Raw genomic sequence first — 576716 nt, forward strand, 5'->3', positions numbered from 1 at the left:
TATAAGTTCTGAATTTCGAATTTAATTTTATCATAATCGGTCGACTATATCATATAGCTGCCATTGGATCGATCGGAAAATTGGTGGGAAAGTAATATGAAACATATTATAGCTTCGGTGTTTCTTAACATATAAACTCCTACGCTTGGAAATAACATTTTTGAATTAGTTCTGAATTTCGAATTTAATTTGATCAAAATTTGAAGACTATATCATATAGCTGCCATAGGTACGATCGGAAAATTGGTGGTAAAATAATATGAAACAAATTATAGCTTCGGTGATTTTTTAACCTATGGCATATATTATAGCTTCGGTGTTTCTTAACAAATAACCTCCTACGATTGGAAACAACATTTTTGAATTAGTTCTGAATTTCGATTTTAATTTTATTAAAGTCGGACGACTATATCTTATAGCTGCAATAGTAACGATCGGAAAATTGGTGGAAAAATAATATGAAACATATTTTAGCTTCGGTGTTTCTTAACATATAACCTCCAATGCTTGGAAATAACATTTTTGAATTACATAGTTCTGAATTTCGAATTGAATTTTATTAAAATCGGATGACTATATCATATAACTGCCATTGGATCGATCGGAAAATTGGTGGGAAAATAGTATGAAACATATTATAGCCTCGGTGTTTCTTAACAGATAAGCTCCTACGCTTGGAAATAACATTTTTGAACTAGATCTGAATTTCGAATTTAATTTGATCAAATTCTGACGACTATATCATACAGCTGCCATAGGTACGATCGGAAAATTGGCGGAAAAATAATATGAAACAAATTATAGCTTCGGTGTTTTTTAACATATAACCTCATATGCTTGGAAATACCATTTTTTTTATTAGTTCTGAATTTCAAATTTAATTTTATCATAATCGGACGACTATATCAGATAGCTGCCATTGGATCGATCGGAAAATTCGTGGGAAAATAATATGAAACATATTTTAGCTTCGGTGTTTCTTAACATATAAACTCCTACGCTTGGAAATAACATTTTTGAATTAGTTCTGAATTTCGAATTTAATTTGATCAAAATTTGACGACTATATCATATAGCTGCCATAGGTACGATCGGAAAATTGGTGGAAAAATAATATGAAACAAGTTATAGCTTCGGTGATTTTTTAACCTATGGCATATATTATAGCTTCGGTGTTTCTGAACAAATAACCTCCTACGATTGGAAATAACATTTTTAAATTAGTTCTGAATTTCGAATTCAATTTGATCAAATTCTGACGACTATATCATATAGCTGCCATAGTAACGATCGGAAAATTGGTGGAAAAATAATATGAAACATATTTTAGCTTCGGTGTTTCTTAACATATAACATTTTTGAATTTGTTTTGAATTTCGAATTGAATTTTATTAAAATCGGATGACTATATCATATAGCTGCCATTGGATCGATTGGAAAATTGGTGGGAAAATAATATGAAACATATTTTAGCTACGGTGTTTCTTAACATATAAACTCCTACGCTTGGAAATAACATTTTTGAATTAGTTCTGAATTTCGAATTTAATTTGATCAAAATTCTGACGACTATATCATATAGCGGCCATAGGTACGATCGGAAAATTGGCGGAAAAATAATATGAAACAAATTATAGCTTCGGTGTTTTTTAACATATAACCTCAAATGCTTGGAAATAACATTTTTTTATTAGTTCTGAATTTCAAATTTAATTTTATCATAATCGGACGACTATATCATATAGCTGCCATTGGATCGATCGGAAAATTGGTGGGAAAATAATATGAAACATATTTAGCTTCGGTGTTTCTTAACATATAACCTCCATTGCTTGGAAATAACATTTTTGAATTGGTTCTGAATTTCGAATTTAATTTTATCATAATCGGACGACTATATCCTGTAGCTGCCATAGGAACGATCGGAAAATTTGTGGAAAATAATATGAAACAAATTATAGCTTCGGTGTTACTTAACATATAACCGCCTACGCTTGGAAATAACATTTTTTTTATTAGTTCTGAATTTTGAATTTATTTTTATCAAAATCGGACGACTATATCATATAGCTGCCATAGGAACCATCGAAAAATTTGGTGGAAAAATAATATGAAACAAATTATAGCTTCGGTGTTTTAATACCCGTTACTCGTAGAGTTAAAGGGTATACTAGATTCGTCGGAAAGTACGTAACGGGCAGAAGGATGCGTTTCCGACCCCATAAAGTATATATATTCTTGATCAGGATCACTAGCCGAGTCGATCAAGCCATGTCCCTCTGTCCGTCTGTCCGTCTGTCTGTCCGTCCGGATGAACGCTGAGATCTCGGAAACTATAAAGGCTAGGCTATTGAGATTTGGCGTGCAGATTTCTGAGCTTCTTACGCAGCGCAAGTTTGTTTCACCAGAGTGCCACGCCCACTTTAACGCCCACAAACCACCCAAATCTGTGGCTTCTACAGTTTAGATGCTTGTTTAAAGATTTTAAGTGAAATGACTTGTTCTCATTAATACCTATCGATTGACCCAAAAAAAAGTTGGCCACGCCCATTTTATCGCCCACAAACCGCCCCCAAACTTCAAAAAATCGTAAATATGAACGTAGATATCTCGGAAACTATTAGAGATAGAGAATTGGGATCTCAGATTTAGATTCCGTAGCCTTGTACGCAGCAAAAATTTATTACGCGAATATACCACGCCCACTCTAACGCCCACAAACCACCTAAGCCTGTGGCGCCCACAATTTTCACGGTAAATAAAAAATGTAAAATAGCTGCCATAGGAACGATCGGAAAAATGGTGGGAAAATAATATTAAACATATTATAGCTTCAAAGTTTCTTAACATATAACCTCCTATGCTTGGAAATAACATTTTTTTATAAGTTCTGAATTTCGAATTTAATTTTATCATAATCGGTCGACTATATCATATAGCTGCCATTGGATCGATCGGAAAATTGGTGGGAAAGTAATATGAAACATATTATAGCTTCGGTGTTTCTTAACATATAAACTCCTACGCTTGGAAATAACATTTTTGAATTAGTTCTGAATTTCGAATTTAATTTGATCAAAATTTGAAGACTATATCATATAGCTGCCATAGGTACGATCGGGAAATTGGTGGAAAAATAATATGAAACAAATTATAGCTTCGGTGATTTTTTAACCTATGGCATATATTATAGCTTCGGTGTTTCTTAACAAATAACCTCCTACGATTGGAAACAACATTTTTGAATTAGTTCTGAATTTCGATTTTAATTTTATTAAAGTCGGACGACTATATCTTATAGCTGCCATAGTAACGATTGGAAAATTGGTGGAAAAATAATATGAAACATATTTTAGCTTCGGTGTTTCTTAACATATAACCTCCAATGCTTGGAAATAACATTTTTGAATTACATAGTTCTGAATTTCGAATTGAATTTTATTAAAATCGGATGACTATATCATATAGCTGCCATTGGATCGATCGGAAAATTGGTGGGAAAATAGTATGAAACATATTATAGCCTCGGTGTTTCTTAACAGATAAGCTCCTACGCTTGGAAATAACATTTTTGAACTAGATCTGAATTTCGAATTTAATTTGATCAAATTCTGACGACTATATCATACAGCTGCCATAGGTACGATCGGAAAATTGGCGGAAAAATAATATGAAACAAATTATAGCTTCGGTGTTTTTTAACATATAACCTCATATGCTTGGAAATAACATTTTTTTTATTAGTTCTGAATTTCAAATTTAATTTTATCATAATCGGACGACTATATCAGATAGCTGCCATTGGATCGATCGGAAAATTCGTGGGAAAATAATATGAAACATATTTTAGCTTCGGTGTTTCTTAACATATAAACTCCTACGCTTGGAAATAACATTTTTGAATTAGTTCTGAATTTCGAATTTAATTTGATCAAAATTTGACGACTATATCATATAGCTGCCATAGGTACGATCGGAAAATTGGTGGAAAAATAATATGAAACAAGTTATAGCTTCGGTGATTTTTTAAACTATGGCATATATTATAGCTTCGGTGTTTCTGAACAAATAACCTCCTACGATTGGAAATAACATTTTTAAATTAGTTCTGAATTTCGAATTCAATTTGATCAAATTCTGACGACTATATCATATAGCTGCCATAGTAACGATCGGAAAATTGGTGGAAAAATAATATGAAACATATTTTAGCTTCGGTGTTTCTTAACATATAACCTCCTATGCTTGGAAATAACATTTTTTTATAAGTTCTGAATTTGGAATTTAATTTTATCATAATCGGTCGACTATATCATATAGCTGCCATTGGATCGATCGGAAAATTGGTGGGAAAGTAATATGAAACATATTATAGCTTCGGTGTTTCTTAACATATAAACTCCTACGCTTGGAAATAACATTTTTGAATTAGTTCTGAATTTCGAATTTAATTTGATCAAAATTTGAAGACTATATCATATAGCTGCCATAGGTACGATCGGGAAATTGGTGGAAAAATAATATGAAACAAATTATAGCTTCGGTGATTTTTTAACCTATGGCTTATATTATAGCTTCGGTGTTTCTTAACAAATAACCTCCTACGATTGGAAACAAAATTTTTGAATTAGTTCTGAATTTCGATTTTAATTTTATTAAAGTCGGACGACTATATCTTATAGCTGCCATAGTAACGATTGGAAAATTGGTGGAAAAATAATATGAAACATATTTTAGCTTCGGTGTTTCTTAACATATAACCTCCAATGCTTGGAAATAACATTTTTGAATTACATAGTTCTGAATTTCGAATTGAATTTTATTAAAATCGGATGACTATATCATATAGCTGCCATTGGATCGATCGGAAAATTGGTGGGAAAATAGTATGAAACATATTATAGCCTCGGTGTTTCTTAACAGATAAGCTCCTACGCTTGGAAATAACATTTTTGAACTAGATCTGAATTTCGAATTTAATTTGATCAAATTCTGACGACTATATCATACAGCTGCCATAGGTACGATCGGAAAATTGGCGGAAAAATAATATGAAACAAATTATAGCTTCGGTGTTTTTTAACATATAACCTCATATGCTTGGAAATAACATTTTTTTTATTAGTTCTGAATTTCAAATTTAATTTTATCATAATCGGACGACTATATCAGATAGCTGCCATTGGATCGATCGGAAAATTCGTGGGAAAATAATATGAAACATATTTTAGCTTCGGTGTTTCTTAACATATAAACTCCTACGCTTGGAAATAACATTTTTGAATTAGTTCTGAATTTCGAATTTAATTTGATCAAAATTTGACGACTATATCATATAGCTGCCATAGTAACGATCGGAAAATTGGTGGAAAAATAATATGAAACATATTTTAGCTTCGGTGTTTCTTAACATATAACCTCCTATGCTTGGAAATAACATTTTTGAATTTGTTTTGAATTTCGAATTGAACTTTATTAAAATCGGATGACTATATCATATAGCTGCCATTGGATCGATTGGAAAATTGGTGGGAAAATAATATGAAACATATTTTAGCTACGGTGTTTCTTAACATATAAACTCCTACGCTTGGAAATAACATTTTTGAATTAGTTCTGAATTTCGAATTTAATTTGATCAAAATTCTGACGACTATATCATATAGCGGCCATAGGTACGATCGAAAAATTTGGTGGAAAAATAATATGAAACAAATTATAGCTTCGGTGTTTTTATACCCGTTACTCGTAGAGTTAAAGGGTATACTAGATTCGTCGGAAAGTACGTAACGGGCAGAAGGATGCGTTTCCGACCCCATAAAGTATATATATTCTTGATCAGGATCACTAGCCGAGTCGATCAAGCCATGTCCGTCTGTCCGTCTGTCTGTCCGTCCGGATGAACGCTGAGATCTCGGAAACTATAAAGGCTAGGCTATTGAGATTTGGCGTGCAGATTTCTGAGCTTCTTACGCAGCGCAAGTTTGTTTCACCAGAGTGCCACGCCCACTTTAACGCCCACAAACCACCCAAATCTGTGGCTCCTACAGTTTAGATGCTTGTTTAAAGATTTTAAGTGAAATGACTTGTTCTCATTAATACCTATCGATTGACCCAAAAAAAAGTTGGCCACGCCCATTTTATCGCCCACAAACCGCCCCCAAACTTCAAAAAATCGTAAATATGAACGTAGATATCTCGGAAACTATTAGAGATAGAGAATTGGGATCTCAGATTTAGATTCCGTAGCCTTGTACGCAGCGCAAATTTATTACGCGAATATACCACGCCCACTCTAACGCCCACAAACCACCTAAGCCTGTGGCGCCCACAATTTTCACGGTAAATAAAAAATGTAATATAGCTGCCATAGGAACGATCGGAAAAATGGTGGGAAAATAATATAAAACATATTATAGCTTCAAAGTTTCTTAACATATAACCTCCTATGCTTGGAAATAACATTTTTGAATTAGTTTTGAATTTCGATTTTAATTTTATTAAAATCGAACGACTATATCATATAGCTGCCATTGGATCAATCGGAAAAATGGTGGGAAAATAATATGAAACATATTATAGTCTCGGTGTTTCTTAACATATAAACTCCTACGCTTGGAAATAACATTTTTTAATTAGTTCTGAATTTCGAATTTAGTTTGATCAAAATCTGACGACTACATCATATAGCTGCCTTAGGAACGATCGGAAAAATGGTGGGAAAATGATATGAAACAAGTAATAGCTTCTATGTTTTTTAACATAAAACCTTCTACGCTTGGAAATAACATTTTTTTTTTAGTTCTAAGCTTCGTATTTAATTTTATCAAAATCGGACGACTATATCATATAGCTGCCATAGGAATCATCGGAAAATTGGTGGAAAATTAACATGAAACAAATTATAGCTTCGGTGTTTTTTTAACATAAAACCTCTTACGCTTGGAAATAACATTTTTTAATTGGTTCTGAATTTTGAATTTAATTTTATCATAATCGGACGACTATATCATATAGCTGCCATTGGATCGATCGGAAAATTGGTGGGAAAATAATATGTAACCTATTATAGCCTCGGTGTTTCTTAACATATAAACTCCTACGCTTGAATATAACATTTTTGAATTAGTTCTGGATTTCGAATATAATTTGATCAAAATCTGACGACTATGTCATATAGCTGCCATAGGTACGATCGGAAAATTTGTGGAAAATAATATGAAACAAATTATAGCTTCGGTGTTACTTAACATATAACCGCCTACGCTTGGAAATAACATTTTTTTTATTAGTTCTGAATTTTGAATTTATTTTTATCAAAATCGGACGACTATATCATATAGCTGCCATAGGAACCATCGAAAAATTTGGTGGAAAAATAATATGAAACAAATTATAGCTTCGGTGTTTTTATACCCGTTACTCGTAGAGTTAAAGGGTATACTAGATTCGTCGGAAAGTACGTAACGGGCAGAAGGATGCGTTTCCGACCCCATAAAGTATATATATTCTTGATCAGGATCACTAGCCGAGTCGATCAAGCCATGTCCGTCTGTCCGTCTGTCCGTCTGTCTGTCCGTCCGGATGAACGCTGAGATCTCGGAAACTATAAAGGCTAGGCTATTGAGATTTGGCGTGCAGATTTCTGAGCTTCTTACGCAGCGCAAGTTTGTTTCACCAGAGTGCCACGCCCACTTTAACGCCCACAAACCACCCAAATCTGTGGCTCCTACAGTTTAGATGCTTGTTTAAAGATTTTAAGTGAAATGACTTGTTCTCATTAATACCTATCGATTGACCCAAAAAAAAGTTGGCCACGCCCATTTTATCGCCCACAAACCGCCCCCAAACTTCAAAAAATCGTAAATATGAACGTAGATATCTCGGAAACTATTAGAGATAGAGAATTGGGATCTCAGATTTAGATTCCGTAGCCTTGTACGCAGCAAAAATTTATTACGCGAATATACCACGCCCACTCTAACGCCCACAAACCACCTAAGCCTGTGGCGCCCACAATTTTCACGGTAAATAAAAAATGTAAAATAGCTGCCATAGGAACGATCGGAAAAATGGTGGGAAAATAATATTAAACATATTATAGCTTCAAAGTTTCTTAACATATAACCTCCTATGCTTGGAAATAACATTTTTTTATAAGTTCTGAATTTCGAATTTAATTTTATCATAATCGGTCGACTATATCATATAGCTGCCATTGGATCGATCGGAAAATTGGTGGGAAAGTAATATGAAACATATTATAGCTTCGGTGTTTCTTAACATATAAACTCCTACGCTTGGAAATAACATTTTTGAATTAGTTCTGAATTTCGAATTTAATTTGATCAAAATTTGAAGACTATATCATATAGCTGCCATAGGTACGATCGGGAAATTGGTGGAAAAATAATATGAAACAAATTATAGCTTCGGTGATTTTTTAACCTATGGCATATATTATAGCTTCGGTGTTTCTTAACAAATAACCTCCTACGATTGGAAACAACATTTTTGAATTAGTTCTGAATTTCGATTTTAATTTTATTAAAGTCGGACGACTATATCTTATAGCTGCCATAGTAACGATTGGAAAATTGGTGGAAAAATAATATGAAACATATTTTAGCTTCGGTGTTTCTTAACATATAACCTCCAATGCTTGGAAATAACATTTTTGAATTACATAGTTCTGAATTTCGAATTGAATTTTATTAAAATCGGATGACTATATCATATAGCTGCCATTGGATCGATCGGAAAATTGGTGGGAAAATAGTATGAAACATATTATAGCCTCGGTGTTTCTTAACAGATAAGCTCCTACGCTTGGAAATAACATTTTTGAACTAGATCTGAATTTCGAATTTAATTTGATCAAATTCTGACGACTATATCATACAGCTGCCATAGGTACGATCGGAAAATTGGCGGAAAAATAATATGAAACAAATTATAGCTTCGGTGTTTTTTAACATATAACCTCATATGCTTGGAAATAACATTTTTTTTATTAGTTCTGAATTTCAAATTTAATTTTATCATAATCGGACGACTATATCAGATAGCTGCCATTGGATCGATCGGAAAATTCGTGGGAAAATAATATGAAACATATTTTAGCTTCGGTGTTTCTTAACATATAAACTCCTACGCTTGGAAATAACATTTTTGAATTAGTTCTGAATTTCGAATTTAATTTGATCAAAATTTGACGACTATATCATATAGCTGCCATAGGTACGATCGGAAAATTGGTGGAAAAATAATATGAAACAAGTTATAGCTTCGGTGATTTTTTAAACTATGGCATATATTATAGCTTCGGTGTTTCTGAACAAATAACCTCCTACGATTGGAAATAACATTTTTAAATTAGTTCTGAATTTCGAATTCAATTTGATCAAATTCTGACGACTATATCATATAGCTGCCATAGTAACGATCGGAAAATTGGTGGAAAAATAATATGAAACATATTTTAGCTTCGGTGTTTCTTAACATATAACCTCCTATGCTTGGAAATAACATTTTTTTATAAGTTCTGAATTTGGAATTTAATTTTATCATAATCGGTCGACTATATCATATAGCTGCCATTGGATCGATCGGAAAATTGGTGGGAAAGTAATATGAAACATATTATAGCTTCGGTGTTTCTTAACATATAAACTCCTACGCTTGGAAATAACATTTTTGAATTAGTTCTGAATTTCGAATTTAATTTGATCAAAATTTGAAGACTATATCATATAGCTGCCATAGGTACGATCGGGAAATTGGTGGAAAAATAATATGAAACAAATTATAGCTTCGGTGATTTTTTAACCTATGGCTTATATTATAGCTTCGGTGTTTCTTAACAAATAACCTCCTACGATTGGAAACAAAATTTTTGAATTAGTTCTGAATTTCGATTTTAATTTTATTAAAGTCGGACGACTATATCTTATAGCTGCCATAGTAACGATTGGAAAATTGTTGGAAAAATAATATGAAACATATTTTAGCTTCGGTGTTTCTTAACATATAACCTCCAATGCTTGGAAATAACATTTTTGAATTACATAGTTCTGAATTTCGAATTGAATTTTATTAAAATCGGATGACTATATCATATAGCTGCCATTGGATCGATCGGAAAATTGGTGGGAAAATAGTATGAAACATATTATAGCCTCGGTGTTTCTTAACAGATAAGCTCCTACGCTTGGAAATAACATTTTTGAACTAGATCTGAATTTCGAATTTAATTTGATCAAATTCTGACGACTATATCATACAGCTGCCATAGGTACGATCGGAAAATTGGCGGAAAAATAATATGAAACAAATTATAGCTTCGGTGTTTTTTAACATATAACCTCATATGCTTGGAAATAACATTTTTTTTATTAGTTCTGAATTTCAAATTTAATTTTATCATAATCGGACGACTATATCAGATAGCTGCCATTGGATCGATCGGAAAATTCGTGGGAAAATAATATGAAACATATTTTAGCTTCGGTGTTTCTTAACATATAAACTCCTACGCTTGGAAATAACATTTTTGAATTAGTTCTGAATTTCGAATTTAATTTGATCAAAATTTGACGACTATATCATATAGCTGCCATAGGTACGATCGGAAAATTGGTGGAAAAATAATATGAAACAAGTTATAGCTTCGGTGATTTTTTAACCTATGGCATATATTATAGCTTCGGTGTTTCTGAACAAATAACCTCCTACGATTGGAAATAACATTTTTAAATTAGTTCTGAATTTCGAATTCAATTTGATCAAATTCTGACGACTATATCATATAGCTGCCATAGTAACGATCGGAAAATTGGTGGAAAAATAATATGAAACATATTTTAGCTTCGGTGTTTCTTAACATATAACCTCCTATGCTTGGAAATAACATTTTTGAATTTGTTTTGAATTTCGAATTGAACTTTATTAAAATCGGATGACTATATCATATAGCTGCCATTGGATCGATTGGAAAATTGGTGGGAAAATAATATGAAACATATTTTAGCTACGGTGTTTCTTAACATATAAACTCCTACGCTTGGAAATAACATTTTTGAATTAGTTCTGAATTTCGAATTTAATTTGATCAAAATTCTGACGACTATATCATATAGCGGCCATAGGTACGATCGAAAAATTTGGTGGAAAAATAATATGAAACAAATTATAGCTTCGGTGTTTTTATACCCGTTACTCGTAGAGTTAAAGGGTATACTAGATTCGTCGGAAAGTACGTAACGGGCAGAAGGATGCGTTTCCGACCCCATAAAGTATATATATATTCTTGATCAGGATCACTAGCCGAGTCGATCAAGCCATGTCCGTCTGTCCGTCTGTCTGTCCGTCCGGATGAACGCTGAGATCTCGGAAACTATAAAGGCTAGGCTATTGAGATTTGGCGTGCAGATTTCTGAGCTTCTTACGCAGCGCAAGTTTGTTTCACCAGAGTGCCACGCCCACTTTAACGCCCACAAACCACCCAAATCTGTGGCTCCTACAGTTTAGATGCTTGTTTAAAGATTTTAAGTGAAATGACTTGTTCTCATTAATACCTATCGATTGACCCAAAAAAAAGTTGGCCACGCCCATTTTATCGCCCACAAACCGCCCCCAAACTTCAAAAAATCGTAAATATGAACGTAGATATCTCGGAAACTATTAGAGATAGAGAATTGGGATCTCAGATTTAGATTCCGTAGCCTTGTACGCAGCGCAAATTTATTACGCGAATATACCACGCCCACTCTAACGCCCACAAACCACCTAAGCCTGTGGCGCCCACAATTTTCACGGTAAATAAAAAATGTAATATAGCTGCCATAGGAACGATCGGAAAAATGGTGGGAAAATAATATAAAACATATTATAGCTTCAAAGTTTCTTAACATATAACCTCCTATGCTTGGAAATAACATTTTTGAATTAGTTTTGAATTTCGATTTTAATTTTATTAAAATCGAACGACTATATCATATAGCTGCCATTGGATCAATCGGAAAAATGGTGGGAAAATAATATGAAACATATTATAGTCTCGGTGTTTCTTAACATATAAACTCCTACGCTTGGAAATAACATTTTTTAATTAGTTCTGAATTTCGAATTTAGTTTGATCAAAATCTGACGACTACATCATATAGCTGCCTTAGGAACGATCGGAAAAATGGTGGGAAAATGATATGAAACAAGTAATAGCTTCTATGTTTTTTAACATAAAACCTTCTACGCTTGGAAATAACATTTTTTTTTTAGTTCTAAGCTTCGTATTTAATTTTATCAAAATCGGACGACTATATCATATAGCTGCCATAGGAATCATCGGAAAATTGGTGGAAAATTAACATGAAACAAATTATAGCTTCGGTGTTTTTTTAACATAAAACCTCTTACGCTTGGAAATAACATTTTTTAATTGGTTCTGAATTTTGAATTTAATTTTATCATAATCGGACGACTATATCATATAGCTGCCATTGGATCGATCGGAAAATTGGTGGGAAAATAATATGTAACCTATTATAGCCTCGGTGTTTCTTAACATATAAACTCCTACGCTTGAATATAACATTTTTGAATTAGTTCTGGATTTCGAATATAATTTGATCAAAATCTGACGACTATGTCATATAGCTGCCATAGGTACGATCGGAAAATTGGTGGAAAAATAACATGAAAAAAATTATAGCTTCGGTGTTTTCTTAACATAAAACCTCCTACGCTTGGAAATAACACTTTTTTTATTATTTCTGAATATCGAATTTAATTTTATCAAAATCGGACGACTATATCATATAGCTGCCCTAGGAACGATCGCAAAAATGGTGGGAAAACGATATGAAACAAGTTATAGCTTTGGTGTTTTTTAACATAAAACCTCCTACGCTTGGAAATAATTTTTTTTTATTATTTCTTTATTGCGAATTTAATTTTATTAAAATCGGACTACTATATCTTATAGCTGCCATAGGAACGATTGAAAAGTTTGTGGAAAATAATATGAAATAAATTGTAGCTTCGGTGTTACTTAACATATAACCGCCTACGCTTGGAAATAACATTTATTTTATTAGTTCTGAATTTTTAATTTGATTTTATCAAAATCGGACGACTATATCATATAGCTGCCATTGGATCGATCGGAATATTGGTGAGAAAGTAATATTAAACATATTATAGCTTCGGTGTTTCTTAACATATAACCTCCTACGCTGGCAAATAAAATTTTTTAATTAGTTCTGAATTTTGAATTTGATTTCATCAAAATCTGACGACTATATCATTTAGCTGCCATAGGAACGATCGGAAAATTGGTGGAAAAATAAAATGAAACAAATTATAGTTTCGGTGTTTTTTAACATATAACCTCCTATGTTTGGAAATAAAATTTTTTTTTATAGTTCTGAATTTTAAATTTAGTTTTATCATAATTGGAAGACCATATCATCGGAAAATTGGTGGGAAAATAATATAAAACATATTATAGCTTCGGTGTTTATTAACATATAACCTCCTACGCTTGGAAATAACATATTTGAATTAGTTCTGAATTTCGGACGACTATATCTTATAGCTGCCATAGGAACGATCGGAAAACTGGTGGAAAAAATTAAAAAACAAATTATAGCTTCAGTGTTTTTTAACACATAACCTCCTATGCATGGAAATAACATTTTCTTAATAAGTTCTGGATTTCGAATTTCGAATGTTGGGGAACGTAAGAGTTTGGTGCAAGTTGTAGTGCATAACGTCAGTTTCCTTGCTATTTCCTTGCTAAAAATACATGAAAATGATTTCCTTGTAACTGCAATCGCATACTTTTTAGCTTGCCAAGCACTAATAGCAAAGAAACTGACGTTATGCATAACTACTTGCACCAAAATCTTACGTTCCTCAACACTGAAAATTTAAAATAATGTTTAACGGCTGCTGCTCCCGAACACTGAACTTGGGTATATACGTTTAAAAATCTGTAAAAAATCGATTTACCAACGGATTGTCGTGATCAATGGCTTATATTCTCCGTTAAAGTTCAGCCTTTAAGAAAACAACATAAAACTTATTTCGGTTTTTAGGCGTGTATTTTTAAAGAAGCAATTTATGCCAGCGTTTTTGCATTTTTTCCAACTTTTTCAACTTTGACGAAGTGTAGCTTCTAAACTAATGAATGGAACTCAATGATGTGTATAAGAAAGTTAAAGGGCATTCCATTACCTGTAAAATGAGTTTTTAATGACCGAATTCGGTTTATCACAACTCGAGTTAGAAAATAAAAAAGTGCGAAAAACGTTTTTTACACTTTAAAAAAAATTGGTACCATAGAAAAAATTGTAAATGCCCTTTTCTTAATCAGGGAGATGTATCTTACCGGAAAACAAAGGTTTCCTGAAGTGCGTATTTCATAAATTTTTTTTTGTAAACTGGTGTTATAGCTCCGGTGTATTTTTATACCCGTTACTCGTAGAGTAAAAGGGTATACTAGATTCGTCGGAAAGTATGTAACAGGCAGAAGGAAGCGTTTCCGACCCCATAAAGTATATATATTATTGATCAGGATGACTAGCCGAGTCGATCTAGCCATGTCCGTCTGTCCGTCTGTCCGGATGAACGCTGAGATCTTGGAAACTATGAGAGCTAAGCTATTGAGATTTGGCGTGCAGATTCCTGAGCTTCTTACGCAGCGCAAGTTTGTTTCAGTAGAGTGCGACGCCCACTTTTACGCCCACAAACCGCCCAAAACTGTGGCTCCTACAGTTTTGATGCAAGAACAAAAATTTTAACTGAAATGTATTGTTCTCATCAATACCTACCTATTGACCTAAAAAAAGTTTGCCACGCCCACTTTAACGCCCAAAAACCGCCCACAAACTTCAAAAAATCGTAAATATGAACGCGGATATCTCGGAAAATATCAAAGATGGAGAAACGGGATTTCAGATTTAGATTCCGTAGGCTTGAGCACAGCGCAAGTTTTTTACGCGAATATGCCACGCCCACTCTAACGCCCACAAACCGCCCAAGTCTGTGGCGCCCACAATTTTCATGCTAGATACAACATTTTAACTGAAATGTATTGGTCTCGTCAATACCTATCGATTGATTAAAAAAAAACTTTGCCACGCCCACTCTAACGCCCACAACGCTTAAATCTGTCTACCGCCGGTAGGTGGCGCATTTGCTGCCTGCATATCCCCATTTTCCTTTGGTCCCTTTTGCTGAGTAACGGGTATCTGATAGTCGAGGTACTCGACTATAGCGTTCTTCCTTGTTTAACATAAAACCTCCTACACTTGGAAATAACATTTTTTAATTAGTTCTAAATTTCGAATTTAATTTTATCAAAATCGGACGACTATATCATATAGCTGCTTTAGGAACGATCGGAAAAATGGTGGGAAAATGATATGAAACAAGTTATAGCTTCGGTGTTTTTTAACATATAACCTCCTATGCTTGGCAATAACATTTTTGAATTAGTTCTGAATTTCGAATTTAATTTTATCATAATCGGACGACTATATCATATAGCTGCCATAGGTACGATCGGAAAATTGGTGGGAAAATAATATGAAACATATTTTAGCTTCGGTGTTTCTTAACATGTTACCTCCTATGCTTGGAAATAACATTTTTGAATTAGTTCTAAAATTCGAATTTAATTTGATCAAAATCTGACGGCCATATAATATAGCTGCCATAGGTACGATCGGAAAATTGGTGGAAAAATAACTTGAAACAAATTATAGCTTCGGTGTTTTTTAACATAAAACCTTCTACGCTTGGAAATAACACTTTTTTTATTAGTTTTGAATTTCGAATTTAATTTTATCAAAATAGGACGACTATATCATATAGCTGCCATTTTTTTTATTAGTTCTGAATTTCAAATTTAATTTTATCATAATCGGACGACTATGTCATATAGCTGCCATTGGATCGATCGAAAATTTGGTGGGAAAATAATATGAAACCAATTATAGCTTCGGTGTTTTTTAACATACATATAACCTCATATGCTTGGAAATAACATTTTTTTTATTAGTTCTGAATTTCAAATTTAATTTTATCATAATCGGACGACTATATTATATAGCTGCCATTGGATCGATCGGAAAATTGGTGGGAAAATAATATGAAACATATTTTAGCTTCGGTGTTTCTTAACATATAAACTCCTACGCTTGGAAATAACATTTTTGAATTAGTTCTGAATTTCGAATTTAATTTGATCAAAATTTGACGACTATATCATATAGCTGCCATAGGTACGATCGGAAAATTGGTGGAAAAATAATATGAAACAAGTTATAGCTTCGGTGATTTTTTAACCTATGGCATATATTATAGCTTCGGTGTTTCTTAACAAATAACCTCCTACGATTGGAAATAACATTTTTAAATTAGTTCTAAATTCCGATTTTAATTTTATTAAAATCGGACGACTATATCTTATAGCTGCCATAGTAACGATCGGAAAATTGGTGGAAAAATAATATGAAACATATTTTAGCTTCGGTGTTTCTTAACATATAACCTCCTATGCTTGGAAATAACATTTTTGAATTAGTCCTGAATTTCGAATTGAATTTTATTAAAATCGGATGACTATATCATATAGCTGCCATTGGGTCGATCGGAAAATTGGTGGGAAAATAGTATGAAACATATTATAGCCTCGGTGTTTCTTAACATATAAGCTCCTACGCTTGGAAATAACATTTTTGAATTAGATCTGAATTTCGAGTTTAATTTGATCAAATTCTGACGACTGTATCATATAGCTGCCATAGGTACGATCGGAAAATTGGCGGAAAAATAATATGAAACAATTTATACCTTCGGTGTTTTTAACATATAACCTCATATGCTTGGAAATACCATTTTTTTATTAGTTCTGAATTTCAAATTTAATTTTATCATAATCGGACGACTATATCATATAGCTGCCATTGGATCGATCGGAAAATTGGTGGGAAAATAATATGAAACATATTTTAGCTTCGGTGTTTCTTAACATATAACCTCCTATGCTTGGAAAGAAGATTTTTGAATTAATTCTGATTTTGGAATTTAATGTTATTAAAATCGGCCATTGGATCGATCGGAAAATTGGTGGGAAAATAATATGAAACATATTATTGCCTCGGTGTTTCTTAACATATAAACTCCTACGCTTGGAAATAACATTTTATAATTAGTTTTGAATTTCGAATTTAATTTGATCAAAATTTGACGACTTTATCAAATAGCTGCCAAAGGTACGATCGGAAAATTGGTGGAAAAATAACATGAAACAAATTATAGCTTCGGTGTTACTTTAACATAAAACCTTTTACGCTTGGAAATAACACTTTTTTTATTAGTTCTGAATATCGAATTTAATTTTATCCAAATCGGACGACTATATCATATAGCTGCCATTTTTTTTATTAGTTCTGAATTTCAAATTTAATTTTATCATAATCGGACGACTATGTCATATAGCTGCCATTGGATCGATCGAAAATTTGGTGGGAAAATAATATGAAACATATTTTAGCTTCGGTGTTTCTTAACATATAACCTCCTATGCTTGGAAATAACATTTTTGAATTAATTCTGAATTTCGAATTTAATTTTATCATAATCGGACGACTATATCCTGTAGCTGCCATAGGAACGATCGGAAAATTTGTGGAAAATAATATGAAACAAATTATAGCATCGGTGTTACTTAACATATAACCGCCTACGCTTGGAAATAACATTTTTTTTATTAGTTCTGAATTTTGAATTTAATTTTATCAAAATCGGACGACTATATCATATAGCTGCCATAGGAACCATCGAAAAATTTGGTGGAAAAATAATATGAAACAAATTATAGCTTCGGTGTTTTTATACCCGTTACTCGTAGAGTAAAAGGGTATACTATATTCGTCGAAAAGTACGTAACAGGCAGAAGGAAGCGTTTCCGACCCCATAAAGTATATATATTATTGATCAGGATCACTAGCCGAGTCGATCTAGCCATGTCCGTCTGTCTGTCCGTCCGGATGAACGCTGAGATCTCGGAAACTATAAAGGCTAGGCTATTGAGATTTGGCGTGCAGATTTCTGAGCTTTTTACGCAGCGCAAGTTTGTTTCAGCAGAGTGCCACGCCCACTTTAACGCCCACAAACCACCCAAATCTGTGGCTCCTACAGTTTAGATGCTAGTTAAAAGATTTTAAGTGAAATGGCTTGTTCTCATTAATACCTATCGATTGACCCAAAAAAAAGTTTGCCACGCCTATTTTATCGCCCACAAACCGCCCCCAAACTTCAAAAAATCGTTAATATGAACGTGGATATCTCGGAAACTATTAGAGATAGAGAATTGGGATCTCAGATTTAGATTCCGTAGCCTTGTACGCAGCGCAAATTTAATACGCGAATATACCACGCCCACTCTAACGCCCACAAGCCACCTAAGCCTGTGGCGCCCACAATTTTCATGGTAAATAAAAAATGTAATATAGCTGCCATAGGAACGATCGGAAAAATGGTGGGAAAATAATATAAAACATATTATAGCTTCAAAGTTTCTTAACATATAACCTCCTATGCTTGGAAATAACATTTTTGAATTAAGTTTGAATTTCGATTTTAATTTTATTAAAATCGGACGACTATATCATATAGCTGCCATTGGAACAATCGGAAAAATGGTGGGAAAATAATATGAAACATATTATAGTCTCGGTGTTTCTTAACATATAAACTCCTACGCTTGGAAATAACATTTTTGAATTAGTTCTGGATTTCGAATATAATTTGATCAAAATCTGACGACTATGTCATATAGCTGCCATAGGTACGATCGGAAAATTGGTGGAAAAATAACATGAAAAAAATTATAGCTTCGATGTTTCTTTAACATAAAACCTCCTACGCTTGGAAATAACACTTTTTTTATTATTTCTGAATATCGAATTTAATTTTATCAAAATCGGACGACTATATCATATAGCTGCCTTAGGAACGATCGCAAAAATGGTGGGAAAATGTATGAAACAAGTTATAGCTTTGGTGTTTTTTAACATAAAACCTCCTAAGCTTGGAAATAATTTTTTTTTTATTATTTCTTTATTGCGAATTTAATTTTATTAAAATCGGACGACTATATCTTATAGCTGCCATAGGAACGATCGGAAAACTGGTGAAAAAAATTAAAAAACAAATTATAGCTTCAGTGTTTTTTAACACATAACCTCCTATGCATGGAAATAACATTTTCTTAATAAGTTCTGAATTTCGAATTTAATTTGATCAAAATCTGACGACTATATCATATAGGTGCCATAGGAACGATCGGAAAATTGGTGGTAAAATAATATGAAACAAATTATAGCTCCGGTGTATTTTTATACCCGTTACTCGTAGAATAAAAGGGTATACTAGATTCGTCGGAAAGTATGTAACGGGCAGAAGGAAGCGTTTCCGACCCCATAAAGTATATATATTCTTGATCAGGATCACTAGCCGAGTCGATCTAGCCATGTCCGTCTGTCCGTATGAACGCTGAGATCTCGAAAACTATAGGAGCTACAATACTGGGATTAGGCATGCAGATTCCTGAGATTCCTGCACAGCGCAAGTTTGTTTCAGAAGAGTGCCACGCCCACTCCAACGCCCACAAACCGCCCAAAACTGTGGCTCCTACAGTTTTGATGCAAGAACAAAAATTTTTACTGAAATGTATTGTTCTCATCAATACCTACCGATTGACCTAAAAAAGTTTGCCACGCCCACTTTAACGCCCAAAAACCGCCCACAAACTTCAAAAAATCGTAAATATGAACGCGGATATCTCGGAAAATATCAAAGATGGAGAAACGGGATTTCAGATTTAGATTCCGTAGGCTTGAGCACAGCGCAAGTTTGTTACGCGAATATGCCACGCCCACTCTAATGCCCACAAACCGCCCAAGTCTGTGGCTCCCACAATTTTCATGCTAGATACAACATTTTAACTGAAATGTATTGGTCTCGTCAATACCTATCGATTGATTAAAAAAAACTTTGCCACGCCCACTCTAACGCCCACAACGCTTAAATCTGTCTACCGCCGGTAGGTGGCACATTTGCTGCTTGCATATCCCCATTTTCCTTTGGTCCCTTTAGCTGAGTAACGGGTATCTGATAGTCGAGGTACTCGACTATAGCGTTCTTCCTTGTTTAACATAAAACCTCCTACGCTTGGAAATAACATTTTTTAATTAGTTCTAAATTTGGAATTTAATTTTATCAAAATCGGACGACTATATCATATAGCTGCTTTAGGAACGATCGGAAAACTGGTGGGAAAATGATATGAAACAAGTTATAGCTTCGGTGTTTTTTAACATATAACCTCCTATGCTTGGCAATAACATTTTTGAATTAGTTCTGAATTTCGAATTTAATTTTATCATAATCGGACGACTATATCATATAGCTGCCATAGGTACGATCGGAAAATTGGTGGGAAAATAATATGAAACATATTTTAGCTTCGGTGTTTCTTAACATGTTACCTCCTATGCTTGGAAATAACATTTTTGAATTAGTTCTAAAATTCGAATTTAATTTGATCAAAATCTGACGGCCATATAATATAGCTGCCATAGGTACGATCGGAAAATTGGTGGAAAAATAACTTGAAACAAATTATAGCTTCGGTGTTTTTTAACATAAAACCTCCTACGCTTGGAAATAACCCTTTTTTTATTAGTTCTGAATTTCGAATTTAATTTTATAAAAATAGGACGACTATATCATATAGCTGCCATTGGATCGATCGGAAAATTGGTGGGAAAATAATTTGAAACATATTTTAGCTTCGGTGTTTCTTAACATATAAACTCCTACGCTTGGAAATAACATTTTTGAATTGGTTCTGAATTTCGAATTTAATTTGATCAAAATTTGAAGACTATATCATATAGCTGCCATAGGTACGATCGGAAAATTTGTGGAAAAATAATATGAAACAAATTATAGCTTCGGTGATTTTTTAACCTATGGCATATACTATAGCTTCGGTGTTTCTTAACAAATAACCTCCTACGCTTGGAAATAACAGTTTTGAATAAGATCTGAATTTCGATTTTAATTTTATTAAAATCGGACGACTATATCTTATAGCTGCCATAGTAACGATCGGAAAATTGGTGAAAAATAATATGAAACATATTTTAGCTTCGGTGTTTCTTAACATATAACCTCATATGCTTGAAAATAACATTTTTGAATTAGTTCTGAATTTTGAATTGAATTTTATTAAAATCGGATGACTATATCATATAGCTGCCATTGGATCGATCGGAAAATTGGTGGGAAAATAATATGAAACATATTATAGCCTCGGTGTTTCTTAACATATTAACTCCTACGCTTGGAAATAAAATTTTTGAATTAGTTCTGAATTTCGAATTTAATTTGATCAAAATCTGACGACTATATCAGATAGCTGCCATAGGTACGATCGGAAAATTGGTGGAAAAATAATATGAAACAAATTATAGCTTCGGTGTTTTTTTTTAACAATTAACCTCCTATGCTTGGAAATAACATTTTTTTAATTAGTTCTGAATTTCGAATATATTTTGATCAAAATCGGACGACTATATCATACAGCTGCCATAGGAACGATCGGAAAATTGGTGGAAAAAAAATATATGAAACAAATTATAGCTTCGGTGTTTTTTAACATATAACCTCCTATGCTTGGCAATAACATTTTCGAATTAGTTCTGAATTTCGAATTTAATTTTATCATAATCGGACGACTATATCATATAGCTGCCATAGGTACCATCGGAAAATTGGTGGGAAAATAATAAGAAACATATTATAGCCTCGGTGTTTCTTAACATATAAACTCCTACGCTTGGAAATAAAATTTTTGAATTAGTTCTGAATTTCGAATTTAATTTGATTAAAATTTGAAGACTATATCATATAGCTGCCATAGGTACGATCGGAAAATTGGTGGAAAAATAAAATGAAACAAATTATAGTTTCGGTGTTTTTTAACATATAACCTCCTATGTTTGGAAATAAAATTTTTTTTTATAGTTCTAAATTTCAAATTTAGTTTTATCATAATTGGAAGACCATATCATATAGCCATTGGATCGGTCGGAAAATTGGTGGGAAAATAATATAAAACCTATTATAGCTTCGGTGTTTCTTAACATATAACCTCCTATGCTTGGAAATAACATTTTTGATACAGTTCTGAATTTCGAATTTAATTTTATTAAAATCGGACGACTATATCTTATAGCTGCCATAGGAACGATCGCAAAATTTGTGGAAAAATAATAAAAAACAAATTATAGCTTCGGTGTGTTTTAACATATTACCTCCTTTGCATGAAAATAACATTTTTTTTATTAGTTCTGAATTTCGAATTTAATTTGATCAAAATCTGACGACTATATCAGATAGCTGTCATAGGAACGATCGGAAAAATGGTGGGAAAATAATATGAAACAAATTATAGCTTTGGTGTTTTTAGCATAAAACCTCCTACGCTTGGAAATAACATTTTATTTATTAGTTCTGAATTTCAAATTTAATTTTATCATAATCGGACGACTATATCATATAGCTGCCATTGGATCGATCGGAAAATTGGTGGGAAAATAATATGAAACATATTTTAGCTTCGGTGTTTCTTAACATATAAACTTCTACGCTTGGAAATAACATTTTTGAATTAGTTCTGAATTTTGAATTTAATTTGATCAAAATTTGAAGACTATATCATATAGCTGCCATAGGTAGGATCGGAAAATTGGTGGAAAAATAATATGAAACAAATTATAGCTTCGGTGATTTTTTAACCCATGGCATATACTATAGCTTCGGTGTTTCTTAACAAATAACCTCCTACGCTTGGAAATAACATTTTTTAATTAGTTCTGAATTTCGAATTTAATTTGATCACAATCTGACGACTATTTCATATAGCTGCCTTAGGATCGATGGGAAAAATGGTGGGAAAATGATATGAAACAAGTTATAGCTTCGGTGTTTTTTAACATAAAGCCTCCTACGCTTGGAAATAACATTTTTTTTATTAAATCTGAATTTTGAATTCAATTTTATCAAAATCGGACGACTATATCATATAGCTGCCATAGGAACGATCGAAAAAATGGTGGAAAAATAATATTAAACAAGTTATAGCTTCGGAGTTTTTTAACATAAAACCTCCTACGCTTGGAAATAACATTATTGAATTAATTCTGATTTTTAAATTAATTTTATCAAAATCGGACAACTATATCTTATAGCTGCTATAGGAACGGTCGGAAAATTGGTGGAAAAATAATATGAAACAAGTTATAGCTTCGGTGTTTTTTAACATATAACCTCCTAAGCTTGGAAATTAAATTTTTTATTAGTTCTGAATTTCAAATTTAATTTATATCATAATCGGACGACGATATCATATAGCTGCCATAGGAACGATCGGAAAATTTGTGGAAAATAATATGAAACAAATTACAGCTTCGGTGTTTTTTAACATAAAACCTCCTACGCTTGGAAATAACATTTTTTAATAAGTTCTGAATTTCGAATTTAATTTTATCAAAATCGGACTACTTTCTCATATAGCTGCCATAGGAACAATCGGAAAATTGGTGGAAAAATAATATGAAACAAATCATAGCTTCGGTGTTTTTTGACCTAATATCTGATACCATTGGGGATATCATTTTTTGTATTTTTCAGAATTTCGAATTAAATTTAATAATTATAACTGTAAGGGTATACAAACTTCGGCTTGCCGAAGTTATGAGGGTTGTGTGGGGTTGCTTGCGGTCGGTGATGGACGCTGGAGAGCGTCGGTGTTAAGTTGCAAAGGGGGCTGGGGGATGCGGCTAGCACTCGAAGCGCAAAATACCCCGGAAAAATAAAGAAATGCACACACGTAAACTTCGTTAAGTAAAATGAGTCGGGGAGCGACTGCTATCTATTATATTTAGTGACAGAATTCGTACTGACTTAAGCCTAAGTAAGTTATGCGCTCCAGAGCGCAGTGGAGGCTTCACGTCGGAGAGATGGGGATAGAGCGGGAGAGCGGTGCAATGGGATAGCGGTCCCGTGGTCCAGATTCGCTGGACAATGATGAGTGCGGCGGTGACGAACGTCTTCTCCCCGGTCTCGACGATCACCAAGGCAGCTGGGAGGACGTTGACACTGTGGCGCTGGAGAAGTGCCGCGAGCGACGGAGCTGGTGTCGAGGATGCTGAGCGCGGTGGAGGCCCAAGCGTTTCGCGTGTTGGCGGATCTTGCCGGCGCGAACGCTGTGGAGAAGAGGCCTGTTGCTGGGAGCCAGACTTTTTCCGGGAAGCGTGTTCGTGCATGAGGAGCAGCGAATGATGGTTCCGGTCGCACGTTTTGCACCGGTCACCGCTACGGCAGCTCTCAGTGGAGTGCTCGTGTGCTAGGCAGACTCGGCATCGGAAGGATTGAATACCTCTCGTACGTCTGCCTGAGCGCTAGGTGGACTGGGAGCCATTTCCTGGTCAGAGTGTGGATAATGAAAAAGATAAACAAACAGGGCTGATTAAGACTGACGTGGATAATGGTTACGGACTAAGGACTATGGGAAGCGCGGCTCTTTATAGGGTCGGAAAATTGTTCTTCACTGCGTCGCAAACTTCTGACTGAAATCATTATACCCTCTGCAAGGGCATACAAATTCGTAAAAAATGTGTAACTGCAGAACAGTCCGCACACTTGCGAATTAAATATCCTCGATGGACCGCGATTCCTTAAGAACTCGCGTGACCATGAACGCCCAACATTTAACTTTTAAAAGAGATTTTGAAGAAATCGCGGCTATTTAGTGACAGGACCAAACATAGTCATCCATGGACCGCGATCTTTTCAAAAAGTCGTCAATCTTAATCTGTAAAGCTTAAATAGCACATAATCTAACTTGTATCGTATTTTTTAATGCCATTAACATTTTTTCGCACCTGTCCATCATATCAGGAATCATAGGATTTGACTAATTACTTTCAACGCCTGCATCGATTGGATCCTAAAGAAATAAATATTTATGGTATGTATCCAAATTAACGTATAAAATAATAAAAATTGTTCCAGGAAAATTGGGCATAAAATTTAAATAAAAATCTTTGCGATCTATATTAATTTTTACTTGTGGGAGTCAGTATTTTTGGCTAAGTTGGCATTCCTAGTTAAGACATTACCCATGGTAATTAACATAAATAGCCCAGATGCAACCCTTCAGTAGCAAGGATCCGATCCTCGCTCGAGTACCAAAAATACCATTTTTATGGATTTTGGGGATTTTGTGCATCCTACATCCACTCTAGACGCCATGATTTCCTCCTCTTTGTCGCAAGCTTCTCCCGAGATCGGCTCGTTCCCTGCAAAAAGTGCTATAATTTTCAAACCCGTCCGCATCCATACATCCGCGTGTGAAATTCTTAGAATTCTGACCAGTACGACCGGTTATCACTCCCAATATTGGTGGTAAGAGAATTGGGGACGATATATTGAAAGAATCTAATTGTAATTCCCGGAAAGCAGCAGTGACCAGAGACACGTGCAAATTCTCGGAATTGACGGAAGTTTTACAGTGCTCCCTCTGCGCACAGCAAGGAGCAGGTGCCGCGTGCAGCGGTTCATAAGCGAAACTATACATTTCTTCAGCGCCAGGCCATAATCGCCATTTGAGATTCTCAAATCCCACACCGCGTGAAAGGAATCTTTTATCTTTGCCACACCTGGATAAATTTCATCATCGTCGAATCATAAGCGGCTTTAAGGATCGCCGCCGTCAACCGCGTGAGGCTTTGACCTTTCCAAGCCCGCACCACGATCTACAAGTCGGATCACGTTGCAGTTCGGGCGAAAAACGCACCGGCGCCGATTCGGCGTAATTCGGGCAAGACCGCATCCCAATTGGAATTTGAGTTCCAATTCTGGCTTCCAGTTAATTTTGCCGGGACTGCCAACTCGTTTTTGTATCGCTAAAGCGATTGTAGTTTAATTTTCTTATTCTAAATATTTGTACGACAAGTTTCTAATTTAATTTCTAATTTATTTAGCCATTATACTTGCGTGTGTGCTTACGACATAGTATGACATATATACACCTAAATTAAACTGTTCTACAGCGCACATCGATCGTCATCAGGCCTGCTGACTTCGTTGGAGAGTTCGTAAGTACGGCATAGCCGTAAAGCATTTACATTTCTACATATATATATTTATTCTTGTCTGAGCCCGCACACTTTTGGTACTAGTATATACATGTAAATTTTCTTCATTCGCGTATTGATAAATATTAATTAAGAATCGTTTGCACTGAAATAATTTAACGTAATCCGCCTAAATGCTTTTCTGTAATTTTTGAATAAGTTTGCCGCATATCGATAAAACATGTAATCAGTTTCGTAATAATTTAACGTAAACAAAATATCCATTTCTTTTCCTATTTGACAATCTTGTACTGACACACGATCATATAGAGAGTCGTTTCGGCGTAAAGAACGCTTAGTTTTAAGGTTTTAGTGTTAGGACTTGTAGTATTAAGAACCATGAACCATATTATCGTATTTGCCGTATTAAATGAAATTTAAGATGAATTAATTTGTGATCTTTTGAGGCCACCTTAGAGGATGTAGCGCAGCGGTTGTTTTAAGGGTGGAGTCTAATGAGACTTCACAGGCAGGGTGGGTATAGAAGGTGGCCAATAACATCTTGGCCTCCGTCTTCGATAGGTACAGTCTCTCGTCCGAATCTTAGCCGATGGGTTAAAAATCCTTATCGTTACCGTCTCTCTGTCTACTATTGTTAGTTCTGTGACACTCTTGTTTCATCTTAACACAAACCCACACCCATCTCCCTGAGCAGGCCGGTCAAAGCGTAGACAGAGGTGTTAGGGTGGACAACGCTCATAGAGTGTGTTCGTTACAGAATTAAATGGCGCCCAACAATGGGGCAAGCCCGATGCCTTATCAGGCATCTGTCGTTTGACAGCCGAGCTTCCCGAAAATATTTCAATCCATCCATTTTTTTTAAAATTATAGTTTGAGTTGGTATTTCATTTTTGACTTGGATTTGATGGTACTCTGGATAGATTCGGAGCCATACCAGCAGAAATGTTATACTTTTGTTGTTTTTCTATCAGTTCGGTCATACTCGGACATTATAGTTAAAAACATTCCATTTTGATTATTTGATACTTCGGAATTTTAGTTCTGACTTAAAGTCGGTTCTTTACCAGGTTTTCAGTTTTCAAACCACATCTTCTATCCAATTAAAATCGAGATTTGTTCTAGCTGGAAAAATTCAGGTAGTTCCTCTTTTGATGGGTTAGACCTCAAAATACTATTTTCATATAATTAAACATTTTCAGTTAATAATTAGTACCTATCGAACAAAAATCAACCTGCTGCTACATTACTCCTCAGGATAAGCCCCTCTTATTTTTATGATACTATCGCATTTCGTATTTTTCAAGGATATTTATCGTCTTGTCTTTGTTGAATGATTATCGTATACTTCTATCGCATATCGTACATTTCTATCGCATATCGTATATTTCTATCGCATATCGTATATCTTCCATTTCTCTTTTTGAGTTTTCAAGTTTAGTTAGTTGTTTAGTTAGGTTTGAAATCTTTTAAAAATGTCGGTTAGGCACAGCAACGAGAACCTAGTTTCTCTAGGTGATGATGACTCAGTGACGTGCACCCTCTGCAATGGAGTAGTTTTCGAATTGGATTTAATTGAAACTGCTTGTAAACATTGCTTTCATAAGGCTTGTCTATAAAACTGGCTGCAGGATAACAACACTTGTCCAACATGCTCTCAACCATGTTCTCAGTCCCAGACGGTATCTAATCCGAATTCCGGTATGAAAATCGAATGATTACCAGATCTAGGTCTCGTAACGCCGATAATCAGAACAATATTATCGTCTCTCAGAATGGCAACTCGAATCCCCATCAAGACAATAGGCAAACTAATGACTCAGATGTAAGCGAAGACCCAGATCAGCAAAGTCTTGCGAATCAAATGCGAGCATTTAAAAAAAGCATGTTAGACAACCAGAAAACATTTCAAGTAACCATGACAGATACAATCACAGAAAAAATGACTCAGATGTTTAGCCAATTAAATAGGTCTACGTTTGTGGATAACGATACGCATCACGAATTCCGTAACAATTCAGGACAAGTCGATTTCCAGAACAATCAGGGTCAAAACATTCAGCGAGTTAGGAACTCTCCGGATGTGCGAAGCGATCGCAGCGATCTTTCTCTGGATCGTCCTGACAGAATTTCAAATGTGATTTCCAACTGGCGAATCAAATTCAGTGGGTCAGCTGACGACATCGCAGTTGAGGATTTTATATACCGTGTAAACTGTCTCACTACACAAAGCCTAAACGGAAATTTCGATTTGTTGTCGCAGTTTGCAAATTTGCTATTTGCAGGTCCTGCTCTATCTTTTTACTGGCGTGTTCATAGGTCGGTAGATGACATGAACTGGCATGTACTATGCAGACGCTTAAAGGAGAGATACTCAGATCAGAGATTAGACCGTGAAATAAAAAGTGCCATGCGTCGTCGTAAGCAGGGTTCAAACGAAAGTTTTGATGACTTTCTTGACGCAATGCTTATCATAGCTAATTCCCTCCGAGAACCCATGCATGATAGTGAGCTAGCCAGCGAAGTGCGCCACAATCTTAAGACAGACTTGTAACTTGAGTTACTGCATGTTGGCACCCCTTCTTTGGAAGCTTTGCGTAAGGCGTGTCACCGCCACAAAGAATTTTATCGTAGCACTCGATCGAAGCTAATTCAACGCCCTAGTGTAACCAAACGGTTTGTCAACACAATTCTTCACGAATACGATTCTGAAGATCAGTCCGAAGATGAAGCCGATGTCGAGGGCGAAGTCTGCGCAATTAAGCCTGCAGACAAATCCATATGTTGGAACTGTGATGGAACAGGTCACAGGTACCATGATTGTCTAAAACCCCGCCGTATTTTCTGTTACGGTTGCGGCATACCCGATGTATATAAACCAAATTGTGCAAAATGTAAATCGGTATCGGAAAACTCCAAGCAGGACATTCGCAAAATGAATGTCCGCCGTTAGCCTTGGATATTCTTAGTACTCCGGATGCTGCGGCAACGGATAACTTACCTGATTTGTCTACTCCCAAACCTGATGTACCGACTACTAAAGCGTTCAATCCGTATCACCTGTGCTTGCAAGAGTATCTTAAACGAAGGCTTAAACCTGTAAGTGTCAATTCTATCTTTGCTTACAAACGTCGTTCTACCTTGCATATACGTAAATTCTGGATGCGCAAACGAGCTTTTAACCGTTGCATTATCTCATCAATCATCCGCAAAAAGAATGACATCCGGCCTTTCACAATGGTGCAGATATTCGGCCTCGAATATTCAGCTCTTTTAGACAGCGGAGCCAACAAAAGGGTCATTGGTGAAAGCTTGCCCAACAAATAATATCTAACAAACTGTATAACAAATTCAAAAGCATAGTCCGTACTGCAGACGGCCAAACACAATCCGTGGCTGGCACAATCTCCATTCCCTTGACGTACAACTCTATAGATTCAAAATTTGAATTCTTAATAGTACCCTCTATTCAACACAGCGTGATATGCGGCATGGATTTCTGGGAAACCTTTGGCATTTCCATCCAACTTTCGTTGAATACAAACCCGAGGACGACCCCTCACACATCTGTTTATCCAACGCACAGAAATCAAAGCTGAAAAAGGTAATCGACTTCTTTCCATCATTCGAAAGTGAGGGCCTAGGTTTGACCAGATTGATAGAACACAACATTGACACATCTACCGCGAAACTAATCAAACAAAGGTTTTATCCTTTATCGCCAGCTAAGGGAAAGCTTTTGTGTGTCGAAATCGATCGCATGATTGAAATGGACGTCATAGAAGAGGCACCATCATCGCCTTGGTCTTCTCCGGTTACCTTGCACGTCAAACCTGGCAAGGTACGTTTCTGTCTCGATGCGAGGAAACTTAATGCAGTTACCATTAAGGATGCTTATCCGATTCCTATTATGGAAGGTCTGCTTAGTCGTCTCCCGCCAGTGCATTGCATTTCTAAAATAGATCTCAAGGATGCGTTTTGGCAAATTTGCCTAGATCAAGAGTCTCGTGCAAAGACAGCGTTCACGATACCAAACCGTCCGCTGTACCAATTCAAAAGGATGGCATTTGGTCTGACCAACGCACCGCAAACCATGTGCCGTTTAATGGACCTAGTAATACCGTATCGTGCTAGTCTACCTTGATGACCTTTTGGTATTGTCAAACAGCTTTGAAGACCATCTTCTACATCTTTCTGAGGTAGCCACCCAGCTGAGAAAAGCAGGATTGACAATTAACGTCCAAAAAAGTCAGTTCTGTCTGAAACGGGTAGATTACTTGGGATATTTGGTTGGAGAAGGAACACTTCAAGTGAATCCAAACAAGATTAGCGCTGTCAGTGAATTCCCGATATCAAAAACTCAGATACAGCTGAGAAGATTTCTTGGTATGACTGGTTGGTACCAGCGCTTCTTTTCGAACTATTCCTCAGTCATATTCCACCTAACAGAGTTGCTACGTGGCAAAGACTTTCAATGGAATGAACATGCTCAAGAGGCCTTTGAGAACATCAAAGCCAAGTAATGTTCTGCCCCATGTCTCGTTCACCCCGATTATGAGAAACCGTTCATTCTGCAGTGCGATGCCTCACTACATGGTGTTGGTGCAGTTCTTGCCCAATGTGACCAATCTGGTTGCGAACGACCAATAGCATTCATGTCCAAAAAACTTAACAAAGCCCAACGTAACTATACAGTTACAGAACTTGAATACATGGCTGTAGTCTTGGCAATTAAAAAGTTCAGGATGTATATTGATGGACATTCTTTCAAAGTAGTTACTGACCACTCCAGCTTGCGTTGGCTTATGAATCAATTTGATTTAAGCGGTAGACTGGCCAGATGGGCTATCAAACTTCAGGGTTACTCCTTTGAAATCGAGCATCGTAAAGAATGTGAAAATGTCGTGGCGGATGTTGATGTTGCTGCGCTGAATTTTGAAGTTCACCCTGAAATCGATCTCGCATCAAATGCTTTCCAATCGGAAGAATATTCTACACTCCGGAACAAACTCTCGTCCTCACAGCTACCTGATTTCCAAGTAGTCGACGACTTCATCTATCACCGTGCAGCATTTCCCAATTCAATTGACACTTCACCAGACGATTGCTGGAAATTGTTCGTACCCGAATCGTTACGCCAAAGCGTATTTAGTGCCGCCCATGACCAACCATCATCTGCGCATTGTGGAATGACCAAATGCCTAGAGCGCATTCGCCGCCGCTTTTACAGGCCAAACATGGTAATCAACGTGCGGGACTACATACGCAACTGCGAAACGTGCCTCACTACAAAGCATCCTACGCGTTCCTTGAAACCACCTATGGGCGCTCAAGTGCATAGCGAAAGGATATTTCAACGACTCTATCTGGATTTTATTGGCCCATTTCCGCGTTCCAAGTCTGGAAACATAGGCATATTGATTATCCTGGATCACTTTTCAAAATTCACTTTTCTAAAGCCAGTGAAAAAGTTCACCACTAAAGTGATAATCAGTATACTGCAGGACGAAATCTTTTCCTGCTTTGGTGTGCCTGAGACAGTCGTGAGTGACAACGGCACTCAGTTTAAAAGCCGTGACTTCTCCGACTTCCTCTCGAAATATGGCGTGCGCCATTAAAGGTGCCTATGCTCCGCAGTCCAACGCAGCGGAAAGAGTCAACCGTTCAATCAACGCGGCTTTGAGAGCTTACATCCGTTCGGACCAGCGTGAATGGGATGTTTTCCTCAGCAGCATCAATTGCTCACTTCGTAACTTCCTTCATCAGTCTATCGGTGTATCACCGTACCAAGTTGTTTTTGGGCAACATATGATCTCACACGGACAGGACTATAAATTGTTGCGCAAGTTGGGTTTACTCGCCGAAGGTGATGTCAACCTTTCAAGGACTGACGAGTGTCAGAAAATTCGTGCAAGCATCCATAAACATCTGAGCAAAGCTTATGAGACGAACCAGCGCACATATAACCTACGTACGAGGCCTAGATCGTTCGAAGTAGGTCAAGAGGTAACAAAACGGAACTTTGCGCTGAGCAACGCTGCCAATCATTTCAACGCAAAGCTAGCCCCAGTCGGAACAAAAGCGCGAGTTAAGGAGAAACTTGGTCAATCATTATATGTTCTGGAAGACATGAACGGCAAAGAGCTTGGTAAATTCCATGCCAAGGACATCTGGTGATCCCTCCTGACTCCTTTTTCAGTTTTTATTGTTAGTCACAGGGACTAAAAATCAAAACTATGGCTGTGGGAGTTAGTATTTTTGGCTAAGTTGGCATTCCTAGTTAAGACATTACCCATGGTAATTAACATAAATAGCCCATATGCAACCCTTCAGTAGCAAGGATCCGATCCTCGCTCGAGTACCAAAAATACCATTTTTATGGATTTTGGGGATTTTGTGCATCCTACATCCACTCTAGACGCCATGATTTCCTCCTCTTTGTCGCAAGCTTCTCCCGAGATCGGTTCGTTTCCTGCCAAAAGTGCTATAATTTTCAAACCCGTCCGCATCCATACATCCGCGTAGGAAATTCTTAGAATTCTGACCAGTACGACCGGTTATCACTCCCAATATTGGTGGTAAGAGAATTGGGGACGATATATTGAAAGAATCTAATTTTACAGTGCTCCCTCTGCGCACAGCAAGGAGCAGGTGCCGCGTGCAGCAGTTCATTAGCGAAACTATACATTTCTTTAGCGCCAGGCCATAATCGCCATTTGAGATTCTCAAACCCCACACCGCGTGAAAGGAATCTTTTATCTTTGCCACACCTGGATAAATTTCATCATCGTCGAATCATAAGCGGCTTTAAGGATCGCCGCCGTCAACCGCGTGAGGCTTTGACCTTGCCAAGCCCGCACCACGATCTACAAGTCGGATCACGTTGCAGTTCGGGAGAAAAACGCACCGGCGCCGATTCGGCGTAATTCGGGCAAGACAGCGGAGGCAGATGCCACATCCCAATTGGAATTTGAGTTCCAATTCTGGCTTCCAGTTAATTTTGCCGGGACTGCCAACTCGTTTTTGTATCGCTAAAGCGATTGTAGTTTAATTTTCTTATTCTAAATATTTGTACGACAAGTTTCTAATTTAATTTCTAATTTATTTAGCCATTATACTTGCGTGTGTGCTTACGACATAGTATGACATAGTACGACATAGTATTATAGTATACACCTAAATTAAACTGTTCTACAGCGCACATCGATCGTCATCAGGCCTGCTGACTTCGTTGGAGAGTTCGTAAGTACGGCATAGCCGTAAAGCATTTACATTTCTACATATATATATTCATTCTTGTCTGAGCCCGCACACTTTTGGTACTAGTATATACATGTAAATTTTCTTCATTCGCGTATTGATAAATATTAATTAAGAATCGTTTGCACTGAAATAATTTAACGTAATCCGCCTAAGTGCTTTTCTGTAATTTTTGAATAAGTTTGCCGCATATCGATAAAACATGTAATCAGTTTCGTAATAATTTAACGTAAACAAAATATCCATTGCTTTTCCTATTTGATAATCTTGTACTGACACACGATCATATAGAGAGTCGTTTCGGCGTAAAGAACGCTTAGTTTTAAGGTTTTAGTGTTAGGATTTGTAGTATTGAGAACCATGAACCATATTATCGTATTTGCCGTATTAAATGAAATTTAAGATGAATTAATTTGTGATCTTTTGAGGCCACCTTAGAGGATGTAGCGCAGCGGTTGTTTTAAGGGTGGAGTCTAATGAGACTTCACAGGTAGGGTGGGTATAGAAGGTGGCCAATAACATCTTGGCCTCCGTCTTCGATAGGTACAGTCTCTCGTCCGAGTCTTAGCCGATGGGTTAAAAATCCTTATCGTTACCGTCTCTCTGTCTATTATTGTTAGTTCTGTGACACTCTTGTTTCATCTTAACACAAACCCATACCCATCTCCCTGAGCAGGCCGGTCAAAGCGTAGACAGAGGTGTTAGGGTGGACAACGCTCATATATTTGCTATTTTAAGGAGATGAACAACGTCCATCTTTTGTTCTTCTTGTCAAGACCTGGCCCCTTTTGCATCAGAACGAACATTATAAATATAAAGAAAAAACCATTTGAAGGAGAATCGATTTGCCAAAATTGTTTCTTAAATTTATATTGTCAAAGAACCTTATGCGAGGAAGGTGTTATAAATACTAAAAAGGGTCCAAACGGTTCTAACTTGTGAGAATCGTGGTGGCTTCACTGTTCTCCTATGCTGAATGGATAAATTTGCTAATAGCACTAAAGTAATCATTTGGCGCTGAAAACATTCCACGTGCTAGCGTTCAAATCGTATTTAGTTTTCCGTTGTTTTCCAATTACCTTTACCTTTAGCTACCTTTAACGTCTCCATATGTTTTCCTCTTGCTCGGGCGTGCTCACAGCCGTATAGTACTTTCCAGTCGTAAGTTCGGGAACGCATTCCAAAAACAAATAGTTTGAGGTCGTACCTTTTTTTTTGCAAAACAACACGCATGAACATTTATCAATGCCTTCTAGATGTGCTTAAATATGTATATATATATATGAATGTAAAAAACAAAAATGAAACCCGAATTTGACCGATGGTCGTTATTATATTATATAATTTCAGTCAGAAGTTGGTAACGCAGTGAAGGAGACGTGTCCGACCCCATAAAGTATATATATTCTTGATCACCATCACTAGACGAGTCGATCTAGCCATGTCCGTCTGTCCGTCCGTTTCTACGTAAACTAGTCTCAGTTTTAAAGCTATCGGGCTGAAACTTTCCAAAAGGTCTTCTTTCTTTTTCAGGTAGTAGACAACTTTATCGTATAGCTCCCATAGGAATAATCGGTAAAATTTGGATTTATACTCCTTAATCGTAGAATAAAAGAGATTCGTCGGAAAGTATGTAACAGGCAGAAGGAAGCGTTTCCGACCCCACAAAGTATATAAATTCTTGATCAGTATCACTAGCCGTGTCGATCTAGCCATGCCCGTCTGTCCTTTTGTCCGTATGAATGCTGAGATCTCGGAAACTATAAGAGCTAAAATACTGCGATTAGGCAAGCAGATTCCTGCGCAGCGCAAGTATGTTTCAGTAGGGTGCCACGCCCACTCTTACGCCCACAAACCGACCAAAACTGTGGGTCGTACAGTATTGATGCTAGAACAAAAATGTTAACTGAAATGTACTGTTCTCATCAATACCTATCGACTGACCCAAAAAAAGTTTACCACGCCCACTCTAACGCCCACAAGCCGCCGAAACCTTTGGCGCCCACAAAAATTTTCAACTGATATGTATTAGTCTCGTCAATACCTATCGATCGATCCAAAAAAAAAGTTTGCCACGCCCACTCTAACGCCCATAACGATTAAGTCTGTCTACCGCCCACATAAGCATATATTGTGATCGCGGGTAGGTGGTGCATTTCAATCTCGCTTTGCTGTTTGCATATCTCCATTTCCCGTTAGTCCCTTTAGCTGAGTAACGGGTATCTGATAGTCGAGGTACTCGACTATAGCGTTCTTCCTTGCTTAACTTATAAACTCCTATGCTTGGAAATAACATTTTTTAATTAGTTCTGAATTTCGAATTTAATTTTATCAAAATCGGACGACTATTTCATATAGCTGCCATAGGAACGGTCGGAAAATTGGTGGAAAAATAATATAAAACAAATTATAGCTTCGGTGTTTTTTTACATATAACCTCCTATGCTTGGAAATAACATTTTTGTATTAGTTCTGAATTTCAAATTTAATTTTATCATAATCGGACAACTATATCATATAAATGCCATTGGATCGATCGGAAAATTGGTGGGTAAGTAATAGAAACATAATATAGCTTGGGTGTTTCTTAACATATAACTTCGGCCAAAGAGCTAGTGGGACGGCTCGGAGGGCGCCGAGCTGAAGGCTACAGAACGGGTCGCAGGTTGCGGATAGCGAGCGCCCTGGCTCTCCAGGGTAGTTACGAATAAGCGTGGAAGTTGGACACGGCCCGGCTACCGCCAAGCCCCCAACACGAATCGTAAATAAATAGTCCCGGACAGTCAGCCGGTATCTGTACCGTAGCAGTACCGACGTCGCACTTGTGCTGCCGCCTCCGACAAATAGCTCACACTTCCCCCCTTCCCACACTCTTTGAACCTACCTTTTCCCTACTCACACAACTCATCTCACACCGGGCTGGACTAAGGTGTCACTCGTACCGTGCCGAGAGTCAATCTGGCTGGGAGCCCGAGTTATCAAAAAACTCAGTCTCAAACGGTGAGCTCAGGTAAGTGGCGACCGCCTGTTCTAAGCCAGTCTACCCGGGACAGCGGATCTCTGCCCGGGTGGACCTGTCCCTTCTCCGCAGCTTGTGGGAATAAATATGGAGAACTGAATAAATAACAGCAACAAAAAAGATATCTACAACAAAAAAGAGCCCGACACTCTCAAAAAGTCGGAAGTAACCAACGACGACAAGAAGAGAAAGATCACGGCTCCGATTACCCTAGTCCCTGTGATGTCCACCCCTGCCAAGGCCAGCGAACAACGCAGCCGGCTAAGCCCAGCTCACCACCAGCGTAGGTGTGGCTAACCAGCTACTCCAACCTGAGGGGATCGCTTCAAACGGCTGGGCACTAACCCGATACGTGAGGATCAAACGTCAAAATTGGATTACCTCAAAATCCAAGAGGACATAGCCTGGACAAAGGCGGTAATCCCAGACATCGCTATCACCAGCAACAGCAACAAGCGAGAGAGGTCGATGGAGACAGTTCAACCAGCGAGCAAGAAGGCCAAAGTAACCAACCGCGGCACATGGTCGAGATCCTTTGCTGAGGTAGTAAAGGATGGGAAGATCATTAGAGTCATCGACCTGAGCGATGAAGGCGGTAGGATCCCAAGGAACCAATGGGGTCTTGTTAGACGGGCCCTTGCGTCAGTGGCCTTAAAAGTGCTGGACGAGAACCCAGGTCCGCCAACCGGTTGCCCAATGTTAAGTTGATCGCCTGTGAAGACGAGAGATCGGCAGCACTTTACAAGGCTGCCATTAACAAGGTCAGCGAGGTCTACCCCGGGGCCAAGCTGGCAGTTTGCGAGGCCGCAGACATCCCGTGTTGACCGAGAGCGAGGGTGTGGCTGCTAGGTGCTGACCAGGTTCAACCCGAAGCTTCCAACAGACTGTATGAAGGTGGTCAAAGTGGAGCAAACCGAGTGCGTCACCATGAACGTGGTTATCCTCTTGAACCATGCCTGCTTGGAACCCCTCGCAGCCCAACAAAATCGGGTGAACTACGGGTTCGATAAGGTGCTACGCATCTATGACACAGATAAGCTAGCGGTAGACAACTTGGCTGCCTGTGCGTCGTACGAACCCCCGAGCGACGACGAATTGGAGCACGAGGAGGCCACCCTCACCGGCTACGTGTCAATCGACTCGGAGCTGACAGAGACCATGGATCAGCTGTGCACTCCGGACATAACCCGACCAGGGCGCACTGTTCTCCAGGACATAACGGAGGAAGCGGAGGGTACCCAGCCCGACCACGGTCTCAAAGATGGTGCAGTTTCTGCAGACTAACCTGCACCATAGCAAGGCAGCATCCGCTGCCCTCCTCACCCGCCTGGCAACAGGCAACATAGACGAAGTCCTCATTCAAGAGCCATGGATTGTTCTTAACAACATCTGTGGCTTATCAACCCCCTTATACAAGCTATTTTACACCAAGGATAAGGGTAAAACCAGAACCTGCATTCTTACAAAGACACACTTTAACACATTTCTTATTCCACAGTTTAGCGAAGACGACCTCACCACGGTCAGACTGGAGCTAAACGAAAACACTCATCACTCCATAGCATCATTCTATCTGGCTCACGACTACGAAGGGCCACTACAAAACATCACTACACAACAACTCACACATACACACTCATCTAAGGAACTCATCCTGGGTGGGGACGCTAACTCACACCACACATAATGGGGAAGTACAAACACAAACGAAAGGGGTGAGTTACTCTACGACTATCTCCTTAAATCAAATCTATTCATCTGCAACAAAGGTAATGACCCAACTTTCATCACTAGAAATAGGAGGGAAGTCTTAGACATTACACTAATATCTGATCCCCTACTTAACCTGTTGGAAGCGTGGAAGGTAGGGATCGAACACTCATTCTCAGACCACAATACAATACAATACAATAACTCTAGAATGTCCTCCCGCAGAGAACATTACTAATCTAAGATTAACCAACTGGGGATACTACCAAAAATCTCCTCAACAGGAACCTACGCGCTCCACCGACGCACATACGAAACGGTCAAGAATTAGATAACCTAGTTAACACTTTTACTGATATCTGCGGTGAGGCCTTAAAAAGGGCTTGCCCAAGCAGAACAGTCAAAGCAAAGCACAAACCCCCATGGTGAAACGCAACCCAGGCGAACCTTACAAGAGAGTGTAGAACTTACTTTAATAGATCTAAATACAACAACAGCGAATCTTCCTGGAATTTATACTATACAAAACTAAGCCTATACAAAAAGAAAATTAGAATATCAATACGAAGAGCTTGGGCTAATTTCTGCAGTAGCATAGAATCTACTGCGGAAGCATCCAGACTCAGAAGAATCTTAGCAAAATCTCCAGCAACCATTGGCTATCTAAAAACTAATGCTGACAGCTGGACGGAAAACAGTCTGGAAACCCTTGAACTACTGTTAGACACCCACTTCCCTAAAGACACCCATGCACTTGAGGACCTCTACTTAGACAAGAACTTAGACGACCAGAGTATAGACAACATCTCAAACCCTGGCCGCATTCAGTGGGCTGTTAACTCTTTTAAGCCCTTCAAATCCCCCGGCCCAGATGGGTTCTTCCCGGCCCAGCTACAACGGACACTAGATATTTCCCTACCCTGGCTGACAGCCATCTTACACGGCTGCCTTGCTCTAAACCATATTCCAACAAGCTGGACGTTAAGGTAATCTTTATAACGAAAGCCGGCAAGCCCTCCCACACCAACCCAAAGGACTTCCGCCCGATTAGTCTCTCTTCCTTCTTGTTGAAGACCCTGGAAAGGCTAATTGACACCCATATCAGACTAACCATCGACATAAGCCTACTCTCTGACGCACAGCACGCGTACCGTAAGGGTAGATCAACAAATACCGCCCTCCACTCTCTAGTGTCCAGTATAGAGAGAGGTTTCCACAATAAGGAATACTCTCTGGCAGTGTTTCTAGACATAGAAAGCGCCCTTAACAACGTCACCCCAGCGGCGATTACTGGTGTTCTGACTGAACTGGGCATTGAGCGGCCCATAGTGGGACTCATACACACCATGGTAACCAGCAGGCTAGTGTACTCCACTATGGGATCAGCCCACTCGACCAGGAATGTCAGCAGAGGAACCCCACAAGGGGGCGTACTCTCACCTCTTCTACGGGTTTTAGTGGTCAACAAACTGCTATCACTTCTAGTAGAGGCGGGCACTAAAGTGGTAGCCTACGTGGACGCAAACTCTTTGCAATCTAATGGAGACAGCCCTATCCACCCTCTCCAGGTGGACGGCAGTCTGTGGACTGGGAGTTAAACCAGAAAAGACCGAACTAGTTCTCTTCACAAGGAAGTATAAGATACCAAATCTAATTCTCCCAAAACTTCACCAAACGCGCCTAACCCTTAGCAACCAAGCAAAGTACCGAGGTGTCATCCTTGACAAAAAGCTTCAATAGTCAGGCCCATTTTCCTCTACGGAAACATTGTATGGTGGCCTTCCCTAGAAAAGAATTGCAACCTCCGGATCCTTCACAAGAACCAAAGAAGCGCAAAACTCTGCATCAGTGGGGCGCTTCGCACCCCCGCCACTGAAGCACTAAACACAATTCTCGACCTCCAACCCCTGGACCTACTTGCCAAAAGCTGGGCATCTGCAACAGCGCTGAGGCTCCGCGAAGCAGCGGCACGGACAACAGGCTCTACGGGTCACTCTAATATCCTATCAAAACATACATCCTTACCACGCAGTACAGACTACGTTCCACCCATAGTCAACTTCGAAAGAAGATACCAGATCTTCATACCCACCCGTACAGACTGGGACAACCTCCCACATCAATTCGAAAATGCTGTCAACATATACACAGACGGCTCCAAGCTTAACTCCCAAACAGGTGGGGAAGTCTTCTCCCCCGAACTAGACATAAAAGTCTCATTCCGCCTACCAGACCACTGTAGTGTTTTCCAAGCGGAAGTCATGGCAATTCAAGAAGCCATGACCCACCTGGAGACGTCAGTACATCATGACACAGATAATTTCATCTTCTCGGATAGTCAAGCAGCCCTCAGGGCTCTCGACTCCTACACAACGAACTCAAAAACAATCTCTGAATGCCGCAAAGCTCTTAACGAGATGGCTACTCATCTGAGAATCAACCTCATCTGGGTGCCTGGACACCGCAATATTGAGGGCAACTGCATAGCAGACGAGCTAGCAAGACAGGGGTCAACCGCCGACATCCTTCGCGATAAGGACACGGTGGGTATGCCCATGGCTACCTGCAAGCTCCATCTCAGGCAGAGACTGTACACACTTACCAACAACCGTTGGAACTCAATCTCAACATGCCACAATTCTAGACTCACATGGCCAAACTACAACTCGAAAAGAACAAAAACTCTCCTACAATGTAGCAGGGAGGACATCTCCACTCTCCTAAATGCCCTCACGGGCCACTGCCTTATAGGGACTCATGCGCTCAGGCTGGGACTCAGTAACCACGACTTCTGCCGCAGCTGCAATCAGATAGACGAAGAGGAGAGCATCGAACACCTCCTATTCTTCTGCCCAGCGCATAACCTAAAGCGCTTTCAAACCCTAGGTAGCTACTCACTTCCGAACCTTGCGGCCATTCAGGGCGTAAGCATCCAAAAACTCTTATGTTTCCTAAGAAGGACAAAATAGTTCGCAAAAGCAAATAACCCATGAGCTAGGGAAAAGGATCTAATCAGAAATCATGTGGTATCACAAGGGGCCCAATGTGGCTTAAGTGTGGGGATTAGTATCTAATCTCCAACCACTCCTACCTAACCTATCCTAACATATAACCTCCTACGCTTGGAAAAAGGTTTTTGAATTAATTCTGAATTTCGAATTTTATTTTATTGAAATCGGACGACTATATCTTATGGATGCCATAGGAAAGATCGGAAAATTGATGGAAAAATAATATGAAACCAGTTATCGCTTCGGAGTTTTTAACATATAACCTCCTACGCTCTTCACGTAGTTCTCTGGCCGAGGTAAAACTTCAGTCGGGGCCAAGGAACCTATACAAGAAATTTATATAGAAGGGTGGTAGTAGGAATTTGTATGGGAGGTGGCAGCACGAGGTACTGAGGGGGACGAACGCCCTGCTTGGTGGGAACTTGGGGGGGGGGGGGGGGGGGTGGGTGTGTTCCGCTGAGAACGCTTTTTGGTGGCAGAGCGAGGTACTGAGAGGGCGATCGCGCTGCTTGGTGGTGAACTTGGATGACTCCGACTGGGAGGTGGCAGCACGAGGTACTGAGAGGGCAATCGCACCGCTTGGTGGGGAACTTGGGGGAATCCGACTGGGAGGTGGCAGCACGAGGTACTGAGAGGGCAATCGCACTGCTTGGTGTGGAACTTGGGGGGTCCCGCTGAGAACGCTCTCTGGTGGCAGAGCGAGGTACTGAGAGGGCGATCGCACCGCTTGGTGGGGAACTTGGATGACTCCGATTGGAGTTGGCTACGGGGATTCCGCCGGGCGTGAACGGCGGGGCTTATCAGCTCCGGGTGAACTGGGAGTCTACGGGGGGTCCTACACTCCGAGAATATCCGGAGTGTAGGACCGGATATTCTCGGAGTCTACTCGGCTTCTACACTCCGGATGTTCTCGGAGTCTACGAGGATTCTACACTCCGGATATTCGCGGAGACTACGGGGATTCTTTACTCCGGATGTTCTCGGAGTCTACGAGGTTTCTACACTTCGGATGTTCTCGGAGTCTACGAGGATTCTACACTCCGGATGTTCTCGGAGTCTACGAGGATTCTACACTCCGGATGTTCTCGGAGTCTACGAGGTTTCTACATTCCGGATTTTCTCGGAGTCTACGAGGATTCAACACTCCGGATATTCTCGGTGACTACGGGGATTCTATACTCCGGATGTTCTCGGAGACTTCGGGGATTTTACACTCCGGATATTCTCGGAGACTACGGGGATTCTATACTCCGGATGTTCTCGGAGTCTACGAGGTTTCTATGGTGGGAGCTCTCGGCCGAGATGCGCCGCGTGGATGCGAAGCCAAACACGCGCCGTTGATCTGGGTCGAGAAAGGGTAGGAGAAGGAATAGGGATTGTAGGGGTAGAAATAACACACGGGGTTTTTAAGTTTCAGGTTTGTATTCGCAATTGATAAGAGTAGGGGGACCCTGGCTGCTGCCCTCACAATGGCTATGCTTGCTTACGTGTATTTTGGTGCGCTGGTCGGTGTTGCGCAGATCGACAAGAGCCTAAAACACTAAACGAAAAGGTGCGGCGTCGGGCGCGGGTTCGGAGACGCAAGGCTGACTTGAGTTCCCGGCGGATCAGCGCGTATCTTGTCACGTGTGTGTCGGTTGTGGCGTGCCAGAGGGATGCTCGGACACACGTCCACTCTCGGCGAAAAGTCAAAACAGAAGAGGCCGAGCTTAGCAATCAGAGATCGCACTTTAGTCGAGCGTCGCGCTCGCTGAACCAGTTCCGCGCTATCGGTGGTGTTATCGATTGCTGGCCTCTTTGTCTAGGGTGCGTGTTTTGGGTCAAAATTAATACTAGTTTAAATAGTTTCCTTAGTTGAACTTCATGTCCGATCTTAAAGCTAATAGCGAAACTATGACTATGATAACTATAAACTAAATATGAATGAATAGGATTTGAGCGCCCTTGATTTAGGGCGTTACACGCTTGGAAGTAACATTTTTTTTATTAGTTCTGAATTTCAAATTTAATTTTATCAAAATCGGACGACTATATCATATAGCTGCCATAGGAACGATCGGATAATTGGTGGAAAAATAATATGAAACAAATTATAGCTTCGGTGTTTTTTAACATATAACCTCCTATGCTTGGAAATAACATTTTTGAATTAGTTCTAGTTTTCGAATTTAATTTTGTTAAAATCGGACGACTTTATCTTAAGCTGCCATAGGACCGATCGCATAATTGGTGGCAAAATAATTAAAACAAATTATAGCTTCTGTGTTTTTTAACATATAACCTCCTACGTATGGAACTAACATTTTTTTAATTAGTTCTATATTTCGAATTTAACTTGATCAAAATTGGACGACTATATCATATAGCTGCCATAGGAACGATCGGAAAATTGGTGGAAAAATAATTTGAAACATATTATAGCTTCGGTGTTTTTTGACATATAACCTCCTTTGCTTGGAAATAACATTTTTGAATTAGTTCTGAGAGAATTTAATTTTATTAAAATCGGACGACTATATCTTATAGCTGCCATAGGAACGATCGGAAAATTGGTGGAAAAATAATATGAAACAAATTATAGCTTCGGTGTTTTTTGACATAGAAGAGGCCTGTTGCTGGGAGCCGGACTTTTTCCGGGAAGCGTGTTCGTGCATGAGGAGCAGCGTATGATGGTTCCGGTCGCACGTTTTGCATCGGTCACCGCTACGGCAGCTCTCAGTAGAGTGCTCGTGTGCGAGGCAGACTCGGCATCGGTGGGATCTGCCTGAGCGCTAGGTGGACGGGGAGCCATTTCCTGGTCAGAGTGTGGATAATGAAAAAGATAAACAAGAAAGGAAGTTAACTTCGGCAAGTCGAAGTTTATATACCCTTATAATTATTAAATTTAAAAATACAAAAAATGATATTTCCAATAGTATAAGATAATATGTCAAAAAACACTGAAGCTATAATTTGTTTCTTATTATTTTCCCACTAATTTTCCGATCGTTCCTACGGCAGCTATATGATATAGTCGTCCGATTTTGAGAAAATGAAATTCAAAATTCAGAACTAACTAAAAAATGTTATTTCCAAGCGTAGGAGTTTATAAGTTAAGCAAGGAAGAACGCTATAGTCGAGTACCTCGACTGTCAGATACCCGTTACTCAGCTAAAGGGACTAACGGGAAATGGAGATATGCAAACAGCAAAGCGAGATTGAAATGCACCACCTACCCGCGATCACAATATATGCTTATGTGGGCGGTAGACAGACTTAAGCGTTATGGGCGTTAGAGTAGGCGTGGCAAACTTTTTTTGGATCAATCGATAGGTATTGACGAGACTAATACATATCAGTTGAAATTTTTTTGTGGGCGCCAAAGGTTTCGGCGGTTTGTGGGCGTTAGAGTGGGCGTGGTAAACTTTTTTTGGGTCAGTCGATAGGTATTGATGAGAACAGTACATTTCAGTTAAAATTTTTATTCTAGCATCAATTCTGCACGAACCACAGTTTTGGGCGGTTTGTGGGCGTAAGAGTGGGCGTGGCACCCTGCTGAAACATACTTGCGCTGCGCGGGAATCTGCATGCCTAATCGCAGTATTTTAGCTCTTATGGTTTCCGAGATCTCAGCGTTCATACGGACAAACAGACAGACGGGCATGGCTAGATCGACTCGGCTAGTGATCTTGATCAAGAATGTATATACTTTGTGGAGTCGGAAACGCTTCCTTCTGCCTGTTACATACTTTCCGACGAATATCTTTTATTCTACGATTAAGGGGTATAAAACCAAATTTTTTTCCGATTATTCCAATGGGAGGTATACGATATAATTGTCTACTACCTGCAAAAGAAAGAAGACCTTTGGGAAAGTTTCAGCCCAATAGCTTTGAAACTGAGACTAGTTTACGTAGAAGCGGACGGACATACGGACATGGCTAGATCGTCTAGTGATGGTGATCAAGAATATATGTACTTTATGGGATCGGAAACATCGCCTTCACTGCGTTGCAAACTTCTGACTGAAATCAATATACCCTCTGCAAGGGTATAACAAACAAACAAGCAAATTAATACTGACGTGGATAATGGCTACGGACTAAGGTCTATGGGAAGCGCGGCTCTTTATGGGGTCGGAAACATCTTCTTCACTGCGTTGCAAACTTCTGACTGAAATCATTATACCCTCTGCAAGGGCATACAAATTTGTAAAAAATGTGTAACTGCAGAACAGTCCGCACACCCGCGAATTAAATATCCTCGATTCCTTAAGAACTCGCGTGACCATGGATGCCCAACATTTAACTTTTAAAAGAGATTCTGAAGAAATCGCGGTTATTTAGTGACAGGACCAAACATAGTCATCCATGGACCGCGATCTTTTCAAAAAGTCGTCAATCTTAATCTGTAAAGCTTAAATAGCACATAATCTAATTTGTATTGTATTTTTTAATAAGTCATTAACATTTTTTCGAATCTTACCATCATATCAGGAATCATAGAATTTGACTAATTGCTTTCAACGCCTGCATCAATTGGATCCTAAAGAAATAAATAGTTATGGTATGTATACAAATTAACGTATAAAATAATAACAAGGAAGAACGCTATAGTCGAGTACCTCGACTATCAGATACCCGTTACTCAGCTAAAGGGACCAAAGGAAAATGGAGATATGCAAGCAGCAAAGCGAGATTAAAATGCGCCACCTACCGGCGGAAGACAGATTTAAGCGTTATGGGCGTTAGAGTGGGCGTGGCAAACAATTCAGTTAAAATTTTGTATCTAGCATAAAAACTGTGGGCGTCATAGGTTTGGGCGGATTGTGGGCGTAAGAGTGGGCGTGGCAAAGTAAATCGTAAGTAAATCGATAGGTATTGTCGAGACCAATACATTTCAGTTAAAATTTTGTATCTAGCATGAAAATTATGGGCGCCACAGACTTGGACGGTTTGTGGGCGTTAGAGTGGGCGTGGCATATTCGCGTGACAAACTTGCGCTGCGCTCAAGCCTAGGGAATCTAAATCTGAAATCCCGTTTCTCTATCTTTGATATTTTCTGAGATATCCGCGTTCATATTTACGATTTTTTGAAGTTTGTGGGCGGTTTGTGGGCGTTAAAGTGGGCGTGGTAAACTTTTGTTTAGGTCAATCGGTAGCTATTGATGAGAACAATACATTTCAGTTAACATTTTTGTTCTAGCATCAAAACTGTAGGAGCCACAGTTTTGGGCGGTTTGTGGGCGTTAGAATGGGCGTGGCGCTCTTCTGAAACAAACTTGCGCTGCGCAGGAATCTCAGGAATCTGCATGCCTAATCCCAGTATTGTAGCTCTTATAGTTTCCGAGATCTCAGCGTTCATACGGACAGACGGACAGACGGACAGACGGATGGACGGACAGACGGACATGGCTAGATCGACTCGGCTAGTGATCCTGATCAAGAATATATATACTTTTTGGGGTCGGAAACGCTTCCTTCTGCATGTTACATACTTTCCGACGAATCTAGTATACCCTTTTACTCTACGAGTAACGGGTATAATGACCGAAAAGCCGTGCACGTAAAATTGGCGGAAAAAAACTTTGCCGAGCTGTAAATCTTCCTGTTCCTAATTACTCTTCGACTAACTCTCGTATGGCAAAACTTTTGCTCGTGTGTCTGATGCGATTTTTGGCAAATTTTCCTAGTGTACTCTACGAGTAACGGGTATAAAAATTGTTCCAGGCAAATTGGGCATAAAATTCAAATACAAATCGTTGCGATCTATATTAATTTTTACTCTAATGATTTTTTAGTTTTCTATTTTAAACATACACACATAAAATTATTTTATCTTTGGATTGCATAAATTGGTAGTCGCAGTGAAGATGCTGTGAATTAATGTGGTGTGGGGCTTGTGTTTATTCAGGAAGGAGCAACGGGCCAGGTAGCAATGACATTTTGACAAGGACAGTAAAGCCCATATACGTTTCACCATAAGAAATACACGTGTAGGAAAGAGACGGGACATTATAAATGTAAAGAATAAACCATTTGAAGGAGAATCGATTTGCCAAAATTCGTACTTAAATGTATATTGTCAAAGAACCGTTTGCGAGGAAGGTGTTATAAATACTAATAAGGGACCAAACGGTTCTAACTTGTGAGAATCCTGGCGGCTTCACTGTTCGCCTACAAAAGACCCTCTTCAATTTTTACTACGCTTGGCTGAATGGATAAATTTGCTAATAGCACTGAAGTAATCATTTGGCGCTGAAAGCATTCCACGGGCGTGCTCACAGCCGTATGGTAATTTCCAGTCGTTAGTTCGGGAACGCATTCCAAAAACAAATAGTTTTAGGTCGTATCTTTTTTTTTTGCAAAGCAACACGCATGAAAATTTTTCAAGACCAATGTGCATGCTAGGTGCATTTCACTGCCTGGCCGTCTGGATGAGTTTCAATATAGTGCATACATATGCATAACCAAACTGGATTTCGGGAACGCATTCTGAAAAAAAATTGTTTAAGATCCCATTTTTATACCCGTTACTCGTAGAGTAAAAGGGTATACTAGATTCGTCGGAAAGTATGTAACAGGCAGAAGGAAGCGTTTCCGACCCCATAAAGTATATATATTCTTGATCAGGATCACTAGCCGAGTCGATCTAGCCATGTCCGTCTGTCCGTCTGTCCGTCTGTCTCTCCGTCCGGATGAACGCTGAGATCTTGGAAACTATAAGAGCTAGGCTATTGAGATTAAACGTGCAGATTCCTGAGCTTCTTACGCAGCGCAAGTTTATTTCAGCAGAGTGCCACGCCCACTCTAACGCCCACAAACCGCCCAAAACTGTGGCTCCTACAGTTTTCATGCTAGAATAAAAATTTTAAATGAAATGTATTGTTCTCATCAATACCTATCGATTGACCCAAAAAAAGTTTGCCACGCCCACTTGAACGCCCACAAACCGCCCACAAACTTAAAAAAATCGTAAATATGATCGCGGATATCTCGGAAAATATCAAAGATAGGGATATGGGATTTCAGATTTAGATTCCGTAGGCTTGAGCGCAGCGCAAGTTTGACACGCGAATATGCCACGCCCACTCTAACGCCCACAAACCGCCCAAGCCTGTGGCGCCCACAATTTTCATGCTAGATAAAAAATTTTAACTGAAATGTATTGGTCTTGTCAATACCTATCGATTGATCCAAGAAAACTGCCACGCCCACTCTAACGCCCACAACGCTTAAATCTGTCTACCGCCGGTAGGTGGCGCATTTCAATCTCGCTCTGCTGCTTGCATATCTCCATTTTCCTTTGGTCCCTTTAGCTGAGTAACGGGTATCTGATAGTCGAGGTACTCGACTATAGCGTTCTTCCTTGTTTTTTACACAAATCGACACGCATGATAATTTGGCAAGGTAAATGTGCTGTGAGGAGTTGAATAACTCCCCACAAATCTAAGCAGCAGCAGCAAAAGATGGCCGGCCGCCTGCCAGATACGCGGCGAATTCGCGTGGTAACGGCGCGGCGAGGAGCGGTTGGAGAAGGAAAGAGTTTGGAGACCAATGTTGAAGAATAAGAGAGTTTGGTGACCAAGGATGGAGAATAAGAGAGTTTGGAGACCGAGGATGGAGTATGAGAGAGTTTGGAGACCACGGACCGGAGAATGAGAGAGTGGAGACTTGGCGGGCAGAGAAAGAGTGCCGTGTGCAAAAGGGGATAACGGAACTCCACCGGACTTTGGACTCTGCCGTTAACTTTGGACCGAGAGAAGAAGTGCCACATCTCGGCAGCGGAGCGGCACACAGTCGTGCCACATGCATCATTGGAACCAGCGGGACGGCAGCAGTGGGCAGAACCTCGGTTGGAAGCTGTGCGTAAGGGACAAGTGGGCCAAACAGGAGTCACGGACTTTGGACCCGGAGTGGAGAGATTTAGGGGGCCGTACGCAAAAGGGAAGTAACGGTTCCCCGAGGCCCTACATAAGGCCGCAGAGCTGGCCGCTCGCAGCTGGATCAGCCGATCACGAGGAGTCAAACTATCAAGATCAGCCAAGATACCAAAGTGAACAGTCAGTCAACCAAGTAAACTACAAGGGAGCCACAACAAGGCGAGTCGTCGGAAGCAGCGCCGTGGGAAGCCTACAATGCGCAAGATCGCAAAGTCGAGTCGTTCGAGATTGGGACATCAGGAATCTCCGAATTGAGACACAAGTGACTGAGGTCCGGATGGAATCACGGATGTCACGACCACAACCTGGCGAATCACCCGGCGGGTCTGTGAGAGTCAAGCGAAAGAGACCAGCGACGAGGAACCGTGAGCTCGGGGGGGAAAGTTGTCTAAGACCCAGCGTACCTTGCCCGACCAAGCAGGACCTGGCGCGAAGGACGAACGGTTGATCGAGTTGCGGTTTCAAGAGGCGTTGTCCTGGAGAGCCCTGCGCTTAATTGCGATGTCCCCGAACAGCAACTGCCCAAAACCCCGAGTGCCAGAACGCCAAACCACCAGACAGGAAGGACGAGCGATCGACCCGGTGAGGCATTCAAGAGGCGTTGTCCTGGAGAAGCCCAGCGATTCAGCAAGTCCCGAAACGGCGGTTACCGAGGGGCACGCAAGACAAGAAACGGCGCGGAGGACATCGGCAGCGACGCCAGCAGACATCACCGGGCACCACGTCACCATCGCCGCGCGAAGCTCATTGGGGAGCGCAGGAACGTCACGGACGTCAAGGATTAGCGTAAAGCCGGGTGGAACGTTCGACTGCGCTAGGCGTAAAGCAAAGTGAACGGCTAGGCAGCTTCCTGGCGTTAGCCTTGACTGTCAGCGCGATCTGAGCAAGAACCTAGCGGTACCGTCCGGGAAAGAGCAAGGGACAGGTATTGCCTCGAAAGGTGTTGCCCTGGAGAGCAAGGCGGGTTCACCCTAGTCTGAGAACGGTGACGTTTCCCTAAGCCCGCAAGGCTGAACTCTCTGCGAGTCCAAGCTGCGACAAGCGACCCCGAGTCAGCGCGTCGGCAAGCGAACAGAGGCGGGTCACTACGAGCATCCCGAGACACAGGAGCCAGCGGTCGTCAAGTCAAAGCGTCGACAAGCCAGGACAAGGAACATCAGCAGCCTGTGGAACCAGCGCGAGGAGGCACCGAGGCCAGCCCAGCCACACACCTGCTGTATTAATAACACGAGAATAAAACCCACTGTTACCACTCGAACCCGGTACTTTCTCACTGATCTACGTGGCAGTTACGTCATATAAATTTGGTGGGACGTACACACAATCTTCTGAGCTAGCCGCACGAATCTAGTAGCGAGCAGATCAACAAGATCAGTTCGTTACAGTGCATGGTAGGTGCGTTGCATTGCGGGGCCATCTGGGTTTGTTTCAATATAGTGCATCCTGATGCATGCCAGAAAGGGAATTCGGGAACGCGTTGCAGAGCGTTTGATTGATTTCACTCAGAAGTTTGCAACGCAGTGAAGGAGACGTTTCCGACCCCATAAAGTATATATATTCTTAATCAGCATGACTAGACGAGCCGATCTAGCCATGTCCGTCTGTCCGTCCGTTTCTACACAAACTAGTCTCTTAGTTTTAAAGCTATCGGGCTGAAACTTTCCCAAAAGTCTTATATCTTTTGCAAGTAAAATATATGTCGGAACCAACCGGATCGGACAACTTTAAAAAAATTTTTTTTTTTAATTATATCTTTGGTGTTTTTTAACATATAACCTCCTAAGCTTGGAAATAAAATTTGTAAATTAGTTTTGAATTTCGAATTTAATTTAATCAAAATCGGACGACTATATCATATGGCTATCGGAAAATTCGTGGGAAAACAATATGAAACAAATTATAGCTTTGGTGTTTTTTGACATATTATCTTATACTATTGGGAATATAATTTTTTGTATTTTTAAATTTAATAAATATAACTGCAAGGGTATACATACTTCGGCTTGCCGAAGTTAACTTCCTTTCTTGTTTTTACACAAAAGGACACGCATGAAAATTTTCCAATGCCTTCTAGATGTGCTTAAATATGATGCATTTAGGTTTATTTTGCTGGGAATGTAAAAAACAAATATGAAACCCGAATTTGACCGATGGTCGTTATTCTACAATCGCTTTTCGGTAAGCCCATATGTATGTATACGTAGGTGGGCTGCGGGGCGTTGCTTGCGGTAGGTGATGGACGCTGGAGAACGGCGGCGTTGAGTTGCGCAGGCGGCGGGGCTATGCGGCTAGTTTCGTTGCGAGTGCTTCGGACTGCTGATGGGCTATGTGGGAGAAAGCACTCGAAGCGCGAAATACCCCAGGAAAAGAAAGAAAAAACACACGCAAACTTCGTTTAGTAAAATTAGTCGAGGGAGCAACAACGATCTATTATATTAATGACAGAATTCGTACTGACTTTAGCCTAAGTAAGTTATGCAGTGCGCAGTGGAGACTTCACGGTGGGGAGATGGGGACAGAGCGGGAGAGCGGCGCAATGGGATAGCGGTGCCGTGGTCCAGATTCGCTGGACAAAAATGAGTGCGGCGGTGACAAACGTCTTCTCCCCGGTTTCGACGATAACCAAGACAGCTGGGAGGACGTTGACGCTGTGGCGCTGGAGAAGTGCCGCGAACGACGGAGCTGGTAACGAGGATGCTGAGCACGGTGAAGGGCTTAGCGTTTCGCTTGTTGGCGGATCTTGCCGGCGCGAACGCTGCGGCCTGTTGCTGGCAGCCGGACTTTTTCCAAAAAGCGTGTTCGTGCATGTGGAGGAGCGTATGATGGTTCCGGTCGCACGTTTTGCACCAGTCACCGCTACGGCAGCTTCCAGTGGAGTGCTCGTGTGCGAGGCAGCTTGCGCAGTACTTGTTGATAAGGACTGCCCGCAGCCGCTTCTGTGCGCTTAGCTTTAGAAACCTCTATCTCTTCCGTTTACCATTTCTAACTACTCTTCTATTTTCCTGGAAAAAGAACCACCTTGGCACTGGACGTTTGACAATGCCGCGTGTCGAACGAATGTCGACTACGCCGACATTGCCATCGGCACCCGAAAAAATGGAGTATATTCTCCCGAGTCGCCACTCATTTGAGGGCAAATTTTCGTCCTTAATGACGACTATGTCGCCGACAAGCAGATTTTCAGTGGGAACTTGCAACTGGTTGCGCTTGGGGAGCTCCTTAACGTACTCATCCTTTCATCGAGCACGGAATTGGTGATGGAGGCCTTTAAGTGTTTCCACCGGCTTATAATGGATTTGTATCTCCCTTTACTTCGGGTTCCACTATGGACTGAAGAAGAAGAAGTCCGCCGTCAATAAAGTGACCTGGTGTCAACGCTAGCAGGATCCTTTGACATGGGAGATAGCGGTCTGGAGTTTAGACAAGCCTTGATGTTTGCTAGGAGGGTCAAAAGCTCTTTAAAAGTATACATTTGTAGAACAAAGTCTTGAAGCTCTTGACACCAGCTTCCCACAGGCCTCCCATATGGGGTGTCCCAGGCGAAATAAATTGCCAGTTGAGCTGCTGATGACTATACGCATCGGTTACAGACTCTTTACCGGCTTGCAGAAAGTTTCGGGAAAGCATTATTTCCATTGTCGGACTGAACTTGACGAGGACTCCCTCGAAACGAGCGAAGGCGGCAAGAAATTTCTCAGTCTATTAGTCGGATGTAGAATCTACATGGATTGCTTTTGTAGAAAAACGGACGAATTCAAACACATACCCCTTTGTGATGAGACAAGCTATTTCGGTGTAATTATACCCGTTACTCGTAGAGTAAAAGGGTATACAATATTCGTCGGAAAGTATGTAACAGGCAAAAGGAAGCGTTTCCGACCCCATTAAGTATCTGTCCGTCTGTCAGTATGAACGCTGAGATCATGGAAGAGCTAGGTTATTGAGATTTGGCATGCCCACAAGCCGCCCAAAACTGTGGCTCCTACAGTTTTGATGCAAGAATGAAAATTTTAACTGAAAACGCACACCTTAACGCCCACAAACTTCACAAAATCGTTAGTATGAACGCGGACATCTCGGAAACTATCAAAGATAGTGAATTCAGATTTCAGATTTAGATTCTGTAGCCGTGAAAGCAGCGCAAGCTTGTTACGCGAATATGCCACGCCCACAAACCGCCCAAGCCTGTGGCTCCCACAATTTTTATGCTAGATAAGAAATTTTAACTGAAATGTATTAGTCTTATCAATACCTCTCGATTGACGCAAAAAAAAGTTTGCCACGCCCACTCTAACGCCCACAAACCGCCCAAACCTGTGGCGCCCACAATTTTCATGCTAGAACAAAAACTTTAACTGAAATGTGTTAGTCTCGTCAATAGACTCGTTTGCCACGCCCACTCTGACGCCTATAACGCTTAAATCTGTCTACCGCCCACATAACCATATATTGAAATAAGGGGTAGGTGGCGCATTTCAGTCTCGCTTTGCTGCTTGCATATCCCCATTTCCCTTTTGTCCCTTTAGCTGAGTAACGGGTATCTGATAGTCAAGGTACTCAACTATAGCGTTCTTCCTTGTTTTTATATCACTAGCTCTTTCGGAAAACTTCCGAACACTTGGACTTGCAAACTCTTTTTGTGGATAACGCAGACCCTGCAGGAGTTAATCACTGCCTTCACTAAATTCTTTATTTTCGGAACCCAGTATCTGGACCGAGTCAGACGTATGACTAACTGGTTACCACCATGTAATATAATGAGATTTTAGAATGTCGTTCATCATAACGCAAGCTTTCTAAAGCCCTTGTGCGGCTGCATGCCCTGATTGGCCCTTTCTGGTCAGGGAGAGAATCGAACTTTCCGCGGGCACAGGACGCTTCTAACTGAAGAAGCGGTATATAAATTGTCATGAGCCGTTCAGCGGCGGCAATGTCATGGGCCTCTAGATGGACCCCTGAAAGCGGTGATTGTTTCCGACATCGCTGGACAAATCGATGGACATACGCGAGGACCCGCAATGCTCTATCTAACTTGGAAAAGCGATCCAGGAAATCTTCTGTCGGCATAGACGCCACTTGGGCTTTAAAGGCACGCTTTTCGACCTCGGTAACCGGCAAGTCGGTTCCTTGGCTAGGGGAACTCCTCGACTAGCTAAATCAGCTGGATTGTGTTTGGATTGATCGTGCGACCAATTGGCTGCCTCTGTGGACTCGGTGATCTTCGTCACCCTGTTGGCAACGAACGTTGTCCAATAACACGCTGGTTTGGCTAGCCATGCTAGCACAATCGAGGAATCGGTCCAACAAAGGAGCTTTGAGGTCAGCCTCGGCATATTAGGAAGGACGGCTTCGGACATCTCAGACAACGGTTGAACTCCACACAGCTCCAGCCTAGGAAGTGACACCGTTTTGACTGGCGCCACACGCTTCTTGGTCGTGAGCAAGTGCACCATGGTCGTATGGCTCATCTCGACGCGCACATAAATCGCAGCTCCGTATGCTTCTTGGGAGGCGTCACAGATTCCGTGATGCTCTACGCGGCACTCTGGACGGAAAAAAATCCATCTCGGAATTCTGGCCTGGGCTAGGATCGAATAGCTCAGAAGAAAGCTGTTCCACCTTTGGCACAGATCAGTTGGACGTTTATCGTCACAACCTAGATCCTGAAGTCAAATCTCTTGCATAAAGATTTTGGAACACACAACAAATGGAGCGAGCCAGCCTGCTGGGTCAAACAGCTTGGCAATTTGGGAAAGGACCTGGCTTTCGTGGGGTAGATTTCCGTTGCTAAATCTGGTGGGACCAAGAAAAACTCATCGGACGTCGCTTTCCAACGTACGCCGAGAGTTTTGACAGTGCTTTAAGTGTCGATCTCGAGGAAGTCTGTGGTCAGAAGATGATCGCTTTGGATATGAGTTAAGATTTAATTTTCTCAATGAAAAACCCGAGGAATATAGAGCACTTTGTAGCTCACGAACAATGAGCTTAGCGTCCTCTGCGGAGTCAGCTCCCGAAAGGACATCGTCTGAATACATGTTATTGCAAATTATCTTTGGTGTTTTTTAACATATAACCTCCTAAGCTTGGAAATAAAATTTGTAACTTAGTTTTGAATTTCGAATTTAATTTAATCAAAATCGGACGACTATATCATATGGCTATCGGAAAATTCGTGGGAAAACAATATGAAACAAATTATAGCTTTGGTGTTTTTTGACATATTATCTTATACTATTGGGAATATAATTTTTTGTATTTATACCCGTTACTCGTAGAGTAAAAGGGTATACTAGATTCGTCGGAAAGTATGTAACAGGCAGAAGGAAGCGTTTCCGACCCCATAAAGTATATATATTCTTGATCAGGATCACTAGCCGAGTCGATCTAGCCATGTCCGTCTGTCCGTCTGTCCGTCTGTCCGTCTGTCCGTCTGTCTGTCCGTCCGGATGAACGCTGAGATCTTGGAAACTATAAGAGCTAGGCTATTGAGATTAAACGTGCAGATTCCTGAGCTTCTTACGCAGCGCAAGTTTATTTCAGCAGAGTGCCACGCCCACTCTAACGCCCACAAACCGCCCAAAACTGTGGCTCCTACAGTTTTCATGCTAGAATAAAAATTTTAAATGAAATGTATTGTTCTCATCAATACCTATCGATTGACCCAAAAAAAAGTTTGCCACGCCCACTTGAACGCCCACAAACCGCCCACAAACTTAAAAAAATCGTAAATATGATCGCGGATATCTCGGAAAATATCAAAGATAGGGATATGGGATTTCAGATTTAGATTCCGTAGGCTTGAGCGCAGCGCAAGTTTGACACGCGAATATGCCACGCCCACTCTAACGCCCACAAGCCGCCCAAGCCTGTGGCGCCCACAATTTTCATGCTAGATAAAAAATTTTAGCTGAAATGTATTGGTCTTGTCAATACCTATCGATTGATCCAAGAAAACTGCCACGCCCACTCTAACGCCCACAACGCTTAAATTTTTCTACCGCCGGTAGGTGGCGCATTTCAATCTCGCTCTGCTGCTTGCATATCTCCATTTTCCTTTGGTCCCTTTAGCTGAGTAACGGGTATCTGATAGTCGAGGTACTCGACTATAGCGTTCTTCCTTGTTTTAAATTTAATAATTATAACTGCAAGGGTATACATACTTCGGCTTGCCGAAGTTAACTTCCTTTCTTGTTTTTACACAAAAGGACACGCATGAAAATTTTCCAATGCCTTCTAGATGTGCTTAAATATGATGCATTTAGGTTTATTTTGCTGGGAATGTAAAAAATAAATATGAAACCCGAATTTGACCGATGGTCGTTATTCTACAATCGCTTTTCGGTAAGCCCATATGTATGTATACGTAGGTGGGCTGCGGGGGGTTGCTTGCGGTAGGTGATGAACGCTGGAGAACGGCGGCGTTGAGTTGCGCAGGCGGCGGGGCTATGCGGCTAGTTTCGTTGCGAGTGCTTCGGACTGCTGATGGGCTATGTGGGAGAAAGCACTCGAAGCGCGAAATACCCCAGGAAAAGAAAGAAAAAACACACGCAAACTTCGTTTAGTAAAATTAGTCGAGGGAGCAACAACGATCTATTATATTAATGACAGAATTCGTACTGACTTTAGCCTAAGTAAGTTATGCAGTGCGCAGTGGAGACTTCACGGTGGGGAGATGGGGACAGAGCGGGAGAGCGGCGCAATGGGATAGCGGTGCCGTGGTCCAGATTCGCTGGACAAAAATGAGTGCGGCGGTGACAAACGTCTTCTCCCCGGTTTCGACGATAACCAAGACAGCTGGGAGGACGTTGACGCTGTGGCGCTGGAGAAGTGGTCGCACGTTTTGCACCAGTCACCGCTACGGCAGCTTCCAGTGGAGTGCTCGTGTGCGAGGCAGCTTGCGCAGTACTTGTTGATAAGGACTGCCCGCAGCCGCTTCTGTGCGCTTAGCTTTAGAAACCTCTATCTCTTCCGTTTACCATTTCTAACTACTCTTCTATTTTCCTGGAAAAAGAACCACCTTGGCACTGGACGTTTGACAATGCCGCGTGTCGAACGAATGTCGACTACGCCGACATTGCCATCGGCACCCGAAAAAATGGAGTATATTCTCCCGAGTCGCCACTCATTTGAGGGCAAATTTTCGTCCTTAATGACGACTATGTCGCCGACAAGCAGATTTTCAGTGGGAACTTGCAACTGGTTGCGCTTGTGGAGCTCCTTAACGTACTCATCCTTTCATCGAGCACGGAATTGGTGATGGAGGCCTTTAAGTGTTTCCACCGGCTTATAATGGATTTGTATCTCCCTTTACTTCGGGTTCCACTATGGACTGAAGAAGAAGAAGTCCGCCGTCAATAAAGTGACCTGGTGTCAACGCTAGCAGGATCCTTTGACATGGGAGATAGCGGTCTGGAGTTTAGACAAGCCTTGATGTTTGCTAGGAGGGTCAAAAGCTCTTTAAAAGTATACATTTGTAGAACAAAGTCTTGAAGCTCTTGACACCAGCTTCCCACAGGCCTCCCATATGGGGTGTCCCAGGCGAAATAAATTGCCAGTTGAGCTGCTGATGACTATACGCATCAGTTACAGACTCTTTACCGGCTTGCAGAAAGTTTCGGGAAAGCATTATTTCCATTGTCGGACTGAACTTGACGAGGACTCCCTCGAAACGAGCGAAGGCGGCAAGAAATTTCTCAGTCTATTAGTCGGATGTAGAATCTACATGGATTGCTTTTGTAGAAAAACGGACGAATTCAAACACATACCTCTTTGTGATGAGACAAGCTCTTTCGGTGTAATTATACCCGTTACTCGTAGAGTAAAAGGGTATACAATATTCGTCGGAAAGTATGTAACAGGCAAAAGGAAGCGTTTCCGACCCCATTAAGTATCTGTCCGTCTGTCAGTATGAACGCTGAGATCATGGAAGAGCTAGGTTATTGAGATTTGGCATGCCCACAAGCCGCCCAAAACTGTGGCTCCTACAGTTTTGATGCAAGAATGAAAATTTTAACTGAAAACGCACACCTTAACGCCCACAAACTTCACAAAATCGTTAGTATGAACGCGGACATCTCGGAAACTATCAAAGATAGTGAATTCAGATTTCAGATTTAGATTCTGTAGCCGTGAAAGCAGCGCAAGCTTGTTACGCGAATATGCCACGCCCACAAACCGCCCAAGCCTGTGGCTCCCACAATTTTTATGCTAGATAAGAAATTTTAACTGAAATGTATTAGTCTTATCAATACCTATCGATTGACGCAAAAAAAAGTTTGCCACGCCCACTCTAACGCCCACAAACCGCCCAAACCTGTTGCGCCCACAATTTTCATGCTAGAACAAAAACTTTAACTGAAATGTGTTAGTCTCGTCAATAGTCTCGTTTGCCACGCCCACTCTGACGCCTATAACGCTTAAATCTGTCTGCCGCCCACATAACCATATATTGAAATAAGGGGTAGGTGGCGCATTTCAGTCTCGCTTTGCTGCTTGCATATCCCCATTTCCCTTTTGTCCCTTTAGCTGAGTAACGGGTATCTGATAGTCAAGGTACTCAACTATAGCGCTCTTCCTTGTTTTTATATCACTAGCTCTTTCGGAAAACTTCCGAACACTTGCACTTGCAAACTCTTTTTGTGGATAACGCAGACCCTGCAGGAGTTAATCACTGCCTTCACTAAATTCTTTATTTTCGGAACCCAGTATCTGGACCGAGTCAGACGTATGACTAACTGGTTACCACCATGTAATATAATGAGATTTTAGAATGTCGTTCATCATAACGCAAGCTTTCTAAAGCCCTTGTGCGGCTGCATGCCCTGATTGGCCCTTTCTGGTCAGGGAGAGAATCGAACTTTCCGCGGGCACAGGACGCTTCTAACTGAAGAAGCGGTATATAAATTGTCAGCGGCGGCAATGTCATGGGCCTCTAGATGGACCCCTGAAAGCGGTGATTGTTTCCGACATCGCTGGACAAATCGATGGACATACGCGAGGACCCGCAATGCTCTATCTAACTTGGAAAAGCGATCCAGGAAATCTTCTGTCGGCATAGACGCCACTTGGGCTTTAAAGGCACGCTTTTCGACCTCGGTCACCGGCAAGTCGGTTCCTTGGCTAGGGGAACTCCTCGACTAGCTAAATCAGCTGGATTGTGTTTGGATTGATCGTGCGACCAATTGGCTGCCTCTGTGGACTCGGTGATCTTCGTCACCCTGTTGGCAACGAACGTTGTCCAATAACACGCTGGTTTGGCTAGCCATGCTAGCACAATCGAGGAATCGGTCCAACAAAGGAGCTTTGAGGTCAGCCTCGGCATATTAGGAAGGACGGCTTCGGACTCATCTCGACGCGCACATAAATCGCAGCTCCGTATGCTTCTTGGGAGGCGTCACAGATTCCGTGATGCTCTACGCGGAACTCTGGACGGAAAAAAATCCATCTCGGAATTCTGGCCTGGGCTAGGATCGAATAGCTCAGAAGAAAGCTGTTCCACCTTTGGCACAGATTAGTTGGACGTTTATCGTCCCAACCTAGATCCTGAAGTCAAATCTCTTGCATAAAGATTTTGGAACACACAACAAATGGAGCGAGCCAGCCTGCTGGGTCAAACAGCTTGGCAATTTGGGAAAGGACCTGGCTTTCGTGGGGTAGATTTCCGTTGCTAAATCTGGTGGGACCAAGAAAAACTCATCGGACGTCGCTTTCCAACGTACGCCGAGAGTTTTGACAGTGCTTTAAGTGTCGATCTCGAGGAAGTCTGTGGTCAGAAGATGATCGCTTTGGATATGAGTTAAGATTTAATTTTCTCAATAAAAAACCCGAGGAATATAGAGCACTTTGTAGCTCACGAACAATGAGCTTAGCGTCCTCTGCGGAGTCAGCTCCCGAAAGGACATCGTCTGAATACATGTTATTGCAAATTACGTTGCTCGCTCTTGGATTGCTGAGCTGCACGTCAGTTGCCAGCTGTTGCAGGACTCAAATTGCCAGGAATGGTGCGGAATTCACTCCAAAAGTTACCGTCTGTAATTCAAAATCACGAATGAGCCTCTCGCTGTTGCGGAATAAGAAGTGTTGGATCGGGGTATGCTTCGGATCTACCCATATCTGTCGATACATTCTGTCGATATCGGCACTGTTGACGTATTTGAAATATCGCCACTTCAGGATCTGTATGGTAAGTTCGGACTGTAAGACTGGGCCAGCATGAAGGAAGGGCTGAATACCGCAGCTTGGTGGTCGTACTTTCCGGCTTGAGCACGGTATGATGCGGAAGGTAGTAACTGGCGAATCATGGGTAGAAGGGACCTCTCTCATATATGATGGACGTTGATGCACTACGAGCAGTACAAACAAGTGGCCCAACGACACCAAGCACGTGCTTGTTACGCGCGGGGCCCTTCTATAAATTTGGGCAAAAATGCGAGTTCGCGAGGAAGATACAAAAAACAAATAGAGACGGGACACAAATGAAAATAAAAGAAGCAACTAAGAATGAAGCAAATGAGTTAAAATATTAGTTTTTAATACCGGGATAGAAGATGATGTGCAAATTAAATGGTAAAGATTGTTATAACTATTACATAGAACGCGAAAGGGCTCGTGCAGACAAAAATTTGATGTACATCGTGGCAAATTTAGGGGATAATAATTTCGTGTTAGTCTAGCAGGGACATTGAAAGTTAGGCGGTTTACAAGTTCTACAGAATCAATATCACCTCTAATAAGATTTTGCATAAAAATAGTACCAAGCATTGTTCTACGATTTACAAGTGTAGGTAAATTAAGCAATAGTAATCTACTCTGATAGGAAGGTAGCCTTACGTTTTGATCCCAGTTCAAACTACGAAGGGCAAAAAGAAGAAATTTTTTTTGTACCGACTCAATACGGTCAATGTGCACTTGATATTGTGGACTCCAAACCGAAGAACAATATTCCAAAATAGGACGGACAAGGGAGGTAAATAATAATTTGGTTGTATAAGGGTCATCAAATTCTTTTGACCAACGCTTTATAAACCCAAGAACACTCATGGCCTTGTTGACAGTGGACATTATGTGGCAGTCAAATTTAAGTTTTGGGTCCAGAAGAACGCCTAAGTCATTAACGGAATATATACGGTCGAGTGACGTATTTTGAAGAGAGTAACTAACAAAAGTAGGAGTACCCCTATAAAAAGTCATAACGTTGCATTTAAGGCAGTTCAAATTTAAAAGGTTATACTCACACCATCCCTGAAAACAATCAATATCTGACTGTAAGTTGAAACCCGACGCTATATCGTTATATGTGGTTGAGATCAAGATACTCTTGAATCACGAAGTCATATTTGGTTTTCAGCCGACTGTCCCTTCTTAGGCGTTGATCGGTTTTTAGGAATTGCGACAACGCGAAGGATCTGGAGTGACCAAGGGCAGATTTCACGTTTTCAGGATCAAGAAATGGAAGACTTACTATATACCTGCCGCTATCGTCACTCGTGATAGTCGGATAAACTTTTCCTCACAAGTCGCATCGGATGATTTTGCCACTTTCTGGGAGTTCCTCCACCTACCAAAATTCGGTGGGCAGTTTGTCCAGGGATGTGTCAAACGTGTGGGAAATTCGCGTGGAAAAGGCGGAAATCTGATTGGCCTTGGAGCAGGCACGGGTCCTGTTAGGATCCACCCGAAAATGGTTTATTGACCGAGGAGAGAGCCACAAATGTTCGGCCGGGTGCCGCTTAGGAGAATGGATGGCAGAACATCGGCCCAATCCAGAATATCTATCTGTGCGCTCTCGAAAAACTTTGTATCCGGTAGTGGCAGTTGGGGAAGATCCCGTAGTAACTGTTGCGGAATCGGACAAGATGGGAGGTTTTCACCTTATTGCGTTACATAGGCGGGCGTGCTTATTTGCAAGGTAGGCCTGTTCAAAGAACGGATGGAAAACTGACAGAGCTTTTTGGATTCAGCGGAACCTGTCTGGTTCTAGCATGATACTTGGGCTCGGATTACTTGGTGAGGCAACTTAATTCATTTGAACAGCCGCTCAGAAATAAAAGTTGCCTCCGATCCTGACTCTATCAGGACACAGGCTTTAAAATTCGAACCCCAGGTAACAGGTGTCCATTATAGAGGTGCCCAGCAAGATGGATCTATACCCCGTCGCAAAGTAATATTGGACTGTGAAGTCCGTGGACTCGGTTGCGGTGGCATCGGGTGTATTAGGTCCTGATCTGGGTCTCGAAGAAGGATTTGAAGGCGATGGGAAGGAGTTGCCTGTGTGTAATAGGGTGTGATGGCTGCCGTGGCACGTAAAGCAACTATTAGTGCTTTCTCTGTTTATATGCCGACCGCTCGTCGACTGATTTCTGGAGATATCGTGCACATGTGCGGACAGGATGGTTTTCCTTCTTACAAAGGTCACATCCTTTGGGCTTGGGTGCTCCTTAACGTACTCATCCTTCCATCGAGCACGGAATTGGTGATGGAGGCCTTTAAGTGTTTCCACCGGTTTATAATGGATTTGTATTCTCCCTTTACTTCGGGTTCCACTATGGGCAGAAGAAGGAGTCCGCCGTCAATAAAGTGACCTGGTGTCAACGCTAGCAGGATCCTTTGACATGGGAGATAGCGGTCTGGAGTTTAGACAAGCCTTGATGTTTGCTAGGAGGGTCAAAAGCTCTTTAAAAGTATACATTCTCGTAGCTGGGGATTTGTAGAACAAAGTCTTGAAGCTCTTGACACCAGCTTCCCACAGGCCCCCCATATGGGGTGCCCCAGGCGGAATAAATTGCCAGTTGAGCTGCTGATGACTATACGCATCAGTTACAGACTTTTTACCGGCTTGCAGAAAGTTTCGGGAAAGCATTGTTTCCATTGTCGGACTGGACTTGGCGAGGACTCCCTCGAAACGAGCGAAGGCGGCAAGAAATTTCTCAGTCTATTAGTCGGATGTAGAATCTAGATGGATTGCTTTTGTAGAAAAACGGACGAATTCAAACACATACCTCTTTGTGATGAGACAAGCTCTTTCGGTGTAATTATACCCGTTACTCGTAGAGTAAAAGGGTATACAATATTTGTCGGAAAGTATGTAACAGGCAAAAGGAAGCGTTTCCGACCCCATTAAGTATCTGTCCGTCTGTCAGTATGAACGCTGAGATCATGGAAGAGCTAGGTTATTGAGATTTGGCATGCAGATTCCTGAGCTTCTTGCGCAGCGCAGGGTGCCCACTCTAACGCCCACAAGCCGCCCAAAACTGTGGCTCCTACAGTTTTGATGCAAGAATGAAAATTTTAACTGAAAACTCCCACTTTAACGCCCACAAACTTCACAAAATCGTTAATATGAACGCGGACATCTCGGAAACTATCAAAGATAGTGAATTCGGATTTCATATTTAGATTCTGTAGCCGTGAAAGCAGCGCAAGTTTGTTACGCGAATATGCCACGGCCACAAACCGCCCAAGCCAGTGGCTCCCACAGTTTTTATGCTAGATAAGAATATTAAACTGAAATGTATTAGTCTTGAAAATACCTATCGATTGACGCAAAAAAAGTTTGCCACGCCCACTCTAACGCCCACAAACCGCCCAAACCTGTGGCGCCCACAATTTTCATGCTAGAACCAAAATTTTAACTGAAATGTATTAGTCTGACGCCCATAACGCTTAAATTCTTCTACCGCCCACATAACCATATATTGAAATAAGGGGTAGGTGGCGCATTTCAGTCTCGCTTTGCTGTTGCATATCCCCATTTCCCTTTTGTCCCTTTAGCTGAGTAACGGGTATCTGATAGTCAAGGTACTCGACTATAGCGTTCTTCCTTGTTTTTATATCACTAGCTCTTTCGGAAAACTTACGAACACTTGGACTTGCAAACTCTTTTTGTGGATAACGCAGACCCTGCAGGAGTTAATCACTGCCTTCCCTAAATTCTTTATTTTCGGAACCCAGTATCTGGACCGAGTCAGACGTATGACTAACTGGTTACCACCATGTAATATAATGAGATTTTAGAATGTCGTTCATCATAACGCAAGCTTTCTAAAGCCCTTGTGCGGCCGCATGCCCTGATTGGCCCTTTCTGGTCAGGGAGAGAATCGAACTTTCCGCGGGCACAGGACGCTTCTAACTGAAGAAGCGGTATATAAATTGTCATGAGCCGTTCAGCGGCGGCAATGTCATGGGCCTCTAGATGGACCCCTGAAAGCGGTGATTGTTTCCGACATCGCTGGACAAATCGATGGACATACGCGAGGACCCGCAATGCTCTATCTAACTTGGAAAAGCGATCCAGGAAATCTTCTGTCGGCATAGACGCCACTTGGGCTTTAAAGGCACGCTTTTCGACCTCGGTCACCGGCAAGTCGGTTCCTTGGCTAGGGGAACTCCTCGACTAGCTAAATCAGCTGGATTGTGTTTGGATTGATCGTGCGACCAATTGGCTGCCTCTGTGGACTCGGTGATCTCCGTCACCCTGTTGGCAACGAACGTTGTCCAATAACACGCTGGTTTGGCTAGCCATGCTAGCACAATCGAGGAATCGGTCCAACAAAGGAGCTTTGAGGTCAGCCTCGGCATATTAGGAAGGACGGCTTCGGACATCTCAGACAACGGTTGAGCTCCACACAGCTCCAGCCTAGGAAGTGACACCGTTTTGACTGGCGCCACACGCGTCTTGGTCGTGAGCAAGTGCACCATGGTCGTATGGCTCATCTCGACGCGCACATAAATCGCAGCTCCGTATGCTTCTTGGGAGACGTCACAGAATCCGTGATGCTCTACGCGGAACTCTGGACGGAAAAAAATCCATCTCGGAATTCTGGCCTGGGCTAGGATCGAATAGCTCAGAAGAAAGCTGTTCCACCTTTGGCACAGATCAGTTGGACGTTTATCGTCCCAACCTAGATCCTGAAGTCAAATCTCTTGCATAAAGATTTTGGAACACACAACAAATGGAGCGAGCCAGCCTGCTGGGTCAAACAGCTTGGCAATTTGGGAAAGGACCTGGCTTTCGTGGGGTAGATTTCCGTTGCTAAATCTGGTGGGACCAAGAAAAACTCATCGGACGTCGCTTTCCAACGTACGCCGAGAGTTTTGACAGTGCTTTAAGTGTCGATCTCGAGGAAGTCTGTGGTCAGAAGATGATCGCTTTGGATATGAGTTAAGATTTAATTTTCTCAATGAAAAACCCGAGGAATATAGAGCACTTTGTAGCTCACGAACAATGAGCTTAGCGTCCTCTGCGGAGTCAGCTCCCGAAAGGACATCGTCTGAATACATGTGATTGCAAATAACGTTGCTCGCTCTTGGATTGCTGACCTGCACGTCAGTTGCCAGCTGTTGCAGGACTCAAATTGCCAGGATTGGTGCGGAATTCACTCCAAAAGTTACCGTCTGTAATTAAAATCACGAATGAGCCCCTCGCTGTTGCGGAATAAGAAGTGTTGGATCGGGGTATGCTTCGGATCTACCCATATCTGTCGATACATTCTCTCGATATCGGCACTGTTGACGTATTTGAAATATCGCCACTTCAGGATCTGTATGGTAAGTTCGGACTGTAAGACTGGGCCTGCATGAAGGAAGGGCTGAATACCGCAGCTTGGTGGTCGTACTTTCCGGCTTGAGCACGGTATGATGCGGAAGGTAGTAACTGGCGAATCATGGGTAGAAGGGACCTCTCTCATGTGGTTGAGATCAAGATACTCTTGAATCACGAAGTCATATTTGGTTTTCAGCCGACTGTCCCTTCTTAGGCGTTGATCGGTTTTTAGGAATTGCGACAACGCGAAGGATCTGGAGTGACCAAGGGCAGATTTCACGTTTTCAGGATCAAGAAATGAAAGACTTACTATATACCTGCCGCTATCGTCTCTCGTGATAGTCGGAGAAACTTTTCCTCACAAGTCGCATCGGATGATTTTGCCACTTTCTGGGAGTTCCTCAACCTACCAAAATTCGGTGGGCAGTTTGTCCAGGGATGTGTCAAACGTGTGGGAAATTCGCGTGGAAAAGGCGGAAATCTGATTTGGCCTTGGAGCAGGCACGGGTCCTGTTAGGATCCACCCGAAAATGGTTTCTTGACCGAGGAGGGAGCCACAAATGTTCGGCCGGGTGCCGCTTAGGAGAATGGATGGCAGAACATCGGCCCAATCCAGAATATCTATCTGTGCGCTCTCGAAAAACTTTGTATCCGGTAGTGGCAGTTGGGGAAGATCCCGTAGTAACTGTTGCGGAATCGGACAAGATGGGAGGTTTTCACCTAATTGCGTTACATAGGCGGGCGTGCTTATTTGCAAGGTAGGCCTGTTCGAAGAACGGATGGAAAACTGACAGAGCTTTTTGGATTCAGCGGAACCTGTCTGGTTCTAGCATGATACTTGGGCTCGGATTACTTGGTGAGGCAACTTAATTCATTTGAACAGCCGCTCAGAAATAAAAGTTGCCTCCGATCCTGACTCTATCAGGACACAGGCTTTAAAATTCGAACCCCAGGTAACAGGTGTCCATTATAGAGGTGCCCAGCAAGATGGATCTATACCCCGTCGCAAAGTAATATTGGACTGTGAAGTCCGTGGACTCGGTTGCGGTGGCATCGGGTGTATTAGGTCCTGATCTGGGTCTCGAAGAAGGATTTGAAGGCGATGGGAAGGAGTTGCCTGTGTGTAATAGGGTGTGATGGCTGCCGTGGCACGTAAAGCAACTATTAGTGCTTTCTCTGTTTATATGCCGACCGCTCGTCGACTGATTTCTGGAGATATCGTGCACATGTGCGGACAGGATGGTTTTCCTTCTTACAAAGGTCACATCCTTTGGGCTTGGGTGCTCCTTAACGTACTCATCCTTCCATCGAGCACGGAATTGGTGATGGAGGCCTTTAAGTGTTTCCACCGGTTTATAATGGATTTGTATTCTCCCTTTACTTCGGGTTCCACTATGGGCAGAAGAAGGAGTCCGCCGTCAATAAAGTGACCTGGTGTCAACGCTAGCAGGATCCTTTGACATGGGAGATAGCGGTCTGGAGTTTAGACAAGCCTTGATGTTTGCTAGGAGGGTCAAAAGCTCTTTAAAAGTATACATTCTCGTAGCTGGGGATTTGTAAAACAAAGTCTTGAAGCTCTTGACACCAGCTTCCCACAGGCCCCCCATATGGGGTGCCCCAGGCGGAATAAATTGCCAGTTGAGCTGCTGATGACTATACGCATCAGTTACAGACTTTTTACCGGCTTGCAGAAAGTTTCGGGAAAGCATTGTTTCCATTGTCGGACTGGACTTGGCGAGGACTCCCTCGAAACGAGCGAAGGCGGCAAGAAATTTCTCAGTCTATTAGTCGGATGTAGAATCTAGATGGATTGCTTTTGTAGAAAAACGGACGAATTCAAACACATACCTCTTTGTGATGAGACAAGCTCTTTCGGTGTAATTATACCCGTTACTCGTAGAGTAAAAGGGTATACAATATTTGTCGGAAAGTATGTAACAGGCAAAAGGAAGCGTTTCCGACCCCATTAAGTATCTGTCCGTCTGTCAGTATGAACGCTGAGATCATGGAAGAGCTAGGTTATTGAGATTTGGCATGCAGATTCCTGAGCTTCTTGCGCAGCGCAGGGTGCCCACTCTAACGCCCACAAGCCGCCCAAAACTGTGGCTCCTACAGTTTTGATGCAAGAATGAAAATTTTAACTGAAAACTCCCACTTTAACGCCCACAAACTTCACAAAATCGTTAATATGAACGCGGACATCTCGGAAACTATCAAAGATAGTGAATTCGGATTTCATATTTAGATTCTGTAGCCGTGAAAGCAGCGCAAGTTTGTTACGCGAATATGCCACGGCCACAAACCGCCCAAGCCAGTGGCTCCCACAGTTTTTATGCTAGATAAGAATATTAAACTGAAATGTATTAGCCTTGAAAATACCTATCGATTGACGCAAAAAAAGTTTGCCACGCCCACTCTAACGCCCACAAACCGCCCAAACCTGTGGCGCCCACAATTTTCATGCTAGAACCAAAATTTTAACTGAAATGTATTAGTCTGACGCCCATAACGCTTAAATTCTTCTACCGCCCACATAACCATATATTGAAATAAGGGGTAGGTGGCGCATTTCAGTCTCGCTTTGCTGTTGCATATCCCCATTTCCCTTTTGTCCCTTTAGCTGAGTAACGGGTATCTGATAGTCAAGGTACTCGACTATAGCGTTCTTCCTTGTTTTTATATCACTAGCTCTTTCGGAAAACTTACGAACACTTGGACTTGCAAACTCTTTTTGTGGATAACGCAGACCCTGCAGGAGTTAATCACTGCCTTCCCTAAATTCTTTATTTTCGGAACCCAGTATCTGGACCGAGTCAGACGTATGACTAACTGGTTACCACCATGTAATATAATGAGATTTTAGAATGTCGTTCATCATAACGCAAGCTTTCTAAAGCCCTTGTGCGGCCGCATGCCCTGATTGGCCCTTTCTGGTCAGGGAGAGAATCGAACTTTCCGCGGGCACAGGACGCTTCTAACTGAAGAAGCGGTATATAAATTGTCATGAGCCGTTCAGCGGCGGCAATGTCATGGGCCTCTAGATGGACCCCTGAAAGCGGTGATTGTTTCCGACATCGCTGGACAAATCGATGGACATACGCGAGGACCCGCAATGCTCTATCTAACTTGGAAAAGCGATCCAGGAAATCTTCTGTCGGCATAGACGCCACTTGGGCTTTAAAGGCACGCTTTTCGACCTCGGTCACCGGCAAGTCGGTTCCTTGGCTAGGGGAACTCCTCGACTAGCTAAATCAGCTGGATTGTGTTTGGATTGATCGTGCGACCAATTGGCTGCCTCTGTGGACTCGGTGATCTCCGTCACCCTGTTGGCAACGAACGTTGTCCAATAACACGCTGGTTTGGCTAGCCATGCTAGCACAATCGAGGAATCGGTCCAACAAAGGAGCTTTGAGGTCAGCCTCGGCATATTAGGAAGGACGGCTTCGGACATCTCAGACAACGGTTGAGCTCCACACAGCTCCAGCCTAGGAAGTGACACCGTTTTGACTGGCGCCACACGCTTCTTGGTCGTGAGCAAGTGCACCATGGTCGTATGGCTCATCTCGACGCGCACATAAATCGCAGCTCCGTATGCTTCTTGGGAGGCGTCACAGATTCCGTGATGCTCTACGCGGAACTCTGGACGGAAAAAAATCCATCTCGGAATTCTGGCCTGGGCTAGGATCGAATAGCTCAGAAGAAAGCTGTTCCACCTTTGGCACAGATCAGTTGGACGTTTATCGTCCCAACCTAGATCCTGAAGTCAAATCTCTTGCATAAAGATTTTGGAACACACAACAAATGGAGCGAGCCAGCCTGCTGGGTCAAACAGCTTGGCAATTTGGGAAAGGACCTGGCTTTCGTGGGGTAGATTTCCGTTGCTAAATCTGGTGGGACCAAGAAAAACTCATCGGACGTCGCTTTCCAACGTACGCCGAGAGTTTTGACAGTGCTTTAAGTGTCGATCTCGAGGAAGTCTGTGGTCAGAAGATGATCGCTTTGGATATGAGTTAAGATTTAATTTTCTCAATGAAAAACCCGAGGAATATAGAGCACTTTGTAGCTCACGAACAATGAGCTTAGCGTCCTCTGCGGAGTCAGCTCCCGAAAGGACATCGTCTGAATACATGTGATTGCAAATAACGTTGCTCGCTCTTGGATTGCTGACCTGCACGTCAGTTGCCAGCTGTTGCAGGACTCAAATTGCCAGGATTGGTGCGGAATTCACTCCAAAAGTTACCGTCTGTAATTAAAATCACGAATGAGCCCCTCGCTGTTGCGGAATAAGAAGTGTTGGATCGGGGTATGCTTCGGATCTACCCATATCTGTCGATACATTCTCTCGATATCGGCACTGTTGACGTATTTGAAATATCGCCACTTCAGGATCTGTATGGTAAGTTCGGACTGTAAGACTGGGCCTGCATGAAGGAAGGGCTGAATACCGCAGCTTGGTGGTCGTACTTTCCGGCTTGAGCACGGTATGATGCGGAAGGTAGTAACTGGCGAATCATGGGTAGAAGGGACCTCTCTCATGTGGTTGAGATCAAGATACTCTTGAATCACGAAGTCATATTTGGTTTTCAGCCGACTGTCCCTTCTTAGGCGTTGATCGGTTTTTAGGAATTGCGACAACGCGAAGGATCTGGAGTGACCAAGGGCAGATTTCACGTTTTCAGGATCAAGAAATGAAAGACTTACTATATACCTGCCGCTATCGTCTCTCGTGATAGTCGGAGAAACTTTTCCTCACAAGTCGCATCGGATGATTTTGCCACTTTCTGGGAGTTCCTCCACCTACCAAAATTCGGTGGGCAGTTTGTCCAGGGATGTGTCAAACGTGTGGGAAATTCGCGTGGAAAAGGCGGAAATCTGATTTGGCCTTGGAGCAGGCACGGGTCCTGTTAGGATCCACCCGAAAATGGTTTCTTGACCGAGGAGGGAGCCACAAATGTTCGGCCGGGTGCCGCTTAGGAGAATGGATGGCAGAACATCGGCCCAATCCAGAATATCTATCTGTGCGCTCTCGAAAAACTTTGTATCCGGTAGTGGCAGTTGGGGAAGATCCCGTAGTAACTGTTGCGGAATCGGACAAGATGGGAGGTTTTCACCTAATTGCGTTACATAGGCGGGCGTGCTTATTTGCAAGGTAGGCCTGTTCGAAGAACGGATGGAAAACTGACAGAGCTTTTTGGATTCAGCGGATCCCTTCTGGTTATAGCATGATACTTGGGCTCGGATTACTTGGTGAGGCAACTTAATTCATTTGAACAGCCGCTCAGAAATAAAAGTTGCCTCCGATCCTGACTCTATCAGGACACGAGCTTTAAAATTCGAACCCCAGGTAACAGGTGTCCATTATAGCGGTGCCCAGCAAGATGGATCTATACCCCGTCGCAATTTTGGACTGTGAAGTCCGTGGACTCGGTAGCGGTGGCAACGGGTGTATTAGGTCCTGATCTGGGTCTCGGAGAAGGATTTGAAGGCGATGGGAAGGAGTTGCCTGTGTGTAATAGGGTGTGATGGCTGCCGTGGCACGTAAAGCAACTATGAGTGCTTTCTCTGTTTATATGCCGACCGCTCGTCGACTGATTTCTGGAGATATCGTGCACATGTGCGGACAGGATGGTTTTCCTTCTTACAAAGATTACATCCTTTGGGCTTGGGTGCTACCCTTTTCTCGTAAGAATTTATTCTATTCTAAGAATGACTCGAACCTGACGGTCGTACGTCAGCTATGGCTTCTAAGGTCCGGTGACGCTCTGTACGGAATGGGTTTAGCTCCTGCCACGTCAGAATCTCGGCCTTGTTGTGAAGAGAAAGTATGTAACAGGCATAAGGAAGCGTTTTCGACCCCATTAAGTATATATATTCCACTCTAACGCCCACAGCCGCACAAAACTGTGGCTCCTACAGATTTGATGCTAGAATAAAAATTGTAACTGACATTTTTTAGTCTAGTCAATTCCTATCGATTGATCCAAAAAAGCCCAAGCCCACTATAACGCCCATAACGCTTACATCTGTCTACCGCCCACATTGAGATCGCGGGTAGGTGGCGCATTTCAATCTCGCTTTGCTGTTAGCATATCTCCATTTTCATTTGGTCCCTTAAGCTGAGTAACTGGAATCTGATAGTCGACGTACTCGACTATAGCGTTCTTCCTTGTTTTTTATATCAAATGGGCCGGCGTAGTCCATCTCTGTGTACGTGAACAGACGGGAAAAAAACACTAGCTGTTTCGAAAAACTTCCCATCATCTGGAGTTGCAATCTCTTTTTGTGGATAACGCAGACGCTGCAGGAGTTAGTCACTGCCTTCAGCAAGTTCTTTTTTTTCGGAACCCAGTATCTGGACCGAGTCAGACGTACCACTAACTGGTTACCACCATACAATATAATGAGATTATAGAATGTCGTTCTTCATAACGCAAGCTTTCGGAGGCCGTTACGTGGCCGCATTCCCTGATTAGTCCTTTCTGGTCTAGAAAGGGGCTCAGGGAGAGAATCGAACTTTCCGCGGGCGCAGGACGCTTCTAACTGATGCAGCGGTATTCTCCAGAAAAATACCTGCGCTAAGTACAAATTGTCATATGCAGTTCAGCGGCGGCAACGTCATGGGCTTCTAGATGGACCCCCGAAAGAGGTGATTGTTTTCGACACCGCTGGACAAATCGATGGACATACGCGAGGACCCGCAATGCTCTATCTAACTTGGAAAAGCGATCCATGAAATCTTCTATCGGCATAGACGCCACTTGGGCCTTGAAGGCACGCTTTTCGACCTCGGTCACCGGCAAGTCGGTTCCTTGGCTAGGCCATTAATTGCGTGGCCGTTGCAGCATAGTGGGTCCATGCCACCAAAGAGGTTTATCCACCAGCTCCTGAAGGGGAACTCCTCGACCAGCTAAATCAGGTGGATTGTGTTTGGATTGACGACCAATTGGCTGCCTCTGTGGACTCGGTGATCTCCGTCACCCTGTTGGCAACGAACGTTGTCCAATAACACGCTGGTTTGGCTAGCCATGCTAGCACAATCGAGGAATCGGTCAAACAAAGGAGTTTTGAGGTCAGCCTCGGCATATTAGGAAGGACGGCTTCGGACATCTCAGACAACGGTAGAGCTCCACACAGCTCCAGCCTAGGAAGTGACACCGTTTTGACTGGCGCCACACGCGTCTTGGCCGTGAGCAAGTGCACCATGGTCGTATGGCCCATCTCCACGCGCACATAAATCGCAGCTCCGTATGCTTCTTGCGAGGAATTCTGACCTGGTCTAGGATCGAAAAGCTCAGAAGAAAGCTGTTCCACCTTTGGCACAGCTCAGTTGGAAGTTTATCGTCCTAACTAAAATCCTGAAGCCAAATCTCTTGCATAAAGATTTTGGTACACGCAACAACTGGAGTCAGCCAGCCTCCTGGGTCAAACAGCTTGGTAATTTGGGAAAGGACCTGGCTTTTCGTGGGGTAGATTTCCGTTGCTTAATCTGGTGGGACGAAGAAAAACTCATCGGACGTCACATTCCAACGTACGCCGAGAGTTTTGGCTGTGCTATCAGTGTCGATCTCGAGGAAGTCCGTAGTCAGAAGATGATCGCTTTGGATATGAGTTAAGATTTAGTTTTCTCAATGAAAAGCCCGCGGAATATAGAGCACTTTGTAGCTCGCGAACAATGAGCTTAGCGTCCTCTGCGGAGTCAGCTCCCGAAAGGACATCGTCTGAATACATGTGATTGCGAATGACGTTGCTCGCTCGTCAGTTGCCAGCTGTTGCAGGACTCGAATTGCCAGGAATGGTGCGCGGAATAAGATGTGTTGGAACGGGGTATGCTTCGGATCTACCCATATCTGTCAATACATTCTCTCGATATCGGCACTGTAGACGTATTTAAAATATCGCCACTTCATGATCTGTATGGTAAGTTCGGACTGTAAGACTGGGCCAGCATGATGGAAGGGCTGAACACCGCAGCTTGGTGGTCGTACTTTCCGGCTTGAGCACGGTATGATGCGGAAGGTAGTAACTGGCGAATCATGGGTAGAAGGGACCTCTCTCATGTGGTTGAGATCAAGATACTCTTGAATCACGAAGTCATATTTGGTTTTCAGCCGACTGTCCCTTCTTAGGCGTTGATCGGTTTTTAGGAATTGCGACAACGCGAAGGATCTGGAGTGACCAAGGGCAGATTTCACGTTTTCAGGATCAAGAAATGAAAGACTTACTATATACCTGCCGCTATCGTCTCTCGTGATAGTCGGAGAAACTTTTCCTCACAAGTCGCATCGGATGATTTTGCCACTTTCTGGGAGTTCCTCCACCTACCAAAATTCGGTGGGCAGTTTGTCCAGGGATGTGTCAAACGTGTGGGAAATTCGCGTGGAAAAGGCGGAAATCTGATTTGGCCTTGGAGCAGGCACGGGTCCTGTTAGGATCCACCCGAAAATGGTTTCTTGACCGAGGAGGGAGCCACAAATGTTCGGCCGGGTGCCGCTTAGGAGAATGGATGGCAGAACATCGGCCCAATCCAGAATATCTATCTGTGCGCTCTCGAAAAACTTTGTATCCGGTAGTGGCAGTTGGGGAAGATCCCGTAGTAACTGTTGCGGAATCGGACAAGATGGGAGGTTTTCACCTAATTGCGTTACATAGGCGGGCGTGCTTATTTGCAAGGTAGGCCTGTTCGAAGAACGGATGGAAAACTGACAGAGCTTTTTGGATTCAGCGGAACCTGTCTGGTTCTAGCATGATACTTGGGCTCGGATTACTTGGTGAGGCAACTTAATTCATTTGAACAGCCGCTCAGAAATAAAAGTTGCCTCCGATCCTGACTCTATCAGGACACAGGCTTTAAAATTCGAACCCCAGGTAACAGGTGTCCATTATAGAGGTGCCCAGCAAGATGGATCTATACCCCGTCGCAAAGTAATATTGGACTGTGAAGTCCGTGGACTCGGTTGCGGTGGCATCGGGTGTATTAGGTCCTGATCTGGGTCTCGAAGAAGGATTTGAAGGCGATGGGAAGGAGTTGCCTGTGTGTAATAGGGTGTGATGGCTGCCGTGGCACGTAAAGCAACTATGAGTGCTTTCTCTGTTTATATGCCGACCGCTCGTCGACTGATTTCTGGAGATATCGTGCACATGTGCGGACAGGATGGTTTTCCTTCTTACAAAGGTCACATCCTTTGGGCTTGGGTGCTCCTTAACGTACTATTCCTTCCATCGAGCACGGAATTGGTGATGGAGGCCTTTAAGTGTTCCCACCGGTGTATAATGGATTTGTATTCTCCCTTTACTTCGGGTTCCACTATGGACAGAAGAAGAAGAAGTCCGCCGTCAATAAAGTGACCTGGTGTCAACGCTAGCAGGATCCTTTAACATGGGAGATAGCGGTCTGGAGTTTAGACAAGCCTTGATGTTTGCTAGGAGGGTCAAAAGCTCTTTAAAAGTATACATTCTCGTAGCTGGGGATTTGTAGAACAAAGTCTTGAAGCTCTTGACACCAGCTTCCCACAGGCCTCCCATATGGGGTGCCCCAGGCGGAATAAATTGCCAGTTGAGCTGCTGATGACTATACGCATCAGTTACAGACTCTTTACCGGCTTGCAGAAAGTTTCGGGAAAGCATTGTTTCCATTGTCGGACTGGACTTGGCGAGGACTCCCTCGAAACGAGCGAAGGCGGCAAGAAATTTCTCAGTCTATTAGTCGGATGTATAATCTAGATGGATTGCTTTTGTAGAAAAACGGACGAATTCAAACACATACCCCTGTGTGATGAGACAAGCTCTTTCGGTGTAATTATACCCGTTACTCGTAGAGTAAAAGGGTATACTATATTCGTCGGAAAGTATGTAACAGGCAAAAGGAAGCGTTTCCGACCCCATTAAGTATCTGTCCGTCTGTCAGTATGAACGCTGAGATCATGGAAGAGCTAGGTTATTGAGATTTGGCATGCAGATTCCTGAGCTTCTTGCGCAGCGCAAGGTGCCCACTCTAACGCCCACAAGCCGCCCAAAACTGTGGCTCCTACAGTTTTGATGCAAGAATGAAAATTTTAACTGAAAACGCCCACTTTAACGCCCACAAACTTCACAAAATCGTTAATATGAACGCGGACATCTCGGAAACTATCAAAGATAGTGAATTCAGATTTCAGATTTAGATTCTGTAGCCGTGAAAGCAGCGCAAGCTTGTTACGCGAATATGCCACGCCCACAAACCGCCCAAGCCTGTGGCTCCCACAATTTGTATGCTAGATAAGAAATTTTAACTGAAATGTATTAGTCTTATCAATACCTATCGATTGACGCAAAAAAAAGTTTGCCACGCCCACTCTAACGCCCACAAACCGCTCAAACCTGTGGCGCCCACAATTTTCATGCTAGAACAAAAACTTTAACTGAAATGTATTAGTCTCGTCAATAGTCTCGTTTGCCACGCCCACTCTGACGCCTATAACGCTTAAATCTGTCTACCGCCCACATAACCATATATTGAAATAAGGGGTAGGTGGCGCATTTCAGTCTCGCTTTGCTGCTTGCATATCCCCATTTCCCTTTTGTCCCTTTAGCTGAGTAACGGGTATCTGATAGTCAAGGTACTCGACTATAGCGTTCTTCCTTTTTTTATATCACTAGCTCTTTCGGAAAACTTCCGAACACTTGGACTTGCAAACTCTTTTTGTGGATAACGCAGACCCTGCAGGAGTTAATCACTGCCTTCACTAAATTCTTTATTTTCGGAACCCAGTATCTGGACCGAGTCAGACGTATGACTAACTGGTTACCACCATGTAATATAATGAGATTTTAGAATGTCGTTCATCATAACGCAAGCTTTCTAAAGTCCTTGTGCGGCCGCATGCCCTGATTGGCCCTTTCTGGTCACAGGACGCTTCTAACTGAAGAAGCGGTATATAAATTGTCATGAGCCGTTCAGCGGCGGCAATGTCATGGGCCTCTAGATGGACCCCTAAAAGCGGTGATTGTTTCCGACATCGCTGGACAAATCGATGGACATACGCTAGGACCCGCAATGCTCTATCTTACTTGGAAAAGCGATCCATGAAATCTTCTGTCGGCATAGACGCCACTTGGGCCTTGAAGGCACGCTTTTCGACCTCGGTCACCGGCAAGTCGGTTCCTTGGCTAGGCCATTAATTGCGTGGCCGTTGCAGCATAGTGGGTCCATGCCACCAAAGAGGTTTATCCACCAGCTCCTGAAGGGGAACTCCTTGACCAGCTAAATCAGGTGGATTGTGTTTGGATTGACGACCAATTGGCTGCCTCTGTGGACTCGGTGATCTCCGTCACCCTGTTGGCAACGAACGTTGTCCAATAACACGCTGGTTTGGCTAGCCATGCTAGCACAATCGAGGAATCGGTCCAACAAAGGAGCTTTGAGGTCAGCCTCGACATATTAGGAAGGACGGCTTCGGACATCTCAGACAAAGGTTGAGCTCCACACAGCTCCAGCCTAGGAAGTGACACCGTTTTGACTGGCGCCACACGCGTCTTGGTCGTGAGCAAGTGCACCATGGTCGTAAGGCTCATCTCGACGCGCACATAAATCGCAGCATAAGTCACAGAATCCGTGATGCTCTACGCGGAACTCTGGACGGAAAAAAATCCATCTCGGAATTCTGGCCTGGTCTAGGATCGAATAGCTCAGAAGAAAGCTGTTCCACCTTTGGCACAGCTCAGTTGGAAGTTTATCGTCCTAACTAAGATCCTGAAGCCAAATCTCTTGCATAAAAATTTTGGTACACGCAACAACTGGAGTCAGCCAGCCTCCTGGGTCAAACAGCTGGGTAATTTGGGAAAGGACCTGGCTTTTCGTGGGGTAGATTTCCGTTGCTTAATCTGATGGGACGAAGAAAAACTCATCGGACGTCGCTTTCCAACGTACGCCGAGAGTTTTGGCTGTGCTTTAAGTGTCGATCTAGAGGAAGTCTGTGGTCAGAAGATGATCGCTTTGGATATGAGTTAAGATTTAATTTTCTCTATGAAAAGCCCGAGGAATATAGAGCCTTTTTAGCTCACGAACAATGAGCTTAGTGTCCTCTGCGGAGTCAGCTCCCGAAAGGACATCGTCTGAATACATGTGATTGCAAATAACGTTGCTCGCTCTTGGATTGCTGACCTGCACGTCAGTTGCCAGCTGTTGCAGGACTCAAATTGCCAGGAATGGTGCGGAATTCACTCCAAAAGTTACCGTCTGTAATTAAAATCACGAATGAGCCCCTCGCTGTTGCGGAATAAGAAGTGTTGGATCGGGGTATGCTTCGGATCTACCCATATCTGTCGATACATTCTCTCGATATCGGCACTGTTGACGTATTTGAAATATCGCCACTTCAGGATCTGTATGGTAAGTTCGGACTGTAAGACTGGGCCTGCATGAAGGAAGGGCTGAATACCGCAGCTTGGTGGTCGTACTTTCCGGCTTGAGCACGGTATGATGCGGAAGGTAGTAACTGGCGAATCATGGGTAGAAGGGACCTCTCTCATGTGGTTGAGATCAAGATACTCTTGAATCACGAAGTCATATTTGGTTTTCAGCCGACTGTCCCTTCTTAGGCGTTGATCGGTTTTTAGGAATTGCGACAACGCGAAGGATCTGGAGTGACCAAGGGCAGATTTCACGTTTTCAGGATCAAGAAATGAAAGACTTACTATATACCTGCCGCTATCGTCTCTCGTGATAGTCGGAGAAACTTTTCCTCACAAGTCGCATCGGATGATTTTGCCACTTTCTGGGAGTTCCTCCACCTACCAAAATTCGGTGGGCAGTTTGTCCAGGGATGTGTCAAACGTGTGGGAAATTCGCGTGGAAAAGGCGGAAATCTGATTTGGCCTTGGATCAGGCACGGGTCCTGTTAGGATCCACCCGAAAATGGTTTCTTGACCGAGGAGGGAGCCACAAATGTTCGGCCGGGTGCCGCTTAGGAGAATGGATGGCAGAACATCGGCCCAATCCAGAATATCTATCTGTGCGCTCTCGAAAAACTTTGTATCCGGTAGTGGCAGTTGGGGAAGATCCCGTAGTAACTGTTGCGGAATCGGACAAGATGGGAGGTTTTCACCTAATTGCGTTACATAGGCGGGCATGCTTATTTGTAAGGTAGGCCTGTTCGAAGAACGGATGGAAAACTGACAGAGCTTTTTGGATTCAGCGGATCCTGTCTGGTTATAGCATGATACTTGGGCTCGGATTACTTGGTGAGGCAACTTAATTCATTTGAACAGCCGCTCACAAATAAAAGTTGCCTCCGATCCTGACTCTATCAGGGCACGAGCTATAAAATTCGAACCCCAGGTAACAGGTGTCCATTATAGCGGTGCCCAGCAAGATGGATCTATACCCCGTCGCAAAGTAATATTGGACTGTGAAGTCTGTGGACTCGGTTGCGGTGGCATCGGGTGTATTAGGTCCTGATCTGGGTCTCGAAGAAGGATTTGAAGGCGATGGGAAGGAGTTGCCTGTGTGTAATAGGGTGTGATGGCTGCCGTGGCACGTAAAGCAACTATGAGTGCTTTCTCTGTTTATATGCCGACCGCTCGTCGACTGATTTCTGGAGATATCGTGCACATGTGCGGACAGGATGGTTTTCCTTCTTACAAAGGTCACATCCTTTGGGCTTGGGTGCTCCTTAACGTACTCATCCTTCCATCGAGCACGGAATTGGTGATGGAGGCCTTTAAGTGTTCCCACCGGTGTATAATGGATTTGTATTCTCCCTTTTCTTCGGGTTCCACTATGGACAGAAGAAGAAGAAGTCCGCCGTCAATAAAGTGACCTGGTGTCAACGCTAGCAGGATCCTTTGACATGGGAGATAGCGGTCTGGAGTTTAGACAAGCCTTGATGTTTGCTAGGAGGGTCAAAAGCTCTTTAAAAGTATACATTCTCGTAGCTGGGGATTTGTAGAACAAAGTCTTGAAGCTCTTGACACCAGCTTCCCACAGGCCTCCCATATGGGGTGCCCCAGGCGGAATAAATTGCCAGTTGAGCTGCTGATGACTATACGCATCAGTTACAGACTCTTTACCGGCTTGCAGAAAGTTTCGGGAAAGCATTGTTTCCATTGTCGGACTGGACTTGGCGAGGACTCCCTCGAAACGAGCGAAGGCGGCAAGAAATTTCTCAGTCTATTAGTCGGATGTAGAATCTAGATGGATTGCTTTTGTAGAAAAACGGACGAATTCAAACACATACCCCTGTGTGATGAGACAAGCTCTTTCGGTGTAATTATACCCGTTACTCGTAGAGTAAAAGGGTATACTATATTCGTCGGAAAGTATGTAACAGGCAAAAGGAAGCGTTTCCGACCCCATTAAGTATCTGTCCGTCTGTCAGTATGAACGCTGAGATCATGGAAGAGCTAGGTTATTGAGATTTGGCATGCAGATTCCTGAGCTTCTTGCGCAGCGCAAGGTGCCCACTCTAACGCCCACAAGCCGCCCAAAACTGTGGCTCCTACAGTTTTGATGCAAGAATGAAAATTTTAACTGAAAACGCCCACTTTAACGCCCACAAACTTCACAAAATCGTTAATATGAACGCGGACATCTCGGAAACTATCAAAGATAGTGAATTCAGATTTCAGATTTAGATTCTGTAGCCGTGAAAGCAGCGCAAGCTTGTTACGCGAATATGCCACGCCCACAAACCGCCCAAGCCTGTGGCTCCCACAATTTTTATGCTAGATAAGAAATTTTAACTGAAATGTATTAGTCTTATCAATACCTATCGATTGACGCAAAAAAAAGTTTGCCACGCCCACTCTAACGCCCACAAACCGCTCAAACCTGTGGCGCCCACAATTTTCATGCTAGAACAAAAACTTTAACTGAAATGTATTAGTCTCGTCAATAGTCTCGTTTGCCACGCCCACTCTGACGCCTATAACGCTTAAATCTGTCTACCGCCCACATAACCAAATATTGAAATAAGGGGCTTTGCTGCTTGCATATCCCCATTTCCCTTTTGTCCCTTTAGCTGAGTAACGGGTATCTAATAGTCAAGGTACTCGACTATAGCGTTCTTCCTTTTTTTATATCACTAGCTCTTTCGGAAAACTTCCGAACACTTGGACTTGCAAACTCTTTTTGTGGATAACGCAGACCCTGCAGGAGTTAATCACTGCCTTCACTAAATTCTTTATTTTCGGAACCCAGTATCTGGACCGAGTCAGACGTATGACTAACTGGTTACCACCACCACTCTGGACGGAAAAAAATCCATCTCGGAATTCTGGCCTGGTCTAGGATCGAATAGCTCAGAAGAAAGCTGTTCCACCTTTGGCACAGCTCAGTTGGAAGTTTATCGTCCTAACTAAGATCCTGAAGCCAAATCTCTTGCATAAAAATTTTGGTACACGCAACAACTGGAGTCAGCCAGCCTCCTGGGTCAAACAGCTGGGTAATTTGGGAAAGGACCTGGCTTTTCGTGGGGTAGATTTCCGTTGCTTAATCTGATGGGACGAAGAAAAACTCATCGGACGTCACTTTCCAACGTACGCCGAGAGTTTTGGCTGTGCTTTAAGTGTCGATCTAGAGGAAGTCTGTGGTCAGAAGATGATCGCTTTGGATATGAGTTAAGATTTAATTTTCTCTATGAAAAGCCCGAGGAATATAGAGCATTTTTAGCTCACGAACAATGAGCTTAGTGTCCTCTGCGGAGTCAGCTCCCGAAAGGACATCGTCTGAATACATGTGATTGCAAATAACGTTGCTCGCTCTTGGATTGCTGACCTGCACGTCAGTTGCCAGCTGTTGCAGGACTCAAATTGCCAGGAATGGTGCGGAATTCACTCCAAAAGTTACCGTCTGTAATTAAAATCACGAATGAGCCCCTCGCTGTTGCGGAATAAGAAGTGTTGGATCGGGGTATGCTTCGGATCTACCCATATCTGTCGATACATTCTCTCGATATCGGCACTGTTGACGTATTTGAAATATCGCCACTTCAGGATCTGTATGGTAAGTTCGGACTGTAAGACTGGGCCTGCATGAAGGAAGGGCTGAATACCGCAGCTTGGTGGTCGTACTTTCCGGCTTGAGCACGGTATGATGCGGAAGGTAGTAACTGGCGAATCATGGGTAGAAGGGACCTCTCTCATGTGGTTGAGATCAAGATACTCTTGAATCACGAAGTCATATTTGGTTTTCAGCCGACTGTCCCTTCTTAGGCGTTGATCGGTTTTTAGGAATTGCGACAACGCGAAGGATCTGGAGTGACCAAGGGCAGATTTCACGTTTTCAGGATCAAGAAATGAAAGACTTACTATATACCTGCCGCTATCGTCTCTCGTGATAGTCGGAGAAACTTTTCCTCACAAGTCGCATCGGATGATTTTGCCACTTTCTGGGAGTTCCTCCACCTACCAAAATTCGGTGGGCAGTTTGTCCAGGGATGTGTCAAACGTGTGGGAAATTCGCGTGGAAAAGGCGGAAATCTGATTTGGCCTTGGATCAGGCACGGGTCCTGTTAGGATCCACCCGAAAATGGTTTCTTGACCGAGGAGGGAGCCACAAATGTTCGGCCGGGTGCCGCTTAGGAGAATGGATGGCAGAACATCGGCCCAATCCAGAATATCTATCTGTGCGCTCTCGAAAAACTTTGTATCCGGTAGTGGCAGTTGGGGAAGATCCCGTAGTAACTGTTGCGGAATCGGACAAGATGGGAGGTTTTCACCTAATTGCGTTACATAGGCGGGCATGCTTATTTGTAAGGTAGGCCTGTTCGAAGAACGGATGGAAAACTGACAGAGCTTTTTGGATTCAGCGGATCCTGTCTGGTTATAGCATGATACTTGGGCTCGGATTACTTGGTGAGGCAACTTAATTCATTTGAACAGCCGCTCACAAATAAAAGTTGCCTCCGATCCTGACTCTATCAGGGCACGAGCTATAAAATTCGAACCCCAGGTAACAGGTGTCCATTATAGCGGTGCCCAGCAAGATGGATCTATACCCCGTCGCAAAGTAATATTGGACTGTGAAGTCTGTGGACTCGGTTGCGGTGGCATCGGGTGTATTAGGTCCTGATCTGGGTCTCGAAGAAGGATTTGAAGGCGATGGGAAGGAGTTTCCTGTGTGTAATAGGGTGTGATGGCTGCCGTGGCACGTAAAGCAACTATGAGTGCTTTCTCTGTTTATATGCCGACCGCTCGTCGACTGATTTCTGGAGATATCGTGCACATGTGCGGACAGGATGGTTTTCCTTCTTACAAAGGTCACATCCTTTGGGCTTGGGTGCTCCTTAACGTACTCATCCTTCCATCGAGCACGGAATTGGTGATGGAGGCCTTTAAGTGTTCCCACCGGTGTATAATGGATTTGTATTCTCCCTTTACTTCGGGTTCCACTATGGACAGAAGAAGAAGAAGTCCGCCGTCAATAAAGTGACCTGGTGTCAACGCTAGCAGGATCCTTTGACATGGGAGATAGCGGTCTGGAGTTTAGACAAGCCTTGATGTTTGCTAGGAGGGTCAAAAGCTCTTTAAAAGTATACATTCTCGTAGCTGGGGATTTGTAGAACAAAGTCTTGAAGCTCTTGACACCAGCTTCCCACAGGCCTCCCATATGGGGTGCCCCAGGCGGAATAAATTGCCAGTTGAGCTGCTGATGACTATACGCATCAGTTACAGACTCTTTACCGGCTTGCAGAAAGTTTCGGGAAAGCATTGTTTCCATTGTCGGACTGGACTTGGCGAGGACTCCCTCGAAACGAGCGAAGGCGGCAAGAAATTTCTCAGTCTATTAGTCGGATGTAGAATCTAGATGGATTGCTTTTGTAGAAAAACGGACGAATTCAAACACATACCCCTGTGTGATGAGACAAGCTCTTTCGGTGTAATTATACCCGTTACTCGTAGAGTAAAAGGGTATACTATATTCGTCGGAAAGTATGTAACAGGCAAAAGGAAGCGTTTCCGACCCCATTAAGTATCTGTCCGTCTGTCAGTATGAACGCTGAGATCATGGAAGAGCTAGGTTATTGAGATTTGGCATGCAGATTCCTGAGCTTCTTGCGCAGCGCAAGGTGCCCACTCTAACGCCCACAAGCCGCCCAAAACTGTGGCTCCTACAGTTTTGATGCAAGAATGAAAATTTTAACTGAAAACGCCCACTTTAACGCCCACAAACTTCACAAAATCGTTAATATGAACGCGGACATCTCGGAAACTATCAAAGATAGTGAATTCAGATTTCAGATTTAGATTCTGTAGCCGTGAAAGCAGCGCAAGCTTGTTACGCGAATATGCCACGCCCACAAACCGCCCAAGCCTGTGGCTCCCACAATTTTTATGCTAGATAAGAAATTTTAACTGAAATGTATTAGTCTTATCAATACCTATCGATTGACGCAAAAAAAAGTTTGCCACGCCCACTCTAACGCCCACAAACCGCTCAAACCTGTGGCGCCCACAATTTTCATGCTAGAACAAAAACTTTAACTGAAATGTATTAGTCTCGTCAATAGTCTCGTTTGCCACGCCCACTCTGACGCCTATAACGCTTAAATCTGTCTACCGCCCACATAACCATATATTGAAATAAGGGGCTTTGCTGCTTGCATATCCCCATTTCCCTTTTGTCCCTTTAGCTGAGTAACGGGTATCTAATAGTCAAGGTACTCGACTATAGCGTTCTTCCTTTTTTTATATCACTAGCTCTTTCGGAAAACTTCCGAACACTTGGACTTGCAAACTCTTTTTGTGGATAACGCAGACCCTGCAGGAGTTAATCACTGCCTTCACTAAATTCTTTATTTTCGGAACCCAGTATCTGGACCGAGTCAGACGTATGACTAACTGGTTACCACCATGTAATATAATGAGATTTTAGAATGTCGTTCATCATAACGCAAGCTTTCTAAAGTCCTTGTGCGGCCGCATGCCCTGATTGACCCTTTCTGGTCACAGGACGCTTCTAACTGAAGAAGCGGTATATAAATTGTCATGAGCCGTTCAGCGGCGGCAATGTCATGGGCCTCTAGATGGACCCCTTAAAGCGGTGATTGTTTCCGACATCGCTGGACAAATCGATGGACATACGCTAGGACCCGCAATGCTCTATCTTACTTGGAAAAGCGATCAAGGAAATCTTCTGTCGGCATAGACGCCACATGGGCTTTGAAGGCACGCTTTTCGACCTCGGTCACCGGCAAGTCGGTTCCTTGGCTAGGCCATTAATTGCGTGGCCGTTGCAGCAAAGTGGGTCCATGCCACCAAAGCAGTTTATCCACCAGCTCCTGAAGGGGAACTCCTCGACCAGCTAAATTAGGTGGATTGTGTTTGGATTGACGACCAATTGGCTGCCTCTGTGGACTCGGTGATCTCCGTCACCCTGTTGGCAACGAACGTTGTCCAATAACACGCTGGTTTGGCTAGCCATGCTAGCACAATCGAGGAATCGGTCCAACAAAGGAGCTTTGAGGTCAGCTTCGACATATTAGGAAGGACGGCTTCGGACATCTCAGACAAAGGTTGAGCTCCACACAGCTCCAGCCTAGGAAGTGACACCGTTTTGACTGGCGCCACACGCGTCTTGGTCGTGAGCAAGTGCATCATGGTCGTAAGGCTCATCTCGACGCGCACATAAATCGCAGCTTCGTATGCTTCTTGGGAGGCGTCACAGAATCCGTGATGCTCTACGCGGAACTCTGGACGGAAAAAAATCCATCTCGGAATTCTGGCCTGGTCTAGGATCGAATAGCTCAGAAGAAAGCTGTTCCACCTTTGGCACAGCTCAGTTGGAAGTTTATCGTCCTAACTAAGATCCTGAAGCCAAATCTCTTGCATAAAAATTTTGGTACACGCAACAACTGGAGTCAGCCAGCCTCCTGGGTCAAACAGCTGGGTAATTTGGGAAAGGACCTGGCTTTTCGTGGGGTAGATTTCCGTTGCTTAATCTGATGGGACGAAGAAAAACTCATCGGACGTCGCTTTCCAACGTACGCCGAGAGTTTTGGCTATGCTTTAAGTGTCGATCTAGAGGAAGTCTGTGGTCAGAAGATGATCTCTTTTGATATGAGTTAAGATTTAATTTTCTCTATGAAAAACCCGAGGAATATAGAGCACTTTGTAGCTCACGAACAATGAGCTTAGCGTCCTCTGCGGAGTCAGCTCCCGAAAGGACATCGTCTGAATACATGTGATTGCGAATGACGTTGCTCGCTCTTGGATTGCTGAGCTGCACGTCAGTTGCCAGCTGTTGCAGGTTTCGGTTCTTAGAAACTGGGACAACGCGGAGGATCTGGAGTGACCTAGGGCGGATTCCACATTTTCAGGATCAAGAAATGGAAGGCTTACTATATGCCTGCCGCTATCGTCTCTCGTGATAGTCGGAGAAACTTTTCTAGCTAGGCCATTGAAATTTGGCATGCAGATTCTTGAGCTTCTTACGCAGCCCCCACAAACTTCAAAAAATAGTAAGTATGAACGACAATATCTCGGAAACTATCAAAGATAGGGAATTGGGATTTCAGATTTAGATTCCGTAGCCTTAAGCGCAGCGCAAATTTGTTACGCGAATATGTTACGCCCACTCTAACTCCCACAAGCCGACCAAACCTTTGGCGCCGACAATTTTTATGCTAGATAAAAATGTAACTGACTAAATGTAACTGTAACTGAAATGTATTAGTCTTGTCAATACCTATCGATTGATAAAAAAAATGTTTTCCACGCCCACTCTAACGCAAATAACGCTTAAATCTGTCTACCGCCCACGTATCCATATATTGAGGGGTAGGTGGCGCATTTCAGTCTCGCTTTGCTGCTTGCATATCTCAATTTCTCTTTTGTCCCTTTAGCTCAGTAATGGGTATCTGATAGTCGAGGTGCTCGACTATAGCGTTCTTCCTTGCTTTTTATATTAAATGGGACGGCGTAGTCCATCCCTGTGTACGTCAACGTACGGGAAAAATACACTAGCTCTTTCGAAAAACTTCCCATCATCTGGACTTGCAATCTCTTTTTGTGGATAACGCAGATCCTGCAGGAGTTAGGCGCTGGCCTCACCAAGTTCTTTATTCTCGGAACCCAGTATCTGGACCAAGTAAAACGTAGCACTAAGTGGTTACCACTATGTAATTTAATCTTACCAGAAACTGCGAGAGTGAACGTTCGTACGGTAGGGTTATAGGATGTCGTTCATCATGGAGAGAATCGAACTTGCCGCGGAAACAGGACGCTGCTGACTCAAGCAGCGGTATTCTTCAGAAAATCACCTGCGCTGAGTACAAATGGTCATGAGCCGTTCAGCGGCGGCAACGTCCTGGGCCTCTAGATGGACACCCGAAAGTGGTGATTGTTTTCGACATCGCTGGACAAATCGATGGGCATACGCGAAGACCCGGAAATCTTCTGTCGGCATAAACGCCACATGGGCTTTGAAGGCACTCTTTTCTACCTCGGTCACCGGCAAGTCGGTTCCTTGGCTAGGCCAACGGCATGGCCATTACAGCCAAGTGAGTCCATGCAATTAAAGCGGGTTGTCCACCAGCTCCTGAACGGGAACTTCTCGACTAGCCAAAGCAGCTGAATTGTGTTCGGATTGAACGTGCGACCAATTGGCTGCTTCCCATGGCCCATCTCTAGTCGCACGAAGATCGCAGCTCCGTATGCTTCTTGCAAGGCGTCACAGAATCCGTGATGCTCTACTCGGAACTCTGAACGAAAGAAAATCCATCTCAGAGTTCTGACCTGGTCTAGGATCGAAAAGCTCAGAAGAGCTTGGTAATTTGGGAAAAGATCTGGCGTTTCGTGGAGATTTCCGTTGCTAAATCTGGTGGGACGAAGAAAAACTCATCGGAGAGATTTGGCTGTGCTTTCAGTGTCGATCTCGAGGAAGTCTGAGGTCAGAAGATGATTGCTTTGGATATGAGCTAAGATTTCATTTCCTCAATGAAAAGTCCGAGGAATATAGAGCACTTTGTAGCTCACGAACAATGAGCTTAGCGTCCTCTGCGGAGTCAGCTCCCGAAAGGACATCGTCTGAATACATGTGATTGCGAATGACGTTGCTCGCTCTTGGATGGCTGAGCTGCACGTCAGTTTCCAGCTGTTGCAGGACTCAAATTGCAATTGCAATTGACTCCAAAAGTTACCGTTTGTAACTCAAACTGACGAATTTGCCCCTCGCTGTTGCGGAATAAGATGTGTTGGAACAGGGTATGCTTCGGATCTACCCATGTCTGTCGATACATTCTCTCGATATCGGCACTGTAGACGTATTTGAAATATCGCCACTTCAGGATCTGGATGGTAGGATCGGACTGTAAGACTGGGCCAGCATGAAGGAAGGGCTAGAGGCATTGAATACCGCAGTCGGACTTTCCGCCTTGAGCACGGCATGATGCGGAAAGTAATAACTAGCAGAATTATGGGTAGGACAGATTTCTCTCCTGCGATTGAGGTCGAGATACTTTTAAATAACGGAGTCATATTTGGTTTTCAGTTGACTGTCTCTTTTTAGGCGTTGCTCGGTTCTTAGGAACTGTGACAACGCGGAGGTTCTGGAGTAACCTAGGGCGGATTTCACGTTTTCAGGATCAAGAAATGGAAGGCTTACTATATACCTGCCGCTATCATCTCTCGTGATAGTCCGGAGAAACTTTTCCTCACAAGTCACATCGGATGATTTTGCCACTTACTGGGAGTTCCTCCACCTACCAAAATTTGGTGAGCAGTTTGTCCAGGGATGTGTCAAACGTGTGGGAAATTCGCGTGGAAATGGCGGAAATCTGATTTGGACTTGGAGCAGGCACGGGTGCTGTTGGGATCCACCCGAAAATGGTTTCTTGACCGAGGAGGGAGCCACAAATGTTCGGCCGGGTGCCGCTTAGGAGAATGAATGGCAGTACATCGGCCCCAACCAGTATATCTATCTGTGCGCTCTCGAAAAACTTTATATCCGCTAGTGGCAGTTCGGGAAGATCCCGTAGTAACTGTTGGGGAATCGGACAAGATGGGAGGTTTTCACCTAATTGCCTTACAAAGATAGAGAATTGGGATCTCAGATTTAGAATCCGTACGCGAATATGCCACGCCCACTATAACGCCCACAAACCGCCCAAACCTGTGGCGCCCACAAATCGCATGCTAGATAAAAAATTTTAACTGAAATATTTTGGTCTCGTCAATACCTATCGATTGATCCAAAAAAGTATTTGCCACGCCCACTCTAACCCCCATAACGTTTAAATCTGTCTACCGTCGATAGGTGGCGCATTTCAATCTTGCTTTTCTGCGTGCATATCTCCATTTCCCTTTGGTCCCTTTAGCTGATTAACGGGTATCTGATAGTCGACGTACTCTACTATAGCGTTCTTCCTTGTTTTGGACTGTGGAGTCCGTGGACTCGGTAGCGGTGGCAACGGGTATATTAGGTCCTAATCTGGGTCTCGGAGAAGGATTTGAAGACGATGGGAAGGAGTTGCCTGTGTGTAATAGGGTGTGATGGCTGCCGTGGCACGTAAAGCAACTCTGAGTGCTTTCTCTGTTTATATGCCGACCGCTCGTCGACTGATTTCTGGAGATATCGTGCACATGTTCAGACAGGATGGTTTTCCTTCTTACAAAGGCCACATCATTTGGGCTTCGCTGCTATCCTCGTCTCGTAAGACTTTATTCTTTGAGACGCTGCACTGAAGGCGAATGCTTTCGGTTGAGACTGATTTGAACCTGACGGTCGTACGTCATCTATGGCTTCTAAGGTCCAGTGACGCTCAGTAGGAATGCGTTTAGCTTCTGCCACGTCGGAATCTCGGCCTTGTGCAGAGACTGTTTCCACAAGGATAGCGCCGTGAGGCAACCCTGGATGGTGCGTTAAAGTTCACTGATAGCTGACCCAGATTCCTGATTAACGGACTGCACATTGAAAAGAATTTTTAATTGGCAATTTACTAACAATCGCTTGTTTTGAAACGCTCAGTTAGGTTAGCCTAGGCTGAGCGAAAGCCATCGTTGGTAGGAAGGGAGTTCAAAACAATGTTGTGTGCATCGCCACTAGTTTTTGCATTCAGGTGTAACAGTTTTTCGACCGGCGTCAGCCTTGGATTATTTATATAAATGGCCGTAAACAGATCTCTAAAGGTTAACCAACGCAGATAATCTCCGATGAAAACCTCGGTATCGCACGGAGGCAGCCGACAGCCAGAGGAAATGTAGGTCTGGGTAGTAACTTGGGGAGCTTGGGCTATCATATCCGCGATCTGAGCACCAGATCTTTTGTAATTTGTTTAGAGCAATTTGGGAAGCTGTTAGTGCCATTTTAAAGTATGCACGGGTGATCCTTTTTTCGGGGCGAAGAAGACTTAGCGTTTAGTTCGGGTGTGAGCGGATCTACGGATATGCCTGGGACTACTGCAGGTGGAATAGACAACTTGTTGTTCCAACAATCCTCGCCCACTTCTGGAACGGTCGAACGAGGTGTCGGCAAGAAAAAAAGTCGTGGATTGAAACAAATAGAAATAAGAGCCAGGACCGAAAAAATACCAAAATATACCAAGGTTAGTGTTTATGGGGAAGACAACAAATATGCCAACCTTATATTTATAATTAATAACGCACGAAGAGGTTATATTAAAAGGTATAGCGTTTATTCGGAGCGGCAGATGGACTGTGAATGTGTAAACAGCTTGGCTCCAAGATCTTCATATAGACATATGCAGGCTTACAAAGTAGTTGCTGAATAGATAAGCGACAGCTTTAGTGGTATAAGAAAGAAGGCGAAAGATAAGCAAAGAGCGCTGCAGGTGCCTTCGTACACCTATGCGCGCATGACTAGGCGCTGGCGATCTGCTCCGAACATACTCTCCCCGTTGGAAGAGGTAAGGTTCCAACTATCTCGGAATCGATGGGCAGAACGGCTAGCTTGGCGACGGCTCTCTTGATCAGATCCGAAACTGTACGGACCATAGCTACTCTGATGACTCCGTCCCCGCCGGGTATGACTTCCTGGATGCACCCAAGCTGCCATCTCAAGGGTGGAACGTTGTCCTCTTTCAGCAAAACTATGCGTCCAACCTTGATGTTGGACGTTTCGACGCGCCACTTGCTCCTCTCTTGAAGTATGGACAAATACTCGCTGCTACACCATTTCCAGAAATGTTGCTGCATCTGGGTAACCCGCTGCCATCTGCTGAGGCGGTCTTCGCGGAGATAAGTAATGTCAGGCTCAGGAAACTTAGTGTAGCTGGAACACTTCAGAAAATGCGCCGGTGTTGGCACCACAAGGCTTTCAGCGTTTTCTGAAATTGGACAGAGTGGACGGGAGTTAAGGATGGCAGAAATCTCATACGCAAGAGTTCTTAATTCAGCCTCTAAGGCTGATGAATCTCCTCAGCGCTGCGATGAAAGAATCCGTCGTGAGATCCTGGACCACTTCCAAATGAGCAGCCTTCGTGGAAAAACAGACAAAGACGGCGATATAGCACTTGTGGGGTGCCTTATTTCTGGCTTCTGCTTTATGATAGAATGGCCCACAATAGTCCACTCCTGTGGTATGAAAAGCTGGATTGGGCTGCACTCTCTTTGCTGGAAGGCTACCCATGACGTGCTCCCAAATAACAGGCTTCATTCGGAAACATCGGACGCATTTGTTGATAACGCTGGCGACGGACTTGCGGCCTCCAATCGGCCAGTACCTTTGCCGTAATGCGGCAAGCAGCGCCTGCGATCCTCCATGCAAATATTTCTCATGATAATAAACGATGATCGCCTTGGTGACTGGATGATCCTTGGGCAACAGTATCGGATGCCTCGTATCGTAGTCCAAGTTTGCGTTCTGAAGCCTTCCACCCACGCGATGTAACCCATCGGAGCCAGTATAGGCCTAAGCGAAACCAGCTTGATTTTCTGTGGAAACGGCTTGCCCTGGAATTTGCAGTTTAATGAACTGTCTATGCAAACGGCTCCAAATAGAGCCACAGAACGGCGCTCTGGAAGATCCTTTACTGAGTCTAGCAGGGACGGCCAATTTGACGAGCTTTGCAGAAGGAATGGAGGCCCGTTAGCCCAAAGGGAATGTTCCAACAATTCTCTTGGGATACATCCTCGCGATATGACGTCTGCCGGGTTCAAGTTTGTAGGAACGTGATGCCAAGACATGTCTTTCGTCATCTCCTGAATTTTCGCGATTTTGTTTGATACGAAAACGTTAAACTCCCTCGGAGGTTGCCGAATCCACGCCAACACAATGGACGAGTCCGACCAGCAATGAAAGGTGCAATCGAAATCTATGGCTTCCTTGGCGTTTACGATTAGCTCAGCCAATAAAAGCGCTGCGAAAAGTTCTAATCTTGGAATTTTTAAGGCCTTCAATGGAGCTACCCTTGACTTGGCACGGAGCAGATGGACTTTCGATTCTCCATTGGTCTCCGATCGCAAGTATAGACACGCTCCATAAGCTGACATGCTAGCATCGCAGAATCCATCCAACTCAACGGAAGCCCTTGGTTGCAGTACGAATCGTGGGAACTTAAAGTTCTGTAACTGTGAGGTCAACTCCCCCCATGACGAAAGAATGGGCTCTGGCAGTGCATCATCCCAATCCACGTTCGCACTCCATAGAGATTACAGAAAAATCTTAGATTTTGTAATAATAGGAGTTATTAAACCGAGTGGATCATAGAATTTGGCAATCGTTGACAATGCAACCCGCTTAGTGGGTCGTTGATTGGTTGGCAGTTGAGAAAAATGAAATAGGAGTTGATCAGAAGATGGATCCCAGACTAGTCCCAATGCCTTGGCGACATCCGATCCATCGTGAAATTTGATTAACTGCTCCTTGTCGCATTCAGACTCTCCTTCCAGGGCTGCTGACTCATTCGAACACCATTTCCGAATTGGAAAGTGGCCTCGCGACAGTAGTTCCTTCACCTGACGACGAATTTCTCTCACCTCCTCAACTGAGTCCCCACCAGATATTAAATCATCCATTTTTGCTCCAATAGGAAATGATTCCTCCTCATCGTAAGCGAGTTGATGCATGGCTCTTATAGCCAAGAAGGCTGCTGGCTTGGTTCCATAAGTCACCGTGTTCAATTTAAAAACACTCAACTCTTCCGTGGAGCTTTCTCTCCAAACGATGCACTGCAAGAAATCATCCGGGTACGAGACACGCACGCAAAGGTACATCTTGCAGATATCTCCACAAAGAGCAACTTTAAAAAATCGAAAGCGAAGCAGTACATTGAAGATTTTTTGTTGAATTGTTGGTCCTGCCAGAAGTAAGTCGTTCAGAGAGCTACCAGAAGTTGATTTAGCAGATCCATCAAAAACGACACGAAGCTTCGTACTCGAGCTCTCCTGCTTATGTACGCAATGATGGGGCAAAAAGAATTGTGTTTCTGGCGGTTCCTTAGTTACAAGAGACATGTGACGTAGATCGATATACTCCCTCAAAAATGCTGAATACTGTGCTTTCAGGGCTGGGTTTTTATCTAATTTAGCTTCCAAACTCTTGAAACGACGACGAGCCAAGCAATAAGAATCACCTAAAGATTCGAATCCGGAAGTGGTCAAGAGACGAACAGAGTATTGGCCGTTTCCAAGTCGAATGCAATTTTCAGTAAAAAGTTGCTCACATCGCAAGTCTTCCGGCAATAAAGATGGCTTAGACGAAGTGAAGTCCTCAATTTCCCAAAATCGCTTTACAATGGCGGAAAGTGTGTCATTGGAATAATCAGCTGGGTCCTTGATGCTGGCTTGTAAAACCGACTTATGAGTTGGCAAGTTCGATGATAACCCTCCAGAGGCTATCCAACCAAGCTTGGTGTTCTGAAGAGTTGGCAAAGCCCTATCCAAATGAATTTGTCCCATAGAAATTATTTCGAAAAACAACCCAGCGCCGAGTAAAAGGTCAATTCGTTGTGATTGATTGAAATTAGGGTCAGCGAGTGAAATGTTTTGCGGTATCCTCCACGATGTTGCATTTATATTGAAATGGGGTTGATAATCAGTAATACTGTGAGTCACAACCGCTGTGAATGCCGCTCGATAGCTTGCATCCCGTGATTGCACAAGAACATCGACAGTCTTATCAGAGATCATGGAAGATTCTCCTATCCCAGAAATCGACGTTTGCGATCTTCTGTGATTCAAGTTTAGTTGGCTGGCTAAGCGAGAGGTTATGAAGTTTAGCTGGGAGGCCGAATCTAAAATTGCTCGGCAAGGCATGAATGCTCCAATTCTATTTCTAACGTAGATAATAGCAGTTGGAAGCAACACGTAGTCGATCGGCAAAATATTTAAGGTTTTGGGTGGAGGGCTTGGTATATGATGATCAGGATGCGATGATGTGTGCGAACATGATACTAATGCTGATGAAGTAGATGGTAATGGCTGAGAGCTCGAGGATGGATCGCATGATGGAGATAAAAATGAGGTTGATGTTGCGGATGGGTCATGGTTCATGTGTAATAATGAATGGTGCTTCATGCGACAATACTTGCAGTGAGTCGACTTGCATTGCTGCAAACTATGCCCCTTGCGCAAACAGTTGAGGCATAGGTGCAACTTCTTTGCTTCTCTATATCGAAGATGCGGACTCAAATTTAAAAATCGAGAACACTTTGGCAAATAATGATCCCGTGCATCGCAAAATAAGCATGTCAAATGATTTGAGTTAGTAGCAGAAGCAATAAGTGTATTTTGGTTATATTTGTGCAAGTTTTTTCCCACCTGCTGGCCTGGTGTTTGAGTTACCAAGGCTTGATCCAAGTTTTCCATCATCCTGCACCTCTTTTCCAAAAACGATTCCATAGCATCCCAGGTAGACAGCTCAGTGATTGACAAATCCTCTTCCCATTTTTCCCGCGTCCTCTGATCCAGTTTCCGAGTGACGATGTGAATTAAAAGTCCATCCAAAATCTGTTGCGTATTGGCCAGGGTTCGAATTGCTCGCAGATGTGTATTCATGCAATCGCTCACCTCCCGAAGACCCTTCGAAGATCCCTTCTCGACACCCTTTAAACCGAATATTGCCTGAACGTGTGCCTGAAAGTGTAAAACTTTATTATCAAATCGATTAACCAGCAAATTCATAGCCATTTTAAAATTAGCATTCGAGGGTTTGAGCGAGCGTATGGTTTCCAGAGCCACGCCGCCCAAACTCGAACGCAAATATTGTAATTTTTCAATGTCGCTTAGCTTATCATCATTTCCGATGACCGTAGTGAAAGTCGCAAGAAAATCAGGCCACTCAGAGTAGGATCCATGAAAATAAGCCATTTCCAAATTTGACAACCGAGGCTTCCTAGATCGAAAAGAAAGATCCGCATTATTAGTGATGTCAATAGATGTTGAATTTGCAGCTGTTGAAGCCGGCAATTGTGACTTGCGATGAGCAGCCAAGCCGAGGCTTAGTTTCGCCTTTATATCCATGAAAACCTCAGCAAATTCATTCCGATGGTCGCTCGAGATCTCTGCAAAATCCAGTCTTTCCAACGATGTCTGCGCAGAATCAAATGCCTTATTTAAGGAACTGATCCATTCCATTCGCGCCAGCAAGTCAGATTCGTCAAACTGATTAACCGCACCAGCGTTTAAATAGCATTTAATCGAGCTCATTTGCCGCAAAATAATTTGGGTAGACTCGGTAGTAGTCGACGTCACTTGTGGATTCATTTTGAGCCCGAACCGAGTTTTCCGTATCAGAAATTTTTCAATAACGAGACAGAAAAAAAAATGAAATAAAATAAAATGTCCGACCGCCTTAGAGGCACAAAACACCGTATACCCTTTACCTCGAAAATGTATAGGTTAACAAGCGTCGCCGAGATTCAACGGAACCTTTAACTTGGTTGTTGTTGTTCTTGCCGATAAACTGCCTGCCTAGCAACAGCGGATGTATGTAACTGGCAAACGAATGTATGTATGGCTATATGTACATATATATATATGTATTATGCGCTATTAACAAAGATTAAATGCGATTCACTTTATTAAGAATTATTTGCACAACACAGTTTTGGTGTTTTTTCACAGCGCAAAATGCACAAAAAATCCAACGGCCGGCTGTGTTCGTATGTTCGTGACCGACTGCACGATAACGACAGCGAATCAAAGCGTTTGTTTAAACTATATTAAACAATCGCGAGACCGAGCTGCAGACTCCGATAAAAACTGCTATCACGTCGGGGTCACCAAATGTTTATGGGGAAGACAACAAATATGCCACCCTTATAATTATAATTAATAACGCTCGAATAGGTTATATTAAAATGTATAGGGTTTATTCGGAGCGGCAGACGGACTGTGAATGTGTAAAAAGCTTGGCTCCAAGATCTTCATATAGACATATGCAGGCTTACAAAGTAGTTGCTGAATAGATAAGCGACAGCTTTAGTGGTATAAGAAAGAAGGCGAAAGATAAGCAAAGAGCGCTGCAGGTGCCTTCGTACACCTATGCGCGCATGACTAGGCGCTGGCGATCTGCTCCGAACAGTTAGGTTAGATCTATGTTATTTTGTGAAACCCAAAAAACACTTCTAAAATTGACGTAAGTTGGGGACTAGCTCTAAAAAATTTGTAAGCACATCATGTAAATAAGTATAATTTCGAATCTCGCGCGATCATAGCTGTAAAGCTACAAATGTTATAGTAATCAACTGCTCCAAGGCGCTGCCAACTTAGATAAATTGTACTTGCAAAAACACACACACACACTTGAAGATGGAGAGTAAAAAAAGCCGGCATCAAACTTGAAACGCGAATTATAAATTAAAAAATCACCCCCAGTTCTATAAAACCGATCATAAAAGTGCTTTTGATCATACATTTCCTGGCGCCCAAACGTAGGGCTGTGATTAACTAAATAATTAATTGGCCCGTCTACACAAAATACGTTAAACTCCCTCGGAGGTTGCCGAATCCACGCCAACACAATGGACGAGTCCGACCAGCAATGAAAGGTGCAATCGAAATCTATGGCTTCCTTGGCGTTTACGATTAGCTCAGCCAATAAAAGCGCTGCGAAAAGTTCTAATCTTGGAATTTTTAAGGCCTTCAATGGAGCTACCCTTGACTTGGCACGGAGCAGATGGACTTTCGATTCTCCATTGGTCTCCGATCGCAAGTATAGACACGCTCCATAAGCTGACATGCTAGCATCGCAGAATCCATCCAACTCAACGGAAGCCCTTGGTTGCAGTACGAATCGTGGGAACTTAAAGTTCTGTAACTGTGAGGTCAACTCCCCCCATGACGAAAGAATGGGCTCTGGCAGTGCATCATCCCAATCCACGTTCGCACTCCATAGAGATTACAGAAAAATCTTAGATTTTGTAATAATAGGAGTTATTAAACCGAGTGGATCATAGAATTTGGCAATCGTTGACAATGCAACCCGCTTAGTGGGTCGTTGATTGGTTGGCAGTTGAGAAAAATGAAATAGGAGTTGATCAGAAGATGGATCCCAGACTAGTCCCAATGCCTTGGCGACATCCGATCCATCGTGAAATTTGATTAACTGCTCCTTGTCGCATTCAGACTCTCCTTCCAGGGCTGCTGACTCATTCGAACACCATTTCCGAATTGGAAAGTGGCCTCGCGACAGTAGTTCCTTCACCTGACGACGAATTTCTCTCACCTCCTCAACTGAGTCCCCACCAGATATTAAATCATCCATTTTTGCTCCAATAGGAAATGATTCCTCCTCATCGTAAGCGAGTTGATGCATGGCTCTTATAGCCAAGAAGGCTGCTGGCTTGGTTCCATAAGTCACCGTGTTCAATTTAAAAACACTCAACTCTTCCGTGGAGCTTTCTCTCCAAACGATGCACTGCAAGAAATCATCCGGGTACGAGACACGCACGCAAAGGTACATCTTGCAGATATCTCCACAAAGAGCAACTTTAAAAAATCGAAAGCGAAGCAGTACATTGAAGATTTTTTGTTGAATTGTTGGTCCTGCCAGAAGTAAGTCGTTCAGAGAGCTACCAGAAGTTGATTTAGCAGATCCATCAAAAACGACACGAAGCTTCGTACTCGAGCTCTCCTGCTTATGTACGCAATGATGGGGCAAAAAGAATTGTGTTTCTGGCGGTTCCTTAGTTACAAGAGACATGTGACGTAGATCGATATACTCCCTCAAAAATGCTGAATACTGTGCTTTCAGGGCTGGGTTTTTATCTAATTTAGCTTCCAAACTCTTGAAACGACGACGAGCCAAGCAATAAGAATCACCTAAAGATTCGAATCCGGAAGTGGTCAAGAGACGAACAGAGTATTGGCCGTTTCCAAGTCGAATGCAATTTTCAGTAAAAAGTTGCTCACATCGCAAGTCTTCCGGCAATAAAGATGGCTTAGACGAAGTGAAGTCCTCAATTTCCCAAAATCGCTTTACAATGGCGGAAAGTGTGTCATTGGAATAATCAGCTGGGTCCTTGATGCTGGCTTGTAAAACCGACTTATGAGTTGGCAAGTTCGATGATAACCCTCCAGAGGCTATCCAACCAAGCTTGGTGTTCTGAAGAGTTGGCAAAGCCCTATCCAAATGAATTTGTCCCATAGAAATTATTTCGAAAAACAACCCAGCGCCGAGTAAAAGGTCAATTCGTTGTGATTGATTGAAATTAGGGTCAGCGAGTGAAATGTTTTGCGGTATCCTCCACGATGTTGCATTTATATTGAAATGGGGTTGATAATCAGTAATACTGTGAGTCACAACCGCTGTGAATGCCGCTCGATAGCTTGCATCCCGTGATTGCACAAGAACATCGACAGTCTTATCAGAGATCATGGAAGATTCTCCTATCCCAGAAATCGACGTTTGCGATCTTCTGTGATTCAAGTTTAGTTGGCTGGCTAAGCGAGAGGTTATGAAGTTTAGCTGGGAGGCCGAATCTAAAATTGCTCGGCAAGGCATGAATGCTCCAATTCTATTTCTAACGTAGATAATAGCAGTTGGAAGCAACACGTAGTCGATCGGCAAAATATTTAAGGTTTTGGGTGGAGGGCTTGGTATATGATGATCAGGATGCGATGATGTGTGCGAACATGATACTAATGCTGATGAAGTAGATGGTAATGGCTGAGAGCTCGAGGATGGATCGCATGATGGAGATAAAAATGAGGTTGATGTTGCGGATGGGTCATGGTTCATGTGTAATAATGAATGGTGCTTCATGCGACAATACTTGCAGTGAGTCGACTTGCATTGCTGCAAACTATGCCCCTTGCGCAAACAGTTGAGGCATAGGTGCAACTTCTTTGCTTCTCTATATCGAAGATGCGGACTCAAATTTAAAAATCGAGAACACTTTGGCAAATAATGATCCCGTGCATCGCAAAATAAGCATGTCAAATGATTTGAGTTAGTAGCAGAAGCAATAAGTGTATTTTGGTTATATTTGTGCAAGTTTTTTCCCACCTGCTGGCCTGGTGTTTGAGTTACCAAGGCTTGATCCAAGTTTTCCATCATCCTGCACCTCTTTTCCAAAAACGATTCCATAGCATCCCAGGTAGACAGCTCAGTGATTGACAAATCCTCTTCCCATTTTTCCCGCGTCCTCTGATCCAGTTTCCGAGTGACGATGTGAATTAAAAGTCCATCCAAAATCTGTTGCGTATTGGCCAGGGTTCGAATTGCTCGCAGATGTGTATTCATGCAATCGCTCACCTCCCGAAGACCCTTCGAAGATCCCTTCTCGACACCCTTTAAACCGAATATTGCCTGAACGTGTGCCTGAAAGTGTAAAACTTTATTATCAAATCGATTAACCAGCAAATTCATAGCCATTTTAAAATTAGCATTCGAGGGTTTGAGCGAGCGTATGGTTTCCAGAGCCACGCCGCCCAAACTCGAACGCAAATATTGTAATTTTTCAATGTCGCTTAGCTTATCATCATTTCCGATGACCGTAGTGAAAGTCGCAAGAAAATCAGGCCACTCAGAGTAGGATCCATGAAAATAAGCCATTTCCAAATTTGACAACCGAGGCTTCCTAGATCGAAAAGAAAGATCCGCATTATTAGTGATGTCAATAGATGTTGAATTTGCAGCTGTTGAAGCCGGCAATTGTGACTTGCGATGAGCAGCCAAGCCGAGGCTTAGTTTCGCCTTTATATCCATGAAAACCTCAGCAAATTCATTCCGATGGTCGCTCGAGATCTCTGCAAAATCCAGTCTTTCCAACGATGTCTGCGCAGAATCAAATGCCTTATTTAAGGAACTGATCCATTCCATTCGCGCCAGCAAGTCAGATTCGTCAAACTGATTAACCGCACCAGCGTTTAAATAGCATTTAATCGAGCTCATTTGCCGCAAAATAATTTGGGTAGACTCGGTAGTAGTCGACGTCACTTGTGGATTCATTTTGAGCCCGAACCGAGTTTTCCGTATCAGAAATTTTTCAATAACGAGACAGAAAAAAAAATGAAATAAAATAAAATGTCCGACCGCCTTAGAGGCACAAAACACCGTATACCCTTTACCTCGAAAATGTATAGGTTAACAAGCGTCGCCGAGATTCAACGGAACCTTTAACTTGGTTGTTGTTGTTCTTGCCGATAAACTGCCTGCCTAGCAACAGCGGATGTATGTAACTGGCAAACGAATGTATGTATGGCTATATGTACATATATATATATGTATTATGCGCTATTAACAAAGATTAAATGCGATTCACTTTATTAAGAATTATTTGCACAACACAGTTTTGGTGTTTTTTCACAGCGCAAAATGCACAAAAAATCCAACGGCCGGCTGTGTTCGTATGTTCGTGACCGACTGCACGATAACGACAGCGAATCAAAGCGTTTGTTTAAACTATATTAAACAATCGCGAGACCGAGCTGCAGACTCCGATAAAAACTGCTATCACGTCGGGGTCACCAAATGTTTATGGGGAAGACAACAAATATGCCACCCTTATAATTATAATTAATAACGCTCGAATAGGTTATATTAAAATGTATAGGGTTTATTCGGAGCGGCAGACGGACTGTGAATGTGTAAAAAGCTTGGCTCCAAGATCTTCATATAGACATATGCAGGCTTACAAAGTAGTTGCTGAATAGATAAGCGACAGCTTTAGTGGTATAAGAAAGAAGGCGAAAGATAAGCAAAGAGCGCTGCAGGTGCCTTCGTACACCTATGCGCGCATGACTAGGCGCTGGCGATCTGCTCCGAACAGTTAGGTTAGATCTATGTTATTTTGTGAAACCCAAAAAACACTTCTAAAATTGACGTAAGTTGGGGACTAGCTCTAAAAAATTTGTAAGCACATCATGTAAATAAGTATAATTTCGAATCTCGCGCGATCATAGCTGTAAAGCTACAAATGTTATAGTAATCAACTGCTCCAAGGCGCTGCCAACTTAGATAAATTGTACTTGCAAAAACACACACACACACTTGAAGATGGAGAGTAAAAAAAGCCGGCATCAAACTTGAAACGCGAATTATAAATTAAAAAATCACCCCCAGTTCTATAAAACCGATCATAAAAGTGCTTTTGATCATACATTTCCTGGCGCCCAAACGTAGGGCTGTGATTAACTAAATAATTAATTGGCCCGTCTACACAAAATATAACTAGAGCACGTGTGGGAACAAAAGTAGCGGCTGTCCGCGCTATATACATACATCACATTCGCAATCGTCGTCGGAGTGTGCAGCTTGTGCCACTCATTCCAACCATCGTAACAATCGTCGAAGGCATCCTAGCTGAGCTGTTCATCATATCGTTGTTACACTCCATTGTTATCGTCGCCGCCGGCCCAACGCCCCGGAACCAGCTAAGGCTACGACATCATCTGCCACAAGACTTCAACATCGCCTAATCGTCGCAAGGAACGCGTCTCGAAGAGTTACGCCACGCGCGATTAACCTAACCCCTACGTCGCTTCTAGACATACTTCCAGCTAAATCTACATTCTACAGTAGATCTACGAAAATTTGCAAGTCTGTATACACATCTACAACTTTACTTTTGCAAGACATTTGTAAAATTATTTTGCCAACCTTCACTAGTGCCCAATTTGTGAATCTTTATTTCCATCCTTAATAAACATATCGTCAACCATCGACTAGATTTATCTTGGCTCAATAATTTCAAAAGGGGTGACATAGAATAATTTAAAACACAGCGTTCCAATGCCCGTAGGAGTATGACTCGTATTAAACAAATAGTGGATCCAACTTAACAACGCTCAGCTGCGGATTTAACTCGTCTGTCGTCTGTCGATACTCGAAGCCTATTTCAAGCAGGCACTGACGTTGCAATCTCAGATCGAGAAATTAGACGCCGAGGAGATAACTCGCGATACTCGTGGAGATATAGAAGAACTTTTCATCGGAACAAAGGAATGCATTCAGGAGCAACTTGGCCCTGATGCACACAGTACTGCAATTGGCGATATAAATGTAAATTCCGCTAGGCCAGGAACAAAACTACCTCGGCTCGCATTACCGATATTTGATGGCAAGTACTCTGAATATCAAAACTATATAACATCGATCCAGCGATTAAGGCTTTTCAAATTACATCTGAAAATTATTCTAAGGCCTTAGAACGACTAAAGGCTCGTTATGATAACCCAACCCTTGTATTTATTGATAATATATCCACTCTCTTTGTTCCTCCTGGTGTCTCCAAGCCAAATGGGAAACAATTACGTAGTCTTATCGACAATGCTTCTGCTCTCTATAATTCCTGCTTGTCCTATGGAAACGAGTCAGATATCGCTCAACTTATGCTAATTTCGATCATCTCTAGCAAGGTAGACCAGGAAACTAATCGAAAGTGGAATGAATCCTTGAACAACATCACGTTACCGACTTGGGACAATTTTGTTAAGCTTATCGAACGCCATTGTCAGTACCTAGAATTTAGCCACCCATCATCCGAAGCGCAACTAATCAACTTGAGCAACCAGAGGCCACGCCCACAGAGGCATCAAGCTAACTTATCCTTCAGTTGTTCAGTTCAAAATACTTCGGTGCCCATAGTTTATTAATCTCTCGTTCGAGTATCGTTTAGATTAGGGCTGTGTCTAAACTGTCTTAGAAAGGGCCGTCAGGTATCCAATTGTCCGTCAGCGCAAAGATGTCGAACGTGTTCACGTACACATCATACCTTACTGCATATGGAATCAACCGGTCCGACTTTAACAGATGCTGCAGCTTCGCGTCCTAATCCGACGTACATTCCAGAGGCAGTAACTCATACCACGACCAAGGGCATGTCATCCTGGCGAGTGCGTTAGTCGTGGCCAAGGACGCCAGCGGCTGCTACAGATTGGGATGAGCATTATTGGACTCCTGTTCGCAGATCAACTTTATTACTGATGAGTTTGGCCAACCCTTCGTATACCGCGAACGAAGAGAATCATCGAAACTTGCAGCATTGGTGATTCACGTACCCAGGTGAAACATCGTACTACAACTAGTATCAAGTCTCGCTTCAACGATTTCGATCTTACGCCTGATTTTTGCGTTACCCCTAGTATCGCTCATTTGGCCAAAGAGCTAGTGGGATGGCTCATAGGGCGCCGAGCTGAATGCTACCGAACGGGTGGCAGGTTGCGGATAGCGAGCGCCCTGGTTCTCCGGGGTAGCTACGAATAAGCGTGGAAGTTGGACACGGCCCGGCTACCGCCAAGCCCCCAACACTAAGCGTAAATAAGTAGCCCCGGACAGTCAGCGGGTATCTGCGCCGTAGCAGTACCGACGTCGCGCTTGTGCTGCCGCCTCCGACAAATAGCTCACACATACCCCCTTCCCACACTCTTTAAACTTACCTCTTCCCTACCCACACAACTCATCTCACCCCGGGCTGGACTAAGGTGTCACTCGTACCGTGCGGAGAGTCAATCTGGCTGGGAGCCCGAGTCATCAAAAAACTCAGTCTCAAACGGTGAGCTCAGGCATGTGGCGACCGCCTGTTTTAAGTCAGCCTTACCCGGCTACAGCGGATCTCTGCCCGGGTGGACCTGTCCCTTCTCCGCAGCTCGTGGGATTTAACATGGATAACTTAATTACTAACAACAAAAAGAGATAACAGCACCCAAAAAGAGCCCTACACTCTCAAAAAGTCGGAAGTCGTAACCAACGACGACAAGATGAGCAAGATCACGGCTCCGATTACCCTAGTCCATGTGACGACTACCCCTGCCAAGGCCAGCGATCAACGCAGCCGGCTAAGCCCAACTCGCCATAGCGACAAGCCCAAGCCTCCCACCAGCGTAGGTGTGACTAACCAGCTACTCCAACCTGAGGGGAGCGCCAAAGCCGGTCTCGTGGTGAGTACCAGGGCAAAGGAGTTCAAGAGAATACCACCTAACCAGGCAGGATCTCTTGAACATAAGAAAGCTTTCCGAATCCTCAAACGGCTGGACCAACCCGATACGTGACGATCAGACGTCAAAATTGGATTACCTAAAGGCGGTAATCCCAGACTTGGACATCGCTATGGCCACCAGCAACAGCAACAAGCGAGAGAGGTCGATGGAGACAACTCAACCAGCGAGCAAGAAGGCCAGAATAACCCACCGCGGCACATGGTCGAGATCCCACTATGAAAGTGGTAATCCTCTTGAACCAGGCCTGCTTGGAACCCCTCACAGCGCAACAAAACCGGGTGAACTACGGGTTCGATAAGGTGCAACTTTGCATCTACGACACAGACAAACTAGCGGCAGACAACCTGGCTGACGAAATGGAGCACGAGGAGGCCACCCTTACTTGCTACGTGTCAACCGACTCGGAGCTGACAAAAAGCCTGAAGCAGCAGTGCACGCAGGACACAACCCGACCAGGGCGTACTGTTCTACAGGACATAGCTTAGGATGCGGAGGGTACCCAGCCCGACCACGGTCCTAAGGCTGGTGCAGTTACTGCAGATTACCCTGCACCAGCAAGACAGCTTCCGCTGCCCTCCTCATACAACTGGCAACAGGCAAAATAGACGTAGTCCTTATTCAAGAGCTATGGATTGTTGATAACAACATCTGTGGCTTATCAACCCCCTATACAAGCTATTTTACAACAAGGATAAGGGTAAAACAAGAAGCAGCATTCTTACAAAGACATACTTTAACGCATTTCTTATTCCACAGTTTAGCGAAGGCGACCTCACCACGGTCAGACTGGAGCTAAATGAAAACACTCATCACACCATAGCATCATTCTATCTGGCTCACGACCACGAAGGGCCATTACCTAGCACCACAGCACAGCAACTCATACTTAAAAACTCATCTAAGGAACTCATCCTGGGTGGGGACGCTAACTCACACCACACGCAATGGGGGAGTACAAGCACAAACGAAAGAGGTGAGTTACTCTACGACTATCTCCTTCAATCAAATCTATTCATCTGCAACAAAGGTAATGACCCAACTTTCATCACTAGAAATATGAGGGAAAATTTAGACGTTACACTAGTATCTGATCCCGTACTTAGCCAGCTAGAAGCGTGGAAGGTGGGGATCGTGCACTCATTCTCAGACCACCGATACATAGAATTTACAATAACTCTAGACTGTCCTCCCGCCGAGAACATTACTAATCTAAGACTAACCAACTGGGGATATTACAAAAATCTCCTTAACAGGAACCTACACGCTCCACCGATGCACGTACGCAACGGTCAAGAATTAGATAACCTAGTTAACACTTTTACTGACATCTGCGGTGAGGCCATAAAAAGGGCTTTCCCATGCAGAACAGTCAAAGCAAAGCACAAACCCCCGTGGTGGAACACATCCCTGGCGAACCTTAAAAGAGAGTGTAGAACTCACTACAATAGAGCTAAAAACAACAATATCGAATCTTCCTGGAATTTATACCATACAAAACTAAGCCTCTACAAAAAGGAAATTAGAATATCAAAACGAAGAGCTTGGGCTAACTTCTGCAGTAGCATAGAATCTACTGCGGAAGCATCCAGACTCAGAAGAATTTTAGCAAAATCTCCAGCAACCATTGGCTATCTAAAAACCAATGCTGACAGCTGGACGGAAAACAGTCAGGAAACCCTTGAACTACTGTTAGACACCCACTTCCCTAAAAACACCCAAGTAGTGGAGGACGCTACATAGAGGAGAACTTAGACAACATCTCGAACCCTGGCCGCATTCAGTGGGCTGTTAACTCTTTTAAGCCCTTCAAATCCCCAGGTCCGGGTGGGTTCTTCCCGGGCCAGCTACAACGGACACTAGATATTTCCCTACCGTGGCTGACAGCCATCTTCCACGGCTGCCTTGCTCTAAACCATATTTCAACAAGGTGGCTGGACGTTAAGGTAATTTTCATGCCGAAAGCCGGCGAAGCCTCCCACACCAACCTAAAGGACTTCCGCCCGATTAGTCTCTATTCCTTCTTGTTGAAGTCCCTGGAAAGGCTAATTGACACCCATATCAGGCTAAAAATCGACATAAGCCTACTCTCTGATGGAGGAAGTGAGGTTTCTCCCCAGTAGTAGGGAAAGACGGGTTCTGGGACAATTAGCATATTAATGGCCCCAAGCCCCCCTCCCCCCTCATTAACGTATGCGGGTTCTGGGACAATTAGCATAATCCAATAAATTAAGTGATTTTAATGGACTTTGAACTCATAAAAATGTCACGATCATGTCTATAAAAAGTATACTTAATTGCCCCCATCGCTCCCACATCCCCATGTGACAATATCATTCTCACAGGTGTTGCTGTGCACGTGAGAAAGGTTGCACACCCAAAGTATTCAAAGATGGTTATCTTAGAGGAATATGTCCGATCATGTTGGGGAATAATATATTCTATGATTGTAAAATTAATTTAGAAATCAAAAGAACCCCAATAAAATAAATCTCACAATTTAATGATTCTCAGATGTGAAATATTTTCAAACACACATTTTTGTTTCCTCCCCAGAACGTTTAACTGGTAAATTCTCTAAGATTCTCTTCTTTCCACAAATGGGTCATAAACATGTCATAAAAGGGATTCAAGCAAGAGCTACCCGAACATGCGCACTTGTCCATTACCTGACCGCAATAAAAGGCACACATTCACAAGCCTGAAGGCGCACGCTTATTGACAAGCGCAATAAAATGGACACATGTACAATCCTGAAGGCGCCGCTCATTGACAAGATCATGGGCCTCACGCCAACGACCTAACGGCTGACTGCTAGCTCTAATACGTCCCATGATAGGGGATGAAATCACGACCGCGCAACAACACGCAAGTAGTCGACATATCTTAGTGAAGGAAATATGTTCCATTCATAAAATATATCTTTTCTTGATCAGGATCACTAGCCGAGTCGATCTAGCCATGTCCGTCTGTCCGTCTGTCTGTCCGTCCGGATGAACGCTGAGATCTCGGAAACTATAAGAGCTAGGCTATTGAGATTAGGCGTGCATATTCCTGAGCTTCTTACGCAGCGCAAGTTTGTTTCAGCAGAGTGCCACGCTCACTTCAACGCCCACAAACCGCCCACAAACTTCAAAATATCGTAAATATGAACGCGGATATCTCGGAAAATATCAAAGATAGAGAAATGGGATTTCAGATTTGGATTCCGTAGGCTTGAATCTTGTTACGCGAATGTGCCACGCCCATTTTAACGCCCACAAACCGCCCAAGCCTGTGGCGCCCACAATTTTCATGCTATATAAGAAATTTTAACTGAAATGTATTGGTCTTGTCAATACCTATCGATTGATCCAAAAAAATCTTTGCCAGGCACACTCTAACGCCCACAACGCTTAAATCTGTCTACCGCCGGTAGGTGGCGCATTTCAATGTCGCTTTGCTGCTTGCATATCTCCATTTTCCTTTGGTCCCTTTAGCTGAGTAACGGGTATCTGATAGCCGAGGTACTCGACTATAGCGTTCTTCCTCGCTTTGAGATCATGTCCACCTCGATATATTTTTTGTATTTAAAAGGTATTGAAAATGCTGACCAATTATCTGTCCTTTAAATTGTTCAATCATTTGGTCAATTTCCTCATGAAATTTCATTTTGTTAATTTTATTTTCTTGTAGGGCTTTACACATCTAGTCTCAACTTAAAAATGATGTATAAAAATTATTTTATTGTTTTGGAGCTACTTTTAAGAAATGTCAAAATAATGTATGCATTGTTAAGAGCACAAACCCCGCCCTTAAGGTGTGTTTCACAATAGGCAAACCGGTTTCCCTTAAACCTGTTTAATGACGGACAGCCAATTTCCTCGATATTACGGAGCTGACGACTCCCAAAAAACTTCTGTAGAAATCGTTTCTTTTCCACACCTTTACAAATAATTTGTTTTCCGCTTGTAATTGTCCTTAGATACTTTCGAGTTTGTGGAAAACTCTTTTCTCCATCGTTCCAAAAAATTTTGTGATGTGTATTGGTTAACCAAATTGAAGTCTTTCGAGATTTTGTATTTAGCAAAGTAAAATCATATGGTGGTTCTATTAAAAAATAAGGAAGAACGCTATAGTCGAGTACCTCGACTATTAGATACCCGTTACTCAGCTAAAGGGACCAAAGGGAAATGGAGATATGCAAGCAGCAAAGCGAGATTGAAATGCGCCACCTATCGGCGGAAGACAGATTTAAGCGTTATGGGCGTTAGAGTGGGCGTGGCAAATTTTTTTTTGGATCAATCGATAGGTATTGACGAGACCAATACAGTTCAGTTAAAATTTTGTATCTAGCATGAAAATTGTGGGCGCCACAGGCTTAGGCGGTTTGTGGGCGTTAGAGTGGGCGTGGCATATTTGCGTAACAAACTTGCGCTGCGCACAAGGCTACGAAATCTAAATCTGAGATCCCAATTCTCTATCCTTGATAGTTTCCGAGATATCCACGTTCATATTAACGATTTCTTGAAGTTTGTGGGCGGTTTGTGGGCGTAAAAGTAGGCGTGGCAAAATTTTTTTTGAGTCAATCGATAGGTATTAATGAGAACAATACATTTCAGTTAAAATATTTATTCTAGCATCAAAACTGTAGGAGCCACAGTTTTGGGCGGTTTGTGGGCGTTAGAGTCGGCGTGGCACTCTACTGAAACAAACTTGCGCTGCGTAAGAAGCTCAGGAATCTGCACGCCAAATCTCAATAGCCTAGCTCTCATAGTTTCCGAGATCTCAGCGTTCATCCGGACGGACAGACAGACGGACAGACGGACAGACGGACAGACGGACATGGCTAGATCGACTCGGCTAGTGATCCTGATCAAGAATATATATACTTTATGGGGTCGGAAACGCTTCCTTCTGCCTCTTACATACTTTCTGACGAATCTAGTATACCCTTTTACTCTACGAGTAACGGGTATAACTATTATTCAAGTTTGGATCTTTTTCGAATACAACTCCAATTTCCTTTAGAATAAAATTATTATTATTATCAAAGAAACCTTGAACATCAATCGAAACAGTATCTTTCAACATTTTTCTAATGTTAAAAAACTCGTTGTACTAGTCCGTTTAATGGGTTATATTCAACTAAGCGGTCGTGAATGAGGAGACAGTAAGCTTGGGTATTTTCATGACTTGGTGTCCTCAGTTCTATTGAACTTCTCACATCAATAGGACCAGTTTTCACTGATTCGTTTTGATATGAAAGATCAACCACAATAATAGGGGTCTTCAATTTAAATTCATTTGGGGTAAAAATGGTTGTGATTCACGATTATTTTAACTAGATTGAAATCTTGTATACATTTCAAAAAGGTGAGCATACTAATTCTTACTAAAATCACCATTCAGATTATTATGAATATGACTCAGAATTCAAGTGAACTTTGAAGTTTAAAAAGTTATTTGTGATAAGTTCTCAATTTAGTGTAAATCCAATTATGGCAAATCTTGGTTTTTCGCGGTTAGCCGACAATTTCACATTTCAGCTGTGTTGACTCCCATACCCCAATTTGGGGTTAACATATAAATCCCAACTCTGGAATGCGATTGGGAGGTTTACACAACTTTTAATAATATCGTACATCTTAATTTTTGCAAAATCGCTCAGAGTTACATGGGGAATTTTCCAGGATTTATTCGTAATTTCCAGTTTAAAAGTTTGTTCATTTCTGGTTTGTTCAAGATTCACCAAGATTCTTAGTTACCATCAACTTTTTTATAATCCTCAGCCAGTCCCAACAAATTTTTAATGGAACAGAAAAAAACAGTGGGGTCCCGTAGAAATTTCGTCTCCACTGCTCCATCCAGAACATAATAGGTATTGACTTTGAAGATTATCCAGAGATATACAATTTTTTAGGGTAGTAGTCATACCGACATAGTCTTGACACGTTGGACACGTTGTATTTAGTTGTTACCTAGCAGTATTTTGATGGTTACTTTCTATTTAGTCTTGTTTTTGGATGGTTACTTTTTGTATAGTACCTGTACAGTACTTGGTTTTGGATGGTTACTATCTATATAGTATCTGTGAAGTACTTGGCTTTAGATGGTAACTAAATGTTAACAAGTATTATGAGTTGCTATAGTCTCTTATTAAGAATTATCAAAGTACACAAGTTAAAGTTTCTAAGATGTGTTAGCCAAACACACTTGCAGTGAACTATCATTACCTGACCATCATCAAAGTCACATGCCCAAGACCAAAGGACATTGAATAAAATATTTCCCCTTCATTTGTACCTGTAGTTTTAATTACAGTCAGAAACATAATTTGTAGGATCATTAAATATTTTTTTATATATTTTATTATTGTAAACATATATAATTAAATTCATAATTAATTATATTTTATGTATATTTGTATATAATTAATTTTCTTACTCCATCCCTCTGTAAGAAACATGTCGGTTATTAATCTTCCTTCCAAACGCAGATTTTCGCTTGGTTCCCATAGATAGATGTAAAATAGTTCTCACAATGTAATCTTTCTCAGATGTTGGATTATTTTTTAAGCATTCAATTGTTCTAACGCATAATAATATTATAACATATTTCGAAAGCATTATTAGCTAGCATAGGAGCGTCTTTCAATTTAATTTCTGATTCAAGTTTATGATAGAGGTGTTGGGACCTGGTAATATCGGTTTTTGTTGTCAACTATTTTTCTAGTTCTAGTTTTCTAGTCCTATTCTATTTGTACACTATTTGTATGAGTAGGGCATCATTGTCTAAGATTCTGAATAAGTTTAATAAACTCTTTAATTTCAATACTCATCTGGTTTTCGTGATTCATGATGGCGGTTGAGCTGCTTGGACTTTGATTACTAGCTGTTGTTAACTGTTATGAGCTTTTATTAGATGGTTACTATCTGCTTGGTAGATGTCTATTAGTTGCTTACTAGTTTTTATTAGCTGGTTACTATATGTTTAGTAGATGTATACAAGTTGTTTAGTATCTGGTTACTATATGTTTAGTAGATGTATACAAGTTGTTTACTAGATGTATACAAGTTGTTTACTAGATGTATTGTTGTTGTTGTTTACTAGCTGTTTAGTATCTGTTTTCTATATGTTAAGTATCTGCTTACTTGATGTTTACTAATTATTATTAGCTGGTTACTAGTTGTTATTAACGTCTACGAGCTTTTATAGTCTTTTGTTAAGAATGATCAAAAATTCTTGATCACTAGACAACTTTCGATGTGAAGTTAAAACTTACACTCTGATTTTCAATGTGTTTGCTGTGTACGTGAGAAAGAACGCAAAGCCAAAATATCTCAAGATTGATATATAAATCTTAGAGGAACATGTCCGATTATGTTGGGGGAAGATGTATCCTGTGATTGTAAAACTAATTAAGAAATAAATTGTTCACAAGCTGTCTAAAAGCTGTTTAGAAGCTGTTTTGATAAACAATTTTGATTCATAATGACAGATATTAAGAATATATAATAATATCATCCACTTTAACTAGTATATTGTTAAAATAAAACATTTCCATTTTTCATGTTCTTTCATCTTATGTAGGTATAATAAATGTAATCTTAACTACGATAGCTATCCTTTCATCCCATAACTATAGTTATTAGCTACAATAAAATGTCTAGAAAGAACAAAATATATGAATATCAAAAAACGATTTAAAACTAACTATAATTGGGAAAGTAATTGAAATCGCTCCGGCGTAATACAGTAAAAAACAAAAACACTGTGATTATCCCATTTTCTATCACCATAATTAATGTGTATACCCACACCTAAATGACCAATTGTATCCTTTGTTAAAAAATGTCTGTGACTGTAACTTATAAATTTGTCACCGATAATTTAAATCCCATTAAGCAAACCACCCATTGCTAACCGTACCATAACCCCAGAGTCAAGTGTGTTACCTACAATAAACATAGGTGGTGGTGTAAAGGATTGCTAAAATGCCTCGACGCAGGCGCAAAGGTCATAAAAAATGGTAATAAAAAATATAATAAGGAAAGTATTTTTTATTTGCGAACCATTTATAACTGTTACCAACAACACAAATAGTTATGTTACAAAGGATTTGCTTAAATGCCTCGACGCAGGCGCAAAGGTCAAGGTATTGCAAAAAATTCATGGAATATTATCCCTTCATAAGAGAGGTCACAGAATATGTAATTAGGAAAGTATTTTTTACTTGCGAACAATTTGTAACTGTTACCAACAACACAAATAGTTGTTACAAAGGATTGCTAAAATGCCTTGATGCAGGCGCAAAGGTCAAGGTAAAGGAAACATTCATGGAATATTATCCCTTGACAAAAACGAAAATTTCTTCTATTTGGATAATAAAAAAATATATATTAATTCAGTACTTTGATTTTTCCACCAAAATGCTTGATAAATCTAGTTGTTTGATATTTTCTAACTAATTGAGTGATAAGTTTTCATTTGCCTATTTAATTTCCAAAAAACAGTATTAGTCTTCTCTCATAAAATTGATCTTTTGGATCCTTCTAATTCCCCACCGGTGAAATATATGTTCCTCATATTTAATAATGATGGTTTGTCAACCCCGACCAACCTCCGCAACATAGATGGGTACTTGTAATTCATATTTAAGATATTTCCATCTTACTCTAACTAATATCCTTTTATCCATCATGTAAACAGGTTTAGAATTGTATTGCATGCTTTAACCCCTTGCCACACCCATCACTGTAACAGATTTGACTTTTCCAATGGCTGCCCCAGCTACCTAAACTGTACATTTCTTTTGATTTTCTCTTTTCCTTTCTAAGCAATGTACACAATTTTTAAACTGGTTCTGAACTCCCTCTTTAATGGCATCCTCTACTTTATTTTCGTTATATTTCTGATCTTTTCCTAACAGTAGGTTGTTAAGCTTTTATCATTTTATGGGATTATAGAGCACCCGAAATCCCAGATATTAACTAACAACATGTGACTAGCAGAATATAGTCAAAGATATCAGACTCTAAAAAGACAAGACTTACCTACAATTCAATTTACCATCTACAATCCCTGGAGAAGAGTTTAGTATTTGCAGTTTAATTTTCTAATTTATTGATTTCACAGATTCCCGCTGGTGAATACCAATTTTTAACAAAAGGCTGCCAACTCCATACCATTCAGACACTGGTTCACAACCTCATAGAACTGACTCTCAAGGTATCTGTAATGCACAATATATTTCCGTCTCTTTTCTTTTAATCAATATTAACAAATTTCAAAAACTGGTTTTTGAGTTCATTTTATTCTTAGAATTAAATTATTAAAAATTATTAAGCCAACAGAGATAGTATTGTTTTTGTATAACATCGATCAGGCGATTAAGGCTTTTCAAATTACATCTGAAAATTATTCTAAGGCCTTAGAACGACTAAAGGATCGTTATGATAACCCAACCCTTTTATTTATTGATAATATATCCACTCACTTTTCTCCACCTGGTGTCTCCAAGCCAAATGGGAAACAATTACGTAGTCTTATCGACAATTCTTCTGCTCTCTATAATTCCTGCTTGTCCTATGGAAACGAGTCAGATATCGCTCAACTTATGCTAATTTCGATCATCTCTAGCAGGTAGAACAGGAAACTAATCGAAAGTGGAATGAATCCTTGAACTACATCACGTTACCGACTTGGGACAATTTTGTTAAGCTTATCGAACTCCATTGTCAGTACCTAGAATTTAGCCACCCATCACCCGAAGCGCAACTAATCAACTTGAGCAACCAGAGGCCACGCCCACAGAGTTGTTCAGTTGTTCAGCTCAAAACTGTCACGCTCAAGTGCGGAACACAAAATACTTCGGTGCCCATAGTTTATTAATCTATCGTTCGAGTATCGTTTCAACCACGCAAAAAAATTAGGGCTGTGTTTAAACTGTCTTAGCAAGGGCCGTCAGGTATCCATTTGTCCGTCAGCGCAAAGATGTCGAACGTGTTCGCGTACACATCATAACTTACTGCATATGGAATCAACCGGTCCGACTTTAACAGGTGCTGCAGCTTCTTCCTAATCCGACGTACATTCCAGAAGCAGTAACTCATACCACGACCAAGGTCATGTCATCCTGGCGACTGCGTTAGTCATGGTCAAGGACGCCAGCGGCTGCTACAGATTGGGATGAGCATTATTGGACTCCTGTTCGCAGATCAACTTTATTACTGATGAGTTTGGCCAACCCTTCGTATACCGCGAACGAAGAGAATCATCGAAACTTGCAGCATTGGTGATTCACGTACCCAGGTGAAACATCGTACTACAACTAGTATCAAGTCTCGCTTCAACGATTTCGATCTTACGCCTGATTTTTGCGTTACCCCTAGTATCGCTCATTCGGCCAAAGAGCTAGTGGGATGGCTCATAGGGCGCCGAGCTGAATGCTACCGAACGGGTGGCAGGTTGCGGATAGCGAGCGCCCTGGTTCTCCGGGGTAGCTACGAATAAGCGTGGAAGTTGGACACGGCCCGGCTACCGCCAAGCCCCCAACACTAAGCGTAAATAAGTAGCCCCGGACAGTCAGCGGGTATCTGCGCCGTAGCAGTACCGACGTCGCGCTTGTGCTGCCGCCTCCGACAAATAGCTCACACATACCCCCTTCCCACACTCTTTAAACTTACCTCTTCCCTACCCACACAACTCATCTCACCCCGGGCTGGACTAAGGTGTCACTCGTACCGTGCGGAGAGTCAATCTGGCTGGGAGCCCGAGTCATCAAAAAACTCAGTCTCAAACGGTGAGCTCAGGCATGTGGCGACCGCCTGTTTTAAGTCAGCCTTACCCGGCTACAGCGGATCTCTGCCCGGGTGGACCTGTCCCTTCTCCGCAGCTCGTGGGATTTAACATGGATAACTTAATTACTAACAACAAAAAGAGATAACAGCACCCAAAAAGAGCCCTACACTCTCAAAAAGTCGGAAGTCGTAACCAACGACGACAAGATGAGCAAGATCACGGCTCCGATTACCCTAGTCCATGTGACGACTACCCCTGCCAAGGCCAGCGATCAACGCAGCCGGCTAAGCCCAACTCGCCATAGCGACAAGCCCAAGCCTCCCACCAGCGTAGGTGTGACTAACCAGCTACTCCAACCTGAGGGGAGCGTTAAAGCCGGTCTCGTGGTGAGTACCAGGGCAAAGGAGTTCAAGAGAATACCACCTAACCAGGCAGGGCCTCTTGAACATAAGAAAGCTTTCCGAATCCTCAAACGGCTGGCCACCAACCCGATACGTGACGATCAGACGTCAAAATTGGATTACCTAAAGGCGGTAATCCCAGACTTCGACATCGCTATGGCCACCAGCAAGCGAGAGAGGTCGATGGAGACAGCTCAACCAGCGAGCAAGAAGGCCAGAATAACCCACCGCTGCACATGGTCGAGATCCTTTGCTGAAGTATTAAAGGATCGGAAGATCATCGGCGTCATCGACCAGAGCGATGAAGGCGGAAGGATCCCAAGGAACCAATGGGGTCTGGTTAGACGGGCCCTTGCGTCAGTGGCCTTAAAAGTGCTGGACGAGAACCCAGGTCCGCCACCTGGTTGCCCAATGTTAAGTTGATCGCCTGTGAAGACGAGAGATCGGCAGCACTTTACAAGGCTGCCATTAACAAGGTCAGCGAGGTCTACTCCGGGGCCAAGTTGGCAGCTTGCGAGGCCGCCGACATCCCGTCTCAACCGAGAGCGAGGGTGTGGCTGCCGTCGCAACCCTTGGAACCAGGGGCTATACTCAGCCTGCTGACCAGGTTCAACCCCAAGATTCCGACAGACGGTTGGAAGGTGGTCAAAACCGAGCGCGTCACTATTTTTTTTTTTCTTGGACGTTGATGCACTATGGTCAGTACAAACAAGTGGCCCTACGACACCAAGCAAAGCTTGTTACGCGCGGATCCCATCACCGTTTTGGGCGAGTAAACATAATCGCGGACAAAGAAAAAGACAATGTAAACAATAGACAATTAAAAATACAGGTCAATATACGAATAGACAAAATACATCAAGTAAAACTAATTAGTTACTAGGGAGGATAGTATTATTGATTTAAAGATAGGAAGTGAGTCAGTAGTAGATATTAGATGACATAGTCTATTATAATCATTGCAAAGTACTCTAAAAGGTTCATGCATTGCGTAATTAGAGATACAGTGATTTAATACTAAAGGAATATAGTTTCTAGTGAATCTATTTGGCACATTAAAGTGCAGGCGACCCAGTAACTCGGGACTCTCTACATCACCATGAATAAGATTTCTAATAAACGTAATACCATGCATAGTTCTACGGTTAGCTAACGATGGTAAGTTAATTAGAAGTAGTCTACTAGAGTAGGATGGTAGTATTAGGCTTGTATCCCAGTTAAGTCTCCGTAAGGCAAATATTAAGAAGTTTTTTTGCACAGACTCAATCCGGTCTATATGCACCCCATATTGGGGACTCCAAACAGGAGCGCAGTACTCAAGAACTGGTCGGACTAATGAAATAAACAAGGTCTTTGTGACATAGGGATCATCGAATTCCTTCGACCACCTTTTGATAAATGCAAGCACGCCCCTGGCTTTATTAACCATAGTAGTAATGTGATCGGAAAATTTAAGTATAGGATCCATGTAGACTCCAAGGTCTTCAGCATGCGTTATCTATCTATCGTTCGAGTATCGTTTCAACCACGCAAAAAAATTAGGGCTGTGTCTAAACTGTCTTAGCAAGGGCCGTCAGGTATCCATTTGTCCGTCAGCGCAAAGATGTCGAACGTGTTCGCGTACACATCATAACTTACTGCATATGGAATCAACCGGTCCGACTTTAACAGGTGCTGCAGCTTCTTCCTAATCCGACGTACATTCCAGAAGCAGTAACTCATACCACGACCAAGGTCATGTCATCCTGGCGACTGCGTTAGTCATGGTCAAGGACGCCAGCGGCTGCTACAGATTGGGATGAGCATTATTGGACTCCTGTTCGCAGATCAACTTTATTACTGATGAGTTTGGCCAACCCTTCGTATACCGCGAACGAAGAGAATCATCGAAACTTGCAGCATTGGTGATTCACGTACCCAGGTGAAACATCGTACTACAACTAGTATCAAGTCTCGCTTCAACGATTTCGATCTTACGCCTGATTTTTGCGTTACCCCTAGTATCGCTCATTCGGCCAAAGAGCTAGTGGGATGGCTCATAGGGCGCCGAGCTGAATGCTACCGAACGGGTGGCAGGTTGCGGATAGCGAGCGCCCTGGTTCTCCGGGGTAGCTACGAATAAGCGTGGAAGTTGGACACGGCCCGGCTACCGCCAAGCCCCCAACACTAAGCGTAAATAAGTAGCCCCGGACAGTCAGCGGGTATCTGCGCCGTAGCAGTACCGACGTCGCGCTTGTGCTGCCGCCTCCGACAAATAGCTCACACATACCCCCTTCCCACACTCTTTAAACTTACCTCTTCCCTACCCACACAACTCATCTCACCCCGGGCTGGACTAAGGTGTCACTCGTACCGTGCGGAGAGTCAATCTGGCTGGGAGCCCGAGTCATCAAAAAACTCAGTCTCAAACGGTGAGCTCAGGCATGTGGCGACCGCCTGTTTTAAGTCAGCCTTACCCGGCTACAGCGGATCTCTGCCCGGGTGGACCTGTCCCTTCTCCGCAGCTCGTGGGATTTAACATGGATAACTTAATTACTAACAACAAAAAGAGATAACAGCACCCAAAAAGAGCCCTACACTCTCAAAAAGTCGGAAGTCGTAACCAACGACGACAAGATGAGCAAGATCACGGCTCCGATTACCCTAGTCCATGTGACGACTACCCCTGCCAAGGCCAGCGATCAACGCAGCCGGCTAAGCCCAACTCGCCATAGCGACAAGCCCAAGCCTCCCACCAGCGTAGGTGTGACTAACCAGCTACTCCAACCTGAGGGGAGCGTTAAAGCCGGTCTCGTGGTGAGTACCAGGGCAAAGGAGTTCAAGAGAATACCACCTAACCAGGCAGGGCCTCTTGAACATAAGAAAGCTTTCCGAATCCTCAAACGGCTGGCCACCAACCCGATACGTGACGATCAGACGTCAAAATTGGATTACCTAAAGGCGGTAATCCCAGACTTCGACATCGCTATGGCCACCAGCAAGCGAGAGAGGTCGATGGAGACAGCTCAACCAGCGAGCAAGAAGGCCAGAATAACCCACCGCTGCACATGGTCGAGATCCTTTGCTGAAGTATTAAAGGATCGGAAGATCATCGGCGTCATCGACCAGAGCGATGAAGGCGGAAGGATCCCAAGGAACCAATGGGGTCTGGTTAGACGGGCCCTTGCGTCAGTGGCCTTAAAAGTGCTGGACGAGAACCCAGGTCCGCCACCTGGTTGCCCAATGTTAAGTTGATCGCCTGTGAAGACGAGAGATCGGCAGCACTTTACAAGGCTGCCATTAACAAGGTCAGCGAGGTCTACTCCGGGGCCAAGTTGGCAGCTTGCGAGGCCGCCGACATCCCGTCTCAACCGAGAGCGAGGGTGTGGCTGCCGTCGCAACCCTTGGAACCAGGGGCTATACTCAGCCTGCTGACCAGGTTCAACCCCAAGATTCCGACAGACGGTTGGAAGGTGGTCAAAACCGAGCGCGTCACTATTTTTTTTTTTCTTGGACGTTGATGCACTATGGTCAGTACAAACAAGTGGCCCTACGACACCAAGCAAAGCTTGTTACGCGCGGATCCCATCACCGTTTTGGGCGAGTAAACATAATCGCGGACAAAGAAAAAGACAATGTAAACAATAGACAATTAAAAATACAGGTCAATATACGAATAGACAAAATACATCAAGTAAAACTAATTAGTTACTAGGGAGGATAGTATTATTGATTTAAAGATAGGAAGTGAGTCAGTAGTAGATATTAGATGACATAGTCTATTATAATCATTGCAAAGTACTCTAAAAGGTTCATGCATTGCGTAATTAGAGATACAGTGATTTAATACTAAAGGAATATAGTTTCTAGTGAATCTATTTGGCACATTAAAGTGCAGGCGACCCAGTAACTCGGGACTCTCTACATCACCATGAATAAGATTTCTAATAAACGTAATACCATGCATAGTTCTACGGTTAGCTAACGATGGTAAGTTAATTAGAAGTAGTCTACTAGAGTAGGATGGTAGTATTAGGCTTGTATCCCAGTTAAGTCTCCGTAAGGCAAATATTAAGAAGTTTTTTTGCACAGACTCAATCCGGTCTATATGCACCCCATATTGGGGACTCCAAACAGGAGCGCAGTACTCAAGAACTGGTCGGACTAATGAAATAAACAAGGTCTTTGTGACATAGGGATCATCGAATTCCTTCGACCACCTTTTGATAAATGCAAGCACGCCCCTGGCTTTATTAACCATAGTAGTAATGTGATCGGAAAATTTAAGTCTAGGATCCATGTAGACTCCAAGGTCTTCAGCATGCGTTATCCTATCTAACGCACAACCACTCAAAGTATACGTTGAGTAGTGGGGGCTGACACGAAAAAAGGTCATTAGTTTACACTTAGAACCATTTAAATTCAATTCATTATCCATGCACCATGTTTGAAATGCATTTAGATCCGATTGTAAAGCTAATCTTTGTGCGGGGTCATTATATTGCAGGCACAACTTAACGTCACCTGCGTACATAAGAACCCGTGACTTCGTTAAGACTAATGGAAGGTCATTTATAAATAATGTAAACAGGAGCGGACCAAGATGACTTCCTTGTGGTACACCGGAAGTAACTCGGATTAGGGATGACAAAGAGTTTTTAAAAATGACCCTTTGAGTCCTATCATTCAAATAACTTAAAATCCACCTAAGAAGATCACCTGGAAACCCTAAAAGGTCCAATTTCCGGACTAAAATCGGCTGATTTACAGAATCCTTACTAAAATCAGTGTAGACCACATCAGTCTGACGATTCTTTCTAAAACCTCCTATAACAAATGAAGTAAACTCCAAAAGGTTGGTTGTCGTTGACCTACGTTTTATAAATCCGTGTTGACAAGAGGAAATAAGGGACCTACAACTGTGTTGTAAATGAAGCGTAATGATGTTCTCAAAGAGCTTCGGTATAGCTGATAGCTTTGAAATACCTCTGTAATTACATGCGTTCAATTTACTCCCTTTTTTATGAAGCGGGATAACAAACGATTCCTTCCATCTGTGTGGGAAATCGGATGTTTCTAAAGACAAAGTAAACAGTTTGTGCAATGGTCTACACAAAGTCTCAGCGCAATACCTAAGCACACATCCAGGGACTCCGTCAGGACCCGGAGAGTAGACTGGTTTGTCCCTTTGCAAATCTAAAAGAAGTGAGCTTTTACTTATAACAGGACAACAAATAAAGTTTGATTAAGGAATGACATATGGGTAAGACTGATCTGGAGGACTTGATGTTGAATAGGTGGTTTGAAAAAACTGTGCAAAAAGATCGGCAATGGCTTGATCAGTGCTAGCAGCCGAATTTTCAAATTTAAGTGATGATGGGTAACTAGAAGATTTACGCTTTGTGTTAACAAAATTATAAAACTGTTTTGGATCCAGTGTAAACTGGGTCTTAAACGAGCTAAATAGTTTTTATAACACTGGGCGTTAAGCACGGTGAAATCAGACCGAGCACTTAAGTATCGGGAAAAGGCAGCTTGTGAACCTGAAGCTCTAAACTTTTTGTAGAGTCTAGACTTTACATTTTTAAGTCGTGCCAGCTCTTTGTTAAGCCACGGAGATGGGTTTGAAATTTTAGGATAATACGTAGGAACGCATGTATCAAAAACTTCGTTTAATATGTTATAAAAATTATTAACCGCTTCATTTATATTAGTACTTAAGTACAGACTGGACCAATCCGAGCAAGCTATAAGGCTATTAATGAGTGCAAAATTCGCTCTACGAAAGCAGGGGATGCGTTTAGCTATTTTTTCAGATACTTCATACACTTTTGTACCCGTGTCAATAGGCAGCTCTAGCGTTGGGTGATAAGGGTCTTCTGGTAAAGTAATTGCAGAGGTTCTAGCTATGCAGACACAATCTGGACTGGAAACAAAGCATAGATCCAGTAATCGTCCTAAGAAATTTAATACATGATTTACTTGAGACAATGAAATATCAAGCAAACCGTCAAGAAAATCATGCTGCATTGAAGGTAACAATATACTTGAGGTTTCGACGGTGGACCATGTCGCCCTAGGTATATTAAAGTCACCTAAAACTATTAACTGATCCCTATCTGATAGTTTACTTGAAATAAACTGGATAGCGGACAGATGATTCGCATATGTCGGGAATTCCGATGATGGCGGAATATATGAACATGTTATGTATATAGAAATACCCGGAAGGGATAGTTTTATACACAGAAATTCAATGTCATTTATTTCGTCGGACGTTATTACTTACTATTATTACTATGAAAGTGGTAATCCTCTTGAACCAGGCCTGCTTGGAACCCCTCACAGCGCAACAAAACCGGGTGAACTACGGGTTCGATAAGGTGCAACTTTGCATCTACGACACAGACAAACTAGCGGCAGACAACCTGGCTGACGAAATGGAGCACGAGGAGGCCACCCTTACTGGCTACGTGTCAACCGACTCGGAGCTGAGAAAATGCCTGAAGCAGCTGTGCACGCAGGACACAACCCAACCAGGGCGTACTGTTCTACAGGACATAGCTTAGGATGCGGAGGGTACCCAGCCCGACCAGGGTCCTAAGGCTGGTGCAGTTACTGCAGATTACCCTACACCACAGCAAGACAGCTTCCGCTGCCCTCCTCATACGACTGGCAACAGGCAAAATAGACGTAGTCCTTATTCAAGAGCTATGGATTGTTGATAACAACATCTGTGGCTTATCAACCCCCTATACAAGCTATTTTACAACAAGGATAAGGGTAAAACCAGAAGCAGCATTCTTACAAAGACACACTTTAACGCATTTCTTATTCCATAGTTTAGCAAAGGCGACCTCACCACGGTCAGAGTGGAGCTAAACGAAAACACTCATCACACCATAGCATCATTCTATCTGGCTCACGACCACGAAGGGCCATTACCTAGCACCACAGCACTGCAACTCATACTTACACACTCATCTAAGGAACTCATCCTGGGTGGGGACGCTAACTCACACCACACGCAATGGGGAAGTACAAACACAAACGAAAGGGGTGAGTTACTCTACGACTATCTCCTTCAATCAAATCTATTCATCTGCAACAAAGGTAATGACCCAACTTTCATCACTAGAAATAGGAGGGAAAATTTAGACGTTACACTAATATCTGATCCCCTACTTAACCAGCTAGAAGCGTGGAAGGTGGGGATCATTCACTCATTCGCCGAGAACATTACTAATCTAAGACTAACCAACTAAGGATATTACAAAAATCTTCTCAACAGGAACCTACACGCTCCTCCGATGCACGTACGCAACGGTCAAGAATTAGATAACCTAGTTAACACTTTTACTGACATCTGCGGTGAGGCCATAAAAAGGGCTTGCCCAAGCAGAACAGTCAAAGCAAAGCACAAACCCCCATGGTGGAACACATCACTGGCGAACCTTAAAAGAGAGTGTAGAACTCACTACAATAGAGCTAAATACAACAATAGCGAATCTTCCTGGAATTTATACCATACAAAACTAAGCCTCTACAAAAAGGAAATTAGAATATCAAAACGAAGAGCTTGGGCTAACTTCTGCAGTAGCATAGAATCTACTGCGGAAGCATCCAGACTCAGAAGAATTTTAGCAACCATTGGCTATCTAAAAACCAATGCTGACAGCTGGACGGAAAACAGTCAGGAAACCCTTGAACTACTGTTAGACACCCACTTCCCTAAAAACACTCAAGTAGTGGAGGACCCTACATAGAGGAGAACTTAGTCAACATCTCGAACCCTGGCCGCATTCAGTGGGCTGTTAACTCTTTTAAGCCCTTCAAATCCCCAGATCCGGATGGGTTCTTCCCGGCCCAGCTACAACGGACACTAGATATTTCCCTACCCTGGCTGACAGCCATCTTCCACGGCTGCCTTGCTCTAAACCATATTCCAACAAGGTGGCTGGACGTTAAGGTAATTTTCATACCGAAAGCCGACAAACCGTCCCACACCAACCTAAAGGACTTCCGCCCGATTATTCTCTCTTCCTTCTTGTTGAAGTCCCTGGAAAGGCTAATTGACACCCATATGAGGCTAAACATCGACATAAGCCTACTCTCTGACGCACAGCACGCGTACCGTAAGGGTAGATCAACAAATACCGCCCTCCACTCTCTAGTGTCCAGTATAGAGGGAGGTTTCCACAATAAGGAATACTCTCTGGCAGCGTTTCTAGACATAGAAAGCGCCTTTAACAACGTCACCCCAACGACGATTACTGGTGCTCTGACTGAACTGGGCATTGAGCGGCCCATAGTGGGACTCATCAGCCCACTCGACCAGGAATGTCAGCAGACGAACCCCACAAGGGGGTGTACTCTCACCTCTCACCAAATCTAATTCTCCCAAAACTACACCAAACGCGTCTAACCCTTAGCAACCAAGAAAAGTACTTAGGTGTCATCCTTGACAAAAAGCTCCTCTGGACAGACAACATCCTAGATCGCACACGCAAAGCGGCCACAGCCCTCTTCGCTTGTAAAAAAGCCAAAAGGGAGGAAGTGGGGTTTCTCCCCAGTAGTAGGGAAAGACGTTTTCTGGGACAATTAGCATATTAATGGCCCCAAGCCCCCCTCCCCCCTCATTAACGTATGCGGGTTCTGGGACAGTTAGCATAATCCAATAACTTAAGTGATTTTAATGGACTTTGAACTCATAAAAATGTCACGATCATGTCTATAAAGAGTATACTTAATTGCCCCCATCGCCCCCACATCACCATGTGACAATATTGATCATGTATCCTTCCCCTGTTGGGGAAAGGTGTGATCCCGTACCCTTTTGCCTCATTTTCACAGGTGTTGCTGTGCACGTGAGAAAGGTCGCACACCCAAAGTATTTAAAGATGGTTATCTTAGAGGAACATGTCCGATCATGTTGGGGAATAATATTTTCTATGATTGTAAAATTAATTTAGAAATCAAAAGAACCCCAATAAAATAAATCTCACAAGTTAATGATTCTCAGATGTGGAATATTTTCAAACACACATTTTTGTTTCCGCCCCAGAACGTTTAACGTTTCATTGACAAGATCATGGGCCTCACGCCAACGACCTCACGGCTGACTGCTAGCTCTAATACGTCCCATAATAGGGGTTGAAATCACGACCGCGCAACAACTCGCAAGTAGCCGACATATCTTAGTCAAGGAAATATTTTCCATTCTCCGAACCTGTAATTTTAACTCGAAATAAAAAGTCAGAAGTTTATTTTGTAGCATAATAATACATTTATTCATTTATTTTGGTATTGCGAACATTTTTATTATATATAGAAATAAATTTTCTGCTTTGATTCCGGCGACTAGCATAGAAGAAGCAGGCGCACGTTACCTATGTCATCTCTGGATTACAAAATGTAAAGTGTTCACCATAATTCGTAGTTTTGAGATCATGTCCACCTCGATTCATGAACATAGTTTTTGTGTTTAAAAGGTATTGAAAATGCTGACCAATTATCTGTCCTTTAAATTGTTCAATTAATTGGTCAATTTCCTCATGAAATTTCATTTTGTTAATTTTATTTTCTTGTAGGTCCTTACACATCTAGTCTCAACTTAAAAATGATGTATAAAAATTATTTTATTGTTTTGGAGCTACTTTTAAAAAATGTCAAAATAATGTATGCATTGTTAAGAGCACAAACCGCGCCCTTAAGGTGTGTTTCACAATGGGCAAACCGGTTTCCTTTAAACCTGTTTAATGACGGACAGCCCATTTCCTCGAAATTAATGAGCTGACGACTCCCAAAAAACTTCTGTAGAAATCGTTTATTTTCCACACCTTTAAAAATAATTTGTTTTCCGCTTGTAATTGTCCTTAGATACTTTCGAGTTTGTGGAAAACTGTTTTCTCCATCGTTCCAAAAAATTTTGTGTATGGGTATTGTGTATTGGTTAACCAAATTGCAGTCTTTCGAGAATTTGTATTTAGCAAAGTAAAATCATATGGTGGTTCTATTAAAAAACTTTTATTCAAGTTTGGATCTTTTTCGAATACAATTCCAATTTCCTTTAGAATACAATTATTATTATTATCAAAGAAACCTTGAACATCAATCGAAACAGTATCTTTCAACATTTTTCTTATGTTAAACAACTCGTTGTACTAGTCCGTTTAATGGGTTATATTCAACTAAACGGTCGTGAATGAGGAGACAGTAAGCTTGGGTATTTTCATGACTTGGTGTCTTCAGTTTTATTGAAATTCTCACATCAATAGGACCTGTTTTCACTGATTCGTTTTGATATGAAAGATCAACCACAATAATAGGGGTCTTCAATTTAAGTTCATTAGGGGTAAAAATGGTTGTGATTCAAGATTATAGTAACTAGATTGAAATCTTGTATACATTTTATATAGGTGAGCATACTAATTCTTTCTGAAATCAACATTCAGATTATTATGAATATGACTCAGAATTCAAGTGAACTTTCAAGTTTGATAAGTTATTTGTGATAAGTTCTCCATTTAGCGTAAATCCATTTATGGCAAATCTTGGTTTTTCGCGGTTAGCCGACAATTTCACATTTCAGCTCTGTTGATTCCCATACCCCAATTTGGGGTTAACATATAAATCCCAACTCTGGAATGCGATTGGTGGGCTTACACAACTTTTAATAATATCGTACACCTTAATTTTTTCAAAATCGCTCAGAGTTACATGGGGAATTTTTCAGGTTTTATTCGTAATTTCCAGTTTAAAAGTTTGTTCATTTCTGGTTTGTTCAAGATTCACCAAGATAATCCTCAGCCAATCCCAACAAATTTTTAATGGAACAGAAAAATTTTATGTGAGGTCCCGTAGAAATTTCGTCTCCACTGCTCCATCCAGAACTTAATAGGTATTGACTTTGAAGATTATCCAGAGATATACAATTTTTTAGGGTAGTAGTCATACCGACATAGTCTTGACACGTTGGACACGTTGTATTTAGTTGTTATCTAGCAGTATTTTGATGGTTACTTTCTATTTAGTCTTGTTTTTGGATGGTTACTTTTTGTATAGTACCTGTACAGTACTTGGTTTTGGATGGTTACTATCTGTATAGTATCTGTAGAGTACTTGGTTTTAGATGGTAACTAAATGTTAACAAGTATTATGAGTTGCGATAGTCTCTTATTAAGAATTATCAAAGTACACAAGTTAAAGTTTCTAAGATGTGTTAGCCAAACACACTTGCAGTGAACTATCATTACCTGACCGTCATCAAAGTCACATGCCCAAGACCCAAGGACATTGAATAAAATACTTCCCCTTCATTCTTACCTGTAGTTTTAATTACAGTCAGAATCATAATTTGTAGGATCATTAAATATTTTTTTTTTATATATTTTATTATTGTAAACATATTTAATTAAATTCATAATTAATTATATTTTATGTATATTTGTATATAATTAATTTTCTTACTCCATCCCTCTGTAAGAAACATGTCGGTTATTAATCTTCGTTCCAAACGCAGATTTTTGCTTGGTTCCCATAGATAGATGTAAAATAGTTCTCACAATGTAATCTTTCTCAGATGTTGGATTATTTTTAAAGCATTCATTTGTTCTAACCCATAATAATATTATAACATATTTCGAAAGCATCATTAGCTAGCATAGGAGCGTCTTTCAATTTAATTTCTGATTCAAGTTTTTGATAGAGGTGTTGGGACCTGGTAATATCGGTTTTTGTTGTCAACTATTTTCTAGTTCTAGTTTTCTAGTTCTATTCTATTTGTATACTATTTGTACGAGTAAGGCATCATTGTCTAGGATTCTGAATAAGTTTAATAAACTCTTCAATTACAATACCCATCTGGTATTCGTGATTCATGATGGCGGTTGAGCTGCTTGGACTTATATTACTAGCTGTTGTTAACTGTTATTAGCTTTTATTAGATGGTTACTATCTGCTTGGTAGATGTCTATTAGTTGCTTACTAGTTTTTATTAGCTGGTTACTATATGTTTAGTAGATGTATACAAGTTGTTTAGTATCTGGTTACTATATGTTTAGTAGATGTATACAAGTTGTTTACTAGATGTATACAAGTTGTTTACTAGATGTATTGTTGTTGTTGTTTACTAGCTGTTTAGTATCTGTTTTCTATATGTTAAGTATCTGCTTACTTGATGTTTACTAATTATTATTAGCTGGTTACTAGTTGTTATTAACGTCCACGAGCTTTTATAGTCTTTTGTTAAGAATGATCAAAAATTCTTGATCACTAGACAACTTTCGATGTGAAGTTAAAACTTACACTCTGATTTTCAATGTGTTTGCTGTGTACGTGAGAAAGAACGCAAAGCCAAAATATCTCAAGATTGATATATAAATCTTAGAGGAACATGTCCGATTATGTTGGGGGAAGATGTATCCTGTGATTGTAAAACTAATTAAGAAATAAATTGTTCACAAGCTGTCTAAAAGCTGTTTAGAAGCTGTTTTGATAAACAATTTTGATTCATAATGACAGATATTAAGAATATATAATAATATCATCCACTTTAACTAGTATATTGTTAAAATAAAACATTTCCATTTTTCATGTTCTTTCATCTTATGTAGGTATAATAAATGTAATCTTAACTACGATAGCCTTACATCCAATAACTATAGTTATTAGCTACAATAAAATGTCTAGAAAGAACAAAATATATGAATGTCAAAAAACGATTTAAAACTAACTATAATTGGGAAAGTAATTGAAATCGCTCCGGCGTAATACAGTAAAAAACAAAAACACTGTGATTATCCCATTTTCTATCACCATAATTAATGTGTATACCCTCACCTAAATGACCAATTGTATCCTTTGTCCAAAAATGTCTGTGACTTGCACTTATAAATTTGTCACCGCTAATTTAAATCCCATTAAGCAAACCACCCATTGCTAGCCGTACCATAGCCCCAGAGTCAAGTTGGTTACCTACAATAAACATAGGTGGTGGTGTAAAGGATTGCTAAAATGCCTCGACGCAGGCGCAAAGGTCATAAAAAATATAATTAGGAAAGAATTTTTTATTTGCGAACCATTTATAACTGTTACCAACAACACAAATAGTTATGTTACAAAGGATTTGCTTAAATGCCTCGACGCAGGCGCAAAGGTCAAGGTAATGGAAAAATTCATGGAATGTTATCCATTGACAAAAACAAAAATTTCTTCTATTTGGATAATAAAAAAATATATATTAATTCAATACTTTGATTTTTCCATCAAAATGCTTGATAAATCTAGTTGTTTGATATTCTCTAACTAATTGAGTAATAAGTTTTCATTTGCATATTTAATTTCCAAAAAACAGTATTAGTCTTCTCTCATAAAATTGACCTTTTGGATCCTTCTAATTCCCCACCGGTGAAATATATGTTCCTCATATTTAATAATGATGGTTTGTCAACCCCGACCAACCTCCGCAACATAGATGGGTACTTGTAATTCATATTTAAGATATTTCCATCCTACTCTAACTTATATCCTTTTATCCATCATGTAAACAGGTTTAGAATTGTATTGCATGCTTCAACCCCTTGCCACACCCACCACTGTAACAGATTTGACTTTTCCAATGGCTGCCCCAGCTACCTAAACTGTACATTTCTTTTGATTTTCTCTTTTCCTTTCTAAGCAATTTACACAATTTTTAAACTGGTTCTGACCTTCCTCTTTAATGGCATCCTCTACTTTATTTTCGTTATATTTCTGATCTTTTCCTAACAGTAGGTTGTTAAGCTTTTATCATTTTATGGGATTATTGAGCACCCGAAATCCCAGATAATAACTCATAACATGTGACTAGCAGAATATAGTCAAAGATATCAGACTCTAAAAAGACAAGACTTACCTACAATTCAATTTACCATCTACAATCCCTGGAGAAGAGTTTAGTATTTGCAGTTTAGTTTTCTAATTTATTGATTTCACATTCAGACACTGGTTTACAACCTCATAGAGCTAACTCTCAAGGTATCTGTAATGCACAATATATTTCCGTCCCTTTTCTTCTAATCAATATTAAAAAATTTCAAAAGCTGGTTTTGGAGTTCATCACTGTGGACGGCAGTACACGTAGTGGCGAAGCGCGCAAGAGAGCGTGCGAAGACAACTACTATATATATCCGCAGAATTGAAAATCTGCCATTATGGTCTGACCGTAACGAGTGATACACCAATCGAAAGGTATCGCAAAAACTAAGAAGATTGCATACCAAGACTTTCGAAATATAGATTTGTTTGGGAGAAAAAGCGGTGAAAGTGTAAAAGTAAAAATTTAGAAAATTTAAGCTGCTGGATACGGTGGGAATAAAAGCCCCCGTCTGTTTAGCTAGTTTTATTCTTACTGAGAATACGCGTCGACTGACACGTCATTTGTTGAAATCCGATGTCCCCTTCAAAAGAAATTAAAAAAACAAGATTTTCTTCATCTTCCCAAAATGAAAATGTTTGTCCCTTTGTTTGTGGGTTTGTATGCATCCCATCTTAGTTTTAGGGTTTTGGAAACTCTCTGGGTGTATAAAGTAGCTCGAAGTAGAAAACGTTTGTTCTACGACTTTTGGAAAAACTCGCTAGTTTAGCGGAAAATCAAAAAAAAGCCAGATTTAAAATGCTTATAGTATCTAAATTATAAATCTCTGAAAAGATAATTTAATTTGCTAAATATTCTTCATATAGTAAAATTGTCTGAATATAACAGATTTAGAGTTATGACAAAAATTTATTTTTTAAAACCACTTTTTGACTTTTTCCTCAAAATTGAGTATGTAGCCCTTGAGATTCCTCAACTTTTGATCTATAACACTTTTTGCCCTAAAAATTACCGTTTGGAAGATAATAAGCGATAAAAAGTGCAACTCGTTTCAGGTCCGTATACGGAATATTTCATACTTATTGGAGTTAACAAGAAAAAACTAATTTGATGACAAATATTCTTGTTATAAATCATAAATTAAATATAGTTTATTTATTTTATCGAATGTAATATCATTTTTCGTCACAATTGTTGATATCAGAAATTTTTGTTAAAGGCGCGTTCGCCACTACTTTTTACCTCGTTAAGAGGTGTTTTTGTTTGATTTTATTCTTAGAATTAAATTATTTAAAATTATTAAGCCAATAGAGATAATAATGTTTTTGTGATAATATCCCATGAATAATACATAATTCTTATTTGTATATTTTCAAAATTATTTATTTCAGAAAATTATTCATTAATCGCATTCAAATAATATTCATAATATATCTTAAAACTTTTTATAGATTTATCAATAGAGTTTCCCATTTATTAATACTAAATTTTATTACATCATATCAATTTTTAAGATTAAATATTAAGATAGGGTCGTCCTCGCGAGACATAGCGCTGACCAAATCACATTGGTCTGCTTCACCATTAAATTTAAGACATTCTAAGTCTGATATTGAATCCCTTATACGAAAAATCATCTCCTTAACTTCCAGTAGCAGTCGTGACAGCGGATTTTTTTCGATTTCCGCATCGTGAAGATCAATTTGGTGTTGAAACTTCGCATTCAAATAATATTCATAATATATCTTACAATTGTTTAGATTTATCAATAGATTATTATTAATATTAAATGATATTGCATCATACCTATTTTTAAGATTAAATATTAAGAATAAAAATTATGTACCCCTCCTTCTACTTAATGATGACCATTATAAAATTATAATTATCAACAACTATTATATTAAATACAATTAAATGTCCGCATACTAATATAACAACAGTTACCAATATCGATATGTATTGGCCTACAATTTTACTTTGCCTTTGATTTCCGGTTTCTTATGTATTCTTCTTCTCACTTTGACACAGTGTGGAATGGTTTTACTTAAGCCAATCGCATGGGATGGTGGTTTGATTCTTGGGGAGGGGGTTTGATCCGTGGATATAAAGTACCTGCTCGATTCTACGTTCTGTCTTTTCCTGGTTAATGAGATTACAAAACCTAAAACAGTACAACATTTTAATCGAAAGACAAAAGATGACTGAAATCAACAGCCAAATCAACCACTGTGACTTTAAAATAAATGAAAATTTGTTGATTGAGATAAAAATCTTTAAGGAAATTTTAATGGTTTCCAAGGAGTCGCGACGGGAATTCGGTGGTATCTATTACGATACTATAGAAGAGTTGGACATCCTTAAAATGGCGCTTGGTGGATTTGCAGAGCGAAAACAAAATCGATTCCCATCTCTTTGATATCGAAATCGTGGAAAATCGAATCACTGAGCTGATGATGGAGACAACCAAGTTTCAACACCAAATATATCTTCACGATGCGGAAATCGAAAATAATCTGCTGTCACGACTGCTTCTGGAAGTTAAGGAGATGATTTTTCGTATAAGAGATTCAATATCAGACTTAGAATGTCTTAAATTTAATGGTGAGGCAGACCAATGTGAGTTGGTCAGCGCTATGTCTCGCGAGGACGACCCTATCTTTATATTTAATTTTAAAAATAGATATGATGCAATAAAATTTAGTATTAATAATTGGGAAACTCTATTGATAAATCTAAAAAATTGTAAGATAAATTTGAATATTATTTGAATGCGATTAATGAATAATTTTCTGAAATAAATTATTTTGAAAATATACAAATAAGAATTATGTATTATTCATGGGATATTATCACAAAAACATTATTATCTCTGTTGGCTTAATAATTTTTAATAATTTCATTCTATGAACAAAATGAACTCAAAAACCAGTTTTTGAAATTTTTTAATATTGATTTGAAGAAAAGGGACGGAAATATATTGTGCATTACAGATACCTTGAGCGTCAGTTCTATGAGGTTGTAAACCAGTGTCTGAATGGTATGGAGTTGGTAGCCATTTGTTAAAAATTGGTATTCACCAGCGGGAATCTGTGAAATCAATAAATTAGAAAATTAAACTGCAAATACTAAACTCTTCTCCAGGGATTGTAGATGGTAAATTGAATTGTAGGTAAATCTTGTTTTTTTAGAGTCTGATATCTTTGACTATATTCTGCTAGTTACATGTTATGAGTTAATATCTGGGATTTCGGGTGCTCAATAATCCCATAAAATGATAAAAGCTTAACAACCTACTGTTAGGAAAAGATCAGAATTATAACGAAAATAAAGTAGAGGATGCCTTTAAAGAGGGAGGTCAGAACCAGTTTAAAAATTGTGTACATTGCTTAGAAAGGAAAAGAGAAAATCAAAAGAAATGTACAGTTTAGGTAGCTGGGGCAGCCATTGGAAAAGTCTAATCTGTTACAGTGATGGGTGTGGCAAGGGGTTAAAGCATGCAATACAATTCTAAACCTGTTTACAAGATGGATAAAAGGATATTAGTTAGAGTAGGATGGAAATATCTTAAATATGAATTACAAGTACCCATCTATGTTGCGGAGGTTGGTCGGGGTTGACAAACCATCATTATTAAATATGAGGAACATATATTTCACCGGTGGGGAATTAGAAGGATCCAAAAGATCAAATTTATGAGAGAAGACTATACTGTTTTTTGGAAATTAAATAGGCACATGAAAACTTATTACTCAATTAGTTAGAGAATATCAAACAACTAGATTTATCAAGCATTTTGATGGAAAAATCAAAGTATTGAATTAATATATATTTTTTTATTATCCAAATGGAAGAAATTTTCGTTTTTGTCAAGGGATAATATTCCATGAATTTTTCCATTACCTTGACCTTTGCGCCTGCATCAAGGCATTTTAGCAATCCGTTGTAACAACTATTTGTGTTGTTGGTAACAGTTATAAATTGTTCGCAAGTAAAAAATACTTTCCTAATTATATATTTTATGACCTCTTTTATGAAGGGATAATATTCCATGAATTTTTTCCAATACCTTGACCTTTGCGCTTGCGTCGAGGCATTTAAGCAAATCCTTTGTAACATAACTATTTGTGTTGTTGGTAACAGTTATAAATGGTTCGCAAATAAAAAATACTTTCCTAATTATATTTTTTATGACCATTTTTTATGACCTTTGCGCCTCCGTCGAGGCATTTTAGCAATCCTTTACACCACCACTTATGTTTATTGTAGGTAACCAACTAGACTCTGGGGTTATGGTACGGTTAGCAATGGGTGGTTTGCTTAATGGGATTTAAATTCTCGGTGACAAATTTATAAGTGAAAGTCACAGACATTTTTGGACAAAGGATACAATTGGTCATTTAGGTGAAGGTATACAAATTTGTTATGGTGATAGAAAATAGGATAATCACAGTGTTTTTGTTTTTTACTGTATTACGCCGGAGCGATTTCAATTACTTTCCCAATTATAGTTAGTTTTAAATGGTTTTTTGATATTCATATATTTTGTTCTTTCTAGACATTTTATTGTAGCTAATAACTATAGTTTAGGGATGTAAGGCTAGCTATCGTAGTTAAGATTACATTTATTATACCTACATAAGATGAAAGAACATGAAAAATGGAAATGTTTTATTTTAACAATATACTAGTTAAAGTGGATGATATTTTTATATATTCTTAATATCTGTCATTCTGAATCAAAATTGTTTATCAAAACAGCTTCTAAACAGCTTTTAGACAGCTTGTGAACAATTTATTTCTTAATTAATTTTACAATCACAAGATACATCTTCCCCCAGCATAATCGGACATGTTCCTCTAAGATTTATATATCAATTTTGAGATATTTTGGCTTTGCGTTCTTTCTCACGTACACAGCAAACACATTGAAAATCAGAGTGTAAGTTTTAACTTCACATCGAAAGTCGTCTAGTGATCAAGAATTTTTGATCATTCTTAACAAAAGACTATAAAAGCTCGTAGACGTTAATAACAACTAGTAACCAGCTAATAATAATTAGCAAACATCAAGTAAACAGATACTTAACGTATAGAAAACAGATACTTAACAGCTAGTAAACAACTTGTATACATCTAGTAAACAACTTGTATACATCTACTAAACATATAGTAACCAGATACTAAACAACTTGTATACATCTACTAAACATATAGTTACCAGCTAATAAAAACTAGTAAGCAACTAATAGATATCTACCAAGCAGATAGTAACCATCTAATAAAAGCTCATAACAGTTAACAACAGCTAGTAATCAAAGTCCAAGCAGCTCAACCGCCATCATGAATCACGAAAACCAGATGGGTATTGTAATTAAAGAGTTTATTAAACTTATTCAGAATCTTAGACAATGATGCCTTACTCATACAAATAGTATACAAATAGAATAGAACTATAAAACTAGAACTAGAAAAATAGTTGACAACAAAAACCGATATTACCAGGTCCCAACACCTCTATCATAAACTTGAATCAGAAATTAAATTGAAAGACGCTCCTATGCTAGCTAATAATGCTTTCGAAATATGTTATAATATTATTATGCGTTAGAACAAATGAATGCTTAAAAAATAATCCAACATCTGAGAAAGATTACATTGTGAGAACTATTTTACATCTATCTATGGGAACCAAGCAAAAATCTGCGTTTGGAACGAAGATTAATAACCGACATGTTTCTTACAGAGGGATGGAGTAAGAAAATTAATTATATACAAATATACATAAAATATAATTAATTATGAATTTAATTATATATGTTTACAATAATAAAATATATAAAAAAATATTTAATTATCCTACAAATTATGTTTCTGACTATAATTAAAACTACAGGTACAAATGAAGGGGAAATATTTTATTCAATGTCCTTGGGTCTTGGGCATGTGACTTTGATGACGGTCAGGTAATGATAGTTCACTGCAAGTGTGTTTGGCTAACACATCTTAGAAGCTTTAACTTGTGTACTTTGATGATTCTTAATAAGAGACTATAGCAACTCATAATACTTGTTAACATTTAGTTAGCATCTAAAACCAAGTACTTTACAGATACTATACAGATAGTAACCATCAAAACCAAGTACTGTACAGGTACTATACAAAAAGTAACCATCCAAAAACAAGACTAAATAGAAAGTAACCATCGAAATACTGCTAGGTAACAACTAAATACAACGTGTCCAACGTGTCAAGACTATGACTACTACCCTAAAAAATTTTATATCTCTGGATAATCTTCAAAGTCAATACCTATTAAGTTCTGGATGGAGCAGTGGAGACGAAATTTCTAGGGGACCCCACTTAGCTAGCAGTCAGCCGTGAGGTCGTTGGCGTGAGGCCCATGATCTTGTCAATGAGCGTGCGCCTTCAGGATTGTGCATTTGTCCCTTTTATTGCGCTTGTCAATGAGCGTGCGCCTTCAGGCTTGTGCATGTGCCCCTTTCATTGCGGTCAGGTAATGGACAGGTGCGCATGTTCGGGTAGCTCTTGCTTGAATCCCTTTTATGACATGTTTATGACCCATTTGTGGAAAGGAGAGAATCTTAGAGAATTTACCAGTTAAACGTTCTGGGGCGAAAACAAAAATGTGTGTTTGAAAATATTTCACATCTGAGAATCATTAACTTGTGAGATTCGTTTCATTGGGGTTCTTTTGATTTCAAAATTAATTTTACAATCATAGAAAATATTATTCCCCAACATGATCGGACATGTTCCTCTAAAATAACCATCTTTGAATACTTTGGGTGTGCGACCTATCTCACGTGCACCTTTCTTTCCTGACTATTAACTGCACATAATGAGGGGAAGGATACATGATCAATATTGTCACAGGGGGATGTGGGGGCGATGGGGGCAATTAATTATACTCTTTATAGACATGATCGTGACATTTTTATGAGTTCAAAGTCCATTAAAATCACTTAATTTATGGATTATGCTAATTGTCCCAGAACCCGCATACGTTAATGAGGGGTGGGGAGGGGGGGGGCCGGGGGCCATTAATATGCTAATTGTCCCAGAACCCATCTTTCCCAACTACTCTCCCCCATGATAGTTTACTGGCTATACACTGCAGTAGTCAGGCCCATTCTCCTCTACGGAAACATCGTATGGTGGCCTTCCCTAGAATAGAATTACAATCTCCGGATACTTCACAAGATCCAAGGAAGCGCAGAACTCTGCATCAGTGGGGCGCTTCGCACCACCGCCACTGAAGCACTGAACACAATTCTCGACCTCCAACCCCTGGACCTACTTGCCAAAAGCTGGGCATCTGCAACAGCGCTGAGGCTCCGCGAAGCAGCGGCATGGACAACAGGCTCTACGGGTCACTCCAATATCCTATCAAAACATACATCCTTACCACGCAGTAGAGACTACATTCCACCCATAGTCATTTTCGAAAGAAGATACAAGATCTTCATACCCACCCGTACAGACTGGGACAACCTCCCACATCAATTCGAAAACGCTGTCAACATACACAGACGGCTCCAAGCTTAACTCCCAAACAGGTGGGGGAGTCTTCTCCCCAGAACTAGACATTAAAATTTAATTCCTCCTACCAGACCACTGTAATGTTTTCCAATCGGAAGTCATGGCAATTCAGGAAGCCATGACCCACCTGGACACGTCAGTACATCATGACATAGATATTTTCATCTTCTCGGATATTCAAGCAGCCCTCAGGGCTCTCGACTCTTACACAATGAACTCTCTTAACGAGATGGCCACTCTTCTGAGAATCAACCTCATCTGGGTGCCTGGACACCGCAATATTGAGGGCAACTGCATAGCAGACGAGCTAGCAAGACAAGGGACAACCGCCGACATCCATCGCGATAAGGACACGGTGGGTATGCCCATGGCTACCTGCAAGCTCAATCTTAAGCAGAGACTGTACACACTTTCCAACAACCGTTGGAACTCAATCTCAACATGCCACAATTCTAGACTCACATGGCCAAACTACAACTCGAAAAGAACAAAAACTCTCCTACAATGTAGTATGGAGGACATCTCCACTCTCCTAAATGACCTCACGGGCCACTGTCTTATAGGGCCTCATGCGCACGGGCTGGGACTCAGTAACCACGACTTCTGCCGCAGCTGCAAACAGAGAGACGAAGAAGAGAGCATCGAACACCTCCCATGCGTCTGCCCAGCGCATAACCTAAAGCGATTTCAAACCCTAGGTAGCTACACACTTCCGAACCTTGCGGCCATTCAGGGCGGAAGCATCCAAAAACTCTTATGTTTCCTAAGAAGAACAAAATACTTCGCGAAAGCAAATAACCCATGAGCTAGGGAAAAGGATCTAATTAGAGAACATGTGGTATCACAAAAAGCGCAATGTGGCCTAAGTGTGGGGATTAGTATCTAATCTCCAACCACTCCTACCTAACCTAACCTAACCTAGTATCGCTCATCACCCTAACACAGAAATTGATATATTATCATGGAGTTTGGCGCAGAACACATCCCTTGCGATTGAGATTTTGTCGGTTGGGCAAATCAAACTTAGCCCTATTTTACCTGTACTACAGAATACGTTGCTAAGGTGGGTAGTATCTGCTCCATGCTATAATTCGCCTCTTTCTCATCAATTTTCATATACTAAAACTAATCAAAATATCAACAAATTGTGGAAAATTTAAGAAGTTAAGAGTTCAAGTGAGATTTACACACCCGGGCAGAGAAGATGCGAAGAAATATTCTCTTCGTCGTGACATGGAAGGTCGTGTTATTGTTCGTCTTCCTTTCAAGGACGATTGTAGTCTGTTAGGAGAATCAATTGATATAGCTAGCAACCAATTTCGAGCTCTAGAGCGGCGATTACAGCGAATTTATGCAAGAGTTTCAAGATCTGGGTCACATGAGCATGGTTGATCAACCCAAACTCGACCAAGTTTAAACCAAAGAACACGTCAACAAAACTTAGAGTAGTATTTGGCGCTTCGTGTCTTACAAGTTGGCAAAAATCTCTAAACGCTCTATTATTAGTCGGTCCAACTATACAGCCCGAGCTCTATAGACTTCTCTTTCAATTTCGCATACATCGTTACGCCATTACTGCCGATGTAGTAAAAATGTTTCGGCAAAATATCGTGGATAAGAAGGATCGAAGGTTCCAATACGTTCTCTGAAGAAAGACACCGCTAGACCCACTTCGTACTTTTGAACTTAATACTGAAACTTATGGGACTGCATCGGCACCAGTCCTTGCCATTCGCAGTATGACATTCCTGGAAGACCAATACTCTGATCAATTCAGGTCGGTGCCCAAGCCATAAAATCTTCGTTTTATGTAGACGATTTTCTATCCGGTGCAGATACCGTGGAATCGTTAGTTCAGATCAAAAGTGAAGTCTCCACAATTCTCAACAAGGGTCACTTCCACCTAGCGAAATGGCATTCTAAACACAAGCACTTCATCGACGATAGCACTCTAAAAAATCCAAACTTGGAAGACGATTTAGTAACTAGCACCCTGGGCTTGAAGTGGGACCAACGAAGCGAAAAAAGAAAGAAAGAAAAACTCGGAGATAGTTTCCAAACGCTCTATCTTGTCGGTTGCGTCTTCATTGTTTGACCCATTAGGCTAAGTAATGCCTGTCATAATAGTCGCAATCGCTAAGAACTCCTCGCTATTTGGTGCGATTCACAAATTGTATTACACTGGATCCGTCAACATTCAGCCACATTATCGACGTTTGTAGGCAATCGCATTTCGGAGGTCCACGAGGAAACAACCGCTAGCCGTTGGAGGTTTGTTCCTACGCACCTCAATCCTGCAGATCTTATCTCGAGAGGCTGTACGGTGGCGGAGCTAATGGAGTCCATATGGTTCGACGGACCTGAATTTCTGCAGTTGGATCAAACGCAGTGGCCAGAAGACAAACGCGAGGAGGCGGGTGTAGAAACTGTAAACATGGAATCTCGGAAAATAGCATTCGCAATAACAACCAGCCCAAACCATCTTCTGGAAGGTGGCGTATACAAGATCAGCTCTCATACCCCTTGTTTATCAGTAGCCGCCTGGATACTTCGACTTGCCGATTTTTCCAGATAGCGTAAAGTGGTAAAAACTTCATTACCGTCCGCAGATGAACTTCGACGCGCGATGCATTTTATTGCTTGGAATTTACAAACGAAGTACTTCAACGATGAATTTAACCTGGTGCAAAGGGGCAAGTATATTCGAAGCAATTTTAAAATCTGTGCCTCTTTCTTCAAAGGTGCGAAAACTTTGAGCTGATCAAGGTAGGAGGACGTTTAGAACACGCTAATATTCCCGAAAGCCAAAAACATCAAATATTGTTGCCAAACAACGATCACTTTGTAGACCAATACATGCGTTACGTTCACCTAAAAAACTTCCATGCTGGTCCAAACACGCTTGGAATCAACGCTAGGAATGTTGCTCGTCGAATCGTACGTTCGTGCATACACTGCGTACGATATCGCCCGGTTTTACTCAACCAAATCATGGTTCAACCAAGCATCGGCCTATCCCCTCGAGACCATGCTCAAAATGCGAAATTGATTTTTGCGGACCAGTAAACATTTACAAGCGTATTAGCGGCAAGCCACCTAGCGAGGCTTATATAGCTGTGTTCATTTGCTTTGTTATCAAGGCCATACACATCGAGTTAGTCTCAAGCCTGTCAACGGATTCATTCCTCGGTGCTCTCAAACGTTTCTTAGCTCGGCGAGGACGTCTTTCGGATGTATTCTGTGACAACGCGACTAACTTCACAGGAGCAAACAACAAGTTAGAAGCGCTCAAGGAGTTCCTGTTCAAGAAGGATACCATTGAAAAATCCAATCAGTTTCGTAACAAAGAATTTATACATTTCCACTTTGTAACTCCCAGTGCACCCCACTTTGGAGGCATCTAGGAATCGGCCGTCAAGAGCGTCAAGGGTCTCCTTAATCGAACATTATGTGATGCCCGACTTTCATTTGAAGAACTTAGTCGAAGAACTGAAATCGAGGCCATTCTGAACTCTTGTCCGCTGTCGCCTCTTTCTTCGGATCCAAACGACTTGTCGGCGATGCCCTTCGCCCTTCGCCCGATCCGCCGGAGACTGACACCAATATGGATACCTTAAAGCGTTGGCGACGACTTGTGCCATCAAGGATCAAATCTGGCGTCGCTGGTCGCTGGAATACATTCAAGAACTACAACTAAGAAGCAATTGGACTCAGGCGTCGCCAAATATTTTCGTGGGTGACCTGGTAATAGTACATGAAGACAACATGCCACCACAACGATGGAATCTAGGCCGGACTATCGCAGCCATACGGGGAAGAGACAACAGGGTGTGCGTTGCCGATATTCGTACCACCAAGGGAGTTTGCCGACGACCAGAGCTCGCAAATAACTGTAGACCGTTTCTCGTTGTCTGCAAATAAGTGTCTTTTCCTGACTCCTTACGAAAAGACTCAGAGAGCAACCGATTTATGGGTTCTTGAATAAGCTCGCTCGCGCTCAGAGCTATACCGTTTTTTTCTGTTCTGTTTTGTTCTGGTTGTTTGAAGACGGTTTTTTGCGTATGTCTTGGTATCATAGCTCGCTTTTTGATAGCATTTTGTTATATGGGATATGGAATCGAAATGGAACTTGTTAACCAAAATATTTGAAAATGAATTTAAAATGTTGTATTAAACAAATCATATTATTTCTTTTCACCACAACGAAAGTAAATGTGAAGACCGTTTGCGTTGACTTTTTCGGTCAATCGGTCTTTTGTTGACTCTCATTGTGCGAGCGTTTCTCGTTCCGCTCTTTACGCACTGCTCATTAAAGAGCGACAAACAAAGAGCTCAACGAAAAGCGCTCAACAGAAAACATAAATGAAGACAGGAAGAGTCTCTTGCTCAGAGCGAGAGCGAGACAGTATGAACTTTTTCGGTTGAGCGCAACAAGAAAAACGGTCAACAGTTATTTGCGAGCTATGCCGACGACGGTTTCTTGAAAGTCAAGGATTACTTTCAATGGGGCCGGGATGTTGGGGACTAGCCCCAAAGAATTTGTAAACACATTATGCAATTAAGTATAATTTCGAATCTCGCGCTATCATAGCTGTTAAGCTAAAAATGTTATTGTAATCAGCAGCTTAAAGGCGCTGCCAACTTAGATAAATTGTTCTTGCAAGAACACACACAGACACTTGAAGTTAAAGAGTGAAAAAAGCCGCCAGCAAACTTGGAACGTGTATTATAAATTAATAAATCACCCCCAACTATATAAAATCGATCATATAAGTGCTTTTGATCATACAACGTACCTTTAAGTTAGTTAAACTTAAGGTAGCACTTACCTGACTTTGTTTTGGTCAATAAATATAAGTTCTTATCACAAAACTAATAGGTTTCGGTGCGCACAATATAAATTGTCTGCTTCCCCTTCAATAGCTCAAAACTAAACTTAATTTAATGAATTTTATTTTCGCTGTTGGCGCGTGCCCATGCCCTAAACCCTTTCTAAAGCGAAAGATATCCGACTATAACATTTTTAATCCCTGAGTCAAAACACAGCATTAAATGTCTTAAATATTTAAATAAATATTAACCGATTACATTTCTATAATCAAACTAAAAATTACATTGTAAGAGTAATGTATAATACATAAACATGACATTAAAGGTAGATTCAAGTTACTTAATTTTACTGTGATTAAATAATTAACTTTTATAAAACAATAATTGCTTTTTGTCGAAATACAATAATGCTCCTGAAATATAAGGGCATTTACGTGTGGCTGCGCCACAAAACGTTTTCCGATGAAATTTTGGTGGCTAGCCAAACATAGCGGAGAGACGCAAAAAAATAATGGACCGGCCGAATTTCTTTCTGAGAGCGCATTATAAGACAAAAAAAGAGAGGGAACCTCCGAATATATGTCTCTCTTTGTTCTACGACCGTTTTCGTCGGCAGTCTTCTATACTGCGCCGACTTCTCTGCTGACGTCGCAGTGGAAACTTCACGATGGGGAGATGGGAACAGAGCGGGATAGCGGTGCACTGGGAGAGCGGTGCAATGGGATAGCGGTGCAATAAGATAGCGATGCCGTGGTCCAGATTCGCTGGGCAATGGGCAATGTTGAACATTCCGCCCCCTTTGCAATCGCTAGCGTTGCAAAAAGCTTTCGTACAGGCGCCGGAGAGGATACACCCGAACACCGTCTTTTGGGCCACTGGCAGTACCTCGTCGACCACGCGGAAGCCCGGCTAGATAACCCTACGGTAGACGTCCGCGCCAAGGATCAGACAGATGGTGGCTGACCGATGGAACCGCTCATCTGCGAGCGGTAGCTCCCGAAACTTCTTGACCACGCTCTTACTGGGCGCACGAATAGGAGTGCGGATCCGTACGCTTGGCTCGATCGCCTCGTCGTCCTTCGACCGAATTGTCGCCGTGCAGAAGCTCTCATCTCCCACGTTGGTTGTCGGCAAACGAATGATGATGATGGATCTTGTCGCGGTGCACGGATCGATGAGTGACGAACGTCTTCTCCCCGGTCTCGACGATCACCAAGGCAGTTGGGAGGACGTTGACGCTGTGGCGCTGGAGAAGTGCCGCGGGCGACGGAGCTGGTGTCGACGATGCTGAGCGCGGTGGAGGGCCAAGCGTTTGGTGGCGTGTTGCTGGGAGCCTGACATTTTCCGGGAAGCGTGTTCGTGCATGTGAAGCAGCGTATGATGGTTCCGGTCGCACGTTTTGCACCGGTCACCGCTACGGCAGCTCCCAGTGGAGAGCTCGTGTGCGAGGCAGTCTGCGCAGTACTTGTTGATAAGAACTGCCCGCAGCCGCTTCTCTGCGCTCAGCTTCAGGAACCTCTGACACTTCTGAGCGTGCCGTACGAATGTCGACTACGGAAAAATGGAGTCTACTCTATTGTCGTCCTTAATGACGACCAAGTCGCCGACGCGCAGATTTTCTGTTGGATCTTGCAACTTGTTGCGCTTGTGGAGCTCTAGAAGGTACTCGTCCTTCCATCGAACACGGAATTGGTGATGGAGGGCATTTAAGTGTTGCTACCGGTTTAGAGTAGATTCGGATTCTGCCTTTACTTCGGGTTCCATTAAGGACAGAAGAGGTCCGCCGACAAGAAAGTGACCTGGTGTCAACACTAGCAGGATTCTCTGACATGGGAGATAGCGGTCTGGAGTTTAGACAAGCCTCGAATTTTGCTACGAGGGTCGAAAGCTCTTTAGAAGTATACATTCTTGTAGCTGGGGATTTTTAGAACAAAGTCTTGAAACTCTTGACACCAGCTTCCCACTGGGCTCCCATATGGGGTGCCCCATATATATATATATATATATATATATCCTTGATCAGGATCACTAGCCGAGTCGATCTAGCCATATACGTCTGTCCGTCCGTCCGGATGAACGCTGAGTTCTCGGAAACAATAAGAGCTAGGATATTGGGATTTGGTATGCAGATTCCTGAGCTTCTTACGCAGCGCAAGTTTGTTTCAGCAGGGTGCCAATCTCCCACTATAACGTTCACAAGCCGCCCAAAATTTGTGACTCCTACAGTTTTTATGTTAGTTTGCCACGCACATTTTAACGCCCACAAACCGACCACAAACTTCAAAAAATCGCAAATATAAACGCGGATATCTCGGGAGCTATCATTCATAGAGATTTTGAATTTCAGATTTCAATTTCGTAGCCTTGTAGACAGCGCAAGTTTGTTATGCGAATATGCCACGCCCACTTTAACGCCCACAAACCGCCTAAACCTGTGGAGCCAACAATTTTCATGCTAAATAAAAAATTTTAACTGAAATGTTTTAGTGTTGTCAAATCCTATCGATTGATCCAAAAAAAAAGTTTTCCACGCCCACTTTAACGCCCACAAAGCACCAAAGCCTGTTGCGCCCACATTTTTCATGGTATAAAACAAACCGCCTAAACCTGTGGAGCCAACAATTTTCATGCTAGATAAAAAATTTTAAATGAAATGTATTAGTCTCGTCAATACCTAACGATTCACCCAAAAAAATGTTTGCCACGCCCATTATAACGCCCATAACGCTTAAATCTGCCCACATTGAGATCAATCTGGCTTTGGTCCCTTTAGCTGAGTAACTGGTATCTGATAGTGAGGTACTCGACTATAGCTTTCTTTCATGTTTTTTATATCAAAAGAGTCGGCGTAGTCCATCCCTGGGTACGTGAACAGACGGGAAAACGACACTAGCTCTTTCGAAGAACTTCCCATAATCTGGACTTGCAATCTCTTTTTGTGGATAACGCAGATCCTGCAGGAGTTAATCACTGTCCTCACCAAGTTGTTTATTCTCGGGACCCAGTATCTGGACCTAGTGAAACGTACCACTAACTGGTGACCACCATTTAATTTCATAATATGCGTAAATCTTACCAGAAGCTGCGTGAGTGAACGTTCGTACGGTAGGGTTATAGGATGTCGTTCATCATAACGCAAACTTTCGGAGGCCGTTACGCGGCAGCATGCCCGGATTAGCCCTTTCTGGTGTAGAAATGGGTTCATGGAGAGGACGCTTTTGACTCAAGCAGCGGTATTCTTCAGAAAAATACCTGGGCTGAGTACAAGTGGTCATGAGCCGTTCAGCGGCGGCAACCTCCTGGGCCTCTGGACGGACTCCTAAAAGCGGTGATTGTGTTCGACATCGCTGGACAAATCGATGGACATACGCGAGAACCCGCAATGCTCTATCTAACTTCGAAAAGCGATCCAGGAAATCTTCTGTCGGCATAGATGCCACATGGGCTTTGAAGGAACGCTTTTCGACCTCGGTCACCGGCAAGTCGGTTCCTTGGCTAGGCCATTGATTGCGTGGCCGTTGCAGCCAAGTGGTCCATGCAATCAAATCGGGTTATCCACCAGCTCCTGAAGAGGAACTCCTCGACTAGCCAAAGCAGCTGGATTGTGTTCGGATTGAACGTGCGAATAATTCGCGGCCTCTGTGGACTCGGTGATCTTCGTCACCCTGTTGGCAACGAACGTTGTACAATGACACGCCGGATTGGCTAGCCATGCTAGCACAATCGAGAAATCGGTCCAACAATGGAGTTTTGAGGTCGGCCTCGGCTTATTAGGAAGGGCGGCTTTGGCCATCTCAGACAACAGTAGAGCTCCACACAGCTCCAGCCTGACAGAGAGTAGGAATGTACTGCCTACATTTGTGCGTTGCTGCTAGCTGACGACTGCTACCCGCTACGGGTTGCACTTGTCGATCGGCGCTCAGCAGTAGCATACATCTAAGGGCTGCTGCTCGAACTCCTTGGCAAGGAGTCCGGGACCGAACGAGTGACACCACTTCTGCACGGCAGAGGTCTTCCTGGTGCCAAAGGTCAATTAGCAGACCTTAGATCAAAACAGCTTCTAAACAGCTTTTAGACAGCTTGTGAACAATTTATTTCTTAATTAGTCTTACAATCACAGGATACATCTTCCCCCAACATATTCGGACATGTTCCTCTAAGATTTATATATCAATCTTGAGATATTTTGGCATTGCGTTCTTTCTCACGTACACAGCAAACACATTGAAAACCAGAGTGCAAGTTTTAACTTCACATCGAAAGTCGTCTAGTGATCAAGAATTTTTGATCATTCTTAACAAAAAACTATAAAAGCTCGTAGACGTTAATAACAACTAGTAACCAGCTAATAATAACTAGTAAACATCAAGTAAACAGATACTGAACATATAGAAAACAGATACTTAACAGCTAGTAAACAACTTGTATACATCCAGTCAACAACTTGTATACATCTACTAAACAACTTGTATACATCTACTAAACATATAGTAACCAGATACTAAACAACTTGTATACATCTACTAAACATATAGTAACCAGCTAATAAAAACTAGTAAGCAACTAATAGACATCTACCAAGCAGATAGTAACCATCTAATAAAAGCTCATAACAGTTAACAACAGCTAGTAATCAAAGTCCAAGCAGCTCAACCGCCATCATGAATCACGAAAACCAGATGAGTATTGAAATTAAAGAGTTTATGAAACTTATTCAGAATCTTAGACAATGATGCCCTACTCCTACAAATAGTATACAATTAGAATAGGACTAGAAAACTAGAACTAGAAAAATAGTTGACAACAAAAACCGATATTACCAGGTCCCAACACCTCTATCATAAACTTGAATCAGAAATTAAATTGAAAGACGCTCCTATGCTAGCTAATAATGTTTTCGAATGAATGCTTTAAAAATAATCCAACATCTGAGAAAGATTAGTGAGAACTATTTTACATCTTGCTAGGGGAACCAAGCGAAAATCTGCGTTTGGAAGGAAGATTAATAACCGACATGTTTCTTACAGAGGGATGGAGTAAGAAAATTAATTATATACAAATATACATAAAATATAATTAATTATAAATTTAATTAAATATGTTTACAATAATAAAATATATAAAAAAATATTTAATGATCCTACAAATTATGTTTCTGACTGTAATTAAAACTACAGGTACAAATGAAGGGGAAGTATTTTATTCAATGTCCTTGGGTCTTGGGCATGTGACTTTGATGACGGTCAGGTAATGATAGTTCACTGCAAGTGTGTTTGGCTAACACATCTTAGAAACTTTAACTTGTGTACTTTGATAATTCTTAATAAGAGACTATAGCAACTTATAATACTTGTTAACATTTAGTTACCATCTAAAACCAAGTACTTTACAGATACTATACAGATAGTAACCATCTAAAACCAAGTACTGTACAGGTACTATACAAAAAGTAACCATCCAAAAACAAGTCTAAATAGAAAGTAACCATCAAAATACTGCTAGGTAACAACTAAATACAACGTGTCCAACGTGTCAAGACTATGTCGGTATGACTACTACCCTAAAAAATTGTATATCTCTGAATAATCTTCAAAGTCAATACGTATTAAGTTCTAGATAGAGCAGTGGAGACGAAATTTCTACGGGACCCCACTTAAAATTTTTTCTGTTCCATTAAAAATTTGTTGGGATTGGCTGAGGATTATAAAAAAGTTTTGGTAAATTGTAAACACGAACTAGTGTTGATGGTAACTAAGAATCTTGGTAAATCATGAACAAACCAGAAATGAACAAACTTTTAAACTGGAAATTACGAATAAAACCTGGAAAATTCCCCATGTAACTCTGAGCGATTTTGCAAAAATTAAGATGTACGATATTATTAAAAGTTGTGTAAACCTACCAATCGCATTCCAGAGTTGGGATTTATATGTTAACCCCAAATTGGGGTATGGGAGTCAACACAGCTGAAATGTGAAATTGTGGGCTAACCGCGAAAAACCAAGATTTGCCATAATTGGATTTACACTAAATGGAGAACTTATCTCAAATAACTTATCAAACTTGAAAGTTCACTTGAATTCTGAGTCATATTCATAATAATCTGAATGTTGATTTTAGTAAGAATTAGTATGCTCACCTATATGAAATGTATACAAGATTTCAATCTAGTTACTATAATCTTGAATCACAACCATTTTTACCCCAAATGAATATAAATTGGACCCCTAATATTGTGGTTGATCTTTCATATCAAAACGAATCAGTGAAAACTGGTCCTATTGATGTCAGAATTTCAATAGAACTGAAGACACGAAGTCATGAAAATACCAAAGCTTACTGTCTCCTCATTCACGACCGTTTAGTTGAATATAACCCATTAAACGGACTAGTAGAACGAGTTGTTTAACATTAGAAAAATGTTGAAAGATACTGTTTCGATTGATGTTCAAGATTTCTTTGATAATAATAATAATTTTATTCTAAAGGAAATTGGAATTGTATTCGAAAAAGATCCAAACTTGAATAATAGTTTTTTAATAGAACCACCATATGATTTTACTTTGCTAAATACAAAATCTCGAAAGACTGCAATTTGGTTAACCAATACACATCACAAAATTTTTTGGAACGATGGAGAAAACAGTTTTCCACAAACTCGAAAGTATCTAAGGACAATTACAAGCGGAAAACTAATTATTTTTAAAGGTGTGGAAAAGAAACGATTTCTACAGAAGTTTTTTGGGAGTCGTCAGCTCATTAATTTCGAGGAAATGGGCTGTCCGTCATTAAACAGGTTTAAAGGAAACCGGTTTGCCTATTGTAAAACACACCTTAAGGGCGCGGTTTGTGCTCTTAACAATGCATACATTATTTTGACATTTCTTAAAAGTAGCTCCAAAACAATAAAATAATTTGTATACATCATTTTTAAGTTGAGACTAGATGTGTTAAGACCTACAAGAAAATAAAATTAACAAAATGAAATTTCATGAGGAAATTGACCAATTAATTGAACAGTTTAAAAGACAGATAATTGGTCAGCATTTTCAATACCTTTTAAACACAAAAACTATGTTCATGAATCGAGGTGGACATGATCTCAAAACTACGAATTATGGTGAACACTTTACATTTTGTAATCCAGAGATGCAGGTCGCCGGAATCAAAGCAGAAATTTATTTTCTATATATAATAAAAATGTTCGCAATACCAAAATAATTGAATAAATGTATTATTATGCTACAAAATAAACTTCTGACTTTTTATTTCGAGTTAAAATTACAGGTACGGAGAATGGAAAATATTTCCTTGACTAAGATATGTCGGCTACTTGCGAGTTGTTGCGCGGTCGTGATTTCAACCCCTATTATGGGACGTATTAGAGCTAGCAGTCAGCCGTGAGGTCGTTGGCGTGAGGCCCATGATCTTGTCAATGAGCGTGCGCCTTCAGGATTGTGCATGTGTCCCATTTATTGCGCTTGTCAATGAGCGTGCGCCTTCAGGCTTGTGCATGTGCCCCTTTTATTGCGGTCAGGTAATGGACAGGTGCGCATGTTCGGGTACCTCTTGCTTGAGTCCCTTTTATGACATGTTTATGACCCATTTGTGGAAAGGAGAGAATCTTAGAGAATTCGCCAGTTAAACGAACTGGGGCGGAAACAAAAATGTGTGTTTTAAAATATTTCACATCTGAGAATCATTAACTTGTGAGATTCATTTTATTGGGGTTTTTTTGATTTCTACATGATCGGACATGTTCCTCTAAGATAACCATCTTTGAATACTTTGGGTGTGCGACCTCTCTCACGTGCACAGCAACACCTGTGATAATGAGGCAAAAGGGTACGTGATCACACCTTTTCCCAACATGATCGGATATGTTCCTCTAAGATAACAACCTTTGGATACTATGGTTGTGCGACCTTTCTCACGTGCACCTTTCTCACCTGACTATTAATTGCACATAATGAGGGGAAGGATACATGATCAATATTTTCACATGGGGATGTGGGGGCGACGGGGGCAATTAATTATACTCTTTCTAGACATGATCGTGACATTTTTAAGAGTTCAAAGTCCATTAAAATCACTTAATTTATGGATTATGCTAATTGTCCCAGAACCCGCATACGTTACTGAGGGGGGAGGGGGGGCCGGGTGCCATTAATATGCTAATTGTCCCAGAACCCGTCTTTCCCAACTACTCTCCCCCATGATAGTTTACTGGCTATACACTGCAGTAGTCAGGCCCATTCTCCTCTACGGAAACATCGTATGGTGGCCTTCCCTAGAATAGAATAACAATCTCCGGATACTTCACAAGATCCAAAGAAGCGCAGAACTCTGCATCAGTGGGGCGCTTCGCACCACCGCCACTGAAGCACTAAACACAATTCTCGACCTACAACCCCTGGACCTACTTGCCAAAAGCTGGGCATCTGCAACAGCGCTGAGGCTTCGCGAAGCAGCGGCATGGACAACAGGCTCTACGGGTCACTCCAATATCCTATCAAAACATACATCCTTACCACGCAGTACAGACTACGTTCCACCCATAGTCATTTTCGAAAGAAGATACAAGATCTTCATACCCACCCGTTCAGACTGGGACAACCTCCCACATCAATTCGAAAACGCTGTCAACATATACACAGACGGCTCCAAGCTTAACTCCCAAACAGGTGGGGGAGTCTTCTCCCCCGAACTAGACATAAAAATTTCATTCCTCCTACCAGACCACTGTAATGTTTTCCAATCAGAAGTCATGGCAATTCAGGAAGCCATGACCCACCTGGACACGTCAGTACATCATGACATAGATATTTTCATCTTCTCGTATATTCAAGCAGCCCTCAGGGCTCTCGACTCTTACACAATGAACTCTCTTAACGAGATGGCCACTCTTCTGAGAATCAACCTCATCTAGGTGCCTGGACACCGTAATATTGAGGGCAACTGCATAGCAGACGAGCTAGCAAGACAAGGGACAACCGCCGACATCCATCGCGATAAGGACACGGTGGGTATGCCCATGGCTACCTGCAAGCTCAATCTTAAGCAGAGACTGTACACACTTTCCAACAACCGTTGGAACTCAATCTCAACATGCCACAATTCTAGACTCACATGGCCAAACTACAACTCGAAAAGAACAAAAACTCTCCTACAATGTAGTATGGAGGACATCTCCACTCTCCTAAATGACCTCACGGGCCACTGTCTTATAGGGACTCATGCGCACGGGCTGGGACTCAGTAACCACGACTTCTGCCGCAGCAGCAAATAACCCATGAGCTAGGGAAAAGGATCTAATTAGAGAACATGTGGTATCACAAAAGGCGCAATGTGGCCTAAGTGTGGGGATTAGTATCTAATCTCCAACCACTCCTACCTAACCTAACCTAACCTAGTATCGCTCATCACCCTAACACAGAAATTGATATATTATCATGGAGTTTGGCGCAGAACACATCCCTTGCGATTGAGATTTTGTCGGTTGGGCAAATCAAACTTAGCCCTATTTTACCTGTACTACAGAATACGTTGCTAAGGTGGGTAGTATCTGCTCCATGCTATAATTCGCCTCTTTCTCATCAATTTTCATATACTAAAACTAATCAAAATATCAGGAAATTGTGGAAAATTCAAGAAGTTAAGAGTTCAAGTGAGATTTACACACCCGGGCAGAGAAGATGCGAAGAAATATTCTCTTCGTCGCGACATGGAAGGTCGTGTTATTGTTCGTCTTCCTTTCAAGGACGAGTGTAGTCTGTTAGGAGAATCAATTTATATAGCTAGCAACCAATTTCGAGCTCTAGAGCGGCGATTACAGCGAATTTATGCAAGAGTTTCAAGATCTGGGTCACATGAGCATGGTTGATCAACCCAAACTCGACCAAGTTTAAACCAAAGAACACGTCAACAAAACTTAGAGTAGTATTTGGCGCTTCGTGTCTTACAAGTTGGCAAAAATCTCTAAACGCTCTATTATTAGTCGGTCCAACTATACAACCCGGGCTCTATAGACTTCTCTTTCAATTTCGCATACATCGTTACGCCATTACTGCCGATGTAGTAAAAATGTTTCGGCAAATTATCGTGGATAAGAAGGATCGAAGGTTCCAATACGTTCTCTGGAGAAAGACACCGCTAGACCCACTTCGTACTTTTGAACTTAATACTGTAACTTATGGGACTGCATTGGCACCATTCCTTGCCATTCGCAGTATGACATACCTGGCAGACCAATACTCTGATCATTTCAGGTCGGTGCCCAAGCCATAAAATCTTCGTTTTATGTAGACGATTTTCTATCCGGTGCAGATACCGTGGAATCGTTAGTTCAGATCAAAAGTGAAGTCTCCACAATTCTCAACAAGGGTCACTTCCACCTAGCGAAATGGCATTCTAAACACAAGCACTTCATCGACGATAGCACTCTAAAAAATCCAAACTTGGAAGACGATTTAGTAACTAGCACCCTGGGCTTGAAGTGGGACCAACGAAGCGAAAAAAGAAAGAAAGAAAAACTCGGAGATAGTTTCCAAACGCTCTATCTTGTCGGTTGCGTCTTCATTGTTTGATCCATTAGGCTAAGTAATGCCTGTCATAATATTCGCAATCGCTAAGAACTCCTCGCTATTTGGTGCGATTCACAAATTGTATTACACTGGATCCGTCAACATTCAGCATTTCGGAGGTCCACGAGGAAACAACCGCTAGCCGTTGGAGGTTTGTTCCTACGCACCTCAATCCTGCAGATCTTATCTCGAGAGGCTGTACGGTGGCGGAGCTAATGGAGTCCATATGGTTCGACGGACCTGAATTTCTGCAGTTGGATCAAACGCAGTGGCCAGAAGACAAACGCGAGGAGGCGGGTGTAGAAACTGTAAACATGGAATCTCGGAAAATAGCATTCGCAATAACAACCAGCTCAAACCATCTTCTGGAAGGTGGCGTATACAAGATCAGCTCTCATACCCGTTGTTTATCAGTAGTCGCCTGGATACTTCGATTTGCAGATTTTTCCAGATAGCGTAAAGTGGTCAAAACTTCATTACCGTCCGCAGATGATCTTCGACGCGCGAAGCATTGTATTGCTTGGAATTTACAAACGAAGTAATTCAACGAGGAATTTCACCTGGTGCAAAGGGGCAAGCATATTCGAAGCAATTTAAAAATCTGTGCCTCTTTCTTCAAAGGTGCAAAAACTTTGAGGTGATCAAGGTAGGAGGATGTTTAGAACACGCTAATATTCCCGACAGCCAAAAACATCAAATATTGTTGCCAAACAACGATCACTTTGTAGACCAATACATGCGTTACGTTCACCTAAAAAACTTCCATGCTGGTCCAAAAACGCTTGTGGCCCTAAGCAGATTACAGTTTTGGATTGTCAACGCTAGGAATGCTGCTCGTCGAATCGTACGTTCGTGCATACACTGCGTACGATATCGCCCGGTTTTACTCAACCAAATCATGGTTTAACCAAGGATTGGCCTATCCCCTCGAGACCATTCTCAAAATGCGAAATTGATTTTTGCGGGCCAGTAAACATTTACAAGCGTATTCGCGGCAAGCCACCTAGCGAGGCTTATATAGCTGTGTTCGTTTGCTTTGTTATCAAGGCCATACACATCGAGTTAGTCTCAAGCCTGTCAACGGATTCATTCCTTGGTGGTCTCAAACGTTTCATAGCTCGGCGAGGACGTCCTTCGGATGTATTCTATGACAACGCGACTAACTTCACAGGAGCAAACAACAAGTTAGAAGCGCTCAAGGAGTTCCTGTTCAAGAAGGATACCATTGAAAAATCCAATCAGTTTTGTAACAATGAATTTAAACATTTTCACTTTGTAACTCCCAGTGAACCCCACTTTGGAGGCATCTGGGAATCGGCCGTCAAGATCGTCAAGGGTCTCCTTAATCGAACATTATTTGATGCCCGACTTTCATTTGAAGAACTTAGCACTGCGCTCGCTGATCGAGGCCATTCTGAACTCTCGTACGCTGTCGCCTCTTTCTTTGGATCCAAACGACTTGTCGGCTCTCACCCCGGGCCACTTTTAAGTTGGCGATGACCTTCGCGCACTACCCGCTCCGCCGGAGACTCACACCAATATGTATAACTTAAAGCGTTGGCGACGAGTTTGTGCCATCAAGGATCAAATCTGGCGTCTTTGGTCGCTGGAATACATTCAAGAACTACAAACGGTTTTTTGCGTATGTATTGGTATCAGAGCTCGCTTTTTAATAGCATTTTGTTATATGGGATATGGAATCGAAATGGAACTTGTTAACCAAAATATTGGAAAATAAATTTAAAATGTTGTATTAAGCAAATTATATTATTTCTTTTTCACAACAACGAAAGTAAATGTGAAGACCGTTTGCGTTGAGTTTTCCGGTCAATCGGTCTTTTGTTGACTCTCATTGTGCGAGCGTTTCTCGTTCCGCTCTTTACGCACTGCTCATTAAATAGTGATATACAAAGAGCTCAACGAAAAGCGCTCAACAAAAACGTTGTCCAATGACACGCCGGATTGGCTAGCCATGCTAGCACAATCGAGAAATCGGTCCAACAATGGAGTTTTGAGGTCGGCCTCGGCTTATTAGGAAGGACGGCTTTGGCCATCTCAGACAACGGTAGAGCTCCACACAGCTCCAGCCTGACAGAGAGTAGGAATGTGCTGCCTACATTTGTGCGTTGCTGCTAGCTGACGACTGCTACCCGTTACGGGTTGCACTTGTCGATCGGCGCTCAGCAGTAGCATACATCTAAGGGCTGCTGCTCGAACTCCTTGGCCAGGAGTCCGGGACCAAACGAGTGACACCACTTCTGCACGGCAGAGGTCTTCCTGGTGCCAAAGGTCAATTAGCAGACTGATTGCCAACCCCCCCCCCCCCCCCCCCCCCCACCCCCCCGCTAACGCGGTACACCGTGAAACGGGGCTCTGGCGACCGAGTAGAGGCGGTATAACCTCAATCGGAAAGTCGTGGGATAATCCGCGGCCACCGGTGGAAACCTCGATCCGCGCACACCGATCTTATCGCCAAAAACCCACGTAGCGTCTGACCCATACTGGGCGGCTGTGTGGTCTGCCTCTGTGCCATATTGGCCGGCAGTCACGTCACCTGGCAGCAGGTATAAAATGCAAACAACCTGGCAGTAGGTTTAAAATGCAAACAACCTGGCAGTAGGTATAAAATGCAACAAATTAAAGGAATGTCGACAAAAAACGATACTACTCCAGGTGGCAACCACACAAGTGGAAATCCACCCGTGGGAACCCCCACGGCCAGGGCACGGATTCTGGAGGCCCTAAATCCCATTCCCAACAACAAACCTGGTGAGACGGTGGCGAACTTGGCCGTCTCGACAGTGAATGCACCAAGTTTAAGCAGGAGGAACGAAAACAAAGGTACGGAAGCAGACGGAGCGTTCAAGAGCAGCTCGACGCTTCTTAGGTCACCAGTCCTGGAAAAACCCGCGGGCCTTATTATATTTTTTATGACCATTTTTTATGACCTTTGCGCCTGCGTCGAGGCATTTTAGCAATCCTTTACACCACCACCTATGTTTATTGTAGGTAACCAACTTGACTCTGGGGTTGTGGTACGGTTAGAAATGGGTGGTTTGCTTAATGGGATTTAAATTATCGGTGACAAATTTATAAATGAAAGTCGCAGACATTTTTGGACAAAGGATACAATTGGTCATTTAGGTGTGGGTATACACATTTGTTATGGTGTTAGAAAATGGGATAATCACAGTGTTTTTGTTTTTTACTGTATTACGCCGGAGCGATTTCAATTACTTTTCCAATTATCGTTAGTTTTAAATCGTTTTTTGACATTCATTTTGTTCTTTCTAGACATTTTATTGTAGCTAATAACTATAGTTATGGGATGTAAGGCTAGCTATCATAGTTAAGATTACATTTATTATACCTACATAAGATGAAAGAACATGAAAAATGGAAATGTTTTATTTTAACAATATACTAGTTAAAGTGGATGATATTATTATATATTCTTAATATCTCTCATTATGAATCAAAATTGTTTATCAAAACAGCTTTTAGACAGCTTGTGAACAATTTATTTCTTAATTAGTCTTACAATCACAGGATACATCTTCCCCCAACATATTCGGACATGTTCCTCTAAGACTTATATATCAATCTTGAGATATTTTGGCATTGCGTTCTTTCTCACGTACACAGCAAACACATTGAAAATCAGAGTGTAAGTTTTAACTTCACATCGAAAGTCGTCTAGTGATCAAGAATTTTTGATCATTCTTAACAAAAACTATAAAAGCTCGTAGACGTTAATAACAACTAGTAACCAGCTAATAATAACTAGTAAACATCAAGTAAACAGATACTAAACATAAAGAAAACAGATACTTAACAGCTAGTAAACAACTTGTATACATCCAGTAAACAACTTGTATACATCTACTAAACAACTTGTATACATCTACTAAACATATAGTAACCAGATACTAAACCACTTGTATAAATCTACTAAACATATAGTAACCAGCTAATAAAAACTAGTAAGCAACTAATAGACATCTACCAAGCAGATAGTAACCATCTAATAAAAGCTCATAACAGTTAACAACAGCTAGTATTCAAAGTCCAAGCAGCTCAACCGCCATCATGAATAACGAAAACCAGATGAGTATTGTAATTAAAGAGTTTATTAAACTTATTCAGAATCTTAGACAATGATGCCTTTCTCATACAAATAGTATACAAATAGAATAGGACTAGAAAACTAGAACTAGAAAAATAGTTGACAACAAAAACCGATATTACCAGGTCCCAACACCTCTATCATAAACTTGAATCAGAAATTAAATTGAAAGACGCTCCTATGCTAGCTAATAATGCTTTCGAAATATGTTATAATATTATTATGCGTTAGAACAAATGAATGCTTAAAAAATAATCCAACATCTGAGAAAGATTACATTGTGAGAACTATTTTACATCTATCTATGGGAACCAAGCGAAAATCTGCGTTTGGAAGGAAGATTAATAACCGACATGTTTCTTACAGAGGGATGGAGTAAGAAAATTAATTATATACAAATATACATAAAATATAATTAATTATGAATTTAATTAAATATGTTTACAATAATAAAATATATAAAAAAATATTTAATGATCCTACAAATTATGTTTCTGACTGTAATTAAAACTACAGGTACAAATGAAGGGGAAGTATTTTATTCAATGTCCTTGGGTCTTGGGCATGTGATTTTGATGACGGTCAGGTAATGATAGTTCACTGCAAGTGTGTTTGGCTAACACATCTTAGAAACTTTAACTTGTGTACTTTGATAATTCTTAATAAGAGACTATAGCAACTCATAATACTTGTTAACATTTAGTTACCATCTAAAACCAAGTACTTTACAGATACTATACAGATAGTAACCATCCAAAACCAAGTACTGTACAGGTACTATACAAAAAGTAACCATCCAAAAACAAGACTAAATAGAAAGTTACCATCAAAATACTGCTAGGTAACAACTAAATACAACGTGTCCAACGTGTCAAGACTATGTCGGTATGACTACTACCCTAAAAAATTGTATATCTCTGAATAATCTTCAAAGTCAATACCTATTAAGTTCTAGATAGGGCAGTGGAGACGAAATTTCTACGGGACCCCACTTAAAATTTTTCTGTACCATTAAAAATTTGTTGGGATTGGCTGAGGATTATAAAAAAGTTCTGTTAAATTGTAAACACGAACTAGTGTTGATGCTAACTAAGAATCTTGGTGAATCTTCAACAAACCAGAAATGAACAAACTTTTAAACTGGAAATTACGAATAAATTCTGGAAACTTCCCCATGTAACTCTGAGCGATTTTGCAAAAATTAAGATGTATGATATTATTAAAAGTTGTGTAAACCTACCAATCGCATTCCAGAGTTGGGATTTATATGTTAACCCCAAATTGGGGTATGGGAGTCAACACAGCTGAAATGCGAAATTGTGGGCTAACCGCGAAAAACCAAGATTTGCCATAATTGGATTTACACTAAATGGAGAACTTATCACAAATAACTTATCAAACTTGAAAGTTCACTTGAATTCTGATTTTGGTAAGAATTAGTATGCTCACCTATATGAAATGTATACAAGATTTCAATCTAGTTACTATAATCTTGAATCACAACCATTTTTACCCCAAATGAATATAAATTGGACCCCTAATATTGTGGTTGATCTTTCATATCAAAACGAATCAGTGAAAACTGGTCCTATTGATGTCAGAATTTCAATAGAACTGAAGACACGAAGTCATGAAAATACCAAAGCTTACTGTCTCCTCATTCACGACCGTTTAGTTGAATATAACCCATTAAACGGACTAGTACAACGAGTTGTTTAACATTAAAAAAATGTTGAAAGATACTGTTTCGATTGATGTTCAAGATTTCTTTGATAATAATAATAATTTTATTCTAAAGGAAATTGGAATTGTATTCGAAAAAGATCCAAACATGAATAATAGTTTTTTAATAGAACCACCATATGATTTTACTTTGCTAAATACAAAATCTCGAAAGACTGCAATTTAGTTAACTAATACACATCACAAAATTTTTTGGAACGATGGAGAAAAGAGTTTTCCACAAACTCGAAAGTATCTAAGGACAATTACAAGCGGAAAATAAATTATTTTTAAAGGTGTGGAAAAGAAACGATTTCTACAGAAGTTTTTTTGGGAGTCGTCAGCTCATTAATTTCGAGGAAACAGGTTTAAAGGAAACCGGTTTGCCTATTGTAAAACACACCTTAAGGGCGCGGTTTGTTCTCTTAACAATGCATACATTATTTTGACATTTTTTAAAAGTAGCTCCACAACAATAAAATAATTTGTATACATCATTTTTAAGTTGAGACTAGATGTGTAAAGACCTACAAGAAAATAAAATTAACAAAATGAAATTTCATGAGGAAATTGAACAATTTAAAAGACAGATAATTGGTCAGCATTTTCAATACCTTTTAAACACAAAAACTATGTTCATGAATCGAGGTGGACATGATCTCAAAACTACGAATTATGGTGAACACTTTACATTTTGTAATCCAGAGATGACATCGGAAACGTGCGCCTGCTTCTTCTATGCAAGTCGCCGGAATCAAAGCAGAAATTTAATTTCTATATATAATAAAAATGTTCGCAATACCAAAATAATTGAATAAATGTATTATTATGCTACAAAATAAACTTCTAACTTTTAATTTCGAGTTAAAATTACAGGTACGGAGAATGGAAAATATTTCCTTGACTAAGATATGTCGGCTACTTGCGAGTTGTTGCGCGGTCGTGATTTCAACCCCTATTATGGGACGTATTAGAGCTAGCAGTCAGCCGTGAGGTCGTTGGCGTGAGGCCCATGATCTTGTCAATGAGCGTGCGCCTTCAGAATTGAGCATGTGTCCCTTTTATTGCGGTTGTCAATGAGCGTGCGCCTTCAGGCTTGTGCATGTGCCCCTTTTATTGCGGTCAGGTAATGGACAGGTGCGCATGTTCGGGTACCTCTTGCTTGAGTCCCTTTTATGACATGTTTATGACCCATTTGTGGAAAGGAGAGAATCTTAGAGAATTCGCCAGTTAAACGAACTGGGGCGGAAACAAAAATGTGTGTTTGAAAATATTTCACATCTGAAAATCATTAACTTGTGAGATTCATTTTATTGGGGTTTTTTTATTTCTACATGATCGGACATGTTCCTCTAATATAACCATCTTTGAATACTTTGGGTGTGCGACCTATCTCACGCGCACAGCAACACCTGTGATAATGAGGCAAAAGGGTACGTGATCACACCTTTTCCCAACATGATCGGATATGTTCCTCTAAGATAACAACCTTTGGATACTATAGTTGTGCGACCTTTATCACGTGCACCTTTCTCACATGACTATTAATTGCACATAATGAGGAAAAGGATACATGATCAATATTGTCACATGGGGATGTGGGGGCGATGGGGCAATTAATTATACTCTTTCTAGACATGATCGTGACATTTTTATGAGTTCAAAGTCCATTAAAATCACTTAATTAATGGATTATGCTAATTGTCCCAGAACCCGCATACGTTACTGAGGGGGGAGGGGGGGCCGGGTGCCATTAATATGCTAATTGTCCCAGAACCCGTCTTTCCCAACTACTCTCCCCCATGATAGTTTACTGGCTATACACTGCAGTAGTCAGGCCCATTCTCCTCTACGGAAACATCGTATGGTGGCCTTCCCTAGAATAGAATAACAATCTCCGGATACTTCACAAGATCCAAGGAAGCGCAGAACTCTGCATCAGTGGGGCGCTTCGCACCACCGCCACTGAAGCACTAAACACAATTCTCGACCTCTAACCCCTGGACCTACTTGCCAAAAGCTGGGCATCTGCAACAGCGCTGAGGCTTCGCGAAGCAGCGGCATGGACAACAGGCTCTACGGGTCACTCCAATATCCTATCAAAACATACATCCTTACCACGCAGTACAGACTACGTTCCACCCATAGTCAACTTCGAAAGAAGATACCAGATCTTCATACCCACCCGTACAGACTGGGACAACCTCCCACATCAATTCGAAAACGCTGTCAACATATACACAGACGGCTCCAAGCTTAACTCCCAAACAGGTGGGGGAGTCTTCTCCCCCGAACTAGACATAAAAATTTCATTCCTCCTACCAGACCACTGTAATGTTTTCCAATCGGAAGTCATGGCAATTCAGGAAGCCATGACCCACCTGGACACGTCAGTACATCATGACATAGATATTTTCATCTTCTCGTATATTCAAGCAGCCCTCAGGGCTCTCGACTCTTACACAATGAACTCTCTTAACGAGATGGCCACTCTTCTGAGAATCAACCTCATCTAGGTGCCTGGACACCGTAATATTGAGGGCAACTGCATAGCAGACGAGCTAGCAAGACAAGGGACAACCGCCGACATCCATCGCGATAAGGACACGGTGGGTATGCCCATGGCTACCTGCAAGCTCAATCTCAAGCAGAGACTGTACACACTTTCCAACAACAGTTGGAACTCAATCTCAACATGCCACAATTCTAGACTCACGTGGATAAACTACAACTCGAAAAGAACAAAAACTCACCTACAATTTAGCAGGGAGGACATCTCCACTCTCCTAAATGCCCTCACGGGACACTGTCTTATAGGGACTCATGCGCACGGGCTGGGACTCAGTAACCACGACTTCTGCCGCAGCTGCAAACAGAGAGACGAAGACAAGAGCATCGAACACCTCCCATGCGTCTGCCCAGCGCATAACCTGAAGCGCTTTCAAACCCTAGGTAGCTACACACTTCCGAACCTTGCGGCCAATCAGGGCGTAAGCATCCAAAAACTCTTATGTTTCCTAAGAAGAACAAAACACTTCGCGAAAGCAAATAACCCATGAGCTAGGGAAAAGGATCTAATTAGAGATCATGTGGTATCACAAAAGGCGCAATGTGGCCTAAGTGTGGGGATTAGTATCTAATCTCCAACCACTCCTACCTAACCTAACCTAACCTTGTATCGCTCATCACCCTAACACAGAAATTGATATATTATCATGGAGTTTGGCGCAGAACACATCCCTTGCGATTGAGATTTTGTCGGTTGGGCAAATCAAACTTAGCCCTATTTTACCTGTACTACAGAATACGTTGCTAAGGTGGGTAGTATCTGCTCCATGCTATAATTCGCCTCTTTCTCATCAATTTTCATATACTAAAACTAATCAAAATATCAACACATTGTGGAAAATTTAAGAAGTTAAGAGTTCAAGTGAGATTTACACACCCGGGCAGAGAAGATGCGAAGAAATATTCTCTTCGTCGTGACATGGAAGGTCGTGTTATTGTTCGTCTTCCTTTCAAGGACGATTGTAGTCTGTTAGGAGAATCAATTGATATAGCTAGCAACCAATTTCGAGCTCTAGAGCGGCGATTACAGCGAATTTATGCAAGAGTTTCAAGATCTGGGTCACATGAGCATGGTTGATCAACCCAAACTCGACCAAGTTTAAACCAAAGAACACGTCAACAAAACTTAGAGTAGTATTTGGCGCTTCGTGTCTTACAAGTTGGCAAAAATCTCTAAACGCTCTATTATTAGTCGGTCTCTTTCAATTTCGCATACATCGTTACGCCATTACTGCCGATGTAGTAAAAATGTTTCGGCAAATTATCGTGGATAAGAAGGATCGAAGGTTCCAATACGTTCTCTGGAGAAAGACACCGCTAGACCCACTTCGTACTTTTGAACTTAATACTGTAACTTATGGGACTGCATTGGCACCATTCCTTGCCATTCGCAGTATGACATACCTGGCAGACCAATACTCTGATCATTTCAGGTCGGTGCCCAAGCCATAAAATCTTCGTTTTATGTAGACGATTTTCTATCCGGTGCAGATACCGTGGAATCGTTAGTTCAGATCAAAAGTGAAGTCTCCACAATTCTCAACAAGGGTCACTTCCACCTAGCGAAATGGCATTCTAAACACAAGCACTTCATCGACGATAGCACTCTAAAAAATCCAAACTTGGAAGACGATTTAGTAACTAGCACCCTGGGCTTGAAGTGGGACCAACGAAGCGAAAAAAGAAAGAAAGAAAAACTCGGAGATAGTTTCCAAACGCTCTATCTTGTCGGTTGCGTCTTCATTGTTTGACCCATTAGGCTAAGTAATGCCTGTCATAATAGTCGCAATCGCTAAGAACTCCTCGCTATTTGGTGCGATTCACAAATTGTATTACACTGGATCCGTCAACATTCAGCCACATTATCGACGTTTGTAGGCAATCGCATTTCGGAGGTCCACGAGGAAACAACCGCTAGCCGTTGGAGGTTTGTTCCTACGCACCTCAATCCTGCAGATCTTATCTCGAGAGGCTGTACGGTGGCGGAGCTAATGGAGTCCATATGGTTCGACGGACCTGAATTTCTGCAGTTGGATCAAACGCAGTGGCCAGAAGACAAACGCGAGGAGGCGGGTGTAGAAACTGTAAGCATGGAATCTCGGAAAGTAGCATTCGCAATAACAACCAGCTCAAACCATCTTCTGGAAGGTGGCGTATACAAGATCAGCTCTCATACCCGTTGTTTTTCAGTAGTCGCCTGGATACTTCGATTTGCAGATTTTTCCAGATAGCGTAAAGTGGTCAACACTTCATTACCGTCCGCAGATGATCTTCGACGCGCGAAGCATTGTATTGCTTGGAATTTACAAACGAAGTAATTCAACGAGGAATTTCACCTGGTGCAAAGGGGCAAGCATATTCGAAGCAATTTAAAAATCTGTGCCTCTTTCTTCAAAGGTGCAAAAACTTTGAGGTGATCAAGGTAGGAGGATGTTTAGAACACGCTAATATTCCCGACAGCCAAAAACATCAAATATTGTTGCCAAACAACGATCACTTTGTAGACCAATACATGCGTTACGTTCACCTAAAAAACTTCCATGCTGGTCCAAAAACGCTTGTGGCCCTAAGCAGATTACAGTTTTGGATTGTCAACGCTAGGAATGCTGTTCGTCGAATCGTACGTTCGTGCATACACTGCGTACGATATCGTCCGGTTTTACTCAACCAAATCATGGTTCAACCAAGGATTGGCCTATTCCCTCGAGACCATTCTCAAAATGCGAAATTGATTTTTGCGGGCCAGTAAACATTTACAAGCGCATTCGCGGCAAGCCACCTAGCGAGGCTTATATAGCTGTGTTCGTTTGCTTTGTTATCAAGGCCATACACATCGAGTTAGTCTCAAGCCTGTCAACGGATTCATTCCTTGGTGGTCTCAAACGTTTCATAGCTCGGCGAGGACGTCCTTCGGATGTATTCTGTGATAACGCGACTAACTTCACAGGAGCAAACAACAAGTTAGAAGCGCTCAAGGAGTTCCTGTTCAAGAAGGATACCATTGAAAAATCCAATCAGTTTTGTAACAATCAATTTATACATTTTCACTTTGTAACTCCCAGTGCACCCCACTTTGGAGGCATCTGGGAATCGGCCGTCAAGAGCGTCAAGGGTCTCCTTAATCGAACATTATTTGATGCCCGACTTTCATTTGAAGAACTTAGCACTGCGCTCGCTGAAATCGAGGCCATTCTGAACTCTCGTCCGCTGTCGCCTCTTTCTTTGGATCCAAACGACTTGTCGGCTCTCACCCCGGGTCACTTTTAAGTTGGCGATGACCTTCGCGCACTACACGCTCCGCCGGAGACTGACACCAATATGGATCAAATCTGGCGTCTTTGGTCGCTGGAATACATTCAAGAGCTACAACTAAGAAGCAATTGGACTCAGGCGTCGCCAAATATGGTGTGCTGGTTGTTCCAAGAAGTTTTTTTGCGTATGTATTGGTATCAGAGCTCGCTTTTTGATAGCATTTTGTTATATGGGATATGGAATCGAAATGGAACTTGTTAACCAAAATATTGGAAAATAAATTTAAAATGTTGTATTAAACAAATTATATTATTTCTTTTTCACAACAACGAAAGTAAATGTGAAGACCGTTTGCGTTGAGTTTTCCGGTCAATCGGTCTTTTGTTGACTCTCATTGTGCGAGCGTTTCTCGTTCCGCTCTTTACGCACTGCTCATTAAATAGTGATATACAAAGAGCTCAACGAAAAGCGCTCAACAGAAAACATAAATGAAGACAGCAAGAGTCTCTTGCTCAGAGCGAGAGCGAGACAGTATGAACTTTTTCGGTTGTGCTCGCAACGAGAGCGCAACAAGAAAAACGGTCAACAGTTATTTGCGAGCTATGCCGACGACGGTTTCTTGAAAGTCAAGGATTACTTTCAATGGGGCCGGGATGTTGGGTACTAGCCCCAAAGAATTTGTAAACACATCATGTAATTAAGTATAATTTCGAATCTCGCACTATCATAGCTGTTAAGCTAAAAATGTTATTGTAATCAGCAGCTTCAAGGCGCTGCCAACTTAGATAAATTGTTCTTGCAAGCACACACAGACACTTGAAGTTAGAGAGTGAAAAAAGCCGCCAACAAACTTGTAACGCGAATTATAATTTAAAAAATCACCCCCAGTTCTATAAAACCGATCATAAAAGTGCTTTTGATCATACAACGTACTTAGTTAAACTTAAGGTAGCACTTACCTGACTTTGTTTTGGTCAATAAATATTAGTTCTTATCACAAAACTAATAGGTTTCGGTGCGCACAATTTAAATTGTCTGCTTCCCCTTCAATAGCTCTAAACTAACCTTAATTTAATTAATTTTATTTTCGCTGTTGGCGCGTGCCTAAGGCATGGCCCTTTCTAAAGCGAAAGATATCCGACTATAACATTTTTAATCCCTGAGTCAAAACACAGCATTAATTTTTTAAAAATGTTAGTATTAAAATGTCTTAAATACTTAAATAAATATTAACCGACTACATTTCTATAATTAAACTAAAAATTACAATGTAGGGTAATGTAAATTACATAAACATAACATTAAAGGTAGATTCAAGTTACTAAACTTTACTGTGATTAAATAATTAACTTTTATAAAACAATAATTGCTTGTTGTCGAAATACAATAATGCTCCTAAAATATTAGGGCATTTACGTGTGGCTGCGCCACAAAACGTTTTCCGCTGAAATTTTGGTGGCTAGCCAAACATAGCGGAATGACGCAAAAAAAACAAGAAAGGAAGTTAACTTCGTTCCTATTGCAGCTATATGATATAGTCGTCCGATTTTGATAAAATTAAATTCGAAACTCAGAACTTATTAAAAAATGTTATTTCCAAGCGTAGGAGGCTATATTTTGAAAAACACCGAAGCTATAATTTGTTTTATATTATTTTTCCACCAATTTTCCGATCGTTCCTATGGCAGCTATATGATATAGTCGTCCGATTTCGATAAAATTTAATTTGAAATTCAAAACTAATTAAAAAATGTTATATCCAAGCTTAGGAGGTTATAAGCTAAAAAAGACCGAAGATATAATTTTTTAAACATTTTTTTCCGTTTATTCCTATGGGAGCTATAAGATATAGTAGTCCGATCCGGCTGGTTCCGACTTATATACTACCTTTTGCGAAAGTTTCAGCCCGATAGCTTCAAAACTGAGAGACTAGTTTGCGTAGAAACGGACGGACAGACGGACATGGCTAGGTCGACGCGTCTAGTCATGCTGATCAAGAATTTATATACTTTATGGGGTCGGAAACGTCTCCTTCACTGCGTTGCAAACTTCTGACTGAAATCAATATACCCTCTGCAAGGGTATAATAATGGACCGGCCGAATTTTGTCTCTAAGAGCGCATTATAAGACAAAAAAAGAGAGGGAACCTCCGAATATATGTCTCTCTTTGTTCTACGACCGTTTTCGTCGGCAGTCTTCTATACTGCGCGGACTTCTCTGCTGACGTCGCAGTGGAGACTTCACGACGGGGAGATGGGAACAGAGCGGGATAGCGGTGCACTGGGAGAGCGGTGCAATGGGATAGCGGTGCAATGGGATAGCGGTGCCGTGGTCCAGATTCGCTGGGCAATGGGGTTGAACATTTGCAATCGCTAGCGTTGCAAAAAGCTTTCGTACAGACGCCGGAGAGGATACACCCGAACACCGTCTTTTGGGCCACTGGCAGTACCTCGTCGACCATGCGGAAGCCCGGCTGGATAACCTTAGGGTAGACGTCCGCGCCAAGGATCAGAGAGATGGTTGCTGGCCGATGGAACCGCTCATCTGCGAGCGGTAGCTCCCGGAACTCCTTGACCACGCTCTCACTGAGCGCACGAATAGGAGTGCGGATCCGTACGCTCGGCTCGATCGCCTCGTCGTCCTTCGACCGAATTGTCGCCATGCAGAAGCTCTCATCTCCCACGTTGGTTGTCGGCAAACGAATGATGATGATGGATCTTGTCGCGGTGCACGGGTCGATGAGTGCGGCGGTGACGAACGTCTTCTCCCCGGTCTCGACCATCAATAAGGCAGTTGGGAGGACGTTGACGCTGTGGCGCTGGAGAAGTGCCGCGGGCGACGGAGCTGGTATCGACGATGCTGAGCGCGGTGGTGGGCCAAGCGTTTGGCGGCGTGTTGCTGGGAGCCTGACATTTTCCGGGAAGCGTGTTCGAGCATGTGAAGCAGCGTATGATGGTTCCCAGTGGAGAGCTCGTGTGCGAGGCAGTCTGCGCAGTACTTGTTGATAAGGACTGCCCGCAGCCGCTTCTCTGCGCTCAGCTTCAGGAACCTCTGACACTTCCGAGCGTGCCGTACGAATGTCGACTATGCCGACATTGTCATCGGCTTACGGAAAAACGGAGTCTACTCTATTGTCGTCCTTAATGACGACCAAGTCGCCGACGTGCAGATTTTCGGTTGGATCTTGCCACATGTTGCGCTTGTGGAGCTCTAGAAGGTACTCGTCCTTCCATCGAACACGGAATTGGTGATGGAGGGCATTTAACTGTTGCCACCGGTTAAGAGTAGATTCGGATTCTGCCATTACTTCGGGTTCCATTAAGGACAGAAGAGGTCCGCCGACAAGAAAGTGACCTGGTGTCAACACTAGCAGGATTCTCTGACATGGGAGATAGCGGTCTGGAGTTTAGACAAGCCTCGAATTTTGCTACGAGTGTCGAAAGCTCTTTAGAAGTATACATGCTTGTAGCTGGGGATTTGTAGAACAAAGTCTTGAAACTCTTGACACCAGCTTCCCACAGGGCTCCCATATGGGGTGCCCCAGATGGAATAAATTGCCAGTTGAGCTGCTGATGACTATACACATCAGTTACAAACTCCTTAACGGCTTGCAGAAAGTCTCGGGAAAGCAAGGTGGAAGCGCCGACGAAGGTCTTTCCATATTCGGACTGGACTTGGCGAGGACACCCTCTTCTGGATACGAAACGAGCGAAGGCGGCAAGAAATTTCTCAGTCGTTAAGTCGGATGTAGGCTCTAGATAGATAGCCTTCGTAGAAAAACCGACGAATACCAACACATACCCCTTTGTGATGAGACAAGCTCTTTCGGTGTAATTATACCCGTTACTCGTAGAGTAAAAGGGTATACTAGATTCGTCGGAAAGTATGTAACAGGCAGAAGGAAGCGTTTTCGACCCCATAAAGTATATATATTCTTGATCAAGATCACTAGCCGAGTCGATCTAGCCATGTACGTCTGTCCGTCTGTCCGTCCGTCCGGATGAACGCTGAGTTCTCGGAAACAATAAGAGCTAGGATATTGGGATTTGGTATGCAGATTCCTGAGCTTCTAACGCAGCGCAAGTTTGTTTCAGCAGGGTGCCAATCTCCCACTATAACGTCCACAAACCGCCCAAAATCTGTGACTCCTACAGTTTTGATGTTAGTTTGCCACGCACATTTTAACGCCCACAAACCGACCACAAACTTCAAAAAATCGCAAATATAAACGCGGATATCTCGGGAACTATCATACATAGAGATTTTGAATTTCAGATTTCAATTCCGTAGCCTTGTAGACAGCGCAAGTTTGTTATGCGAATATGCCACGCCCACTTTAACGCCCACAAGCCGCCTAAACCTGTGGAGCCAACAATTTTCATGCTAGATAAAAAATTGTAACTGAAATGTTTTAGTGTAGTCAATTCCTATCGATTGATCTAAAAAAAAGTTTTCCACGCCCACTTTAACGCCCACAAAGCACCAAAGCCTGTTGCGCCCACAGTTTTCATGCTAGAAAACAATTTTGACTGTAATGTATTAGTCTCGTCAATACCTAACGATTCACCCAAAAAAATGTTTGCAACGCCCATTATAACGCCCACAACGCTTAAATCTGCACACGTTGAGATCAATCTGGCTTTGGTCCCTTTAGCTGAGTAACTGGTATCTGATGGTGAGGTACTCGACTATAGCTTTCTTTCATGTTTTTTATATCAAAAGAGTCGGCGTAGTCCATCCCTGGGTACGTGAACGGACGGGAAAAAGACACTAGCTCTTTCGAAGAACTTGCAATCTCTTTTTGTGGATAACGCAGATCCTGCAGGAGTTAATCACTGTCCTCACCAAGTTGTTTATTCTCGGGACCCAGTATCTGGACCTAGTGAAACGAACCACTAACTGGTGACCACCATGTAATTTCATGATATGCGTAAATCTTACCAGAAGCTGCGTGAGTGAACGTTCGTACGGTAGGGTTATAGGATGTTGTTCATCATAACGCAAACTTTCGGAGGCCGTTACGCGGCAGCATGCCCGGACTAGCCCTTTCTGGTGTAGAAATGGGTTCATGGAGAGGACGCTTTTGACTCAAGCAGCGGTATTCTTCAGAAAAATACCTGGGCTAAGTACAAGTGGTCATGAGCCGTTCAGCGGCGGCAACGTCCTGGGCCTCTGGACGGACTCCTAAAAGCGGTGATTGTGTTCGACATCGCTGGACAAATCGATGGACATACGCGAGAACCCGCAATGCTCTATCTAACTTCGAAAAGCGATCCAGGAAATCTTCTGTCGGCATAGATGCCACATGGGCTTTGAAGGCACGCTTTTCGACCTCGGTCACCGGGAAGTCGGTTCCTTGGCCATTGATTGCGTGGCCGTTGCAGCCAAGTGGTCCATGCAATCAAATCGGGTTATCCACCAGCTCCTGAAGAGGAACTACTCGACTAGCCAAATCAGCTGGATTGTGTTCGGATTGAACGTGCGAACAATTCGCTGCCTCTGTGGCAACGAACGTTGTCCAATGACACGCCGGATCGGCTAGACCGAGAAATCGGTCCAACAATGGAGTTTTGAGGTAGGCCTCGGCTTATTAGGAAGGACGGCTTTGGCCATCTCAGACAACGGTAGAGCTCCACACAGCTCCAGCCTGACAGAGAGTAGGAATGTACTGCCTACATTTGTGCGTTACTGCTAGCTGACGACTGCTACCCGCTACGGGTTTCACTTGTCGATCGGCGCTCAGCCGAGCAAGGAGTCCGGGACCGAACGAGTGACACCACTTCTGCACGGCAGAGGTCTTCCTGGTGCCGAAGGTCAAGGAGCAGACTGATTGCCAACCCCCCCGCTAACGCGGTACACCGTGAAACGGGGCTCTGGCGACCGAGTAGAGGCGGTATAACCTCCTCGATCCGCGCACACTGATCTTATCGCCAAAAACCCACGTAGCGTCTGACCCATTCTGGGCGGCTGCGTGGTCTGCCTCTGTGCCATATTGGCCTGCAGTCACGCACCTGGCAGCAGGTATAAAATACAAACAACCTGACAGTAGGTTTAAGGTGCAAACAACCTGGCAGTAGGTATAAAATGCAACAAATGAAAGGAATGTCGACAAAGAACGATACTACTCCAGGTGGCAACCACACAAGTGGAAATCCACCCGTGGGAACCCCCACGGCCAGGGCACGGATTCTGGAGGCCCTAAATCCCATTCCCAACAACAAACCTGGCCGTCTCGACAGTGAATGCACCAAGTTTAAGCAGGAGGAACGAAAACAAAGGTACGGAAGCAGCCGGAGCGTTCAAGAGCAGCTCGAAGCTTCTTAGGTCAACCCGCGGGTTACCCGTCCACGCGGTAAGATGATAAGTTGCAGGATGCGGCCAAGCGCCAAAGAGACCCAGGCAGCCCAACCGGTGGGCAAAGACCTGCCTCTGCTAAGAGGCCCAAAGCGGACCAGGAGCTCACTGGACCAGAACAGCTCGCGGAGATTGGAGCGCTTCTCGACGAAGTCCTCCACCTCACGAGCGTAATGCAGGTGCGTCACATCAATGTGACCATGAAAGCGATGTTCTCGAGGATGAAGTCCCTCCAAGAAGGTGCAGTGATCTCCTTCAACCAAGTTTGAGACTCCCACCAGCAAAAAGAGCCCACGGAGTGCAACAAATGTTTGTCTTCAAAAGGACAATGCCGCTCAAACGGAGTTCTGGCGAAACGCGACACAAGGCTTATGGTCAAACAGACCCGTGGCGAAGGCTAAGTCAACCCGGCACGGTTCTAGACGGGGGAGAGCCCCCGACTCCACCAGCGCAATCGTCTGCGCGAAGAGCGCCATCGGGATCCCAGCAGAAAAAGAGGAGAAATCCACCTGAGGAGCATGCCAAAAACCAAGGCCCCCGAGAAAAATCAGCCGCGAGAGGCAGCCCTGGAAAGGACGATGGAAAAAAGCGGGCGCGAAAGCCTCACCGCCCGGACGCCCTTATAGTGGAAGCGAATGGCAAGACCTACAGCAAAGTCCTAGCGATGGTCACCCGTAGGGACGACGGCAAGCTGCAAAACCTCAGCACCCGAGTAAACAAGGTAAGGCGCACAGCGAACGGGAACCTTCTTCTGGAGCTCAACAGAAGCGAGGACACCAGCACGGAGGCAATAAAAGAGAGCCTTGAGGCGGTACTAGGAGAAGCGACTGCGGTGCGAGCGCTATCCGAAAGCGCGAGGACAAGGACGGTGGTGATTAGCGACCTTGACCCGCTAGTTGAGGCCGAAGATGTTACCAAAGCTCTGGTGGACCAATTCGCCTTGAACGCCGAATAGGTTAAATTGAGTAGTCTACGTCCATCACACAGAGACACCCAGACGGCAGTGGTTGGACTGCCCAGCAAAGACGCAGAAGCGGTTCTCTGTAAGGGTAAAATCAAGCTAGGATGGTCTATCTGCAAAGTGAAGGAGAGCCCAGGTGCTACAAGTGCCTAGAGATTGGGCACACTGCTATAAAGTGCCATAGCAAAGTGGACAGAAGTGGGTGCTGTATTAAGTGCGGCAAGACGGGGCACAAAATCGCTCAATGTCCCAACGAGAGCGTATGCTTTATATGTACCGCAGGAGGACCGAAGACGAGGAACCACCAAACAGGAAGCAGGCGGTGCCCTCACGCCGCAAAAAGAGCCGTAGCCAAACCCCGAGAATGGAAGTGATCCAGATAAACCAGAATCACTGCCGGGCTGCGCAGGACCTACTCCTGCAGTCAGCGAGGGAATGTTAGGCGGATCTGGCTGTCATCAGTGAACCTTACAAACTCAAAGACGACGGCGACTGGATAACTGACACATCGGGCAAGGCCGCGATATGGCTGTGCAAAAGAAACGGTAAATCTTTTCTGGACGTGCACAAGGGCTCGGGTTTCGTCCGAGCTCGTATAGGCGAAATGTGGGTCTACAGCTGCTATCTAGCACCTAGCCTCTCCACGACGGACTTTAGCCATGCTCTGGACACGATCGCCTTCGACGCAAGGGGCCGTTACCCCGCTATCATTGCAGGCGACTTCAACGCGTGGGCCGAAGAATGGGGGTGCCCCAGCAGCAACATAAGGGGGCAAACCCTACACAATGCCTTTGCAACGCTAGACGTTGCGCTGCTAAACGAAGGGACGCAGGAGACGTTCAATCAGGCGGGAGCTGGGTCTATCATAGACCTCACATTTGTGAGCTCCGCGTTAGCCCAACGCTCTCACTGGAGAATCGGCGACTTCTTTACGGCCAGCTACCACGAGGCAATCCTATGCACAGTGGGCACACGGCCAAGACCAGGAACCCGGAACAGAGCAGTCAAGGGCTACCGCCAGTAGACGCTAAACGCCGAGGAGATGAGCAGGTGCCTCGCCGACATGCACTGCTTCACGGAAGCAGACGCAAACACCAACGCGGACGCGATAGCAGCCAGCTTGGAGGATGCGTGCAGGACAGGGATGCTGATGCGCAAACCATACAGAAGAGACCACGAGCCGGTACCTTGGTGGAACTCGGAGATAGCGACCCTCAGAAGGACATGCCTCAGAGCCAGAAGAGCTCTTCAACGGTCAAGAATGACCGACAGGGCCGAGGCCGCACACGCCGCCTTCAAGCAAGCCAGGAGGACCCTGAAGCACGCCATCCTGGACAGCAAACGGGAATGTTTCCTGAAGCTGTGCGACGCAGCCGAACAGGATCCGTGGGGTGGGGCCTACAGACTCGTGGTAAAGCGAGTAAGCGCAGGTAGCCGCTCTCCAACGGATCCTGAAACCTTTAGCGAGATTGTTCGCACACTGTTTCCTTCGGGTAGCGCCAAGGAAAGCATACAGCACGAAACGGCGCCTACGTGGGAGATCGAGGAAGTTACGGAGGCCGAGGTTGCTGAAGCAGGACGCAGCCTACAGAACAACAAAGCCCCAGGTCCCGACGCAGTGCCCAACAGAGCAATGAAGCTAGCGCTTGGGCTTCGGCCGGGCACTTTCGCGGACCTCTACAACGCCTGCCTGCGCGAGGGAACATTTCCCCGGAGATGGAAAGTACAAAAGCTGCTTCTACTTAACAAACCTGGGAAGCCGCCTGGTGAAGCTTCCTCCTACAGGCCAATTTGCCTGCTTGACACTGTTGGCAAAGTGTTCGAGAAGCTCATCTCGAATCGGCTAGACCTGACCGTAGATGCGGCTGGTGGCCTATCCCCCACCCAGTTTGGTTTCCGGAAAGGAAAGTCCACGCTGGACGCGATCCAAATGGTCACCGGGACAGCTGCGGAAGCCATACGCGGGAAGCGTTGGAAAGGCGGCAAGAAGAAGTACTACCTTCTGGTCACGCTCGACATCAAAAACGCGTTCAACACGGCGAACTAAACGAGGATCATGCAGGCTCTAAGGCGGCTACGGATCCCGGAGTACCTCACCAGGATAGTCGACAGCTACCTCGGCAAAAGGGTGCTGCTTTTCGATACGAGCGACGGCCCGAAAGAGTACTTCGTTACTGCTGGGGTTCCACAAGGATCGGTCCTGGGCCCCCTGTTGTAGAACACCATGTACGACGGAGTGCTGAGGCTTCCCATGCCTGCAAACGTCCACGTGACTGGCTTCGCGGACGACGTCGCCATCACGATCGAGGCCAAGACGGTAGCCGAAGTGGAGGACATGGCCAACACTTCTGTGATGATGTGGTGTTTTTTTTATGCCGTCCCGGAATGGGCTAAAGCCGCCACGACGCCCTCGTACATGAGTGGCGTGGCTCGCACGCACAGACTATGTGCCACAAGGATATCCTGTGCTTTCCGGACAATCTCCGAGGAAGCGGCGCTGGTCATAGCTGGTCTAGTTCCGGTGCAAGAACTGGTAAGAGAGGCAGTAGAAGTGGAGGAAACGGTCACGACTACGGACGACCAAACTAGGCGCGAGGCAAGACGGCCCGCGAGAGAGAGATCCATCTCTCGGTGGCAGGAGAGGTGGGATTCCGCAACCTCTGTACGCTGGACCCACGATCTCATTCCCGTCTTGAGTCCGTGGCTGGAAAGGAGGCACGAGCAGGTGGACTTCTACCTGACCCAGATCCTGAGTGGGCACGGATGCTTCCGGTCGTACCTGAAGAAGTACGGACACGACACGAGTGACGGATGCCCATCCTGCGGCTCTGGAATCGAGGAGAACGCACGCCACGTCCTAATGGAGTGGGACGCAACGACTAAATTCGACGCGTCTGTAATGCGAAAACTCAGGATAGCTGAGAGAGAGAGGAGAGGCCTGGACACGTAAGCTGCCGCGGTTGTGCGAAGCATTGCTTTGCGGCCGTAACGCACAACATCTGCAGTTTACGCCCATTTATTTTCTAAATGTATATTTATTAGTTGTAGTAATAAAGTAAAAAAAGAATAAAAAAAAAACAGAGAGAGTTGTGAAAGCAAAGAGTGCGGACGCATTTTAAAAACGCCAAAAGTGCAACCGACCATCCGGCGTGGAGCATCTGGACACTCACCTGGACATCAGCTGGTGGACAGGGCGCCGTGGACGACACCTAGGAGCAGCCTGGGAATCAATCCCCAACAGGCGGCCAGGCAGGGGCCGGTAGTTGGTAAGGGACGGGAGGCATCTCTGCCTCTTTTACTTTCCACTCGTTGTTTGTTTAGCTTTTGCCAAATGGAAAGCGCCTGCGCGATCAGCTGATTGTAGTGTGCAAAAGGGGCTGCGGGTGCTATGTCACCAAGCTTAGGACAGGGTGCAGGGAAGTGCACGTAGTGAAATTTTGGGCGGCTCTTTTAAAAAATTAGAAAATGAAAAACCTTTAAACTTTATTACTAAGATTTATCCCTTAGTATTAAATAATTTATTAAAATAGTAAAGCCCGATCGAGGAACAGCAGGATACTGCGGGTAAAGGTTCGAACTTCCTGCAGTACCAGTGCAAGCGCACTGAGCTCCCCAGGCGGGGAAATGGCGGGCAGGGGATCGGGGGCACAACACCCTGGCGCTAGCCTTGGGGTTGGGTCAATCAATAGTGGAGGCACGGCGGCAAACAAAGGCCTGGCGATTAAAAAAAGCAATGCAATGGCGAGATCGCCAGAAAAAAGGGTGGAGTGCAGTGGACGGCAGCCGGGCACCCCCCAGGAGAAGAAAAAGGCATCACAAAAGCTGCTGATGAAGAGCAGGGGGATGTGCCTGAGATCGAAGGCCAGGGAGCTGAAGACGCCGAATAGTCGCCAAAATTGAATATCTCCAGAGGGAAGTCCTGTCGGCTGTGCAATGCATAATCGAAGAACAGGAAAAAGCTAAGAAGACAGCTAAAGAAACCTGCGCAGAAGTGCTCGCGAGCGGCGCCAGCCAGCGACCCAGGGGCCAAGAAACTGAGAAAACGCTAGCGGTACCAGCAAAAAACGCGATGCATAAGGCACCGGCAAGTGATGCCATCCAAGGTGCAAATAAGGGGAAACATGCTGGGACAGTGAGCACCAGAAAGCCCCAAAAACCTGGGAAGAAGACAGAGGAGCGGACACAGTGGTCCAGAGTGGTGAAGCAGAAGGTTAGGAAGCCCAAGGTGCGACCGCCACGGAACAACGCGATAGTCATCGCAACCTCCGCTGGAGGGTCCTATGCCGATATCCTTAAAAAGGTTAAGGCTGAACCGCAGCTTTAGGAGCTAGGACAAGCAGTACAGGCTGTTAGGCGCACAGCTAAGGGGGAACTCCTAATCCTTCTGAATAAGGTCTCTGACCCTAAAACCGCAGAGCTTCAGACCACAATGAAGGCTGCCCTAGGCAACAATGTTGACGTCAGAGCGCTGACTGAGACAATGCTGATTGAGGTAAAAGACATCGATGAGACTACCGATAAAACGGACATTCAGCGGACAGTTCGATGTGGAACTGCCAGAATCCGCAGTGGTAAGTCCAAGGGTGTCATGCCCGACACAGGGAGACGACTCATGGAAAAGGACAAAATTAGGCTGTAGAGGCCGCCCAAAGCTAACACCTAAAAGGTGTTTTAAGTGTATGGAGCTTACCCATATTGCAGGGAACTGCAGGGTCCAGGAGGACTGCTCAAAATGCTGCTACAACTGTGGCGCAAAGGAGCACCAAGCCAGAGGCTGCAAAGCAAAGGCCTGCTGCATGCTATGCAAACGCAAAAAGGAGAAATATTGCGATCACCCAACAATGACTGGGAGATGCCCGTTCTTCAGGAGGGCTATGCAAGGGGTTAGGGGTAAATGAAGTTCCTTCAGATAAACCTAAACCATTGCGAGGTTGCCCAATCGTTGCTGGAGAAAAATGTCATCGAGAAAAACGTAGACATAGCACTCATAAGCGAGCAATACAGGAATAAAAATTCCGGAGAATGGGTAGCAAATAATAGCAAAAAATCTTCAATATGGAGCTGCGGAAATCCAAGGCGACAGATTAGCAGGAAAAAAGCGGAAATTGCTTCGCTAGGGCCCATGTGAATGGTATAGCTTTTTATAGCTGTTACCTGCCGCCAAGCCTTAGCCTTCCCCAGGCAATATCTGCGCTCGAAGAGATTGCAGAAGACCCCAATGAAAATCGCCCTGCCGTAATTGCCGGGGATTTTAATGACTGGGTTACGGAGTGGGGCTCCTCCCGAACCAACGCGAGGGAAATAGCGCTAATTGAGAGCTTCGCCGCACTTAACCTATTGCTGCTGAACTCTGGAACAAAACCACTTTTTCAAGAGTTCTATCATTGACCTCACATTTGTGAACGCTGGATTGGCCTCGGGCTCCAGCTGAGAGGTTAGGGACACCTACTCGGTTAGTGACCATGCAGCAATAATTTGCACGATGAAGTCTAGAAATGGCCCACCACGAGCTCCTAAGACCGTGCTAGGGTACAAAATAGGAACGCTAGACGTGGAGATGGTACAGATGTTGTTCGAGGACCTCTCCACAAATGGCTCAGCTGAAGAAAGGGCAAACCACATCGCAGAATGCACCAAGGTAGCCTGTGATGCATCTATGCAGAGAAAACAGGAAAATCCCATCAAGAAGAGACCTGCATACTGGTGGAACCAATCCATTGAGGAAGCCAGGACAGACTGCCACAGGACAAGAGGCGCATACCAACGCTCAAGAGGAAGGCCCGAATTTGAGGCACTTCAAATATATTTTAGGGAAAGAAGACGAGCCCTGGAAAAAACTATAAAAGAGAGCAAACGCAGGTGCCTTAACAATACATGCGAAGAAATAGACTCTAACCCATAAGGCTTCGCATATAAACTCGTCACAAAACGGCTGCGAGTATTTAGTAGGCCATCACCGACATGCCCAGTCAGCCTAAAAAGGATAGTGGAAACACTATTCCCAGAGCAAGAGAGTATGGCGCGAACCTCACTGATCGTGAACACGGCGAGCATAAAGCTCACAAGTACCGAAGAAGTCCTCAGGGTATTGAAGACAATGCTGGACGACAAGGCACCGGGACCAGATGGAATCCCGAATAAAGTTCTTAAAATTGCCATAAAAGAAAATACTAAAGAGTATGTTGACATGTATAATGAATGCCTTACGGAAGGTGTGTTCCCTAGTTGCTGTAAAACACAGCGGCTGGTACTCTTACCAAAGGGGGAAAAACCCGCGGAGGAGCCTTCTTCGTATAGGCCACTCTGCATGCTCGATACGGTGGGTAAACTCTGGACGGAAGAAAATCTATCTCGGAATTCTGACCTGGATCGAATAGCTCAGAAGAAAGCTGTTCCACCTTTGGCACAGCTCAGTTGTTTATCGTCCCAACCTAGATCCTGAAGCCAAATCTCTTGCATAAAGATTTTGGAACACACAACATATGCAGCGAGCCAGCCTACTGGGTCAAACAGCTTGGCAATTTGGGAAAGGACCTGGCTTTTCGAGGGGTAGACTTCCGTTGCTAAATCTGGTGGGACGAAGAAATACTCATCGGACGTCGCTTTCCAACGTACTCCGAGAGTTTTGGCTGTGCTTTCAGTGTCGATCTCGACGAAGTCTGTGGTCAGAAGATGATCGCTTTTGATATGAGCTAAGATTTCATTTTCTCAATGAATAGCCCGAGGAATATAGAGCACTTTGTAGCTCACGAACAATGAGCTTAGCGTCCTCAGCGGAGTCAGCTCCCGAAAAGACATCGTCTGAATATATGTGATTGCGAATGACGTAGCTCGCTCTTGGATTGCTGAGCTGCACGTCCGTTGCCAGCTGTTGCATTACCCGAATTGCCAGGAATGGTGCGCAATTGACTCCAAAAGTAACAAAAGCAACCGTATTTGTCGATACTGTAGTGTGCACTTATATCGAATATCTACTGTACCAAGAGTACTTGAAACAAACACACTGTAAAACTTTGTTGCATTGTTTTTATAAAATAAATGGCTCGGTCAAAAACCCTAAGTGGCCGAAACATGAGTCGATCGGCGCGCTTAAAGAAAGTGCAAGTGTCAGCATTCTGTTGCACACGCCGGCCGCTCAGCCAAACTCAAGTACATACACATGCCCTCGCGCTCCAGCCAAAGAGAGCATAATTAAATACACTTTATATACATAAGATATACATAGCCATCTCTCTGCCGCCCAACTGTAAGCAGCGCAGCAACGAGAATTAGGCTTACTTAGATCCTAAGGCAAATTGTAAAAATCAGAAACAACTTGACGTTGGAAGCGGCACTAATGCTGCTCCAGATTTTGAATAAAGATTTTAAATAAAGAATTACAATAACCAATAAAAGATGTCTTCTTTTTATGGCGACAGGATTTTAAATAAAGAATTACAATAATAGAAAATAAAAGATGACATTACTCTACATGGCGACCGTGACTTTGGTCCTAAAGGATCTGGACCTGGATCTGGACATGGATCGGGACTTCGAAAAATAAAACAGCAACCAAGGCGACAGCAGCAATCAACAACAACAAAGACAACAGCAACAACAAAGGCAACAACAGCAAAAACGGCAGCAACAACAAGAACAAGAGAAGAAACGCAGTGAGTAGAGTGTGATGTGTGCCAAAAGAAGTGGCGTGGTCAAAAGATTAAAAGCCAGAAAGGCTCATCTACTGAAGCTGCTCAACAGCGGCAAAGCAATAAAGTGGAACGACTCGGTAAAAATACATGCCGAAGTCGAATACCTAAAAAATTTGCTATCAGAACGAAAAAATCAGACCACAGCTACAGCCACATCCACCTACCCTGTAATCCAAAATATTTCAAAAAATAAAAACACATTGCCTCCTCCAGGAAAAGTTGCCATCCCAAAACTAAAGAAGACGTGCCCAGATGACTGCGAGGGACCACTGTGCTCCCCGTTCTGCGAGTACACCTGTGTAGCCAGCACCGGTGCCCCACCATGAAGTACACCTGTGCAGCCAGCACCGGTACCAAGGAAGTGTGAACCGACAGCGCTACCAAGAGCGCATAATTTTTTTATATTTGCACTGCGTTGCAAAAATTTTTTTAATTGCACTGCGATGCATATTTTTTCATTTATTTTATTAAAACAATTGTAAAAATTGAGCGACATAAAAGTTGCCCGATTAGAGTATGGCCTGAAAACCATACACAAAATAGGCAGGAAATTATATGTAAAATATGATAATAATTGGTCAAAAACAAAAAAAAAAGTAAAATCAAAATTAATAATATTAAACTAGTTGTTTATGAATAACATTAACAACATTTACGAATTGATTCAAAAATCAAAAGAATTTGACAGACCAAGATATATATTAAGAATACCAACCCCAAAGATGGGTTTAATAGATACAAAAACAGTGGATTCCACTGCAAATGTTATTAATAAGGTAGAATCAAACCCCATAGACTTAGAATTAATTCATACATTGCTTATAATAATTGTTGTAATAATGTGCGCAAACTGTTTCTATAAACTTTATAAATTGCACAATAAATGTCTAAAAAAAAAATATATGAGCCAGGCAAATGATCTGGACAAAATTTAAACATTTTGGCACAAACAACATTATTATAAAAATATTGCTGTATTTAAATTTTAAAAAAAAGTTAAAGAAAATGGAATAAAAAACAAATAAATAAATAAAAACAAATTAATTAAAAATGGCTACGCTAAAAGCAATTGCAAACACATTTGATAGGGACATCTATTTTAGAGAAAGAATTCTGCAATTAGTTGCACCAACTTCAGTAAGCATTTACGAGTTAGAAAACTTATATATTGAAACATTTAATTTAGATGCCTCTCCACTAATTCATTGCACAAGCACCCAAAAGGCAATTGTCCTATCAACCATCCCAGGGGTACAGGTTAGATCAGTAGTAGACGAACACCCAATACTAGGTAAAACAATAGTAATGATGGTCTCCAAGAAATAATTCATCTCCACAATATAATGGAATGGAATGAATTATATAAGCAGCTAAATAACATAAAAGTTGACTTTGACAAATCATATAAGTCACTTACTCAAAACAGGCCAATTCAAAAGAATACCATTAAAAAACATGTGGAAATTCTAGTAAAATGCTTTAATGAAGCACGAATACTAATATATGGCCAGAAGGAAAAATTAAATCAAGATCATTGGTCCCAAGTATCAAAATTTTTGATCAGACTACGATATAATTTAATATCAATTAAACAAAAGTTTAAGTTGGACATATCGGTACCAACTATACTTAACACCTCCCTAGCAGTTGAAACTGGTGATGAATCGGAATCAACAAAACAAACTGACAGTGACCAAATAGAATCAGAAGACCTTACAGAAACAAATCCTAAAATAGAAGAGCAAGATTTAAATAATCTTACTATTCCAGCTGTTTTAATGTCAGATCTGGATAATTCTACAGATTCTGATGATAATTCCTTAATAGAAAATAAAATAAGAAACAATATCACAATGGCACAATCTAATATTGATTTCATTAACACAGCATCCAAACTTATACCAGTTTTCGATGGTAAATCTGAAAACTTAACAAGTTTTATGGATGCATTAGAAATAATAGAATCAATAAAAGGCGAACACGAACAATTAGCAGTTTCAATTATAAAAACAAAGCTAAAAGGTGTCGCCAGAAATCTAATCGGAGATGAAACAACAATAGCTGAAGTCATTTCCAGATTAAAAAACAACGTCAAAGGCGAATCTGTAGAAGTGTTGTCAGCAAAACTGATGAGCCTACAACAACGCAATAAAACTGCCAACCAGTACACACAAGAAGGTGCATTTATAACAGATGGCTTATCCCTAGAGTTAGCCAGACGTTATTCCACTCGGCATGCAGTGAAAGCAATGACTAACAAGGAAGAACGCTATAGTCGAGTACCTCGACTATCAGATACCCGTTACTCAGCTAAAGGGACCAAAGGGAAATGGAGATATGCAAGCAGCAAAGCGAGATTTAAATGCGCCACCTACCGGCGGAAGACAGATTTAAGCATTGTGGGCGTTAGGGTAGGCGTGGCAAATTTTTTTTTGGATCAATCGATAGGCATTGACGAGACCAATACATTTCAGTTAAAATTTTTAATCTAGCATAAAAATTGTGGGCGCCACAGGCTTGGGCGGTTTGTGGGCGTTAGAGTGGGCGTGGCATATTCGCATAATAAACTTGCGCTGCGTACAAGGCTACGGAATCTAAATCTGAAATCCCAATACTCTATCTTTGATAGTTTCCGAGATATCCGCGTTCATATTTACGATTTTTTGAAGTTTGTGGGCGGTTTGTGGGCGTTAAAGTGGGCGTGGCAAACTTTTTTTTGGGTCAATCGATAGGTATTGATGAGAACAATACATTTCAGTTTAAATTTTTACTCTAGCATCAAAACTGTAGAAGCCACAGTTTTGGGCGAGGTAATAATCGAGGTAATTATAACAATACCAGATATTATCAGAATAACGGATATAATCAAAACAATGGTTATAACAGAAATAACCAAAATAACAATTATAACAGAAATAACAACCGTGGTGGAAACACCAGCGGCGGAAACAGCCGTGGGGGAAACAACAACCACAATAACAATGTTAGAGTGGCGCAAACAAATTCGGGAAACTACCAAACACCTTTAGATACACGACAGTAAACAACATCAAAATTCACACTTTAAATCTCAGTCAAAATACATTTGTCACTTTCACGAACGTAGCAACAGGAAAAGAATTAGTTCTCTTACTAGACACAGGTGCGGAAATATCCTTATTGAAGGAAAATTCTGATAATTTTCAAAACATTCAAGATAATCACATCATAAACATACAGGGTATAAGTCAGGAAGTTACAAAATCTAAAGGCTTAACTTCTATTGAAATTCAAACTTCTAAGTACATAATTCAACATGATTTCCATATCGTAAATATGCAATTCGCTATTCCATGTGATGGAATATTAGGAATCGATTTTATCAAAAGATACAACTGTCAATTAGACTTCAAGCCGTCTGAAGACTGGCTTATAATAAGACCAAATAACCTAAAATATCCAATTTATGTTCTTATAGCATACAGTTCTGGCAACAACTCCCTAATTCTGCCAGCAAGATCTCAAGTCGTCCGAAAAATCGAAATAAATTCAGAAGAAGACAGTGTATTAATTCCGAATCAAGAAATTCAGCATGGTATCTATATCGCAAATACCATAGCAACAGTCCAAAATGCATATATAAGATTACTAAATACTACAAACACAGATCAAGTAGTCTATATCAAAAACATTCATCATGAACCACTTTCAAACTACGACATAGTAAAAACGAACTTAGAAGACAGACAAAAAATTGTAATATCCCAACTTACAAAATACTTCCCGCCTGAATTCAATAAACAACTTACAGCATTATGCACCCAGTATAGTGATGTGCTCGGACTAGAAACCGAATCGATCACTACCAATAATTTTTATAAACAAAAGCTGAGATTAATTGATGATGAACTCGTATATATAAAAAATTATAGAAATCCTCATAGTCAACAAGACGAAATTCAAAAACAAGTCCAAAAACTCATCAATGATGAAATAGTGGAACCCTCTGTATCACCTTATAATAGCCCACTTCTGTTAGTACCAAAAAAGTCACTTCCAAATACGGAAAATAAAAAATGGCGATTAGTAATTGACTATCGTCAAATTAATAAAAAACTCTTGTCTGATAAATTTCCACTGCCTAGAATCGATGATATTTTAGATCAACTAGGTAGAGCAAAATACTTCTCATGCCTTTTTTTTGGATCAATCGATAGGCATTGACGAGACCAATACATTTCAGTTAAAATTTTTAATCTAGCATAAAAATTGCGGGCGCCACAGGCTTGGGCGGTTTGTGGGCGTTAGAGTGGGCGTGGCATATTCGCATAATAAACTTGCGCTGCGTACAAGGCTACGGAATCTAAATCTGAAATCCCAATACTCTATCTTTGATAGTTTCCGAGATATCCGCGTTCATACTTACGATTTTTTGAAGTTTGTGGGCGGTTTGTGGGCGTTAAAGTGGGCGTGGCAAACTTTTTTTTGGGTCAATCGATAGGTATTGATGAGAACAATACATTTCAGTTTAAATTTTTACTCTAGCATCAAAACTGTAGAAGCCACAGTTTTGGGCGGCTTGTGGGCGTTAGAGTGGGCGTGGCACTCTACTGAAACAAACTTGCGCTGCGTAAGAAGCTCAGGAATCTGCTCGCCAAATCTCAATAGCCTAGCTCTCATAGTTTCCAAGATCTCAGCGTTCATCCGGACAGACAGACAGACGGACAGACGGACAGACGGACATGGCTAGATCGACTCGGCTAGTGATCCTGATCAAGAATATATATACTTTATGGGGTCGGAAACGCTTCCTTCTGCCTGTTACATACTTTCCGACGAATCTAGTATACCCTTTTACTCTACGAGTAACGGGTATAAAAATTGCCAAATAGACAAGGTAAAAACTATAATGCAAGCCGGTACCTTCAATACAATGAATGAAGCCATATCCAAATTTGTAAGCAGTTGCACAGAAGCAACCGGACAGCCAAACACTGTCCTATATTACAAAAATTACCCGCAGCGCGGTGGAAATCGCGGACGAGGTAATAATCGAGGTAATAATCGAGTTGTTATAAATTCAATACCAGATATTATCAGAATAACGGATATAATCAAAACAATGGTTATAACAGAAATAACCAAAATAACAATTATAACAGAAATAACAACCGTGGTGGAAACACCAGCGGCGGAAACAGCCGTGGGGGAAACAACAACCACAATAACAATGTTAGAGTGGCGCAAACAAATTCGGGAAACTACCAAACACCTTTAGATACACGACAGTAAACAACATCAAAATTCACACTTTAAATCTCAGTCAAAATACATTTGTCACTTTCACGAACGTAGCAACAGGAAAAGAATTAGTTCTCTTACTAGACACAGGTGCGGAAATATCCTTATTGAAGGAAAATTCTGATAATTTTCAAAACATTCAAGATAATCACATCATAAACATACAGGGTATAAGTCAGGAAGTTACAAAATCTAAAGGCTTAACTTCTATTGAAATTCAAACTTCTAAGTACATAATTCAACATGATTTCCATATCGTAAATATGCAATTCGCTATTCCATGTGATGGAATACTAGGAATCGATTTTATCAAAAGATACAACTGTCAATTAGACTTCAAGCCGTCTGAAGACTGGCTTATAACAAGACCAAATAACCTAAAATATCCAATTTATGTTCCAATAGCATACAGTTCTGGCAACAACTCCCTAATTCTGCCAGCAAGATCTCAAGTCGTCCGAAAAATCGAAATAAATTCAGAAGAAGACAGTGTATTAATTCCGAATCAAGAAATTCAGCATGGTATCTAATCGCAAATACCATAGCAACAGTCCAAAATGCATATATAAGATTACTAAATACTACAAACACAGATCAAGTAGTCTATATCAAAAACATTCATCATGAACCACTTTCAAACTACGACATAGTAAAAACGAACTTAGAAGACAGACAAAAAATTCTATTATCCCAACTTGCAAAAAACTTCCCGCCTCAATTCAATAAACAACTTACAGCATTATGCACCCAGTATAGTGATGTGCTCGGACTAGAAACCGAATCGATCACTACCAATAATTTTTATAAACAAAAGCTGAGATTAATTGATGATGAACCCGTATATATAAAAAATTATAGAAATCCTCATAGTCAACAAGACGAAATTCAAAAACAAGTCCAAAAACTCATCAATGATGAAATAGTGGAACCCTCTGTATCACCTTATAATAGCCCACTTCTGTTAGTACCAAAAAAGTCACTTCCAAATACGGAAAATAAAAAATGGCGATTAGTAATTGACTATCGTCAAATTAATAAAAAACTCTTGTCTGATAAATTTCCACTGCCTAGAATCGATGATATTTTAGATCAACTAGGTAGAGCAAAATACTTCTCATGCCTTGACTTAATGTCAGGTTTCCATCAAATTGAACTGGAAAAAAGTTCACGGGATATAACATCTTTTTCAACAAACAATGGTTCGTACCGCTTCACGCGATTACCATTCGGTTTAAAAATAGCGCCAAACTCTTTTCAAAGAATGATGACTATAGCTTTCTCTGGATTAGAACCTTCGCAAGCATTTCTTTATATGGATGACTTACTAGTCATAGGTTGTTCCGAAAAACATATGCTCAAGAACTTAACTGATGTTTTCGAGAAATGTAGGAAACACAACCTGAAGTTACATCCTGAAAAGTGTTCATTTTTCAAGCATGAAGTCACTTTCTTAGGACATAAATGCACAGATAAAGGAATCTTGCCCGACGACAAAAAATACGACGTCATTCAAAATTATCCAGTCCCACATGATGCGGACGGCGCTAGAAGATTCGTTGCATTTTGCAATTATTACCGACGTTTTATAAAGAATTTTGCTGAATACTCCCGTCACATAACAAGATTATGTAAAAAAGATGTAAAATTCGAATGGACAACACAATGTCAAAACGCCTTCGAACATCTTAAATCAGCATTAATAAATCCTACTCTGTTGCAATATCCAGATTTTAGCAAAGAATTTTGCATAATCACAGATGCTAGCAAATACGCTTGTGGAGCAGTCCTAACTCAAAACAAAAATGGACTACAGCTTCCAGTGGCATACGCATCAAGATCCTTTACGAAAGGTGAAAGCAACAAGAGCACCACAGAACAAGAATTAGCAGCCATTCATTGGGCAATAACACACTTCAGACCATATATTTATGGTAGACACTTCACTGTCAAAACAGACCATAGAGCACTGACATACTTATTTTCAATGGTAAATCCAAGTTCCAAACTAACACGAATGAGACTTGAATTAGAGGAATATAATTTTACGGTGGAGTATCTAAAGGGTAAAGACAACTATGTAGCCGATGCGCTCTCCAGAATAACAATCACAGACCTAACAAATATACAAACAAGTAATAAAATTCTGAAAGTCACTACCAGAAACCAAAGTAGACAGAAATCCTGCGCAGGAAAAGATCAAATAGAATTGCATAAGCAACCTATAGAAAAAGCTTCAAAGCCCAACGTATATGAAGTCATAAACAATGATGAAGTACGTAAAGTAGTGACCTTGCATGTAAATAATAAAATGTGTTTATTTAAGCACGGAAAGAAAATTACAGCAAGTTATGATGTAAGCGATTTGTATACTAATGGAACCATTGACTTAGGTCAATTCTTTCAAAGGCTTGAAAAGCAGGCCGGTATTCACAAAGTCAGCCAACTCAAAGTGGCACCGTGGGAAAATATCTTTGAACTTGTTTCAATTGATAATTTTAAAATTATGGGCAATAAAATATTGAAATCATTGAGAGTAGCGCTACTCAACCCGGTGACCGTAATAAAACATAATAAAGAAAAAGAAGCTATATTGTCTACATTCCATGATGATCCAATACAAGGTGGTCATACAGGCATTACAAAAACCTTGGCCAAGGTCCAGAGACACTATTACTGGAAAAATATGTCCAAAGACATAAAAGAGTACATAAAGAAATGTCCTAAATGCCAAAAGTCGAAAACGACTAAACATACTAAGACCCCACTAACTATAACCGAAACTCCACAACGAGCTTTTGATAGAGTAATTGTAGATACTATTGGTCCACTTCCAAAATCGAATAATGGAAACGAATACGCAGTAACACTCATCTGCGATTTAACCAAATACCTAGTAGCTATACCTATACCAAATAAAAGTGCAAATACAGTAGCAAAAGCTATATTTGAAGATTTTATTCTAAAGTACGGTCCAATGAAGACGTTCATTACGGACATGGGAACAGAATATAAAAATTCAATTATTGAAGATCTGTGTAAATACTTACATATTAAAAACATAACTTCAACTGCACACCACCACCAGACAGTAGGTACCGTGGAGCGAAGCCACAGAACACTAAATGAGTTCATTCGTTCATACATCTCAGTTGACAAAACAGATTGGGATGTATGGCTACGATACTTCGTATATTGTTTTAATACAACCCCATCTATGGCACATGACTATTGTCCATATGAGCTAGTTTTCGGTAAAACTTTAAATCTACCAAAACACCTTAATAGCATAGATAAAATAAAACCCCTTTATAATATAGAAGATTATGCTAAGGAATCCAAATTTAGATTAGAACAGGCAATTAAGAGAGCTAGACTAATGCTAGAATCTCATAAGCTGAAACAGAAAATTAGTTACGACAAAACTAGTTTAGATTTCGATTTAAAAATAGGAGATCAGGTTTTATTGAAAAATGAAACAGGACATAAGTTAGATTCGAAATATACAGGTCCTTATAGGGTAGAACAAATAGGAGATAGAGATAACATAACTATAATAAATAACAAAAATAAAAAACAAATAGTACATAAAGATAGATTAAAAATGTTTATTTCATAATTGCATTTAACATGGCCATGTTTAGAAATACTTTTACACTCCATGTTTAAAAATACTTCTTCTTTTAATACGTATATTATTCCCAATTCCATTCTCTTTTAAAAAAAAAAATAAATAAGAAATTTAAAAAAAAAAAAAGATTAAAAACAAAAAAAAAATAAATATTCCATTAAGTAAAATATATTAACAAAATAACTTCATAATATTACGTTATTTTTCAAAAGGAGGGAGATGTAGTGTGCACTTATATCGAATATCTACTGTACCAAGAGTACTTGAAACAAACACACTGTAACACTTTGTTGCATTGTTTTTATAAAATAAATGGCTCGGTCAAAAACCCTAAGTGGCCGAAACATGAGTCGATCGGCGCGCTTAAAGAAAGTGCAAGTGTCAGCATTCTGTTGCACACGCCGGCCGCTCAGCCAAACTCAAGTACATACACATGCCCTCGCGCTCCAGCCAAAGAGAGCATAATTAAAAACACTTTATATACATAAGATATACATAGCCATCTCTCTGCCGCCCAACTGTAAGCAGCGCAGCAACGAGAATTAGGCTTACTTAGATCCTAAGGCAAATTGTAAAAATCAGAAACAACTTGACGTTGGAAGCGGCACTAATGCTGCTCCAGATTTTGAATAAAGATTTTAAATAAAGAATTACAATACCCAATAAAAGATGTCTACTTTTTATGGCGACAGGATTTTAAAAAAAGAATTACAATAATAGAAAATAAAAGATGACATTACTCTACAATACATTCTCTCGATATCGGCACTGTAGACGTATTTGAAATATCGCCATTTCAGGATCTGTATGGAAAGATCGGACTGTAAGACTGGGCCAGCATGAAGGAAGGGCTAAAGGCTTGAGTACGGCATGATATGGAAGGTAATAACTGGCAGAATCATGGGTAAGAAAGACCTCTCTCATGTGGTTGAGATCGAGATACTCTTCAATCACGGAGTCATATTTGGTTTTCAGCTCACTGTCCCATTTTATGCGTTGCTCGGCTCTTAGGAACTGCGAGAACGCGGAGGATCTGGAGTGACCTAGGGCGGACTTCACGTTTTCAGGATCAATAAATGGTAGGCTTACTATATACCTGCCGCTATCGTCTCTCGTGATAGTCCGGAGAAACTTTTCCTCACAAGGCACATCGGATGATTTTGCCACTTACTGGGACCTAGGGCGGATTTCACGTTTTCAGGATCAAGAAATGGTAGACTTACTATATGCCTGCCGTTATCGTCTGTCGTGATAGTCCGGAGGAAAATTTTTCCTCACAAATCACATCGGATGGTTTTGCCACTAACTGGGAGTTCCTCCACCAACCAAAATTTGGTGGGAAGTTTATTCCAGGGATGTGCCAAACATGTGTGAAATTCACGTGGAAAGGGCGGAAATCTGATTTGGCCTTGGAGCAGGCACGGGTCCTGTTAGGATCCACCAGAAAATGGTTTCTTGACCGAGGAGGGAGCCACAAATGTTCGGCCGGGTGCCGCTTAGGAGAATGGATGGCTATACATGGGCCCCAACCAGTATATCTATCTGTGCGCTCTCGAAAAACTTTGTACTCGCTAGTGGCAGTTCGGGAAGATGGGAGGTTTCCACCCAAATGCGTTACATAGGCGGGCGTGTTTATTTGCAAGCTAGGCCTGTACGGATGGTAAGCTGACAAAGCTTTATGGATTCAGCGCATAATGTCTGATTTCAGCCTGATACTTGTGCTCGGATTACTTGGTGAGGCAACTTAATTAATTTGAACAGCCGCTCAGAAATAAAAGTTGCCTCCGATCCTGAATCTACCAGGGCACGAGCTTTAAATTTCAAACCCCAGGTAACAGGTATCCATTATGGCGGTGCCAAGCAAGATGGAACTATACCCCGTCGCAAAGTAATTTTGGACTGTGGAGTCCGTGGACCCGGTAGCGCAACGGCAACGGGTGTATTTGGTCTTGATCTAGGTCTCGGAGAAGGATTTGAAGCCGATGGGGAGGAGTTGCCTCTGTGAGACTACTTAAGTAATTTGAATAGATGCTCAGAAATAAAAGTTGCCTCCGATCCTGAATCTTAACCTGAACCTGACCCAAGGTGACAGATGTCAATTACGGCGGTTCCCAGCAAAGTAATTTTGGACTGTGGAGTCCGTGGTCTTGATCTGGTTCTCGGAGAAGGATTTGAAGGCGATGGGGAGGAGTTGCCTCTGTGTAGTAGGGTGTGATGGCGGCCGTGGCACGTAATGGAACTATGAGTGGATTAGCAATCATGCAGCTGATGCCCTCGTGCGAAGCAGTTCTGACACAGCTGCTTTCTCTTTATATATGCCGGCTTCTTGTCGACCGTCATTTGGAGAAATCGTGCACATGTGCGGACAAGATGGTTTTCCTTCTTACAAAGGTCACATCCTTTGGGCTTGGGTGCTACCCTTGTCTCGTAAGAATTAATTCTTCAAGGCGCTGCACTGGAGGCGATTGCTTTCGGTTAAGACTGACTCAAACCTGACGGTCGTACGACATCTATGGCTTCTAGGGTCCGTTGACGCTCTGAAAGGGATGCGTTCAGCTCCTGCCACGTCGGAATCTCGGCCTTGTTGTGCAGAGAAAGTATGTAACAGGCAGAACGAAGCGTTTTCGACCCCATAAAGTATATATATTTTTGATCAGGTTCACTAGCCGATTCGATCTAGCCATGTCCGTCTGTCTATCCGTCCCGTTGAAGGCTGAGATCTCGGAAACTATAGGAGCTAGGCCATTGATTCCATGGCATGCAGATTCCTGAGCTTCTTACGCAGGGCAAGTTTGTTTTAGCAGCTCGGAAACTATAGGAGCTAGGCCATTGATTCCATGCCATGCAGATTCCTGAGCTTCTTACGCAGGGCAAGTTTGTTTTAGCAGCGTGCCAAGCCCGCTCCAACGCCCACAAACCGCCCAAAACTGTGGCTCATACAGTTTTGATGCTAGAATAAAAATTTTAACTGAAATTAATATTTCTCATCAATACCTATCGATTGATCCAAAAAAAAAATTGTCACGCCTACTTTAACGCCCACAAACCGCCCACAAACTTCAAAAAATCGTAAGTATGAACGCGGATATCTCGAAAACTATCAAAGATAGAGAATTGGGACTTCAGATTTAGATTCCGTTGCCTTGAGCGCAGCGAAAATTCTCGCCCACTCTAACGCACACACACCGCCCAAACCTGTGGCGCCCACAATTTTCATGCTAAAAAAAAATTTTAACTGAAATGTATTAGTTTCGCCAATACTTATCGATTGACCTTAAAAAAAATTTTTTTCCACGCCCACTCTAACGCCCATAACGCTTAAATCTGTCTGCCGCCCACATAAGCATATATTGAGATCAGGGGTAGGTGGCGCATTTCAGTCTCGCTTTGCTGCTTGCATATCTCCATTTCCCTTTTGTCCCTTTAGCTGAGTAACGGGTATCGGATAGTCGAGGTACTCGACTATAGCGTTCTTCCTTGTTATACCCGTTGCTCGTAGAGTAAAAGGGTATACTAGATTCGTCGGAAAGTATGTAACAGGCAGAAAAAAGCGTTTCCGACCCCCTAAAGTGTATATATTCTCGATCAGAATCAATAGCCGAGTCGATCTAGCCATGTCCGTCTGTCCGTCTGTCTGTCTGTCCGTCTGTCCGTCTGTCCGTCTGTCCGTCTGTCCGTCTGTCCGTCTGTCCGTCTGTCCGTCTGTCCGTCTGTCCGTCTGTCCGTCTGTCCGTCTGTCCGTCTGTCCGTCCGTCCGTCTGTCCGGATGAACGCTGAGATCTCGGAAACTATGAGAGCTAGGCTATTGAGACTTGGCGTGCAGATTCCTAAGCTCCTTACGCAGCGCAAGTTTCTTTCAGCAGAGTGCCACGCCCACAAACTGCTTAAAACTGTGGCTCCTACAGTTTTTATGCTAGAATAAACTGAAATGTATTGCTCTCGTCAATGCATATCGAATGACCCAAATAAAAGTTTGCCACGCCCCCTTTAACGCCCACAAACCGCCCACAAAATTAAGAAATTCGTAAATATGAACGTGGATATCACGGAAACTATCAAAGACAAAGAATTGGGATTTTAGATTGAGATTCCGTAGCCTCGTACGCAGCGCAAGTTTGTTATGCGAATATGCCACGCCCACTCTAACGCCCACAAGCCGCCCAAGCCTGTGGCGCCCACAATATTTATGCTAGATACAAAGTTTTAACTGAAATGTTTTAGTCTAGTCAATTCCTATCGATTGATCCAAAAAAAAGTTTGCCACGCTCACTCTAACGCCCACAAAGCCCCAAGGCCTGTGGCGCCCACAGTTTTCATGCTAGAAAACAATTTTGACTGTAATGTATTAGTCTCGTCAATACCTAACGATTCAGTTTGCCATGCCCTCAATCTGTCTACCGCCCACATTAAGATCGCGGGTAGGGGGCGCATTTCAATCTGGCTTTGGTCCCTTAAGCTGAGTAACTGGTATCTGATAGTGAGGTACTCGACTATAGCGTTCTTCGTTCGTCGGAAAGTATGTAACAGGCAGAAGGAAGCGTTTCCGAACCCATAAAGTATATAAATTCTTGTTCAGGATCACTACCCGAGTCGATCTAGCCATGTCCGTCTGTCTGTCCGTCCCGATGAACGCTAAGATCTCGGAAACTATAGGAGCTAGGCCATTGAGATTTTGCATGCAGATTCCTGAGATTCTTACGCAGCGCAAGTTTGTTTCAGCAGAGAGCCACGTCCACTCTTACGCCCACAAACCGCCCAAAACTGTGGTTCCTACAGTTTTGATGATAGAATAAAAATTTTAACTGAAATGTGTTGTTCTCATCAGAACCTATCGATTGACCCAAAAAAAAGTTTGCCACGCCCACTCTAACGCCCACAAACCGCCCAAGCCTGTGGCGTCCATAATTTTCATGCTAGCAAAAATGTTAACTGAAATGTATTAGACTCGTCAATACCTATCGATTGAACCAAAAATAATTTTACCACGTCCACTCTAACGCCCATAACGCTTAAATCTGTCTACCGCCGGTAGGTGACGCATTTCAATCTCGCTTTGCTGCTTGCATATCTCCATTTCTCTCTGGTCCCTTTGGCTGAGTAAAGGGTACCTGATAGTCGAGGTACTCGACTATAGCGTTCTTCCTTGTTTTTTAAATCAAATGGGCCAGCGTAGTCCATCCCTGTGTACGTGAACGGACTGGAGAAAGACACTAGCTCTCTCGAAAAACTTCCCATCATATCTGGACTTGCAATCTCTTTTTGTGGATAACGCAGATCCTGCGGGAGTTAAACACTGGCCTCACCAAGTTCTTTATTCTCGAAACCAGCATCTGGACCTAGTGAAACGTACCACTAACTGGTTACCACCATATATGTTTTATTTTTTTATTTTTACCCGTTACTCGTAGAGTAAAAGGGTATACTAGATTCGTCGGAAAGTATGTAACAGGCAGAAGGAAGCGTTTCCGACCCCATAAAGTATATATATTCTTGATCAGGATCACTAGCCGAGTCGATCTAGCCATGTCCGTCTGTCCGTCTGTCCGTCTGTCCGTATGAACGCTGAGATCTCGGAAACTATAAGAGCTACAATACTGAGATTAGGCATGCAGATTCCTGAGATTCCTGCGCAGCAGATTCGGAAAGTATGTAACAGGCAGAAGGAAGCGTTTCCGACCCCATAAAGTATATATATTCTTGATCAGGATCACTAGCCGAGTCGATCTAGCCATGTCCGTCTGTCTGTCTGTCCGTCTGTCCGTCTGTCCGTCTGTCCGTATGAACGCTGAGATCTCGGAAACTATAAGAGCTACAATACTGAGATTAGGCATGCAGATTCCTGAGATTCCTGCGCAGCGAAAGTTTGTTTCAGAAAAGTGCCACGCCCACAAACCGCCCAAAACTGTGGCTCCTACAGTTTTGATGCTAGAACAAAAATTTTAACTGTAATGTATTGTTCTCTTCAATACCTACCGGTAGGTGGCGCATTTTCTGCTTGCATATCTCCTCTTTCCTTTGGTCCCTTTAGCTGAGTAACGGGTATCTGATAGTCGAGGTACTCGACTATATCGTTCTTCCTTGTTTTTACTTATTTATTTCGCCAACGGAATTCCCTTACTGGCCACTTGTACAGTACAAAAATAATTGACTCACCTATGCTTAAGAATTTATTTACTTGAGAAGTAGTCCAATTTCATATCAATTGGAAGTGCGTTTGACTCATATAAGGCCCTATAGAGGGGCTCATTTTGGGAATAATTTGTTCGCCGCAGCTCGAGAAAAAAGGGATAAAAATTCGATGCTCAAGGGATGGTAGGTGAACAAGCCTACATTGCTGGTGGTATGAAGGGGTAGGGTCTAAAAACCTTAGCGGCGACAAAGCGAATTTCAAAAATTGTTTCTGTAGTCGTTCTATTCTGTTTCCATGAGTGGTAGTGAAGGGATTCCAAATAAGAGACGCATATTCTAGTTTAGATCGGACAAATGCAAAATAAAGCGCAAGTCTGGTGTAGGGATATGTGAATAGTGATGCGTTCCGTTTCACAAATCCAAACATAACATAGGCCCTGGGCATGATGTAATCGAAGTGTGCTGCAAACTTAAATTTCGAGTCAAAAAACACTCCTAGATCCAAGGATTCCTGCCGAAGTTTTAGAGGTTGACCATTGATATTATAGGATGTGACGAAATTGTATACTGATTTACTGTAAGTGACATAGAAGCACTTGCTTATGTTAAGAGGATGCGATTTCGGCTACACCAAGAGCTCAACAAATCTAAGTCATGTTGAACCAATTGTGAGTCTGTCACTATTTTAATAGACTTAAAATTTTTTAAGTCATCTGCATACAGTAGACATTAATGAAAATGATGAAAAGCAGAGGTCCCATAGCACTCCCTCAGGGAGGCCAGAGTTGCCAAATAGGAATCCAAGAATTTTCCATTAATATTAACTCTATAAAGACGATGCTGTAAATATGATTTTATCCAATTTAGTAATGCCGAATGTATACCCAAGCGGGCCAGTTTTGCTAGTAGGGCACTGTGGCTAACTTTGTCAAAGGCTTTCGCAAAAATAGCATCAACCTGAGATCGCATAGCACCTCTATACAATGTTTCCTACCTTCTGGCCGGAATCCCATCACAGTCCGGAGTGTAAGAATCATCGACGTCTTCCACAGCCCTATGAATATTCTCTTCTAGCACGGTTAAACTACCTAAATTCAATAGAGGAGTGATCGCATTTAAGGTTTGAGAAAAATTAGCTTTAAAATAAGAGGCAAAGAGATTTGCAGTTTCTGTATTTGAATGGGAAGATAAATTCCCTAGGAACATAGCAGATGGGACTGAAGAAGCGTTCTTCTTCGAATTGATGAATCGCCAAAAAGAATTGGGATTACTTTTTAGCCCGTTCTTAACACTCGCTATATACTGATTGTAAAGAAATTTATTTAGAAATTCAAATTCTCGTTTGTGCTGCAAGTGTCTATTCCAATCACCAGGGTCCTGTGTAACTAAAAACCTTTTAGAGAATTTATTTCGAAGATTTTTAAGCTTTTTCAAACCTTTCGTATACCATGGCAACTTAAACGAATTGTGGACCCTGTTTGTGCCTAACCGAAGTAGACACTTCTGGGTCACACCGCGGGACAAGGGAGTAATGAGCACTTGTTGCTGGCACGGGGACGCTTTGCTGGCAGGACGATCGCGTCGCAGCAATAGTAACGATGGTTACTGCGATGCCGGACCACAGGCGATGCTGAACTGCGCTGAGGTTAAGTTAACGTGGTTAGCTGCTAGTTGAGATAGTGTATTACGAGCCCTATTCCTAGAGGTAGGATGTAGAGCCGCGGAGTTATGAGGTGTGTTGATAACTGATTTATTCTTCTTTTGATACCTGCCTATATTCTACTTGGAACACGGAAGTTTAGAGTAATGGTTAGTGAAATAAGCTATATTCTAAAGTAGGTCAGAGAATTATGATTATGGTAGCAGTTTGCGTAGTTGGCTCGGCTGACACCGCAAATGTGCTGACTGCATTGGCGGGTCAGCGTATCGTTGTGACGGTGAGACGGTGGAGTTAGTGAGACATATAATATGCTGATCAGCAATTCTCATCAGCAATGGGTGCTACTGAGCGCCTGGTATTGTTTCCAACTTGGCTACTGCTTGATTTGTTGTTTGCTGGTCATGTTGAGCACCCTTGGGTACGAATATTCTCCCCCCATTGAGGGGTACCCTCAATTAGGGCGTGATGTCGGTCAGCCCTTGGCTGAATTGTATAGAAAGCACCTAACAAATCATTGACCGAGGAGGATCCTTCCTTCAACTGCGGCGGTTCGTGTTTGTGATTCAGGTCCTTCACATCTTCTTGATGCTGCTTAACACTCCCCTTTGCGATAAAATTGACATTACCGTGGGGACTGAAATTGTGCCCTCGTAGAACTTGATCATTTGGCACGTCTATGGTATGTGGACCTTCTGCAACAAAACTAAGATATTTCTTGATTAAGTTTAGAAATGTTGAACAAAAGTCAGACTTCTTGTAGGTTTTATATTGATGAGAAGTCGGTTCTATATTAATTGGTTTTTGTCTTGCAGTATAAAGTTCAGTCAGCTGCAATGAACCATTATATGTATCGGATGCTTCTCGATCGGACGAGTCATTGTCGCTAGTTTTTATTTGGCTACATATATCTTCAGGCTCTTTTATTTTATGATCCATCAATGCTACGTTCGTTGAATGAATCCCTTCTTCATCAAGTGAAATCTCACTTTGCCGTTTGCTTTCTTCGTCTGGGTCGCAAAACTGCTACCAGAGATCGTTTAAGTGAGTTAGCTTAGCGGAATATTAGCCGTCTCGGTGGCGTCGGTCGACAGAATCCTTGCCATAATTCTTAATGAGCTGTTGGATTGTACCTTGCAGCTCGTTTTGGGTGTCTAGTAATCGATTGTGTAAATCGATTCTTGTATGTCTTGTTTCCTCTATGAATGAAGTAGACATGTTGTGTGTCTTGGAAACAAAGAATCCTGTGAAGCCGGATAAAGCTGTGTGTCCTGTGAAGCTGGATGAAGCTGAGTATCCTCTCGCTCTTAATGAGCTGTTGGATTTTACCTTGCAGCTCGTTTTGGGTGTCTAGTAATCGATTGTGTAAATCGATTCTTGTGTGACTTGTTTCCTCTATGAATGAAGTAGACATGTTGTGTGTCTTGGAAACAAAGAATCCTGTGAGGCCGGATAAAGCTGTGTGTCCTGTGAAGCTGGATGAAGCTGAGTATCCTCTGAAGCTGGATAAAGCTGTAAAGCTGAATGAAGCTGAGTATCCTGTGAAGCTGGATTAAGCTGAGTTTCTGTGACGCTATAAGAAGAAGCGTATCCTGTGAAGCTGGATAAAGCTAACAATCCTGTGGCGCTGGATGACGAAGCGTATCCTGTGAAGCTGGATTAAGCTGAGTTCCTGTGACGCTGGAAGAAGAAGCATATCCTGTGAAGCTGGATGAAGCTGTGAGTCCTGTGAAGCTGGATTAAGCTGAGTTTCTGTGACGCTGGAAGATGAAGCGTATCCTGTGAAGCTGGATAAAGCCAACGATCCTGTGACGCTGGATGACGAAGCGTATCCTGTGAAGCTGGATTAAGCTGAGTTCCTGTGACGCTGGAAGAAGAAGAGTATCCTGTGAAGCTGGATTAAGCTGACGATCCTGTGACGCTGGATGACGAAGCGTACCCTGTGAAGCTGGATGAGCTAGGGTTTCCAGGGCGGGTGGATGTAGTGAACTTAATGGGTCTTCTCACCAGTCAGAGGTTCAGCTTTTGGTAGGATGGGGGTTGCTGAAGTGTGATCCTCTGTTGGTAAAGGATCACGTCAGGGTCACCAATGTTTGTGCCTAACCGAAGTAGACACTTCTGGATCTCACCGCGGGACAAGGGAGTAATGAGCACTTGTCGCTGGCACGGGGTCGCTTTGCTGGCAGGACGATCGCGTCGCAGCAATGGTAACGATGGTTAACTGCGCTGAGTTTAAGTTAACGTGGTTAGCTTGTAACGAACTGATTTTGTATGTCTGCTCGCTACGAGATTCGTGCGGCTAGCTCAGAAGATTGTGTGTTCGTCCCACCAAATTTATATGACGTGACTGCCCCGTAGATCAGTGAGAAAACAAAAGGTTCAAATGGCAACAGTGGGATTTATTCTCGTGGTATTGGTACAGCGGGTGTGTGGCTATGCTGGCTCCTGTGTCTCCTTGCTCCGGCTCCGCCGGCTGCTGGTGCTCCTCCTTCTGGCTTGTCGACGCGTTGACTCGGCTTCCGCTTGGCTCCTGGGTCTCGGGACGCTCGTAGTGGCCGCCTCTGCTCACTCGCCGACGCGCTGCCTCGGGGTCGCTTGATGCGCCTTAGACTCGCAGAGAGTTCGGCCTTGTGGGCTTAGGGAAGCGTCACCGTTCTCAGACTAGGGTGAACAAGCCTTGCTCTCCAGGCCGACGCCTTTCGAGGCAATACCTGTCCCTTGCTCTGTCCCGGACGGTCCCGCTAGGTTCTTGCTCAGATCGCGCTGACAGTCCAGGCTGTAGCCAGGAGGCTGCCTAGCAGTTCACTTCGCTTTACGCCTAGCGCAGACGAACGTTCCACCCGACTTCACCCTACTGCTTAACGTCCGTGACGCGCCTGCGCTCCCCAATGAGCTCCGCGCGGCGATGGTAACGTGGCTGCCGGAGATGTCTGCTGGCGTCGCTGCCGATGTCTTTTGCGTTGTCTCCTGACCAGTAGCTTCTCGTTCTGGCACTCGGGGAGTTGGGAGGTTGCTGTTCAGGAACTTCGCCGGTAATCGCAGGGCTCTCCAGGCGCTCGCCTCTTGAAACCGCAAATCGATCTACCGCTCGTCCGTCACGCCAGGTCCTGCTTGGTCGGGCAAGGTACGCTGGGTCTCAGACAACTTTCCTCCCCAAACTGACGGTTCCTCGTCGTAGGACTCTTCCGCTTGTCTCTGACGGACCCGCCGGGCGACTCGCCAGGGTGTGGTCGCGACAAAGTTGGAAAACGAACGCCTTGACTTAACCGTGTGTTGCCTTCCGGAACTCAGCCACTTGTGTCTCAATTCGGAGATTCCTGATGTCCCAATCCCGAACGTCTCGACGTGGCGATCTTGCTCCTTGTGTGCTTCCCACGGCGCTGCTTCCGACGACTCGCTTGGTTGTAGCTCCCTCGTAGATTACTTGCTTGACTGATTGTTCACTTGGTACTTTGACTGATCTTGAAGGCTTGACTCCTCGTGATCGACTGATCCAGCTGCCAGCGCTCTGCGGCCTTATATAGGGCTTCCGGGAACCGTTATTCCCCTTTTGCGCACGGCACGCTGTAACTCTCCACTCCGGGTCCGAAGTTCGAGCTTCCTGGTTGACCCACTTGTCGTTCATGTACCGCTTCCAATCGATGCTCTGCCCACAGCTGCCGTCCCGCTGATTCTCGTGATGCTTGTGGCACGCCTGTGTGCCACTCCACTGCCGAGATGTGGCACTTCTTCTCCCGGTCCAAAGTTCACGGGAGAGTCCAAAGTCCGGTGCAGTTCCGTTATCCGCTTTTGCACACGGCACTCTTGCTCTGCCCGCCAAGTCTCCATTCTCTCATTCTCCACTCCTTGGTCTCCAATCTCTCTCGTTCTCCATAGAAGTCTCCAAACTCTCCTGTTCTCCATCCAAGTCTGCAAACTCTCTTGTTCTCCATCCAAGTCTCCAAACTCTCTTCGCCGCGCCGTTACTACGCGAATTCGCCGCGTATCTGGTAAGCGGCCGGCCCTCTGCTATTGCTTCTATTTACTCCTCACATTCCCCCCTTACTTCGGGAAACATTTAAGACTGGTTCCTACTCTCCGGCGTTTCCTTGCTTATCCTAGCCTTTGAGTCCTGGTGATTCCCGCGGCGCTCCCTCGTTGCTCCCTCGATGCTCCCTCGACGCTTTTAACTCCCTTGAGTTTCTACAGCGGGGGTCATCCTCCTCGTAGCAACTTTAAATCTTCCGCGCCGATATTTCCTGTGTTCCCACTGGGACATCGATACTCCTGTGCTATCGATCCCCAGCTCGCTGCTCATTGCTGCGTTCTACTCCTTTTATTCGCTTCCTCCGCCTGGTCACACCACTCGTGCGTGATCGATGTGCGTTATCGATATCGACGGTGGCAACGCCACCTGCTCGTTGCGATATTTCCACCTTTGGCCGATATTACCATTTGACGTGTACCCATCGATCGCACTTTCATCTAGTGCCAATCGACCGCCTATCGAGGCGCCCCCTTCCCTGGCTCGTGGTAATTTTGCAACTTTTGATCTGACCGCACAGCTTCTGGCTGATCTGTCTTTTCCATTTTATCTTCTCAGCTCCTTCCAGCCTATGCCGTTCGTTGCCCTCAACCTCCAGTACAATGGCCCCAGCGGCCTTGAATAACGTTTGGCCTTCGTTTGTAGCAGAGCTTTTTTGCCCGTGGTGAGTTGCACTTTTGGTTGAACCGGCATTTACTTTCCTTTCCTTTCAGGGTTTGTTCGTGTTTTTTTTTTCCTGTGAACCGTTGGTGCGATGCGTGTTTCTGTCTTTTGTTACCAGCTGGCTACGGTGTAGATCTGATTCTGCACCGTCCTCCCCCTTTCCTCGGGTAACTAGACGGGTTCGTCCGACGCCTTCCGTAAAGAATCTCCGGATGCTACGGTGTGCCTGGACTGCGCGCCTTGTGTTGCTTGTCTCCCTCCGCGCATACTCTCTTCTACGTGTCATAAACGGTTGACTCTGGCTCGCGCCCGACGCTGAAACCTGTTGCCTTGCCTGTCTGTTGCCGTTTTATAAGTGTCCCTTCCGCCTGGCGTAATCGCGAATGACTCTGGCAACTGCCCGACGCTGAATCCTGTTGCATTGCGGTTCGGATCACCAACCATCCTTATCCACGTCTTTGTAACCTATCCTTATGGTTGACCTTTCTGCGTGGCGTGTGGATGACTCTCGCTTAGGCCTGACGCATAATCCTGTGGCCTCGCAGACTGGATCAATGTGAATTCCTTATCCATGTCCTTGCGACCTATCCTTATGGTTGATCTTTCTGCGTGGCTTGTGGATGACTCTCGCTTAGGCCTGACGCATAATCCTGTAGCTTCGCAGTCTGGATCAACGTAAAATCCTTATCCATGTCCTTGTGACCTGATTGTCCTTTCCGTGTGGCGTATTGATGACTCTCGCTTCGGCCTGACGCCTAATCCTGTCGCCTCGTACCTGACGTTTCTGCTGTCTGCTCGTTTTGTTGTTGCTTGAGCTCGCCAACGTGAACTGTCCTTTCTTTCTTCGACTGTGTGTGGCGAATTTTGCAGATCACTGGAGAGACGAAATCTACCACCTGGTAAGGGCCATCGTACCTCGGGGCTAGTTTTGCAGCGAATCCTTCAGCCGCTTTGGACAGGTGATGTTCCTTGGCCCACACTATGTCGCCCACCGCTGGTGACCATTGTCTCCTTCTCAGATTGTAGTGTCTGGCTTGGTCCTGGGACGCCTTTTCCATATTTCGCCGCACGATCTCGAATACCTCTCTTAGTTTGTTGGCATTTTCCTCAGGGGTCTCCGTAGCTCGTCCAGTTCCTAGGGTTTCCTTATCGTATAGGCTGCTGGGTAGACGTGGTTCCCTTCCCTGGGTAAGAAACGCCGGTGTATGGCCGGTGGATTCCGATGTGCTCGTGTTCACTGCTAGCATAATCTCCGGCCACTTCTCGTCCCAGTTTCTTTGGTCCTGCCCTGCGAACTGCGCAATCATGGTCTTGACCGTTCTGTTTGCTCGTTCGGTCGGATTCTCTTGTGGTGTGTATGGTGCGGTGAATTGTTGACTGATACCCATCTCAGCCAGGAAATTTTTAAATATGCGGCTTGCAAACTGTACTCCATTGTCCGTTATGACCACCTTCGGGACCCCGTACCTTGCGATTATGCGCTCCCTAAACGCCTTCTTGAGCGACTCTGCTGTCGCACTGCGTAGGGGCACCAGTTCCGTCCATTTCGAAAACCTGTCAATCATAACCAGCAACATTTGGTTCCCGTGCTTAGATCTTGGTAGGGGTCCCACGAAGTCTGCACATACCGTGGCCCATGGTTCCTCCGGCACTTGGGTCAACATCTTCCCGGCCGCCTGCATCTGATTGGGCTTAAACCGCATGCAAATCTCGCATTTTCGTACGTGGGCTCGGGCGTCTCTATGCATGCCTGGCCAGTAGTATCGGGCTGCCAACCGTGCGATTGTCCTTCGGCTTCCTACGTGTCCCGCGGACGGTGCGTCGTGGTTTTCCCTCAACACTGTTTCTCGTAGCGACTTCGGGACGCACATCTTCAATGACGCGACGTCTTCACTGCCTGCTCGGTGAGGTATGTTTCTGTACAGTGTCTCACCATCCATAACATAGTCCGGGTATTTCTGCGGTTGGGTCCTTATCTTTTCGCCCATGTCCTTGATCCAGCTGCACTCTCCTGAGGTTATTGTTGCCGATGCCTCTTTTACTCCTCGTAGCGTCTCTGGTAGTGGTTGTCTTGATAATGCGTCGGCCACCACGTTTAGCTGGCCCTTTCTGTACGCTATCTCAAAGTCGTACTGTTGTAGCTCCAGGGCCCATCTGGCGATCCTTCCTGAAGGGCTTTCGATGCTGTTGAGCCACTTCAGGGCCATGTGGTCGGTTACTACCTTAAAGTGGTAACCTTCCAGATATGGCCTGAGCTTCCGGATCGCCCAGACGATCGCCAAGCACTCCTTCTCCGTTGTCGAGTAGTTCTTTTCCGCGCCGTTCAGTGTTCGGCTCGAGTAGGAGATTACTCTTTCGCCCTTTTCGGTGTCCTGGGTCAGTATCGCTCCGATGCCGTAGTCGCTGGCGTCTGTTTGCAGGATGAAAGTTCTACTGAAGTCCGGGCATGCTAGCACTGGATCTGCCACGAGTCTTGCCTTAACCTCCTCAAACGCCATCTGGTGCTCTGGTGTCCACTCCCACTTACTGCCTTTGCGCAGCAGGTCGTTCAGGGGTTTGACGATTCTGGAAAAATCTGGTACAAACCGGCGGTACCACGACGCTACTCCTAGGTATTGCCGGAGCTCTTTGACAGTCGATGGCGGTTCTAGTTCGGCGATGGCGGCTACTTTTCCTGGATCTGTTCCTATTCCCTCGCTAGTCACTCGATGTCCCAGATACAGCAGCTCCTTTTTGAAGAATTGGCATTTTTCTGGATTCAGCCTCAGATTTGCCTCCTTTAGACGCCGGAACACTTCCCTCAGGTTTCTTTTGTGTTCTTCTAGCGTGCGACCGATCACTATTATGTCATCCTGGTACGCGAATGCGTGAGGTGACATCTCGGGGCCAATTACTTGGTCCAAGACTCGCTGAAACGTTGCCGACGCCGAGTGAAGTCCGAACGGCATTACCCTCCACTGAAACAGACCTTTGCCTGGTACCGTAAATGCTGTATATTGCCTGCTACTTTCTTCCAGTGGGATCTGCCAGTATCCATCCTTCAGGTCCAAACTGCTGATGTACCGCGCTTCTCTTAGTTGATCTAGGATGTAGTTTATGCGGGGCATTGGGTAGGCATCCTTCACTGACTTCGCGTTGATCTGCCTGAAGTCGACACACAGTCTCCACTTGCCTGTCTTCTTTTTCACCATCACGATGGGGGAGCTGTATGGGCTCTTTGAATGCTCTATGAACCCCATTTGGAGAAGCTCGTCCACCTTTGTGTTGATTTCCCCTTGAATTTTTGGGTTCTTTGGGTAGTATCTCTGCTTGATTGGCTTGTCGTCCTTCATTTTGATCTGGTGTTCTGCCATATTCGATGTTCCCGACATTGTGCTGAAGTCTGCCAGCTCTGTTTCAAGGAACGCTGTAGTATCGTCCAACTCGTTTACTTGTTGAACGACTGCTACTGATAGCTTCTCCTCGAGCCATCCATTGTGTCGGTTCCTGGCTGGTATTATTATTTCGTGTCCAGCACACCTTATCTCGGTTCCGACTTGTTTCAGGAAGTTCCATCCCAACACTAATGGATCCACTACCCCGGGTAAAATCAACAGGCTCATGGTCACTTGTTTGTTGCCGAATTTGACCTCCACCTCGAGCTGCGCATTAATTCCGCCGCACCTTCCATCTGCCAACCTAACTTGCCGTCTCGTCCTGGTAATCTTTCCTAGAGCAGCAATATTGTCCGCCAATTCTTCGCTAACGAAGCTTGCCGTTGCTCCGGTGTCGATTGTGGCTTTGTAGCTTTTCCCACCAATCATCACAGCTGCGGACAACTGCTGCTCCTCCTCGATTAGCTCGCCCGTTAGTTTGGAGAGGTGGCATTGTGCGATCCCCGCTCGCCTCTCTGCGGCTGAGATCGCTGGCCATTTCCCGATCGTTGGCAGCAATCAACGCTCCTAACACCCACCTTGCCGCATATCCAGCAAAACAGCAGCCGCTGGTTACGACATCCTCTAGCCCAGTGTCCGTTCCCACCACATTTCCGACAGGCCTCCTGCGGGTCTGTGATATGGGTGGCATCTTGTGGCCTCTGTGTGTTGCTTGGCGGCCTCCACAAGGTATTGTTTGGTTGTCTCTGTTGCTGTGGGGGTGGTGTCCCATGACCTCCGCGTGGTGCGTCTGTTGCCTGCTGTCGTCTGGCTTGGTGTGGTGGTGACCATTGGTCGTTTCCTCGTATGTCCTGGTTATCTGTCTCCTGCATGTCATGCGTCTTCTGCATGTCACCTGTGTTGGTGACGCCGACTTGGTCCTTGAGAACTTGTTCTCCTGTGCGAAAACTACCCGTTCCTTTTCGAGTTCTTCGTACTCGTCTGCTAATATCATCAGCGTGTCCAGGTCCGACACTTTGTATGCCCTTAGGAAGATCCTTAGACTAGGGGTGCAGTTATCCTTGATGATCCTTAGGGTCTCTTTAGCGGAGTAATTAAGTGGCCTCACCATCGTCTGCATGTCGATCATGTAGTCCTTGAACGACTCGCTGAAGCCCTGCTTCCTTTGCCGGACCTGGTCCGCCAGCCTGGTGAAGAAATCTCTTGGCAGGAAATATGTGTGGAAACTTTCAATGAATTCTGCCCAAGTTCTCCACTGCTTATTGTTGGCGATGAACCATTTCAAAGCCCTTCCTTTTAGCAACTCTGGCATCGCTCGAGGGATCATATCGAGCTCCAAACCGTACGTGTTGGCGGACCATTCTACTTGCTCCAGGAACTCGAATGGTTTTTCCGCCCCGTCGAACCTGAACGACCATTCACGGACCTGTTTAGCGACCTTTGCATAGTCCGACTGGCTTGGTCTCGGGGTTAGCGCTGCTGCTTTCTTTTCTTGGCTTGATTCTCTCCTGTGGGCCTCTTTTTGCATGTTGTCAATGCTCAGGCATGCCACCAAGTTGTCCCCTTCAGCGTTCGTTAGCGTAATGCTTGGGCCGGCTCTGTCGTAGTATGTTGCCTCCAGCTCGGCCCAGATGTCGACGAGTTGTGGATCATTCTCTGTTTCGGAGTAGTATTCCGATAGTGCCTTCCTCATGTCGTCTAGCCTGCCCTCCAGGGCGACATTGAGCCTCTGTACGACATGGGCGAAGTCTTCCTTCTTGAGGCGGTAAATCCACTTCTTTCCCATTTTTACTGTGCTGTTCTCACTGTTGGGACAATCACGTTGGGCGCCAGATGTAACGAACTGATTTTGTATGTCTGCTCGCTCCTTGCTCCGGCTCCGCCGGCTGCTGGTGCTCCTCCTTCTGGCTTGTCGACGCGTTGACTCGGCTTCCGCTTGGCTCCTGGGGCTCGGGACGCTCGTAGTGGCCGCCTCTGCTCACTCGCCGACGCGCTGCCTCGGGGTCGCTTGATGCGCCTTAGACTCGCAGAGAGTTCGGCCTTGTGGGCTTAGGGAAGCGTCACCGTTCTCAGACTAGGGTGAACAAGCCTTGCTCTCCAGGCCGACGCCTTTCGAGACCTGTCCCTTGCTCTGTCCCGGACGGTCCCGCTAGGTTCTTGCTCAGATCGCGCTGACAGTCCAGGCTGTAGCCAGGAGGCTGCCTAGCAGTTCACTTCGCTTTACGCCTAGCGCAGACGAACGTTCCACCCGACTTCACCCTACTGCTTAACGTCCGTGACGCGCCTGCGCTCCCCAATGAGCTCCGCGCGGCGATGGTAACGTGGCTGCCGGAGATGTCTGCTGGCGTCGCTGCCGATGTCTTCTGCGTTGTCTCCTGACCAGTAGCTTGTCGTTCTGGCACTCGGGGAGTTGGGCGGTTGCTGTTCAGGAACTTCGCCGGTAATCGCAGGGCTCTCCAGGCGCTCGCCTCTTGAAACCGCAAATCGATCTACCGCTCGTCCGTCACGCCAGGTCCTGCTTGGTCGGGCAAGGTACGCTGGGTCTCAGACAACTTTCCTCCCCAAACTGACGGTTCCTCGTCGTAGGACTCTTCCGCTTGTCTCTGACGGACCCGCCGGGCGACTCGCCAGGGTGTGGTCGCGACAAAGTTGGAAAACGAACGCCTTGACTTAACCGTGTGTTGCCTTCCGGAACTCAGCCACTTGTGTCTCAATTCGGAGATTCCTGATGTCCCAATCCCGAACGTCTCGACGTGGCGATCTTGCTCCTTGTGTGCTTCCCACGGCGCTGCTTCCGACGACTCGCTTGGTTGTAGCTCCCTCGTAGATTACTTGCTTGACTGATTGTTCACTTGGAACTTTGACTGATCTTGAAGGCTTGACTCCTCGTGATCGACTGATCCAGCTGCCAGCGCTCTGCGGCCTTATATAGGGCTTCCGGGAACCGTTATTCCCCTTTTGCGCTCGGCACGCTGTAACTCTCCACTCCGGGTCCGAAGTTCGAGCTTCCTGGTTGACCCACTTGTCGTTCATGTACCGCTTCCAATCGATGCTCTGCCCACAGCTGCCGTCCCGCTGATTCTCGTGATGCTTGTGGCACGCCTGTGTGCCACTCCACTGCCGAGATGTGGCACTTCTTCTCCCGGTCCAAAGTTCACGGGAGAGTCCAAAGTCCGGTGCAGTTCCGCTATCCGCTTTTGCACACGGCACTCTTGCTCTGCCCGCCAAGTCTCCATTCTCTCATTCTCCACTCCTTGGTCTCCAATCTCTCTCGTTCTCCATCCAAGTGTCCAAACTCTCCTGTTCTCCATCCAAGTCTCCAAACTCTCTTGTTCTCCATCCAAGTCTCCAAACTCTCTTCGCCGCGCCGTTACTACGCGAATTCGCCGCGTATCTGGTAAGCGGCCGGCCCTCTGCTATTGCTTCTATTTGTGGGGAGTTATTCAGCTCCTCACAAGCTGCTAGTTGAGATAGTGTATTACGAGCCCTATTCCTAGAGGTAGGAAGTAGAACCGCGGAGTTATGAGGTGTGTTGATAACTGATTTATTCTTCTTTTGATACCTGCCTATATTCTACTTGGAACACGGAAGTTAAGTGTAATGGTTAGTGAAATAAGCTATATTCTAAAGTAGGTCAGGGAACTATGATTATGGTAGCAGTTTGCGTAGTTGGCTAGGCTGACACCGCAAATGTGCTGACTGCATTGGCGGGTCAGCGTATCGTTGTGACGGTGAGACGGTGGAGTTAGTGAGACATATAATATGCTGATCAGCAATTCTCATCAGCAATGGGTGCTACTGAGCGCCTGGTATTGTTTCCAACTTGGCTACTACTTGATTTGTTGGGTGCTGGTCATGTTGAGCACCCTTGGGTACGAACATTCTCCCCCCCCTTGAGGGGTACCCTCAATTAGGGCGTGATGTCGGTCAGCCCTTGGCTGAATTGTATAGAAAGCACCTAACAAATCATTGACCGAGGAGGATCCTTTCCCTTTCTCTAGCATTGTTCTTAATGATGTTTAAAATAACAACTAAAAAAGTGTCATAACACGACTCCAAACTGACATGCGATTAAACTGACTCCCAGTGGGCAGAGATGGCAAAGATCTCATTTCTGATGGCACAAAAACTGGTTTCATTGAAAATAAATCTAGGTGAATATTCAGCTGAAGGCGCAAAACTGTTAAAGTTTGCTACTAGGTGCAATGGCCTATGATGGATATCACAATTGCTTTTAGGTGAATTACATTGCACTTAAGAAAAGTTAGTATCAGCGCTAACGAATACTATGTCTAAAATTTTATGTAAGTTATTGAATATATTATTGACTTTTATTAATCCCATACTGAAAATATCATTGATGAAATATATCTCGTGTTGTTGATGTATGTTTCTTGGCAGTGAAGAGTGATGCTCCAGATCCTGAGACCAAACGAGGAATGATAGATTAAAGTCTCCAATCACACAGACATGTTGATGGTCCTGCTGATTATTGTATATGTCGGTAATGTCTTCCAGATGAGCCTTGTAAAGTTTATATGAACCATTCGGTGGCATGTATGACACCACAACTTGCAGCGTTTCCGATTCTTCAATTATCGACACGGCAACTTGATCAAGAAGGGTATCTTCAATGAGAAGTCCAATTGACAAGCATTGCAAACTGCAGCGAACAGCAACAATTACACCGCCCCCTCTAACACAGTTGGTTTTCGTGCTATCTCTGTATTTGCGGAACACATGGTAACAATTGGAATCGAAGAATTCATTTTTGTAAAAGTTTATGTTGAGCCAAGTTTCAACTAAAACTATAACATCAAACTCGCATTGGGATGTAGAAAGGTATACTTGCTCCGCCTTTGTCCGCATTCCGGAGATGTTTTGAAAACAATTTTTTAGTGGGGTCGTACTCACAATAGCACGATCAACAATCTACGGATTCGCATTTAAGGCATCATAGTCCAATGCCCTAGGAAGTATTTGTTCTTGCGTTCCCAATGTTGTAGGCCTTCAGTAATGTAGTGATTTAAATACGAATTTTATCATGCAGACTAGGATCGATGCATTCCTGAAGTTTGCTAGATACTTTTAGTAAAGAGCAACTAGTTCATAAGACCTATGGCAATGCTGCCGTTAACAGAGCATATCTATCCAAGTTGAGGAGAGATGGACAATGTTGTTGTTGATGCTGCCATCGGGAAGAGCCACACAAAGCAGTCGAGGAGAAATCCAAGCAATTTCGTAGCGTCAGAGAGGAGCGCGGTAATAAGGAAATGATACTGTGACCACGAGTATCACTCAAAGCCAATTTTGAAAGCTCCAGTCGATGGGTTTTTGCGAGCACTAGACGAACATAATACAAATCAGACAACGATAACTCCAGCTGACGTTGTTGTTGGTTCGATTGTGATAAGCGCATAACTCCGACGGGCGCGCTTAGAGCGGGAATCTTGATGAAGTATGATGAGAGCGGCTCTCCAAAGAGCGTTTGACGATCGTCGTGCGAAACAAACAACGACAACTCAAGCTGATGTTGTTGTTGCTTTGATTGTGATGCATGCACATCCCCAAAGAGCGCGCTTATCGATCATCGATCAGCGTTTGACGAATGTCGCGCAAAACAGACAACGACAACTCCAGTTGACGTTGTTGTTTGTTTGACAAACGTCGCGCGCAATAGACAACGACAAGTCCAGCTGATGCCGAATCTCATCGATTGATCTCCAAAGAGCGCGCTTAGAGCGGGAATATTAATGGAATCTGGTGACAACGCCTCTCCAGTGAGCGTTTGATGAGCGTTAGACAGAACAAAAAAGGAAGAAGCCAGCTGATGATGTTTTTGATTTGGGAGTGACGGGCGCCCAATACTTAAGAGTGCACTGGGAGCGTCGTATGAGTGAGTAATGGTAGCAGCTAGCGATATCGAAACCAGCGGACGTTGACATTGCGAGTAAGTAGTAAGATGAGGAAGAGGATCATACAAATTTTCCGTAGTCAAAGCGACACCAGAGGCGCCGATTATTGGGGGTTTTTTGAGTCCGATGTGTGATGATTGTGCAAATCCAGAACATTCCCATCAACAATCGGCCTATCCCTGTGGATGAATCGACTGACTTTGATTGGATTGGGCCTAAACGCATCACTAAATTCAGTCTGAAAGTGCTGCTCAGGTATTCCTAATTTAAAATTGACGAATTCCAGTGTAGCAACATCTACACCATTTTTGACTAAAGGCTTGCAAATTATGGTGGCGGTATCCACTCCTAGCTTATTTGCAACATATTCACACACAGAATCAGATTTTACGTGCGCTCTGAATCTACCAATATGAAGGAATTTATTGCTCGGCACAACTTCGAGTAGTTCACAACTAGGAGCTTGACCAACTATTTGCCTCTTGTTCCTGTAATTCTTTGCATGGTTCCTGGCGGCAGTAGAAATTGGTGCTGGGGGTATCAGGTCTGCATCGTTGGCTTGACGACCATTTGAAGAAGCTGGAGCCAAGGAATTCACCACTTTTTTACGCTGACTGACATTGCTATTGTCAGTGGTAGAATTGGGAAAAGCCTTCAAAAACTTAGAGTTTAAATCCATGTATAGATTCTTCAGGTCATGAAGTTCTTCCATTACTTCATCATGCCGCGGGCACAGGACGCTTCTGACTCAAGCACCGGTATTCTTCAGAAAAATACCTCCGTTGAGTACAAATGGTTATGAGCCGTTCTGCGGCGGCAACGTCCTTGGCCTCTAGATGGACCCCCGAAAGCGGTGATTGTTTTTGACATCGCTGGACAAATCGATGGACATTCGCGAGGACCCGCAATGCTCTATCTAACTTCGAAAAGCGATCCAGGAAATCTTCTGTCGGCATAGACGCCATATGGGCTTTGAAGGCACGCTTTTCTACCTCGGTCACCGGCAAGTCTGTTCCTTGGCTAGGCCGTTGCAGCAAAGTGGGTCCATGCCATCAAAGCGGGTTATCCACCAGCTCCTAAACGGGAACTCCTCGACTTATTCGTTCGGAATGAACGTGCGACCAATTGGCTGCCTCTGTGGACTCGGTGATCTTCGTCACCGTGTTGGCAACGAACGTTGTCCAATGACACAATGACAAATACATCTCGGAATTCTGACCTGGTCTTGGATCGAATAGCTCAGAAGAATGCTATTCCACCTTTGGCACAGCTCAGTTGGAAGTATATCTTCCCAACCTAGATCCTGAAGCCAAATCCCTTGAATAAAGATTTTGGAACACACAACAAATGGAGCGAGCCAGCCTGCTGGGTCAAACAGCTTGGTAATTTGGGAAAGGGCCTGACGCTTAGAGGGGGAGATTTCCGTTGCTAAATCTGGTGAGACGAGGAAAAACTCATCGGAGAGTTTTGGCTGTGCTTTCAGTGTCGATATCGACAAAGTCTGTGGTCAGAAGATGATCGCTTTGGATATGAGCTAAGATTTCATTTTCTCAATGAAAATCCCGAGGAATATAGACCACTCACGAACAATGAGCTTAGCGTCCTCTGCGGAGTCAGCTCCCGAGAGGACATCGTCTGAATACATGTGATTGAGAATGACGTTGCTCGCTCTTGGATGGCTGAGCTGCACGTCAGTTGCCAGCTGTTGCAGGACTCGAATTGCCAGAAATGGTGCGCAATTGACTCCAAAAGTTACCGTCTGCAATTCAATCTCACGAATGTGCCCCTCGCTGTTGCGGAATAAGTGTGTTGGAACGGGGTAGGATTCGGATCTACCCATATTTGTCGATACATTCTCTCTATATCGGCACTGTAGACGTATTTCAAATATCGCTACTTCAGAATCTGGATGGTAAGATCGGTCTGTATGACTGGGCCAGCATGAAGGAAGGGCTAGAGGCATTGAATGCCGCAGCTTGGTGGTCGTACTTTCCGGCTTGAGCACGGCATGATTCGGAAGGTAATAACTAGCAGAATTATGGGTAGGACAGACTTCTCTCCTGCGATTGAGGTCGAGATTCTTTTGAATCACGGAGTCATATTTGGTTTTCAGTTTAGTGTCCCCATTTTAGGCGTTGCTCGGTTCTTAGGAACTGGGACAACGCAGAGGATCTGGAGTGACCTAGGGCGGATTTCACGTTTTCAGGATCAAGAAATGGAAGGCTTACCATATACCTGCCGCTATCGTCTCTCGTGATAGTAAGGAGAAACTTTTCCTAACAAGTCACATCGGATGATTTTGCCACTTATTGGGAGTTCCTCACCCTACCAAAATTTGGTGAGCAGTTTGTCCAGGGATGTGTCAAACGTGTGGGAAATTCGCGTGGAAAAGGCGGAAATCTGATTTGGACTTGGAGCAGGCTCGGGTCCTGTTAGGATCCACCCGAAAATGGTTTCTTGACCAAGGAGGGAGCCACAAATGTACGGCCGGGTGCCGCTTAGGAGAAGGGATGGCAGTACATCGGCCCCAACCACTATATCTATCTGTGCGCTCACGAAAAACTTTGTATCCGCTAGTGGCAGTTCGGGAAGATCCTGTAGTAACTGTTGCGGAATCGGACAAGATGGGAGGTTTCCACTTAATTGCGTTACATAGGCGGGAGTGGTTATTTGCAATCTAGTCCTGTTTGGAGAACGGATGGTAAACTGACAGAGCTTTTTGGATTCAGCGGATACTGTCTGGTTTCAGCCTGATACTTGGGCTCGGATTACTTGGTGAGGCAACTTAATTCATTTGAACAGCCGCTCAGAAATAAAAGTTGCCTCCGATCCTGATTCTATCAGGGCACAAGTTTTAAAATTCAAACCCCAGGTGAGAGGTGTCAATTATGGCGGTGCCCAGTAAGACTGATCTATACCCTGTCGCAAAGTAATTTTGGACTGTGAGGTCCGTGGACCCGGATGCGGTTGCAACGGGTGTATTTGTTCTTGGTCTGAGTCTCGGAGAAACATTTGAAGCCGATTCGGAGGAGTAGCCTCTGTTTAATAGGGTGTGATGGCGGCCGTGGCACGTAAGGCAACTATGAGTGCTTTCTCTTTTTATATACCGACCGCTCGTCGACTGTCATCTGGAGAAAACGTGCACATGTTCGGACAGGATGGTTTTCCTTCTTACAAAGGCCACATCATTTGGGTGACGCTCTGTAGGAATGCGTTCAGCTCCTGCCACGTCGGAATCTCGGCCTTGTGCAGAGACTGTTTCCACAAGGATAGCGCGAGCATAGGTTTTGAATTCCGGACATTTTTAACGCCGTGAGGCAACCCCGGATGGTGCGTTAAGGTTCACTGATAGCTGACCCAGATTCCTGGTTAACGGACTGCACATTGAAAAGAATTTTTAATTGGCAATTTATTAACAATCGCTTGTTTTGAAACGCTCAGTTAGGTTAGCCTAGGCTGAGCGAAAGCCATCGTTGGTAGGGGGGAGTTCGAAACAATGTTGAGTGCTCGCCACTAGTTTTTGCATTCAGGTGAAATGGTTTTTCGACCGGCGTCAGCCTTGGATTATTTATATAAATGGCCGTAAACAGATCCCTAAAGGTTAACCAACGCAGATAATCTCCGGTGAAAACCTCGGTATCGCACGGAGGCAGCCGACAGCCAGAGGAAATGTAGGTGATTCTTTTTTTGGGGCGAGGAAGACTTAGCGTTTAGTTCGGGTGTGGGCGGACCTACGGATATGCCTGGGACTACTGCAGGTGGAATAGACAATATGTTTTTCCAACAATCCTCGCCCACTTCTGGAACGGTCGAACGAGGAACGGCAAGAAAAAAAGTCGTGGATTGAAACAAATAGAAATAAGAGCCAGGACCGATCTTGTTACTTTTATTAGTAACGGATTAGGAACGGTGTTAAAAGAGTTTGTACATCACCCGTGGAAAGAACTATGGTACTTATCCTTTTTGTAGTGTGGTATAATTGGGACCGAGTTTGGTATTTTTAAGTGCTTGTATTATTTTTGCCTTTGAAATAATTTGATGGGAAATTATAGACTCCGATGGAGTAATAGTATTATCTTACCTTTACTTTAACTTCTGTTTGAAGAAAAAACACCAAAATATACCAAGGTTAGGTTAGATCTCTGTTATTTTGTGAAACCCAAAAAACACTGGGGACTAGCCCTAAACAAATTGTAAACAAATCATGTAAATAAGTATAATTTCGAATCTCGCGCGATCATAGCTGTTAAGCTACAAATGTTATAGTTATCAACTGCTCAAAGGCGCTGCCAACTTAGATAAATTGTACTTGAAAAAACACACACACACACTTGAAGTTGGAGAGTGAAAAAAGCCGGCAGCAAACTTGTAACGCGAATTATAAATTAAAAAATCACCCCCAGTTCTATAAAATCGATCATAAAAGTGTTTTGATCATACATTTCCTGGCGCCCAAACGAAGGGCTGTGATTAACTAATTAATTAATTGGCAATTGTCGGAGCGCCCGTCTACACAACATATAACTGGAGCACGTGTGGGAACAAAAGTAGCGGCTGTTCGCGCTATATACATACATCACATTCGCAATCGTCGTCGGAGTGTGCAGCTTGTGCCACTCATTCCAACCATCGTAACAATCGTCGGAGGCATCCTAGCTAAGCTATTCATCATATCGTTGTTACACTCCATCGTTATCGTCGCCGCCGGCCCAACGCCCCAGAACCAGCTAAGGCTACGACATCATCTGCCACAAGCCTTCAGCATCGCCTAATCGTCGCAAGGAACGCGTCTCGAAGAGTTACGCCACGCGCGATTAACCTAACCCCAACGTCGTTTCTAGACATACTTCCAGCTTAATCTACATTCTACAGTAGTTTTAAAAAAATTTGCAAGTCTGTCTACACATCTACAACTTTACTTTTGCAAGACATTTGGAAAATTATTTAGCCAACCTTAACTAGTGCCCAATTTGTGAATCTTTATTTCCATCCTTAATAAACATATCGTCAACCATCGATTAGATTTATCTTGGCTCAATAATTTCCAAAGGGGTGACATAGAACAATTAAAAACACAGCGTTCGCCAGCCAAATGGGAAACAATTACGTAGCTTTATCGACAATGCTTTTGCTCTCTATAATTCCTTCTTGTCCTTGGGAAACGAGTCAGATATCGCTCAACTAATGATAATTTCGATCATCTCTAGCAAGGTAGACCAGGAAACTAATCGAAAGTGGAATGAATCCTTGAACTACATAACGTTACCGACTTGAGACAATTTTGTTAAACTTATCGAACGCCATTGTCAGTACCTAGAATCTAGCCACCCATCACCCGAAACGCAACTAATCAACTTGAGCAACAAGAGGCCACGGCCACAGATTCATCAAGCTAACTTATCCTTCAGCTGTTCAGCTCAAAACTGTCACGTGTTCGCGTACACATCATACCTTACTGCATAGGGAATCAACCGGTCCGACTTTAGCAGGTGCTGCAGCTTCGCGTCCTAATCCGACTTACATTCCAGAGGCAGTAACTCATACGCATCAGCAACACGACCAAGGTCATGTCATCCTGGCGACTGCGTTAGTCGTGATCAAGGACGCCAGCGGCTGCTACAGATTGGGACGAGCATTATTGGACTCCTGTTCGCAGATCAACTTTATTGCTGATGAGTTTGGCCAACCCTTCGTATACCGCGAACGAAGAGAATCATCGAAACTTGCAGCATTGGTGATTCACGTACCCAGGTGAAACATCGTACTACAACTAGTATCAAGTCTCGCTTCAACAATTTCGCACTTACGCTTGATTTTTACGTCACCTCTAGTATCGCTCATCACCCTAACAGAGAAATTGAAACATCGTCATGGAGTTTGCCGCAGAACGCATCCCTTGCCGATGAACATTTTAACAAATCTCGTCGTGTTGACTTACTTCTTGGTACAGGGACCTTTTTGAGATTTTGTCGGTTGGGCAAATCAAACTTAGCCCTAATTTACCTGTACTACAGAAAACGTTGCTAGGGTGGGTAGTATCTGGTCCATGGTATAATTCGCCTCTTTCTCATCAATTTTCATATACTAAAACTCATCAAAATATCAGCAAATTGTGGAAAATTTAAGGAGTTAAGAGTTCAAGTGAGATTTACACAACCTGGCAGAGAAGATGCGAAGAAATATTCTCTTCGTCGCGACATTGAAGGTCGTGTTATTGTTCGTCTTCCTTTCAAGGACGATTGTAGTCTGTTAGGAGAATCAATTGATATAGCTAGCAACCAATTTCGAGCTCTAGAGCGGCGATTACAGCGAATTTATGCAAGACTTTTAAGATCTGGGTCATATGAGCATGGTTGATCAACCCAAACTCGACCAAGCTCACTTCTACATACCGCATCATTGCGTATTTAAGCCAAATAGCACGTCAACAAAACTTAGAGTAGTATTTGACTCTTCGTGTCATACAAGTTCGCAAAAATCTCTAAATGATCTTTTATTAGTCGGTCCAACTATACAACCCAAGCTCTATAGACTTTTCTTTCAATTTCGCGTACATCGTTACGCCATTACTGCCGATGTAGTAAAAATGTTTCAGCAAATTCTCGTGGTTAAGAAGGATCGAAGGTTCCAATACGTTCTCTGGAGAAAGACACCGCTAGACCCACTTCGTTCTTTGAACTTAATACTCTAACTGTTCGTAACCAAGGTTACCCGGCTCGGTCTAGCAAGGTTGCGCAGAACGGGTCAAACGCACGCAACCCCCAACACGACGGAGTTGTAAGTTTTCAGCGACCAGAACATACGACCAATGCAACTTATACGGGACAGCGACCAGGCGCACAGTAGCAGCACGATACTAGTGCCGACGCTGCAAGTATGGGACAGTCGGTCAAGACTCAGTGGAACAGCTCAGCAAGCAGCACACTGCTGACATTGCAGCGTAGACGACCTGTCAACATGCCAGAAACTAAACCAGGTCAACACAAATGCAGGTCAAACCCGAACACGAGGCGTAACATAACAGATTATGTATGCACCCAATCTTCCGGGTCATAATAGTATTTAAGCTCTGATCAACAGCTCAATAAAGTCAGTAACGAATATAAACATCCACCAGATTTACTGTCATATCCAAGTGACTGTCGTCAACCCACCCTAGCACAGTTATTCGATCGCCTGTGGTGCGGCACCGTACTCCTTTAATTACCTGTGTCGCGACGCAATCGTCCTGTTCTATCTAGCGTCCCCGTGCAAGCGACAAGTGTGCAGTACCCCCTTGTCCCGCGGCGTGACCTCAACACACTGTTGATCCCCCGCTTACACAAACACTCGTGAAACTTTCCCCACGCAGTCCTATATCGCCTATGGTCCGCCACCGTGCTACCCCGAAGTCATCCGTGTTGCGACGCGATCCTACTGTAATACACAGCGTCCCCGTTCCCGCGACGAGCGTCCATATCCCCCTCGTCCCGCGGAGTGACCCGAACCTTGCCCAGCTAAACTAGGGAGAAACATTGGTGACCCCGACGTGATCCTTTACCAACAAAGGATCAAACTTCATCATCCGTCTTCCACGTAGCCAACATACATGCCGGTTTGCACAGGTAAGACGTCTTTAGATCGCTTGTCAAGCCTAGCTTAAGAACCGCAGTCGGCTACGAATTACCGAACACGTGCACTATGTCGACTTCATTCATCGAGCAGACAAACCAAAACAGAATCGATTTACACAATCGACTGTTAGACGACCAAAACAAGCTGCAAGGAAAAATACAAAAGCTCATTAAAAATTATGGGAATGATTCTGCCGATCGACGCCTCCGAGAAGGCCACTATGCCGGCAGATTAGAACAACTGAGGGAGCTCTGGAAACAATTTTGTGATATGGATGAAGAGGTCCAGCAAGCGGCATTACCCACGGGAAGTTAATACTCTTTACGACTAACAGCCCTTAAGGAGCTGGTCGAGAAATATCAGAAAATCTTCCTGGACAACATACTGACTGGAAGCGGTCCACCGAAGGCCCCCAGACGAACTTCAGCCAACATCAAGATCACAACAGGAGATTAAGTAAATGGAGACTTCACAATTTGCACGGTGATCCAACAGTTGCAGAGGAGATGCAACGAATTAGAATCATCATTAACACTAGCCTCGAACACTCCAACCGTCACCCCAGCCCTACAAATTAACCTTGATCTCCATTGGGCGTTACTAAGGCAAGCCCACGAATTAGATAGCACACCTGGGGCCGCAGCTCTGGCAAAGGCAGAGCTAGCTCAATTCCAAACCTTATATGAGGAATACGAAATGAACCTGCTTCGAGAAAACGACGCGCCAATGAGCCTGAATTTGGCACTTCCTCCAATTAGCATTCCGGAATTCAATGGCGAGTATTTAGACTGGCCACGGTTCCATGACCTCTTTGTAGAGTTAGTACACAATAAACCATATTCGGCCAGTTAAAAACTACATATTCTACAAAGCTCGCTTCGTGGTGAAGCGAGGAACGTCTTGACAGACACAGCCTTCTCACAGAGTGGCTATGACGACACCTGGTTGCGATTGAAGGCCAGGTACCAGAACGGGAAGTTACTAGTATTCGCCACCATAGCAAAAATCGTTGACTATAAGCCTATAGATGGCTCTTCACGCCAACTCAGGGCCTTACATGACACGATCAAAAATTCAATGAGCACTTTAAGAAACCTGAAAATCTTCACAAAGAGCTGGGATCCAATTATAGGGTTTTTAGTGCGTCGAAAACTAGATCAGTATACGTTAGCAGCCCTCGAAGATTCAGCCAACTCACCGACAGAAGTCCCGCTACTGTGTTTTAGCCTTTTTAGAACGTCGCTCCGGCATGTTGGAAACATTGGATGCTCAACCCATGGGACATACAAAAACATTGGTCTCACGAGATAGCAGTTGTAAAATTTGCAACATGGGCACACACCGGCCGTTTTCCTGCAACATGTTTCTAAAATTGGATCCGGACAACTGTCGGCAGGCAATAACGAAGATTGCAGGCTGTGCCAACTGTCTGTCAAACTACCATAAGACAAGCAGTTGCCCATCGCCAATGACCTGTCGTTTTTGCCGTCAACGGCATCATTCCATGCTGCACAAACATCCAGAATCCACGGCGCCGGTTGTTGCCATCACTACCCGAGATCAACCATTGCAAGCAATGGAGGCTTCAGGTCCAAACCGACAAACCCCATTGGTCAACAAGGTGTCTGCGTTGGCCCTCGAACAACAGCCGAATACGTACGTATTACTCGCCACAGCCATGGTGGCAGTACAAGGACAAGCCGAAAAACGAGAAAATTGTCGCGCAATCATCGACCGTGGCTCTCAGCTAAATCTCATGTCAAGAAGGATGGCAGATCAACCTGCTCTCCCCACCTTCGGCACATCGCAAGGTATTCAAGGAATTGGACAATATACGCAGGGATTTTCGTCATGGGCACGTGTGCTGCTGTGATCGTTAAAGTCAAACTTTCAGAAGGAGATCGATGTGTTTATCTTACCACAACTGACAAAAAACCAACCGTCGGAATCCATAGATGAAGAACTTAGTATTCCGAGCAAAGTAGTGTTGGCGGACCCAGAGTTCGGCCAACCCTGACGCAGAGATTTACTTCTGGGAGCTGAAGTATACTCACAATTGATAAGGCCCGGACTTATCTATTTGGGGACGGATAAGCCAACTCTACAAGAAACCTCTCTTGGGTGGATTGTGTTCGGCGCAGTAAGGCGACGATTGCCAGCAGCCATAGCAGGAAATGTCACGACAATAACACGGGAGGATCCGTTACCAGACCTGGAAAAATTTTGGAAGCTAGATACGTTTAACACTAAGGTACCTGCAATGACAGTTCAAGAGAGACTTTGTGAAGATTTCTATCAAACATCAAATTCTGCCCGGATCAACGACTAATGGTAAGATTGCTAATGTAAGATTGCCATTCGCAGAAAATCCAAGGATACTAGGAAACACATTAGCTTTGGCCCAACGGAGATTTTACAGTCTAGAACGTCGGTAAAAACGGGATCCAGCAATGCTAGAGGGATACGTGGGTTTAATGGATGAGTATGAACATTTGAATCACATGACGGAGGTACCACTCTCCAGGATACCAAGGAATTATTACTTCATTCCCATCATTGCGTCCTAAAACCAGACAGCTTCACCACAAAATTAAGAGTGGTCTTTGACGCTTCGGTCCCTAGTTCAACAGTAAAGAGCCTTAACAACAACCTAAGGATCGGGCCAACAGTTCAGAGTGATTTGCTACCAATTTGGTTACGGTTCCGAACTTACCGGTTCGTGTTCACAGCTGACGTAGAAAAAATGTATCGACAAATCTGGGTTCATTCTGAAGACAAGGGTTATCAACTCATAGTATGCCGACGAAACCGACATACGGGACTGCATGTGCGCCTTACTTAGCAACAAAATGTTTACAACACTTGGCACAGGGAGCGCCGACAAGCCAGCAGCTGGGCGTAGACGCCATTCAACAAAACTTCTATGTCGACGATTGCTTATCTGGAGCCGACACGCTGGAGGAGGCGATACGGCAACGAGATCAGATTTGCGCAATTCTAGGGTCGGCAAAACTGAGGTTAAGGAAGTGGTGCGCTAATCACCCCGAGTTGCTTAAGGACATTCCAAGGGACGACCAGGAGTTGGACCTCGATTTCAGTAAATCCTCGGATGCAACAATAAAAACACTGGGGATAGTCTGAAATCCTAAGGGAACAAGGGACGGTCACAAAACGAGTTGTTTGCTCTGAATTAGCAAAAATATTTGATCCACTAGGGTTACTATGTCCTATAACGACAGCAGCAAAAATGCAGCAACTATGGCAAAAATCATTAGGCTGGGATACTGAATTGGACAAGGAAGATAGATCAGGTATTGGCTACCATTGAGATCGCCAGGTATCCGCTTCCACCGGTAGAACCAACAGCCATTCAACTGAACATATTTTCTGATGCGTCAGAAGACGCTTATGGAACGGCTGCTTATCTTCGTACGATCACAGCCACCGGTACAATAGTAAATAGGTTGCTAAGCGCGAAATCACGTGTGGCACCCTTGGCAAAATAAACATTGCCTAGACTAGAATTGTGTGCAGCTGTGCTAGGAGCTGAGCTGGTAGTAAGAATCCAAGGCGATCTGAGGATAAGGATCGATAACGTCCAATATTGGACGGACTCGACAATAGTTTTAGCATGGATAAACGCAACAGCATCATCGTTTCACACGTTCGTGGCAAGCCAAATTGCTCGGGTTCATGAACTAACAAATCCGGAGCAATGGGTGCATGTAGCATCAGAAAACAACCCAGCAGACCTTGCGTCGAGGCTGTTCAGCAACACAGCTTAAACGAAAGGAGTTGTGGTTTAATGGTCCGCTATTTCTGACAACGAACCAATAATTCTGAAAACAACAAACTAAGCATGTGCTGAGCACGAAGGACCCAGAACAACGGACTATAACCAATCACGTCCTGAGTCTCATCAAAATCGATGATTGGACCACTAAAATCAGTCACCAAGGGTCATTTGACACACTGGTAGGAATAACAGCCTGGATGTTACGTTTTGGAAACAATTGTCGTCCAGACACTCAGAGAGAATCAGGACCAATAACGCCGGAACAACGTGCAAAGGCGTTACAACGAATAGTGCGACAGATACGAGGAATAGCATTCCAGCCTACCATAACTCAGTTGCAGAAGAACGGTTGTGTGGCAGTACTAGATCCTTACCGGTCGTTAGACCCGTTTCTGGACAATACCAAGGTGCTACGAGTGGGAGGGTGACTCCAAAATTCAAGTCTAGCATTCGATGAAAAACATCCTATGTTGCTGCCAGCAGGTCATGAAGTAACGCGGCTCATATTTGAGAACAAGCATCGGCAGCTTAAGCATTGTAGCCCTCAGGCACTGTTGGCAAACACGCGACAACAATTCTGGACGATCAAGGGAAAACAACTCGCATTGACGACAGTACGACGCTGCATCACCTACTGCCGAGCTCGGGCAAAGTTGTCAAATCAGATCATGAGTCCGCTACCAACAGATCGGGTACGAATTGCAAAACCGTTTAATATTAGTGGGGTGGATTACTGTGGACCATTCTTGGTGCATTACAAAATCCGAGGAAAGAAACCACATAAGGTCTATTTATCCATTTTTTGTTGTTTCACCACCAACGCAGTACACTTAGAAGTGGTATCGGATCTAACCACTCAAGCATTCTTGGCAGCACTTAAAAGATTCAATGGAAGGAGAGGAGTCGCAAGGAGCATCTATTATGAGAACGCCACGAATTTTGTCGGTGCGAAAAACGAGTTACGAGAGTTAAAAACTACGATATATTCGGATAAGGCTCGGAAAATAATTAGGAAAACGTGCTCGCAACTAGGGACGGAGTTCCATTTTATTCCACCACGGGCACCTTATTTTGGAGGACTGTGGGAGGCGGCTGTGAAATCAGCAAAACATTTGTTGATCCGGACGGTGTCAACGGCAGATTTGACATATGAAGAATTAGAAACAGTTGTTATCGACATAGAGGCAATATTAAACTCACGGCCTCTCACTCCCATTTCTTCCAGCCCACGCGATCTGTCTGCATTGACTCCAGGACACTTCTTGATCGGAGGACCAATAACCGCATCTCCCGACATTCATAACAAGGAGGTACGATCGGGGCTAGTGACAAGATGGAAACAAGTAGACAAGGTCAGGCAGGATTTTTGGAAAACATGGAGCCACGAGTACCTGCAGGAATTACAAAACCGATCAAAATGGACAAGAAAATAAAAGACGGTTGCCGTAGGAGACCTTGTGGTGATAAAGGAGGACAATATACCACCGTTGCAGTGGCCCCTAGGGAGAGTAGTGACGGTACACGCAGGAAAGGACGGTGCAATCCGAGTCGTTAACATCCGGACTTCAGCAGGAGAATGCACGAGAGCGATTCATCGGCTAGCGATTTTACCACTAAACACTCAAAGGGCATCCGAAAAAGTGACGGAAAATGTGAGACGGTCCCCAAGATTATGTTCCAATTCACAGTGTTGCTGGTCGTTGCCAACGCCACCCAAGCCGTCCCAATCACGGCAGAACCTCCCGTAAAGGTGGGTCCGTTACCTAATAATACGGCAACATATGTAGAATTAAAGAATAGAATAGCTCTGATGTCAGCAGAATGGGAAATCATATCATATTTTGACCTACGGTTGTTAGCGCAGGAAATCACTTCATTTAAAAAAATATCGAAGAGTTAATAATAAAATATCGAAGAATGGTGCCTTCGAGGCGGGTCTTGTCCGACAATACTACAGGTGCTCGAACAAGAGGCCAGCGAGCTGTATGATGGTCAACAGCTATTCAGTCATCGTCGACAACGGAGAGGAGCCCTGAATCTGGTAGGAAATCTCGCCAACTGACTATTTGGAGTGTTAGACTCTCAGTATGCGCAGAATATGGAGGATGTCAATCGCAGAATCCAGGCTAAGGAATTGTACAACACGCATCTGCTCAAAAATCAGACGTCGATCTTAGATAGTACAATAAACGTGATGAGAACCAGTAATGATGAAATGGAACGCAGGGTAAGACACATGGAAACACACGTCACAGACGTCGAAAATACCATACGAACTGGGAACATGGCACAGGTGACATCAGAGCTAACACTAATAGCAGGGCATATTATGAGGACACAGACAGCAGTTATCAACATTATAACCGGATTAAAAAGGGGCATAGTCAGCCCAGCATTAATCTCCGTAAGTCAGCTACGAAAGGAGCTTATAAACATACAGGCCCATCTCCCCAATGGGAGGCGGCTACCTGTTACACATGAGACTATGCATGACATCTATCAGGTGATGGTCTCAGAAGTCCAGGAATTGGACGATACCCTTATATTCCATACTAAAATACCATAAGTGGATGAAGAGGAGTACGACGTATATCAATTGACACCAATTCCAGTAGCTACACAGAATCATATAATCCCAACGGAGACAGAAACCTAGTATCTAGCGATTAGTGATCATCGAGATCGACATTTCGCTCTAACTGCGGAGGAGCTGAACCAGTGCACGAAGATGTCAAAAGGACCAATGCTGTGCAATATAAAACAAACCACGTTGGGTACAGCGCACGAGCAGTTCCAATGCGCCCTGGCAGCCATTCAAGCTGAACAAAATCCCAGCTGCAAACCCAACGGGATCAACACAACAAGCATATGGTATCCCCTTGATGCTCCAAATTCGTAGATTATCGCTACAACATAGGAGATAACGCTAACCTATGTTTGTGGCGACGAACGAGGAAAAATTCAAGTGCATAATAATGAAATCGTGACTGAATTGAAGGCTGGCGGCTTTCCTGGGTTCTTTTCGAATTGTGGTAGGGAAATTCCTGGATGCAATGTGCAGGGCACAGAAGGAAAACTGACTTCAACTTCGCTTCACTTGAAATTCAATTTATTAGCCGCAGCGTGGGCTTTCTTGGAGTGGTAACTTAGAACTAACAGCTTGAGCTTAAATCTAATGTTAGGAGAGCGGGGGTGGAGACTGTTAACAGTCCGAGAGCGAGATGAGAGCCCATCTGGACGTAACTGCTCTCGTCTGTTAACCACTAATCGTTCACAGTAGCGCCTCCTTGGCGCGGACATTCTCCCCCCCTTGCGACGACAAACGTAGCAACCAAATCAGACCTCATCGGGCACCTTAAGACTGTCGACATGATCCGGAGACAATCCAGCCGAACACAGTGCTTTGTGCCACAGGCAACCCCTCATCCAGATTCAGGAACCCGGGCTGGATGACGTCACGATACACGTCCGAGCCCAACACCAGGGATATAGTCGCCGGTCGATGAAATTGTTCGTCAGCGAGGCGGATATCGTTGAACTTAGCGCGAACATCGTCGGCTAGGGCGCGGATTGGAGTGCGAGTGCGGAAGTTGGGTCTAACGTTCAGCACCACGTCGATTCTGAAGGTGCCCGTCCGTGACCTTATCATCGCCGAACAGACCGTCTCGTCTCCGACGCTCGTAGTGGAAAGGCCGAACGCCGCGGCCAGCGACCGGTCGATGGTGCTCACTGGCGTGCACGGGTCGATCAGGGCCCCCGCCTCGTACTTATTGGTTCCCGTGTCGAGAACCACGATGGCCGTCGGGATGATTTGCACACTCCGATGCTGCAACAGAGACGCCACAGATGGAGCTGCAGTTGGCTGGTCGAACTGGTCTGAACACCGGGAATGGTTCCGCGAGCTTGGCGTTGGACTTGGCGAGCGTAAACCGGAAGCTGAAGGTCGTGGTGACGTCATCGAGGGTCGGAGCGGAGAAATTGATCGGCAGCGCGAACCGGAAGATTCGCGCGAATGGAGCAGCGTGTGGTGGTCCTGCCCACACTTTTTGCACGTGTCTCCGCTGCGACATACTCCTTCGGAATGCTGGTGGGCCAGGCAATTTGCACAATATTTATTTATGATAACGGCGCGGAGCCGCTTCTCAGTGCTGAGCCTCAGGAAACGGTGGCACTTCCGTAGAGGATGGATTCCCCGACAGACTCGGCAGCGGTAGGATCGAGTACCTCGTGAACGTCTGTCGTCCAAAGTTTGGGCACTGCGAGGACGTGGAGCCATGGTTTTAATGCTTCAATAATAAAAAAGAGATAAGCGCATTTAGGATTAATTGTGAATGGATTTTGAAGCATGAGGACAGAAGGCACTACTGTGGAAGAGCGGAGGTTGCCTGGGCCTCCATAGGAAGAAGTACTAGCTTGTGGATGGGACGCGTTATAGTCCCTCGAGCGGTAAGGATTTCGACTACGCGAACTCTACTATCGGCCCCTGGAAAGACAGATACAACTCTGCCGAGCCGCCAGTCGTTTGATTGCATATTGTCTTCCTTGACGACCACCATATCATCGACTTGGATATCTCTGGAAGGGTTCTGCCACTTATTGCGCTTGTGAAGTTCCTTTAAGTACTCCTCTTTCCATCGCGCACTGAACTGCTGATGCAGGGCCTTTAAGTGTTGCCAGCGATTTATAATCGACTTAGCTTCGCCCTTAATTTCGGGTTCAGCTGTGGAAAGCAACGGACCCCCAATCAGAAAGTGACCTGGCGTCAATGCCAACAACTCAGCAGGATTTTCGGACATGGGAGATAGCGGCCTGGAATTGAGGCATGCTTCAACTTTGGCTAGAAGAGTGGAGAACTCTTCAAACGTATACTTCCGACTTGACGTCGACTTGTAGAAAAGTGCCTTGAAGCTTTTCACTCCAGCCTCCCACAAGCCACCCATATGTGGAGCTCCTGGAGGAATGAACCGCCACAAGATCCCCTGATGGCTATAGGTATCAGTCACAGACTCCTTGATCGTCTGCATGAAATCCCGAGAAAGTAGAGTCGCTGCCCCCACAAAGGTTTTGCCATTATCCGAATGGACCCGCGAGGAACTTCTCGGTTGTCAGTTCGGACGTAGGCTCTAAATGGATAGCCTTTGTGGAGAAACACACAAACACGCATACATATCCCTTGGTAATAAGGCATGCTCTGCCTGTATAGTTTTTTATCTCAAACGGGCCTGCATAATCAATGCCCGTATATGTAAATGGCTTGGAGAAGGAAACTCGATCGGTAGGAAGATCGCCCATCAATTGCGTCTGTACTCTCTTCTTGTAAATAGTGCACACCTTACAGGAGTTTAGCACAGCTTTTACCAGATTCTTGATTTTAGGAATCCAATACTTGAAAAAAGGACGAGCAGACGAGCTAGTCGACAGTTGTAAGGCAGTATAATAGGATCCCGCTCGTCATACTGAAGGGCTGTTGAGGCTGTAATGCGACCACATGCCCTTAACAGACCTCGCTGGTCTAGAAATGGATACAGGTTGGCTATCGGGCTGGAAACTGGAATTGGATGCTTATCGTTTAGGAATTTAAGCTCCTGGGTATATTCCTCCCGCTGGGCATATAGAATCAAGGCTCTTTCGGCTTCTCGGACTTCTTCCATGGTAGGCCGGTCAGCTGGGCCCCTCGGCATCTTGCGGCAGCGTCGAGTGAACCGTAACACGTACGCAAGGACCCGTAGAGCCTTGTCCAACTTGGAGAACAGTTCCAGAAAATCTTCGGCTGGGGCCTTTGCGAAATTGACCTTCAGAGCACGCTGCTCTATGTCTGTGACTGGAGGTGCAAGCCCCAGTGTTGGCCACTTGTCTTTTGGCTGTTGTAACCAATCCGGTCCCTCCCACCAGAGTTGGCTATGAACCAGCGAACGCAGCGACACGCCTCGACTGGCTAGGTCCGCGGAATTGTGCTCAGATTGCACATGCGCCCAATGCTCAGCGCTAGTCACCTGAGTAATCTTGGTCACTCGGTTGGCTACAAACGTGGTCCAGTGGCATGCCGGTTTATTCAACCATGCGAGGACGATGGTGGAATCAGTCCAGCAGAAAATGTCGGAATTGGAAATTGGCATATTCGGAAGGATAGCTGCGATCATTTCTGACAACAACACTGCCCCACACAGCTAGAGCCGTGGAAGGGACACCGTTTTAACAGGGGCGACTCGGGTTTTGGCGGTAAGCAGACGTGTCATAATGTTATGGCCTACTTCAACCCGCAAGTATATTGCGGCCCCATATGCCTTCTGCGACGCATCACAAAAACCATCATGCTCTACCTTTACCTCTGGTTGCAAACCAACCCACCTTGGAATACGGATCTGTTAAAGCTCGGAATAGCTGCGCAAAAATTCTTGCCATCTTTGGTTCATTTCTGCGGGGATATTTTCATCCCAGCCCAACTCTTGCAACCAAATCTCTTGCATAAAGATTTTTGAGCGGACAATAAACGGGGACAGCCATCCGGCTGGGTCAAAAAGTTTCGCGATTTGGGAAAGAACCTCTCCCTTCGTATAAGTAGATTCAATCGAAACTGGCGGTGGGACAAAAAGGGACTCATCCGAGGTCGCATTCCACCGAACACCAAGTGTTTTGGCAAAACTTTCGGAATTAAGGTCACGAAAGTCGTCGTGGAGTAGGTGCTCGTTTGGGATATCTTCGAGTATGCTCTTCTGATTAGCTGTCCACTTTCTTAATGGGAACCCGGCGCGGTTAAAAGCGTGGTGAAGCTCGCTGATCGCAAGTTGAGCCTCTTGAATGGAATTGGCCCCTGCCAGAACGTCGTCTACGTACATAAAATGCCGAACAATATTGCTTGCTTTAGGGAAGTCCATTTCTACGTCATCTGCCAATTGTTGGAGTACGCGGAGTGCCAGAAACGGTTCACAGTTGACACCAAAGGGGACGGTTTTTAGCTCGAAATCGCTTACTTCTCCTTCTTTATTCCGGAATAAAATTCTTTGGAACGGCGTATGCTTGGGATCGACCCAGATCTGACGGTACATCTTTGTAATGTCTGCACTGAACACGTATTGGAAATAACGCCACTTCAAGATCTGAATGGTTAAATCAGATTGTAGGACTGGGCCAGCATGAAGAATATCGTTCAAGCTTGTCCCATTTGCTGAAGGGCTAGAAGCATTGAATACCACGCGAAGTTTGGTGGTGGTACTCTCAGGTTTGACCACCGCGTGGTGTGGAAGATAATAGCTTGGAGAATCGAAAGACTGTGACCCAGATCCAAATACTTTTGAATGACTGAGTCATATTGCTCCTTTAATGGAAAGTCTCTTTTCAAACGGTTTTCGTTTCTAAGAAACTGAGCTAGGGCAATGGATCGCGAGTGCCCCAATTTGGATCCGAAATTTTCGGGTTCGCGAAACGGTAAAGTTACCACGTATCTACCGCTTGCGTCTCTAGTGGTGGTTTGGAGAAAATTGCTCTCGCAATAGGAATCGGATTCTTTTAACCTCTTAGTTGGTATGTTCTCCACCTCCCAAAACTTAGTGAGAAGTTTTTCCAAGCCCCTGTCACTCGTTTCGGTTATCTGGGTCGTGAAAGCTGATACCCGCTTTTGGCTAGATGACCGAGCAACTGGGCCGGTAAGCACCCAGCCGAAAATAGTTTCCTGACCTAGGAGCGAACCGCAAATGTTTGTGCGCGTGCCACTCAGCAACACGGACGGTAAAATGTCGGCTCCGATCAGAACATCTATCTGGGAACTCTCTAAAAATGTTGGATCTGTCAGGGGAATGGCAGGTAAATCAATCAACGCATCTCGTGGGATTGGGTAAGATGGTAGCTTTCCGGCCAATTCAGGCAAAACGTAAGCTGCGGTTTCTAGCTGAAGGCCTGGCTTATTAGGGGCTCGAATCGAAAAATTGCAGAGCCTGGTCGCCTGAGCGGAAACGGTCTGATTTAAGCCCGAAACTTGGGCTTGGATATGGCGGAATGGCAACTTTATCAGATTGAACAGGCGTTCCGTAATAAACGTAGCCTCAGAACCCGAGTCTATCAGAGCGCGAGCCCTGTAGTTCGTTCCGAAGTGGCATATGTCAATAATGGCCGTGCCTAGCAAAACTGCTCTAGCACCGGTTGCTAAATAATTCTGCACACTGGTCAGATTTTTTGAACCGTTGGCGGCTCCCTGTACAGCTGGATTTTGTGGGCCTGCTGAAGAACTAATTGCGGAAGTTGATCCACGGGAATTGGGGTTGCCTTTATGCAACAGTGTATGATGCCGTGTTCGACATGTGAAACAGCTGTGAGTGCTGGTACATTCACGTAGTGAATGTGGCCTCTCGTGAAACAATTTAGGCAAAGCTGCTTTTTTTGATGTAGTTCGTTCGTGCATCCACAGACATCTGGAGAAAACGCTGGCATAAGCGCACTGGATGACTCTCTTTTGAGCACAGATCGCAATTCTTTGGTTTTGTGACCACCTTAGCTTCGAAGGAGTTCAGCTTCCTGGAAACGGGTTGGCCCTTAGCGTTAGAGTGATTGTTGGTGCTGGGTTTCATATCCTCAATCGCCTCTAGCGTTCGGTACCTGTCGCTAAGAAACGTGTTCATTTCATCCCAAGTCGGAATGTCGGATTTGGATGAAAGGGACTGCTCCCATAAGGAGAGGGTCAATTTTGGTAATCTGCTGGCGCACAGAAATACCAGGAGACAGTCCCAATTCTCTGTGGAAATGTTGGAATGAGCCAGCGCTATCAAACACCCTTGGATTGTGCTCTGCAGGTCTTTCAAAGCCTGGCCAGATTCGGAACTTACGGAACTCAAATTGAAAAGAAGCTTGAGTTGGCTGTTTACTAGCAGCCTCTTATTTTCGAAACGATCTCGAAGCGCTGCCCATGCTGAATCGAAACCCTCATTTGTGAGAGGGGACTTGGCTACGATTGCCTTAGCCTCGCCGCTAGTTTTAGCGTTGAGATGAAAAAGTTTTTCGACCGATGTCAACCTAGAGTTGTTGACATAAACTGCTGTAAAAAGATCCCTAAATGTTGGCCATTTCAGATAGTCACCTTCGAATACTTCAGTATCGCATGGCGGTAACCGGCACCCAGATGGAATGTAAGTGGACTGATTAATGGTGCTCGTGGGCGGATGCTGAGAGTTGGCTCGGTCGATAAGCTCACTGAGCTGAACCGCTAGCTCCTCGTACACCGAATAGCAATATTCATATTTTCGGTGCAGAGTCGCCAGAATCTCTTCCGCCCCTTCAGTCGTAATGCTGAAAATCGTGTCTAGACACGCTTCAAATTCTTTCTCGGCTTTGTCCCAGAGTGAGCGGACTTGTTCCTTACGGACCTTGCAGGTGTGGACGGACGGAGATGACGACCCTGGAGTTTCAATCGTCGCTCTGAAATGGCTCATACGGTCGGACACCGTGATGAACCGCGCGAGGGCTGCAAATACAATTTCGTTACTCATTTTTTCCTGAGAACGAGTTGCTAGCGACTTTACGGACTTGGTCTGGATTTGTGGCCTAACCTTTGGCGTGAGCGGACTCAGAGACGATCGTTTCTGATTGCTCGTAGGAACGGACAGCGTCTTGTCGTCTTCTTGGGTGGCTAAGGATGTTTCGCTCTTTGCCTTTGTGAACGACTTTGGGGCTATTGGGCTTGGACCTGGCATTCCAGAACTCTGATTATCTGGGCCGCCCTTGTTGCTTTGTAAAAATTAGACCCGCCCGGAAAAGTCTGTCCTTAAGTGTGGTCACACTGTTGCGGATCACCGGATTGGATTCCAAGAGAAAAAACAAAAAAAAGAGACGAAAAATCGTATGGAATTAATTTAATTTGATTTAAAAAAACAAAATCAAAAAAAATTAATATTTCGCAGTGGCTTCTCCGTTGCAGCTCCGGTCCAAGTTTGGAGTATGTGGAAATGGAACAGTTGCACATCAACTACTTGATGTGCGAGGAAATAACGAGAATTCGGAACGACTGTTCTGCCAGATATTTGCCGTTGTTTGCTGTGCTGCGGAAATGAGCGCTAGGAATAGGAAAATAAATATCATGCAAATTCTGGAAAGGCGTGTCGTGTTGATGGGTTCGGTGGAATCAGGTTATTTTGATTTTTGGTAATATTGTTATACATATAATAAATATCGTTGTTGAAACTTTTGTAGGGTGTACCGTATGAACCTATGTGCGTTTCTCCTTGTGTACATATGTTGCAGCGGACAGGCATATGTACGTATATTAATACGCATGCATCAGGATTATATGTGTGTATGTATGGACGTATGGATATGTGTGTTTGTGGGAACTTGGTAATATATGCGCTTAAATTGTCCATTTTATATTTGGAAATTATAAATAATGTGGACTGTATGTAAATGTCGCTTTCGAAATATTTGTAGGGTGTACCGCGAAAGAAGGTACGTGGATTACCATGCTTACGTTGCCTTACGTTGCGCTACGTGCCTTTTTTTCCTTATGTACATATGTTGAGATGGCCAGGCATATGTACGTACATTAATAAGCATGCATCAGGGTTATATGTGTGTATGTATGGGCGTATGATTTGTGTGTATGATATGTACGTACGTTAATAAGCATGCATCAGGGTTATATGTGCGTATGTATGGGCGTATGGATATGTGTGTAAATTGCAATTTTAAATTTGTAATTTGCAATAATTCGGAAAATGGAGATAATGTGGACTGTACGTAAATGTCGCTGTAGAAATGTTGCCGGGTGCAACTCGGATGGAAGTATGAGTATATATACGAATATATATGGAAATGGCAAATACGAAAAAGAAGCCGGAATATGGCGATCGTATGCACAATAAAAATGGCCGATCAGACAAATATAATAAAATTGGGTTCTTGGGAAATATCTGGCTGGTCGGCAATGGAAATATGGAATATTCGTACTTATCTTGGATTTTTTGAAGAACTCGGAAAACTCCGCCGCTGAACGCTGGAACTCTTAACCTCTTGAAAAGATCCGGCTCGAAGGACCATGAATTGAAGGTTGGCGGCTTTCCTGGGTTCTTTTCGAATTGTGGTAGGGAAATTCCTGGATGCAATGTGCAGGGCACATAAGAAAAACTGACTTCAACTTCGCTTCACTTGAAATTCAATTTATTAGCCGCAGCGTGGGCTTTCTTGGAGTGGTAACTTAGAACTAACAGCTTGAGCTTAAATCTAATGTTAGGAGAGCGGGGGTGGAGACTGTTAACAGTCCGAGAGCGAGATGAGAGCCCATCTGGACGTAACTGCTCTCGTCTGTTAACCACTAATCGTTCACAGTTGCGCCTCCTTGGCGCGGACAGTGACAATGAATGCGGACTGCATTGCAAGGAGTCCAATAGTTACGTTACAGGGACACCCAGCGTTAAGGTCGACAGTAGAGAAAAAACCGGTGGCAATTATTACACATTCGTTCAAGAGGCCAATACAGGAGAGTCAGCAAGACACGACCACACGTAGCAGTACAACAAGCAACCTAAATCACCTGAATCACCTGCACCCGAATCACTATTGGAGTCATAATACATCTCCAGGGGATCGGCGTCCGGCACTGGAGGACAACGCAAGGTAACGGCAAGCACAGCCAATCGAGCACCAGCAAAACGATTGTTAGGAAGAAGCATGAAGGAGCCGTCGTGGACCGTCACAGGTCGATTGGGAGGATAACGCAGACCATCTATAATAGGACCACACGAAGTATCAAGACCGTACGGCGTTTACGACGTACGTAAAATCTTGGGATATTATCCAGTAAAGACCAACAGGTGGGAACACAGGTATAACGCATCGAACCGTCAAGGTCCAAAACGACTTCGCAATGATCATCAAGCACCATTGCAACAAACTAAGACCCGACGCACAGAACACGGCAGTTTTATAGATGATTAACAAAACCTCAGCAAAAAATATATATAGACATACTTAATGGTAAAGTAAGCAATCTTTTTAAGTATTCAACAATGACAAAGGCAAATGCAATATCGCATTCAACACCGGAATCTGATTCATCATCCCAGGAGGACACGTCAGCGCGCAAAACAGGACTATCGCTACGATGCAAGGCCAGGACAGTTACGAATATAAACATCCCCAGACCTATTACTGTCATCTCCAAGTGACTCTCGTCAACCAACCCTAGCACAGTTATTCGATCGCCTGTGGTCCGGCACCGTACTCCTTTAGTTACCTGTGTCGCGACGCAATCGTCCTGTTCTATCTAGCGACCCCGTGCCAGCGACAAGTGTGCAGTACCCCCTAGACCCCCTAAACTAGGCAAGAACAGTTACTTATGGGACTGCATCGGCACCATTCCTTGCCATTCGCAGTATGACATACCTGGCAGACCAATACTCTGATCAATTCAAGTTCGGTGCCCAAGCCAAAAAACGACGATTTTCTATCCGGTGACGATACCGTGGAATCGTTAGTTCAGATCAAAAGTGAAGTCTCCACAATTCTCAACAAGGGTCACTTCTACCTAGCGAAATGGCATTCTAACCACAAGCACTTCATCGACGATAGCACTCTTAAAAATCTAAAATTGGAAGACGATTCAGTAACTAGCACCCTGGGCTTGAAGTGGGACCAACGAAGCGAAAAAAGAAAGAAAAAAACTTGGAGATAGTTTCCAAACGCTCTATCTTGTCGGTTGCGTCTTCATTGCTTGACCCATTAGGCTAAGTAACGCCTGTCATAATAGTCGCGCTCAAGGAGTTCCTGTTCAAGAAGGAAACCATTGAAAAATCCAATCAGATTTGTAACAATGAACTTATACATTTTCACTTTGTAACCCCCAGTGCACCCCACTTTGGAGGCATCTGGGAATCGGTCGTCAAGAGCGTCAAGGGTCTTCTTAATCGAACATTATGTGATGCCCGACTTTCATTTGAAGAACTCAGCACTGCGCTCGCTGAAATCGAGGCGATTCTGAACTCTCGTCCGCTGTCGCCTCTTTCTTCGGATCCAAACGACTTGTCGGCTCTCACCCCGGGCCACTTTTAAGTTGGCGATGCCCTTCGCGCACTACCCGATCCGCCGGAGACTGACACCAATATGGATAAGGATCAAAGGATCAAGGATCAAATCTGGCGTAGCTGGTCGCTGGAATACATTCAAGAACTACAACTAAGAAGCAATTGGACTCAGGCGTAGCCAAATATTTTCGTGGGTGAAATGGTAATAGTACATGAAGACAACATGCCACCACAACGATGGAATCTAGGCCGGACCATCGCAGCCATACGTGGAAGAGACAACAGGGTGCGCGTTGCCGATATTCGTACCACCAAGGGAGTTTGCCGACGACCCATACATAAGCGTGCCATATTGCCGGTTTCTTGAAAGTCACGGATCACTTTCAATGGGGCCGGGACGTTGGGGACTAGCCCCAAAGAGTTTGTAAACACATCATGTAAATAAGTATAATTTCGAATCTCACGCTATCATAGCTGTTAAGCTAAAAATGTTATTGTAATCAACCGCTTCAAGGCGACAAGAGGATAAATTGTTCTTGCAAGAACACACACAGGCACTTGAAGTTAGAGAGTGAAAAAAGCCGCCAGCATACTTGGAACGCGAATTATAAATTAATAAATCACCCCCAATTATATAAAATCGATCATACAAGTGCTTTGGATCATACAACGATCTTTAAAGTTAGTTAAACTTAAGGTAGCACTAACCTGACTTTGTTTTGTTCTTATCACAAAACTAATAGGTTTCGGTGCGCACAATTTAAATTGTCTGCTTCCCCTTCAATAGCTCAAAACTAAACTTCATTTAATTTGTTTTATTTTCTCTGTTGGCGCGTGCCCATGCCTTTCTAAAGCGAAACATATCCGACTATAACATTTTTAATCCCTAAAGCCTAGTACTCACATCGACGAAAACCGTGAGCTAGCCATAGGAGTGAGGAAGAGGCAAACAGGCGGCTAGAGCTTTTCGTCGGGTCTGTTTTTCAGCGCGGTACTCAGATGAGCTAAGGAAATACCAGAAAAAATACCAGATTTCGTGAATTTTCGATGAACGCCGTTAGCAGCGGCCCAAAGAATAAGAAATTTAATCTTTGGCGGTGTTCGTGCAGAAGCGGTGGGGAATTTAAAAATTTTAAATGGAAGAAAAACCCCAAAAACGGTTAAAGGAGGTCAGTGCAGATGAAAATGGACGCCTAATCCAAGCTGTTGCCCATTATTGGGGGACTTGACCGACAGGAAGCAATACCACAACAGGGGCAAATCCGCAGAATAGTTGAAGCGCTGGAGGAGATTCACTAGAGAATACCAGTGGGAAGGAACATGCCGAGTGGGAACTCGCTCTCTACATGGACATCCTGCCGGGCGTGTCCTCGCAATGAATGTAAGATCTGGCCAAAATAATTCGGTTGCGTTGCACTAATAGAAGAATCTTTTTAGCAGAACCACCATTAATATGATCTCCGAAGACCTCTCCATTCGGACTCCGTATACCATAACCACCAGCTAATAGGCAGCTTAAGCGGAGCTGGAGGACGCGCTGTCTTCTATAAGGAGGAGGAAAATAGGGCGCCCGCTATGGAACAGTTGGAGAAGCCATGGCCAGCCACTGCCAGGATGCTGGGCGACTTTCAACAGCATCAGCGGATCAACCCCTTTCCCAATCCGGCTCCCACTTCCTCAAGGTCCAATATGCCCATTGGGACTCGGAGCTGGACTGCGATTGCACGGAAAAATTGGCGAAGCATCTGTGGGACGTGAAGGAAGCTTTAAACTACTAATTTACATAAATAAAAACATTCGTTGAACATTCTATTTATTTTTTTTTTACTTTCTTTGTGTACCAGCAGACTCCCCTTTTTAAATTCCTCCACTTGATTTGTTTTCCGTTTGGCAACAAACGCAGCCGCTTGACAGTAAGACCATGCTACATGCATTGCGGGTGAACTTTGAAAACTTCGGTCACACTACAAAGAATAAGATTTTTCGACTAGTGAAACTCTTAGCCGATCTGAGTACTAGGCTTAAGTCAAAACACAACATTAATTTTTTAAAAATGTTTATATTAAAATGTCTTAAATATTTAAATAAGTTTTAGCGAACTACATTTCTATAACCAAACTAAAAATTACATTTTTAGAGTAATGTATAATACATAAACATAACATTAAAGGTTGATTCAAGTTACTTAATTTTACTGTTATTAAATACTTAATTTTTATAAAACAATAATTGCTTTTTGTCGAAATACAATAATGCTCCTAAAATATTAGGACATTTACATGTGGCTGCGCCACAAAACGTTTTCCGCTGAAATTTTGGTGGCTACCTAAACATAGCGGAGAGACGCAAAAAAAAAATAATGGACCGGATGAATTTTGTCTCTGAGAGCGCATTATAAGAAAAAAAAAGAAAGGGAACCTCCGAATATATGTCTCTCTTTGTTCTACGACCGTTTTCGTCGGCACTCTTCTACACTGCGCCGACTTCTCTGCTGACGTCGCAGTGGAGACTTCACGACGGGGAGATGGGAACAGAGCGGGAAAGCGGTGCATTGGGAGAGCGGTGCAATGGGCTAGCGGTGCAATGGGATAGCGGTGCCGTGGTATTAACAGCTAAAAAGAGTAAACAAAGCGAACATATATTTTAGATCTAAACATGCAGGAATATATAAGTTAACACCGGCCAAACGCCCCCTTCCCTTCACCCCCTCTCGACCCCGATACCGGACACCGCATCTCTCTCATCACCCCTCTCGGACACCCGCAAACTAGGGCCCATTGCCCTCACCCCTCTCGGCCACCCAGCAACACCAAAACATTCGAGTGGCTTCAATTTCAAGTGGCTACAATAATGCAGCCGCTAAGTTATGGTACCAGCAGCGATGAAGCAGCAGCGATGCAGCAGCAGAGACAACGTCAGCGACGCAGCGACAGCGACGTCAGAACGACAGCGACGCAGCGGCGGCGACGTCAGAGCGACAGCACAGCGACAGAACGTCAGCGGGAGAAGGGCAACGGCAGCAGCGCGACAATGCAAGAGCGCTGACCGCCTGCTAGCTGCCTCAGCTATAGCCGCCGCTACCCCTACCCATCGCTGCGCCCTAACGGAAATGCAGCGTTAGCATATGGGACTTAGCAACGCATTGGGCAAAATACCCAAAACCGCTGCCATCGGCATCGGGTTTCCGGAGCCGCTCTGCCAACGTTATGTTGACGGGCGGTACCGTCCAAGCCAACCAGCGACTCGAGGAATGACTTTAGTTTTACTTGAATTTGTACCCCTGACCAGCCAAGACATACCAACTTGAATAATAAAACCAATTGTAACGTTTAAAAACGTTTACTGTTTTATTCTAAAGTAAAATCGTAAAATAAGATACAAAGGCTTAGAAGGAAGTCAAGACGAAGAATTCAACCAAAGGGAAGGAACCGCGATGAGACAGATCTTAACTAGGTAATATCGGGGAGAATCTTCCCCCCTCTGGCCATAACTTATATAATGATTCGATTTAATTACATGGGCATAGCTTTAAACGAGATTATGATTATGCGGCGGAAATTCAATTTTAATTTACTTTACGACTTTATTTGACTAAAAATGCAAAGGGGTAAGAAACAAATAATCAAAAAATAAAACTCTCAACTAAAAATCGCAAGGAGAGGATTTGTCATCACGATTTTTCTGACTGCAGGCCAATTGGGTGCAGTGTGACTTAGTTTTTTTCATTCTCTTTCGCTTTCGCCGAAGATGCTTGTGGCTAGCTGCGGGAAAATATATAGATAATAATAAACTCAAAACGATTTAAGAATACACGACCGGAATGCACTGCTCAAAAAAAAACCGGATGCCGACTCTGCCTCCTTGCACGATTGTAAATCGCTTCGCCATCAATCAACAAACAAACCCTTTTATCTTAAACATTTCACTTAAACTAACGTGTTGCATAACAATCTTTTTCCATTTTCATGTCTTTAACAAATTTTCGTTCTCTCTGGAGGTTATGCCCGAATGTAATTGATCGGAAACTCTCTCATTACTGTTTCAGTCGGGCGGGGTCACAAAACCGATGGAGGGCTTAACTTTTCCGATTTCCCCCCTTTGAACTTTATTTTAGTTTTCCGGCATTTCACGCCAAATTCACGGCTCTTGAAGAAAATCTCCGCCGCGGTTCCGCGACGGACCGAACGTCTTGCAGCGCGATTGAACAACTGCCCTTGGCTCTCGCTTAAACGAAGAACGATGCCCAAGCAAAAGCTTTTATTTATACCCTAGCAGACGAAAATGGTGAGGTAGGTCGGGTCTTCTCCCATCGCCCCAAAGGCAATGCTGTTGGCGGGGCCCGGAACTGGGCCTCTTTTCCGCTACTCGACGTAGTTTTTCGAGCAGCTTGTCTGGCTCCAAATATAATGGGGATGACCTACACCGATCTCCCTCGAATACACGGCGGCCGCGCAGGAACCTTTTGAGGACGGCTTGTAGCTGCCGAATAAGCCCAACGTTATTCACTAGACCTCAAACCTTGCGATCACGGCTAGAACTCACCCTAATCCGTAATTAATCTCCTGGATATATATTTCCTTTTCTTTTTTTTCCCCTTCCGGTGGCCCAGCAATATGAACAGGCTGATCTAGACACTCGCGCTACACTTTGCGGATTAATCATTTTCACTTCTGCTTGCCTCGGCTGCCAAAACGGAAAAGACCGACTCTGACGCCATAATTCAGGCGGTAACCCAAACCCCAGAGTATGAGGTGAAAAACTAGACCCGAGAAAGCCTGACATTTGCCCCTGTTGCTCTCACTTATTCCGAAAACTGCTGCAGAACATTTCTTCACACGAATGCTAGATGGCGCCACCCATGTGTCTCTATGAACCACAGATGGAGCCACTTCTGCTAAGGCAAGCGCTACAAAAATGCCCCCCCCCCCCTTAAGATCATACTTGGGAGTCAAATTCCCAAGGATGAGACTACCAGCGATTGCTGTGGATACGCTATTGTTTCATGTACTTCGCATGATATCTTCCTATGTATCTGCCCTGCAAATCCTCTAAATCGTAATAGGCCTGCCCGACTTTCTTTTTGACTCGAGCTTTAATAAATGCTGGTCCCAATTTGGCGTTGTAGCCGGCCTGGAAATTGCTTTGCTTGAAATTCCTTCTGAATATTTCCTGGCCCTCTTCATAGGATACCGGCCTCGAGCGCAGATTATACTGTCGTTCATTTTTCTCGTACTACTTTTTCATCACTTCCAACGCCTTATTGCGTACCAACTCAAATGAATCCTTCCGCGAAAACGCCATGGTCCTGTCCTCCAGTAAGTTCAAGGCCCTCAGCAATTTAAAGGTTGCCCCTGACGCAATGAAGTGCTGGCCAAACACCATATAGTACGGAGTTGTCCCCAGGCTGGAATGGATCGCCGGTCTGAGCGCACAGCAGATGCTGCTAAGTTGTTCATCCCAGTCTTTCTGATCTCTCCGTACATATGACCTGATGGCTGCAATGACAGATCGATTAACCCGTTCTGAAGCATTCGCTTGCGGTGAGTATACCGCCGTAAGGGTGTGAGAAATTCGGTACTCTATAAGCAGCTTCTGAAACGCTTCAGACTTGAATTGCGACCCGTTGTCGGACACAATTGTCTCAGGGACCCCAAAAGTATAAAAAAGATCTTGCTGCAAATACTTTACCACCACATCGGCAGTCAACTTCTTCACTGCTTTTAGGAACACAAACTTGCTATAGTGATCCAGAACTATACAAATTCCGATATTACCACTCCATGAGCGAGGGTAGGGCCCTAGAAAATCTACGTACAACTTCTGGAAAGGTCTACTAGATTCTGGCTGCGCACCCATAGGTGGACGTAATGTCTTATTCGGTGCCTTTGTCGTTTTGCAAGTGATGCACCCTTCAATGTACTGTTTGACGTCCTTTACCAGCCCTGGCCAATAATAATATCGCCTCAATCTTTCCAGCGTTTTGAGAACACCCCCATGAGATGCCAAGGGGTCATTATGAGCCTTCTTTAAAGCCTCTGCAACCAAACCTTGAGGTACCCACAAATTCCAACAGAACCAGTAATCCGTGACTAGCGTCTAATGCTGCTACCTCCTCCTCATTTACCCTCGACAAAGCGTCCGGGACGACATTGAGCTTACCGCTTCGGTGCTCAATTTTGAAGTTAAAAGCCTGCAACTTTAACGCCCATCGTGCTAACCGAGAGTGCAGATCTGCCTGCGACATAAGCCACTTCAAAGATGCGTGGTCAGTAACTATGGTGAACTCATGGCCCTCTACGTATGCTCGTAAACGTTTAACGCATATAATGGCAGCTAGACACTCCTGCTCAGTCACCGAATAACTTGTCTGCGCCTTATTCAGCTTTTTAGACACACAGGCTATGGGGAATTCGTCTCCATTCTCGGATTTCTGTACTAGAACACCGCCCACACCTGTCTTGCTCGCATCGCAATGGATGTAAAAAGGTTGGCTGAAATCCGGGCTGCGCAATATTGGAGCTGAACTCAACATCTCTTTTAATTTCTCGAAAGCCTGCTGTCCTTCCGGTGTCATCGAAAACTTCCTTTTCGGCTTCAATAGGTCAGTAAGGGGTGCTGAAACAGCAGCGAAATTGTTTACAAACTTTCGATACCATCCCACCATTCCCAAAAACCTTCTAAGAGCTTTTAACGACTTGGGCAATGGAAATTCTGTCATAGCTGCTATTTTCTCTGGGTCCGTACGTACAACACCTTCACCTACAATATGCCCAAGGTACTTCACGCTCTTCATGCAGAACTTGCTTTTCTCCACATTTAGAGTTAGACCCGCTGATTTGATGCATCCTGCCACTTCACTTAACACTTTCAAATGCTCCTCCAAACTATCGGACACAATGAGATTCTACGCTCACGTTCAGTAGTTCATGCCTAATCTCTGGCCTGAGATTCCTGCGAAGCGTCTCTACCAAGTCCTTCTCCGGCATAGGTACCTCTAGACAATCAGCTATCTGAACAAGCGCATCATAAAAGCTATCGAAATTTTCTCTTTCCTGTTGTTTTCGATCTCGGATCGCTTCCCTGAAGTCTACATCGGTTCGAGTATCTCTAAACTGCTTGCGTAAAGCTTCATACAAAGAGATCCACCATAAATTCCTCGAAGATTTGTGATACCTCATATAGAACTCCCGTGCCTTTCCGTCGAACAATATACTAGCATTGCTGCACAACACAGAAAAATTTCCCTCTAGAGTTTGGTGAGTCAACGCCTCTACTCTATATATGAAGTTATCAACGCTTAACCCATCGTGACCATTAAATCTCAGCTTCCATCCATTAATAATATGGCCAACTTTATCAGGCCTCTGTCCTAAGTCCGAACCCACTGCTGAATGCGGTCTCAAGGACTGACATTCCTGCACTTGTTATTCCGGGACATTCTGCTCAGACACTTGGGGAAAACGTGCGCCAATATTAGTTTCGATCAATTGCGCCATTTTTTCCGAAAGCTGTGTCAACAAACTATTACTCATGTTTTTCACATGCTGCTCAACAATTTTGCTTATATTTTGCATGGTAATTCCCGATGCCTCTGACGCTGTTTGACCCACAAACAAATTGATTTACAAGTCGGGCAAGTGCTGTGGGTTTTACCATAGTTCTCTATGCATATTTTGTGGAACTCATGTCCACAATTAGTCCTGGCCTGCTGGGCAGCCGCTAAAGGCCTTTCACAGAGAACGCACTTGGGCGAAGGAGACGGTTCCATGCTTTCTTCTGGAGTGCTCATCATTAATTAAATGCGATTAAAACAGATAAAACTTTTAATATAAAGGGAACAAAATGAATGAATTTTAAATCGGAACCTAACTATAAATTAACTCATCATAAAAATAAAATAAATTTAAGACAATAATTCTAAACTTGGCAATCGACAAATGAAACAATTATAATAATTCCTCAAAAATAATAAAAATAATAATAATATAATTATAATTACATAAATATAAATAGGGCTAAAAAGAATAACTCAGATTAACTTATAAAATCAATATCTTTATGAACTTTCAGCTGTGCATAAGCCCGAAATCGATTTATAAAACCAATGTCTTTGGGAATTATCAGCTGACAATAATGCCAGAGAGTGTAAAGCTCCTAAGCTTTCCCTTTCTGTTTGGGGTTAACGACCTTGCTTGCGATCAGCTGTTCAATCGTTGAGCTCCCTTGTATCGCGTCAACTCTTTCTACTGAACTGCTAATCAGAACTCCTACAAGTTTCACAAACATGCGATCAAACCTAATTAAGCTCAACTGGTCGTAACGTACACCGAGAGAAATCTTGCTGCATAAAAATAGAATTTTGTATTTGACCACAGCGGCTGACGTGTATATGTCGGCTCGGCGATTTCAGAAAATATAATCAAAAGGTTTTAAATTGTAAATTTTGAATTTAAAAACAAATTTACAAACATAAAATTTAAAATAAACAACAATTAAATTAAATAAACAAGATAGATATACATCGGCAACAATTAAAATCTTCTACAATAATTCATAAAACGATTATGCCTGCAAGCATAGTCTGATTCCCTTAAAATTAACTCGCTTTCCTTTTCAGACATAGTGTAGCGCTTGCTTTAGCAGAAGCGGCTCCATCTGTGTTTCATAGAGACACAGGGGTGGCGCCATCTAGCATTCGTGCGCAGAAAGGTTCTGCTGCAGTTTTCGGAATGAGTGAGAGCAACAGGGGCAAATGTCAGGCTTTCTCAAGACTAGTTTTTCACCTCATACTCCGGGATTTGGGTTACCGCTTGAATTGTGGCGTCAAAGTCGGTCTTTTCCGTTTCGGCAGCCTAAGCAAGCAGAAGTTAAATTTTCTTTACAAGTGTAATCCGCAAAAGTTTAGCGCGAGTGACTTGATCAGCCTGTTCATATTGCCGAGCCACCGGAAGGGGAAAAAAGAAAAGGAAATACATATTTAGGAACTTAATTACGGATTGGGGTGAGTTCTAGCCGTGATCGCAAGGTTTGAGGTCGAGTAAGTAATGTTGAGCTTATTCGGCAGCTACTAGCCGGCCTGCGCGGCCGCCGTGTATTCGCTCAGACCGGTGGAGGTCATCCCCTATTGTATTTGGAGCCGGACAAGCTGCTCAGAAGCCTACGTCGAGGAGCGGAAAAAAAGGCCCAGTTCCGGGCCCCGCCAGCAGCATTACCTTTGGGGCGATAGGAGAAGTCCCGACCTACATCACCATTTTCGTCTTCTAGCTTATAAATAAAAGCTTTTGCTTGGGCATCGTTCGTCGTTTAAGCGAGAGCCAAGGGCAGTATTTCGATCGCGCTGTAAGACGTTCGGTCCGTCGCGGAACCGCGGCGGAGTTTTTCTTCAAGAGCCGTGAATTTGCACCGTAAAATGCCGTAGAACTAAAGTAAAGTTCGAAGGGGGAAATCTAAAGAGCCCTCCATCGGTTTTGTGACCCCGCCCGGGTGAAGCAGTTTTGAGAGAATTTGCGATCCCTTACTTTCGGACCTAACCTCCAGAGAGTATGAAAATTTGTTAAAGACCTGCCAAGGGAAAAAGATTGTTATGCAACACGTTAGTTTAAGTGTAATGTTTAATGTAAAAGAATTCGTTTGTTGATTGATGGCGAAGCGATTTAAAATCGTGCAAGGAGGCAGAGTCGGCGTCCGTTTTTTTTTTGTGCAGTGCATTCTGGTCGTGTAAATTAAATTATTTTGAGTTTATCATCATCCATATATTTTCCTGCAGCTAGCCACTAGCATCTTCGGTGAAAGCGCTTTCTTCGTTGGATGTTCCTGTGAGCGGTGAGTGCCTAAATTTTTATATTTTAAAGAACGGAAAACAAACTCAAGACGATGTAAAGAGAAAAGAAAGAAAAAAACTAAATTACACTTTACCCAATTGGCCTGCAGTCAAAAAAATCGTGATGACAAATCCTCTCCTTGCGATTTTTTATTGACAGTTTTATTTTTCTTGATTATTTGTTTCTTACCCCTTTGCATTATAAAGTCATAAAGTAAATTTAAATTGAATTTCCGCCGCAGAATCACAATTTCATTTAAAATATGCTCATTTAACTAAATCGTATCATTATATATTCTCGCATGCTTAGATTTAAGATATGTATTCGCTTTGTTTACTCTTTTTTTAGCTGTTAATAAATTTTTGTAATGTGCTAAATTATCAATCTGTTGCCGCAGCTAGAATGATTCCTCGATAGGGTAGCTCGTATAGATGGGGTCGTTCGGACGTGTGGGAGAGAACGGCCAATGGTTGGGTGGGCATGATAGAGCCTCGGAAACATCTAACGAGGTGAAAGTGAGACTCGGTTAGGGTATTAGGGGAATTTTAGACTTTCCTTTCGATTTTATATGTTGTTGCTCATTTCCGAATTCAGCTTGTCTAGCACGCGAAGTTAGATTTCAATTATCGTTAACAAATAGGCACTTCATGGGGTTAGGCATTTTTCATCCACTTCCACAGCTGACAAGCAAGCAGCCGAGTAGACCCGCGTGCGCTTGACCACCACGGTACCACCTCCGCCTGAAGTTAATTTGAATGTGGCGACTCGTTACAATAGTTTCGGCAAGAGCAAAAGAGAACGAAAAGTAAACGCAATGCAATGCAGCTGCAATTGCACTTGCGTGACAAACACGAGCTATTGCCAGCTGTGGCCATCGGAAGCTCCACGCTGTTCTCCAAACGTCTGACAATGTTCTCTATGTTTGCCGTCGGGCATATGACACTTGCTATCATACGTGGCCTGCGCTTCCTTTCATATAAGAGAAGCACAGTAATCCTAAGCGGATGAATAACAATAGTTTATGCCTACTTTGTTTTGTTCTGCACCCTTCCGCCTTAGAGATCACCCGTGGCCATGGGTTTTTTTCTGAAAGTGAATCCCCATGTATGTCCTATGCGTTTGATCTCCAACGCTTTGGGTTGCTAGTCTGTAGGGTATACAAAAGTTGGTTTGTGTCGTTTTCTAAGTTCCTCAAAGTGGTCGGTTAACCAAATGACTGATAATTAGTTCTTCCGTCTTCCTATTCTTTGACAACTAAAAAAAACTAACAAAAAGATTATGGTTTGCTAAATATCAGCAGCAACTTGAAATAGGTAATCCTACTGACTGCACCAGAATTGGATTAAATATTCCGCCGCTTGACTTTGGCCAAACCGGAATTAATTAATTAAACTAAATCCAATCGAATTTATTGGTGTATATGAGTCACATAATGTTTATGTGGCCCTTGAAGTTGGGCGCCAAGACTTATTATCATTATTAATTGAATTAGTTATTTATAAATGTAACGAGTCGCCACATTCAAATTAACTTCGGGCGGAGGTGGTACCGTGGTGGTCAAGCGCACGCGGGTATACTCGGCTGGCTGCTTGTCGGCTGATAATTGAAATCTAACTTCTCGTGCAGGACAAGCTAAACTCGGAAATGAGCAACATTACATAAAATCGAAAGGAAAGTCCAAAATTCCCCTAATACCCTAGCCGAGTCTCAAATTCACCTCGTTAGATGTCCCCGAGGTTCTTTACTGCCCACCCAACCATTGGTCGTTCTCTCCCATACGTCCGAACGACCCCATCAATACGAGCTACCCTATCGCGGAATCATCCTAGCTGCGGCAACAGACTGCTAATTTAGCACATTACAAAAGTTTTATTAACAGCTAAAAAGAGTAAACAAAGCGAACACATATCTTAGATGTAAACATGCAGGAATATATATAATTAAATGGGCATAGCTTTAAACGAGATTATGATTATGCGGCGGAAATTCAATTTAAATTTACTTTACGACTTTATTTGACTAAAAATGCAAAGGGGTAAGAAACAAATAATCAAAAAAATAAAACTCTCAATAAAAATTCGCAAGGAGAGGATTTGTCATCACGATTTTTCTGACTGCAGGCCAATTGGGTGCAGTGTGACTTAGTTTTTTTCTTTCTCTTTTTTTTACATCGCCTTAAGTTTATTTTCTGATTTTTCAAATATAACAAGGAAGAACGCTATAGTCGAGTACCTCGACTATCAGATACCCGTTACTCAGCTAAAGGGACCAAAGGAAAATGGAGATATGCAAGCAGAAAATGCGCCACCTACCGGCGGTAGACAGATTTAAGCGTTGTGGGCGTTAGAGTGGGCGTGGCAAAGTTTTTTTTGGGTCAATCAATAAGTATTGACGAGAACAATACAGTTCAGTTAAAATTTTTTATCTAGCACGAAAATTGTGGGCGCCACAGGCTTGGGCGGTTTGCGGGCGTTCGAGTGGGCGTGGCATATTCGCGTAACAAACTTGCGCTGCGCTCAACCCTACGGAATTTAAATCTGAAATCCCTTTTCTTTATCTTTGATATTTTCCGAGACATCCGTGTTCATATTTACGATTTTTTGAAGTTCTCTTTTCTTTACATCGCCTTGAGTTTTTTTTCTGATTTTTCAAATATAACAAGGAAGAACGCTATAGTCGAGTATCTCGACTATCAGATACCCGTTACTCAGCTAAAGGGACCAAAGGAAAATGGAGATATGCAAGCAGCAAATGCGCCACCTACCGGCGGTAGACAGATTTAAGCGTTGTGGGCGTTAGAGTGGGTGTGGCAAACTTTTTTTTGGGTCAATCGGTAGGTATTGATAAGAACAATACATTTCAGTTAAAATTTTTGTTCTAGCATCAAAACTGTAGGAGCCACAGTTTTGGGCGGTTTGTGGGCGTTAGAGTGGGCGTGGCACTCTACTGAAACAAACTTGCGCTACGTAAGAAGCTCAGCAATCTGCACGCCAAATCTCAATAGCCCAGCTCTTATAGTTTCCAAGATCTCAGCGTTCATCAGGACAGTCAGACAGACGGACAGACGGACAGACGGACAGACGGACATGGCTAGATCGACTCGGCTTGTGATCCTGATCAAGAATATATATACTTTATGGGGTCGGAAACGCTTCCTTCTGCCTGTTACATACTTTCCGACGAATCTAGTATACCCTTTTACTCTACGAGTAACGGGTATAAAAATTAAGGCACTCACCGCTTGCAGGAACATCCAACGAGGAAAGCGCTTTCGCCGAAGATGCTTGTGGCTAGCTGCGGGAAAATATATAGATAATAACAAGAAAGAACGCTATAGTCGAGTGCCTCGACTATCAGATACCCGTTACTCAGCTAAAGGGACCAAGGGAAATGGAGATAAGCAAGCAGCAAAGCAAGACTGAAATGCGCCACCTACCGGCGGTAGACAGATTTAAGCGTTATGGGCGTTAGGGTGGGCGTGGCATATTTTTTTTGGGTCAATCGATAGGTATTGACGAGACCAATACAGTTCAGTTAATATTTTGTATCTAGCATGAAAATTGTGGGCGCCACAGGCTTGGGCGGTTTGTGGGCGTTAGAGTGGGCGTGGCATATTCGCGTAACAAAATTGGGTAGCGTACAAAGCTACGGAATCTAAATCTGAAATCCCGATTCTCTATCTTTGATAGTTTCCGAGATATCCACGTTCATATTTACGATTTCTTGAAGTTTGAGTGCGGTTTGTGGGCGATAAAGTGGGCGTGGCAAACTTTTTTTTTAAGTGTGACGAACCCGCCTAGAAGGCGCGTGCGCCACAATAAGTACCACTTTCGTTATTATAGCTTTAAGAGAAATACAGTGAATTATAATAAATGTTAAGTTTAATTAAGAATAAATAAGTCACAGCTAAGTTCAGAACCCTGGGCGGCAACGCCAACCGATAGTTCATCAAGACATGTTAAATACTAGAAAAGCGAAGGAGCTAAAATACCAGAAGTAGGAAAATACTAGAAATCCCGAATAGAGGAAAAGGCCGAAAAATGAGGGAGGGTCACGCGGCGATCGTGGCGGCTCTCTTCTCTCGGGGTCGCGGAACGGAAAAGACGTGTGTTTCGGACACGGCTTAACGAGGTTTAAAAAGTCACGCGTGCTCCTCGAAATAGCCGAGCGGAGGCGATCAAGTGCTGGAGAGTGACCACGCGGGTGACACGCGGCACACATAGATATACATAAGCAAGTCAGCTAAGGTTAGTACGGTCAGTTTCTCATGTGCTGAAGACGGTGTAGCGGACCCGAGTGAGGACAAAAGGAATGAATAAACGGTGAAGAATATCTAATTGCATTACTCGAACGTGTGTTTCCTTTTCGTAGTTAGGCACCAAAGCTAACCTTACTTTACCCCGCCCACACCGCAGCTAGGGGCCTGGATGTGGACCCCCTTCCCGTCCGGTCTAGTAGTTTCCTGCCTCTCCCGTAGTTTTGGGATGCGTGCGTGGACACCCTTCCCGCCGTATCCACAATCCTAGTTTTCCCGCCGCCTCTGTAGGTTTTGGGGATTCGCGCGTGGACACCCTTCCCGCCGTATCCACAAGCCTAGTTTTCCTGCCTCTCCCGTAGTTTTGGGGATTCGCGCGTGGACACCCTTCCCGCCGTATCCACAAGCCTAGTTTTCCTGCCTCTCCCGTAGTTTTGGGATTCGTGCGTGGACACCCTTCCCGCCGTATCCACAATCCTAGTTTTCCCGCCGCCTCTGTAGGTTTTGGGGATTCGCGCGTGGACACCCTTCCCGCCGTATCCACAAGCCTAGTTTTCCTGCCCCTCCCGTAGATTTTGGGATTCGTGCGTGGACACCCTTCCCGCCGTATCCCCAAACCTAGTTCCTCCGCCATCCTGGGGCTCGTGCGCGGCCCCGCGCTCGTGCCGACTTACGCCCGCAAAGCAATCTCCCGGCTTGGCCTCGCCCGAAGGTCCAGCCCGGTGGATTTTTCGCCTCCGACGCGAAACCCGACTTACGCCCGCAAAGCAATCTCCCGGCTTGGCCTCGCCCGAAGGTCCAGCCCGGTGGATTTTTCGCCTCCGACGCGAAACCCGACTTACGCCCGCAAAGCAATCTCCCGGCTTGGCCTCGCCCGAAGGTCCAGCCCGGTGGATTTTTCGCCTCCGACGCGAAACCCGACTTATGCCCGCAAAGCAATCTCCCGGCTTGGCCTCGCCCGAAGGTCCAGCCCGGTGGATTTTTCGCCTCTGATGCGAAGTGCAAGACCCCGGCCAGCCCGTTAGGCCGCCACCCAGGAACCGGACTCTGCATGACCAACGTCATCTGCTTTTCTTCGACGTGAATAAGGACCTCTGGTGAAGACTCCCCCCCAAAGTTACCTGTTCCCCCGTGGAGTGGAACCCTCTAGTCCGGCGTTTCGGTGATTTACAAATTTTCTTGTAAAGGACTCTGGATCTGACTGAGATCTGTATCCCGGCCGAGAAAGCATCCTTACAAGTGGCGCCCGAGCAGGGACACCGAGACTAGCGGGGCATTTATCCAAGTGGCCTAAAGAACCACCGTGAAAAGGGAAGATTCGCCCGGAGAGTCGAGACGACCGCCCCTACCCAGAGTCGGGGAGGAATCGTAGGATTTAAGAAGGAAGTCCGTCCAGGAAAACAAGACGATGAGTACCCCTAAGGAATCAGACGGTGAGTCCGAGGAAACCGATTTTATCAAAAACCCTGGTGTAGGAGTTCGCTGGATATATGCTCGCCGAAAGGACGAACTCAACTCACTCGCCGTTGAGTTTGGCTTTAAAGCGGATGGTACCGTCGAGGAGGCCAGGAGGACGTTCGCTAACCTAGTCAACACAAGATCCTTCCCACAGCGGGTGTGGACTGGACTAGCTCAGTTGCAGGAACAGTATAGCAGTCGGGCCCCGAGCCCTAACCCTGCGGGGAAGAACGATGAGATGGGACAATTTGCGGAGTCCCTCCGGATCCCCGTCGGCTCGGACGCCGCGCCGATCAACGCCGATCCAACGCGTCCTCGAGGGATACATCCAGGGACGACACGCGGCATCCGGACGCCGCCAGGAGATGTTCGCCCAGCCACCGGCCTACAGGAAAAAAAATGTGCAAGGTAACACGACTCTCACCCAACGTTTGCTCCCCGAGAAGATGCATAAGTGGAACCTACGGTTCGACGGTAGCTCAGATCCGTTGGCTCTCGTCGCCGCACTCGAGGAGAAGATGACGACATACAGGATAAATCCGGACGAGATCCCCCGGGCCATGTCCGAAATTTTCGAGGGCTCGGCAGCAGGGTGGCTCCGCACTAGCCATCTGCAATCTGCCTCTTGGGAAACTTTCCGAAGGGAATTTCTGGATTTCTTCCTACCTCCCCGATATTTCGAAAGGTTAGAGGACGAGATTCGCACTCACATGCAGAGGAAAGGAGAGTCTTTCAAAACTTACCTGATCGAGCTCAGGACGAAGATGCAACAGGCTGGGTACCGAGAAGAGGAAGAGTTGTACCGGGCATACGAGAACATGGCTCCCGAGTATCGGCTGTATATCAAGCGCGGCGAATGCGCGTCATTGAAGCAGCTGACACACATGGCTACCGAGTACGAGAGTGTCAAACAACTCGAGTTGATTCGAGGGGGAGCCCCAGGAATGACGGGCGGAAACAGCGAGGGATCGCGACTTCGACGGTCGCCGAATCCCTTCCGGAGCCCGGAGAGTACTACACAGGCAGGTCGCGTGACCCACCGTATGATCGAGCAAGGAACCTCCCGAGTAGACGTGCAACGGGCCTGCGGCCGCTGCGGTGAGAACGGACACTTCCGTCGAGACTGTCCCAACCCACGCCGCGACTTCTGTTGGGAGTGTGGTCGAGTGGGAGTTCTAACCATACAGTGCTGCCGTCGGGATGCCTCGGGAAACGGAGGACGTCTCCGCCGGAATCTGAGTGCGGCGGAGACGAACGAAGCATCGGTTCGACCCCAGCAAACCCCCCGTTAAGGGTACACGGTGGGCTCATCACGGCAGCGATAGAAGTCGGAGACAGATGGGTGGACGCCACCGTCGACACTGGGGCATCAAGGAGTTTCGCCAGCGAAAGTTTTACAAACCTGGTCGCCCGCGCCGGCGAGGTTCGGGATGTGGACACTAGAATAGCGTTGGCCGACCGGTCATGTCTGGATGTTACGAAGTTGTGGCGAACTCCGGTCACGTTGGCGGGCACCACAGTACTATTAACCATGTTGGTGATGCCCACCATGTTGGATCGAGTGATACTTGGGATGGATTTCCTCAAGACCGCAGGAACGCGCGTGCGATGTGGGCAAGCCACCCTTGACTTGCAGCCCGAGCCACAAGCGGAAGGCGATCCGTTGTTACTCCCAGTGCTCATACCACCGAGGGACGATCGAGGGGAAGCAGTACGCCCCGTCAAGTTTAAAGTCCAATTGGGGACTGCCAGACAAGGAGGTCCAGAGGTTCTCAGACCGACGCCGAGGCGGGACACGGCTGCGATAGACGACACCGGGATACCCGCAGGGATGGGAGCAGGAGAGCACGACGAAGACCGACAAATCGTACCTTTGAGCCTGGGGCAACAAAGCTTCATCAACCGGGAGTTAGCTTTGTTCGAGAGTCTTCAGGGGGTTTCGCATGTCGCCGAACACCGTATCGTCATGCGCGACGATAAACCATTGAAGCAACGGTATTACCCCAGGAACCCCGCGATGCAACATGTCATCGATACCCAAGTAGACGAGCTGCTCCGCTCCGGAGCCATCGAGCCTTCCAGGAGCCCACACAGCGCACCAATCGTGTTGGTGAAGAAAAAGGCTGGCGATTGGCGCATGTGCGTTGACTACCGACAGTTGAACGCACATTCGGTGCCCGACGCCTACCCGGTCCCGAGGATCAACCACATCCTGGAGAAGTTGCGTCACGCACGGTACATCTCTACGTTGGATCTGAAAAACGGCTATTGGCAGATACCCATGGCCAGGGGTAGTCGCCAATACACAGCCTTCACCGTTCCAGGTCGGGGACTATACCAGTGGAAGGTCATGCCCTTTGGACTGCACTCCGCCAGTGCCACGTTCCAACGCGCTCTGGATAGCGTAATCGGGGCGGAGATGGAGCCGGTCGCCTTCGCTTACTTAGACGACATTATTGTCATTAGCGCTACAGAGGAACAGCACTTCGTTAACCTCGCCGAAGTGTTCCGCAGATTGCGGGCGGCAAATTTGAGGATAAATCCAAAGAAGTGTACTTTCTTCAAGCAAAAACTGGCCTACCTCGGTCATGTGATCAGTGGTGAAGGGATTCAGACAGACCCCGAGAAGGTGTCCGCGATTAATGGGTTGAAGACCCCCACCAACCTGAAGGAACTTCGCCAATGGATCGGGATGGCCTCATGGTATCGGAGGTTCGTCCCTAGCTTCGCGACCATCGTACAACCAATGACCGCCCTACTGAAGAAAGGTCAGAAGTGGACCTGGGGACCAGGACAACAGACCGCCTTGGAAGAGATTAGAAGATGCCTGACTACCGCCCCTGTGTTGGGTTGTCCGGATTTCGACCAGAAGTTTGTTTTACAGACTGACGCGAGTGACGTCGGTTTGGGAGCGGTGCTATCCCAGGACATCGATGGTCAAGAGAAGGTCATCGCATACGCTAGCCGCCGACTAACTCCTGCGGAGCATAATTATACGACGACAGAGAAAGAGTGCCTGGCCGTCATCTGGGCCATCAGGAAGATGCGGTGTTACTTGGAGGGCTACCGATTCGAAGTCGTTACCGACCACTTGGCTCTTAAATGGTTAAATTCTATCGAGAGTCCTTCCGGGCGAATAGCGCGTTGGGCTTTAGAACTGCAACAGTTCCAATTCGACGTGCGCTACCGACGAGGAAAGCTGAACGTCGTGGCCGATACACTTTCGCGACAGCCCTGTGAGGTGCTTCAAGGCGCTGTCGAGATCGAGGACCACTGCGAGTGGATCGGTAAGATGAAGAGCAAGGTACTCGAAGAGCCTGAGAAGTTCTCGGACTATATGCTAGAGAACGACCAGCTGTACAGGAATATGGGTTACCGAGCTGACGACGAGGACTACTTCCCGTGGAAACTCTGCGTGCCCACCCCCCATAGAGCCCGCGTCTTATACGAGTGTCATGATTCCCCGACCGCAGGACACTTGGGGGTCCGAAAGACGATCAACCGCCTGTCACAAAGATATTTCTGGCCCGGCATGTACCGCGATGCAAAACACCATGTTCGACACTGCGAGTCGTGCCAGAAATTTAAGACCGTTCAGACCAAAGCAGCCGGGAAAATGCTAACCCGCGTCGTAAACGAACCCTTTGACATTCTCTGTGCCGACTTCGTGGGTCCACTGCCCCGTTCGAAACAGGGGAACTCTATGCTTCTGGTCTTCCATGACGTGTTCTCCAAATGGGTAGAGCTGATCCCACTCCGGAAAGCCACCGCCGCTGTAGTACAGAGAGCGTTTCGGGAACGTATACTCGGGCGAGTGGGCGTCCCCCGGAAGTTCGTGTGCGACAATGGAACCCAGTTCACAAGTCGGGCCCTAAAAGACTACTTTACCAAACTCGGCGTGGAAGTCCAGTACACGGCCCCGTATTGTCCGCAAGAGAATCCCACCGAGAGGACCAATCGTACAGTGAAGACACTGATATCTCAGCTGTCGGAAGACGACCAAAGTTCTTGGGATAGTATGTTGCCGGAGATTTCCCTCGCTATCAATAGCAGCATATCGGATTCGACGGGATATACTCCCGCATTTCTCACTCAGGGACGGGAGTTACGCCTGCCTGCGATGTTGTACGACGAACTTACCCCTGGATCGGGGGTCTTACATACAGGTCCTGAAGACAAGGCGTCGCGTCTCAAAGGAATCTTCGACATCGTGCGATCGAATCTACAACGAGCATCTCTAGAACAGGCGAGGCACTATAACCTTCGAAGGCGCGAATGGAGACCAACACTAGGGAGTCAAGTGTGGCTGCGACAACATCCCTTATCGAAGGCTGCCGAGGGGTTCGCCGCCAAACTCGCTCCCAAATATGACGGTCCCTATACCGTCGCGAAGTTTACGTCTCCAAACTTGGTTCGCCTGCGGCGCCCGGGAGACCGACGGCGAAGGATCGCCAATATATCACAGCTTAAACCCTACTATGCGGTGGACACCCCCGACACGATCGACGACGGCATCACCGGGGCGAGCGACCCGGCACGGTAAGCGCCCAGAACCGCGGGATAGTTTTAAGATCAATGATTGTAATAGGTTAAGATTGGCGGGTCCTATGTTAGCTACACCGTTAGGTAGAGAGTTCAGAAGATAGGGTTATACCAATAAGTCTAGACTAATATTCCAGATGGACGAGGTAATCGTGGTATCCGACGACTCCGGCGACACCGAGGCCTTCCACCCGGGGGCAAACTATGGGGACGGCCGTGAAGAAGAAGAGGAAGAGGAGTCCCCCACCTCCGAAGGTGAAGCCGAGGGCGGCTCAATGGGAGTAGACGGCGACGATTCCCAGGATCCCGGCGACCCACATTTTGCTGGGCTTCGCGGAGGTCTGTGGAGTCCCCGACCCGGGCAGTCGCGTCGAGGCTACCAGCCGACGTCGCCCCAACCGGCCTCGTACCGCCTCGACGATGACGAGGACAGCGCCAGCGACCACGAGGCTGACCGATTCAGTCGACCCCCACGCTCCGGCTACAGCTCACCGTACGGCCATCCCCAAGGACGACGACCCGGGGAGCCGTACTACGCCGAGTCGCGACAATCAGAATCGGAGGAGGACTGCCCGTGGACCAGACGCGATCCCCGGGCGGGCCATCCGAGGTATTCTCGGCCCGGACAACCACAGTTTCCGGACGTAGAACACTTCTACCACCATTCGACCGAGGATCAGGTGTGCAGGTACGCCGGACACGTGTTGCTCATGCGCATCGACGTCCGATCGGTACTTATAAAGGTACCTGGACTGCCTGCGCAAGGGCCATATGCAGATGAACCTCCATCCCCACCCCCATGCCCGGCACTTGAAGCCGGCGAAGGAGGTAACCTCGAGGCCGATCGTTCGCCGTACGACGTAACAGCCCAACTAGAGGGGGAAGCTGCTAAGGGATCCGAAGGTCTAACAACTCCTCCCCGACGAGTTTTGACGACCCCAGCCACGCTCTCTCAAGGGGTCCAGACGTCCCCAATAAGAGAGGACCATCGGCAGGAGGTGTCCGACCAGGGAACCCAGACCTCGCCGCCCAACCGGCAGGACCTACGTCGCTTGACTCAGACGCCCGAGATGCAGGTGCCTTACGACGAGGGGCCTATCAGTTCGAGACACGACGTCGAAATCTCAACACCGATCCTTCCGTGTTCCGAGTATCTGGCCGGCTTCGAGTTGGTCACGGACACCGAGGACGATGATGAAGAAAGGCCCCTGTTTCGCCGTTCCTTTGTGGCGTCACCTCAGCAGGACCAGACGGCCGAGACCATACCCTCCGGAGCCTACATCGAACGTTCTCGCCCGGAGAGCGGGAGGAACCTTTGGTCCACGACACGAGAGGATGGGAACCCCCAACGAGCCCCCAATTGCGCCCACCCTGGCGAACCACTTACTGAATGGGAGAATCAGGTGCTCGAGCAAGTCCTCACGGATCTGTCGGGAGTTAGGTTCCCCGAACCTACCATTGACGCGGTTCTCAGACGCGCGCAACCAGTGACCGAAACGAACGCGTCACCCACTTCCACGGCGGAGGTAGATCGGTCGGCACACACGGAGGACGACCTATGCCCACTACCAGAAGGTTGGATCGGGGGCAGCAATTTACGCTTCCTACCCCGACGCGTCATAAGCCAAATAGAGTCGAAGGTGGCTACCCGTATCGGTCGCGGACGTCGAGTGCGAATAGCCGTCGGAGCGGGCGCCTATAAGTTCATCGTCACCATCAAGGACGACGGGCGCCTCTACATTGCGCCGCGGGAAGAAAGGGGGGGTGTGACGAACCCGCCTAGAAGGCGCGTGCGCCACAATAAGTACCACTTTCGTTATTATAGCTTTAAGAGAAATACAGTGAATTATAATAAATGTTAAGTTTAATTAAGAATAAATAAGTCACAGCTAAGTTCAGAACCCTGGGCGGCAACGCCAACCGATAGTTCATCAAGACATGTTAAATACTAGAAAAGCGAAGGAGCTAAAATACCAGAAGTAGGAAAATACTAGAAATCCCGAATAGAGGAAAAGGCCGAAAAATGAGGGAGGGTCACGCGGCGATCGTGGCGGCTCTCTTCTCTCGGGGTCGCGGAACGGAAAAGACGTGTGTTTCGGACACGGCTTAACGAGGTTTAAAAAGTCACGCGTGCTCCTCGAAATAGCCGAGCGGAGGCGATCAAGTGCTGGAGAGTGACCACGCGGGTGACACGCGGCACACATAGATATACATAAGCAAGTCAGCTAAGGTTAGTACGGTCAGTTTCTCATGTGCTGAAGACGGTGTAGCGGACCCGAGTGAGGACAAAAGGAATGAATAAACGGTGAAGAATATCTAATTGCATTACTCGAACGTGTGTTTCCTTTTCGTAGTTAGGCACCAAAGCTAACCTTACTTTACCCCGCCCACACCGCAGCTAGGGGCCTGGATGTGGACCCCCTTCCCGTCCGGTCTAGTAGTTTCCTGCCTCTCCCGTAGTTTTGGGATGCGTGCGTGGACACCCTTCCCGCCGTATCCACAATCCTAGTTTTCCCGCCGCCTCTGTAGGTTTTGGGGATTCGCGCGTGGACACCCTTCCCGCCGTATCCACAAGCCTAGTTTTCCTGCCTCTCCCGTAGTTTTGGGGATTCGCGCGTGGACACCCTTCCCGCCGTATCCACAAGCCTAGTTTTCCTGCCTCTCCCGTAGTTTTGGGATTCGTGCGTGGACACCCTTCCCGCCGTATCCACAATCCTAGTTTTCCCGCCGCCTCTGTAGGTTTTGGGGATTCGCGCGTGGACACCCTTCCCGCCGTATCCACAAGCCTAGTTTTCCTGCCCCTCCCGTAGATTTTGGGATTCGTGCGTGGACACCCTTCCCGCCGTATCCCCAAACCTAGTTCCTCCGCCACCCTGGGGCTCGTGCGCGGCCCCGCGCTCGTGCCGACTTACGCCCGCAAAGCAATCTCCCGGCTTGGCCTCGCCCGAAGGTCCAGCCCGGTGGATTTTTCGCCTCCGACGCGAAACCCGACTTACGCCCGCAAAGCAATCTCCCGGCTTGGCCTCGCCCGAAGGTCCAGCCCGGTGGATTTTTCGCCTCCGACGCGAAACCCGACTTACGCCCGCAAAGCAATCTCCCGGCTTGGCCTCGCCCGAAGGTCCAGCCCGGTGGATTTTTCGCCTCCGACGCGAAACCCGACTTACGCCCGCAAAGCAATCTCCCGGCTTGGCCTCGCCCGAAGGTCCAGCCCGGTGGATTTTTCGCCTCTGATGCGAAGTGCAAGACCCCGGCCAGCCCGTTAGGCCGCCACCCAGGAACCGGACTCTGCATGACCAACGTCATCTGCTTTTCTTCGACGTGAATAAGGACCTCTGGTGAAGACTCCCCCCCAAAGTTACCTGTTCCCCCGTGGAGTGGAACCCTCTAGTCCGGCGTTTCGGTGATTTACAAATTTTCTTGTAAAGGACTCTGGATCTGACTGAGATCTGTATCCCGGCCGAGAAAGCATCCTTACATAAGTCAATCGATAGGTATTGATGAGAGCAATACATTTCAATTAAAATTTTTGTTCTGGCATCAAAAATGTAGGAGCCACAGTTATTGGCGGTTTGTGGGCGTAAAAGTGGGCGTGGAACTCTACTGAAACAAACTTGCGCTGCGTAAGAAGCTCAGAAATCTGCACGCCAAATCTCAATAGCCTAGCTCTCATAGTTTCCAAGATATCAGCGTTCATCCGGACAGACGGACAGACGGACAGACGGACATGGCTAGATCGACTCGGCTAGTGATCCTGATCAAGAATATATATACGTTATGGGGTCGGAAACGCTTCCTTCTGCCTGTTACATACTTTCCGACGAATCTAGTATACCCTTTAACTCTACGAGTAACGGGTATAATAAACTCAAAACGATTTAAGAATACACGACTGGAATGCACTGCTCTAAAAAAAAAACCGGATGCCGACTCTGCCTCCTTGCACGATTGTAAATCGCTTCGCCATCAATCAACAAACAAACCCTTTTATCTTAAATATTTCACTTAAACTAACGTGTTGCATAACAATCTTTTTCCATTTTCATGTCTTTAACAAATTTTCGTTCTCTCTGGAGGTTATGCCCGAATGTAATTGATCGGAAACTCTCTCATTACTGTTTCAGTCGGGCGGGGTCACAAAACCGATGGAGGGCTTAACTTTTCCGATTTCCCCCCTTTGAACTTTATTTTAGTTTTCCGGCATTTCACGCCAAATTCACGGCTCTTGAAGAAAATCTCCGCCTTGCAGCGCGATTGAACAACTGCCCTTGGCTCTCGCTTAAACGAAGAACGATGCCCAAGCAAAAGCTTTTATTTATAACCTAGCAGACGAAAATGGTGAGGTAGGTCGGGTCTTCTCCCATCGCCCCAAAGGCAATGCTGTTGGCGGGGCCCGGAACTGGGCCTCTTTTCCGCTACTCGACGTAGTTTTTCGAGCAGCTTGTCCGGCTCCAAATATAATGGGGATGACCTACACCGATCTCCCTCGAATACACGGCGGCCGCGCAGGAACCTTTTGAGGTCACTAGACCTCAAACCTTGCGATCACGGCTAGAACTCACCCTAATCCGTAATTAATCTCCTGGATATATATTTCCTTTTCTTTTTTTTCCCCTTTCGGTGGCCCAGCAATATGAACAGGCTGATCTAGACACTCGCGCTACACTTTGCGGATTAATCACTTGCAGAGAAATTTTCACTTCTGCTTGCCTCGGCTGCCAAAACGGAAAAGACCGACTCTGACGCCATAATTCAGGCGGTAACCCAAACCCCGGAGTATGAGGTGAAAAACTAGACCCGAGAAAGCCTGACATTTGCCCCTGTTGCTCTCACTTATTCCGAAAACTGCTGCAGAACATTTCTTCACACGAATGGTAGATGGCGCCACCCCTGTGTCTCTATGAACCACAGATGGAGCCACTTCTGCTAAAGCAAGCGCTACAGGATACACCCGAACACCGTCTTTTGGACCACTGGCAGTTCCTCGTCGACCATGCGGAAGCCCGGCTGGATAGCCTTAGGGTAGACGTCCGCACCAAGGATCAGAGAGATGGTTGCTGGCCGATGGAACCGCTCATCTGCGAGCGGTAGCTCCCTGAACTCCTTGACCACGCTCTCACTGAGCGCACGAATAGGAGTGCGGATCCGTACGCTTGGCTTGATCGCCTCGTCGTCCTTCGACCGAATTGTCGCCGTGCAGAAGCTCTCATCTCCCACGTTGGTTGTCGGCAAACGAATGATGATGATGGATCTTGTCGCGGTGCACGGGTCGATGAGTGCGGCGGTGACGAACGTCTTCTCCCCGGTCAGTTGGGAGGACGTTGACGCTGTGGCGCTGGAGAAGTGCCGCGGGCGACGGAGCTGGTGTCGACGATGCTGAGCGCGGTGGAGGGCCAAGCGTTTGGAGGCGTGTTGCTGGGAGCCTGACATTTTCCGGGAAGCGTTTTCGTGCATGTGAAGCAGCGTATGATGGTTCCGGTCGCACGTTTTGCACCGGTCACCGCTACGGCAGCTCCCAGTGGAGAGCTCGTGTGCTGTAGGCTCTAAATAGATGGCCTTTGTAGAAAAACAGACGAATACCAACACATACCCCTGATGAGACAAGCTCTTTCGTTGTAATCATACCCTTTACTCGTAGGGTAAAAGGGTATACTAGATTCGTCGGAAAGTATGTAACAGGCAGAAGGAAGCGTTTCCGACCCCATAAAGTATATACATTCTTGATCAGGATCACTAGCCGAGTCGATCTAGCCATGTTCGACTTAGCTAAAAAAGCGCCAAATATCGTTCGTTCCTATCGGCCGTTTAAGCGATTTCACTGAAATTTTCAGTGCTTCGGCTTTGTCTTTTTTCTATACTATTTTAAACTGCCCTAGCCGGAAAAAATGAAAACATCTCCTGTCCGGAAATCTCTTTTTTTTTTGCTTTTTGAACAGAATTAACAACAACTTTACTCATGGCAATAGACTTTTGGAGTAATACTCTAGATTAGAGGACTCAAACCTGAAATTCGAGAAAAAAATATCCTAGATGGACCGCGATTTTTTAAGATTTTTAAGTGCAAAAAGAACTTTGCGATCGGACATGGTTCTCTTGTAATTGAATTTCAAAGTTGCTATAAAAAACAAGGGTACTTTTCTCATATTTTCAATCAAAGTAATTATATTTTAACAAGTAGTTATAAAATGATTTAAATTTTTAAATGAGTTCCTATAAATCTAATTTGGGTTTCAAATGAGTTCCTAAAAAAATCATGTAACATTTTTTTTCACTTAATAAAAAATTTAATTTTTTGTCTACTGAAAAAGTATATTTAAATAATAATGTTATACGTGGAGTGCGGTCTATAAAGGACAAATGATTGATGTCACAATGGTGTACCATGATCCACGGTCCCCCACCATTTTAATGCATTAAATAACACTCCAACAATTTGTATCTTTATATTTATTCAAATAATTTCAATGAACACTTTTCCGAACCACCATTGAGGTAATGTTCCATGCTCGTTTTGTTATAGTGGTGTCCCCCATAGGCCTAGTTCAGATCCGGAGGTATTCTATATGATAAACTTTATGATGTATGTTAAATATGAAATCAAAACATCGTGTAAGTACAAATTAAACAAGGAACAACGATATAGTCGAGTACCTCGACTATCAGATACCCGTCGTCATCATCTGGACTTGCAATCTCTTTTTGTGGATAACGCAGACCCTGCAGGAGTTAATCACTGGCCTCACAAAGTTCTTTATTCACGTAAATGCGTAAATCTTACCAGAAGCTGCGAGAGTGAACGTTTGTACGGTAGGGTTATAGGATGTCGTTCATCATAATGTAAACTTTCAGAGGCCGTTACCCGGCAGCATGCCCTAATTAGCCCTTTCTGGTCTAGAAAGGGGTTCATGGAGAGAACCGAACTTGCCGCGGGAACAGGACGCTTCTGACTCAAGCAGCGGTATTCATCAGAAAAATGCGCTGAGTACAAATGGTTATGAGCCGTTCAGCGGCGACAACGTCCTGGGCCTCTAGATGGACCCCGGAAAGCGGTGATTGTTTTCGACATAGTTGGACAAATCGATGGACTTACGAGAGGACCCGCAATGCTCTATCTAACTTGGAAAGACATTCAGGAAATCTTCTGTCGGCATAGACGCCACATGGGATTTGAAGGCACGCTCTTCTACCTCGGTCACCGGCAAATCGGTTCCTTGGCTAGGCCATTGATTGCGTGGCCGTTGCAGCCAAGTGGGTCCATGCAATCAAAGCGGGTTATCCACCAGCTCCTGAAGAGGAACTCCTCGACCAGCCAAATCAGCTGGATTGTGTTCGGATTGAACGTGCGAACAATTGGCTGCCTCTGTGGACTCGGTGATCTTCGTCACCCTGTTGGCAACGAACGTTGTCCAATGACACGCTGGTTTGGCTAGCCATGCTAGCACAAACGAGGAATCGGTCCAACAATGGAGTTTTGAGGTCAGCCTCGGCATATAAGGAAGGACGGGTTTGGCCGTCTCAGACAACGGCAGACCTCCACACAGCTCCAGCCTAACAGAGAGAGTTGTAAAAGCAGAGAGTGCGGACGCGTTTTAAAATCGCTCCGTTTATTTTCTCAAGTTTTCAGCATAAAGCCAAAAGTGCAGCCGGCCATCCGGCGTGGAGCTGGTGGACAGGAGGCCGTGGACGACATCTTGGAGCAGCCTGGGAATCTATCCCCAACAGGTTTGGCGGCCAGGCAGGGGCCGGTCGTAGGTGAGGGAGGGGAGGCATCTCTGCCTCTTTTACTTTCCACTCGTTGTTTAGCTGTTGCCAAATTTTTCACACGCGCTTTTTTTTTTCGCATACACTAAGTCAGTGGAGGAAAGCGTCTGCGCGATCAGCTGATCGTAGTGTGCGAAAGGCGCTGCGGGTGCTATAGCATTATTAAAAAATTAGAAAATAAAAAACCTTTAAACCTTATTATTAAGATTTATCCCTTAGTATTAAATAATTTATTAAAATAGTAAAGTCCGATCGAATAACAGCAGTATACTGCGGGTAAAGGTACAAACTTCCTGCAGTACCAGTGCAAGCGCACTGAACTCCCCAGGCGGGGAAATGGTGGGCAGGGGATCGGGGCACAACACCCTGGCGTTAGCCTTGGGGTTGGGCCAATCAATAGTGGAGGCACGCCGGCAAACAAAGGCCTGGCGGCGCCGGCTGCTGCCGACGGCCTCCACACGCCATTGTCCAGTCTACCTGACTGGGCCAACATGAGAGCTGACCCGTTTAAAAAAAACAATGCAATGGCGAGATCTCCTGAAAAAAGATTGGGTGGCAGGCAGCCTGGCACGCCCCAGCAGGAGAAAAAAAGCAGACCAATAGCTGCTGATGAAGAGCAGGGGGATGTGCTGAAACAGCTGACTGGGCTGAGATTGAAGGCCAGGGAGCTGAAGACGCTAACGGACGGAAAGCGTTCCATTACAGGCCCCATGAGGGATATAGTCGCCGAAATTTACTATCTCCACTCGGAAGGCCCGTCGGCTGTGCAATGCATAATCGAAGAACAGGAAAAAGCTAAGAAGACAGCTAAAGAAACCTGCGCAGAAGTGCTCGCGAGCGGCGCCAGCCAGCGACCCAGGGGCCAAGAAACTGAGAAAACGCTAGCGGTACCAGCAAAAAAGGCGATGCATAAGGCACCGGCAAGTGATGCCATCCAAGGTGCAAGTAAGGGAAAACATGCTGGGACAGTGAGCACCCTCAAGCCCCAAAAACCTGGGAAGAAGCCAGAGGAGTGGACACAGGTGAAGCAGAAAGTTAGAAAGCCCAAGGTGAGACCGTGTTACGTACGCCCTCCCCATACAAAGATTAACAACTGTCTTTAGTTGAGGGTAGGGGCCCTAATGACTAACCACACTCCGATTGATAAGGGCAAAACAGCAAAAACAATTCGACAACTCATGGGTGTCGCGTGGCCAGAACAACGACCACGATCGACCTGCTCGTAACCGTACTCCAGTAAGGTGGCAAAGTGCACCAGCCGGCTGTTGATTCCTAAAATAGGGGAAATGGAGAAACAGTACCCCTAGGTGGGAACACCTAGTTAATTCATCCAATATGGTGGGCTAGCGAAAGCTCTAGTCCGGTATAAAAAACCCCAGCCAAATAGAGAAGACAGACAGAAATGGTTTTGATCTGCCAGTGGTCTAGAAGTATAACTCCCATCAGCACAGACCACGACTGGAAGAAGGCTGGTGTCCAGAAGGATGTCTTGACCGTTTCCCTAGGATCAACTTCACCCAGGAGAAAGTCCTGATTACTGGTCCTGCGATCGACCACATTCTAGAGGAAGTCAACCTGCAAAATCCTGAAGGACGAAAAGAACTAGTGAACCAAGTGTATGGCCTAAGGACCCCAAGATGGGCAACAAAACGTCTAAAGTGGCCGGCAGCACCGCCAATGTGATTAACACGTTGACCACCAAGATGCTATTCAAGACGTTAACAAGACCATGAAGCTCATCGTTGGACTACTCCTGGTTCTGGTGATCCTTGAGGTTGTTAAGATCTACAAGCGCTATGTTCAGAGACGCCGCGACCAACATCATGCCCTGGAGAAAGTGGTGACCCACATCGGTGCCTAAACAAAAGACAATAAAAACATTAAAAGGCGAATAGATTGCATTCCAAAATTACAAACAAAAAGTGAATCGCCAAAAACAATTAAAAGCAACGGTCATTGTCCTCTCCCGTTTAGATAAGAATTTATTTTTGGGCAATGTTAATACTTTCCTAGTTAAGACCAAAAATTATTCTGTTAGAAATTCATATAATAATAATTATTTCTTGAAAGAAGAAGAAAGTGAAGTGTGTAGACGAGTTTTTTATCAGGCTCCGAGAAAAGTTTCGCTTCTTAAGACGCCAGCACCATAAAAAACACAAACTTACGGCCAAGCATCGACGCTGTGCTCACTGACCGCAGAAAACACGGAGAATCCGCAGTGGACCAGAGTACCTCACGAGAATCAGCATTTAGTTTTGCAGAAAGCTGAACTCGGCTTTCACTCATTTTTTCGGCGAAAGTTGTGAAAAACAGGGAAAAGGCAGGAAATCGCGGATGAGTTGAACCGGCGTGGGAAGAAGTAAACAAGACTAGAGGTGGTAACCATCAGCTGGCCGCAGCCGCAGTGAGTTGCCTAACACTCAACGAGTACTTTTAACCTATCGGGTAGCGGCCACCACTGAAGGGCGCTAGGTACCTTTTTATTAAAATAGAGCATACTGCTAGGCGGGTAAATAAAAGGTGTTATTAGTCATGGCGAGTTTGGGTGAAAAAGATAACAACTTATCACCGGTGCAGGCATCACAAAAGCGGAAGCTGGAGAATATGTCCCAAAACATTGCAGGTGGAACACCCTTGAAGGATCTGACATCAGCTATTTCGAAGCTGCTCGACATAAAGTTTAAAATCTGCGATCTAAATCATCAATAAAAGGTTCAAGGGTTTTCGATGTGAGAAAGCTTATTGAGCGGGATGGCAAAATGATGATTCTAGTGGAATGTAAGTCCCAAGGAGAAGCGGAGAATATTTTGAAGAATGGACATAAATTGCGTGGAAGTCAGGTGTTCCTTGACAAGGATTTGACAGTGGAAAAACAGGCGAAAAAAATAGCTCTTCTAGAGCTAAAAAAGATTCTTCTGGCCATTCGCAGGGAAACAAAAGTAAAAGTCCAAAACGATAGTATTAACGTAGACAGAAATTGGATGTCCTTTAATAATAATAAGGTGCTTATGTGGCAAGGAAAGCTAGCTGAATTAAGATTATAGGAAATATACGGAAACAGTTTGGAAATGTCTCACATTAATTATGCGTCCCTAAGCCAAAAGACTAAGTCAAAAAACTAAAAAGAAACAAGAATAAATGTAGTAGATGCAGTCCTTTGTTAGAATTTAGTAATGTTGCAGCTGCAGATGCGAATGAAGAGGCCGATACCATAAAGAGACTGGAGATCAGAATATTGTCCTATAACGTGGCAGGAATAATAAATTAGCTTATATATAAAGATTTCTTTCAGTACATTGCGTCGTTTCAAATTTTCATTCTATCTGAAACATTTCTTGAAGCCAAATTGGATGCTGTCGAAGTCAAATGTAAAGATTTAGATGGGTGCCCGCCATCCGAACTAGCGCAAGAGGACGAGCAAGTGGTGGAATGTTCATAAATGTAGACGAGACCAGTATTATCCAACTGAGGACTGTAGAAATAAAAACCTGCACCTGCTGCCAGTGTATATTAACTGCAATCATTGGGAAAGAGATTCTGGGAAGTTATATGAGGTTTTAAATCATGCTCGACTAAATGAAAGTGCACTGATCATAGGAGATTGTAACGCAAGACTGGGTGAAGCTCAACTTCATGGTTTCGAACAACAGTTAGTCACAAGTTCCCTCAATGAAGCCCGTAATGCCAAAGACAAAGTAACAGACGCCAATGGCCGGCACCTAATGGACTTGGTCGAGCTGTGGTCAATGGTCACGGTGGTCAATGGAAGGTCGGCAAGCGATCCTTTGGGCGATTAATCTTTTATGAGAGGTGAAGCTCGGTCCACCATCGACCTATGTATGGCACGCAGTAAATGGATAGAAACTATCCAGGACTTCCAAGTGAGCAGTCAAATATTCTCTCACCATCTCCCGTTGGAAGTTACTGTCATCCTCTCAACAAAATCGACAATTGATTTGGCGAAATCGAGAGAGTAAAAACTATAGGACAAAGTTGGACCGAACCTGGCAACAAATTGTGTGGCAGATATGATAACCCCTGACGAAATTGAAGGATTTCTTACAGAGTGCATTACCAAAGCCGTTAACCATCGAGGACGAAGAAAGCCCAGAGACTTTAAGCAAGAGTGGTACACGGAGCAGTGTCAGGCTGCTCGAATACTTTCTTTCAACTTGCTAAGGCAGGCCAAATCAAGAAACGCAGCAAGTGCTGTGGTAATGTATCATAAAGCAAACGCCGCATACAAGTTAACTTGTCAAAACGCCCGGACGCAATTTTATATTAACCTAGCGAGATCATTGGATTCCATAACAGATAGCAGGGCATATTGGCGTACTATTAGGAAACTCAATGGAAACTCATTTGTAAAATCAATGGAAGTTAATGCAGATGTTCTAGGAAAACATTTCCGTGATCTTCTAGCGCCTCCAGACTTTACGCTATCGCTGCACTTTGCAATGCCGTGGGTAAAGAATCATTCTTTAGATGGATGTGTGACAGTACTTGTAACGAATACACTCTATGAGCGTTATCCACCCTAACACCTCTGTCTACGCTTTGACCGGCCTGCTCAGGGAGATGGGTGTGGGTTTGTGTTAAGATGAAACAAGAGTGTCACAGAACTAACAATAGTAGACAGAGAGAGGGTAACGATAAGGATTTTTAATCCATCGGCTAAGATTCGGACGAGAGACTGTACCTATAGAAGACGGAGGCCCAGATGTTATTGGCCACCTTCTATACCCACCCTACCTGTGAAGTCTCATTAGACTCCGTCCTTAAAACAACCGCTGCGCTACATCCTCTAAGGTGCCCTCAAACTCTCTATATGATCGTGTGTCAGTACAAGATTATCAAATGGGAAAAGAAATGGATATTTGGTTAACGTTAAATTATTACGAAACTGATTACATATTTTATCGATATGCGAAAAACTTATTCAAAAATTACAGAAAAGCACTTAGGCGGATTACGTTAAATTATATAAGGGCAAACGATGCTTATTTAATATTTATCGATAAACGAATGTGGAATAATTACATGTATATATTTGTACCAAAAGTGTGCGGGCTCAGACAAGAATGAATATATACATGTAGGAATGTAAATGATTTACGGCTATGCCGTACTTACGAACTCTCCAACGAAGTCAGCAGGCCTGATGACGATCGATGTGCGCTGTAGAACAGTTTAATTTAGGTGTATATATGTCATACTATGTCGTAAGCACACACGCAAGTATAATGGCTAAATAAATTAGAAATTAAATTAGAAACTTGTCGTACAAATATTTAGAATAAGAAAATTAAACTACAATCGCTTTAGCGATACAAAAACGAGTTGGCAGTCCCGGCAAAATTAACTGGAAGCCAGAATTGGAACTCAAATTCCAATTGGGATGCGGCATCTGCCTCCGCTGTCTTGCCCGAATTACGCCGAATCGGCGCCGGTGCGATTTTCGCCCAAACTGCAACGTGATCCTACTTGTAGAGCGTAGTGCGGGCTTGGCAAGGTCAAAACCTCACGCGGGTTGACGGCTGCGATCCTTGAAGCCGGTTATGGTTTGACGATGATGGAATTTATCCAGGTGTGGCAAAGATTAAAGATTCCTTTCACGCGGTGTCCGGTATGAGAATCCCAAACGGCGATTATGGCCTGGCGCTGAAGAAATGTATGGATCCGCTAATGAACCGCTGCTTTACTACTACTTTATGCAGGGAACGAACCGATCTCGGGATAAGCTTGCGACAAAGAGAAGGAAATCATGGCGTCTAGAGTGGATGTAGGATGTACAAAATCCCCAAAATCCATAAAAATGGTATTTTTGGTATACGAGCGAGGATCGGATCCTTGCTACTGAAGGGTTGCAACTGGGCTATTTATGTTAATTGCCGTGGGTAATGTCCTAACTAGGAATGCCAACTTAGCCGAATATACTGACTCCCACATACTAGAAGTGGAATATGTACTTTCAATGTTAAAAGAAAGAAAAGCACCCGGGCCTGACAGGATACCATCGGAATTCATAAAGTACGCTACTCCTCAATTTAAAGCCAGCCTTGTCACTGCTTTCGACAAGTTCTTGGGATCGGAAACAGTCCCAAAGAGCTTTCAAAAAGCTATAATTTTTCCCATCTTTAAGAAAGGAGACCCGAAAGTGACATCTAATTACAGAGGCATCGCTTTTCAAAATGCGTTAGCTAAAGTCTTCTCTGCGTTGCTACTCGAGCGGCTAAAATATATTCTTACTGAATTCCAAGCCGGATTTAGAAAAGACTATTCGACAGTAGACAACATTTTCGGTATTACAAGTATAGCAAGGTCATATATCGACGGCGGGAAAAAGTTATACGCGTTCTTTGTAGATTTCAGAGCTGCCTTTGACTCTATAGACAGAAGAACCCTAACCTACAAGCTCAGCAATATCGGCATATCAACGACATTTTTAAACGTCCTACAAAGCTTGTACACGGATAACCTGGCGGCAGTATGGGATGAAGAACAACTATCCAGGTGGTTTACCACGGAAGATGGAGTAAAGCCAGGATGTCTACTCAGCCCAATCCTGTTTTCCCTCTTTTTAAACGACATAACGAATAGCCTGCCTTGCGGTATTCAAATATGCGGATGCGCGATCAAGGCTCTGCTGTATGCAAATGACATTGTTATCCTTGCCGAATCCCCCGTTGAACTGCAAACAATGATTAATGCTCTGCACAAATACTGTTTGTTATGGGGATTGTTAGTAAACACCGAGAAGTCGAAAGTTTTGATTTTTAAAAGGCATTGGAGAAGGCTAGCACAAAACGAAAAGTCGAATTTAGGGTCTATTCAGCTAGAAATCGGTCGTTTCAACAACCATCTACAGGAGAAGCTCCGAGAAGCAAAACTAGCCATAAACTGCACATGGAAATCGCTGCTAGGAAAAAAAGACGTTCCTATGAGTAGCAAGTACAAGCTGTTTAGTGCAGCAATGCGGTCAATCCTTTGTTACGGCGCGCAGGTCTGGGGCATCTCACCCTATGAAGAAGTTGAAAGCCTTCGTCTACCCAGATTTACTCCGAACAGCATGCTATATCTTGAAACAGGAATGTCGCCGCTGCATATCTTTACAGCTGAAACGCATTTCAGCTATATCCAGAAAGTGGTAACCATGCCCGAACATAGGCTGCCACGAATTCTAGCGAACTTTTTGGTGCAGGAGCGTAAGCAATGGGTCATAGAATGGGAGACGCTTGCCGAGACCTACGGAGAAAGGCTACAGTTAGGCGATCCTTCACAATGGTCGCATTGGGCGAAAAGTATTTTAGTACATATGGACGAAACCTACAGGACTCAGTTCAAAACGGAATCAAGAAGAAGCACAACTCGGATTACTCATAAGTCCCTTAATTATGATCTGGGTCTTGATAACTATTTTACAGACGCTTTTACCGTTGAGAAGATCCGTACCATTTTCATGGCCAGGGGAGGAATCCTCCCACTAAGCTATATCCCAAACGTGACAGCTGTGTGCCCGATCTGCAATATGAGGGAGCAGGAAAACGTCGCGCACTTTATAGGACGCCGCCCCATTCTACGGGAGATCCGCCTGCTGCATTTTGGTAAGGCACAGCTGAAACTGCGGGATGTATTCAATTCGCTGGGTGGGCAATGTTGGTCAACTCTCTACAGCTACATCAACCAGGCTCTAAAGTACCGAAACAACATTTTAACGAAAAGCTTTTAAACACTTCATATTATAAATCCAACACGTAACTCAGCTCACCTAGTTGTTAAACTGATTGGTAGAATGATCTGATACCCGGGAAGTCAGGTGTTTAATTTTTAATTCTTGTTTACAAAAAAATTTGTGAATCCTTTTAATTGTACACTTGAAATGCCGTTTGTTCAATGTTTTTTATAAATAAAGAATACTACTACTACTACTACTAATAATTATTTCATATATATAATCATTTAGATATACTTTTCTTTTTTATACATTTTTTACATTTTTGCATACATAATAACTAAATGTTTAATTTTCAGCGGCGAGTATCAGCCTTGTAATATTATGTACAATTGCAAGAGCCTTCTGAGCGACGTTTGTAGTCGTGAATAGTCAGCATTTTGCTGATGTGTGCACCTTCACAGGTGGTAAAGTCGATACTCTCCGCTATTAAAATAATTGTCAATTAATTCAATCCCCATATGAATTAGCCAATAATTTGTTACTCAACCCCGGCACCCGCCGATATATATTACCAAATAAATGTATAATGTAAAAAAGAATTCGAAACCATGGTGTGCTAGAGCTTCATTAAGGGGGTGCGCTGACGCGAGTAGTGGAGTAGGTCAAGAAAAATGACATAACTTTTTACGGACAACCTTGACAATTGTGGGGCAGTGTGGACTGACGACTGACGAACTTTATGACTAACATTATTTTCTAGGCACTCTCAATATTTATTCTCGTTATGTTGGAGAGGAGAGAAGCTTACCTAGATCCCACGACCCGAATACGACGTAGCTTATGCCGGCAAATAGTGCCTGAACATCGGACGCCTCTCCCTCGGCCCGAGTCCCTGTCAGGACTTGGGCACTAATATGCCCACGTAAGAACCGCCGCGAAACGACGCGATAGTCATCGCAACCTCCGCTGGAGGGTCCTATGCCGATATCCTTAAAAAGGTTAAGGCTGAACCGCAGCTTAAGGAGCTAGGAACCGCAGTACAGGCTGTTAGGCGCACAGCTAAGGGGGAACTCCTAATCCTTCTAAATAAGGTCTCTGACCCTACAACCGTAGAGCTTCAGACCATAATGAAGGCTATCCTGGGCAACAATGTTGACGTCAGAGCGCTGACTGAGACAATGCTAATCCAGGTAAAAAACATCGATGAGACCACCGATAAAACGGACATTCTATGTGCGGTTTAATCACAGTTCGAAGTTTAGCCCAAAGCTAACACCTAAAAGGTGTTTTAAGTGTATGGAGCTTAACAGGAAATTGCAGGGTCCAGGAGGACTGCTCAAAATGCTGCTACAACTGTGGCGCAAAGGAGCACCAAGCGAGAGGCTGCAAGGCAAAGGCCTGCTGCATGCTATGCAAACGCAACAGGGAGAAAGATTGCGATCACCCAACAATGAGTGGGAGATGCCCTGGATACGGTGGGTAAACTCTGGACGGAAGAAAATTCATCTCGGAATTCTGACCTGATCTAGGATCGAATAGCTTAGAAGAAAGCTGTTCCACGTTTGGCACAGCTCAGTTTGAAGTTTATCGTCCCAACCTGGATCCTTAAGCCAAATCTCTTGCATAAAGATTTTGGAACACACAACAAATGCAGCGAGCCAGCCTGCTGGGTCAAACAGCTTGGTAATTTGAGAAAGGACCTGGCTTTTCGTGGGGTAGACTTCCGTTGCTAAATTTGGTGGGACGAAGAAAAACTCATCGGCATCGCTTTCCAACGTACGCCGAGAGTTTTGGCTGTGCTTTCAGTGTCGATCTCGACAAAGTCTGTGGTCAGAAGATGATCGCTTTGGGTATGAGCTAAGATTTAATTTTCTCAATGAAAAGCCCGAGGAATATAGAGCACTTTTTAGCTCACGAACAATGAGCTTAGCGTCCTCAGCGGAGTCAGCTCCCAAAAAGACATCGTCTGAATACATGTGATTGGGAATGACGTTGCTCGCTCTTGGATTGCTGAGCTGCACGTCAGTTGAAAGCTGTTGCAGGACCCAAATTGCCAGTAATGTTGCGCAATTGACTCCAAAAGTAACAAAAAGCAACCATATTTGTCGATACATTCTCTCGATATCGGCACTGTAGACGTATTTGAAAAATCGCCACTTCAGGATCTGGATGGTAAGATCGGACTGTAAGACTGGGCCAGCATGAAGAAAGGGCTAGAGGCATTGAATACCGCAGCTTTGTGGTCGTACTTTCAAGCTTGAGCACGGCATGATGCGGAAGGTAGTAACTGGCGAATCATGGGTAGAAGGGACCTCTCTCATGTGGTTGAGATCAAAATACTCTTATATCACGAAGTCAAATTTGGTTTTTAGCGGACTGTCCCTTTTTAGGCGTTGCTCGGTTCTTAGGAACTGCGACAACGCGAAGGATCTGGAGTGACCTAGGCCGGATTTCACGTTTTCAGGATCAAGAAATGAAATGTTTGCCGCTATCGTCTCTCGTGATAGTCCGGAGAAACTTTTCCTCACAAGTCACATCGGATGATTTTGCCACTTACTGGGAGTTCCTCCACCTACCAAAATTTGGTGGGCAGTTTGTTCAGGGTCAAACGTGTGGGAAATTTGCGTTGAAAAGGCTGAAAAATGATTTGGTCTTGGAGCAGGCACGGGTCCTGTTAGGATCCACCCGAAAATGGTTTCTTGACCGAGGAGGCAGCCACAAATGTTCAGCCGGGTGCCGCTTAGGAGAATAGATGGCAGTACATCGGCCCCAACCAATATATCTATCTGTGCGCTCTGGAAAAACTTTGTATCCGCTAGTGGCTGTTCGGGAAGATCCCGTAGTAAATGTTGCGGAATCGGAAAAGATGGGAGGTTTCCAGCTAATTGCTATACATAGGCTGCCGTATTTATTTGCAATCTAGGCCTGTTCGGAGAACGGATGGTGAGCTGACATAGCTTTTTGGATTCAGCGGATACTGTCTGGTTTCAGCCTGATACTTGGGCTCGGATTACTTGGTGAGGCAACTTAATTAACTTGAACAGCCGCTTAGAAATAAAAGTTGCCTCCAATCCTGAATCTATCAGGGCACAAGTTTAAAAATTCGAACCGCAGGTGACAGGTGTCAATTATGGCGGAGGCCAGCAAGACGGATTTATACCCTGTCGCAAAGTAATTTTGGACTATGAGGTCCGTGGTAGCGGTGCCAGCGGGTGTATTTGGTCTTGATCTGAGTCTCGGAGAATAACTTGAATCCGATGGGGAGGAGTTGCCTCTGTGTAGTAGGGTGTGATGGCGGCGCGGATTACTTGGTGAGGCAGCTTAGTTAATTTGAACAGCCGCTCAGAAATAAAAGTTGTCTCCGATCCTGAATCTATCAGGGCACGAGTTTTAAAATTCGACCCCAGGTGACAGATGTCAATTATGGCGGTGCCCAGCAAGACGGATCTATACATCGTCGCAAAGTAATTTTGGACTGTGAAGTACGTGGACCCGGTAGCGGTGGCAACGGAAGTATTTCGTCTTGATCTGAGTCTCGGAGAAGAATTTGATGCCGATGGGGAGGAGTTGCCTCTGAGTAGTAGGGTGTGATGGCGGCTCGGATTACTTGGTGGGGCAACTTTATTAATTTGAACAGCCGCTCAGAAATAAAAGTTGCCTCCGATCCTGAATCTATCAGGGCACGAGCTTTAAAATTCGAACCCCAGGTAACAGGTGTCCATTATAGCGGTGCCCAGCAAGATGGATATATACCCCGTCGCAAAGTAGTTTTGGACTGTGGAGTCTGAAGACCCGTTAGCGGTGGCAACGGGTGTATTTGGTCTTTATCTGGGTCTCGGAGAAGAATTTGAAGCCGATGAAGAGGTGTTGCCTCTGTGTAGTAGGGTGTGATGGCGGCTCGGATTACTTGGTGAGGCAACTTAATTAATTTGAACAGCCGCTTAGAAATAAAAGTTGCTTCCGGTCCTGAATCTAAATCTGAACCTGACCCCATGTGACAGATGGCCACATCCTTTGGGCTTGAGTACTATCCTCGTCTCGTAAGACTTTATTCTTGGAGACGCTGCACTGGAGGCGAATGCATTCATCTATGGCTTCTAAGGTCCGGTGACGCTCTCTAGGAATGCGTTCAGCTCTTGCCACGTCGGAATCTCGGCCTTGTGCAGAGACTGTTTCTACAAGGATAGCGCGAGTTTGGGGTTTGAATTCCGAACATTTTTAAGGCCGTGATGCAACCCTGGATGGTGCGTTGAAGTTCACGGATAGCTGACCCAGATTTCTGATTAACGGACTGCACATTGAAAAGAATTTTTAATTGACCATTTACTAATAATCGCTTGTTTTAGAAACGCTCAGTTAGGTTAGCCCAAGCTGAGCGAAGCCATCGTTGGTAAGGGGGGAGTTCGAAACAATGTTGTGTGCATCGCCACTTGTTTTTGCATTCAGGTGAAACAGTTTTTCGACCGGCGTCAGCCTTGGATTATTTATACAAATGACCGTAAACAGATCCCTAAAGTTTGACCAACGCAGATAATCTCTGGTGAAAACCTCGGTATCGCACGGAGGCACTTGACAGCCAGAGGAAATGTAGGTCTGGGTAGTAACTTGGGAAGCTTGGGCTATCATATACGCGATCTGAGCACTAGATCTTTTGTAATTTTTTTAGAGCAATTTGGGAAGCTGTTAGTGCCATTTTGAAGTATGCACGGGTGATCCTTTTTTACTTAAACTTAGTTTAAGTAAGTTTAGTTCGGGTGTGGGCGGATCTACGGATATGCCTGGGACTACTGCAGGTGGACAACTTGTTGTTCCAACAATCCTCGCCGTTTTCTGGAATGGTCGATCGAGGTGTAAGCAAGAAAAAAAGTCTTGGATTGAAACAAATAGAAATTAGAGTACGGACCGATCTGGTTACATTTATTAGTAACGGATTAGGAACGGTGATAAATGAGTTTGTATATCACTTGGTATAAGTAAGAGACGTATACGCAAATACCCTGGATACCAAACCCAACATACAACCTGTATATCCCGAGATACCCATTATTCCAATTGTCAATAACATAAGTCCAGAGCCTACTATCGCAGATATTCAAATCAAATTTAACCCCTCAGACACAAATCTTTCTCACGCCTTCAATCGGCAGCACCAGAATTATAAACACTTCTCACGCCTTTATCGACGACGGTAGACATAAACAATATTCAAACATTTAAACAAAGGGTCCAGCCTGAGAACCCATTCGTCAGCATAAAAGCTTTGGCCAATCCAAATTAATTAAACAAAAGATGCAGCCTAGAAACCGTTTCATCGGGCCACAGATTTGACCAATCAAAATTCTCAATCAAAGTCCACTTTCGCTGCTCGCGTCGCTGTCACCGCTAAAAGCCATAGTTATAAGAATAATGCATTTTGTAAAATCAGTTTAAGATTGGGGATCTAACTTGAAATAACTTTACCAATAAAAACTCCACTGTATATTAAAATAAAAATCGCTTTTTTTTATATATCCCGAAGCTAAAAACATAATTGGCGCAGTCGGTAGGATACAAATAATATCCTCGCGAGTGACTACCTAAAAAGGACTTAAAAAAATCACTTCGCGAAAATAAACCAAGAAAGGAAGTTAGCTTCGGCAAGCCGAAGCTTATATACCCTTGCAGCTGGATTTATTTAATTAAAAAACACAAAAAATGATATTCCCAATAGAATAAGATAATATGTCAAAAAACACCGAAGCTTTCAATTTGTTTCATATTAATTTCCTACCAATTTTCCGATCGTTCCTATGGCAGCTATATGATATAGTCGTCCGATTTTGATAAAATTAAATTCGAAACTCAGAACTAATTAAATAATTTTATTTCCAAGCGTTGGAGGTTATATGTTGAAAAACACCGAATCTATAATTTGTTTCCTATTATTTTTCCACCAATTTTCCGATCGTTCCTATGGCAGCTATATGATATAGTCGTCCGATTTCGATAAAATTTAATTCAAAATTCAAAACTAATTAAAAAATGTTATTTCCAAGCTTAGGAAGTTATAAGCTAAAAAACACCAAAGATATAATTTCTTAAATTTTTATATTTCGATTATTCCTCTGGGAGCTATAAGATATAGTTGTCCGATCCGGCTGGTTCCCACTTATATACTACCTGCAAAAGATATAAGACTTTTGGGAAAGTTTCAGCCCGATAGCTTTAAAACTGAGAGACTAGTTTGCGTAGAAACGGACGGACAGACGGACATGGCTAGATCGACTCGTCTATTCATGCTGATCTAGAATATATATACTTTATGGGGTCGGAAACGTCACCTTCACTGCGTTGCAAACTTCTGACTGAATCAATATACCCTCTGCAAGGGTATAATAATAAATGCAAGGGTATAATAAATATTTCATTATTTCGCTGACCGTTTCCTTGACAGCTATATGTTAGAGTCTTCCGATTTGTATTAAATATAATTCGAAATTCTTAAAAATACACAAAATGTTATTTTCAATAGTATAAGATAATATAACAAAAATCACCGAAGCTATAATTTGTTTCATATTATTTTCCCACCAATTTTCCGATCGTTCCTATAGCAGCTATATGATGTAGTCGTCCGATTTTGATAAAACTTAGTTCGAAATTCAAAACTAATTAAAAACAAGAAAGCAAGTTAGCTTCGGCAAGCCGAAGCTTATATACCCTTGCAGCTATAATTATTAAATTTAAAAACACAAAAAATGATATTCCCAATAGTATAAGATAATATGTCAAAAAACACCGAAGCTATAATTTGTTTCATATTATTTTCCTACCAACTTTCCGATCGTTCCTATGGCAGCTATATGATATAGTCGTCCGATTTTGATAAAATTAAATTCGAAATTCAGAACTAATTAAAAAATCTTATTTCCAAGCGTAGGAGGTTATATGTTAAAAAACACCGAAGTTATAATTTGTTTCATATTATTTTCCTACCAATTTTCCGATCGTTCCTATGGCAGCTATATGATATAGTCGTCCGATTTTGATAAAATTAAATTCGAAATTCAGAACTAATTAAAAAATGTTATTTCCAAGCGTTGGAGGTTATATGTTGAAAAACACTGAAGCTATAATTTGTTTCATATTATTTTTCCAAAAATTTTCCAATCGTTCCTATGGCAGCTATATGATATAGTCGTCCGATTTCGATAAAATTTAATTCAAAATTCAAAACTAATTAAAAAATGTTATTTCCAAGCTTAGGATGTTATATGCTAAAAAACACCAAAGATATAATTTTTTTTAATTTGTTTGTCCGATTATTCCTATGGGAGCTATAAGATATAGTTGTCCGATCCGGCTGGTTCCAACTTATATACTACCTGCAAAAGATATAAGACTTTTGGGAAAGTTTCAGCCCGATAGCTTTAAAACTGAGAGACTAGTCTGCGTAGAAACGGACGGACAGACGGACATGGCTAGATCGACTCGTCTATTCATGCTGATCAAGAATATATATACTTTATGGGGTCGGAAACGTCTCCTTCACTGCGTTGCAAACTTCTGACTGAAATCAATATACCCTCTGCAAGGGTATAAAAATGTAATTTTCAAGCTTAAGAGGTTTTATGTTAAAAAAAACACCGAAGCTATAATTTGTTTCATATTATTTTCCCACCAATTTGCCGATCGTCCCTATGGCAGCTATATGATATAGTCGTCCGATTTTGATAAAATTAAATTCAAAAAAAATTCAGAGCTAATTAAAAATTTTATTTCCAATTTTACGATCGTTCCTTTGGCAGCTATATGATATAGTCGTCCGATTTTGATAAAATTAAATTCGAAATTCAGAATGAATTAAAAAATGTTATTTGCAAGCGTAGGAGGTTATATGTGAAACAAGAAAGGAAGTTAGCTTCGGCAAGCCGAAGCTTATATACCCTTGCAGCTATAATTATTAAATTTAAAAACAAAAAAAATGATATTCCCAATAGTATAAGATAATATGTCAAAAAACACCGAAGCTATAATTTGTTTCATATTATTTTCCTACCAATTTTCCGATCGTTCCTATGGCAGCTATATGATATAGTCGTCCGATTTTGATAAAATTAAATTCGAAACTTAGAACTAATTAAAAAATGGTATTTCCAAGCGTAGGAGGTTATATGTTAAAAAACACCGAAGCTATAATTTGTTTCATATTATTTTCCTACCAATTTTCCGATCGTTCCTATGGCAGCTATATGACATAGTCGTCCGATTTTGATAAAATTTAATTCGAAATTCAGAACTAATTAAAAAATGTTATTTCCAAGCGTTGGAGGTTATTTGTTGAAAAACACCGAAGCTATAATTTTTTTCATATTATTTTTCCACAAATTTTCCGAACGTTCCTATGGCAGCTATATGATATAGTCGTCCGATTTCGATTAAATTTAATTCAAAATTCAAAATCTTTAAAAATTGTTATTTCCAAGCTTTGGAGTTTATATGCTAAAAAACACCAAAGATATAATTTTTTTTCATTTTTTTGTCCGATTATTCCTATGGGAGCTATAAGATATAGTTGTCCGATCCGGCTGGTTCCGACTTATATACTACCTGCAAAAGATATAAGACTTTTGGGAAAGTTTCAGCCCGATAGCTTTAAATCTGAGAGACTAGTTTGCGTAGAAACGGACGGACAGACGGACAGACGGACAGACGGACATGGCTAGATCGACTCGTCTAGTCATGCTGATCAAGAATATATATACTTTATGGGGTCGGAAACGTCTCCTTCACTGCGTTGCAAACTTCTGACTGAAATCATTATACCCTCTGCAAGGGTATAAACATTATTTGTATCCGCAAAACGAACTTACCAACATTAGTTAAATCACGAATGAGGATTTCTAGTGTCTAACCCAGCGATAATAAATCTAATTAATTTCGCCTAAAAACCATTAAAAATGGAATTGCCATCAACATCAGCAGCAGCAGCAGCCGTGGCCGCAGCAGCAAAAGCAACACAAGCCCTCTCAGACGTATCCATGAATCATTTCCTTCTGCAACTAAAACAGGTAAATAAATTCAATGGAGACCCACTCTATTTGGCTCTCTTTATAAAGGAAGTCGATGAATTAAATTAGTCTACCATTACCCTACAACATCAGAAGGCCAAAATCAAATTATCCAAGCAGCCATCAGGAACCTCCTAGTTGGACAAGCCAGATCACTCTTGATTAGAAACATACCACAGGACTGGAAGGAATTGAGAACCCTACTTATCAGCGAATTCAACAGCGCAACACCTCAACATCGAATGATAGCAGAATTACGTGAGACTAAATATAAAAATAATTTAAGAAAATTTGTTGAAGAATTAGAAGAACAGACTAATAAAATTTGTTGTAAATTGAGCTTAGACAATTAAATTAAATTAAAACAAGCTGCCCAAGCTGTAGGAATCTTTGAAGATAAATCCATAAACAATCGTTCTTATATGTTCAAAAACTCTCAGGAAGATGATGAATTTCAAGATTTTAAAACATCAAAGTCATACTCAAATACAAAACCCAACTATCATTCAGATAATAACCAAGGGGGTAGATTCCAAAATAACAATTATCAAAACAAATATAACAACAACCAGCAGAGACAGAATAGATTCGACTCTAATAGAAATTGGGGTAACAACAATAATTCTAATAATAATAATTCAGGAAATAATTATTATCCTAAAACTTTTCAAAACAATCAAGGACAGGGTAACCAAAGTACTCAGAGTACCAATGTTCCCCAAAAACGTCCCCGAGTTTCAGATTCAGATCAACAACGTAAGTCTGAGCCAATGGACACATTTGAAAATTTTCAGACAACAGCCTCGGACGAAACACCACAGCCATACAAATTAAAATTGATAATAAACCATGCCTCTGTCTTATCGATACAGGATCAAGCATAAATTTAATTTACGAAAACTTCTTTAACTACCCAATTAAAAATAATTCTACTAAAATTGAAACAATTGTTGAATCTGTAACTTTGAATAAATATATTCAGTTTAGTATTCCAAAATTATTTTCATCTAAGCAAACATTTTTTAAAAAAAACTTTTCAAAACATTATGACATTCTTATAGGAAGACAAATTCTGAAAGAATCGTCAGCAAAAATTGATTTTATGAAAAACACCATTGAATTACATAATTATGAATTCCCTATAGTAAATATAAAGGAAAAATGTAATCAAACTGCTTTAAATGTAGTAGATGATGAAGAATTCCAATTGTAATGGTACCCAAGAAAAGGGATGCATCGGGCATACCCAAATTTCGTATGGCTATTGAATACAGAGGACTGAATGAAATAACAATCAATGATAAATTCCCTATTCCGAACACGGACGAAATATTAGACAAGTTAGGGAAATGTCAATACCTTACAACATTAGATCTTGCTAAAGGATTCCATCAAATTGAAATGGACCCAGACTCTATTCAAATAACTGCATTCTCCACTAAGAAGGGTCACTATGAATATACTAGAATGCCCTTCGGCCTTAAAAATGCACCCGCTACATTTCAGCGTTGTATGAATAATATATTACACGACATAATAGGTACCCATTGTCTAGTACATTTAGACGACATTGTTATATTTTCAACATCTTTACAAGAGCATATTCAATCTTTAAAAAAAGTATTCGAACGACTTCGCAGATCGAATCTCAAACTACAATTAGATAAATGTGAGTTTATGAAACGAGAAACTGAATTTTTAGGTCACATAATTTCAACTGAAGGAATCAGAGCAAATCCAAATAAAATTCAAGCTATTCAAGATTTTAAAATTCCAAACTCTCCAAAACAAATAAAATCATTTTTAGGCCTTTGTGGCTTTTATCGTAAATTTATAAAAGATTTCGCAAAAATTGCCAAACCAATGACTCTCTGCTTAAAGAAAGGAGCAAAAATAAATATAAACGATCATAGTTACAATGAAGCGTTTGAAAAATTAAAAACTTTAATAAGTAACGATCCAATTCTCATATATCCAGATTTTGAAAAGAAGTTTGATCTAACTACAGATGCAAGCAATTATGCATTAGGTGCTGCATTATCCCAAGAAGGGAAACCCATTTGTTTTGCCAGTAGAACTTTAAATGAACATGAGTTAAATTATGCAGCTATTGAAAAAGAATTATTAGCTATCGTATGGCCGACTAAGTATTTCCGCCCCTTTCTCTTTGGAAGAAGTTTTAAAATATGTTCTGACCATAAACCACTTGTTTGGTTACACAATATAAAGGAACCTAATATGAAATTACAACGTTGGAAAATAAAGCTTAGAGAGTTTGATTATGAAATAAAGTACATTAAAGGAAAAGAGAATCATGTAGCAGATGCTCTATCCAGGATTACAAAAAAGGAATCAAAAGATAACAAAATTGAAGAAGTATTTCAAAATGAAGACGATGTAGAACTACTGCAGCAACAGTGCATAGTGCACAAGAAGATAATGGCGATTGCATACAAATTACCGAACGACCAGTGAACGTTTTTAATCACCAACTTATATTTGAAAATGGAAATAAAGACACTAACGAACTTACTCACTACTTTAACAAAACTATTAATAAAATTATTTACAGTGACATGTCTGAGACTTTGGCGAAAGACATAATTATAAAATTTATATGTGGACACAATTTTGTTATGTACATTAATAATGACGAAGATTTTGCAATTTTTCAACGAGCCTATATGAAATTAATTAAACCAAATACTGGTACGAAATTAATGAAAACTTCAGTAGTACTTCCCAACTTGCCCACATATGCAGACTTTCATGAAAAAATATTAGAAATACATGAGAAAACAATACACCAAAGTATTAAAAAGACTTATGACACTTTTAAAACGAAATACTACTTCCCAGACGCACAAAAACTTATTCAAAACATTATTAATAAATGTGAAATTTGTAATTTATGCAAAGCAGAGCACAGAAAAGTTGCTCTTCCGTTTCAAAAAACCAGAGAATCAAAAAATAATCGTGATAAATATGTTATAGACTATTACTTTATTGACCAACGTAAATTTTTAACATGCATCGACATTCATTCAAAATTCATTTCTATTATTGAAACAAAAACCACAGATTGGATTGAAAGTAAAAAAGTTCTTCTTAAAATCTTTAATATGATAGGTAAACCGAAAACAATTAAAATGGATCAAGATCCAGGCCTGTATCTAAATCATTACAAAATTGGTTACAAAAGGAAAATATCAACATTGAAATTACAACTAGCGAGAATGGTATAGCCGATATAGAAAGGGTACATAAAACAATCAATGAAAAACTTAGAATTATTAATACACTTACGGACGCTGAAGATAAGTTAATGAACATAGAAAAGGCAACATACGTTTATAATCACGAAATAACCCACGATGCCACAGGTAAAACTCCTGCTGAAATATTTCTTTATGGAATAAAACCAAGCAAAAATATGCAAAAACAAAAAGAACATAAGATAGATAAACTTAATAAAGACCGCGACGAACATGAAGTAGAACTGGAATACACTAAAGTTGAAAAATAAATGAAACGTAAAGCTAAATTAGTAAGCCCATTCAAAAAGACAGGAGCGTTAGAACAAAAAGACGAAAAGCTCTGGCAAGAAACTAATAGGGGTCATAAAGTAGTAAAACATGATAGTGACATGGACGAAAATACCATTGACAACAGCTCAACAAATTAGCATTACACCCATTACTTCGAACAACGGTTATTTACTTCTGAACACAGGGACTATAAAAATACCTCTACAGTATGAACATCATATGATTAAAATAAATCAAACTAAAATATTTGAAACATAACAGGAATTTATAAAATACGAAAACCAATTTAAAAATGTACCAGACATTGCATTAACATTGAAACAATTAAAACATGAAATCAAGGGAATTACTTCGTCATCGAGACAAAAACGGGGTTTAATTAACTTTTTAGGGACAGCTCACAAGTATCTATTTGGAACATTAACTGAAGATGATAAAAAAAAATTGGAAGATAAACTACAAAACTTACAAGAAATGTTAATTGAAAACAAAGAATTTAATGAAATAGTTCAAATAATAAATGAACAATCAAAAGATATAAGCAAACTCGTAAAAGATAAACAAGAAGAAAAAGCTTTGCACATTTTTAGATATTCCTTAAATTTATTCCTAGAATACATTGAAGATTTACAAATGAGTTCACAATTAACAAGAGTTGTAATATTTAATCCTAAAATACTAAAACATGAAGAGTTGGAGAACATAAACGAAGAAAAATTACTCTCAATCAAAACTTCAGCTTGGTTAAGCAGTCAAACTAAGGACACTTTTATTCTAGCCCATATACCCACTTCTTTTAAAGAAACACAAAAATATAGAATTATTAAATATCCAGATAATATGGGCCGACAAATTGATATAAATGATAATTATGAATATTTTGTAAATGACGAAAAGAAAGTATTTTACTTGGAAAATTCACCAAATTCATTAGCAAATATTTTATACCAAAAATGTATGATCACTGATCAATGTATCTCTCAAATACTTACTAATCAATTTGCGAAATGTCAACACACTTTTGTATCAGAAAATGAATCTTTAAAATATATTGAGCCTAACATCACTATTACTTATAATTTAAAAGAGACACAAATTAATCAAGATTGCGAAATGTTCAACAAAACAATTCAGGGTAACAATATAATACAATTAAGTCAATGTACTTTAGAAATAGGAGATATTAAAATTACAACATCAAAGAACATAAAAGAATATAAAATTATATTATTCAGCACTAATATTACTTTATATGAACCAATACGATTGTTAAAACTTAAAAACTCTATTACCTATCAACAAAAACAAGAATCAATTTATAAGTGGATTGTTTTTACAATATTAATAATTATACTTTTAAGCATTAATACTTACATTATATTTACCTATAGGCGCCTAGCCAACAAAAAAGAAATTTTGTTTAAATTCAACAAGGAAGTTGAATCTTCTAAAGGAGGGGCGAGTGACGTATACGCAAATACCCTGGATACCAAACCCAACATACAACCTGTATATCCCGAGATACCCATTATTCCAATTGTCAATAACATAAGTCCAGAGCCTACTATCGCAGTTATTCAAATCAATCCGACATAAACATTTAACCCCTCAGACACAAATCTTTCCCACGCCTTCAATCGGCAGCACCAGAATTATAAACACTTCTCACGCCTTTATTGACGACGGTAGACATAAACAATATTCAAACATTTAAACAAAGGGTCCAGCCTGAGAACCCATTCGTCAGCATAAAAGCTTTGGCCAATCCAAATTAATTAAACAAAAGATGCAGCCTAGAAACCGTTTCATCGGGCCACAGATTTGACCAATCAAAATTCTCAATCAAAGTCCACTTTCGCTGCTCGCGTCGCTGTCACCGCTAAAAGCCATAGTTATAAGAGTAGTATGGAAACGCGGTTCTGGGACAATTTGCATATTAGTGGCCCCCGACCCCTTACTAATTAGCATATTAATGACCCCGCCTCTCACTGATTAACATATTAATGACCCCCCGCCTCTTCATTAATGTATGCGGGTTCTGGGAAAATTAGCATAATCCAATAAATTAAGTGATTTTAATGGACTTTGAACTCATAAAAATGTCACGATCATAGCCATAAAGAGTATACTAAATTGCCCCCAACCCCACACCACCATGTGACAATACTGATCACGTGACCTTTTTGCCTCATTATCAACAATTAATATTCAGCAGGTGTTGCTGTACACGGGAGAAAGGTCGCACACTTTCCCCACATCCCCATGTGACAATATTGATCATGTATACTTTTCCTCATTATTAGCAATTAATATTCAGCAGGTGTTGCTGTGCACGTGAGAAAGGTCGCAAACCCAAAACATCTAAAGATGGTTGCCTTAGAGGGACATGTCTGATCATGTTGGGGAATAACGTTTCCTATGATTGTAAAACTAATTTAGAAATCAACAGAACCCCAATAAAATAAATCTCACAAGTTAATGATTCTCAGACGTCGAATATTTTCAAACGGACAGTTTTTTTTCGCCCCAGAATATTTAACTGGTAAATTTTCCAAGATCTCTCCTTTCCACAAACGGGTCATAAACATATCATAAAAGGGATTCAAGCAACAGCTTCCCGAACATGCGCACCTGTCTATTACCTGACCGGAATAAAAGGGACACATGCACAAGTCTGAAGGCGCATGCCCATTGACAAGATCATGGGCCTCACGCCAACGACCTCACGGCTGACTGCTAGCTCTAATACGTTCCCATAATAGGGGTTGAAATCACGACCGCCCAACAACTCACAAGTAGCCGACATATCTTAGTCAAGGAAATATTTTCCATTCTCCGTACCTGTAATTTTCACTCGAAATAAAAAGTCAGAAGTTTATTTTGTAGCATAATTATACATTTATTCATTTATATTGGTATTGCGAACATGTTTGATTATATATTGAAATTAATTTTCTGCTTTGAATCCGTCGATTTGCATAGAAGAAGCAGGCGCACATTTCCGACGTCATTTCTGGATTACAAAATGTAAAATGTTCACCTTAATTCGTAGTTTTGAGATCATGTCCACCTCGATTCATGAACATAGTTTTTGTGTTTAGAAGGTATTAAAAATGCTGACCTATTATCTGTCCTTTAAATTGTTTAATAAATTGGTCAATTTCCTCATGAAATTTCATTTGGTTAATTTTGTTTTCTTGCACATCTTTACACATCTAGTCTCAACTTCAAAAAATGTATAAAAATTATTTTATTGTTTTGAAGCTACTTTTAAAAAATGTCAAAATAATGTATGCATTGTTAAAAGCACAAACCCTGCCCTTAAGGTGTGTTTCACAATAGGGAAACCGGTTTCCTTTAAACCTGTTTAATGACGGACAGCCCATTTCCTCAATATTAATGAGCTGACGACTCCCAAAAAACGTCTGTAGAAATCGTTTCTTTTCTACACCTTTACAAATAATTTGTTTTCCGCTTGTAATTGTCCTTAGATACTTTCGAGTTTGTGGAAAACTATTTTCTCCATCGTTCCAAAAAATTTTGTGATGTGTATTGGTTAACCAAATTGCAGTCTTTCGAGATTTGGTATTTAGCAAAGTAAAATCATATGGTGGTTCTATTAAAAAACTATTATTCAAGTTTGGATCTTTTTCGAATACAATTCCAATTTCCTTTATAATAAAATTATTATTATTATCAAAGAAACCTTGAACATCAATCGAAACAGTATCTTTCAACATTTTTCTAATGTTAAACAACTCGTTGTACAAGTCCGTTAAATGGGTTATATTCAACTAAACGGTCATGTGTGAGGAGACAGTAAGCTTGGGTATTTTCATGACTTGGTGTCTTCAGTTCTATTGAAATTCTCACGTCAATAGGACCAGATTTCACTGATTCGTTTTGATATGAAAGATCAACCACAATAATAGGGGTCTTAAATTTAAATTCATTTGAGGTCAAAAATGGTTTTGATTCACGATTATAGTAACTAGATTGAAATCTTGTATACATTCATATAGGTGAGCATACTAATTCTTACTAAAATCGACATTCAGATTATTATGGATATGACTCAGAATTCATGTGAACTTTCAAGTTTGATAAGTTATTTGTGATAATTTCTCCATTTAGTGTAAATCCAATTATGGCAAATCTTGGTTTTTCAAGGTTAGCCGACAATTTCACATTTCAGCTCTGTTGATTCCCATACCCCAATTTGGGGTTAACATATAAATCCCAACTCTGGAATGCGATTGGTGGGCTTACACAACTTTTAATAATATCGTACATCTTAATTTTTGCAAAATCGCTCAGAGTTACATGGGGAACTTTCCAGGTTTTATTCGTAATTTCCAGTTTAAAAGTTTGTTCATTTCTGGTTAGTTCAAGATTCACCAAGATTCTTAGTTAGCATCAACACTAGTTCGTGTTTACAATTTAACAAAACTTTTTTATAAACCTCAGCCAATCCCAACAAAATTTGATTGGTACAGAAAAGTTGAAGTGGGGTCCTGTAGAAATTTCGTCTCCACTGCTCCATCCAGAATTTAATAGGTATTGACTTTGAAGATTATCCAGAGATATATAATTTTTTAGGGTAGTACTCATATTGACATGGACTTGACACGTTGAACACGTTGTATTTAGTTGTTACCTAGCAGTATTTTGATGGTTACTTTCTGTTTAGTCTTGTTTTTGGATGGTTACTTTTTGTATAGTACCTGTACAGTACTTGGTTTTGGATGGTTACTATCTGTATCGTATCTGTAAAGTACTTGGTTTTAGATAGTTACTAAATGTTAACAAGTATAATGAGTTGCTATAGTCTCTTATTAAGAATTATCAAAGTACACAAGTTAAAGTTTCTAAGATGTGTTAGCCAAACACACTTGCAGTGAACTATCATCAAAGTCACATGCCCAAGACCCAAGGACATTGAATTAAATACTTCCCCTTCATTTGTACCAGTAGTTTTAATTACAGTCAGAAACAAAATTTATAGGATCATTCAATATTTTTTTATATATTTTATTATTGTAAACATATTTCATTAAATTCATAATTAATTATATATTATGTATATTTGTATATAATTAATTTTCTTACTCAATCCCTCTTTAAGAAACATGTCGGTTATTAATCTTCGTCCCAAACGCAGATTTTCGCTTGGTTCCCAGAAAAAAAATTTATAGGATCATTCAATATTTTTTTATATATTTTATTATTGTAAACATATTTCATTAAATTCATAATTAATTATATATTATGTATATTTATATATAATTAATTTTCTTACTCAATCCCTCTTTAAGAAACATGTCGGTTATTAATCTTCGTCCCAAACGCAGATTTTCGCTTGGTTCCCATAGATAGTTGTAAAATAGTTCTCACAATGTAATCTTTCTCAGATGTTGGATTATTTTTAAAGCATTCATTTGTTCTAACCCATAATAATATTATAACATATTTCGAAAGCATCATTAGCTAGCATAGGAGCGTCTTTCAATTTAATTTCTCATTCAAGTTTATGATAGAGGTGTTGGGACCTGGTAATATCGGTTTTTGTTGTCAACTATTTTTCTAGATCTAGTTTTCTAGTTTTATTCTATTTGTATACTATTTGTATGAGTAAGGCATCATTGTCTAAGATTCTGAATAAGTTTAATAAACTCTTTAATTACAATACTCATCTGGTTTTCGTGATTCATGATGGCGGTTGAGCTGCTTGGACTTTGATTACTAGCTATAATTAGATAGTTACTATCTGCTTGGTAGATGTCTATTAGTTGCTTACTAGTTTATGTTAGCGGGTTACTATATGTTTAGTCGATGTATACAAGTTGTTTAGTATCTGGTTTCTATATGTTTAATAGATGTATACATGTTGTTTGCTAGATGTATACAAGTTGTTTTCTAGCTGTTTAGTATCTGGTTTCTATATGTTTAGTAGATGTATACAAGTTGTTTAGTATATGTATACAAGTTGTTTAATATCGGGTTTCTATATGTTTAGTATCTGTTTACTTGATGCTTACTAATTATTATTAGCTGGTTACTAGTTGTTATTAACGTCTACGAGCTTTTATAGTCTTTTGTTAAGAATGATCAAAAATTCTTGATCACTAGACGACTTTCGATGTGAAGTAAAAACTTACACTCTGATTTTCAATGTGTTTGCTATGTACATGAGAAAGAACGCAAAGCCAAAATATCTCAAGATTGATATATAAATCTTAGAGGAACATATCCGATTATGTTGGGGGAAGATGTATCCTGTGATTGTAAAACTAATTAAGAAATAATTTGTTCACAAGCTGTCTAAAAACTGTTTAGAAGCTGTTTTGATAAACAATTTTGATTCATAATGACAGATATTAAGAATATATAATAATATCATCCACTTTAACTAGTATATTGTTAAAATAAAACATTTCCATTTATCATGTTCTCTCATCTTATGTAGGTATAATAAATATAATCTTAACTACGATAGCTATCCTTTCATCCCATAACTATAGTTATTAGCTACAACAAAATGTCTAGAAAGAACAATATATATGAATGTCAAAAAACGATTTAAAACTAACTATAATTGGGAAAGTAATTGAAATCACTCCGGCGTAATACAGTAAAAAAGAAAAAACACTGTGATTATCCCGTTTTCTATCACCATAACACCACCCATTGCTAACCATACCATAACCCCAGAGTCAAGTTGGTTACCTACAATAAACATAGGTGATGGTGTAAAGAATTGCTAAAATGCCTCGACGGAGGCGCAAAGGTCATAAAAAATGGTCATAAAAAATATAATTAGGAAAGTATTTTTTATTTGCGAACCATTTATAACTGTTACCAACAACACAAACAGTTGTTACAAAGGATTTGCTTAAATGCCTCGACGCGGGCGCAAAGGTCAAGGTATTGGAAAAAATTCATGGAATATTATCCCTTCATAAAAGAGGTCATAAAATATATAATTAGGAAAGTATTTTTTATTTGCGAACAAATTATAACTGGTACCAACAACACAAATAGTTGTTACAAAGGATTGCTAAAATGCCTTGATGCAGGCGCTAAGGTCATGGTAATGGAAAAATTCCCGGAATATTATCCCTTGACCAAAAACGAAAATTTCTTCTATTTGGATAATAAAAAAATATATATTTATTCAATACTTTGATTTTTGCATCAAAATGCTTGATAAATCTAGTTGTTTGATATTCTCTAACTAATTGAGTAATAAGTTTTCATGTGTCTATTTAATTTACCAAAAACAGTGTTAGTCTTCTCTCATAAAATGGATCTTTTGGATCTCTCTAATTCCCCACCGGTGAAATTTATGTTTCTCATATTTAAAAATTATTGTTTGCCAACCCCGACCAACCTCCGCAACATAGATGGGTACTTGTAATTCATATTTAAGATATTTCCATCCTTTTTTAACTAATATCCTTTTATCCATCATGTAAACAGGTTTAGAATTGTATTGCATGCTTCAACCCCTAGCCACACCCACCACTGTTACAGATTTGACTTTTCCAATGGCTGCCCCAGCTACCTAAGCTGTACATTTCTTTTGATTTTCTCTTTTTCTTTCTAAGCGATGAACACAATATTTAAACTGGTTCTGACCTCCCTCTTTAATGGCATCCTCTATTTTATTTTCGTTATATTTCTGATCTTTTCCTAACAGTAGGTTGTTAAACTTTTATCATTTTATGGGATTATTGAGCACCCGAAATCCCAGATATTAACTCATAGCATGTAACTAGCAGATATCAGACTCTAAAATGACAAGATGTACCTTCAATTCAATTTACCATCTACAATCCCTGGAGAAGAGTTTAGTACTTGCAGTTTAATTTTCTAATTTATTGATTTCACAGATTCCCGCTGGTAAATACCAATTTTTAACAAATGGCATCCAACTCGATACCATTCAGACACTGGCTTACAACCTCATAGAACTGACTCTCAAGGTATCTGTAATGCACAGTATATTTCCGTCTCTTTTCTTCTAATCAATATTAATAAATTTCAAAAACTGTTTTTGGAGTTCATTTTATTCTTAGAATTAAATTATTAAAAATTATTAAGCCAACAGAGATAATAATGTTTTTGTGATAATATCCCATGAATAATACATAATTCTTATTTGTATATTTTCAAAATTATTTATTTCAGAAAATTATACATTAATCGCATTCAAATAATATTCATAATATATATTACAATTTTTCAAATTTATCAATAGAGTTTCCCAATTTTTAATATTAAATGATATTGCATCATATCTATTTTTAAGATTAAATATTAAGAATAAAAGTTCTGTACCACTCCTCCTACTTAATGATGACCATTATAAAATTATAATTATCAACAACTAATATATTAAATATAATTAAATGTACGCATACTCATATAACAACAGTTCCCAATATCGATATGTATTGGGCTACAATCTTACTTTGCCTTTGATTTCCGGTTTCTTATGTATTCTTCTTCTCACTTTGACACAGTGTGGAATGGTTTTACTTAAGCCAATCGCATGGGATGGTGGTTTGATTCTTGGGGAGGGGGTTTGATTCTTGGATATAAAGTACCTGCTCGATTCTACGTTCTGTCTTTTCCTGGTTGATGAGATTACAAATCCTAAAACAGTACAAAATTTAAATCGAAAGACAAAAGATGACTGAAATCAATATCCAAATCAACCACTGTGACTTTAAAATAAATGAAGATTTGTTGATTGAAATAAGAATCTTTAAGGAAATTTTAAAGGTTTCCAAGGAGTCGCGACGGGAATTCGGTAGTTTCTATTACGATACTATAGAAGAGTTGGACATCCTGAAATGGCGCTTGGTGGATTTGCAGAGCGAAAACAATATCGATTCCCATCTCTTTGATATTGAAAACGTGGAAAATCGAATCACCGAGCTGATGATGGAGACAACCAAGTTACAAAACCAAATTGATCTTCACGATGCGGAAATCGAAAATAATCCGCTGTCACGACTGCTACTGGAAGTTAAGGAGATGATTTTTCGTATAAGGGATTCAGTATCAGACTTAAAATGTTTTAAATTTAATGGTGAGGCAGACCAATGTGAGTTGGTCAGCGCTATATCTCGCGAGGACGACCCTATCTTAATATTTAATCTTAAAAATAGATATGATGCAATTTCATTTAATATTAATAATTGGGAAACTCTATTGATAAATCTGGAAAATTGTAAGATATATTATGAATATTATTTGAATGCGATTAATGAATAATTTTCTGAAATAAATCATTTTGAAAATATACAAATAAGAATTATGTATTATTAATGGGATATTATCACAAAAACATTATTATCTTTGTTGGCTTAACATTTTTTAGAAATTTAATTCTAAGAATAAAATGAACTCCAAAACCAGTTTTTGAAATTTTTTAATATTGATTAGAAGAAAAGAGACGAAAATATATTGTGCATTACAGATACCTTGAGAGTCAGTTCTATGAGGTTGTAAGCCAGTGTCTGAATGGTATCGAGTTGGATGCCATTTGTTAAAAATTGGTATTTACCAGCGGGAATCTGTGAAATCAATAAATTAGAAAATTAAACTGCAAGTACTAAACTCTTCTCCAGGGATTGTAGATGGTAAATTGAATTGAAGGTACATCTTGTCATTTTAGAGTCTGATATCTGCTAGTTACATGCTATGAGTTAATATCTGGGATTTCGGGTGCTCAATAATCCCATAAAATGATAAAAGTTTAACAACCTACTGTTAGGAAAAGATCAGAAATATAACGAAAATAAAGTAGAGGATGCCATTAAAGAGGGAGGTCAGAACCAGTTTAAAAATTGTGTACATTGCTTAGAAAGAAAAAGAGAAAATCAAAAGAAATGTATAGTTTAGGTAGCTGGGGCAGCCATTGGAAAAGTCAAATCTGTAACAGTGGTGGGTGTGGCTAGGGGTTGAAGCATGCAATACAATTCTAAACCTGTTTACATGATGGATAAAAGGATATTAGTTAAAAAAGGATGGAAATATCTTAAATATGAATTACAAGTACCCATCTATGTTGCGGAGGTTGGTCGGGGTTGGCAAACAATAATTTTTAAATATGAGGAACATATATTTCACCGGTGGGGAATTAGAGAGATCCAAAAGATCAATTTTATGAGAGAAGACTAACACTGTTTTTGGTAAATTAAATAGACACATGAAAACTTATTTCTCAATTAGTCAGAGAATATCAAACAACTAGATTTATCAAGCATTTTGATGCAAAAATCAAAGTATTGAATAAATATATATTTTTTTATTATTTAAATAGAAGAAATTTTCGTTTTTGGTCAAGGGATAATATTCCAGGAATTTTTCCATTACCTTGACCTTTGCGCCTGCATCAAGGCATTTTAGCAATCCTTTGTAACAACTATTTGTGTTGTTGGTACCAGTTATAATTTGTTCGCAAATAAAAAATACTTTCCTAATTATATATTTTATGACCTCTTTTATGAAGGGATAATATTCCATGAATTTTTTCCAATACCTTGACCTTTGCGCCTGCGTCGAGGCATTTAAGCAAATCCTTTGTAACAACTGTTTGTGTTGTTGGTAACAGTTATAAATGGTTCGCAAATAAAAAATACTTTCCTAATTATATTTTTTATGACCATTTTTTATGACCTTTGCGCCTCCGTCGAGGCATTTTAGCAATCCTTTACACCATCACCTATGTTTATTGTAGGTAACCAACTTGACTCTGGGGTTATGGTATGGTTAGAAATGGGTGGTTTGCTTAATGGGATTTAAATTATCGGTGACAAATTTATAAGTGAAAGTCGCAGACATTTTTGGACAAAGGATACAATTGGTCATTTAGGTGTGGGTATACACATTTGTTATGGTAATAGAAAATGGGATAATCACAGTGTTTTTTCTTTTTTACTGTATTACGCCGGAGTGATTTCAATTACTTTCCCAATTATAGTTAGTTTTAAATCGTTTTTTGACATTCATATATTTTGTTCTTTCTAGACATTTTATTGTAGCTAATAAATATAGTTATGGGATGAAAGGCTAGCTATCGTAGTTAAAATTACATTTATTATACCTACATAAGATGCAAGAACATGATAAATGGAAATGTTTTATTTTAACAATATACTAGTTAAAGTGGATGATATTATTATATATTCTTAATATCTGTCATTATGAATCAAAATTGTTTATCAAAACAGCTTCTAAACAGTTTTTAGACAGATTGTGAACAATTTATTTCTTAATTAGTTTTACAATCACAGGATACATCTTCCCCCAACATAATCGGATATGTTGCTCTAAGATTTATATATCAATCTTGAGATATTTTGGCTTTGCGTTCTTTCTCATGTACATAGCAAACACATTGAAAATCAGAGTGTAAGTTTTTACTTCACATCGAAAGTCGTCTAGTGATCATGAATTTTTGATCATTCTTAACAAAAGACTATAAAAGCTCGTAGACGTTAATAACAACTAGTAACCAGCTAATAATAATTAGTAAGCATCAAGTAAACAAATACTAAACATATAGAAACCCGATACTAAACAACTTGTATACATATACTAAACAACTTGTATACATCTACTAAACATATAGAAACCAGATACTAAACAGCTAGAAAACAACTTGTATACATCTAGTAAACAACTTGTATACATTTATTAAACATATAGAAACCAGATACTAAACATCTTGTATACAGCTACTAAACATATAGTAACCAGCTAACATAAACTAGTAAGCAACTAATAGACATCTACCAAGCAGATAGTAACTATCTAATAATAGCTAGTAATCAAAGTCCAAGCAACTCAACCGCCATCATGAATCACGAAAACCAGATGAGTGTTGTAATTAAAGAGTTTATTAAACTTATTCAGAATCTTAGACAATGATGCCTTACTCATACAAATAGTATACACATAGAATAGAACTAGAAAACTAGAACTAAAAAAATAGTTGACAACAAAAACCGATATTACCAGGTCCCAACACCTCTATCATAAACTTGAATGAGAAATTAAATTGAAAGACGCTCCTATGCTAGCTAATGATGCTTTCGAAATATGTTATAATATTATTATGGGTTAGAACAAATAAATGCTTTAAAAATAATCCAACATCTGAGAAAGATTACATTGTGAGAACTATTTTACAACTATCTATGGGACCAAGCGAAAATCTGCGTTTGGAACGAAGATTAATAACCGACATGTTTCTTACAGAGGGATTGAGTAAGAAAATTAATTATATACAAAAATACATAAAATATAATTAATTATGAATTTAATGAAATATGTTTACAATAATAAAATATATAAAAAAATATTGAATGATCCTATAAATTTTGTTTCTGACTGTAATTAAAACTACAGGTACAAATGAAGGGGAAGTATTTTATTCAATGTCCTTGGGTCTTGGGCATGTGACTTTGATGACGGTCAGGTAATGATAGTTCACTGCAAGTGTGTTTGGCTAACACATCTTAGAAACTTTAACTTGTGTACTTTGATAATTCTTAATAAGAGACTATAGCAACTCATAATACTTGTTAACATTTAATAACCATCTAAAGCCAAGTACTTTACAGATACTATACAGATAGTAACCATCCAAAACCAAGTACTGTCAGGTACTATACAAAAAGTAACCATCCAAAAACAAGACTAAACAGAAAGTAACCATCAAAATACTGCTAGGTAACACCTAAATACAACGTGTTCAACGTGTCAAAATTTCTACAGGACCCCACTTCAACTTTTCTGTACCAATCAAATTTTGTTGGGATTGGCTGAGGTTTATAAAAAAGTTTTGTTAAATTGTAAACACGAACTAGTGTTGATGCTAACTAAGAATCTTGGTGAATCTTGAACTAACCAGAAATGAACAAACTTTTAAACTGGAAATTACGAATAAAACCTGGAAAGTTCCCCATGTAACTCTGAGCGATTTTGCAAAAATTAAGATGTACGATATTATTAAAAGTTGTGTAAGCCCACCAATCGCATTCCAGAGTTGGGATTTATATGTTAACCCCAAATTGGGGTATGGGAATCAACAGAGCTGAAATGTGAAATTGTCGGCTAACCTTGAAAAACCAAGATTTGCCATAATTGGATTTACACTAAATGGAGAAATTATCACAAATAACTTATCAAACTTGAAAGTTCACATGAATTCTGAGTCATATCCATAATAATCTGAATGTCGATTTTAGTAAGAATTAGTATGCTCACCTATATAAATGTATACAAGATTTCAATCTAGTTACTATAATCGTGAATCAAAACCATTTTTGACCTCAAATGAATTTAAATTTAAGACCCCTATTATTGTGGTTGATCTTTCATATCAAAACGAATCAGTAAAAATTGGTCCTATTGATGTGAGAATTTCAATAGAACTAAAGACACCAAGTCATGAAAATACCCAAGCTTACCTCATACATGACCGTTTAGTTGAATATAACCCACTAAACGGACTAGTACAACGAGTTGTTTAACATTAGAAAAATGTTGAAAGATACTGTTTCGATTGATGTTCAAGGTTTCTTTGATAATAATAATAATTTTATTCTAAAGGAAATTGGAATTGTATTCGAAAAAGATCCAAACTTGAATAATAGTTTTTTAATAGAACCACCATATGATTTTACTTTGCTAAATACAAAAACCCGAGAGACTGCAATTTGGTTAACCAATACACATCACAAAATTTTTGGAACGATGGAGAAAATAGTTTTCCACAAACTCGAAAGTATCTAAGGACAAGTACAAGCGGAAAAAAAATTATTTGTAAAGGTGTGGAAAAGAAACGATTTCTACAGACGTTTTTTGGGAGTCGTCAGCTCATTAATATCGAGGAAATGGGCTGTCCGTCATTAAACAGGTTTAAAGGAAACCGGTTTCCCTACTTTGAAACACACCTTAAGGGCGGGGTTTGTGCTCTTAGCAATGCATACATTATTTTGGTATTTTTTAAAAGTAGCTTCAAAAAAATAAAATAATTTTTATACATTTTTTTAAGTTGAGACTAGATGTGTAAAGATGTGCAAGAAAACAAAATTAACCAAATGAAATTTCATGAGGAAATTGACCAATTTATTAAACAATTTAAAGGACAGATAATTGGTCAGCATTTTTAATACCTTCTAAACACAAAAACTATGTTCATGAATCGAGGTGGACATGATCTCAAAACTACGAATTAAGGTGAACATTTTACATTTTGTAATCCAGAAATGACGTCGGAAATGTGCGCCTGCTTCTTCTATGCAAATCGACGGATTCAAAGCAGAAAATTAATTTCAATATATAATCAAACATGTTCGCAATACCAATATAAATGAATAAATGTATAATTATGCTACAAAATAAACTTCTGACTTTTTATTTCGAGTTAAAATTACAGGTACGGAGAATGGAAAATATTTCCTTGACTAAGATATGTCGGCTACTTGTGAGTTGTTGGGCGGTCGTGATTTCAACCCCTATTATGGGAACGTATTAGAGCTAGCAGTCAGCCGTGAGGTCGTTGGCGTGAGGCCCATGATCTTGTCAATGGGCATGCGCCTTCAGACTTGTGCATGTGTCCCTTTTATTCCGGTCAGGTAATAGACAGGTGCGCATGTTCGGGAAGCTGTTGCTTGAATCCCTTTTATGATATGTTTATGACCCGTTTGTGGAAAGGAGAGATCTTGGAAAATTTACCAGTTAAATATTCTGGGGCGAAAAAAAACTGTCCGTTTGAAAATATTCGACGTCTGAGAATCATTAACTTGTGAGATTTATTTTATTGGGGTTCTGTTGATTTCTAAATTAGTTTTACAATCATAGGAAACGTTATTCCCCAACATGATCAGACATGTCCCTCTAAGGCAACCATCTTTAGATGTTTTGGGTTTGCGACCTTTCTCACGTGCACAGCAACACCTGCTGAATATTAATTGCTAATAATGAGGAAAAGTATACATGATCAATATTGTCACATGGGGATGTGGGGAAAGTGTGCGACCTTTCTCCCGTGTACAGCAACACCTGCTGAATATTAATTGTTGATAATGAGGCAAAAAGGTCACGTGATCAGTATTGTCACTTGGTGGTGTGGGGTTGGGGGCAATTTAGTATACTCTTTATGGATATGATGTGACATTTTTATGAGTTCAAAGTCCATTAAAATCACTTAATTTATTGGATTATGCTAATTTTCCCAGAACCCGCATACATTAATGAAGAGGGGGGTCATTAATATGTTAATCAGTGAGAGGCGGGGTCATTAATATGCTAATTAGTAAGGGGTCGGGGGCCATTAATATGCAAATTGTCCCAGAATCCGCCTTTCCATACTACTTATAAGAATAATGCACTTTGTAAAATCGGTTTAAGATTGGGGATCTAACTTGAAAGAACTTTACCAATAAAAACTCCGCTGTATATTAAAATAAAAATCGCTTTTTTTTAATATATCCCGAAGCAAAAAACATAATTTGTATATTGTAGTGTGGTATAATTGGGACCGAGTTTGGTATTTTTGAGTGCTTGTATTATTTTTGCCTTTGAAATAATTTGAGCGAAAAAATACCAAGTATGTATTATAGACCCCGATGGAGTTATAGTATTATTTTGCCATTATTTAAACATCTGATTAAAGAAAAAATGCCAAAATATACCAAGGTTAGGTTAGATCTATGTTAATTTGTGAAACCCAAAAAACACTTTTAAAATTGACGTATGTTGGGGACTAGCCCTAAAAAATTTGTAAACACATCATGTAAATAAGTATAATTTCGAATCTCGCGCGATCATAGCTGTTAAGCTAAAACTGTTATTTTAATCAACTGCTCCAAGGCGCTGCCATATCAGATAAATTGTACTTGCAAAGACACACATACACACTTGAAGTTGGTACAGAGACCTGACTGAGATTTTGTCGGTTGGGCAAATCAAACTTAGCCCTAATTTACCTGTACTAGAGAAAACGTTGCTAAGGTGGGTAGTATCTGGTCCATGCTATAATTCGTATCTTTCTCATCAATTTTTATATACTCAAACTAAAATCAAATTTAAGAAGTTAAGAGTTCAAGTGAGATTTACACACCCGAGCAGAGAAGATGCGAAGAGATATTCTCTTCGTCGCGACATTGAAGGTCGTGTTATTGTTCGTCTTCCTTTCAAGGACGATTGTAGTCTGTTAGGAGATTCAACTGATATAGCTAGCAACCAATTCCGAGCTCTAGAGCGGCGATTACAGCGAATTTATGCAAGAGTTTCAAGATCTGGGTCACATGAGCATGGTTGATCAACCCAAACTTGACCAAGCTCACTTCTACATACCGCATCATTGCGTTTTCAAACCAAATAGCACGTCAACAAAACTTAGAGTAGTATTTGACGCTTCGTGTTATACAAGTGCGCAAAAATCTCTAAATGATCTATTATTAGTCGGTGCAACTATACAACCCGAGCTCTATAGACTTATCTTTCAATTTCGTATACATTTACGCCATTACTGCCGATGTAGTACAAATGTTTCAGCAAATTCTCGTGGATAAGAAGGATCGAAGGTTCCAATACGTTCTCTGGAGAAAGACACCGCTAGACCCACTTCGTACTTTTGAAATTATTACTGTAACTTATGGGACTGCATCGGCACTATTCCTTGCCATTCGCAGTATGACATACCTGGCAGACTAATAATCTGATCAATTCAGGTCGGTGCCCAAGCCATAAAATCTTCGTTTTATGTAGACGATTTTCTATCCGGTGCAGATACCGTGGAATCGTTAGTTCAGATCAAAAGTGAAGTCTCCACAATTCTCAACAAGGGTCACTTTCACCTAGCGAAATGGCATTCTAACCAGAAGCACTTCATCGACGGTAGCACTCTAAAAAATCTAAACTTGGTAGACGATTCAGTAACTAGCACCCTGGGCTTGAAGTGGGACCAACCAAGCGAAAAAAGAAAGAAAAAAAAATTCGGAGATAGTTTAAAAGTCGCCATCGCTAAGAACTCCTCGCTACTTGGTGCGATTCACATATTGTATTACACTGGATCCGTCAACATTCAGCCACATTATCGACGTTTGTAGGCAATCGCATTTCGGAGGTCAACGAGGAAACAACCGCTAGCCGTTGCAGGTTTGTTCCTACGCACCTCAATCCTGCAGATCTTATCTCGAGAGACAGTATGGTGGCGGAGCTAATGGAGTCCATATGGTTCGACGGACCTGAATTTCTGCAGTTGGATCAAACGCAGTGGCCAGCAGACAAACGCGAAGAGACGGATGTAGAAACTGTAAACATGGAATCTCGGAAAATAGCATTCGCAATAACAACCAGCTCAAACCATCTTCTGGAAGGTCTCATACCCGTTGTTTATCAGTAGTCACCTGGATACTTCGATTTGCCGATTTTTCCAGATAGCGTAAAGTGGTCAAAACTTCATTACCGTCCGCAGATGATCTTCGACGCGCGATGCATTGTATATCTTGGAATTTACAAACGAAGTACTTCAACGAGGAATTTCACCTGGTGCAAAGGGGCAAATATTCGAAGCAATTCAAAAAATCTTGGCCTCTTTCTTCAAAGGTGCGATAATTTTGAGCTGATCAAGGTAGGACGACATTTAGAACACGCTAATATTCCCGACAGCCAAAAACATCAAATCTTGTTGCCAAACAACTATCACTTTGTAGACCTTAAGATCCTTAATCGAACATTATGGGATGACCGACTTTCATTTATAGAACTCAGCACTGCGCTCGCTGAAGTCGATTCGAATCTGAACTTTCGTTCGCCTTCGCTTCTTTCTTCGGATCCAAACGACTTGTCGGCTCACCCCGGGCCACTTTTAAGTTGGCGATGCCCTTCGCGCACTACCCAATCCGCCGAAGACTGACACCAATATGTATAACTTAAAGCGTTGGCGACGAGTTTGTGCCATCAAGAACTACAACTACATTCAAGAACTATAACTAAGAAGCAATTACACTCAGGCGTCGCCAAGTATTTTCGTGGGTGACATGGTAATAGTACATGAAGACAGCATGCCACCACAACGGTGGAGTCTAGGCCGGATCATCGCAGCCATACGGGGAGACAACAGAGTGCGCGTTGCCGATATTCGTACCACCAAGGGAGTTTGCCGTCGACCCATACATAGGTTTGCTCTACTGCCGGTTTCTTGAAAGTCAAGGATTACTTTCAATGGGGCCGGGATGTTGGGGACTAGCCATAAAGAATTTGTAAACACGTCATGTAAATTGATCATTCAACGTATTAAAATTAGTTAAACTTAAGATAGCACTTAGCTGACATTGTTTTGGTCAATAAATATTAGTTCTTATCACAAAACTAATAGGTTTCGGTGCGCACAATTTAAATTGTCTGCTCCCCTTCAATAGCTCAAAATTAAACTTCTTTTAATTTGTTTTATTTCGATGTTGGCGCGTGTCCATGCCTTAAACCCTTTCTAAAGCGAAACATATCCGACTATAACATTTTTAGTCCCTAAGTCAAAACACAAAATTAATTTTTTAAAAATGTTAATATTAAAATGTCCTAAATATTAAAATAAATTTTAGCGGACTACATTTCTATAACCAAATTAAAAATGACATTGTAAGAGTAATGTATAATAGATAAACATAACTTTAAAGAAAGATTCCAATTACTAAATCTTACTGCGATTAAATAATTAACTTTTATAAAACAATAATTGCTTTTTGTCGAAATACAATAATGCTCCTAAGATATTAGGGCATTAACATGTGGCTGCGCCACAAAAAACGTTTTCCGCTGAAATTTTGGTGGCTAGCCAAACATAGCGGAGAGACGCAAAAAAAAATTATGGGCCGGCCGAATTTTGTCTCTGACAGCGCAGAAAGCAGGCGCATTATAAGACAAAGAAAGAGAGGGAACCTCCGAATATATGTCTCTCTTTGTTGTACGACCGTTTTCGTTGGCAGTCTTCTACACTGCGCCGACTTCTCTGCTGACGTCGCAGTGGAGACTTCACGACGGGGAGATGGGAACAGAGCGGGAGAGCGGTGCATTGGGAGAGCGGTGCAATGGGATAGCGGTGCATGATTCGCTGGGCAATAGGGTTGAACTTTCCACCCCCTTTGCAATCGCTAGCGTTGCAAGAACATTGCGTACAGGCGCCGGAGAGGATCCACCCGAACACCGTCTTTTAGGCCACTGGCAGTACCTCGTCGACCATGCGGAGGCCCGGCTGGTTAACCTTAGGGTAGTCGTCCGCACCAAGGATCAGGGTGATGATTGCTGGCTGATGGAACCGCTCATATGCGAGCGGTAGCTCCCGAAACTTCTTGACCACGCTCTCACTGAGCGCACGGATAGGAGTGCGGATCCGTACGCTTGGCTCGATCTTGAGCACCACCTCCTGCTTGATCGCCTCGTCGACCTTCGACCGAATTGTCGCCGTGTTCTCTCCGGTCTCGACGACCACCAATGCATTTGGGAGGATGTTGACGCTGTGGATGCTGAGCGGGTGAAGAGTTTTTCGAGTTGGCGGATCTTTCCAGCGCGAACTCTGCGGAGAAGCGGCCTGTTGCTGGGAGCTTGCCTATTTCCGTGTTCGTGCATGTGGAGCAGCGTATAATGGTTCCGGTATCACGTTTTGCGCCGCTACTGCAGCTGTCAGTGGAGTGCTCATGTGTAAGGCAGTTTGCGCAGTTCTTGTTGATAAGGACTGCACGCATCCGCTCCTCTGCGCTCAGCTTTAGGAACCTCTGACACTTCCGAGCGTGCCGTACGAGTGTCGACTACGCCGACATTGCCATCGGCTCCCCGAAAAAATGAGTCTATTCTGTTGTCGTCCATAGTGACGACCATGTCGCCGACGCGCAGATTTTCTGTGGGAGCTTGCCTTTCGTTCCGCTTGTGGAGCTCTTTAAGGTACTCGTCCTTCCATCGAGCACGCAATTTGTGATACAGGGCCTTTAAGTGTTGCCACCGGTTTATAATAGATTTGGATTCTCCCCTTACTTCGGGTTCCACTATGGACAGAAGAAAGTTACCTGATGTCAACGCTAGCAGGATCCTCTGACATGGAAGAGAGCGGTCTGGAGTTTGGACAAGGCTCGATTTTTGCTAGGAGGATCGAAAGCTCTTTAAAAGTATACATTCTCGTAGTTGGGGATTTGTAGAACAAAGTCTAGAAGCTCTTGACACCAACTTCCCACAGGCCTCCTATATGGAAGCGGAATAAACTGTCAGTTGAGCTGCTGATAACTATGCGTGTCAGTTACAGACTCTTTAACGGCTTGCAGAAAGTCTCGGGAAAGCAAGGATAAAGCGCCGACGAAGGTCTTTCCATTGTCGGACTGGACTTGGCGAGGACACCCTCTTCTGGATACGAAGAGAGCGAAGGCGGCAAGAAATTTCTCAGTCGTTAAGTCGGATGCAGGCCCTAGATGGATGGCCTTTGTAGAAAAACAGACGAGTACCAACACATACCCCTTTGTGATAGGACAAGCTCTTTCGGTGTATATCAAAAGGACCGGCGTAGCCCATCCCTGTGTACGTGAACGGACGGGAAAAATACACTACCTCTTTCGAAAAACTTCCCATCATCTGGACCTGCAGTCTCTTTTTGTGGATAACGCAGACCCTGCAAGAGTAAATCACTGGCTTCACCAAGTTCTTTATTCTCGGAACCCAGTATCTGGACCGAGTGAGACGTACCACTAACTCGTTACCACCAAGTAATTTAATGAGATGCGTAAATCTTACCAGAAGCTGCAAGAGTGAACGTTCGTATGGTAGTGTTATAGGATGTCGTTCATCATAACGCAATCTTTCGTAGGCCGGTACGCGGCAGCATGCCAGAATTGGCCCTTTCTGGTGTAGAAATGGGTTCAGGGAGAGAATCGAACTTGCCCCGGGCACAGGACGCTTCTGACTCAAGCAGCGGTATTCTTCAGAAAAATACCTGCGCTGAGTACAAATGGTCATGAGCCGTTTAGCGGCGGCAACGTCCTGGGCCTCTAGATGGACCCCTAAAGCGGTGATTGTTTTCGACATCGCTGGACAAATCGATGGACATACGCGAGGACCCGCAATGCTCTATCTAATTTCGAAAAGCGATCCAGGAAATCTTCTGTCGGCATAGATGCCACATGGGCTTTCAAGGCACGGCTTTCGACCTCGGTCACCGGCAAGTCGGTTGAATACCGCAGCTTGGTGGTCGTACTTTCCGGCTTGAGCACGGCATGATGCGGAAGGTAGTAACTGGCGACTCATGGGTAGAAGGGACCTCTCTCATCTGAGATCGAGATACTTTTGAATCACGAAGTCATATTTGGTTTTCAGCCGACTGTCCCTTGCGACAACGCGAAGGATCTGGACTGACCAAGGGCGGATTTCACGTTTTCAGGATCAAGAAATGGAAGGCTTACATTATATACCTGCCGCTATCGTCTCTCGTGATAGTCCGGAGAAACTTTTCCTCACAAGTCACATCGGATGGTTTTGCCACTTACTGGGAGTTCCTCCACCTACCAAAATGTGGTGGGCAGTTTGTCCAGGGTCAAACGTGTGTGTGTCAAAAGTGTGGGAAATTCGCGTGGAAAAGGCGGAAATCTGATTTGGTCCTGGAGCAGGCACGGGTCCTAATAGGATCCACCCGAAAATGGTTTCTTGACCGAGGAGGGAGCCACAAATATTCGGAAGGGTGCCGCTTAGGAGAATGGATGGCAGAACATCGGCCCCAACCAGAATATCTATCTGTGCGCTCTCGAAAAACTTTGTATCCGCTAGTGGCAGTTCGTTGCAATCTAGGCCTGTTCGGAGAACGGATGGTAAACTGACAGAGCTTTTTGGATTCAGCGGATACTGTCTGGTTTCAGCCTGATACTTGGGCTCGGATTACTTGGTGAGGCAACTTAATTAATTTGAACAGCCGCTCAGAAATAAAAGTTGCCTCCGATCCTGAATCTATCAGGGCACGAGCTTTAAAATTCGAACCCCAGGTAACAGGTGTCCTTCATAGCGGTGCCCAGCAAGATGGATCTATACTCCGTCGCAAAGTAATTTTGTACTGTGGAGTCCGTAGACCCGTTAGCAATGGCAACGGGTGTATTTGGTCTGGATCTGGGTCTCGGAAAAGGATTTTAAGGCGATGGGGATGAGTTGCCTCTGTGTAGTAGGGTGTGATGGCGGCCGTGGCACGTAAGGCAACTATGAGTGAATTAGCAATCACGCAGCTGATGCCCTCATGAGAACCAGATCAGACCCAGCTTTTTTCTCTTTATATATGCCGACCGCTCGTCGACGGTCACCTGGAGAGATCGTGCACATGTGCGTACAGGATGGTTTTCCTTCTTACAAAGGTCACATCCCTTGGGCTTGGGTTCTACCCTTGTCTCGTAAGAATTTATTCTTCGACACGCTGCACTGGAGGCGATTGCTTTCGGTTAAGACTAACTCCAACCTGACGGTCGTTGGTCATCCATGGCTTCTAAGGTCCGGTGACGCTCTGTAAGGAATGCGTTTAGCTCCTGCCACGTCAGAATCTCGGCCTTGTTGTGCAGAGAAAGTATATAACAGGCAGAAGGAAGCGTTTTCGACCCCATAAAGTATATATATATATATATATAAAGTATATATATAACAAGAGCTAGGCTATTAAGATTTGTCATGCAGATTCCTGAGCTTCTTACGCAGCGCAAGTTTGTTTTCTGGTCTAGAAAGGTGTTCATGGAGAGAATCGAACTTGCCGCCGACACAGGCAGCTTCTGACTCAAGAAGCTGTATTCTTCCGAAAAATACCTGGGCTGAGTACAAATAGTCATGAGCCGTTCAGCGGCGGCAACGTCCTGGGCCTCTAGACGGACCCCTGAAAGCGGTGATTGTTTTCGGCATCGCTGGACAATCGATGGACATACGCGAGGACCCGCAATGCTCTATCTAACTTGGTAAAGCGATCCAGGAAATCTTCTGTAGATGCCTTATGGGCTTTGAAGGCATGCTTTTCGTCCTCGGTAACCGGCAAGTCGGTTCCTTGGCTAGGCCACTGATTGCGTGGCCGTTTCAGCCAAGTGGGTCCATGCAACCAAAGCGGGTTATCCACTAGCTCCTGAAGAGGAACTCCTCGACTATCCAAATCAGGTGGATTGTGTTCAGATTGAACGTGCGAGCAATTGGCTGCCTCTGTGGACTCGGTTATCTTCGTCACTCTGTTGGCAACGAACGTTGTCCAATGACACGCTGGTCTGGCTAGCCATGCTAGCACAATCGAGCAATCGGTCCAACAATGGAGTTTTGAGGTCAGCCTCGGCATATTAGGAAGGACGGCTTTGGCCATCTCAGACAACGGTAGAGCTCCACACAGCTCCAGCCTAGGAAGTGGCACTGTTTTGACTGGCGCCACACGCGTCTTGGCCTCGAGCAAGTGCACCATGGTCGTACGGCCCATCTCCACGCGCACATAGATCGCAGCTCCGTATACTTCTTACGAGGCCTTACAGAATCCGTGATTCTCTACACGGAACTCTGGATGGAAGAAAATCCATCTCGGAAATCTGACCTGGTCTAGGATTGAATAGCTCAGAAGAAAGCTGCTCCACCTTTGGCACAGCTCAGTTGGAAGTTTATCGTCCCAACCTAGATCCTGAAGCCAAATCTCTTGCATAAGATTTTGGAACACACAACAAATGGAGCGAACCAGCATGCTGGGTCAAACAGCTTGGCAATTAGGGAAAGGACTTGGCGTTTCGTGAGGTAGTTTTCCGTTGCTAAATCTGGTGGGACGAAGAAAAAATTCATCGGACGTCGCTTTCCAACGTACGCCGAGAGTTTTGGCTGTGCTTTCAGTGCCGATCTCGAGGAAGTCTGTAGTCAAAAGATGATCGCTTTGAAAATGAGCTAATAGGGTCTTCCCACAGAGATCCATCCACCATCTACCATCCGTTGAGCGGATGGTCCATAAGGTTTTTCCGCTCCGAAAATTTCCCAGTTAGCTCCCCATCCAAATTTGACGGACAATTTTATGCCATAGTTAGGCGATAATTTTGGGTGGAAACCCTAAACTCTTCTTCTTAAAAGTGGAAAGTGGAACATTCACTACGAAAACGTACACAATGATGACGGGAAATTTTTGAAAATGGAAGGCGACAAAGAAATAGGTTTGAACATAAATGATCTTTATATTTTTAATAATTCATTGCTTTTAATTTTACAGTCAATTATACGCGAACCACCGGTGGCAAGCTGAGGTGGACTATGCAGATGGAGGTCCTGCTGATCGATATTTGGCAGGAGAACATCGAGCAGTTGCGGGGTGCCCGAAAAAATGTCCATATATACATGGAAGCTGGGTTTGGTGTGTCCTACAAGGACGTCCGGACAAAAATAGAGAACCCGACCAAAAAGTACAGATACTTAACGATAAAAAAATAAAATGGGGCCAAGAGGTGGCGCTCTTTCCGCGTGGCAGCATTATGAGTTGCTCCACACGTTTTCTAGGCGCATACCGCATCCAAAACATGGAGCAGAGCACCTTTAAGAACGAGAGTATGTCCCCACACTTATTATTTAGGTTTAAAATTATCTAATAAAATGTATTTATTGCAGATATTAGGGAATACTTTGTGGAGCTCTTGGATGTAGACCCAGATGACAGGGAAGCCTCTATCTGTAGCGGAAGTCAACGCTCAGGAAGCACTACGCCCCCTGCTAAGCGCGAAAAGGTGGACCACAAGTCGGAGCTTGTGGAGATAGCTCGAGAAAGACTGCAGGAGCAGAGAGCGCAGACAGAAATATTGTCGAGAATGGCAAACAGCCAAGCAAAATTCCAATCGGATTTGTTGGAGCTGTTAAGAAAATCAACGAATTCCTAATATTAATAATAAATAGACAACAATAAAATGTGATATTATAATTAAATAAAAAACAAACAGATTTATAATTTATTAGGAAATAGGTGCTCTTATTTTTTCTGCAGGTTGGCTAAAATCTGCAGACATATTAGTCCGATTTGGTTGTTCGCGTAGGTCATTTGCAGCCTGTTGTCAAGTTTCATTTATAGCTCTGTTGTGCTCATTTAAAATGTTGTGTAAAATGCAGCAGGCTAGAATGTTTGCACTATTATTCTTGTAGTGGCTGTCAAGACCTTTCCCAATAAACCTAAATCTTGCCTTTAAAGGTCCAAATTCATTTTCTACCACTCGCCTATCTTTAGACAGATTGTAGTTAAAATTTCGCTGTTCTTCGGATTCAGTTGTGGAAAATTGGTACAGCTTCATCAGCGTTTGAGAAAATCTAAAGGCAGAGTCCCCATTAAGCAGCACCGGAACTTGAACGCCACAAATGTCCTTGCCAGGCTCGACTTTTGAAATATAGTTGAGTCGTTTCAGCGCCCAGCAGAGCCGATGTTTGCATAGGTAGATGTGTATCTGTAGTAAATTTAAAATACAAAGCGTTTAGAACATTCTTGAGCTATTAGAAGAAGGCAGTTTACCTGCAATCCACGAGAGCGAATAGTACTATTGAGTACCAGCCTTTGTAGTTGTGGTTATCGACTGCTTCTGCTACTGACGGTTTTGTTTCGATGTGACAACCATCTACACATTATACATTGCTAAGACCATGAACTGATTTAATGAATTTATATCCTACCAATTGCACCTAGACGCTGGGGAAATCCGATTGCTTCGAATCCTTTGACACACTCGTCCACTTTTTCTGGAGTAAGATAGTCTGGTGACGTGAACTCGCTGGCAAACTCATAAATGAGTGCCCGGCAAAATTCGTGGAGAAATTCGCACACAGTGTTCTGTGCAACTCCAAAAAGCCTTCCGATGGAACGATATTCCGCTGATGATCCCAATGTGTACAAGGCTATACCGATCCGCTTTTCAAGAGGAATGGCACTTCGCTTGTTGGTGTCCTTCTTCCGCAAAACACCAAGTCGGTCCACCAAAAACGAAAAGGTACTCTTCTCCATACGAAAGCTCTCTTTGAAGAACTTCTCGTTGTTTTCCGGTATATCCTTTTCCCAAAATGTCCCGTATGGCTGCTTAATATAAATCGCATTCTTTAATAGTATTTTTAATACAATTTAAGAGCACCTACCAGCATCCACACACTTCGTGGCATTTGCTCTTTTGCAGAAAAAATGCTTTCGTACAGATCCAGTTCGTCTTCATTCCACTCCTCTGAATTGGCTGCCAATAAAAGCTGAATCAACTTTAGATTTTGCTGTTGTACAACAGCGAAAAAAGTTGGTAAATTGTTCATTTTGGTCTAGCAAAATTCACTTTACCATTTTTTGCTTGTGTTTTTATTAGCCACAGCAGATCTGACAACTGTTGTCGGATGGTAGGTGGTGGATGTGCCCTGTGGGAATCGGAGTTCCACGTTTGTCAAGAGTCCCAACCGTTTCGAACGGATGGACTCTATGGGAAGGGGAAATAAGATTTCATTTTCTCAATGAAAGGCCCGCGGAATATAGAGCACTTTGTAGCTCGCGAACAATGAGCTTAGCGTCCTCTGCGGAGTCAGCTCCCGAAAGGACATCGTCTGAATACATGTGATTGCGAATGACGTTGCTCGCTCTTGGATTGCTGAGCTGCACGTCAGTTGCCAGCTGTTGCAGAACTCGAATTGCCAGGAATGGTGACGAATTGACTCCAAAAGTTACCGTCTGTAATTCAAAATCACGAATGTGCCACTTCAGGATCTGGATGGTAAAATCGGACTGTAAGACTGGGCCAGCATGAAGGAAGGGCTAGAGGCAATTAATACCGCAGCTTGGTGGTCGTACTTTCCGGCTTGAGCACGGCATGATGCGGAAGATAGTAACTGGCAAATCCTGGGTAGAAGGGACCTCTCTCATGTGGTTGAGATCAAGATACTCTTGAATCACGAAGTCATATTTGGTTTTCAGCCGACTGTCCCTTTTTAGGCGTTGCTCGGTTCTTAGGAACTGCGACAACGCGAAGGGTCTGGAGTGACCAAGGGCGGATTTCACGTTTTCAGAATCAAGAAATGGAAGGCTTACCATATACCTGCCGCTATCGTCTCTCGTGATAGTCCGGAGAAACTTTTGCTCACATGTCACATCGGATGATTTTGCCACTTACTGGGAGCTCCTCCACATACCAAAATTTGGTGGGCAGTTCGTCCAGGGATGTGTCAAACGTGTGTGAAATTCGCGTGGAAAAGGCGGAAATCTGATTAGGCCTTGGAGCAGGCACGGGTCCTGTTAGGATCCACCCGAAAATGGTTTCTTGACCGAGGAGGGAGCCACAAATGTTCGGCCGGGTGCCGCTTAGGAGAATGGATGGCGGAACATCGGCCCCAACCAGAATATCTATCTATGCGCTCTCGAAAAACTTTGTATCCGCTAGTGGCAGTTCGGGAAGATCCCGTAGTAACTGTTGCGGAATAGAACAAGATAGGATGTTTCCAGCTTATTGCGTTACATAGGCGGGCGTGTTTATTTGCAAGCTAGGCCTGTTCGAAGAACGGATGGTAAACTGTCAGAGCTTTTTGGATTCAGCGGATACTGTCTGGTTTCAGCCTGACACTTGGGCTCGGATTACTTGGTGAGGGAACTTAATTAATTTGAACAGCCGCTCAGAAATAAAAGTTGCCTCCGATCCTGAATCTTTTAGGGCACAAGCTTTAAAATTCAAGCCCCAGGTAACAGGTGTCCATTACGGCGGTGCCCAACAAGATGGATCTACACCCCATCGCAAAGTAATTATACCCGTTACTCGTAGAGTGAAAGGGTATACTAGACTCGTCGGAAAGTATGTAACAGGCAGAAGGAAGCGTTTCTGACCCCATAAAGTATATATAATCCTGATCAGGATCACTAAAAAATCGTAAATATGAAAGTGGATATCTCGGAAACTATCAAAGATAGAGAATTAAATTCTCAGATTTAGATTCCGTAGCCTTGTACGCAGCGCAAGTTTGTCACGCGAATATGCCACGCCCACTCTATCGCCCACAAACCGCCCAAAACCTGTGGCGCCCACAATTTCAATGCTAGATAAAAAAAATTAAACTGAAATGTATTGGTCTCGGCAATACCTATCGATTGATCCAAAAAAATTTGCCACGCCCACTCAAACGCCCATAACGCTTAGGTCTGTCTTCCGCCGGTAGGTGGCGCATTTCAATCTCACTTTGCTGCTTGCATATCTCCATTTTCATTTGGTCCCTTTAGCTGAGTAACGGGTATCTGATAGTCGAGGTACTCGACTATATCATTCTTCCTTGTTTTGGGCTGTGGAGTCCGTGGAGCCGGTTGCGGTGGCAACGGGTGTATTTGATCTTGATCTGGGTCTCGGAGAAGGATTTAAAGCCGATGAGGAGGATTTGCCTCTGAGGCAACTTTATTAATTTGAACAGCCGCTCATAAATAAAAGTTGCCTCCGATCCTGAATCTGAATCTGAACATGTCCCCAGGTGACGAATGTCAATTATGGCGGTGTCCAGCAAGACGGATCTATACCCCGTCGCAAAGTAATTTTGGACTGTGGAGTCCGTGGACCCTTTAGTGGTGGCCACGGGTGTATTTGGTCTTGATCTGAGTCTTGGAGAAGAATTTGAAGCCGATGGGGAGGAGTTGCCTCTGTGTAGTAGTGTGTGATGGCGGCGCAGATTACTTGGTGGGGCAACTTTATTAATTTGAACAGCCGCTCAGAAATAAAAGTTGCCTCCAATCCTGAATCTATCAGGGCACAAGTTTGAAAATTCGAACCCCAGGTGACAGGTGTCAATTATGGCGAAGGCCAGCTAGACGGATTTATACCCTGTCGCAAAGTAATTTTGGACTGTGAGGTCCGTGGTAGCGGTGCCAGCGGGTGTATTTGGTCTTGATCTGAGTCTCGGAGAATAACTTGAATCCGATGGGGAGGAGTTGCCTCTGTGTAGTAGGGTGTGATGGCGGCGCGGATTACTTGGTGAGGCAGCTTAGTTAATTTGAACAGCCGCTCAGAAATAAAAGTTGTCTCCGATTCTGAATCTATCAGGGCACGAGTTTTAAAATTCGACCCCAGGTGACAGATGTCAATTATGGCGGTGCCCAGCAAGACGGAAATATACATCGTCGCAAAGTAATTTTGGACTGTGAAGTACGTGGACCCGGTAGCGGTGGCAACGGAAAGAATTCGTCTTGATCTGAGTCTTGGAGAAGAATTTGAAGCCGATGGGGAGGAGTTGCCTCTGAGTAGTAGGGTGTGATGGCGGCTCGGATTACTTGGTGGGGCAACTTTATTAATTTGAACAGATGCTCAGAAATAAAAGTTGCCTCCGATCTTGAATCTATCAGGGCACGAGCTTTAAAATTCGAACGCCAGGTAACAGGTGTCCAGTATAGCGGTGCCCAGCAAGATGGATCTATACCCCGTCGCAAAGTAATTTTGGACTGTGGAGTCTAAAGACCCGTTAGCGGTGGCAACGGGTGTATTTGGTCTTTATCTGGGTCTCGGAGAAGAATTTGAAGCCGATGAAGAGGTGTTGCCTCTGTGTAGAAGGGTGTGATGGCGGCTCGGATTACTTGGTGAGGCAACTTAATTAATTTGAACAGCCGCTTAGAAATAAAAGGTGCTTCCGGTCCTGAATCTAAATCTGAACCTGACCCCATGTGACAGATGGCCACATCCTTTGGGTTTGGGTGCTATCCTCGTCTCGTAAGACTTTATTCTTGGAGACGCTGCACTGGAGGCGAATGCTTTCGGTTGAGACTGCCTCGAACCTGACGGTCGTACGTCATCTATGGCTTCTAAGGTCCGGTGACGCTCTCTAGGAATGCGTTCAGCTCTTGCCACGTCGGAATCTCGGCCTTGTGCAGAGACTGTTTCCACAAGGATAGCGCGAGTTTGGGGTTTGAATTCCGAACATTTTTAAGGCCGTGATGCAACCCTGGATGGTGCGTTGAAGTTCACGGATAGCTGACCCAGATTTCTGATTAACGGACTGCACATTGAAAAAAATTTTTAATTGACCATTTACTAATAATCGCTTGTTTTAGAAACGCTCAGTTAGGTTAGCCCAAGCTGAGCGAAGCCATCGTTGGTAAGGGGGGAGTTCGAAACAATGTTGTGTGCATCGCCACTTGTTTTTGCATTCAGGTGAAACAGTTTTTCGACCGGCGTCAGCCTTGGATTATTTATACAAATGACCGTAAACAGATCCCTAAAGTTTGACCAACGCAGATAGTCTCTGGTGAAAACCTCGGTATCCCACGGAGGCACCTGACAGCCAGAGGAAATGTAGGTCTGGGTAGTAACTTGGGAAGCTTGGGCTATCATATACGCGATTTGAGCACTAGATCTTTTGTAATTTGTTTAGAGCAATTTGGGAAGCTGTTAGTGCCATTTTGACGCATGCACGGGTGATCCTTTTTTACTTAAACTTAGTTTAAGTAAGTTTAGTTCGGGTGTGGGCGGATCTACGGATATGCCTGGGACTACTGCAGGTGGACAACTTGTTGTTCCAACAATCCTCGCCGTTTTCTGGAATGGTTGATCGAGGTGTAAGCAAGAAAAAAAGTCTTGGATTGAAACAAATAGAAATTAGAGTACGGACCGATCTGGTTACATTTATTAGTAACGGATTAGGAACGGTGATAAATGAGTTTGTATATCACTTGGTATATGTAAGTGACGTATACGCAAATACCCTGGATACCAAACCCAACATACAACCTGTATATCCCGAAATACCCATTATTCCAATTGTCAATAACATAAGTCCAGAGCCTACTATCCCAGTTATTCAAATCAATCCGACATAAACATATAACCCCTCAGACACAAATCTTTCCCACGCCTTCAATCGGCAGCACCAGAATTATAAACACTTCTCACGCCTTTATCGACGACGGTAGACATAAACAATATTCAAACATTTAAACAAAGGGTCCAGCCTGAGAACCCATTCGTCAGCATAAAAGCTTTGGCCAATCCAAATTAATTAAACAAAAGATGCAGCCTAGAAACCGTTTCATCGGGCCACAGATTTGACCAATCAAAATTCTCAATCAAAGTCCACTTTCGCTGCTCGCGTCGCTGTCACCGCTAAAAGCCATAGTTATAAGAATAATGCATTTTGTAAAATCAGTTTAAGATTGGGGATCTAACTTGAAAGAACTTTACCAATAAAAACTCCGCTGTATATTAAAATAAAAATCGCTTTTTTTTAATATATCCCGAAGCAAAAAACATAATTGGCGCAGTCGGTAGGATACAAGTAATATCCTCGCGAGTGACTACCTAAAAAGGACTTAAAAAAATCACTTCGCGAAAATAAAAACATTATTTGTATCCGCAAAACGAACTTACCAACATTAGTTAAATCACGAATGAGGATTTCTAGTGTCTAACCCAACGATAATAAATCTAATTAATTTCGCCTAAAAACCATTAAAAATGGAATTGCCATCAACATCAGCAGCAGCAGCAGCCGTGGCCGCAGCAGCAAAAGCAACACAAGCCCTCTCAGATGTATCCATGAATCATTTCCTTCTGCAACTAAAACAGATAAATAAATTCAATGGAGACCCACTCTATTTGGCTCTCTTTATAAAGAAAGTCGATGAATTAGTCTACCATTACCCTACAACATCAGAAGGCCAAAATCAAATTATCCAAGCAGCCATCAGGAACCTCCTAGTTGGACAAGCCAGATCACTCTTGATTAGAAACATACCACAGGACTGGAAGGAATTGAGAACCCTACTTATCAGCGAATTCAACAGCGCAACACCTCAACATCGAATGATAGCAGAATTACGTGAGACTAAATATAAAAATAATTTAAGAAAATTTGTTGAAGAATTAGAAGAACAGACTAATAGAATTTGTTGTAAATTGAGCTTAGACAATTAAATTAAATTAAAACAAGCTGCCCAAGCTGTAGGAATCTTTGAAGATAAATACATAAACAATCGTTCTTATATGTTCAAAAACTCTCAGGAAGATGATGAATTTCAAGATTTTAAAACATCAAAGTCATACTCAAATACAAAACCCAACTATCATTCAGATAATAACCAAGGGGGTAGATTCCAAAATAACAATTATCAAAACAAATATAACAACAACCAGCAGAGACAGAATAGATTCGACTCTAATAGAAATTGGGGTAACAACAATAATTCTAATAATAATAATTCAGGAAATAATTATTATCCTAAAACTTTTCAAAACAATCAAGGACAGGGTAACCAAAGTACTCAGAGTACCAATGTTCCCCAAAAACGTCCCCGAGTTTCAGATTCAGATCAACAACGTAAGTCTGAGCCAATGGACACATTTGAAAATTTTCAGACAACAGCCTCGGACGAAACACCACAGCCATACAAATTAAAATTGATAATAAACCATGCCTCTGTCTTATCGATACAGGATCAAGCATAAATTTAATTTACGAAAACTTCTTTAACTACCCAATTAAAAAAAATTCTACTAAAATTGAAACAATTGGTGAATCTTTAACTTTGAATAAATATATTCAGTTTAGTATTCCAAAATTATTTTCATCTAAGCAAACATTTTTTATAAAAAACTTTTCAAAACATTATGACATTCTTATAGGAAGACAAATTCTGAAAGAATCGTCAGCAAAAATTGATTTTATGAAAAACACCATTGAATTACATAATTATGAGTTCCCTATGGTAAATATAACGGAAAAATGTAATCAAACTGCTTTAAATGTAGTAGATGATGAAGAATATAATTATGCCTTACAAACGGACTTATCTGACAATAATATTAGAGACGATCACTTAAATAATGAAGAAAAAACTGAACTTCATTATTTAATGTCAAAATATTTTGATATTCAGTATCATGAAGGTGAAAATTTGACTTTCACGAACGAAATCAAACACGTTATAAAAATAAAACATGAAGAACCGATTTATAGGAGACCATATAGTTATCCTTGCATTTACGATACAGAAGTAGAAAAACAAATTGAAGAAATGATAAGACAAGGTATTATCAGAAAATCCAAATCTCCTTATTGCAGTCCAATTGTAATGGTACCCAAGAAAAGGGATGCACCGGGCATACCCAAATTTCGTATGGCTATTGATTACAGAGGACTGAATGAAATAACTATCAATGATAAATTCCCTATTCCGAACATGGACGAAATATTAGACAAGTTAGGGAAATGTCAATACTTTACAACATTAGATCTTGCTAAAGGATTCCATCAAATTGAAATGGACCCAGACTCTATTCAAAAAAATGCATTCTCCACTAAGAAGGGTCACTATGAATATACTAGAATGCCCTTCGGCCTTAAAAATGCACCCGCTACATTTCAGCGTTGTATGAATAATATATTATACGACATAATAGGTACCCATTGTCTAGTATATTTAGACGACATTGTTATATTTTAAACATCTTTACAAGAGCATATTCAATCTTTAAAAAAAGTATTCGAACGACTTCGCAAATCGAATCTCAAACTACAATTAGATAAATGTGAGTTTATGAAACGAGAAACTGAATTTTTAGGTCCCATAATTTCAACTGAAGGAATCAGAGCAAATCCAAATAAAATTCAAGCTATTCAAGATTTTAAAATTCCAAACTCTCCAAAACAAATAAAATCATTTTTAGGCCTTTGTGGTTTTTATCGTAAATTTATAAAAGATTTCGCAAAAATTGCCAAACCAATGACTCTCTGCTTAAAGAAAAGAGCAAAAATAAATATAAACGATATTAGTTACAATGAAGCGTTTGAAAAATTAAAAACTTTAATTAGTAACGATCCAATTCTCATATATCCAGATTTTGAAAAGAAGTTTGATCTAACTACAGATGCAAGCAATTAAGCATTAGGTGCTGTACTATCCCAAGAAGGGAAACCCATTTGTTTTGCCAGTAGAACTTTAAATGAACATGAGTTAAATTATGCAGCTATTGAAAAAGAATTATTAGCTATCGTATGGGCGACTAAGTATTTCCGCCCCTATCTCTTTGGAAGAAGTTTTAAAATATGTTCTGACCATAAACCACTTGTTTGGTTACACAATATAAAGGAACCTAATATGAAATTACAACGTTGGAAAATAAAGCTTAGAGAGCTTGATTATGAAATAAAGTACATTAAAAGAAAAGATAATCATGTAGCAGATGCTCTATCCAGGATTACAAAAAAGGAATCAAAAGATAACAAAATTGAAGAAGTATTTCAAAATGAAGACGATGTAGATACTACTGCAGCAACTGTGCATGTGCACAAGAAGATAATGGCGATTGCATACAAATTACCGAACGACCAGTTAACGATTTTAATCACCAACTTAACTTATATTTGAAAAGGGAAATCAAGACACTAACGAACTTACTTACTACTTTAACAAAACTATTAATAAAATTATTTACAGTGACATGACTGAGACTTTGGCGAAAGACATAATTATAAAATTTATATGTGGACACAATTTTGTTATGTACATTAATAATGACGAAGATTTTACAATTTTTCAACGAGCCTATATGAAATTAATTAAACCAAATACTGGTACGAAATTAATGAAAACTTCAGTAGTACTTCCCAACTTGCCCACATATGCAGACTTTCATGAAAAAATATTAGAAATACATGAGAAAACAATACACCAAGGTATTAAAAAGACTTATGACACTTTTAAAACGAAATACTACTTCCCAGACGCACAAAAACTTATTCAAAACATTATTAATAAATGGGAAATTTGTAATTTATGCAAAGCAGAGCACAGAAAAGTTGCTCTTCCGTTTCAAAAAACTCCAGAATCAAAAAATAATCGTGATAAATATGTTATAGACTATTACTTTATTGACCAACGTAAATTTTTAACATGCATCGACATTCATTCAAAATTCATTTCTATTATTGAAACAAAAACCACAGATTGGATTGAAAGTAAAAAAGTTCTTCCTAAAATCTTTAATATGATAGGTAAACCGAAAACAATTAAAATGGATCAAGATCCAGGCCTGTATCTAAATCATTACAAAATTGGTTACAAAAGGAAAATATCAACATTGAAATTACAACTAGCGAGAATGGTATAGCCGATATAGAAAGGGTACATAAAACAATCAATGAAAAACTTAGAATTATTAATACACTTACGGACGCTGAAGATAAGTTAATGAACATAGAAAAGGCAACATACGTTTATAATCACGAAATAACCCACGATGCCACAGGTAAAACTCCTGCTGAAATATTTCTTTATGGAATAAAACCAAGCAAAAATATGCAAAAACAAAAAGAACATAAGATAGATAAACTTAATAAAGACCGCGACGAACATGAAGTAGAACTGGAATACACTAAAGTTGAAAAATAAATGAAACGTAAAGCTAAATTAGTAAGCCCATTCAAAAAGACAGGAGCGTTAGAACAAAAAGACGAAAAGCTCTGGCAAGAAACTAATAGGGGTCATAAAGTAGTAAAACATGATAGTGACATGGACGAAAATACCATTGACAACAGCTCAACAAATTAGCATTACACCCATTACATCGAACAACGGTTATTTACTTCTGAACACAGGGACTATAAAAATACCTCTACAGTATGAACATCATATGATTAAAATAAATCAAACTAAAATATTTGAAACATAACAGGAATTTATAAAATACGAAAACCAATTTAAAAATGTACCAGACATTGCATTAACATTGAAACAATTAAAACATGAAATCAAGGGAATTACTTCGTCATCGAGACAAAAACGGGGTTTAATTAACTTTTTAGGGACAGCTCACAAGTATCTATTTGGAACATTAACTGAAGATGATAAAAAAAATTGGAAGATAAACTACAAAACTTACAAGAAATGTTAATTGAAAACAAAGAATTTAATGAAATAATTCAAATAATAAATGAACAATCAAAAGATATAAGCAAACTCGTAAAAGATAAACAAGAAGAAAAAGCTTTGCACATTTTTAGATATTCCTTAAATTTATTCCTAGAATACATTGAAGATTTACAAATGAGTTCACAATTAACAAGAGTTGTAATATTTAATCCTAAAATACTAAAACATGAAGAGTTGGAGAACATAAACGAAGAAAAATTACTCTCAATCAAAACTTCAGCTTGGTTAAGCAGTCAAACTAAGGACACTTTTATTCTAGCCCATATACCCACTTCTTTTAAAGAAACACAAAAATATAGAATTATTAAATATCCAGATAATATGGGCCGACAAATTGATATAAATGATAATTATGAATATTTTGTAAATGACGAAAAGAAAGTATTTTACTTGGAAAATTCACCAAATTCATTAGCAAATATTTTATACCAAAAATTTATGATCACTGATCAATGTATCTCTCAAATACTTACTAATCAATTTGCGAAATGTCAACACACTTTTGTATCAGAAAATGAATCTTTAAAATATATTGAGCCTAACATCATTATTAATTATAATTTAAAAGAGACACAAATTAATCAAGATTGCGAAATTTTCAACAAAACAATTCAGGGTAACAATATAATACAATTAAGTCAATGTACTTTAGAAATAAGAGATATTAAAATTACAACATCAAAGAACATAAAAGAATATAAAATTATATTATTCAGCACTAATATTACTTTATATGAACCAATACGATTGTTAAAACTTAAAAACTCTATTACCTATCAACAAAAACAAGAATCAATTTATAAGTGGATTGTTTTTACAATATTAATAATTATACTTTTAAGCATTACTACTTACATCAAATTTACCTATAGGCGCCTAGCCAACAAAAAAGAAATTTTGTTTAAATTCAACAAGGAAGTTGAATCTTCTAAAGGAGGGGCGAGTGACGTATACGCAAATACCCTGGATACCAAACCCAACATACAACCTGTATATCCCGAGATACCCATTATTCCAATTGTCAATAACATAAGTCCAGAGCCTACTTTCGCAGTTATTCAAATCAATCCGACATAAACATTTAACCCCTCAGACACAAATCTTTCCCACGCCTTCAATCGGCAGCACCAGAATTATAAACACTTCTCACGCCTTTATCGACGACGGTAGACATAAACAATATTCAAACATTTAAACAAAGGGTCCAGCCTGAGAACCCATTCGTCAGCATAAAAGCTTTGGCCAATCCAAATTAATTAAACAAAAGATGCAGCCTAGAAACCGTTTCATCGGGCCACAGATTTGACCAATCAAAATTCTCAATCAAAGTCCACTTTCGCTGCTCGCGTCGCTGTCACCGCTAAAAGCCATAGTTATAAGAATAATGCATTTTGTAAAATCAGTTTAAGATTGGGGATCTAACTTGAAAGAACTTTACCAATAAAAACTCCGCTGTATATTAAAATAAAAATCGCTTTTTTTTAATATATCCCGAAGCAAAAAACATAATTTGTATATTGTAGTGTGGTATAATTGGGACCGAGTTTGGTATTTTTGAGTGCTTGTATTATTTTTGCCTTTGAAATAATTTGAGCGAAAAAATACCAAGTATGTATTATAGACCCCGATGGAGTTATAGTATTATTTTGCCATTATTTAAACATCTGATTAAAGAAAAAATGCCAAAATATACCAAGGTTAGGTTAGATCTATGTTAATTTGTGAAACCCAAAAAACACTTTTAAAATTGACGTATGTTGGGGACTAGCCCTAAAAAATTTGTAAACACATCATGTAAATAAGTATAATTTCGAATCTCGCGCGATCATAGCTGTTAAGCTAAAACTGTTATTTTAATCAACTGCTCCAAGGCGCTGCCATATCAGATAAATTGTACTTGCAAAGACACACATACACACTTGAAGTTGGAGAGTGAAATAAGACGGATGCAAATTTGTAACGCGAATAATAAATTAATAAATAACCCCCAGTTCTATAAAACCAACCATTAAAGTGCTTTTAATCATACATTTCTTGGCGCCCAAACGTGGGGCTGTGATTAACTAATTAATTAATTGGCAATTGTCGGAGCGCACGTCTACACATATGTGTGCTCACATACACAACATATAACTGGAGCACGTGTGGGAACAAAAGGAGCTGCTGTCCGCGCTATATATATACATCACATTCGCAATCGTCGTCGGAGTGTGCAGCTTGTGCCACTCATTCCAACCATCGTTACAATCGTCGAAGGCATCCTAGCTGAGCTGTTCAATATATCGTTGTTACACTCCATCGTTATCGTCGACGCCGGCCCAACACCCCTTAACCAGATAAGGCTAAGGCATCATCTGCCATAAGCCTTCAACATCGCCTAATCGTCGCAAGGAACGCGTCTCGAAGAGTTACGCCACGCGCGATCAATCTAACCCCAACGTCGCTTCTACACATACGTCCAGCTAAATCTACATTCTACAGTAGATCTACGAAAATTTGCAAGTCTGTATACACATCTACAACTTTACTTTTGCAAGACATTTGGAAAATTATTTAGCCAACCTTCACTGGTGCCCAATTTGTGAATCTTTATTTCCATCCTTAATAAACATTTCGTCAACAATCGACTAGATTTATCTTGGCTCAATAATTTCAAAAGGTCTGACATAGAACAATTAAAAACACAGCGTTCGCCAGCCAAATGGGAAACAATTACGTAGCTTTATCGACAATGCTTTTGCTCTCTATAATTCCTTCTTGTCCTTGGGAAACGAGTCAGATATCGCTCAACTAATGCTAATTTCGATCATCTCTAGCAAGGTAGACCAGGAAACTAATCGAAAGTGGAATGAATCCTTGAACTACATTACGTTAACCACTTGGGACAATTTTGTTAAACTTATCGAACGCCATTGTCAGTACCTAGAATCTAGCCACCCATCTCCCGAAACGCAACTAACCAACTTGAGCAACCAGAGGCCACGCCCACAGAGGCATCAAGCTAACTTATCCTTCAGCTGTACAGCTCAAAACTGTCACGCTCAAGTGCGGAACGCAAAATACTTCGGTGCCCATAGTTTATTAATCTCTCGTTCGAGTATCGTTTCAACCACGCAAAAAGATTAGGGATGTGTCTAAACTGTCTTAGCAAGGGCCATCAGGTATCCAATTGCCCGTCAGCGCAAAGATGTCGAGCGTGTAGGGAATCAACCGGTCCGACTTTAACAGGTGCTGCAGCTTCGCGTCCTAATCCGACGTACATTCCAGAGGCAGTAACTCATACGCATCAGCAACACGACCAAGGTCATGTCATCCTGGCGACTGCGTTAGTCGTGGTCAAGGACGCCAGCGGCTGCTACAGATTGGGACGAGCATTATTGGACTCCTGTTCGCAGATCAACTTTATTACTGATGAATTTGCCCAACCCTTCGTATACCGCGAACGAAGAAAATCATCGAAACTCGCAGCATTGGTGATTCACGTACCCATGTGAAACATCGTACTACAATTAGCATCAAGTCTCGCTTCAACGATTACGAACTTACGCTTGATTTTTGCGTCACCCCTAGTATCGCTCATCATCCTAACACAAAAATTGATATATCGTCATGGAGTTTGCCGCAGAACGCATCCCTTGCCGATGAATATTTTAACAAATCTCGTCGTGTTGACTTACTTCTTGGTACAGAGACCTGACTGAGATTTTGTCGGTTGGGCAAATCAAACTTAGCCCTAATTTACCTGTACTAGAGAAAACGTTGCTAAGGTGGGTAGTATCTGGTCCATGCTATAATTCGTCTTTTTCTCATCAATTTTCATATACTCAAACTAAAATCAAATTTAAGAAGTTAAGAGTTCAAGTGAGATTTACACACCCGAGCAGAGAAGATGCGAAGAGATATTCTCTTCGTCGCGACATTGAAGGTAGTGTTATTGTTCGACTTGTTGTTCCTTTCAAGGACGATTGTAGTCTGTTAGGAGAATCAATTGATATAGCTAGCAACCAATTCCGAGCTCTAGAGCGGCGATTACAGCGAATTTATGCAAGAGTTTCAAGATCTGGGTCACATGAGCATGGTTGATCAACCCAATCTTGACTAAGCTCACTTCTACATACCGCATCATTGCATATTTAAACCAAATAGCACGTCAACAAAACTTAGAGTAGTATTTGACGCTTCGTGTTATACAAGTGCGCAAAAATCTCTAAATGATCTATTATTAGTCGGAGCAACTATACAACCCGAGCTCTATAGACTTCTCTTTAAATTTCGTATACATTTACGCCATTACTGCCGATGTAGTACAAATGTTTCGGCAAATTCTCGTGGATAAGAAGGATCGAAGGTTCCAATACGTTCTCTGGAGAAAGACACCGCTAGACCCACTTCGTACTTTTGAAATTATTACTGTAACTTATGGGACTGCATCGGCACTATTCCTTGCCATTCGCAGTATGACATACCTGGCAGACCAATGATCTGATCAATTCAGGTCGGTGCCCAAGCCATAAAATCTTCGTTTTATGTAGACGATTTTCTATCCGGTGCAGATACCGTGGAATCGTTAGTTCAGATCAAAAGTGAAGTCTCCACAATTCTCAACAAGGGTCACTTTCACCTAGCGAAATGGCATTCTAACCACAAGCACTTCATCGACGATAGCACTCTAAAAAATCTAAACTTGGTAGACGATTCAGTAACTAGCACCCTGGGCTTGAAGTGGGACCAACCAAGCGAAAAAAGAAAGAAAGAAAAATTCGGAGATAGTTTCCAAACGCTCTATCTTGTCGGTTGCGTCTTCATTGTTTGACCCATTAGGCTAAGTAACGCCTGTCATAAAAGTCGCAATCGCTAAGAACTCCTCGCTACTTGGTGCGATTCACATATTGTATTACACTGGATCCGTCAACATTCAGCCACATTATCGCCGTTTGTAGGCAATCGCATTTCGGAGGTCAACGAGGAAACAACCGCTAGCCGTTGCAGGCTTGTTCCTACGCACCTCAATCCTGCAGATCTTATCTCGAGAGACTGTACGGTGGCGGAGCTAATGGAGTCCATATGGTTCGACGGACCTGAATTTCTGCAGTTGGATCAAACGCAGTGGCCAGCAGACAAACGCGAAGAGGCGGATGTAGAAACTGTAAACATGGAATCTCGGAAAATAGCATTCGCAATAACAACCAGCTCAAACCATCTTCTGGAAGGTGGCGTATACAAGATCAGCTCTCATACCCGTTGTTTATCAGTAGTCACCTGGATACTTCGATTTGCCGATTTTTCCAGATAGCGTAAAGTGGTCAAAACCGTCCGCAGATGATCTTCGACGCCCGATGCATTGTATATCTTGGAATTTACAAACGAAGTACTTCAACGAGGAATTTCACCTGGTGCAAAGGGGCAAGCATATTCGAAGCAATTCAAAAAATCTTGGCCTCTTTCTTCAAAGGTGCGATAATTTTGAGCTGATCAAGGTAGGACGACATTTAGAACACGCTAATATTCCCGACAGCCAAAAACATCAAATCTTGTTGCCAAACAACTATCATTTTGTAGACCTTAAGATCCTTAATCGAACATTATGGGATGCCCGACTTTCATTTAAAGAACTCAGCGCTGCGCTCGTTGAAGTCGATTCGAATCTGAACTTTCGTTCGCCTTCGCTTCTTTCTTCGGATCCAAACGACTTGTCGGCTCACCCCGGGCCACTTTTAAGTTGGCGATGCCCTTCGCGCACTACCCAATCCGCCGAAGACTGACACCAATGTGTATAACTTAAAGCGTTGGCGACGAGTTTGTGCCATCAAGAACTACAACTACATTCAAGAACTATAACTAAGAAGCAATTAGACTCAGGCGTCGCCAAGTATTTTCGTGGGTGACATGGTAATAGTACATGAAGACAGCATGCCACCACAACGGTGGAGTCTAGGCCGGATCATCGCAGCCATACGGGGAAGAGACAACAGAGTGCGCGTTGCCGATATTCGTACCACCAAGGGAGTTTGCCGTCGACCCATACATAGGTTTGCTCTATTGCCGGTTTCTTGAAAGTCAAGGATTACTTTCAATGGGGTCGGGATGTTGGGGACTAGCCATAAAGAATTTGTAAACACGTCATGTAAATTGATCATTCAACGTATTAAAATTAGTTAAACTTAAGATAGCACTTAGCTGACATTGTTTTTGTCAATAAATATCAGTTCTTATCACAAAACTAATAGGTTTCGGTGCGCACAATTTAAATTGTCTGCTTCCCCTTCAATAGCTCAAAATTAAACTTCTTTTAATTTGTTTTATTTCGATGTTGGCGCGTGTCCATGCCTTAAACCCTTTCTAAAGCGAAACATATCCGACTATAACATTTTTAGTCCCTAAGTCAAAACACAACATTAATTTTTTTAAAATGTTAATATTAAAATGTCCTAAATATTTAAATAAATTTTACCGGACTACATTTCTATAACCAAACTAAAAATTACATTGTAAGAGTAATGTATAATACATAAACATAACATTAAAGAAAGATTCCAGTTACTTAATTTTACTGCGATTAAATAATTAACTTTTATAAAACAATAGTTGCTTTTTGTCGAAATATAATAATGCTACTAAGATATTAGGGCATTTACATGTGGCTGCGCCACAAAAAACGTTTTCCGCTGAAATTTTGGTGGCTAGCCAAACATAGCGGAGAGACGCAAAAAAAAAATTATGGGCCGGCCGAATTTTGTCTCTGAGAGCCCAGAAAGCAGGCGCATTATAAGACAAAGAAAGAGAGGGAACCTCCGAATATATGTCTCTCTTTGTTGTACGACCGTTTTCGTCGGCAGTCTTCTACACTGCGCCGACTTCTCTGCTGACGTCGCAGTGGAGACTTCACGACGGGGAGATGGGAACAGAGCGGAAGAGCGGTGCATTGGGAGAGCGGTGCAATGGGATAGCGGTGCATGATTCGCTGGGCAATAGGGTTGAACTTTCCACCCCCTTTGCAATCGCTAGCGTTGCAAGAACATTGCGTACAGGCGCCGGAGAGGATCCACCCGAATACCGTCTTTTAGGCCACTGGCAGTACCTCGTCGACCATGCGGAGGCCCGGCTGGTTAACCTTAGGGTAGTCGTCCGCGCCAAGGATCAGGGTGATGATTGCTGGCTGATGGAACCGCTCATATGCGAGCGGTAGCTCCCGAAACTTCTTGACCACGCTCTCACTGAGCGCACGGATAGGAGTGCGGATCCGTACGCTTGGCTCGATCTTGAGCAGGCTTGTTCCTACGCACCTCAATCCTGCAGATCTTATCTCGAGAGACTGTACGGTGGCGGAGCTAATGGAGTCCATATGGTTCGACGGACCTGAATTTCTGCAGTTGGATCAAACGCAGTGGCCAGCAGACAAACGCGAAGAGGCGGATGTAGAAACTGTAAACATGGAATCTCGGAAAATAGCATTCGCAATAACAACCAGCTCAAACCATCTTCTGGAAGGTGGCGTATACAAGATCAGCTCTCATACCCGTTGTTTATCAGTAGTCACCTGGATACTTCGATTTGCCGATTTTTCCAGATAGCGTAAAGTGGTCAAAACCGTCCGCAGATGATCTTCGACGCCCGATGCATTGTATATCTTGGAATTTACAAACGAAGTACTTCAACGAGGAATTTCACCTGGTGCAAAGGGGCAAGCATATTCGAAGCAATTCAAAAAATCTTGGCCTCTTTCTTCAAAGGTGCGATAATTTTGAGCTGATCAAGGTAGGACGACATTTAGAACACGCTAATATTCCCGACAGCCAAAAACATCAAATCTTGTTGCCAAACAACTATCATTTTGTAGACCTTAAGATCCTTAATCGAACATTATGGGATGCCCGACTTTCATTTAAAGAACTCAGCGCTGCGCTCGTTGAAGTCGATTCGAATCTGAACTTTCGTTCGCCTTCGCTTCTTTCTTCGGATCCAAACGACTTGTCGGCTCACCCCGGGCCACTTTTAAGTTGGCGATGCCCTTCGCGCACTACCCAATCCGCCGAAGACTGACACCAATGTGTATAACTTAAAGCGTTGGCGACGAGTTTGTGCCATCAAGAACTACAACTACATTCAAGAACTATAACTAAGAAGCAATTAGACTCAGGCGTCGCCAAGTATTTTCGTGGGTGACATGGTAATAGTACATGAAGACAGCATGCCACCACAACGGTGGAGTCTAGGCCGGATCATCGCAGCCATACGGGGAAGAGACAACAGAGTGCGCGTTGCCGATATTCGTACCACCAAGGGAGTTTGCCGTCGACCCATACATAGGTTTGCTCTATTGCCGGTTTCTTGAAAGTCAAGGATTACTTTCAATGGGGTCGGGATGTTGGGGACTAGCCATAAAGAATTTGTAAACACGTCATGTAAATTGATCATTCAACGTATTAAAATTAGTTAAACTTAAGATAGCACTTAGCTGACATTGTTTTTGTCAATAAATATCAGTTCTTATCACAAAACTAATAGGTTTCGGTGCGCACAATTTAAATTGTCTGCTTCCCCTTCAATAGCTCAAAATTAAACTTCTTTTAATTTGTTTTATTTCGATGTTGGCGCGTGTCCATGCCTTAAACCCTTTCTAAAGCGAAACATATCCGACTATAACATTTTTAGTCCCTAAGTCAAAACACAACATTAATTTTTTTAAAATGTTAATATTAAAATGTCCTAAATATTTAAATAAATTTTACCGGACTACATTTCTATAACCAAACTAAAAATTACATTGTAAGAGTAATGTATAATACATAAACATAACATTAAAGAAAGATTCCAGTTACTTAATTTTACTGCGATTAAATAATTAACTTTTATAAAACAATAGTTGCTTTTTGTCGAAATATAATAATGCTACTAAGATATTAGGGCATTTACATGTGGCTGCGCCACAAAAAACGTTTTCCGCTGAAATTTTGGTGGCTAGCCAAACATAGCGGAGAGACGCAAAAAAAAAATTATGGGCCGGCCGAATTTTGTCTCTGAGAGCCCAGAAAGCAGGCGCATTATAAGACAAAGAAAGAGAGGGAACCTCCGAATATATGTCTCTCTTTGTTGTACGACCGTTTTCGTCGGCAGTCTTCTACACTGCGCCGACTTCTCTGCTGACGTCGCAGTGGAGACTTCACGACGGGGAGATGGGAACAGAGCGGAAGAGCGGTGCATTGGGAGAGCGGTGCAATGGGATAGCGGTGCATGATTCGCTGGGCAATAGGGTTGAACTTTCCACCCCCTTTGCAATCGCTAGCGTTGCAAGAACATTGCGTACAGGCGCCGGAGAGGATCCACCCGAATACCGTCTTTTAGGCCACTGGCAGTACCTCGTCGACCATGCGGAGGCCCGGCTGGTTAACCTTAGGGTAGTCGTCCGCGCCAAGGATCAGGGTGATGATTGCTGGCTGATGGAACCGCTCATATGCGAGCGGTAGCTCCCGAAACTTCTTGACCACGCTCTCACTGAGCGCACGGATAGGAGTGCGGATCCGTACGCTTGGCTCGATCTTGAGCACCACCTCCTGCTTGATCGCCTCGTCGACCTTCGACCGAATTGTCGCCGTGTTCTCTCCGGTCTCGACGACCACCAAGGCATTTGGGAGGATGTTGACGCTGTGGATGCTGAGCGGGTGAAGGGTTTGGCGACTTGGCGGATCTTCCCAGCACGAACTCTGCGGAGAAGCGGCCTGTTGCTGGGAGCTTGCCTATTTCCGTGTTCGTGCATGTGGAGCAGCGTATAATGGTTCCGGTATCACGTTTTGCGCCGGTCACCGCTACTGCAGCTGTCAGTGGAGTGCTCATGTGTGAGGCAGTTTGCGCAGTTCTTGTTGATAAGGACTGCACGCATCCTCTCCTCTGCGCTCAGCTTTAGGAACCTCTGACACTTCCGAGCGTTCCGTTCGAGTATCGACTACGCCGACATTGCCATCGGCTCCCCAAAAAAAGGAGTCTATTCTGTTGTCGTCCATAGTGCCGACCATGTCGCCGACGCGCAGATTTTCTGTTGGAGCTTGCCTTTCGTTCCGCTTGTGGAGCCCTTTAAGGTACTCGTCCTTCCATCGAGCACGCAATTTGTGATACAGGGCCTTTAAGTGTTGCCACCGGTTTATAATAGATTTGGATTCTCCCCTTACTTCGGGTTCCACTATGGACAGAAGAGGTCCGCCGACAAGAAAGTTACCTGGTGTCAACGCCAGCAGGATCCTCTGACATGGAAGAGAGCGGTCTGGAGTTTGGACAAGGTTCGATTTTTGCTAGGAGGGTCGAAAGCTCTTTAAAAGTATACAGTCTCGTAGTTGGGGATTTGTAGAACAAAGTCTTGAAGCTCTTGACACCAACTTCCCACAGGCCTCCTATATGGAAGCGGAATAAACTGTCAGTTGAGCTGCTGATAACTAACGTATCAGTTACAGACTCTTTAACGGCTTGCAGAAAGTCTCGGGAAAGCAAGGATAAAGCGCCGACGAAGGTCTTTCCATTGTCGGACTGGACTTGGCGAGGACACCCTCTTCTGGATACGAAGAGAGCGAAGGCGGCAAGAAATTTCTCAGTCGTTAAGTCGGATGTAGGCTCTAGATGGATGGCCTTTGTAGAAAAACAGACGAGTACCAACACATACCCCTTTGTGATAGGACAAGCTCTTTCGGTGTATATCAAATACCTGCGCTGAGTACAAATGGTCATGAGCCGTTCAGCGGCGGCAACGTCCTGGGCCTCTAGATGGACCCCTAAAGCGGTGATTGTTTTCGACATCGCTGGACAAATCGATGGACGCGAGGACCCGCAATGCTCTATCTAATTTCGAAAAGCGATCCAGGAAATCTTCTGTCGGCATAGATGCCACATGGGCTTTCAAGGCACGGTTTTCGACCTCGGTCACCGGCAAGTCGGTTGAATACCGCAGCTTGGTGGTCGTACTTTCCGGCTTGAGCACGGCATGATGCGGAAGGTAGTAACTGGCGACTCATGGGTAGAAGGGACCTCTCTCATGTGAGATCGAGATACTCTTAAATCACGAAGTCATATTTGGTTTTCAGCCGACTGTCCCTTGCGACAACGCGAAGGATCTGGACTGACCAAGGGCGGATTTCACGTTTTCAGGATCAAGAAATGGAAGGCTTACATTATATACCTGCCGCTATCGTCTCTCGTGATAGTCCGGAGAAACTTTTCCTCACAAGTCACATCGGATGGTTTCGCCACTTACTGCGAGTTCCTCCACCTACCAAAATATGGTGGGCAGTTTGTCCAGGGTCAAACGTGTGTGTGTCAAAAGTGTGGGAAATTCGCGTGGAAAAGGCGGAAATCTGATTTGGTCTTGGAGCAGGCACGGGTCCTGATAGGATCCACCCGAAAATGGTTTCTTGACCGAGGAGGGACCCACAAATATTCGGAAGGGTGCCGCTTAGGAGAATGGATGGCAGAACATCGGCCACAACCAGAATATCTATCTGTGCGCTCTCGAAAAACTTTGTATCCGCTAGTGGCAGTTCGGGCAGATCCCGTATTAACTGTTGCGGAATCGGAAAAGATGGGAGGTTTCCAGCTAATTGCGTTACATAGGCGGGCGTGTTTATTTGCAATCTAGGCCTGTTCGGAGAACGGATGGTAAGCTGACAGAGCTTTTTGGATTCAGCGGATACTGTCTGGTTTCAGCCTGATACTTGGGCTCGGATTACTTGGTGAGGCAACTTAATTAATTTGAACAGCCGCTCAGAAATAAAAGTTGCCTCCGATCCTGAATCTATCAGGGCACGAGCTTTAAAATTCGAACCCCAGGTAACAGGTGTCCTTCATAGCGGTGCCCAGCAAGATGGATCTATACTCCGTCGCAAAGTAATTTTGTACTGTGGAGTCCGTAGACCCGTTAGCAATGGCAACGGGTGTATTTGGTCTGGATCTGGGTCTCGGAAAAGGATTTTAAGGCGATGGGGATGAGTTGCCTCTGTGTAGTAGGGTGTGATGGCGGCCGTGGCACGTAAGGCAACTATGAGTGAATTAGCAATCACGCAGCTGATGCCCTTATGCGAACCAGATCAGACCCAGCTTTTTTCTCTTTATATATGCCGACCGCTCGTCGACGGTCACCTGGAGAGATCGTGCACATGTGCGTACAGGATGGTTTTTCTTCTTACAAAGGTCACATCCTTTGGGCTTGGGTGCTACCCTTGTCTCGTAAGAATTTATTCTTCGAGACGCTGCACTGGAGGCGATTGCTTTCGGTTAAGACTGACTCCAACCTGACGGTCGTAGGTCATCCATGGCTTCTAAGGTCCGGTGACGCTCTGTAAGGAATGCGTTTAGCTCCTGCCACGTCAGAATCTCGGCCTTGTTGTGCAGAGAAAGTATATAACAGGCAGATGGAAGCGTTTTCGACCCCATAAAGTATATATATTCTTGATCAGGTTCACTAGCCGAGTCCATCTCGGAAGCAACAAGAGCTAGGCTATTGTGATTTGGCATGCAGATTCCTGAGCTTCTTTTGCAGCGCAAGTTTGTTTTCTGGTCTAGAAAGGGGTTCATGGAGAGAATCGAACTTGCCGCGGGCACAGGCCGCTCCTGACTCAAGAAGCTGTATTCTTCCGAAAAATACCTGGGCTGAGTACAAATAGTCATGAGCCGTTCAGCGGCGGCAACTTCCTGGGCCTCTAGACGGACCCCTGAAAGCGGTGATTGTTTTCGACATCGCTGGACAATCGATGGACATACGCGAGGACCCGCAATGCTCTATCTAACTTGGTAAAGCGATCCAGGAAATCTTCTGTAGATGCCTCATGGGCCTTGAAGGCATGCTTTTCGTCCTCGGTCACCGGCAAGTCGGTTCCTTGGCTAGGCCACTGATTGCGTGGCCGTTTCAGCCAAGTGGGTCCATGCAATCAAAGCCAGGAACTCCTCGACTATCCAAATCAGGTGGATTGTGTTCAGATTGAACGTGCGAGCAATTGACTGCCTCTGTGGACTCGGTTATCTTCGTCACCCTGTTGACAACGAACGTTGTCCAATGACACGCTGGTCTGGCTAGCCATGCTAGCACAATCGAGCAATCGGTCCAATAATGGAGTTTTGAGGTCAGCCTCGGCATATTAGGAAGGACGGCTTTGGCCATCTCAGACAACGGTAGAGCTCCACACAGCTCCAGCCTAGGAAGTGGCACTGTTTTGACTGGCGCCACACGCGTCTTGGCCTCGAGCAAGTGCACCATGGTCGTATGGCCCATCTCCACGCGCGCATAGATCGCAGCTCCGTATGCTTCTTGCGAGGCCTTACAGAATCCGTGATTCTCTACACGGAACTCTGGACGGAAGAAAATCCATCTCGGAAATCTGACCTGGTCTAGGATTGAATAGCTCAGAAGAAAGCTGCTTCACCTTTGGCACAACTCAGTTGGAAGTTTATCGTCCCAACCTAGATCCTGAAGCCAAATCTCTTGCATAAGATTTTGGAACACACAACAAATGGAGCGAACCAGCATGCTGGGTCAAACAGCTTGGCAATTAGGGAAAGGACCTGGCGTTTCGTGAGGTAGTTTTCCGTTGCTAATTCTGGTGGGACGAAGAAAAAATTCATCGGACGTCGCTTTCCAACGTACGCCGAGAGTTTTGGCTATGCTTTCAGTGCCGATCTCGAGGAAGTCTGTAGTCAAAAGATGATCGCTTTGAAAACGAGCTAATAGGGTCTTCCCACAGAGATCCATCCACCATCTACCATCCGTTGAGCGGATGGTCCATAAGGTTTTTCCGCTCCGAAAATTTCCCAGTTAGCTCTCTATCCAAATTTGACGGACAATTTTATGCCATAGTTAGGCGATAATTTTGGGTGGAAGCCCTAAACTCCTCTTCTTAAAAGTGGAAAGTGGAACATTCACTACGAAAACGTACACAATGATGACGGGAAATTTTTGAAAATGGAAGGCGACAAAGAAATAGGTATGAACATAAATGATCTTTATATTTTTAATAATTCATTGCTTTTAATTTTACAGTCAATTATACGCGAACCACCGGTGGCAAGCTGAGGTGGACTATGCAGATGGAGGTCCTGCTGATCGATATTTGGCAGGAGAACATCGAGCAGTTGCGGGGTGCCCGAAAAAATGTCCATATATACATGGAAGCTGGGTTTGGTGTGTCCTACAAGGACATCCGGACAAAAATAGAGAACCCGACCAAAAAGTACAGATACTTAACGATAAAAAAATAAAATGGGGCCAAGCGGTGGCGCTCTTTCCGCGTGGCAGCATGAGTTGCTCCACACGTTTTCTAGACGCATACCGCATCCAAAACATGGAGCAGAGCACCTTGAAGAACGAGAGTATGTCCCCACACTTATTATTTAGGTTTAAAATTATCTAATAAAATGTATTTATTGTAGATATTAGGGAATACTTTGTGGAGCTCTTGGATGTAGACCCAGATGACAGGGAAGCCTCTATCTGTAGCGGAAGTCAAAGCTCAGGCAGCACTGCGCCCCCTGCTAAGCGCGAAAAGGTGGACCACAAGTCGGAGCTTGTGGAGATTGCTCGAGAAAGACTGCAGGAGCAGAGAGCGCAGACAGAAATATTGTCGAGAATGGCAAACAGCCAAGCAAAATTCCAATCGGATTTGTTGGAGCTGTTAAGAAAATCAACGAATTCCTAAAATTAATAATAAATAGACCACAGTAAAATGTGATATTATAATTAAATGAAAAACAAACAGACTTATAATTTATTAGGTGCTCTTATTTTTTCTGCAGGTTGGCTAAAATCTGCAGACATATTAGTCCGATTTGGTTGTTCGCGTAGGTCATTTGCAGCCTGTTGTCAAGTTTCATTTATAGCGCTGTTGTGCTCATTTAAAATGTTGTGCAAAATGCAGCAGGCTAGAATGTCTGCACTGTTATTCTTGTAGTGGCTGTCAAGACCTTTCCCAATAAACCTAAATCTTGCCTTTAAAGGTCCAAATTCATTTTCTCTCGCCTATCTTTAGACAGATTGTAGTTAAAATTTCGCTGTTCTTCGGATTCAGTTGTGGAAAATTGGTACAGCTTCATCAGCGTTTGAGAAAATCTAAAGGCAGAGTCCCCATTAAGCAGCACCGGAACTTGAACGCCACAAATGTCCTTGCCAGGCTCGACTTTTGAAATATAGTTGAGCGCCCAGCAGAGCCGATGGTTGCATAGGTAAATGTGTATCTGTAGTAAATTTAAAATGCAAACCGTTTAGAACATTGTTGAGCTCTTAGAAGAAGGCAGTTTACCTGCAATCCACGAGAGCGAATAGTACTATTGAGCCTTTGCAGTTGTGGTGATCGACTGCTTCTGCTGCTGACGGTTTTATTTCGATGTGACAACCATGAGACCATGAACTGATTTAATGAATTTATGTCCTACCAATTGCACCTAGACGCTGGGGAAATCCGATTGCCTCGAATCCTTTGACACACTCGTCCACTTTTTCTGGAGTAAGATAGTCCGGTGACGTGAACTCGCTGGCAACCTCAAAAATGAGTGCCCGGCAAAATTCGTGGAGAAATTCGCACACAGTGTTCTGTGCAACTTCAAAAAGCCTACCGATGGAACGATATTCCGCTGATAATCTCAAGGTGTTCAAAGCTATACCGATCCGCTTTTTAAGAGGAATGGCACTACGCCAGTTGGTGTCCTTCTTCCGCAAAATACCAAGTCGGTCCACCAAAAACGAAAAGGTACTCTTCTCCATACGAAAGCTCTCTGTTGTCGGATGGTAGATGGTGGATGTGCCCTGTGGGAATCGGAGTTCCACATTTGTCAAGAGTCCCAATAGTTTCGAACGGATGGACTCTATGGGAAGGGTAAATAAGATTTCATTTTCTCAATGAAAGTCCCGCGGAATATAGAGCACTTTGTAGCTCGCGAACAATGAGCTTAGCGTCCTCTGCGGAGTCAGCTCCCGAAAGGACATCGTCTGAATACATGTGATTGCGAATGACGTTGCTCGCTCTTGGATTGCTGAGCTGCACGTCAGTTGCCAGCTGTTGCGGGACTCGAATTGCCAGGAATGGTGACGAATTGACTCCAAAAGTTACCGTCTGTAATTCAAAATCACGAATGTGCTCGCTATTGCGGAAAAAGATGTGTTGGAACGGGGTATGCTTCGGATCTACCCATATCTGTCGATAAATTCTCTCGATATCGGCACTGTAGACGTATTTGAAATATCGCCACTTCAGGATCTGGATGGTAAAATCGGACTGTAAGACTGGGCCAGCATGAAGGAAGGGCTAGAGGCATTGAATACCGCAGCTTGGTGGTCGTACTTTCCGGCTTGAGCACGGCATGATGCGGAAGGTAGTAACTGGCAAATCCTGGGTAGAAGGGACCTCTCTCATGTGGTTGAGATCAAGATACTCTTGAATCACGAAGTCACGTACTGGGAGCTCCTCCACCTACCAAAATTTGGTGGGCAGTTCGTCCAGGGATGTGAAATTCGCGTGGAAAAGGCGGAAATCTGATTAGGCCTTGGAGCAGGCATGGGTCCTGTTAGTATCCACCCGAAAATGGTTTCTTGACCGAGGAGGGAGCCACAAATGTTCGGCCGGGTGCCGCTTAGGAGAATGGATGGCGGAACATCGGCCCCAACCAGAATATCTATATAGTCTATATAGATAGATATAGATATGTAGATATTCTGGTTGGGGCCGATGTTCCGCCAACCTTACCCCGCGCTCTCGAAAAACTTTGTATCCGCTAGTGGCAGTTCGGGAAGATCCCGTAGTAACTGTTGCGGAATAGGACAAGATAGGATGTTTCCAGCTAATTGCGTTACATAGGCGGGCGTGTTTATTTGCAAGCTAGGCCTGTTCGAAGAACGGATGGTAAACTGACAGAGCTTTTTGGATTCAGCGCATACTGTCTGGTTTCAGCCTGACACTTGGGCTCGTATTACTTGGTGAGGCAATTTAATTAATTTGAACAGCCGCTCATTAATAAAAGTTGCCTCCGATCCTGAATCTATCAGGGCACGAGCTTTAAAATTCGAGCCCCAGGTAACAGGTGTCCATTACGGCGGTGCCCAGCAAGATGGATCTACACCCCATCGCAAAGTAATTATACCCGTTACTCGTAGAGTAAAATGGTATACTAGACTCGTCGGAAAGTATGTAACAGGCAGAAGGAAGCGTTTCTGACCCCATAAAGTACATATAATCCAGATCAGGATCACTAAAAAATCGTAAATATGAAAGTGGATATCTCGGAAACTATCAAAGATAGAGAATTGAATTCCCAGATTTAGATTTCGTAGCCTTGTACGCAGCGCAAGTTTGTCACGCGAATATGCCACGCCCACTCTATCGCCCACAAACCGCCCAAAACCTGTGGCACCCACAATTTCAATGCTAGTTAAAAAAATTTAACTGAAATGTATTGGTCTCGTCAATACCTATCGATTGATCCAAAAAAATTTGCCACGCCCACTCTAACGCCCATAACGCTTAAGTCTGTCTACCGCCGGTAGGTGGCGCATTTCAATCTCACTTTGCTGCTTGCATATCTCCATTTTCATTTGGTCCCTTTAGCTGAGTAACGGGTATCTGATAGTCGAGGTACTCGACTATATCATTCTTCCTTGTTTTGGACTGTGGAGTCCGTGGAGCCGGTTGCGGTGGCAACGGGTGTATTTGGTCTTGATCTGGGTCTCGGAGAAGGATTTAAAGCCGATGAGGAGGATTTGCCTCTGTGTAGTAGGGTGTGATGGCGGCGCGGATTACTCGGTGAGGCAACTTAATTAATTTGAACAGCCGCTCAGAAATAAAAGTTGTCTTCGATCCTGAATCTATCAGGGCACAAGTTTTAAAATTCGACACCATGTGACGAATGTCAATTATGGCGGTGTCCAGCAAGACGGATCTATACCCCGTCGCAAAGTAATTTTGGACTGTGGAGTCCGTGGACCCATTAGTGGTGGCGGCAACGGGTGTATTTGGTCTTGATCTGAGTCTTGGAGAAGAATTTGAAGCCGATGGGGAGGAGTTGCCTCTGTGTAGTAGGGTGTGATGGCGGCTCGGATTACTTGGTGGGGCAACTTAATTAATTTGAACAGCCGCTCAGAAATAAAAGTTGCCTCCGATCCTGAATCTGAATCTGAACCTGACCCCAGGTGACGAATGTCAATTATGGCGGTGTCCAGCAAGACGGATCTATACCCCGTCGCAAAGTAATTTTGGACTGTGGAGTCCGTGAACCCATTAGTGGTGGCAACGGGTGTATTTGGTCTTGATCTGAGTCTTGGAGAAGAATTTGAAGCCGATGGGGAGGAGTTGCCTCTGTGTAGTAGGGTGTGATGGCGGCGCGGATTATTTGGTGAGGCAACTTAATTAATTTGAACAGCCGCTCAGAAATAAAAGTTGCCTCCGATCCTGAATCTGAATCTGAACCTGACCCCAGGTGACGAATGTCAATTATGGCGGTGTGCAGCAAGACGGATCTATACCCCGTCGCAAAGTAATTTTGGACTGTGGAGTCCGTGGACCCATTAGTGGTGGCCACGGGTGTATTTGGTCTTGATCTGGCAAATCGTCTTTTGACTGTCTACTTTATGTAGACTATCTGATGACGAAGTCAAAAATGTACACCTCCCTCGTAACTCTTGATTTCTCAAGAGCCTTTGATCGAGTAGGTGTACACTAGATAATGGACCAACAGCAGGAATGGAAAATAGTCCAAAAAATAATCAACTACATTAAAAACTTCATGGCTAACAGAAAAATAATCGTCCGCGTCGGTCCGAATTAATTTTCTACCACTCGCCTATCTTTAGACAGATTGTAGTTAAAATTTCGCTGTTCTTCGGATGCAGTTGTGGAAAATGGGTACAGCTTCATCAGCGTTTGTGAAAATCTAAAGGCAGAGTCCCCAATAAGCAGCACCGGAACTTGAACGCCACAAATGTCCTTGCCAGGCTCGACTTTTGAAATATAGTTGAGTCGTTGCAGCGCCCAGCAGAGTCGATGTTCGCATAATTAAATGTGTATCTGTAGTAAATTTAAAATGCAAAGCGTTTAGAACATTGTTGAGCTCTTAGAAGAAGGCAGTTTACCTGCAATCCACGAGAGCGAATAGTACTATTGAGTACCAGCCTTTGTAGTTGTGGTGATCAACTGCTTCTGCTGCTGACGGTTTTATTTCGATGTGACAACCATCTACACATTATACATTGCTAAGACCATGAACTGATTCAATGAATTTATGTCCTACCAATTGCACCTAGACGCTGGGGAAATCCGATTGCTTCGAATCCTTTGACACACTCGTCCACTTTTTCTGGAGTAAGATAGTCTGGTGACGTGAACTCGCTGGCAAACTCATAAATGAGTGCCCGGCAAAATTCGTGGAGAAATTCGCACACAGTGTTCTGTGCAACTCCAAAAAGCCTTCCGATGGAACGATATTCCGCTGATGATCCCAATGTGTACAAGGCTATACCGATCCGCTTTTCAAGAGGAATGGCACTTCGCTTGTTGGTGTCCTTCTTCCGCAAAACACCAAGTCGGTCCACCAAAAACGAAAAGGTACTCTTCTCCATACGAAAGCTCTCTTTGAAGAACTTCTCGTTGTTTTCCGGTATATCCTTTTCCCAAAATGTCCCGTATGGCTGCTTAATATAAATCGCATTCTTTAATAGTATTTTTAATACAATTTAAGAGCACCTACCAGCATCCACACACTTCGTGGCATTTGCTCTTTTGCAGAAAAAATGCTTTCGTACAGATCCAGTTCGTCTTCATTCCACTCCTCTGAATTGGCTGCCAATAAAAGCTGAATCAACTTTAGATTTTGCTGTTGTACAACAGCGAAAAAAGTTGGTAAATTGTTCATTTTGGTCTGGCAAAATTCACTTTACCAATTTTTGCTTGTGTTTTTATTAGCCACAGCAGATCTGACAACTGTTGTCGGATGGTAGATGGTGGATGTGCCCTGTGGGAATCGGAGTTCCACGTTTGTCAAGAATCCCAACCGTTTCGAACGGATGGACTCTATGGGAAGGGAAAATAAGATTTCATTTTCTCAATGAAAGGCCCGCGGAATATAGAGCACTTTGTAGCTCGCGAACAATGAGCTTAGCGTCCTCTGCGGAGTCAGCTCCCGAAAGGACATCGTCTGAATACATGTGATTGCGAATGACGTTGCTCGCTCTTGGATTGCTGAGCTGCACGTCAGTTGCCAGCTGTTGCAGAACTCGAATTGCCAGGAATGGTGACGAATTGACTCCAAAAGTTACCGTCTTTAATTCAAAATCACGAATGTGCTCGCTATTGCGGAATAAGATGTGTTGGAACGGGGTATGCTTCGGATCTACCCATATCTGTCGATACATTCTCTCGATATCGGCACTGTAGACGTATTTGAAATATCGCCACTTCATGATCTGGATGGTAAGATCGGACTGTAAGACTGGGCCAGCATGAAGGAAGGGATAGAGGCATTGAATACCGCAGCTTGGTGGTCGTACTTTCCGGCTTGAGCACGGCATGATGCGGAAGGTAGTAACTGGCAAATCCTGGGTAGAAGGGACCTCTCTCATGTGGTTGAGATCAAGATACTCTTGAATCACGAAGTCATATTTGGTTTTCAGCCGACTGTCCCTTTTTAGGCGTTGCTCGGTTCTTAGGAACTGCGACAACGCGAAGGGTCTGGAGTGACCAAGGGCGGATTTCACGTTTTCAGAATCAAGAAATGGAAGGCTTACCATATACCTGCCGCTATCGTCTCTCGTGATAGTCCGGAGAATCTTTTCCTCACATGTCACATCGGATGATTTTGCCACTTACTGGGAGCTCCTCCACCTACCAAAATTTGGTGGGCAGTTCGTCCAGGGATGTGTCAAACGTGTGTGAAATTCGCGTGGAAAAGGCGGAAATCTGATTAGGCCTTGGAACAGGCACGGGTCCTGTTAGGATCCACCCGAAAATGGTTTCTTGACCGAGGAGGGAGCCACAAATGTTCGGCCGGGTGCCGCTTAGGAGAATGGATGGCGGAACATCGGCCCCAACCAGAATATCTATCTATGCGCTCTCGAAAAACTTTGTATCCGCTAGTGGCAGTTCGGGAAGATCCCGTTGTAACTGTTGCGGAATAGAACAAGATAGGATGTTTCCAGCTAATTGCGTTACATATGCGGGTGTGTTTATTTGCAAGCTAGGCCTGTTCGAAGAACGGATGGTAAACTGCCAGAGCTTTTTGGATTCAGCGGATACTGTCTGGTTTCAGCCTGACACTTGGGCTCGACCCCAGGTGACAGATGTCAATTATGGCGGTGCCCAGCAAGACGGATCCATACATCGTCGCAAAGTAATTTTGGACTGTGAAGTACGTAGACCCGGTAGCGGTGGCAACGGAAGTATTTCGTCTTGATCTGAGTCTCGGAGAAGAATTTGATGCCGATGGGGAGGAGTTGCCTCTGTGTAGTAGGGTGTGATGGCGGCTCGGATTACTTGGTGAGGCAACTTTATTAATTTGAACAGCCGCTCAGAAATAAAAGTTGCCTCCGATCCTGAATCTGAATCTGAACCTGACCCCAGGTGACGAATGTCAATTATGGCGATGGCCAGCAAGACGGATCTATACCCCGTCGCAAAGTAATTTTGGACTGTGGAGTCCGTGGACCCTGTAGTGGTGGCCACGGGGGTATTTGGTCTTGATCTGGCAAATCGTCTTCTGACTGAGTAGGTGTACACTAGATAATGGACCAACTGCAGGAATGGAAAATAGGCCAAAAAATAATCAACTACATTAAAAACTTCATGGCTAACAGAAAAATAATCGTCCGCGTCGGTCCGCATACATCGAACTCATTACCCTTATTCAATGGAATTCCCCAAGGTTCGCCCATATCACTGTGGACGGCAGTACACGTAATGGCGAAGCGCGCAAGAGAGCGTGCGAAGACAACTACTATATATAGCCGCAGAATTGAAAATCTGCCATTATGGTCCGATCGTAACGAGTGATACACCAATCGAAAGGTATCGCAAAAACTAAGAAGATTGCATACCAAGACTTTGGAAATATATATTTGTTTGGGAATAAAGTGGTGAAAGTGTAAAAGTCAAAAATTTAGAAAATTTGAGTTGCTGGATACGGTGGGGATAAAAGCCCCCGGCTGTTTAGCTAGTTTTATTTTTACTGAGAATGCGCGTCGAATGACGATTTGTTGAAATCCGATGTTCCGTTCAAAAGTAATTCAAGAAACAAGATGTTACTCTTCTTCCCAAAATGAAAATGTTTGTCCCTTTGTTTTTGGGTTTGTATGCATCCTATCTTAGTTTTAGGGTTTTGGAAACCCTATGGGTGTATAAAGTAGCTTGAAATAGACAACGTTTGTTCTACGACTTTTGGAAAACCCCGCTAGTTTAGCGGAAAACAAAAAAAAAAAACAAGATTTAAAATGCGTATAGTATCTAAACAACTAATGCTACAGAAACAATGTTTGTGCCGCACCGCGGGACAAGGGGGTAATGAGCACTTGTCGCTGGAACGAGGACGCTTTGCTGGCAGGACGATCGCGTCGCGGCAATGGTAACGATGGTTACTGCGATGCCGGACCACGGGCGATGCTGAGCTGCGCTGAGGTTGAGCTAACATGGTTAGCTGCTAGTTGAGATGGTGTGTTACGAGCCCTATTCCCAGAGGTAGGAAGTAGAACCGCGGAGTTATAAGGTGTGTTGATAACTATCTTTCTTGGGTTGTTGATCAGGGCTTAAATACTATTCTAACCCGGAACTGGGTGTCTACATTATCTGCAATGTCAGGCATCTGCGTTGGTGCTGCCCGGTACTTGCGTTGACCTAGTTTGGCCTTGGCTTCGTTGGATGGTCATCTAGGATGCAATGTCAGCAGCAATGCTACCTGTTGGGCTCTTCTGCTGAGTATTGATCGATTGTGCCACACTTGCAGCGTCGGCACTATATTGTGCTGCTACTGTGCGCCTGGTCGCTGTTCCTTATAAGTTGCATTGATCATATGTTTTTGTTCGCTGATGTGTTGTTGACCCGTGCAACGCAACCTGGCTAGATCGAACCGAGTAACCTTGGTTACGAACATTCTCCCCCCCATTGAGGGGTACCCTCAATTAAGGCGTGATGTCGGTCAGCCCTTGGTCGAATTGTATAGAAAGCACCTAACAAATCATTGACCGAGGAGGATCCTTCCTTCAACTGCGGCGGTTCCTGTTTGTGATTCAGGTCCTTCACATCTTCTTGATGCTGCTTAACACTCCCCTTTGCGATAAAATTGACATTACCGTGGGGACTGAAATTGTGCCCTCGTAGAACTTGATCATTTGGCACGTCTATGGTATGTTGACCTTCTGCAACAAAACTAAGATTATTATTATTATAAAAATGTTCGACTATAATGTAAAATTTACAGGCGAACTTAAATTAAGCTATAGCTACGTGGCCTTAAGCTTAAAAACTAGATAACAAATTTCAATATTAATTTCATATCATCATTTATCTATAAGATTAACAAGCTTATTAAATTTCATTAATTATATTATTAGAGCTAAGGAATTTTATAATTTTTTTTATTTGTGGTGCGCTAGGTATAAATATGGATTGTAAGGGGTTTGTGAAGTGAAGAGAGACGATCTTATGGAATCGAGATAGGAACATTCTATTAGGATGTGTCGGGGTGTTCTTATTTCGTTTTTGCATAGGGGGCAAGTGGGTCTTGTGGGGGGGCGAGTAAAAAGATGGCTATGGGTTAAGTTAGTGTGTCCTAACCGAAGACGTACAATTTTTGTAAAGGTATGACGTGGGATGAATAGGTCGGCTTGGAGTCGACCATAACTGTATATATTGTTTTGATCTGTATTGTTTGATTTGTAATATGTATTTGTTTGGTTAAAAAGAGAAGTCTGTAGTTCTTTATAGTGTTTTTATTTTGCTTTAGCATATCGGATATGTTCAGGTTGTCGTAGAATGTCAGGGGCAGTGCAAAGGCGTTTTTGGCGGTTTCATCAGCAACTTCGTTGCCTTGTATGCCGCAGTGACCCGTGATCCATTTAATGGTTATTTTGTTATAGTTTTTTAACAGAATTTGTCTGATTGTGGCTGGGTAGAAGGAATTATTGGAGGGATTTGATATAGCATTTAACGCCGACAGAGAGTCGGAACAGATTACTGAAGAGTTTGGTGAGTGTTGAGCTAAAAGGATTGCATTGTAGATAGCAATGATTTCGGCAGAGAAGATGGAGCTATAGTATGGTAGTAAGTGCTGTTGGCTTATGTCGTTGGATACTACTCTAAAGGATGTCGCGCCTGAAATTTTGGAACCATCGCTGAAGATGAATGTGCTGGTCGGGTATTTGTTTTTAAATGCGAGAAACTTTTTCTGGTAGACTAGTTGTGGAGTGGTGGCTTTCGGTAGTTTACGCGGAGTTGTATCTATCAAATTGGGGAAATAAGATTTCGTTTTGTCAATGAAAGGCCCGCGGAATATAGAGCACTTTGTAGCTCGCGAACAATGAGCTTAGCGTCCTCTGCGGAGTCAGCTCCCGAAAGGACATCGTCTGAATACATGTGATTGCGAATGACGTTGCTCGCTCTTGGATTGCTGAGCTGCACGTCAGTTGCCAGCTGTTGCAGAACTCGAATTGCCAGGAATGGTGACGAATTGACTCCAAAAGTTACCGTCTTTAATTCAAAATCACGAATGTGCTCGCTATTGCGGAATAAGATGTGTTGGAACGGGGTATGCTTCGGATCTACCCATATCTGTCGATACATTCTCTCGATATCGGCACTGTAGACGTATTTGAAATATCGCCACTTCATGATCTGGATGGTAAGATCGGACTGTAAGACTGGGCCAGCATGAAGGAAGGGATAGAGGCATTGAATACCGCAGCTTGGTGGTCGTACTTTCCGGCTTGAGCACGGCATGATGCGGAAGGTAGTAACTGGCAAATCCTGGGTAGAAGGGACCTCTCTCATGTGGTTGAGATCAAGATACTCTTGAATCACGAAGTCATATTTGGTTTTCAGCCGACTGTCCCTTTTTAGGCGTTGCTCTTAGGAACTGCGACAACGCGAAGGGTCTGGAGTGACCAAGGGCGGATTTCACGTTTTCAGAATCAAGAAATGGAAAGCTTACCATATACCTGCCGCTATCGTCTCTCGTGATAGTCCGGAGAATCTTTTCCTCACATGTCACATCGGATGATTTTGCCACTTACTGGGAGCTCCTCCACCTACCAAAATTTGGTGGGCAGTTCGTCCAGGGATGTGTCAAACGTGTGTGAAATTCGCGTGGAAAAGGCGGAAATCTGATTAGGCCTTGGAGCAGGCACGGGTCCTGTTAGGATCCACCCGAAAATGGTTTCTTGACCGAGGAGGGAGCCACAAATGTTCGGCCGGGTGCCGCTTAGGAGAATGGATGGCGGAACATCGGCCCCAACCAGAATATCTATCTATGCGCTCTCGAAAAACTTTGTATCCGCTAGTGGCAGTTCGGGAAGATCCCGTTGTAACTGTTGCGGAATAGAACAAGATAGGATGTTTCCAGCTTATTGCGTTACATAGGCGGGCGTGTTTATTTGGAAGCTAGGCCTGTTCGAAGAACGGATGGTAAACTGACAGAGCTTTTTGGATTCAGCGGATACTGTCTGGTTTCAGCCTGACACTTGGGCTCGGATTACTTGGTGAGGCAACTTAATTAATTTGAACAGCCGCTCAGAAATAAAAGTTGCCTCCGATCCTGAATCTATTAGGGCACGAGCTTTAAAATTCGAGCCCCAGGTAACAGGTGTCCATTACGGCGGTGCCCAGCAAGGTGGATCTACACCCCATCGCAAAGTAATTATACCCGTTACTCGTAGAGTAAAAGGGTATACTAGACTCGTCGGAAAGTATGTAACAGGCAGAAGGAAGCGTTTCTGACCCCATAAAGTATATATAATCCTGATCAGGATCACTAAAAAATCGTAAATATGAAAGTGGATATCTCGGAAACTATCAAAGATAGAGAATTGAATTCCCAGATTAAGATTCCGTAGCCTTGTACGCAGCGCAAGTTTGTCACGCGAATATGCCACGCCCACTCTATCGCCTACAAACCGCCCAAAACCTGTGGCACCCACAATTTCAATGCTAGTTAAAAAAATTTAACTGAAATGTATTGGTCTCGTCAATATCTATCGATTGATCCAAAAAAATTTGCCACGCCCACTCTAACGCCCATAACGCTTAAGTCTGTCTACCGCCGGTAGGTGGCGCATTTCAATCTCACTTTGCTGCTTGCATATCTCCATTTTCATTTGGTCCCTTTAGCTGAGTAACGGGTATCTGATAGTCGAGGTACTCGACTATAGCATTCTTCCTTGTTTTGGACTGTGGAGTCCGTGGAGCCGGTTGCGGTGGCATCGGGTGCATTTGGTCTTGATCTGGGTCTCGGAGAAGGATTTAAAGCCGATGAGGAGGATTTGCCTCTGTGTAGTAGGGTGTGATGGCGGCGCGGATTACTCGGTGAGGCAACTTAATTAATTTGAACAGCCGCTCAGAAATAAAAGTTGTCTCCGATCCTGAATCCATCAGGGCACAAGTTTTAAAATTCGACCCCAGGTGACGAATGTCAATTATGGCGGTGTCCAGCAAGACGGATCTATACCCCGTCGCAAAGTAATTTTGGACTGTGGAGTCCGTGGACCCATTAGTGGTGGCGGCAACGGGTGTATTTGGTCTTGATCTGAGTCTTGGAGAAGAATTTGAAGCCGATGGGGAGGAGTTGCCTCTGTGTAGTAGGGTGTGATGGCGGCTCGGATTACTTGGTGAGGCAACTTAATTAATTTGAACAGCCGCTCAGAAATAAAAGTTGCCTCCGATCCTGAATCTGAATCTGAAACTGACCCCAGGTGACGAATGTCAATTATGGCGGTGTCCAGCAAGACGGATCTATACCCCGTCGCAAAGTAATTTTGGACTGTGGAGTCCGTGGACCCATTAGTGGTGGCAACGGGTGTATTTGGTCTTGATCTGAGTCTTGAAGAAGAATTTGAAGCCGATGGGGAGGAGTTGCCTCTGTGTAGTAGGGTGTGATGGCGGCGCGGATTATTTGGTGAGGCAACTTAATTAATTTGAACAGCCGCTCAGAAATAAAAGTTGCCTCCGATCCCGAATCTGAATCTGAAACTGACCCCAGGTGACGAATGTCAATTATGGCGGTGTCCAGCAAGACGGATCTATACCCCGTCGCAAAGTAATTTTGGACTGTGGAGTCCGTGGACCCATTAGTGGTGGCCACGGGTGTATTTGGTCTTGATCTGGCAAATCGTCTTTTGACTGTCTACTTTATGTAGACTATCTGATGACGAAGTCAAAAATGTACACCTCCCTCGTAACTCTTGATTTCTCAAGAGCCTTTGATCGAGTAGGTGTACACTAGATAATGGACCAACAGCAGGAATGGAAAATAGTCCAAAAAATAATCAACTACATTAAAAACTTCATGGCTAACAGAAAAATAATCGTCCGCGTCGGTCCGAATTAATTTTCTACCACTCGCCTATCTTTAGACAGATTGTAGTTAAAATTTCGCTGTTCTTCGGATGCAGTTGTGGAAAATGGGTACAGCTTCATCAGCGTTTGTGAAAATCTAAAGGCAGAGTCCCCAATAAGCAGCACCGGAACTTGAACGCCACAAATGTCCTTGCCAGGCTCGACTTTTGAAATATAGTTGAGTCGTTGCAGCGCCCAGCAGAGCCGATGTTCGCATAATTAAATGTGTATCTGTAGTAAATTTAAAATACAAAGCGTTTAGAACATTGTTGAGCTCTTAGAAGAAGGCAGTTTACCTGCAATCCACGAGAGCGAATAGTACTATTAAGTACCAGCCTTTGTAGTTGTGGTGATCGACTGCTTCTGCTGCTGACGGTTTTATTTCGATGTGACAACCATCTACACATTATACATTGCTAAGACCATGAACTGATTCAATGAATTTATGTCCTACCAATTGCACCTAGACGCTGGGGAAATCCGATTGCTTCGAATCCTTTGACACACTCGTCCACTTTTTCTGGAGTAAGATAGTCTGGTGACGTGAACTCGCTGGCAAACTCCCTTTAGCTGAGTAACGGGTATCTGATAGTCGAGGTACTCGACTATATCATTCTTCCTTGTTTTGGACTGTGTAGTCCGTGGAGCCGGTTGCGGTGGCAACGGGTGTATTTGGTCTTGATATGGGTCTCGGAGAAGGATTTAAAGCCGATGAGGAGGATTTGCCTCTGGGTAGTAGGGTGTGATGGGGGCGCGGATTACTCGGTGAGGCAACTTAATTAATTTGAACAGCCGCTCAGAAATAAAAGTGGTCTCCGATTCTGAATATATCAGGGCACGAGTTTTAAAATTCGACCCCAGGTGACAGATGTCAATTATGGCGGTGCCCAGCAAGACGGATCCATACATCGTCGCAAAGTAATTTTGGACTGTGAAGTACGTAGACCCGGTAGCGGTGGCAACGGAAGTATTTCGTCTTGATCTGAGTCTCGGAGAAGAATTTGATCCCGATGGGGAGGAGTTGCCTCTGTGTAGTAGGGTGTGATGGCGGCTCGGATTACTTGGTGAGGCAACTTTATTAATTTGAACAGCCGCTCAGAAATAAAAGTTGCCTCCGATCCTGAATCTGAATCTGAACCTGACCCCAGGTGACGAATGTCAATTGTGGCGATGGCCAGCAAGACGGATCTATACCCCGTCGCAAAGTAATTTTGGACTGTGGAGTCCGTGGAGCTTTAGTGGTGGCCACGGGGGTATTTGGTCTTGATCTGGCAAATCGTCTTCTGACTGTCTACTTTATGTAGACTATCTGATAACGAAGTCAAAATTGTACACCTCCCTCGTAACTCTTGATTTCTCAAGAGCCTTTGATCGAGTAGGTGTACACTAGATAATGGACCAACTGCAGGAATGGAAAATAGGCCAAAAAATAATCAACTACATTAAAAACTTCATGGCTAACAGAAAAATAATCGTCCACGTCGGTCCGCATACATCGAACTCATTACCCTTATTCAATGGAATTCCCCAAGGTTTGCCCATATCACTGTGGACGGCAGTACACGTAATGGCGAAGCGCGCAAGAGAGCGTGCGAAGACAACTACTATATATAGCCGCAGAATTGAAAATCTGCCATTATGGTCCGATCGTAACGAGTGATACACGCATCGAAAGGTATCGCAAAAACTAAGAAGATTGCATACCAAGACTTTGGAAATATATATTTGTTTGAGAATAAAGTGGTGAAAGTGTAAAAGTCAAAAATTTACAAAATTTGAGTTGCTGGATACGGTGGGGATAAAAGCCCCCGGCTGTTTAGCTAGTTTTATTTTTACTGAGAATGCGCGTCGAATGACGATTTGTTGAAATCCGATGTTCCGTTCAAAAGTAATTCAAGAAACAAGATGTTATTCTTCTTTCCAAAATGAAAATATCTGTCCCTTTGTTCTTGGGTTTGTATGCATCCTATCTCAGTTTTAGGGTTTTGGAAACCCTATGGGTGTATAAAGTAGCTTGAAATAGACAACGTTTGTTCTACGACTTTTGGAAAACCCCGCTAGTTTAGCGGAAAACAAAAAAAAACAAGATTTAAAATGCGTATAGTATCTAAACAACTATTGCTACAGAAACAATGTTTGTGCCGCACCGCGGGACAAGGGGGTAATGAGCACTTGTCGCTGGAACGGGGACGCTTTGCTGGCAGGACGATCGCGTCGCGGCAATGGTATCGATGGTTACTGCGATGCCGGACCACAGGCGATGCTGAGCTGCGCTGAGGTTGAGCTAACGTGGTTAGCTGCTAGTTGAGATGGTGTGTTACGAGCCCTATTCCCAGAGGTAGGAAGTAGAACCGCGGAGTTATAAGGTGTGTTGATAACTATCTTTATTGGGTTGTTGATCAGGGCTTAAATACTATTCTAACCCGGAACTGGGTGTCTACATTATCTGCAATGTCAGGCATCTGCGTTGGTGCTGCCCGGTACTTGCGTTGACCTAGTTTGGCCTTGGCTTCGTTGGATGGTCATCTAGGATGCAATGTCAGCAGCAATGCTACCTGTTGGGCTGTTCTGCTGAGTATTGGTCGATTGTGCCACACTTGCAGCGTCGGCACTATATTGTGCTGCTACTGTGCGCCTGGTCGCTGTTCCGTATAAGTTGCGTTGATCATATGTTTTTGTTCGCTGATGTGTTGTTGACCCGTGCAACGCAACCTGGCTAGATCGAACCGAGTAACCTTGGTTACGAACATTCTCCCCCCCCATTGAGGGGTACACTCAATTAAGGCGTGATGTCGGTCAGCCCTTGGTCGAATTGTATAGAAAGCACCTAACAAATCATTGACCGAGGAGGATCCTTCCTTCAACTGCGGCGGTTCCTGTTTGTGATTCAGGTCCTTCACATTTTCTTGATGCTGCTTAACACTCCCCTTTGCGATAAAATTGACATTACCGTGGGGACTGAAATTGTGCCCTCGTAGAACTTGATCATTTGGCACGTCTATGGTATGTTGACCTTCTGCAACAAAACTTAGATTATTATTATTATAAAAATGTTCGACTATAACGTAAAATTTACAGGCGAACTTAAATTAAGCTATAGCTACGTGGCCTTAAGCTTAAAAACTAGATAACAAATTTCAATATTAATTTCATAACATCATTTATCTATAAGATTAACAAGCTTATTAAATTTCATTAATTATATTATTAGAGCTAAGGAATTTTATAATTTTTTTTATTTGTGGTGCGCTAGGTATAAATATGGATTGTAAGGGGTTTGTGAAGTGAAGAGAGACGACCTTATGGAATCGAGATAGGAACATTCTATTAGGATGTGTCGGGGTGTTCTTATTTCGTTGTTGCATAGGGGGCAAGAGGGTCTTGTGGGAGGGCGAGTAAAAAGATGGCTATGGGTTAAGTTAGTGTGTCCTAACCGAAGACGTACAATTTTTGTAAAGGTATGACGTGGGATGAATAGGTCGGCTTGGAGTCGACCATAACTGTATATATTGTTTTGATCTGTATTGTTTGATTTGTAATATGTATTTGTTTGGTTAAAAAGAGAAGTCTGTAGTTCTTTATAGTGTTTTTTATTTTGCTTTAGCATATCGGATATGTTCAGGTTGTCGTAGAATGTCAGGGGCAGTGCAAAGGCGTTTTTGGCTTTAAAATTCGAGCCCCAGGTAACAGGTGTCCATTACGGCGGTGCCCAGCAAGGTGGATCTGCACCCCATCGCAAAGTAATTATACCCGTTACTCATAGAGTAAAAGGGTATACTAGACTCGTCGGAAAGTATGTAACAGGCAGAAGAAGGCGTTTCTGACCCCATAAAGTATATATAATCCTGATCAGGATCACTAAAAAATCGTAAATATGAAAATGGATATCTCGGAAACTATCAAAGATAGAGAATTGAATTCTCAGATTTAGATTGCGTAGCCTTGTACGCAGCGCAAGTTTGTCACGCGAATATGCCACGCCCACTCTATCGCCCACAAACCGCCCAAAACCTGTGGCGCCCACAATTTCAATGCTAGATAAAAAAATTTAACTGAAATGTATTGGTCTCGGCAATACCTATCGATTGATCCAAAAAAATTTGCCACGCCCACTCTAACGCCCATAACGCTTAAGTCTGTCTACCGCCGGTAGGTGGCGCATTTCACTCTCACTTTGCTGCTCGCATATCTCCATTTTCATTTGGTCCCTTTAGCTGAGTAACGGGTATCTGATAGTCGAGGTACTCGACTATATCATTCTTCCTTGTTTTGGACTGTGTAGTCCGTGGAGCCGGTTGCGGTGGCAACGGGTGTATTTGGTCTTGATATGGGTCTCGGAGAAGAATTTAAAGCCGCTGAGGAGGATTTGCCTCTGGGTAGTAGGGTGTGATGGCGGCGCGGATTACTCGGTGAGGCAACTTAATTAATTTGAACAGCCGCTCAGAAATAAAAGTTGTCTCCGATCCTGAATCTATCAGGGCACGAGTTTTAAAATTCGACCCCAGGTGACAGATGTCAATTATGGCGGTGCCCAGCAAGACGGATCCATACATCGTCGCAAAGTAATTTTGGACTGTGAAGTACGTAGACCCGGTAGCGGTGGCAACGGAAGTATTTCGTCTTGATCTGAGTCTCGGAGAAGAATTTGATGCCGATGGGGAGGAGTTGCCTCTGTGTAGTAGGGTGTGATGGCGGCTCGGATTACTTGGTGAGGCAACTTTATTAATTTGAACAGCCGCTCAGAAATAAAAGTTGCCTCCGATCCTGAATCTGAATCTGAACCTGACCCCAGGTGACGAATGTCAATTATGGCGATGGCCAGCAAGACGGATCTATACCCCGTCGCAAAGTAATTTTGGACTGTGGAGTCCGTGGACCCTTTAGTGGTGGCCACGGGGGTATTTGGTCTTGATCTGGCAAATCGTCTTCTGACTGTCTACTTTATGTAGACTATCTGATAACGAACTCAAAATTGTACACCTCCCTCGTAACTCTTGATTTCTCAAGAGCCTTTGATCGAGTAGGTGTACACTAGATAATGGACCAACTGCAGGAATGGAAAATAGGCCAAAAAATAATCAACTACATTAAAAACTTCATGGCTAACAGAAAAATAATCGTCCGCGTCGGTCCGCATACATCGAACTCATTACCCTTATTCAATGGAATTCCCCAAGGCTCGCCCATATCACTGTGGACGGCAGTACACGTAATGGCGAAGCGCGCAAGAGAGCGTGCGAAGACAACTACTATATATAGCCGCAGAATTGAAAATCTGCCATTATGGTCCGATCGTAACGAGTGATACACCAATCGAAAGGTATCGCAAAAACTAAGAAGATTGCATACCAAGACTTTGGAAATATATATTTGTTTGGGAATAAAGTGGTGAAAGTGTAAAAGTCAAAAATTTAGAAAATTTGAGTTGCTGGATACGGTGGGGATAAAAGCCCCCGGCTGTTTAGCTAGTTTTATTTTTACTGAGAATGCGCGTCGAATGACGATTTGTTGAAATCCGATGTTCCGTTCAAAAGTAATTCAAGAAACAAGATGTTATTCTTCTTCCCAAAATGAAAATATTTGTCCCTTTGTTTTTGGGTTTGTATGCATCCTATCTCAGTTTTAGGGTTTTGGAAACCCTATGGGTGTATAAAGTAGCTTGAAATAGACAACGTTTGTTCTACGACTTTTGGAAAACCCCGCTAGTTTAGCGGAAAACAAAAAAAAACAAGATTTAAAATGCGTATAGTATCTAAACAACTAATGCTACAGAAACAATGTTTGTGCCGCACCGCGGGACAAGGGGGTAATGAGCACTTGTCGCTGGAACGGGGACGCTTTGCTGGCAGGACGATCGCGTCGCGGCAATGGTATCGATGGTTACTGCGATGCCGCACCACAGGCGATGCTGAGCTGCGCTGAGGTTGAGCTAACGTGGTTAGCTGCTAGTTGAGATGGTGTGTTACGAGCCCTATTTCCAGAGGTAGGAAGTAGAACCGCGGAGTTATAAGGTGTGTTGATAACTATCTTTATTGGGTTGTTGATCAGGGCTTAAATACTATTCTAACCCGGAACTGGGTGTCTATATTATCTGCAATGTCAGGCATCTGCGTTGGTGCTGCCCGGTACTTGCGTTGACCTAGTTTGGCCTTGGCTTCGTTGGATGGTCATCTAGGATGCAATGTCAGCAGCAATGCTACCTGTTGGGCTGTTCTGCTGAGTATTGGTCGATTGTGCCACACTTGCAGCGTCGGCCCTATATTGTGCTGCTACTGTGCGCCTGGTCGCTGTTCCGTATAAGTTGCGTTGATCATATGTTTTTGTTCGCTGATGTGTTGTTGACCCGTGCAACGCAACCTGGCTAGATCGAACCGAGTAACCTTGGTTACGAACATTCTCCCCCCCATTGAGGGGTACCCTCAATTAAGGCGTGATGTCGGTCAGCCCTTGGTCGAATTGTATAGAAAGCACCTAACAAATCATTGACCGAGGAGGATCCTTCCTTCAACTGCGGCGGTTCCTGTTTGTGATTCAGGTCCTTCACATCTTCTTGATGCTGCTTAACACTCCCCTTTGCGATAAAATTGACATTGAAATTGTGCCCTCGTAGAACTTAATCATTTGGCACGTCTATGGTATGTTGACCTTCTGCAACAAAACTTAGATTATTATTATTATAAAAATGTTCGACTATAACGTAAAATTTACAGGCGAACTTAAATTAAGCTATAGCTACGTGGCCTTAAGCTTAAAAACTAGATAACAAATTTCAATATTAATTTCATAACATCATTTATCTATAAGATTAACAAGCTTATTAAATTTCATTAATTATATTATTAGAGCTAAGGAATTTTAAAATTTTTTTTATTTGTGGTGCGCTAGGTATAAATATGGATTGTAAGGGGTTTGTGAAGTGAAGAGAGACGATCTTATGGAATCGAGATAGGAACATTCTATTAGGATGTGTCGGGGTGTTCTTATTTCGTTGTTGCATAGGGGGCAAGAGGGTCTTGTGGGAGGGCGAGTAAAAAGATGGCTATGGGTTAAGTTAGTGTGTCCTAACCGAAGACGTACAATTTTTGTAAAGGTATGACGTGGGATGAATAGGTCGGCTTGGAGTCGACCATAACTGTATATATTGTTATACCCGTTACTCGTAGAGTAAAAGGGTATACTAGATTCGTCGGAAAGTATGTAACAGGCAGAAGGAAGCGTTTCCGACCCCATAAAGTATATATATTCTTGATCAGGATCACTAGCCGAGTCGATCTAGCCATGTCCGTCTGTCCGTCTGTCCGTCTGTCCGTCTGTCCGTCTGTCCGTCTGTCTGTCCGTCCGGATGAACGCTGAGATCTCGGAAACTATAAGAGCTAGGCTGTTGAGTGCAGATTCCTGAGCTTCTTACGCAGCGCAAGTTTGTTTCAGCAGAGTGCCACGCCCACTCTAACGCCCACAAACCGCCCAAAACTGTGGCTCCTACAGTTTTCATGCTAGAATAAAAATTTTAACTGAAATGTCTTGTTCTCATCAATACCTATCGATTGACCCAAAAAAAGTTTGCCACGCCCACTTGAACGCCCACAAACCGCCCACAAACTTCAAAAAATCGTAAATATGAACGCGGATATCTTGGAAAATATCAAAGATTGAGAAATGGGATTTCAGATTTAGATTCCTTAGGCTCAGGCGCAGCGCAATTTTGTCACGCGAATATGCCACGCCCACTAGAACGCCTACAAACCGCCCAAACCTGTGGCGCCCACAATTTTCACGCTAGATCAAAAATTTTAACTGAAATGTATTGGTCTTGTCAATACCTATCGATTAATCCAAAAAAAATTTTGCCACGCCCACTCTAACGCCCACAACGCTTAAATCTGTCTACCGCCGGTAGGTGGCGCATTTCAATCTCGCTTTGCTGCTTGCATATCTCCATTTTCCTTTGGTCCCTTTAGCTGAGTAACGGGTATCTGATAGTCGAGGTACTCGACTATAGCGTTCTTCCTTGTTTTGTTATAGTTTTTTAACAGAATTTGTCTGATTGTGGCTGGGTAGAAGGAATTATTGGAGGGATTTGATATAGCATTTAACGCCGACAGAGAGTCGGAACAGCTTACTGAAGAGTTTGGTGAGTGTTGAGCTAAAAGGATTGCATTGTAGATAGCAATGATTTCGGCAGAGAAGATGGAGCTATAGTATGGTAGTAAGTGCTGTTGTCTGTTGTCGTTGGATACTACTCTAAAGGATGTCGCGCCTGAAATTTTGGAACCATCGGTGTAGATGAATGTGCTGGTCGGGTATTTGTTTTTGAATACGAGAAACTTTTTCTGGTAGACTAGTTGTGGAGTGGTGGCTTTCGGTAGTTTACGCGGAGTTGTATCTATCAAATTGGGGAAATAAGATTTCGTTTTGTCAATGAAAGGCCCGCGGAATATAGAGCACTTTGTAGCTCGCGAACAATGAGCTTAGCGTCCTCTGCGGAGTCAGCTCCCGAAAGGACATCGTCTGAATACATATGATTGCGAATGACGTTGCTCGCTCTTGGATTGCTGAGCTGCACGTCAGTTGCCAGCTGTTGCAGAACTCGAATTGCCAGGAATGGTGACGAATTGACTCCAAAAGTTACCGTCTGTAATTCAAAATCACGAATGTGCTCGCTATTGCGGAATAAGATGTGTTGGAACGGGGTATGCTTCGGATCTACCCATATCTGTCGATACATTCTCTCGATATCGGCACTGTAGACGTATTTGAAATATCGCCACTTCATGATCTGGATGGTAAGATCGGACTGTAAGACTGGGCCAGCATGAAGGAAGGGCTAGAGGCATTGAATACCGCAGCTTGGTGGTCGTACTTTCCGGTTTGAGCACGGCATGATGCGGAAGGTAGTAACTGGCAAATCCTGGGTAGAAGGGACCTCTCTCATGTGGTTGAGATCAAGATACTCTTGAATCACGAAGTCATATTTGGTTTTCAGCCGACTGTCCCTTTTTAGGCGTTGCTCGGTTCTTAGGAACTGCGACAACGCGAAGGGTCTGGAGTGACCAAGGGCGGATTTCACGTTTTCAGAATCAAGAAATGGAAGGCTTACCATATACCTGCCGCTATCGTCTCTCGTGATAGTCCGGAGAATCTTTTCCTCACATGTCACATCGGATGATTTTGCCACTTACTGGGAGCTCCTCCACCTACCAAAATTTGGTGGGCAGTTCGTCCAGGGATGTGTCAAACGTGTGTGAAATTCGCGTGGAAAAGGCGGAGTGCCGGCCGGGTGCCGCTTAGGAGAATGGATGGCGGAACATCGGCCCCAACCAGAATATCTATCTATGCGCTCTCGAAAAACTTTGTATCCGCTAGTGGCAGTTCGGGAAGATCCCGTTGTAACTGTTGCGGAATAGAACAAGATAGGATGTTTCCAGCTAATTGCGTTACATAGGCGGGCGTGTTTATTTGCAAGCTAGGCCTGTTCGAAGAACTGATGGTAAACTGACAGAGCTTTTTTGATTCAGCGGATACTGTCTGGTTTCAGCCTGACACTTGGGCTCGGATTACTTGGTGAGGCAACTTAATTAATTTGAACAGCCGCTCAGAAATAAAAGTTGCCTCCGATCCTGAATCTATTAGGGCACGAGCTTTAAAATTCGAGCCCCAGGTAACAGGTGTCCATTACGGCGGTGCCCAGCAAGGTGGATCTACACCCCATCGCAAAGTAATTATACCCGTTACTCGTAGAGTAAAAGGGTATACTAGACTCGTCGGAAAGTATGTAACAGGCAGAAGGAAGCGTTTCTGACCCCATAAAGTATATATAATCCTGATCAGGATCACTAAAAAATCGTAAATATGAAAGTGGATATCTCGGAAACTATTAAAGATAGAGAATTGAGTTCTCAGATTTAGATTCCGTAGCCTTGTACGCAGCGCAAGTTTGTCACGCGAATATGCCACGCCCACTCTATCGCCCACAAACCGCCCAAAACCTGTGGCGCAAACAATTTCAATGCTAGATAAAAAATTTAACTGAAATGTATTGGTCTCGTCAATACCTATCGATTGATCCAAAAAAATTTGCCACGCCCACTCTAACGCCCATAACGCTTAAGTCTGTCTACCGCCGGTAGGTGGCGCATTTCAATCTCACTTTGCTGCTTGCATATCTCCATTTTCAGTTGATCCCTTTAGCTGAGTAACGGGTATCTGATAGTCGAGGTGTATTTGATCTTGATCTGGGTCTCGGAGAAGGATTTAAAGCCGATGAGGAGGATTTGCCTCTGAGGCAACTTTATTAATTTGAACAGCCGCTCATAAATAAAAGTTGCCTCCGATCCTGAATCTGAATCTGAACATGTCCCCAGGTGACAAATGTCAATTATGGCGGTGTCCAGCAAGACGGATCTATACCCCGTCGCAAAGTAATTTTGGACTGTGGAGTCCGTGGACCCTTTATTGGTGGCCACGGGTGTATTTGGTCTTGATCTGAGTCTTGGAGAAGAATTCGAAGCCGATGGGGAGGAGTTGCCTCTGTGTAGTAGTGTGTGATGGCGGCGCGGATTACTTGGTGGGGCAACTTTATTAATTTGAACAGCCGCTCAGAAATAAAAGTTGCCTCCAATCCTGAATCTATCAGGGCACAAGTTTGAAAATTCGAACCCCAGGTGACAGGTGTCAATTATGGCGAAGGCCACCTAGACGGATTTATACCCTGTCGCAAAGTAATTTTGGACTGTGAGGTCCGTGGTAGCGGTGCCAGCGGGTGTATTTGGTCTTGATCTGAGTCTCGGAGAATAACTTGAATCCGATGGGGAGGAGTTGCCTCTGTGTAGTAGGCTGTGATGGCGGCGCGGATTACTTGGTGAGGCAGCTTAGTTAATTTGAACAGCCGCTCGGAAATAAAAGTTGTCTCCGATCCTGAATCTGAATCTGAACCTGACCCCAGGTGACGAATGTCAATTATGGCGATGGCCAGCAAGACGGATCTATACCCCGTCGCAAAGTAATTTATTATACCCGTTACTCGTAGAGTAAAAGGGTATACTAGATTCGTCGGAAAGTATGTAACAGGCAGAAGGAAGCGTTTCCGACCCCATAAAGTATATATATTCTTGATCAGGATCACTAGCCGAGTCGATCTAGCCATGTCCGTCTGTCCGTCTGTCCGTCTGTCCGTATGAACGCTGAGATCTCGGAAACTATAAGAGCTACAATACTGGCATTAGGCATGCAGATTCCTGAGGTTCCTGCGCAGCGCAAGTTTGTTTCAAAAGAGTGCCACGCCCACTCTAACGCCCACAAACCGCCCAAAACTGTGGCTCCTACAGTTTTTATGCTAGAACAAATATTTTAACTGAAATGTGTTGTTCTCATCAATACCTACCGATTGACCTAAAAAAAATTGCCACGCCCACTTTAACGCCCACAAACCGCCCACAAACTTCAAAAAATCGTAAATATGAACACGGATATCTCGGAAAATATCAAAGATAGAGAAACGGGATTTCAGATTTAGATTCCATAGGCTTGAGCGCAGCGCAAGTTTGTTACGCGAATATGCCACGCCCACTCTAACGCCCACAAACCGCCCAAATCTTTGGCGCCCACAATTTTCATGCTAGATAAAAAATTTTAACTGAAATGTATTGTTCTTCTCAATACCTATCGATTGATCTAAAAAAAACTTTGCCACGCCCACTCTAACGCCCACAACGCTTAAATCTGTCTACCGCCGGTAGGTGGCGCATTTGCTGCTTGCATATCTCCATTTTCCTTTGGTCCCTTTACCTGAGTAACGGGTATCTGATAGTCGAGGTACTCGACTATAGCGTTCTTCCTTGTTTTGGACTGTGGAGTCCGTGGACCCTTTAGTGGTGGCCACGGGTGTATTTGGTCTTGATTTGGCAAATCGTCTTCTGACTGTCTACTTTATGTAGACTATCTGATAACGAAGTCAAAATTGTACACCTCCCTCGTAACTCTTGATTTCTCAAGAGCCTTTGATCGAGTAGGTGTACTGGCGTAGGTGTAATGGACCAACTGCAGGAATGGAAAATAGGCCAAAAAATAATCAACTACATTAAAAACTTCATGGCTTACAGAAAAATAATCGTCCGCGTCGGTCCGCATACATCGAACTCATTACCCTTATTCAATGGAATTCCCCAAGGATCGCCCATATCACAGTCGATGCTGAGCTGCGCTGAGGTTGAGCTAACGTGGTTAGCTGCTAGTTGAGATGGTGTGTTACGAGCCCTATTTCCAGAGGTAGGAAGTAGAACCGCGGAGTTATAAGGTGTGTTGATAACTATCTTTATTGGGTTGTTGATCAGGGCTTAAATACTATTCTAACCCGGAACTGGGTGTCTATATTATCTGCAATGTCAGGCATCTGCGTTGGTGCTGCCCGGTACTTGCGTTGACCTAGTTTGGCTTTGGCTTCGTTGGATGGTCATCTAGGATGCAATGTCAGCAGCAATGCTACCTGTTGGGCTGTTCTGCTGAGTATTGGTCGATTGTGCCACACTTGCAGCGTCGGCCCTATATTGTGCTGCTACTGTGCGCCTGGTCGCTGTTCCGTATAAGTTGCGTTGATCATATGTTTTTGTTCGCTGATGTGTTGTTGACCCGTGCAACGCAACCTGGCTAGATCGAACCGAGTAACCTTGGTTACGAACATTCTCCCCCCATTGAGGGGTACCCTCAATTAAGGCGTGATGTCGGTCAGCCCTTGGTCGAATTGTATAGAAAGCACCTAACAAATCATTGACCGAGGAGGATCCTTCCTTCAACTGCGGCGGTTCCTGTTTGTGATTCAGGTCCTTCACATCTTCTTGATGCTGCTTAACACTCCCCTTTGCGATAAAATTGACATTACCGTGGGGACTGAAATTGTGCCCTCGTAGAACTTGATCATTTGGCACGTCTATGGTATGAAACCTTCTGCAACAAAACTAAGATTATTATTATTATAAAAATGTTCGACTATAATGTAAAATTTACAGGCGAACTTCAATTAAGCTATAGCTACGTGGCCTTAAGCTTAAAAACTAGATAACAAATTTCAATATTCATTTCATAACATCATTTATCTATAAGATTAACAAGCTTATTAAATTTTATTAATTATATTATTAGAGCTAGAGTGAAGAGAGACGATCTTATAGAATCGAGATAGGAATATTCTATTAGGATGTGTCGGGATGTTCTTATTTCGTTGTTGCATAGGGGGCATGAGGGTATTGTGGGAGGGCGAGTAAAAAGATGGCTATGGGTTAAGTTAGTGTGTCCTAACCGAAGACGTACAATTTTTGTAAAGGTATGACGTGGGATGAATAGGTCGGCTTGGAGTCTACCATAACTGTATATATTGTTTTGATCTGTATTGTTTAATTTGTAATATGTATTTGTTTGGTTAAAAGATAAGTCTGTAGTTCTTTATAGTGTTTTTTAATTTGTTTTAGCATATCGGATATGTTCAGGTTGTCGTAGAATGTCAGGGGCAGTGCAAAGGCGTTTTTGGCGGTTTCATCAGCAACTTCGTTGCCTTATATGCCGCAGTGACCCGTGATCCATTTAATGGTTATTTTGTTATAGTTTTTTAACAGAATTTGTCTGATTGTGTCTGGGTAGAAGGAATTATTGGAGGGATTTGATATAGCATTTAACGCCGACAGAGAGTCGGAACAGATTACTGAAGAGTTTGGTGAGTGTTGAGCTGAAAGGATTGCATTGTAGATAGCAATGATTTCGGCAGAGAAGATGGAGCTATAGTATTGTAGTAAGTGCTGTTGGCTGTTGTCGTTGGATACTGCACTAAAGGATGTCGCGCCTGAAATTTTGGAACCATCGGTGTAGATGAATGTGCTGGTCGGGTATTTGTTTTTGAATGCGAGAAACTTTTTCTGGTAGACTAGTTGTGGAGTGGGGGCTTTCGGCAGTTTACGCAGAGTTGTATCTATCAAATTGGATACATCTGACCAGGAAGGGTTAATGGGTTTTTTTGAAATGGGTGGTTTGGTTGGTAAACCAAGTTCAACGGCGGAATTCAAGGCTCTGTGTACGACAGAGTGAATATTTGGGTTTCGCTTCTTTCTTTTTAATATTTTGGTAACCATAGATTTTAGCGGAGAGTTATGGGAGAGTAGGATGAGTTTTATAGTTTTGGAAATGCAAAACTTGGTTCGGATATCTATTGCCATCATGTTAGACTCGAAGAGAATGTTATGGATAGGGGTGGTTCGGAAAGCACCTAGTGCTGATCTGATGGCAGAGTGGTAAATGCTTTTAATTGGCTTAATTGTGGATGTTGTGCAATTACCGTAAAAGGGTAAGCCGAAGTCGATTTTTGACAAAATAAGCGCTTTTATAATGTTTAAGATGGTGAGGTGATTGCAGTTGAACTTGTTGCTCGATATGCACTTTATGATATCGAGGCGATTTGAGAGGGAAGAGACGAGGCTAGCTACGTGATCTGTCCAATTAAATTTCTTATTAAATGTTATTCCTAATATTTTTAACGTGTTAGTATTGTCTATTGGTGCAAGTGTAGTGGATATTCGAAGTTGGCAGGTGTGTTTTTTACAAAAATGAAGGTGTTTGCATTTGTTGAGTGAAAGGACAGCGCCGGAGTATTCACACCAAGAGTGGATATCATTGAGGAGGGGGTCAATATTTATTTGTGTGTCTCTGTTTATCTTTTTAAATATGTGATAATCGTCGGCGCAAAAGTTGAACTGTTTGTGACTAAGGATAACTGAATTTAGTTTGTTAAACGCGATGAGGAACAGAATTACTAAGAGTGGCGAACCCTGGGGAATGCCGTTGTGTTGTGGGCGGGTGAATGAAAGATGGTTATTGGCATAGACTTTGATTTTTCTGTTGGTCATGAAATTAATGCAAAAAATTATAATTTTAGGGCCGATTTTCCATGACTGCAGTTCGTCGACAACAGTATGGATTCCAATTTTATCGAACGCTTTTGTAAAATCAAGTGAGATCACTGATAAGTGATTCTTAGTTGATAAGGAAGAGGATATCAGGTGATCTAAAACAAGTAGATTGTCTGATATTGACTTTCCTTTTCGAAACCCAGTTTAACGACTATCAATCGAGTTGTTGTAGGAAACAAACCACCATAGCCGATTAGCAATGATTTTGTCTAGCGTTTTAGCGAAGCATGAATTAAGGGATATGGGACGATAAGAGTTTAGGGATGTTTTGTCTGTATTAGGTTTGTGAATTGGTATAATTTTACTAAGTTTGTAATGTTGTGGGATAAAGCTGTTAAATATATTGTTAAAATGATCACGTAGTCTCAGTTTTACAGCTGGGTGGAGGTTCTTTAGCATTTGGTAGGAGACACGATCGAGACCTGGGGACTTTCCTTTTTGCTTTGACAGGGCTATGTTGAGTTCAAGGGAGGTGATGGGAGAGTCGATTTTTAATGCGCTAGTGGAAGGCTGGTAATTCTGATGGATGGGTAGTATGTTATTTTTGTGGTGGGTAAAGGTTGCTGAAAAATTATCGTCACTAGATTCGGAGGACCAAAAGGAACATAGTTCATTGGCTATTTCTAAGCTATTTGTTATTTTAGTGGGTGAATTTGGTTGTGCGATGCAGTGGATACCGATTCTTGGTCGAAGTCCACAGAATCTTCGAAGATTACTCCAAATTTTGGAGGTCGAAGAGTTTGGATTAATTTCGGAGGTGAATTTTTCTAGTGAGTTACGTTTAGCTATTTATATTTCGCGTTTGAGAAGGGCATTGGCTCTTCTATAGCTAATTATGTTCGTGTTGGAGATGTTTCGTCAAAGGATATTAAAGTTAGCGTTTTTTGCTTTTTTAAGTGTTTGTAGGTGAGTGTTCCACCATGGTACTGTGCGTTTTGAATGGGGATTAGGTATGGATTGTGGGATGGAACAGTTAGCGCTTTGGTGAATTATTCTTTTAAGGTTAGCGGCTTCCTTATTAATATTGTGGCTTATGGGCCGTTGAAGGTGAAAGTAGTTACTGGCTTCGACGTATTTAGGCCAGTTTGCGTCATCTAATTTGAATTTAGGTAAGAAGGTAGGGGTAGAAGTAGTGTCAAATAGAGTTGTGAAGATAGGAAAGTGGTCGCTTCCAAACGTACTTGACTCGATGAACCAAACGGATTCGAGGGCAAGGGTCGCAGATGCGAGAGTGAGATCGACGTGTGTGAGAGTGTTGTGGGTGCTGAAATGTGTGGGAGAACCATCGTTTAGTAGGGTTAGAGGAGATTGGTGAATTAATTGGGCAAGTGTATATCCTTTTTTGTTATTCTTGGGTGAACCCCATAACGTATGCCAGCTATTGAAGTCCCCGGTAATAAGGGTGGGGGTAGATAAATTGCTGTATACATTTTCAAGGTTGTTGCATGTAAAAAGTTGTCTTGGTGGGATGTAAGAGCAGATTATGTTGAAGGTATACTTGGATTGGATTTTAGAGCAGAGTGACTCAAAGTCTTGTGGAAGATGAATTTCGGTGTGCTGAATTGAGTTGTGTACTAGGATAGCAACGCCTTCAGAGGCATTGACAGCAGAGTTAAGAGTATATATAGTGTAATTGATTGGAGTGGGAAAGTTTTTATAGGGTATTAGGTGAGTTTCTTGTAGACATATAATTTGTGGAGTGTATTTTTTTATCAGGAGTTGGAGTTGTTTGTAGTGGCTTAAGTAGCCGTTCATATTCCATTGTAGTATTGAAATAGTCATAATATTTAGTTGGTAATGTAATGGCTTAAAGTATAACTTAGGATTTAGTTTGTTGTTTTTGTATTGTTGGAGTTGACTGTGGCTTTGATTTTGGACCTAGTTAGCATATAATTTTGTTTAACGAATCTTTTCTCTCTTTTGGATAGTTTGAAAGGGTAGATTTTAGTAGTGAAATTAGTCTTATCGTTAGTAGTTGGTTGCGAGGTGTCAGAAGCTGTAGCCATCTCTTCCTCGCTTTTGTATTGAATTGCAGTTTGAATATTACTGCAGGACGGTTGATCTGCTCAGTTCTTGTTATTGTCCGTTGTATCTTGTTGTTTGGTTGTTGTTGTCGGCGGTGGTGTGAACTCTATTGTGGAGGTTTTTGCGGCTTGTTGTTGCGGCTTGCCATGGTTAGGGCTAGCCACTGTACAGTAGAGGGATCCGTCGTGTTGGTGTCTTGTCTTATAAATGGTCCAAGCCTCGCGGTTGTTTACTTTTTGTATGGCGTTGATTGCCTGGATTTCCTTGTAGGTGATAAGGACAGGACATACCTTATCTCTGGCATGGTAATTGTTGTTGGGGTATTTTCTGTCCGTGCAGTTGATTAATTTTCCTTGTTTCGACTACTTCTTGGGATTTTAAGTTATCCAGGATTTCCTCGGTATCGATTCCATTTAGGTCTGGACAGTATATGACTCCTTTGCAAGTGTTTAACGATCGATGTTCTGAGACTGTTACAGGGATGTCGCCGGGGATCATTTTTAGATTTAAGAGTTTGTCCGTTTGGGTCTGGTTTTTGGTTTTGATCAAAATATTTCCATCTCTAAGTTTCTTGCATTCTTCAACTACTCCTCCAACAGTTACGTCAATGATTTTTTTCAATGTAAACGGCGAGACCTTTGCTAGGGAACCGTCGTTGTTGTTGTCGGATCGAGCGATAATTAGGTACTTCCCGTCAGGTGCGGGGGGTCGTTTCCAGGGGGGGTCAAGCATTTTTTCGTCTTCAGTTGACTACGCGACGGTTTTTGGCGACGAAGACAGTAGTTGCTGATTTGAATTGCTGATAAGAAATCAATAAGTAGGCGCGGGGTCGCGGGGGGTGTTTCGATTCGGAAGATTGAAGGTTTATTGCTTGAGAGAACACAAGAATGCACAACCGTTCGTATCGACTGCCGAAATTGAACTGACAAAACTAAGATATTTTTTGGTTAAGCTTAGAAATGTTGAACAAAAGTCAGACTTCTTGTAGGTTTTAAATTGATGAGAAGTCGGTTCTATATTAATTGGTTTTTCTCTTGCAGTGTAAAGTTCAGTCAGCTGCAATGAACCATTATATGTATCGGTTGATTCTCGATCGGACGAGTCAGTGTCGCTAGTTTTTATTTGGTTACATATATCTTCAGGCTCTTTTATTTTATGGTCCATCAATGCTACGTTCGTTGAATGAATCCCTTCTTCATAGAGTGAAATCTCACCTTGCCGTTTGCTTTCTTCTATATCAAATTGATTATTATTCATCGGATTTTTATCTTTCGTTTGCTCATAAGCAGCGTTCGGTCCTGCAAGATCATCTCTGTCTTCTACCAGAGTAGGGTTAATTTCCGTATCAGATGAGGTTTCATTATTGAGATAACCTGTGATTACATAACCAAGCCTTGTGCCTTGTGCCAAAGGCTTATTAGGTCCTAGTTCGAGAAGTTCACTGGTTATTACACGAGAATAAACCTCAATCCCTAAAGTTAGGTCAATTGGTCCAGGTTGCCGAAAGTCACGATCTGCTAACGGCAGTCCCTCGGGAATATTAAGATCGGTATCAATCGGTACTGACGGTTGGTCTGTAATGACTGTGGGAATAATAAATACCTCTATTAGTGTTTCAAACCCTGATGTAACTGATGAGAGCTTTAGTGCTGATCTGATTACTGTTGATATTTTTCCTCCGATTCCAGATATTCCAATCGGTTACATTTCCTTAAGAGATAGCAGATCTGCCATCCTCCTTGAGATAAGATTCACCTGTGATCCACCATCTATTACAGCGCGACATGTTTTTAGTTGGCCGTTTGGCCCTTGTAATAAAACCTTGGCGGTCGCGAGCAGCGTATATCCTCGTAGCCTGCAATGGTTACTGCTCCGGCCACTAGATTGCTAGTCGGTACTTGGTGTAACTGTGAATGATGCCGTTGCTGGCAGCCCCGACAAGTGCCTGGTGATCCACAGTTTTCAATCTTATGAGCTGTAGACAAACAATTTGTGCATGCTCCTACTTCAATAATGGCTTGGCGCCGCGTTTTGGGAAGCGGCTACATGCTCTAAAATGATGTGGTCCTAGGTGACAAATCTTACAGCTCTCTTCGTTGTGAACTGACTGATGGCGGAATGTTGCTGTAAGTTGAGCGCTTATCGTCTCCAGCATACAAGCGCGCCGCTCAATAAACGTCAGCACACTTCTTAACATTGGAATTGCCGTTGGTGCATCCGCTGAATTTTCCAGTGCAGCTAGAGACTGCTGGTCTAGTTTTCTTCTGATAATAAAACACTGGAGGGGATCCCAGGATTTCGTGCTGACATCGAGGTTTTTAAGAGTACTCATTGAGTTTTTGATAGTGTCATGTAAGGCCCTTAGTTGGCGCGAGGAGCCGTCTATAGGCTTGTGGTCAATAATTTTTGCTATGGCGGCGAATAGTAGTACTTTGCCGTTCTGGTACCTGGCCTTCAATAGCAACCAGGTGTCTTCATAGCCGCCCTTTGAGAAGGCTGTGTCTGTCAAGACGTTTCTCGCTTCACAACGAAGCGAACTCTCACGCGAAAACTCAAGTTTAGGCTCATTGGCGCGTCGTTTTCTCGAAGCAGGTTCATATCGTACTCCTCGTATAATGTGTGGAATTGGGCTAGCTCTGCTTCTGCAAGAGCTGCGGCCCCAGGTGTGCTATCCAATTCGTCGTGGGCTTGCCTTAGTAACGCCCAATGGAGTTCCAGGTGCCTTTGTAGGGCTGGGGTGACGGTTGGGGCGTTCGAGGCTAATGGTAATGATGATTCCAATGCGTTGCATCTTCTCTGCAACTGTCGAATCACCGTGTCAATTGTGGAGTCTCCTTTGACTTGATCTCCTGTTGTGATCTTGAAGTTGATCGAAGTTCGTCTGGGGGCCTTCGGAAGCCCGCTTCCAGTCGGCATGTTGTCCAGAAAGATATTCTGATATTTTTTGTCCAGCTCCTTAAGTGCTACTAGTCGTGAAGAGTACTTATTTCCAGTGGGTAATGCCGCTTGCTGAACTTCTTCATCTAGGTCGCAAAACTGCTGCCAGAGATCGTTTAACTGAGTTAGCTTACCGGAGTAATAGCCGTCTCGGTGGCGTCGGTCGACAGAATCCTTGCCATAATTCTTAATGAGCTGTTGGATTTTCCCTTGCAGCTCGTTTTGGGTGTCTAGTAATCGATTGTGTAAATCGATTCTTGTGTGGCTTGTTTCCTCTATGAATGAAGTAGACATGTTGTGTGTCTTGGAAACAAAGAATCCTGTGAAGCTGGATAAAGCTGTGAGTCCTGTGAAGCTGGATTAAGCTGAGTTCTTGTGAAGCTGGAAGAAGAAGCGTATCCTGTGAAGCTGGATGAAGCTGAGTTCCTGTGACGCTGGAAGAAGAAGCGTATCCTGTGAAGCTGGATGAAGCTGAGTTCCTGTGAAGCTGGATTAAGAAGCGTATCCGGTGAAGCTGGATTAAGCTGAGTTCTTGTGACGCTGGAAGAAGATGCGTATCCTGTGAAGCTGGATTAAGCTGACGATCCTGTGACGCTGGATGACGAAGCGTATCCTGTGAAGTTGGATTAAGTTGAGTTCCTGTGACGCTGGAAGAAGAAGCGTATCCTGTGAAAATGGATTAAGCTGAGTTCCTGTGACGCTGGAAGAAGAAGCGTATCCTGTGAAGCTGCATTAAGCTGACGATCCTTTGACGCTGGATGACGAAGCGTATCCTGTGAAGCTGGGTTAAGCTGAGTTCCTGTGACGCTGGAAGAAGAAGCATATACTGTGAAGCTAGATTAAGCTGAGTTCCTGTGACGCTGGAAGAAAAAGCGTATCCTGTGAAGCTGGATTAAGCTGACGATCGTGTGACGCTGGATGAAGAAGGGTATCCTGTGAAGCTGGAAGAAGAAGCGTATCCTGTGAAGCTGGATGAAGCTGAGTTCCTGTGACGCTGGAAGAAGAAGCGTATCCTGTGAAGCTGGATGAAGCTGAGTTCCTGTGAAGCTGGATTAAGAAGCGTATCCAGTGAAGCTGGATTAAGCTGAGTTCTTGTGACGCTGGAAGAAGATGCGTATCCTGTGAAGCTGGATTAAGCTGACGATCCTGTGACGCTGGATGACGAAGCGTATCCTGTGAAGTTGGATTAAGTTGAGTTCCTGTGACGCTGGAAGAAGAAGCGTATCCTGTGAAAATGGATTAAGCTGAGTTCCTGTGACGCTGGAAGAAGAAGCGTATCCTGTGAAGCTGCATTAAGCTGACGATCCTTTGACGCTGGATGACGAAGCGTATCCTGTGAAGCTGGGTTAAGCTGAGTTCCTGTGACGCTGGAAGAAGAAGCATATACTGTGAAGCTAGATTAAGCTGAGTTCCTGTGACGCTGGAAGAAAAAGCGTATCCTGTGAAGCTGGATTAAGCTGACGATCGTGTGACGCTGGATGAAGAAGGGTATCCTGTGCAGCTGGATGAGCTAGGGTTTCCAGTGCGGGTGGATGTAGTGAACTTAACGGGTCTTCTTACCAGTCAGAGGTTCAGCTTTTGGTAGGAAGGGGGTTGCTGATGTGTGATCCTTTGTTGGTAAAGGATCACGTCGGGGTCACCAATGTTTGTGCCTAACCGAAGTAGAAACTTCTGGGTCGCACCGTTGGACAAGGGGGTAATGAGCACTTGTCGCTGGCACGGGGACGCTTTGCTGGCAGGACGATCGCGTCGCGGCAATGGTAACGATGGTTACTGCGATGCCGGACCACAGGCGATGCTGAGCTGAGCTGAGGTTGAGCTAACGTGGTTAGCTGCTAGGAGATGGTGTGTTACGAGCCCTATTCCCAGAGGTAGGAAGTAGAACCCCGGAGTTATAAGGTGTGTTGATAACTATCTTTATTGGGTTGTTGATCAGGGCTTAAATACTATTCTAACCCGGAACTGGGTGTCTACATTATCTGCAATGTCAGGCATCTGCGTTGGTGCTGCCCGGTACTTGCGTTGACCTAGTTTGGCCTTGGCTTCGTTGGCTGGTCATCTAGAATGCAATGTCAGCAGCAATGCTACCTGTTGGCCTGTTCTGCTGAGTCTTGGTCGATTGTGCCACACTTGCAGCGTCGGCCCTATATTGTGCTGCTACTGTGCGCCTGGTCGCTGTTCCGTATAAGTTGCGTTGATCATATGTTTTTGTTCGCTGATGTGCTGTTGACCCGTGCAACGCAACCTGGCTAGATCGAATCGAGTAACCTTGGTTACTATATATCTCTGAAAAGATAATTTGATTTGCTAAGTACTACATTAACATTTATATAGTAAAATTGTCTGAATATAATAGATTTAGAGCAGTGGTCGGCACACACATACCATCACAAGTTTGCCTTGCGTTAGTGTGAGTGTAAAAACACGAAGTTGGCGCGCAGCGCTCTGAAGCCTGACGTTTCTCTGTTTTGCACTGAGAATCTTTGCCGCAGCAGCAAAAAAAACGCGCCGAAGCTGATAGAAAAAAGACCCGAAGACCCTTGCCGAAGTCATACGAACATCTACGTTACACGTGAGCGAGCAGAGGATGGACAGAACACTTCCCTATGCTCACTAGATAGGCCGCTGCCGACCCCTGAATTAGAGTTATTACAAGAATTTATTTTTTAAAACCACTTTTTGATTTTTTTCTCAATATTGAGTCGAACGATTTCTTTTTAAATCATATAGCCCTTGAGATTCCTCAACTTTTGATATATAACACTTTTTGGCCAAAAACCGTTTGAAAGATATTAAGCAATAAAAAGTGCAACTCGTTTCAGCTCCGTATACAAAATAGTTCATACTTATTGGAATAAACGAGAAAAAAACCAATATGATGAAAAATATTCTTATTAGATTTTTTTCAAACAGAAAATCTGTTATGGTTTTAGGGTCCTTTACTTGCATGAAGCTAATCGAAATAGGAAACTTGATCTATTTGTTCTACCACTTTGAAAAAACCCGCAAGTTCGGCGGGAAATGTAAGAAACGACAGACTTCTCTTGGAATCTGAAACTTTTCAGCTCTTGAGACTCCAAACTTGTGCTATTAAAATAGGTAATTGAAGCGATAAAACTTGTTGTGCCTAATTTAAGGTGGCGTTCAGCTAAGGTTAGGGGTCGAATCTGTGTGTTTGGTTTTTCAATAGCCAAGCCATATGGGGACGACTCCTAGTCACGGTATTGGGGTACTTAAACTCTTGTGCAAAAAAAACTTCTGATATCAAACAAAAACACCTCTTAACGAGGTAAAAAGTAGTGGCGAACGCGGCTTTAACAAAAATTTCTGATATCAACAATTGTGACGAAAAATGCTATGACATTCGATAAAATCAATAAACTATATTAAATTTATGTATTCGGCAAGCTACAACAGAAAATTTACATGTAGGTAAATAAATATTTGCTGTTGCGGGCCGAAATCATAAATTTAATATAGTTTATTTATTTTATCGAATGTAATATCACTTTTCGTCACAATTGTTGATATCAGAAATTTTTGTTAAAGGCGCGTTCGCCACTACTTTTTACCTCGTTAAGAGGTGTTTTTGTTTGATCCGCAATACTATTCCTTATTGCCTTCAATAAACTATCAGACATCATATCCTTAAACAAAGAAATCAAATTTAATGCATACGCCGACGACTTCTTTCTTATAATAAACTTCAATAAAAACAAAAATACAAACTTCAAACTAGACAACCTCTTAAACAATATAGGGAATCGGGGCTCCTACTCAGGGGCATCGCTATCCCTATCCAAATGCCAACACCTCCACAAATGCAAAAAACACAATTGCGCTTGCAAGATAAGCTGCAACAACATACAAATTCCTACCGTTACCTGATTAAAAATTCTAGGAATAACAATAAACAACAGATATAAATGTAACACACACATAAATACACTTCTGCCTAAACCCCATAGTAAATTTAACATAATAAAATGCTTATCTAGTCTTAAATTCAATTGCAACACGTACACACTACTCAATGTCGCGAAGGCAAGGGTCATAGCCAGATTAGAGTACGGTCTGTTTCTATTCGGACACTCTCCCAAAAGTATTTTAAACAAAGTAAAAACACCGTTCAACTCTGCAATCCGTCTAGCCCTTGGAGCCTATCGCTCTACTCCAATAAATAACTTACTCTACGAAGCAAATATTCCTCCACTAGAAATGAGACGAGACCTTCAAGCTGCCAAACAATCTCAAAACTTAATATTTTCCAAAAACACACCAATTTACAAGTTTGTCAAGTATAAAAAAGCCAAAAGGAAAACGCCACCAATAATAGACCAAACAATCAAACTAAGCCTAGCACTTTATCTACCTTACAAACCAATAAAACTCCATAAATAAAAACCTTGCTGGTCACTCCCCAATCTAACAGACACATCACTCCGAACCTACAAGAAACATGAAACATACCCAGAAACATACTGAAAACTGTTCGAACACACAAGGAATAAACTTAAACCACATAATCTCATATTCACCGACGGTTCAAAAATGAACTGCACAATAACATATGCCATTACAACAGAAACAAACATCTTAAAATATGGCATACTGCCCCAATATTCATCCGTCCTCACCTCTGAAACAATCGCCATCCTAGAAGCAATCGAAATTGTTAAAAACCGAAAAGGTAAACTCATTATCTGTTCCGACTCCCTAGCAGCAATAGGCTCAATACAGAATTCAAATAACAATAACTTTTACCCAAACAGAATCAGATCACTATTAACCCAACATGCCCCTAAAATCAAAATAATGTGGATTCCTGGCCATACAGGAATAAAAGGAAACGATCTAGCCGATCAAGCCGCAAAGTCAGCAAACAATATGCCACTTATCCTTACCCCAAACATAAATAATGTAGACATAAAAATCTGAATTTGTAATAAAACAAAAGAAAAACATTATACACTGCAGTCAATGGTACCAATCAATTAATGCGAATAACTCACACACCTGGGACTACTTAAAACAGTCCCACCAACATTGGACCAGGCTTGGCCAAATAACTAGACTAGAACACACAAACATAACTCACCAACACTATTTAAATCGAAATTCAATACCAATTTGTCCGTTTTGCCAAGGTGGCATTTCAATAAGTCATGTGCTAAACTCATGCCCATCCCTCCTTCAAATCAAACAAGCCATATTTAGCAACACTAACCCCATAAACCTCCTTAGCAACCCTGACCCAGACAACATACAAAAAATCCTACTTTTCCTTAGAAAAACTGAATTATACCACAAAGTCTAAGAAAAAAAAACAAATGTACATAGCAAACACAATAATCAAGCATCAATAATCAACCAGCGCTATACTACTTAAGTTAGTTTAGTTTTGTGAACTACTATATCTGTTTTAATAATAATAATAAAGTATTAACTTGAACAGAAATAAAAATTGCCTCCGATCCTGAATCTATCAGGGCACGAGCTTTAAAATTCGACCCCAGGTAACAGGTGTCCATTATAGCGGTGCCCAGCAAGACGGATCTATACCCCGTCGCAAAGTAATTTTAGACTGTGGAGTCCGTGGACCCGTTAGCGGTGGCAAAGGGTGTATTTGGTCTTGACCTGGGTCTCGGAGAAGGATTTGAAGGCGATGGGGAGGAGTAGCCTCTGTGTAGTAGGGTGTGATGGCGGCCGTGGCACGAAATGCAACTATGAGTGAATTAGCAAACACGCAGCTGTTGCGCTCGTGCGAACCAGATCAGACACAGCTGCTTTCTCTTTATATATGCCGACCGCTCGTCGACCGCCATCTGGAGAAATCGTGCACATGTGCGGTCAGGATGGTTTTCCTTCTTACAAAGGTCACATCTTTAGGGCTTGGGTGCTACCCTTGTCTGGTAATTTTATTCTTCGAGACGCTGCACTGGAGGCGAATGCTTTCGGATGCGACTGACTCGAACCTGACGGTCATACGTCATCTGTGGCTTCTAAGGTCCGGTGACGCTCTGTAAGGAATGCGTTCAGCTCCTGCCACGTCGGAATCTCGGCCTTGTTGTGCAGAGACTGTTCCCACAAGGATAGCGTGAGCTTAGGAAGTTTGGAAGAGCCCATGTACTCCATTAGGCAATCGCATTTTTTGGTTTTAATTCCGGACATTATTAACGCCAAGAGGTAACCCTGGATGGTACTTTGAATAACGGACTGCATATGGAAAAGCATTTTTAATTGGCCATTTACTTACTTACATTTACTAACAATCTAAAGCAGAGCGAAAGCCATCGTTGGTAAGGGGGGAGTTCGAAACTATGTTGTGTGAATCGCCACTTGTTTTTGCATTCAGGTGAAACAGTTTTTCGACCGTCGTCAGCCTTGGATTATTTATATAAATGGCCGTAAACAGATCCCTAAAGGTTGACCAACGCAGATAATCTCCGGAGAAAGCCTCGGTATCGCACGGAGGCAGCCGACAGCCAGAGGAAATGTAGGTCTGGGTAGTGACTTAGGGAGCTTGGGCCATCATATTCGCTATCTGAGCACCAGATCTTTTGTAATGTGTTTAGAACAATTTGGGAAGCTATTAGGCCATTTTGACGTTTGCACGGGTGACCCTTTCTTCGGGGCGACGAAGATTTAGCGTTTAGTTTGGGTGTGGGCGGATCTACGGATATGCCTGGGACTACTGCAGGTAAAATAGACAACTTGTTGTTATCATTTCGAACGGACATGCCATAAGGTGGACCTTTTTTGGGTTAGAATATGCTCACTTTTATTTATGTGGCCCTCCTCGCCCACTTCTGGAACGGTGGAACGAGGTGTCGGCAAGAAAAAAAAAAGATGTCTTCTCTACTACATTGAAGAAGAGTTTTTGTTCTTTTAGAGTTATAATTTGGCCACGTGAGTCCAGAATTGTGGCATGTTGAGATTGGGTTCCAACGGTTGTTGGAGAGTGTGTCTCTGCCTGAGATGGTTACTTTTATTTAATTTTAATACGTATTAGGAACTGTGATAAAAGAGTTTGTCTATCACCCGTGGAAAAAACTATGGTATTTATCCTTTTTATACCCTTGCAGAGGGTATATTGATTTCAGTCAGAAGTTTGCAACGCAGTGAAGGAGACGTTTCCGACCCCATAAAAAATATATATGTGATCAGCATGACTAGACGAGTCGATCTAGCCATTTCCGTCTGTCCGTCCGTTTCTTCGCATGCTAATCTCTCAGTTTTAAAGCTATCTAGCTAGTATATAAGTCGGAACCAGCCCGATCGGACAACTATATCTTATAGCTCCCAAAAGAATAATCGGAAACAAAATTTAATAAAATTATAAGTTTGGTGTTTTTTAACATACAACCTCCTAAGCTTAGAAATACCATTTTTTAATTATTTTTGAGTTTCGAATTAAATTTTATCAAAATTGGACGACTATATCATATAGGTGCCAAAGGAACGACCGGAAAATTGGTGGAAAAATAATATGAAACAAATTATAGCTTCGGTTTTTTTTTTACATATAACCTCCTTCGCTTGGAAATAACATTTATTAATTATTTCTGAGCTTCGAATTTAATTTTATCAAAATCGGACGACTATATCATATAGCTGCCATGGAACGATCGGAAAATTGGTGGGAAAATAAGATGAAACAAATTATAGCTTCGGTGTTTTTTAACATATAGGAAATAACATGTTTTAATCAGTTCTTAATTTTGAATTTAGTTTTATCAAAATCGGACGACTATATCATATATCTGCAGTAGGAACGATCGGAAAATTGGTGGGAAAATAGTGTGAAACAAATTAAAGCTTCGGTGTTTTTTTAACTTACAACCTCCTACGCTTGGAAATAACATTTTTTAGTTAGTTCTGAATTTCGAATTTTAATTTTATCAAAATTGGACGACTATATCATATAGGTGCCATAGGAACGATCGGAAAATTGGTGGAAAAATAATATGAAACAAATTACAGCTTCGGTGTTTTTTAACATATAACCTCCTTCGCTTGGAAATAACATTTTTTAATTAGTTTTGAGCTTCGAATTTAATTTTATCAAAATCGGACGACTATATCATATAGCTGCCATGGAACGATCGGAAAATTGGTGGGAAAATAATATGAAACAAATTATAGCTTCGGTGTTTTTTAACATATAACCTCCTACGCTTGGAAATAACATTTTTTAGTTAGTTCTGAATTTCGAATTTTGTTTTATCAAAATCGGACGACTATTTCATATAGCTGCCATAGGAACGATCGGAAATGTGGTGGGAAAATAATATGAAACAAATCACAGCTTCGGTGTTTTTTGACATATTATCTTATACCATTGGGAAAATCATTGTTTGAATTTTTAAATTTAATAATTATAACTGCAAGGGTAGTTAGATCAATGCAAAACATGTTAATCTTAATTTAGCACGTACCTGACTTTGTTTAAGTCAATAAATACCCGTTTTTATCACAAAACTAATAGGTTTCGGTGCGCACAATTTAAACTGTCTGCTTCCCCTTCAATAGCTTAAAACTAAACTTAATTTAATTTGTTTTATTTTCGCTGTTGGCGAATGCCCTTGCCCTATACCCTTTCCAAAGCGAAACATATCTGACTATTCCTTAAGCACTACATTAATTTTTAAAAATGGTTAATACTAAAATATTTTAAATATTTAAATAAATATTAACGGACTATATTTCTATAACCAAACTACAAATTTACGTTGTAAGAGTAATGTGTAATACATGAGCTTAACATTATAAGTAAATTGAAATTACTTAATTTTACTGTGATGAAATAATTAACTTTAATAAAAAAATATTTGTTTTTTTTGCGAAATACAATAATGCTCCTAAAATATTACGGCATTTACATAGGGCTGTGCCCCAAAGCGATTTCCGCTAAAATGTTGGTCGCTAGACAAACATTGGGTAGAGACGCCAAAGAAATAATGGACCGGCCGAAAATTGTCTCTGAGAGCGCAGAGTGCAGGCACATTATAAGACAAAGAGAGAGAGAGAGAAAGTCCGAACATATGTCTCTCGTTGTTGTACGACCGTTTTCGTCGGCCGTCTTGTACATTGCGGCGACTTCTCTGTTGACGTCGCAGTGGAGACTTCACGACCTGGATAGCGGTGCACTGGGAGAGCGGTGCAATGGGATAGCGGTGCCGTGGTCCAGATTCGCTGGACAATGGGATTGAACATTCCGTCCCCTTGCAATCGCTAGCGTTGCAAAAAGGGACGGAGACCCGGCCAGTCATCTGCGCCTTATGCTTGCGTACAGGCGCCGGAGAGGATCCACCCGAACACCGTCTTTTGGGCCACTGGCAGTACCTCGTCGACCATGTGGAAGCCCGGCTGGATAGCGTAGACGTCCGCGCCAAGGATCAGGGAGATGATTGCTGGCCGATGAAACAGCTCATCTGCGAGCGGAAGCTCCCGAAACTTCTTGACCACGCTTTCACTGAGCGGATCCGTCCGTTTGGCTCGATCTTAAGGTCCACTTCCAGCTTGATCACCTCGTCGACATTCGACCGAATTGTCGCCGTGCTCTCTCCGGTCTCGACGATCACAGTAGGGCGGACGTTGACGCTGTGGATGCTGAGCGGGTGGAGGGTTTGGCGAGTTGGCGGATCTTGCCGGCGAGAACGCTGCGGATAAGTGGCTTGTAGCTGGGAGCGTGACTATTTCCGTGTTCGTGCATGTGGAGCAGCGTATAATGGTTCCGGTCGCACATTTTGCACCGGTCACCGCTACGGCAGCTGTCAGTGGAGTGCTCGTGTGCGAGGCAGTTTGCGCAGTTCTTGTTGATAAGGACTGCCCGCATCCGCTTCTCTGCGCTCAGCTTAAAGAACCTCTGACACTTCCGAGCGCGCCGTACGAATGACGACTACGCCGACATTGCCATAGGCTCCCCGAAAAAAGGAGGCTATTCTCCTCTCTTTAAGGTACTCGTCCTTCCATCGAGCACGGAATTTGTGATGCAGGCCCTTTAAGTGTTGCCACAGGTATATAATAGAATTGGATTCTCCCTTTACTTCGGGTTCACCTATGGACAGAAGAGGTCCGCCGAAAAGAAAGTTTTCTGGTGTCAACACTAGCAGGATCCTCTGACATGGTAGAAAGCGGTCTGGAGTTTAGACAAGGCTCGATTTTTTCTAGGAGGGTGGAAAGCTCTTTAAAAGTATACATTCTCGTAGTTGGGGACTTGTAGAACAAAGTCTTGAAGCTCTTGACACCAACTTCCCACAGGCCTCCTATATGGAAGCGGAATAAACTGTCAGTTGAGCTGCTGATAACTAACGTATCAGTTACAGACTCTTTAACGGCTTGCAGAAAGTCTCGGGAAAGCAAGGATAAAGCGCCGACAAAGGTCTTTCCATTGTCGGACTGGACTTGGCGAGGACACCCTCTTCTGGATACGAAGAGAGCGAAGGCGGAAAGAAATTTCTCAGTCGTTAAGTCGGATGTAGGCTCTAGATGGATGGCCTTTGTAGAAAAATAGACGAGTACCAACACACACCCCTTTGTGATAGGACAAACTCCTTCGGTGTATATCAAAAGGACCGGCGTAGCCCATCCCTGTGTACGCCAGCTCTTTCGAAAAACTTCCCATCATCTGACATGCAATCTCTTTTTGTGGATAACGCAAGCCCTGCAGGAGTAAATCACTGTCTTCATAAAGTTCTTTATTCTCGGAACCCAGTATCTGGAACGAGTGAAACGTACCACGAACTGGTTACCACCATGTAATATAATGAGATGCGTAAGTCTTACCAGAAGCTGCGAGAGTGAACGTTCGTACGGCAGCATGCCCTGATTAGCCCTTTCTGGTCTAGAAAGGGGTTCATGGAGAGAATCGAACTTGCCGCGGGCAGAGGACGCTTCTGACTCAAGCAGCGGCATTCTTCAGAAAATGCGCTGAGTTCAAATGGTCATGAGCCGTTCAGCGGCGGCAACGTCTTGGGCCTCTAGACGGACACCTGAAAGCGGTGATTGTTTTCGACATCGCTGAACAAATCGATAGACATACGCGAGGACCCACAATGCTCTATCTAACTTGGAAATGCCATCCAGGATATCTTCTGTCGGCATAGACGCCACATGGGCTTTGAAGGCACGTTTTTCTACCTCGGTCACCGGCAAGTCGGTTCATTGGCTAGGCCGTTGATTGCGTGGCCGTTACAGTCAAGTGGGTCCATGCCATCAAATCGGGTTATCCACCAGCTCCTGAAGTGGAACTCCCCGACTAGCCAAGGCAGCTGGATTGTGTTCGGATTGAACGTGCGACCAATCGACTGCCTCTGTGGACTCGGGGTTCTTCGTCACCCTGTTGGCAACGAACGTTGTCCAATGACACGCTGGTTTGGCTAGCCATGCTAGCACAATCGAGGAATCGGTCCAAAAATGGAGTTTTGAGGTCGGCCTCGGCATATTAGGAAGGACGACATCGGCCATCTCAGACAACGGTAGAGCTCAACACAGATCCAGCCTAGGAAGTGACACTGTTTTGACTGGCGCACAAGTGCACCATGGTCGTATGGCCCATCTCTACGCGCACATAGATCGCAGCTCCGTATGTTTCTTGCGAGGCGTTACAGAATCCGTGATGCTCTATGCGGAACTCTGGACGGAAGAAAATCCATCTCGAACGTGGTGGTCTAGGATCGAATAGCTCAGAAGAAAGCTGTTCCACTTTTGGCACAGCTCAGTTGGAAGTTTATCGTCCCAACCTAGTTCCTTAAGCCAAATCTCTTATCCTTCTTACAAAGGTCACATCCTTTGGGCTTGGGTGCTACCCTTTTTCTCGTAAGAATTTATTCTTTGAGACGCTGCACTGGAGTCGAATGCTTTCGGTTGAGACTGACTCGAACGTGACGGTCGTACGTCATCTATGGCTTCTTGGGTCCGGTGAGACTCTGTGAGGAATGCGTTCAGCTCCTGCCACGTCGGATTCTCGGCCTTGTTGTGCAGAGACTGTACTTACAAGGAAGGCGTGAGCTTAGGGAGTTTGGAAGAGCACATGTACACCAAGAGGCAATCGCAATTTTCGGTTTGAACTCCGGACATTTATAACTCCGTAGGGCAACCCTCGATGGTGCGTTGAAGTTGATAGCTGACCCAGATTCCTGATAAACGGACTGCACATTGAAAAGAATTTGTAATTGGCCATTTACTAACAATCGCTTGTTTCGAAACGCTCAGTTAGGTTAGCCCAGGCTGAGCGAAAGCCATCGTTCGAAAGGGGAAGCTCGAAACAATGTTGTCTGCATCGCCACTTGTTTTTGCATTCAGGTGAAACAGTTTTTCGACCGGCGTCAGCCTTGTATTATTTATATAAATGGCCCTAAGCTGATCCCTAAAGGTCGACCAACGCAGATAATCTAAGGTGAAAACCTCGGTATCGCACGGAGGCAGCCAACAGACAGAGGAAATGTAGGTCTGGGCAGTAACTTGGCGAGCTTGGGCTATCATATCTGCGATCTGAGCACCAGATCTTTTGTAATTTGTTTAGAGCAATTAGGGAAGCTGTTAGATCCATTTTGCACGGGTGACCCTATTTTCGGGTTGACGAAGCCTTTTCGTGGGCGGATCAACTCATATGCCTGGGACTACTATAGGTGGAATAGACATCTTGTAGTATGTTCAGATTCCGGGAAGGCTTTCAGAAATTTTGCATTTATTATTAAATAAAGACTTTTGAGTTCACAGATATCATTCATAACTTCATCTGTTTTGGAATGCGAGTCATTGCTCACAACGCAACTGTCGCACTGCCACATAAGATTGGATGTAGTATGCATGTATCATTAAAACGAGTGCCCACTGTACCGACACCAACATTGTGTTATAGTTTACTTAAACAAATACAAAAGTCCCGGCCGCTAAACTCGTGCGGCCAGCCGAAATATGAATGCGCCTCAGAGCCCAACTTATGGGAAGTGCTAGTGTCAGCATATTCCCATGGCCTGAGTGCAGACACATACAAAGCTTCTCGCTGCTATTAGCCAAATACAATTGTGAGCATATACTTTGATATATACATGTCGGCCGCTGCCAATGTTTGCAGGCAGCGCAGCCGCGAAAAACTAGTTGTAAGTCACTCTGATTTTGACCATCAAATAAAAAAGATCTTCCCGTGGCCGTTGGCCACGAAGACTAAACCTATGCATTTTTTATGGGTTCAACATATATAAAAATAATGACAAGAAGGACCAGTAATATATGGGAATTGTTGTTAAAAGTTTGATTGCATCTTCCGGCACATCGACGCAAGCGGTGTGGAACTTGAGGCGACAAAGAGAGGCACAACGAACCGTTTCAAAGCCGCGAAGCTGTGCAGCTGTGACTTCAGCTTTGCACTCCGCGCACGAATTAGAAGGCATAGCGAAAAAATACATCTGGTCGACACGCGCGCTGATCAGAGAATGATCGTTTGCTATGTCCGCGATATCGTTCAAACTTCTTCGATATGCGGACCATACATACACCAAGTACCTTAAACACGATTGACTTGATGTCGATGGGCATCATACCCCCCTCGACATCCGATTTATATGAGCCCTTTTCGGTGTAAGCTACAACGTCGGTGACCTTCTTGGCTTCTTCTGACTTCTTCTGCTACCCACTCATCGCAATCCGAGAGATCGTGGTGGAAGCTCTTAGTGTCGTCAGAGCCGTCCTACAAAACGATGACTTGATCCATCTGGAAGATCGTAAACTAAACTTATTGGTACCGTGGCATTAACTATTTTAACTCCCTTCCCATCGGTGCAGTGACGTCGGACTTCGTGAAGAACCCAATGATGCAAATCTCGTGACGATGTAGGGAAGATCTTGGCAGCGAACCCTAAGAAGATTGCGTACCAAGACTTTAGAAATTTTAATTCGTTTGGGAGAAATAGTGGGGAAAGTGTAAAAGTGAAAATGTAGAAAATTGGAGCACCTGGTGACGGTCGTGATAAATGCCCCCGGCTTTTAACTAAGTTTTATTCTTACTAAGAATACGCGTCGAGTGACACCCCATTTGTTGAAATCCGATCTCCCGTTCAGAAGTTATTCCAAAAACAAGATTTTCGTCTTTTTCCCAAAATTGTTTGTGGGTTTGCGGGAACTCCTTTTTATCGGTGTGTTGAGTAGCTCGAGATTGAAAACTTTTGTTCTACGACTTTTGGAAAATATGAATTCTTATAGTTTCTAAATAGCTAATGCTACAGAATTGTGTTACACGACTCTAAAAAGGTAATTAAATTCGCTAAATACTTTACCTGTACTGAATTTTTTTGAATATAACAGATTTAGAGATATAGCAAAAAATTTTATTTTAAAACCACTTTCTTACTATTTTTTGGTTCAAGCGATTTTTTTTCAACTTTAGATAATTAATTCTTTATATTCCTCAACTTTTAATATATAACACTTTTTATCATAAAATTTACGGTTTGGAAGATATTGAGCAATTAAAAGTGCAACCCCTTCATTGTTTACTTGAAGGCACAAGAATATGCAACAGTAATTTGATGAGAACAAATTCTTATTAGATATTTTTTTAATAAAAAGCGAAGCATTTAGAAGTTTTTCATCGACTAAAACTATTTGTAATAAATTATATATTAAAAGAATGAAAAATTTGATGTAATGCCATTACCATATTACAGCAAAACTGAAAAGAACTCCCAGTTTATTATTGATTTTAAAAAAAGAAAGGAAACTTCTTTCAGCAAGCCAAAGTTTCTATACTCTTGCAGGTCGTTTTCGTGAGAGCATTGTAGGTCAAAAGATTTCCGATTTTAGGAAAACTAAAAACTAATAACAGAAATATTAAGATAACGTCCCGTTTCAATTTTCTACCGTATATGTTTGCTGAAAACGAAATATAACGGTCTTTGTATTATTTCGACATAAACTATCCGATCGTTCCTATGGCATGATATTCCCAAGAGTAGAAGTTTATATGTGAAAACACACAAAAGTTAAAGTTTCTTTACATATTTAAAAAAAAATTTTTTGATCGTTCCTATGGGAGCTATAGGATATAGTCGTCCAATTTTTTTTTTTAAATTATTCATATTTCTGAAATATATAAAGAATGATATTCCCAAGAGTTGAAGCTAATATGTCCAAAAACACCATCGTTTTATTTATACCCGATACTCGTGGAGTAAAAGGGTATACTAGATTTGTCTGGAAGTATGTAACAGGCAGAAGAAAGCGTTTCCAACCCCATAAAGTATATACATTCTTGATCAGGATCACTAGCCGAGTCGATCTAGACATGTCCGTCTCTCCGTCTGTCCGTCTATCCGTATGAACGCTGACATCTCGGAAACTATAAGAGCTAGGCTATTGGGATTTGGCAAGCAGATTCCTGAACTTTTTGCGCAGTGCAAATTTGTTTCAGCAGGGTGCCACGCCCACTCTGACGCCCACAAACCACCCCAAGCTGTGGCTCCTACGGTTTTGACGCTAGAATAAAAAATAGTATGCCACGCCCACTCTAACGCCCATAACGCCTAAATCTGTCTACCGCCCACTAACCATATATTGAGCGTATTTCAATCTCGCTTGCATATCTCCATTTCCCTATAGTCCATTTAGCTGAGTATTTGATAGTCGACGTACTCGACTATATCGTTCTTCCTTGTTTTTTTAAATTTTTTAAAAGTTAGTTTTTTGATCATTCCTGTCTATGCAATAGAAATACGACATTTGGTAAGGTTTCATTCCTATTACTTCAAAACTGAAAGACTAATTTGCGTAGAAACGGACAGACGGAAATGGCTAGATCGACTCGTCTAGTGATGCTGATCAAGAATATATATAATTTATGGGGTTAGAAGCGTCTTCTTCACTACGTTGCAAACTTCTGACTGAAATTATTATACCTTCTGCAAGGGTATAATTATAAATTCTGATACCAAACAAAAACACCTCTTAACGAGGTAAGGGGTCCTGGCGATCACCCACCATTAACATACAAAAGATCTGATATCGACTTTAAAGACGAATATTGCTTGTACATTCGACTAAATAAATACACTTTCCAAATTGTTATCATTCAACAAGCTGCTGATGACACCGGAATCCTGAGCCGCTCGAGATGCCCAACTAGAGCAACAGCCCAACTAGTGGTGGTTGAAAGTGGCTATTAGACTGGCAAATCAAAATTACTGAACAAAAGTGTAAGCATATAAGGTTTTTTCTTGACAGGCAATCGTGCCCTTGGCTAACTTAGAACAGTACGCAGATCCCCCAAGCCAACGATGTGACATATCTGGGCGTCCACCTCGACAAACGTCCAACCTGGAGGAAACACATTGAACGCAAGAAAGAACATCTCATACTAAGAGCTAGCAGCCTACACTGGATTATAAATTATCGATCACCCCTGTGACTGGACCTCAAGGTTCTGCTCTACAATTTCATTTGATCTTACGGCTCCCAGCTTTGGGGGAATGCAAGCAACAGCAGTATTGATTAATCAAAAATATTGCGAACAATCATTTAGGCACCATGGTATGTTCAGAACGAAAACATCCACAGGGATCCTGGCATACCGCCGGTTAAGGATGAAATATCAAAACAGAAAGTGGTTTACCATAAGAAATTATTAGTGGAGACAAGATGTAGGACGATTTGATACCTTTTTTAGATATTCTACCTAGAAGTGAGATAATTTGTCAACTTTAAAGGGACATATCTTTTAGAATAAGAAATTATCAGTGGAAACAAGATGTAGGACGATTTGATACCTTTTTTAGATATTCTACCTAGAAGTGAGATAATTTGTCAACTTTAAAGGGACATATCTTTTAGAATACAAGGTGAGTTCCAAAGTAAACAGGACTTTTAAAAAAAAGTCAGAACAAATAGATTTTTTCGGCAAAATCAATTTGTTTTATTCAAAATAGTCTTCTTCTGCTTTAATACAGCGTTTCGCACGGTCCAAAAGCATGTCGAACGAGTGTTTTAGCTCGTTGCCCGGTATGGCCGCCAGTATGCTTAATAGTATGCATAACGCTTTCCTTTCATCGGCAAATGCATTTTTCCGAAAATATCAAAATATCAGGTGAATACGGGGAGTGGTTGATGGTTAAAATGTGATTTTTGGTCAAATAGTCGGACACAAGCGTCGATCGATGAGACGGCGCATTATCGTGCAACAAACGCCAACTTCCATCTTCGCGATATTCGGGCCGAACACGTCGAATACCGCGCACCAAACGCTTCAAAACTCCAAGGAACAAATTCTTTGTGGACAATACCCTTGGAATCATAAAAACAAATCAGCATTGCCTTCACTTTTGACTTCTCCAGGCGCGAGTTTTTGGGTTTCGGCTCGTCCGGCGCCTTCCATTCAGCACTCTGGCGTTTCGTTTCGGGATCATATTGAAAACACTACGTTTCGTCACCAGTCACAATATTGTAAAGGAAGTTCGGGTCTTTTTTTGCCTCTTTAATGATGTCTTTCTAATGTTGAATTCTGAGCAATTTTTGGACGTCAGTCAATTTGTGCGGAACAAACCGTGCACACACCTTTTGTAAGCCCAAATGTTCGGTCAAAATGCGATAAATCGATGTTTTGGAGATGTTCAATTCTATTTCCATGAATTTCAATGATGATTTCAGCTGATTTTTTATGAATTCACGCACAGTTTCGATGGAATTTTCGGTGATCACGGATTTTGGTTGGCCCACATGTTCATCGTCATTTATGTCCTCACGACCACTTTGAAAACGTTGAAACCACTCGTGCACTCTGCTACGGGATAGGCAATCATCGCCATAAACTTGTTTCATCAATTGAAACGTTTCGGTAAAAGATTTACCAATTTTAAAACAAAATTTAATGTTGGCTCTTTGTTCGAAGCTCGTTTTCGCACCAATGACAAAAACATACTGACACTTAAAACGCAATAACCTCACTTCCAATAAATGAAATGTCATGAAATTTTTACTGGAAGTCGATAAACGATAGCAGATTCTAACGAAACCAGTTGACATATAGATGGCGCCACTAGAGGGCGCTAGATTCAAAAAGTCCTGTTTACTTTGGAACTCACCTTGTACTAGTTTGTCGCTTTCCTGCTTACTGAATTTATAAAATCTGAAACAGTAAACGATTCCAATTGAAAACAAGGGAGAACGCTATAGTCGAGCACCTCGACTATTAGATACCCGTTACTCAGCATAAGGGACCAAAAGGAAATGGAGATATGCAAGCAGCAAAGTGAGATTTAAATGCGCCACCTACCGGCGGCAGACAGATTTAAGCGTTGTGGGCGTTAGAGTGGGCGTAGATCAGTCGATAGGTATTGACGAGACCAATACATTTCAGTTAAAATTTGTCATCTAGCATAAAAATTGTGGGTGCGACAGGCTTGGGCGGCTTGTGGGCGTGGCATATTCGCGCGACAAAATTGCGCTGCGTACAAAGCTACGGAATCTCAATCTGAGATCCCGATTCTCTATCTTTGCTAGTTTCCGAGATATCTACGTTCATACTTACGATTTTTTGAAGTCTGTGGGCGTTAACGTGGGCGTGGCAAACTTAGGTAGAGCTTAGTACTTTTCATGTTTAGATCTGATGTCAGGACTTCATCAAATAGGACTCGAAGAAACGTCTAGAAATATGACATCCTTTTCCACGAGCAATGGCTCCTCTCGCTTCACGCGATTACCTTATGGTTTAAAAATAGCGCCAAATTCTTTCCAAAGAATGAGGACAATTGCATTTTCAGGTATCGAACCTTCACAGGCATTCTTGTATATAGATGACCTAATTGTCATCGGTTGTTCAGAAAAACATATGATTAACAAGGAAGAACGCTATAGTCGAGTACCTCGACTATCAGATACCAGTTACTCAGCTAAAGTGACCAAAGGGAAATGGAAATATGCAAGCAGCAAGCGAGATTGAAATGCGCCACCTACCGACAGTAGACAGATTTAAGCGTTATGGGCGTTAAAGTGGGCGTGGCAAATTTTTTTTGGGTCAATCGATAGGTATTGACGAGACGAATACTGTTCAGTTAAAATTTTGTATCTAGCATGAAAATTGTGGGCGCCACAGGCTTGGGCGGTTTGTGGGCGTTAGAGTGGGCGTGGCATATTTGCGTAACAAACTTGCGCTGCGCACAAGGCTACGGAATCTAAGTCTGAGATCCCAATTCTCTATCCTTGATAGTTTCCGAGATATCCACGTTCATATTTACGATTTTTTGAAGTTTGTGGGCGTAAAAGTGGGCGTGGCAAACTTTTTTTGTTTAATCGATGGGTACAATACATTTCAGTTAAAATTTGTATTCTAGCATCAAAGCTGCAGGTGCCACAGTTTTGGGCGGCTTGTGGGCGTTAGAGTGGGCGTGGCACTCTACTGAAACAAACTTGCGCTGCGTAAGAAGCTCAGGAATCTGCACGCCAAATCTCAATAGCCTAGCTCTCATAGTTTCCGAGATCTCAGCGTTCATCCGGACAGACAGACGGACATGGCTAGATCGTCTCGGCTAGTGATCCTGAACAAGAATATATATACTTTATGGGGTCGGAAACGCTTCCTTCTGCCTGTTACATACTTTCCGACGAATCTAGTATACCCTTTTACTCTACGAGTAACGGGTATAATTATGAACAACTTAAAATGAATACACAGAAAATAGGGTATTAGCCATACTTAGAAACAGAGCGGAGCCTCTATCAATTTCAGACTTTAAAGACGAGTATATGAATAGGTACGACCTAGCTTTTTCCCCGCTTATTCATTGCAGCAGCACGCAAAAAGCAGTAGTACAGTCTACCGTTAGAAACTGTAAAGTATTCCGGAGATAGACATACACCCAGTGTTAGGACACATAAATGTGCTAAAAATTATGCATAATTAATACAACAAACTAATAAATAAATTCTTAGTATGGAATAGGAGCAATTAACTCTCCACATTAATTAATTAAAGAATTAAAGGACACATTTGACAACTCTTACAAATATATAAGCCAAAATAGGCCAATACATAAAGACACAATTAATAAGCATGCAAAGATTCTTGCAGATTCTTTCAATACGGCAAGAACTTTAGTACATGAAAATAGGGCAGCGATAAATAAAACAAATTGGTCAAAATTATCTAAATTATTGATCAAATTACGTACAAATCTAATAACTGTCAAAGATAGGTATAATTTAAATATATCGATACCGAAAATTTTAAATACCCCTTTGACAATAGATCAAGAAATAGGCCTAACGGAAAATGAAGATTCAGATTCGAGCAAAGGAATTGAAATAAAAGAAAAACAGAAGCAGAAGTAGAATAAGATATAGAATCAGATGTAAGCGTGCAAGACATAAAAGAAAACATAATGGCAGGTCCAGCCGCCCAAAAGATATCTCGAATCCCGGAATTTAACGGGCAAAAGATACATCTTCAAAGATTTATAACAACCTTGAAGTTGGTTAACCTGACTAAAGGCACATTCGAAGATTTAGCTGTAGAAGTCATTAAATCCAAAAAATGCAAGACACTATAGTCGGCGAAACATCCGACGTAGTCAAAGCCAAAATGGCGAAAACAAGCCAGAAAGGCAAAGCAGCAGAGAAATTTACATCAGAAATAGACAACTTACGAAGGACTACCAGCAGAACACGCTGGCAAATTCAGCACAAAAGAAGACATCACCACAATGGTTAAAAACTGTGAGCATGGCCGCCTAAAAACAATTTTAGAGGCAGGCAACTTTACAACTATGAATGAAGCCGTCACTAAGTACATACAATGCAGTACTGAAATGACAGGCAATGCAAATTCAATACTGTACACACAAAGAGGAAACAACTATCGCGGTAACAACTTCAGAAATAATTACCGCGGTTGGGGCAATAACCGAGGTAATTATCAGCACAACGGATATTACCAATAAAATGGCTATTACCAAAATAACGGCTATAACCGAAACTATAATAATCAGACCAACAACAATTATAGTGGTCGTGGTTATTATAGAGGAAACAACCGTGGTGGAAACACCAATAACAACAGATATAATAACAACAATGCAAATACGAATACGAACAGACAGAACAATAATAATGTCGGACAGGTACAAACCATGTCGGAAAACCAATAAAGACCCTTAAGATAAAACCCAGTGAAGAATACGGTTCATACTATCAATCTTAATTTCAATCTTTTCGTTTCTCTCAAAAATGAATACACAAATAAATTATATACATTATTAGTTGATACAGGTGCAGACATCTCTTTAATAAAAGAAACTTCAGACTCGTTTAATGTTGATTATAAAAATATTACCCAAATATCTGGTGTTGGTGAAGGAACAACCAACTCAAACGGATTAGTATCAATAGAACTTCTTTCAAGCAACCATGCTATATCGCATAATTATACCCGTTACTCGTAGATTAAAAAGGTATACTAGATTCGTCGGAAAGTATGTAACAGGCAGAAGGAAGCGTTTCCGACCCCATAAAGTATATATATTCTTGATCAGGATCACTAGCCGAGTCGATCTAGCCATGTCCGTCTGTCCGTCTGTTGGTCTGTCCGTCTGTCCGTCTGTCTGTCTGTCCGGATGAACGCTGAGATCTCGGAAACTATAAGAGCTAGGCTATTGAGATTTGGCGTGCAGATTCCTGAGCTTCTTACGCAGCGCAAGTTTGTTTCAGCAGAGTGCCACGCCCACTCTAACGTCCACAAGCCGCACAAAACTGTGGTTCCTACAGTTTTGATGCTAGAACAAAAATTTTAACTGAAAAGTGTTGTTCTCGTCAATACCTATCGATTGATCAAAAAAAAAAAAGTTAGCCACGCCCACTTTAACGCCCACAAACCGCCCACAAACTTCAAAAAATCGTAAATATGAACATGGATATCTCGGAAACTATCAAAGATAGAGAAATGGGATCTCAGTTTTAGATTTCGTAGCCTTCTACGCAGCGCAAGGTTGTTACGCGAATATGCCACGCCCACTCTTACGCCCACAATCCGCCCAAACCTATGACGCCCACAATTTTTATGCTAGATACAAAATTTTAACTGAATTGTTTGCCACGCCCACTCTAACGCCCATAACGCTTAAATCTGTCTTCCGCCGGTAGGTGGCGCATTTTAATCTCGCTTTGCTGCTTGCAAATCTCCATTTCTCTTTGGTCCCTTTAGCTAAGTAACGTGTATATGTTAGTCCAGGTACTCGACTATAGCGTTCTTCCTTGTTTTCATTTAGTAACATAAAATTTTCCTATTCCATGTGATGGAATTATAGGCATAGATTTTATGAAAAAATACAATTGTCAAATAGATTTAAAAATAGAAAACGATTGGCTCATACTGAGACCAGATAACCTCTATAATCCGATTCATATTTCAATAAACCATATACTAGAAAATAATTTGACAATTCTACCAGCAAGATCCGAAGTAGTCCGAAAAATTGCTATAAATTCAGCAACCAGGTATATATTAATACCAAACCAAGAAATCCAGAATGGTGTATTCATTGGAAATTCCATTGCAGATTCTAAAAACACTTTTGTCCGAATTTTTAATACAACTAATAAAACTGCATTCATTCAATTAAATACACTGAAAGTTGAACCATTGGATGATTACGACATAATTAAATCTAATAAAAATGTAAACAAAGAAGAAATTTTAGAGAAATTGGACAAAAATTTTCCACCTCAGTTCAAGGAAATACTTAACGAATTATGCACGAAATACACAGATATATTCGGATAAGAATCCGAATCAATATCAACTAATAATTTTTACAAACAAAAAATAAGTATGAAAGATGATGAACCAGTATACATAAAGAATTATAGAATTCCCCACAGTCAAAAAGACGAAGTATAAAAACAAGTAGACAAATTAATTAAAGACAAAATAGTAGAACTTTCAGTTTCTGAATACAACAGTTCATCATTACCAAATTGCGATACTAAAAGATGGCATCTAGTAATTGATTACCGCCAAATAAAAACTAAATTTATAAGATAAATTTCCACTACCAAAAATAGACGATATTCTTGACAAATTAGGTAGAGCTTAGTACTTTTCATGTTTAGATCTGATGTCAGGACTTCATCAAATAGAACTCGAAGAAACGTCTGGAAATATGACATCCTTTTCGACGAGCAATGGCTCCTCTCGCTTCACGCGATTACCTTATGGTTTAAAAATAGCGCCAAATTCTTTCCAAAGAATGAGGACAATTGCATTTTCAGGTATCGAATCTTCACAGGCATTCTTGTATATAGATGACCTAATTGTCATCGGTTGTTCAGAAAAACATATGATTAACAAGGAAGAACGCTATAGTCGAGTACCTCGACTATCAGATACCCGTTACTCAGCTAAAGTGACCAAAGGGAAATGGAAATATGCAAGCAGCAAGCGAGATTGAAATGCGCCACCTACCGACAGTAGACAGATTTAAGCGTTATGGGCGTTAGAGTGGGCGTGGCAAATTTTTTTTGGATCAATCGATAGGTATTGACGAGACCAATACATTTCAGTTAAGATATTTTATCTAGCATAAAAATTGTGGGCGCCACAGGCTTGGGCGGTTTGTGGGCGTTGGAGTGGGCGTGGCATGTTCGCGTATCAAATTTGCGCTGCGTACAAGGCTACGGAATTTAAATCTGAGAATTCAATTCTCTATCATTGATAGTTTCCGAAATATCAAAGTTCATACTTACGATTTTTTGAAGTTTTTGGACGGTTTGTGGGCGTTAAAGTGGGCGTGGCAAACTTTTTTTTTTTTGATCAATCGATAGGTATTGACGAGAACAACACTTTTCAGTTAAAATTTTTGTTCTAGCATCAAAACTATAGGAGCCACAGATTTGGGCGGTTTGTGGGCGTTAGAGTGGGCGTGGCACTCTGATGAAATAAACTTGCGCTGCGTAAGAAGCTCAGGAGTCTGCACGCCAATTTTCAATAGCCTAGCTCCTGTAGTTTCCGAGATCTCAGCGTTCATCCGGACAGACAGACAGCCGGACAGACGGACATGGCTAGATCGACTCGGCTAGTGATCCTGATCAAGAATATATATACTTTATGGGGTCGGAATCGCTTCCTTCTGCCTGTTACATACTTTCCGACGAATCTAGTATACCCTTTTACTCTACGAGTAACGGGTATAAAAATCTTACAAACGTTTTTGATTTATGTAGGAAGCACAACCTTTAATTGCACCCAGAAAAGTGGTGCCAGTGTACTGACAAAGGTATTTTGCCAGACAATAAAAAATACGATGTATTAGAAAAATACCAAGTCCCAACGGACGCAGACAGCGCTAGAAGATTCGTTGCATTTTGCAATTACTACAGACGTTTTATTTAGAATTTTTCCGATCACTCACGACACATAACTAGATTATGTAAAAAGAATGTTAGATTCGAATGGACAGATGAATGCCAAAACGCATTCGAATACCTTAAAATTCAATTGATGAAACCCACACTTCTGCAATATCCAGATTTTAATAAAGAATTTTGTATAACAACAGATGCCAGCAAACAAGCGTGTGGAGCTGTTCTTACTCAAGATTACAAAAACACACAGCTACCAGTAGCCTATGCACCAAGATCATTTACTAAAGGAGAAAGCAATAGAAATACAACTGAACAAGAGTTAGCAGCTATCCACTGGGCGATAAATCATTTTCGACCATATATTTATGGAAGACACTTCACAGTCAAAACAGACCATAGGCCATTTACTTACTTATTTTCAATGACAAACCCGAGCTCAAAACTAACACGAATGAGATAAGACTTAGAAGAATATGATTTTACTGTGGAACATCTTTAGGAAAAAGACAATCATATAGCCGACGCGCTTCCAAGAACATTTATAACGGACTTAAAAAATATTCAAACGAATAATAAAATTCTGACAGTCAATACCAGAAACCAAAGAAAACAAAAAAATTCCTGAGCAGGAAAAGAAAAAGAAAAAATTTATTGGCCTAGGCAAACTCTAAATAAAGCTTCTCAGCCCAACGTATACGAAGTCATTGTAAATGACGAGGTACGAAAAGTAGTGACCTTGCGAATAACAGATTCACTATGCTTACTAAAGCATGGAAAAAAAGTTATAGCTAGAATTGATGTTAGCGATATGTACACCAATGGAATTCTCGACTTAGGTCAGTTCTTTCAAAGGCTTGAAAAAGAAGTCTGTATACTTAATATCAGCAAACTCAAAGTGGCACCTAGTGAAAAGATCTTTGACACTATATCAATAGAAGCTTTTAATAATGGGCAACAAAATATTACAATCTCTAAGAGTAGCGCTACTCAAGCCGGTGACCCTATTATCAAATAATGATACAGAGAAAGAAGCATTACAGTTTACATTCCATGACGATCCAATACAAGGAGGTCATACAGGCATAGCTAGAGTATTAGCAAAGATAAAAAGGCATTATTATTGGAAAAATATGACCCGATTTATATTATATTTTTATACCCGTTACTCGTAGAGTAAAAGGGTATACTAGATTCGTCGGAAAGTATGTAACAGGCAGAAGGAAGCGTTTCCGACTCCATAAAGTGTATATATTCTTGATCAGGATCACTAGCCGAGTCGATCTAGCCATGTCCGTCTGTCCGTCTGTCGGTCTGTCTGTCCGGATGAACGCTGAGATCTCGAAAACTATGAGAGCTAGGCTATTGATATTTGGCGTGCAGATTCCTGAGCTTCTTACGCAGCGCAAGTTTGTTTCAGTACAGTGCCACGCCCACTCTAACACCCACAAGCCACCCAAAACTGTGGCTCCTACAGTTTTGATGCTAGAATAAAAATTGTAAATGAATTGTATTGTTCTCATCAATACCTATCGATTGATAAAAAAAAGTTTGCCACGCCCACAAACCGCTCACAAACTTCAAAAAATCGTAAATATGAACGTGGATATCTCGGAAACTATCAAGGATAGAGAATTGGGATCTCAGATTAAGATTCCGTAGCCTTGTGCGCAGCGCAAGTTCGTTTCGCAAATATGCCACGCCCACTCTAACGCCCACAAACCGCCCAAGCCTGTGGCGCCCACAATTTTCATACAAGATACAAAATTTTAACTGAAATGTATTGGCCTCGTCAATACCTATCGATTGACCCAAAACCCAAAGCTTAGGAATCTCCACGCCAAGTCTCAACAGCCTAGCTCTTATAGTTTCCGAGATATCAGCGTTCATCCGGACGGACAGACAGACGGACAGACGGACATGGCTAGATCGACTCGGCTAGTGATCCTGATCAAGAATATATATACTTAATGGGGTCGGAAACGCTTCCTTCTGCCTGTTACATACTTTCCGACGAATCTAGTATACCCTTTTACTCTACGAGTAACGGGTATAAAAACGTCACAAAAATCGATTACCTCGACTTTCAGATACCCGTTACTCAGCTAAAGGGACCAAAGGAAAAGGGAGATATGCAAGCAGCAAAGTGAAATTTAAATGCGCCACCTACTGGCGGTAGACAGATTTAAGCGTTGTGGCCGTAAGAGTGGGCGTGGCAAAGTTTTTTTTGGATCAATCTATGGGTATTGACGAGACTTGGGCTTGGGCGGCTTGTGGGCGTTAGAGTGGGCGTGGCATATTCGCGTAACAAACTTGCGCTGCGCTCAAGCCTACGAAATCTAAATCTGAAATCCCATTTCTCTACTATTGATATTTTCCGAGATATCCGCGTTCATATTTACGATTTTTTTAAGTTTGTGGACGGTTTGTGGGCGTTAAAGTGGGCGTGAGAAACTTTTTTGGGTCAATCGATAGGTATTGATGAGAAGAATACATTTCAGTTAAATTTTTATTCTAGCATCAAAGCGCTGCGTAAGAAGCTTAGGAATCTCCACGCCAAGTCTCAACAGACTAGCTCTTATAGTTTCCGAGATCTCAGAGTTCATCCGGACGGACAGACAGACGGACAGACGGACATGGCTAGATCGACTCGGCTAGTGATCCTGATCAAGAATATATATACTTTATGGGGTCGAAAACGCTTCCTTCTGCCTGTTACATACTTTCCGACGAATCTAGTATACCCTTTTACTCTATGAGTAACGGGTATAAAAACGTCACAAAAATTCTGTGACGTTTTTTTTATATGAACTTTTTGGTTTTTGGACGACTTTTTGTTAGGTTGAATACTAGGCCTTACTAAAAACTAACTCATATGGACAATAGTCATGTGCCATAGAGGGTGTTGTGTTGAAACAACATACGAAGTATTGGAGCCATACATCCCAATCCGTTTTATCAACTGAGATGTATGAGCGGATGAACTCATTTAATGTTCTGTGGCTTCGCTCCACGGTTCCTACAGTCTGGTGATGGTATGCGGTAGAAGTTATGTTTTTGATATTTAAATTTTTACATAAATTTAATTATCGAATTTTTATATTCTGTTCCCATGTCCGTTATGAACGTCTTCATTGGACCATACTTGAGAATAAAAACTTCAAATATAGCTTTTGCTACTGTTTTTGCAGTTTTGTTTTGAATTGGTATTGCCACAAGGTATTAAGTTAAATCGCAGATTAGGGTTGCTGCATATTCATTTCCTTGTTCGATCGTATCCACCACTACCCTGTCAAAAGCCATTTGTGGCGTTTCAGTAATAGTCAATGGTGCTTTTTTATGTTTGCTTGTTTTGGATTTTTGGCATTTTGGGCATTTTCTTGTATAATGTAAATATAACAAGGAAGAACGCTATAGTCGAGTACCTCGACTATCAGATACCCGTTACTCAGCTAAAGGGACCAAAGGGAAATGGAGATATGCAAGCAGCAAAGCGAGATTGAAATGCGCCACCTATCGGCGGTAGACAGATTTAAGCGTTATGGGCGTTAAAGTGGGCGTGGCAAAGTTTTTTTGGGTCAATCGATAGGTATTGACGAGACCAATACATTTCAGTTAAAATTTTGTATTTACCGCTTGGGCGGTTTGTGGGCGTTAGAGTGGGCGTGGCATATTTGCGTAACAAACTTGCGCTGCGCACAAGGCTACGGAATCTTAATCTGAGATCCCAATTCTCTATCCTTGATAGTTTCCGAGGTATTCACGTTCATACTTACGATTTTTTGAAGCTTGTGGGCGTAAAAGTGGGCGTGGCAAACTTTTTTTTTTATCAATCGATAGGTATTGATGAGAACAATACATTTCATTTAAAATTTTTATTCTAGCATCAAAACTGTAGAAGCCACAGTTTTGGGCGGTTTGTGGGCGTTAGAGTGGGCGTGGCACTCTTTTGAAATAAACTTGAGCTGCGCAGGAATCTCAGGAATCTTCCTGCCTAATCCCAGTATTGTAGCTCTTATAGTTTCCGAGATCTCAGCGTTCATACGGACAGACGGACAGACGGACATGGCTAGATCGACTCGGCTAGTGATCCTGATCAAGAATATATATACTTTATGGGGTCGGAAACGCTTCCTTCTGCCTGTTACATACTTTCCGACGAATCTAGTATACCCTTTTACTCCATCGGGTATCGGGTATAAATAAAACGATGGTGTTTTTGGACATATTAGCTTTAACTCTTGGGAATATCATTCTTTATATATTTCAGAAATATGAATAATTTAAAAAAAAAATTGGACGACTATATCCTATAGCTCCCATAGGAACGATCAAAAAAATTTTTTTTTAAATATGTAAAGAAACTTTAACTTCTGTGTGTTTTCACATATAATCTTCTACTCTTGGGAATATCATGCCATAGGAACGATCGGATAGTTTATGTCGACACAAGCGTCGATCGATAAGACGGCGCATTATCGTGCAACAAACGCCAACTTCCATCTTCGCGATATTCGGGCCGAACACGTCGAATACCGCGCACCAAACGCTTCAAAACTCCAAGGAACAAATTCTTTGTGGACAATACCCTTGGAATCATAAAAACAAATCAGCATTGTCTTCACTTTTGACTTCTCCAGGCGCGAGTTTTTGGGTTTCGGCTCGTCCGGCGCCTTCCATTCAGCACTCTGGCGTTTCGTTTCGGGATCATATTGAAAACACTACGTTTCGTCACCAGTCACAATATTGTAAAGGAAGTTCGGGTCTTTTTTTGCCTCTTTAATGATGTCTTTCGAATGTAGAATATTGAAGCACCTAGTGTCGGTCGTGATAAATGCCCCCGGCCTTTAACTAAGTTCTTTTCTTACTGAGAATACGCGTCGAATGACACCCCATTTGTTAAAATCCGTTCTCCCGTTCAAAAGTTATTCCAAAAACAAGATTTTCGTCTTTTTCCCAAAATTTAAAATGTTGTCCCTTTGTTTGTGGGTTTGTGGGAATTCCCTTTTTATCAGTGTGTTGAGTAGCTCGAGATAGAAAACTTTTGTTCTACGACTTTTGGTTTCTATACCCTTGCAGGTCGTTCCCGTGGGAGCATTGTAGGTCAAGAGATTTCCGATTTTAGGAAAACTAAAAACTAATTACAGAAATATTAAGATAACGTCCCATTTCAATTTTCTACCGTATATGTTTGCTGAAAACGAAATATAACGGTCTTTGTATTATTTCGACATAAACTATCCGATCGTTCCTATGGCATGATATTCCCAAGAGTAGAAGATTATATGTGAAAACACACAGAAGTTAAAGTTTCTTTACATATTTAAAAAAAAAATTTTTTGATCGTTTCTATGGGAGCTATAGGATATAGTCGTCCAATTTTTTTTTTTAAATTATTCATATTTCTGAAATATATAAAGAATGATATTCCCAAGAGTTAAAGCTAATATGTCCAAAAACACCATCGTTTTATTTATACCCGATACTCGTGGAGTAAAAGGGTATAGTAGATTTGTCTGAAAGTATGTAACAGGCAGAAGAAAGCGTTTCCAACCCCATAAAGTATATATATTCTTGATCAGGATCACTAGCCGAGTCGATCTAGACATGTCCGTCTGTCCGTCTGTCCGTCTATCCGTATGAACGCTGACATCTCGAAAACTATAAGAGCTAGGCTATTGGGATTTGGCAAGCAGATTCCTGAACTTTTTGCGCAGTGCAAATTTGTTTCAGCAGGGTGCCACGCCCACTCTGACGCCCACAAACCGCCCCAAGCTGTGGCTCCTACGGTTTTGACGCTAGAATAAAAATCGAATGACCCAAAAATAGTTTGCCACGCCCACTCTAACGCCCATAACGCCTAAATCTTTCTACCGCCCACTAACCATATATTGAGCGTATTTCAATCTCGCTGACATATCTCCATTTCCCTATAGTCCATTTAGCTGAGTATTTGATAGTCGACGTACTCGACTATATCGTTCTTCCTTGTTTTTTTAAATTTTTTAAAAGTTAGTTTTTTGATCATTCCTGTCTATGCAATAGAAATACGACATTTGGGAAGGTTTCATTCCTATTACTTCAAAACTGAAAGACTAATTTGCGTAGAAACGGACAGACGGAAATGGCTAGATCGACTCGTCTAGTGATGCTGATCAAGAATATATATAATTTATGGGGTTAGAAGCGTCTCCTTCACTACGTTGCAAACTTCTGACTGAAATTATTATACCTTCTGCAAGGGTATAATTATAAATTCTGATACCAAACAAAAACACCTCTTAACGAGGTAAGGGGTCCTGGCGATCACCCACCATTAACATACAAAAGATCTGATATCGACTATAAAGACGAATATTGCTTGTACATTCGACTAAATAAATACACTTTCTAAATTGTTATCATTCAACAAGCTGCTGATGACACCGGAATCCTGAGCCGCTCGAGATGCCCAACTAGAGCAACAGCCCAACTAGTGGTAGTTGAAAGTGGCTATTAGACTGGCAAATCAAAATTACTGAACAAAAGTGTAAGCATATAAGGTTTTTTCTTGACAGGCAATCGTGCCCTTGGCTAACTTAGAACAGTACGCAGATCCCCCAAGCCAACGATGTGACATATCTGGGCGTCCACCTCGACAAACGTCTAACCTGGAGGAAACACATTGAACGCAAGAAAGAACATCTCATACTAAGAGCTAGCAGCCTACACTGGATTATAAATTATCGATCACCCCTGTGATTGGACCTCAAGGTTCTGCTCTACAATTTCATTTGGTATTACGGCTCCCAGCTTTGGGGGAATGCAAGCAACAGCAGTATTGATATTATACAGCACTCACAATCAAAAATATTGCGAACAATCATTTAGGCACCATGGTATGTTCAGAACGAAAACATCCACAGGGATCCTGGCATACCGCCGGTTAAAGATGAAATATCAAAACAGAAAGTGGTTTACCATAAGAAATTATCAGTGGAGACAAGATGTAGGACGATTTGATACCTTTTTTAGATATTCTACCTAGAAGTGATATAATTTGTCAACTTTAAAGGGACATATCTTTTAGAATAAGAAATTATCAGTGGAAACAAGATGTAGGACGATTTGATACCTTTTTTAGATATTCTACCTAGAAGTGAGATAATTTGTCAACTTTAAAGGGACATATCTTTTAGAATACAAAGTGAGTTCCAAAGTAAACAGGACTTTTAAAAAAAAGTCAGAACAAATAGATTTTTTCGGCAAAATCAATTTGTTTTATTCAAAATAGTCTTCTTCTGCTTTAATACAGCGTTTCGCACGGTCCAAAAGCATGTCGAACGAGTGTTTTAGCTCGTTGCCCGGTATGGCCGCCAGTATGCTTAATAGTATGCATAACGCTTTCCTTTCATCGGCAAATGCATTTTTCCGAAAATATCAAAATATCAGGTGAATACGGGGAGTGGTTGATGGTTAAAATGTGATTTTTGGTCAAATAGTCGGACACAAGCGTCGATCGATAAGACGGCGCATTATCGTGCAACAAACGCCAACTTCCATCTTCGCGATATTACCGCGCACCAAACGCTTCAAAACTCCAAGGAACAAATTCTTTGTGGACAATACCCTTGGAATCATAAAAACAAATCAGCATTGTCTTCACTTTTGACTTCTCCAGGCGCGAGTTTTTGGGTTTCGGCTCGTCCGGCGCCTTCCATTCAGCACTCTGGCGTTTCGTTTCGGGATCATATTGAAAACACTACGTTTCATCACCAGTCACAATATTGTAAAGGAAGTTCGGGTCTTTTTTTGCCTCTTTAATGATGTCTTTCGAATGTTGAATTCTGAGCAATTTTTGGACGTCAGTCAATTTGTGCAGAACAAACCGTGCACACACCTTTTGTAAGCCCAAATGTTCGGTCAAAATGCGATAAATCGATGTTTTGGAGATGTTCAATTCTATTTCCATGAATTTCAATGATGATTTCAGCTGATTTTTTATGAATTCACGCACAGTTTCGATGGAATTTTCGGTGATCACGGATTTTGGTTGGCCCACATGTTCATCGTCATTTATGTCCTCACGACCACTTTGAAAACGTTGAAACCACTCGTGCACTCTGCTACGGGATAGGCAATCATCGCCATAAACTTGTTTCATCAATTGAAACGTTTCGGTAAAAGATTTACCAATTTTAAAACAAAATTTAATGTTGGCTCTTTGTTCGAAGCTCGTTTTCGCACCAATGACAAAAACATACTGTCGCTTTCCTGCTTACTGAATTTATAAAATCTGAAACAGTAAACGATTCCAATTGAAAACAAGGGAGAACGCTATAGTCGAGCACCTCGACTATTAGATACCCGTTACACAGCTTAAGGGACCAAAAGGAAATGGAGATATGCAAGCAGCAAAGTGAGATTTAAATGCGCCACCTACCGGCGGCAGACAGATTTAAGCGTTGTGGGCGTTAGAGTGGGCGTAGATCAGTCGATAGGTATTGACGAGACCAATACATTTCAGTTAAAATTTGTCATCTAGCATACAAATTGTGGGTGCGACAGGCTTGGGCGGCTTGTGGGCGTTATAGTGGGCGTGGCAAATTCGCGCGACAAAATTGCGCTGCGTACAAAGCTACGGAATCTCAATCTGAGATCCCGATTCTCTATCTTTGCTAGTTTCCGAGAAATCTACGTTCATACTTACGATTTTTTGAAGTTTGTGGGCGTTAACGTGGGCGTGGCAAACTTTTTTTTTGGGTCAATCGATAGGTATTGATGAGAACAATACATTTCAGTTAAAATTTTTATTCTAGCATCAAAACTGTAGGAGCCACAGTTTTGGGCGGCTTGTGGGCGTTAGAGGAGGCGTGGCACTCTGCTGAAACAAACTTGCGCTGCGCAGGAATCTCAGGAATCTGCATGCCTAATCCCAGTATTGAAGCTCTTATAGTTTTCAGCGTTCATACGGACAGACGGACAGACGGACATGGCTAGATCGACTCGGCTGTTGATCCTGACCAAGAAAATATATACTTTATGGGGTCGGAAACGCTTTCTTCTGCCTGTTACATACTTTCCGACGAATCTAGTATACTTTTTTACTCTACGAGTAACGGGTATAATGAGAAAGATGTCCCACCTTAGTGATGAACTATTGGATGAGATACAAATATTTAAAGCATTGTTAAATGTATCCAAGGACTTGCGATTCAAGTGTTTGATGTGGAAAAAAACAACAACCCTTTGCACGGATAGTATACGAAACGATTTTGTTTGGTTGTAAGTTATATTACAAATATTATTTAAGTATTGTTAACCTACAATTTCTAAAATAAATAAAATACAAATAAAATACAAAAACAAGGAAGAACGCTATAGTCGAGTACCTCGACTATTAGATACCCGTTACTCAGCTAAAGGGACCAAAGGGAAATGGAGATATGCAAGCAGCAAAGCGAGATTGAAATGCGCCACCTACCGACAGTAGACAGATTTAAGCGTTATGGGCGTTAGAGTGGGCGTGGCATATTTTTTTGTGGGTCAATCGATAGGTATTGACGAGACCATTACAGTTCAGTTAATGTTTTTTATCTAGCATGAAAACTGTGGGCGCCACAGGCTTGGGCGGTTTGTGGGCGTTAGAGTGGGCGTGGCATATTTGCGTAACAAACTTGCGCTGCGCACAAGGCTACGGAATCTAAATCTGAGATCCCAATTCTCTATCCTTGATAGTTTCCGAGATATCCACGTTCATACTTACGATTTTTTGAAGTTTGTGGGCGTAAAAGTGGGCGTGGCAAACTTTTTTTTAGGTCAATCGATAGGTATTGATGAGAACAATACATTTCAGTTAAAATTTGTATTCTAGCATCAAAACTGTAGGAGCCACAGTTTTGGGCGGTTTGTGGGCGTTAGAGTGGGCGTGGCACTCTACTGAAACAAACTTGCGGTGCGTAAGAAGCTCAGGAATCTGCACGCCAAATCTCAATAGCCTAGGTCTTATAGTTTCCGAGATCTCAGCGTTCATCCGGACAGACAGACGGACAGACGGACAGACGGACATGGCTAGATCGACTCGGCTAATGATCCTGATCAAGAATATATATACTTTATGGGGTCGGAAACGCTTCCTTCTGCCTGTTACATACTTTCCGACGAATCTAGTATACCCTTTTACTCTACGAGTAACGGGTATAATGACCGAAAAGCCGTGCACGTAAAATTGGCGGAAAAAAACTTTGCCGAGCTGTAAATCTTCCTGTTCCTCATTACTCTTCGACTAACTCTCGTATGGCAAAACTTTTGCTCGTGTGTCTGATGCGATTCTTGGCAAATTTTCCTAGTGTACTCAAAATTTTCCAATTTTGTCGGCACTCCCGATTTAAAATCCTTCAATTACAAACCATCATGGTTAAACAAATATTTTGTCATAAGCATCAGTTCGCTCCGCAAGGCCTAGTGAGTGTTTTTGTGTTTGAACCAACAACGTTAGTTTGAAACAATAGTCTCTTTGCAGTGATTGCTCTTCTTGTTTTATCTTGGTCATTTTCTTTTTCTTCTAAACGCTGTTTTCAGCGCCTAGAGTCTTCTGCACTCACGCGCTAAGCTTCCTTGTTTCGAACAGCAAAAACTTACGCTCCCAATCTCCTCCGCTAACGTACTCCCGCTCACTCCTCCCGATCCTTAACTCGCTCTTATCTTTGTGAATCTTTTAATTGCACAGTGGTCCAATATATCGCACAGTGGTCCAATATATCGCAGTCTGTTGTTCGAAGAAATGTAAGGCGATGATCTTTGCTAGACAGCGAAGTAATCAGTGCCATTCATGCGACTTGATGTCGATGGGGATCATCCCCCCTCAAAGTATGACTTAATTCATCTGGAGGATCGTAAACTAAATTTATTGGTACGTGGTTTTAACTATTTTAACTCCCTTAACTGATGCAAATCTCTTGACAATGTAGGGAAGATCTTGGCATCGAACCCTAAAAAGATTATATACCAAGACCTTAGAAATTTAATTCGTTTGGGAGAAAAAGCGGTGAAAGTGTAAAAATGAAAATTTCGAAAATTGGAGCTGTTGGAGTCGGTCGTGATAAATTCCCCCGGCTTTTAACTAAGTTTTATTCTTACTGAGAATACGCGTCGAATGACACCACATTTGTTGAAATCCGATCTCCCGTTCAAAAGTTATTCCGAAAACAAGATTTTCGCCAAAATGAAAATTATTGTCCCTTTGTTTGTGGGTTTGTGTGAATTCCTTTTTATGGGTGTGTTGAGTAGTTCGAAATAGAAAACTTTTGTTCTACGACTTTTGAAAAAACACGCTAGTTTAGCGAAAAATTTAAAAAAAGGCTAGGTTATGAAGGCTTAAAGTTTCTAAACAGCTAATGCTACGGAATGGTGTTACACGTCTCTGAAAAGGTAATTCAATTTGCTAAATACTATACCTATATTGAAATTTCCTGAATATAACAGATTTAAAGTTACAGCCAAAAATTAAAAAAAAAACGAGGAAGAACGCCTATTGTCGAGTATCTCGACTATCAGATACCCGTTACTCAGCTAAAGGGACCAAAGGGAAATGGAGATTTGGAGGCAGTAAAGAGAGATCGAAATGCGCCACCTACCGGCGGTATAAAAGTTTAAGCGTTATGGGCGTTAGAGTGGGCGAGCCTAACATTTTTTTTGATCAATCGATAGATATTGACGAGATATTGTGGGCGTTAGAGTGGGCGTGGCACTCTGCTAAAACAAACTTGCACTGCGCAGGAATCTCAGGAATCTGCACGCCTAGTATTGTAACTTTTATAGTTTCCGAGATCTCAGCGTTCATACGGACAGACGGTCAGACGGACAGACGGAAAGACGGAAAGACGGACATGGCTAGCCCGATCAAGAATATATATACTTTATGGGGTCGGAAACGCTTCCTTCAGCCTGTTACATACTTTCCGACGAATCTAGTATACCCTTTTAACTGAAATGTATTGTTCTCATCAATACCTATCGATTGACCCAAAAAAAAGTTTGCCACGCCCACTTTAACGCCCACAAACCGCCCATAAACTCAAAAAAATCGTAAGTGTGAACGCGGATATATTTACTTTATGGTGTTAGAAACGTCTCCTTCACTACGTTGCAAACATCTAACTGAAATTATTATACCTTCTGCAAGGGTAGAACAAAAACTGCTGAAAACTTCAAACAAAACAAGGAAGAACGCTATAGTCGAGTACCTCGACTATCAGATACCCGTTACTCAGCTAAAGGGACCAAAGAGAAATGGAGATATGCAAGCAGCAAAGTGAGATTTAAATGCGCCACCTACCGGCGGTAGACAGATTTAAGCGTTGTGCGCGTTAGAGTGGGCGTGGCAAAGTTTTTTTTGGATCAATCGATAGGTATTGACGAGACCAATACATTTCAGCTAAAGTTTTATATCTAGCATAAAAATTGTTGGCTTGGGCGGCTTGTGGGCGTGGCATATTCGCGTAACAAACTTGCGCTGCGCTCAAGCCTACGGAATCTAAATCTGAAATCCCATTTCTCTATCTTTGATATTTTCCGAGATATCCGCGTTGATATTTACGATTTTTTGGAGTTTGTGGGCGATTTGTGGGCGTTAAAGTGAGCGTGGCAAACTTTTTTGAGTCAAGCGATAGGTATTGATGAGAACAATACATTTCAGTTAAAATTTTTATTCTAGCTTCAAAACTGTAGGAGCCACAGTTTAGGGCGGTTTGTGGGCGTTAGAGTGGGCGTGGCACTCTGCTGAAACGAACTTGCGCTGCGTAAGAAGCTCAGGAATCTGCACGCCGAATCTCAAAAGTCTAGCCTTTATAGTTTCCGAGATCTCAGCGTTCATCCGGACTGACAGACAGACGGACAGACGGACATGGCTAGATCGACTCGGCTAGTGATCCTGATCAAGAATATATATACTCTATGGGGTCGGAAACGCTTCCTTCTGCCTGTTACATACTTTCCGACGAAACTAGTATACCCTTTTACTCTACGAGTAACGGGTATAAACAACTCTTAACGAGATAAGGGGTCCTGGCGATCACCCACCATTAACATACAAATGTTCTGATATCGACTTTATAGACGAATAATGCTTATACATTCGACTAAATAAATACACTTTTTAAAATGTTCCCATTCAATATGCTGCAATAAAATATACTTATGATTTGAGAATAAATATTTTGCTAAAGCGGGCAGAATGAAAACATTTTTAAAAGTGTATTTGTTTAATCGAATGTACAAGCATAATTCGTCACAAAAGTCGATATCAGAACTTTTGTTCGTACCCAAGGGTGCTCAACATGACCAGCACCCAACAAAACAAGCAGTATCCAGGCTTGGAACAGTACCAGGCATTCAGTAGCACCTACTGCAGATGAGAATTGCTGATCAGCATATTACACTATCTACTATCTCACAGTCTCACCGACTCAACGGCACACTGACCCGAAAATGCAGTCAGCACATTTTGCAGTGTCAGCCGAGCCAACTACGCATACTGCTACCATAATCAAAATTCCCTGAGCTACTTTTAAATTTAGCTTATTACACCAATGTTAATGTTTTTTATCTAGCATGAAAACTGTGGGCGCCACAGGCTTGGGCGGCTTGTGGGCGTTAGAGTGGGCGTGGCATATTTTGGTAACAAACTTGCGCTGCGCACAAGGCTACGGAATCTAAATCTGAGATCCCAATTCTCTATCCTTGATAGTTTCCGAGATATCCACGTTCATACTTACGATTTTTTGAAGCTTGTGGGCGGCTTGTGGGCGTAAAAGTGGGCGTGGCAATTTTTTTTTTTTATCAATCGATAGGTATTGATGAGAACAACACTTTTCAGTTAAAATTTTTATTCTAGCATCAAAACTGTAGGAGCCACAGTTTTGGGCGGTTTGTGGGCGTTAGAGTGGGCGTGGCACTTTACTGAAACAAACTTGCGGTGCGTAAGAAGCTCAGGAATCTGCACGCCAAATCTCAATAGCCTAGGTCTTATAGTTTCCGAGATCTCAGCGTTCATCCGGACAGACAGACGGACAGACGGACAGACGGACATGGCTAGATCGACTCGGCTAATGATCCTGATCAAGAATATATATACTTTATGGGGTCGGAAACGCTTCCTTCTGCCTGTTACATACTTTCCGACGAATCTAGTATACCCTTTTACTCTACGAGTAACGGGTATAATGACCGAAAAGCCGTGCACGTAAAATTGGCGGAAAAAAACTTTGCCGAGCTGTAAATCTTCCTGTTCCTCATTACTCTTCGACTAACTCTCGTATGGCAAAACTTTTGCTCGTGTGTCTGATGCGATTTTTGGCAAATTTTCCTAGTGTACTCAAAATTTTCCAATTTTGTCGGCACTCCCGATTTAAAATCCTTCAATTACAAACCATCATGGTTAAACAAATATTTTGTCATAAGCATCAGTTCGCTCCGCAAGGCCTAGTGAGTGTTTTTGTGTTTGAACCAACAACGTTAGTTTGAAACAATAGTCTCTTTGCAGTGATTGCTCTTCTTGTTTTATCTTTGTCATTTTCTTTTTCTTCTAAACGCTGTTTTCAGCGCCTAGAGTCTTCTGCACTCACGCGCTAAGCTTCCTTGTTTCGAACAGCAAAAACTTACGCTCCCAATCTCCTCCGCTAACGTACTCCCGCTCACTCCTCCCGATCCTTAACTCGCTCTTATCGCTCAATATATCGCACAGTGGTCCAATATATCGCAGTCTGTTGTTCGAAGAAATATAAGGCGATGATCTTTGCTAGACAGCGAAGTAATCAGTGCCATTCATGCGACTTGATGTCGATGGGGATCATCCCCCCTCAAAGTATGACTTAATTCATCTGGAGGATCGTAAACTAAATTTATTGGTACGTGGTTTTAACTATTTTAACTCCCTTAACTGATGCAAATCTCTTGACAATGTAGGGAAGATCTTGGCAGCGAACCCTAAAAAGATTACATACCAAGACCTTAGAAATTTAATTTGTTTGGGAGAAAAAGCGGTGAAAGTGTAAAAATGAAAATTTCGAAAATTGGAGCTGTTGGAGTCGGTCGTGATAAATTCCCCCGGCTTTAACTAAGTTTTATTCTTACTGAGAATACGCGTCGAATGACACCACATTTGTTGAAATCCGATCTCCCGTTCAAAAGTTATTCCGAAAACAAGATTTTCGCCAAAATGAAATTTATTGTACCTTTGTTTGTGGGTTTGTGTGAATTCCTTTTTATGGGTGTGTTGAGTAGTTCGAAATAGAAAACTTTTGTTCTACGACTTTTGAAAAAACACGCTAGTTTAGCGAAAATTTAAAAAAATCGATAGGTATTGATGAGAACAACACTTTTCAGTTAAAATTTTTATTCTAGCATCAAAACTGTAGGAGCCACAGTTTTGGGCGGTTTGTGGGCGTTAGAGTGGGCGTGGCACTTTACTGAAACAAACTTGCGGTGCGTAAGAAGCTCAGGAATCTGCACGCCAAATCTCAATAGCCTAGGTCTTATAGTTTCCGAGATCTCAGCGTTCATCCGGACAGACAGACGGACAGACGGACAGACGGACATGGCTAGATCGACTCGGCTAATGATCCTGATCAAGAATATATATACTTTATGGGGTCGGAAACGCTTCCTTCTGCCTGTTACATACTTTCCGACGAATCTAGTATACCCTTTTACTCTACGAGTAACGGGTATAATGACCGAAAAGCCGTGCACGTAAAATTGGCGGAAAAAAACTTTGCCGAGCTGTAAATCTTCCTGTTCCTCATTACTCTTCGACTAACTCTCGTATGGCAAAACTTTTGCTCGTGTGTCTGATGCGATTTTTGGCAAATTTTCCTAGTGTACTCAAAATTTTCCAATTTTGTCGGCACTCCCGATTTAAAATCCTTCAATTACAAACCATCATGGTTAAACAAATATTTTGTCATAAGCATCAGTTCGCTCCGCAAGGCCTAGTGAGTGTTTTTGTGTTTGAACCAACAACGTTAGTTTGAAACAATAGTCTCTTTGCAGTGATTGCTCTTCTTGTTTTATCTTTGTCATTTTCTTTTTCTTCTAAACGCTGTTTTCAGCGCCTAGAGTCTTCTGCACTCACGCGCTAAGCTTCCTTGTTTCGAACAGCAAAAACTTACGCTCCCAATCTCCTCCGCTAACGTACTCCCGCTCACTCCTCCCGATCCTTAACTCGCTCTTATCGCTCAATATATCGCACAGTGGTCCAATATATCGCAGTCTGTTGTTCGAAGAAATATAAGGCGATGATCTTTGCTAGACAGCGAAGTAATCAGTGCCATTCATGCGACTTGATGTCGATGGGGATCATCCCCCCTCAAAGTATGACTTAATTCATCTGGAGGATCGTAAACTAAATTTATTGGTACGTGGTTTTAACTATTTTAACTCCCTTAACTGATGCAAATCTCTTGACAATGTAGGGAAGATCTTGGCAGCGAACCCTAAAAAGATTACATACCAAGACCTTAGAAATTTAATTTGTTTGGGAGAAAAAGCGGTGAAAGTGTAAAAATGAAAATTTCGAAAATTGGAGCTGTTGGAGTCGGTCGTGATAAATTCCCCCGGCTTTAACTAAGTTTTATTCTTACTGAGAATACGCGTCGAATGACACCACATTTGTTGAAATCCGATCTCCCGTTCAAAAGTTATTCCGAAAACAAGATTTTCGCCAAAATGAAATTTATTGTACCTTTGTTTGTGGGTTTGTGTGAATTCCTTTTTATGGGTGTGTTGAGTAGTTCGAAATAGAAAACTTTTGTTCTACGACTTTTGAAAAAACACGCTAGTTTAGCGAAAATTTAAAAAAAAATGGCTAGATTATAAAGGCTTAAAGTTTCTAAACAGCTAATGCTACGGAATTGTGTTACACGTCTCTGAAAAGGTAATTCAATTTGCTAAATACTATACCTATATTGAAATTTCCTGAATGAAACAGATTTAAAGTTACAGCCAAAAATTAAAAAAAAAACAAGGAAGAACGCTATAGTCGAGTACCTCGACTATCAGATACCCGTTACTCAGCTAAAGGGACCAAAGGTAAATGGAGATATGCAAGCAGCAAAGCGAGATTTAAATGCGCCACCTACCGGTGGAAGACAGATTTAAGCATTGTGGGCGTTAGGGTAGGCGTGGCAAATTTTTTTTTGGATCAATCGATAGGCATTGACGAGACCAATACATTTCAGTTAAAATTTTTTATCTAGAATAAAAATTTTGAGCGCCACAGGCTTGGGCGGTTTGTGGGCGGTAGAGTGGGCGTGGCATATTCGCATAACAAACCTGCGCTGCGTACAAAGCTACGGAATCTAAATCTGAAATCCCAATACTCTATCTTTGATAGTTTCCGAGATATCCGCGTTCATATTTACGATTTTTTGAAGTTTGTGGGCGGTTTGTGGGCGTCCAAGTGGGCGTGGCAAAGTTTTTTTTGGGTCAATCGATAGGTATTGCTAAGAACAATTCATTTCACTTTAAATTTTTACTCTAGCATCAAAACTGTAGAAGCCACAGTTTTGGGCGGTTTGTGGGCGTTAGAGTGGGCGTGGCACTCTACTGAAACAAACTTGCGCTGCGTAAGAAGCTCAGGAATCTGCTCGCCAAATCTCAATAGCTTAGCTCTCATAGTTTCCAAGATCTCAGCGTTCATCCGGACAGACAGACGGACAGACGGACAGACGGACAGACGGACATGGCTAGATCGACTCGGCTAGTGATCCTGATCAAGAATATATATATTTTATGGTGTCGGAAACGCTTCCTTCTGCCTGTTACATACTTTCCGACGAATCTAGTATACCCTTTTACTCTACGAGTAACGGGTATAACGATGAAGAACGCCTATTGTCGAGTATCTCGACTATCAGATACCCGTTACTCAGATAAAGGGACCAAAGGGAAACTGAGATTTGGAGGCAGTAAAGAGAGATTGAAATGCGCCACCTACCGGCGGTAAAAAAGTTTAAGCGTTATGGGCGTTAGAGTGGGCGAGCCTAAAATTTTTTTTGATCAATCGATAGATATTGACGAGATATTGTGGGCGTTAGAGTGGGCGTGGCACTCTGCTAAAACAAACTTGCACTGCGCAGGAATCTCAGGAATCTGCACGCCTAGTATTGTAACTTTTATAGTTTCCGAGATCTCAGCTTTCATACGGACAGACGGTCAGACGGACAGACGGAAAGACGGAAAGACGGACATGGCTAGCCTGATCAAGAATATATATACTTTATGGGGTCGGAAACGCTTCCTTCAGCCTGTTACATACTTTCCGACGAATCTAGTATACCCTTTTAACTGAAATGTATTGTTCTCATCAATACCTATCGATTGACCCAAAAAAAAGTTTGCCACGCCCACTTTAACGCCCACAAACCGCCCATAAACTCAAAAAAATCGTAAGTGTGAACGCGGATATATTTACTTTATGGTGTTAGAAACGTCTCCTTCACTACGTTGCAAACATCTAACTGAAATTATTATACCTTCTGCAAGGGTAGAACAAAAACTGCTGAAAACTTCAAACAAAACAAGGAAGAACGCTATAGTCGAGTACCTCGACTATCAGATACCCGTTACTCAGCTAAAGGGACCAAAGAGAAATGGAGATATGCAAGCAGCAAAGTGAGATTTAAATGCGCCACCTACCGGCGGTAGACAGATTTAAGCGTTGTGCGCGTTAGAGTGGGCGTGGCAAAGTTTTTTTTGGATCAATCGATAGGTATTGACGAGACCAATACATTTCAGCTAAAGTTTTATATCTAGCATAAAAATTGTTGGCTTGGGCGGCTTGTGGGCGTGGCATATTCGCGTAACAAACTTGCGCTGCGCTCAAGCCTACGGAATCTAAATCTGAAATCCCATTTCTCTATCTTTGATATTTTCCGAGATATCCGCGTTGATATTTACGATTTTTTGAAGTTTGTGGGCGATTTGTGGGCGTTAAAGTGAGCGTGGCAAACTTTTTTGGATCAATCGATAGGTATTGACGAGACCAATACATTTCAGCTAAAGTTTTATATCTAGCATAAAAATTGTTGGCTTGGGCGGCTTGTGGGCGTGGCATATTCGTGTAACAAACTTGCGCTGCGCTCAAGCCTACGGAATCTAAATCTGAAATCCCATTTCTCTATCTTTGATATTTTCCGAGATATCCGCGTTGATATTAACGATTTTTTGAGGTTTGTGGGCGATTTGTGGGCGTTAAAGTGAGCGTGGCAAACTTTTTTGAGTCAATCGATAGGTATTGATGAGAACAATACATTTCAGTTAAAATTTTTATTCTAGCTTCAAAACTGTAGGAGCCACAGCTTAGGGCGGTTTGTGGGCGTTAGAGTGGGCGTGGCACTCTGCTGAAACGAACTTGCGCTGCGTAAGAAGCTCAGGAATCTGCACGCCGAATCTCAAAAGTCTAGCTTTTATAGTTTCCGAGATCTCAGCGTTCATCCGGACGGACAGACGGACATGGCTAGATCGACTCGGCTAGTGATCCTGATCAAGAATATATATATTCTATGGGGTCGGAAATGCTTCCTTCTGCCTGTTACATACTTTCCGACGAATCTAGTATACCCTTTTACTCTACGAGTAACGGGTATAAACAACTCTTAACGAGGTAAGGGGTCCTGGCGATCACCCACCATTAACATACAAATGTTCTGATATCGACTTTATAGACGAATAATGCTTATACATTCGACTAAATAAATACACTTTTTAAAATGTTCCCATTCAATATGCTGCAATAAAATATACTTTTGATTTGAGAATAAATATTTTGCTAAAGCGGGCAGAATGAAAACATTTTTAAAAGTGTATTTGTTTAATCGAATGTACAAGCATAATTCGTCACAAAAGTCGATATCAGAACTTTTGTTCGTACCCAAGGGTGCTCAACATGACCAGCACCCAACAAAACAAGCAGTATCCAGGCTTGGAACAGTACCAGGCATTCAGTAGCACCCACTGCAGATGAGAATTGCTGATCAGCATATTACACCATCTACTATCTCACAGTCTCACCGACTCAACGGCACACTGACCCGAAAATGCAGTCAGCACATTTTGCAGTGTCAGCCGAGCCAACTACGCATACTGCTACCATAATCAAAATTCTCTGAGCTACTTCTAAATACAGCTTATTACATCAATCATTACACCAACCTTTCGTGTTCCGAGTAGTATATAAGCATGTATTAAATGAAGAATAAATCAGTTATTAACGCACCTTATAACACCGCGGTTCTACTTCCCACCTCCGGTAATAGAGCTCGAAATCCTACACTATCTCAACTAGCAGCTTACCACGTTAGGTCAACCTCAGCGCAGCTCCAGCATTGCTATTGGTCCGGCATCGCAGTAAACATCGTAACCATTGCCGTGACGCGATCGTCCCGCCAGCAAAATCTCCCTGTGCCAGTAACAAGTGCTCATTACCCTCTTGTCCCGCGGTGTGACCCAGAAGTGTCTACTTCGGTTAGGCACCGGTTAGGCAACATTGGTGACCCCGACGTGACCCTTTACCAACTAAGGATCACACTCCAGCAACACCCTTTCAACCACTGGAATAATAATAATAAGCGCACAACCTACAGCAACACTCCGCCATCAGTCAGTTCACAACGAAGAGAGCTGTAAGATTTGTTACCTAGGACCGCATCATCTTAGAGCATGTAGCCGTTTTCAGGAAATGAACCCCAAAACGCGGAGCCAAGCCATTATTCAAGTAGGTGCATGCACAAATTGTTTGTGGATCACAGGCCACTTGTCGAGTCTTCCAGCAACGGCTTCATTCACTGTTACACCAAGGACCGACTAGCAACCCAGTGTCCGGCGCAGCAACCATTGCAGGCCATGACAACCCTAGAGGATATGCTCTTCACGCGACCGCCAACTACAAACATGTCGTGCTGTAATAGATTCTGGATCACAGGTGAATCTTATTTCAAGGAGGATGGCAGATCTGCTATCTCTTAAGGAAATGTCGTCACCGATTGAAATATCTGGAATGGGAGGAAAAATAACAACAGCAATTAGATCAATACTAAACCTCTCATCAGGTACATCAGATTCCGAAAAACTGATAGAGGAATTTATTATTCCTACAGTCATTACAAACCAACCATCGTTACAGATTGCAACTAATCTTTATATTCCCGAGGGACTGCCTTTAGCAGATCCTGACTTTCGGCAACCTGGACGCATTGACCTAACCTTAGGAGTTGAGGTTTATTCTCGTGTAATAACCGGTGAACTTCTTGAACTAGGACCTAATAAACCTTTGGCACAAGACACAAAGTTTGGTTATGTAATCACAGGTTATCTCAATAAGGAAACCTCGTCTGAAACGGAAATGTAAGGCGGTGATCTTTGCTAGACAGCGAAGTAATCAGTGCCATACATGCGACTTGATGTCGATGGGGATCATCCCCCCTCAAAATATGACTTAATTCATCTGGAGGATCGTAAACTAAATTTATTGGTACGTGGTTTTAACTATTTTAACTCCCTTAACTGATGCAAATCTCTTGATAATGTAGGGAAGATCTTGGCAGCGAACCCTAAGAAGATTACATACCAAGACCTTAGAAATTTAATTCGTTTGGGAGAAAAAGCGGTGAAAGTGTAAAAATGAAAATTTCGAAAATTGGAGCTGTTGGAGTCGGTCGTGATAAATTCCCCCGGCTTTTAACTAAGTTTTATTCTTACTGAGAATACGCGTCGAATGACACCACATTTGTTGAAATCCGATCTCCCGTTCAAAAGTTATTCCGAAAACAAGATTTTCGCCAAAATGAAATTTATTGTCCCTTTGTTTGTGGGTTTGTGTGAATTCCTTTTTATGGATGTGTTGAGTAGTTCGAAAAACTTTTGTTCTACGACTTTTGAAAAAACACGCTAGATTAGCGAAAAATTAAAAAAAAAATGGCTAGATTATGAAGGCTTAAAGTTTCTAAACAGCTAATGCTACGGAATTGTGTTACACGTCTCTGAAAAGGTAATTAAATTTGCTAAATACTATACCTATTTTGAAATTTCCTGAATATAACAGATTTAAAGTTACAGCCAAAAATTAAAAAAAAACGAGGAAGAACGCCTATTGTCGAGTACCTCGACTATCCGATACCCGTTACTCAGCTAAAGGGACCAAAGGGAAATGGAGATTTGGAGGCAGTAAATAGAGATTGAAATGCGCCACCTACCGGCGGTAAAAAAGTTTAAGCGTTATGGGCGTTAGAGTGGGCGAGCCTAACATTTTTTTTGATCAATCGATAGATATTGACGAGATATTGTGGGCGTTAGAGTGGGCGTGGCACTCTGCTAAAACAAAGTTGCACTGCGCAGGAATCTCAGGAATCTGCACGCCTAGTATTGTAACTTTTATAGTTTCCAAGATCTCAGCGTTCATACGGACAGACGGTCAGACGGACAGACGGACAGACGGAAAGACGGACATGGCTAGCCTGATCAAGAATATATATACTTTATGGGGTCGGAAACGCTTCCTTCAGCCTGTTACATACTTTCCGACGAATCTAGTATACCCTTTTAACTGAAATGTATTGTTCTCATCAATACCTATCGATTGACCCAAAAAAAAGTTTGCCGCGCCCACTTTAACGCCCACAAACCGCCCATAAACTCAAAAAAATCGTAAGTGTGAACGCGGATATATATACTTTATGGTGTTAGAAACGTCTCCTTCACTACGTTGCAAACTTCTAACTGAAATTATTATACCTTCTGCAAGGGTAGAACAAAAACTTCTGAAAACTTCAAACAAAACAAGGAAGAACGCTATAGTCGAGTACCTCGACTATCAGATACCCGTTACTCAGCTAAAGGGACCAAAGAGAAATGGAGATATGCAGGCAGCAAAGTGAGATTTAAATGCGCCACCTACCGGCGGTAGACAGATTTAAGCGTTGTGGGCGTTAGAGTGGGCGTGGCAAAGTTTTTTTTGGATCAATCGATAGGTATTGACGAGACCAATACATTTCAGCTAAAGTTTTAAATCTAGCATAAAAATTGTTGGCTTGGGCGGCTTGTGGGCGTGGCATATTCGCGTAACAAACTTGCGCTGCGCTCAAGCCTACGGAATCTAAATCTGAAATCCCATTTCTCTATCTTTGATATTTTCCGAGATATCCGCGTTGATATTTACGATTTTTTGGAGTTTGTGGGCGATTTGTGGGCGTTAAAGTGAGCGTGGCAAACTTTTTTGAGTCAATCGATAGGTATTGATGAGAACAATACATTTCAGTTAAAATTTTTATTCTAGCTTCAAAACTGTAGGAGCCACAGCTTAGGGCGGTTTGTGGGCGTTAGAGTGGGCGTGGCACTCTGCTGAAACGAACTTGCGCTGCGTAAGAAGCTCAGGAATCTGCACGCCGAATCTCAAAAGTCTAGCTTTTATAGTTTCCGAGATCTCAGCGTTCATCCGGACGGACAGACAGACATGGCTAGATCGACTCGGCTAGTGATCCTGATCAAGAATATATATATTCTATGGGGTCGGAAATGCTTCCTTCTGCCTGTTATATACTTTCCGACGAATCTAGTATACCCTTTTACTCTACGAGTAACGGGTATAAACAACTCTTAACGAGGTAAGGGGTCCTGGCGATCACCCACCATTAACATACAAATGTTCTGATATCGACTTTATAGACGAATAATGCTTATACATTCGACTAAATAAATACACTTTTTAAAATGTTCCCATTCAATATGCTGCAATAAAATATACTTTTGATTTGAGAATAAATATTTTGCTAAAGCGGGCAGAATGAAAACATTTTTAAAAGTGTATTTGTTTAATCGAATGTACAAGCATAATTCGTCACAAAAGTCGATATCAGAACTTTTGTTCATACCCAAGGGTGCTCAACATGACCAGCACCCAACAAAACAAGCAGTATCCAGGCTTGGAACAGTACCAGGCATTCAGTAGCACCCACTGCAGATGAGAATTGCTGATCAGCATATTACACTATCTACTATCTCACAGTCTCACTGACTCAACGGCACACTGACCCGAAAATGCAGTCAGCACATTTTGCAGTGTCAGCCGAGCCAACTACGCATACTGCTACCATAATCAAAATTCCCTGAGCTACTTCTAAATACAGCTTATTACACCAATCATTACACCAAACTTTCGTGTTCCGAGTAGTATATAAGCATGTATTAAATGAAGAATAAATCAGTTATTAACGCACCTTATAACACCGCGGTTCTACTTCCCACCTCCGGTAATAGAGCTCGAAATCCTACACTATCTCAACTAGCAGCTTACCACGTTAGGTCAACCTCAGCGCAGCTCCAGCATTGCTATTGGTCCGGCATCGCAGTAAGCATCGTAACCATTGCCGCGACGCGATCGTCCCGCCAGCAAAATCTCCCCGTGCCAGTGACAAGTGCTCATTACCCTCTTGTCCCGTGGTGTGACCCAGAAGTGTCTACTTCGGTTAGGCACCGGTTAGGCAACATTGGTGACCCCGACGTGATCCTTTACCAACTAACGATCACACTCCAGCAACACCCTTTCAACCACTAGAATCGATAAGCGCACAACCTACAGCAACACTCCGCCATCAGTCAGTTCACAACGAAGAGAGCTGTAAGATTTGTTACCTAGGACCGCATCATCTTAGCGCATGTAGCCGTTTTCAGGAAATGAACCCCAAAACGCGGCGCCAAGCCATTATTCAAGTAGGTGCAAGTTATATGACACATTATTTAGGGGCTCTTACCCAATTTATAAACAACTTTGAGCCGAGAGCTAATTTCCAAATAACTCTGACAGACCCGAGATAAATCCGTGGTCAGCTATTTCTGCCAAGCAGGCCTCCAAATCATTCCCACCCAGATCAATTTCACGCAGTCCGAATCAAACGGATGCTGTAAACATCCAAACCGATATTGTAAACAATCGGAGCCCCAAGCGAGCCCTGAGTCCGCTAACGTAAACAAAAGATCCACAAAGCGAGTCCCGAGTCCGCTAACGTAAACAAAAAGATCCCCAAAGCGGTCCCTAAACTCCGCTAATGTAAACACCAATTTCCGGCCAAGATTGGACTTCGAATTTAATTGGCAAATTGCATCATCCTATTTTCCGACTCTCTTGAGCCATTCTCTTTATCAATTTTTGGGGATAAATTCTCCTAAGCCGAGGAAAAAATTTTTTTTTTCATAATTCGATAGTTTAGATATTCAAAAATATCTCCCTAAACGGATTTTTCGAAATTCAATTTTTTTTTTTAAATTATGGCTGATTAAGAGAATGTATGTTATACGTGCTATTCTATCAGTTACACTGCCTGAAATTTATCGTAAAACTTTAAACGCGTTTTTCTCCAAACTACTTTTTCTGATACGGTAGCCATAATATTTCAAGTTCTAATCAGCCGATTTACTTAAAATTTGGCATGAATATTCTTTCAATATCTCTCTATCGCGTGAACCAACAAAAAATAAGAATTTTAAATTTGTAATATTTTTAAAAAACTCGATAAAATTAAAAAATTAGTAAAAAAAAATCGACCTTTTTTTTGAGTGGCCGCCATTTTTTGAAAGAAAATTTTTTTTTTAGTTTTGCTCGTTCATGACATAGCGACATTCGTACTGATTAAGAATCTTTATTTTTTTTATTTTTATGATGACCACTAGGGTAGAAATCATGGCGACGAGGACACGGACTTTTTTTTCCCCCTCTACTTCAAGGACGCATAACTCGATGAAAAAAAAAAATTTTTTTTTTAAATTTTATTTTATGTACTCTTCTAAGTTAAATAAACAAATGATAAAAAACCCGACAGTAAAAATATCAATTGTTTATTTTTAATTAATTGTTAAAAAAGGCTCGAAACTAGAGCCTCTAGACTAGAATACCCCCTTAAATCACGAGTGAGAAACTTAATTTGCAGGTAGCAGAATATAATTGAAGACATCTGACGCTGAAAAAAAATATTACCTGCAATTCAATTTTCCACATGCATTCTAAGGAAAACGAAATATTATTTTCATACTATTTTAGTTATCAAACAACAACACCTCTTAACGAGGTAAAAAGTAGTGGCGAACGCGCCCTTAACAAAAATTTCTAATATCAACAATTGTGACGAAAAATTATATTACATTCGATAAAATAAATGAACTAATTAAACTTTTGATTTCGGCCCGCAACAGTACATATATATTTTCCTATAAGTAAATTTTCTGTTGTAGCGTGCCGATTACATAAATTTAATATAGTTTATTTATTTTATCGAATGTAATATCATGTTTCGTCAAAATTGTTGATATCAAAAATTTTTGTTAAAGGCGCGTTCGCCACTACTTTTTCCTCGTTAAGAGGTGTTTTTGTTCGATATCAGAAGTTTTTTTTGCACAAGAGTTTAAGTACCCCAATACCATGACTAGGAGTCGTCCCTATATGGCTTGGCTATTGAAAAAACAAACACACAGACTCGACCCCTAATCTTAGCTGAACGCCACCTTAAATTAGGCACTGTAGCGTCATTATCAGTCGGCTCCCTCGAAGAGGGTTCAGTATGAGGACTTTTGCCAACCAAAAAAAAAATTAAATATTTTATGCAATAACTTAAATTATGTTTACTACACTTTCTACTTCTTTGTAACTATAGATCATAACATTAAAGACTTATTTCTCCTCATAAAAAAGTATATAAATATCTTTGCTGTTCCGGGGCCAAGAAGATTTAGTTATTGTTGCATCATCGGCTTTCCATCTTTTCGTAAAATAGATGTATAATGTCCTTCGTTAAAACCTTGACCATGATGAAATATTGAACTTGATAAACAGTATCTCTTATTTTCAAATCTTAACTCACTTTGTGAGTTGTTTATTAAATTAAATTTGGTTATCTTCGTATACGCCTGATCGACTAAACTAAGTGAGAACGCAAGTATTCGGCCTGAATTTTCAATAAGGGTCTGACGTTGAAGATGACTGGCGCAATGCGCTTTCAATAGTTCGCCATGTTATTTTAGATATCTTAACGAAATTTAGTGTAACCATACTAATACGCAGTACATGTATATGAATACTCTTTATATTATATTATGAAACATTTAATGTGAATATTAAACTTTTTAATAACAAGTTTTATCGCTTCAATTACCTATTTTATTAGCACAAGTTTGAAACCTAAACGGCTGTATAGTTTCAGATTTCAAGAGAATTCGGTCGTTTCTTACATTTCCCGCCGAACTAGCGAGTTTTTTCAAAGAACAAATAGATCAAGTTTCCTATTTCGATTAGCTTCATGCATGCAAAGGACCCTAAAACCATAACAGATTTTCCGTCTGACAAAATCCAATAAGAATATTTTTCATCAAATTGGTTTTTTTTTCTTGTTTATTCCAATAAGTATGAAATATTTCGTATACGGAGCTGAAACGAGTTGCACTTTTTATCGCTTAATATCTTTCAAAACGGTAATTTTTTGGGCAAAAAGTGTTATATATCAAAAGTTTAGGAATCTCAAGGGCTATATGATTTGAAATTTAAAAAGAAATCGTTCGACTCAATATTGAGAAAATAGTGGTTTTAAAAAATAAATTTTTGTAATAACTCTAAATCTATTATATTCAGACAATTTTACTATATAAATAGTAATATAGTATTTAGCAAATCAAATTATCTTTTCAGAGATATATAGCACGTTTCTGTAGCATTAGTTGTTTAGATACTATACGCATTTTAAATCTGGCTTTTCTTTTTGATTTTCCGCTGAACTAGCGGGTTTTTCCAAAAGTCGTAGAACAAACGTTTTCTATTTCAAGCTACCTTATACACCCATAGGGTTTCCAAACCCTAAAACTAAGATGGGATGCATACAAACCCACAAACAAAGGGACAAACATTTTCGTTTTGGGAAGAAAAAAGACTTGTTTTTTGAATTACTTTTGAACGGGACCGTTTGGATTTCAAAAAATGAGGTGTCATTCGACGCGTATTCTCAGTAAGAATAAAACTAGCTAAACAGCTGGGGGCTTTTATCCCCACCGTATCCAGCAGCTCCAATTTTCTAAATTTTAACTTTTACACTTTCACCGCTTTTTCTCCCAAACAAATCTATATTTCGAAAGTCTTGGTATGCAATCTTCTTAGTTTTTGCGATACCTTTCGATTGGTGTATCACTCGTTATGATCGGACCATAATGGCAGATTTTCAATTCTGCGGCTATATATATTTACATGAGTCCTTCTTCGCCCGAATAAAAAATCAGGAGATTTTTTTTATTTGTTGGTTATTCTTTATTAGAACGTTGGAAAAAGACTAATTGTATGTTACAGAATTGGTTAGAATGAAACCTCGGTTTGCGTCTTAGAATTTACTGTTAGTGCATTAGGTGACGCAATCGCAAGTGGATGATGCGATCGCCACTTCTTGGTTTATGTTTACATAATTCGGTATTATTAGATTTTGCGATCTTATTGGATTTTTACGTTTATGGAATTACGTCATTGTTGACGTTCGGACTTAATCAATTTTCTTTGTTTGTTTGCATTGCGGGATCTCGAGCTTCTGTATCGTTTTTAATCAAAGCCGAAATTGGCGATTCTGTTTATTTGTGAACGGTTTCGTTCTTTGAACTGGTGGCCGTTGAGAAATCGCAGTGCAGACACGTCACTCCCCCATCACTGAGACAAAATCGTATGGTTATTTATGTGATTTTGGGGTATGGTTTTGGTATTTCTTGTAACTCTTGTGAGTCTATTGTTGGGTCGTCACCTTTTGTGTTATTGTATTTTGTAAGTATTCTTTTAGGTATTTCCTTAAATTCTGTTACGTGGGCATATTAGTGCCCGAGTCCTGACAAGGACTTGGGCCGAGGGAGAGGCGTCCGATATTCTGGCACCATTTGCCGGCATAAGCTACGTCGTATTCGGGTCGTGGGATCTTGGTAAGCCTCTCTCCTCTCCAACATAACGAGAATAGATATTAAAAGTGCCTGGAGAATAATATTACTTCATAAAGTTCGTCGGTCGTCAGTCCACACTGCCCCACAAGCTTAGCTGTCGCTTGATCGTATTACGATCGGGCTGTGTTTTGGCCATATTCCCTCCCCTTCACACATTCGTGTGCCAATGGATCGTCGCGGGCCGCGCAATACGATCCCCTATTGTCAAGGTTGTCCGTCAAAAGTTATGTCATTGTTCTTGACCTACTCCACTTCTTGCGTCAGCACACCCCCCTTAATAGAGCTCTAGCACTTCATGTTTTGATATCCTTTTACATTACAAATTTATTGGATAATATTTATATCGGCGAGTGCCGTGGATGAATAACATAATGTTGGCTAAATCATATGGAAATTAAACTAATTGACAATTATTGGTTAGCGGAGAGTATCGAATTTATCACCTGTGAAGGTGCACACATCAGCAAAATGCTGACTATTCACGACTACAAAACGTCGCTCAGAGAGCTCTTGCAATTGTACATACAACAACAAGGCTGATACTCGCCACTGGAAAAGTTAATAGTAGTCTATAAAACTGTAGGATACTGCACGGATATTTATATATGTATGTTTATAAGAAAGGAACCGTGTTCCGACAAACTTACCCCCTCTTTAAATCCTGGGCGATGAGATCTCGACGCTCCGGATCCTGGGCTTTGGAAAATATTATATTGGATATATATATATATAAATATACGTGCACCAAAATACGGCTGTTCTTAAGTATACCAATTCACTTAAACACAAAATATATATTTCTATTATGCCAGAGGCATGCGGCTTCTTCAACGGCTGTTCATCATGATTCGCACTTTGTCTATCGATTCGGTTGGTTTAAATGTATTTCAGTGCATGTTTGAATGCTTCCAATGTTTTTTTGTTGATTTTCACTTGTTCTCCAATTGTATTATTAGAGGATATTGGTCTTTGGTTATGCGTGAGTTCACTTTGGTTGGCTCGATTAACACATTTATGTTGCATCACAACTTTCTCCGACGTACGCTACGCCTCTGAACGGATGGCTCCTACAGCTGAACAATTTTCAGGAGCATGGATGGGGATCACGGGTACTGCGGCTACAAACATCACAGTATGACAGATGTCGTCCTTATTGTTGATCCTCTCCACGTTCTTTGATGACAATGGCGGCGCTGGTCCGACACCTCAGAACCTTTCGAGCTGCGATTTGTGTCCTCCTCAAGGACTGTTGGATATGGTGGTTGGTCCTGGTGGCAGAAGACTCCGTGGACGACTACCCCAGGGAAAGTCGTCTTCCCTCGGAGATGCCGGCTTCCGTCAGCAAGACACACAAATGGATTCTCTCCTAAGCTCTATTTGTCTAAGGTCTTTTATACCAGACTAGAGCTTTTACTTGGCTGCCGGTATGGATCGGATAAACTAGGTGTTCCCACCTAGGATTACTGTTTCTTGATATCTGCTATCTTGGGAGTCAACGGCCGGCTGTTGCCCTTTGCCAGCTACCGGAGTATGGTTACCAGTAGGTTGATCGTGGCCGTTGTTCTGGCCACGCGACACCCGAGAATTGCCGAATTGCATTTTCTTTTGCCTTTACCAGTATGAGTCTCGTTAGTCACATGCACCCCTCCCCCTGGCTAAAGATTCGTCGGTGTTCCTCTATGTGAATCTTTCTATGTGGAGGGCGTACGTAACAGGCTCGAAGTGATCGATGCGGACCGCATGGAATGACTTCGCAAAAGGAATCTGCGTACGACCAACGTTGTCTGTTCCGTGTTTCTTCTCCTTTTAGGCGCCCATTCACGTGTGGCTTCGACCCACTTCTCTGATCAAGAGTCTCATGTTTTATCGGCTGAGCTGTTCGGGCTGATATCTCCACTGCTGTTGCTTTATGTTAAAGGTATATTATGTACTCTAGTATTTTTCATAAACTTGGGGCATGGAATCTGTGTTTGATCTAACTGACGATCGATTAAATCACATTTATTAGAAATGTTTGATTTATATGTTTGTACTTTTGTACTATTAGGAAAGCTTTGTAGTGTTGGGCATGTTTTTCGCAGTACTTTTTAACCAGCGGTCCACTCGGAGACACTCCCTTTTGAAATCCGCTAACGAAGTTAATGGGGATGTTAGCAGCAAGCCGCCCATCTGGGAGTTCATGTTGTCTTTCAAAAGCTCAACAAATTCATCTTCAGCGATTTTATGCTTCAGTTTGAAATGCAAGTTGTGCATATCGGAGACATAATCGCTGAAGGTTTCGTGCTGTCCTTGCTTGTGTTCCATTAATTCCTTGACTTTCATAAGGTCACATCCGGTAGTGGAAAATGCTCGTTTCATTTCTTGGGTCAATGAGTAGTAGTCAAAATCGTAATCTTCTGCCTTGTCCTCCATTAACTGCCAATACCATTTCGTGGCTGCACCTGCCAACAGAAGATGGAATTCACGAAAGACTTGTTGGCGACTGAGGTCGTACAATTCTTGCAATCGGTCTACGCGGAACAGGAAACTCTCAACTGTCATGCCGCGACCGCTTCCATCGAACTTTAGGTTCCATCTGTCCAATCTGACGTCTTTTGGTCTTGGTCCCTGAAACGATGAGTTCCGATCGATCTCTGGGTGCAGTTGGTGACTCGTCTCCCTTTCATTTGTTCTGGATTGCCTGTGGGTGTCCATCCGCCTGGGTGTTCTTAACCGGTGCATCTGGCTATTGAGCATGTCCTGTGTTACCGGTTCCAGAGGCGGAGTCTCTTGGTATCTCAAAAAGCTGTCCGTTGGATTCGTAACAGTACGGGGCGGCGAAGGCAGTCCCTTCTGTTCGGGTCTCCTGGGTGTCGGAGACTGCAATTCTGTTATTTGTGCTTTCAGCGCTCCTATCTGGGCACTCATTCCACGCTGCATTACGTTGCTCTGCCTCAAGAGCTCCATCAATCTTTGTTCACGTCGCTCGGCAGCCTCTAAGTTGTCCTCCTCGTGCCTCTGAAATTGGGGAAGCATACTTGATCTTCCTTTCGGCGGTCCTAGGGGTAGATTCTCCCCTCCGGCGGCTCCTTCCATTTCAGTGTATTGGTCAAAATTGTTTTCTTCGGACAGGGTATCTACCTGTCCTGGCTGATTCTGTGCGAGCTCCCACGGCTCTCTTTCAGATGAGTCTCCTAGCCTTGGCGCGCTCGCACTCCGGGGTTGGTGGTTGTCTCCGCGCGTTGTTGCTCGGGTCACTCTTCCGGTGCTGGGTTGGAATAGGACCTTCTTCTTGGCCCCCTTCATTTATATTATTTGACCTTCTTTAAAGGCCTCCGCTTTCTTTTTATAGATTGTCACTTTGTGCGAATTAATACACGCACTAAAATTTGTCTACACTTTTTTTTGCGTTTTGGTATAAAAGGTTCACGTGATTATTTTCAAAACACCCGGTCAGCGACGGATACGCTGAATAAGTCGACAATAAAAATGTTTATAAACTGGGGGTGCTTCTCTCTGCTTCTCAAGTTTCTCTTCGGTCAAGAACCGTCCGATATTTAAGCCCCAAAAAAAAAATAATAAATTTCCCTAACTAGGGGTGTTAGCCGCTTCTACACAACGCGGTTCCGCTAAGCTAACATGCCCTTACTTTCCCTTTTTCTAGACATCCCAAATGTTCCAAACGGAATGGCTGTGTCTAGATAAGGAATCTGTCCAAAAACCCCCTCCCGCCAGTCGTCGGAAAACGAGTTGTTTGACCGATCGTTCTCGGGCTCCACAACCGTCTCCTATTTCTCTGGACTCGAACCAAGCAAACGACCTGACCAACTAGCCTAATACGTTGTGGGGCGTCGGCCAGAGAAACTAAAAATCGTCCACCGCCCAAATATGTCAAGGGAAACAGCAAAGACTCGAACCAAGCAAACGACCGGACAAATGCCCAGTACGTTGTAGGGCGTCGGCTTTGCGTTTCCTGTCAGTTCCCCCACCCCCATTCTGTCCTGGATCGACAAACGAACAGTAGACCCGCACCGCAACTGCTAAATGCGTTACCGTAATGCTTGCGCTCCTGCTCTTTCTGGACTCGAACCAATTCAAACGACCGGGCAAATGCGTAGTACGTCGTGTGGCGTCGGCCAGAAAGCACCTATAAATTGTATTTACGTTAATTTTAACAAGTAGTCGTCGACACTTAGTTATAGGTATAGTATTATAAAAAGGATAACTCATAGTTCTTGGTTTAAGGAAATTCCGGTCAATTTGTCCATGAACAAAACAGGGAATTCTACAATTGTAATAGACAGAAATTAAATTATCTTAAAGTCAAGCCTCTATTCTGAGACAAAGTTCTGGTTGAGAGGCCTCTCAACACTACCAGTCACACAAGTTGGGGACTTTAAAGTTACTAGTTGAAAGACAAAATAGATAAGTATGCGCATATTTAAAATTATTTAAGTTCCCTGCTCTATAAAACAGTCAAATTACTCATGGCAAATGAAGATGAAAGCTTTGCCATACTTAGGTGCATCCACTCCGATACCGCAGGCATCGAGATGGTTGACCCTAATAATATTCCTTAAGGAATATGAAAAATCCTAACGTTGGGCGCCAATTCTGTTACGTGGGCATATTAGTGCCCGAGTCCTGACAAGGACTTGGGCCGAGGGAGAGGCGTCCGATATTCTGGCACCATTTGCCGGCATAAGCTACGTCGTATTCGGGTCGTGGGATCTTGGTAAGCCTCTCTCCTCTCCAACATAACGAGAATAGATATTAAAAGTGCCTGGAGAATAATATTACTTCATAAAGTTCGTCGGTCGTCAGTCCACACTGCCCCACAAGCTTAGCTGTCGCTTGATCGTATTACGATCGGGCTGTGTTTTGGCCATATTCCCTCCCCTTCACACATTCGTGTGCCAATGGATCGTCGCGGGCCGCGCAATACGATCCCCTATTGTCAAGGTTGTCCGTCAAAAGTTATGTCATTGTTCTTGACCTACTCCACTTCTTGCGTCAGCACACCCCCCTTAATAGAGCTCTAGCACTTCATGTTTTGATATCCTTTTACATTACAAATTTATTGGATAATATTTATATCGGCGAGTGCCGTGGATGAATAACATAATGTTGGCTAAATCATATGGAAATTAAACTAATTGACAATTATTGGTTAGCGGAGAGTATCGAATTTATCACCTGTGAAGGTGCACACATAAGCAAAATGCTGACTATTCACGACTACAAAACGTCGCTCAGAGAGCTCTTGCAATTGTACATACAACAACAAGGCTGATACTCGCCACTGGAAAAGTTAATAGTAGTCTATAAAACTGTAGGATACTGCACGGATATTTATATATGTATGTTTATAAGAAAGGAACCGTGTTCCGACAAACTTACCCCCTCTTTAAATCCTGGGCGATGAGATCTCGACGCTCCGGATCCTGGGCTTTGGAAAATATTATATTGGATATATATATATATAAATATACGTGCACCAAAATACGGCTGTTCTTAAGTATACCAATTCACTTAAACACAAAATATATATTTCTATTATGCCAGAGGCATGCGGCTTCTTCAACGGCTGTTCATCATGATTCGCACTTTGTCTATCGATTCGGTTGGTTTAAATGTATTTCAGTGCATGTTTGAATGCTTCCAATGTTTTTTTGTTGATTTTCACTTGTTCTCCAATTGTATTATTAGAGGATATTGGTCTTTGGTTATGCGTGAGTTCACTTTGGTTGGCTCGATTAACACATTTATGTTGCATCACAACTTTCTCCGACGTACGCTACGCCTCTGAACGGATGGCTCCTACAGCTGAACAATTTTCAGGAGCATGGATGGGGATCACGGGTACTGCGGCTACAAACATCACAGTATGACAGATGTCGTCCTTATTGTTGATCCTCTCCACGTTCTTTGATGACAATGGCGGCGCTGGTCCGACACCTCAGAACCTTTCGAGCTGCGATTTGTGTCCTCCTCAAGGACTGTTGGATATGGTGGTTGGTCCTGGTGGCAGAAGACTCCGTGGACGACTACCCCAGGGAAAGTCGTCTTCCCTCGGAGATGCCGGCTTCCGTCAGCAAGACACACAAATGGATTCTCTCCTAAGCTCTATTTGTCTAAGGTCTTTTATACCAGACTAGAGCTTTTACTTGGCTGCCGGTATGGATCGGATAAACTAGGTGTTCCCACCTAGGATTACTGTTTCTTGATATCTGCTATCTTGGGAGTCAACGGCCGGCTGTTGCCCTTTGCCAGCTACCGGAGTATGGTTACCAGTAGGTTGATCGTGGCCGTTGTTCTGGCCACGCGACACCCGAGAATTGCCGAATTGCATTTTCTTTTGCCTTTACCAGTATGAGTCTCGTTAGTCACATGCACCCCTCCCCCTGGCTAAAGATTCGTCGGTGTTCCTCTATGTGAATCTTTCTATGTGGAGGGCGTACGTAACAATTTATAAAGTAGGTACAGTGATATACTTAATATTAAGAGACCCAGTGTTACAATTACAATTATTTTGTATATCTGGTTTTCTTTATTTTGTTCAAAAAATATTTCATTTGCTTGTATGTATGATATTGGGTCTAATTTGGTGACATTATTTCTTGTGTATATGCTTTGTGTGTAGTCAGAATTATAATTGCTTATGGATAAATCGTTAATTGCAATTGAGCAATTGTGTATTTTGATCATATTGTTTCCTTCAATTACAATTTCATTTTTAATACAATTTTGATTCGACATAATTAATTTGGGTAGTTAAGAGCGTTTTTGTGTACCTGCAACTAGTATCTGTTTGATTAACGAGATCTAAAAGACATGTGTTGGTAACAGGTTTTTTTGTTTCTTTGTTATACAAACTATTTCTGTATTCGAAATATTTGTTTTGGGTGTTATCTTGTAATATTTTATTATTTTCATCTGGATAAGGTAATATTTCGTATACAGGAAGTTTCTTTATTTCTCTGGGTATGTGGGATATAATTAAAATTTTGTTTGAATCTGACCTAAGCCAAGTTGAGGTTTTTATGTTCAGAAGTATCTCAGAATTAATGTTTGTCAAGTAGTCGTGTTTTAATAACTTTGGATTGAATATTCCTAATCTTGCTAACTGCATTCCCATTCCCAGGTCTTCAATGTATTCTGCGAAATGTTCTAAATTAAAAACCAATAATTCAAGAATTTTTTCGTTGTCGTTGTATTCAAGATGCTTGTTTATTATATCGATGCCTTTGTTAACTGTATCGATTATATTATTTAGTTCGTTTACCTGTACACTATTTTGAGCTATTACTGTATTCTTCTAATTCTTCTTTATCATTATTATCTAATGTTCCAAAAAGATATTTGTAAGCTGTGCCTACAAAATTAGCTAATCCTCTTTTGTTTCTCCTAACAATTTTTAACCTATTCATTTCTCTTTGTAGTTTTTTCGTTAAATATTTAATCTGTATTATTTCCTTAAAGCCAAACGCTTGTGATAGCAAATTTTTGTAAGTTTCTTCCGTTTTTGTAATATTAATTGTGAAGCAATGGTATTCAAAACTATCTATCCATTGTATGAATTTATAGGGTTAATTTCTATAAATTGGTTGTTACCCATTGGCATCATTATTATTAACGTTGATGTCAGAAAGATGAAGGCAAATATTTACTTTTATTAACTTTCTTTTGTCTCTGGAAGTTTGTTTTGTAATGATTTATTTTTCGACCTCTGTTAGTTTCCTCAAAATGATCATTATCTATTTGTTCTATATTTCCTGTCTTTTTATAAGGATTGTGTAATTTCCCGTGAATTATGGGAGCCTTTCTAAATTTGGTATTTACCTCCAAATGTTGTCGTTTTTTATTAAGTTGTTCTATTTTAGCTGTTGTATTGTGTTTTATTTTATGATTGTAAGTATACAGTATTACTTCCATTTTCATAAGTTTATTTTCCGTATTGTCTCTGGTCTCGATCACACGTATTTTTTCGTTAATTGTTTTGTGTAATCTTTCTACATCTGATACTCAATTTTTACTTGTTGTTATCTGAATATTTACGTTTTCTGTGTCCAGCCAATTTTTAAGGTTCTGGGTTTTCCCATTGAATTGAATATTCGAAAAAGTCCTCTTTTAACTTCCATCCAGTCCTTTCCGTTTAATTCAATTGCGCTTCCAAACTTTGAGTATAAATCAATACAAGTTAGGTAATTTTGATTTTTGATCGTGTAAATATCTGCGACGTAAATTTCCCTACAAAATTCTGTTTCTGGAGTTGTTTTTAATAAAAGCGATGTTTTTCTATGTTCGGTTTATGCTTGGTTACAAACATTACACTCATTAATTAAATTCTGAATTAAATTCTGGTAGTCGGGATAATAATAGGTTTCTTTATAGAGCCTTACCATTTTTTCAATTCCTGGGTGCAATAGTTTTTCGTGGTTGCTAACAATAATTTCTTTAAATTCAGCGTAAGTTTTTATGTCCTGTAATTTAATTAATGCTCTTACAATTTTTGTAGTAGTGTTCATGACCTGTTTAAAAGCTTGTTGAATGATTTCAAAATCAGAGTCGTGTTCGACGTAAAGTGCACTTGACTTGGTACAAAAGTGTTTTATTAATATTTGCTTAGCTTTTTCGATGTTTAATTCATTAAACATTATTATAATCTTGACTTTCTTAAAATAATTTTCACTTTCTTCACCGTCTGTATTGCGTCGAATCATTTCTACCTGTCTTGCGAAATGATTGATTGGTTTATCAGTAATTGTTATTAAATTTTCATTATCTTATTCAGCGCTATGTGCTGTTGCTTTGTTACTGCCATAGTACACTTCGTTAATTTTGATTCTTGACAATGCATCGGCTACGTGATTTTGCTTTCCTTCTAAATATTTTATTTCGAAGTCATATTCGCCTAACCTTATCTTCCATCTTTGCAATTTCATATTAGGTTCTTTGATATTGTTTAGCCAGACTAACGGCTTATGGTCACTTAATACCTCAAATCTTCTTCCGAATAAATAGGGTCTTAAGGTTTTTGTTGCCCATACTATAGCTAACAATTCTTTTTCAATTGTACTATAGTTTTCTTCATGTGCACTTAGAGTCCTACTAATGTAATTGATTGGTTTGTTACTGCTCCTAATGCAAAGTTGCTAGCATCAGTAGTTAATTGAAACTTTTTTCCAAAATCTGGACAAATCAGTATGGGATCGTTTATGATAAGTTTTTTTAATTTATTGAATGCTGCAATAAATGTATCATCTTTGAATGTCACTTTAGAACCAGCTTTTAAACATTTAGTTAAAGGTTTTGAAATGTCTGCGAAGTTTGGAATGAATTTTCTGTAATAACCGCAAAGACCAAGATATGATTTTATTTCTTTTTGAGTTTTGGGAATTGGAAATTTATTGATTGCCTTAACCTTTTCTGGATTTGGCATTACACCGTTTGGTCCAACTATGTGTCCCAAAAATTCTGTTTCTTTTTTCAAAAATTCACATTTGTCTAGTTGTAATTTTAGATTAGCGTTTTTAAGTTTTTCAAAAACAATTTTTAATGAAGTAAGGTGTTCGTCAAGGGACGTAGAGAAAACAATTATATCGTCCAAGTATACAAGGCAATGCTTGTTTATTAATTCACGAAGGACATTGTTCATGCATCGCTGAAAAGTTGCAGGTGCATTTTTTAATCCAAATGGCATTCGTGTGTACTCGTAGTGTCCGTACTTTGTGGAAAACGCTGTTTTGTTTATGGAATTTTGGTCCATTTCGATCTGGTGGAAACCTTTAGCCAAATCAATGGTGGTAAAATATTGACATCGACCTAGCTTGCCTAGTATTTCGTCCATATTGGGAATGGGAAATTTATCACTAATAGTGATCTCATTTAAGCCCCTATAGTCTACTACAAGTCTAAATTTTTGTTTACCTGATGCATCTTTCTTTTTTGGTATTATCCACAATGGACTGCAATAAGGTGATTGGCTGTGCCTAATTATTCCTTGCTTTAACATATCCTGTATTTGAGACTCAACTTCTTTTTCAAATGAAAAGGGATACCCATACGGTTTTTTATAAATTGGATTTTCATGATGAGTTTTTATTTCATGCTTAACAACATTCGTAAAGGTCACATTTTCACCATCACGATATTGAATGCATTTATATTGGTTAATTAATTTTAATAATTTAACTTTTTCTTCTTCATTTAAGTGTTCTAAGCGATAGCTTTTTCCCTCTGCTAATTCATTTTGAACAGCATAATTTATTTCATCAGTATTATTTTTCGATTCTAGCAATGCCTCAAAATCATTTATTTGTGTTGGATTTTTCAAACGAATGTTTTTGTGTAAAAAAATGCGGCCACTAATAGTAGTGCGATTATTTAAATAATCAATATTTGCCTGGTTTGCCTCTAGTAACTTTCGTTCTAGTAGTATGTCATAATTGGAAGAAAAGTCGTGAATATAAAATATTTGTTCTTGAGTAAATAAACTATTAGGTGCAACTTTTACAAATTCATTTAGTTCATAATGACCTGTCATGGTGCGTATAGTTGTCGGATCTTTATGTATGCTCCCGTTAAGAAAATACTTTTGCATTAAGTTAATTGATGAACCGGTATCGACGAGGCAACGATAATTATTATTATTTATAGTTATTTCTATGTAAGTAATTGGTCCGAGGCTTGCATTGGAAAATTTTCATTTTCATCATAAACATCTTCCTTGTACTCCTTATTTTATTGATAATTTTCGTCTACTTGCATTCTTGATTGTCCACTATTACTTTCTCTGACTCTCTTTTGTGATTGGTTGGGTACTGAGCCCGATCGTCCACTTGGCTGTTGGCTTTGATTCATTGTATTATTTATTCTTCGAAACTTCCCCTATTTTGGTCAAAAGTATTATTTCTGTTATTCGATTGGAACCTATAATTTTGTGGAACCATTCTTTGGGGTTGGTTGGGGTGTGGTTGAATTGAAAGAGCTGGGCCAGGACTAAATTGTTGGGTGTTGTACAAATTAGTGTAAGGGTAGGGGTTACGTGTATAATTTGTTTGTTGATGCTTTTGAATTTTATTAACATTGATGTTATAATGTTTTAAATTTTCATTTTCTTCGTATAGCCCTTCTTGCTGAGCCGCTTGTTTCAGTTTAAGTACTGTTGAAATATCGCTTCTTGCTAATGTCATAAAAATTCTGTCAGGTAATTTTCGTTGTATTAGGTTCTTTGTAGTCCTAAACATTGCTTCTGTGTACAATATTAATTCATTTGGATTTCCCTCAAGTTCTATGCTTATAACTAACTGCTTAAGCTCGATCTCGTTACAAAATTTTCTTAGATTACCTTGAAAATTAGTATTGTATAATCGCCTTAATAGTTCCTCCACAGGTGTTTGCGTTTTGTACTCGTCGATTAGGGCTGCTCTAAGATCTGGCCAGTTGTTGACTTGTAGAACTTGCAGAATCCTCTGGGCATCACCGGTGATTTGAAGTTCAATTGCTCCAAATATAACGCTTGTCTGTCGATCATTGGTTGTAGGATACAGACGCAAAAGGTAGTTAACTCTTCTGACAAAGGTTCCTAGGGTAGATGGATCTCCTTCAAACGTTGGAATATTCCGGGTCTGGGACAAAAGCTGATTTAAGTTTTGCTCCGTCAATGGGTTGCGTGCCACACCAATTTGTGGTTGCCCTTGAGCTGGTGGTTGTTGGTCCATTTTGTTGTGTTTAATAAAATTCCACTCAACTTTATTACTGACCGAATTGGATTTATTCAGTAGTCGATTGAAATTTAATATATTATTTTTTTTTTAGTGCCTTTAATTTGCACTTAGGTTCTTTTGCGGATCTCTTAGTTGCACTTCCGAGCTAGTCGATTAAATTGCTTACTTGTGGGCAATTCCACGCGCTGATCTGGATATCCTAGTAGTTTAGAAATATCCTTTTAATTGATCAGTAAGCTCCCGACTTTGTTTTTTCGCAAGGATAATTTTTTTTGAAGAGATCCTACCGACTGCGCCATTTACATGAGTCGTTCTTCGCCCGAATAAAAAATCAGGAGATTTTTTATATTTGTTGGTTATTCTTTATTAAAACGTTGGAAAAAGACTAATTGTATGTTACAGAATTGGTTAGAATGAAACCTCGGTTTGCGTCTTAGAATTTACTGTTAGTGCATTAGGTGACGCAATCGCAAGTGGATGATGCGATCGCCACTTCTTTGTTTATGTTTACATAATTCGGTCTTATTAGATTTTGCGATCTTATTGGATTTTTACGTTTATGGAATTACGTCATTGTTGACGTTCGGACTTAATCAATTTTCTTTGTTTGTTTGCATTGCGGGATCTCGAGCTTCTGTATCGTTTTTAATCAAAGCCGAATTTGGCGATTCTGTTTATTTGTGAACGGTTTCGTTCTTTGAGCTGGTGGCCGTTGAGAAATCGCAGTGCAGACACGTCACTATATAGTAGTTGTCTTCGCACGCTCTCTTGCGCGCTTCGCCACTACGTGTGCTGCCGTCCCCAGTGATAGTCGTCCCATTTTGATAAAATTAAAATCGAAATTCAGAACTAAAAAAAAATAAGTTATTTCCAAGCGACTCGTCTTGTGAAGCTGATCAAGAATATATATACTTTATGGGATCGGAAACGTCTCCTTCACTGCGTTGCAAGCTTCTTACTGAAATCATTATACTCTCTGCAAGGGTATAATAAATTCAAGGGTATAATAATTATTTCATTATTTCTCTGACCGTTTCTTTGACAGCTATATGTTAGAGTCGTCCGATTTTTATTAAATTTAATTCAATACAAAAAATTGTATTCCCAATAGTATAAGATAATATGTCAAAAGCACCGCAGCTATGATTTGTTTCATATTATTTTCCCACCAATTTTCCAATCGTTCCTATGACAGCTTTATGATATAGTCGTCCAATTTTAATAAAATTGAATTCAAAACTTAGAACTAAATAAAAAATGTTATTTCCAAGTGGTTATATGTTAAAAATCACCAAAAACATAATATTTTTTTAGTTTTTTTTTCAAATTATTCCTATGGGATCTATAAGATATAGTTGTCCGATCCGGCTGGTTCGGAAGCGTTTCCGACCCTACAAAGTATTTATATTCTTAATCAAGATTTCTAGCCGAGTCGATCTAGCCATGTCTGTCTGTTCGTCTTGCATTTCTGTTAAAATTTTGTTCTAGCATGAAAATTGTTGGCGCCAAATGTTTTGGTCCGTTTGTGGTCGTTAGAGTGGGCATTAGAGTGGGCGTGGCATATTCGCATAACAAATTTGCGCTGCGTTCGAAGCTACGAATTTCAAGCCTGAAGTCCCAATTCTCTATCTTTAATAGTTTTCGAGATATCCGCGTTGAGATATACGATTTTTTGAAGCTTGTGGGCGTTTTTTGGTAGTTAACGTGGGCGTAGCGAACGTTTTTTTTTGTCACTTGATTGTGTACAAATTTAAATGAGACTTTGTTGTTTTTATCAATACCCATTTACAATATTCAAATCGGACTATTTAACAAAAAGTTATAGGCAAGTTATAGCGAGAGGAATGGAGAATATATCTCCCACAGAGAATCGTCTGCTTACCAAATTTCACTAGCGCCTTCTAGGTTCCAAGTTATGTGTTAGTGAAATCTCGTAAGCAGCCGATAGGAATAAGCGATAGGTCGCGCTTTTTTTAACTGAGTTACGGGTATCTGATAGTCGAGGCCGTCGACTGTTGCGTTTTCTCTTGTTTTTTCTCAAGTTGCTTCTTTTTTACTCGGCATCACCATATTATTCTTTTGTTGGTGCTGCTATATTAGCCTACGGGGCCCACTAAATTTGGCGGCAGTCTTGGCGATATAAATTACGGGTTAACTTTTCTTAAATCTGACGTCTAAAGCGGCTATTTTGGCAACTGGGCGGATCATAGTTCTTTTTGGTCTCCATATGGAAGCTCTGCGGCTTAACCATCCTTTGCTGTTATATACGTCCCTTTGGCCACAAGTTCCTCGGTAGTTGATCATCAATAACGACCACATAGCCGCAACGACCACATCACCAACAAAAATTGGTGGGCGCTTAGTGAACCCTTTGGTGCGCCAAGTTACTGTCGGTGCGTATTCCCTTACCCAACGTTTTCAAAATGTATCAGCAAATGATTGCGTTTGATGCCATCGCAGCCTTAGATCAGTGATATGTTCTGGCATCGGTTTGTAGCCGCTCGGTGATCATAATAGCAAGTGATTTGGGGTGAGCGCTTCATCGTCTGCTGAATCTATGTAAACAAAGGTTAATGGTCTGGAGTTAATGATGTTTTCTGCTTCCATGAGAGCTGTGCGGAGTGTTTCCTCATTAAAATTATTTGTCGGGCATATTGCTTTTTACTGATCGCACTAGTCGCTCCCACGATCCTCCCATGTGGGGTGAAGCTGGTGGGTTTAAACGCCACTTTCTAGCTTCTTAATGTTTTGTAATTTCATTAAAGTCGATTTTCCTGAGCTCTTTCTGTACTACCTTCTTTGTGGTTTTGAAGTTGGTTCGGTTGTCGGAGAACATTTTTTTCGAAGACACATAAACATGAGCTTACGTCGAGTTAATATGCTACTTCTATGTGTACAGCTCTAAGTGTAAGTCATGTAAATAGGACTCCCTAGCGGTTTTCCATGTGTCTGCCAACGTACACATGTATGGGGCCAAAATAGTCCACCCCAATATAGGTGAAGGGTCTTTATAAGCATGCGAGTCTGGCTGCTAGTATCGGTGCCGTTTAGGGCACTTGTGGCGACGAAATGGAGATTTTGCACATTTCACACGCCTTACGAACATTTCTGTACAAGACACGTACGCGTGCTATGTAGAATTGGATTCGAATTAAGTTGATTGTCTTCTCATGAAGCATATGGTGAGATTTCTCGTGGTAATCCTTCGTGACTAAAAAGTCGATCTTACAGTTTTTTGCCAATACGATGGCATCTTCTTGGGGATTTAAGCGATCTGCTCTGCCTTGTATACGTAAGATCTCTTTTACATGTGGGTAGAAGATAAGGGTAGTTAATGGGCTGGACTTATCTATATCCAAATGGGACTTCACGAAGCTGATTTCATTCGAATATACTTTGGGGTTACTTCCATAGTTAGCCATTGAAGAACGGTTTTAGAAATGGACCAGCATGAAGTTGTATCCATTTTAAGTCTTCGAATGTTCAATATCCTTTCTGCGAATCCCACTCCCATTACTGCTGACAAAAGTTCCATGCGTGGTATAAAGAGTGACATCAAAGGTCCGACTTTACGTTTGGCTGCTACTAATATAGTTTCGATGTCGCCTCCTCGATTTATTCGAAGGTAGGAAACGGCCGCGTAGGCGTCTTCACTTGCATCTACGAATGTAGATGCATTTGGCAGCAGTTTGGAATACTTTCCGACGAATCTAGTATACCCTTTTAGCCTACGGGTAACGGGTATCATTGTGGACGGCAGTACACGTAGTGGCGAAGCGCGCAAGAGAGCGTGCGAAGACAACTACTATATATAGCCGCAGAATTGAAAACCTGCCATTATTGTCGGAACGTAACGAGTGATACACCAATCGAAAGGTATCGCAAAAACTAAGAAGATTGCATACCAAGACTTTTGAAATCTAGATTTGTTTGGGAGAAAAGGCGGTGAAAGTGTAAAAGTAAAAATTTAGAAAATTGGAGCTGCTGGATACGGTGGGGATAAAAGCCCCCGGCTATTTAGCTAGTTTTATTCTTACTGAGAACACGCGTCGAATGACACCTCATTTGTTGAAATCCGATGTCCCGTTCAAAAGTAATTCAAAAAACAAAATTTTCTTCTTCTTACCAAAATGAAAATGTTTGTCCCACCTTAGTTTTAGGGTTTTGGAAACCCAATGGGTGTATAAAGTAGCTTGAAATAGAAAACTTTTGTTCTACGACTTTTGGAAAAGCTCGCTAGTTTAGCGGAAAATCAAAAAAAAAAGCCAGATTTAAAATGCTTATAGTATCTAAACAACTAATGCTACAGAATCGTGCTATATACATATCTCTGAAAAGATAATTTAGTTTGCTAAATACTCTTCATATAATAAAATTGTCTGAATATAATAGATTTAGAGTTATGAGAGAAAGTTATTTTCTAAAGCCACGTTTTTTCTATTTTCTCAAAATTGTGTCGAACGATTTCTTTTTAAATTTCAAATCATATAGCCCTTGAGATTCCTCAACTTTTGATCTATAACACTTTTTGCCCTAAAAATTACCGTTTGGGAGATATTAGGCGTTTAAAAGTGCAACTCGTTTCAGCTCCGTATACGAAATATTTCATACTTATTGGAGTAAACAAGAAAATAACCAATTTGATGAAAAATATTCTTATTAGATTTTTTCAGACGGAAAATCTGTTATGGTTTTAGGATCCTTTACTTGCATGAAGCTAATCGAAATGGGAAACTTGATCTATTTGTTCTACCACTTTGGAAACACCCGCTAGTTCGGCGGGAAATGTAAAAAACGACAGATTTCTCTTGGAATCTGAATCTATACAGCCCTTGAGATTCCGAACTTGTGCTAATAAAATAGGTAATTGAACTTGTTGTGCCTAATTTAAGGTGGCGTTCAGCTAAGATTAGGGGTCGAATCTGTGTGTTTGGTTTTTCAATAGCCAATCCATATGGTGACGACTGGTATTGGGGTACTTAAACTCTTGAGCAAAAAAAAACTTCTGATATCAAACAAAAACACCTCTTTTATCGAATGTAATATCATTTTTCGTCACAATTGTTGATATCAGAAATTTTTGTTAAGGGCGCGTTCGCCACTACTTTTTACCTCGTTAAGAGGTGTTGTTGTTTGATAACTAAAATAGTATGAAAATAATATTTCGTTTTCCTTAGAATGCATGTGGAAAATTGAATTGCAGGTAATATTTTTTTTCAGCGTCAGATGTCTTCAATTATATTCTGCTACCTGCAAATTAAGTTTCTCACTCGTGATTTAAGGGGGTATTCTAGTCTAGAGGCTGTAGTTTCGAGCCTTTTTTAACAATTAATTAAAAATAAACAATTGATATTTTTACTGTCGGGTTTTTTATCATTTGTTTATTTAACTTAGAAGAGTACATAAAATAAAATCAAAAAAAAAAATTTTTTTTTTTCATCGAGTTATGCGTCCTTGAAGTAGAGGGGGAAAAAAAAGGCCGTGTCCTCGTCGCCATGATTTCTACCCTAGTGGTCATCATAAAAATAAAAAAAATAAAGATTCTTAATCAGTACGAATGTCGCTATGTCATGAACGAGCAAAACTAAAAAAAAAATTTTCTTTCAAAAAATGGCGGCCACTCAAAAATAAGGTCTATTTTTTTTTTACTAATTTTTTAATTTTATCGAGTTTTTTAAAAATATTACAAATTTAAAATTCTTATTTTTTGTTGGTTCACGCGATAGAGAGATATTGAAAGAATATTCATGCCAAATTTTAAGTAAATCGGCTGATTAGAACTTGAAATATTATGGCTACCGTATCAGAAAAAGTAGTTTGGAGAAAAACGCGTTTAAAGTTTTACGATAAATTTCAGGCAGTGTAACTGATAGAATAGCACGTATAACATACATTCTCTTAATCAGCCATAATTTAAAAAAAAAATTGAATTTCGAAAAATCCGTTTAGGGAGATATTTTTGAATATCTAAACTATCGAATTATGAAAAAAAAAATATTTTCCTCGGCTTAGGAGAATTTATCCCCAAAAATTGATAAAGAGAATGACTCAAGAGAGTCGGAAAATAGGATGATGCAATTTGCCAATTAAATTTGAAGTCCAATCTTGGCCGGAAATTGGTGTTTACATTAGCGGAGTTTAGGGACCGCTTTATGGATCTTTTTGCTTACGTTAGCGGACTCGGGGCTCGCTTTGGGGATCTTTTGTTTACGCTAGCGGACTCAGGGCTCGCTTGGGACTCCGATGTTTACAATATCGGTTTCGATGTTTACAGCATCCGTTTGATTTGGGCTGCGTGAAATTGATCTGGGTGGGAATGATTCGGAGGCCTGGTTGACAGAATTAGCTGACCACGGATTTATCTCGGGTCTGTCAGGGTTATTTGGAAATTAGGCTCAAAGTTGTTTATAAATTGGGTAAGAGCCCCTAAATAATGTGTCATATAACTCCCCCCATTCTAAATTGAATCGTCCCGATTCAGTGGAACTGATGGGTATATTAAATGTAATTGATTGTGTAATTCGACAATGATATTTTCTTCTAGGGTATTTTCATTGTCGGGTATATTATTTATTTCATTATCGGGAATATTGTTTTTTGGTTCAATTTCTATATGAATTTGCCATGGTTTGAATATTAAACATTTTCTGAATTTGATTATAATCATAATAATTAAATATATAAATATGAATATGATCAATATTAACGTAACTGGTATTTGAGTTTGTTTAATTTGAATAAATGGATTTAGTATGTTAATATTATCAAATGTGAGTTCCGAATCATTAGATATAATATATTCGGATACTAAAAAATCTGTATATTTTCGAGCTGTGATGTATTCCAATATCTTATTGTCTACATTGGTGTAGGAAATATTATTAATTTTAGTGGTTCCATTAAAAGTTATTAAATATGACCCATTTAAATGAGTGTCATTATCTGTATTTTCTCCATTTACAAAAATGGCTCCATCTTGGATTACATCTACATTTTTATTTTTTTCTCGGATTTTGTTACAAAAGGATTTTTCTCCATTTAGTAATCTGGTGAAACAAGAACCTTCTGGGTTAAGTGTGCAATAATTATTAAATATTTCTGTCTTTAAATTAGACATTACATAGTACTTATTTCTACATTTTGCGACGTGATTATCAATTAATAATTTTCCATCATTATGTGAAATGGATCTTGAATTGTAAACGTCACAACGATCGGTAATAATAGGGTATTTTATGTAAATTATAATAAGATCTTGATGCAAAACGATTTTAAATTCAGATATATCTAAAAGGTCTGTTATAACTACAGGTCTATTTTCGTGTTTATAAATTTCTTGTATATCGTCGTTGTTTAGAATTTTAGTATTAAATACATCGATTTTGGCGAGTGTAATTGTGTCCATTAAATTCATAAGATCGTAAGTAAGCAAGCGCAGGCAAATATCGCCTAAATTCCTAAGTGGAATTTCTTGATCTTTAATAGCTGTTTTGAATTGTTCAGATAATGATTTTATCTCTTTAAATATTTTAGAATTAATAACGAATTGATCGTTATTATTTTGTATTAAATCATCGATTTTATTTTGGACTGTTATGAAATCATCATGATCTGGTGTTCCTGCTATCCATTTCCAAATGGTGCCTATTTCATTAATGCCTCTTTTTGATCTACTGGGTATAATTTGAGAGATAAGTATTTTGATAATTTTTAAATCGTGGGATATTTCCCAAAGAAAATTCTTGCTGTCGTGACCCTTTAGAAATTCTGTTTCAAGATTAATTATATCTCTATAAAGACTTATATTAGTTATATGAAATAAATCTGCGTATGATTCATAAATAAGAACATCTTTGGTATCCTTGTAAAGAAGGAAATCATGGTTCGTGTAATCCATAATTTCGGCTTTGGTTGTAGCTACCAGCAATAATAAGTACATTATTGAAATCATTATCTGTAATTTGAAACAAATTATTTAATATTATCTTTGTGAATCGTACGGTTTCTGTTATTTATAATAACTTTATTGGGGAGATTTTCCTTAACTACTTGTTTTTTATACCCTTGCAGAGGGTATATTGATTTCAGTCAGAAGTTTGCAACGCAGTGAAGGAGACGTTTCCGACCCCATAAAGTATATATATTCTTGATCAGCATGACTAGACGAGTCGATCTAGCCATGTCCGTCTGTCCGTCTGTCCGTCTGTCCGTCTGTCCGTCTGTCCGTCCGTTTCTACGCAAACTAGTCTCTCAGTTTTAAAGCTATCGGGCTGAAACTTTCCCAAAAGTCTTATATCTTTTGCAGGTAGTATATAAGTCGGAACCAGCCGGATCGGACAACTATATCTTATAGCTCCCATAGGAATAATCGGACAAAAAAATGAAAAAAAATTATATCTTTGGTGTTTTTTAGCATATAAACTCCTAAGCTTGGAAATAACAATTTTTAAATAATTTAGAATTTTGATTTAAATTTTATCGAAATCGGACGACTATATCATATAGCTGCCATAGGAACGATCGGAAAATTTGTGGAAAAATAATATGAAAAAAATTATAGCTTCGGTGTTTTTCAACATATAACCTCCAACGCTTGGAAATAACATTTTTTAATTAGTTCTGAATTTCGAATTAAATTTTATCAAAATCGGACGACTATGTCATATAGCTGCCATAGGAACGATCGCAAAATTGGTAGGAAAATAATATGAAACAAATTATAGCTTCGGTGTTTTTTAACATATAACCTCCTACGCTTGGAAATACCATTTTTTAATTAGTTCTAAGTTTCGAATTTAATTTTATCAAAATCGGACGACTATATCATATAGCTGCCATAGGAACGATCGGAAAATTGGAAGGAAAATAATATGAAACAAATTATAGCTTCGGTGTTTTTTGACATATTATCTTATACTATTGGGAATATCATTTTTTGTGTTTTTAAATTTAATAATTATAGCTGCAAGGGTATATAAGCTTCGGCTTGCCGAAGCTAACTTCCTTTCTTGTTATATCTAGAATTAAGCTTGTTTCTTTCCCCGCGTTTCTTTTCGTAAACTACATCTCCTACGTGATAATTCTTATTTTGTACATCCTTATTGTGAAAATGCAACATTTTCTCGTGTTTGATTTTATTAAATAATATATCAAAAGGTCGATGATTGGTTATTGAGTGAATTGTTAAATTGTATTTTTGTGCTGCTCTAATTATAATTTCGGAATAATCAATTTAATTAAGCTCATCTTTAATGCAGCGAGCGATTTCTGTTAAGGTAGAGTGTGCTCTTTCTATTTGTCCGTTGGACGTACTATGTCGAGGATCTGCGAAGAATAGAGACATCCCATTTCTTTGTGCAAAAAATTTAAATTGGGATGAAGAAAAACTTTGTTCGTTATCTATCATCAAAGATTTGGCTAATGGAAATTGTTGTAGAATTTCTGAAACTTTATTTTCTATATTTAGTTTATTAGGGATTTCTTTTAAGACTAAGTATTTCGAATACGAATCTATACAAGTAATGAATATTAGATTTTGGGCGTAATATATGTCAAGATGCAAATTTTCACCTTCTGTTTCTGGAATAGGTGCTTGACCGATAGGAATCTGTACTGGGTGTCTGTTGTATTTGTTTTGATTGCAGATTGTGCAATTCTTTATAAACTCCTTAAGCTTTTTGTATAAATTGGGCCAATAATAAAGTCTAGTTATTTGTTTATAATTTTCATCAAGCCCTCTATGAGCCCTACAATGAGTTTCTGTGATAATAAGGGATCTGTCTTCAGCGTTCTCGACATCCTGGACAAATGTCTTAGTGTATAAAAATGTATTTATAAAATTGTCCTTAAGTGGTTTTTGAATTCTGTAAAAATCTTCTAGAGTACAGTGAACTCCTATTGTTATATTGGGTGGAATATATTCCCTTAAGATTGATACTAAATTTTCTGGAGTGTCATACTCTATTATATGTCTAGTATTTCCGAATACATTAATCGACACATGTATTGTATACCTCCCCGTTGCTATTAGCAATTGTCGCTTAAACTGGTTTAAGGGTTTCCGGGTTTCTTGTATATCATTCTCAAAACTACTCTCTGCTGAATGCTGAGTATTTTGATCTGAGACCGATTCATTGCTTCCCGTTATGTTATTAATTTGGATCCGTGATAAGGCGTCCGCAACAACATTTGTTGCTCCTGGCTTATAAATAATTTTGGGTGAATAGCTTTCAATAATAAAGACTTATATTAGTTATATGAAATAAATCTGCGTATGATTCATAAATAAGAACATCTTTGGTATCCTTGTAAAGAAGGAAATCATGGTTCGTGTAATCCATAATTTCGGCTTTGGTTGTAGCTACCAGCAATAATAAGTACATTATTGAAATCATTATCTGTAATTTGAAACAAATTATTTAATATTATCTTTATGAATCGTACGGTTTCTGTTATTTATAATAACTTTATTGGGGAGATTTTCCTTAACTACTTGTTTTTTATACCCTTGCAGAGGGTATATTGATTTCAGTCAGAAGTTTGCAACGCAGTGAAGGAGACGTTTCCGACCCCATAAAGTATATATATTCTGGATCAGCATGACTAGACGAGTCGATCTAGCCATGTCCGTCTGTCCGTCTGTCCGTCTGTCCGTCTGTCCGTCCGTTTCTACGCAAACTAGTCTCTCAGTTTTAAAGCTATCGGGCTGAAACTTTCCCAAAAGTCTTATATCTTTTGCAGGTAGTATATAAGTCGGAACCAGCCGGATCGGACAACTATATCTTATAGCTCCCATAGGAATAATCGGACAAAAAAATGAAAAAAAATTATATCTTTGGTGTTTTTTAGCATATAAACTCCTAAGCTTGGAAATAACAATTTTTAAATAATTTAGAATTTTGATTTAAATTTTATCGAAATCGGACGACTATATCATATAGCTGCCATAGGAACGATCGGAAAATTTGTGGAAAAATAATATGAAAAAAATTATAGCTTCGGTGTTTTTCAACATATAACCTCCAACGCTTGGAAATAACATTTTTTAATTAGTTCTGAATTTCGAATTAAATTTTATCAAAATCGGACGACTATGTCATATAGCTGCCATAGGAACGATCGCAAAATTGGTAGGAAAATAATATGAAACAAATTATAGCTTCGGTGTTTTTTAACATATAACCTCCTACGCTTGGAAATAACATTTATTAATTAGTTCTGAGTTTCGAATTTAATTTTATCAAAATCGGACGACTATATCATATAGCTGCCATGGGAACGATCGGAAAATTGGTAGGAAAATAATATGAAACAAATTATAGCTTCGGTGTTTTTTGACATATTATCTTATACTATTGGGAATATCATTTTTTGTGTTTTTAAATTTAATAATTATAGCTGCAAGGGTATATAAGCTTCGGCTTGCCGAAGCTAACTTCCTTTCTTGTTTAACATAAAACCTCTTAAGCTTGGAAATGACATTTTTTTAATTAGTTTTGAACTTCGAATTAAGTTTTATCAAAATCGGACGACTACATCATAAAGCTGCTATAGGAACGATCGGAAAATTGGTGGGAAAATAATATGAAACAAATTATAGCTTCGGTGATTTTTGTTATATTATCTTATACTATTGGAAATAACATTTTGTGTATTTTTAAGAATTTCGAATTATATTTAATACAAATCGGAAGACACTAACAAATAGATGTCAAAGAAACGGTCAGAGAAATAATGAAATATTTATTATACCCTTGCATTTATTATTATACTCTTGCAGAGGGTATATTGATTTCAGTCAGAAGTTTGCAACGCAGTGAAGGTGACGTTTCCGACCCTATAAAGTATATATATTCTTGATCAGTATGACTACCCTTGCAGAGGGTATATTGATTTCAGTCAGAAGTTTGCAACACAGTGAAGGAGACGTTTCCGACCCCATAAAGTATATATATTCTTGATCAGCATGACTAGACGAGTCGATCTAGCCATGTCCGTCTGTCCGTCTGTCCGTCCGTTTCTACGCAAACTAGTCTCTCAGTTTTAAAGCTATCGGGCTGAAACTTTCCCAAAAGTCTTATATCTTTTGCAGGTAGTATATAAGTCGGAACCAGCCGGATCGGACAACTATATCTTATAGCTCCCATAGGAATAATCGGACAAAAAAATGAAAAAAAATTATATCTTTGGTGTTTTTTAGCATATAAACTCCTAAGCTTGGAAATAACAATTTTTAAATAATTTAGAATTTTGATTTAAATTTTATCGAAATCGGACGACTATATCATATAGCTGCCATAGGAACGATCGGAAAATTTGTGGAAAAATAATATGAAAAAAATTATAGCTTCGGTGTTTTTCAACATATAACCTCCAACGCTTGGAAATAACATTTTTTAATTAGTTCTGAATTTCGAATTAAATTTTATCAAAATCGGACGACTATGTCATATAGCTGCCATAGGAACGATCGCAAAATTGGTAGGAAAATAATATGAAACAAATTATAGCTTCGGTGTTTTTTAACATATAACCTCCTACGCTTGGAAATACCATTTTTTAATTAGTTCTAAGTTTCGAATTTAATTTTATCAAAATCGGACGACTATATCATATAGCTGCCATAGGAACGATCGGAAAATTGGAAGGAAAATAATATGAAACAAATTATAGCTTCGGTGTTTTTTGACATATTATCTTATACTATTGGGAATATCATTTTTTGTGTTTTTAAATTTAATAATTATAGCTGCAAGGGTATATAAGCTTCGGCTTGCCGAAGCTAACTTCCTTTCTTGTTATATCTAGAATTAAGCTTGTTTCTTTCCCCGCGTTTCTTTTCGTAAACTACATCTCCTACGTGATAATTCTTATTTTGTACATCCTTATTGTGAAAATGCAACATTTTCTCGTGTTTGATTTTATTAAATAATATATCAAAAGGTCGATGATTGGTTATTGAGTGAATTGTTAAATTGTATTTTTGTGCTGCTCTAATTATAATTTCGGAATAATCAATTTAATTAAGCTCATCTTTAATGCAGCGAGCGATTTCTGTTAAGGTAGAGTGTGCTCTTTCTATTTGTCCGTTGGACGTACTATGTCGAGGATCTGCGAAGAATAGAGACATCCCATTTCTTTGTGCAAAAAATTTAAATTGGGATGAAGAAAAACTTTGTTCGTTATCTATCATCAAAGATTTGGCTAATGGAAATTGTTGTAGAATTTTTGAAACTTTATTTTCTATATTTAGTTTATTAGGGATTTCTTTTAAGACTAAGTATTTCGAATACGAATCTATACAAGTAATGAATATTAGATTTTGGGCGTAATATATGTCAAGATGCAAATTTTCACCTTCTGTTTCTGGAATAGGTGCTTGACCGATAGGAATCTGTACTGGGTGTCTGTTGTATTTGTTTTGATTGCAGATTGTGCAATTCTTTATAAACTCCTTAAGCTTTTTGTATAAATTGGGCCAATAATAAAGTCTAGTTATTTGTTTATAATTTTCATCAAGCCCTCTATGAGCCCTACAATGAGTTTCTGTGATAATAAGGGATCTGTCTTCAGCGTTCTCGACATCCTGGACAAATGTCTTAGTGTATAAAAATGTATTTATAAAATTGTCCTTAAGTGGTTTTTGAATTCTGTAAAAATCTTCTAGAGTACAGTGAACTCCTATTGTTATATTGGGTGGAATATATTCCCTTAAGATTGATACTAAATTTTCTGGAGTGTCATACTCTATTATATGTCTAGTATTTCCGAATACATTAATCGACACATGTATTGTATACCTCCCCGTTGCTATTAGCAATTGTCGCTTAAACTGGTTTAAGGGTTTCCGGGTTTCTTGTATATCATTCTCAAAACTACTCTCTGCTGAATGCTGAGTATTTTGATCTGAGACCGATTCATTGCTTCCCGTTATGTTATTAATTTGGATCCGTGATAAGGCGTCCGCAACAACATTTGTTGCTCCTGGCTTATAAATAATTTTGGGTGAATAGCTTTCAATAAAGGAATACCATCTTTTCATCTCTTTATTTGGATTTTTTTGAGAAATGGAAAATGAAAGAGGTTGATGATCGGTATAGATCTCGATGTTGTTTACCCCATATAAGTAATTTCGAAGATTTTTAAAAGCTAAAAGTTCCTTTTTATTTGTTGCGTATAATTGTTCGGTTTTTGTCAGAGTTTTTTAAATAAATGTAATTGGTTTTCCTTCCTGAGAAAGAACAGCACCAATTGCTAAGTCAGATGCGTCAGTTGTTAGAGTAAATTTTTTATTATAGTCCGGTTGTACTAGTTCTACTTGTGCAATTAAATTTTCTTTGAGCTCGATAAAAGTTCTTACAGCTGAATCATCAAACTGTATTAAAGTTTTACGTGATGCCTTTTTTGATACTTTGCCGTTTTGGCCTTCTAAACATTTTGTTAAAGGTTTAGCTATCTTTGCGTAATTTTGCACAAATTTTCTGTAATATCCTATAAGGCCTAGGAAGCTTCTAAGCTCTCGAATATTTTTAGGTAACGGATATTTTACAATTGTAGAAATTGTTTCGGGATCTGTTTTTATTACATTGTGAGAAACAACGTAACCGAGAAAATTGGTATCTAATTTAAAGAACTTTTATTATACCCGTTACTCGTAGAGTAAAAGGGTATACTAGATTCGTCGGAAAGTATGTAACAGGCAGAAGGAAGCGTTTCCGACCCCATAAAGTATATATACTCTTGATCAGGATCACTAGCCGAGTCGATCTAGCCATGTCCATCTGTCCGGATGAACGCTGAGATCTTGGAAACTATGAGAGCTAGGCTATTGAGATTTGGCGTGCAGATTCCTGAGCTTCTTACGCAGTGCAAGTTTGTTTCATTAGACTGCCACGCCCACTTTTACGCCCACAAACCGCTCAAAACTGTGGCTCCTACAGTTTTGATGCTAGAATAAAAATTTTAGCTGAAATGTATTGTTCTCATCAATACCTATCGATTGACCCAAACAAAAGTTTGCCAAGCCCACTTCAACGCCCACAAACCACCCCCAAACTTCAAAAAATCGTAAATATGAACGTGGATATCTCGGAAACTATCAAAGATAGAGAATCTCAGATTTGGGTTCCGTAGCCTTGTACGCAGCGCAAGTTTGTTACGCGAATATGCCACGCCCACTCTAACGCCCACAAACCGCCCAAGCCTGTGGCGCCCACAACTTTTATGCTAGATAAAAAATTTTAACTGAAATGTATTTGCCTCGTCAATACCTATCGATTGATCAAAAAAAAATTTGCCACGCCCATAACGCCTAAATCTGTCTACCGCCGGTAGGTGGCGCATTTCAAACTCGCTTTGCTGCTAGCATATCTCCATTTCCCTTTGGTCCCTTTAACTGAGTAATGGGTATCTAATAGTCGAGGTACTCGACAATAGGCGTTCTTCCTTGTTTTTCAATTGAAATTTTCATGTTTGCGTTCAGCAAAATTTTAATAATTAGAATTAAATCTTTGTAATGTTGTTCAATTGTTTTTGAAAATACAATTATATCATCCATATAAACGTGACATGTTTTACCCACTTGTTCTCTTAAAATATCATCCATCGCTCGTTGGAATATTCTTGGAGCGTTGGTCAAACCGAAAGGCATTCTTAGGAATTCGTATTTCCCATTGTTTATTGAAAATGAGGTTTTCTGAATGTCTGGTTAATTCATGAGAATCTGATGAAATCCAGATTCCAAGTCAATTGTTGAAAAGTATTTGGCTTTTCCAAGATTTGACAAAATCACTGAAGGGTCCTGCATTGGATATCTATCAGGTATTGTATTTTCATTAAGTTTTTTATAATCAATAACGAGTCTGAGTTTTGGAGTTCCGTCTTCATTGAAACATTTTTTTGGTACCACTAGTACTGGTGAATTATAAGGACTTCTACTTGGCCTTATAATTTCTTCTTTTAACATTCGACTTATTTCAGAATTTACAAAATCTGAAGCTGATAGAGCATAAGGGTATTGTTTGCTGTAAATGGCCCTATCATTTACGGTGTTTATTTCACCGCGTATATCTGTCCTAAATGGAATCTGCATATTAATTTTTGAATGCTCTTCATTGATAATATTAAATATTTCGTTTTTCAGATCTTTTCTTTGATCTGCAGACGATATTTTTATGTTGCTTATTCTTTGATTGTCGGATAGTTCAACGACGGCGTGTTCAGAATTTTTGAATTCCAAACTTTTATTTTTGTCGGATTTCTCGACGACGGCGCGTTCAGGATTTTTAATTCCCAAACTTTTATTTTTGTCGGATATTTCAACGACGGCGTGTTCGGAATTTTTGAATTCCAAACTTTTATTTTTGTCGGATTTCTCGACGACGGCGCGTTCAGGATTTTTAATTCCCAAACTTTTATTTTTGTCGGACAATTCAACGACGGCGTGTTCGGAATTTTTGAATTCCAAACTTTTATTTTTGTCGGATTTTTCAACGTCGGCGTGTTCAGGATTTGTATATCCCAAACTAGATTCACTTTGATTTCCCATTTCAGATTCGGATCTGGTTTGAGCTTTTTCATCAAAGTATTTTTATACCCGTTACTCGTAGAGTAAAAGGGTATACTAGATTCGTCGGAAAGTATGTAACAGGCAGAAGGAAGCGTTTCCGACCCCATAAAGTATATATATTCTTGATCAGGATCACTAGCCGAGTCAATCTAGCCATGTCCGTCTGTCCGTCTATCCGTCTGTCCGGATGAACGCTGAGATCTTGGAAACTATGAGAGCTAGGCTATTGAGATTTGGCGTGCAGATTCCTGAGCTTCTTACGCAGCGCAAGTTTATTTCAGTAGGGTGCCACGCCCACTCTTACGCCCACAAACCGCCCAACACAGTGGCTCCTACAGTTTTGATGCTAAAAAAAAAATTTTAACTGAAATGTATTGTTCTCATCAATTTCTATCGATAGACCCAAAAAAATATTTGCCACGCCCACTTTTACGCCCACAAACCGCCCACAAACTTCAAAAAATCGTAAATATGAACGTGGATATCTCGGAAACTATCAAGGATAGAGAATTGGGATCTCAAATTTAGATTCCGTAGCCTTGTGCGCAGCGCATGTTCGTTACGCGAATATGCCACGCCCACTCTAACACCCACAAACCGCCCAAGCCTGTGGCGCCCACAATTTTCAAGCTAGATACAAAATTTTAACTGAACTGTATTGGTCTCGTCAATACCTATCGATTGACCCAAAAAATTGCCACGCCCACCCTAACGCCCATAACGCTTAAATCTGTCTACCGCCGGTAGGTGGCGCATTTCAATCTCGCTTTGCTGCTTGCTTATCTCCATTTCCCTTTGGTCCCTTTAGCTGAGTAACGGGTATCTGATAGTCGAGGCACTCGACTATAGCATTCTTCCTTGTTTTAATATAAATTCTTTTAATGGAAGAATGGTGTTTTTTTTCTGTTAAAGAATGTTGGTTTAATATGTTTCCGTTGTCATAATTTAATTTCTCTTCTATTCCGTTATATTTAATAACTCCCTTAGCTGTATCAATTACCGCTCCTATTTTTTTTAATAGCTTATAGCCGATCAGTAAATCTGAGTCTAGCCCATCTATTTCATAAAAAGTATATCGCGTATCAAAAATAGTTATCATATGATAAAATGTAATTATTGATGTTCAGGCCCACTGTCCGGCGAATCTGGACTGGCCCCGCTATCCAGCTGCACCGCTCTCCCGCTCTCCCGCTCTCTCGCGCTCCCGCTCTCTTGCGCTGTCCCTAGCTCCCTCTATGAAGTCTCTGCGCTTTGAAGCGCAGAGCGGAGCTTAGACTAAATTAGTTCGATTCTGGAGTTAAAAGTGAATAAACCGCGGTCGCACCCCCGCCTACTTTCGAAGTTCATTTTTTCCCGAGTACTTATTTTCGATTAAGGGGCACTACGCGTTCGAGTGGTTTCTCCCCTACAGCTTCCGCAGCACCAGCAGCAAACGCACCAGCAGCAAGCCACCGAAGCCCAGCGAAGCAGCCCGCCGACGCCGCCAGTTTTCCCGCCGTCGCCTCCCACGCCATTCCACCAGCGCCACCACGGTACCCCGCTACCCCCCGGCGTACATTTTGCTCAATTCGAGCCGATAAGATAAGTAAAGCTTTTCGTCTTATTAATTGCCGGTCTGCAGTCAGCCACTCGAAAATATAATTCGTTTGACTTTCTGTACGATTTGTCCAAAATCCTAGTCCGATTAAATCCGACAACGGCAATTAATAAGTTACTTCGCCATTTTTTTTTTCGATTTTCCTTTTGCTACGTGCGGCCATATTGCCAATTTTTTCCGACTCCTTTTTTTAATTGCATTTGGCCGCTCATCCATACTTACATACACTTATACAAAATCGAGAAAAAATTCCAAGCTTAGAAAAAATATTGTGCAAATATAAGCCAAGCCTACAGTGAGAATTATTTAATTTCTAGTGTTCTGCCAATTCAGGCCCCCAAAACTTTTCAAGATTTTTCTCACTGTATATCCGCAGCCGCTAAAATACTTGCACATATTTTTTCGTTTTTCCAAATACAGTCCACACACAATAAATCGAAAACTTCCACAACAACACATACCCCGTCGGCAATAATTATTTAATAAATTTAAAACCGGCGAAAATTACATACATGCAAATATCTACATCCATACAAATATCTACATACATATAAATATCTACATACATACACATATCTACATACAGTCACATATAATTTTTAACTCCACCATCCCGTTCCGACTAATTAAAGTTTTCCGTCGGCCATCCGGTAAAAAATAATAAAATAAAAAAATTACACCAACCGCCGTGAAAATTTTTTGGTCATTGTGTTTTATTTACCATCAAACTTTTTAGTATTTTTTCGGTATTTGGTATTTACTCCGTAAAATTTATTTTACTTAAACGCGAAAAATACCAGCACTCCACTGCATGCATAGCAGCCTCCGTCCACCAATTTTTTGGTATATTTGTAGTATTTTTCCCTCGGAATATTAAATTAAATTAAAGCAATACTCCAATATTAAATAACCAACCGATCGCATCCTCCGGCCAACAACTTATTGGCATAATTTGGTATTTTTTCTTCATTCAGAAGTTTAAATATAGGCGAAATATTACAATTACTCCACCGGGAACTATATATTAACACATAGTCGGTATTTTTCCCCCTTAATTTATCCAAACGCAAAAAATACCAGCAAAAATATACCAAACTTGATCCCAACCAAAATACATATACCAAAAGGGTTAAATATTATAGTATTACTTCTCAACGGGTGATATTAGAACTCCTTTCACCGTTCCTAATCCGTATCATTGTGTTTAATTCCGCAAAGTAACTAAGTCGGTACTTGCTTCCAATTTCTATTTCTCCGATCCACTACTTTTTTTGTCGACACCTCGTTCCACTGTTCAAAAGTGGGCCAGGTTTCCTATTAATCCGACATAAACAAAGGCAAGCAGATTCTGACCCAAAACAAAAAAAAAGGGTAATTTCCTTTAAATTTCCGTTGGAAGTGATAACAACAAGTTGTCTATTCCACCTGCTGTAGTCCCAAGCATATCCGTAGATCCGCCCACACCCGAACTAACTGCCAAGACCTCGACCGAAAAAGGGCCACCCGTGCAAACGTCAAAATGGCACTAACACCTTCCCAAATCGCTCTAAGCAAATTTACTGAGGTCTCAGATCGGCTGAGTGAGTTTGAATCCAGAGCAAACACTCCTTCGCCGATCCCTCCTACTCTGTCCATGCTGAACATCCGCCGCGAAGAAATACGCGCGTTATGGGTCACCGGGTGTATAGCAGCAGCCGGAGACAGTGAAGCTGATAGTTTGCCAGTTCTCAAGGCTAAATACGGCTACTGCTATTCCGTTTACGAGAGATGTGGGGCTCAGATCGCGGATATGATAGCCCAGGCTCCCCAAGTTCAAGCTGTTCCTACCCAGAATTATATTTCCTCTGGATGTCGGCTGCCTCCGTGCGATACCGAGGTTTTCACCGGAGATTATCTGCGGTGGCCGACCTATAGGGATCTGTTTACGGCCATTTATATAAACAATCCAAGGCTGACGCCAGTCGAAAAATTGTTTCACCTAAATGCCAAAACAAGCGGCGATGCACACACGATAGTGTCAAACTCCCCCCTTACTAACGACGGCTTTCGCTCAGCTTGGGCTTACCTAGCTGAGCGTTTCGAAAACAAGCGGTTGTTAGTAAATAGCCAATTGAAAATACTTTTCCATGTGCAGTCCGTTAATCAGGAATCTGGGTCAGCTATCCGTGAACTTCAACGCACCATCCAGGGTTGCCTTACGGCTTTAGAAATGTCCGGAATTGAAACCGAAAATTGGGATTGTCTCCTAGTGTACATGTGCTCCTCCAAACTTCCTAAGCTCACGCTATCCTTGTGGGAACAGTCCCTGCACAATAAGGCAGAGATTCCGACGTGGCAGGAGCTGAACGCCTTCCTTATGGAGCGTCACCGGACCTTAGAAGCCATAGACGACGTACGGCCGTCAGGCTCGAGTCAATCTCTGCCAAAAACATCCGCCACCACTGCAGCGCCTCGAAGAATAAATTCTTACGAGACAAGGGTAGCACCCAAGCCAAAAGGATGTGACCTTTGTAAGAAGGAAAACCATCCTGTCCGCACATGTGCACGGTTCCTCCAGATGACGGTCGACGAGCGTTCGGCATATATAAAGAGGAAGCAGCTGTGTCTGAACTGCTTCGCACGAGGGCATCAGCTGCGTGATTGTGAAAGCACTCATAGCTGCTTTACGTGCCGCGGCCGCCATCACACCATACTACACAGAGGCAACTCCTCCCAATCGCCTTCGAATCCCGCCCCAAGACCCAGATCAAGACCAAGTACACCCGTTGCCACCGCTTCCCGGTCCACGGACTCTACAGTCCAAAATTACTTCGCGACGGGGTATAGATCTGTCTTGCTGGGCACCGCCATAATTGACATATGTCACCTGGGGTCGAATTTCAAAGCTCGTGCCTTGATAGATTCAGGATCAGAGGCAACCTTTATTTCTGAGCGGCGGTTCAAACTAATTAAGTTGCCTCACCAGGTAATCCGAGCCCAAGTATCAGGCTTAAACCAGACAGTATCCGCTGAATCCAAAAAGCTCTGTCAGTTTACCATCCGTTCTCCGACCAGGCCTGGCTTGCAAATAAACACGACGGCCTATGTTCTTCCTCAATTAGCTGGAAACCTTCCATCTTGTCCGATTCCGCAACAGTTTCTACAGGATCTTCCCGAACTGTCACTAGCGGATCCAAAGTTCTACGAGAGCGCACAGATAGATATTCTGGTCGGGGCCGACATACTGCCATCCATTCTCCTAAGCGGTACCCGGCCAAATATTTGTGGCTCTCTCCTCGGGCAAGACACCATTTTCGGGTGGATCCTAACAGGACCCGTTCCTGCTCCAAGGGAAAATCAGATTTCCGTTTTTTCCACACGAATCTCCCACACAGTTGACACGTCCCTGGATAGGCTTCTCACCAAATTTTGGGAGGTGGAGGATCTGCCAGTAAAAGTGACAAAATCTTCCGATTTTACATGTGAGGAAAATTTTCTCCGAACGACTACGAGAGACGATAACGGCAGGTATGTCGTAAGTCTTCCGTTTCGTGATCCTTAAAACGTAAAATCCACCCTCGGTCACTCCAGATCCTCCGCGTTGTCGCAGTTCCTAAGAACCGAGCAACGCCTAAAGACGGACTGTCAGCTGAAAGCCAAATACAACTCCGTGATTCAAGAGTATCTCGACCTCAATCACATGAAAGAAGTCCGTCCTACCCATAATTCTGCCAGTTATTACCTTCCGCATCATGCCGTGCTCAAGCCGGAAAGTACAACCACTAAGTTACGTGTGGTTTTCAATGCCTCCAGCCCTTCAGAGAATGGGGTCAGTTTAAATGATATCCTTCATGCTGGCCCAGTCTTACACTCCGATCTAACTATCCAGATCCTGAAGTGGCGATATTTCCGATACGTCTACAGTGCCGATATCGAGAAAATGTATCAGCAGATATGGGTAGATCCGAAGCATTCCCCGTTCCAGCGCATCTTATTCCGCAACAGCGAGGGGCACATTCGAGATTTCGAATTACAGACGGTAACTTTTGGAGTCAATTGCGCGCCATTCTTGGCCATTCGAGTCCTGCACAGTTGGCAACTGACGTGCAGCTTAGCCATCCAAGAGCGAGCAACGTCATTCGAAATCATATGTATGTAGACGATGTCCTTTCGGGAGCTGACTCCGCCGAGGACGCTAAGTCCATTGTTCGCGAGCTACAAAGTGCTCTAGATTCCGCGGGGTTTCCATTGAGAAAATGGACCTCCAACAACAAAGAAATATTAGCTCATATCCAAAGCGATCATCTTCTGACAACCGACTTCCTCGACATCGACACTGAGAGCACAGCCAAAACTCTCGGCGTACAATGAAAGGCGACGTCCGATGAGTTCTTTTTCGTCCCACCAGATTTAGCAACGGAAATCTCCCACACGAAACGCCAAGTCCTTTCCCAAATTGCCAAGCTGTTTGATCCAGCAGGCTGGCTCGCTCCGTTTGTTGTGTGTGCCAAAATCTTTATGCAAGAGGTTTGGCTTCAGGATGTAGGCTGGGACGATAAACTTCCAATTGAGCTGTGCCAAAGGTGGAACAGCTTTCTCCAGAGCTATTCGGTCCTAGACCAGGTCAGAATACCCAGATGGGTTTCCTTCCGTCCAGAGTTCCGCGTAGAGCATCACGGATTCTGTGACGCCTCGCAAAAGGCATACGGTGCTGCGATCTATGTGCGCGTAAAAGTGGTCCATAAGACGATGGTGCACTAGCTCACGGCCAAGACGCGTGTGGCGCCAGTCAAAACGGTGTCCCTTCCCAGGCTGGAGTTATGTGGGGCTCTCCTTTTGTCCGAGATGGCCGAAGCCATTTTTCCAAATATGCCGAGGCTGACCTCAAAATTCCATTGTTGGACCGATTCCACGATTGTGCTAGCATGGTTAGCAAAACCAGCGTGCCATTGGACTACGTTCGTTGCCAACAGGGTGACGAGGTCCACTGAGGCGGCCAATTGGTCGCACGTTCAATCCGAACATAATCCAGCTAATTTGGCTAGTCGAGGAGTTCCTCTTCAAGAGCTGGTGGATAACCCGCTTTGGTGGCATGGACCCACTTGGCTGCAACATCCACGCGATCATTGGCCCAGCCAGGGAACCGACCTGCCGGTGACTGAGATCGAAAAGCGTGCCGTTAAAGTCCATGTGGCGTCTATGCCGTCAGAAGATTTCCTAGATCGCTTTTCCAAGTTAGATAGAGCTTTGCGGGTCCTCGCGTATGTCCATCGATTTGTCCAACGATGTCGAAGACAATCACCGCCTTCCGGGGTCCCTCTAGAGGCCCAGGACGTTGCCGCCGCGGAAGAGCTCATGACAATTTGCACTCAGCACAGGTATTTTCCTGAAGAATACCGCTGCTTGAGTCAGAAGCGTCCTGTGCCCGCGGCGAGTTCGATTCTCTCCCTGAACCCCTTTCTAGATAAGAAAGGGGTAATCAGGGCATGCGGCCGCGTAACGGCCTCCGACAGTTTGCGGTATGATGAACGACATCCGATAATCCTGCCGTACGAATGTGCACTCTCGCGGCTTCTGGTCAAATTCACGCATCTCATTAAGTTACATGGTGGCAACCAGTTAGTGGTGCGTCTCACTCGGTCCAGATACTGGGTTCCGAGAATAAAGAACTTGGTGAAGGCAGTGGTTAACTCCTGCAAGGTTATCCACAAAAAGAGATTGCAAGTCCAGATGATGGGAAGTTTCCCGAAAGAGCGAGTGTCCTTCTCCCGTCCGTTCACGTACACAGGGATGGACTACGCCGGCCCGTTTGATATAAAAAATTATACCGGAAGAGCTTGTCTCATTACGAAAGGGTATGTGTTGGTTTTCGTTTGTTTTTCTACAAAGGCCATCCATCTAAGGCCTACATCCGACTTAACGACTGAAAAGTTTCTTGCCGCTTTCGCTCGTTTCGTCTCTAGAAGAGGGTGTCCTCGCCAAGTCCAGTCCGACAATGGAAAGACCTTCGTCGGCGCCTCCACCGTGCTTTCCCGAGACTTCCTGCAAGCCGTTAAGGAGTCTGTGACCGATGCGTATAGTCATCAGCAGCTCACCTGGCAATTTATTCCTCCTGGGGCACCCCATATGGGAGGCCTATGGGAAGCTGGTGTCAAGAGCTTCAAGACCTTGTTTTACAAGTCCACCGCTACACGGAAGTACACCCTTGAAGAGCTGTCCACCCTCCTAGCGAGAGTCGAAGCTTGTCTGAATTCCAAACCGCTATCTCCCATGTTTGAGGATCCAACTGATCTCTTAGCGTTGACACCAGGGCACTTTCTTGTTGGTGGACCTCTTCTATCCATAGTGTAACCTGAAGTAAAGGGCGAATCCAAGTCCATTCTGAACCGGTGGCAGCACTTAAAGTCTCTCCATCAACAATTCCGCACTCGATGGAAGGATGAGTACCTTAAGGAGCTCCACAAGCGCAACAAGTGGCAAGTCCCCACAGAAAATCTGCGTGTCGGCGATCTGGTCGTCATTAAGGATGACAATTTGCACTCAAATGAGTGGCGACTCGGAAGAATAGACTCCGTTTTTCCGGGAGTCGATGGCAATGTCCGCGTAGTCGACATTCGTACGACACGCGGCATTGTCAAACGTCCAGTGACCAAGGTGGTTCTTCTTCCAAGAGAGCCGCCCAAAACTACCTCGTAACGAGCCGCGTTTCTTACACACCTTAGTCCGTAGCCATTATCCACGTCATTGTTAATCAGCCTTGTTTGTTTTTTCCTTATCCACACTCTAAACAGGAAAATGGCTCCCCGTCCACGTAGCGCTCAGGCTTTGGATAGCAGACGTACTAGAGGTACTCAGTCCTACCGATGCCGTGTCTACCGCGGAATCCATCCTCTTCGGAAGTGTCAGAGGTTCCTAAAGCTGAGCGCAGAGAAGCGGCTGCGGGCAGTTCTCATTAACAAGTACTGCGCGAACTGTCTCGCACACGAGCACTCCACTGGGAGCTGTCGTAGCGGTGACCGGTGCAGAACGTGCAACCGGAATCATCTCACGCTGCTCCACATGCACGAACTTGTTTCCCGGAAAAAGTCCGGCTCCAAGCAACAGCCCGCTTCTCCGCAGCGTTCGCGCCGGCAAGATCCGCCAACTCGCCGAACGCCTGCCCCTCCACCGCGCTCAGCATCCTCGACACCAGCTCCGTCGCTCGCCGCACTGCTCCAGCGTCATAGCGTCGATATCCTCCCGACTGCTGTGGTGATCGTCGAGACCGGAGAGAAGACGCTCGACACCGCCGCACTCATCGATCCGTGCACCCCGACAAGCTACATCGACGCATCCCTGGCCGCCGCGTTTCGTTTGCCGACAACAAACGTGGGCGATGAGAGCATATGCACGGCGACGATTCGTTCGAAGGTCGACGAGGCCGTCAAGCTGGAGGTGGTCCTCAAGATCGAGCCGAACGTGCGCATCCGCACTCCCATCCGTGCGCTCAGTGAGAGCGTCGTCCAAAAATTTAAGAAACTACCGCTCGCGGATGAGGTTTTCCACCGGCCAGCCACTGTTTCATTGATCCTGGGCGCGGACGTCTACCCGAAGGTGATACAGCCGGGCTTCCACGTGGTCGACGAGGGACTGCCAGTAGCCCAGAAGACGGTGTTCGGGTGGATCGTCTCCGGCGCCTGTACGCAGGCTTGAGGCGTAGGCGAATGGCCGAAGTTCCGTGTCCTTTCTTTTTTGCAACGCTAGCGATTGCAAGGCGGCGGAATGTTCAGGCCCACTGTCCGGCGAATCTGGACTGGCCCGCTCTCCCGCTCTCTCGCGCTCCCGCTCTCCTGCGCTGTTCCTAGCTCCCTCTATGAAGTCTCCGCTGCGCTTTGAAGCGCAGAGCGGAGCTTAGACTAAATTAGTTCGATTCTGGAGTTAAAAGTGAATAAACCGCGGTCGCACCCCCGCCTACTTTCAAAGTTCATTTTTTCCCGGGTACTTATTTTCGATTAACGGGCACTACGCGTTCGAGTGGTTTCTCCCCTACAGCTTCCGCAGCACCAGCAGCAAACGCACCAGCAGCAAGCCACTGAAGCCCAGCGAAGCAGCCCGCCGACGCCGCCAGTTTTCCCGCCGTCGCCTCTCACGCCATTCCACCAGCGCCACCAGCTACCCCCCGGCGTACAACTGAATATCCATTCACTGTGGATACTCTTTTGTAAATTGGAAGCTCGTTCTTATTTTTATAAATTCCTGTTCTTATATAACACGAGGTTGCCCCAGTGTCAACTAATATTTTTAGTTTTTTATTTATTTTTGGGTCATTTATAATTAAGTAGGGTAAGCCTACTCCTGACTTTTGTCTAAAAAATGGTTCTCCTCAATGTTATTTAGTGTCATCGTCTTGTTAGCCGGTTGGTTAACAGTTCCAGTTGGTACCCTTTTATTTTGGGCTTGGCCTTGCTGAGTGTTCGGGGTCTCAAATTTTTTTGTTTGATCCCACTCGTTCTGACTATAATTATTATTTTGATATTTATTATAGCCTTGATTATATCCGTTGTTAGCCCTATTCTGAACCTGGATTGACTCGTCTACCTCCATTGGTTCCGGCTTATTTTGTGGCTGCCTATAGGTACACGGAAGTACACCTTTGAAGAGCTGTCCACCCTCCTAGCGAGAGTCGAAGCTTGTCTGAGTTCCAGACCGCTATCTCCCATGTTTGAGGATCCAACTGATCTCTTAGGGTTGACACCAGGGCACTTTCTTGTTGGTGGACCTCTTCTATCCATAGTGGAACCTGAAGTAAAGGGCGAATCCAAGTCCATTCTGAACCGGTGGCAGCACTTAAAGTTTCTCCATCAACAATTCCGCACTCGATGGAAGGATGAGTACCTTAAGGAGCTCCACAAGCGCAGCAAGTGGCAAGTCCCCACAGAAAATCTGCGTGTCGGCGATCTGGTCGTCATTAAGGATGACAATTTGCCCTCAAATGAGTGGCGACTCGGAAGAATAGACTCCGTTTTTCCGGGAGCCGATGGCAATGGCCGCGTAGTCGACATTCGTACGACACGCGGCATTGTCAAACGTCCAGTGACCAAGGTGGTTCTTCTTCCAAGAGAGCCGCCCAAAACTACCTCGTAACGAGCCGCGTTTCTTACACACCTTAGTCCGTAGCCATTATCCACGTCATTGTTAATCAGCCCTGTTTGTTTTTTCCAACTGATCTCTTAGCGTTGACACCAGGGCACTTTCTTGTTGGTGGACCTCTTCTATCCATAGTGTAACCTGAAGTAAAGGGCGAATCCAAGTCCATTCTGAACCGGTGGCAGCACTTAAAGTCTCTCCATCAACAATTCCGCACTCGATGGAAGGATGAGTACCTTAAGGAGCTCCACAAGCGCAACAAGTGGCAAGTCCCCACAGAAAATCTGCGTGTCGGCGATCTGGTCGTCATTAAGGATGACAATTTGCACTCAAATGAGTGGCGACTCGGAAGAATAGACTCCGTTTTTCCGGGAGTCGATGGCAATGTCCGCGTAGTCGACATTCGGCCGACACGCGGCATTGTCAAACGAGTGGCGACTCGGAAGAATAGACTCCGTTTTTCCGGGAGTCGATGGCAATGTCCGCGTAGTCGACATTCGTACGACACGCGGCATTGTCAAACGTCCAGTGACCAAGGTGGTTCTTCTTCCAAGAGAGCCGCCCAAAACTACCTCGTAACGAGCCGCGTTTCTTACACACCTTAGTCCGTAGCCATTATCCACGTCATTGTTAATCAGCCTTGTTTGTTTTTTCCTTATCCACACTCTAAACAGGAAAATGGCTCCCCGTCCACGTAGCGCTCAGGCTTTGGATAGCAGACGTACTAGAGGTACTCAGTCCTACCGATGCCGTGTCTACCGCGGAATCCATCCTCTTCGGAAGTGTCAGAGGTTCCTAAAGCTGAGCGCAGAGAAGCGGCTGCGGGCAGTTCTCATTAACAAGTACTGCGCGAACTGTCTCGCACACGAGCACTCCACTGGGAGCTGTCGTAGCGGTGACCGGTGCAGAACGTGCAACCGGAATCATCTCACGCTGCTCCACATGCACGAACTTGTTTCCCGGAAAAAGTCCGGCTCCAAGCAACAGCCCGCTTCTCCGCAGCGTTCGCGCCGGCAAGATCCGCCAACTCGCCGAACGCCTGCCCCTCCACCGCGCTCAGCATCCTCGACACCAGCTCCGTCGCTCGCCGCACTGCTCCAGCGTCATAGCGTCGATATCCTCCCGACTGCTGTGGTGATCGTCGAGACCGGAGAGAAGACGGACGACACCGCCGCACTCATCGATCCGTGCACCCCGACAAGCTACATCGACGCATCCCTGGCCGCCGCGTTTCGTTTGCCGACAACAAACGTGGGCGATGAGAGCATATGCACGGCGACGATTCGTTCGAAGGTCGACGAGGCCGTCAAGCTGGAGGTGGTCCTCAAGATCGAGCCGAACGTGCGCATCCGCACTCCCATCCGTGCGCTCAGTGAGAGCGTCGTCCAAAAATTTAAGAAACTACCGCTCGCGGATGAGGTTTTCCACCGGCCAGCCACTGTTTCATTGATCCTGGGCGCGGACGTCTACCCGAAGGTGATACAGCCGGGCTTCCACGTGGTCGACGAGGGACTGCCAGTAGCCCAGAAGACGGTGTTCGGGTGGATCGTCTCCGGCGCCTGTACGCAGGCTTGAGGCGTAGGCGAATGGCCGAAGTTCCGTGTCCTTTCTTTTTTGCAACGCTAGCGATTGCAAGGCGGCGGAATGTTCAGGCCCACTGTCCGGCGAATCTGGACTGGCCCGCTCTCCCGCTCTCCCGCTCTCTCGCGCTCCCGCTCTCCTGCGCTGTTCCTAGCTCCCTCTATGAAGTCTCCGCTGCGCTTTGAAGCGCAGAGCGGAGCTTAGACTAAATTAGTTCGATTCTGGAGTTAAAAGTGAATAAACCGCGGTCGCACCCCCGCCTACTTTCAAAGTTCATTTTTTCCCGGGTACTTATTTTCGATTAACGGGCACTACGCGTTCGAGTGGTTTCTCCCCTACAGCTTCCGCAGCACCAGCAGCAAACGCACCAGCAGCAAGCCACTGAAGCCCAGCGAAGCAGCCCGCCGACGCCGCCAGTTTTCCCGCCGTCGCCTCTCACGCCATTCCACCAGCGCCACCACGGTACCCCGCTACCCCCCGGCGTACAACTGAATATCCATTCACTGTGGATACTCTTTTGTAAATTGGAAGCTCGTTCTTATTTTTATAAATTCCTGTTCTTATATAACACGAGGTTGCCCCAGTGTCAATTAATATTTTTAGTTTTTTATTTATTTTTGGGTCATTTATAATTAAGTAGGGTAAGCCTACTCCTGACTTTTGTCTAAAAAATGGTTCTCCTCAATGTTATTTAGTGTCATCGTCTTGTTAGCCGGTTGGTTAACAGTTCCAGTTGGTACCCTTTTATTTTGGGCTTGGCCTTGCTGAGTGTTCGGGGTCTCAAATTTTTTTGTTTGATCCCACTCGTTCTGACTATAATTATTATTTTGATATTTATTATAGCCTTGATTATATCCGTTGTTAGCCCTATTCTGAACCTGGATTGACTCGTCTACCTCCATTGGTTCCGGCTTATTTTGTGGCTGCCTATAGGTACACGGAAGTACACCTTTGAAGAGCTGTCCACCCTCCTAGCGAGAGTCGAAGCTTGTCTGAGTTCCAGACCGCTATCTCCCATGTTTGAGGATCCAACTGATCTCTTAGGGTTGACACCAGGGCACTTTCTTGTTGGTGGACCTCTTCTATCCATAGTGGAACCTGAAGTAAAGGGCGAATCCAAGTCCATTCTGAACCGGTGGCAGCACTTAAAGTTTCTCCATCAACAATTCCGCACTCGATGGAAGGATGAGTACCTTAAGGAGCTCCACAAGCGCAGCAAGTGGCAAGTCCCCACAGAAAATCTGCGTGTCGGCGATCTGGTCGTCATTAAGGATGACAATTTGCCCTCAAATGAGTGGCGACTCGGAAGAATAGACTCCGTTTTTCCGGGAGCCGATGGCAATGTCCGCGTAGTCGACATTCGTACGACACGCGGCATTGTCAAACGTCCAGTGACCAAGGTGGTTCTTCTTCCAAGAGAGCCGCCCAAAATACCTCGTAACGAGCCGCGTTTCTTACACACCTTAGTCCGTAGCCATTATCCACGTCATTGTTAATCAGCCCTGTTTGTTTTTTCCTTATCCACACTCTAAACAGGAAAATGACTCCCCGTCCACGTAGCGCTCAGGCTTTGGATAGCAGACGTACTAGAGGTACTCAGTCCTACCGATGCCGAGTCTGCCGCGGAATCCATCCTCTTCGGAAGTGTCAGAGGTTCCTAAAGCTGAGCGCAGAGAAGCGGCTGCGGGCAGTTCTCATTAACAAGTACTGCGCGAACTGTCTCGCTCACGAGCACTCCACTGGGAGCTGTCGTAGCGGTGACCGGTGCAGAACGTGCAACCGGAATCATCACACGCTGCTCCACATGCACGAACTTGTTTCCCGGAAAAAGTCCGGCTCCAAGCAACAGCCCGCTTCTCCGCAGCGTTCGCGCCGGCAAGATCCGCCAACTCGCCGAACGCCTGCCCCTCCACCGCGCTCAGCATCCTCGACACCAGCTCCGTCGCTCGCCGCACCGCTCCAGCGTCATAGCGTCAATGTCCTCCCGACTGCTGTGGTGATCGTCGAGACCGGAGAGAAGACGTTCGACACCGCCGCACTCATCGATCCGTGCACCCCGACAAGCTACATCGACGCATCCCTGGCCGCCGCGTTTCGTTTGCCGACAACAAACGTGGGCGATGAGAGCATATGCACGGCGACGATTCGTTCGAAGGTCGACGAGGCCGTCAAGCTGGAGGTGGTCCTCAAGATCGAGCCGAACGTGCGCATCCGCACTCCCATCCGTGCGCTCAGTGAGAGCGTCGTCCAAAAATTTAAGAAACTACCGCTCGCGGATGAGGTTTTCCACCGGCCAGCCACTGTTTCATTGATCCTGGGCGCGGACGTCTACCCGAAGGTGATACAGCCGGGCTTCCACGTGGTCGACGAGGGACTGCCAGTAGCCTAGAAGACGGTGTTCGGGTGGATCGTCTCCGGCGCCTGTACGCAGGCTTGAGGCGTAGGCGAATGGCCGAAGTTCCGTGTCCTTTATTTTTTGCAACGCTAGCGATTGTCCGGCGAATCTGGACTGGGCCCGCTATCCAGCTGCACCGCTCTCCCGCTCTCCCGCTCTCTCGCGCTCCCGCTCTCCTGCGCTGTTCCTTGCTCCCTCTATGAAGTCTCCGCTGCGCTTTGAAGCGCAGAGCGGAGCTTAGACTAAATTAGTTCGATTCTGGAGTTAAAAGTGAATAAACCGCGGTCGCACCCCCGCCTACTTTCAAAGTTCATTTTTTCCCGGGTACTTATTTTCGATTAACGGGCACTACGGGTTCGAGTGGTTTCTCCCCTACAGCTTCCGCAGCACCAGCAGCAAACGCACCAGCAGCAAGCCACTGAAGCCCAGCGAAGCAGCCCGCCGACGCCGCCAGTTTTCCCGCCGTCGCCTCTCACGCCATTCCACCAGCGCCACCACGGTACCCCGCTACCCCCCGGCGTACAACTGAATATCCATTCACTGTGGATACTCTTTTGTAAATTGGAAGCTCGTTCTTATTTTTATAAATTCCTGTTCTTATATAACACGAGGTTGCCCCAGTGTCAATTAATATTTTTAGTTTTTTATTTATTTTTGGGTCATTTATAATTAAGTAGGGTAAGCCTACTCCTGACTTTTGTCTAAAAAATGGTTCTCCTCAATGTTATTTAGTCTCATCGTCTTGTTAGCCGGTTGGTTAACAGTTCCAGTTGGTACCCTTTTATTTTGGGCTTGGCCTTGCTGAGTGTTCGGGGTCTCAAATTTTTTTGTTTGATCCCACTCGTTCTGACTATAATTATTATTTTGATATTTATTATAGCCTTGATTATATCCGTTGTTAGCCCTATTCTGAACCTGGATAGACTCGTCTACCTCCATTGGTTCCGGCTTATTTTGTGGCTGCCTATAGGTACACGGAAGTACACCTTTGAAGAGTTGTCCACCCTCCTAGCGAGAGTCGAAGCTTGTCTGAGTTCCAGACCGCTATCTCCCATGCTTGAGGATCCAACTGATCTCTTAGGGTTGACACCAGGGCACTTTCTTGTTGGTGGACCTCTTCTATCCATAGTGGAACCTGAAGTAAAGGGCGAATCCAAGTCCATTCTGAACCGGTGGCAGCACTTAAAGTTTCTCCATCAACAATTCCGCACTCGATGGAAGGATGAGTACCTTAAGGAGCTCCACAAGCGCAGCAAGTGGCAAGTCCCCACAGAAAATCTGCGTGTCGGCGATCTGGTCGTCATTAAGGATGACAATTTGCACTCAAATGAGTGGCGACTCGGAAGAATAGACTCCGTTTTTCCGGGAGTCGATGGCAATGTCCGCGTAGTCGACATTCGTACGACACGCGGCATTGTCAAACGTCTAGTGACCAAGGTGGTTCTTCTTCCAAGAGAGCCGCCCAAAACTACCTCGTAACGAGCCGCGTTTCTTACACACCTTAGTCCGTAGCCATCATCCACGTCATTGTTAATCAGCCCTGTTTGTTTTTTCCTTATCCACACTCTAAACAGGAAAATGACTCCCCGTCCACGTAGCGCTCAGGCTTTGGATAGCAGACGTACTAGAGGTACTCAGTCCTACCGATGCCGAGTCTGCCGCGGAATCCATCCTCTTCGGAAGTGTCAGAGGTTCCTAAAGCTGAGCGCAGAGAAGCGGCTGCGGGCAGTTCTCATTAACAAGTACTGCGCGAACTGTCTCGCTCACGAGCACTCCACTTGGAGCTGTCGTAGCGGTGACCGGTGCAGAACGTGCAACCGGAATCATCACACGCTGCTCCACATGCACGAACTTGTTTCCCGGAAAAAGTCCGGCTCCAAGCCACAGCCCGCTTCTCCGCAGCGTTCGCGCCGGCAAGATCCGCCAACTCGCCGAACGCCTGCCCCTCCACCGCGCTCAGCATCCTCGACACCAGCTCCGTCGCTCGCCGCACTGCTCCAGCGTCATAGCGTCAATGTCCTCCCGACTGCTGTGGTGATCGTCGAGACCGGAGAGAAGACGTTCGACACCGCCGCACTCATCGATCCGTGCACCCCGACAAGCTACATCGACGCATCCCTGGCCGCCGCGTTTCGTTTGCCGACAACAAACGTGGGCGATGAGAGCATATGCACGGCGACGATTCGTTCGAAGGTCGACGAGGCCGTCAAGCTGGAGGTGGTCCTCAAGATCGAGCCGAACGTGCGCATCCGCACTCCCATCCGTGCGCTCAGTGAGAGCGTCGTCCAAAAATTTAAGAAACTACCGCTCGCGGATGAGGTTTTCCACCGGCCAGCCACTGTTTCATTGATCCTGGGCGCGGACGTCTACCCGAAGGTGATACAGCCGGGCTTCCACGTGGTCGACGAGGGACTGCCAGTAGCCCAGAAGACGGTGTTCGGGTGGATCGTCTCCGGCGCCTGTACGCAGGCTTGAGGCGTAGGCGAATGGCCGAAGTTCCGTGTCCTTTCTTTTTTGCAACGCTAGCGATTGCAAGGCGGCGGAATGTTCAGGCCCACTGTCCGGCGAATCTGGACTGGCCCGCTCTCCCGCTCTCCCGCTCTCTCGCGCTCCCGCTCTCCTGCGCTGTTCCTAGCTCCCTCTATGAAGTCTCCGCTGCGCTTTGAAGCGCAGAGCGGAGCTTAGACTAAATTAGTTCGATTCTGGAGTTAAAAGTGAATAAACCGCGGTCGCACCCCCGCCTACTTTCAAAGTTCATTTTTTCCCGAGTACTTATTTTCGATTAAGGGGCACTACGCGTTCGAGTGGTTTCTCCCCTACAGCTTCCGCAGCACCAGCAGCAAGCCACCGAAGCCCAGCGAAGCAGCCCGCCGACGCCGCCAGTTTTCCCGCCGTCGCCTCTCACGCCATTCCACCAGCGCCACCACGGTACCCCGCTACCCCCCGGCGTACAATTGAATATCCATTCACTGTGGATACTCTTTTGTAAATTGGAAGCTCGTTCTTATTTTTATAAATTCCTGTTCTTATATAACACGAGGTTGCCCCAGTGTCAATTAATATTTTTAATTTTTTATTTATTTTTGGGTCATTTCTAATTAAGTAGGGTAAGCCTACTCCTGACTTTTGTCTAAAAAATGGTTCTCCTCAATGTTATTTAGTCTCATCGTCTTGTTAGCCGGTTGGTTAACAGTTCCAGTTGGTACCCTTTTATTTTGGGCTTGGCCTTGCTGAGTGTTCGGGGTCTCAAATTTTTTTGTTTGATCCCACTTGTTCTGACTATAATTATTATTTTGATATTTATTATAGCCTTGATTATATCCGTTGTTAGCCCTATTCTGAACCTGGATAGACTCGTCTACCTCCATTGGTTCCGGCTTATTTTGTGGCTGCCTATAGGTGTTATAATAACCATAAGTATTTTTGTTCTGGTTGTTGTCATGATTAAGCCTTAAATTATTATTGTTTCGCTGGTTACTGTAACTATTGTTTTGCTGTCTTGTCTTGTGGTTGAAATGTGTTTGTCCATTTCCACTAGAGTTTGGCTCGCTATGTTTTCTCTGAGTAGTAGAGAAACTAATTGCGAAATGAGCCCTCATGTTGTTGCTTTCCAATTCCTGAACTATGTCCATTGAATTTGGTAGGTCAGGTGGATTCATTGAGAAAATAGTATCTGAAATTTGGCCGTTGAGGCCGGTAATGAAAACTCTAAGAGCTATCTTCCTATGTTTCTCATTCATTTCCACTGTTTGTTTCTACCGTTGTTTCTATTAACTGTACCATAATAATCCATTATGGATAATTTTCCCTGACTCAATACACTTAGTTCCTGTTCAATAATGTGAATTGGTCGTTTGTCGCTAAAGACGAAGTCAATGGCATCGAAATTTAATACCGTACCGTTATGGGTTAAGGCATCGTTTGCCATTCCTGTTATTTTGTTTCGTAATATAGATAAGGCAGAATAAAATCTTTCACTCCCTCTGGCATATTGCCCCATGGCTACTTCAGCCGATTCTCTCCAGCTTACATATTTATCCTCTTCACCTTTATATTCCCTAACAGATTTGATGATCTCATAAGATGTGTCGCACTTTATATTTGGATCTACAATCTCTATCTGATAATCCTCAACCGTTTTAATTTTGTGAGAAAGATGCGATCTTAAGTTAACGATCTCCTCCTTTAATGGATTTAATTCAAAATTTACAATTTGCTTAATTAAATCTCCTACATTTAACATGGTATTGTTTGTTATTGCCTGATGGCTTGTATTTTCTTGTGGCGGATTCATGCGGAGTCTTTTATTGGCTTGTTGAAGGTTCTGACATTTTGAGAACTTTTTCGAAATTAGAAATTAACTCTTCCACTTTGTATATTTATATTTCCTTTCTTAAAAATTTGTATATAAAAATAATAATAAAAACAAGGAAGAACGCTATAGTCGAGTATCTCGACTATCAGATACCCGTTACTCAGCTTAAGGGACCAAAGGGAAATGGAGATATGCAAGCAGCAAAGCGAGATTTAAATACGCCACCTACCGGCGGTAGACAGATTTAAGCGTTCTGGGCGTTAGAGTGTGCGTGGCAAATTTGTTTTTGGATCAATCGATAGGTATTGACGAGATCAGTACATTTCAGTTAAAATTTTTCATCTAGCATAACAATTGTGGACGCCACAGGTTTGGGCGGTTTGTGGGCGTTATAGTGGGCGTGACATATTCGCGTGACAAAATTGCGCTGCGTACAAAAATACAGAATCTAAATCTGAGATCCCGATTCTCAATCTTTGATAGTTTCCGAGATATCCACGTTCATACTTACGATTTTTTGAAGTTTGTGAGGGGTTTGTGGGCGTTAAAGTGGGCGTGGCAAACTTTTTTTTGAGTCAATCGATAGGTATTGATGAGAACAATACATTTCAGTTAAAATTTTTATTCTAGCATCAAAACTGTAAGTGCCACAGTTTTGGGCGGTTTGTGGGCGTTAGAGTGGCCGTGGCACTCTACTGAAACAGACTTGGGCTGCGTAAGAAGCTCAGGAATCTGCACGCCAAATCTCAATAGCCTAGCTCTCATAGTTTCCAAGATCTCAGCGTTCATCCGGACGGACAGACAGACGGACAGACGGACAGACGGACAGACGGACAGACGGACATGGCTAGATCGACTCGGCTAGTGATCCTGATCAAGAATATATATACTTTATGGGGTCGGAAACGCTTCCTTTTGCCTGTTACATACTTTCCGACGAATCTAGTATACCCTTTTACTCTACGAGTAACGGGTATAACAAGGAAGAACGCTATAGTCGAGTACCTCGACTATCAGATACCCGTTACTCAGGTAAAGGGACCAAAGGAAAATGGAGATATGCAAGCAGCAAATGCGCCACCTACCGGCGGTAGACAGATTTAAGCGTTGTGGGCGTTAGAGTGGGCGTGGCAAAGTTTTTTTTTAAATCAATCGATAGGTATTGACGAGACCAATACATTTAAGTTAACATTTTTTATCTAGCACGAAAATTGTGGGCGCCACAGGCTTGGGTGGTTTGTGGGCGTTAGAGTGGGCGTGGCAACATTTTTTTTGGATCAATCGATAGGTATTGAAGAGACCAATACATTTCAGTTAAAATTTTGTATCTAGCATGAAAATTGTGGGCGCCACAGATTTGGGCGGTTTGTGGGCGTTAGAGTGGGCGTGGCATATTCGCGTGACAAACTTGCGCTGCGCTCAAGCCTACGGAATCTAAATCTGAAATCCCGTTTCTCTATCTTTGATATTTTCCGAGATATCCGTGTTCATATTTACGATTTTTTGAAGTTTGTGGGTGGTTTGTGGGCGTTAAAGTGGGCGTGGCAAACTTTTTTTTAGGTCAATCGGTAGGTATTGATGAGAACAACACATTTCAGTTAAAATTTTTGTTCTAGCATCAAAACTGTAGGAGCCACAGTTTTGGGCGGCTTGTGGGCGTTAGAGTGGGCGTGGCACTCTTCTGAAACAAACTTGCGCTGCGCAAGAATCTCAGGAATCTGCATGCCTAATCCCAGTATTGTAGCTCTTATAGTTTCCAAGATCTCAGCGTTCATACGGACAGACGGACAGACGGACATGGCTAGATCGACTCGGCTAGTGATCCTGATCAAGAATATATATACTTTATGGGGTCGGAAACGCTTCCTTCTGCCTGTTACATACTTTCCGACGAATCTAGTATACCCTTTTACTCTACGAGTAACGGGTATAAATATATAATAATAATAAAAAAGATAGTATCGCTCACGAATCGTCCTCCATATTTTTTTCTTCTCGTTGTTTTTTTAGCCTGTTGGGGTCGTCCTTATCCTGAATGATGATCCTGATTGGGGTCGTCCTTCCTTTTTTGGTTTTTAGATTTTGTCTTGGGGTCTTCCTTCTTTAATTCTGTTTTTAAATTGGGGTCTTCCTTCTTTTCCAATATTTGGCGAGGGATTGCCCTTCAGCCTGTTTTCTTAGAATGTCTTTTGTTGATGATTTTGAAGATTTTTTTTAATTTTTGATTTGTTTAATTAAATTGTTTTTCACAATGGTTATTTATTTCGATGAAATTGGTTTGTCACTTTTTGATTTTTATATTGTCCGAGCAGTGAATTTATGTTACGATCACTATTTTGTAATTTGAGATTTTAAGGGGATTATTTCATTAATTATTTTCCACCTAAGTTTTTTGATCAACACAAACTTTTTATTTTTTTGCCGGTTGTATAGAGTTTAAGGGGATTATTGCATTTATTGATTTCCACCTTATTTTTATCAACACAGGCTTTATTTATTCGTCGGTTGTATCGGGTTTTTTTGGCCGCGCTAAATTCCTTTTTTCACTTTAAAACTTTTTGTGTTTATTTTAAGGCTTTGCTTTTTTTAGAATTTTTTAATCGCACGGCCCCACGTTGGTCGCCAATTAAGTTTCTCACTCGTGATTTAATTAAAAAAATGTATTTTTATTTTTTAATCACTTAATCACTATTACAATTTTACAATAGGTCGAACTTATTTTATTCACTGCTCGTTTACTTTTACTCGATTAGTACTACTGCTCGATTCGGATCTCAAAAACGGACTGCCTGATCTCTAGTTCAATGATCAATAATCAAACCTCGGCTTATTTATCCCCAAAAATTGATAAAGAGAATGACTCAAGAGAGTCGGAAAATAGGATGATGCAATTTGCCAATTAAATTTGAAGTCCAATCTTGGGCGGAAATTGGTGTTTACATTAGCGGAGTTTAGGGACCGCTTTGGGGATCTTTTTATTTACGTTAGCGGACTTGGGGCTCGCTTTGGGGATCTTTTGTTTACGTTAGCGGACTCAGGACTCGCTTGGGACTCCGATGTTTACAATATCGGTTTGGATGTTTACAGCATCCGTTTGATTTGGGCTGCGTGAAATTGATCTGGGTGGGAATGATTCGGAGGCCTGGTTGACAGAAATAGCTGACCACGGACTTATATCGGGTCTGTCAGAGTTATTTGGAAATTAGCTCTCGGCTCAAAGTTGTTTATAAATTGAGATCTCGGAAACTATAAAAGCAAGCCATTTGGGATTTAGCATGTAGATTCTTGAACTTATTGCGCAGCGCGCCTACTCTAACACCCATAAGCCGCCATAACGCTAAAGCCTGTCCAGCATCAAAGTCCTGATTCCCGTGTTTACTTTTTTACCGAGTGGTATTCGTAAAAAAAAGTTGCAGGCAAATCAAAAATGTGAAAAAATTTTTTGACGAAATCCGTTCGGATTGTAAAAGTAAGGCCCTACCTGTACACCTGCTCAGAACATACTGAATATTTTAGATAACTAATTGCCAGTTACAGAACATTTGAAAATTTGAAAATAAAATCCACATTTTACAAACAATAATAACATAGAAACGGGATTCCATTAATAGAGACCTTGCACAATATAAAATATCTAAAGCAGCCGAAATCGCAAACAAACGCAACTGAAACTTTCCTAATATCAAAAAGAATGTTCAAGAAAAGTGAGGGTATATAATAAATTTATTAAATAGTTTTTTATTTTCCTTTAAAGCTGAAAAATAGAGGAAATTTGACGTTTGGCAAAAAGCGAATTACCATGAGGGTGACAAACTGTTACTTGTTATTACGTATTTAAGACGGTATCTCCAACGGCTTCTGGTTGCCCCGATGACACGACGACTACTTATAACGTCTTGGACTCGCAAGGGGATCAGCCGTGTGGGCTCAGGGAAGCGTCACCGTTCTCAGACTAGGGTGAACAGATGCTGCGCTCTCCAGGATTACTCCTTTCGATACACAACCGCCTGTCCCTTGCTCTGTCCCGGTCCCACTGGGGTTCTACTCAGTTCGCGCTGACAGTTTAAGTTACGCAAGAAGGCTGCCTAGCGCTTAACTTCGCTTCTACGCCTAGTGTAAGCGAACGTTCCACCCTAGCCTCACCCTTTTGCTTATTGTCCGGAACGTTTTCGCGTGGCTCGATCTGTATTGCGTGGCTGTCGTGATGTGGTGGCTGGCTTGCTGCTGACAATGTCCTGCCCACTGCTCCTGGATGTGCTTGCTGCGCGGCTGGGCGTAGCGTGGCATATGGCACTCGGGGTCTCGGTCAAACGCCGATCCAGGACTTCACGAGTCAAATCCGTAAGGCTCTCCTGGACTACTCCACTTGAGACCGCACACTGGCTGATCGCGCCAGGACCTGCTCCGTTTCCACTTGACGTAATGACGTAGGGGGAGGTACACTGGGTTTAGACAGGTTTCACCCTGAGTTCACAATTTTTTGTCACAGGCCTTCACTGCTCAGACTCTGATCGACTCTCCAGGCGTAATGCGAGGATTTAGTTGTGACAGGAACAAGCAGATCGCTTTGACCTAGCCGTGTGATGCCCTCTGGTCTCAATTCGGAGATTCCTGGCGTCCCAACCCCGAACGTCTCGACGTAGTGTTCTTGCTCCTTGTAGGCTCCCACGGCGCTACTTCCGACGACTCGGCTTGTTGTGTACCACTCCAGGTACAAAGTCCGTAGTTCCTGTTTGACCCACTTGTCCTTCACGCATAGCTTCAAACTGGAGTTCGGCCTATTGCTTCCGTACCGCTGGTACCGCTCTCATGATGCATGTGGCACGCCTGTATGCCGCTTCGCTGCCGAGATGTGGCACTTCCTCTCCTGGTAAAAAGTTTACGGTAGAGTCCAAAGTCCGGTGGAGTTCCGTTATTTCCTTTTGCACACGGCACTCTCGCTCTGCCTGCAAAGTCTCCACTTTCTCATTCTCCACACCTTTGTCTCCAAACTCTCTTTCTGAGTTCTTTCTTCACCCTTGGTCTCGAAACTCTCTTTCTGAGTTCTTTCTCCAATTACTCTTCGCCGCGCCTTTACTCGCCGCGTATCCGCTAAGTTACGGCTGTTGGAATTTGTGGGGAGTTATTCCACTCTTCACATACCCCCTTTAATTCGGGAAACATTTAAAACTCGTTCCTGCTCTCCGGCATTTCCTTAAATATCCTAGCCATTGAGTCCTTGCGATGCTTCTGCTGTTGCCCTCTGCGCTCCCTCGTTGCTCCCTCGACGCTCCCTCGACGTTTTTAACTCCAATGAATTCCTACAGCCCTGGTCGTCCTCCTTGTAGCAATTTTGAATCTCCCGCGACGATCCTCCATCTGGTTTCACTGGGCACCGATACCCATCAACTATCGAAAACCCACCGGGTCTTCGTTCAAATTTCCCGCCTTGATCTTCCATCTGGTCCCACTGAGCTCCGATTCCCATCAGCTATCGATAACTCAGCGGAACTCGATATCGCTTGGGCGTTGTTGCAACTTGATCTCTGCGATGTTTACAATAAACGATGTTTTCTTTTTGCGTGTGCACTATCGTCCAGTGCCTTATCGAGGTGCCCCCTTCCCTAGTTTATGGTTATTTTGCAAATTTCATGGGTAAGTTTCCAACTTTCTTAATTCCTTTCTCTCTCATTCTTTCTCTCTCCTTTCCTCCTCTTTCCCCCTTCACTTGTCCTCAGTCGGCTAAACTTCGCTTTACGCTGGCAACATTCGAGAAAGAGTGCGGAAAGGATTTCGCATTTGCTTCGCAACCGAGGCAACAGGTAAGTGTTGTGGTGTTTGTTTTCTACTTCCTGAACTAACATTTTCTTTTATTTCAGATTGCTAATGCTGCTATGTGTTCCACCGGGTCCCCTGTTGCTGCGGCGAATCGGGTTGATGCTGCTGGCGTTACTCGGGTTGTTGCTGCTGTGGTGGCTCGGCTTGTTGTTCCGGTGGTGGCTGCTCGAACCTCGGCGTGGGTGGTCGTGCTGGCGTCCACTGCGGTGACCCTTCGTATCGCTGTGTGGGTGGGATTTCGGGAATCAACTGCGGAGGAGAGGCCGCCCAATCTTCTGCCACTTATGGTGGCGGGATGCAGGGTTCGGGCGCGGATCTCTGGGTGGGTGGATACCCCGGGTTCTCCCACAGCTGCAGCTCTTCCTCCTCGGCCGTCCGCAACCGGGCTTGCCACTCCGGCGACTCCTCCATCTCCTTCAACCGGCGGCTCCTTGCTGGCTCACTCGACCTCTGCCGAGCCAGTCGGGATGCGTCCGTTGGCCTGGTTGAAGGCCTTCGAAGACGCCACTGCCTCTGCTCCACACACGGGTCTTCCAACAACTTCTTTCCTCTTTGCTCGATACCGGTATTTCCTTCGGCCTCTCTTTCTTCCTATCCGGACATTACAGTACAGTTCTCTGACCTATGCCGTCTTCCCCCTTCCTTCGGCAGACTGCTGATGCCTGTTTTCAGATCAGTCTCAACCGAGTCTTTGGAGTTCTTGTTCTTGTCGTTTTTGTGTTATCCTTGACGTGTTTCCTTGTATCCTTGTAGTTACCTTGTAGTGCCTTGTAGTATCCTAGTAGATTCCTTGAAGATTCCTTGTAGTTACCTTGTAGTATCCTTGGAGTTTATCTGTAGTATCCTCGGAGTTGTCTTGTAGTACCCCAGGAGTTATTTTGTAGTATCCTTGGAGTTACTTCGTAGTATCCTTGGAGTTATTTTGTAGTATACTTGGAGCTATTTTGTAGTATCCTTGGAGTTATCCTGTAGTTTCCTTGGAGTATCCTTGGATACATCTTGTAGTGTCCTTGGATAATTCCAGGAGTCATCTTGTAGTGTCCTTGGAGCGTCGGTGGAGTGTCCTTGGGGGATCCTAGAAGAATCCTTGGAGGGACCTTGGAGCATCCTTGGAGTTTCCCCGGATTGTCCTTGGAGCGTCCTTAGAGTATCCTTGGAGAATCCTTGGAGAATCCTTGTAGTTTCAATGTTGTTTTGAGTCTGTTGTGTCTGCATGTTATAGTTGCTCGCTTGTATTTTGTGTTTATTGCTGTTTAAGTTCTCTTACATGGATGGTCCGCTCTTTCTTTGTGGTTACGTGGCCAATTTTTACAGGAACCCCTCGGCCGATTTTGATAAATGGTGTTCCTTGGACCACACGACGTCACCCACTGCTGGCGTCCATTCCCTCCTCTTTAGATTATAATGCCTAGCCTGATCCTGGGGGCTCCCTTTAGATTTCGCCTTACGATCTCGAAGATTTCCATGAGTTTGTTGGCATTCTCATCCGGGGTCTCAGTTGGTCGTCCGGTCCCTAAGGTCTCTCTATCGTATAGGGCGCTCGGAAATCTTGGCTTTCTGCCTTGGGTAATGAACGACAGTGTGTAGCCAGTGGATTCCGAAACGCTCGTGCTTACTGCGACCATAATTTCAGGTCATTTTTCGTCCCAGTTCTGAACTATCATTGTTTTATGATTCGACTTTTATCTCTTGCATGTCTCGCATCTTTTTACGTGGGCTCGGGCGTGGGCTCGGGCGTGGGCTCGGGCGTCCAAATGGCATTACTTACCACTGGAGTCCCAGTGGGATTTTCCAGTACCCATCCTTTAGGTCCAAACTGCTGATGTACAGTGCTTCTCTCAATTGGTCGATAATATAATTTATTCGGGGCATATTATAGACTTGGCGTTGATTTGCATGAAGTCGACGCATTGTCTCCACTTGCCCGTCTTCTTTTTAACCATCACGTTGGGAGAGCTGTATGGGCTTTTTGAGTGCTCTATGTACCCCATTTGGAGAAGCTCGTCCACCTTTGCATTGATCCCCCCTTGAACTTTCGGATCCTTGGGGTAGTATCGTTAATTGATTGGTTTGTCGACCTTCATCGTGATCTGATGCTCTGCCATGGTTGATGTTCCCGTCATGGTGTTGAAGCTCGCTATCTCTGCATCCAGGAATTTTGTCGTGTCGTTATCCTCGCATGTCTATTGCACGACTGCCACCAATAGCTTCTTCTCGAGCCATTCCTGGCTGGTATTATTATTTCGTGTCCAGCACACTTTATCTCGGTTCCGACTTGTGTTAGAAAGTTCCATCCCAACACCAATGAATCCACTACCCGTGGTAGTATCAGCAGGCTCATGGCTAATGCGATTTCCACCTCCAGCTGTGTATTGATTTCGCCGTTGTGGTGCCCGCTGGCCTCCGTACGGTGTGATGGTTGCCTGCCGCCGATGGTCTTGTTGTGTTGTTGTATACATATGATGGACGTTGATGCACTACGAGCAGTAAAAAAAAGTGGCCCAACGACACCAAGCACGTTCTTGTTACGCGCGGGGCCCTTTTATCAATTTGGGCAAAAAATGCGAGTTCGCGAGGAAGATACACAAAACAAACAGATACGGGACACGAATGAAAATAAAAAAGCAACTAAGAATGAAGCAAATGAGTTAAAATATTAGTTTTTAATACCGGGATAGAAGTTGAAGTGCAAATTAAATGATAAAGGTTGTTATAATTATTACATAGAACGCGAAAGGGCTCGTGCAGACAACAATTTGATGTACATCCTGGCAAATTTAGGGGATATAAATTTCGTGTTAGTCTAACAGAAAAATTGAAAGTTAGGCGGCTTACAAGTTTTACAGAATCAATATCACCTATAATAAGATTTTACACAAAAATAGTACCAAGCACTGTTCAACGATTTACAAGTGTAGGTAAAATAAGCAATAGTAATCTACTCTGATAGGAAGGTAGCCTTACGTTTTGATCCCAGTTCAAACTACGAATGGCAAAAAGAAGAATTTTTTTTGTAACGACTAATGCGGTCAGTATGCACTTGATATTGTGGACCCCAAACCGAAGAACAATATGCCAAAACAGGACGGACAAGGGGGGTAAATAATAATTTAGTTGTCTAAGGGTCATCAAATTCTTTTGACCAACGTTTTATAAACCCAAGAACACTTATGGCTTTGTTGACAGTGGACATTATGTGGCAGTCAAATTTAAGGTTTGGGTCTAGAAGAACACCTAAATCATTAACTGAATATATACGGTCGAGTGTCGTATTTTGAAAAGAGTAACTAACAAAAGTAGGAGTACCCCTATAAAAAGTCATAACGTTGCATTTAAGGCAGTTCAAATTTAAAAGGTTGTACTGAGACCATCCCTGAAAACAATCAATGTCTGACTGTAAGTTGAAACCCCACGTCATATCAATTTATGATAAACAAAGCTTAACATCATCAGCATACATTAGTACACGAGAATGTGTTACGATAGAGGAAAGATCGTTAATATACAAAGTAAACAGCAAAGGGCCCAAATGACTACCCTGAGGCACTCCAGATGTCACGTAGATCAATTTTGAAGCAGCGTTCTTGAATATAACCCTCTGATTCCTTTTGTGATTGACAGAGTCAAAGGCCTTACTAAAATCTGTATATATACAGACTGACGCTGCATTTTTTCTTAAATCCATTTATAACAATAGATGACAATTCAAGAAGCTTGGTGGTGGTCGATCTCCGCTTAACAAAACCATGCTGACACGGTGATATTAGCGAGGAACATAAATGTTGCAAATGAGAAGTGATAATACGTTCGAATGCTTTAGGAATTGCCGATAATTTAGAAATACCCCTATAATTCTAGGCAGCCGCCTACGCACCCTTTTTGTGAAGTGGAATGATAAAAGAGTCCTTCCAGATAATAGGAAAAACTGATGATGAAATAGACAAACTAAAACGTTTAAGAATCGGTTTACAAATGGTTGACGCACAAAACTTAAGCACACACCCAGGGAGTCCATCTACATCGGGAAAATAAGTTGGCGTTGTTGTTGCTAAATCTCTTAAGAGAGAACTTTTGGTAATTACAGGGGTAAAAATACAATTTGACCTATTTATGGGATTAGGGTAGTTTGAATTTGACCAAGCAGCCGAACTATAAGTAGTTTGGAAAAATTCGGCAAATACATTAGCAATTTCAGAGTCCGTCGATGCCTCCATTGAGTTAAAACGTACCGATAAAGGCAATGCCGACGACTTACGCTTGGCATTTAAAAAGTAATAAAACTGAATCGGGTCATTTGAAAATTCAAATTTACATCGACTTAATACATAGAATAGCAATGACTATTGAGAACATTAAAATCCGATCAAGGCACCACATATTTCGAAAAATCAGACGGCTTACCCGATTTTTTATACTTTTTATAAGTGTTTGTTTTAAGTTTTTTAAGTCCTTGAATAGCATTGATAAACCAAGGAGGCCTGTTTAGCTTTGAAGGAAGCCTATCAGGAACGCATTCATTAAAAAAAGAATTTAACACCATATAGAATAGTTCAGTGGTACTTTCAATATCCATACAATTGTTCCAGTCTGTCCAATTATATTGAAAAATCATATTGTTAGGTTTATGATAATCACATTTTCGAAATCATCGCAGTTTAGTTGGAGAAACTAAAGGAGAGAGGTTATCAACGCAGGGGAGGCAGATTGTCAATTCCATTGTTGGATGATATCGGTCTTCAGGTACAACAACAGCGTCAGTTCTAGATACCGTGACTTCGTACGGGTCTGAAATTGTCTACTTAATGAATTCCGTATAAAGCTTATTTGCTGTAACGATAATTCTAAAAGGCCATCCACATAATCATGGACGGATAAAGGTATAGCAACAAGTGAGTCAGTAGGAGGAGACTAAGAAATATCTGAGAGATTAAAGTCACCCAAAACAATCAAAAGGTCTCTATTAAAAAAAAGGAATAGAACAGATTTTATCGCAGACAGATGGTGCTCATAAATTATTAAATCAGAGTCAGGTGGAATATAAGAACACGTAACAAGAATAGATAAGGATTGCAAGGAAACTTTCACACTAACAAATTCAATTTCGTTAGGGATATTAGAGTTAAATCTCTCAGATGTTAGGCTAGAGGTAACGGTAACGGCTTGGGTAGCTTCATATTAAGTACCCTAACACTTTAATAAGCCAAAAATAATCTTTTTAGTTTTTTGGCGCAGTGGAAGGCCCGTTATTTGTTCTCGGTTTATTGGGAACAAAGTTCTTTTATTACCAAATCATCATTAAGCCAAAAGCTTTCAGAAAGTAGTTCCCTAAACACATCAGGCGGAGCAAATATTTTAAAAGACGATATATATATTCTCGGATGCGAATTTTTCACGTATGAATTCCAAAACATCCTCCGATGTGGTATCTGGGGTGAATCTAGAAGCAAATAATTGCTTCCTATGCGGAACAACTCTTTCTTACGTTCCCCAGCAGCAGACTGAACCTCACTAAGCTGAGAGCCAGAGACGGTACCTTCTGTACCTATAGGTACGGTCGGCACCGTGGCCAGCACTGAAGATTTTCTTACCACCAGACTTTCAGAAACAGAGACTCCACCGGAATATGTATCCATAGGCGCAGTTGGTTCACTTACTCCTATGTCAACAGAGACTGCTGCAGCTACCAAGTTCGGATTTGGGGTGATCGTATTAACTGCCGCTAAGCTGGCTTTTTTGCGTTTAGGCGACTCAGTTAATAATTTTTATACCCGTTACTCGTAGAGTAAAGGGGTATACTAGATTCGTCGGAAAGTATGTCACAGGCAGAAGGATGCGTTTCCGACCCCATAGAGTATATATATTCTTGATCAGGATCACTAGCCTAGTCGATCTAGCCATGTCCGTCTGTCCGTCTGTCCGTATGAACGCTGAGATCTCGGAAACTACCAGAATTCAGATCAATGAAGTCATTGACTCTGCCAGTAACGTGCATCATCGATTCGCAGAGCCAGCAAAAAATAAAAGTGTCTTTAGTTGAAGACAAAAGAGTACAATTTTTCTTAGAGCAGACAAGAGCCATTTAAAGGAAATATAAAATAAAATAAAATATTAAAAATACCTCAAGTATATTTAACACTGGGATCAAATTCCAAAACGACAACGGCACAAAACACAAAAAAAAATAAGAGCGCAAGATCGCGCATTAATTTAAATGTAAGAGAGCGCGAGAGAATAAATCTTCTATCGACTGAGCGTTGCTTGTGGGTCACTGACAACTTAACGAACTGTTACAATGTAAATCAAGCAAGATAGAGAGAATAAGAGAATAGCACACCAAAACTCTACCAGAAATTCGGCAGGTTCAGAGAGAGTGTAAATTACAGTTGTAATATAGAGCGGAAGAGAGAGAGGGAATAAAAGAGTTATTAGCAAGTTAAGTGAGTGTAAAATTACACTAACAAAACAAGGAGATTATAGAAATCTAATAGAAATGTTAAAACAACTATAACCACATACCTGTTTACTGGGAGATCTTGTCAAAAACACGAACACAAACTGTTGTTTTCCTTTCCTGGCTTGCATCACTTTTTTGACCCTCATTTTGCAGGCTGTCGAAACATAGGCTTGCCACTGGGTTTTCCGCCTTGGCGTTTGTCAGCGTGATGCTAGGGCCTGCTTTCTAGGGGTATGCTGCCTCCAGCTCGGTCCAGATACCGAGTTTCGGCTCGTTCTCCGTCTCAGAATAATATTCTGACAATGCCCTTCTCTTATCTTCTGCTTTGCCCTCCAGAGCGATGTTTAGCTTCAGTGTATAATATTACAGCGGCTTGGTGGCTCGGCTGGCCTTGATATCGCCACTCGTGGCCTTCGGTATCTCCGACAGCTCTTGGTCGCCTCGATGATTGTTCGCCTCGTTGACTCGGTGCTCCGGTCCTGTAGCTGCCTGAAGATCCTTGAAGGTCTTGCTATGTCCCGGTCACTCTGGGGTTCTACTCAGTTCGCGCTGACAGTCCAAGTTACGCAAGGAGGCTGCCTAGCGCTTCACTTCGGTTCTACGCCTAGTGTAAACGAATGTTCCACCATAGCCTCACCCTTTGCTTATTGTCCGTAAAGTTTCCGCGTAGCTCGATCTGTCCTGCGTAGCTGTCGTGATGTGGTGGCTGGCTTGCTGCTGACGACGTCCTGCGCTCTGCTGCTGGATGTGCTTGCTACGTGGCTGGGCGTAGCGTCACTTCTGGCCCTCAGGGTTTCGGTCATACGCCGATCCGGGACTTCACGAGTCAAAACCGTAGGGCTCTCCTGGACTACTCCTCTTGAGAACGCAAACGATCGACCGCTCTCCCTTCTCGCTCGTTACACTCGGGGTTTCGGATACGCGCCGTTCCGGGACTTCACTAGTCAAAACCGTAGGGCTCTCCTGGACTACTTCCAAAGTAGTGCTTAAAGCGAGGTACACTGGGTTTAGACAGGTTTCTCCCCGAGCTCACGATTTCTTGTCGTAGGCCTTCACTGCTCAGACTCCAATCTCCAGGCGTAGTGCGAGAAATCAGTTGTGACAGGAATAAGCAGATCGCCTTGACCTAGCCGTGTGATGCCCTCTGGACCTCAGCTACCTGTGTCTCAATTCGGAGATTCCTAGCGTCCCAATCCCGAACGTCAAGACGTAGCGATCTTTCTCCTTGTGGGCTCCCACGGCACTGCTTCGGACGACTCGGCTTGTTGTGGTTCGCTTGTAGTTCACTTTATTGATTTACTTGTTCACTTTGATATCTTGACTGATCTTGACGGATTGACTCCTCGTGATCGACTGACCCAGCTGCCAGCGCACTGCGGCTTTATATAGGGCCACCGGAAACCGTTCTTTCCCTTTTGGGCACGGCCCGCTAAATCTCTCCACTCCAGGTCCAAGGTCGTTGGTTTCAGCTTGACCCACTTGTCCTTCACGCACAGCTTCAAACTGGAGTTCTTCCTGTTGCTTCCGTCACGCTCCTTCTCATGATGCATGCCTGTGTGCCGCTCCGCTGCCGAGATATGACACTTCCTCTCCTGGTCCAAAGATCACGGCAGAGTCCAAGGTCCGGTGAAGTTCCGTTTTTTTCGTTTGCACACGGCACTCTCGCTCTGCCCCCAAAGTCTCAACTCTCTCATCATCCACACCTTGGTCTCATGACTCTCAACTCTCAACAAAGTCTCAACTCTCTCAGCCTCCACACCTTGGTCTCTTCACTCTCTTTCTCCACACCTTGGTCTCCAAACATTTTTTCTACACACGCGGCGAAGAAAGCCGCGCCGTTACTACGCAAATTCGCCACGTATCTGGTAAGCGGTCGGCCATCTTTTGTTACTGCTGTTGAAATTTGTGGGGAGTTATTCAACTCCTCACAGTATCACTCGGTACGATCATACTATCACAGTAAATTGACATTTTTTCGTCTATATATAGTAGTCGCCTTCGCACACTCTCCTGGTGCGCTCGTCACTACGTGGACTGCCGTCCACAATGATTTCATTAAATTCACTGGCTTCTTTGAAAAGTTTTTAAAATTTTTATTCTGCTTACGCTTAAACAGTGATATTCAAAATTCGTTGGATCTAAGGGTCCAGTTTTAGAAACGAGGTATCCATTTTTGGCTTTTATCGGGTTTATCCCACTATCTCATGAATTTTAGTTGCTAATGTGATTGACAATATTATAATTTTCAATAAGTTGTAGTGTCCGTTTATTTCCTACCGTTTTCCTTGAATAATAGTGGTGCAGAAAACATCGCTTTTCCGATGTTTTAACAGGTAAACATCGAAAAACATCGATGTTTCTCCACCTCTATTGAAAAATAATTTTATTACTTTAGTTAATTATCTTTTTGTTTTTGAATTTTTTTTTTCTCTGTTTGTTTCTTCTAAATGTTTTTCATCTATTTTCATCAAAGGTCCTGTTTTTATACAATTGCAAAGGGTAGTATGCTTTCAGTCAGAAGTTTGCCACGCAGTGAAGGAGAACCAGCCGGATCGGACAACTATATCTTATAGCTCCCATAGGAATAATCGAAAAACAAAATTTAAAAAAAGCTTCGGTTGTTTTTTGATATATTGTCTTATACTAATGGGAATATAATTTTTTGTATTTTTAAGAATTTCAAATTAAATTTAATAATTATAACTGCAAGGGTATACAAGCTTCGGCTTGCCAAAGTTAACTTCCTTTCTTGTTTACAATGTGTTTGTTGTCTTGGATTTAACCGATGGTGAGTGTTAATACTTCGAATCTATTTTATAAGCATGGCATTTCTTGTTCAACTTATTTATTATACCCGTTACTCGTAGAGTAAAATTCGTCGGAAAGTCTGTAACAGGCAGAAGGAAGCGTTTCCGACCCCATAAAGTATATATATTCTTGATCAGGATCACTAGCCGAGTCGATCTAGCCATGTCCGTCTGTCCGTCTGTCCGTCTGTCCGTCTGTCCGTCTGTCTGTCCGGATGAACGCTGAGATCTCGGAAACTATAAGAGCTAGGCTATTGAGATTTGGTGTGCAGATTCCTGAGCTTCTTACGCAGCGCAAGTTTGTTTCAGCAGAGTGCCACGCGCACTCTAACGCACACAATTCACCCAAAACTGTGGCTCCTACAGTTTTGATGCTAGAATGAAAATGTTAACTGAAATGTATTATTCTTATCAATACCTATCGATTGACACAAAAAAAAATTAACGCTTGCATATCTCCATTTTCCTTTGGTCCCTTTAGCTGAGTAACGGATATCTGATAGTCGAGGTACTCTACTATAGCGTTCTTCCTTGTTTTATTTATTTTTTTTTCTTGTGTATTATAATCGGGACTTCCTGCGTGCAAAAATATGCCAGCTGTAATTCTGTTTGTCGCGTTTTGATTTTGTGATTGTAAATGTAACGAATTAATTGAAACTTAGTATATTTATTCTTTATATTAGTTTTGCTTCCTAATATTTTTTTTTTTTCGTTTACGGTTTTGGGAAATGTTTCAACATCTGATATACTGTTTTTGCTTGAGGTTACCTGAATTTGGTCTCCCTCTGGACTAAGTCAATTATGTAGAGCTACAAACATAAATGCTAAGTCCCTATCTGCTTAGATTTCTTGTGGATTTCCTATTTCATTAAATACATAAGTTATTGCTCTTTTAGCTTCTAGCCAATCTCTACTTTAGACTTCTATGAGAGTAACGAACCTCGAATCTGTTTTCGCTATGTTACAAATTTCACATTCTTTTATTATATTTTGTATAAATTTCTGGTAATTTGGGAAATAGTATTCTTCTGTAATTATGAAAATATATTGGGCTCATTTATGTGCATAAATATTCTCTAAATAGTATCTGTATCTGTATTTAAAAGTATCATTATTTTCTTTATAAGTTATTTTAATTTTTAATTAACGAAAATAGTGTGTTAAATTCTTAATTCCTTCGTTTCCTTTTATTAGTTCGATTTATCGAGAGAAATTATTAATGGGTCTTTCTGTTATAGAAATATAATTTAGGTTTTCTTCTTGTGCACTGTGTACTGTTGCATCTACACTATTGGCAGCTTCCCCCAACATGTTTTCTTCGGAAATATCTCCAAACGTAATTTCTTCTATTTTGACTCTTGAAAGTGCGTCAGTTACATCATTTTGTTTCCCTGAAAGATATATTATTTGATAATCAGATTCATTCAATTGCATTTTCCACCTCTGTAATTTAATATTTGGTGCTTTTATGTTATTTAATGAGACTAAAAGTTTTTGGTCACTGAAAATTTCGAAAGACCTGCTAAACAGGTATGACCAAAAATATTTTGTAGCCCATACGATAGCAAATAGTTCTTTATCTATTGTTGCATAGCTTATTTCATGTACACTCAGTGATAGGACTGCTCGGACTGAGGAACTTGTGTGATGGTTCCAAACCGTCTAGCTGGGGCAACCGAGCGGGTCGCAGGTTGTGGATAGCGGACGACCTCTCTCGAGGCCAACTATGAATAAGCTGGTGGGGGAAGTCAAACACGGAATCTTGGACGGAAACTCCAGTAAATAAACAGTCCCAAACAGCCAGCGGGTATCCTGCAACGAAGCAATACCGACGATGCGAAATGTTCAGCCGCATCTAAATAGTTGATTTACACAAACCCATACCCAACACATCAACTACCCACCTCCCCTCCCAAAACAACATCTCACTCCAGGCCGGACTAAATATGGGACCAAATATGGACAAAAGACAAATGAAAAACAAAGCACAGAGACGCACAGAAAGAACAATTGATATGATATGATGGTCAATTTGATTAAATCCAGTATCAATTCGGCCTTGCTACGGCACATATCAATTTGAAATGTTCGAAATGGTTAATGCGATTTTTCGGTGATATCATTTTTACATTAAGCGGTATCAATTGTTATACCCTTGCAGAGGGTATATTGATTTCAGTCAGAAGTTGGCAACGCAGTGAAGGAGACGTTTCCGACCCCATAAAGTATATATATTCTTGATCAGCATGACTAAACGAGTCGATCTAGCCATGTCCGTCTGTCCGTCTGTCTGTCCGTTTCTCCGCAAACTAGTCTCTCTGATCCGATCGATCATCGACCGCTGAAGAGAGCGGACGTGTCTTGTGCGAGCTCCGCGAAAAGTGCAAGAAAGTTGATAAATTAAATGCAAACAAAACACAAAAAAACTAAACTGGTTAATTTCAAATAAGCGAAAAGACGCTAATTTAGGTTTCAATTCACAAAATCGGTGTAATGACTTTGACTAGCACATACGTTGTCTCATCTTATAATAATAAATAAGTGCCACGCTAATAAAAGCTCAATGAGCTACGAACATAATAAAGAGCGACTCAGCTCCGCGAGCCGTAGGGACGGTTACTTTTCGTATGTCTCAACGCGTGACAGCGAAGTGCAAAAAACGACCCTACTGTCGGTCGATAGCCAAAGAGCACGATCTTGCTCACCATGCTTACTTACGGCTACCCCTACTCCGACGGCGTGGAGTCAACAATGCAAAACCCCCCACCATCAGTTTCGACCCCTCGCGCACCAACAACATGCAACGGTAAAACTTCTGCATCCGCACTAAATTTGTCAGCAACAACTACATCTACGACAAAAAAACCAACAACAACCACAGCTACGACTATTATTTCGGAATCGACTGCAACCGCAGCTCAAAATACAACGGCAACAAAAACCACGACAACAAATCAAATCCAAAACAAAATTCAGCAAGCGGGTGCGGCCATACAGACCGGACTAGATCGGTACATCCATATCAAGCGTAAGCTTAGCCCGCAGAACACCGCGGTAGGTAACAAGGCAAAAATAAACCGTATCCAAATAGAAGATAAATTACCCGGGAGATCCAACAGCAATAGATTGGCGCTTCTAGCAGAAAATGAACCAGAACGGGCTCAGGGGACCCAACCGAAACCTAAGCCCCCACCAATTTACATTAGGGAGAAAATGAACCAGAACGGGCTCAGGAGACCCAACCGAAACCTAAGCCCCCACCAATTTACATTAGGGAGAAAATCTCGAACGCCCTGGTCAACAAAATTGTTGCGCTGACCGGGGACGGAAACTTTCATGTTGTTCCGGTCACAAAAGGGGATATCCATAAAACCGAGCAGTATCCAAATACCTGGAGGAAGCTAGGAAAAGCTACTACACGTTCCAACTAAAAAGCAGCAAGGGCCTGCAAGTGGTACTAAAAGGAATCGAGCCCGACGTAACCGCCAAGGAAGTTATCGATGCTCTCAAGGAAAAAGGGTTTTCTGCAAAGAACGTCAGTAACATTTTAAACAGGAAAAAAGAGCCGCAACCACTCTTCAGGGTCGAGCTGGAGCCAGATAGCAGAGCCTTGAAGAAAAATGAAGTGCACCCCATTTATAACCTGCAATACTTATTGCACCGAAGAATTAACGTGGAAGAGCCACATAAAAGGAACGGTCCAGTGCAATGCACAAGTTGTCAGGAGTATGGACACACCAGGGCATACTGTTCACTTCGAACAGTCTGTGTAGCTTGTGGAGACTTCCACAGTTCGGCTAACTGCCCTGCCAACAAAGAAGACCCCAAAAAGAAAAAATGCGTTAATTGTTAAGGTAACCACACGGCAAACTACAGGGGCTGTCCGATCTACAAGGAGATGAAGGACCGCATGCGAAAAGTGATAGCAACGCGTCATCAGAATACCCAAAATGCGTACACTTACTATTTTTCGGCACGGCTGCAAGATCATCATTTGTTCAACTAAATACCCAGAAGGGATTCTCATACGACAACGCCCTTCGATCGGGGACGGAAAACCCACTCCAGTCTAATCTAGGAAACGCTCAGCAGATTCAAGTACAGTCGCAAAGCACTCTGGAAACTATGATGGTCACCATGCAACAAAGTATGATGGAACTCATGTCATTCATGAAAACGACCATGCAAACACTGGTTCAAAACCAGAACATGGTGATACAGCTACTTGTGGCTAAGCAGTCCAAATAATCAGATGGCAAATCTACGAATAACAATGTGGAACGCCAATGGCGTTTCACGGCACAACCTAGAAGTAACACAGTTCCTGAATGAAAACCATATCGACATTATGCTACTGGTAGAGACGCACCTCACAAACAAATACAACTTCCAAATGAGAGGCTACACTTTCTACCGCACAGACCATACAGATAGTAAAGCCCACGGCGGAACCGGCATCCTAATCAGGGAACGCATCAAGCACCACTTTCACCAAAGGTTTTCAACTAATTACTTGCAAGCCACGTCTATCAAAGTGCAGTCAGGCAACGGAAACATCACCATAGCTGCTGTCTACTGCCCGCCTCGCTTTACAATTTCTGAAGGACAATTCATGGACTTCTACAACTTGCTTGGAGATCGCTTTATAGCTGCAGGGGACTATAATGCCAAACACACGCACTGGGGATCACGCCTTGTGACTCCCAAAGGAAGGCAATTATACAATGCAATCATAAAACCGAACAACAAATTAGACTATGTTTCCCCTGGCAGCCCCACTTACTGGCCAACAGACCCCAGGAAAGTTCCAGACCTAATAGACTTTGCGGTGACAAAAATAATTCCCCGCAATATAATAAGCGCCAAAGCGCTTTCGGACCTGTCGTCAGACCATTCGCCAGTGCTAATAACTCTTCTTCAAAGCACAAAAACCACAGATCACCCCCTCAGGCTGACGTCGCACAGAACCAACTGGTTAAAATATAAAAAGTATGTAAGCTCACACATCAAATTAACCCCTCACTTCAACAAAGAAGCGGACAATGACTGCTCTACCGATGCTCTTGAACAAGTATTCGTGGAGGTAGCCACTATCTCAACACCACAAGGCAGGGACGTGCAAACCAACCACATCAAAACTAATTTGCAAATTGAACGGTTAGTCCTAGAAAAGAGGCGCCTGCGACGTGCCTGGCAAACCAACAGATCGCCTTCATCAAAACAACGTCTTAAGGAAGCCACTCGCACACTAAATCGAGCTCTAAAGCAAGAAACAGAAAATGCACAGCTGCAGTACATTATAAAACTTTCGCCAACCAGTACAAAACATCCTCTGTGGAGGGCTCACCCAAATCTGAGCTCTCCAATCGAAACAGTCACTCCGATAAGAAACTCATCTGGCATCTGGGTCCGCAGCGACGAAGAAAGAGCCGAAACTTTTGCTCTACATCTCAGAAACGTCTTCCAGCCGAACCCTGCCACTGGTTCATTTTTCCTACCACAAATCGAATCTGAATCTATTTCCCTACCACCATTGTTTCAGCCAAAGGAGATCGCGAAAGTCATTGGGGAACTGAAACCGAAAAAGGCCCCTGGCGGTGACCAAATAACCCCAAAAATGTTAATAGAACTTCCAAACTCTGCCATTGAGGTTATTTGTAAGCTCTTCAATGGGATTATAACTCTCGGCTACTATCCGAAAAAATGGAAAAAATCTATCATCATTATGATACCGAAGCCCGGAAAAGACCACACAATTCCGTCATCCTACAGACCAAGTAGTTTATTATCGTGTCTGTCTAAGCTGTTCGAAAAATGCCTTCTAACTCGCATAACACCATATCTAGGAGCACACAATGTTATCCCTGCTCATCAATTTGGATTTCGTCAAAACCATGGAACTATAGAACAAGTTAACAGAATAACATCAGAAATACGCACAGCCTTTGAGCATCGGGAATACTGCAGCGCAATATTCCTCGATGTATTTCAAGCCTTCGATCGAGTATGGCTAGATGGCCTCATGCACAAAATCAAAACACACTTGCCTGATTACACTCACAAACTTCTTGAGTCGTATCTATACAACAGGACCTTCGCAGTAAGGTTCAATACAACAACATCCGACGACTACATCATCAAAGCTGGAGTCCCGCAAGGAAGCGCGCTAGGGCCTACTCTGTTCCTCCTATACACAGCGGATACTCCCACGAACGAGCAGCTAACAACATCTACGTTCGCTGACGACACCGCAATTTTAAGTCGCTCGAGGTGTCCAGGCCGAGCCACAACACAGCTAGCAAACCACCTCCTCGTAGTAGAGAGGTGGCTATCTAATTGGCGGATTAAAATAAATGAACAAAAATGTAAACACATTACGTTTACTCTCAACAGGCAAACATGCCCTCCACTATTATTGAATAATACGCAGATTCCCCAAGTCAACGATGTAACGTATCTCGGCGTCCACCTTGACAGACGACTAACCTGGAGAAGACACATCGAACGCAAGAAAGTACATCTAAAACTAAAGGCCAGCAGCTTCGACTGAATTCCTAACGCTCGTTCGCCCCTGCGTCTGGACTACAAGGTTTTGCTCTACAACTCCACTCTCAAGCCCATCTGGACATACGGCTCCCAGCTATGGGGAAACGCCAGCAGAAGCAACATAGACATTATACAGCGCGTTCAATCGAAAATCCTGCGAACTATCACTGGGGCACCATGGTATATTCGCAACCAAAACATCCACAGGGACCTAAGCATTCTTACCGTAAAAGACGAAATAGACAAACAAAAAGCGTCCTACAACGAAAAACTCTCTGTGCACTCCAATCGCCTCGCAAGAGGCTTGACTTGGGTTTCCAGCCGATCCCGTCTACAACGCAACGACCTGCCAAGCCAGCTATAACTTTCGGGCCCCTTTAGCACAACATCAGTCATATGACTGTGAGTTAAATTAATTAGTCTAAGATTTGATACACTTATTGTTAGTATCCAAAGGGAGAAGATTCAATAAAAAAAATAGCAAAGCATTTAAAAAAAAAAAAAAAGAAAAAAGTTTTTAAGCTATCGGGCTGAAACTTTCCCAAAAGTCTAATATCTTTTGCAGGTAGTATATAAGTCGGAACCAGCCGGATCGGACAACTATATCTTATAGCTCCCATAGGAATAATCGGAAAAAAAATTTAAAAAAAATTATATCTTTGGTGTTTTTTAGCATATAACCTCCTAAGCTTGGAAATAACATTTTTTAATTAGTTTTGAATTTCGAATTAAATTTTATCGAAATCGGACGACTATATCATATAGCTGCCATAGGAACGATCGGAAAATTGGTGGAAAAATAATATGAAAAAAATTATAGCTTCGGTGTTTTTCAACATATAACCTCCTACGCTTGGAAATAACATTTTTGAATTAGTTCTGAGTTTCGAATTTACTTTTATCAAAATCGGACTACTATATCATATAGCTGTCATAGGAACGATCGTAAAATCGGTGGGATAATAATATGAAACAAATTATAGCTTCGGTGTTCCTTAACATATAACCTCCTACGCTTGGAAATAACATTTTTTAATTAGTTCTGAATTTCGAACTAAATTTTATCAAAATCGGACGACTATATCATATAGCTGCCATACGAACGATCGTAAAATCAGTGGGAAAATAATATGAAACGAATTATAGCTTCGGTGTTTTTTGACATATTATTTTATACTATTGGGAATATCATTTTTTGTATTTTTAAATTTAATAATTATAGCTGCAAGGGTATACAAGCTTCGGCTTGCCGAAGTTAACTTCCTTTCTTGTTTTAAATATTTTTCTTGTAAATTTGATCAAGCAAAAACACTTCTTAACCAGGTAAAAAGTAGTGGCGAACGCGCCTTTAACAAAAACTTCTGATATCAACAATTGTGACGAAAAATGATATTACATTCGATAAAATAAATAAACTATATTAAATTTATGATTTCGGCCCGCAACAGTAAATATTTATTAACCTACACGTCAATTTTCTGTTGTAGCGTGCCGAATACATAAATTTAATATAGATTATTTATTTTATCGAATGTAATATCATTTTTCGTCAAAATTGTTGATATCAAAAATTTTTGTTAAAGGCGCGTTCGACCTACTTTTACCTCGTTAAGAGGTGTTTTTGTTTGATATCAGAAGTTTTTTTTTGCACAAGAGTTTAAGAACCTCAATACCATGACTAGGAGTCGTCCCCTTATGGCTTGGCTAATCTTAGCTGAACGCCACCTTAAATTAGGCACAACAAGTTTTATCGCTTTAATTACCTATTTTAATAGCACAAGTTTGGAATCTCAAGGGCTGTATAGTTTCAGATTCCAAGAGAAATCTGTCGTTTCTTACGACTCCCGCCGAACTAGCGGGTTTTTATAAAGTGGTAGAACAAATAGATCAAGTTTCCTATTTCGATTAGCTTCATGCAAGTAACGGACCCTAAAACCATAACAGATTTTCCGTTTGAAAAAATCTAATAAGAATATTTTTCATCAAATTAATTTTTTCTTGTTTACTCCAATAAGTATGAAATATTCCGTATACAGACCTGAAACGAGTTGCACTTTTTATCGCTTATTATCTTCCAAACGGTAATTTTTAGGGCAAAAAGTGTTATAGATCAAAAGTTGAGGAATCTCAAGGGCTATATGATTTGAAATTTAAAATCGTTTGACTCAATTTTGAGGAAAAAGTCAAAAAGTGGTTTTAAGAAAGAAATTTTTGTCATAACTCTAAATCTGTGTAGGATTGGCAGCTCTATTAATAACAGATCAGTTTTTCTGTTCCGTAACATTTTTAAGTAGTGTTATAAAGCGTGAAAATTGCGCAAGAGGAGTAGAGATTGAGCATCAGCAGAAGAAGGTCGCGTGTGTCTCAGTAATAAATAATATGTGAACTTAAGTATAAAAAACTGTATCAATGAAGTGTGTAAATCAAAGAATAAACTATTAATAATCTTTAAATATATTTACGGAAGCCAATGGAAGCCTTTCTCTACAATTTTGGGGGCTCGACCGAGAACAATCGACAAACGAAAGATTAAATGTGATACGCGGCCAAACAACCATCAAGTTATTGTGCTAAGAGTCCATCGATCGCAGTTTAATGAACAAAACGAAACGAAGAAACTAGAAAGTTATAAAACTGAAGTGATTACGAGAAAGAGAGACTAAAAAACCATCCAGAAGAGCTGAGAATTTTCATGTTGCGCAATTCCACCAAGTTCTGCGAAGTATTATGAAATTCTGAAACTACAAAACTACAAAATTTATTGCGCAGTTTGCCGATCTGAGTGCAAAATTGGTTATGTGGCGACAAGTAAATTCCTAACGGAAGACGACGAAAGGCGTTTATACAATCCGTTGTCGCAGAGAGCGACAATAATGGCTAAAGCGACAACTTGACCAGGAGGAAAACTTGGAAAAGCAAAAGCTGGAGGAGATCATGACGGAGCAGAGATCCAGATGAGGTGATTGATACGAGGCGGCAAGGTGACGCCACTGAAGTTGAAAGCGATTGAAGGCGATATTGAAGGCGTGGTTGAGGGCGATATTTAAGGCGCGATTGAAGTTGGAGTTGAAAAGCAGTTCGAAAAGCAGTCATCAGAGCAGACAACGGTTGCAGCTTTTATTGCAACGATTTGCCAGAGACGAAATTGAAAAGCAGTGGCAAATATCAGAGATGAGTAACAAAAGACTAGATACAGCAGGCGATTCGCAAGTATAAATCCATACATGCATACATTATATTGAATTGAAATACCGAATTTTAAGTTAAGCAAAACAATTTTATGCAACGTTAACAATATTTTATTCCCATTTAAATTGTTCTTATTTATTAATTTTTTAGAAAAGTAAGCAGTACATACTTGATTGGTTTAAGAAATAAAATAAGTGATGTAAGTTTAGAAAAGATGAATGTTGAAGAGATCACACGATTTTCTGTTGCAGAGCTTAAAGACAAGTTAAAAGAATTAAGATTACCAGTTTCAGGCCTCAAAGCAGAATTACAGGAAAGACTCATCTCCTATTTTGAGGGAGAAAATATCGACCAGCAGGAAAATACAGAAGGTTCAGAGGAGTCAGTGTACGAGGAAACTAACGTCGCAGAGTCAGATTCATCTGATTCTCAACCCTTAGCCATGACTTTCACTCTGAGAGATATTGAAGATTCGCTTTCTGCATTCACCGGAAATGGTTCTCCGGATATTGATGAGTGGCTTGCAGATTTCGAGCTTAATTCTATTACAGTTGGGTGGACTGATCTTCAAAAATTCATTTACGGCAGGCAGTTGGTAAAGGGAGCTGCAAAATTATTCTTGGGCAGCCAACCAGGAATAAATGATTGGGAAGCACTAAAAGAAGCTTTAAAAAACGAATTTGGAGAAAAGCTTACAGCAAAACAGGTGCACAAGATGCTAGAAAACAGGAAGAAAACCCAGAAAGAGAGTCTGATAGAATACTTCTACAGTATGATCGCATTGGCAAATCAGTCGAAGTTGGACGAAGAAAGTATTATAGAATACATAGTGGAGGGTATACCAGACTCGAAGCAAAATAAAAGTTGTTTGTACCAGGCGTCCAATCTTAAGGACTTTCGTGAGAAACTTAAGGTTTACGAGAAGATTAGCGCGAGTCAGGGGTTTAAACCAAAGCCGAAGTTTGAGAGTTCTTTTGTTAAAACTAACCAAGATGGCAGACGTTGCTTTAAGTGTGGTGGCAGCAATCATATTGCAAAGGATTGTAAGGAAGTAGGTATAAAATGTTTCAAATGCAATCAGTTTGGTCACAAGGCAAATCAATGCGGTACCAAGGAAGCTCGTAAGGAAGTGAAAAATGAAAAGTCAAACATTCAGCAGCTGTCACAGTTAACTTTCAACAGAGCGTTTAAAAACATAAACATTGGTAGCGACCAGATTACGGCGTTATTCGATTCTGGCAGCGACATTTGTACCATTTGCGAGACGGCTTACACTCGCATCCACCCCGACATTCTCAAACCTGATATTAAAGAGCTAATTGGAATAGGTGGCAAGAAGATATACACTCTAGGTTCGTTCACAGTTGCGACTAAGTTAGATGACGCTGACGTTGATATGTGCTTTCATGTAGTGCGCGACGAGGATACCCTTTATGAAGGTGTGATCGGTAGCGATGTCCTTAATACAGTAACCGCAACAATTGGAGCAAACGGAGTCGTTTTCCACGCAGTTCATCTAGTAGATCTTGGACATTTGTCTGATCTCACCTTAGGTAAAGATGAAATTAGTCCAAGCCATGACATAAACCTCACTCATCATAGTGACAATCAAAATTTGACTGTAGATGCGTCTTCCACTGGCATTTCAGACTTGACAGAAACTTTTCATCAGTTAATTTCATCTAACTTCATTGAAGAAAATTTCATGCCAGATTTAGATCTGCTTCACTTGAGCAACGACATAAGATCAGCAGTGGTTGGGTTAGTTCAAAATTACAAGCCATTAAAGCCAGACTCAAGCCCAGTAGAAATGAAAATACTCCTCACCGATGAAGTCCCAGTCTATCAGAGACCTAGGCGCTTACCGTACGAGGAAACTGAGAAAGTCGACAAGCAGATCAGGGATTGGCTTAAGGAAGGAATCATTCGTCAAAGTGTTTCCGAATACGCCTCACCCATAGTGTTGGTTGCTAAAAAAGATGGCACTAAAAGACTCTGTTGCGACTACCGCAAATTGAACCAGAAGATTATTCGCGACAACTTCCCTATGGCCTTGATCGACGATGTTTTACATAAGCTTCAGAAGGGGAAAGTATTTACAACGCTGGACTTATCAAACGGATTTTTCCATGTCCCCGTCCAAGAAAGCTCACGCAAATACACCGCGTTCGTCACCCAAAGTGGTCAATACGAATTCTGCTTCGTACCATTCGGAATTTCCAATTCTCCTGCAGTGTTTATGCGATACATATTTGCAGTGCTCAGGCCATTAATTGAAGACGGTACCCTTGTCCTGTACATGGATGATTTGATTATTTTATCAAAGGACGAACAGGAAGGTTTAGAGAAATTGAAGAAAGTTTTAGATGTCGCAATGTGTTCAGGTCTGCGTATAAAGTGGGAAAAGTGTCAGGTCTTACAGAAGAGGGTCCAATTCCTTGGCTATATAGTCGAAAACGCAACTATCCAACCGTCAGCAGAGAAGACTTGTGCAGTCGAAAACTTCCCAGTCCCGCGAGACAAAAAAGGAGTTCAGCGGTATCTTGGCCTAACATCCTATTTCCGAAGGTTTGTGAAAGACTTCGCTATTATTGCCAGACCTTTGTCGAACTTGCTTAGAAAGAACACTTCCTTTAAGATGGGCGAGGAAGAGCTAGCATCGTTTAATCAATTGAAATTATCCTTGTCTAGTTCGCCTGTTCTGAAATTATTCGATCAAAAGAGTGCTACAGAAGTCCATTGTGATGCAAGCATGTACGGATATGGAGCGGTCCTTCTTCAAAAGGATTCAGCTGATCAAGAATTTCACCCAGTAGAGTACATGAGCCGCAAGACAACAGATACCGAGGAGAAATATCCTTCTTATGAGCTAGAGGTACTCGCTATAGTACAGGCTCTGAAGAAGTGGAGAATCTACTTGCTGGGAAGAAAGATTAAGATCGTCACCGACTGCAATGCGTTTGCTATGACCATGCGAAAGAATGATGTACCAGTGAAAGTATCTCGTTGGGCCATGTTTTTACAAGACTTTGAGTACACAATAGAGCATCGTCCAGGCACAAAGATGAAACATGTCGACGCCTTAAGCCGCGTACATACCTTGTTGCTCCAAGAGTCAGTCCGACATCGAATTCAACAGGCACAACGTCAGGATGAATGGATAAAAGCCATTTGTAAGGTCCTGGAAACGCATACCTACGACGACTTCTATCTGAAGCACGAAGTTCTTCACAAGAATCCTATAAAAGAACTCATAGTAATCCCATCAGCCATGGAGAACGAAATAATCAACACAGCTCACCGACAAGGACATTTTGGCATCAAAAAGACAATTGACTTGGTTCAGCGCGATTATTACATTCCAGAGTTAGAGAGGAAGGCTCAAACTATCGTGAAGTCCTGTGTAGAGTGCATAGTTGGCGAGGCTAAGTATGGGAAAAAAGAGGGTTTCTTAAACCCGATAAACAAGGCAGACGAACCGTTACAGACCTATCATATTGACCACATTGGCCCCATGGATATGACAAAGAAACAATACAATCATGTTTTGGTAGTGGTCGACGCTTTCTCTAAATTTGTGTGGCTTTACCCCACTAAGAGTACTGGCGCTGACGAGGTAGTGGATAGAATGGAGAGGCAGTCTGATGTTTTCGGTAATCCAAGTCGTATAATCACGGATCGTGGAACGGCATTCACAGCCAATGCTTTTCAGGAGTACTGCAAGGCTAACAATATCCAGCATTTGTTGGTAGCCACAGGAGTGCCACGTGGCAACGGTCAAGTGGAGCGTATCAACAGGATTGTCATCACTGTATTGACGAAACTTTGTGCGGAAGACCCGAAATCTTGGTATAAGCATGTAGGTAGGGTTCAACAGTTTATAAATTCCTCTCCTCCTAGAAGCACAAAGATAGCTCCATTCAAGATCCTTACTGGGATCAATATGAAGACCAAGTACGATAAGGAGTTAGTCAAGCTATTAGAGGAAGATTTCTTAGAGGAGTTACAGGAAGAGAAGGAGAAGATTCGAGTGGAAGCTAAAGAAAACATCGCAAAGATTCAGGACGAGAATCGCAAGTCATTCAACAAATCAAGGAAGCCAGAGTGTGAGTACAAGCTCGGAGATTTAGTAGCTATTAAAAGAACACAGTTTGGTGCCGGATTGAAATTGAAAAAGAAGTTCTTAGGGCCTTACGCCGTTACTCGTAAGTTGAGACATGGTCGATACCTTGTTGAAAAAGTAGGAGATGATGAAGGTCCGAATAAAACGAACACTGTCGCTGAATATATGAAGTTGTGGTCATCCTCATTCGGGTCGAATGAATTGTCAGAATAGCCGAATGTAGGATTGGCAGCTCTATTAATAACAGATCAGTTTTTCTGTTCCGTAACATTTTTAAGTAGTGTTATAAAGCGTGAAAATTGCGCAAGAGGAGTAGAGATTGAGCATCAGCAGAAGAAGGTCGCGTGTGTCTCAGTAATAAATAATATGTGAACTTAAGTATAAAAAACTGTATCAATGAAGTGTGTAAATCAAAGAATAAACTATTAATAATCTTTAAATATATTTACGGAAGCCAATGGAAGCCTTTCTCTACATCTGTTATATTCAGACAATTTTACTATATGAAAAATATTTAGCAAATTAAATTATCTTTTCAGAGATATATAACACGTTTCTGTAGCATTAGTTTTTTAGATACTATAAGCATTTTAAATCTGGCTTTTTTTTTGATTTTCTGCTAAACTAGCGAGTTTTTCCAAAAGTCGTAGAAAAAACCCCTTCAGTTCTGCAGTAGGGACGCGGTGACATGGCTCAAGACAAAAAGCTTTTTTGTTTTTTTTTTGTGCCTTAAACGCTGTGCCGCTGTTGACGTCAGCAGAGCAGTCGGCGCAGCCGTAGAGGACTGCCCACGAAAACGATCGTGCAACAAAGAGAGGCAGATATTCGGACACTCCGCGCTCGTAGAGACAAATTTCGGCCGGTCCGCTATTTTTTTTTGCGTCTCTCCGTTATGTTCGGCTAGCGACTAATTTTCGGCGGAAAAATTTTCGTGGAGCAGCGACATGTGAATGCCCTAATATTTTAGGAGCATTATTGTGTATCGAAAATATACAACTTATATTGTTTTATAAAAGTAAATTATTTGATTATAGTAAAATTAAGTAATTTGGATTTACTTATAATGTTATGCTTACTTATTATACATCTTTATTACTATATATTTTTTTAGTGTAATTATAGAAAATTAGTCCGTTATAAGTGATTTCAATATTTAAAACATTAGTAGTATTAGTATTAACATTTTTAATAAATTCGTATTGTATTTTTTACTTAAGAAGTACAAATTATATAGTCGGATATATTTCGCCTTAGAAAGGGTATAAGTGCAGTGGCACGCGCCAACAGCGAAGAGAAAACAAAGGAAATCGAGTAAAGGGGTGAGAAGAAGACTTGGTGCATTCTTTTTGAGTGATTGAAAGGGAAGCATCCATTTTAATTGTGCGCAGCAGAGTTACTTTAATCGTCTCTTTAAGTTAATATAATAAAGTCAGGTAAGTGCTACGTTAAGTTTAAGATGTTGTGCATTGATCTTAGTTTAAAGTACGTATATTTTGAAGGTATTCAATGGGTTCCGTTAGCCGAAAGTGGATGACGAAATGTTTTGTGGCAAATAAAAAGCCGCAAAGGGTTTATAGACAGCTCTAAAAGGTAAATATTCAAATAAACAAGTAAAACGCATTTTTTAATCATATCCCCATAAATTTCTTAGGAGCGTTGGCCAAGGATTCGGAGGACCCGGACAAAGGTTTAAGGGAAGCGATGACCAATGTAAAAAGCCAATAACGTAACATAAAACTAGGCTTACTATAATAATTGTCCTTTAACAGATAACCTAAATAACACTATGTAATTAAAATGAATTTAAAAGTAAGTAAAATGTATGTATTTTAAATTCTATATTTTCATAAGTGAGAACTCATGGAAAAATTCTGATTTTCCCAAGTGATTTTACTTGGGACGTGTCACTTGCAAAACTCTTGAAAACTTATGGAAAATTTCTGATTTTCATAAGTGATTCACTTGAGACGTGTCACCGGCACGTGACAGGCCATACGAAAAATGAGTATAAGGAACAAGTGAAATCCCGTAGGACTTCGAAAAATTTTCATTTGAATTTTCACTTGTGAAAATGCGGACATCCCATACAATTTTCTGTATGGAGCGTAACTTGTTCTTCACTTGTGCAAGAGGACATGTCCCACGTGATTCCCAAGGTGATTCACAGGTGAAACTTTTTTTTTGGAACTGAAGGGACGTTTTCTACTTCAAGCTACTTTATACACCCATAGAGTTTCCAAAACCCTAAAACTAAGATGGGATGCATACAAACCCACAAACAAAGGGACAAACATTTTCATTTTGGGGAGAAGAAGAAAATCTTGTTTTTGTAATTACTTTTGAAGGGGACATCGAATTTCAACAAATGATGCGTCATTCGACGCGTATTCTCAGTAAGAATAAAACTAGCTGAACAGACGGGGACTTTTACTTTTACACTTTCACCGCTTTTTCTCCCAAACAAATCTATATTTCGAAAGTCTTGGTATGCAATCTTCTTAGTTTTTGCGATACCTTTCGATTGGTGTATCACTCGTTACGATCAGACCATAATGGCAGATTTTCAATTCTGAGGCTTTATATAGTAGTTGTCTTCGCACGCTCTCTTGCGCGCTTCGCCACTACGTGTACTGCCGTCCATAGTGATATTATTGTAGATTTGATATTATAATTTCAAATGTTCATTGTAGTAGATTGGATATTAAAAATACCAAATTAATATTATTGTTAATTCGATATTATAATGTCAAAGACAAATTTAAATAAAATAAATTACACCAAATTTTTTAATTATACGTTTTATTACCTATTTACAGTTTGTTTAAAATATTTACAGTATTTCTTATTTACATATTTTTTTAGATATTTACATTGGGTCTTTTTTTCGTACTTATGTATACTTATTAACTAAAATTTTTCAATTGTGATTAACTTATAGTTATAGTTTTTATACAATCTTAAAAGATTCCAGTTCGGCATCGACTTGAAGCTTGAAAGTGCTCGCTAAAATTTGAAACCTTAATTAACTGAGTAATAACAAAAAATGTGTGAAGGGCAGTCAAGAATATGCCAAAATTTTATGAGAAGCAATGAAAATCACGTGCATCTGTCTATACATACATGTACATGAGAAGCGACTTTGCAGGGCGGCGTAGAAAAAAAATGAATAGGCATGTAAATTTAAGCGCATTTTAAAATATGTTTATGTTTAAATGCAATCGACAACTTGACATTTTATGGTATCAATTTAGCATTATTTAATGGTACAAATGATATGTGTCTAAAAAACACAAATTTACCATGCGCATATCAAATTGATCCTGACTCATTTTTTTTTTCTGTGCGAGCATGTGCTTGCTGAGGAGTTGGAGGCACCAGGTGGGCCGGAGGACGGCTACTCCACCGATTCTTCGCTGAGCAGAGAGATGCGAAAGCTTGGACCGGCAATCGAGGACGTGGACCTGAGTGATACAGAGGGGGCCGACGTCAGTGTGGCTGCAACCAGCTGTAGATGTCAATAAGACTTCAACCTACACCACAGTAAAGCAGCGTCTGCTGCACTTTTTCTTCCCCTGACCGAAGGCGGAGCCGACCTAGTCCTAGTACAGGAGCCTTGGGTAGTAGGATGCAAGGTTGCTGGACTAGGAACAAAGGAATACAAGCTTATGCTTGACCCCAAAGAAGGTAAAATTCGATCCTGCATTTTTGCCAAAAGGCATCTTAGTATATTTCTGCTTCGCAATTACAACGGAGATAACACCGCAGTAAGCCAGGAGATGCAAAGTGGCTCCATAAGGATCTATCGGCCTACTTGGCCTTTGAAAAAGAAACCCCCCAGATGCGCTGGTCAGAGGATTGGCAGAGGAATGCGAAAAGCTCAGGAAAGGTTTGGTAATAGGCTGTGAAGCCAACGCCCATCACACCCAGTAAGGTTGCCCAAACAATAACGACAGAGGTGAGTCTCTATTTGAATTTATTCTAAATTCGAACCTATTCTTATGCAATAGGGCCAATGTCCCTACCTTCATAACCAAAACTTGCCAAACGACCATAGATCTAACGGTGGTATCAGACTCACTCGTAGGCGCAGACAAAAACTGGGCAGCCTCTCAGCACTCCGAGCACTCAGACCATAGATTCGTAGAAACAATATTGTCCCTTTATTCGCCCTTGCCGGTCAGTTTCTGACGAATATCCTCCCATGGAACCGCCAAAAAACATTACAAACCCACAGGGGCTGGACTGAACAGTAGATAAATTCACAGAAGCAAGCAATACTGCCTTTAAAGTTGCATACTTCATAGAGAAACCAAGGGGGAGAAAAAAACACCCCTGGTGGAAACAACAACTATCAATCCTCAGAACCAACTGCAGAGGCCTGTTTAACAGAGCAAAGGCGGGAAATGAAGACACTAACTGGCAGAACTACAAGCATGAACTAGCCTCTTACAAAAACGCCAATAAAAGAGCGAAACGAACTGCATGGCAGACCTTCTCCTCTGATATAGAAAAAACGATTGATGCCGCAAGGCTCAGGAAAATACTCTCTAAGAAAGCCGCGCCCTGGTTTATTTTCAGAAGGCAAATGGATCATGGGCAGACTCCAGTAAAGAGTCCTTGAACCTGCTCCTAGACGCTCACTTTCCATGGAGCCAAGAAACAGGTCATCCTCAAGAAAGCGGACCAGGAGAGGGAATCGAATTAGATCCACAACTATAAGACCGCAACATGAAATGGTCCATTCATAGTTTCAAACCATACAAATCGCCGGGACCGGACGGGATAACACCGGCTCACACCTAACAAGCAGGACAACTAGCTATAAACTGGCTGAAAAAAAAACTTCCACTCCATCCTGGCGGTAGGAGAACTACCAACCGCATGGCAAGAAAGGAAAGTGGTTTTTATTTCCAAGGCAGGGAAGGCCACCCACACCACAGCAAAGGATTTTAGGCCAATAAGCCTAACATCATTCCTGCTGAAGAGCTTTGAAAGAATGATAAGTCTACACATAAGAGCCACAAATATCAGAGGCACAACACGCTTATACCAAAGGTAAGTCAACCGAATCGGCGCTACCCTTTGTGGTAAGCAGCATCGAGAATTCTCTCAGCATCAAGAAATAAACATTTATCGCCTTCCTTGACATAGAGGGAGCTTTCAATAACGTGCTTCCCATAGCTATAACAGAATCTCTCACAGAACTATGGGTTGAGCCGCCAATGGTGGGGTTGGTCCATAAACTGCCACAGGCACCCCGCAAGGAGGTGTACCATCACTCCTCCTATTGAATATCACAGTAAATAAACTACTGCGGAATCTTGAGATAGAAGGCTGTAAGGTTTTATTGGAAAATATCCACAAACACCTTGCGATCTTATGACCGCTAAACTAAAAATACTATCGGAATGGACGATATATCGGACTAGGGGTAAATCCCTCAAAAACGGAACTGGTTCTACTTACAAATTGATACAAAATCCCACAATTAACCCACCTATTTTAAACATTTGTAATCTCTCCTTTGGCGGTCATGCCAGATACTTGGGGTTAGTATTAGATAAGATATTAGATATTAGAAAGCGACTATTGCCTTTACTCCTGTAAAAATGTAATTGGGCTTAGATGGGCCATGTCACTAGAATATTCAACTGGATATACACAGCGGTAGTCAAGCCAATCCTAATATATGGAGTGGCTCTGTGGTTGTCCGCTCTACACAAACAATGTATCTTGAATGCATGCGATATTGAATGCATGGTATTGACGAGATAATAACATTTCAGTCACAATTTTTTTTCTAGCATGAAAGTTGTGCGCGACACAGGTGTGGACGGATTGCGGGCGTTAGAGTGGGCGTGGCAAATTCGCGTAAAAAACTTGCGCTGCGTACAAAGCTACAGAAGCTAAATCTGAAATCCCAATTTTCTATCTTTGATAGTTTCCGAGATATCCGCGTTTATCTTTACGATTAATTGAAGTTTGTGGGCGTTAAAGTGGACATGGCAAACTTTTTTCGGGGCAATCGATAGATGGTAACGAACTGATTTTGTTGGTCTGCTCGCTACGAGATTCGTGCGGCTAGCTTTGTAGATTGCGTGTTCGTCCCACCAAATTTATATGACGAGACTGCCCGTAGATCAGTGAGAAAGCACAGAATTCAGAGGACAACAGTGGGTTCATTTTAGTTTTACTTATTACAGCGGCGAGTGGCTCGGTTGGTCTCGGTGTCGTCTCGCGCTGATTCCAATGGCTGCTGAAACGGCTCATCTTTCCTCGTCGACTCGATGACTCGGTGATCGCTGACTCCTTCCTGTATTTTGGGATGCTCGTAGTGTCCGTCGTCGCTGTTCGCTCGCCGACGCGTTGACTTGAGGCCGCTTGTCGCGCCTTGGACTCGCAGAGAGATCCGCCTTGTGGGCTAAGTGAAGCGTCACCGTTCTCCGACTAGGGTGAACAGGTGCCTCGCTCTCCAGGGCAACGCCTTTCGAGACAACGACCGCCTGTCCCTTGCTCTGTCCCGGACGGTCCTACTAGGGTCTTGCTCAGTTCGCGCTGACAGTCAAGGCTAACGCCAGGAAGCTGCCAAAATCTTCACTTCGCTTTACGCCTAGCGCAGACGAACGTTCCACCCCAGCCTCACCCTATTGCTTGACGTCCGTGACGTTCCTGCCCTCCTCAATGATATCTCCGCGGAGATCGTGACGTGGCTGTCGGTGTTGTCTACTAATGATGCTGTCGATGTCCGATCGGCTCCTTGTCTTGCTTGCTGCGGACTCGAAGTATCGTGGTCACTGCCTCTTGAGGTTTTGGATGACCGCCGTTCCGGGACTTGCTGAACCGTTTGGACTCTCCAGGACAACGCCTCTTGAATGCCTCAACCGGTCAACTGTTCCTCCTTTCTGGCTGGTAGTGTGGTTCTCTGACACTAGGAGTTTGGGTCGGTTGTTGTTCCGGGACTTCGCCGGTAATCACTGGGCTTTGCAGGACAACGCCTCTTGAAACCACAAATCGATCGACTGCCCGTCCTTCGTGCCAGGTCCTGCTTAGTCGGGCAAGGCACACTGGGTCTAGACACCTTTACCCTCGAGTTAACGGTTTCTCGTCGCAGGACTCTATTGCTCGACTCTGACGGACCCGCCGGGGGATGTGCCAGGGTGTGGTCGCAACAAAGTAAGAAATAAACCGTCTTGACCTAGTCGCTTAATGCCCCCTGAACCTCAGCTACCTGTGCCTCAATTCGAAGATTCCTGATGTTCTAATCCCGATCGTCTTGACGTAGCGATCTTGCTCCTAGTACGCTTCCCACGGCGCTGCTTACGACGACTTGACTTGTTGTTGTTGACTTATTGTTCTCGTGCTGCTGGTTGACTTTGTTCTTTGATAACTGACTGATCTTGTTGAATTGATGCTCCCAGAGCTCCTCGACCTTCTATAGGGCATCCGGAAACCGTTAATTCCCTTTTTCGCACGGCCCGCTGGTACTCTCCATTCCAGGACAAAAGTCCTCGGATCCAGTTTGGCCTGTTTGTCATAGACCCACGGCTACCACCTGGAGTCCGATGTCTTTGCGCTATCCTGCTGAAGCTCCTAAGGCATGTGGCACGCAGTAGCGCCGTCCTGCTGCTGAGATCTGGCCCTTCTTCTCCTGGTCCAAAGTCCACGGCAGAGTCCAAAGTCCGGTGCGTTTCTTTTGCACACGGCACCCCCTGCCATCGAAGTCTCCACTCTCTCTCTCTCTCCAACCTCTTGTTTTCCAAACTCTCTATCTCCAACCTCTTGTTCTACATTCTCTCATCTTCGCCATGCCGTTACTACGCGCTAATTCGCCGCGTAATCTGGTAGCCGGCAGGCCACCATGTTATGTTATTCATCTCTACACATTTCAGTTAAGTTGAAGTTTAAGTCAGTTTTGTTATACCCTTGCAGAGGGTATATTGATTTCAGTCAGAAGATTGCAATGCAGTGAAGGAGACGTTTCCTACCCCATAAAGTATATATATATGCTTGATCAGCATGACTAGACGAGTCGATCTAGCCATGTCCGTCTGTCCGTCTGTCCGTCCGTTTCTACGCAAACTAGTCTCTCAGTTTAAAAGCTATCGGGCTGAAACTTTCCCAAAAGTCTTATATCTTTTGCAGGTAGTATATAAGTCGGAACCAGCCGGATCGAACAACTATATCTTATAGCTCCCATAGGAATAATCGGAAAAAAAAAATTTTTTTTAATTATATCTTTCGTGTTTTTTAGCATATACCCTCCTAAGCTTGGAAATAACATTTTTTAATTAGTTTTAAATTTCGAATTAAAATTTATCGAAATCGGACGACTATATCAGTAGGGTGGATATGTATGTTCTGGATCAATGGTGGGTTTGTATGTTCTGGATCAATTTTTCATTGTATGTTCTGGATCAGAATTCTTATCGCTGGTGCGGGGGCGCTTATCGCGAGCGGAAGTTGTTGTTGTGGAAGCTTCTGGGGCCGCGCTCACTTCCCCTCCCCCTTCCCCACCCGTTTGTCATGGGTCTTGACCCTCTGGGGGGTTGCGCTCACTTCCCCTCTCCCTCACCGCCCGCTTGTCCTGGGGCTTGACCCTCTGGGGGGTTGCGCTCACTTCCCCTCCCACTTCCCCACCCGCTTGTCATGGGGCTTGACCCTCTGGCGGGTTGCGCTCACTTCCCCTCCCGCTTGTCCTCGGACTCTCACTCTCGTTTGCGATAGCGCCCACTCCCCCCTCCCCTCCCACTACCCCTCCCACTTGTCCTCTCACTCTCGTTTAAAAGTTATATATATATATATATATTGTTATCGTGAAACATTGTTGTGTGTATATATCTCTCTACCCCCAATTAAGAGTGTTAAGGCTCTCCCGTTTAACTCACCGATTGTGATAAAGAACGCCGAAGAAAAGCGGACACGCTTCGGCGAAAAACTTATGCTTACATTTGAAGATTTTGTGGTGTTCTTACCAGAACGCTTTAGTACGCTGCCATCGAAAGCTGTGGAGCACATTGCGACGGGGGGCTACAAGCTAGTCAAACTTAAATCGGAAGGGGATAATTATACTATAAATTGTTGTAACGAATAAGAAAAATAAATAAAATAAACTTTTTTAATTAATATTTAAAACAAAACAAAAACAAAAATGGCTGATGCTTTACATAACAATAACAATCCTGGACCTAGTAACACAAATCCTGTCGCTAGTGAAATACGATATTGTGATGTCTGTAATCTAAATGTTGCTAAAATTAGTTGGTCGCATCACTTACGCGCCAACTTGCATAAACAATTATCTGGTGCGCAAATAAGTGATAACTTGCGGTGTATAAGAAGTGCATTTCGGAATCGTATTGAAACTTATATAATCACAAATCACAATAAAGAATGCTTGGATATCAAAATATTTCAACAATCAATCAAAGAACAAGTGATCACTCTACTCCAAGAAACTCAAAAAAAAACACATCAATATCAAATTTAATTTTAAACAGTTCTGTAATTATGTTTTGATTAAAGAGAGTGAAAATCTTTGTGAAATAAATCTAAAGTCATTTCAAACAAAAATGCAAGCTTTAAATCCAACAACGAGTCAGACTGAAAGTCTAAATGAAATAATCAATAATTTAAATGACTATATAAAAAGTGAGATGAGCGAGTTTCAAGATCGAGACAGAGGTTGGTCCCTAATTGAAATAGTTCATTTAGAAGTTAATATAAATAAATATCAACTCATAAAGGGCTTGAATTTCATTGATTTGCCCAGAGAAATAGTAAGCAGAAAAGCCTGCATCAACGTGCAAAATAGAGACGAATATTGTTTTAAATGGGCATTAATATCGGCTTTTGTGAAACTTCCAGTTAATAAGAATCGACCCAATCAATATAAACGTAAAGGCATTTACAATATTAGGTCGGATATAATAAATATAAGTAATAAATCGTTAAATTTAAGTGGGTTAAAATTCCCCACACCGGTCGACAGCATAAAAATATTTGAAGAAAATAATCCTGAAATTAGTATAACTGTGTTGGGTGTAGACAGCGATGAAAAGACAATCATCGGCCCATATTATTTAACTAATAATAAAACAAGCAACGTCTTACACACTATATATCTACTACTTCTCGAGAAGGATGACAAATATCACTATGCTTGGATTAAAAATATTTCCAAGTAAGTATTAAATAAGAAAATTAAAAAAAAAAATTATTTTTATTTCTTTGCTTCTCTATTAGATTACTTCGCAAACAAATAACGAAAAGTACGAGGGAGATTCTTCTATGCAATGGCTGTTTTCAACATTTCGATGATAGCGACAAACTGGAACGACATATTATGGAGTGTAATAGAACTATAACTGAGATGCCCTCAAATGAAACGGCGATTTTAAGAGTAAAAAATTTTAAAAATCAATTAGATGTTCCTTTTTTAGCATATGCTGATTTTGAGTGTATTTTAGAAGGGATGAATCTAAAAACTTCGGATAACATAAATTTAATTCAAAAGCACATACCGTATGCATATACTTATTATATAAAGTGTTCATTTGAAAATAGTTTGGACATATATCGAATATATTATGGTGAAGATTGTGCAGCACATTTTGTTGAGAGCATATATAACGATTGTTTAATGTTATATCAAAATCACTTAAACGTAACGATACCCTTATATCCGCTATCAATGGAGCAACAAAAAATAATTGACTTAGAACAAAATTGTAGTATATGCGGTAATTTATTCACTGATCGATCTAAAAGAGTTTTAGACCATTGCCACTTAACAGGCAAATATATAGGTGTAGCTCATAATAATTGCAATTTAAACTATAAATTAGCAAAAAATTTCCCAATATTTTCCATAATCTCTCGGCATACGATGCTCATTTATTTGTGAAAGAATTAATTAAAATTCCTGGTGATATTTCTATAATTTCGATAAACAAAGAGTTTTATATTTCGATCTCAAAGAAAATTTATATAAATCCCAATGAAACGTTAGAACTTCGATTTTTAGATTCATTTAGATTTATGCCTTCCAGTTTAGACAGCTTAGCCAGTTATTTAAAAGAAGAAAATCTAACCACAATAAAGTCATTTTTCACGGACCCGAACAAATTTCAAATGGTTAAACGTAAAGGTATATTTCCGTATAGCTATTTAAATTCAGTTGAACGCTTGCCAGATACACAATTACCGTTGCGCGAAAATTTTTATAATCAATTAACTGGTAGACACTGTTCTGAAGAGAGTTATCAGCACGCTCAAAACGTTTGGAATGCCTTCGAGTGCACAAATTTATTAGATTATTTATTGCTATATTTGAAGGTAGATGTGCTGTTGCTATGCGATGTCTTTGAGAATTTTAGAAAAGTATGTAAAAAAATCTATAATTTAGATCCTTGTCAATATTATACAACTCCTGGTCTATCATGGGATGCTATGTTGAAGACAACTAAAATTGATTTAGAACTACTCACAGATATTGATATGTATAATTTTATAATGAAAGGTATTAGAGGTGGTCTTTTTCAATGTAGTAAACGTCATTCTATTGCAAATAACAAATATCTAAATAACGATTACGACGGTGAGAAAGAATCAAATTATATTGTATACTTAGATGTTAATAATTTATATGGGTATGCTATGTCACAAGCTATTCCGTATATCAATTTTAAATGGCTAGAAGAAACAGAAGAGGGAAATTTTGAAAATTTTGATTTAAACACGTGCGTAGATGATCAATCAATTGGTTATATTTTAGAGGTAGATTTGGAATACACTGAAAACTTACTTAGCCAGCACAATGATTTACCATTTTGTTCGCAAAACAAAAAAAATGAAAATATGCAACAATCAAAATTGATTGCAGACTTGACAAACAAATATAATTATATAATTCACTATAGAAATTTGCAGCAATGTCTTCGACATGGACTGATTTTAAAGAAAATTCATCGAATATTACAATTTGATCAATCTGATTGGCTTAAAAAATATATTGATTGCAACAATCATCAAAGAACATTGGCTGTTATTGATTTTGAAAAGAATTTTTCAAACTGCTAAACAATGCAGTCTGTGGCAAGACTGTGGAGAATGTCGACAAGAGAAAATCAATTAAATTAGTGTCCAGGTGGGAGAGTGATGGTAAAAATTGGGAGCTAGAGCACTTATCTCAAAGTTTAATTTTAAGAATATATTGCAATTAGGCGATGATTTCTTTGCAATTCAAATGAAAAAAGTGCATGTTGTCTATGATAAGCCTGTCTACATTGGCTTCACCGTTCTAGAATTATCAAAATTTAAAATGCACAATTTTCACTATGACTATATGAAGCCGAAATATCAAGAAAATATAAACTTAATGTATATGGATACTATTAAAAAAGTTTTTTTGTCTGCTCTCTTTCTCTCGGGGCTCCGGCTCTCCACTGATTATCGTTTATTGGCTGCGTCTGTTGTTGTTGTCATCGACTTCTAGCGCGTGCCCCTCTCTCTTAAGTGATTGTCATCGTCTCAGTTTGTACATAGTTGTTGATTTCTTCGTTGAGGATAATGTTCTTCCGGGTGTTGGGGTTTTTTTTCGACAAATGTTTGTTCTACCTCACCGTTTGCTAGTAAACGTTCAATAATGATTGTCTCAATATATTGCTTGCATTTTATATTTAGTGTTTTCTTCTCATAATTGCTTTTATACAAACAACGAATTGATAAAGCCGACTCTTTATATTGGAGATTAAAGTGCCTATAGAATGGTACTGTTGCATTCAGTATTCCTCCAATATTTTTCTCCTTTTCTATTAGGTTTGCTTGGAACAATTCGATTACTTCATCCACCGTAACTTTAATATTATCCTCGGCATTGTCCTCATCGTTTGCTGTTGATGTTGGTGCTGCTGGTGGTGGTGTTGACGATTCAGTTATCAATTCCACCCACTCACTGGGTTTTATTGTTGTGGTTGGTGGTGGTGGTGGTGGTGTTGATGATGATTGTCTCATAAATTGTAATGAGTGGTTTACTTTTAACACCTCGTTGTTCGATAATGTTATATTGAACTCTACACTTTTTGTATTTGCATTGATACTATTGGTGATATTCAGAATAAAAGCAAATTCAGGATTCGGAATAGGATTACAGTTTCCTCCCGAACTGCAACCGAATAGTAAAATAATTGTAATAATTATTATTCGCAACATTTTTATTTATACTTTTTGTTGTTTTTATTCTCGTTTTGATTGTAGTTTCTAGCTTGCAGTTCGACTTACTACTAATGCTTCCTTGCTTGCTTGCTTGCATTCTCGCAGAGAACGAAATAGAAAAAATATTCACATATATGTACGTACATTGTATATATATATATATATATATATATATATATATATTTATAATATTTTTCTAACCTCGTTTGATAGCGGTGTATATTCTAATAATTTATTATGAATTATCAGACAGTATGCAGATGTTTTTGAAGGGATATTACTTTGTGTTTTAATCTCAATTCGTATATTAATGGGTCCACTTTTTACTGCTTCATTTTGATGCGTTACATCTAAGACAATAATGGGAGCCTTATTTTTATAAGTCTCTAGCGATAATATCGGTTGTGACTCACAGCCGTAGTAACTTGTTTGCAAATTGGTATACATATCGTATAATAGTGCATATCTATTATAAGAAAAATTTTGATTTAATCCGTCATACGGATATACTTCAGATTTTAGATATACTTTCACATCGACTAAATCACAATGAGCATACTTCTTATTGTTTTTAAATGCGATAATAACATAGCGAGGGCGTTCAGTTTCAGCAGCTAATTTAACACTCCAAATAAATGTAGTAGTCTGTGGAACTACTGGGTTATAATATATATCCCAACTCCTGAAGGGAATCAATAATGGCGTTTGTTTGTTTATCACATTAAACATGTACAATTTATAAGCATCAGACAATTGTACATGGGGCATTTTCCAAACAATGCTCGAAATCGTCATTTTCAATTGACTCATTGTTAAAGCTACAGCAGTGCTTTTATAAACATCATCGTTATCTTTTCCTCTTAATAGAACTAGCTCGTGTTTCCCATTAAGCAATATTTTATTGTAGTCTTCAGCAAATCCAAGTAACAGATTCAACGACACGCAAAAATTAAAGTTTCCTCTTTCAAGTTTTAAATTGTCTATAATGGACCATCCGCAATCTTCGAGCAAGTGTTCTTGATTTTGTTTAATTGATAAATAATTTTTTAAATCGCTTGTTACACCCAAATGTCGTGTTCGATCAATTTCAATACCAATCAATTCATATCGTATTTCACTAAATAGATACGCCATACAATTATTCAATAAAGCTATTGTGGTTTCGATTTGATCATCAACTTTTGTGATATGCCCTTGAATGTGAAGAAAACTTTCGCTCGGCAACACATACAAATCTTGATTTTGTATGGCAATCCGAATTTCGTCATTGTTCTCATACGATCGCAAATAGGGTGAATAACTATGATAATCTTTCTTTATTATTGAATTATCAATAGTCGGTTTCTCGAGCACGTTAATTATATGTGACACTTTTTTTTAATTTGAATCCTGAACTCAATAAAAATTTTTTGTTGCACTCCGTTAATGGGATTTTGTTTTGTTGTCGTCGCCGTCGTTGTTGTTGTCGAGTAGCTAATCTGGTCAACGTTGGTGAAGCCAGTGAGGGAGAATTGAGTGATAATGCCTTTTTATAGACGTTGTTGTTGTTGTTGTATATAATAATTATTTTTTTATATTGGTTTTAAATGTAATCTTATTGTAATTCTTTCACCGCGAAAATTAATCAGATTACCGTCTTGATCACAGATTTTTAAAGTTATCGAATGTATTTCTTTTGTGTTTACTGGTAGATATATAACATTTTGTGGTACCTCAGTTATTTTATATCCAGGACTAACGACAAGCGCAAACTGATGTAGTGTGTGTGTTGTTTCGTTGTTTATATATGTACCATTTATAATATTGCATTGTACACAAATGGTATTCATTTTTGTGATATCAATTGCCTTATCAGAAGTATGTTATATTTTAGGGCTTAATATATTCGAAGTGAATCCCAATAAAGAGCCGATTGACTTTTCCTTATTGAAATATATTTCATCAGTTGCAGAGAAAATTTCCGATTGCAAAGTGTTATAGTTTGGATCTAGATAAAATTTAGGACTTCCGTCGGTCTCATTCTGTGTTAACTTTCTATATTTTCGCGTCAATAGGCCATTAATATCGCTGATTTCATAGGAACCTACGGGGAATTTTATCAAATGTTTGCCAATATGAAATAAATTATTGTCTACGTCAACGTTTGGAATCGAATTATAAGTGTCCAGACTGATTAACGCACACTGATAGTTCTGATCAAGTTCAATTGGAGGAAAATAATCTGCAACAAGTACTGACGTATTGCCTGTTAGTCTTAATGTTATCGACATCTTAACGGTTCGGGAGGGAATGAAATGTTTATAAGCTTTACACATACACATATATAGTATGTTGCGTGTGTGTGTGTTTACAAATCAAATTATGCTCTGATGAGAATCCTAACCATTTAACGGATGCTCTACCACTTCGACGTCTAATAACCTTCTCCACTAGATATGTATCGGGAAATTTTAAGATCCTCCCTTAATATCATTTCCCTGATAATCTTTCAATATATACGTAATGGGATTGGTATTTTGTATCCGTTTGATTTGGAATATCTCAGTTGTCCAGTTTGGAGTATAACCTTTATCGAACACATGTTTATATTTACTTATTCGCACATAATCGTCAACTTTTAATTTTGGTTTATGAGTGATTTTCAGATGATTGTAAACGGTTTTTTCTTCATTTAGAAAACTTACATCGTTTGGCGCCATCAGAATTGTTTTATGGTATGTGTTATTATATTTAGCAATCAATGCCTTATAGATATTAATCCATTTGTAGCTACCTTGATAGCTGAACTCTTTCCACATCATATTTTTGATGGTTCTTTTAAATCGTTCAACGATGCTGGCTTTTCAAATACTATACGTTGAATAATGATTAATATGATTTAATTTCATCAGATTTTGAAATGTCTTATTGAAAAATTCTTAACCATCATATTTTTGTAAGTTTTTCGGTTTTTTTTGTGCGTCATCGAAAATTCTTTTCATACTCTTTGTGACGCTGTCTCTTGTTTTGTTTTTAATAGCAACAGCACAAGCTTGCTTTGAAAACGTGTCAATAACAGTTAAAAGATAACGATATCCCTTATTATATAATTGATAGGGTATCATTTCAACTAAATCGGCTTGCCATAAATCATCTATCCCCTTCATTATCACAAGTCGTCTGATAAAATTTTTTCGTCCTTGTCTATGCAACTCTTCGGTGAGTTGTCTTTTATCCGCATTCAAGTTGTTGTTGTCACTCATTTTGTTTATTTTCAATACCTTTAACAATAATAAGGAACTGTACTTTAATTCTTTTCACCTCATCCGTAGGTAGCTGTGTAGAGAGTAATTTAAAGAGAACGTCCTCAAGCCGTTGAATATTTTCTTCTAATCGCTCTATATACTTAGTATAAATATCTTGAGAGTAGTCCTCTAAGGCTAATTTTATAAGATTCGCACTTTGAGTGACATCTGATTGAAGGTTTGTTTCCAATGTAATTATTTTGCTTTTTAAAATATTTATGCTCTGTCCCAAGCTGCTTAAATCAATATCCGTTTTCTCTTGTCGATTTAAAATATATTTTTTTAGACTTCCTCCTCCTCTCTTCCTCCTACTCCTCCGGACGACAAGCTTTCACCAAATTTATTAATCTGATTCATTTTATTATATTTGCCTCTCTAAGCTCTTCAATAATGTATATAATTTTGTTTTTGTGATTGGTATTTCCAGCACTCTCGGATGCTAATAGTAATCGTAATCTCTCGATTAATTCATTCGGATCATCCCAATACTTGTATCCTCTATCCTCCTTGGAGTAAGATTTTGTTGTTGTTGTTGCTGCTGCTGCTGCTGTTTGTGTTGTAAGCAAACCTTTACCAATAAGTTGTGTTTTCGGTTTGAATAGATTTTTTATAATATGCTGATACTTAAATGATTTAGACCCCTTAACTTGTGAACTATTCTGATATTTCCGTTTGTGTGCGTTTGTTCTTAACAGAATATCTCTATAATTTTTTAAGTCCAGATTTGAATAATGCGCGGGCTTCGTATGAAATAGCAATTGAAATAGGCCAGGAGTCAATTTCCATTTTTCCTTATCAATAATAGTTGTATTATTATTATATTTCAATTTACTATTGGCAAAATACAATTCACCATTTTCTTTTATATTCAGACCATACAACATGTCCAATTGTTTTTGACTTTTTCAAAGCTGAATATTACATAAAACGGTGATTTCTTAATTGAAGCTTTTCTCTTTATTGCAATTTGTTTTTTCTTTTTGATCACATTGTTGTTGTTGTTGTTGTTGTGGTTGTTGCTTTGTCTTGTTATACCTTGGATATCTGGGTCCATTTATCAAAAAACTTTTCTCAAGCATAGAATCTCTTTTTTCGATTAATTTTAATCTTTTATTAGAGGAAGAAGAAGAACACTGAGGCAGAGGTAAATTTTCTGTGTGAGCACTTCGTTTTTTGTGTGTGTGTGGTCTTGGCGTAAAATTTATAATGTTCGACGATGTCTGTGCTGTTTTTTTAAATCTATGAAATTTGGGACCATTGACCTTACTACTTTTTTCAAGCGTAGAATCTCTTTGTAACAGATTAAAAGGTAATTTGTATCTTTTGTTATTAGGCTGGACTGCTGCTGCTGCTAAAGATAAATTCTCAATGTTAGCATTACGTTTGAGTTTTTAAAAAGACTTAATTTTAAATCATAATCATCATCATCAACAGCAGCAGGGAGAGCTGGGTGGGCAGGGGGAGCAGGAGGGAGAGGGAGAGCAGCAGATATACTACTACTAACTACTGCATTGTGGTCGTCGATGCCGTTTTGTGTGTGTGCAGGACTGGTTTTTTCTAATAAATTAGAGTATTTTGCTCTTTGACTATCCAAAAATGAAGTAAAGTTTGATAGGATATCGTTGGAAGTATCTATCAAGTCGGGTGGGTTGTTGTTGTTGTTGGTTATTAGAAAACTCGTTATTTGCGGACGATTAAATTCCATATCAAACACATTAGCATCATCATCATCACCATTGTCATTGTTAGCAGCAGCAGCAGCAGCAGCATCCTCATGCTGGATGTTTCTTCGTAGATAAGGTTTTCTTTTCCTTCTGTTTGCATTATAGGATTCAAATTTTCTCACTTTTATCCCCAAATCGTCGTCATCGTTGTTGTTGTCGGCGTCTAGTCTTCTTCGCATAACCCTCTTTGGAGAGTATCGTCTTTTGCGTTTAAGCATTTCAACATGTTGTTGTTGTTGCTGCTGCTGTTGTTCTCTTTCTCGACGACCTCGATGCTGATGATGATCATCATACTTTATCAGATCACGCTTATTATTGTTGTTCGGGTTAGTCGGATTCTCAACGTTGTATTTATTTGCCTTCTTGTTCTTTTTTAGAAAATTTTCTGCAATCACATTCAAAGGTTTTGTAATTGGTTTAAAGGTATTTTCCAGCAAATTAATTCGATCCATTTCATTCGACTTCATGCTCTTAAATTTCTGTGTCAACAACAATCTGGTTTGAACCAGATCATCCAACACTTTAGACTTATTTTTTGATTTCACCATTGCTGCTGTTGTTGTTGTCGTTGTTGTTTGTTTAAAATCCAATTATTTACTAGTAATATATATGATATTATTATATATATATATATATATAGCTGATACGGAGCTGATCCAAAGCTGATCCAGAGCTGATCCAGATCTGATCCAGAGCTGATCCAGATCTGATCCAAAGCTGATGCCGAGCTGATCCACTGTTAGTGGTGGCTTAAAGCATCGAAAGCCAACTCGGAGCTGAGCTAGCTTTGCCGAAGTCTGGGACTCTAACCCGGTAAAAACTCCACCCCCTCCCCGCTTCCCCGGCGGTACTGCCGTTAGGTATTACTTCGCCGGGGGGGGGGGAATGCCCTTAGGGCTCTCTAGGATTCTATCCTATTGGTATTTTGCAGTCTTTCTGCGATGAGCAGTTTTTTGAGTACTATTGTGGCCATGTTGCATACCGCAGACAAATTTACTTCTGATTCAAGCATAATGTCCACCAGGTTACAAGCGGCTGGCGTCCTCCCAACCCTTATGCTCAGATCTCTTCGTTCATTTTCGAATCTCGGACAGACATAAAACACGTGTTCTGCGTCTTCATAATCCGACTCGCAGAGTGGGCAGTGCGGATAACGTTCATGCTTAAACCTTTTCAGATAGTATTTAAAGCATCCATGTCCCGTCAACAGTTGCGTAAAGTAGTAGTCCACATGTCCATGCTTCCGTCCCAGCCATCTCTGCAGTTCTGGGATAAGCTTATACGTCCATCGTCCTTTGCTACTATTTACCCACCTCTCTTGCCACTTAGCAATGGTGAGTTCTCTGCACCTTTTCCGTAAGGATTCTGCAGTTGCGACCCCTGTGCTGCCTGCGCGGATGTTAGCTGATTCCACTGCCAGCAGATCAATCGGTATGCCTCCCGATATTACCAACGCCGCGTCATGGGATACCGTGCATACCCGTAGTGCACGGAGTCGCCGTCTTGCATATAACTTCGATTTTTTGTGGCTCGAGCCCATATGGGAGCAGCGTACATCAGCGTCGATGTGACAGCACTAACCAGTAATCTACGTCCTGGTTGCCTTGGCCCCGAGTGATCGCCATAATTCGCGAGATCGCGGCCGCGGTCCTACTTGCCTTGCCACTAGCGTACGCTAGATGTTCTTTGAAAGAAAGCCGGTGGTGGATCATGACGCCCAAGTATTTTAGGCTTGGACGCGATGTAATTGTGGCTTCTCCAATTTTGATAGTAGCTGCCTCCACTTTCTGCCTGCTACTTATCAGGACTGCTTCAGTCTTGCGCGCTGCCAAGGCGAGTCCCTTGGAGTCGAGCCATGCGCTTGCTCGTTTCCCCGCTTCGTTGCAGATTCTTTCCTCATCTGGGAGTTTCTTTGCCGTAACCACTATGGCCACGTCATCCGCGAAACCAATGAGTCGTGCCCCATCGGGCATCGTGATCCCAAGTATCCCATCGTACATGACATTCCATAACAAAGGGCCTAGGACTGATCCTTGGGGAACTCCCCCGGTGACCCTGTGGGTCGATTGCCCGGAATCAGTTTCGTACAGGAGCAGGCGGCCTTCAAAGTAGCTCGCTATTACTCTCTGTATATACACTGGTACATTTAGGTTGCTCAGTGCATTTTGTGTATGGTGCCAGCTGGCGGAGTTGAGAGCGTTTTTTACATCCAACGTTGCCGCTATGCAGTACTGCTTAGTGCCGTACAACCATTTTTTCCCCTCAATGGCTTTATCTGCGATTTCACACAGTTTACCGACGGCGTCGATGGTGGATAGCCCCTTCCGAAAACCATACTGCATCTCTGAGAGGCCGTTGGTTTCGACAAGGGCACCTTCTAGCCGGGAGTGGATTATTCTTTTGAGAATTTTACCAACCGTGTCCAGCATGCAGAGTGGCCTATACGAAGAAGGTTCCTCCGGGGGTTTTTCCCCCTTTGGTATGAGTACCAGCCGCTGTGTTTTCCAGCGGCTAGGAAACACAGCTTCCGTTAGGCATGCATTATACATGTCAACGTACTCTTTAGTATTTGCTTTTATGGCAATTTTAAGAACTTTATTCGGGATTCCATCTGGTCCCGGTGCCTTGTCGTCCAGTATTGTCTTCAATACCTGGAGGACTTCTTCGGCACTTGTGAGCTTTATGCTCGCCCTGTTCACGATCAGTGAGGTTCGCGCCATACCCTCTTGCTCTGGGAATAGTGTTTCCACTATCCTTTTTAGGCTGACTGGGCATGTCGGTGATGGCCGACTAAATACCCGCAGCCGTTTTGTGACGAGTTTATATGCAAAAGTACTCTGCGATGTGATTTGCCCTGTCTTTAGCTGAGCCGCTTGTGGAGAGGTCCTCGAACAACATCTGTACCATCTCCACGTCTAGCGTTTCTATTTTGTACCCTGGCACGGTTTTAGGGACTCGTGGTGGGCCACTTCTAGAATTTATCGTGCAGATTATTGCTGCATGGTCACTACCCGTGTAGGTGTCACTAACCTCCCAGCTGGAGCCCGAGGCCAATCCAGCGTTCACAAATGTGAGGTCAATGATAGAACTGGTGCCGGCTCTTGAAAAAGTCGGTTTTGTTCCAGAGTTCAGCAGCACTAGGTCAAGTGCGGCGAAGCTCTCAAGTAGCGCCTTTCCCCTCGCGTTGGTTCGGGGGGAGCCCCACTCCGTAGCCCAGGCATTAAAGTCCCCGGCAATTACGGCGGGGCGATTTTCCCGGGCTTCTTCTGCAATCTCTTCGAGCGCAGATGTTGTCTGGGGAAGGCTAAGGCTTGGCGGCAGGTAACAGCTATAGAAAGCTATACCATTCACTTGGGACTAGCGAAGCAATTTCCGCATTTTTTCTTGCTAATCTGTCGCCTTGGATTACCGCAGCTCCATATTGCCGATTTTTTGCTATTATTTGTTACCCATTCTCCGGAATTTTTATTCCTGTATTGCTCGCTTATGAGTGCCATGTCTACGTTTTTCTCGATGACTTTTTGCTCTAGCAACGATTGGGCAACCTCGCAATGGTTTAGGTTAATCTGAAGGAACTTCATTTACCCCTAAGCCCTAGCATAGCCCTCCTGAAGTACGGGCATTTCCCACTCACTGTTGGGTGATCGCTATCTTTCTCCTTTTTGCGTTTGCATAGCATGCAGCAGGCCTTTGCTTTGCAGCCTCTGGCTTGGTGCTCCTTTGCGCCACAGTTGTAGCAGCATTTTGAGCAGTCCTCCTGGACCCTGCAATTCCCTGCTATATGGTTAAACTCCATACATTTAAAACACCTTTTAGGTGTTAGCTTTGGGCGGACTCTACACCAGGTCCATCCCAGCCTTATTTTGCCCTTCTCCAAGAGTCGCCTCCCTATGTCGGGCATAACTCTTAGTGTGGCGGTTTGGGTGCCTCCGTATGCCACCCTTAAGTTTGCCACCGCGGATTCTGGCAGTTCCACATCGAATTGTGATTGTACCGCACATAAGATGTCTGCTTTGTCGGTGGTCTCATCGATGTCTTTTACTTCGATCAGCATTGTCTCAGTCAGCGCTCTGACGTCGACATTGTTGCCCAGGACAGCCTTCATTGTGGTCTGAAGCTCTACGGTTTTAGGGTCAGAGACCTTGTTTAGAATCACTAGGAGTTCCCCCTTTGCTGTTCGCCTAACGGCCTGTACTGCTTGTCCTAGCTCCTTAAGCTGCGGTTCAGCCTTAACCTTTTTAAGGATGTCGGCATAGGACACTCCATCAGAGGCCGCGATGACTATCGCGTCGTTCCGTGGCGGTCGCACCTTGGGCTTCAGAACCTTCTGCTTCACCTGTGTCCACTCCTCTGGCTTCTTCCCAGGTTTTTGCGGCTTGCTGGTTCTAACTGTCCCAGCATGTTTCCCTTTCCTTACACCTTGACTGGCATCACTTGCCGGTGCCTTATGCATCGCCTTTTTCGCTGGTACCGCTAACGTCATCCCAGTTTCTTGACCCCTGGGTCGCTTGCTGGTGCCGCTCGCGAGCACTTCTGCGCAGGTTTCTCCTCCTTAGCTTTTTCCTGTTCTTCGACTATGCATTGCACAGCCGACAGGACTTCCCTCTGGAGATAGTCGATTTCGTCGACTACATCCCTCATAGGGTTAGTAATGGAACGCTTCCTTCCATTAGCTTCTTCAGCTCCCTGGCCTTTGATTCCAGGCCCGTCAGCTGCTTCAGCATATCCCCCTGCTCCTCATTAGCAGCTTTTGGGCTGCTTTTTTCTCCTGCTTTTTTCTGGCGATCTCGCCATTACACTGCTTTTTTTAAACGGGTCAGCTCCCGTGTTAGCCCAGTCAGGTAGACTGGACAAAGGCGTGTGGAAGCCGTCGGCATTAGCCAGCGCCGCCAGGCCTTTGTTTGCCGGCGTGCCTCCACTATTGGTTGGCCCAACCCCTAGTCTAGCGCCAGGGTGTTGTGCCCCCGATCTCCTGCCCGCCATTTCCCCGCCTGGGGAGTTCGATGGTACTGCAGGAAGCTTGGATCCTTACCCGCAGTATCCTGCTGTTTTTCGATCGGACTTTAATATTTTTATGAATTATTTAATACTAAGGGATAAATCTTAATAACAAGGTTTAAAGGTTTTTTATTTTCTAATTTTTTATTAATGCTATAGCACCCGCAGCGCCTTTCGCACACTACGATCAGCTGATCGCGCAGACGCTTTCCTCCACTGACTTAGTGTTTGCGAAAATAGAAAGCGCGAGTGAAAAATTTGGCAACAGCTAAACAAACAACGAGTGGAAAGTAAAAGAGGCAGAAATGCCTCCCCTCCCTCATCTACGACCGGCCCCTGCCTGGCCGCCAAACCTGTTGGGGATAGATTCCCAAGCTGCTCCTGGATGTCGTCCACGGCCTCCCGTCCACCAGCTGATGTCCAGGTGCGTGTCCCAAGTGCTCCACGCCGGATGGCCGGTTGCGCTTCTGGTTTTATGCTGAAAACTTTAAGGAATAAACGGAGCGATTTTAGAACGCGTCCGCACTCTTTGCTTTCACAACTCTCTCCAAAAAAGTTTGATGGTAAATAAAACACAATGACCAAAAAATTTTCACGTCGGTAGGTGTAATTTTTATTTTATTATTTTTGACCGGATGGCCGACGGAAAACTTTAATTAGTCGGAACGGGATGGTGGAGTTAAAAATTATATGTTAATGTATGTAGATATTTGTATATATGTAGATATTTGTATGGATGTAGATATTTGTATGGATGTAGATATTTGTATGTATGTAGATATTCGTATGTATGTAGATATTTGTATGTATGTAGATATTTGTATGTATGTAATTTTCGCCGGTTTTAAATTTATTAAATAATTATTGCCGGCGGGGTATGTGGATTGTATTTGGAAAAACGAAAAAATATGTGCAAGTACTTTAGCGGCTGCGGATATACAGTGAGAAAATCTTGGAAAGTTTTGGGGGCCTGAATTGGCAAAACCCTGGAAATTAAATAATTCTCTCTGTATGCTTGGCTTGTATTTGGGATAAACTTCCGTTTAGCTCCAACGCCCGATTTTTTTCAAACTTTCCATATCAACGTGTTTTTGGGTCCTGATTGAGGGAAAAATAGTCAAAGTTGGCGCAAGTAACGGGATCTTGGAAAATAACGGTAAAAACCGTAAAAATTTTTGTTTTTTGTTGTTTTTTCCGAAAATATAAGGAAAATCAAAAATGTCTCAGACAATAATAAAAGATATTTATAAAACGGATCTTTTTTGTAATAATCATTTATTCCGAAAACCTATTGGTTTTCGAAAAAAACGGAAAAGAAATATTTTAAATAGGAGGTGAACATTTAAAAATATTGCATTATCCCGCCATAAAAATGGCGTCAGATAGTTTCGATTAATCGATAATAGCATTTTAGGTGATGGACCTCTTTCGACTTTTTTACGATATATCGGGCTTATGTTTCTTTTTCCCATTTAGCGAAATATACAATCACTATGCATTCAGAGCTTGAACTGAGAAGTCCTGAAAATGGAACTACTTAATTTGTTCAAATTGGTCCCCATTCTGAGCACCCTGGAGAGTACTTTGCAATGGCTGCGGGATGTCGGGTTAATACCCGAAGACCGCTATTGCCATAAACATAAGCAGAGCATGATTTTGTTAGATCATAAATCAATATGCGGGGAATTAAGATGCGCTAAAAGGGGAAAGCCGGACCATTCCAAGAGTGTTGCGGAGAACACGTGGCTGGAAAGGTGTTAATATCGCCAGCATAATGCATCATTATAACCTATTGCTTTGCAAATTCTTTTACGTTTGCCCAAACTATACGGGAATGTAGCGTAAAAGAAGATCAAACTGTCTCCTCAGAAACTGTGGCAGACAGATTTTCTTTTTGCCGCGAAGTTTGTAAGGCAGCTTTGGATACAGATTTTGAGGAAGAGGGCCCTATTGGAGGTCTAGGCAAAGTTGTAGAATTAGACAAATGTAAAATTGGCAGACGGAAGTTCGAAAGAGGTCGCGTTGTTGAAGGTTCGTGGATTTTGGTACTTATAGAGCGAGGATGTCCCGAAAATTATAGATTAGAAATCTGTCCCGACAATAAAAGGGACAAGGACACCCTGTTATCCTTAATAAAAAAACATGTTAAACCAGGGACCGTAATTCATACAGATTGCTGGAAGGGGTATATTGGTTTGGAAACCGAGGGATATATTCACAAGACCGTCAACTACTCGAAACAATTTGTGGATTCGGTAACCGGTGCTTATACCCAAAATATTGAGTCTTCCTGGCGGTCGATGCGGCGTAATTTGTCTCGTGGGGGCGTTCACAAAGCCAAGTTGGACGAGCATCTTTGCGAATTTTTGTGACGACGACGGGCTACAAAGATTAAGCTTGACCCGTTTTCAATAGTATTGAAAGACATTAGGAAAGTATATCCCGGAAACTAATTTAAATGTCTTGCTAGTTAAAAATGAAAAAAGGCCAAAAAAACGTCAGGTACACAGAAACATAGTGAAGTGCAAGGAGCCGAGGAAGTAAAGCGCCGTAGGCAAAAATTTTTTTTTTAAAAAAATCGCCTCGACTTCGTAGTCTTTTACAAAAAAAAAAGTTTGTAACGCGAATATGCCATGGCCCAAACCTGTGGCGTCCACAATTTTCATGCTAGATACAAAAATGTAACTAAAATGTATTGTTCTCGTCAATACCTATCGATTGATAGGTAAATCTGTCTACTGCCGGAAGGTGGCGCATTTCAATTTCGCTTTGCTTCTTGATCCCTTTAGCTGAGTAACGGGTATCTGATAGTCGAGGCACTCGACTATAGCGTTCTTCCTTGTTTTGAATGAAAAGCCCGCGAAATCTAGAGCACTTTGTAGGTCGTGAACAATGCGGAGTCAGCTCCCGAAGGGACATCGTCCACATACGTGTTATTCCAAATGACGATGCTCGCTCTTAGATGGCTGAGCTCCACGTCAGTTGCTAGCTGTTGCAGGACTCAAATCGCCAGGAGTGGCGCGCAATTGAATCCAAAAGTTACCGTCTGTAATTCGAAATCTTGAATGTGCCCCTCGCTGTTGCGGAATAAGATGCGCTGGAACGGGGAATGCTTCGAATATACCCATATCTGTCGATACATTTTCTCGATATCGGCACTGTAGACGTATCGGAAATATCGCCACTTCAGGATCTGGATAGTTAGATCGGACTGTAAGACTGGGCCAGCATGAAGGATATCATTTAAACTGACCCCATTCTCTGAAAGGCTGGAGGCATTGAAGACCACACGTAACTTGGTGGTTGTACTTTCCGGCTTGGGCACGGGATGATGCGGAAGGTAATAACTGGCAGAATTATGGGTAGGACGGACTTCTTTCATGTGATGGAGGTCGAGATACTCTTGAATCACGGAGTCGTATTTGGCTTTCAGCTGACTGTCCCTCTTTAGGCGTTGCTCGGTTCTAAAGAACTGCGACAACGCGGAGGATCTGGAGTGACCGAGGGCGGATTTTACGTTTTGGGGATCACGAAACGGAAGACTTACGACATACCTGCCGTTATCGTCTCTCGTAGTCGTTCGGAGAAAATTTTCCTCACATGTCAAATAAGAAGATTTTGTCACTTTTACTGGCAGATCCTCCACCTCCCAAAATTTGGTGAGAAGCCTATCCAGGGACGTGTCAAACGTGTGGGAGATTCGTGTGGAAAAAACGGAAATCTGATTTTCCCTTGGAGCAGGAAGGGGTCCTGTTAGGATCCACCCGAAAATGGTTTCTTGACCGAGGAGAGAGCCACAAATATTCGGCCGAGTGCCGCTTAGGAGAATGGATGGCAGTACGTCGGCCCCGACCAGAGTATCTATCTGTGCGCTCTCGTAGAATTTTGGATCCGCTAGTGGCAGTTCGGAAAGATCCTGTAGAAACTGTTGCGGAATCGGACAAGATGGGAGGTTTCCAGCTAATTGAGGAAGAACATAGGCCGTCGTGCTTATTTGCAGGCCAGGCCTGGTCGGAGAACGGATGGTAAACTGACAGAGCTTTTTGGATTCAGCAGATACTGTCTGGTTTAAGCCTAATACTTGGGCTCGGATTACCTGGTGAGGCAATTTAATCAATTTGAACAGCCGCTCAGAAATAAAGGTTGCCTCTGATCCTGAATCTATCAAGGCACGAGCTTTAAAATTCGACCCCAGGTGACATATGTCAATTATGGCAGTGCCCAGCAAGACGGATCTATACCCCGTCGTGAAGTAATTATACCTGTTACTCGTAGAGTAAAAGGGTATACTAGATTCGTCGGAAATTATGTAACAGGCAGAAGGAAGCGTTTCCGACCCCATAAAGTATATATATTCTTGAGCAGGATCACTAGCCGAGTTGATCTAGCCATGTCCGTCTGTCCGTCTGTCTGTCCGGATGAACGCTGAGATCTCGGAAACTATGAGAGCTAGGCTATTGAGACTTGGCGTGCAGATTCCTGAGCTTCTTACCCAGCGCATGTATTGTTCTCATCTATACTTATCGATTGATAAAAAAAAAAGTTTGCCATGCCCACTTTTACGCCCACAAACCGCCCACAAACTTCAAAAAATCGTAAATATGAACGTGGATATCTCGGAAACTATCAAGGATAGAGAATTGGGATCTCAGATTTAGATTCCGTAGCCTTGTGCGCAGCGCAAGTTTGTTACGCAAATATGCCACGCCCACTCTAACGCCCACAAACCGCCAAAGCCTGTGGCGCCCACAATTTCCATGCTAGATACAAAATTTTAACTGAACTGTATTGGTGTCGTCAATAGCTATCGATTGAAACAAAAAAAAAAAAAATTTGCCCCGCCCACTCTAACGCCGATAATGCTTAAGTCTGTCTACCGCCGATAGGTGGCGCATTTCAATCTCGCTTTGCTGCTTGCATTTCTCCATTTCCCTTTCGTCCCTTTAGCTGAGTAACGGGTATCTGATAGTCGAGGTACTCGACTATAGCGTTCTTCCCTGTTTTGGACTGTGGAGTCCGTGGACCCGGAAGCGGTGGCAACTGGCGTATTTGGTCTTGACCTGGGTCTCGGGGAGGGATTCGAAGGCGATTGGGAGGAGCTGCCTCTGTGCAGTAAGGTGTGATGGCGGCCGCGGCACGTAAAGCAACTATGAGTGCTTTCACAATCGCGCAGCTGATGCCCTCGTGCGAAGCAGTTCAGACACAGCTTTTTCCTATATATATATCCCGACCGCTCGTCTACCGTTATCTGGAGAAACCGTGCACATGTGCGGACAGGATGGTTTTCCTTCTCACAAAGGTCACATCCTTTTGGCTTGGGTGCTACCCTTGTCTCGTAAGAATTTATTCTTCGAGGCGCTGCAGTGGGGGCGGATGTTTTTGGCAGAGATTGACTCGAGTAGTATGGAAACGCGGATTCTGGGACAATTAGCATATTAATGGCCCCCGCCCCCCTCCCCACCACTCATTAACGTATGCGGGTTCTGGGACAATTAGCATAATCCAATAAATTAAGTGATTTTAATGGACTTTGAACTCATAAAAATGTCACGATCATGTCTATAAAGAGTATATTTAATTGCCCCCCATCGCCCCCACATCCCCATGTGACAATATTGATCATGTATCCTTCCCCTCATTATGTGCAATTAATAGTCAGGTGAGAAAGGTGCACGTGAGAAAGGTCGCACAACCATAGTATCCAAAGGTTGTTATCTTACAGGAACATATCCGATCATGTTGGGGAAAGGTGTGATCACGTACCCTTTTGCCTCATTATCACAGGTGTTGCTGTGCACGTGTGAAAGGTCGCACACCCAAAGTATTCAAAGATGGTTATCTTAGAGGAACATGTCCGATCATGTTGGGGAATAATGTTTCCTATGATTGTAAAACTAATTTAGAAATCAAAAGAACCCCAATAAAATAATTTTCACAAGTTAATGATTCTCAGATGTGGAACCAGAAGGTTTAATTGGTAAATTGTCTATATTCTCTCCTTTCCACAAATGGGTCATAAACATGTCATAAAAGGGATTCAAGCAAGAGCTACCCGAACATGCGCACCTGTCCATTACCTGACCTCAATAAAAGGGACACATGCACAAGCCTGAAGGCGCACGCTCATTGACAAGATCATAGGCCTCACGCCAACGACCTCACGGCTGACTGCTAGCTCTAATACGTTCCCATAATAGGTGTTGAAATCACGACCGCGCAACAGCTCGCAAGTAGCCGACATATCTCAGTCAAGGAAATATTTTCCATTCTCCGTACCTGTAATTTTAACTCGAAATAAAAAGTCAGAAGTTTATTTTGCAGCATAATAATACATTTATTCATTTATTTTGGTATATTTTACGTTATTTAATCTTTTTCATTCTTCTTTCTAGATTATAGTATATATTCATAATGTTGAGTGCTTCCTTTTTGTAATCCGAATTTCGATGGCATACACAAGTATCAACTCCCTCGGTGGCTGCATCATTGCTCCACACGCAGGTGTTCATATGATTTCAATGAATAGATATTTTCATATTACCTCCATCACATTCAAAGAGTTTTGATTGTATGAACTGAAGCCGAACATAGTGTGCATTGAACAGAATTCCGTCAAATACATTCAGAAAGTTATTTATTTTAACTGAATGCATGTTGTCTATCTGAGTCAACAATCTCGTCTTACCCTTTTAAATATTCTTACACAATTTATAAGGAAATTTTATTTAGTTTTTCCTCTTCTTCTTTTACCCAAAAATATACATTCTCAAAATTCAACAAATGAAAATCTTTGATTTTTCCTCTTCTTTTACCCAAAAATGTGCATTCTCGAAATTCAACAAATGAAAATCTTTGATTTTTCCCAAACTCGAAATGATTTTTACCAAACTGTCCCCTATTGGCTACCTGAGTATGATTGTGTGTATAAATTGACAAGATCTTTCCTTTCCCACCTGCAGCAAAGTATGTGCGACCTCCTGACCGCAATAAAAGGGACACATGCACAACCCAGAAGGCGCACGCTCATTGACAAGATCATGGGCCTCACGCCAACGACCTCACGGCTGACTGCTATCTCTAATACGTTCCCATAATAGGGGTTGAAATCACGTTATTTTGTAGCATAATAATACATTTATTCATTTATTTTGGTATTGTGAACATTTTTATTATATATAGAAATTAATTTTCTGCTTTGATTCCGGCGATTTGCATAGAAGAAGCAGGCGCACGTTTCCGACGTCATTTCTGGATTACAAAATGTAAAGTGTTCATCATAATTCGTAGTTTTGAGATCATGTCCACCTCGATTCATGAACATAGTTTTTGTGTTTAGAAGGTATTGAAAATGGTGACAAATTATCTGTCCTTTAAATTGTTCAATAAATTGGTCAATTTCCTCATGAAATTTCATTTTTTAAATTTTGTTTTCTTGTAGGTCCTTACACATCTAGTCTCAACTTTAAAATAATGTATAAAAATTATTTTATTGTTTTGGAGCTACTTTTAAAAAATGTCAAAATAATGTATGCATTGTTAAGAGCACAAACCCCGCCCTTAAGGTGTGTTTCACAATAGGGAAACTGGTTTCCTTTAAACTTGTTTAATGACGGACAGCCCATTTCCTCGATATTAATGAGCTGACGACTCCCAAAAAACGTCTGTAGAAATCGTTTCCTTTCCACACCTTTACAAATATTTTGTTTTCTGCATGAGATTGTCCTTAGATACTTTCGAGTTTGTGAAAAACTGTTTTCTCCATCATTCCAAAAATTTTTGTGATGTGTATTGGGTAACCAAATTGCAGTCTTTCGAGATTTTGTATTTAGCAAAGTAAAATCATATGGTGGTTCTATTAAAAAACTATTATTCAAGTTTGGATCTTTTTCGAATACAATTCCAATTTCCTTTAGAATAAAATTATTATTATTATCAAAGAAACCTTGAACATCAATCGAAACAGTATCTTTCAACATTTTTCTAATGTTAAACAACTCCTTGTACTAGTCCGTTTAATGGGTTATATTCAACTAAACGGTCATGTATGAGGAGACAGCAAGCTTGGATATTTTCATGACTTGGTGTCTTCAGTTCTATTGAAATTTTCACATCAATAGGACCAGTTTTTACTGATTCGCTTTGATATGAAAGATCAACCACAATAATAGGGGTCTTCGATTTAAATTCATTTGGGGTCAAAAATGGTTGTGATTTTCGATTATAGTAACTAGATTGAAATCTTGTATACATTTCACATAGGTGAGCATACTGATTCTTACCAAAATCAACATTCAGAGCTTCAAATTTGATAAGTTATTTGTTAAAATCTTGGTTTTTCGCGGTTAGCCGACAATTTCACATTCCAGCTGTGTTGACTCCCACACCCCAACTTGGGGTTAACATATGAATACAAATTTCGGAATGCAATTGGTAGGCTTACACCACTTTTAATAATATCATACATCTAAATTTTTTGCAAAATCGCTCGGAGTTACATGGGGAATTTTCCAGGTTATATTCGTCATTTCCAGCTTAAAATATTGTTCATTTCAAACACATCACCAAGATTCTTAGTTAGCATCAACACTAATTCATGTTTACATTTTAACAAAACTTTTTTTACAATCCTCAGCAAATCTCAACAAAATTTTATTGGTATAGAATTTTTTAGGGTAGTACTCATATTGACTTGGACTTGACACGTTGGACTCGTTGTATTTAGTTGTTACCTAGCAGTATTTTGATGGTTACTTTCTGTTTAGTCTTGTTTTTGGCTGGTTACTTTGTGTATAGTACCTGTAAAGTACATGGTTTTGGATGATTACTTTTTGTATAGTATCTGTAAAGTACTTGGTTTTAGATGGTAACTAACTGTTAACAAGTGTTATGAGTAGTTATAGTCTCTTATTAAGAATTATCAAAGCATACCAACCAACTTACCGTGAACTATAATTACCCGACCGTCATTAAAGTCACATGCCCAAGACCTAAGGAGCAGGACGTCTGATAAGATCATACATCTCAAGACCATTGATAAGGGATGAAGTTACGACCGTGCAACAACTCGCAAGTAGCCAACGTAACTCATTGAACAAAATACTTTCCCTTCACTCGAACTTGTAATTTTAATTATAGTCAGAGAGAAATTTTGTAGGATCATTTAATATTATTTTATTTATTTTATTATTGTAAACAAATTCATTTAATTCATAAATAAATATAAATTATATATATTTTTATATAATTAATTTTCTGACTCCTCCCTCTGTATGAAATATAAGGGTTGCTAACCTTCGTTCCAAACGCATATTTTCGCTTGGTTCCCATAGATAGATGTAAAATAATTCTCACAATTTAATGTTTCTCAGATGTTGGATTATTCTTAAACTATTCATTTGTTCAGTCAGAAACAAATTTTGTAGGATTATTTAATAATATTTTATTTATTTTATTATTGTAAACATATTTCATTTAATTCATAATAAAATATATATTATATATATTTTTGTATAATTAATTTTCTGACTCCTCCCTCAGTAAGAAATATATGGGTTGCTAACCTTCGTTCCAAACGCATATTTTCGCTTGGTTTCCATAGTTAGATGTTAAATAAACCTCACTTATATATATATTATATATATTTTTATATAATTAATTTTCTGACTCCTCCCTCTGTAAGAAATATATGGGTTGCTAACCTTCGTTCCAAACGCATATTTTTGCTTGGTTCCCATAGATAGGTGTAAAAAAATTCTCACAATTTAATGTTGTATTATTTTTAAACATTATAACTATTTCGAAGGCATCTTTATCTAACATAGGAGCGTCTTTTAATTTAATTTCTAATTCAAGTATATGATATAGGTGGTGTGACCTGGTAATGTTGCCAAATATTTTTCTAGTTCTAGTTTTCTAGTTCTATTCCATTTGTATACTATTTGTATGAGTTAGAAATCATTGTCTAAGATATTGAATAAGTTTAATAAACTCTTTAATAACAATACTCATCTGGTTTTCTTGATGGCGGTTGAGCTGCTTGAACTTTGATTACTAGCTGTTGTTAACTGTTATGAGCTATTAATAGATGGTTACTATCTGTTTAGTAGATGTCTACTAGTTATTATTAGCTGGTTACTATATGTTAAGTAGATGTATACAAGTTGTTTACTAGATGTTATTAGCTGGTTACCAGCTGTTTAGTATCTGGTTTCTATATGTTTAGAAGATGTATACAAGTTGTTTACTAGATGTTATTAGCTGGTTACAAGCTGCTTAGTATCTGGTTTCTATATGTTTGGTAAATGTATACAAGTTGTTCACTACATGTTAGCTGGTTACTAGTTGTTATTAACTTCTACGAGCTGTTATAGTCTTTTGTTAAGAATGATCAAAAATTCTTGATCACTAGACGACTTTCAATGTGAAGTAAAAACTTACACTCTGATTTTAAATGTGCTTGCTGTGTACGTTATAAATATCACACAACCAAAACATCTAAAGATTGATATATAAATCTTAGGGGATCATGTCCGATTTTGTTGGGGAAAGATGTATCCTATGGTTGTAAAACTAATTAAAAAATTAGTTGTTCACAAAATGTCTAAAAGCTGTTTCGAAGCTGTTTTGATAAACAATTTCGATTCATGTTGACAGATATTATGAACATATAATAATATCATCCACTTTAACTATTATATTGTAGGTATAATAAGTGTATCCTTAACTGCAATAGCTAGCCTTACACCCCATAACTATAGTTATTAGCTACAATAAAATGTCTAGAAAGAACAAAATATATGAATGTCAAAAAACGATTTTAAACTAAATATAATTGGGAAAGTAATTGAAATCGCTCCGGCGTAATACAGTAAAAAACAAAAACACTGGGATTATCCCATTTTCTATCACCATAATAAAAGTGTATACCCACACCTATATGACCAATTGTATCCTTTGTCCAAAATGTCTGTGACTTTCACTTATAAATTTGTCACCGATAATTTAAATCCCATCAAGCAAACCACCCATTGCTAACCGTACCATAACCCCAGAGTCAAGTTGGTTACCTTCAATAAAGTCAGGTGATGGTGTAAGGGATTGCTAAAATACCTCGACGCAGGCGCAAAGGTCAAGGAAAAAAAAAAAATTCATGGAATATTATCCCTTCATAAAAAAGGTCATAAAAAAAAATTGGGAAAGTATTTTTTTATTTGCAAACCATTTGTAACTGTTACCAACAACACAAATAGTTATGATGCAAGGGATGGCTAAAATACCTCGACGCAGGCGCGTTGGGACCTGGTAATGGAAAAAATTAATCGAATATTATCCCTTAATAAAAAGGTCATAAAAAATATAATTGGGAAAGTATTTTTTTATTTGCGAACCATTTGTAACTGTTACCAACAACACAAATAGTAATGATACAAAGGATTGCTAAAATACCTCGACGCAGGCGCGTTGGGACCTGGTAATGGAAAAAAATCATGGAATATTATCCCTTCATAAAAAAGGTCATAAAAAATATAATTGGGAAAGTATTTTTTTATTTGCAAACCATTTGTAACTGTTACCAACAACACAAATAGTTATGATACAAGGGATTGCGAAAAGGTACACAGCGAAGGTGCAAAAGTAAACACAAACAATAAAAAATCCTTGGAAGATTGGAAAAACAAAATTTTAAATTTAAGTGGAATAACAGTCTCAAAACTAATACAAGGGTTACACATAATTTTTTCGCCAGCACTAACAATATTTAAAGCGCTGTTCGCTGCTTGATAACCCAGGCAGAACATGAGAAGACACTACAGCAGAAGGATGAGCGAAATTCCTAGCGACATCACTGAAATTCGCTCGCAAATAAAAAAATACTTTCCCAATTATATTTTTTATGACTTTTTTATGAAGGGATAATATTCGATGAATTTTTTCCATTACCAGGTCCCAACGCGCTTGCGTCGAGGTATTTTAGCCATCCCTTGTATCATAACTATTTGTGTTGTTGGTAACAGTTACAAATGGTTTGCAAATAAATAAATACTTTCCCAATTTTTTTTTTATGACCTTTTTTATGAAGGGATAATATTCCATGAATTTTTTTTTTTTCCTTGACCTTTGCGCCTGCGTCGAGGTATTTTAGCAATCCCTTACACCATCACCTGACTTTATTGAAGGTAACCAACTTGACTCTTGGGTTATGGTACGGTTAGCAATGGGTGGTTTGCTTGATGGGATTTAAATTATCGGTGACAAATTTATAAGTGAAAGTCACAGACATTTTGGACAAAGGATACAATTGGTCATATAGGTGTGGGTATACACTTTTATTATGGTGATAGAAAATGGGATAATCCCAGTGTTTTTGTTTTTTACTGTATTACGCCGGAGCGATTTCAATTACTTTCCCAATTATATTTAGTTTAAAATCGTTTTTTGACATTCATATATTTTGTTCTTTCTAGACATTTTATTGTAGCTAATAACTATAGTTATGGGGTGTAAGGCTAGCTATTGCAGTTAAGGATACACTTATTAACCTACATAACATGAAAAACGAAAATTTTTTATTTTTACAATATAATAGTTAAAGTGGATGATATTATTATATGTTCATAATATCTGTCAACATGAATCGAAATTGTTTATCAAAACAGCTTCGAAACAGCTTTTAGACATTTTGTGAACAACTAATTTTTTAATTAGTTTTACAACCATAGGATACATCTTTCCCCAACATAATCGGACATGATCACCTAAGATTTATATATCAATCTTTAGATGTTTTGGTTGTGTGATATTTATAACGTACACAGCAAACACATTTAAAATCAGAGTGTAAGTTTTTACTTCACATTGAAAGTCGTCTAGTGATCAAGAATTTGTGATCATTCTTAACAAAAGACTATAACAGCTCGTAGAAGTTAATAACAACTAGTAACCAGCTAACATCTAGTGAACAACTTGTATACATTTACCAAACATATAGAAACCAGATACTAAGCAGCTTGTAACCAGCTAAAAACCTCTAGTAAACAACTTGTATACATCTACTAAACATATAGAAACCAGATACTAAACAGCTGGTAACCAGCTAATAACATCTAGTAAACAACTTTTATACATCTACTTAACATATAGTAACCAGCTAATAATAACTAGTAGACATCTACTAAACAGATAGTAACCATCTATTAATAGCTCATAACAGTTAACAACAGCTAGTAATCAAAGTTCAAGCAGCTCAACCGCCATCAAGAAAACCAGATGAGTATTGTTATTAAAGAGTTTATTAAACTTATTCAATATCTTAGACAATGATGTCTAACTCATACAAATAGTATACAAATGGAAAAGAACTAGAAAACTAGAACTAGAAAAATAGTTGGCAACATTACCAGGTCACACCACCTATATCATATACTTGAATTAGAAATTAAATTAAAAGACGCTCCTATGTTAGCTAAAGATGCCTTCGAAATAGTTATAATGTTTAAAAATAATACAACATCTGAGAAACATTAAATTGTGAGAATTTTTGTACACCTATCTATGGGAACCAAGCAAAAATATGCGTTTGGAACGAAGGTTAGCAACCCATATATTTCTTACAGAGGGAGGAGTCAGAAAATTAATTATATAAAAATATATATAATATATAGTGACGTGTCTGCACTGCGATTTCTCAACGGCCACCAGTTTAAGGAACGAAACCGTTCACAAATAAACAGAATCGCCAATTTCGGCTTTGATTAAAAACGATACAGAAGCTCGAGATCCCGCAATGCAAACAAACAAAGAAAATTGATTAAGTCCGAATGTCAACAATGACGTAATTCCATAAACGTAAAAATCCAATTAGATCGCAAAATCTAATAAGACCGAATTATGTAAACATAAACAAAGAAGTGGCGATCGCATCATCCACTTGCGATTGCGTCACCTAATGCACTAACAGTAAATTCTAAGACGCAAACCGAGGTTTCATTCTAACCAATTCTGTAACATACAATTAGTCTTTTTCCAACGTTCTAATAAAGAATAACCAACCAATATAAAAAATCTCCTGATTTTTTATTCGGGCGAAGAACGACTCATGTAAATGGCGCAGTCGGTAGGATCTCTTTAAAAAAAAAATATCCTTGCGAAAAAACAAAGTCAGTAGCTTACTGATCAATTAAAAGGATATTTCTAAACAACTAGGATATCCAGATCAGCGCGTGGAATTGCCCACAAGTAAGCAATTTATTCGACTAGCTCGGAAGTGCAACTAAGAGATCCGCAAAAGAACCTAAGTGCAAATTAAAGGCACTGAACAAAAAATATAAAAAATTAAATTTCAATCGACTACTGAATAAATCCAATTCGGTCAGTAATAAAGTTGAGTGGAATTAAATTAAACACAACAAAATGGACCAACAACCACCAGCTCAAGGGCAACCACAAATTGGTGTGGCACCCAACCCATTGACGGAGCAAAACTTAAATCAGCTTTTGTCCCAGATCCGGAATATTCCAACGTTTGAAGCAGATCCATCTACCCTAGGAACCTTTGTCAGAAGAGTTAACTACCTTTTGCGTCTGTATCCTACAACCAATGATCGACAGACAAGCGTTATATTTGGAGCAATTGAACTTCAAATCACCGGTGATGCCCAGAGGATTCTGCAAGTTCTACAAGTCAACAACTGGCCAGATCTTAGAGCAGCCCTAATCGACGAGTACAAAACGCAAACACCTGTGGAGGAACTATTAAGGCGATTATACAATACTAATTTTCAAGGTAATCTAAGAACATTTTGTAACGAGATCGAGCTTAAGCAGTTAGTTATAAGCAACAAATTAGAACTTGAGGGAAATCCAAATGAATTAATATTGTACACAGAAGCAATGTTTAGGACTACAAAGAACCTAATACAACGAAAATTACCTGACAGAATTTTTATGACATTAGCAAGAAGCGATATTTCAACAGTACTTAAACTGAAACAAGCGGCTCAGCAAGAAGGGCTATACGAAGAAAATGAAAATTTAAAACATTATAACATTAATGTTAATAAAATTCAAAAGCAACAACAAACAAATTATACACGTAACCCCTACTCTTACACTAATTTGTACAACACCCAACAATTTAATCCTGGCCCAGCTCTTTCAATTCAACCACACCCCAACCAACCCCAAAGAATGGTTCCACAAAATTATAGGTTCCAATCGAATAACAGAAATAATACTTTTGACCAAAATAGGGGAAGTTACCAACAGTTTCGAAGAAATTTAATTCAGGGACAGCAAAATAATACAATGAATCAAAGCCAACAGCCAAGTGGACGATCGGGCTCAGTACCCAACCAATCACAAAAGAGAGTCAGAGAAAGTAATAGTGGACAATCAAGAATGCAAGTAGACGAAAATTATCAACAAAATAAGGAGTACAAAGAAGATGTTTATAATGAAAATGAAAATTTTCCAATGCAAGCCTCGGACCAATTACATACATAGAAATAACTATAAATAATCATAATTATCGTTGCCTCGTCGATACCGGTTCATCAATTAACTTAATGAAAAAGAATTTTCTCAACGGGAGCATACATAAAGATCCGACAATTATACGCACTATGACAGGTCATTATGAACTAAATGAATTTGTAAAAGTTGCACCTAATAGTTTATTTACTCAAGAACAAATATTTTATATTCACGACTTTTCTTCCAATTATGACATACTACTAGGACGAAAGTTACTAGAGGCAAACCAGGCAAATATTGATTATTTAAATAGTCGCACTACTATTAGTGGCCGCATTTTTTTTACACAAAAACATTAGTTTGAAAAATCCAACACAAATAAATGATTTTGAGGCATTGCTAAAATCTAAAAATTATACTGATGAAATAAATTATGCTGTTCAAAATGAATTAGCAGAGGGAAAAAGTTATCGCTTAGAACACTTAAATGAAGAAGAAAAAGTTAAATTATTAAAATTAATTAACCAATATAAATGCATTCAATATCGTGATGGTGAAAATTTGACCTTTACGAATGTTGTTAAGCATGAAATAAAAACTCATCATGAAAATCCAATTTATAAAAAACCGTATGGGTATCCTTTTTCATTTGAAAAAGAAGTTAAGTCTCAAATGCAGGATATGTTAAAGCAACGAATAATTAGGCACAGCCAATCACCTTATTGCAGTCCATTGTGGATAGTACCAAAAAAGAAGATGCTTCAGGTAAACAAAAATTTTGACTTGTAGTAGACTATAGGGGCTTAAATGAGATCACTATTAGTGATAAATTTCCCATTCCCAATATGGACGAAATACTAGGCAAGCTAGGACGGTGTCAATATTTTACCACCATTGATTTGGCTAAAGGTTTCCACCAGATCGAAATGGACCAAAATTCCATAAACAAAACAGCGTTTTCCACAAAGTACGGACACTACGAGTACACACGAATGCCATTTGGATTAAAAAATGCACCTGCAACTTTTCAGCGATGCATGAACAATGTCCTTCGTGAATTAATAAACAAGCATTGCCTTGTATACTTGGACGATATAATTGTTTTCTCTACGTCTCTTGACGAACACCTTACTTCATTAAAAATTGTTTTCGAAAAACTTAAAAACGCTAATCTAAAATTACAACTAGACAAATGTGAATTTTTGAAAAAAGAAACAGAATTTTTGGGACACATAGTTGGACCAAACGGTGTAATGCCAAATCCAGAAAAGGTTAAGGCAATCAATAAATTTCCAATTCCCAAAACTCAAAAAGAAATAAAATCATTTCTTGGTCTTTGCGGATATTACAGAAAATTCATTCCAAACTTCGCAGACATTTCAAAACCTTTAACTAAATGTTTAAAAGCTGGTTCTAAAGTGACATTCAAAGATGATACATTTATTGCAGCATTCAATAAATAAAAAAAACTTATCATAAACGATCCCATACTGATTTGTCCAGATTTTGGAAAAAAGTTTCAATTTTCTACTGATGCTAGCAACTTTGCATTAGGAGCAGTTCTTTCACAAGATAACACCCAAAACAAATATTACGTGTACAGAAATAGTTTGTATAACAAAGAAACAAAAAAACCTGTTACCAACGCATGTCTTTTAGGTCTTGTTAATCAAACAAATACTAGTTGCAGGTTCACAAAAACGCTATTAACTACCCAAATTAATTATGTCTAACCAAATATCATAGTTACATGGAATTTGTCAAAAACTATACTAAATCAAAATTGTATTAAAAATGAAATTGTAATTGAAGGAAACAATATGATCAAAATACACAATTGCTCAATTGAAATTAACGATTTATCCATAAGCAATTATAATTCTGACTACACACAAAGCATATACACAAGAAATAATGTCACCATATTAGACCCAATATCATACATCCAAGCAAAAGAAATATTTTTTGAACAAAATAAAGAAAACCAGATTTACAAAATAATTGTAATTGTTACACTGGGTCTCTTAATATTAAGTGTATCACTGTACCTACTTTATAAATTTAAGGAAATACCTAAAAGAATACTTATAAAATACAATAACACAAAAGGTGACGACCCAACAATAGAAACACAAGAGTTACAAGAAATACCACAACTATACCCCAAAATCACATAAATAACCATACGATTTTGTCTAAGTGATGGGGGAGTGACGTGTCTGCACTGCGATTTCTCAACGGCCACCAGTTTAAAGAACGAAACCGTCCACAATAAACAGAATCGCCAATTTCGGCTTTGATTAAAAACGATACAGAAGCTCGAGATCCCGCAATGCAAACAAACAAAGAAAATTGATTAGGTCCGAATGTCTACAATGACGTAATTCCATAAACGTAAAAATCCAATAAGATCGCAAAATCTAATAAGACCGAATTATGTAAACATAAACAAAGAAGTGGCGATCGCATCATCCACTTGCGAATGCGTCACCTAATGCACTAACAGTAAATTCTAAGACGCAAACCGAGGTTTCATTCTAACCAATTCTGTAACATACAATTAGTCTTTTTCCAACGTTCTAATAAAGAATAACCAACCAATATAAAAAATCTCCTGATTTTTTATTCGGGCGAAGAACGACTCATGTAAATATATATATAAGTGAGAATTATTTTACATCTAACTATGGAAACCAAGCGAAAATATGCGTTTGGAACGAAGGTTAGCAACCCATATATTTCTTACAGAGGGAGGAGTCAGAAAATTAATTATATAAAAATATATATAATATATATTTTATTATGAATTAAATGAAATATGTTTACAATAATAAAATAAATAAAATATTATTAAATAATCCTACAAAATTTGTTTCTGACTGAACAAATGAATAGTTTAAGAATAATCCAACATCTGAGAAACATTAAATTGTGAGAATTATTTTACATCTATCTATGGGAACCAAGCGAAAATATGCGTTTGGAACGAAGGTTAGCAACCCTTATATTTCATACAGAGGGAGGAGTCAGAAAATTAATTATATAAAAATATATATAATTTATATTTATTTATGAATTAAATGAATTTGTTTACAATAATAAAATAAATAAAATAATATTAAATGATCCTACAAAATTTCTCTCTGACTATAATTAAAATTACAAGTACGAGTGAAGGGAAAGTATTTTGTTCAATGAGTTACGTTGGCTACTTGCGAGTTGTTGCACGGTCGTAACTTCATCCCTTATCAATGGTCTTGAGATGTATGATCTTATCAGACGTCCTGTTCCTTAGGTCTTGGGCATGTGACTTTAATGACGGTCGGGTAATTATAGTTCACGGTAAGTTGGTTGGTATGCTTTGATAATTCTTAATAAGAGACTATAACTACTCATAACACTTGTTAACAGTTAGTTACCATCTAAAACCAAGTACTTTACAGATACTATACAAAAAGTAATCATCCAAAACCATGTACTTTACAGGTACTATACACAAAGTAACCATCCAAAAACAAGACTAAACAGAAAGTAACCATCAAAATACTGCTAGGTAACAACTAAATACAACGTGTCCAACGTGTCAAGTCCAAGTCAATATGAGTACTACCCTAAAAAATTATATATCTCTGGATAATCTTCAAAGTCAAAATCTATTAAATTCTGGATGGAGCAGTGGAGACGAAATTTCTACGGGACCCCACTTCAACTTTTCTATACCAATAAAATTTTGTTGAGATTTGCTGAGGATTGTAAAAAAAGTTATGTTAAAATGTAAACATGAATTAGTGTTGATGCTAACTAAGAATCTTGGTGATGTGTTTGAACAACCCAGAAATGAACAATATTTTAAGCTGAAAATGACGAATATAACCTGGAAAATTCCCCATGTAACTCCGAGCGATTTTGCAAAAAATGTAGATGTATGATATTATTAAAAGTGGTGTAAGCCTACCAATTGCATTCCGAAATTTGTATTCATATGTTAACCCTAAGTTGGGGTGTGGGAGTCAACACAGCTGGAATGTGAAATTGTCGGCTAACCGCGAAAAACCAAGATTTGCCATAATTGGATTTACACTAAATGGAGAACTTATAACAAATAACTTATCAAATTTGAAGCTCTGAATGTTGATTTTGGTAAGAATCAGTATGCTCACCTATTTGAAATGTATACAAGATTTCAATCTAGTTACTATAATCGAAAATCACAACCATTTTTTACCCCAAATGAATTTAAATCGAAGACCCCTATTATTGTGGTTGGTCGAATCAGTAAAAACTGGTCCTATTGATGTGAAAATTTCAATAGAACTGAAGACACCAAGTCATGAAAATATCCAAGCTTGCTGTCTCCTCATACATGACCGTTTAGTTGAATATAACCCATTAAACGGACTAGTACAAGGAGTTGTTTAACATTAGACAAATGTTGAAAGATACTGTTTCGATTGATGTTCAAGGTTTCTTTGATAATAATAATAATTTTATTCTAAAGGAAATTGGAATTGTATTCGAAAAAGATCCAAACTTGAATAATAGTTTTTTAATAGAACCACCATATGATTTTACTTTGCTAAATACAAAATCTCGAAAGACTGCAATTTGGTTAACCAATACACATCACAAAAATTTTTGGAATGATGGAGAAAACAGTTTTTCACAAACTCGAAAGTATCTAAGGACAATCTCATGCGGAAAACAAATTATTTGTAAAGGTGTGGAAAGGAAACGATTTCTACAGACGTTTTTTGGGAGTCGTCAGCTCATTAATATCGAGGAAATGGGCTGTCCGTCATTAAACAGGTTTAAAGGAAACCAGTTTCCCTATTGTGAAACACACCTTAAGGGCGGGGTTTGTGCTCTTAACAATGCATACATTATTTTGACATTTTTTAAAAGTAGCTCCAAAACAATGAAATAATTTTTATACATTATTTTAAAGTTGAGACTAGATGTGTAAGGACCTACAAGAAAACAAAATTAAAAAAATGAAATTTCATGAGGAAATTGACCAATTTATTGAACAATTTAAAGGACAGATAATTTGTCACCATTTTCAATACCTTCTAAACACAAAACTATGTTCATGAATCGAGGTGGACATGATCTCAAAACTACGAATTATGATGAACACTTTACATTTTGTAATCCAGAAATGACGTCGGAAACGTGCGCCTGCTTCTTCTATGCAAATCGCCGGAATCAAAGCAGAAAATTAATTTCTATATATAATAAAAATGTTCACAATACCAAAATAAATGAATAAATGTATTATTATGCTACAAAATAACGTGATTTCAACCCCTATTATGGGAACGTATTAGAGATAGCAGTCAGCCGTGAGGTCGTTGGCGTGAGGCCCATGATCTTGTCAATGAGCGTGCGCCTTCTGGGTTGTGCATGTGTCCCTTTTATTGCGGTCAGGAGGTCGCACATACTTTGCTGCAGGTGGGAAAGGAAAGATCTTGTCAATTTATACACACAATCATACTCAGGTAGCCAATAGGGGACAGTTTGGTAAAAATCATTTCGAGTTTGGGAAAAATCAAAGATTTTCATTTGTTGAATTTCGAGAATGCACATTTTTGGGTAAAAGATGAGGAAAAATCAAAGATTTTCATTTGTTGAATTTTGAGAATGTATATTTTTGGGTAAAAGAAGAAGAGGAAAAACTAAATAAAATTTCCTTATAAATTGTGTAAGAATATTTAAAAGGGTAAGACGAGATTGTTGACTCAGATAGACAACATGCATTCAGTTAAAATAAATAACTTTCTGAATGTATTTGACGGAATTCTGTTCAATGCACACTATGTTCGGCTCCAGTTCATACAATCAAAACTCTTTGAATGTGATGGAGGTAATATGAAAATATCTATTCATGGAAATCATATGAACACCTGCGTGTGGAGCAATGATGCAGCCACCGAGGGAGTTGATACTTGTGTATGCCATCGAATTTCGGATTACAAAAAGGAAGCACTCAACATTATGAATATATACTATAATCTAGAAAAAAGAATGAAAAAGATTAAATAACGTAAAATATACCAAAATAAATGAATAAATGTATTATTATGCTACAAAATAAACTTCTGACTTTTTATTTCGAGTTAAAATTACAGGTACGGAGAATGGAAAATATTTCCTTGACTGAGATATGTCGGCTACTTGCGAGCTGTTGCGCGGTCGTGATTTCAACCCCTATTATGGGAACGTATTAGAGCTAGCAGTCAGCCGTGAGGTCGTTGGCGTGAGGCCCATGATCTTGTAAATGAGCGTGCGCCTTCAGGCTTGTGCATGTGTCCCTTTTATTGCGGTCAGGTAATGGACAGGTGCGCATGTTCGGGTAGCTCTTGCTTGAATCCCTTTTATGACATGTTTATGACCCATTTGTGGAAAGGAGAGAATATAGACAATTTACCAGTTAAACCTTCTGGGGCGGAAACAAAAATGTGTATTTGAAAATATTCCACATCTGAGAATCATTAACTTGTGAAATTTATTTTATTGGGGTTCTTTTGATTTCTAAATTAGTTTTACAATTATAGAAAAAATTATTCCCCAACATGATCGGACATGTTCCTCTAAGATAACCATCCTTGAATACTTTGGGTGTGCGACCTTTCACACGTGCACAGCAACACCTGTGATAATGAGGCAAAAGGGTACGTGATCACACCTTTCCCCAACATGATCGGATAAGTTCCCGTAAGATAACAACCTTTGGATACTATGGTTGTGCGACCTTTCTCACGTGCACCTTTCTCACCTGACTATTAATTGCACATAATGAGGGGAAGGATACATGATCAATATTGTCACATGGGGATGTGGGGGCGATGGGGGGCAATTAAGTATACTCTTTATAGACATGATCGTGACATTTTTATGAGTTCAAAGTCCATTAAAATCACTTAATTTATTGGATTATGCTAATTGTCCCAGAACCCGCATACGTTAATGAGTGGGGGGAGGGGGGCGGGGGCCATTAATATCCTAATTGTCCCAGAATCCGCGTTTCCATACTACTGACTCGAGCCTGACGGCCGTACGTCGTCTATGGCTTCTAAGGTCCGGTGACGCTCCGTAAGGAAGGAGTTCAGTCCCTGCCACGTCGGAATCTCTGCCTTATTGTGCAGGGACTGTTACCACAAGGATAGCGTGAGCTTAGGAAGTTTGGAGGAGCACATGTACACTAAGAGGCAATCCCAATTTTCAGTTTCAATTCCGGACATTTCTAAAGCCGTGAGGCTTGTGGGAGTCAACACAGCTGGAATGTGAAATTGTCGGCTAACCGCGAAAAACCAAGATTTGCCATAATTGGATTTACACTAAATGGAGAACTTATAACAAATAACTTATCAAATTTGAAGCTCTGAATGTTGATTTTGGTAAGAATCAGTATGCTCACCTATTTGAAATGTAAACAAGATTTCAATCTAGTTACTATAATCGAAAATCACAACCATTTTTTACCCCAAATGAATTTAAATCGAAGACCCCTAATATTGTGGTTGATCTTTCATATCAAAGCGAATCAGTAAAAACTGGTCCTATTGATGTGAAAATTTCAATAGAACTGAAGACACCAAGTCATGAAAATATCCAAGCTTGCTGTCTCCTCATACATGACCGTTTAGTTGAATATAACCCATTAAACGGACTAGTACAAGGAGTTGTTTAACATTAGACAAATGTTGAAAGATACTGTTTCGATTGATGTTCAAGGTTTCTTTGATAATAATAATAATTTTATTCTAAAGGAAATTGGAATTGTATTCGAAAAAGATCCAAACTTGAATAATAGTTTTTTAATAGAACCACCATATGATTTTACTTTGCTAAATACAAAATCTCGAAAGACTGCAATTTGGTTAGCCAATACACATCACAAAAATTTTTGGAATGATGGAGAAAACAGTTTTTCACAAACTCGAAAGTATCTAAGGACAATCTCATGCGGAAAACAAATTATTTGTAAAGGTGTGGAAAGGAAACGATTTCTACAGACGTTTTTTGGGAGTCGTCAGCTCATTAATATCGAGGAAATGGGCTGTCCGTCATTAAACAGGTTTAAAGGAAACCAGTTTCCCTATTGTGAAACACACCTTAAGGGCGGGGTTTGTGCTCTTAACAATGCATACATTATTTTGACATTTTTTAAAAGTAGCTCCAAAACAATAAAATAATTTTTATACATTATTTTAAAGTTGAGACTAGATGTGTAAGGACCTACAAGAAAACAAAATTAAAAAAATGAAATTTCATGAGGAAATTGACCAATTTATTGAACAATTTAAAGGACAGATAATTTGTCACCATTTTCAATACCTTCTAAACACAAAAACTATGTTCATGAATCGAGGTGGACATGATCTCAAAACTACGAATTATGATGAACACTTACATTTTGTAATCCAGAAATGACGTCGGAAACGTGCGCCTGCTTCTTCTATGCAAATCGCCGAAATCAAAGCAGAAAATTAATTTCTATATATAATAAAAATGTTCACAATACCAAAATAAATGAATAAATGTATTATTATGCTACAAAATAACGTGATTTCAACCCCTATTATGGGAACGTATTAGAGATAGCAGTCAGCCGTGAGGTCGTTGGCGTGAGGCCCAGGATCTTGTCAATGAGCGTGCGCCTTCTGGGTTGTGCATGTGTCCCTTTTATTGCGGTCAGGAGGTCGCACATACTTTGCTGCAGGTGGGAAAGGAAAGATCTTGTCAATTTATACACACAATCATACTCAGGTAGCCAATAGGGGACAGTTTGGTAAAAATCATTTCGAGTTTGGGAAAAATCAAAGATTTTCATTTGTTGAATTTTGAGAATGTATATTTTTGGGTAAAAGAAGAAGAGGAAAAACTAAATAAAATTTCCTTATAAATTGTGTAAGAATATTTAAAAGGGTAAGACGAGATTGTTGACTCAGATAGACAACATGCATTCAGTTAAAATAAATAACTTTCTGAATGTATTTGACGGAATTCTGTTCAATGCACACTATGTTCGGCTCCAGTTCATACAATCAAAACTCTTTGAATGTGATGGAGGTAATATGAAAATATCTATTCATGGAAATCATATGAACACCTGCGTGTGGAGCAATGATGCAGCCACCGAGGGAGTTGATACTTGTGTATGCCATCGAATTTCGGATTACAAAAAGGAAGCACTCAACATTATGAATATATACTATAATCTAGAAAAAAGAATGAAAAATATTAAATAACGTAAAATATACCAAAATAAATGAATAAATGTATTATTATGCTACAAAATAAACTTCTGACTTTTTATTTCGAGTTAAAATTACAGGTACGGAGAATGGAAAATATTTCCTTGACTGAGATATGTCGGCTACTTGCGAGCTGTTGCGCGGTCGTGATTTCAACCCCTATTATGGGAACGTATTAGAGCTAGCAGTCAGCCGTGAGGTCGTTGGCGTGAGGCCCATGATCTTGTAAATGAGCGTGCGCCTTCAGGCTTGTGCATGTGTCCCTTTTATTGCGGTCAGGTAATGGACAGGTGCGCATGTTCGGGTAGCTCTTGCTTGAATCCCTTTTATGACATGTTTATGACCCATTTGTGGAAAGGAGAGAATATAGACAATTTACCAGTTAAACCTTCTGGGGCGGAAACAAAAATGTGTATTTGAAAATATTCCACATCTGAGAATCATTAACTTGTGAAATTTATTTTATTGGGGTTCTTTTGATTTCTAAATTAGTTTTACAATTATAGAAAACATTATTCCCCAACATGATCGGACATGTTCCTCTAAGATAACCATCCTTGAATACTTTGGGTGTGCGACCTTTCACACGTGCACAGCAACACCTGTGATAATGAGGCAAAAGGGTACGTGATCACACCTTTCCCCAACATGATCGGATAAGTTCCTGTAAAATAACAACCTTTGGATACTATGGTTGTGCGACCTTTCTCACGTGCACCTTTCTCACCTGACTATTAATTGCACATAATGAGGGGAAGGATACATGATCAATATTGTCACATGGGGATGTGGGGGCGATGGGGGGCAATTAAGTATACTCTTTATAGACATGATCGTGACATTTTTATGAGTTCAAAGTCCATTAAAATCACTTAATTTATTGGATTATGCTAATTGTCCCAGAACCCGCATACGTTAATGAGTGGGGGGAGGGGGGCGGGGGCCATTAATATGCTAATTGTCCCAGAATCCGCGTTTCCATACTACTGACTCGAGCCTGACGGCCGTACGTCGTCTATGGCTTCTAAGGTCCGGTGACGCTCCGTAAGGAAGGAGTTCAGTCCCTGCCACGTCGGAATCTCTGCCTTATTGTGCAGGGACTGTTCCCACAAGGATAGCGTGAGCTTAGGAAGTTTGGAGGAGCACATGTACACTAAGAGGCAATCCCAATTTTCGGTTTCAATTCCGGACATTTCTAAAGCCGTGAGGCAACCCTGGATGGTGCGTTGAAGCTCACGGATAGCTGACCCAGATTCCTGATTAACGGACTGCACATTGAAAAGTATTTTTAACTGTCTATTTACTAACAACCGCTTGTTTTCGAAACGCTCAGTTAGGTTAGCCCAAGCTGAGCGAAAGCCGTCGTTAGTAAGGTGGGAGTTTGACACTATCGTGTGTGCATCGCCGCTTGTTTTGGCATTTAGATGAAACAGCTTTTCGACTGGCGACAACAGCAACAACAACAACAACAGCAGCAATGATGAAATCAAAAAATAAGTCCAAAGTGTTGGATGATCTGGTTCAAACCAGATTGTTGTTGACACAGAAATTTAAGAGCATGAAGTCGAATGAAATGGATCGAATTAATATGCTGGAAAATACCTTTAAACCAATTACAAAACCTTTGAATGTGATTGCGAATAAATACAACGTTAGTCGGATTGACTAACCCGAACAACAACAACAACAACAATAATAATTAGCGTGAACTGATAAAATATGATGATCATCATCATCAGCATCGAGGTCGTCGAGAAGGAGAACAACAGCAGCAGCAACAACAACAACATGTTGAAATGCTTAAACGCAAAAGACGGTACTCTCCAAAGAGGGTTATGCGAAGAGGACTAGACGCCGACAACAACAACGATGACGACGATTTGGGGATAAAAGTTAGAAAATTTTAATCCTATAATGCAAACAGAAGGAAAGGAAGACCTTATCTACGAAGAAACATCCAGCATGAGGATGCTGCTGCTGCTGCTGCTGCTAACAATGACAATGATGATGATGATGATGCTAATGTGTTTGATATGGAATTTAATCGTCCGCAAATAACGAGTTTTCCAATAACCAACAACAACAACAACCCACCCGACTTGATAGATACTTCCAACGATATCCTATCAGACTTTACTTCATTTTTGGATAGTCAAAGAGCAAAATACTCTAATTTATTAGAAAAAACCAGTCCTGCACACACACAAAACGGCAACGACGACCACAATGCAGTAGTTAGTAGTAGTACATCTGCTGCTCTCCCTCTCCCTCCTGCACCCCCTGCCCACCCAGCTCTCCCTGCTGCTGCTGCTGCTGCTGTTGATGATGATGATTATGATTTAAAATTAAGTCTTTTTAAAAACTCAAACGTAATGCTAACATTGAGAATTTATCTTTAGCAGCAGCAGCAGTCCAGCCTAATAACAAAAGATACAAATTACCTTTTAATCTGTTACAAAGAGATTCTACGCTTGAAAAAAGTAGTAAGGTCAATGGTCCCTAATTTCATAGATTTAAAAAAACAGCACAGACATCGTCGAACATTATAAATTTTACGCCAAGACCACACACACACAAAAAACGAAGTGCTCACACAGAAAATTTACCTCTGCCTCAGTGTTCTTCTTCTTCCTCTAATAAAAGATTAAAATTAATCGAAAAAAGAGATTCTATGCTTGAGAAAAGTTTTTTGATAAATGGACCCAGATATCCAAGGTATAACAAGACAAAGCAACAACCACAACAACAACAACAACAACAATGTGATCAAAAAGAAAAAACAAATTGCAATAAAGAGAAAAGCTTCAATTAAGAAATCACCGTTTTATGTAATATTCAGCTTTGAAAAAGTCAAAAACAATTGGACATGTTGTATGGTCTGAATATAAAAGAAAATGGTGAATTGTATTTTGCCAATAGTAAATTGAAATATAATAATAATACAACTATTATTGATAAGGAAAAATGGAAATTGACTCCTGGCCTATTTCAATTGCTATTTCATACGAAGCCCGCGCATTATTCAAATCTGGACTTAAAAAATTATAGAGATATTCTGTTAAGAACAAACGCACACAAACGGAAATATCAGAATAGTTCACAAGTTAAGGGGTCTAAATCATTTAAGTATCAGCATATTATAAAAAATCTATTCAAACCGAAAACACAACTTATTGGTAAAGGTTTGCTTACAACACAAACAGCAGCAGCAGCAGCAACAACAACAACAAAATCTTACTCCAAGGAGGATAGAGGATACAAGTATTGGGATGATCCGAATGAATTAATCGAGAGATTACGATTACTATTAGCATCCGAGAGTGCTGGAAATACCAATCACAAAAACAAAATTATATACATTATTGAAGAGCTTAGAGAGGCAAATATAATAAAATGAATCAGATTAATAAATTTGGTGAAAGCTTGTCGTCCGGAGGAAGAGGAGGAGGAGGAAGTCTAAAAAAATATAGTTTAAATCGACAAGAGAAAACGGATATTGATTTAAGCAGCTTGAGACAGAGCACAAATATTTTAAAAAGCAAAATAATTACATTGGAAACAAACCTTCAATCAGATGTCACTCAAAGTGCGAATCTTATAAAATTAGCCTTAGAGGACTACTCTCAAGATATTTATACTAAGTATATAGAGATATTAGAAGAAAATATTCAACGGCTTGAGGACGTTCTCTTTAAATTACTCTCTACACAGCTACCTACGGATGAGGTGAAAAGAATTAAAGTACAGTTCCCCATTATTGTTAAAGGTATTGAAAATAAACAAAATGAGTGACAACAACAACTTGAATGCGGATAAAAGACAACTCACCGAAGAGTTGCATAGACAAGGACGAACAAATTTTATCAGACGACGTGTGATAATGAAGGGGATAGATGATTTATGGCAAGCCGATTTAGTTGAAATGATACCCTATCAATTATATAATAAGGGATATCGTTATCTTTTAACTGTTATTGACACGTTTTCGAAGCAAGCATGTGCTGTTGCTATTAAAAACAAAACAAGAGACATCGTCACAAAGAGTATGAAAAGCATTTTCGATGACGCACAAAGAAAACCGAAAAACTTACAAAAAGAAGATGGTAAAGAATTTTTCAATAAGACATTTCAAAATCTGATGAAATTAAATCATAATAATCATTATTTAACGTATAGTATTTAAAAGCCAGCATCGTTGAACGATTTAATAGAACCATCAAAAATATGATGTGGAAAGAGTTCAGCTATCAAGGTAGCTAACTGAGATATTCCAAATCAAACGGATACAAAATACCAATCCCATTACGTATATATTGAAAGATTATCAGGGAAATGATATTAAGGGAGGATTTTACGAATATGGGTTAATGAAAACTAAATTTCCCGATACATATCTAGTGGAGAAGGTTATTAGACGTCGAAATGGTAGAGCATCCGTTAAATGGTTAGGATTCTCATCAGAGCATAATTTGATTTGTAAACACACACACACGCAGCATACTATATATGTGTATGTGTAAAGCTTATAAACATTTCATTCCCTCCCGAACCGTTAAGATGTCGATAACATTAAGACTAACAGGCAATACGTCAGTACTTGTTGCAGATTATTTTCCTCCCAATTGAACTTGATTAGAACTATCAGTGTGCGTTAATCAGTCTGGACACTTATAATTCGATTCCAAACGTTGACGTAGACAATAATTTATTTCATATTGGCAAACATTTGATAAAATTCCCCGTAGGTTCCTATGAAATCAGCGATATTAATGGCCTATTGACGCGAAAATATAGAAAGTTAACACAGAATGAGACCGACGGAAGTCCTAAATTTTATCTAGATCCAAACTATAACACTTTGCAATCGGAAATTTTCTCTGCAACTGATGAAATATATTTCAATAAGGAAAAGTCAATCGGCTCTTTATTGGGATTCACTTCGAATATATTAAGCCCTAAAATATTACATACTTCTGATAAGGCAATTGATATCACAAAAATGAATACCATTTGTGTACAATGCATTATTATAAATGGTACATATATAAACAACGAAACAACACACACACTACATCAGTTTGCGCTTGTCGTTAGTCCTGGATATAAAATAACTGAGGTACCACAAAATGTTATATATCTACCAGTAAACACAAAAGAAATACATTCATAACTTTAAAAATCTGTGATCAAGACGGTAATCTGATTAATTTTCGCGGTGAAAGAATTACAATAAGATTACATTTAAAACCAATATAAAAAAATAATTATTATATACAACAACAACAACAACGTCTATAAAAAGGCATTATCACTCAATTCTCCCTCACTCGCTTCACCAACGTTGACCAGATTAGCTACTCGACAACAACAACGACGGCGACGACAACAAAACAAAATCCCATTAACGGAGTGCAACAAAAAATTTTTATTGAGTTTAGGATTCAAATTAAAAAAAAAATGTCATATAATTAACGTGCTCGAGAAACCGACTATTGATAATTCAATAATAAAGAAAGATTATCATAGTTATTCACCCTATTTGCGATTGTATGAGAACAATGACGAAATTCGGATTGCCATACAAAATCAAGATTTGTATGTGTTGCCGAGCGAAAGTTTTCTTCACATTCAAGGGCATATCACAAAAGTTGATGATCAAATCGAAACCACAATAGCTTTGTTGAATAATTGTATGGCGTATCTATTTAGTGAAATTCGATATGAATTGAATGGTATTGAAATTGATCGAACACGACATTTGGGTGTAACAAGCGATTTAAAAAATTATTTATCAATTAAACAAAATCAAGGACACTTGCTCGAAAATTGTGGATGGTCCATTACAGACAATTTAAAACTTGAAAGAAGAAACTTTAATTTTTGCGTGCCGTTGAATCTGTTACTTGGATTTGCTGAAGACTACAATAAAATATTGCTTAATGGGAAACACGAGCTAGTTCTATTAAGAGGAAAGATAACGATGATGTTTATAAGAGCACTGCTGTAGCTTTAACAATGAGTCAATTGAAAATGACGATTTCGAGCATTGTTTGGAAAATGCCCCATGTACAATTGTCTGATGCTTATGAATTGTACATGTTTAATGTGATAAACAAACTAACGCCATTATTGATTCCCTTCAGGAGTTGGGATATATATTATAACCCAGTAGTTCCACAGACAACTACATTTACTTGGAGTGTTAAATTAGCTGCTGAAACTGAACGCCCTCGCTATGTTATTATCGCATTTAAAAACAATAAGAAGTATGTTCATTGTGATTTAGTCGATGTGAAAGTATATCTAAAATCTGAAGTATATCCGTTTGACGGATTAAATCAAAATTTTTCTTATAATAGATATGCACTATTATACGATATGTATATCAATTTGCAAACAAGTTACTACGGCTGTGAGTCACAACCGATATTATCGCTAGAGACTTATAAAAATAAAGCTCCCATTATTGTCTTAGATGTAACGCATCAAAATGAAGCAGTAAAAAGTGGACCCATTGATATACGAATTGAGATTAAAACACAAAGTAATATCCCTTCAAAAGCATCTGCATACTGTCTCATAATTCATGATAAATTATTCGAATATACACCGCTATTAAACGAGGTTAGAAAAATATTATAAATATATATATATATATATATACAATGTACGCACATATCTGTGAATATTTTTTCTATTTCGTTCTCTGCGAGAATGCAAGCAAGCATTAGTAGTAAGTCGAACTGCAAGCTAGAAACTACAATCAAAACGAGAATAAAAACAACAAAAAGTATAAATAAAAATGTTGCGAATAATAATTATTACAATTATTTTACTATTCGGTTGCAGTTCGGGAGGAAACTGTAATCCTATTCCGAATCCTGAATTTGCTTTTATTCTGAATATCACCAATAGTATCAATGCAAATACAAAAAGTGTAGAGTTCAATATAACATTATCGAACAACGAGGTGTTAAAAGTAAACCTCTCATTACAATTTATGAGACAATCATCATCAACACCACCACCACCACCACCAACCACAACAATAAAACCCAGTGAGTGGGTGGAATTGATAACTGAATCGTCAACACCACCACCAGCAGCACCAACATCAACAGCAAACGATGAGGACAATGCCGAGGATAATATTAAAGTTACGGTGGATGAAGTAATCGAATTTTTCCAAGCAAACCTAATAGAAAAGGAGAAAAATATTGGAGGAATACTGAATGCAACAGTACCATTCTATAGGCACTTTAATCTCCAATATAAAGAGTCGGCTTTATCAATTCGTTGTTTGTATAAAAGCAATTATGAGAAGAAAACACTAAATATAAAATGCAAGCAATATATTGAGACAATCATTATTGAACGTTTACTAGCAAACGGTGAGGTAGAACAAACATTTGTCGAAAAAAAACCCCAACACCCGGAAGAACATTATCCTCAACGAAGAAATCAACAACTATGTACAAACTGAGACGATGACAATCACTTAAGAGAGAGGGGCACGCGCTAGAAGTCGATGACAACAACAACAGACGCAGCCAATAAACGATAATCAGTGGAGAGCCGGAGCCCCGAGAGAAAGAGAGCAGACAAAAAAACTTTTTTAATAGTATCCATATACATTAAGTTTATATTTTCTTGATATTTCGGCTTCATATAGTCATAGTGAAAATTGTGCATTTTAAATTTTTATAATTCTAGAACGGTGAAGCCAATGTAGACAGGCTTATCATAGACAACATGCACTTTTTTCATTTGAATTGCAAAGAAATCATCGCCTAATTGCAATATATTCTTAAAATTAAACTTTGAGATAAGTGCTCTAGCTCCCAATTTTTACCATCACTCTCCCACCTGGACACTAATTTAATTGATTTTCTCTTGTCGACATTCTCCACAGTCTTGCCATAGACTGCATTGTTTAGCAGTTTGAAAAATTCTTTTCAAAATCATTAACAGCCAATGTTCTTTGATGATTGTTGCAATCAATATATTTTTTAAGCCAATCAGATTGATCAAATTGTAATATTCGATGAATTTTCTTTAAAATCAGTCCATGTCGAAGACATTGCTGCAAATTTCTATAGTGAATTATATAATTATATTTGTTTGTCAAGTCTGCAATCAATTTTGATTGTTGCATATTTTCATTTTTTTTGTTTTGTTCGCCAAACATGGTAAATCATTGTGCTGGCTAAGTAAGTTTTCAGTGTATTCCAAATCTACCTCTAAAATATAACCAATTGATTGATCATCTACGCACGTGTTTAAATCAAAATTTTCAAAATTTCCCTCTTCTGTTTCTTCTAGCCATTTAAAATTGTTATACGGAATAGCTTGTGACATAGCATACCCATATAAATTATTAACATCTAAGTATACAATATAATTTGATTCTTTCTCACAGTCGTAATCGTTATTTAGATATTTGTTATTTGCAATAGAATGACGTTTACTACATTGAAAAAGACCACCTCTAATACCTTTCATTATAAAATTATACATATCAATATCTGTGAGTAGTTCTAAATCAATTTTAGTTGTCTTCAACATAGCATTCCATGATAGACCAGGAGTTGTATAATATTGACAAGGATCTAAATTATAGATTTTTTTACATACTTTTCTAAAATTCTCAAAGACATCGCATAGCAACAGCACATCTACCTTCAAATATAACAATAAATAATCTAATAAATTTGTGCACTCGAAGGCATTCCAAACGTTTTGAGCGTGCTGATAACTCTCTTCAGAACAGTGTCTACCAGTTAATTGATTATAAAAATTTTCGCGCAACGGTAATTGTGTATCTGGCAAGCGTTCAACTGAATTTAAAAAGCTATACGGAAATATACCTTTACGTTTAACAATTTGAAATTTGTTCGGGTCCGTGAAAAATGACTTTATTGTGGTTAGATTTTCTTCTTTTAAATAACTGGCTAAGCTGTCTAAACTGGAAGGCATAAATCTAAATGAATCTAAAATCGAAGTTCTAACGTTTCATTGGGATTTATATAAATTTTCTTTGAGATCGAAATATAAAACTCTTTGTTTATCGAAATTATAGAAATATCACCAGGAATTTTAATTAATTCTTTCACAAATAAATGAGCATCGTATGCCGAGAGATTATGGAAAATATTGGGAAAATTTTTGCTAATTTATAGTTTAAATTGCAATTATTATGAGCTACACCTCTATATTTGCCTGTTAAGTGACAATGGTCTAAAACTCTTTTAGATCGATCAGTGAATAAATTACCGCATATACTACAATTTTGTTCTAAGTCAATTATTTTTTGTTGCTCCATTGATAGCGGATATAAGGGTATCGTTACGTTTAAGTGATTTTGATATAACATTAAACAATCGTTATATATGCTCTCAACAAAATGTGCTGCACAATCTTCACCAAAATATATTCGATATATATCCAAACTATTGTCAAATGAACACTTTATATAATAACTATATGCATACGGTGTGTGCTTTTGAATTAAATTTATGTTATCCGAAGTTTTCAGATTCATCCCTTCTAAAATACACTCAAAATCAGCATATGCTAAAAAAGGAACATCTAATTGATTTTTAAAATTTTTAAATCTTAAAATCGCCGTTTCATTTGAGGGCATCTCAGTTATAGTTCTATTACACTCCATAATATGTCGTTCCAGTTTGTCGCTATCATCGAAATGTTGAAAACAGCCATTGCATAGAAGAATCTTCCTCGTACTTTTCGTTATTTGTTTGCGAAGTAATCTAATGGAGAAGCAAAGAAATAAATATAATTTTTTTTTTAATTTTCTAGTTTAATACTTACTTCGAAATATTTTTAATCCAAGCATAGTGCTATTTGTCATCCTTCTCGAAAAGTAGTAGATACAAGGTGAGTTCCAAAGTAACCGGGGACTTTTAAAAAAAAGACAGAACAAATAGTTTTTTCGGCAAAATCCATTTATTTTATTCAAAATAGTCTCCTTCTGCTTTAATACAGCGTTTTGCACGGTTCAAAAGCATGTCGAACGAGTGTTTTAGCTCGTTGCCCGGTATGGCCGCCAGTATGCCGGTGCAAGCCTTTTGAATGGCCTCTGCGTCTGCATAACGCTTTCCTTTCATCGGCAAATGCATTTTTCCGAAAAGGTAGAAGTCGCACGGTGCCATATCAGGTGAATACGGGGAGTGGTTGATGGTTAAAATGTTGTTAAAATGTTAACATGATTTTTGGTCAAATAGTCGGACGCAAGCGTCGATCGATGAGATGGCGCATTATCGTGCAACAAACGCCAACTTCCATCTTTGCGATATTCGGGCCGAACACATCGAATATGGCGCACCAAACGCTTCAAAACTCCAAGGTAGAATACCGCATTAACGTTTTGGCCGGGTGGTTGAAAACACCACGTTTCGTCACCAGTCACAATCTTTTTAAGGAAGTTTGGGTCTTTTTTTGCCTCTTTAATGATGAATTCTGAGCAATTTTTGGACGTCAGTCAATTTGTGCGGAACAAACCGTGCACACACCTTTTGTAAGCCCAAATGTTTGGTCAAAATGCGATATATCGATGTTTTGGAGATGTTCAATTCTATTTCCATGAATTTCAATGATGATTTCGGCTGATTTTTTATGAATTCACGTACAGTTTCGATGGAATTTTCGGTGATCACGGATTTTGGTTGGCCCACATGTTCATCGTCATTTATGTCCTCACGACCACTTTGAAAACGTTGAAGCCACTCGTGCACTCTGCTACGGGTTAGGCAATCATAGCCATAAACTTGTTTCATTAATTGAAACGTTTCGGTAAAAGTTTTACCAATTTTAAAACAAAATTTTATGTTGGCTCTTTGTTCGAAGCTCATTTTCGCACTGATGACAAAAACATACTGACACTTAAAACGTAATAACCTCACTTCCAATAGATCAAATGTCATGAAATTTTTACTGGAAGTCGATAAATGATAGCAGATTCTAACGCACCACTTGACATATAGATGGCGCCACTAGAGGGCGCTAGATTCAAAAAGTTTACTTTGAAACTCACCTTGTAACTTGAATGGGGGTTTAGCGCACGTCTGTCGGCCTCAGCGAGATAATTCAAGTGAACGAGCTGTGCGCAGAAATTTACCTACGGGGCTGAGTTCGCTTCCAGAATTCTAAGTCGGGAGCGCAGAGACGTCGTTTCGTCGCTTACACTGATTTTCGCCAGATGTTCAGAAGCCGCGGCGCAGATCGTGCGAGCGAGAAGGCAGATGGGCAGTAAAGAGAGGCTGTCCAGTAAATTCGGAAACTCTCCCGCTATTTACATTATACACATGCGAACGAGAAACAACGTACATCCAAACCTTAACCCTTATGCATGCGTGCGTGTATTGTACCCTACAGACGTCGGAGACATTTTCTAACAAAGACGGAATTTCAAATGCATATCCACGCTTAGACGTTGCGCCAGTTACGTCAAGCAGCTTAACCTACCTCTGGCTAAACCAAGAAGGTATTTGAAATCACCTGTCTACTGGGGTGCCAAAAAGCCAAAAATAAACACGCAAAAAAAAAATACATTGTGCTTAGAATACCGAAACCGTTTTTTTAGTGTACAAGAAGATCTTGAGGAAAAAAATGGATTTACACCGATGCCTCCAAAGTCACCGACTCAACCACCTTCGCAGTGCTTGACTGAAACCAAAACAAGGAAGAACGCTATTGTCGAGTACCTCGACTATCAGATACCCGTTACTCAGCTAATGGGACCAAATGGAGATATGCAAGCAGCAAATCGAGATTGAAATGCTCCACTTACCCGTGATCTCAATATATGGTTATATGGGCGGTAGACAGATTTAAACGTTATGCGGGTTAGAGTGGGCGTGGCAAACTTTTTTTTGGATCTTGTATTTTATTGACGAGACCAATACATTTCAGTTAAAATTTTGTATCTAGCACGAAAATTGTGGGCGCCACAGGTTTGGTCGGTTTGTGGGCGTGGCAATATTTTTTTTTTTGATCATTCGATAGGTATTGACGAGACCAATAAATTTCAATTAAAATTTTTTATCTAGCAAGAAAATTGTGGGCGCCACAGGCTTAGGCGGTTTGTGGGCGTTAGAGTGGCATATTCGCGTAACAAACTTCCGCTGCGTACAAGGCTGCGGAATCTAAATCTGAGATCCCAATTCTCTATCTTTAATAGTTTCCGAGATATTCACGTTCATACTTACGATTTTTTGAAGTTTGGGGGCGGCTTGTGGGTGATAAAGTGGGCGTTGCAAACTTTTTTTTGTGTCAATCGATAGGTATTTATAAAAACAATACATTTCAGTTCAAATCTTTATTCTAGCATCAAAACTGTAGGAGCCACAGCTTTGGGCGGTTTGTGGGCGTTAGAGTGGGCGTGGCACTGTGCGGAAAGAAACTTGCGCTGCGTAAGAAGATCAGGAATCTGCACGCCAAATCTCAATAGCCTAGCTCTTATAGTTTCCGAGATCTCAGCGTTCATCCGGACGGACGGACAGACGGACATGGCTAAATCGACTCGGCTAGTGGTCCTGATCAAGAATATATATACTTTATGGGGTCGGAAACGCTTTCTTCTGCCTGTTACATACTTTCCGACGAATCTAGTATACCCTTTTACTCTACGAGTAACGGGTATAATTAATTGCAGGAGAAAAGCTCCCGTCACACAGCTCCATATTTACCGCCGAAGCTTTTGCCATAATAAAAGTATGCCATTTCGCGTCCAAAAATGCTGGAGAACTTGTTGTTGTACAGACAGCCTCTCCTCTATTTCCGTCCTACGCAACTGGATCACAACGATCCCAAAACCCAGGAAATTAGGAGCATTCTAAGCTCACATCCAACAAAAATCACCACTCTTTGGGTTCCCAGTCATCAAGGAATCCATGGAAACGAACTCGCACAAGCAATGAGACTTCCACCATCCATTCTCTTCACCCCGTTTAATTCCAAGGACATACAAATCCAAATCCGGCCCTTCCTAGAAGAAAAGAAAATCGCCGGATGGGCACTCTTCATGCACAGATACCAATCATTTAACCCTAATTGCATCCACATCAGGGTACCGCCCAAAGTCGGTAGTCGAGCATGCGGGACGTTCATCCGCCTACGCAACGGGCACACACAATCCACACACTAACACATTCTGATGGGAACGACGCGGTCAACATGCCAACTATGCGGGGACGATCTTACCGTAGATCACCTCTTGGACACCTGCAGCCGCTAACAGAGCATTAGACTGCCAGTATTTGGTACACATCGCACAACAGATTTTTTGAAAAACCCCTCTCCAGAGAATACCTGAAATATCAACCAATTTGTGAAACTAGCTCACCTAATCGTAAAATCATACAAGTTGTGAATCGAAGGTTCACTAGCTAGTACTCATAAAAAATCCATTAAGTTTAGTATTGTATACATGATTTAATTTTGTTAAATAAAGAAATAAAAAATAAGAGTTCCAAATATTAAAAACAAAGAACAAAAAGTTCATAAGGATATGTTAAACAATTTTATTTTATAATCACTTTTATACAATTTTCCGTATAACCATACATAGTGTTGTGACAATTTAGAATTGTGAAAGATGAGCAAAGATGCTCTGGGGTTTTTCCACGAATTATAAAATAAGAACGATAAAAGGTGCACTTCATGGATTGTTTATTAATATGTACAATTAATTCTAATTCAATTTTTGACTTCACAATGCTCAATGCTGACAATGGTAACAATTTTCAGTTAATATATTTAAATTATTAAACGCGACTATCGAGTACCTCGACTATCAGATACCCGTTACTCAGTTTAAGGAACCAAAGGGAAATGGAGATATGAAAGCAGCAAAGCGAGATTGAAATGCGCCACCTACGCGCGATCTGAACATATGGTTAAGTGGGCGCCCACGAACCGTCCACAATCTTCAAAAAATCGTAAATATAAACGCAAATATCTCGGCGACTATCAAGGATAGAGAATTGGGACTTCAGCTTTAGATTCTGTAGCCTTATGGGCAGCGCATGTTTGTTACGCGAATATGACACGCCCAGAAGCCTCCCAAACCTGTGGCGCCCACACCTTTCAAGATAATTAAAAAATTTGAACTGAAATGTATTAGTCTCATCAATACCTATCGATTGCCCCAGAAAAAAGCTTGCACGCCCCTTTCTAACGCCCATAACGCTTTGCTGCTTGCATATCTCCATTTCCCTTTGGTTCCTAAAGCTGAGTAACGGGTATCTGATAGTTGAGGTACTCGACTATAGCGTTCTTCCTTGTTTGTTATTAAATTTGGCACAAATGGGATTAAAACCTTCATTGAGCTGCTTAAAAGATCCTGTCTCGAGTGTGCTTCATAAAGCCGCTCATCTCAACTGCCATTTTTCTTGCATGACCTACATGACCACATGAGTCCAGAATTCGGTCAATGAAGTCTGTTCGTACCCAAAGGTACTCAACATGACCACACCCAACAAATCAAGCAGTAGCCAAGTTGGGAACAGTACCAGGCGCTCAGTAGCACTCACTGCAGATGAGAATTGCTGGTCAGCATATTATATGTCTCACTAACTCACCATCTCACCGTCACAACGATTCGCTGACCCGCCAATGCAGTCAGCACATTTGCGGTGTCAGCCGAGCCAACTACGCAACTGCTACCATAATCATAATTCCCTGACCTACTTTAGAATATAGCTTCTTTTACTAACCATTACACTAAGCTTCCGTGTTCTAAGTAGAATATAATCAGGTATCAAATGAAGAATAAATCAGTTATCAACACACCTCATAACTCCGCGGTTCTACTTCCTACCTCTAGGAATAGGGCTCGTAATACACTATCTCAACTAGCAGCTAACCACGTTAGCTCAACCTCATCGCAGTTCCCGCATCGCCTGTGGTCCGGCATTACAGTAACCATCGTTACCATCGCCGCGACGCGATCGTCCTGCAAGTGTCTAATTCGGTAAGGCACAAACATTGGTGACCCCGACGTGATCCTTTACCAACAAAGGATCACACTTCAGCAACCCCCTTCCTACCAAAAGCTGAACCTCTGACTGGTGAGAAGACCCGTTAAGTTCACTACATCCACCCGCCCTGGAAACCCTAGCTCATCCAGCTTCATAGGATACGCTTCGTCATCCAGCGTCACAGGATCGTCAGCTTAATCCAGCTTCACAGGATACGCTTCTTCTTCCAGCGTCACAGGAACTCAGCTTAATCCAGCTTCACAGGATACGCTTCTTCTTTTAGCGTCACAGGAACTCAGCTTAATCCAGCTTCACAGGATACGCTTCTTCTTCCAGCGTCACAGGAACTCAGCATAATCCAGCTTCACAGGATACGCTTCTTCTTCCAGCGTCACAGGAACTCAGCTTAATCCAGCTTCACAGGATACGCTTCTTCTTTCTGCGTCACAGGAACTCAGGTTAATCCAGCTTCACAGGAAACGCTTCTTCTTCCAGCGTCACAGGAACTCAGCTTAATCCAGCTTCACAGGCTACGCTTCGTCATCCAGCGTCACAGGATCGTTAGCTTTATCCAGCTTCACAGGATACGCTTCTACTTCCAGCGTCACAGGAACTCAGCTTAATCCAGCTTCACAGGATACTCAGCTTCATTCAGCTTCACAGGATACTCAGCTTCATTCAGCTTCACAGGTTAATCAGCTTTATCCAGCTTCACAGGATACTCAGCTTCATCCAGCTTCACAGGACACACAGCTTTATCCGGTTTCACAGGATTCTTTGTTTCCAAGACACACAACATGTCTACTTCATTCATAGAGGAAACAAGTCACACAAGAATCGATTTACACAATCGATTACTAGACACCCAAAACGAGCTGCAAGGGAAAATCCAACAGCTCATTAAGAATTATGGCAAGGATTCTGTCGACAGACGCCACCGAGACGGCAGAGAGAAACAACGTACATCCAAACCTTAACCCTTATGCATGCGTGCGTGTATTGTACCCTACAGACGTCGGAGACATTTTCTAACAAAGACGGAATTTCAAATGCATATCCACGCTTAGACGTTGCGCCAGTTACGTCAAGCAGCTTAACCTACCTCTGGCTAAACCAAGAAGGTATTTGAAATCACCTGTCTACTGGGGTGCCAAAAAGCCAAAAATAAACACGCAAAAAAAAAATACATTGTGCTTAGAATACCGAAACCGTTTTTTTAGTGTACAAGAAGATCTTGAGGAAAAAAATGGATTTACACCGATGCCTCCAAAGTCACCGACTCAACCACCTTCGCAGTGCTTGACTGAAACCAAAACAAGGAAGAACGCTATTGTCGAGTACCTCGACTATCAGATACCCGTTACTCAGCTAATGGGACCAAATGGAGATATGCAAGCAGCAAATCGAGATTGAAATGCTCCACTTACCCGTGATCTCAATATATGGTTATATGGGCGGTAGACAGATTTAAACGTTATGCGGGTTAGAGTGGGCGTGGCAAACTTTTTTTTGGATCTTGTATTTTATTGACGAGACCAATACATTTCAGTTAAAATTTTGTATCTAGCACGAAAATTGTGGGCGCCACAGGTTTGGTCGGTTTGTGGGCGTGGCAATATTTTTTTTTTTGATCATTCGATAGGTATTGACGAGACCAATAAATTTCAATTAAAATTTTTTATCTAGCAAGAAAATTGTGGGCGCCACAGGCTTAGGCGGTTTGTGGGCGTTAGAGTGGCATATTCGCGTAACAAACTTCCGCTGCGTACAAGGCTGCGGAATCTAAATCTGAGATCCCAATTCTCTATCTTTAATAGTTTCCGAGATATTCACGTTCATACTTACGATTTTTTGAAGTTTGGGGGCGGCTTGTGGGTGATAAAGTGGGCGTTGCAAACTTTTTTTTGTGTCAATCGATAGGTATTTATAAAAACAATACATTTCAGTTCAAATCTTTATTCTAGCATCAAAACTGTAGGAGCCACAGCTTTGGGCGGTTTGTGGGCGTTAGAGTGGGCGTGGCACTGTGCGGAAAGAAACTTGCGCTGCGTAAGAAGATCAGGAATCTGCACGCCAAATCTCAATAGCCTAGCTCTTATAGTTTCCGAGATCTCAGCGTTCATCCGGACGGACGGACAGACGGACATGGCTAAATCGACTCGGCTAGTGGTCCTGATCAAGAATATATATACTTTATGGGGTCGGAAACGCTTCCTTCTGCCTGTTACATACTTTCCGACGAATCTAGTATACCCTTTTACTCTACGAGTAACGGGTATAATTAATTGCAGGAGAAAAGCTCCCGTCACACAGCTCCATATTTACCGCCGAAGCTTTTGCCATAATAAAAGTATGCCATTTCGCGTCCAAAAATGCTGGAGAACTTGTTGTTGTACAGACAGCCTCTCCTCTATTTCCGTCCTACGCAACTGGATCACAACGATCCCAAAACCCAGGAAATTAGGAGCATTCTAAGCTCACATCCAACAAAAATCACCACTCTTTGGGTTCCCAGTCATCAAGGAATCCATGGAAACGAACTCGCACAAGCAATGAGACTTCCACCATCCATTCTCTTCACCCCGTTTAATTCCAAGGACATACAAATCCAAATCCGGCCCTTCCTAGAAGAAAAGAAAATCGCCGGATGGGCACTCTTCATGCACAGATACCAATCATTTAACCCTAATTGCATCCACATCAGGGTACCGCCCAAAGTCGGTAGTCGAGCATGCGGGACGTTCATCCGCCTACGCAACGGGCACACACAATCCACACACTAACACATTCTGATGGGAACGACGCGGTCAACATGCCAACTATGCGGGGACGATCTTACCGTAGATCACCTCTTGGACACCTGCAGCCGCTAACAGAGCATTAGACTGCCAGTATTTGGTACACATCGCACAACAGATTTTTTGAAAAACCCCTCTCCAGAGAATACCTGAAATATCAACAAATTTGTGAAACTAGCTCACCTAATCGTAAAATCATACAAGTTGTGAATCGAAGGTTCACTAGCTAGTACTCATAAAAAATCCATTAAGTTTAGTATTGTATACATGATTTAATTTTGTTAAATAAAGAAATAAAAAATAAGAGTTCCAAATATTAAAAACAAAGAACAAAAAGTTCATAAGGATATGTTAAACAATTTTATTTTATAATCACTTTTATACAATTTTCCGTATAACCATACATAGTGTTGTGACAATTTAGAATTGTGAAAGATGAGCAAAGATGCTCTGGGGTTTTTCCACGAATTATAAAATAAGAACGATAAAAGGTGCACTTCATGGATTGTTTATTAATATGTACAATTAATTCTAATTCAATTTTTGACTTCACAATGCTCAATGCTGACAATGGTAACAATTTTCAGTTAATATATTTAAATTATTAAACGCGACTATCGAGTACCTCGACTATCAGATACCCGTTACTCAGTTTAAGGAACCAAAGGGAAATGGAGATATGAAAGCAGCAAAGCGAGATTGAAATGCGCCACCTACGCGCGATCTGAACATATGGTTAAGTGGGCGCCCACGAACCGTCCACAATCTTCAAAAAATCGTAAATATAAACGCAAATATCTCGGCGACTATCAAGGATAGAGAATTGGGACTTCAGCTTTAGATTCTGTAGCCTTATGGGCAGCGCATGTTTGTTACGCGAATATGACACGCCCAGAAGCCTCCCAAACCTGTGGCGCCCACACCTTTCAAGATAATTAAAAAATTTGAACTGAAATGTATTAGTCTCATCAATACCTATCGATTGCCCCAGAAAAAAGCTTGCACGCCCCTTTCTAACGCCCATAACGCTTTGCTGCTTGCATATCTCCATTTCCCTTTGGTTCCTAAAGCTGAGTAACGGGTATCTGATAGTTGAGGTACTCGACTATAGCGTTCTTCCTTGTTTGTTATTAAATTTGGCACAAATGGGATTAAAACCTTCATTGAGCTGCTTAAAAGATCCTGTCTCGAGTGTGCTTCATAAAGCCGCTCATCTCAACTGCCATTTTTCTTGCATGACCTACATGACCACATGAGTCCAGAATTCGGTCAATGAAGTCTGTTCGTACCCAAAGGTACTCAACATGACCACACCCAACAAATCAAGCAGTAGCCAAGTTGGGAACAGTACCAGGCGCTCAGTAGCACTCACTGCAGATGAGAATTGCTGGTCAGCATATTATATGTCTCACTAACTCACCATCTCACCGTCACAACGATTCGCTGACCCGCCAATGCAGTCAGCACATTTGCGGTGTCAGCCGAGCCAACTACGCAACTGCTACCATAATCATAATTCCCTGACCTACTTTAGAATATAGCTTCTTTTACTAACCATTACACTAAGCTTCCGTGTTCTAAGTAGAATATAATCAGGTATCAAATGAAGAATAAATCAGTTATCAACACACCTCATAACTCCGCGGTTCTACTTCCTACCTCTAGGAATAGGGCTCGTAATACACTATCTCAACTAGCAGCTAACCACGTTAGCTCAACCTCATCGCAGTTCCCGCATCGCCTGTGGTCCGGCATTACAGTAACCATCGTTACCATCGCCGCGACGCGATCGTCCTGCAAGTGTCTAATTCGGTAAGGCACAAACATTGGTGACCCCGACGTGATCCTTTACCAACAAAGGATCACACTTCAGCAACCCCCTTCCTACCAAAAGCTGAACCTCTGACTGGTGAGAAGACCCGTTAAGTTCACTACATCCACCCGCCCTGGAAACCCTAGCTCATCCAGCTTCATAGGATACGCTTCGTCATCCAGCGTCACAGGATCGTCAGCTTAATCCAGCTTCACAGGATACGCTTCTTCTTCCAGCGTCACAGGAACTCAGCTTAATCCAGCTTCACAGGATACGCTTCTTCTTTTAGCGTCACAGGAACTCAGCTTAATCCAGCTTCACAGGATACGCTTCTTCTTCCAGCGTCACAGGAACTCAGCATAATCCAGCTTCACAGGATACGCTTCTTCTTCCAGCGTCACAGGAACTCAGCTTAATCCAGCTTCACAGGATACGCTTCTTCTTCCTGCGTCACAGGAACTCAGGTTAATCCAGCTTCACAGGAAACGCTTCTTCTTCCAGCGTCACAGGAACTCAGCTTAATCCAGCTTCACAGGATACGCTTCGTCATCCAGCGTCACAGGATCGTTAGCTTTATCCAGCTTCACAGGATACGCTTCTACTTCCAGCGTCACAGGAACTCAGCTTAATCCAGCTTCACAGGATACTCAGCTTCATTCAGCTTCACAGGATACTCAGCTTCATTCAGCTTCACAGGTTAATCAGCTTTATCCAGCTTCACAGGATACTCAGCTTCATCCAGCTTCACAGGACACACAGCTTTATCCGGTTTCACAGGATTCTTTGTTTCCAAGACACACAACATGTCTACTTCATTCATAGAGGAAACAAGTCACACAAGAATCGATTTACACAATCGATTACTAGACACCCAAAACGAGCTGCAAGGGAAAATCCAACAGCTCATTAAGAATTATGGCAAGGATTCAGTCGACCGACGCCACCGAGACGGCTATTATTCCGGTAAGCTAACTCAGTTAAACGATCTCTGGCAGCAGTTTTGCGACCTAGATGAAGAAGTCCAACAAGCGTCATTACCCACTGGAAGTGAGAACTCTTCACGACTAGTAGCACTTAAGGAGCTGGTCGAAAAATATCAGAATATCGTTCTGGACAACATGCCGACTGGAAGCGGGCTTCCGAAGGCCCCCAGACGAACTTCGGCCAACATCAAGATCACAACAAGAGATCAAGTCAAAGGAGATTCCCCAATTGACACGGTGATCCGACAGTTGCAGAGAAGATGCAACGAATTGGAGTCATCATTAACATTAGCCTCGAACGTCCCAACCGTCACCCCAGCCCTACAAAGGCACTTGGATCTCCATTGGGTGTTACTGAGGCAAGCCCACGACGAATTGGACAGCACACCTGGGGCCGCAGCTCTGGCAGTAGCAGAGCTAGCTCAATTCCACACATTATACGAGGAATACGAAATGAACCTGCTTCGAGAAAACGACGCGCCAATGAGCCTAAACTTGGCACTTCCGCCAATTAGCATTCCCGAGTTCGACGGCGAGTATCTAGACTGGCCACGGTTCCATGATCTCTTTGTGGAGTTGGTACATAACAAACCATATTCGGCCAGTCAAAAACTACATATTCTACAGAGCTCGCTTCGTGGTGAAGTGAGGAACGTCTTGACAGACACAGCCTTCTCACAGGGTGGCTATGACGACACCTGGTTGCGATTGAAGGCCAGGTACCAGAATAGCAAAAATGGTTTACTATAAGCCTATAGACGGCTCCTCGCGCCAACTAAGGGTCTTACATGACACTATCAAAAACTCAATGAGTACTCTTAAAAACCTCGATGTCAACACGAAATCCTGGGATCCACTCCTAGGTTTTATTATCAGAAGAAAACTAGACCAGCAGTCTCTAGCTGCTCTGGAGAATTAAGCGGATGCACCAACGGAAATCCCAACGTTAAGGAGTGTACTAACGTTTATTGAGCGGCGCGCTTGCATGCTGGAGACGATAAGCGCTCAACCTACAGCAACATTCCGCCATCAGTCAGTTCACAACGAAGAGAGCTGTAAGATTTGTCACCTAGGACCACATAATTTAAGAGCATGTAGCCGCTTCCAGGAAATGGACCCCAAAACGCGGCGCCAAGCCATTATTCAAGTAGGAGCATGCACAAATTGTTTGTCTACAGCTCATAAGATTGAAAACTGTGGATCACCAGGCACTTGTCGAGGCTGCCAGCAACAACATCATTCACTGTTACACCAAGTACCGACTAGCAATCTAGTGGCCGGAGCAGTAACCACTGCAGGCTACGACCATTTAAGAGGATATACGCTGCTCGCGACCGCCAAGGTTTTATTACAAGGGCCAAACGGCCAACAACAAACATGTCGCGCTGTAATAGATGGTGGATCACAGGTGAATCTTATCTCAAGGAGGATGGCAGATCTGCTATCTCTTAAGGAAATGTCACCGATTGGAATATCTGGAATCGGTGGAACAATATCAGCAGTAATCAGATCAGCACTAAAGCTCTCATCAGTTACATCAGGGCTTGAAACACTAATAGAGGTATTTATTATTCCCACAGTCATTGCAGACCAACCGTCAGTACCGATTGATACCGATCTTAATATTCCCGAGGGACTGCCTTTAGCAGATCGTAACTTTCGGCAACCTGGACCCATTGACCTAACTTTAGGGATTGAGGTTTTTTCTCGTGTAATAACCGGTGAACTTCTTGAACTAGGACCTAATAAGCCTTTGGCACAAGGCACAAGGCTTGGTTATGTAATCACAGGTTATCTCAATAAAGAAACCTCATCTGATACAAAAATCAACCCTATTCTGGTAGAAGACAGAGATGATTTTGCAGAACCGAACGCTGCTTATGAGCCAACGAAAGATAAAAATCCGATGAATAATAATCAATTTGATGTAGAAAAAGCCAAACGGCAAAATGAGATTTCACTCGATGAAGAAGGGATTCATTTAACGAACGTATCAATGATGGATCATACAATAAAAGATACTGAAGATAGAAGTCTCCAATCAAGATCTAGCGACACAGACTCGTCCGATCGAAATTCATACGATACAAATAATGGTTCATTGCAGTTGACTGAACTTTATACTGCAAGAGAAAAACCAATTAATATAGAACCGACTTCTCAGCAATTTAAAACCTACAAGAAGTCTGACTTTTGTTCAACATTTCTAAACTTAACCAAGAAATATCTTAGTTTTGTTGCAGAAGGTCCACAAACCATAGACGTGCCAAATGATCAAGTTTTACAAGGGCACAATTTCAGTCCCCACGGTAATGGCAATTGTATCGCAAAGGGGAGTGTTAAGCAGCATCAAGAAGATGTGAAGGACCTGAATCACAAACAGAAACCGCCGCAGTTGAAGGAAAGATCCTCCTTGGTCAATGATTGTTAGGTGCTTTCTATACTATTCGGCCAAGGGCTGACCGACATCACGCCTTTAGTTGAGGGTATCCCTCAATGGGGGGGAGAATGTTCGTACCCAAAGGTACTCAACATGACCACACCCAACAAATCAAGCAGTAGCCAAGTTGGAAACAGTACCAGGCGCTCAGTAGCACTCACTGCAGATGAGAAATGCTGTTCAGCATATTACATGTCTCACTATCTCACCGTCTCACCGACTTAACGGCAACTACGCAAACTGCTACCATAATCATAAATCCCTGACCTACTTTAGAATATAGCTTATTTCACTAATCATTACACTAAACTTCCTTGTTCCAAGTAGTATATAAGCATGTAGCAAATGAAGAATAAATCAGTTATCAACGCACCTCATAACTCCGCGGTTCTACTTCCTACCTCTGGGAATAGGGCTCGTAACACACTATCTCAACTAGCAGCTAACCACGTTAGCTCAACCTCATCGCAGTTCCCGCATCGCCTGTGGTCCGGCATTACAGTAACCATCGTTACCATCGCCGCGACGCGATCGTCCTGCAAGTGTCTAATTCGGTAAGGCACAAACATTGGTGACCCCGACGTGATCCTTTACCAACAAAGGATCACACTTCAGCAACCCCCTTCCTACCAAAAGCTGAACCTCTGACTGGTGAGAAGACCCGTTAAGTTCACTACATCCACCCGCCCTGGAAACCCTAGCTCATCCAGCTTCATAGGATACGCTTCGTCATCCTGCGTCACAGGAACTCAGGTTAATCCAGCTTCACAGGAAACGCTTCTTCTTCCAGCGTCACAGGAACTCAGCTTAATCCAGCTTCACAGGATACGCTTCGTCATCCAGCGTCACAGGATCGTTAGCTTTATCCAGCTTCACAGGATACGCTTCTACTTCCAGCGTCACAGGAACTCAGCTTAATCCAGCTTCACAGGATACTCAGCTTCATTCAGCTTCACAGGATACTCAGCTTCATTCAGCTTCACAGGTTAATCAGCTTTATCCAGCTTCACAGGATACTCAGCTTCATCCAGCTTCACAGGACACACAGCTTTATCCGGTTTCACAGGATTCTTTGTTTCCAAGACACACAACATGTCTACTTCATTCATAGAGGAAACAAGTCACACAAGAATCGATTTACACAATCGATTACTAGACACCCAAAACGAGCTGCAAGGGAAAATCCAACAGCTCATTAAGAATTATGGCAAGGATTCTGTCGACCGACGCCACCGAGACGGCTATTACTCCGGTAAGCTAACTCAGTTAAACGATCTCTGGCAGCAGTTTTGCGACCTAGATGAAGAAGTTCAGCAAGCGGCATTACCCACTGGAAATAAGTACTCTTCACGACTAGTAGCACTTAAGGAGCTGGACAAAAAATATCAGAATATCTTTCTGGACAACATGCCGACTGGAAGCGGGCTTCCGAAGGCCCCCAGACGAACTTCGATCAACTTCAAGATCACAACAGGAGATCAAGTCAAAGGAGACTCCACAATTGACACGGTGATTCGACAGTTGCAGAGAAGATGCAACGCATTGGAATCATCATTACCATTAGCCTCGAACGCCCCAACCGTCACCCCAGCCCTACAAAGGCACCTGGAACTCCATTGGGCGTTACTAAGGCAAGCCCACGACGAATTGGACAGCACACCTGGGGCCGCAGCTCTGGCAGTAGCAGAGCTAGCTCAATTCCACACATTATACGAGGAATACGAAATGAACCTGCTTCGAGAAAACGACGCGCCAATGAGCCTAAACTTGGCACTTCCGCCAACTAGCATTCCGGAGCTCGACGGCGAGTATCTAGACTGGCCACGGTTCCATGATCTCTTTGTGGAGTTGGTACATAACAAACCATATTCGGCCAGTCAAAAACTACATATTCTACAGAGCTCGCTTCGTGGTGAAGCGGATGCACCAACGGAAATCCCAACGTTAAGGAATGTACTAACGTTTATTGAGCGGCGCGCTTGCATGCTGGAGTCGATAAGCGCTCAACCTACAGCAACATTCCGCCATCAGTCAGTTCACAACGAAGAGAGCTGTAAGATTTGTCACCTAGGACCACATCATTTTAGAGCATGTAGCCGCTTCCAGGAAATGGACCCCAAAACGCGGCGCCAAGCCATTATTCAAATAGGAGCATGCACAAATTGTTTGTCTACAGCTCATAAGATTGAAAACTGTGGATCACCACACTTGTCGAGGCTGCCAGCAACGGCATCATTCACTGTTACACCAAGTACCGACTAGCAATCTAGTGGCCGGAGCAGTAACCACTGCAGGCTACGACTACTTAGGAGGATATACGCTGCTCGCGACCGCCAAGGTTTTATTACAAGGGCCAAACGGCCAACTACAAACATGTCGCGCTGTAATAGATGGTGGATCACAGGTGAATCTTATCTCAAGGAGGATGGCAGATCTGCTATCTCTTAAGGAAATGTCACCGATTGGAATATCTGGAATCGGAGGAAAAATATCAACAGTAATCAGATCAGCACTAAAGCTCTCATCAGTTACATCAGGGTTTGAAACACTAATAGAGGTATTTATTATTCCCACAGTCATTGCAGACTAACCGTCAGTACCGATTGATACCGATCTTAATATTCCCGAGGGACTGCCGTTAGCATATCGTGACTTTCGGCAACCTTGACCCATTGACCTAACTTTAGGGATTGAGGTTTTTTCTCGTGTAATAACCGGTGAACTTCTTGAACTAGGACCTAATAAGCCTTTGGCACAAGGCACAAGGCTTGGGTTATGTAATCACAGGTTATCTCAATAAAGAAATCCCATCTGATACAGAAATCAACCCTATTCTGGTAGAAGACAGAGATGATCTTGCTGGACCGAACGCTGCTTATGAGCAAACGAAAGATAAAAATCCGATGAATAATAATCAATTTGATATAGAAGAAAGCAAACGGAAAGGTGAGATTTCACTCAATGAAGAAGGGATTCATTCAACGAACGTAGCATTGATGGATCATAAAATAAAAGAGCCTGAAGATATATGTAGCCAATTAAAAACTAGCGACACTGACTCGTCCGATCGAGAATCAACCGATTCTTCGGTTAGGCACAAACAAAGTCTTTAACTCTGCCAGTAAATCCTGCACATTTAACGTGTATAATAATAAAAAAACAAAAGGGTCTTTAGTTATAGACGGAAGAGTACAATTTTACTTAGTACAGACAAGAGCCTTTTAAGGAAATTAAATAAAATAAAATAAAATAAATAATGAAAATTACCTCAAGTCAATTTGGCACTGGGATCAAATTCCAAAACCACAAAGGAACAAAACACGAAAAAAAATAATATCGCGATAATATATATCTTCTATCGACTGAGCGTGGCTTGTGGGACACTAACAACTTTACGCATGAACAGTTACAATATAAAGCAAGCAGGAGAGGGAGACTAGGAGAATAGAACGCAAAAAGTCTACCAGAAGTTTGGCAGGTTCAGAGAGAGTGAAAAGCGCAAGTTTGTTTCAGCAGGGTACCACGCCCACAAGCCGCCTAAAACTGTGCCGCCCACAGTTTTCATACTTAAAACAAAACTGACTTAAACTTCAACTTAACTGAAATGTGTAAAGTTGAATAACATTACATGGTGCCCTGCTGGCTACCAGATACGCGGCGAATTAGCGCGTAATAACGGCATGGTCTATGACAAAGGGCCAAACTGGATCCGAGGATTTTTGACCTGGAGTGGAGAGTAACAGCGGGCCGTGCGCAAAAGGGAAATAACGGTTCCCGGATGCCCTATAAAAGGCCTCTGAGCTCTGGGAGCATCATCGGTCGATCACGTGGAGTCAATCCAACAAGATCAGTCAGTTATCAAAGAACCAAGTCAACCAGCAGCACGCGAACTGAGCAAGTCCCTAGTGGGACCGTCGGGGACAGAGCAGTCGTTGTCTCGAAAGGCGTTGCCCTGGAGAGCGAGGCACCTGTTCACCCTAGTCTGAGAACGGTGATGCCTCCCTAAGCCCGTAAGGCCAATCTCTCTGCGAGTCCAAGGCGTAACAAGCGGCCTCAAGTTAACGCGTCGGCGAGCGAGCAGCGGCGACGGACACTTCAAGCATCCCGAGGTACAGGAAGGAGTCAGCGATCACCGAGTCAACGATTCAACGAGCCAAGACGAGCCGTATCAGCAGCCATTGGAATCAGCGCGACACGACACCGAGCCACCCACCTCTGAAATAAGTAAAACGAAAATAAACACACTGTTATCCTCTGAATACTGAGCTTTCTCACTGATCTACGGGCAGTCACGTCATATAAATTTTGGTGGGACGAACACACAATCTACAGAGCTAGCGGCACGAATCTCGTATCGAGCAGACAACAAAATTAGTTCATTACATCTGGCGCCCAACCTGATTGTCCCAACAGTGAGAGCAACAGAAGCAGAATAGGAAAGAAGTGAACTTACCACCTCAAGAAAGAATGGCAGTATTATTCTGAGACATAGAACGACCCACAGCTCGTCGATATCTGGGCCGAGCTGGAAGCAATATACCACGATAGAGCCGGCCCGAGCATCACATTAACAAACGCCGAGCTGGAAGCAATATACCACGACAGAGCCGGCCCGAGCATCACATTAACAAACGCCGAGATTCGAAAATCTGCAAAAGGAGGCCCCTAGAAGCGAGAGAGGCCTCGCGACCCAGCTAGACAGACTATGAAAAGTTTCTAAACTAGTCCGTGATTGGTCGTTCAGGTTCGACGGTGCGAAAAAACCATTCGAGTTCCTGTAGCAAAAAGAAAATCACATACAGCCTGAAGGAAGAGCAGAATTTATAGAAAGCTTACACACATATTTTCTGCCGAGAGATTTCTTCACCAGGGTGGATCGGTAGCAGGGCTGCAGCCATTCGTTCCAGGACTACATGATCGGCATCCAGACGATGGTGAGGCCACTCAACTACTAGCCGAAAGAGAATAATGTAATAATAATAATTCTTATTAAGGAAAACTGTACACCGAATCTTAGGACCTTCTTAAGAGCGTACAAGGTGTCGGACGTGGATACGCTAATGATTTTAGCCGACGAGTACGAAGAACTAGAAAAAGAGCGGGAAGCACTGCCCCAACGCAAGTCACGTGCAGAAAAACGGGGAAATTACCAATGGTCACCACCACACCAAGTCCAAAGGCAGCAGGCAACCGGGGCATCACGAAGAGGTCCATGGACACCACCCCAACAGCAGCAGAGACAGCAACAATTCCTTGTGGAGGCAGCCAAACACCACACAGAGGCCACAAGAGACAACCCATTTCTCAGACCCACGGAAGGCATGTCAAAAATGTGGTGGGAACGGACACTAGGCTCGAGGATGTCGGAACCAAAGTCTTTTATTCTGCTGGGTATGCGGCAAAGTGGGTGTCAGGAGCGTCGAGTGCTGCCAACGAGCCGAAAACGGCCAGCGGGGGACGCACAGTGCTACTTCTCCAAACTAACTGGCAAGCTAATCGAAGAGGAGCAGAATTTTTCCGCGGCGGTGATGATTGGTGAGAACAGCTACCAAGCCGGGGGCAACGGCAAGCTTTGTTAGCGAAGAACTGGCGGACATTCTTACTCCTCTAGGAAGGATTACAAGGACGAGATGGCAAGTTAGGTTGGCAGACGGAAGATGCAGCCGAATAAATGCACAGCTCGAGGTGGAGGTCAAATTTGGCAACATGACCATGAGCCTGTTGATTTTACCAGGAGTAGTGGACCCGTTAGTGTTGGGATGGAACTTCCTTATACGAAATGGGACCGAAATAAAGTGTGCTGGACACGAGATCATAATACCAGCCAGGAACCGACACAGAAGCTATCGGTTGCAGTCATTTAACAGACAAGCGAGGTGATCGATACTACAACGTTCCTGGAAAATGAGCTAGCAGACTTCAACACTATGACGGGAACGTCAATCATGGCAGAGCACCAGATCAAAATGAGGGATGAAAAGCTTATCAAGCAGACATACTACCCCAAACACCCAAAAATGCAAGGGGAGATTAATGCAATGGTGAACGAGCTTCTCCAAATGGGCTTCATAGAGCATTCAAATCGTGATGGTGAAAAAGAAGACAGCTTGGACCTGATGGATGGTTACTGGCAAATCCCCCTGGAAGAAAGCAGAAGGCTTTCACAGTACCAGGCAATGGTTTGTTCCAGTGGAGGGTAATGCCGTTTGGGCTCCACTCTGTGTCTGCAACCTTTCAGCAGGTATTGGACCAAGTAATTGGGTCCGAAATGTCACCTCACGCATTCGCCTACCACGATGACATAATAGTAATCGGGCGCACACTAGAAGAACACAAGGAAAACCTAAGAGAAGTGTTTCGGCGCCTCAAGGATGCAAACCTGAGGCTAAACCCAAAAAAATGCAACATTTTTAAGAAAGAACTGCTGTACCTGGAACATCGAGTGACTAGTGAAGGAATAGGAACAAATCCGGAAAAAGTAGCCGCAATCGCTGAGCTGGAACAATCCTCGAAAGTCAAAGAACTCCGGCAATACCTGGGAGTAGCGTCGTGGTACCGCCGATTTGTAGCAGATATTTCCAGAAACGTCAAACACCTGAATGACTTGCTACGCAAAGGCACCAGATGTCGTTTGAGGAGGTGAAAACAAGACTCGTGGAAGACCCGGTACTAGCATGTTCGAACTTCAGAAGAACTTTCACCCTAAAAATAGCGACTACGGCATCGGATAATTCTGACCCAGGACACCGAAAAGCTTTGATCTTATTATTTTTTCAAACCATATCGAACAACATTATGCTGATTTAATTTAAATAATTAATATTTTACAAAGAAAAAATATAAAAATTTCTCTCGAAAAATCTAAATTCTTTTAATTAAAAATCGCATTTCTTAGATACATTGTTTCTCATAATGTAATTAAAACGGGTCCTAAAAAAATGGCCACAATTACTAAATATCCGATTCCACGCAATATTTGAGAACACCGAAGTTTTCTAGGCCTCACGGGGTACTACAGAACATTTGTCCATAACTATGCAAAAATTTCTAAGCCTTTAACAAAATATATAGGAGGAGAAAATGGAAAGGTTTCAAAAATAATGTCTACAAAAATTTCAAAAGTTTCAAATTTCAATTTAACGATCTAAAAGAGAATCTATTAGCTTAAGTTGAATTGGTTCAGCCAGATTATAGTAAGAAATTCGTTTTAACAATAGACGCAACAGACGTAGTACTAAGACATGGTAATAAACCAATAACGTTTATTTCTAAAACATTAAATAAGACGGAACATCTTTACGTAACAAATAAAATAGAATTGTTAGCTATAGTATGGGCTTTACAAAATCTCCGAAATTATTTATATAGAGTCATTGGCATAGAAATACAACCGGTCCATCAATCCTTATCGTTCACAATTTCGGATAAAAATCCAAACGTACAAATGAAAAGATGGTATTCTTTCATTGAAAGTTTTACCCCAAAAATAATATACAAGCCCGGAACAACAAATGTTGTAGCCGATGGATTATCACGAATACAGATAAATAATATTACAAACAGCGATTTAGGCATTTCTGAACAGTCAAACTCAGATCAAGACACACAGCATTCTGCTGAAAGTAGTTTTAAAAATGTAATACAAGAGACCCGTAAACTGTTAAATCAATTTAAGCCACAATTGTTATTAACAACGGGAAGGTATACAATACAGGGGTCACTGAAAATATTCGACAAGACGAGACTCATAATCGAAAATAATACAGTTGAGAACTTAGTAACCATATTAAGAGAGTATATTCCACCTAACGTAACGGTTGAGTTCCTTGTAGTTTAGAAAATTTATATGATATTCAAGTATCTTTAAAAAATAATTTTACTAACAAATTGTATTTTACTCGAAAATTTCTACAAGACGTAGAATACATCGAAGATAGAGCTATAATAATAGACGGAACACACAATCGAGCTCATAGGGGACTAGACGAAAATTATAAACAAATCAGTTGTTTATATTTTTGGCCCAATCTGTATACAAAACTAAAAGAATACATAAAGAAATACATAGAAAATTTAAATCATATTCAAGTATCTTTAAAAAATAATTTTACTAACAAACTTTATTTTACGCGAAAATTTCTACAAGACGTAGAAAACATCGAAGATAGAGCTATAATAATAGACGGAACACATAATCGAGCTCATAGGGGACTAGACGAAAATTATAAACAAATCAGTTGTTTATATTTTTGGCCCAATCTATATACAAAACTTAAAGAATACATAAAGAATTGTAAAATTTGCAATGATAACAAATATTAAAGACACCTCATTAAAATTTCAATTGGAGAAGCCTCAATACCAACTAAGGAAGGAGAATACTTACACATTGACATATACTATGCGCAAAGTTTAACTTGTATAACTTGTATTGACGCGTACTCTAAAATCCTAGTAGTTAAAGAAATTCAAAATAAATTAAATATCTAAAATAAAGCAATAGAACTTCTTCAACAATTTCCCCAAGCCAAAGCACTTATGTCAGATAATAAACCGAGCTTTACATCGGCCCAATTTAAATCTTTTGCACAAAGGTGCGGATGATCTTTGTGCTACGCAGATCCGAGGCACAGTACCTCAAACGGACAGGTTGAACAGGTTCGACACTAACAGAATTAGCACGCTGCATAAAAGAAGAATTTATTCTAACCGATTATTCTGAAATTGTGATTAGAGTAGCTCAGGAATATAATCAGAGTATTCATTCCACAACAAACCAAAAACCTTTTGACATTCTTTATAATAAAATCGAACACGAAAATATTCCTCAAATATTGAAAAAAAACTCAAGAGAAAATGCTAGAAACACATAATGACAACAGAAAAGGAAAGCAATATCATGTAGGACAAATAGTTTGTGAAAAGAAATATGGAGATAAAAATAAAAAAGTAAATAGCTAAGGAGGTTATGCCTAATAAAATAATAATTACCAGAAGAAACAGAATCATACAAAATTTTTAACTTACAGATAATGCATTCCTTAATACTTATTATAGCAATCATAATATTGGCCAGTTCAGAAATAATTGATTACTCGAAACATACATTTTTTCTGTTCAAAGACAACAAGGATGTTCTTTCCTATGAATCGTACAACGATTTATTCCACGAAACTAATTTAAGTTTTTATAAAGAAATAACAAATATAGAATCAAATAATATAAAGGGAGATTTATATAAAAGGTCACAATGGGAAATTAAATCCAATTAATTTTATCCCCGTTAATATCAGCTAGATCTAAAAGGGGAATAAATGAGAATGGAACTACGGATCATGATGATTTCATTAAAGTACAAAATAAAATCAATGAATAAATTGAAAATAATAACAATCTATTATCAATTCCAAATTGTTGTTTTACCCGATTATTAAACGGTCAAAATCAATTTGTTCCACTTATGGAATTTATAAAAAAAATGTTGAGTTCAATCTCAGCTATATTGCCCTTGCCTTCAGCGACATTGCCTTTGCCTTTGCTTAAGATTCTGCCATTGCCTTTTCCATTAACTTCGAGGGCCGCGCTTGACCCTCCTGCTAAGATAAATAATCCAATCGTAAAATGAACACAAGCTTCCGTTCGAAGCCCAAACTCTTTCGTTTGAAGCCTACAGTATTGCGTTCTAAGTTTAGATCATATTGCGTTTCGATTTCAATCAAATTGCACCGGTCGGCATAATTTCATATTACAACGAGATGCGACAGTTTCAGCATAAGCTTTTATTTAAAAGAAAAATTAAGGTTCCAGAAGCTTAAGAAAGAAAAGCTTCTGGCCGAGGTTCGTTGGATAAAACTTAAGAACTAAGAAGTGAGTCTATATCGGATTGAAGTTGCGATCGGTCATTCCTAATAATTAAAAGTAAAAGTGTCTTGATGTATAAGTGAGACTGTGAATTAAGGTCAATCACCAATAAAACAAAATCTACTATATAAAAACAAGGAAGAACGCTATTTTCGAGTACCTCGACTATCATATAACCGTTACATAGCTAAAGGGACCAAAGGGAAATGGAGATATGCAAGCAGCAAAGCGAGATTGAAATGGTTATGTGGGCGGTAGACAGACTAAAGCGTTGTGCGTTGTGGATCAATCGATAGGTATTGACAGGACCAATACATTTCAGTTAAAATTTTTTATATAGCATACAAATTGTGAGTGCCACAGGTTTGGGCGGTTTGTGTGCGTTAGAGTGGGCGTGGCATATTCGCGTAAAAAAGTTGCGCGTACAAGGCTACGGAATCTAAATCTGAGATCCCATTTCTCTACCTTTGATAGTCTCCGAGATATCCGCGTTCAAATTTATGATTTTTTGAAGTTTTGAAGGGCGGCTTGTGGGTGTTAAAGTGGGCGTGACAAACTTTTTCTAGAGTCAATCGATAGGCATTGATGAGAACAATACATTTCAGTTAAAATTTGTATTCTAGCATCAAAACTGTAGGAGCCACAGTTTTAGGCGGTTTGTGGGCGTCGGAGTGGGCGTGGCACTCTGCTGAAACAAACTTGACCTGCGCAGGAATCTCAGGAATCTGCATGCCTAATCCCAGTGTTGTAGCTCTTGTAGTTTCCGAGATCTCAGCGTTCATACGGACAGGCGGACATGGATAGATCGACTCGGCTAGTGATCCTGATCGAGAATATATATACTTTATGGGGTCGGAAACGCTTCCTTCTGCCTGTTACATACTTTCCGACGAATCTAGTGTACCCTTTTACTCTACGAGTAACGGGTATAACAAGGAAGAACGCTATAGTCGAGTACCTCGACTATCAGATACCCCTTTTCTCAGCTTAAGGGACCAAAGGGAAATGGAGATATGCAAGCAGCAAAGCGAGATTGAAATGCGCCATCTACCCGTGATCTCAATATATGGTTATGTGGGCGGTAGACAGTTTGAAGCCTTGAGCG

This window comes from Drosophila subpulchrella, unplaced genomic scaffold (assembly GCF_014743375.2).
Source record: "Drosophila subpulchrella strain 33 F10 #4 breed RU33 unplaced genomic scaffold, RU_Dsub_v1.1 Primary Assembly Seq477, whole genome shotgun sequence".
Classification (NCBI taxonomy): Eukaryota; Metazoa; Arthropoda; class Insecta; order Diptera; family Drosophilidae; genus Drosophila; species Drosophila subpulchrella.